Source organism: Melozone crissalis, unplaced genomic scaffold (genome assembly GCF_028551555.1).
Source record: "Melozone crissalis strain CALT ecotype California unplaced genomic scaffold, PUWL_Pcris_2 ptg000059l_1, whole genome shotgun sequence".
NCBI lineage: Eukaryota > Metazoa > Chordata > Aves > Passeriformes > Passerellidae > Melozone > Melozone crissalis.
The window spans coordinates 1,908,766-2,428,885 of record NW_026535837.1 but is presented as its reverse complement, the minus strand read 5'-3'; the positions used below and the strand labels follow the sequence as shown (position 1 = coordinate 2,428,885).

General features: G+C 44.4%; 3 protein-coding genes across 9 annotated transcripts; 2 read left to right on the top strand and 1 right to left on the bottom strand.

The window, feature by feature from the left end:
• The first annotated feature begins 59,747 nt into the window (after window positions 1-59,747).
• Window positions 59,748-438,145, top strand: FRMD4A (FERM domain containing 4A). Of its 6 annotated transcripts, XM_054287524.1 has the most exons (25): window positions 59,868-59,997; window positions 60,279-60,413; window positions 300,079-300,144; window positions 339,931-340,025; window positions 347,030-347,122; window positions 360,102-360,186; window positions 364,538-364,594; window positions 367,046-367,068; window positions 374,566-374,649; window positions 381,244-381,309; window positions 381,521-381,578; window positions 383,392-383,478; window positions 398,055-398,131; window positions 402,278-402,416; window positions 408,165-408,306; window positions 416,620-416,753; window positions 420,456-420,578; window positions 423,604-423,832; window positions 424,996-425,052; window positions 425,851-426,088; window positions 427,121-427,285; window positions 428,939-429,798; window positions 432,190-432,286; window positions 434,027-434,098; window positions 436,098-436,186. In XM_054287524.1, the coding sequence occupies exons 2-24, from the start codon at window positions 60,369-60,371 to the stop codon at window positions 434,094-434,096; spliced, it is 3,090 nt and encodes a 1,029-aa protein (XP_054143499.1). In that variant the 5' UTR covers window positions 59,868-59,997; window positions 60,279-60,368; the 3' UTR covers window positions 434,097-434,098; window positions 436,098-436,186. The 6 variants fall into 6 exon arrangements, with proteins under 6 accessions (XP_054143497.1, XP_054143499.1, XP_054143495.1 ...); XM_054287522.1 differs by lacking the exons at window positions 59,868-59,997; window positions 434,027-434,098 and adding an exon at window positions 59,748-59,802 and having other exon boundaries at window positions 436,098-438,145; XM_054287520.1 differs by lacking the exon at window positions 434,027-434,098 and having other exon boundaries at window positions 436,098-438,145.
• A 5,186-nt stretch (window positions 438,146-443,331) lies between these two features.
• On the bottom strand, window positions 443,332-459,335 carry PRPF18 (pre-mRNA processing factor 18). Of its 2 annotated transcripts, XM_054287573.1 has the most exons (11): window positions 459,255-459,335; window positions 457,911-457,988; window positions 457,752-457,778; window positions 454,814-454,918; window positions 453,429-453,542; window positions 451,483-451,629; window positions 449,743-449,811; window positions 448,892-449,032; window positions 448,385-448,456; window positions 446,088-446,243; window positions 443,332-443,610 (listed from the first exon to the last, which is right to left on the bottom strand). In XM_054287573.1, the coding sequence occupies exons 1-11, from the start codon at window positions 459,318-459,320 to the stop codon at window positions 443,530-443,532; spliced, it is 1,056 nt and encodes a 351-aa protein (XP_054143548.1). In that variant the 5' UTR covers window positions 459,321-459,335; the 3' UTR covers window positions 443,332-443,529. The 2 variants fall into 2 exon arrangements, with proteins under 2 accessions (XP_054143548.1, XP_054143549.1); XM_054287574.1 differs by lacking the exon at window positions 457,752-457,778.
• A 12,314-nt stretch (window positions 459,336-471,649) lies between these two features.
• BEND7 (BEN domain containing 7) lies at window positions 471,650-518,040 on the top strand. The gene is made up of 9 exons (XM_054287546.1): window positions 471,650-471,886; window positions 475,667-475,750; window positions 484,585-484,884; window positions 490,588-490,710; window positions 493,159-493,424; window positions 498,291-498,516; window positions 503,292-503,411; window positions 511,395-511,445; window positions 516,136-518,040. The coding sequence occupies exons 1-9, from the start codon at window positions 471,826-471,828 to the stop codon at window positions 516,195-516,197; spliced, it is 1,293 nt and encodes a 430-aa protein (XP_054143521.1). The 5' UTR covers window positions 471,650-471,825; the 3' UTR covers window positions 516,198-518,040.
• Window positions 518,041-520,120: the final 2,080 nt, after the last annotated feature.

Sequence of the window (520,120 nt, the reverse complement as noted above, 5' to 3'; positions counted from 1 at the left end):
GGATGTGCCTGTGCCCCACAACATCTTTTGAAGGATATGCCTGTATCCCCTGGACATCTTTCTACGGGTGTGCCTGTGTCCCCAGGACTCTTCCTAAGGACATTCCTGTGTCCCCAGGATCTTTCTAAGGACATGCCTGTGCCCCCAGGGCTCTTCCCAAGGACACTTTTTCAGGAAGGTGGCAGCTCTGACCAGCACCCTGCCACCACAGCCATAGGACTGTGCCCCAGGCTGCTGGCCCAGGCCAGGCTCAGCCCTTGGCTCTGCTCAGGCACCTGCTGCCCTTCCCCAGCACAGCTGCCCCGTGTCCCCACCCAGATGGGACACACCAGGTGGCACTGGGGACCTGGGGGAGCAGCCTTGGACACAGAGAGGGATCAGCTGTTTCTCAGCAGGCTCCTTCTCCTGCCACCGTCAGGCTGGAGCTGTCAGGATGTAGTGAAGCAGATCAGAGGATTTCAGATAAGCTGGAAAGATTAAAAAAAAAAAAAAGAGCTACACTGGGAAATCAACCTCTCTGCTGTTTTTTATGGCTATAGAATGTTGAGTATTATTCAGCAAGAGTTGGTGGAGGTTGAAGGAGATGGCAAAGCCCTTAATTCCTACAAAAGCTCTGTGTTCTGTGGTTTTATCTCCTTCATTTCACCAAAGGTGGTTCCTAGGGGTCAGAATTTGTTTAGGTCCACGCTCAGACAAGTGAAATCAAGGGAGCTGTTTGAGACTGGATAAAAGAACAGGATGTGACCTGGGCACCTGGGGACACTTCTCAGAAAAGCATCACAGCCTTGAGAAACAGGAATCTAATCCTGAATCTGATGTTTGCATTTCTGAGGTAAGTGACTCTTCTGGATAACAAGTCTACTTGCCAAAGCAGAATCTGAGGTGCCTGAAAACTGGGGCCAAAACTCATGAGGCTGTTGTGCCCAAACAAGCTGAAGCTGTGTCACTGTGCTGCTTGTAGACAACCAATCTACAAGATAATGGACAGGGTGACATTTCTTCCCCTGACTTTGCCTACTGCCAGTTTTGCAGCACCAAATCATTTCAGCACCTAATTCCAATTCCCAGCGATTGTGTCCTGGGTTAAGATTCAGCAAGAGGCACAGGCAGGTTTTTGGGTCACATAGAGGACTAATAGCCAGCAATTAGATCATTCTCTGGAGTGTGAAGGAGCCAGGTGCTGGTCCCTCCTCTGCTTTGTCTGAAATTTGCATTGAACTCAGACTCCTGCCCCTCCAGGGACCTGAATTCCTCCTGGGCACTCAGAGATGTCCAAGCTGCATCTGTCTTCATGGCATTTATCCACTTTCTGTGGTAATTGAGATGATGGAAGAAGAGGAAATAAATGAGAAAGCTTGGGAGAGGCAAAAAACATAAAGCATTATACAAATACTTTTTTTGTTTTAGAAGGTGTAAACGATTTAAAGGCTCAAAACTTAAAATGTTGCCCTCGTTTATTATGAAAGACAATTCAGGGCTAAATTTTAAAATGACATAGCCTGCTTTGTTGCCATTCTTCAAAAACAATTATGCAGATCATCACTTTGTGATGAATGGGTTGGCAATATGAGACCAGCTAGAGCTTTAAGGCTGAGCTTATTATTCAGGCCACTGTCCTCTGACAGATACAGAGGTCCAGGTTAAAAGCTGATTTTATGGCTTGCTCCTTGGGTTTCTGGTTGCTAGGAAGGGTGTCACTGTTATATTTTCTGAAAAATCCCTTTGCCAGGATTCTTCTCTTGAGAAGCTGAGAAGCCTCAGAGAAAATGAAAACAATCATTATCTGATTTGCTTCTCCTGTGTTTTGCTGCTTTGGAATGTGGTTTGGATATTGTTTACCAACTGGTCATTGTTTGATTGGTTTCATGTGAATTGTTTTGACTTAATGACCAATCACCATCAGCTGTGTCAGGGCTCTGGAGAGTCATGAGTTTTTCATGAGTATTTTGTTAAGCCTTCTGTCTGTATCCTTTCTCTATTCTTTAGTATAGTTTTAGTATAGCATTCTTTAATATAATATAATAAAATAATAATTTAGCCTTCTAAGAACATGGAGTCCAATTCATCTTTCCTCCCCACAATGGGGGACCCCAAAAATACCACAGCAGGGTGGTCAGCAAGAGCAGCAGCATATTTACCTTAATGTAACTTTAAAGATTTTATCTTAACTATATGTTGTGTGTCATTAGAAGACTTCAGGCGCGGTATTCAGTTTTCTTCTCTCATTTTCACCTGCTCCTGTGAGATTTGGAGAGGTGTCAGTCCCCTGCAGGCAGGGCACTTTGTCTTAAATTAGAATAATTCCTCAATATTCAGCAGAGCCTGGTGTAATTTCAGTCACAGCATCCGAGAGGGATTTGATCCATGCAGACTCTGTGGATCTGTTCATTACTGTGCCCTGATTGAGCAGACTCATCAGTGCATCTCTGTTCTAGTCACAGACTCCTTGGAGTTCACTCTTCAGCAGCATTAATTACTCCAGTGCTTCCTTCTGGGAAGCCCCTTTCCCATGAGCTCCAAATGGTTCTTCCTCTCCCCAGGGCCCAGGGATGGCTGGAAAACCATCCAGGCTGGGCAGGGACCTGTGCTCCTCTGCTGCATCTCCCTGCCTGCACATGCAGGGAGACAGCCACAGCAGGCCCCCCAGACACCTGCAATACATCATATGAAAATGAAATACACATTTAATTGGTGTTGAGGCTTGTGAAATCATTTGTCTTCTTTGAATCTGACCACATTTTATTATTTTTTTTAAACAGCAAGGCTGATGTATAACTACCCCCAGATGTCTGCTGTTGACAGCTACTCAGATAAACCTATTTGGTTGTGCAAAGATCAGTATTGTATGAAATACAGCAGTGCTTGATCACTGCAGTATTTTTTTCAGGTGAAAAACTGGTGAAGGATAAAGAGTGTGTGCCTCATGTTCCTGCATGCACAGACATGCACAGCCACCTTCCCCATGTGTCCCTTTTGGGAATAGCCTGGTTGGAAAATTATGTATATATATATATATATACACACACACACACATACACAGATTATATGATTTTATATATATATATACACACAGAATATATATATATATATATATATAATCTGTATATATATATATATATATATATATACAGATTATATATATACACACACACTAATATAATATAATATAATATAATATAATATAATACAATACAATATATATAACATAATATAATATATAGATATAAATATATATACTATATATATTATATATTATACATTATATATTATATTTTATATTTTATATTTTATATTCCATATATTATGTATTGTATATTAGATATACATATATATATATATATATATATATATATATATATATACAAAAAGCAATTTTTTATGTCTAATTTGCAACTTTACTGTGTATGGTTAAGAGAGAAGTGAGGACAGCTTTAGCTGCAGTATCTGTAATCTGTAGTAATAGAGATTCTTTGGAAAATCAGTATCCTTCCAATTGGAAAGCTGTTCCATTTCTGCAAACAGGTAGGAAATGCAGAGTCCAGGATGGTCCTGGAGCAGCTGCTCTCTGGCTGCTCACATCTATCCTGAATCACAAAATATCAGGTACTTTCGACAGAATTCTGAACACTGGATCAAAAAGTACAAGGAGAGAGCAAGAGAAAGGAAGGGCTTTATCAGTTTTCTGCACCTGTATTTATAACAGGAGTTTTTGCATACATTGATGTTCAAGTAACCCTTTTTGAATCTTGTTTGCAGTTGCCAAGAAAAACTAAAAATAATATTTTTTTCACTTCACCTTTACAACAAAAATGGGGAGGAAGATTGTCTTAAGCAACATGAGATTCAAAGTATTTACAAAACTAATAGCTTTTGCCTCTTTTTCTTTTGTGGGACAAAGTTATCTTCAAATCCACTTCATGGAAAAAATTCTCAGTGTTTTCCAGCTCATGCAGACTGGTGACTGTGCTGGTGATCACAGGGGTGAATGCTGACACGGAGTCACTGCCCCCAGCCTGACAGCCCAAGTTCTCAGCCCTGCATTCCCCTTGGAAACGAGCTGCTGTTTGTGCTGGAAATAACAGCCATGAGGTTTTGTCCTGCTCAACCACGAGATGATGAGCAGGACAAAATGAATGTGATGAATTTGGCAGAATTTAAAACTTAGCCCTCACTTTTTTCACCAAGTCCTGAGCTGTTGAGTTTAACATTTTTCCCACCAGGAGACAGGCTGTCCAGGCTGGATAAAAGCAGAATTCCCTGGCTCTGGCCTGCTGCCTGCAGCCTCATGGCCCATGTGTCCAGAGATGGGGCCAGGGCTTGAGAAGAGGTGCCAGGTCAAAGGAGGAGGTAAGGAGCCATCCCCTGCAGACACTGAGGAGAGGTAAGGAGCCATCCCCTGCAGACACTGCTCTCCCTGAACAGACACTGCTGTCCCTGGACAGATGCTGCCTCCTTCAAACCAGCCTCTGACCATCAGTGCAGGAGCAGTGGGCTTTGCTGTAGCTAAGAGTAATCCTTTATAAATGCTCCACTGGAGGTAAACTTCACAGCTGGGAAGTGGAAGAAGGAAAAAAACAATTTACTTGTCTTTGTAGCACCCAGGCTGTTCTGGAGATAAGAAGAAAGGCCTGCACTTCCTTGAGCCCAGAGGTGTTTAATCTCTCTCGGGCAGAAATAGTCCTCCCCCTTGCGTCAAAGTAGCTGTAGGATTTTCCAGTGGGATGCTGTGATGCTGCACAAACCCCTGTGCATCCCCCTGGTGCCGGTTTCCCCAGGGCCACCCCTGTGATCAGCCATTCAGACACTCACACTGAGCAAGGAGACTCACAGGCCAGGAGGAAGAGGAAAAAGGCCCTAATTGACAGGAGTAGAAAAACCCAATTACAGAGATGAAAGAGGCAGCCCAGGCATATGTTTCTCGGCTTTGGATCATCAGACCTGCCAGTTCTCATTATTTTCCAGCAAGGCTCAGCCTCTCCCAAGAAGGGGCTGTGCAGTGCCTGGCCCTTTGTGCCTGCCTGCCTCACAGGTGAGCACAGCACCTGGCAAAAGCAGCATCATTCCTGTGGGGGGAAAAATGATGGAATGGAGGTGGATCAGAGAAAGGAGGAGGAAACAGGGAGAAGGAAGAGCCTATCCCTGGAGAACAAACTAATCAAAACCACGGCATTAAATAAAACAAAGCAGCTGCCATTAATAATTGAGGACACGCGCTGCGTGCGCCGACGGTCTCTCTGTCTGAAGGATGGAGGGAGCAAAAGGGAGAGAAGCAGGTATGAAAGGCATCATTTCCCTGTGCCTCTAATGAGCACTGCTGCTTGCTTTTTCCCACCACACACCTCCTCCCCTCGTTATGCTCCCTTTCTCCCTCACCTATTTGTCATCTGCAAATGTCTCGCTCTTAAGAGGACACCGGTGTGGCGGTGTGGCGTGGGGGCTGAAGGAGGCAGCAGAGCTGCTTTGTCCTTGGTGATTGTCAGCACTCCTCCCCTGATGAGGGCATTTCTCCAAAGCAGAGGGAGGGGTCAGTGTGTGGCATCTGTGTGACCCCAGACAGTGTCCAAGTGTCTGACACACACAGAGATTATTGTCTTGAGAGGCACAATGATGGATGTGTGAATATCTGGCTCCCACACATACCAAATAAAGATTTGGAACATTATTTTGGGCACTTCAAACTAGGAGAGGGCAGGGTTGGTGGTACAAACCAATCTGATCTTTTCCACATGTGTAGATGTAATTATTATTTATGTAATTATTTCTTGTGTTACTGGCTATCATTTCCATGCAGAGTGAGGAGTGAGGCTCATGGTACCCTGCCTTGCTGGCTGCAGCCATGGGTGATTGCAAAAGTAGCAAATGGGGTTTAATCCAGTGGCTAAAGGGGCCAAATGCAGCCCTTCAGAGCTGTATCCCATGTGTCCCTTGTGTGAGGGGTGGTGGCACACATGTCCCTCTTCCCAGGATGCCCCCTGAGGAAACTGTGGCTCTGTTTAGTGTCACAGACATCTTTTCTTGAAAAATCCTTTCCTGAGGATTTTTCCTCCTGAGAAGCTGGGAGGCCTCAGGAACAAAATGTAAACAATGGTTATCTGCTGCTGCGGAATGCAACAGGTGCATCTGTGATTGGTCTCATGTGGTTGTTTCTAATTAATGGCCAATCACAGTCATCTGGCTCAGACAGAGAGCCCAAGCCACAAGCCTTTGTTATCATTCTTTCTTTTGTATTCTTAGCTAAGCCTTCTGATGAAACCTTTTCTTCTATTCTTTTAATATAGTTTTAATGTAATATATATAATAAAATAATAAATCAAGCCTTCTGAAACACGGAGTCAGATCCTCATCTCTTCCCTCATCCTAAGACCCCTGTGAACACTGTCACAGTTTAGTCTGTTACAAACATCCCCATCTGTAGGGACAAAAGAGACAAAAAGCCTGCTTCCATTCATGTTCCTGTTTGGGTTTGCAGAGTCTGCTTCCCCAAGCCTCCTGCCTGGCCAAAAGAGAGGAATAGGGAACTCCTGACATCTGCCAGCCATGAGGACTCCTCCTGGCCATGGGCTGAGTCCATTTCTCCCTGCACAAGGGAGCCCAGGGCCACCCAGATGGCACAGCTGCAGGAGCACAGCCCTTGGGGGAGAACAAAGCTGGGTTTCTGACTCTCCCCAGTGCTGCTGTGCTGCAGGGCAGGGACAGGGCTGTGCCCTGCTGTCTCTCCAGCTTCCTTTCCAAAGCCATTTCTCCAAGGAGTCTCCACTGCCTCTCCCAGCCAGCAAAGGAGCAGCCACTCACCAGGAGCAGCTTCCAGACAGGGGGGACATGGGAGACACAGACACCCTGTGAGAGCAATCACACTGCTCTGGGCAGCATAAAGGAGATATTGTGCAAGGGCTTCTGAAAGGCAGGAGCTTTGGGAATGTTCCTACAAGCAGTTGAAGAAACCCCTTAGACCTCCAGCCTCACAGATCCAGTAGACCTTTTTGGGGATTGAAATTGAGTTATTCCTATTTTAGTTTACATCAACAGAATCAAAACTGGACATTGCATTTCTTCCAAAGAACACAGGCATTTTCAAGATTGTAAAGTGTACCTAAGTAGCATGGAGAGACCCCAGCAAGGGTCAGAGCTTTGCTTTGGTAAGTTGAAACTCTTCATCCAAAAACATGTAGTCTAAAGCTTTAACTTAGTTACCCATTTGCTCCCAAGCCTTGGTGAGATTCGGAAGTGAATCCTCCAGCAGCAGCCCCCATGCAAAATTTGAATTGGTTTTCATGCTGGGTTTGATGTTCAAAGTTTGGGCTCCTTTTGGAGGACACACAAGCTCTGCCATCACCACTGGTTCTGTCTAGAAACAGAAAGGATACTGTGATTTGCACAAGCTCACCTTCAGTGAGCCCCAAATTAATGGTTTACAGCCCTTCTGAAGGGTATGTGTATGGAAGAGAGCCAAATGAAGGTTTCAGTTTAAAGGAATTCCGATTGCAAATTGCTGAACTACCTGCAGGGGTGTGTAACCCATCACTGGTTACAGCAGGGATACAGCAGAGAAATCCTGTTAAAAATCAGTTCTACATTAAAAAGGACTCAAGGGAGTCCAGAGAACTGGACTGAAACAGCTGTTTGCTGTACCAGTGCAAATATGTTTCTTTGCTAGTGTACCTTATGAGTGTGTTTGACTTCCACACCAGGAAAATCATTTACAGCTATAATATAAAATAATCAGTGGACACAAATACAGCTATATCAAGGGAATAGGCATGACTTTTGTAGAGAGAAATCATTCACCACAAGTGTGTCAGAGCTCTTTTTAGGTGTGTTTAGGGTACAGAATCACTGAGTGTTCTCAGCTGGAAGAGAGGTGTCTGTGGGGCCAGAGGAGTGAGCAAAGCTGTGCTGTCCCAGTGGAAAGAAGAAGGTGCCTGAGGCACAGCTGCTTTCTCTTTGGGGGGCAAGCATTGCACCAAAAGACTCCTGCAGGGTCCAGGCTTTTGAAAGCAAGCTGAAGGACACATGAAAAACCACTGCAGTAACAGTGCGCAGCAGCAAAATGCACTGGAGGGACTGAGCTGTCCTTTCACACAGCAGAGATTTAAATTGTTACACTCCTTGCTACAGGATGATCTTGAAAATTTTCAAGGGTTCAAAGAGATATTAGACAAGTTGGTGGAATAAAAATTCCTTTAAAACTGTGTAATACAAAAACACTGAGTCAGAGTCAGGAAGCCTTTAAGTTTCATATTTCTGGGTCTGGGTAAAGGACTCAGGGGTGGTTTATAACCCTCTCAGTGTCCTGTCCTTTTCCTCTGCCGTGGAAAACTCATGGACTCTCCTTTGGCCTTGGCTCCTGCGTCCACCCTATGCTTTTATTGCACAGTGCACAGGAGTCACCTTCAAAGTGAATAAGAAGGATATCTTAAATGAGCAGTGGAAATAAATATTCTCAAAACACTGCTGAAACTCTGGCAGTTACACAAGTTATCAGGGAATCCGAAGTTAAACTGTGTTTGAAAACAAACTGGACAGATCCATGGCAAATAAATCCATCCTGGGCTATCAGACAAGATGCCCCAGAGGCATTGAGAGATTGGAAGTGACTGTGGTGCTGATGGTTTGGAGGTGAGGAACTCAGTTTCCTATCTCCTCTCTTAATACCCAGCATTATCTGTTGTAAAAATATACATTTTTGCATTTCACATTAAAGAATGTTATCGTTGCCCTCATTGCTGCAGGGGCCCATGGAGACTTTTATCAGCTCCAAGGTTTTATCACTCTGAGGAAGGGCTCCAGCCCAGATATGAGGTGTGGAATGATGCACTGGCACAGGTACAGCTCTCTGGGCATGACTGACTCCCTGAACAAGGTAAGCCTGGTGTTAGTGAGAGCCTGAGCCTTCAGTTTGAGCTGAGCTGCTGAGCTAAGTCACCTCTCCAGCTGATACAGGCCCAGCCTCCTCCATCCAGCTTGCCTTTGAAGCACTCAGAGCACAGCCTTCTCCCTTCACAAAGGAAATTTTGTTCAAACTGAGCCTGAAACACCTTCAGCAGTTTTTCCCTGAGCAAGCCAAAGACATTTCTTCAAGCTGCACAAAAATCTGTAATCACTTGACAGCAAGATCTAAACCAGATCTTGTAGCAGAGAAAGCCTATCTTTAAAATACCTTAGATTTATGAAGATGCTACTGCATCATAAAGCCAGCATATTCAGCATTTCTATAAAGAGATTTTACCCAGGCAATCACATTTAACTCCTGCTTCCATCCCTGCTGCTCCCTAATCTGTGAGGGTGTGTTGATAACATGCAGGTTTTTCAGTAGGAAATTCACTAAGTTCTAAGAAAAACTCATTTTATTTCCATGGAAAGCACAGAGCAAATTTGCTTTAAAACCTTTGTTTCCCCATAAAAATTGATAGAGGAAAAGTTCATGGTCTTTCTGGTGTTCATGTCTTTAGAAAGTGATGATATGGAAATAAAACTGAATGGAAACAAGATTTTATTGTGTTCATATTTGCAGCACTGCAAACCTCATTAATATAGCAAAATAATACATCTTGCTAATCAAAAGAAGCATTATGTGAGCCAGTGGCACTGAGAGGAAATTAATTACATGTTTAAGTGCTATATTTGATATTTAAAAGGCTTGGTAGGGAAGGTGGAGGGTTCTCTTTTGTTATGAGTGACATTTCTCAGAAGGATGCTGGGATTCCTATGAGAGTAAAACACCTTCAGTTTATATGGCAAGTGTCAGAAGTGTATGTCTCACTCCTGATATATTTTTCATTGCACAATATATTCATTTTACGTCAGACATGCTAAGAAGTTGCTGAAAAAATGTGTTGAAGGAAGAAATATGAGTTGAATTCCTGTAGAGCCCCTCCAGAATACCAATGAATAGACTGATCCATCAGAAATATTCACAAAGACCTGATGCATTAAAAAAAACCCTGTTGCTGCAAGTTGTATGATTAACATAGCTGTCAGATGCTTGTTGTTCTCTCTCTCTCTCCCTTTTTAAAATCATAGTTTAAAACATAGATTTTCACAGTCATCTGCCCTCAGCAGTCAATGCAGTAATTTTATGCAGTAATTTTATGCACTCCAGAAGCAGCTTCACTGGAGGAGCTCGAAGCAGTTTACAAATAATACCCAGGCATGGAATCAATAGAGTGGCTCTGAAATGGATGGGGACAGCTTCCAACTGCACCCAGAGACCCCAGAAGTTCCATGCAGGGCTGGGCTCCTGTTTCCCCCTGCCTTTCCTGAGCAGAGAGAAAGCTCTGACATCCCCAAAGAGGACCAGACGTGGCGCAAAGTTGTCACCTCTGGCTCAGCAGTGACGTTCTGTTGCAGTAAGGTAGAAAAATTATGAAGAAAAGCTTCATAAAATCAGTCCTGCTCTGGCTAGTGTGCAATTTCTTCTAAGTCAAGCTAGCCCTTTGCAAGGGAAAGCAATCCTGGTGTGAGCAGTTTGTTAACATAACAATCTAATCCTGGGTAAAAAAAAAAAAACAACTTGCATCTGTATAAATGGTTTTTATACCATTATATATATATTTTTTCTATATAGATTTTTTCTATATTGAAAATCTAATTTTTTTCTAATTTTTCTATATATAATTTTTTCTATATATATAAATTTATATTTATTATATAGAATATGTTATTATATTCTATATAATAAACATATATTTATAATATATATTTATTATATAGAATAATTTTCTATATATAGAAAAATTAGAAAAATATCTATTTTTCTAATTTATGTATGTAAATATATATAAAACATATATATTTTTTTCTATATATATAAAAATGAAAACTATCTCTCACAAACAACTTTCCTGCCCGTACACACCAGGGTTTGAGTGACCAACCAATACAGAATAACAACTTTTTACTAACAAATAAAAGTAATTGGCAGGAAAACTACTAAACAATTGAGTCCTACACAAAAAACTGTAAAACTGTATGAAAAGGAGTTATATGAATAAAGAATGGCCTTTTTCCACCATGAAGAAAATGGGGTCCCATGTGATTTATTCCCATAACATTCTGCAGCACCTGAAGGTAATTCACAAAGGATGAAAGTGGCCAGGATTTTCCCATCCCTAGGTCACCTCTGTACATGCATATAGAGAAATCCTGAAGTGCTTTTGTAGTGCTTGCCATCAAAAAAAAGCCTTTTTTTTTTTTTTGCCTTTTCATGTATTAAGAAAGTGCTTTGATTTTGGAGAGTGACTCAGCATTTATTAAAAAAGCAGGGATATAATGTCATTCCATCAAAGGCTTTTCCTGAGTAATTTCCCCCTGAGAAGTAAAAAGATAATTAATGGAATCACACATTAAAACAAGGCAGAAATACTAAGCCTGGTGGCAATATTTGTGCTCAGTATATTGGTATTTTTAAAAAAAACCCTAAAAGTCTTGTCTCCTCTTAGGCATTTAATTTACCCATTCTTTTATGCCAATTTTCCAGTATTTGAAAGACTTTTCAATAAAATTCAAGTTTTAAGAGGATAATTTCTAGCTAAAATAGACAAGACTTTATTCTAAACTCTTTAACTGTGGTTGGAAAAGGGGTCCTTGGCCTCTCTTTAATTAATTTTCCTGGGAATGTCCATGGACTTCCCCAGTTTCAGCACTGATCAAGAACATCCAATGGGCCATTGTTTCTGTGCAGTCTCCAACTCAACACAAGTCATGGCAAATCCCAGCTTTTGTCAAGTCCTTTAGATTTCCAGACCAAGAATCTGAACTCTTATGCTGTGACATCTATGCCCTTACAGAAACATCAAAGAGGCCCAAGAACTATGAGGATTAAAAAAATAGTAAAATAATAAATTGGAAGACAAGGAGTTTAAACTGCACCTCCTTGATTTGGCTTCTGTGCATAAACTCACTGCACTGAGCATCCTCCTTTGATCTGGGCAACTGTGGAAACTCATTTTTCTTCAAGTGATCAGAAGTTCTCACTCAGGGTAAAGTGTTTTAAACCTCACTGGAAAAATAACGCAAGTTCCTGTAACTTGAAAATTTTAATTCAAAGCAAACTGTTGGTACAAAAAGCAGAGATTGCTATCAGCAGGTCTGGTCAATTTTATCTCACACCTAATTTTTTGAGCAGATTGCTGTCCAGGTGAGCTGTGATGTTGGGATTGATGCCAGCCCCCATGAGCTGCGCCTGGGTGGGTGCTCAGGGTCCATCCAAATTTAAAATTACATTTGTGCCAGGGGGAATTCTCCCTCTGGTGAGCTGGGAGTGAGGAGCTTCCCAAAGAGCTGTGCTTTAAGATAAAGTCTAAACTGTGCTGATACAGATCTTGTACACAGACAATGGGAAGACATCCCATCCATCCATGGAATGAGGAATAAAACGGAGAAATGAGGGATTAAAGCAGAGTACAACAGACAATAGGAGAGGTTCTCATGCTGTATGTGTTTGACTACTTCTGTCTCACCTGTTATGAGGTCATTAACTCTTCAGTTTGGGATTGTATCTGTTGGCAACAGAACAAATAGATCCCATTTATTTACATTGAAGCCCTAAGCTGCTGCAACCTCTGGAGATGTTGCAATATAACCAAGAGTATTAAAAGAAAGATTAATGTGAGGGAATTTGAACAGTAATGGAGGGAAGAAAACGCCATGCAGAGTTTCAAAGGTGAAGTCTGAAAGGAGTTAAGGAAATGAATCATTCTTACTGTTGTTATTATTCATTTATATTGAGCCATAAGTGCATGTGTCAAATCCGTGGAGCGGAAGTCAGAAGAATCAATGTTTTCTTATTGCATTTATGTTTTTTTGTCAAAGCTCCATAAATTGCTGCCATTTTTAGAATCAGGTTTTGAACTTCATGCCAAATCCAGCTGTTGTTCTATTCCTAATAGAAAGCATTGCTGCCATTTATTGTTAGGCATAAAATTGAGAAACTAACCATAAAAGGATGCTCAGTGCTGTAACTCTGACAAATCCATCTCAATGAAGGCTGTTATCTAGGGATATATAAATATTGAATGGGGAGATGCTTGTTTCCTTTCAGCACATCCTCCTGGATAATCCATTCGGCATCACAATATCAAAAGCTTTATTTTATATATTAAAGAGATTTGTTTCTCTGGTCCCTCCTCATTCTGCCTGTGGTTTGCTTTCCCATTAAACTGGTTGAATTTCAATGGCAGGTGCCACGGGTAGGAGAGAGGGTTATTAAAATACACCAGGATGAGCAGGTCTCTCCCAACCTGACACTTGTTTTTAAGAGCTGCCACTGTTTGTAGCTGATTTTCTAATTACTGCTGGGCTCCTTGTGCAAGGAGAGAGGACAATTCACCATGGAGGGGCAGCAGTAACTACAGTGAGTGGGATCTGTGTGAAAGGAGAATGAATGTCAGGAGATGCAGGGAAATTATTAACTCACACCCTTGGAACACCAGCAGACCATGTACATCCGAGCAGCCACCTGCATTTGAGCACTCCCCTGTATGGAAAAGCTGTGTTTAGATTACATATGTCAGACTTCCTCAGGGGATGAAGAGATTATGTGAAGAGGGGATGGGGGGACTGCTGTGCTATAAATAGCAGGCTCCTTGAGTATGTCAAGGGACAAGTGACTGGTTTATCATCCAGACAGGCACAGGAGAGGGCTGCACAGTCCTGCTATTGATGCACAGTCATCCTGTGTGAGCCTCTGGCTTCTCCACTCTTCCTTCCTTCACCTAAATTGGTTGCCAAATACAGAGCTAATAAAGGAAGAGAGAGAAAAATTTCAAACCTTTGAATGAGATTATGGGGCCCCATTGCCCATCAGAGCAAACTGCTTTCAGCTTGTGAGTCACAGGGTCCCTCTACCCTGTGCTCCGTCCACTTGGTGGCTTTGGGTGCTGATACTTTCCTGCTGAATTCTGGAATTCCTTTCAGCCTCACAGTCTGCTGTGCCAATAGGAAAGTATCATTTTTAAGCAATATTGCCTTTATTTATGTGTATAAAATTAGTCCAGGAACGTGTTTTCCCCATTAAGTTCAAAATGCAGGAGTTTGGAGTGGCATTATGGTGTTCAGCATTGGCCCTTGCACAGACACACCACTGGGAAGGAATCCACAGCAGAAACAAACATGAGGGAGAGAATGAAAATGAATAAATCAGAAATTGGCTGCTTCATGTTTCATAATTCTTGCAAAAGCTGAAGACTTCAGAGGCCTTCTGTGAGTGTCATTCCAGATGACCCAATTAACTCTTGTAGATGGCCAAAAGGAAAAGGGAAGGCCTACAGAAGAGTGATCTCTGAGTCTTATTTCTGAGTCTTCAGCTGGGGATTTCTGTGAACAGCATATTCCATTTCCCTCTTCTGTGACTTCTCCAGCAATTTGTGCAGCCCAGTTTGCAAACTGTTTTGGCTGAGCTCTTTGAGATAGCTTAGTTTCCTCCTGCAGGGAAGTGCAGCACAAAGAAAGCAGCACCCCTGACTGTGTGGAGCCTTTGGAAATTATTATACCTCTGGGATATTAGCAATTAACTGCACAGGCTATAAGTTTTAAGGAGATGCCATTTTGCAAATGTTTAAACAGATGCACCAAGAATATTTTTATATTTTTACTGTCTGACCATCTGTAAAGCCAGGTGTCCGAATGACGTGCCTTAAGAAGATGAAAATAGACACATATATAGCTAATACAGTCAGAAGCTGATGAAATAACTTAAATTACCTCTCAAGCAGTCAATTGTATGGCAGCTCTGGTGTGATGTCTGGGCTGGGTGGAGGAACCTTGAATTTCTACACAAGGAAAGCATTTATTGCTAAACTGGAGAGGGCCAGAGGGACACTGGGATGGTTGGAATATAGAGAGGCAAATATTGTATTTATGAAGATCCCCCAATGCAGGGAAGAATGATTTGCAGAACTCCATGATATCAGAAGGCTGATTAATTACTTTATAATACTATATTATACTATAACTATTTTGCACTGTATTACACTAACAAGAACTGTACTAAACCAAAGAAACTCATGACTGTTGACCAGACAGTGGACACAGCTTGGACCTGATAGGCTAATTAACATAAACAATGTCCACCAGAATCCAATCAAGCCATCACCTTGGGTAAACAACCTTCCAATGAATTCCACATGTTCAAAAACACAGGGGCAGCCAATGAGATGAGCATTGTTTTGATCATTCTTTTCTCTGCTTCTCTCTGTTCAGAGGGCATGTGAATACCACATTTTCCCCTGCTTACTATAATAAAAAGAAAAGGAGCTCTGTTTGCAATTCTTCTGCTGGGCCCTTGCAGAAGGGAGAACAAACACAACTTGAGAGGTTTATCCATTGCTGATCAAAACCTCAATCAAGTGCTGATGTGGAGGGATCAAGGAGATTCTTTACCTATAGAACATCAACTTCTATCATATCACTAAAACAAGGTTTACAAGAAAACCAACCAACCATGCAAAGAAGGCTCACTGTTTCAAGTACAAACAGCTGAGTTTCAGGAGAAGGTCCACTGGCTGGAGATGCTGATCTTTGACATCTCTGAGGATCCTTCCTGAAACAGAGAACTGTTCAAACCTGAAACAGAGAACTTGCTAAAGAAAGTCACTAATAACTATTAAAAATCCATCAAATGTGCCATCATGTATTACCAAGCACTATTGAGAAAATCTCTGGAATGCCCTGGCCACAACCTTTAATTCAACCCCATGGACCAAGGCTGGCTTGTACTTTGGCTTTCCAGTACTTTGAGCTGGAAGTGAAAAACTGCTAAACTGGTAAACTGCTGCCTTTTCCATATTTTTTTTTTTTTTTTCAGAAAGGCCAACAGCTGGCAAAGGGAACTTGTAAGAGCCAAAATGAGGGATGTGGGACTCTTCGAAATGCAGTTTATTCCATCCAAGAGGTTACAGCAGTCCAGGGTCGTGAGTGGCAGAGCCTGTGCCTACAGCTGTCAGCTCCAGACCCTTTGGTTTTGGTTACAATGCATTATATCCTTTGCTGAGCATCTTCATACAGTAGAACCAATCTGTACCTTAGCTATTATCTATAGCCTGTCATAACTACTGTAATTACCATATTCATGTTACTGTTCTCCAATCACTAAAAGTTAGTACATTACAGTTTAAGCTAGAAGTTGTTTTTCAGTTTTCTTGCAGTGGAAAATTCTGAGAATTCTGAGAAAATTCTTTGTTCTACTTGCAACTTTGCTGACTTGTTTGCCTGTGCTATCTTTGTGCTTGGTAAAAACATCTTCTTGTTTGGGGTGGGTTTATCCTTTGCTCTAAGCCATAAAAACCCCTTCTAACTAACATAACCCTTTGCTTCCTTGGTTAGCCAGTAAGACTGGCTCAGCAATTCTTTTCTTTTATATCAAAACTTGCTTCCATCTCTATTCCTTCATCAGACTCTACATTTAAAAATCTTTCTGCTAAGCACACATATCTGTGAGACTTTCTTGTCAAACTTTCATCCCTCCCAACAGGAACTGGTCTTGGTTAACTTGGAAGAGAAAAGCAAAGGTGGCAAACATCACCCAAGAGAGAAGCAAGGTGTGACAGCAGCTTTGTGACACTTGGATGGGCTGGAGTGGAAACCAAGGCCAGACCCTCCTCAGGGGTGCAGTGATCACAGGGTGGGTGGGGAAAGTTCTTGGAGATTTCCAAAGCTCCCTCCATCCAATGCTGGTTTCTCACACACAGATGGTTCTGGCTGCCAGAATAACTAAGTACCTTAAAATGCCTATTATGCCTCACAGCTCCTGGCGGCGTGTGGCAGAGTTATTATTTCATTAGAAAAATGAGGGACTTGTGTCAACCTTTTCTCATAAAAGGGAAATTAGTTTCAGCCCCCTTTAGCCTTTAGATAGGAGTGTGATTGATTTGCAGCTGCAGCAGTGGCTCCATGCAAGCCTTCCCTTCACAGAATCACTCCTTCAACCAGAACTGAGAGTAGAAGCCCCTTTGGGGCAGAGAGAAGTACCTGAGCTATTTTTGCATCCTTTTGATGCTGGAAAATAAATTTAAAGTGAGAAACGATGGAGTTATTAATGGACTTGCCTCATTAACTGCTACCAATTATCAGAAGGCAGCTGTGGCTACTGGTTCTGTCCTGTGGCATTGGGGAGTGAATTCCAGTTTATTTTATTGAGGAGTTTTTACAGGATCATCCAAATTTATACCAAATTCTGCACAGTCTTTGTAGAATTATTGCAATATTAAAAAATTAGTATTGGTATTAGTTTTGGGGGGATTATCCATCCTCCAGAGCTCCTATGTGCTCAACCTGGTGGCCTAATTTATGAGTGGGGTGTTAGGACAGTAGGGTTTGGTTGGGTTCTTTCTACCTGCCAGAAGCAACAAGAGATGATTCCTTCCAGGCAAATATTTTGAGAACTGCCTATTTATATTTGGCAGACCTGAATCTCTGCAGCCCCAGATCTACCATGGTGTAATTAACTCTAGTTTTGCTCTGTTTGTCCCTCTTCATGATGGGAACCAGCCATTTCCCTGTGGTAGCACCAAGGAAATTGTGTGAGGCTGAGAAAATGGGTAGTCAATCTATGTGGGTGTCTTAGTAAAGCATTTTAGCCCATGTCATGTGAAAATATTTATGGATTTTCCTTTTTTTTTTTTTCCCTGATGACATTGAGAAAATCCCCATTGGAATCTCTCACTAGCAGGAGATGTAGACAACACTGATGTGGGACATCCCTTGTATGTTACTCTAAGTCATGTAGAGATGACTTTTTTAAGGTATTTATTTACATTTCTACGAATCAGGAAGATTAATATATATTTATATGAATTCTCAGGAAGTTCTGAGATGAGAAGAGCAAGGACAGACAGTGACTCAGATGAGTGGAGAGCCCAAATATTGTCCTTCCACAGCAAGATCCCATTCCTTGCTGTCCCATCAGTCCAGCCAGCACCCATAGAAACTGCACAGGCTTCAGGATACTCTGTGATTTGTGCCCTATTTGTGTTCAGGATCAGGCTGGACAGGGCCTTGAGCAACCTGGTCTAGTGGAAAGTGTCCCTGCCCATGGCAGGGGTTTGGAACTACATGATTTTTAAGTTCTCTTCCAACCCAAAACATTCTCTTTTTGGCCCATCATTGTGCTTGGTAACCTGGTGTGAGAGCTCACCTCAGTCTCATGCATGAATTATGTGTATTTTCCTTTCATTCTCATTCTTTCAGCCTACACTTGCTGATAATAATGAGAATAGTAATTCCACCAGGGAAATTTACTGAACTGAGAGAAACACAACTAAATTAGGATGTAATTTTAGAAGACATCTAATAGAAAAAAAATAATGCAGAACGAAAATGACTGATAGAAAAATAACATTTTAATTTATGCTAGTGCCATTAAAATCCTAGATAGCCTAATTTCCATCTCTCTTTGCATACCCTCAGTATGCCAATGTGTGTATTTCTGTGATAATTATGTCCATGGGATGACCCAGGGATAATAGATTCAAATAACTTCAGAGCAAAACAGCTCCTGGAAGTTACAGGGAGGTTTTGCAATGGGCAGGCCATCCATTTGGCCAAAAAATGAAGGTGCTGGGTGGTCCTAGACCTCTGCCCAGAGGAAGGTGGTTCATGAGCTCTCGCAGAGCCTGGGGTTTGGGGAGTGGCCAGCAGTAAAATTCAGTCACCCAGTGGAGTGGTGGTGTTTGTGTTCAGCTGATGCTGCTCTCAAGAGCATTGAGAATTTCCCTGTCTTTGGAAAACTTGGAAAATTTAGTTTCTGTTGTCCAGCAATTCAGATAAAACTGGAGTGAATGCATCACCTGGGGCTGTTTTCCCTTTCTGCTGTGCCCTTGCCTCTCTCCTGCAACCCATGGATGGGCTGAGGGCAATTCAGCAGCTGCAGAGGAAGGAAGGAAGGACAGACAGCTGCTCAGACACACATCATTCCTTCTCACCACTTATCAGGTGGAATCCAACTGCAAGGTTTTGCTACAGGAGGCAGTTTGGCTTTTGCTGGAGTAATTTAATGGGAGATTCCTGACTTGCTGTGCATGATGTTGTCCAGGGAGGTTGGTCTGTGCCATGGGCATTCCCCAGGGTATGGGAAAAGGGTCACTGTGGCCTCCATTGCCATTTGAGATTTACACATTCCCTGGTGGTTCAGAGAGCTCAGCACAGTGAGATTTGTATTACTCTCAGGCAAAATCCAGCTCTCAATTAACAACTGTGCTGTGGAATTGGAGGAGACATATAGGATAAGTGCCTGGGGTAGGGATTTGGCCAAGTGACTTAATGACCCCATTCAAACTAGCCTATTCTTTTTCCTGAACAGTGGAACTGTTTGGCAGGGAGCCTTTGAGTCACAGAGTGAGCCTGGCTGTCAGCACAGAGCCCCTTTGCTGGGGTAGCATTTGTACATCACAACCCATTGATGGTGCTGCCTGCAGAGCACCCCAGAAACAGCATCTCTGCAGCCCCAGGAACAGCATCCCTGCAGCCCCAGAAACAGCATCCCTGCAGCCCCAGAAACAGCATCCCTGCAGCCCCAGGAACAGCATCCCTGGAGCCCCAGAAACAGCATCCCTGCAGCCCCAGGAACAGCATCCCTGCAGCCCCAGAAACAGCATCCCTGCAGCCCCAGGAACAGCATCCCTGCAGCCCCAAAAACAGCATCTCTGCAACTCCAGAAACAGCATCCCTGCAGCCCCACAAACAGCATCTCTGCAGCCCCAGAAACAGCATCCCTGCAGCCCCAGGAACAGCATCCCTGGAGCCCCAGAAACAGCATCTCTGCAGCCCCAGGAACAGCATCCCTGCAGCCCCAGAAACAGCATCCCTGCAGCCCCAGGAACAGCATCCCTGCAGCCCCAGGAACAGCATCCCTGCAGCCCCAAAAACAGCATCTCTGCAACTCCAGAAACAGCATCCCTGCAGCCCCACAAACAGCATCCCTGCAACTCCAGAAACAGCATCCCTGCAGCCCCACAAACAGCATCCCTGCAACTCCAGAAACAGCATCCCTGCAGCCCCAGAAACAGCATCCCTGCAGCCCCAAAAACAGCATCCCTGGAGCCCCAGAAACAGCATCCCTGCAGCCCCAAAAACAGCATCCTTGCAGCCCCTTGCAGCTCCAGGATGCTTTGCTGTCACACACAAGCAAAAGGACAAGCACAGAGTCAGCCTGAGTGCTCAGGCTCACCCAAACCTTCCAAGAGTACCAATCATAACAAGATAAAATCAAATCCCAAAGCAGATTTTGAAGGATTCATCTCCAAGCCCAGACTTGTGCAGGTTCTGTCTGCTTTGGGATAAAACTTTGTTCCCCCAGTCTGCTGCTCCTCCCTGAAATTGTGTTGTGCAATGTAGCCATGATATTTTCTGAAAAATCCTTTCCTTAGGATTTTTTCTCCTGAGAAGCTGAAAGGCCCCAGGAACAAAATGTAAACAATGATTATCTGCTGCTGTGGAATGCAACAGGTGCATCTGTGATTGGTCTGATGTGGTTGTTTCTAATTAATGGCCAACCACAGTCAGCTGGCTCAGACAGAGAGTCCGAGCCACAAACCTTTGTTATCATTCCTTCTTTTTCTACTCTTACCTAGCCTTCTGATGAAATCCTTTCTTCTATTCTTTTAGTATAGTTTTAATATAATAGATATCATAAAATAATAAATCAGCCTTCTGAAACATGGAGTCAGATGCTCATCCCTTCCCTCATCCTCAGACCCTGTGAACACGGTCACAGTGCAATGCAGACTGAATTGACATCTGCACAGCAATCCATAGATCTCTCAGGAAAGGAAGGGCAGTTCTGCTCTGCAGATATAGGGCATGACTCATCCCCTAATTAGAAAGGACACCGAGAGTGTGTGAAATTTTATTGTGCTGCAGAGTTCCATTTGTGGGTCAGGCATGAGCAGCAGACCATGAGACTGAACAGCTTGGGAACTTGTAACAATTAATAATGAAATACAGCTGCATTCATTTGTAATTTGTGATCTGCTATTATCTAGCAGGGGCAGAGGTTTGTAAATACATGGTAGGAATTTTGTACAAAAGGCATTTTCAGCAATGTGAACTTTCAACTGCAGGCAGTATTTTGGTTATGAATGGTTATTATTTGGTTTTAAGGGCTGAACTCTTTCTGCAGGGAAGCATCATCCTGGAGATGTGAATCCTGTTCTTAATCCTAAAGGTTTTGTTCTATTTCTCCATCTTCTCTAGTAGGTGATTCCTATGAAATGAACATGAAACATCTTGGGAGAATGTTTCCATGGCTGTGCAGGAAGGGTGCCAGGTGAAAGGCAAGGGAAGATCAGGGTGCCAGGCTCTGTTTGAGCCAAGGGCACTGCAAATACAGTTCAGTTTTTAAATTCCATGACTGAAAGGCAATATTTGAATACCAAAATTCCTTCCCCTTCTTTCTTCTCTTCTCCTTGCCCTTTCCTCTTTATCTTCCTCTTCCTCATTCCCTTCCTGTATTTGTTTCTTTGAGTCCAAGTCATACTGGTAGAAGTTGCATGCAAATAAAGAGAAAAACAAATGGTGTTTCCTATTAACATGCCTGGCAAAGCTCTTCCACTTACCAGATCAGGCAAGCTTAACCCCAAGCCCAGGAGTTAATACATGGCAAAATGAGGATAACTTGGTTAATCCAAACTCTGCCCCTTTTCACACATCCACTCTCGCTATCTTTTTAAAAAACGTGCTCTCAGTGTGCAGTGTAGCAGTTTTGAATTTCTCCACATCTTCTCCATTCATTGCATGAAATTCAGTGCATTTATGCCTCAATTAAAAATTAAATCCACAATTCCCTTGCACTGGAAATAGGGAACTTTTCCATATAACCTTTGTGGAGCTTCTCAGAGTGGTGCTTGAGCATCTCACAAATAGTGCTTCTTCTACCCAAAACCAATCCTCTGAGTTTGACAAATATAATTTCTACTACACTGGCAGGGGACTGGGGTGCAGAAGGAATAAAAAAGACTTGCTGAAAGTCAAAAGTTTTGGATGAGAATCAAACCTGCTTTGCCTTCCTTTTGAATCTGGCTTTAGTCATTGGACATTGCACAGCAGAGCTCAGATCACTCATCCCACTGCCTGATCCTGTCGTCCTATGACAAAACCTGCGTGGCTAGGAATCCTGGGAGAGTGGAGAGACAGAGATCAAAGAACTAAACATTTTTCTTGTATTAATCCAGAGATTTTGGTTTCCTTTCATCAACAATATATAGACACTTAAATTAGAGTAACAGCCTAACTGGTACTGAAAATCCAAGTGCAGTGTGGATGCCTGCATTATATAACATGGATTTCATCCTTTGCTGACAAGACATAGACTGAAAACTTCTGTTCTGGCCCATTATTTTTACCCCATGTTCCATGTTTGACTGTGAGGAAAGTGGATCAGAATAATTGTACTTGATTAATGACATTTACTGAATGCCATTGAGGTCTGCTCCCTGCTGAGACAGTTTCAGGAGGAAATTAACCTTCCACCAGGCCTGGATTGCCCCCTGGATGCATTTCTCCTTCTGGTAACTACAAAGTGGCTGATGTAGTGGGGCTCTCACCTCAGATAAGAAGAAAAACTCTAAAAGCTAACAGGATGGAAATAATATAGACAAAGTCTACATATCAGGGGTTCAAACACCTTGCCAACTTCCCACATTGCAATCCCACTGTGGCCAGAATGCTTTTGCTCCCTGAAATCCCCTGTCAGACAGAAAGATTGCTTATGAGCTCTTTGTAAAAAGGGTCTGTGTAAGAGCAGAAATGAGGAATGTGGGACTCCAGGGGCTCTCCAAAATGCAGTTTATTCCATCCAAGATGTCGCAGCAGTCCAGGGTCGTGGGTGACAGAGCCTGTGCCTACAGCTGTCAGCTCCAGACCCTTTGGTTTTGGTTACAATGCATTCTATACTTTTCTTTGCTGAGCATCTTAATACAGTAGAATCAATCTATACCTTAACTATTATCTATAGCCTATCATAGCTACTGTAATTACCATGTTCATGTTACTGTTCTCCAATCACTAAAAGTTAGTACATTACAGTTTAAGCTAGAAGTTGTTTTTCAGTTTTCTTGCAGTGGAAAATTCTGAGACCTTTTTTCTACTTGTAACTTTGCTGACTTGTTTGCCTGTGCTATCTTTCTGCTTGGTGAAAACATCTTCTTGTTTGGGGTGGGTTTATCCTTTGCTCTAAGCCATAAAAACCCCTTCTAAGTAACACACCCTTTACCTCCTTGGCTATCCAGTAAGACAGGCTCAGCAATTCTTTTCTTCTATATCAAAACTTGCTTCCATCTCTATTCCTTCATCAGACTCTACATTTAAAAATCTTTCTGCTAAGCACACATATTTGTGAGACTTTCTTGTCAAACTTTCATCCTTCCCAACAGGTCTGCCCACTGTCCCATAGGCTGTGTGTGGGAATCACCTTTCATTCCCCAGTGCATGTTAATCAATGTAGAGCAGCCTGCTGGGAAATCAGGTTTGGTCACACCTTTGTACAGTGCCAAGGAAACTGTGTGTCTCCTTGGCCCACAGATCCATGCCTGTGTTGTGGAGTTGGCATCGGTTTTTCAGCATTTCCTTGCTCCCATTTTAGCTGCAGTGACTTTGGTGGTGGTGGTGTAACAGTCTGAAACTGGGACAAGGTGAAGGGAAACAAAGGGCTGTGATTCCAAATGGTGTCCACAAGCCAATTAATTAGTCATGTTAGAAAAGTTGTACTAAGGAAATAGGTCAGTTGCTTCCCTCATTTATGCCTTTGTAGGCTCTTGACTCCAATGGACCAGAATTGATTTTTCAGCAGCAAAGTCTCAGGACTGCTGTCTGTCTGACATGCTTCTCCCACTATCGATGTGAGGGCTGCCTTTGCAATGGTTTACCTGCCTTGAAATGATTTCAAAAAGGATGTGTGAAGTCAATAAAGAACAGGCCATTTTTTCACTGCACATTTCCTGTTCCAGCACCAAAAGGGGAAAAGAAATTTACTCTGCAGACAATAGGAAACTCTGTGGCCATTGAAAAGATAAAGTCTTGCCTTAAAGCAGGTAATATTGGTTTTTTTCAGGGTAATGAGACCTCTCTGTGAGCACTAATAAAAGCTGCAATATGTGAACCTAACTCTCTTTGTACATGTAAGAAAAATCATGTATATCTTAAAAGGTTATGGGGACATAAAAAAAAAAAAAAGTAGTATAGAAGCCACATGAAAGTCAAGAGAACCTCCTGAGAAATGTAACATGAAGTAGCAAACAGAGGGCAACATTTCATGATAGAATATATAGATCATACTGAGCACATAATGAAACACATAGATTTTATGGTGAAATTGCATTCTTTACTGATACATGCGTTATGTGGATGGAGTATTAAAGAAAATAGATGCACTTTTCCAGCAATCAAACCCAACACTCCACAGCACACACAGTAGAAAAACATGACACCAGTGAACTAAAACTGCAGGGTGGTGGAGCAGGGAGCCAAAGCAATTTCAGCTCATAAGGGTGGATGCAGGATAACTGCAGCCCCCAAACCCATCCCCTGCCTCTCTCACAGCCTATCACATTTTTGCTGCAAAAGACAGAGCTGGGAAACCTGGGGGGAAATTACAGGTGGGAGCCGAGAGAATGGCTTGAGCTGGGATAATCAGAGGTGTGGGCAAGGCTTGGTAATTACAGCTCCTGCTCTGGATTCACTTTCCAGGAGCTGATCCCCGCTGCTGGGTTAACATATGTGCATTAGCATTGTTTAACATTAACATTAATATGTTTGTGCTTTTGTAAGGGCCCCTGGTGAACCCAGGCCAGGATGTGGGCTTGATGTAGGACTTATTTTCCAGCGGAAGGTGTGAGGCCAGGGCTCTCTATTCAGGGTAATTTATTCTGTCACATGATGCTGAAAAACTGGGTCAATTAGTGCCTGCTGAGGAGTGTGCTGCCATTGAAACTGTGACAAACACCCACAGCCCTTCCATTTACTAATGTTTGCAGTGTTCCCACCTTTTTCTTGACAGGAAATGCAATGCAGTTCCAGCTTTTGCTTGAGGGATAAGTCACATCCTCTAAAGTAAAGAGCAATCAAAGATTCAGTCTGGAGACTAAACTGGGTTTTGCTGATTTGTGGGTGGAGTGGGAGCTTCAGACAAAGTTTATTAGAGAAGCCCTCCTGTTGAGTCAAGAGCTGTGGAAAGGTCCCCCTTTGCTTTCTAAACACCTCATGGAAATATCTCTGGGTGTGCCTGGATCCAGTCTGAGGCCCAGATTTTGCCAGTGTTTTAAATCTAATGATTAAATCTAAGATTAAATTGTCTTATCTTAATTAAATGTAAGATTCAAAAGGTGTGATCAAAGTTTTGTACAACTTTGTCCCTCCGGATTAAGGATGCCAAACCAGATAAATGTACAGAAAAATGATTTATTATGATAAATGATCAGATTAAAATATCTTAAGTAGGATTATTTGCTATGCAGTATAGAAGCTAAAAACTAACGTTGTATACAGTATGCATCAAAGCAATTGTTTTAAAGCAAAAAACCCCCAATTATTAAGTAGAGATTGATGTTACCCATACTAACAACTGTGGGCAAATCTCTTTTACTCAGCTTCAAGCAGTGACCTTGAGGTTTTGTCTCACAATCAGGATGTTTAACTTTGGGGCTGATGAGTCACACTGGTTTTAGCATAATTGAACACTAAGAGCAGCATGATTCCCCCTCAGTTCACCACTGGCAGCCTTGCAAAATAGGGCATTTCTCAAGTTTTTTTAACCCATTCCAGGCAGAGCATGCAGTCTCACCTATAGCTTTGCCAATAGAGACTAGAACTCGTGTCCTCAACAACACCTTCCTTGAAACATCTATGGAGAAATGGGATAAAACCTCTCTTTAGGTAGTTGGAGAGTTAGCATCAAAGGAGTCTGAGGCAAAAGGGTGTCTGGTCCAATATTAGCCACAGCCCTAAGTCATCCTGCAGCAAATGTGCTCTCTTGGAGCCCTGAATGGAGGTTTTGGCAGCTGGAGCCCGAAAATATTTTTGTTCCTTAATGCCAGAAAATGTTGGTGTCTCTTCCTATGGAAGGCTCTTAAAAACCACAGAAAATAGCCACAGACACAACAGTGATGCCAGTGAAAGATTTCCAGCTATTTGTGACCTGCAGGGAATAAGGAACAAATTTTCAAAGGAGACTTGCTCAAGAGTCCAGTCCACTCTCTCTCTCTGTGGAATCTCTCTGTACAGCAGCCACCCAGAGTGCTTTTAAAAAAATAACTTTATCCTCTCATTGTGCCTGCTGTCATTGTGCGTCTGCTCCCCATGAGAAGCTGGACATCACATTGCAGATGGCTTTCATGTGGCTCTGGGGTGGTACTGAAGAAAATAATAGAAATACTGCATGGATCTAGTCATGGAAAGATTTTATTTCTCCTCCCACACATCTCCACTAAAATCTTTGAAGGTCAAAGTCCTCTGCTTAGTTAAACTGTGGAAGGGATTTGGTTCTTCGTCTGAAGTCCTTCCTAAGGTCAGCAGAATGACCCCTCTTGGCAGGGGGCCATGGGCAGGGGGAGGATGAAGCAGCCCCTCCACTTTCTGGAGTGGAATTAGGTCTGTCCATAAGTCAGGCAATAAACCCCCATTAGTGAAATGATGACAACCTATTAGGGCTATTCAGATGTGTCCCTTTGGAGCCATAGAGAGCTGTTTAGAAAAGATTAAAGCTTGCTACAAAGGCTGTAAATGAGAATTATCTGCACATGATGACTCCAGCCCAGCTCCCCTGTCTGCAGCACTGGGAACAGGTTCCCTGCTCCAAGAAAGGCAAATCCTGATGGTTTGTGTTTGCTGTCTCTGACAAGTGCCTGGTCAGCCAAGGGCAGGACAGGCTGTGGGACAAGCACACACCTGCAGAGAACCACTGTGGGCATGACTCTTGTCAGGGATGTGAAAGCAGATAAAAGGGATCACAACTCCTGCCTCGTGGCAGCAGGGAGATTGCAAAGAGCAGTAACTGTGTCCTTTATCACTGCTGGCTTTGCTAATGCCATCTCCACTGCTGTAAGCATCAGCAAGAGAAACACCAAGCACTGGCACAACCACGCGCTGGTTTTGGTTTGGCTTGGTCTGTATGTGCTGATTCTGTACAGATTGTGTGATACCAGCCAGAAACTGCAAGCTAGTAGACCAAAAGATTGAAAGAAGACTTTTTTTGGCCTAAATTACCTACCAAAGAAGTCCAGAATTCTGTGCGGAGTTGAGACTTTTCTGCTCAGTGGTTTTTCCAAAGTGTCTTCCTTCATTTGATGCAGCAAATGAACCCCAGGAACTCATAGCAGTTCCTGGAGAGCTGGAGCCACATCCTCAGCAAGGCACTTGATTGTATTTACTGCTTTCATCCAACCATGCAACTCCATTTCTCACTGTGAGTCAAATATCATTCTGTCTAGGGCTGGAAAATTCATAACGCACTTGACTTCAGGGAGAGTTTCTTCCATTTGAAAACAAACTACTTTCACTTGATTAAGTTTTGTGGGTTTTTCCCTGACATAGCTAGAGATAGATAACTGGAGGAATCTACCAAAGTGTGAAAACAGCAAGGAAATTTATTATAATATCTGTAATATTTTTGATAAAAGAACCATGACCAAAGTAAAGGAAAAGTCTCACAAACTTTGTGCCCCCAGAAAACTTTGGTATCTATAAATCTGATTGTGAATAAAACCACTGATCTCTGTGATATTTGGTAGGAGTGGGATATTGTTATGATTTATAATTATGACCCGAATGAATATGAATTGATGAACTTAGGGTGCTCTGTAGATATTTTGAAGCAGAGCTCAGATGGACAGCTGGAGCCCTTCTAACTGTGCTTATTCCTACTCCCATTAATATGGCATGTTGAACAAAAAGGATCCTGTAAGTCACTTCCCAGCTGCCTCTCTCAACATTTTGATTATGACACTGAAATTTCACAAAGGTCACCACTGATTTTTATTATTTACTGAGATTTTGGATAAGTGCCTCCCCTCCAACTCAGACAAGCACAAACAGCTCGAGGCTGTCAGGTGATGATGTGCAGACATACCTATCATATTGCAAAAGCAAGCCATGTCTGTATTAATTTCCTTTTCCAGCATGATCAATAGCTATGGGGTTTATTGACTCCACACAGCACCCAGCCTGACAATAAAGTATATATCACCCTACAGAGCTGTCATCACATCTATCCTTATCTTTGTCATCAGACAGCCCTTGTCTGAATCACCCCAGCAATAGCACTGGAAATAAAAGTGACAGGGTTCTAAGGTAAGAAACAATAACATTCTTTTTTAATTTCAGCTGAAAACAAGCCTTTATTTAACCCTTCCTTTTTTTCTTGGTACACAGTGTTGTGTAAGGGACTCATTTCCCTTCACCTGCACTTGAACTCCTGAAATTTTATCTTCTGGCTAGGTCCAGGAAATCATACTCAATATCAGCTGCACTGCAGCCTTGCTGCAGTTCATCAGCTGGGATCTGAATGAAAGCAATCCAGGGCCTCTGTTTAAAAAAGCAAAGGATCACAGAGTGTAACAAAAACTCAGCTTGGCAATTAGCACATCTGTCTGAAAAAGGGCAGTTCTGGGATGGTTTTCAGTGCTCAGCACCTTTTCTGTGTTTCACATGAAACAAAGCCCAGGAATGCCCCAGGCCGATGTCCTGCTGCTTGCTGAGTGCTGCTTGCTCCTGTGGCATTTGCATTCTCTGAAAAAATCCCTTCACCCAGGATTTTTCTTCTGGGAAGTGGAGAAGCCTCAGAGAAAAGGGAAACAATTCTTATCTCATTTGCTTCTCCTGTGCTGTGCTCAGACATGGAATGTGTTTGGAGATTGTTTACCCACAGGTGATTGTTCCATTGCATTCTGGTGTGAATTGTTTTGACTCTTTGGCCAATCAGGGCCAAGCTGTGTTGAGGCTCTGGAAAGAGTCACTATTTCATTATTATTATTTTCGCATTCAGTAAGTATCCTTTCTATATTCTTTAGTATAGTTAAGTATAGTATTCTTTAATATAATATAGTATTATAAAGTGATAAATCAGCCTTCTGAGAACATGGAGTCAGATTCATAATTTCTGCCTTCATTGGGGCATTTCCCAGCAAATACAGTCTGCTCCTGGCTGGCCTTGAGCGCAGCTCTCTGCCTCAGACTGGCATCCTTTGCTGACTCTGCAGCAGGGTGGAGCTCACACTGCTCTGTCCTTGTCTTTGGGGCCATTTCATGGGTTTTCTCTGGCACACACACAATTGCTGGAAGCCTCCTACAGCCCAGGCTGGCCAAGGAGTGAGAGGCAGGAGGATGGACATCACACGATGTGTTTCAAAAAGCAAAAATGGGGATGTGGTCAGTTCTTGTGAGAAATAGAGACCTGCTAGGCTCAAGAAACTGTACTAATCTGGGTTCAAAGATGGAGCTTTCTGCTGGCAGGCCTGGAAGAACTTCTGTGCTCACTCTTTGCATTGTCCACCCACAGGGAGCTTTTTGCTCCAACCCCTTCCTCTTTTTGAGACTGAATCCCAACCCACCAAACACATTGCAGAGAGAACTGCAGGGCCCCATAACTGCATCTGCAGTGCAGCCTCTGCAATGTCTGACAACTGAATTAGAAGCTGAAATAGCTCCTAATAGAAAATTATTTTCTCTTAACAAACACATTACTTATATCTCTTTGTTGTGTGAATTTCTAGAGGATCCATGATCACAACAGCAAAGGGTAATTTCTGAGACAACATAAATGAAAAGTAGGTCTGCATTTGGTTTCTAGAGACCAGTTCTGAGATAAGGCCAAGACAACCATGCTGAAGGACAGCCAGACCCCAGTGAGGCTTTGGTAGAGTTCAGTTTTGTAGAGCATCGAATCATCTGGTCTCTGTCCAGCAAAGCACTTCAGTGCATGCTTAATGTTAAGCTTGCAAATAATGCTGCTGACTGCAATGGGCATTTGGAAAAAGAATTCTCCTTTTATAAAAGTCCCATTATTGCCTCCCTTCAGGTGTTTCCAGACCACATTTCCATGGGTTTGCCAAATATTCAGTAGTTTTTATGAAGGATGTGGTCAAAGGTGACCACTGAATGCACCTTCTAAAATGCACCCAGTTCCTTTGCCACACTCAGGGGACTAAGATACTGCCACATGCAATACAGATTTTCCCTCTAATCACAGTCCTTAAAATATTCTTGTTTTCCTACTGTTTCCAAGGCAAGGTCTAAGTTCAGTGAATGTGCACGGAACATTATGAAATCCACAGGTGGCCCCTTTTCTATGAGATTTTCCATTTCACTCCATCAAATAAATTCTCTCTGTATAGGAGAAACTAAACAAGGAAACTGAATTTCAGCATGGGTAATTTCAGAAAGACTTCTCATTAGCAAAGTGCATGACAGAGATGTATCTTCTGGTGCAGACTGTGGTGGAGTTTAATCAGTTTAATCAGTTTCAGCTGAACTACATCAATGTTTATCCAGCACAGAAACTCCAGAGTTAATTTAGTAGCTGCATATGTAAATGCATTTTTATAAAGATCGTATTTTTTGAGTGGCTCATGTGCCCATTTATTCTGTCTCCTTTATATCACAGGAACAGAGATACATGTTAAACTGATATAAAGAAGACAGTAAAAAATCCCCACTGACTTCTAAATATTGTTTTGATATTTTTTATTTTACAGATAAAAATTTTGGTGATATTTCATGGATCTTCCTCATCCACACATTTCTCCCAGAACTGATAAGAAGACTTATAAAATTTTATTAAGTATTTCCATGTGAATGTTAAACTTGGCAGGGCAGCTAAGGAGCTGCACTTCATCTTAGTGTAGGAATAAGGTTGTCCTTCTGTGTGGTTGTATTCCAGAGATTTGCCACACAATGTTAAAAATGTAAACTTTAAAAAGAGGTTTTATTTTATTATTGCTGCAAAAATTTGCAAATTCACAGAAGCTATGATTCCCCAAGTGTGTGCACACACCTGAATAAGCCATATTCCTCCTGCATTACTAGGATGCCTCTTTCCAAACCCCTCCATTCAGTGTTAGTTATTTTAGGGGAAAACAGCCAAATGGAAGAATATGGGTGTGAATGGGTAATTCCTCCCATTGATTTCTGCAAATAATTGCTGATTCAAATTGCCATGGAGAAGTGTATTTTCAGTTCCTCACCTCCTGCTTAGAAGAAAGGAAACCTAACTGCATTCAATTATTCTATAGCAGTTCTGCATGTGACAAAGACTTGACTCTATTTTTGAGGCAGGAATAATTACATTAGCAATATTGTTACCATGGTGTCACCACTGCTTGGGAAATTTATTACACCGTAGTAAATAAAATTCAGGCTCCACAATAGCTTCTACAGACTAGTTTAATAAAAATTCCACCTCATTATGAATATATGTATAAAACATCTGTAACTCTCATGGCTTAGAGGGAAGTGTCATGTGATGTTAATATAGGAGCAGCAGGAATAGGTATGAGTGAAAAAAGAGCAGGGAAAAACCAGTGATTTTTCCATGGTCAAAATCTTCTGCTCTTCCTTTTGGGACTGAGACATGGTTATTTTTTCCCACACATATCCCTTCGTCTGCTACGGATGTTCATTCCTCAGCATTAGGAGACTTTTTCTGTGTCATTTTGTCACCCTTAACTGAAAGTCTCAGCCCTTGTCTCAAATCCTCAGCCCTTCCAGGATCTCAGGCTGCAGGGGGTGAGGGATTATAATGACCCAGGTGTGACCTCATTGATGAGGAAGGCTCCAGCCTTTTTCTGCAGAAAAGATTCCTGCAGTGGTTCCTTTGTGATGGAGAGTTGCACAACAGTTAATATTTCAGCAATTTATTCCCCATTAGAGCATTTGTTTCATATCACTAAAGTACCACCTGTTACAAATTGCTTTTGAAACAATTTAGCTGTTTTTTCTGCCCTTCAGTAAGCAAGGAAAGTGTTGTGATAGAAAGGTTTTCTTTCTTACAAATATGCAAGCATAAATCAATGCCAAGGTGCAGCCACTGCGGGATTATTGCTGAAATGGGACCCTGCAGGCCAGCTAGGTAATGGTATTGTGTTAAGCAACAAAGAAAAGCAATGCTTAAAAAAAAAAAAAACAAACCAAACCAAAACCAGGCAATCAAACCTCATGAAAATGATGGTTTTAAACATCACTTTTTTACAGCAGATCTGTAAGGGGATTCAGTTTTTTACAGCAGATCTAAAAGAGATTCACTGCAATGCTGTGAACTGCCAGGTGTGTTTGCCACGAATGAGAAATTCAGGGTCGCTCAAAGAATCATCACCAAAGGTATTGGCAAGATGTTTTTTATATAAATTTATCAAAGGGTGACTTCACAAAGTTTGATGGCAAGGTTCACAGTGTCAGTTATTATACAGATAGAACATACAAAGGAAAAGTGACTTGGAATCAATTTTGAGTGATTTATATGGAGACCAGAGGTACAAAAGGGTGAGTCAGACTTTCCTGTTGAGCCACAAGGTTCACAGTGCCTCCCCTTCTTTCCAGAACTCCTGATGGAGCTTAGGTTGGATATCAGTCTCAGTATCAGACTTGGACAATGGTTTATATCTAAAGGAATTAACTACACAGATTTTATCAGCACTGATTTGGCATGCTATCAGCAGCTTTCTGAGAGTGTGCTGTGAATGAGAGGTGTCTTCACCTTGGGAAAGGAAGGATCTCTCAGGCTCAGGTAAAGAATATCAAACCTTGAGAGACATCCCAGCTCTAGAGTCACTGGTGTGCAGTTCAATTGAAACTGAGATAGAGCTTGAGCTGGCCTTATCCAAAGATGTGTTGTTGAGAAAAGGTCTCTCTGCCTCAAGGAACAGCTTGGGGGGCTGTCCCAGCTCAAGGGGAGATCAAAACCACACAGCCACACTGCCAGGAAGGGAAATCTCAAAGATTTCAGAAATCTCAAGCTCTCATATTTATGGGATAAAATGGTTGAATCAAAGTCAGATTGCACACTCTGGAAAGGGTATGAGACTCCTTGTACCCACAAGCTGCCTTTCTTCCTGACAAATGAGTTTAGGAAAGATCACTGCAGTTCATGTGTCAAATGCATGCCCAGTGTTCCCAGCTCATGTGCATCGATGCTCACTGGGTCACTTTGCCCCTCTCTGGGTTTCCTGGAGGAGTTTTTAACCTGAATATTACTCCTGGAATCATGGAATCTTACAAATTGCTGAGCTGGAAAGTGTCAGAACTCAGTACATCCCTCTGGGTGTCCAGAGTTGCTGAACCCCAGCCAGGGGGCTCAGAGACCCTGGCACACAGCCCAGAACACCTGTGGGTTTGATTATGACCCATGGAGTGAGTTACCAACTTTGTATGAGGACCTGAAAGCCACACAAGTTTAAGCAGTGTAATAATAAAATTATCACTAGGTGAAAAAGTAGATTTTGAGGTTTTTAGAATAGGGGTTTTGGGGACAAGATGGAGGGACTTGGGCTTGTCCAGCCTTTTTTCTTCTTCTCTACCTCCATCTTCTGCTGTGATGTTGGCACTTTGGGATTGGTTTAGAGTAGAAGTTCACTGTCTAACATGGGTGATAGGTATTGGAAAGTAATTGTAAACATGTTATATGTAGTTTGTAGTATAAAGAGATAACACCGCCCCGGCGGCAGGCAGAGTGCCTGGACTGTCCTGCTGAGCGGACCTTGGCTGGACAGGAGAAAAATTTTTATAGATAAGATACAATAAACAACCCTGAGACCGAGAAATTAAGAACTGTGACCGAAACAGAGACTTTGCACATGATCTAGGGGCTGCAATAAACTGCAGACTCCTGAGAGGACAGGATCCATTAGGATCATTGAGTCCAACTCCTGGCCCTGTGCCTGACACCCCAAAAATCACAACACATGTCTGAAAGAGCTGAGTCCTTTACCTCCTGTGGAGGCTGTCAAACTTGTGCTGCTTTGGTTACAGGGGTCCAGTGCCTCCATCACAGTGTTAGCACTGTGAACAGATTTCCAAAGAAATGGGAATAGTTATGTTTATCTAAATTATTTTGGTAGTGGAAGAGATTAATTTAGATGCAAAGTTAATTAGCATCCTTGGTACAAAGATTTCTTGAGAAAGAGTCAAGGGGGAAGAATTTCCCCTGTGTTTTTCTCATTTGATGCCTAAAGAGAAGCTTTAAAAAATGGAGGTCGGAGTTTTTGTGTACAGAGTTTCTTTTACTCCTTTTGCATCTTTGTGGATGCATTTTCAACTGTGTAGCTTATAAACCTGTACTCTTGTAGCTGGGAAAATAATTCAGAGAAAGTTAGGTTAGAGCAAGTTAATACTTCTAATAAGTAAGCAAACTTAAACAAAACAAGACCGAACTCCTCAATTCCCAAATGCCAAAGATATTTAATTAATGTGTGCCTTGCTGGCGTGCTGATAACTCCTAATGAATATGAATGTCTCTGAGTAATCCAGGGAAGGGTTGCTGAGAATTTTGTTTGCACCTGAGGCATTGTTGGAGGAGCCCGGCGCAGCACTGGTGAGCTGAGATAAAACGCACAGGGGCTGCTTGATTTTGATTACTTTGGTTTTTCCCCTTCAGCCACAGCAGGTGAGGGTCCCTCTCAGGGAGTTCTTGCTCAGCCAGGTCCCACCAGACCCTCAGGCTGCCTCTGGGTCCCTCTGGCTCAGCCCATGGATGGAGCCTGTAGGACCAGACACAGGGATGCTCTGCCAGGAGTGGGAACCAGTTTGGGGAAAATAAAGAGATGGTCCAGCTGTGAGAGGGGCAGTGCTGTGTCCCCCTTGGCCTCTGGAGTGAGAGGACTCTGTTTTCAGAGGGCTTTGGCAAAATGAGTGGAACCACGCACTGCTCTGTCCTAAACATTCACTGCCCTCGTAGTAGGACTTGGGGAATGAGATGAAAACAAGCCTTGAGCAGGGCTTGCTTAGTTTGGCATTTAACCTTGCTTTTGTTGCTTTTCCTCTTTCCATGTTCTATCTTGTTTTGTTTTTTACAGGAAGTCTCAGGAGGACACTTCCAAACCCAGACTCTGGACCCTGATTACAATATTAAATAAATAAAAAAAATCCTATCCTTCAATAGCTCCAAATTAATGTCTTTATTTCTTCTAGAAATTAATATCTTCACACACCTGACGTTATGTGCAGCATCTGACCCAAAAACCACTCAAATGTATCTCTTATCCTACTTTCAGTGGGCATTTGGTCAAAGCAAACACCCCAATATCTCCCTGCAACCTCAGTGTAATGGGGGCTTTAATTGGGATTGCTTTCATTAAGATAATTCCTTTTATATTCCTCATTGAGCTGAAAGACTGTCCAATCAATAACAATTTTATTCTACAAATCTCCACCACTTAATAGAGAACACATTTTCAGTAAAAAATTTTCAATATCCTCTCCCAGAGGGTAGATTTTCAATAGAATTTGTATAATCAGTTTGCAGCCTTTTAGCAATTGTGACTGTTTCTCAAAGGGCATGCAAGATTTGAAGCTATTATGGGAAGGTTTTAAACCAGCAGCAATTGCAAGAATGACTTGTTGGGGTTTATTTTCTTCTCCTCCTGGAACAGATGGGCACAGCACAGAGCCAGCATTTAGCTGGGGCTGCTTGGATCCACTCTCACACCTGCCTGCAGGGGTTTGCTCTGCAAACCCTCAGTGCCCAGGCAATTCAGCACACCTCTATCCTGCCATGGAAGGTACAGAAATACCTCTATCAGCTGTCACAGCTGCCAGCCCCACTGTGCAGGCTGGTCCTTGCATGCTCCCAGCTCCACCCTGGCTCTCAGCATTTGGCAAACCTGAGCCTTCACTGACACAGACATCTTCTATGAAAAATCCTTTCCTTAGGATTTTTCCTCCTGAGAAGCTGGGAGGCCTCAGGAACAAAATGTAAACAATGATTATCTGCTGCTGTGGAATGCAGCAGGTGCATCTGTGATTGGTCTCATGTGGTTGTTTCTAATTAATGGCCAATCACAGCCCAGCTGGCTCGGACTCTGTCTGAGCCCCAAGCCTTTGTTCTCATTCCTTCTTTTTCTATTCTTAGCCAGCCTTCTGATGAAAGGCTTTCTTCTATTATTTTAGTATAGTTTTAATATAATATATATCATAAAATAATAAATCAGCCTTCTCAAACATGGAGTCAGACCCTCATCTCTTCCCTCATCCTAAGACCCCTGTGAACATGGTCACACTTCACAACATCACATCTCCTCTTACCTCCCACTTTTCAGCTCATGTTAAAGGCCCTGAGCACTTCACATGTTCTTCACCCAGCATTTCCCTTCTGAAGTGTCTTCTCACTTAAAATCATCCCATTTGTGGGGGATTCCTGTGGCCTAAGTTGAGATGTCTGCAGAAATGATTACTAACCCTGAGCCAGCTGGCTCGACTGTCAGCACTTTTTTCTGTTGCAGTGTTCCTTCCTACCACTGCTTGGCAACCTGGAAAAATCTGGAGTGAGTCAGCTTGTAAGACATATTTATTGGCTGGCTAATTAATTTTATTCAGAAAGACTGTGTGAATTCTTCCTTTTGAATCCCCTCTAACTCCCCATTGACTGTCAAGGGGACCAACTCATATTTTTTTAATTGAGAGGCCCAGAACCCACCCCAAAGTCCCAACAATGGGTTGGACACATGCTCCAGCACCAGGAGAGAACAGAGGTGTGTATCTGTGTATGAAATTGCAGGGGGACACTGCTGCAAGAGAAAGAGGCACCCCAGACAGTGAAAGGAGATGGCACAACTCAAGAATATCAAACCCAAAGCTCATAAAGAAATTTCCTTCTCTCTGGAAGGAATCATTCCACTAACAAGGAGAAATGGTCTTTAATTATGTTATTCCTTATCCTATGCTATTCTAGCTCATAAGTCGTATCAGGTCAGTGTTTTGCCTTGCTTGTCAGATGGCAGCAGAGGGGAAGGAGAATTTTGCCAACAGACAATGGGCTGCAAGGCAGGAATGAGGGGCTGAGGTTGAGCAGGGACAGCCTTGTCCAGAGTTTGGCCACCATCAGGAGCCCCTGGCAGTTTTTTTAGCTCAAACACTGTTACAATGGAAAATAAACAGTTGTGTTTGTCCAGGCTGATAGCAGGCAGTTGCCCACAGCAAATGCATCTATAAGCAAAAGGCCCTCGGTGGATGTGGCCAGAGAAAGTCTGGATAATGAGATGCTTATTGCTTCACTGTCAATTCTCCACCAGGCAGCAGTTTAAATCTTTGCCCCCCATTTGTGTGCTGTATTTGGTCCATAATGTACTTATTTTCAAGTGTCATTTTTAATTTAATGCATGAGAGAACTTATTACCCCTGGCAGAGTGAAACAGTTAAACCAGGTTCTGTCAATTCCTCCCAATCTGTTGACAAGCGGGATGATATTGCACTGTGATTGGTTTTTATGGAGACTTGGGGACAAGCTGAAGCCTTGGGACTCACGCAGGGATTTCTGCTCTGCATGCAGCAGGCAAAAGAGGCATCTTTGGGGTGTTTTTCTTGTAACCTCCAATGGCAGAAAGTGGCAACTTGGACTTACTTAGACAGGTATGGGTCCCTGAGCACCCCAAAGTTTGTGTTTGACTAATTAGAGGGTTTGCAATGTTTTGAGATGTTCCCAGTGCAAAACTTAACACCATCCTTGATGACAGTATTCAGCATCCCTGAAGGTGCAGGTATGGATCTAGGTGTGACCTGTGGATAATCCCAGTAAAAGATACTTCCATGGGGAGTGCTACAAATTTTAGTTTCCTCATCTGCATCTTTCATGAGCTGAATGAGACACTGTGAAATATTTTTTTTGTGTCTTCTCTTTTTTTTTTTTTTTTTTTTTTTTTCCTTGCATGAGGGCTGCTGTGGGCTGCCCTTCTTTTGCTGGGAGGCAGCTCCAGTTTTGAGTTTTGCTGAGAGCTGTGACACACAATGTCCTGCCTGGTGGGGACTTCTTGCTGACTTTTATTTTGTTCCTCCTGCTAAGAAATGAAAGATCCCTCTGACTGAAGTAGCTGGTAGCTCATTATTGTATACAGGGAAATGTAACACTTAATGCTGCTGTAAAGAATCCTTAAACAGGAAATTATTAAGTAGGAAAACCCCATCTCTCAAAAAGATCTCAATGCTTTGGATCACCCTGAAGAAAAACGGTCATGAAATGCTTTTATACAGACCTACACTCATGGAGCAAGATGATATTTTTATTTATTGCTAAGAATATTTGGAAAAAGCATCACAGCTTGTGTTTGGGTGGGGAAAAATAATGAGCACCAGTTCTTATGTCAGATTTTTCACCAGTAGATCTTATAAGAAATCTGTATCTATAATTTACTTACACTTAATCTATAAGTGCTGACTGGCTCCATTTCACAGAAGGAGAAATTGAGGCACAGAGCAGGAAATCAACCTGTTCCCCTCTCACTCAGGGACCAGAAATGGAGCTCAGGTCTTCTGAAACCTCACGAGCTCAGCCTGACAGCTGAGAATCCTGATCTCCATATATACTCCAATTTAATGTTTTCATTGATTTTTTTTTTTTGTTGTTTGTTTAAAATGAGGAAATGTTTATTTCCCAGGAGTGAAGCTCTTTTGCTTCACACATAGCAATTGTGATGGCAGATGATCCTGCCATGCTGCTACCTGACAGCATAGCATCCTCTCAGGGTGATTTTTCTTTCTTCTGCTTTGCCTCATCCTTGGCACATTTACTGGCCTTGCCACCACAGTTATTTGCAGTGGTTGTTCCTGGAATGGTGATGTGGAGAAGGGAGAATTGGCCAAGCCCCAGACAGTACCCAGACACAGCCTGGGCAATATCTGCCCTTCAGTTGTCTCTTACCTCAGTGCAGTGCTCATGGCAAAGGTTTTGTTCTCCTTCCTGGGAAGGTGACCCTGCCTGGTGGAGAGATGGAGCACTGCCAGCTCTGTTACCATTATAGTACAAGAGTTCTATTATCATTACATTGCAAGGGTTCCATATTGCTGGAGTTTCCTACCTCCTTGATGTTTCTCATAGGCATCTCCTCCAGGCACTGACTCTTCCTTATCCTCACAGCAGCCAACTGACTCCAGTTCCCTCAAACACCCAATCCACTCTTTTATAACACTCTTCTTATTGGCTACAGCTTTGGCCTGTTAACATCAAGCCTGCTCCTAATCCTTAATAATTAACCCAGCTGCAACTCTTTGGAGGGTAAGATTACTTTCTATACTACCTTTATTTACTTATGTTCTATACAGCCCTTCCCTCTGGAATGCGGGATGGAGCTGTAGCACTGTGTTCTCACTGACATCCTGCCTGACAGCCTGTTCATACTGAGACCTCTCACAAAACCTCTGCCCTGGGACGAGCAGCACCAGGACCTGCTGTGGAGGGACCCAGGGAACAGGGGAACAATTCTCCACAGGCACCACCAGCTCACCAGCTTGGGTATTTCTGCAGGCAATGCAGTTGCTGTGGTGGCCTCACCCTGCTCAGCAGTGAACCCAGAGCTATAAAGAACAAAATGACATGGATAATGGCCTTGCATTCCCAAGAATAGCTCTGCAACAGGCAGCCTGCCAGCTTTGTGAAGAAGAATTCCCACATCAGGTGAGACTCTTGTTGGGTTCCTATTATTGAGGTGCAATATTTTTAGTAGGAGACTGATTTGAAAAGGGGAATTACTTTGAACTTTCCTGGTTTAGTTCTACCCATTTTAAACACAGTAGATTTCAAAGGTCTCTGTGATAAAAAGTGTGGCACTGCAAGAGTCACTGCATAGTGAAAGCATAATTGATGATGGTTGAAGCTGTCAGATTTGCTAGAAGCACTGATCAGCCAGTCAAGGGAAGCAAAATAAATCTCCCCAAGACCATCATATTTCATTGGATGTGACTGGAGTGAGCGAGTTTGCAGCAGCACAGGCACCCTGGGCTGACACAGGGGGCCCTGGCTGCATTGCAGTGCTGCAGGGACTGATGGGGGCTCTTGCACCACTGCAGGCTGAGGCTGTGGGCATGCAGGGCACAGAGCAGTGTTTATTGCTCCCCAGGAGGGTTTCCTGCCTGCTGTTTGTGCTCTTCTGGCAGCTTCAGGTGATCGTCTTCCTCCAGGGTGAGGTCACAGCCTGTCACAGATATATTCTATGAAAAATCCTTTCCTTAGGATTTTTCCTCCTGAGAAGCTGGGAGGCCTCAGGAACAAAATGTAAACATTGATTATCTGCTGCTGTGGAATGCAACAGGTGGATCTGTGATTGGCCCATGTTGGTTATTTCTAATTAATGGCCAATCACAGTCAGCTGGCTCAGAGGCTCAGAGTCACGAGCCTTTGCTATCATCCCATTCCTTTCTATTCCTTGCCAGCCTTCTGATGAAATCCTTTCTTCTATTCTTTAAGTATAGTTTTAATATATCATTTTCTTTTAATATAATATATATCATAAAATAACAAATCAGCCTTCTGAAACGTGGAGTCAAGATTCCCATCTCTTCCCTCATCCTGGGACTCCTGCAAACACCACCGCACCAGCCCAGTGTTTGTGTTGGAGACACAGCTTCAGTGGAACCCCACAGACATTTGCTTGCCTTGCCAGGCTGAGTCAGAGCCCTTCTCATTTCCACTGCCCATGCTTTGGTGCAGGGATTATTGACCACTCCCACGGTCCTAAAAGAATATTTGTAGTCAGGCACCTTTGTCACTGCATTTAAATGTTGGTACTATGTGTGTTATTGCGCAGACAAATACAAAAATAAAGTTTGGAACATGGATAGATTTCATACAGAGAGGAGGGAGGGGAAATTTTCCCTCCCAGAGTCCAGGACTGGCAAGGATGGGACATTGGACTGGCAAGGCTGTGCTGGCATCTTCAAACAAGTGGAGCAATTCTTGTTGTTATTAAAGACACATCAGTCTTTTCCTTCTGAAGGCATTAGAAATAAATGCCTTTGAACAGGAAGAAGTAAATCTGACCAGATGCTCCTGAGGGCTCTAAAAAGGAAATTATCTATAAAATGCAGTGTCATCTACCAGGAGCAGGTTCTCTGAAGGATGAAGCTCAGACTGGAGCCCTGACAAAAGGTGTGTTGGGATGGTTTGTGCAGTTGGGATGATGCAAGAGAGAGAGACAGAGAGACCAGACAGAATTAACCTCCCTATGACCAGACTGTTCAGGTATGTACTTTCATTTCTTTAATCTATGTCGTTCATGAGAAATGATGATTATAATTGGGTTTGTTTGTTTGTTTTTAATTTTTAGGTGTTTAAATAAATATATTTCTTTTCACTTTACCTGAATAAAAGTTAAAGGAGATTTCTGGTTGCAGGTGAAGTGACAAGACCTCCCTTGCACACAGCCCCTCTGTGGTCAGGAAGATTCTTCTGATAACCAGAGTTGTCCAGAAGAGTTGGGGAAGGAGATTGGACCCAGAGTGTCCCCATGATGTCTCCTACAACAGGCTTCCCAAAATCATGTGCAGATTTGTATTTTTACAGTCTTGCTGGTTAGCAGGACTTTGCAGGACTTCTGAGATGCTGCTCAAAGACTTCTAAGATGTTACTTTGCTAAGATATTTCTTCTGAGGATCCTGTTGGAGTGTCTTGTAAAGGTCCCATCCCAGTTCAGACTGAGGAGGAGCAGCACCAGGCACACACCTGGCTGTGAGATGTGTCACAGCCCCCTTTGGTCACCAAAATCTGAGTCTGTGTCAGCTTTGCTGAGTCCTCTACATGCAGAGAAATGGGGAAATAAACAGCAATGAACAGCAGTCCCAGGAATCTTCCTGCTTTCCCCAGATCTCTGTGGGAGGTGCAGTGTTTTGGGGTGCCCTGAGCAGCAATCAGGCCACTGAGCCTTTGCTGCCCCTCTGCAGGTATTCCAAGCTTTGCAGGAGGGAGGGAAGGATGGCAGTCCCTCCATGTCCTCTTCAGGAACTGCTTTTTTCTCCTTCTCTACTGCATTTGCGCATAACTGATGCTGCTGAGTGTCCCTGTGGAGCAAACGAGAGATTCAGCCCATAGATACCACATCCTTGATGCACAAGGATGATTTATGGGATCAGGAATTAATTAGATTGCAATGATAGGGTGTAAGTGCTGTGTCACTCTTAATGATTGGGTGATTAAAGCCAGTTAAAAATAAAGCTACTGTGATAAAACACAGTGGAGCTGAAGATGGTGGTTTCCCACAGCTATCAGGGACAGAGAACCTTATTTTGCAGAAGAGAATGTTTGGCCCCAAAATAGAACACTGTGGAGATGACCCAGGGGAGGAGACAAATCCTGGACAACGTGCTCATCCCAGCTGGATGTGTGGGGCTCTTGCCACATCATGGAGAGGGATGGAAATGGAAACAGCTGTGCCTGTTAGCTCCTCTGGTGCAGGAGGCTGGTACAAGGTGTATTTACTCACAGAGGGCTTTGCACCAGCCTGAACAGTGCATTTCCCATGGCTCAGGGGTTGCAGGGCTGGTGTGTAAAGCCAGACACTATGGAAGAGATCTGAACACCTCTGCTGAGGGTATCTACTGCTTTTCACCCTTCATGTGTCCTAAAGCAGTTAAGTATGAATGTTAGGAGTGTCTTTACCAAAATCCAGATTCAGTATGGCTGCTTTGGTTATGTGTCACTGTCATGTTTTCTGGAAAAATCCCTTTGCCAGGATTTCTTCTCCTGGGAAGCTGAGAAGCCTCAGAAAGGAATGAAAGCAATAATTATCTGATTGCTTCTCCTGTGTTTGCTGCTTTGGGATGTGGTTTGGACATTGTTTACCATCTGGTCATTGTTTGATTGGTTTCATGTGAATTGTTTTTACTTAATGACCAATCACCATCAGCTGTGTCAGACTCTGAGGAGTCAGTCACGAGTTTTACATTATCATTCTTGTTAAACCTTCTGTCTGTATCCTTTCTCTTTCTTTAGTATAGTTTTAGTAGAATAGAATAGAATAGAATAGAATAGAATAGAATAGAATATCAACCTCCTGAGAACATGGAGTCAGATTCTCATCTCTCACCTCGTCCTGGGGCCCCCACCAAACTCAACAGTTGTGGTCTGAAGCCACTGCACATTTCTGGTCCTTTTTCATCCCACATCCATAAGCACTTGTGCTCCAGACATAATCTCAGATCTGTTCTTTGCATATTTCCATTTCTGTTTGCTGAATGAGGAGCCCTGCCCTGGTGTAAAGGCGCATTTGGCCCTGCGCTGTTGTGTAAATGTCAGCCTGGCAGAGAGGAGCCGGGATGGCGTCAGGGACACGTAAGAAACAAGAGAAACTGGAGAAATGTGAACCTGTTGTTTTTGAAGCCTGGTGAGTAGGAGTCTGATCCTCCAACTCCAATATTAGTTAATGGGATCTGAATGCTTGACTCCCACACGCAGCTCTCAAAATTTACTCCATCTGCTCCGTTGCTTGTTATCTTGCCTTTTTTTCTTTCTTTTTTTTTTTTTTCTATAGCAGAAAAGACAGAGCCCTCTCTTTGCCTGAGATAAGATTTGAGAACTGTAACAGTTTGAGTATAAATGTTAATCTTACCAAAGCCAGTTTTAATACCAATTTGGAATCTGGTTTCTTCTCTAGAGGCACTATATCTACCTTTAAAAATAGATCTGTGTGGTAAATTTATGCTCAAGTTCACAGATGTAAGATAGAAGTAATGGCCAGATTAAAACCTTATACTGTGCTGATTTTATCACCCAACTAAAAAATGGATAGTGATCATCTACAGGGTCAAAGGGTTACATTTTATTGATCTCCCAGAGTTCATTTTATTTTTATTTGTGTTGCTGTTATTACTTCTCTGGCTCACAAACACCTAGGTTGTTCTAACTCCTTCAAACCATGCTGGAGTCAGCTGAGCTCAGAGTGAGTTACTGGTGCAACTGATTTCAAAGGGAGCTTCTTGATAAAACAACAGTCAAAATCTATTTTGTCTTTTGGCTAAAATCTCTTGTCACCCTTTGTTCTTTCAATGGCTTTTTTTCACTCTTTTGAGAAAGTGTTGTCAAATTTTCTTTTATGTATTTCTATCTGATTTTTCTTTGTCTCCTCCTTTCTGATTTTTTTTACTTTCTTTTTTCCTTGTGAGGTATTGTTGTTGGCCTTATTAAATGGCTCTAATAGCAATGGCAAGTACATGACCCCCCATTTGACTTCTAGCATTTTGCAGTCTCTGATAAAACAAAACAGAAAATTTTACCCAAGCTATTGATTTCCACAGAGTATACTTGAAAAGCTGTAGAAATTATATCCCTCTCTTTACAACTCAATAAGGGAAACTCAGGCATTCTTGTGCTAAAGAAAAACATGACATATTAAGCTAAGCTGAAGCCCTAAACTAAACTTTGTATTAATTAGGAAAGCAATAAAGACATTCTGGCTCATTATTTGTGAAAAGGCACACAGCACTTACCCTGATGCAGCAATCACTCAGCCATTGGTAATATTGAGGCTACAAATTGCTTCCTAGATGTATTCCCAGAACATGAAACAACTACATCACATCATTGTTTAACAAACATCACTGCCTAATCTGAGCTATACAGGCTTTTATTTATGCCATTTGCAGTAAACATAGCATTAAATATGATGTCTGGATAAAAACTTTCCTAAGAACACTTGAGTCGTAAAGAAAGCTGGGAGCCCTAAATTGATTGTAAGTTAATCTGACATTTTAAAGGAAATTGTCATTATCTAATTCACCAGAAGCTGTTCTGAATGACTGTAAAAAAACTGTTTTCATTTTGCTTAGTTTCAGCACTGTAAAAGGTCACATACTTCTAAGCAGACCTCCTCAAATTACTCAAAACACTTGGAATGACTTGCATTAGCAGAATTGGTATATTTAACTGTATTTTAATGAAGACAGTCATGTTCTTTGTCTCTGAAGAAAGGGAGGAAGGAAAGGCAAACTGTGATGATGAAGTTCATTCACCTGTTTCTGTGTGTGTTAAGGCTCACAAGGCTTAGTATATAATTGTCTGTTTTGATTAAATTTAGAAGTAGAAAGAGCATTTAGGTCAACATAAGATAAAAGTAATATTTTCATATTTATTAATTTGTTTTTTCAACTAAAATTAAACAATATTTTTTTCCCAAATAGAACACATACATTTTTATTTATCTCACCAGGGTAGAGTGGGAATTCACTTGTACTGAGCTTGAAACAATGTCCCTTTTTGGTCCAATTTGTTTAGTGATACAAAGCAGAAAGGTTCCTGACTTTTTTCATTGACTTTTCCTGTCCCTTGTTGAGCTCTGGTGCACCAGTGATGTTTGGACAGAGCTGCACCTGTGCTTGTCAAGGTGTGTCCCAGGTGAGACTGATCCACAAGAAGGTCTTTTGAAGATTCCACATGAAGGAATAAGAGGGGTGGAGAGAGCTAATTGGGGTGGTTTCTGGGAAAGAAAGAAAAGTTGTTATGAGAGTTATCAGGGGAGTGGCAATCATCTCGTTGGCCTTGGACAGCAGCTTTGTTTTGATATATGTTCCCAATATTATGTTTGTATGGAAAATCAAATACCCTGAAGGAAGTAGCTGAGTGGGTTACAGAATATGAGCATTTCCCTGCCTGTTGGACAGTTTAGCTGAGTTATCTGTTCCTGACACAGGAGCACCAATTTGCAGGACAATACCCTTTTACCTGACCCAGAGATGGGGCAACTGAGAGGCTCTTTAAAAACTTTTATTCCATTTTCAATCCCATTAGAAGGCTGAGACAATGCAGATGTTATAATTCATGCCATCACAATCACAAGGCAACTATTTCCCAATTACAATGCACTATAAGCATTTCTTGGCATAACTTTTTGCCACACCATGCTGTAGATGCCTGAAAGCCAATAATCTAAAACTACCCCTCATGGGTTCTACTACAATGCATCTTTCATAGCTCTATTTCTCCAAAGTATCTAGTCTTATTTGCAAGGCCACTCTTTGAAACTTGTTTCTAGCTCCATTTATCTCTCAACGATATCTGTCCTCTAGCATGGCATTTCTAAGTCAGCATTTCTTATCTCAAAGTTTGCATACTTCTTATCTCAAAGTTTGCATACTCAAGATGCATGTAGAACTCTCTACACACCTATTTCCCACACCTGCCCAAGAGAGGGGAGATACAGGCTTTGTGGATGAATTTCAGCTGCTTGATTTCTGATTTCCAGATGCTGGGCTTGGCTCTTCCTTCTCACGGCCATCCAGTTTGTCATGGACAGTGAAACCCACCAGCCAAGGAAAGTGAAGTTAAGCCAGCTGAACTTGGTGTGTGGGTTTTAGCTGTTTGCTTTTTTGGGTTTCAAACAGGTTATGCAAATATGTCTGTTACACTTAGATGGACTCCCATGACATCTTGTCTCTTTGGTGGCTCCTGCATGGAGCCATGAGGAGCTCAAAGAGGGGAAGACCAATATGGGAATAAATCACACAGGACTCCATGATGGAAAAAGCCTTTTTTCTTTTTTCTTTTCTTTTTTCTTTTCTTTTTTCTTTTCTTCTTTCTTTTCTTTTTTCTTTTCTTTTTTCTTTTCTTTTCTTTTCTTTTTGATGGAAAAAGGCCATTCTTTACTCACATAACTCCTTTTTATACAGTTTTACAGAACTTGTGTGTGACTCAGTTGGTTAGCAGTTTCTTGCCAATTACTTTTATTGGTTAGTAACAAGTTGTTATTCTGTATTGACTGGTCATTCAAACCCTTGGTGTGTACATGCAAGGACAGTTATTTGTAGAGATAGTTTTCATTTTTTTATCCAATGGTGCAAAAACAGTTTATGCATGTATAAGTTGTTTTTCACCCAGGAACAGCTTGTTAGGTTAACAAATTGCTCACAACAGGATTGCCTTTGGGATGGGAACTTGCAAAATCCTAGCTTTGACAAGGCCAGCCACTGATTCCAGGAGAGCAGGCTTGGTTTTATGAGGGCTTTCTTTCTGATTTTTCTACCTTACTCCAACAGACCAAATGTAGCCATCCATGACTTGTGCACCATCTGCTCAGATTAACAGGCAGGACTGGCCAGGAGTGACTGTCACTAAACCCAAGCAGGGTAATCCGGATGCCTCTACCTTGAGGGAATGGAGACATGCTCTGGTCAGGGGGGGGTTGGTGGATTGGGATGCTCACCATGGCTCTGGATTTAGCCTGGATGGCCTCATGCATCATGAGGACCAGGAGGAGAGTGGGGCCCTCAGGGATGTGTTGAACACAAGAGCAGAGGTGTTGATCTCCACTGTGAAGGTGAGCAGGAGCACTTCTGATCCTGGAGTCCAGCTGGGAGTCCTGAGCCAGAGATCCTTGGAGAGGCTGTGCTGAAGTACTATTCCTTAGGATCCCAAGGAAATGCAATGATAACTATTCCAGTTCTCTTCTAAAACCCCTGTATTAGTCATGCAAATGGAGTGCCATTCCCTGGTGGCACAGGCCCAAGCTAACACTAATTTTTTTTAAGCTTTGACTCTGTGTTTTGTTTACAACCACTCTAAAGGCACTGCTCTCCCACACTCCTACCTGTGCCACTCCACGTTCTGCTGAGGACACTGGGGACACGAGAGCTGTCAAGTTGTGATAATGGTGCAAAATTCATGGTCTGAATATTCCATCTCAGCATGGCCTTTGCATATCTGGGCACTCAGACGTTGTAGCCCTGGGACTGTGCAATGTCAGCGTCGCCCTCAGCTCAAGCATGCACTTCACCCAGTGGCAGCATCTTGAGGAAATTAACAGGCATTTGCTTTATCCAAGGGAAGGCACTCCAAGTAAAATGCACATCCCTGAGCTACCAGCTATGTGTGTGTACCTAGAAGAGATGGAATTTATTTTCCCAGTGAGAATCTGATGTAAATCCTCAGAAGGCAAATGTATTGAGCTCAGCGGACTCTAATTTAGGCATCCAGTGTAGCTGAAAATGCAGAGTAAAATATTATTTCACATGTATTTGCTTTGGAAGGAGTGAAGTGTGTTTTTTCAGCTGCCTGTGTAAGTGAAATGGCGTATTTAAACTGCTGGTGCAAGGCAGACAGGATTTAAACATCTGTGCCTGATGGGGAGGCAGGGAGGGGAGAAAGGGCATTAACATCATATTTAAATCTGGAAAATTAAGGAAACAAAAATGCAACAGAATGACACTACGAAACAAAAGGGTTATTTGTGTGTGTGGAGCCAAGTGTGCCATCAGCATCTCACAAATTTTTGCTTTAGAAGGATGCAGGGCATTTCTGCCAACTCCACCCTGTTGTTGGTGTTACATGTTTTATTGAAACTCAGTGGGAGGTACCACCCAGAACACACTCCAATAATGTAGACGATTTCTTCTAAAGAAAACCCTCTGCAGTACCTCGCAGACAAAATATTTGGTATGAGCTGCTTCTCTGGAATGATGAAGATTGGAGATATGATGAAGATTATGAAGACTTGCTGTTCTGCAGATCTTGAAAACCAGAAGAGTGCCCTGGAATTCCACCTGTGAGGCCATGCACACATGCTCTGCAGGGCAGAGGGAGGTGTCTGTGGGTGGCTTAGCAGACAGTCAGCTGGGTTAACACAGACTCACAAGAGTTTGAATTCACTCCCTTGGCCCACTGTGGGCATCAGTCTGTGGTGTCCCACACTGTTTGGGGGTGTTCAGCCTCCTGATGCTTGAATAAGGAAATTGTCTTTTGTGTATTCCTCATCTGTACCTTCCTCCACTTTCTGGGCTCCTAAAAGAGCCTGGCCTGAGCCCAGCAGGGCCTTTTAGATTTCAGACTCCTTTTCTCACTTCAGGTTGGTTGGGTGCCAAAATCTCTGAGAAGGAGATGGAGCTTTCCACCTCCTCACTGCTCAGGGCTGTGGAGGGTGCTGGCCCTTCATCTGGAAGTCTCAGGGTCTTGGGAGAGAGCTTAAACACATCTTCTTGTCCCTTGTGCTTGTGGATTTGAGCTGTGGAGCCCTCTGGGGTCATCATCACAGTGCTGTGCTCACACCTGGTACCTCTGTGGCTGTGCCTGAGGCAGGGACAGTAATTAATGGCTGAGAGAGAGTGAGGAACAGAGGCTTGATAAGGTGCTTGATAAGGTGCTTTAAGGCAAAGCCCAACACAGGGATGGGGAAAAGCCAGTGTTTCTCCTAATAAGCTGAGGAGGAAGCCACCTTCCCAGTTGCAAACTGAGACAAGTAACCGTTTCCCCAATGGTTTGAAGCTGGTTTCCTGAAAAAGAGATTGATTTCTTCAGGTCTGGTACCACACTTGCAACCAACAGATGAGAAGTGGTGAGGCGTAGCTTTGTGCACAGACCTGTGTCACTGCCCTCACACCCACAGATCTGAAGGGGTGGTCACTCTGTGGACCCACCTGTTAATTGCTGTGGTCTAGAGCAACAATTAAACACATTTTCTCTTCCTTTCCTCATAATATAAAAGCTACTGTGCTTAATATGCTCTATGGTGACCCCTGATTTCTAGGTGTAGAGCATCCTTGACAGAGCCTTATCTGTCTACATCGAGACAACAGGCATCCAAAAATCTCTGGCTAATCTGGCAACTTCTCAATATCCCACCAATTTTGATTCCTGGCAAGGGGGGGAAAAAAGTAGGAAAATAGAAAAAAAACCTCATCTGTGGAAAACTGGACATGTAATGTCCCTCTATGGGCCTGGAGACCCAGGTCCTGGGTACCCTGGGGTGTTGTAAAGAGAATCTGATTAGATCAGGTGGAGAATAAAAGTGTCTTTCAAAATTGAGTTAGATGGGCAACCATAAAAGACTGGACTTAGGATTCATAAAACCAATTTTCATTATGAAGTTGCTTTACTGTGAAATCACTGTTGGCTCTTTAATACTGTTAAACATAAAATACAGTAACTATTCTGCAAACTAATTGCCAAGAAAGAAGAGGCAATCTATCTTGGCATTTGTTTATATGCAATGAAGTTTTATAATCTAATTTGCAGATTACCAGCCATGATATTTAAGGCAATTAATGGACTGAGCTGAATTGCTCACTCCCTTATGTGAGGTTTTCACAGAACATATTTCTGGACTAAGGAAGGGTACTTAAAATTCTGCACTCACTTCTGTTTATTAATGGCTGTGCTCCTCTGGAACTGTAGATGTTACCTTGTGAATACAGTTCTGGTTTTATTACTGCTCCTATAAATTAGTAACTTGTACCAGTAATTCAGAAATGAATAAAACTAATTTTCCTTTTTATTTCAAAATTTACTTCAGTTAAATATGTCATTGTTACCCTGAGTACATTATGAAACAGCAGCTGAATGATAAACCCTTAACACTCCGATAACTCCCTCTGGCACACACCAACATCCCGACTGCTGTAAATATCCTACATGCAAAAAACCTCTGAGTGTAATTTTACATCTTTCTGCTCCGAGTGTAATTTATTTTTCTTTCCATCTTAAACCACTGTTTCTTCCATCTCATTGTGGACTGTCAGCTCCTCAGTGTGAGCAATGCATCTCACTTAGGTCATGCCACAGCAGTCAGTGCTGAATAAGCTGTGGTAGCTTGGGAGGTTACAGTGCAGGGCTGGAAGCCAGGTGAACAGGTTGGGAAAGTGTTCATCACTTTCCTGTCCCCTGAGCCCACACTTTGCTCAGAAGTGAAGGGTCATCCCAGGTCTAGTAAGGTGTGTGCACAGTGTCTAACACCATAGGGTCAGCTACGTCTCTGATGGAAATCCAAGATAAGCAGCTGTGGTACAAACAAATAGTTTTGACACACCAAGAGTAGATGCTGTATTTTTAGCCTGTGCTATTTTTCTTCCTCAGCCCAAGGGGGATGACAAACCTCTTTGTATATCCCATCCTTGACACTCTTGGCATGGTTTTCTTGTTTTTCTAAGGGACCCTTCCCCATAATCACTTCTGTCCCCTTCTGGGTTTGTCTCAAGCAAACAAATGGCAGCGCCCTGAGTAGTCAGCAACCTCCAGGACCTGGCCCTGTGGTTTGCAGGCACCCTCAAAGGCACAGGTAGCTCTGCAGTGGTGCTTCCTGATCTCACAGCATGTACTACCAGGCAATTGAAGGCAGCTCCCAGTGCTGGTGCTCAAGCTGAGATTTGCTGACAATGTTGAAATGGTCATTTAAGATTCTGCAGTAGCTAGTGGAGAGAGCCCAGTCTCTCCAGAGAACAGTCATCCCATTTGAAGATTAATAGGGTGTGTAACCTCCCCTCTGGAGCTGCGTGTGTTAGTCCATTGACTGATGAGCAAGCTCTAATGGGTTATCTTTGGCTGGATGTCTTTGCTCATAAATTGTTTTTACTAGGTTAGGTGACTCCTGGTCTGAGGACAGGAGCTAAGAATAGACAGCTCTCAGTGCCACTTGCATTCAGGTACATATTATTTGATTTTACTTGTCTGACTGTCTGCCCTAAAGCACTATGCAGCAGAAGTCACTTTACTTAACATCCAGCCAAGCACCAGAATGAAATCCACACTGTGCAGAAGCTGTTCTGAGGCTGAGAGGCAGAGGCTCAGGCAGGAGAACAGAGAGGTTTCACAGGGGAATATAGGTGGGCCTGAAAAAATGGATATTGTTCTATCACAGACTGGCCCTGAGGATGGAGGCAACACTTACAGTGCTGCCCTGAAAGGACCCACAGTGCTTGAGTTCAAAGCCTTCAAATCTTTCCAAGCATTGAAAACTGGTCCACTTGATGTCCTGAGGTTCTTACTAAAGAAGTCTCAAAAGGTCAACTACACCTTTCAGACCTAAGGACAGTGCATGGGGCAAAAATTGGAATTCCCAGATCCTCTATAATCCCTACCACTTACTTATAGTCCTGTACAGAAGCACTTATCCCTGTTTGTATCATGATTTTTTAATCAGACTTGGGTGGCCATCTTTATGCCTGCAATATATTAGCCTGAAAACATATTTAAGAGCTGATTGAATGCATAATGAGATGCACTGAGTAAAAAAATAATTTGAATGCTCATGTCTTTCCTAGAGAAAGAGGAAATTGCATGGTCTGTAGAAATATGAGGCATAGTGTAGCAAAGGTGTCAGATCTCATCTGAAATAATGTAGAGGCTGCTGGTCAGTGCTGTTCAGGGAAGATAAATCCTAGCTGATGTGGGTAGCAAAGGGTTTCTAATGGAAAGAGACAGTCTTTTTCTTGGCAGGCTGCTGGAAAATTCACAGAGGGCAAAACAAAAGCTCAGAAGAAATTTGGTTATCTCAAATGCATCTGGAGGTAAGTTATTAGGAGCCAGAGCTACTTCATTGAAATATATTGTCAGCACAAAAACTAACCACTAGTTATCAATAGATGTAGATTGGAAGTTAAAAATGCACAGTAAAACAAAATCTGAAAAGTTTTTTAGCACAGCTACACAGAGCTTGACTGTAGAACTAGCCTTGTTGATGAGAGATAACTCAAGATACTCAAGGATTCTTTAAATGAATACTATAATAAAAATAAAAAAAATAACTGGTTGAGAAGTGCTTCTTAATTTGACTAAATTCACCTGCACAGGTGCACATTAGGTCAAGCAGCGCAAGTGGAGCCCAACAGATCATGCAACAGCACTGAAGAATGCATTTCCAGAAAACAAATACAACTGCAGCAGTGATACACATTTGCAGACTCCACACCCTCCACTGGGACTCTGTGTTCAGCTGGACTCATGATATCTGAGTCTGCTGAGGCCATAATCTTGTAAATGTCAAATTAATATTAAACAATCATAATATGAAGCCCAGACCTTTCAAATTGAGTAAGATGGTTATTGAATGTTAATTACTATGCCTCTATTAAGTCATCCTTCGAGTTACGACATGTTTATTTTTCTAGTTATTAACCTTCAGGGTTTTTTAAATTAGGATTGTCCCAGTGCACCATTAGTGTTAAGTTCTTGCATGCTAAATTAAATAGAATATCAGCTGGAAGAACATAGGAGGTCAGCTTTCTGAATACTTTAGTATTAGGTTTTTCTTTAATCTGCATCTTTTCTTGCCAGAGGTTTAAATGCCACAGGCTGCTTCATGAAGTAGAGGGAGTTTGGAGTTTCTCTGGGAACTGGACTCCTCTCCTGGCTTGCTTGGTGTGGGGTGAGATAATTGTGTGGGGATGTAGTGGGGAATGGGATATGCCACGAGTGGTTGAACCTTCCCTGTTTAGGACAGAAAATGTCCACTTTCAAGAAACCTCAAAAAGCTCTTGTGGGTAAGTATGGGAACCGCCCAGTCCCTGCTGAGCTCAGAGCACAAGTGTGGAACTGATGGATGGGAGATGCAGGAGGTGCTGTGTGACGGTGTTCACAGGGATCTTAGGAAGAGGGAAGAGACGAAGATCTGGCTCCATGTTTCAGAAGGCTTGATTTATTATTTTATTATATATATTACATTAAAACTATACAAAAAGAATAGAAGAAAGGATTTCATCAGAAGGCTAGCTAAGAATAGAAAAAGAAGGAATCCATAACAAAGGCTTGTGGCTCGGACTCTCTGTCTGAGCCAGCTGGCTGTGATTGGCCATTAATTAGCAACAACCACATGAGACCAATCACAAATCCACCTGTTGCATTCCAAAGCAGCAGATAACCATTGTTTACATTTTGTTCCTGAGGCCTCCCAGCTTCTCAGGAGGAAAAATCCCAAAGAAAGGATTTTTCATAAAAGATGTCTGTGACAGTGCTGCTGGGTGTCAGCTCCCACTGGCCAGAGCTCTGCAGGAGATTCCAAGAGCTCAGCTGCCAAATATCAGGTGCAAGCTGCCAGGATTCCTGAAATCTTGCACAGGGGAACGTGGAAGACAGGAGTCTTTCTCACGTTGAGAGGCAGAAGAAATTAGGCCAGCCTCATCTCAAAACTGAGACAGCAGTAGCACTGTGACAGATGGTTCAGTTCAAGGGCAGTTGGTCAGCTCAGAGTCCACTCACTGCTGCTGGTGGGAACCCACCCCACTTCCCACTCATATTTCTCATATGTGAACATGGCCTGCTGCTGTAAACCAGAATCCTTACTACTGCTTACCTCTCTGGGCACTCCAGTTCCCATACTTACCCACAAGAGCTTTTTGAGGTTTCTTGAAAGTGGACATTTTCTTGAAAGGCTGGACAATGCCTCGTGGTTGGCATAGAGGTGACAAGAAGCCTCAATTCTCTTCCCAGCCCAGGCAGCTTCTGCAAGGGGACTCTGGCCTGGTATTGTTGTTATTCTTGTTTTGCCAGGTATCACCCTCACACTTGTGGAAGAGGAGTGCTATTTTTTGCAAGGATTTTTGTACTCTAGTGATAGTCACCATCGTGAAGAAGTGTCTTCAGAAGGTCCAAGAAATATCTCTGCCTCTGTGGTGGTATATCAGGAAAGTTTTGTGCAATCTCACTCTTGTCCATACAATAGATGATATTTCCAGGACTCTTCTTGTTCCAAAGCAGTGTCTGTCAAAGCTAATTAGTGCTCAGACATAAATCATCTGGAGAGTGAGACTGTTCAGCAATGAGCAGCCTGTGGGTTGCTTGCACAGCTCTACAGACAAATGATTCAGAGAGTTCAATCAGGGAAGCTTTCAGCACTTGGATGGAGCCAGAGCCTCTGGTTTATATCACTCATGAGTTGCACTTTTTTTTTTTCCTCAGTGAACAGTTGCCAAAAAAAGCAAGGCAAAGGAAATGTGCCAATCAGCAAATTAGAGATGAGTTTGAAATCAATCCTTCTCCTAGCCTGAGTCATATTCTAGGTATCCACCCAACCTGGATAGACTTCTAAGAATATTTTCTGCAATATCTCCTCATTGAGGAAGGAAAGTATTTTCTCAAACACTTGATAGGGGACCCTTCACTAAGTTCACCCTAAAGAGTGGCAGTGGAGGAGGAGGCTGACCAGGGACCCTTCCCCTGTAGATATCTACACATGGTGGCTTCATCTGGCAGTCTGCTGGCTCCAGGAAATGACATTTCTCTTCCTACTTGGTATTTATTTGGCAGCCTGGAGAGTCATCCTTATCACTGCATTTATAATTATCAAAAGCTTCTAAGAGGGTTTTCAGAAGAAACAGTCCTAGCCCTGCTGAGATCTGTTTGTGGGGCATGACAAGTGACTTTTAGAGCAATTGGGTTGATGGAAGGGAGCATAGGAAGGTGAGGAGAAAAGCAAATTCAGTAAGTTCTTTCAAAATCTTTTTTAAAGCTGAGCGAATTATTCACAATGAATAATTTACTTGTTGGCATCAGGCTTTTATCTTCTTTGGGGATATGCTACAAGCAGAATATAGGTCCTCACATTTGTCTGTTTGAATTATATGAGTATTTTTTTGTGTAATTTTCTACAGCTTGGTTAAGCATCTTAGACTTCCAGCTTTGTTACTTTCTTGTACAATGTTGTATAAAATGGTTTCCTCCTTTGTGGATTAAAGAAGAAGCACTTCTGCCATGGCCATTCATCATGCAAATTTGATTTCTGTGACTAACACACACTTGACAATAATCATTGAAGTTCCAGTAAATAGTTTAGATGCATGAGAAACACATGAATGGGTACAGGGAATTAAATAGACTCAGACAGCTTTTCCTATTCTTACACCGTATATTCTTTTCACACCGCTGAAAGCTCATAGTTCTTTACATTTAATATTAAATATTTACAAGCATGGCATGAACTTTGATATATCTCAAGGTCCAGTGCTTGTTGGGCCCTCCATTGATTTCTTGGATTTGTAATTGTCTTGCAAATGGGTGTGATTCTGGTCATGCCATTGCTTATGGTAGTATCCTCAACCTTAATGTATATTTTCGTGTCAAAGCAGTGGCAGGACTTGCTTCATTAACTCCTTATAAATTGAGGTAATGGCTTTTACTCCTCTTGATAGAATAATTCTTTCTTTATATGCCTTTGCTGAAACAAGTGGCCTCCTGGCACTTGTCTTATAACTAGACAACATTTCACTCAAACACACATCTGTGATGCAAGAAGGCAAATCAAAATTCATGACAGGATTATGTTCTCTCACAAATGTCACAGCTGACTGGAGGGACAACTTTGACATTGAGTGGTTAAACATATATGGTAGCAGTGCTGGAGAAATTTATTTTCACTGAAAAATAGAGCTCCTATTTGCTTGTTGAAGAAAAGAAAAAACCAGGAAATAGTAAGAAATATAAGCTCTGTACCAGATGGGATCAAGTCTTGCAATTAACTCTGAATTCTGTCTTGCCTTTATTCATACCTTTAGTAACACCTTCTTCTCAGTCTCCTGTTGAGGACAGCAGGAGCCCATCAGGGTCTGCATATCCATTAACAGGCAGCACAATGTGCTTCCAGCAGAGGGTTTTCCTACCACATTGCATTACCAGAACCTCAAATTATGTGCCCAGCAACCACCAGCTCTAACAAAGGTGTCCCATTTTACCATGATATTGCATATCTGTGCTTATTTATCCCTGTCAAATCCAACCAGTGGTAACACTGGAATTGGAGGATGTGTCTATATATAAAGCAGTCTGCAAGGGCTTTGTGTCTTCTTACTGGTATCAATTTTCCTATTATTAAGAAAATTAATTAAAATATGTAATATAAATATACAATATATTTATATAATATAATTAAATATATATTTATATAATTAAATATATATGATATATATTTATATAATATATATAATATAAAATATATTAAATTAATCCACAGTTTGCCATAATATTTTCTCTTTGAGTGAGTGTAAGCAGTTACTTTGTTTACCAATTGTAGGAGCTATTTATCTTAAAATACAGGGGGAAAAAAAAAAGACATCTAATCAATTATTTTGCTAAGGTCTCAGAATCATGGAGCAGAGAAACATAAAACTGATGAGGTTGGAAAAAACCTCTGAGATCATCAAGTCCAACCTGTGACCAAACACCACCCTATCAACCAGACCATGGCACTGAGTGCCTCATCCAGGTTTCCTTAAACACCTCCAGGATGGTGACTCCACCATCTCCCTGGGGAGCCTCTTCCCAGGCCTAATTACCCTTTTTGAGAAGAAATTCTTCCCCATGTTCAATATAAACTCCCCTGGTGCCCCTTGAGGCCTTGTCCTCTCACCCCGTGGCAGGTCAGCCAGGAGCAGAGCCCGACGTGCACATGGCTGCACCCTCCTGTCAGGGAGCTGTAGGGCCTGAGCCTCCTTTTCTCCAGGATGAACAATCCCAGCTCCCTCATGGGACTTGTGCTTCAGACCCTACCCCAGCTCCATTTCCCTTCCCTGAACCCCCTCCAGCACCTCAGGGTCCCTCCTGAACTGAGAGATCCAGAACTGAGCACAGCACTCAAGGTGTGGCCTCCATGTCACAGCTTTAGGCCCTGAAACAAAACTACAAGTCTGTAGTTATCTGTCTATCCAACAAGTTCCTTTGAAAAATTTTTCTTCTTGTCTCCTGCGAGCCTGCAGTGAATAATGATCTATGTTTTTCCTCTTGTGCTACGAAATTTATTCAGGTAAATAGTAGAAAATGGCTAAGTCGTAGGTAAGTTTGCAAATATACCTTGAAGCCATAGATCATATACTTGTACACAGATGGCTCCCTACAGATGATCATTACTCTGAGACTTGCAGAACTCAGGAAAAACCTAGAATTTTCTCAAGGACACCACAAATCATAACCAGCTCCTGGTGTCTGACAAATTTTACCCTGCTCAACTGTGGAGTGAATTCAGGAGCTAGAGATGGAGGAACCATCCACACTTCCAGATTCTTCATTTCAGTTGAGTCCAAAAATGTAGGAATAGGCTGCTTCCTTAAAATTTCCTGGCAAAGGAGAAACCTTGCTTGTTGAATTTCAGAGTTACTGAACACGTCATTTCTGCAGTCCCCTCCTTACAGAACTTCAGATTGGGTTAGTGTAGGGGGAAAATGAAATAGCCTTGGGATATTTGTCATGGTGCTGTTGAAACAGATTTAGTTGCATATTTTATAATCTGATGCCTTGAGACATTTTGAGACATATTTTAAAACTTACCTTAATCTTTTATTATGCATATTTTCCCCTTTGAAGAGACTTTTAAGTAGCCTGTTTCTCCACTCCTTGCAACAGACTTGTCTTCATCTCTGAAGAAAAATCTCTTAGGAGGGCAGGAGCAGATCACATTGTGTGACAGCTCAGAGTTTCAGATGGTTGTGAGGAAAGGGTAACCCTCTGCAGACAGCCACAATGGGCCCTGTGATTAAAAAACACCTTGGAGCTGTCTCAGCTCCAAGGTGGATTGAAGCAACTGGCTGAAGGACAGATCTCCCTGATGCTGGGGTACCTTTGTGGATTTAAGGAAGCTGGCCCCTGTTCTCTCTCAGTGGAGATGACTTATACACAGAGGGTGGTGACAAGCACATGTGTGATCACAGCAGCTGCATTCACTGCAGGGAAAAAGGTCAGCTCTCAGAAACAAATCAGTAAATGCCACCTCCAGGTGTAGGACAAGGGACTTTCCTTGAATGTTGTTGGTGTCTGTGACTCAAAACCAAGGAGATCATCCCAGACAATGCTGCCTTCTGTGTACATGAGTAAGTTTACCTCTTGAGAAGTGACCCCTTTGTGCATGAGTGGCTTCACCTCCCACATTTCTTGGTGGAAAATGTGCTGGCAGAGGGAAGCCCTTGCCTTCACCACCCAGGCTTGGTGACACAGCTGGTGGGGAGGGGAGTGAATTTCACTGATCTGTGGATTTAAATTAAACAAACCAAGTTTCCCTATCTTAAAATACAGAGGGAGAAAAAGTCACATGCCCCATAGGAAAGGGGAGGTATGGCCGTGGCACAGATGTCTTGGATGACCTTCCTGGCAATGTCTGCAGGACATTGGTCACTGTGTTCCCCCCCAGCTCACTGTGTTCCCTTTGTTAAAGCACAGTGAGAGGTGATCAAGAGAGTTTGGGCAAACAATACTCCAGAGCTGTACATGCCAGAGCTGACCTGCCAGATGTAACTTCCAGAACACAAGGAAGGATTTCTGCTGCCTTCATGGAGACAGTAATTTGATTCTCTTTTCTAACCTGGTGCCAATTTCTATAAAAGTTGCAGGAATGACATGTGTCAGAGAATTCAACTCTGGCTGAATTTGTCTGAAACTTTTAATTAGGTTCCAAAATCATGGAGGGGGGGAGGGAGGGGAGTGTGCATGTGGGAGTTGGAAGATGAACAGACATTGTCATTAGATGGAGCCTAATATTTTAGGAAATGAAGCCAAAATTCTGCTTTTTCAGAGGGGCAATATGAATGTTGACACACTGAAATCCAGGAGGCTTCTGAGTACCACAAAACAGGGCTCTGCCAGGTCTGCCAGGGCACACCTGCTTTAGAGGACTGGCCTTCCTACCAGGGATGCTCTGTTTATTTTTTAAAGGCTTTCAAGAGCCACCTTCCATTTGCACCTAGCATTTAAACAAGGGGCTTATTTTCAGGGTTAATTTGTCTCTGCGCCTTAAGCGGGCACATTTTGATGATTAGCCATGGGAGCTCGGGGGGGTTTGCAGCATGTCTCTCCTTGAGAAGGGATGGGATGAGAAGGGAAAGAAGGGAAGGGGGGGCTGCCTGGCTGCCGTTTCCATGCGGTACAGGCAGCGTGATCAGAGCGCTAACACAACAGCCTGTGTAATTACATGTTTCTGCAAAGTGTGTTAGCTCCATGGGGAGCTGAGTCCATTTGGAGGGGAGGAGGAGGAGGAGGAAGAGACTTTCTTTGAGGGGGGGATAAGGTGAAAAGGGTCAGTGTGTAACCCAGCTCTGGCTGGAATAGGATAAAGGTAATTGTTACTCTCAAGTGAGCACCGGGTGGCTCTGGCTGCTCTCACTGCTCATGTCTGTGCTGTGCAGGCGTCTGCTCTGCCGAGCAGGCGAGAAGAGAGGAGAGGTTTGACCCTGTTGGGAGCGGTACGTGGCGGGGTTTGACGTGGTTTCTGCGCCAGCATCACCAGGGCAGGCAGGAAGATGCAGAGTCAGGGGCACGGCACTTCTGTGCTGCCCAGGATTTATTTAGGTGCAGTAAGGGACCATGGCAACTAAGAACAATTAATGACAGTCTGCGAGCTAGGGCAGGGGGAGGATGGCTTGGACCTAACCTGTCATGTAGGTGTTTGATACATGTCCTGTACTGCTGCTGCTGCTGATTTCTGTGGTGGCGTGCGCCTGAGCTTTAAATATCCTGCAGTTCCCGATATCTTGTTTCTCCAGCCGGCTCTCTGTTTCATTTTCCTCTTCTCTCTAGTGTAAAATTTGGCCTAGCTTAAGCTTCTTTCCCTGGCTGTGAAGGTTATTTCTTTCCCTCCTCTCCTCCCCACCCCCTCATCCCTCCTCTCCTCCTCTTGCAAATGCTCTCCGACCCTGATTTGGGGTTTCTCTCCCTGCAGTGAGCCGTGGGCTCTGTGGATGCTTTGCTGTGACGGAGGGCCGAGGGCTGACCAAGTCGTGGGGAGGATTTGTATGTAGGAGGAGAGGAGATGGCTGTGCAGCGTGCTCCCGAATCTGCTCTGAGCTTGCTGATGGTAAGTGCTCGCTGAAATCCATTTGGGAAAGGGGGGGTGGGCGAGGGGAGCTGCACCGCAGGGATTCAGGGCTCCAAATCCACGGGGGGATTTTGTGTGAGCCGGTGCTTGGCTTTTACAGGTCCCAGGGAACTTTGCAAAAGGCTCGTCTGGGGCTTGCATGGAGGCATTCCTCCCACGATGGGTTTTGGCACATCTGGACCGATGCTCAAGGCAGGATTTTGAAGTCACCTTTCCGGCACTCGTGTTCGGGTTTATCCTGAGCAGCAGATTACATTTTGCTCATTAAATCAATGTCTCGAATTCTCACGTTCTCCTGCTTTTGCCCTTGCGTGACTGTGAGGCAACTTAAAAGATGAGAGGGAGAGCTTGATTTCTCTGCTGTTTGGGAGGCATGTTGTCAGCTGTGACCAGGCTGAGCTGTGGTATCACCTGGGGAATGCTCCTCTGATGCAGTGAATCGCCATTCCCCTTCTGCAGAGTGTGTCAGATCTCCTCCTGACTGCAGAGCACAGGGTAATGACTGGTGTTTATCCGAGCTGTTTGCTACAACATGTTGAGCCACTGACCTACTTCTGAAAGTTCTGCATATTTATAATATTTTAAAGAAGATTATTTAGAACACGTGGCTGACTCTAGAAACGTGCCAGTGTCCTGCTGCAATTAAAGTAAGCCCTTTTGGTGGGGTATTAGAGAGTTGCTTAGCTTTACTGATTTTATTTTTTTTTTCCTCTCTCTGGTACTTCTGTTGCCATTTTCTGTGCAGCAGCATCAGAGATGATTTTAATGTAAGATCTCTGCTGGATGTTTTTCTATCTAAATGTCACTGTAACATTTCTGCTGGAGAGTTATTGTAAGTAGCATGTGTGTGTGTGCACATGTGCGTGAGAATGCATAGATACATAGGCATTACATACATATTTATATAATTATTGTCATTACCACTGATCTCTTCTGATTGCTTAGGAAATGGTCTCTAGCACTCAAAAACATGATGAGTTTAGTAAAGGGAATGCTGCAGCATAAGAGCCCTGCAGTGCCTAAGGTTGTTAACAAAGGTCAAGTTGAGAAAAGCAAATTTTATGTCCATTACTCGAAATGCTAAACATGCTATTAAACCTCTGCATGGTTTGTTTTATATTTGTCAGTGACTGACTTGGTGTGCAAGCTCATTTTATTTCCTCTTGCTTACCTCCGGCCTTCCTGGCTTTTTAAATGACCTCTTTCTAATTTCTCTTTCAAAAATAAATTGATGAGTGTCCGTAACCCCTATGTCATTGTTTGGGCTCTAAATGCTTTTAGTTTCAGTACCCTCTGAATTCTGGAGTTAAACCTCTCTTTCCTCAATCTCTGTACTCCTTGAACAGACCTTGTCAAACTTCAGTGCAGTGCCAAGCTCTCAGCAAATTTTCCCTTCTAAAATGTGGCTTTCTGTGGCTACACAGCCTTGCCCTGTTGTTATTTTTTAGGGCATTTCCACGGCTCTGGCCTGTAACCAGGACCCCTTGGGTCTCTTCACCTTGGGCACAGCCCCAGGGGATGGGCTGGGTTGGGTTGGGGGTCCAGAGCCAGAGGGGCTCCTGCCTTGGACCCTGTGGATGGCTGGGGGATGGAGATCCATTTCTGGGCTGAGAATGGGTTAATGTCACAGTGGGCTCTGCTCTGGTACTAGAGGTTGGTTATGGGTGTGGAAAAGGTGATTTGTTATGGAAAATGCACCACTTTGCAAACTACTTCTTTTGCCTTGGGTTTTTCGTTGGGTTGTGAATCAGCTTAGTTAGTTAATTATAGAAACCTCATCCTTTCCCCTCTGCTCTGCCTTGGCTTTGATTGCATGCCTGAGCAGGCTACCCTTGAATCAATAATAAATTCTTGCATAATTCATCCCACAATTAGCAGCTATAATGGCATCTCTTCTAAAACTGCCACCCTCTAGAGATTCAAAGATTAGATGTGTTTGGGAAGTCCACAGAAGTAGATTTTAATACTTCAGTGAGAATTCTCCAGTGAGAGAGTGTTCTTTCAGCAGTGAGAAGCATTTCAGTACTGCATTTCCCCTGCAATAGGATGCAGAATGTGCATCCAACCATCCACTTTTCATGAGACATAATCATCAGCAGCATTTGCCAGTGCTGCATCATACTCTGAAAATATCTCCTTCTCCATGGGGCACCTCAGAGCACTTTGTGCTGCAAATAAAGAAACCAAGGTACAGAGCCATTAATTGCCTCTCCTGGCATTTGATGCAGAGTGAGTGATCCAAATCAGGAGTTTTCGCATCCCAAAATTGTTTCTGGTCGATGAAGAAAGATGGACATCTCTGGGCTGTGGGACTTCTTTCCTACAGTAGACCACTCACAGGACATGGATATCCAGCCCCAGTGTGCCCCAGCAGAGAGCTGCTCAGGGGACCAGGTGGCACTTTGGGGTGCCAGCTGTGCTGACAGCTCAGGACTTACCTTTGTCTAGTAAATGCTACCCAGGACATGGTGTTGGAGTGGCCCACAGCAGATCCCAGTTGGACATTTCTTGTCCATCCATTATCTCACACACTTGCAGTCTTAGGTGGACAGATCACACTTCTCTTTAGTGAAAAAAAAATTGCTATAGAATTAATTAACCAAAATTGATTTTTAAAAAATTTATATTGCTCTCTAGCCAGTTCAATACTCTGGTGTGTTTTTCCCCCTTGTTTATAGTGATTATTTCTTTTATATTTTTTTTCCTCCCAGACCAGGGAAAAGGCTCCAATGAAGGAGAATTTCAGTCTTAAACATATATTTTCCTAAAATAAAGATATTGTTTTCATACAAAAACTGCAGTCTGCAAGTATAACTTCAACTTGTCCACTCTGATAAATATCTTGTGCTACAAATGCCTCTGGAATGTGCCTGCTCTGCAGGACTCCTGCCTCTGCCTTGCCCCAGAAATCACAGGAGATGAGGGATGTTGCCTGGTACACCATGAAGGAAGTTGGGCAGAACTGTACCCAAAGTGACTCTGCCTGTAGCATTATCATATCATTAAAACAGAGCTTCCTCAGCTTCTGGGAGTCAAGAGAGAGGAGCATCTAAGCATGAAATAGCAAATTCCATGTCTTGTTAGGACTGATAACACCTGCTGTGTTAGGATCATTAATACTGATGGGAGTGATACCAATAAGTTTTTATGTCTGTCTTATTAGTATATTGTAAAATTTTAAAGCTGCAGACATATTGACTGCACATATTTTAACAGCACAATAAGTTACAATACCTGGTGTCTCCTGAGACAGCATTACTGCATCTCCTGAAAATACATCTCAGGGACTTGACTTCCAAACTATTCTAGGTCATGACACTAACACTAATTAATCTGTGTTAAGTGACAACAGAGGTTCCAATGAGCAGCATCTGTAGCTCAGTGTTTATCAATTAATCTAATCTTGAAATGGTAGGGAAGAGAAGCATGGTTCTCTGTTTGCAGTAAAGCTCCAGCTTCTAGCTTCATCTAGCTGCTCTCACCCTCTCCATCAAGATGAAGTTTTTCCCCTATTTATAATCCAGCTTTACTCTTTCTCATCTGTATTACAATACTTTCCTTGAAGAAATAATACAGCATTAGAAAATAAATGCATTTGTAAATTAATGGTAATTGCTTGTGTTTGTAGGAGCATGATTATTTTCAGGAGTCTGTGTGATGCTTTCATGTGGTGAATTTCATTATTTTGGGTCTGACTTACGTCCAAGCTGAGGCTGGAATAGAGGTGCATGTGAGATTTCCTAAGTGACCTTCATTACGTGGGCCTTGGTTATCTCTGCAGTTCAAGGAGAAAAAGGCCAGCAGGGAGTTTGGAGCACTAATTCTGTGGTGTTCACAATGCCCAGGGTGAAGAGGGAGAAATTGGGTGGCCAGTGCAGTATCGAGGGTGCTGACCTTGGTGTTTCCTTGTTCTGCTGGGAAGCAGACACCTGCCCCAGGAAGATGTGAAAACTGCTAAATGCATCAGAAATAATTGGCATCTGAGTCATTGTCCGCTGAAAATCCCAGATTTCTGATGTGGTTCCAGCCCTCCTTTTTAAGAGGGCTCTCTTTAATCATCCTTCTATCCCTCAAGGAAAGCTACACTGGAGTCCTCAAAACAATGTGAATCTCCTTGATCTGATAATTTTTCTGGAGTGCAGCAATGAACTCTTCAAAATTGCTCTTAAAGCACACTCCAAGATTTAACTGTATCCTTACTAAACCCTGTGAGGGCCATGCCCTGCTCAGTTGGACTTGACAACATTCCAGATATTCCATAAATTATTTCATACGTTTAGCTGCTATGTTTTATGTCTGAAGTCTGCCCTTGAGAAGACAAATTTGGTAACTAAAATGACAGAGAGCTTCCAAGCCCCATTTAGAGCTAGGACTGCCTCCTCCCCCCATAAAGCTGTGTGCTCTGTCCCCCTCAAACCTCCAGACAGATTGCAGCAGCACAGCTCAGCTTGGAGGATCATATTAAAACCTTTGGGAGCAGCAAGGTTACAGTGGAAGGATGAGGTCATTTTCTGCCTCTCTCATCTCAGGATTAAATTATTTCTGTGTTGACAGCGTGCAAAAGCCCTCGACATGCAAACCTCCTCGCTGCAACCGCATCTCTGGACCGCGCTGCCCTGGGAGGTCAATGCTTGGCACGCTCTTTGCACCAAAACAAAACCCACTCATTGCTTCCTGTGGCGTGGTGAGGAGGTTAATGCAGCTCCAGCTGATGCTGAGGCAAGGTGACAGGGTGACGTGTCACAGTGTGTGACTGGCACACGCTGCTCTGGGTGTGAGCAGCGCTGCTCGGGATGGATAGCGCCTTCCCCCAGGACCCCGCTGCGCTGCTGACATCTAGCCCTCTTCAGCTTCGTGCCCAAAATGAGGTCTGTGGGGACACTTGCACAGCGAGGGGAGGTGATTATGCAGCCCTCCCCATGCTGCTTTCACGGATATTTCCACCGTGCAGGTGTGTGGGCTCCACCCGCAGCCTTGCCAGAAGGTCTGGGCAGGAGATGATAATGTGCCACGGCACCCAGAGCTCCCTGGGGAGGATCCGTGCTGGCAGGAATCTCCCTTCCTCCCTGGCTCTGCCCTTGCTCCAGCCAGGCAGTAATTTGCTAATGGGCTCCACCAGCAGCAGTAGCTGAGCTGTGCTGGTTGCTCTTTTAGAGGATGGGGTGAGAGAAGCAAATTCCTGCTTGGTGCTGCGTGGCTGCTTGCGACTGTGGACTGGGAATTTAGCCATTTCTTGTTGTTAATTCCCCCTGTAGCACTGAATTATTTCTGAACTTTACTATTTGCCTTTGTAAACTTGTAGTAAGTCTTCAAACACAGTGATTTAATTCAGCTAAATGAGATTAAACACTCCCTGGGATTACTCTTGGCTTCCCCGTGGTGGATGTCACCTTTTAGCCATCTGAGCTGCACGGCTGTAAAATTGTTATCCTTCCATTCTGCTCCAGTGCATGCCATCAATTTTATTTTCCCTGTCCCTCTGCTCGAGCATGCCATTGAAGAAGCCGACCATAATGTTTGCTCATCTGAATTCTCATATTTATAACTATGCCTTAAAAATGGAGTAAGAGGGATTACTGGTTTATTTTTTTTTTCCTTATGTATATGGCTTTTGCTTTATATTGTAGCTGAATTCTGAATGACTGATAAAATTATCTCATCAGAGATGTGGCCATTGATTTCATTTTTTTTTCCAATGCTGTAGAGCATTGCTATTTGTAGAAGAGAATTAGTGGGCACTTGAGTAAATGATCATTATGATTAATTGGAGCATTTCTACAATTAGAAGAAAAGTAACATACTAACGATTTGAAAAGATCTCTAAATAAGTCAACTCCTTTTGACAATATATAAAAGAATAATACCACTTTGGCTTTTCATAAATAAAATGCATTGGAAAGCTTGACTGATATCCCTAAACTAAAATAAAATGTTTAAAATGCTATAATTGCCCTAATAAAGATGCAAGGTTATGAATAGCTTTTAATACATGAGAAGGACTTGTGACATTGGACAATTGCAATTTTTCCTATTCTTCGCCTCCTGGTTACGAATGTCATACTTCTGTAATTACTGTACTCATAATTTCTCAGCATGGCAATGATCCAGCCTGCTGACAGGCTGGTGTGGTTAGCCCATCAGGACTGAGATATGTACAGAAGTCCCATGTGGATCCTTCCTCAGTACACCCCATGGAAATGCAGATTTTGTGATGTGGCACCTAAAGCTGCTGTGCTCAGGTGGCCGGTCCTGCCAACCCTGGTGACGGCTGCCTTGTGTCGTGTGTCTTGCTGAAAACAAGAGCCAACACAGCGGTGGATGACCCCCAACCAAAATCTGGTTTGGGGGGGTCAGTCAGAGAGACTGGACGGAATTTTAGGTTTTCACCAGCCAGCACATTGTTCCCAGCTCTCCAAATCCAACCACAAAGGCTGCCAGGAACTCTCTCTTTCCACCTTTGCCATCACTGGCAAACCTTGGTAAACACCTCCCTGTGCTCCTCCAGACAGACACACACATTTTGTCCCCACGTGTTTCAATGCTTTCTGCTTTTAGCTATCAGCAAGCACAGAAACTTGCAGAAGTGCATTTGAAATCAGCCATTTCACAAAGAGGTTTTAATGGCACTGAGGATCAAGCTAAGCTGAACCCATCATCCATTTCAAGGTATATGAATTTTCTTGTTTAAATGAGTTCTTGTGCTGGCTTGAAACTGCAGCTCTCAAAGCATGTGATCAAAGTTCCTACTTGCTTTTTTGAAGGGTCTTATCATATGAAGGAGTCCTGCTCAGAGCCCTGTTAGCTTGCACTTGTCCAGCAGCAATGCCTGAGACCAGGTCTTGATGGAAAGCACTGAGATACCAGTGCTCCCTGAGGAGCCTCCTGGCACAAAGTCACCCACAGCGTGTCTGTATTTCGTGGAAACAAAAGCCACAGTGAGCACCAGAAACTCATTTAGAGGAATGGATCTACAGGCACAACCTGATCAGCTTTTTGCATCCTTCATGGGACTGAAGCTGGTAATTCCTAAATTAAAGCAAACAACTTCTACATCTAGCTCTAGTGCCTGACCTTAGCTTTTAAGGTCCCCAAAAACCTAGTGATAGTGCTGAAACACAAACAACTGACCAGGACCAATGGCACTTGAGCCCACAGTGCTTGGTTTTCAGGGCATTTTGCAAAAGCCTTGCTGAAACAATAAAATGTAATGAATGAACATAAACTGGGAGAGCACAAACCTGGGTGCAAAGTAATCTACCCCAATGTCTTTGTAAATTTGTTGCAGGGATATTGGGGCACCACAAAACTTGCTGAAAGCAGGATAGCCCTTCCTCTTCCTGTCCTTACTCCAGCACACACTCTTGGCAGTGAAGGGATGTTCTCTGCAGTGTGCCCCCCACTGTTCTCCCTCCTCTCAGTCCATTTACAACCACCAGAGATATGAAAATTATTTTTAGGGAGGCTTTTCTAGTGCAGAAGCAGGATTCAGACAGATCCTTGCTCCACAGCATTTTTCTGTCTGTGGGCAGGCTGTGATAATCCTGGTGTTGCGAGACGCTCGGCTTTGGCTCCCCGTAATTTGAGCGAAGTTAATGGAGGAGTGTTGTAGAACATATGTTTGGCTTAATATAGGTTCAAGGGGTTTTTTAGTCTAATATACAAAAATAAAATCCAGGACACCTTCACAGTAAATAAGATTGACAAGTTTTTCATTTTTCAATAATATGAGGCTAATTGAGCCGTAGTGGTCAGAGCACATTGTATTTCCTGGTAATTAATTGCTGGCTGCCGTAGTTGGCTGCATAAAACGATGCCTTGGGCCATTAACCCCAGGTCGTTAGTACTCGAGGAAATGTCTAGTGAAGGTCATTATTACTGCTGCTATTGTAATAGAAGCTATTGTAATAGAAAAGACTTGGCATGAGCTTTTCAGGAACCCATTTTCCCTGTTCTGGTCTCATTTCAGAGATCTGGGTGCAAAGGCTGCTCCCAATTAGTCTGCATTTACATTTATTTTCAGAAGATTAGAGTTTGCCCACTTTCATAAAAACAGAAATCATCTAATTGGAGTGTTTGTGAGGTTTCTCATTTAGCTTTATGTGTCTTAAAATGTTGGCCTTCCCAAAAGATTGACTTGGCTTTGTGCTGTCAATCCCAGAGGGATGGAAATCCAATGTCTTGTGTTGGCTTCTTCAGCAGCAAGGCACAGACTCTGGGTGGCTGGCTGTGAGGCAAATGGGGCAGTTGTTGCACCATGTGGAACCACCAGTGTTTGTGTCCTGATATTTCTGCTTTGGATTTGGTTTCCAAGGTTTTGGTGATGGACCAAAATCCTTCTCATGTGAAACAGCCTTTCTTTTTCTTTTCTTTCTTTTGCTTATCTTATCACCTCTGGAAGGGCCTTCAAATCCCAGATCAAGTAGAAGCTATAGGGAAACTTGTGTTTGTGCTGTCCCTCAAGTTGTTCTGTAGGTCAGAGTCCCCAAAGCAGCAGAATGATATTGTCACTGAAAACTGAAGTTAAAAACCACAGTTGTGAGGGTTAATTTATTTCCTCCCCTGGTGTAGTAGAGAATTCCTTTTTGTTGTTTTTGTCGCTCAAGACAAAGTGCTAACAGAACAAAAAAATAATGGGAAACATTTTTTAGCACTTTGCTTTAACAAGATATTAGTAACAATAGCACTTATTTACTGCCTTAAAAGCAGTTAAACATTTTTATGTTGAATGCCGTTTTCTCTAATCATGTGTTTAAAATGGAGTGAGTATTTTGCTGAAACCAAAGTCCTTGAATCAATATTATGAGGCTGCTGGCTCAAATGACATTGTGAGGAAGCACTTCAGCTCTAAATAGACAAAATTACAGACTGCAGAATAGACAGTGATGGCAAAAGAAAAAGGGTGGGGGGGTTTGTAATCTGCTGATGTTCCTAGCAGTGTTTTGCTTTTTACTTCCCCACTTAGAAATTTTGGTTTGGAGTCAGGAGTTAAATAAATTATATGAAGAGACCTATTTTACCCTCTTGATCAATACAGAAACTTCTTTTGTCACCATCCTTATATAAGCGAAGGTTTACTTGTTCAGAGTCCCCTGCTGATGGAATGCCTCTCTTCAACTCTCTCCCTCTGGATCTAATATCATTCACTGTCTTGGAAGAAATAATAAACTAACCATGCTGCTTACATTGGTTCCAACACAAATGTTTTTGTATTGTGGGAATGTTTTAGCTATTCTTCCATCAAAGCTGTGCTACTAGACTTCTTTGGTCAGGCAGGGCTTAGGTCAGTTTAGGGAGTTTCTGATTTTTGGATGTACTACTTAAATCCGAAGATCTAAATAAAGAGTCATCCATGTGAAGTTCCTGTGAAAGCTTTAATGCACCAGTAGAAGTTAAAACTTAGCTGTAAAGCCCAGATGTACCTGGTTTCTTGGACATGGATCCTGTTTTGAATGTTTTTGTTTGTTTTGTCCCTGTTTAGGGATTACCCCTTCCAAATACAGGCTTTAACATTAACTTCCAAAATTTCTTCCAAGAAAGTGCATATGTGCTCACATTGCAAATAAAATGTGTCTGCTGTGGCTAACCATGAATATATTTGAGGGAGAGAGGAGGAGATGAGTGCTATGCACTTGCATGATGAAATGTAAACTGACTGCAGAGTTACTGAATATTTTAAGACTGTATGACCACGTAGACAAATTGAAAAAACAGCAGTTTTGTACATGATGGGATTAAGGAACAAGTTCTATTGGAAATCTGCATCACTGACTATAATAAAGCAGGGGTGGCTTAATTGCCAAAGCTTTTGCAAATTGAATAATATAGTAATCTCTTATGAGAGTCAGTTTTAATTTTTAATAATCTTTAATTAAGTGAGCATTAACAACACGTTTGGTATTTGGGCATTAGCACAACAGTCTCTGGGTAGTCAGTGTCATTCTTTTGTATGCAGGCTGGTGTCAATTGATTTTCCATGGTCAGTAGCTGTAGTTGAGTCTGTTTAAGTTCCATAAAACTTCCCTCATTGCACAAAACCATTCGTGTCTGAGGGAGAAGGATTTGAGCTTTCTTCTCTTAGGATCATGCTGGGGAAAGAGTGTAAATCCATATTATTCTACTTATCTCCATGACATTTCCAATTTCTACAGATGCAATCAAAAGAATTTGTCTCATTGATCTTCAAACTCCTTGACAATTTCACACTCTGAGCTGAGTGGTGTGAGCTGTTCAGTCGCCCCATTGCTTTTCATCAATAAAAGTTTGTACCTAGATCAAGACAGCACGTTTGAGCTATGCATCTTGAAGATTGTTATTGGTTTACTGGTGGAATATTTATCTTCAAACTGAAATGAGTTCTTAGATGAGTCATTGCACACATACCCTGTCTTGATATTTTTAGGTGCTAAAGCCACTATTTCAATGAGGTTGGGTTGGGGAAAATTGTCCATAATGTTTCGGATGTACAATTAAAGTGCCATCTGCCTCTGTGATGCAGCAGATGTATAATTGATATTCACTGCTGATTTGCCTCTTGATTTTCTGCAGACATTGAATGCTGTAATTGTTTATACAGTAGGATCCTGAATACCCATGTGAGAATTTTCCTCCTCACGTGTTCCTGACAGAAATATCACTACCATCCTCAATACTCATGAGATGGATTCATTAAAAGATAATTTGCAGATAGCTACGCTAAAATCTTACAGAAATCTAGTGAGTAAGTGAAAAACAAGTTTTCAAAAGGAGTGGATTTTTCCCATAGGATCATGTTTTAATATAGGAGAGCTTGTTGGGAAAATGTAAAATGCTGATGCAAAATCTGGTTACCTTTGTACACTGATTCCAATGCAAGTTGTAGCTAAGAATAAAAAAAAAATAAAAATAGAGTTGTTTTATTTTCCCCTCCTTTTTTACAGAGATAGAAACTCTCTTCAGGGGAAAAATTTTATGTAGAGTAAAACTAAAAGGTCAACTGTAACATCAAAAGAACTATTTTCTCTAGGGCAAAGACTACTTAATAAAAAACAGAGATAGAAACCACAGCAGTAAATTCTGAGCAGATGGGAAAACAAAGATATGCTACTTTTTCTTTCTTCTTAATTTTTTTTATATGCACAATTTTTCCAGTTCAAAATTCAATCACTAAATTGATCAATCAGCAGGTGTTAATTTTACCCTATGACTGGTTTCTAAGGTTCTTCTTCTGAGAATACTCTAGACCTGGATCTGTTCACACTGAAATAAAAGCACAATGTGACCAGTCACCTCAGTGGCAGGAGGTTAGTTGCTCTATTTTATATTGCTGCCCTTCTTTTTGACAACAGTGCCTTTTAAGCACATTAGCTAAACTCACTATGAAGTGCCAATGATTGCCCAGGGCTTTGCATTCGGCTCCAAAGGAAAGAGAAATTGGTGATATAGAAGGTGAAACTGGCTTTGCTGCAAGTGACATTTTGAGTGATCTTTTCTTAAACCCATGCATGACTCCCAGGAAGAATCAGCTCAGAGAAACCAAAGCCCATCTTGGTGCAACTTGTTCCCTTTTTGTGAGGCATTGGCTGATTGCTCCGTGTAACCCAGACGGATCCCTTGTGCTTTCCCAAGGCTGAACATTTGCTCTCATATTTCAGTGTCTCCAGTGGTAGCTATGCAGATAAAGGACATCATGCTGATGGTTGCAGTCACTCCTGGGGCAGCCTTAGCAAAGGACCCAGTGAGGGGCTGAGGGTGCAGCAGGAGGAAAGCACAGAGGAGGCAGAGGATGGTTTGGGGAGGGCAGGTGGAGTCAAATCCAAGCAAATGAGGTGCAATGCACTGCAGATCAGTCTGGTTCTGTGTCACGGACACATTCTATGAAAAATCCTTTCCTTAGGATTTTTTCTCCTGAGAAGCTGGGGGGCCTCAGGAACAAAATGTAAGCATTGATATCTGCTGCTGTGGAATGCAACAGGTGCATCTGTGATTGGTCTCATGTGGTTGTTTCTAATTAATGGCCAATCACAGTCCAACTGTCTAGGACTGTCTGGAGAGTCATGAGCTTTTGTTATCATTCTTCTTTTTCTATTCTTAGCTAGCCTTCTGATGAAATCCTTTCTTCTATTCTTTTAGTATAGTTTTAATATAATATATCATAAAATAATAAATCAAGCCTTCTGAAACATGGAGTCAGATCCTCATCTCTTCCCTCTTCCTCGGACTGTGAACACCGTCACAGTTCTGTTCAAGTTTTCTCTCACATCTCTGTTGCTGTCTGCAGGAATCCACCAAGTTAAAGAGAACCAGAGAGACAATGCAGGACAATCTGACTGTGTTAATGCTGTTGAACATTTGCAGGAGGGAGAGGAACTGCTTTTTTCCACAAGTCCTTTAGCCACAGCCATGATGGGTGCTCTGGGATAAACACAAACAGAAATCCAGCTACAGCACAATGGATGGGTCATTTTACCCATGTTTCTTCTTGCTGAGGTCTAACTGCACTCCATCATGGAGAGATGATGAGATGTGAAGGCAAGACATTTCAGACTGTTGCTCTTGTGTTCTTGAGGAATTTATTTTATTTTAAAATTTTATTTCCAGTATCTTTCTCTCATTCGTGTAACAAGCTTTTGGCTATGTTTATAGCATAAAGATTCATCTTCAGGTTTGGTTTATAGCTATTGAGAAGGTCACTCCTGGATGGGAGGTTGCAGGCTCACAGCAGATGGAAGGCTTGGGTTAAGGACACAAGAAATTAAGAGACATTATGGTAAAGAAGGTAATGCAGAGTGGGCTGGGCTGTGATTAAACAGAGCTGAAACTTGCAGAGATACAGAGGCACCATGAAACTGGGATCCCAGATCTTGTGAACAGCAGGTTGAGCACGTCCCTGTGCTAGCTCAGCAATGCCACTGTCTTGCTGCTACCCTCTTGGATGAAGTGTGGCTTATTCTCTTAATTGCACTGTACTGCATATAAATAAATCAGCCATAGAGAAATTGGTTCTGCATATTAGTCACTGGCTGGATGAAGTGCTCAGGTCCTGTTAACACAAACTGTCAACAAAATGGGTATTCTATCACTGTTTAATTCACATGCTTCAAAATGAAATTCCAAAGAAAAATTTAGGCCTTTATTCAGATCAAAAGATTAACCTTCACTGGTTACTTACCAGGTTTGCCATTCCTAAAAATTACTTGATATACAGAATTGCTTTCTTTTCAGTAGCATGAAAGACTAAGAGACTATAGCAGTGGAGAAGAGAGCTGCAGTATCCATTTGGAAATGGGAATTCAGGGAGGGTGCTGGCTGCAGCTCCTGTAGCACATTTATATTTGTATAGGACAGGTGGCAGAAAAAGTGGAGAACTCATCCTTGGAGCAGGGATGTAGAGCACAGGACTCCTGTCACCCAGCTGGGTGCTTCCCAAACCTGGTGACTTAGGGAAAGCAGAAAGATTTGCCTTTTGGATCCTTCCTTTCCTTGGGGTCCTGGCAGGAGAGGGGGACGTGCTCTGGGACACCTCAATATGGGGCCCTCCTGGGAGCTCACATCCCTACAGGCTTAGGAGAGCCAATGATGGTGATTTCTGTCTTTGGGGGCATAATCTCACACAAAGCAGTGTGTGGGGAGATGTTTGGCAGGTTAATGGCACCCTACCAGCTCTCCAAAGAGCAGCTGCCCATCAGCAGCTCTGGTGACTCCTCATCCCCTTGAAGATATCACATGCAAGTGACAACACACACCCATCAGAGGCCTTTAAAGTTTTTTTGGCCCTCTGCAGCACTGCTGAGTCTGTTTTGTGTGCCAGCCAACTGCAGCTTGTGATTTCCATTGGACCTCCAAAATTGTCTGAGCCACCTTAGGGGAATAGTGCCTGGTTCCCCAAGCAGTGGGCTGGGAGGACCTCCTTGTGGGAAGAAACAAATTTTCTCTCCTCCAAACCGCTTCTTCTACAGTTCAATTCAATTCTGCTCCTGTCAATCTAAATAAGAAGGCAGCTTCCCCTCAGAGAAGCATTCAAAGCTTCACATAAAGTGTCTTAATTTTTGTCCTGTGGAGCTGCGGCGTGCACAGAGGCACCACATGGTGAGAAACCATAGCGAGGGCTCCGGAGCACAGCATCTGCTGGGGGAGTCTGCAGTGATTAGAAAAAGGGCTGTCTTATTGCCAGAATCAAATTATCTGGAGGTGTCCTGCTGGTAAGCATCAAGTACAAGCTGTACTGAGATCTAAATTGGGGAGTACAAGAGAGGGACTATTAGATCTTTAAATCCCTTTTTGGGTTTTGTTGAGTTTTGTCAATATTCTCATCTAAAACCTAATGCAACATGTCTCAAGACACAGGCCACAGTTGAAACAAATTTTATTTTCACTCCTACACATTAATATTCTGTTCCCAAGTTTTGGGGAAGGTTTCCCATCAGGGTTTTCCCTCAGGAGTTTGAAGGGCTTTGGTGAGAAGTAGAAATCGATGGCTCACTTGTCCTACCTGGTTCCTGTCCTTCTTAAAAATAATCTCTTCTAGTTGTGGGGGAGAAAATCCTTCACAGGACAGTCAAGATAACTGTAGCTGAAAATTAAGCTTGCAGGGTATTGGAATGAGATTCTGTGGGATGATCTTTGCCATCAAGGGATCAGGCCAGTTAGGCGTTCCCTTCATCCCAGCTAGATGAGGTCTCTGGCTGTGTGGATGCTCCCTTCTGCTCTCAATGTTCCTCTCTGACAGCCTGTGTGAATTGATTTTCCTTTGCTTTGCAGCAGATGAAATTTAACTGCTGGATGTCATCTGGAGAACAGTAACCTCAGCTCCTTCAAATCCAACAGTTAAGGTGGTCTTATCATTCCCCATTGCACTATCAGAAAAACCCAGAAATGTCATATTTTGAAGGTATACCTAATTTTTTAGCAGAGGATGAGGCATCATTGACAGTGATAGGTGAATTTACTCCTCCTGCCAGGAATTTACTGCTTTCTCCCTTCCACATCCCAATATCAGCAGGGATAATCTAAAACTTATCCCTCACCCACAATTATGCACCTCTATATTATCCCCCTGCTACTGTTTTGGCACACCTGGGCTCTTGTTAGAGGCAGGAACTTTATTCTGACAGAACTTTGCAAACATAGTAAAAATTATTATTTCCTCTTCATCCTTGATTCAAAATCTTTTAGATCACTGTAAATTGGACATTTGTCTCCCTTAGCTGGTAAGGATAGCTGCTCCATTGCAGGTTTTCCTCTGGGGAAATTTATGGGAAGATTTAAATAAGAAGTGAATGGTCCCCTTTAAAGTTGCATATGTTAAAGGAATGTGACTTATGAATCCTGTTAGCAGTAATGGCTGCATAAGGATATCAAACACTTAGTCAAATCAAGATTTTGCTGTGATGCATCTCGCACTAGAAGGGTTGCTATAAATTTTTGAACTGTGCCAAACATTTTTATGTACCTTGGGTAGGCAGGCTGTGTTTGATGCTTATAGAAGTTGATCCTGTTTTGCTTTTGTTGCTGACTACTGGAGGAACGTGTGCACGTGTTTGTGTAGCTGGACAGAGTTAAATCTCATCTGGTTTGCAGTCTCAACAACAGAGAATTCTGCTGCCTGCAGTAAAAACAGGAGATGATAATATTAAACTGCACATAAACCATCAACCTTGTGTTGGGAAGAGACCAGTATTATTTTCACAATTTCTAGTGACCAGCATAGATGACACCTTCTGGATAGAGCAGATTCAGTGGAGAATAGTGACATACTTGAAAATTGCCTGTATGGAATATGTATATAAAGCTTCCCTTCATGCAGTGAATATCTGAACAATTAAAAATCTGTTCACTGTTGCTTTCTGTCCTTGGGCTAAGCTGAGGGGCTGGCTTGAGGATGGTGGTGGTTGTAGGGTGCCAGCTGAACGGTACCTGTGGGATCATGCTGGAACACATGCGAAGACCAGCAAGCCTAGAGGACTGTCATGGCTTAACCCCAGCCAACAACTCAACCCCACACAGCCACTCTCTCACTTCCTCCCAGAGGGACTGGGGAGAGAACTGGAAGGGTAAAAGTGAGAAAACCCATTGGTTAAGAACAATTCATTGATTGAAATGAGTCAAATCAAGTCATAAATTTTGGAGTCTACAAGAGACCTGGAGAGGAACTTCTTACAAGGACATGTAGTCATAGAATAAGAGACAATTTTGCTTTAAAATTTTGCCTATGCGGATTCCTGTGACTCAAGGTTCTTTTGTGGGTTAATTGTCTTTGAAGAAAAATCTTTGTTTTAATGTCACTATAATTGTTTGACTGCAGCAGAGATTTTAGGGCTTCTGGAAACTGTGGGAGCAACAGTGTCCCAGGGGCTCAGCCTGTCCCTCAGCACCTTCCTGAGCTGGGGCACAAATCTGCAGTTTTGTTTGGATGTTGTCTCAAAACTCCTCTCTTAATGATGATGCCATTTCATAATGCACCAGTGATTTGGATACACTTGTGGCTAGATCTGAAGAAGGTTTTAAAACAAATTCTCCAACATGACATTAAAAACCAGAGAGGGGATGGTGGGGGCTGTTATTACACCTTTTTGATCATTTTTTCCAGCAGGGCTAAAGAGTTTAGTTTCTTTCAGGCTGCCCACTTGAATCTTGCTGAATCAGGGGAGAAAATGACTGAATGCATGAGAGGAGTGCAGTAATCATTTGGGGTCAGTGAGCTATAGATTGCAATATCTGGCAGCGTTATTGCCTGCCTGCCTGCGAGCCGCAGCCGTGTCCCCGCTGCGCCTGCTGGAGAGCAGGGAGAGCTGCTCTGCTCTTCCCTCCCTTGGCCTTCTCCTCTGTGCTCTCTGGGTCTCCAGCCCTTCCCACCTGCTGGAGCCTTTCCCTGCTGCATTCATGGTTATTTTTAATCAAAGAGATCGGAGTTATTTTCCCCCGGTGTCAGTTTAGTTCGTATCAGGCTGCTGATTATTGCAACTCACTGAGATGATGAAAATAACCATCCAGATCATGAAGTTTAGAATAGGAAACCTGACTAGCCAAGGTAACCAGATTTATTTGATCTGATGCTTGATTTTTCCGTCTCTGCATTCTTTGAGGTATTTTAGTTTGGCTTCCCCAAGGCAATATACCAATAATTCAATGACAGCTCCCCAATCTTACTCCTTGCTTTTTAAGCTTCTGGATACTAGACTTGAATTTTGAGGATCTGTTTTCAAGTACTGGCATGTATTTTCTGTATGCCCCTGGGCAGTCTCCTTCACTTCTCAGAATATTCATGGTTTTGTAAAAGGGTTCAATGTCCTTTTTGCAGGACCACTTTGCCATCTCCAGTGTGCCAGGTGTTTTGGCAGACGATTTATTCAATAATAAGAAAGAGGAGAAATAAAGGCAACTGACCCATGCACAAAGATGAACATAAAGCCAAAAAAAGGGAGATCTTGCTGAGCTGGATTCAAACTCTGCCTCCTTCCCAAGGAAGACTTGTGTGAGCAGAGGTCCATTCCACAGTGAGGGAGCCCCAGGCTGCCACTCACCATGGGAGATGGGACTCCTGGCTCCCTAAAACCATTAATTAGTTGGAATTGAGGCTCTCATTGTTGCTACCATGACTCAGTCTATAACAGCAGTGGGAACTTTCAAAGTCAACTTTATGGCCATACGCTGCCAGCCTCCTTATTAATGATATGCAAATTATAGAAGTTCAAACATTTGCATTTAATGCTCATAGCTGTTTCTTTGATTGCTAATGATGTTGATTCACAAAGAAAAGGCTTCCTAAAATAAAGAGACTATTTCATGTACCACACCAAAAGCAAATGAAAGGATGTTGCATGCTGCATTTTTTGGTCACGTTAAGCCCTGTCCAAACACCTCAGGACTCATAAATTAGGTGGAAATGAAATGTGATTTACCAGCTAATGAGATAGGCTTTAATTTTTAAACAGAATTATAACTTAGAGTAAACAATAAACACGCACATTTAGTCATGAACTCCTGTCCTGAATTTTATTACCTGATTGTCACAGATTTTTATTATTTATTCATGTTACAAGATCAACCCAGCCATTGCCCACCTCTAAAAACTCATTCTTGGAGCAAGTTTTCCACCTCCTGGAGCAAGTTTTCCACTATAAATTTATGGTGTGAATTACCTTTGCTACCCATCCTTGCAACCAGACATCCTATGAATATGAAAGACAAGATGCGAAGCCCCTGACATAGAAAAAGGTCCTCAAAAGTTGTTACAAGGGGAAAAAAAACAAAAGGGATTTTTTTTTCCTCTTCAATTGCTTTTTCAGACAATGGAACATCACTTGACTCTGTGTAGGTAAGTTGTTCACAGGGTTGAATTAATCTGGTTTGGTCATCTGCTTTCCAATGAGAGCCATAAAAGGAAAATTGCTATGTCTGGGGCATTGAACTGTTTTGGAGAAAGTAACTGGAAGTGGACAGATTGTGGCTTTGAAGTATCCACTTCCCTTCCATTCACCATAAAGGGAATGTAGGGATCTGGTTAAATCCAGAAGAGATGGGTCCAACCTTGGTGATGTTGAGGTTCAGTTCCTGATCTCTTCAGACAAGTTTTTGTAGAGGCACGATCCTACAGAAACACAAACTGCACTTGCAGCACTGTCTCATTTCTAGCATTTCTTCCTGGAGTACCAGGCTCAGCATCAGTACAGCAATGCAGTTTGGCTTTATGGATAATTTAGGCAATTGAGTGTCTGATTGGTAACTCCATTATTTACTGGTCACAAAGATGTCATCTATCCAAAATATGTCCTCAGACTTCATCATGTCTCTGGTTTACAAGGAACCTGGCTGGTCTGGTGGGTGGGTACTTGCACAGTAAGATGATGGCTCGATGAATAATTAGAAAGAGAAGAAATTTCATTGAGATAAAAGTGTGCATTTTAAAAGGTAGAGAAGAAGCTCAACAAGACTGATCAGCAGATCTTGATGATTCAGCTAGGTCCAGCCAATTTGAAGTTTATATAATCAGACAAACAGAGGAAAAGTTTATCCCCAGATAGTCTTCTTTAGAATCTCTACAAACAATATTCTACAGCTGAAATAAAAAGATGACACTTGGGACTTTAGGTACTGATGCTATTACTGAGAAAAGCAACTACATCAGTTTTGTGCTATGTACAAAACAGAATTCTGCTTGGAAATTTAGAGACGCTTTGCACTTCATAATGTTACCTTTGTCTCCTATGACACTTTCAACATCTTTGTAACACTCTATTTTGCTGTGAAAATGCTAAAAAACTGCAACAATAAATATTAATAAATGGAAACTGGATCAGGAAAGTTGTCATGGCAGACAGCCAAGTTACAAAAGATTGTCTGCTTTGACTCTTACACAATGATACTGAGAAAGGTACTGTATAAACTATTTTCTGGCTAAAATTAAATAGTAATCAGAGTGTCTGCAGATAGGAAACACCATCAGGATTGAAATGAATCTTGGGGGCTTTTTTTTTTTAATCTTTCTTGGCAAATATGAATCAGAGAGATAATACCAGCAGGGCAAACAAGGAATGCAGAATAGCATTTCTTCAGTAATTTTAAGCAGGATTTTTATATAGAAACTCTCAAAGGAGTTAGGATCCATAGGCAGCCTTGGTAAGATACATGTTTTAGTGACAGCCAGCAAGATGCACCACTTTGCCATAGAAAAGGTGCTGTTTTTCTTTACTAGAGGAAAAAGTTTACGCTGTTTTGGAGGAATTAACATGCTGAGATGTGAAGGACTTCACCCTTCTGTTCCTCTTGAGGCATCCTTGGAAGAAGGGCCTGGTTTGGATTTGTAGGTGGATGTGCCCCTGACTCTGGATGTGCATGGTCTGGTGAGCTGCCAGCCCACTGCAGAGGCACTTGCTGTGCAGCTGCTGCAATGAATGGATTGATTTGGACAGTTCTGTAAGAAAAAACATCTTGGACCACCTGGACACACCTCTGGTTTGCATTAGATTTAATGTTATTTAAAGAAAGTGCAAACAACTGGGGGGAAAAAGTGACTGCAAATTAGTCCAACCTCAAAGTATATCTGCTTCTGCAGAATACAAAAATCTAAAGAAAATGGAAAGATCAGTTTTCAGTGATCCCTTTAAGTCACTAAGGCTGGGATCCATGTCTCCTAAGAGGCAGCTCACAGTTCCAGACTCTCCATCAGGTACATGCATGGCTCATTGCATGTACAGCACAGCTTCATGTTACCACCAGCAGTGGGGATTTAGTGGAGCTGAGAGACGCTCCAAGCAGGAGACAACTTCTGTAGGCAGAACTGGACCCCACTGGTGGTGTAATTGATGTGCAGTGAGAGAGAGTCAGCAACCTGGTCATGGGCATCCAGATCCACTTGAGATGCCTTAAGATATCCAACGTCTCCATTCGCTTTTGTCAGGTGGTTGTGACCCAGGACCAGAAGGGCACCTCTGCATCTCTGGAGGGGCAGCTGTAAAGTTCTAAAGGGCAGCTCAAATGGATCTACATCCCTGTGTGTGGGCATGTGGGCTGTGTTCAGAGAGTTATTGTCTGGTCAAAGGGAAGTGGAGAAACCTCAGTCTTGCTCTTAACCATAAACCCACAAGCTTTGAGGGCATCTTACAAGGTGTGAGTTAGCTGGCTCTAATTCACATTTGCCCAGGCACTGGTGGTCTGTAGGTGCATTTCTGTGCCAGCCTTGCCTTGCAGTCTGGGCTGAGGGTTAAGTCTGCCTCCTTGGGGCCAGGGCAAGACACCAGAACCATTCTGACAGATCAGTATTGATGCACATCTCTAAATCCTTGTAATAACTCAGGACAAGATTGTATCCTGTGCAACCACATAGGGAGGGGTCTGCCACAGGTTAGATTTAGAGAATAAAGACTGATTTTCCAGTGTTTTCTCATTCAACTCTGTGTAGGAGTGAGTGGGGTGGAAAATTATGGAATGAGGGGGAAAAGGAAGCAATTTACACCTAGGAGAAAAGGCAGTGGATGAAGTGGTGTTTCTAAGGCTTAGTCCCCCACTAGAGCAGGGCAGCTGAATGCCAACCTATCTCTGGGGAGAATGGATGGAGCTTCTATCCAAAGACACAACCCAGCCTTGGTGAACATGTAAAAGTTACCCTCACTGTTCTCTCCTGGCATTATTAACACCTTCAGATGTGTGTGTGTGTTTATTAGCTTTGAAAGCAGAGGTTATCGGTGACAAGAAAACGTGGCAGGAAAATATGTGGCATGCCACATGCTTTAATAATTGTGCTGAGCTGCTCTAACTTCATTGTAGTTTTTAAACCATTTCCCCCTGCCATCTCTGCCAATGCTACAAGTAGGACAGAGCTGCACCACTGCACCTCCAAGACAGAATTTGTGTTGCGTTGGTGTGAGCCCCTAATAGGATTCCAGGACAAAGCACTTTAATCCATTGCTAAGTGACAAGGTAGTAATATGGTTTGAGGACAGGACACAGCTAACATGCTACTTCTGCTCTTCAAAGACTTAGTTTTATAATCCTCTGCAAAAGTCTTTGTTCAGGTTTCTGGAAGTACTTTGTAACTGCCCACACCTGCCTTGAAATGCTGTCTCAAGCCAATGTAGCTGCTGCAAAATTCAGTCTATAATTAGTTATGCTTTCAGTCTCTGAATTACCATATTGTGCTGTGTTGTGTTGGAGCTGAAACTATTAGCTTTTATATTTCAGTAGGGTAATGGCTAATGCAATTTAAAGGGCCAATAAAGTTGTCACCAGCAGATCAGTGGTTTTATCACCAGCACTTGATAAAACCCCTGAGTGTGCATATGACATCTGGTCAGGTATAGTGTGTCAGCCTCCTGTCTGAGTCAGGGATAATGGATACTTCCAGCCTCATTTCAACCCCACAAGTTTGAGTGCTTGTGTGGGAATATATTGCTGTGCTGTCTGGTGCTCGTGGTGGGGTGTTTGTGGGCTGGTGGATTTTCCTGACTTTTTTTGTGCTTATGATGTAGCTGAGGTCTGCTGTGATTGAGGACTTCACGTTTTCCTCACTTTGATAGTATACTGGGCTACTCTAGCTGGATAAGTCTAATTCTTTTCTTTACAAAAAAAAAATAAATCAATCTTTAGTGTCGCAGACATCTTTTATGAAAAATACTTTCCTTAGGATTTTTCCTCCTGAGAAGCTGGGAGGCCTCAGGAACAAAATGTAAACATTGATTATCTGCTGCTGTGGAATGCAACAGGTGCATCTGTGATTGGTCTCATGTGGTTGTTTCTAATTAATGCCCAATCACAGCCCAGCTGGCTCGGACAGACAGCTGAGCCACAAGCCTTTCTTATCATTCTTTGCTATTCTATTCTTGGCTGGCCTTCTGATGAAACCTTTTCTTCTATCCTTTTAGTGTAGTTTTAATGTAACATATATCATAAAATAATAAATCAAGCCTTCTGAAACATGGGGTCAGATCCTCGTCTCTTCCTCAATCCAAGAACCCCTGTGAACACCGTCACACTTTAGCTGTTTGGAGCACTTGGTTGGGAATTGTCTGAAATACTGCAGTGCTGATAGAATATAAATCTAAGTAAGCCTAGGAGCCCTTTATAATGGAAATAGAGGTATTCAAATACAGACTTTCATCAGTGCAGTCAAGGTCTGACTAGATGAGTTGCACCCTAAATTCTGTTGACTAGACTTCAAAGGCCATGATGGGAATCTCAGAGAATTTGCTTAGATTCTCAGCCCTTTGCTGTGGATTGTAATCCTAGGTGACAGAGATCCTGCCATTGATAGGATTACCAGATTGGAAGCTCCTTCTCCCCCATTAACTCATTAAAATGGGACATTATCACTGCACTGCTTTATGTTGTGTTCTGTTGAAAGAGGTTCTGCATAATTCTGTTCTTCCATAATAGTATCCATATGACCTGTCTGGATGCCAAAGGCTCAGCCTAAAGAAGGCTTTGAATTCTGCCCCAAAGCATATTCAGAGCTGAGGTCTAACAGTGCTGCTGGGTGTGATTCTCAGTGGGATGCTCAACATCCTTGCTGCAGCCCAGTGAGACTCACACAAGTGTCTCAAGCTGGGAAATGCAGATCTGGAAAGTCCACTTAGCTGAGGTGTTGCCTTCCTTCACTTTCTGCTCAGTATGAGCAGCAGGGAAGGTGTTTGTGGTAAATGGGCAGAAAACCTGATATAGTATGAAAAAGCATGGGCTAGGGCAAGCAGGAATTACACCTGTTTTATTACTCTGCCTCCAACACAATGGGAATTGGGGATATCCTGCACTGAGTAAAGCACAGCTTTGTCTTGTCCCTTGCCCAGGGGCCCTGGCAGAGCCACAGGGTGGGTGACAATGAACATCACTCTTCATGCCCACAGCTGTGTCTTTGCAGGGCCAGATCATGGACTGCCAGCTTGCTGCTTTCATGCAGCATAAATAATAAACTAAAAAGGCTGATGCTTTCACAAATGATTTAGAAACTTTATTCCCTTGTAGCTCAAAGAAAAATAGGCTGTTAAATCACTGCATAACTCATGGAAATATTGTCCCTTTGACATTAGCTGACTGTATTAAGTAAATATCCTGGAGGTGTTAGCCTTGCAGTCAATGGCACTTTGGCTTCTAAATGCCTTTGTGAGTCCATTGATACCAGCTTTGCAGGAAGACTTAATGTCTTCTACTACAGCAAATGATATCTGAGTGAAGGAGAAGAGGCTTTGGGGCATAGAAGCCATTCTTCAGGTCATCTGTATTGTGATTCCAGACCTTAGTTTCAAAGTGATGTACGAGCCCTTCAAAATGTCATTCAGGGAAAAGATTTACGATGTCTGAGTTCCTCTCCCCCTCCCTTTTTAGTGCTGGTGTAAATCAGAAGTGGTTCAGTGGAACTAGAGTGTGTCAAGCTGTCCAGGAGACATGGGCAGTGCAGTATATTCTGGTACTGGCATGGAGAGAGACAGTAACTCTTATTTCCTCAGTACATCTTGAAAGGTGTCGGACAACCCTTAGCTCCCTGTCCTTTGCTTTTCTCTAGTGATCTCAAAATAGAGAAGAGCCTGTAACTCAGGTAGAAAAAAAATGGAAAAAGTGTCCTTTGGCTGGAAGATAGAAGGTGAAGATTTTCTTTTAAAGTACTGTATGCTGCTAAGTAAAGCCATGGCTATTTTTACCAAATACTGGCTTTTTGGAAGCTTAATTATCTTCATTCTGCTCACAGAAATCAAAATGATACTTGTTGGCAGGATGGACCTAAAATAAAATCTAGCTGCTGTACTGACAGCTGTGAAAGATTTAGATGAACCAACTTTTTTCTTTTTTTACTTTTTTCTTTTTCCCTTGAAGCAATTATAGATATGTTCTGCGACCTGCCCTTATCTTTCTCTGGCTTGTCTGTGTACTGCAAGGCTTGTCACAGGCTGCGTGGGTCTCTCTAGCTGTGCATGCACAGGCTGCAGGGGGAAATGCAAGCTCTGGGTCCTATCTCGTTGCCAGGGAACAGTGATGAAGAAATGCCTGAGCTAAACTCGAATTTTGGGTCTTTGCAATGAGCTGCTGGTGTGACCTTGGGCAAGCATTTTGTGTGGGGTGAGATTCCTCTCTTCCAGTGTCAGGATCTCTATAGTTAAAACTTCAGTTTGGTGGAGGACTCTGGGAGGGGGAGAGTGAAAGACGGAGACTGATTCACTGTTTTAGACAATTGTCTAAAAATGGGACAAACTTCCCAATGGGGGCATCTGATTCTCTCCAGCTCCACTGTGAGCCCAGCTGGCTACCTTAGACTGGCACCTTAGACACTTCTACGGAAGCTCAGACTGACACCAACATCTGGAATTTGTGGGACTGTGAGTGTGTCTGAGCTCCGTGTTAATCCCTGTCTGAGCAAGATTCAATCTCTGAAGTCTCCACAGTTGTCACCAAGATGTCTCTCTGTGTTTGGTGTTACATGACACGGAGGTGCAAAGTCAAGGTTCTTTTGCACATCCTTGTGTGTGACAGTGTTAACAAGGGTTCTTGGATGAGGGGAGAGATGAGAATGTTGACTCCATGTTCAGAAGGCTTGATTTATTATTTTATGATAGATATATTACATTATAACTATACTGAAAAGAAATAGAAGGAAAGGTTTCCTCTCAGAAGCTAGCTAAGCTAAGAATAGAAAAGAATGAATAACAAAGATCTGTGGCTCAGACAGAAGAGTCCAAGCTATCTGGTCTGTGGTTGGCCATTAATTGTAAACATTCAAGATGGCCCAATCACAGACACACCTGATGCATTCCACAGCAGCAGATAACCATTGTTTACGTCTTGTTTCTGAGGCCTCAGCTTCTCAGAAGGGAAAATCCTAAAGAGAAGGATTTTCACAAAAAGTTGTCTGTGACACTTGTGTTTCTGAGGGTTGTTGGAGATGAGCTTCGAAGGTGTGAAGGATTCCTCCCTGTACTCCTGAAGACCATTCAAAGCACTTTGTGGCCATGGCCAGCCCTTGTCTCTGAGAATTTTTGAGCTGAGACACTCTCTTTAAAAGTGCCAAGAAAGGAACTTTTTCCAGCAACAGGGATGGGATGTTAGGGGATGGCTCATGGCACCCATCACCCAACAGTGTCATGAGCCAAATAAATCAAGATAAGTAACAAAAAAACCATGGCCAGTCTGTGGCAAAAATATTATTTTGCAATAAACACAATGAAAATCTGCTTTGAGGAGCCTGGAAGGTGGGTAAGAAGCAGGTAGAACAGCTTCTTACCACAATCATGTGATCCTGGTGATATAATTCTGCTGTAAGTGCATGTTCTGCATGGAAGTGGGTGCATCTTAAAGAATATATTGAGAAAAGACTCAGTTGGGACTGTTCAGCCTACAGAAAATAAATCTCTGGGGAGAACTTAGAACACCTTCCAGCATCCAAAGGGGGTCTACAGGAAATCTGGGCTTTTTACAAAGGTATGCAGTGATAGGACAAGGTAGAATGGCTTTAAGCTGAAAAAAGAGAGGTTAGATTGGATATTAGGAAGAATTTATTCACTGTGCTGAAACACTGCAAGAGGTTTCCCAGAGCAGTTGCAGATGCCCCATCCCTGAAAGTTTGAGACCAAGTGGGATGGGGTTTTAAGCAAGCTGGTCTAGTGGAAGGTGCCCCTGACCATGGAGAGGGCTTGGAAGTGGATGGGCTTTAACATCCCTTCCAACGAAACCATTCCATGATTCTGTGAGTTTGGGTGAGGAAGTGAATCATCAGTTTACAAGTTTTGATTTCAGGTCAAGTGAGTTTTCCCCAGGAGGAGAACTAAAAGACTGCTTTCCTTAGACATATTTCATTTCAGATTCTCTTCCATTTGATTTAAAGCCATTTCATTTCACCAAAGGGGAAATGCTTTTCTGCTCTCTTCTTATGAACTAAAGCTGAAAGATTTCTTCTGTCGATGCCTTGACAGTTTTCTGAAGCATCTACCTTAGCTTTGATCTCCTTCTCTCCTCTCCTTATTAATTTTTAACACTTGTTAAAAGATTTGTTCTATTTGTGATTTGAGAGAAGGTGTCTTAATTTATAGACAGCTTGAGTATATCATTGCTGCAATTTCAAAGTGTAATTTTTTCCCCTTCAAGGATTTAATTCATGTCCTCAGCTACCATACTGCAGCATAAGTACTTTCCATTTTATGCAACTCTTGATATGCACCTGACAAGACTTCTGACCTTGTTACTGCTGGAACTAAGTGCTGATTTCTCACCAAGAAAGAAAGCCCTCTGTCAACTACAGCAAAAAATCTATGGTTTTAGTAGAGGAGGATAAAAACCCAATAATTTTGATTGCAGGAAATGCCAAAGTTTTCAATATTCAACTAGAAAAATGAGTAATTTTTATTCAGAAAATAGATGAAAATACAACTTCCTTTTTTGCAAACAGCAAAGTCTTCTGGCAAATTCTCAAATGCTGTGCTTTCATTTAATAAGTGTTCCTCCTCTACTTACCTGTTTTTCAATCCTGCAAGTGAAGCTTGACTGGGATACTAGTAATAAACATGAAAAATAAATAAATACTCAGTCCAGACTTGGCTGTGGCCTCTGGGAGAGATGAGCAGTATTAGTAGGAGCATTTCTTGGGAGAGTTCTGATTTTGTTGTTTCTTTATGAATGTAAAGTGACCATATTCTGATCTCCTCTCCCTACAATTAAGTGAAGAGAAGAAATTTGGGGTTTTTTAGTTTTTCATCTGAAAAATTCTGGAAATCACAGGACAGCCTGTACCATTTTGACATCTTAACTGCAATAAATGCAGAATAGAGATGAAGACATAGGGGGTACAGTTTCAGGCTGTTGTTTGAAGGGTGAGGTGCTGCAGTTTTTAGTGCCAAATCAGTGGTTTTTTTACTGGAAGAAGTATTTTCTGGTCTGTGCAATGGACAAAATGTCTCTGAGGTTCATCAGCTTGATGAGGGGCCGTGCTGCTGCTGCATTACTTGTTCTGAAGCAGCAAGGATGAAATATGCAGGCCATGGTCCAAGAGACAGGGCATCAGATCCCATGAGAGGAGGATTAGGGTCCCTCATAGGGTCTGAACTGGCTCCATGCTGCTGATATTCCCCTGAAACCGAGTGGCCTCTCTCAGACATGGATTTGGCATTTGCCAACAGCCTTTGACATGAGGTGCATTCCCTGGGCAGTGGGTGCAGGCTAAAGCAGCAGGAGCACGTTCTGTTGCCCTGCCTCATGCTGCCCAATAAATGGCAGGTCATGCAAGCCCCTTAAAGATGCTTTTCAGTCGTAAAATTCACTTTACCTCTTCCCCTGCTTCCTTCTGCCCTCCCTGCTATGTCCTTTTCTCTCTTTTTCAATTTTTTTTATTTCCCCTGGTATGTGATATTTGATATCAAAGAGCTTTTGTTGAAATGCAGCTCTCATTCATACCCTCAGCCTTTGCCTTTTTCCTCCCCCAGACTCAGAACATGGAATGCCCAAGCCCTGCTTTGGGGACAAGGCACTTGCTTGTGTTTTTGTTGATAGAGCATCGCAAATGCACAATTCACCCATCTGGGGCTCTGCTTGCTTTAGTCCATGCCCAGAGACAAACCTGTCTGGCAGCCTGTTAACCCTCTCCACCTACTGCAAGGTTCTGATGGGTGCTAAATGGGTGAAAAGAAGGAATTTTAAATACCCCAATGTAGTGCGTTATTTGACATGTGGGATCATTCTGTTTTCAGGGGTTAGATACCCTCTCTCATAAAAGGTGGCATTGAGATCTGGTTGAGTAGTCTCTGCTGATCTGGGTAGCAAAAATTTCTTGCAGAAAATGTGAGAGGTGTTCATGCAAAGATTAATGCACTGTGCTTGCAATTGCTTGCAGGAGTCCACAACCACCCCTCTGTTGTACCCAGCAGATAGAGGCACAGGAGAGCCTGGATGTAGAGAGAGAAACCTTCACAGGTTTCATTGACTCCCCTCTTTCCTTCATTGGGCAGTTTGTGTGGGATCCTCTTTGATGGCACAGGAGCTTTTTGCATGTGCATCTCTTAGTTTGAACCCCAAGTACAGTCCTCTCCAATCTACCTTTAGCTGCAAAATAGTTTATTTCATCCCTCTTCTGCTCAGAGCTTTGTGTGTCTCTGCTTTTGCTTTCTTCTCTTGTAAGTCCTTCTGTTTTCTCTGTTGTTTTTTTCCACGCAATGAATTTGTTGCTTCACAGCGTGGGGGAAAGAACACAGTAACTACTTCTCCCACATGCAGGTCCCTCCAAAAATGCTTGTTGTTGGTCTGGTCTCAGTACAGCCCAAAAGCTAAATGCTGTGCTAATCTGAGTGTAAAATTACACAAGATCTTTGCAATAAAACAATATCAAGACTAAAGTAGACAAATTTCATAAAGCTATTTTCCTAGAAAGAAAATTTTTGTGTATCCTGTAATTTATCCATTTTTAATGGATTCATTCCCAAAATCTTCACATTTAAGAGAATAAAACTTTTTATTCTTCTCATACCAACACAAAAATGCTCCAAGGAAATCACAATGATTATGCATTATTGCAGCGGGCACATCTATACTTATTGACATTTGCTAATTAAATTTGTTCAAACAGGCGAGGTGTACCCTGAAGAAGGTGCTGAATAAATGTGGGCTTTATAGGGAGGAAGTGTTGGGAAGGAATAATAGTCAGGAATATGATAATTATTTCTTTCTTGTGATCTATTTAAAAGGCAACAACAACAAAAAAATTTGTAAAACGCTTTGAAATGCAAAATGTCCCCATATCAATGGGCCTAAGATCTGCTCTGAGCAAGCAGGAGAATCCCAGCTTTGTTTACCATGAAAAGTTGAAACCATGGGATGTCTGGATTTCATCCTGGGCACAGATGTAAGATCTGTGTTGACAAAAACAAACTGAATGACTTTATATCACCTTCCAAAACGAGCACCAGTAGGAAAGGTCCTGTTTCCTGTGATGATGTTATTGTTGATCAGCAATTTCACATCAAAGCAGTTCATAGGAAAGGTGTAAGAACCAAACCTTGTTGTCTGCTCCATGTTCAAGGAAGGGGCAGTTTTGATTGCATTTCTTCTTTTCCCTCTGTTCTCTTTCACTCTTCTCATTCATGCTGCACCAGAGCTGTTGTGTTTTGCAGCGCTTGGAGAAGTCTCAGCCTTTCTATTCTCAGTTGTCTCCACCTGACCAAGCCTCTCTGGCTGCCCTTTACAGACAGACACAGAGCTTTGGAGCATGAGTCAGCCATTTTATGTGGTTTTTTTTAGGGCAAAATGAATTAGAAGTTGTATTTCTAGTTAAAAGGGAAGATAAATAACAGCCATTTCCATGTGTGAGCAGCCTGATGGATAGCATGCAAGTTGTCTTTGTCTCCCTACCATCCAGGACGTGTCCAATATCGTTCGATATGTAATTTCTCTTGAGCTAGGAGCTCCCAGTCAGTGCTTTTTCAAGTCTCTTGTTACCTCCTGTCAATATGGAGAGTCAATAGAATTTATGTCCCAGAGCAATATTTCCTGTGTGAAAAAAATCTGTATCTGACTTAGCCTATGAGGGCTGCTCTCTGTAAACCAGGACAAAAGACATGCCAGTTTTAGCAATAATATATTGTTGGAACATTCCCTACATCTCCAGTGTTGCCACTGGCCTAATCTGAGTATTTTGGGCTCATGGATTGAAGCAGAGGGGCAGGCACTGATCCCTTCTCCATGGTGACCTGGAACAGCAGGGAGCTGTGTCAGGGGAGGTTTAGGCTGGATTTTAGGAAAAGGTTCTTCACCCAGAGGGTGGCTGGGCACTGGAAGAGGCTCTTCAGGAATGTGGTCACAGCACCAGCCTGACAGAGTTTAAAAAGTGTTTGAGCAACACTCTTGTTTGAAAAGTGTTTGAACAGGCACATGGTGTGATTTTTGGAGTTGTCCCACCTTAAACATCCTGTTCTACAATGAGCTAAGGTGACAAGGTGGCATGGCAGCTGTGGCTGCCTGCTGAGGGCTGTGCTGATGCTGTGGTTCCCTTTCTAGAGCATCTTTCTGGGGCTTGCTTGGGCAGTTCTGCCCCTCTGAGCTGTGGGGACCAAAGTCAGGAGATCTGATTCCTTCTGAGCTTCCTATGGAAGCTGTGGGTGAAACTCTCCATGCATGTCAAATGCACCACAGAACAAACCCGAAATCTGGTTCAAATCAAGCTTTGCAGTCTGCACATGCCTTTGCTGTAGCAAAAGCCTGCATGAAATACTCTTTTCATTGACTTAAAATTAATAGCTTTTGAGAATCCCTTTGGAAATGTGTTTAATACAACTATTTCCAAGAAAAAGCAGAATTTCACCCCATGGCAGGGGTTGATTTATGCCACCCAGCACCGTGCTACCTGTAACTTTCCTTATTGTTTTAACTCCTCCACAATGTGCCTTCAGCTGGTCCTGCTGAGTGTGCCCTGCATAGCAAATCAGGCTGTGCAGTGCTTTCCATTCCACAGGGACAGAGGCTGGAGACATTCCAATGCATGAAAGAATACAGAGTTAAACCTTTCTCTCCACATATTAGATACTCTCCATTTATTCACTGGAGCCCAGCGTGCAGCAGGTAGTGCGGGGAGAACTCCAGCAATTTTCATTGCCAGATTATTTTATGAAGATTAATGAACAGGGAAGTGAGCAGGAGAGCTCAGCAATCTGTTAAATCAGGGTGTTCAGGCCTGTTTGGAACAAGCAAATAGGTCTGGGGACAAAGTGATACAGATGAGAGGTGTTAAGATACATTCACTGATTTCAGAGATTTGCGAACAAAATTCCTGCTGTGTGATCTGTCATTCATTTTGATTATGGATTACAACCAGCAGTGGAAGACATCTTTGGAAAGTACTGTGAGGAAGCATTTTCTTGTACTGACAGAGTGAAATGCAGATTCTGTGGACAGAACTAAGCTGTTTCATTTTAAACATGGACTAAAAAGTGGAGACAATGCTTTTAGAAACTTGAGGTTTTGTTTGGTTTTCTTGTGTCTTAATTTTTTTTTTCTTGTTTTGGTTTGATTTTATTTTTTTGCAAGCATCTTTAATTTTAAAAGACTGAAACGTGAGCCCCTTTGTAAAAAAGACCTGTTTACATGAAATATCAAAATAGCTTCTCCTTGCTGCAAACCAAAGTGCTTACTGTAACATTTGAAAGAGCAGCACCCAACATCTTTCGAGAGTACTAAAGGTTGAAATTAAAATAACGTATTTTGTGTCTTTGACACAAAATATTTCTTGCTTAGCTGTTTGTAAAATAATAGTTAGCAGAAGCAGTTTCTAGCTGTGTATGCTGGAATAATGCCATGCCTGCTTAAATGTGAAGTCCCTGGGGTTTTGCAGATCAGTGATTACCAATGCAAGAGGCAGCGCTGGAGCTGAGCACACAAGCCTTCATCCTCCTCTTCATCTCACTGATGTTCAGTCCTGATGGAAACCTGTGTTGTCCAGTCCTGATGGAAAACTGGCCATATATAAACCCCCAGACCCTCATTTTCAGGTACTGGGGCAGGGCATTCCCAATAACTCAATATTCCCCATGACTGATGGATTTCTCAGCAGGCAGAGTAGAATCACCCACAGGAGTGGTGTGGGCAGCAAGAATCCTGTTAGAGTCATGGAACCATGCAATGTCCTGGCTTGGAAAGGGCCCACAGGGATCACCAATCCCAACTCCTGGCCCTGGAGCCAAAGGCCAGGCATGGGCAGTGAAGGGCATTCCTTGACTGAGCCATGTAGAAGGAAGGGGTTCCTTCACCACAGGTGTTGGCAGGGCAGGCGTAGGACAGGCTCTTTTAAAGACCATTCCATAGCAGGGTGAATCAGACCCCCACCAGGTGCATGTGCAAGGCAATTTCTTCCTTTCATTAGGTGGTGATCTTATTTTATTTTATGTAGAAACAGGTTTTGAATTCTGAATTATTTAACGGATTGGTTTGGAGGGAGAAGGTTCCTGAGCTGGTACTTGGGAATGTGATGGTTTCTTGTTTCTTGTCCACATCATCCTGAGAGCAATTTCAAAGGACATGTGGCACCATTTGGATACTCTCACTAGTGACTAGAGGCCCTTTTATTGTGGATTTATCACACTGGTTTTGTCCTCTGTCTTTCAGATAAGCCCATGGTATTAGGGCTGCTGTGGGCCAGTCTTTGCTCATGTGCTGCTTTTCAATGGTGTGGTACAGATATAACTGTTTTATTCTTCCCTTTTTCTGCACAATGAACAGAGTTATTTTAACAGCTACCTGATGTTTTTTTACCATTCAGTGTTTTTAAAGTTCATAGTAGAAATTGCAGACAAATTCAGGCACATGTGGCTTATGACTGTTATTGATACTTGTTTTCAAAAAATACCTCTTGAAATAAAATCAGTTATGTGGTCAAAGAGATATTAATTTCATGAGCTGGATGATGGAATTCTTCCTTTATGGCACTTTAGTTCAATGGTGCAAATATATAGACTAATATATTTGTGTGTGTGTTCATGCTTATTTCAAAGTGAGGAATTTTTACTGCCAACTGTACCACAGCAATATGTTAGGGCTGTAAAACAGAGAATTATTCGCTTGTAATTAATTTTTCATTGCTGTACATGCATATATGTGCTTTATTGCCTCTTCACTAGGCAGAACAAAAAATATACAGTTTTACCTATGGGCAATTCAACACAGTAATGAGACTTTTCAGGTATGAAAATTCATCTCTCTTCTTTCTCACTCCCTGTCACACAAATGGGAACTGACTTCTGCTGAGGTGTCAGCCCAAAACCAGTTTTTCACAAGGAAGAGAAGGAAACCCAGGGTATTTCTCTGCAATTAGTTCTGTATTGTTGCATATGCTGAATGATAAGGCTTTGGCAGACAAAAATCAAAGCCCCCCTTTACACCTGCTTGAACACTGAGCTCCTCAACTCCCAAGGCCCTCTTTGTTTGTTAGTATATATGAGATATATATATATAAGTAATATATATTTTCTATATATGTGATGATACATAAATATGATCAATTTTTTATTTCTCTGAGTTTAGACCACGTGATGTATTTATGGGTTTTTACCTGTGACAATTAATGGAAGGACAGAACTGTGGATATCTGAGTCACTTGCTGAAGAGAAGTGCTGTTGACCCATTTTATAAGAGAAGTATTGAAATAAGGTCACAGCAGGCTTGCATGACCTATGGGAGTCCCTGTAGGTTGGACTGTCTTTGTTGGCTGCTTTGAACTCATATTTTATTGATTTGAATGCCATCTTCAGATTTCACTTAATCTTCAAAAGACAATTTAACTTCTTCAATAATATTTTTATGTTGAGAGCAATGTTTAATTTCACAGAGGAATCGTTTTCCAGAGGAAGATGGCAAATGTTAACCTTTAAAATCATAATGATTTATTCCACTAATTCGTTGCAGACTTCTGCTTATCATCCTGAGCTGATGGAGCTGCTCTATTCATAGGTCGTTGCTGCTGCTGGATTCACTGATGTTCCTAGCACATCTCCTTGGAAATTGGGCTCAAAGATAAGGTTGGCAGAGCTGAATTATAGAATTGCCCATGAATGGGCATTCCTGCCTTTCTCTGATGTGTCTGGCACCCAGCACACTGAACACAATGGGTTTGTGGTATGATCGATGGCTGATCTTAACAATTCCCAGTTTCCTTTGTTATTCTCTACTTTTGCTGAAGTAAAGAAAACAGCACTCTATCTACCCAAAAAAAAAAAAAAAAAAAAAGATAACAAGGTTTTCAGGTATAGCCTCCCAAAGAAATTATATAAATTTCTTTATGTCTGTAGCACTAGCTTATGGGAAATCTTTGAAACATTTAATACTGCTGTAGCATCTGTCTCCCCCTGAAATTCTCTGTGCCTTGCTGCAGACCTCAGATGCAGCCCTGCCTGTTCCCCAGGTGAATGGGGCTGATTCCAAACCCTGATCATATTTCCATTTGCACTTGTAAGGGTTGGCAGTTCATCTATCAATCACCCCCTGCCACCTTGTCTCTCTTCAGAAGTCAAGCTTTTGATACCTTTTTCCAAGTAAGCCCATGGGAGCTCTGAAAACCCTTCTATGAATATGCCCAAAGGATACTTGGGATTTTTTTATTGTGCTTCACCAGTAAAATAATTTTTAAAAAATCTAAAATATTATTATATATACACTTAGACAGATTACTGACTCTGATCTGCCATTCCCCATTTCCATATGACCTTTTCAAGAAAAGTCAGGATGTCAGGAACTCTGATGATAATAGCTTGGGGTCTTCCAGCAAGTGGGCTATTAGGTAAAATAGTTAGTGCAATAACTTCTATCTGGTCAGTGACAAGGGTTTAAATGGTCTGTTCTTTCCTCATCATATTCCTCTCATTTGAATGTCCTGCATCAATAGAACAAGTTCAAGAGGAAAAAAAAAAAAGAAGCAGAAATTCAGGCTCCTTTAACTAGGAATGAAGTCTGCATAGTAAATTGGAGCAGCAGGGGGAAGAGAATTCCAATTTGATTTGCAAATTGACTCTCTTCCACTCCCATTTGCAGAAATAAGGCCCATATGCCCAGTAAGCAATTGCTGCTCAAGGTAAAGCTCTGCACCACAGAGGGTTTCTTGGCAGCAAATGAAAGGAACATTGCCACTCTGTTACGTATGCCAGCTCCAATAAATCTGTGGATTAGTTTCCTGGCTGCCACAATTGAGCCCACTGAAAACCATATGGTTCTCCTTTCTTAAACATTGCCATTCAAAAGGAGCACGGCTGCCTCCCTTCCAGAGCCCTTTTTGTTCTGAGGAGAGCTCCACAACAATAAGGAACCACAAATATGGGAGAACTCTGTGACTTTATTTATCCCTCTTGCCTAGTCCAGCTGATGGCATGAGATCACAATTGCATTTTATTGGCCTTCTTGCAATTTCCTTCTGTTTGCAGTCTGCCCTCTGGTTCCCTTTATGAGTTGGAGTGTGGCACAGCGTGTTCGTCTGGCTTATTTATTTGCAAGGAAGAGTCCCTGGGATGTATTCTGAATCATTCTTGTATAATCCTACAGAGTCTTATGAAACAGTTTAGTAGTTCTTGGGTTGAAAATGAGATTTTGGTTCAAGGATGTATTATTTATTTTATTTTTCCCAAGTCTCAATGTAGTAGTTCTTGGGTTGAAAATGAGATTTTGGTTCAAGGATGTATTATTTATTTTATTTTTCCCAAGTCTCAATGATATGCTCTTACTTGTTAAGCACTAACCTCCTTCTGTAAAGGTGCTGGAGCCTGGTCCAGCTGTTGTTCTCTTACAGATAGATTTGGCTTTCACTAAGATGGGACAAACCCCTTGTGTGAGTGAGGGATACAGGACAAAGCCAAAGGAAAAGACTGAGTCAAAATGGGGGTTTCCTAATCTATTCATCTGGAAAACAAGGAATACCTTCCTTCTTGAAATCAATCTTTAAAGTCTCTTCTGAACACAAGGGTCCCATTCCCAGGTGTAGATGTGGGCAACCAGCAGTTGGTGTGGCTTCTACATCAGCAGGGATTTTGGTCAGGAGTTGTGACTCCCAGTGGGACACCTAGATGGAAAATAGATTCTCTCTTGAATTAGCATAGTTTGAAAACTTCATCTTCATGCTTGTAGAATTGACAAGGCAAGATTTTTTTAAATTTAAAGTCTGTATTTAGTCCTAATTCTGAAGTTTAATTTTTTTTTTTTTTTGGAGAGTGCTTTAGATACTTTTGGTTGGCTGCTTTTTCCTCTCTTTCTCACTTTCCTTTTTTTTTTTTTTGGATAAGAGAAGCTTAACCTAAATCTTGATACCAATATAATCTCCAGACCAAATATATCTATACAGGAAAGTTACTTACTCTCCTTTTCAGATTCCTGCTTTTGAAATAAAGCCTCTTAACAGCAACATAAGTGTCTCCACGTTGGTGGGCTTGTACACTTCTGCTGAAATCAATACCATTAAAGTAGTTCAATGTTTTTAGGGAGACAAAGGTACTCTTCAGAGGGGCAGCAACAATTTAATTCAACTTGCTGTGTTATCACCAGGTAATCACTGTGCAAACTATTTTTTGTTTTGCCTGGGTAGCATTTCTGCTCTCCCTTCTCATTTTGTTGTTGTTGATTCCACTCTTCAAACAGATTTAGATGCATCACTTTACACAACTCTTTCACTCCTTAATATAGTAGGGAAATAAGTGTAGGTTTCTAATCCTTTTCCCTCTCTCATCTGTGGTTTTCATTATGAGCTAAGTAATGCCTTAACTCTTTCCAAGCAGTGAAATGGAGTCAGAGGAGTCTTAGAAGGTGAAATGGAAAAAGACACCCCAACTTTATTTCTCCCGGAAGGCAATTTTACTTATTTAGAGCCTAAACCCAATACCCAAATCCTTCTTCTGCTATAGAGTTGGTTTCTATTTTTCCACAGCCCTCAGTCTAAAATACATTTCCCAACAAGAACTAGCTTTTTCCTTCTGTTATCTGAAACCATCTGATGAACTTCAGACCTGGACTCACCAGAAGATTGCTTTTGGCATTGTGGTTGTTTGCAGTTCTGTGGTTTGTCACTAAGACTTGCAATTCTGGACAGAGCTCCAAGATCAGCAAGGCTTTATCTGAGGATCCTGCTGGAAAGGGATGATCTGGTGCTGAGGATGCAGGAATGGGGCTTGTATCCTGCTTCTGCTATTGGATGCCTCCATGGTCTTTGTCTGATTTACATCAGCTGTTTCTTTTTTTTCAGCATTTGATAGATTATTTTGCAAGCCTGTTGCAGAAATGGTTGCTCTCTCCTCTCCATGGATCCTGTACACAAATATCCCAGCTGTAACTTCTGTTTGCTGTAAAATACACATTTGCCTTGACCATTTCCACTAAAATGCCTTGGTCAACTACAACTAAAGCTCTCAGCAAATCCTTAAACATCAAGTACTGAAACTGAAAGCCAAAATTGTCCTCTGTGTCTTGGACACCTCCAATGGAAAAACCAAACAAGGGGAGCTTTGTTAAGTGAAATAGCTTACCAGCAGAAAAAAGATGAGCATGTGAAAGATGGGAAGATAATACAGAGAAAGTGAGTGAGTAGTCAAATTGCTCTGGAAAAACTCTGGAAGTCTGGCCTTACTCAATGCTTTCCCCAGCTCTGTGGTCCCAGGGGGTCTCAGCCTCCCACCAGGAGCAGATTTGGAGCAGAAGTTGGAATCATTTGAGCCCCAAACTCAGTTTTGCCAGCTGTTCTATTTGAGGTGTCCTTGTTTCTGTGGGTGCAGCAGGAACGGGGAGGCAGGTAAGGGGAGAAGCTCTCAGCTGGTGCAGAATGCAAAGTGCTCCTCTGAAATGGAGCATCCCTCTGCAAAACTGCCTCTTGCAGAGCTCCCTCCTGCACCTTTAATACATCATGTTGCTTGGTTCATTCACATAGAAGGTACCAACCTCCCCCACTGTGCACATCAGAGCCGTTATCACTTCCCAAAGAACAGCCTATTTCTTTGGGGCCAGTACATGGGACCAAATCTGTCCCTGGTGGAATTCCATTGAAGTCACTGGGGTTTTACACCTGAGACAGATGTGGAGCTATTGCATAAAGACAGATTTTCTCCCTTTCATTTACCTCTATATGAATTTGAAATAAGGTCCTTTGCTTGTGACTAATTTATGTTTAAACTCTGGGGTTTATCTTTTTTAAGCATGGTGTCCTTTTACGCTATTGTTCCTACTGGAAACTCTCAAATGATTAAGCAGCAAAAGGAAACCATGGGCCAGAATCAGCTGCCACTCTCTCCCACTGAAGCACCACAAGGGACTGCACAGTTTGGATTGCTTTTCATCCCTTAGCTCTCCAAGGAGGAAATTTTCATCAAAAATGGGCAGGCTGTTGTATTTTAAAGGGGAACAGCATCCTGCAAAGCTGTCCTCCAAACTCTAACCACAGATTTGCCTCAGCATCACTGAAATGCCCTCAGCTGATCTCAGTGTGTTTCTCTCACTCTAGGGGACTTTGCAGGAAAGGCAAACAGTTGTGGAGACAGAGATACAGGTTCAAAGCCACCTTTAGGCCTCCTGTTACCTGTGAACTTGCAAACTGTGAGTCTTTCATCCCCTTTTCCTCCCATCTGAGCTCACACAGATACTGGCTTTCGGAGGAATATTTCTCTTCGACAGACAGAGACAAACATTGAAGAGGAGTGAAGGCTGGGGTGTATGCATGAATATAAAGAAAAGCTTATGGGTACAAGTGCATGGCTCTGCATGGATGTGATCTCCTTGATCAGCATTCAAAGTTCAAATTCAGCACCCTTCTCCAGCCTGGAAGAGTCCCACAGTCCTCTCAGCATCCTTCCCTTTCAGGAGCCTGTTTATTTGGAAGGAGTTTTCTGTGCTCCGTTTTTACAATTTAGGCAGAGCTGTTTCAGGAGGTGAAACAAAATCCCAGCATTTAAGTAAGCCTCAGAGCTGGAATAGATGTAGTATCTTTGTCTGGGAGTGCCCCAAATGTGCCATTTCACTCAATGCCTTCTTCTGAAGATACATCTCCCAAAACTGCTGCAGCCAGGTGTCTGTACAACCTTCTGGAAATTGCTCTGGATTCATCAGCATTGCAGTAAGCCTTGGGCTGGTTATTAACATATGTTTTCTCTGTGTTATAAGGTTCTTGAAAGTCTTCCAGGTGTCCCTTAAGTACAGGTTTGTGCCCTAGGAATCTCATTCCACAGGACCACAAGTTGTCTGCTACTTGGCAGCGGTCAGGAAAGAAAAACAACAATGAAAAGGATTTTTTTTTTCCCTGACAAATCAACAAGTATTGCTATGGACAGCATGGCAGGAATGAATTATTGGGGATATGTAAGCCAGGATGAAGGCTCATGAAATACATTTAGGGGTTGAGAATGGGGGTGATATTTTTTAGCAGAAATGTGGGCTAGAAAAGAGCAGAAACTGGACAACCAGGTGGGATGAGACTTGGAAGGCTTGGAGAACAACTTAAGAAGGAAGACAGATTTCTACAAAAGCTCAGTATTCTGAACAAAGCTGGCAACTTGGTAGGTTTTTGTTACCTGTGCCTGGGGAGGCTCATTTGGATGCTGAGCAGGGAAAACATCTGACCTTGTGTAGTCTCTACAGTGTATGTGCTTGCATGTGTGCTATTTGTCTCAACACCTTGTATTACCAGAGGAGAGAAACAGATGTTTCATGGACCTGACTCATCTCCTCCCAATTTAGCTAAAATAGGACAGGGTGGTTCATGACCTCAGCACTCCAGTTTCCATTAAGAGAACAGGGAGCCCAGGCAGCCAGTTTGCATGAGGAGTCCCAGCTGGGAACATCCTTTTCCAACCTTGTGCTACAAAATTGTCTTCTCTTCAATGAAATTTGTGGAGGAAATTGCGCTGTAAGTACCCTGGGTGATGCCATAGGCCACAGGGGCTGGTTTAAATGTGTGCAATGCACATTTTAAATAATTACATTTGTGTTTACACATGACTCTGGGAAATAGCTTTGTCTCATCCTTCAAATGCCCCTCTCTATAAGAAGCTGCATCTTCGCTGACAAAGAGAAGATTTAGTGGGTGTTTAGTGTAACTGATTATCTGCTGATTCAATCAATTATGTGAACCTGGAGCCAAAGAGAACATTATGTGGCTTTATGCTGGGGTGGCAGCTGCTCTGCTGCTCGACCCTGTGACATGTTTGCTGTCTGGTGTAAATATTTGCATCTGTCAGAGCAACCTGCCCTGTCCCCTACTGCCAAATTGTTCTGCTACAGAGACTGAAACCTTCCTTATTAGTTTGCATTAGAGCAAGCACAACCTGATCAGAATTCAGGTGGAATAAATTGGGTGGAAAAAAGGAATCTTAGAAAAAAATAAATGCAGCAATATTCCAGCAATACAGCCAGAAAGGTTTCTAAGGTGGAGCCTATTCAAAGCCTGCTCTTGCCTTTAGTAGCCTTTCTGTTCTGTCTTTACACAGTTGCCTGTTTTCCCAGATGTAAAAGGAGAGAAAATGAGGCTGGCAGTGATCCTGTGTGGAGTAAATTGCAAAGGCAGGTATTGACAAGGAAAATGATGAGCAGCTCAGTATTGGAAAGGCCTTGGAAAGTGTAATTCCTTCTTTGTGGCTCCATGCAGAGCACCACAACCATGCAGGGGATCCAACCAACTGCCTCGGTGACAGTGACCTTTCCCAAGCAGTGACTGACACTTTACGGAGACTCTAACACAGCAATTCTCAGTGTGCTCCACTTCAGCTGCCTGGAGAGGGGGGGAGAAATATTCATATATTTACCATTGTGTACACCTGCTTTGTGCTCACCATCCCCCACAAAACAAGAGGAACAAATTCACTTCCTACAGAGACCTGTTCACATCTGGGTTTGGAAAGACCAAAGCTTGGCTGCTCCTTCCAGCAAAGCCTGGGGAGTTGAGGTTAAGGATGAGCCTGACCTCATCCTCCCTGCCTTTCCTCATCATCCTCCCTGCTGCCTTGAAGAGCAATGGAGATCCCAGACCTGTCCCAGGTGTCCTTCCCAGCCTTCTAGGGTTCCCTGATTCTCCACAGCCCTTGCCCCTGGCAGCACAGAGGTGGCACAGGCTGGTGGAGAGCAGCCCTCCCATCACCTGGCTGCAGGAGGGACGCCTCAGGTACCCAGGTGCACTGGGGGATTAGGAAGCTGTGTCCTTGCTTTTCCTAATGAGAAGAAACAGCCTCCAGGTCTGAAAGCTCTCATTCCACTGGCAAAACATCCTGGCAGTTCACCAAGGTGCTCTGGAGGCAGTGGCTGTGCCTGGTGGAGGTGGATGCTCACGCTCAGCTGCCTTGGTGACCTGGCAGTGCCAGCTGAGCTGGGACTTGTGCTGTGGGCTGACACAGGACAGCTGGTAGCTCTGGCAGCTCACTGCTGGAAAATGGCTTATCTGCCTCCTGCTTCCTCCACTCTGCCTGTCTGTCTGTCTGTCTCAGGCTGTAAATCCTTTCACACAAAAAAGGAGTATTCCTGGTGTTGTAGCAGCATGGCAGCTGCTCCATGCCAGCTGCTCCTAAATACTGTGATAACACAGATAAATAATTGAAGTGTGAGGTCACTCTGATATAAACAGGGTCCAAAATCAACATCCATCTTAGCCCTGTGTCTTAATTGACTCCACTTCTCAGTTACCCTGAGGAGACTGAGATAAAAAGAGAAGCCCACAATCCAGCTGTTATAATACAGCTGTTTTACTGCAGGGGTGTAATGCAGGAATTGTCATAGATTGTGAAGAACAGGTCATTCTGTGCTCAGAGCTGTTTTTAATGCTCACAAGCTGACAAGCAGAGGTAAAGGCTGAAGGAGTCAAATAGCAGCACAGCCTAAAACAGGGATATAAGAAAGCATGAAAATAGGAAACCACCTTGGCACATTGGTTTTGAATTTCTAAGCACTTGGGGGGATGAAATGGGAAAGTCTACATAAAAAAAAAAAAAACACATTTTGGACTACAGTAATTTGAAAGACCCCTTGATATAGTTCTTTGTTTCTTTGGAGGTTTTGTTTTAGGGTCTTTTGTTCTTAGAGATGTTTTTTTATGGGGCCAAATTGTTGCTAAAAAAAAAGTTTCACTAAGGATGATTAGTTATTTCCATAGACTTTGAGCTGTTTGAGTGATGTTCTTGAAGGCTTTGAAAACCCTTCAGGACTGTCAGGAGAAAGATGAGAGAGAAAAGGGATCAGTGTGGGATGGGGCAAAAGTGTGAGACCCCTCTCACGAGCTGGGGCTGTGTGCAGGGCTGAGCACAGACCACAGCTCCAGGCCGGGGAGGCACAATGCTCAAAGAACCAGAATCAACATAAATTCTGATATTTAAATATTTTTACAACTTCCATATCAGGGCAATGCAGCTTTTGCAGATAAACCCATTGCAGTGAGGAAATAAATGGTGAGTTACAAGCTGTCCAGAGAGGAAGGAGTATGTGGCATTTACTTGGCTGTAATAAACTATCTGCCTAATTACTTCACATCCTAGGACATCCTTAATGTTTTACAAGAGAAGCACAAAGAAATGAAGGTACAAAGCATGCTCCTACAGCTTATGTTTTCTTGCTGATAAACACCCAATCAACTCTTAGAGTTTATTTATGCAGCTGTGAATATTTGTATGAAGTATTTATTGAAGTTTCCCTTTAATTTAAGACATGATAAATACAGCTTTGTTTGGAAAGTTAAAATAATGCAATACAGGATTTGGTAAATGGAGCTATAAAAACTACAAAAAGTATGGGGAAAATTCTGTTTTCAGTGAAAAGACACATAGGGCATGGGAAATTATTCCAGCATAGACCCATACACATTAGCATCCAGATCGTGTCTTCACTCTGAACATTGGACATTGAAGTGTCAAATCCTTCAGAAAAATCAAATGCTGTTTAAAGGCCACAGATATTGGATAAGCCACTTCATCCTTGGGCATATTGCTCCAATAGCTAATTATTCTTGTTAGAAATATTCATCTCGATTTATGTTGCAAGCCTCAGCTTTCAGCCACTGGATATTGTTACAGCAATTTCTGCTAAATCAAAAAACCCTTGAGTAAAATCATTTATGTTAAGTAAATTCTTCAAGATGATCAAAGAGATAAATCATGTTCTGCTGATGATTAAAAGGCTACAAAGAAAAAAATAGCATGAACATTTTTGATGTTCAGTTTAGCTGAAGTTTTCTGGCAACAGGACTTTACACAGGGCTGTGTTCTCCAAGAAGTTCCTATCAGATGTATTTTCATGACATTATATACTCTGAGCCTCAGCAACAGGCTCCTCTAAAAAGCCTGTGTTTCAGATTAAGCAAATTCAGGATTGATTTCAGCCCTGCCATGCAACTCCACTTATTCAGCAGAGATTGCTTATCACCTGAAGTGGCTTTTACATGATTTGGCAAAGGACTTCTGTTTTCTCTGGTACATGACAAAATGGTTAAGCCACCAATATTTGCTAATGGCTAAAACAGTCTTAGAGAGATGCAGCAGTTCCCTGTTCCTTGTAAAGGAAAGTACCTGTGGCACTCCATCCTGCAGAGCAGTGATGGCAAACACTGACCATGCAAAGCAAATGTCACTCCCATCACAAGCCATCAGAGTCACAGTCCAAAGCCAGGAGATAAACAAATAGGATGTAAAAATGTCATACTGCAGTTCATTCTTTGGTTTATTTAATTTTTTTTTCTTTTATGAGGTTAGCAGCCAGAATGAAATTGCTTTTTATAGCTGCAATTAATCACGTTTATTACTGTAATAGCTGGAGACCAACATGATCCCACAACCCAGCAGAGGATTCCTGTGACTGACGTTATGGATACAGAGAAGACACATTTGCTAAAGGTCATCTGTATTTCATGGCAGAATTTACAGCCTCAGCCAGGGAGACAGATGTGTGTGTGTGTGTTTGTTGGGAGCTCCTGGGATGGCAGGAGCTGCCTGGATTCCCATCCAGGCTGTGACCAGCAGGATGAGACCCTTCAGCACAGCCCTGCTGCCTGGCCGTGCTGTTGGCAAGGAGACTGTGCCTGTGTGACCCAGAAAACAGGTTTTGCTTCTTTCCTTGGGGATGAAGGCTCCCAGTTTGGTGACCAGGACCCAAACTGGCAGCTGCCACCATCTTCAGGCTGCAGTGTCAGCTGTGCAGACAAATTTACTCAAAATACTGTGGCCAATAAAGGACATCTGTATGTGCTTGCTCCTGTACCTGTTTGTTTATGGGGCTTGTGATTTTTATCTGCTTTAGTGGGTTAAAGTTAAAATCAGTTATTTTTCCCATGGGTTAAAGTTAAAATCAGTTATTTTTTGCTTTCCTCTAAGCCCAGGTGTTGCTGGTTGAAGGTTATGGCTGCTCTGCTGTGCAAGGTGTAATGCAGGTCAAGTTCAAAGCTTGACTGGCTGGTGCTGACCGGTTTTGTACTGATAATAATGAGACTGTGGGATCTCCTGGGAGGCATAAATCCCTCCCAGTTATAGATCTGGTAGATATTTATGCAACTGGCCTTGCTGATATCATCTTCCATCTGTCCCCGGTTTAAAGTTTTCTCAGGTAATTCTGTGAGAGGAAATTTATCCTGTTTGGGACTCAAATCTGACACTTCTGCACACCCAGAGAACTCCACATGCCCTCAATATATCACTATTGATCGTGGCTGGTGCCCAAAATCAGAAAGATGGCAGAAGATATCTGCACACTGACCACTTGCTCATACATGTGTCAAGCCTGAGGGGATGCTGAGCTGACAGTGAACCTGCTATGCAGTGTCCATAATCCAAATATCCTGGAGCAGGCTGCTCTGGTGAGGTCTGATGGACCTCAGTTCTTGTTTTATTTTACTTTACAAACTGCTTATTCACCTGTAGTTCCAATTGGAGGAAAAAAGACAACTGCGTTTTTTGGGGTTTTTTGGTATTACAGTGTTCAGTGTCAGCTTCATCTTCACTGCAGTTCTTGTGGCTGCTGAGGAATTGATCAGCTTGTCATGTTCTGCTCTCACAGGATAGACTCCTCCACTCTGCACCTTGGTAGTCAGACCTCAGGGGATAAGGAGAGTTGGTTTCTGTGTTAGACTCCACTTGTACTTTGTACAAATCTTGCCAAGTGTTTCACAGTTAAAGAAACCCCTCATGTTTTGTGTTTTTGAGAAATCCAGAGCCATCACTTGGTGCTGCAGGGATGTGGCTGCTGAGAGCCCTTTGGAGCAGCCCTCATTGCTTTGGCTGTCTCAGCAAGCCAAGGAGCTTTGGGCTCAGTGGGTATTGTAGAACATCCACACGATCAAATTCCTGCTCAAATCTGCTGCTGCCATCTGTCCAGCCACCAAATGTGAGCACAGGCACAGGGCAGCAAGTCCCCTGCACCAGGAGCCACATTCAGTGGTTCTTGCCCTGCTCTTGACCCTTTATCACACATCAGCAATCACAGTATTAAATACAGCTTCCCACAGCAAATCCTAGGAGATTTCTCTGAGAGATTTTCCTATTGCCTCAAGAAACTCCCTTGCTCTTTGACTTTTAATAAAGCAATTAGGAAGAAGGAAAAAAAAAAAAAAGGAATGAATATTATTAAGCAGCACAGCACAATCACTCACTTGGAAGTTAGGAAATTCTTTGAGCTTCTTTGTGCAACTGCAGCAGCCAGCCTGCATGGTTGTGTCCTGCTGTCACACTGCCCTGGGGTGTTTGCCTCTGTGCTGGGTCAGTGTGGCAAGGTTTTGGTAGCAGGGGGGACAGGGGTGGCTTCTGTGAGAAGTTGCTGGAAGATTTCCCTATGTCCAACAGAGCCAAAGTCAGCCAGCTCCAAGATGAGCCCAACTTTGGCCAAAGCTCAGCCCATCAGCAACAGAGACAGCACCTCTGGCATATTGTGGTTAGGAAGGGGGAAAAGTAACTGCAGCTGGACTGGAGAGTCAGAATATGTGAAAGGAACAGCCCTGCAGACCCCCAGGTCAGAGCAGGAGGGGCAGGAGCTGCTCCAGGTGCCAGGGCAGAGATCCACCCACAGCCCTGGAGGAGCCACAGAGAGCAGGGCTGTGCCCAAAGCCAGCAGTGACCCATGGGAAGCCCATGCCAAGTAAATGTTATATTTATAATTATATATATGTATTTATATATATATATATATATATATATATGTGTGTGTGTGTGTGTGTGTATGTATGTATGTATGTATATTGTGTATATATATATATAGTATATATATATACAATATATATGCACATATATATAAACATCATATATACACACACATATATATGTGTATATATATATACATATATGTATATATAACATATATATGTTGTATATAATACATATATATTATATATTTTATATATATGTTATATATATAAGCATTCACAGTTTAACTGAGTGGGGAGTTCTCCATGGCAGAGCAAAACTCTGCAGTGGGATTATGGTGCACAGATGATCCTTGATGATGACTCTCAAGTAGGTGCCACATGGGCTGAGGATTGTACAGCTCTGCAAGGGTTGGAAATGCCTTCACTCCACCTCCATCACTGTAACAATCCTGCTATAATGAACAACTCCAGCTTTTGCCTGAATTGAGGAGGAGAATGGAATAATCATCCAGAATGAAAATTTCAGCCTGAATTGTAAATCCCAAGAAAATCATTAGCAAGCTGGAAAGGGTTTTCCAGCTGAGAGGGGGACAACACCCTTGATAATGTGTATATCTAACCCTTAATAATGTATATTTCTATGGTGGTCCTAGGTAAAAACTATTCCTGACCTGCAAGTATCCCCTTATATCAAATGTTTGCTGTTGCTTCTTCATTCACCAAACAAAGCAGCAGATTTTCACATATTGTGTTTTACAGATTAGCACAAATATAAGCATTTTGAAAGTGATGCATTTTCTACTTCTGGACTTTTCACATCAACAGCCACATGGCCCCACATGCAAAGGAATCCCTTTGTGTCAGATATACATTTTTTTCTTGGGTACAGTCAATCTCTGTGTATTGCTCCATTTTTACATCTTTCCAGCACTGTGTTTACCTCTGCAATGATGTATATAAATAAATTTTGTAATTTCTTCATTATTCATTTTCACTTTTTTGTGTTTATCCTCTTCTGGGACATAAATTTCTTCTAGCATTGCCCTGATGATTCAGGAACTGTTAGTTTTCCTTCCTTCTAAACAGATTTGGCATCACAAAGCATGATTGCTTTCGAGCCTTTTTAAAAAATAAAATAAAATAAAATAAAATAAAATAAAATAAAATAAAATAAAATCCCCCAAACAAAACACCAAACAACTCAATACTGCATTAGAAATGAGCAGAAAAAGAAGCACTAGGGCTCACACACAAACACCATGCCTGAATGAAGTTCTCATTTGCAGATAGGAAGATGCTTTAATGCATCTTTGATCAGAGGCATGGAGTAAATAGGGCCAGCACCTTTGTAAAAGAGAAAAAAAAATCCCTTTAAAAATAATTAGTCTCTAGTCCTTCCACTGTGTTTTTCACATTGGTAATCCAAGCGAGCGTGGAGAACACTCACTGCTGGAACCAGCACTGAATAATCAGATCAGTCTTCATAATGCAAATACCAGGGCAGGCAGCAGAAGTGAGTGCAAGATTGATATGTTTGGATGCTGTGTGATGCACTCCTGGTAGTCTGGAAGGCTTGGCTGTAATATGAAGGAAGCAAGATCAAAAGCATGACTGCTGAGCATGATTCAGTGTTAGCAGAGCATGTCTCTGTCAGGCTGCACTATGCTCTGCTAACTCTCTGGTTATTTCCCTGTGAACCTGCATTGATTTTCTTGCAGATTGCATTAGTTCCAGTCACAAAAGAAATTGTATCTGTTCTCCAGCTAATGCAAACCTACAACTAGGATTTTCCTGAAGGCTGCTTCTTCGTGTCCAATGCAAGAATTCAAATACATCTGTGAGAGTGCATGGCCTTGTAAAATGAACATTCACATTAAAAAGGTGCCAGAGGTGCTATCAGTTAGCACTGAGGGCACTTGTAAGTCTAATATTTGCTCTATTAATTACTGTCTTCTCAAACTTATGATACATCAGAGAAACCATCCTTAAAGTTAAATTCAGCCTGTAGGTGTGCCTAATTTCCAAGAGCAATTAAAAGTAAATGAAATTAAAGGACCCTGAGGATCTTGTTGACATCCAGAGACAAGGTTCTGTGACCTGGATGCTGGGATGAAGCAGCCTCATCCAACTGAGACAGGGCACCACACTGCAAAGTTGGTTAAATGCCTCTTTCTGTGCTGAGCTCCTTTGCCATTTATTATCTCTGTCTTTCACCATGTCATTGTGTTGATAAGTGATATTTTTTTCATGAACTGTAGTCTTTCTTAGACCTACTTTTTTTTTCCTTTTTCACTCTTCTCTCCCTTCTTGATTTTTTTTCCCCTTCTTTCCACTGCATTCTTTCCACAAGAGTTGAATTACCTTGCAATTAAGGCTGAACAAATCTGTGATTACCCTGTAAATAACCAGGTGTCAGATCTCTCTGAAGTGAACACCATGCTTTCCCCTGCTCCTTTCACTTGCTCATGGTGTTCAGGAGAAAAAAGGTTAATGCTTCTGCTATTCCCATCACCTCAAAATCTGATGTTTTTAGTGTTCTGCTGAAACAATATGTTTTTTCTTGGGTAATTCCTTGCCCTCCTTTGCACAGGGGCCTGCCTTACTGTGAGGGGCTGAGCTCAGCCCAAGGGCTTGTGAGAGCATTATATGGAAATCCTTTCCAGGGGAGATCTGCCCAGGGATGGGATGTGCAGGGACATCCCAAAAGATTTGGGATTTTTAAGTGAAGCAAATGGCTGTAAGAAAAAAAAGACTGGCCCATTTTCCAGATAGCTGTGTCTGACATGAAATTTCTTGTATAATGTCACAGTACACCTGAGATGATTCCTCTTCTTCTTCTTCTTCTTCTTCTTCTTCTTCTTCTTCTTCTTCTTCTTCTTTCTTCTTTCTTCTTCTTCTTCTTCTTCTTCTTCTTCTTCTTCTTCTTCTTTCTTCTTTCTTCTTTCTTCTTCTTCACAGTCTTCCTTTTCCTCTTAACTGTAAAGGGGGAGAGTTTTGTCTAAATTTTGACACCTGAATGTCAGAATGTCCCTTCAAATCCAACTCATCTCAAGAGTGAGTGGTGGCTCTCATTTGTTTCACTGGCTGTGAGTAAGGGTCAAGGAACTGGCTCAGAGTTAGTCCACAGTGTCTGTGTTACAAGGCTCTAAAACTAGTTGAGAAATTTTCTTGCCAAAATGTCTCTGAAATCTGTGAAGAGGGGATTTTAGGCCCCCTGCTGTATCCTAAGGATCTGATCAGGACTGAAGGCTGAGAGATACAGAAGGATATTTAATCAAACAAGGCTGAGCAAATGATGCTAATTCCAAGCAGAGCAGAATAATTCCTTGTCTGGCAAATATAAGCTTGAAATTCCTGACGAGTTCTCATGGGAGGGAGCAACAAGGCAATGATTCAACTGTAGGATAAACAAGGAAATTCAAATCTAAATCTGACATAAGATCCATAAATCAACCAGTGGTGCCTAAGTATTATGGCAAATAATATTTCAACTGTTGTGCTGATCTGACAGCTGTACAACTGCTTGCAATGAAGAGAATTTTGCCCACAACTTTGTCAGTCCTAGCTCTTTTGGTTTGAATCTAAATATTGCTCCAACATGAAGCTTGGGTGAAACTTGCCAAATTTGCAAGTTTGAAAGGGAGAGGGAAGAAATTATTCCTGGAAGACAAATAAAACACAAGGAAAATGGCACAGCATCTAATGAAGTAATTTAAATGCAAATGAGGGAAAAGGTATATGTGAAAATTGCTGGGAATTTTTTAAAAGAATAAAAGTTTTCCATTCATCAAAACATTATGATGTCATTTCAGGATAAGCCCTTCTGATGCCAAATTTCAGACCAGAGTGGGCTTTGTATATGTGGTTTTTGGATTTGCTTTGAGGCTGAGATGTCAACTGCCTCAGAACAGGAGGTTTAACGTGAGTTGGCTGACAGCCTTAAGGGGAGCAGTGGGAATAGAACTCAGTAATTGATTTGAGATTAAATATTCATCTAATCCCCAGGGAAGAGGCAGCCCAATGCCCTTCTCAGCCCATATCACAGATGTCATCATTAAAGCTGGCGGTGCTCAAAACACACTTTGGCTTGATTGGCATAAAACCCCCATCACTTTTTTGGTTGGATTTTACCCGTTTGGAGTTTTTTTCTCCTTTAATCCAGAAGACCCTTCAGCATTCTGGCACCATCTGGAGACTCCTGATTCAGAAAGATTGTCTGTGTTCCCACTGAAAATAAAAACGGCATCCTGGAAAAACAGATGAATTGTAGCAACTCCTCTTGTGGGGGATGCTCAGCAATTAGATGGCATTAGGCTACAGTCAGAATAAAATATTAAAGGAGCATTAAGATCATGGCTGCAACCTTACAGGCAGACACATGGCACATGGCTCTGGAAGTGCATCCCTGACACATCTCAACAGGGGACTAGTAAAGGGATTTCTTTGTAGCACATTTCAGAGGTTCCCTAGCTTCATTTAAAGGCTCTGACGTGAATTTTAAGCAGGCTGGGGAGAGGACAAGGCTGTTGTGATCCTGGAGAACAAGCTAAGAGCCTTGTAGGGTGGAAGGAGAAGAGATGCACGTCATGTCCAGAACGGCCACTCGAATTTTGCTAAATTGATAATTTCTAATAATTGCTGAGCCTCACTCTGTGCAGTGAGTGTCTCTCAGTAGGATGGATTTGTGGGAGGGGGAAGGGAGGCTCTGTTTTCTCTGAGGTATAGCTGGAGCCTCCATCATAAGCCGGTGGAAGCTTGGTTGCCGCTGAATTCCACGAAAAGATGCTGGATGCTGGCGTTGCCCCTAACAACGGTTGCTAAGAGACTTCTGCTGGCATACAGAAGGATGGAAATGGCCACAGATTATGGCCCTATTTATCATAGTTGTATGAATAGTCTTGTTAAGGGAATGCATGACATATAAATTTAGCTTGCACATGATAGAAATGTAACGCACACGTCACATGATGAGACTGTTCTAGTAGGATATTTGCTGCTTTATAAATAGTTGTCTCAGCCCCTACTTCCCTCTTACTGCTTTTGTGGTTTCTCATTAAAACTTCCATGAGAGTCTATGAATTATAAAGCAGTGACTAACTGCTTAACAAATTGGCTATTTATATAAAAGTCTAGCAGGAGCAGAGAGATGAAAAATCCTGACAGTGTCAATGTAACATCTATTATTATTATTATTATTATTATTATTATTAGGTATAAGTGAGTGACGTGGCCCAATTCTGCTTCCAATCACTGCAGCTTGGGAGTGGAGCAAGTCCCTCAGCATCACCATCTGATCCAGAGGATCCAGCCCCTGCCAGCCTGGATCTTAACTGGCCACAAAATGAATGGCTCCTTTTCATCATTAGATCACTTTATTAGTAAATTACTGTAGCTCTTCTGATATAATTCACTTCCTGGGGTGAAAAGGATTTATGCCAATACTTGTTTTGTGTTTAATGGATTCATTATGCTTTTCATCATAAAATTCATCAATGTTAATTGAACGGATTAGCCAAATGTAATTAGAAGAGGGATATGTAAGGGGGAGGGAGCATGTCTCTATGTCTCTGGGTTCTCCTACAGCTCTTTGCTTCAACTACTGCCCAAATGTTAATTCCCCTGTTTCTCTTACCCTTTCCAATTTGGCTGATCAATATAATCTCTGCATTCATGTCAGGGCTTGTATAGTGTATTAGATTGCAAGTTAATTCAGGTCCAAAAGAAACATTATTGATTTTCTAGGGCCAGTGGTTTTGGTGGCAGTGGTGGTGTGGGTCTTTTCCCCAAATGTTTTATTTTGTAGCAGAGTTTCCTGGTTAGAAAATTCTACCAGTTTGTCAGAAATGACCATGCAACCTGATTATTCCCTTCTGAGTGGTGCAAAGGTTGCTAGCACATCTGATAATCACTTCCAGCCCTTGGTGGGGAAGTGTTCAGGGATAGGGTGCCAGGTACAGTTGCTGAGTGGTCTGGTTTTGGCTGGCTGTAAGTAAATGAAGCAGTGATCAGGTTTCTGTAGCGACTTTTCCTGCAAATAAGATAATTGAAACTGCAGTAGCTGCCTGGGGGAGAAATGTCATACCTGCCTCACCATTTTCTTCGTGTCAAAGATGCATTTATGTCACATCTTTATAGGTCAATAAACAGCTACAAGGGAATTTCAGCTGTGGGATGTTAAAGTAATGGAGCTTCCATCCTCACAGAACATTAATGCTTCTAATAGTTTGAAACCTGGTTGTTTCAAACCTCAATTACATTTACTAGAAGATAGGAAGGTAGATCTCAGATCAGTCCTTGCAAGGCAGAGAATACAGACGAGAAGACCCTTGGGCTAGGCTCAGTAATGAAATTAAATGCTTGAAATGGAAGTGTTGCCAGTGCCAGAGCAGCAGGACCTCCTTTGCATTTGGAATGTTAAGATACCTCTGAACTGAAAGTCTTTAAAGCTCAGCTGTGCAGAGGTTTCATGGGCTGAACTTTGGAGGGAGCCCTGCCAGGCTGGTGTGTGTCACAGCAGGAGAGGCTGAGCCAGCATCCAGGATCCAGGATCAAACATCCAGGATTAAACATCCAGGATTCAACATCCAGCATCCATGTCCTCAGCAGACCTGGCGCCCCGCTTTGGGTGAGGTTGCCTGGGGCTGTTTGAGGCTGTCTGCACTGAATCCCTCCTTGTCTGCTGGGCTGGCTGGGGAGCTGGCATGTGTCACAGGCAGGGGCAGAGCTGTCACTGCTGTGGGAAGCTGTCACTGCTGTGGAACATGCCTGCACAGAAAGTTTGTCACCACACCAGTGGGGGAAAGTTTGGTCTAAAGAGAATGGGATCACCTTGGACTCCTCTGATGCACACATCACACTGCAGCAGAAAGGTGACATCCTGGCTCTGGTGGCTTTAGCTTGACAATGTGTCCTGTCTTTCTCCCATCCCTTAAAATGGAGGTGCAGGGATGGCTGGAGAATGTGAGGTGGAGTTTGTCTGAAAGGAAATGTTAACCTGCACCAGTATTTGATTTCAAATATACATTTATAGCTGCTTCCATTTCCACCTTTACAATAGTTATGTTCTTTTCCATAGGAAGCATGAGCATGATGTTTTTTGTGAGAACAGCTCTGCTGTGGTGAATCAGGCATGTTTTTATTATCAGAGCTGAGCAATAATCTCATGCAAAAAACCAAAAGTTCTGGTGTTGAAATCTTCCTTGTAACAACTAGCCACTTCTGATGAGAAGCTCTGTTTGCAGCCATCCATGCTGCTTGGCCTCTGAAAACACCCCAAGGTGGTTTTGGGGAGACTTTCCCTCATGGGAACTGGAGCAGACATCCATTTGCAATACAGGTGAGAGCAGGAGATGGTTGTGGCACAGGAAAGGGCACACTAAGGTGATACAATGACTTGGGCTTGCTAGGGAGCCCCCGGATGTGCTGTGATTCATGCATGAGCAGCATGGTGTTTGTTTGGAACAAGGGCTGGGTTTGTCCCAAATCCTCCAGGGCCAAGATGTGGCAGCTGCCTCCCCAGCAGGCCAGGAGGGATCAAACTGCTCCAGTGGGGAGGAAAACACTGAATAATCATTTGAGTAAGAAGTTCAGTGGAAGGGTTAAACATTTTTCCAAGTCACCTTTCCCTTCTTGCTGTAATCTGGTTCCATCCTGGAAGTGAGCGGCTTATTCCTCACCAAGTGATAAATCCTAGAACCTCACAGCACCAAATGTGATTATCCTTCAATCTTACTTGTTTCCCCAGGCACATCATGGGGTCTGCATGCCTATGAACCCCCCATCCAGCACTGTCTCCAGCCCTGCTCAGCCTCTGTTTCTGGGCATGCAAGCTGGGAGGGAAGGATGCCCTTGGCCACGGGAGGGCAGGGCCCACAGAGGGAGCTGTGGCAGCGCTTTCCCAGAGGGATGCTCGGCTCCCTGAGCCAGGAGCACCCCAGGTGTCCCTGCAGGAGCTGTGTGTGTCCTGCACCTGCAGCTCTGCCTTTCCAGAGCAGCAATCCCTCTGCAGAGCCCAGCCTTGATGTTGCTGCTGTGAACGTGGGGACAGCCTGCCTGGAGAAGCCACAGGGACCATCCCTCCTCAAAGGCAGGAGGAAGATTTGCCCTGGAATGCCACCTCATCTGCAGGGCTTTTTGGGGCTCTGTTGGTCACCTAGGAAATGGGTGACTGATTATAAGACCTTCAGAGGGAATCAGATCAAAACACCTTCCAAACTTCTGCCTGGGAGCAGGTCTTGCAGGGTGTCCCAGCAGTGATGGGCACTTGTGTCCCTGTGTGGGGACACTCTGGGGTGACCCACAGTGGATTACGGCCAACACATGCACACAGATGTGCAGCAGTGAGGGAGCTCCCTGACCAGGCTGGGACAAACAGCTTCACCCCCAGGTACTTGTTTCATCAAATGTAAATTCAGGAGTAGGCTGTATGCCTTCTTTGAAAAGGGAAGTGAGTTTCTTTGTTGGACAAAGCAGTGCAAGAGGACATTATTTACCTTTCAGAGCTGTTTGTGGGACTTTTTAATTTATTATTTTGTTGCTGATGTTCAGCAATAAACTTTTTTCAGCCTGTCTTGCAAGATCTATTATCAGTGTTCACTGGACCAGATCGAAGAGAGAAACTGATGTCTTTTATTGCTTGATCTATACATGGTTTGCTACTTGGGAGAATAAAATATTCTATGCTTATTGAGAATCTGCATTATTGAGAATTGTATCAATGCTTGGTTTATGTTTATTGACATTGCATTTAGACTGGCTATTTGACTGCCATGTTGCATTTGATCAAGTTTAACTTTGTTTCTAGGTCACAGCAATCTCTTGCCCCGATAAAAGGTAAAGGGGGGAATTCCTATTTTAAATGGAAAATAATTGCAATTTAATTTTTTTGGAGATATGCACATTGATGCATACAAGCCTTGATATCTGCCCAGTCCACTGGGGAGTCATTTTGACTTTGAAGTGCAGAATTGTGTTCATATTTAATAACCATTTCTTTTTAAAGTGAGGCTTAATGGAGGTTTGTTGGTAATTATTCTGCCTCATTGATAAAGATCCCAAACACACAAGAGTTTCAAATTATTTCACAGCTGATTTATATGCACAAAGCATAATTAGAATCATGTAATTTCCTTGCTAGTTTGGTTCTCATTTGAATATAGAAAGATGTCACTAAGAAAAACTTTTATACTTTCTTGTTTGACTGACACCGAAAAATCAAATATGAATTGCAACCAAAAAACCCATGTATAAAGTGCTGCACACTATTACTGAGCACTATTGAAATACTGCTTTGAAGGCAGAATTATAAATTGCCTCACGGGTGCTTTTAATGTTCTCCCTACTATATATTATCAGGGACCTTCACAAATGTCAGTTTTATAAACACATCTGTGAGGAGACAAGATGCTTTTACCACCATTTTACAGATGAGGAGCTGCAGTACAAGAGATTTTAAGGTCAAAAATGTCCTCTCAATTTAGCTACATTATTGGAAACACCTAGAACTTTATTTTTCAAAGCATTACAGAACACAGTATATAGTTGAAATGCTGCCAAGACAGACTTCAGTATTCAGTATTATTTCAGACCTAATTCCAGGATTTTCTTCTGATTTTAGCCTGGAGAAAGGTGAGAGCTGCAGATTAAGTGAAGTGCCTAGTGCCAAGCAATGGAAGGGCCAAAGTCCAGGTCTCTCCCAGGGTGTCCTACAATACCTGACCAGAAAAACTTAACATCAGTGAGAATGTCTGTCATGGTCAGAAAAATTAGGTTTAGAGAAAACTGGGGGTTTTGTGGAAAAAAGATGATGTAGAGAAATTTCTACATTTGGAAGGGAGCAGAGGGAATATGTAAGTGGCTGAAATAGCCATTGGTGACATTTTCAGATTAATAGCTTCTGCACTGGGAGCTGATTTTCTTTTGCTTGGCAATTTTTCAGCATTACCAGCAAAGTTAAAGTCCAAGCTTATACTGAAATAGTGACTGCTGTGTTCAGGGGAAGGAAGGAGTGTTTGAATTACCAGACAGCAGAACTTCCCAGGGACTTATCTTTCCATCCCAGTTTTGAGCCTGTGTAAGACAGGAGCCCTTTTTCAGCTCTCTATTTAACTATCTGCACTTGTGTTAAGCCTAATCCCACTTCTTTTTCTTCCTGTACCTTTCTGCCACGTTTTTTGCACACTTCCCAGACTCAGCAAGTCTGTGAGCATCACCCTCCTGGGTTACTCAGCCAGGATACATTGCCAGCAACTGGCCATCCTGTATACCAAATGAAGCAACAATCCTTCAGGGAGAACAAAAAGAAAATACATGATGGTATAATGAAAGGCTGTTTCATAATATATAAGTACCAGGTGTGGGATTGAGCCTGCCTGATTTAGGGTCCCAATTTGTATCTATAATTTAAGTGCCTAGCAACTCAGTCCTGGGAGGTGGGGCTGAGAATCCCTGTGCTGACAGAGAGAGGAAGGTGCCTTTGGATGTCTCTGGAGGGAGGTGCAGGATGCTGCAACTGGGGGCCTGTGGTGCTGGAGCCAGCTCAGCCTCCCACCCCTGCATCTGATGTTTGATTTTTCTCTGGGTTGTTTGTTCTTTGGGCTTGAGCTCTGCTCTGGACATGGATACAGCACTGCTGGGCATACAGAGCTGGTCTGAGGGTGCCTGGAGAAGACAAGGTGTCAAGAAGAGCTTGGACCACCTTCCAGGACCTGAAGAGGATCTACAAGGGAGATGAAGAGGGGCTTTTGGCAGGGCATGAAGTGACAGGACAAGGGGGAATGGTTTTAAACTTAAAGAGGATAGGATGGCTTTAAACTGAGAGAGGGCAGCTTTAGATTAGATACTAGCAAGAAATTCATTCCTGTGAGAGTACTGAGGCCCTGGCACAGGGTGCCCAGAGAAGCTGTGGATGCCCCATCCCTGGAAGTGCTCATGACAGCCTGGATAGGCCTTTGAGCAACCTGGGTTGGAACCAAATGATTTTTAAAGGTGCCTTCTAACCCATTTCTAGTCTGTGAGTCTGTTCCCTATTCTGTGGTTCTCTGATGCACTGCTAGAAGGCACTCTGCAATCCCACATGGATTATACTCTCCCCACAGAGAGAAAAAATCTTCTGTTTCCCACCTCTTGGAGTCAGCCAACCTGCTCCAGCTGCTCAGCCTGGGAGGGGGTGTCCAAGCAGTTTACCAAAGATGTCATTAAAAGCCACAAGAAAGGAGGGCTTTGTGATAAGGAAACTGACAGCATCTAAATTAAACAGTGTATGCAAGATGCTGTGCATTTGTTTACAAAACATGTTCTTACTCAGAGAGAAGGAAAGATCTTGATACATCTCTGTCTGTGTTTCTTGTCCTCATGTGCACAGGTCAGACTGTGTACAGAGAGCCCTCAGAAATGATCCCTCCTCTGTTTTTTCCTAACTCAGTGACATTGGCCTCCTCTTACAGGTGGATGGAATTAATTTTTCAATCTCTCTCCACTGTGGACCCATTCTTTCTATAGAGTCTGTTGAATTGTTGTGGCCTGTTTGACACCTCAGGTCGGATCTAAACCACAAAGTGAAATTGAATTCTTCCTCCTGAATTTTCCCTTTCTTATTTTTGTACAGGTCTCAATTGCGTTCAAGTTGTGCTTTTCCCAAGTGCCACACAGAGTCCAACACCACGTGTATGTTAACTGCACTTCAACTCACACACAGATGAAGGAGTGTATGAGAAAAGGCTCATTTAAATTCTGTGTTATAATGGAGTGACAGATCCATACAGTCAAAATCATGAGTAATTTTCCTTCCCTGATGGTATTGGCTTAAAAGCCATATTAACAGAAAGGTTGTGTTTTATTGATATGTGGATTTTTTTAATTTATATTTTTCATCTGCATTTTGGAATTCCACATTTGAGAGTTTATTCCTCAAGAACAAGGGTTGGAAAGTTTAATTCCATGTTGTCTGGTTTTCAAAAAGATGAAGCACAGAGCCGAAGGGTACGGATTCTATGTTTAAAATGCAGGGAATTCCATCCTGCTGTATATTTCACCAAAGAAAATACCTGATGTCAGCTGTATATAGTCCATGTTCTGTTTATCCAATGCTGTTCCCTAACAGACTGTATGGAGCTGTCTCAGAGGCAGGAGAGCTCTCAGCTCCATAATGAACTTTGGTCTATCACATATTTTTACCCCCAGCCTTATTTACAGCCCATTCTTCTTCAGTTACTGAAATCAGCATTTTCTATCATGTTCATCACTCAAGAGCACTTCAACCAGACCTGATTTTCTAATGTGACCTCTGAAAACTTAGGAAGGTTCTTGACAACTTCAAATGCTGTACAAAGCAAAACAAAACAAAACAAAACAAAGCAAAAAAAAAAGAAAAGAAAAAAAATAGGGTGGAACAATAGTTCACCACTTCCATGATAAGTGAGTTAAAAAAAGAGCAGAGAAGATGCAATAACAAATGGTTTAGCATTTTCCAGCTTATGACTTAGGGGTCCCTCTCTTGCTAAGCTCATGAGCATCTCTCATATCTCTCATGTGCCACTTAGGCTGAGTTAGTGCAGAGGCTTTACTGATATTAATTGCATCTGTGTTTTGACTTGAAAGAGGAGGGATCCTCTTCTCTGTACAAGGGGAAAATGGGCTTGTACTCAGACCATTTCCTAATGTCCCCCCATCATCCAATAAAGAAGTTTTATGGTACAGTCCCAGTGTTTGAAGCCTTTGGCCAGGTTTCCTTGGGAAGCAGGGTGACCCAACAGCAGCCGGTCTGGGAAGTGAAACAGTCGGTGCCAAGAACCTCTTTTGCACCAATTTACAGGCATTTACTCCAGGCAAGTTTCAACCACATCCCATAAACTGTCTGGTCCATTACTGTTTGGAGCACATTAGCTGTGTTCCTGCAATGCTTCTGCATCATATTTCAGTTGGGGTTTACCTGGAAGGAACCTAGCTCATGTGCTTCAAGACCACTTTGTGAGGTGAGCCACACATCATTTGAGACAAACCAGAAGATTCAGTCCAAAAGAGCATTCCCCATGTGAAATAGCACCTGGCTTTACACACACTCCTTGGTCTGGGCAGAGAGGATTAGCTCCATGTTTGTGCTGTCTGGTACAGCTACAAGGGTTGTGCTTGTGGTCCTCAGGTTGGCTGGGGAGACTGCAGTCCCCTCCCCTGGATCTGTCATGAGCTGGGCCTCATGAGGTGAGTTCATGGCCTCATGAGCTGAGTTCATGGCCTCACAGGTGAGAGTTGATAGAGCAGAGCATCACTAATCAACAGTCTTACAAATCTCACTAAGAATAAGGTCACTCAGGGACTTAGAAAAAGTCCCAGTATGGGCTAGAAATGAACAGGGAGTCAAAACAAACTTAGGAGAAACAACTTTGATCAGCTGTCCCAATTGACAAAGTCCATGAGCTTCATCCTCTGCTCTGGCTGTGACATTGGCCTCTCCTCTGGCTGTGACATTGACATCAGCCAAGGGGTGTAAGACATACACTCATAAAGACCAAGGTCATTTTGGGTGACCTGGTTTGTTGGAAACACCTTCAGGCTGCTGTGGAGTTTCAGCTCCTGGATGAACATCTCTCTACATCCCCTGCAGATGTTGTATACATCTTAGCACTGCCTAGCACAGTTCTCAATAGCCATTGTGGTCCTACAAGTGGTGTGATTTCAAAAAGCTTCTTAGGCTTTTTGCATTCCTGAGTAAAATTTACTGGCTGGTGGAAAGAGGTTTGCTGTAATGTGGTTTGCAAATATGTTTTTTTCCCTGATCATACTGTAAATGAATGGGCTTTTGTCAGGATTTTATAGGAGTATGAGTCCTAAAGTTATGGACATTAAATATTGTGTCCTTAAAAAAATGAAGGACAGGATTTGCAAAACGAACCCTTCAAGATGCAGCACTGGGATAAACTAAGAGTCATATGACATGAACGTTCTGAGTTTGGGAGTGATTTTTCTGAAATAAAAGGAGAGAGCTGATTATTGCATGGCTGCTTTCCTACGTCCAAGGTGGATGCATTCTCACAGATGTAATCTGACCAATTTTAAAATGCCCTTTATGATGTTGGCCCCTACCCCACAATCTCAGTTGCCTTAAGAGATCTTGTGAATGCCTCTGGATCATCTTGTTATGAACTCAGCCAGGTTTAATAACCTTTTGCCCCACAGCAGTCCTGAGTGAGCCCAGAGTTATTTTTAATCACACGTGGTGCCTCTGACTGCAAGTGATCCATGCAGCCCCAAAGACCAGCAGGCATCAGTCATCCACAAACCACTCACACACCATATGAAACATGCAGCTCATGACCTCCTGCTCCCTGAAGAACAGTCAATATTAAAAGCAATCCCACAATATTCAGTGGCTCAGGCAGAGGTCAGATCAGACTGGCCCTTGTTAATGCACTGTGTCAGTGTTTCTTTAGTGACCTCATCAGTCCTCTAAGAATTATCTTTCTTTAAAAGATGCCATGTCTGCCTCCTTATGAAGAAAACTGGATGAGATTTGATCTCACGTGTTCCCACACCAAAGAGAGAGGCAGCATCATGGAAGAGGCAGTTTGACCCCTTTAACTCAGGGGGATTTTAACTCTGAAACTTAATGACACTTATATTTCTACCTGTCCTTTAACAGAGAAATACAGCCATTCTGGGGCTGTGGGTTTCCAAGAGGTGTGTGAGGGAAGCACCAGTAAATGTACATGTTCAAAAATGCTAAAAATGTGTCTGCAAGCATTTGAGATGAGATTCAGGAGCAGATGGTCCTTGAGAACGAGGGATTGGCAACTGCGTCACCAAGTCCTTGAGTTCAGGGTGTTGTAGCAAGAGTAAGTGATTTTCACTCAGCTCATATTATTCATCAGAGAGTGTGTATGGTGTGTGCTTTTAAATAAAACATGATTATGTTTCTTTGGGTTCATTTTTGCATACTGTAAAAGCTGAGTATCTTTCATCAGTTGGTTTGGCTTTCAGACTTTGGCATTTTAACCAAACTAAATAAATGTTCTCCAACTTTCTTAAATGTGTATGCAAAAATGCTGAAAAAGTTCACTTTGCCATAAATGCCATCTTTCCACAGAGAGCAAAGCTACCATTTTAATTGTACTGTCATGTATTTCAAGCTGTCTATTCCACACATACATTATAAGGGAAGATCAATGTAGATAGGAAATGAGTTGGGTGGGGGGTAGGTCTGTTTGTTTGCCATGTTCCATTTGTTTGGGGCTTATATTTTTGCTTATTTTCATTGTTTTCTTTGCAAAAGCAAGGCATTTATGTCTATAAAAGTGAGCCTTATATTCTCTGGGGCTTTTGGAAAAAAACAACAAATGCTGTAAGATTTGCAGTACAATAATGGAAGCTGGCACTTCCCAAATAGTTTGAAATTTGTTTAGTTTAGTCTCATTCTTCTGTATCTTCTACTCATCTACTGCCCTCCCTGAGAGTCAGGCATTTTCTATATTTTTTCCTAGTTTTCCTGTTACACTTTTGCTCTCCACTTGACAAATGCAATCAAAATATAGAGCAGAGCAGATCTGGTAAATTAAGGTACTAAAGATGAGAGTTGATTCCAGAAAACAGCCAGGATTCTGTGTGATTTTCAGACAAAACCCACTGAAGGCCATGCATGCCTTTTCAGCCAGTATTGCCAGATTGTCAGAGACAGGCTGTGGTTGTGGGAGAGGAAGCAAATTGTCTCACTCACATTTCTGTCACTGTATGATTTGGATTCCCCCCCACAAGAAGCTGTCTGGAGTTTTCAATTACTGCTGATTACCTATTCACAAGAGAGGTTCTTCACAGAAATACACATCTTCCTGCCTTCTTCTACAATACATCCATTGTGAAGAAATAATTGCACAAAACAGCTGCTTCCTGTTTCCTCCAGCCTGGCTGCTCCTGGGGAGCTGCACGGTGCAGCCCCCTCTGATCACGTCACTCCAGTGGATCTGAGCCCAGTTCTGCCCCTCACCTCCCTAGAAATCAGGAAATTCTGCAATTCTTCATGTTCAGATCAACCTCTGCTCGGCCAGTGGTCAGCAATCTGCTCTTGCAAATCTCGCAAGGGCACTCTGAGAGGTCCATGAGCCTTGGGTGTGATCAGCAGGGACCCAGGGGTTGGTTACTGGCTTTTCCTCCAGATCCTGAAGGGGTGATATGGCTCCTCTGATGGCTTGGAGGCAAAATTTAGAGAGAGGGGTCCCCAGGGAGATCCCAAGTTTTGTTTCATGCCATTGGAATTAACTGTGAGGTTTTTGCTCATATTACCCAAAGACTGCAATTGTAGTATCTCTATACAGAGGTAAGACAATAGCCTTGAGCAAACTTTGAAGACCTCAGAAGGGAAAAATCCCCATGTGGGCAACTTTAAGGGAAAGGCAACTTGAGGAACCAGTAATGAGATGCTGTTTCTGTTTGGGTTGGAAACTGCTGGGTAAATAGAGCACTGTGAGCCACAGAGAGATCCAGTGTGAGACCCATCATGTCATGTATTTAATCAGGCTCGCTCATGGAAAATGGCTTGGTGATTTGGAGGAATGTTTTGTATACTGCAAATGTTAAATGACCCTTGATAAATAAGGAAAACCTATTAACAAACTGCTCTGAAAGCAATCGGCCTTAATTACCTCAAAATACAGGGTTTGCCAGACTATAAAAACCTGTTATTTATTTTAAAAGTTTTGAAAACATCTGTAAGCTAAATATATTTCAATGTGTATTTGTGTATTAACATGTCCATGTATGTGGTGATTATTCAAGGAGAATGGACCTCTGCTACTCATTTCTGCTGTTTCTTATCTTGTTTTGGCTCTGGTTGCATTTTCTGACTGCAGCAGTTCAATGCATGGTGTCAGCAAAATGCAGAATTTTTCTCTGCATTTTTGAGCTTTTAAAGGAAGATTTGTTCTCACCCTCCCAAAACAAAATCCTCACCCACAAACTGCTTGAGAATCCTTTGATGTCTGCTTACTCAGTATAAATACACAGGATTCTAGATCTCTACCCTCCCCTGTTTGCCAGTCCAGGCACTAATTCTCCCATCTAATAAAACTTTGCAAGAGGTTAGAGTTGAATGCCACATCTAATCATTGATCAGCCAATAATGAATCACATATATTATGTTAACACACTCTTGCTTTTATCTCACTGTGAGCATCCTTTTTATTTTTTCTTTCTTAGAAAGGGGAGAAAATTTAGCAGACTTTTTGCTGTTGTTATCAAGGGTGAAGAGTGGAATTATTTCAGCCTTTTCAAAAACCAACCCAAATGCTGCCTTTTCCAGCTGCAGGGTTTGTGTAGACAAAATGAAGATGCCTGTCTGATGGCTCATGCTGAGTGTAGCATTGCATGCAGCCATTAATGATCAAAATCTCTCTAATTCAGGTGTTAAATTTTAAGCAACTATGCTGGTTAATATCAAATAACACAAAGCAGGAATGGCTGCATTTTGTTGACAAGAGACTGGCTGCTGTGCAGATGTAGTGCTGCCAGAGCACCCTCATTAAACACAGCTCAGCTGTGCTGCATCCCCCTCCAAAATCCAGTGGTGCCATTTCCAGCCTTATGTGCCATTTACCCGGGATTCAAAACCCTGGAAATCTCACAGGAATATCTAAATGCACTGTCAAGCTTTATCTTTTTTCCTCTTCATTGTTGTTGTTGCTGTTTTTGTGAGTGACAAACCTTTTGTTCACTCTAATTGGTGCACAAGGCAAGGAAGAAACAGACCCTTGTGCCATTTTCACCCTGTTCCCTTCTGATGGCAAACACTCTGCCTGCACTTGCAGAGCCCTTGTGTCACTTGCCTGTGTTTGGTTAGCACTGTCAGTCCCAAGGAGGAGGTCAAGGAGGGCACTGAGAGCTTGACTGGCTGCTGCTCTGGGTCACTGGAGGCCACACGACTGCTGCCCTCCTTATTTACCCACCCTCCTGAGCTCCTGTCTAACTGGATTAAGTGATCCAATCCATCATGTTTGTGATAATCTCACTGAAGCAATTGATTGGAAAGAGTAGATTAATGTAGTCCTGTGAGCCCCTCTTCACTCTGCTCATGATACGGCCACTTGCTCCACGGCTGTGGCCAAGCCCTTTTTGAGACAGGGGGTGTTAAGGTTTGTTCCCTGTTCTTTTCTGCAGAGATTGCCAGGCTGACAGTGATCACTGCTCTTCCCACACCTACCACTGCTGGTCACCAAGGTGCTGAGGTTGAAATATGGATCTATTTTATAAACAAGACACTATATAGTAAAGACAATGCTAATCACACCTTAATCCTGACCTTGAATACCATTATGTTACTCAAAGTGATGAATTCCTTTATTTTTATCCATTTTCCCCAAAATGCCTTTAATTATTTGTTAACCTGCAAATAGATAAAAAAATTTCTTTACAAAACCCATGGGTGACAACATAGGTGCAAAGCTGGTAAGAGCAGGTGGAAAGAAATAAAAGACCATGACCCTGCATTTAGATTATCCCTAGTGGCTTCTCTTCTTCTTCATTATCCACTCTTGGTGCTCTGTCATCTTGTGGTTGCTTTTATTGGAAAGAGCCTCGGACTGGTGCACCCCATTTGATTATATATCATATATAATATATTTGATTATACACTCTGACTCCATCACCAAGATTCATTTAGGTTTGGTTCTCCCTCACCTCACTCAGGGCATTCTTGTCCTTCCCTTCACCCAGATACCACCCACTTTGGTTCTGCTCATGTCTCTCAGCATTGGCCCAAGCAGCTCAGCCCTGCCAATAAGGACAGGAGGTGATCTTCCTGACCTAATTCAGGACTCTTTACAATTAGACATCTAATTCTGGGGTACTCACTCTCCGGTCTCCCTATAGTTGATGAAAAGTAGTAGGTGTCTCCAACAGGTGGTTCATGTCATCCCAAAATTGGCATCTAAAATCAGAGAAGTGGCCTCTGGACACCTGTGGCTAGAAGAAAACATAGTGTGAGGTGACTAACTTAAATTAGACATCTGATTTTGACATGTCTGAGTTTGGATGAGAAAAACCCTTCCATTAGGGTGGAAACCTTAGGTGTAAGCCTAGCTCACACCTTCAGGCTGGACTTGGGAAAGCTGTGTCTGTGATGTTTGAATTCTTTTCTGAGCATGTTAGGATTTGGGGTTTTTCAGAGCCAGGTGATGACAGTCCCTTTCTTTTGGATGGAGTTAGGGGAAGAGAAAGTTTGTGGATTTGCCCTGCTGTCCCACTGGAGTTGTGGGGCAGAGGCAAGGATCTGGAAAGTTGTCAGGGTCCCATATAAAGGTAGGTTTCTCCTCCAATCAACTTTGGGGCCCTTGTGTGCTGTGAGGGGTTCCTTTCTGCCCCACTGCATCTGTAGATCCACATGGCTCAATGCCACTCTGTGCTGGCAGCAAAATCAACTCCACCATCAAAAACAGTTTGCTGGGGGCTCCTGGGCCATCATCAAAGGCTGTGGGCTTCCTACGTGGTCAGCAGAGATGACAAGTCAGGCAGCAGCTGTGCCTGGCTGCTGAGCCTGAGCTCCCGTGGCTGCAGGGAATGAGTCCCCGACAGTGAAAGCGCATCGCTGCCGCTGATGATTCCCTGTGTGGAGCAGAGCAGGTGGCCTGCTGTCAGGCAGAAGGACAAAAGGCTGGAATCCAAAAAAATGGCATTTTTTATCCTCTAGCTGCTCCCACAGTGCAGGGTTTTCTGAGATCCCTCGGGTTGTTGTCCTGGTTTAGGGCAAATTTGGGAGATAATCTCTAAAAGGGGGCCCCTCCAGAAAGCAAACCCACACGGCCCCTCCCCACAATCGGTTCGGGAAGGATTCCTGGGAGAGAAGTGGAAAGAACCTGTTTATTTAACAGGCACAGCACTCCCCAGCACACAAATGAACAATTCCAGATGACAGCACTCTTTCACTGCTCTGAGAAAGATGCCAAATTCAGAAAGTCTCTCTGGGGGTGGTCGCTCTGTTCTCAGTCCCTCCGGCGCTGGGGCAGCTGCTGCCCAGAGTAGGCCCCGTTAGGCCACAGGGTGTAAACTCTCCGTGTTCCCAGGTCCCAGTCTGGAGCAGGCTGGAGTAGGTCCAGAAAAGGAAAGGAGAAACAGTCCAGGAAGAAATTTGGACTGTTTAGCTAAGCTAACTAATGAGCAGAAGCAAGAGCAAGCAGAAGCAAGAGCGAGAGCAAAGCAAAAAGCAAAAGCTGCACCATGTTCTGCCCTGTCTGTGTGTCCTGCTAGCCATGGGAGAGTGGCTGATAAGAAACCAAAACAAAACTTTCACTCTTCAGAGCCAGTTTTGAAGGCACAGAACGTAATATCCAGCATAAAAGAGCACATGAATGGGGATACAAGCATCATAATGTCACCCTAGGACAGTGGTTCAGGATTGGGGAATCCAGAGATGCTTGGCATCCCTGATGCTCCATCCCCAGCTGAGGCTTGGTGCTGTCCCAGGGAAGAAGCAGCACAGGAGGGAGAGGTCTCTGCTGCCTTCCCAACCTTCTCACCTCCTGTACAGCAAGCCCTGCACAGCATGCATGTAAATACATTTTCATCAATTGCAAGAGGTGAAAATGTTATGATTGAGGCCTGGTAGGCTTGCACAAAAGAAAGCCTGCCAGGATTTAAAAGTGCAATGGATTTTAATGAATTTCTTGCCCCAGTATTTAACTTTCGTGTGTTGGCAGCAGCCAGGAGACACTGTTAAAGGGGCAGTTAATGGCAATTGTCAAATTGTAACTCAAATGGGAAAAGCAGAGTGAGTCAATAAAAATAAATAAGAAGGATGGCCCCCCAGGTGGGATGGAAAACCCATTGCTTTTGTTGGTCTGAAAATAACTATTTTTCATCCAATACACAAGGGTGTTTCATTCTGTAGAAAAACACAGGTAAAGCAGTAGTGAGGTGACTTGGCCTAAGACTGCTCATTGTGCTGTGCACCACAGGAACTGCATAAACCCAAACTGCTGCAAACAAACAGCAAAGGAAACTCTCCTGGCTGCTGCTCTGAGTGCTGCTACCCACTGTCTCCTGACTGAAACATGCCTCAGACAGGAGCAGCTTTTCTCCACAAACCCCTGTGACTATGGATTAGTCTTCTATGACTTCTCCCAGAGATTCACATTTCCCAGTAGTATTTACCTTCTTCCTGGTCAGGTGCTCTGGTGACACCACTGGAGTTTTCTCTAATTAGAGCTTCCATTAGAGTTTTGCATGGTGCAAAACTTCACATGCACCCCAGGCTTTACCTCTACCAACTCTGCCCCTGTCCCAAGGAAAGATGCTGGTTCATCACTCCCTGTGTACCAGGGTGAACTCACTCCCCAGGTTGCTTCAACTCCTCAGTGCAAACAGATTTCACCTCTGGCCTTTAAAGGTCAAAGGCTGCAGCCTGGTGCCATTGTGCTCTCTAACTTCCACTTCATTTGATCTGTTTATATGGGCACTATTTTCCACATCATTGACAAGGCACTGGGTGGGTGATTTGTCACAGGGCTGACAGTTATAGACCGTAATGTATATAAATAGCCCCTGTTTTTTAAGGTAATCAATGGAAAAATGAGTCTCAAAGCCTGAAAGGTTACAAATAAATGTATCTGTTCCTGCCTTTTACAGGCACAAGGGGTGGGGGTCTTCACTGGAAACAACCACAAAAAACATTTATTTCATGGGCCACTCATGAGCCAAGACCTCATCTTGTAGAGGGAATCAGCAGCTCTGTTTCTGACACAAGGGCTGCTTTTCTGTGCCAGACTTTATTTTACCATCACAGAGAACTCAGCTGTGCAGTTGTGCTGCCCTCACAGAACAGGGTCAGTAACAACTGTATGAGGCACCCCACAACTGTGGGGCAGAGGCAGAAAGCCCAGGGTCTACCATGAGTGCTTACAGGGAGGAATAATGATGTGAATCATCCAACAGTGAATAAATTTTCTTCCTAAGCTAAAAGTTGCAGGTGTACTCTTGTGTTTATCAGCCATGGAATCACTTAACCACTCTAAAATTGTTAAATTCTTTTTATCTATTTACTTTTGAATCACTTACAGAGTATCCTTTTGCATTAGGTTTCAGTTTAATGACATTGCATAAGAAAAGTGGGCTGAGAGGTTCATTTGAAATGATCAGTGACATTGCTTCATGCCCAGTAGTCCCTATTTTATGAGAAACAAACCAGTACTATTCTTCTATTCCACTTTGTTGCACTTTGTGATTTTACAAACCTTTTGTTTCACTTCAGCACTCTTCCAAGCCCAAAAATTCTCTATTTTATTTCCTCCATTTTGTGGAAGTCCTGCTAAACCTTTGATCATCTCTGCCTCTTGTCTGTCTCTCTTCTCTATTTTTTCAAGACAAAGTCATCAGAACAACACAGAGTCTTCAAAATGAGGTTGCACAGAGTTTTCTACAGTGGAATAATGAAGTCTGTATTTTATTCTCAACCCTTTCCCTTAGATTTTCTAACATTCATTTTGTCTTTCTCACCACCACTTAGTATGACCCAATGCTTTTGGAAAACTCTCCAGTGTCTCCAGCATCTCTCTCATGACTGCTATCAGCACTGTAAAAGCAGCACTGCACACACATAGGAAGGTTTATTTTCTCCCCCACAAGTTATCTTTGCACTAATAGGCACTGAATACCATCTGCCCTTTTACTGCTGTATAATCCAGTGCCCTGAGATCCTCCCACAGCCCCTCTTGCTCTGGAATTGGCTTTCCTGGGTGATTTGTGTCACCTGTGAGTTGTGGCTCTTGAGTGCCCATCCTTTCTGGGGTTGGGTAGGAGGAGCTTAAGGGGTAGCAGAGATGCAAGAAAAGACACTGCTGTGGTGTGAATTTGCCTCCACCCTTCTCCAGCTCTCTGCACAGGAGGTGGGGATTCCACAGGGGTCAGTGGAGGCTTTCTTAATCCGTGGAGCAAACAAAGGAAAAGTGGCACTGACTGTGCGTGGCTGAAACAGGAGCTGCTCCATATTGCATGAGCATCACAGGCTTTTTATGGCCTCATTAAAGTCAATGGGAGCTTGCCATCTGCTTCAGCAGGGGCAGCAGCAAGGTATAAAAACACTGCACACTCTTTGGATGATGGTTTTGCCTGAACACTGGCTGATCCTTGCTGCGACCTGAACTAGGTGTGAGGAATCACAGAATTGTAGAACCAAAGGAATTGAAGGGACTTTAGAGATCACCTTGGTCCAACACCCCTGCCATGGGCAGGGACACCTTCCACTGCACCAGGTTGCTCAAAGCCCCACTCAAACTGGCCTTGAACACTTCAGGGATGGGGCATCCACAACTTCTCTGGTCAGCCTGTTTCAATGTCTCACCACCCTCCCCGTAAAGTTTTCCTAATATCCAATCTAAATCTACCCTTTTTCAGCTTAAAGCCCTTAATCCTTGTCCTGTCACCACATGCCCTTGTCCAAAGTCCCTCTCCAGCAATCTTGTATTCCCTTTTGGTACTGGAAGGTGCTCTTAAGGTATCCCTGGAGCCTTCTCTTCTCCGTGCTGAGCACCACCCGCACTCAGCCTGTCTTCACAGGGAAGGTGCTTCAGCCCTCTGATCAGCTTTGTGGCCTTCTGTTTTTCAGGAGGCAATGCAGAAACCGAGAGTAACACAGAGATTTCAAAGATCATGACTGTCTCTCACCTGGTCATGTGTTTCTGAGTGCAGGGAAGGAGAAGCACATGAAGGAATTCTTGGCAATCTGTCCTGTGTGACATCCCATGTCAGCAGGTCCCTGTGTCTGCCTGACTTTCTCTTTTCTTCAATCTTGCAACTTCACAGCAAGCTGGGAGTCTGCCAGGAAGGTTGTGAGCTAAGTAGGTGACAGTGAGACACAATTGCAGAAGCTGTGATAAGCAGTATTGATTTTGAATAAGCACGTGAGTATTATTGACTTGGAGGGGCTCTCTCTTACCAAGTGGAAGGACTGACTGAATCCAAAGGATGGAAAAGCGTCAGTCCCCCTCTGGAGCTGGATAAGGCAGGTTTTAGTCATAGATATGAAATCAAGGTCTGCTTCCATCATCCTTTTACTCAGTCCTGTTGGAAATAAAGAACTACAGGCTTTGCAATTGAATGAAAAATTTAAAAAAAAATTTAGATGGATTGGTGGAGGAAGGGTGACAATGAACAGAGCAATGTAAGCAAGTGGTGAACAAATCATGGTTCAGAAGAGGTGGCCATCTGAATGATACTGAAATGCTGAAGGGAAAAATAAAGTTTAGATCAAGAACAAAAGAGCTCACAATGAGGCCATAATGCTTATAAGTAATTAAAAATAAAACCCAAACTCAAAACCAAACACCTGTTTCTGATCCACATCCTCAGGTCCCCTCAGGATAAATGGAGATATGCCATGGACTCAGTGGATTTTGGATCAGGCTCACAATTTAGGAGTTGGGAACACTGAAATCAGTCAAGTGAGACACAATGGGAAATGATCATGTTGCCATTATTGCTTGAACTAAGGCAGAAGTGCCCTAACACTTCCCATTTCTTGATGAGCAGATTCCAGTTCTTTGGGGCAAGGATCCAGCTCTCACCTCTGAGAGTTGCTTAGGATACCTCTCTGTCCGTAAAAGGTTTCTGCCCTGGGTGCTGCTGCAAAATTACTTTGGACTGTTCATACAAGACTCAAGATCACCCTGGACACGTGGACCTCAACCCTGGACCCCAGAACCCTGATATCCCATGGATATGTATGGATTATACTATGTGCAGTAATGCCACAGATGCCTGGCACAGAAGTAAAGGATTTGAGCTCTTTTGCATAAAATCACACAGAAAGGAAAAGTAGGGCATCTGGGAGGAAAAACTCCATTTCTTACAACTCCCTGGTTGTTTTTTTCTATATGGCAGCAAGAAGGCTGCTGTATGCAACAGGGGTCTGCTGAAATGAGGGCATCCCTTCTGCACATGCATATTCAAAGGCTAAAGAGAAAGCTTTGAAATACTTTCAGAAAAGGGGTCAATTATGTAGATTTTACATGGCTTGTTATTAAGGCCAAAACTCACATCGTTTTCACAAGGGCTGGAGGATACCAAGACAAAGATGTAAGGGCTGGAGTCCAGATTTGCCTGGAAGTAGGGAGGGAGAATGAAAACATTGTTAATTATATCCTCTCAAGAAAGGGCTTGTGGTGCTAGGAATTCATCCCAAGAGGGTAATTTCAAGGCTACAAGTTGTAATATAAATTACTGCTGGTCTAAGCAGGAGCAGGGAGGAACTCCAGCTGTGGCACCTTTGGTAGCTTTTTGCAGGGGACTCGAGCTGTAAGTTAAACAATCTATTTTGGGGAATGTGATATCCTTCCCTCAGCCTGGCTGAAGTCTTCAGCACCAATACAATAATGACTTGAAAGAAAACTAGTCAACAATGATTCCTGTGGACTTTACAAATGCTTTGATGAATTTTATTACAAAGGCTCTCAAGGAAACCAGAGCGTTTGGTGAAAGGTAAAGTATTGTGCCATTGATTAAAAAACTGGCCAGAACATAAAACCAGAGCAGGAATGACTAGTTAGTTATTACAATGCCAAACACATAACAAAAGGCTATCACAGGGAACATATTAACCATCTTTTCATGCATAAATAAAAGGTTTCATTTAGAGGAATTAAGACTATTATATTTCTTTTATATCAAATGAAAACTCCAGAAGTATTGCTTTTCTCAATTAATATTGTACATATTCAAAGGTTATTAAAAGGTTACTGAAAATATGGTGCCTTGAAGGAAAGAAAGAGCTGCGTTTTGTAATGTCCTGTCCAGATGTACTTTTTAAGTCCAGGAAGAAGAGATGGGTCTTGGTGTTGGAAAAGCATTTTTGTGTTCAGTTTACACAGTGCAAAAAAGGAGAATGGAGAATGGATGGGAATAATAAACACTTTCTACCTGGACCAAAACCTCACAGTAGGTACAATGTTATATTTTTGGATAGCAATGAAAATTTAAAATCCCAACAGAGCAGCTTGCTGTTCCACAGCTGATCAAAATTGATCACATAAAACAATTTTCCAAGGACAAAGCAGATTCCAGCTAAGATTTAAAGATTATGAACAAGTATCACTTCCCATAAGAAAATACCCAGTTTTCTCAAAAAGCTAAAACATTTGAGTCCAGATAGTAATTTTCAGAGGAAATTGTGGAATCCTATGATGTACACAGCTTACATCAGAGGGAGAAACATTTTCTGATCAGCTTTGTAGGCCCTACTATTCCTGACTTCTTAGCATGAATCAGCTCTGAGTAAGGAAATTATAAGATAGTGGTATAACACTTTTCTTCTAGAGATGTCAAAACATTTCCCAAAGGCACTGATGTCTCCTCACCACAGGAAGACTGAGAAGGCGAAGGAGAGCTGAAGGAGGTTTTTAAATCCAGTGTGAGGAATGAGACCTGCACGTCCTAGTTCCCTATGCAGGTGCCCTTTCCAGTAATTTGTGGGGTATGTTATTATCAAATTAAAACCTCCAAGCTGGTTTTTCTAAGTCGGCAAAAAGAGGCAATGAATAGTCACAATTGGAAAGCTAACCCTGACTTTCTCTAAAGAGGAAAAGTGCAGGACTGCCCATTTATCTCCAAACTGAATCGAAGACTGCAGAACTCTGCATGAGCATTGTTATTTTCCTTTATCAGCAAGGCATTGTTTTGTTGCATGAAATCTGTGTGTTCAATAGATTTGATTTTCCAGGCAGCTGGGTTATCTTGCACTGTGAAGACTCTGTCTTAATCTCAATTGTTGTGCTTTTCTCAGTGCCGTTCCCAGCTGCTCAGAAATGAGCCCAGTGCTTTCATCTGTCTTTTCTTGCTCTTATTAGGTGTGACAGTCTCAACAATACCCATATGTAGGAAAATATGCAGGTTTTAATTTTTTTTTTAATGTGATTGTCAAAAATTATGGGCAAAAAGGTGTCGCTTTTAAATAATACAAGTTCTGCCACACTAATGATGTATTTCTTTAGAGTCATGGGCATTTTTTTTCTCTAATACATAATTGCAGCCAATCCTTATCTATCCACAGGACACAAGGGAACAGAAAAGAGCTGAAATATGCAGAGTTGGGCCATAGGTGCTTTCCAAGTGAAGTTAATACACAATTAGGATTAATATATGTATCTGATCATTTGGCTTCTGGCAAACATCTTTTGAGATGTTCGACTGTGGATCAGCCACTTTTTTTCCTGTCCTTATAAGCCCTTTTTTGTGTAAAGAAACCCTCCTCATGGCTTGAGGCAGCCATGATTTTAGAGAACACCTATTGGCATGACTGAAGTACCAATATAACAGGAGAGGAAGGGGGGAGCAAAATTCTTGGTAAGATGGGATGCTTCAGTGAAAGACTCTGTGTTCTGAAACCAAATAGTGTTCAGTGCCATAAGCAAGTGCTTAGAAAACCAAGCTGGGAATGAAATTGATGGATGGAAATTGAGTGTCAGCCTTGCAGCTATCCTGGAGGCAGAGCAATTGCAATGGTAGACATAGATCCCCCTGAAAGGTTTCAATATGTGGTGTGTTGTCATTTCTGCTGGAGTTTGCACCTTTCAGTTCAAGGCACTGTTTCATAACCCAACCCCTTTACAGGCAGGACCAAGAGTTTTGCTGTCCAGAAAGGGCCAAGAATGCTGAATATTCAGATTTGATAAAGTGGTGGCCATACACAGACTTGGCCCAGACTTTTTTCTCCTTGAAGCCCTGGGGAAGAGAGCAAAGGGAAGAAGATTTGCCAGGAAGGAGGAAACAATGTGTTCAGGATGGAGGATTAGATTTGCAAAGGTGTCCACATTTGCATTTCTTACCAATAGTTACAGCATGCAAAGCAAGTTTCCTTTTGGAGATTTTTCTGGGCTGCAGTGTTGCCAATGGCTCAACAGAACAGGCTGCCTTTAAAGCAGAGTGAGTGAGAAGCCACCACACACCCAGCTCAGCCAGCCCAGCTACAGGAGTGCTGCCCTGGGGACCAGAAGGTCTTTGTCCCACTGCCCTAAATCCAGCAGATCCCAGACAGAGCTCTAAGAAATTTAGAAAAAATTGGATGTTCTCTTCTCTGGACCACAGTCACACTTTGTCTGTCATTGTAACAAAATGTGTGAGACAAGGAAATAGTGATAGAAAGTACTTTTGCTCTAGAAATGTCACCATCAGGTCTTAAGTTAATGTCACTTGGATTAGAAGGGGCTGTTCACATCAGCTGGAAATGTGGCCAGCAAACTAAGACAGACAAGTAGGTAAGAAGCCAGTCTGCATGCTATTCAGTTTGAAATATTTTCCTATTTTCTCACTGCAGCTGTATTTATGAAATATGTGCTCAGCACACAGCCACTGTGAGCTTTGTCAGTGTCTAGCCAATGCAATATCTGGCCCTGTATTTTAGATGTAGTGAAACTGAAACTTTAGGTACCTGAGGCTACAATAAAGGCTGTTAAACATTTTTCTTTTCTATGTGAAACTTGAGAAAACAGTTGATCTACACAATAGCCTATTCTGCATGCTTGAAGGCTTATTGGTAAAGGTTTGATCTACAGCCCAACCCTCCTGGGTTGGGCAGCCCAGGGCAAAAGAGCCCTTTGTGTAATGTACTTCACTGAAGTTTTTTAACAAAATAGATTACCAAAAAAAGCGTTATTTTGCTAGCCCAAGTGTGCCTAAGGACTTTGCCTGCATAAGAAAAGCTGATTAAAAAAAAAAAAAAGAAAACCACAACCAAGCAAAGAACAAAATACAGTGAGTTACTTCTCACCCATGGTCTGGAAAATGACACTGCAAGCAGAAGCAGGAGTCCTGTGTTAGACTTTCTCCAGCAGCAGATCAAAGTCTCTCCCTTCTCATGGGTGTTTGCTCTTTCTGCTGTAACTTACTGCTCTTCACAGGGCACATAATAGAAACCTCATTAATTCACTTTTATTTTTTCTTACCTTGCATGCTTTTCTTTCTTTTACCTGGGGTTCTGTTTCTAATCCAACATCTCCCAGATGAATGGGCACACAAGTTTTGGGGACTGGGGAATGGATTTGGGTTTGGACAGGGTGAGGAAGGACAGGAGCCCCTTCACTTGCTGCTGCTTAGATAAATCATCCCCTGATATGCTGGACTGCTTGTCTGACACTGGTGCTTGGAGCCTGCAGTATGAGCTTTCCTTGGGTGAGACAGTTTTACCTCCCAGATGGTTATCACCAGTGGGTAATAAATCCAGTGATGTTTCTAAGTGACCTTTTAAAGTGAAGACCACTTAATTAGCTTTAGGACACTGATTCAGAGAAAAAGAAATTCTATATATTTTTTCAAAGCACAAGATGTTAAGGATGTTTTTTTAATTGCATTAAAATTAGAAAAGCATCCTTTAATAGATTTCCAAATCTATGTGAGGATGTGAGGCCTTGCAGGAATTAAAAAGTGTGTTGAAGTGAAACTATGGCAACTCAGTAGGGGTCAGCTCTGGCAGCCAAAAAAACCCTAAAGACCAACAGGTTTAGGTCTTTGTCTATGACACAGCCAAGGAGTGGCTGCTGCTCCCTTGGGCATGCAGCATTTCCCAGGCAAGGGCCAAGCAGGGGCCAAGGGCTGCCCAGGTCAGGGTGTTGAGCCCAGGTGGCCTCACTCTCCCCTTTCCCCTTTTCCTGTGCCTGGTACTGGTGGGGATGCCCCATTAACACATTAAGCAGGACTACAAGGAGCAGCTTGCTGGTTATTTTTAGTGAGGGGGAATAGAAAGGATCTAAAAATGTATTTGTGCCTGGCAGGGTTGATCTGCAAAACGAATCCTTTGCATTTCTTTGCATCTTCCATCTGTGATTTCACAGTTAATTGACTTATCCATGCAATGTTCCTCTGAGGTATAGATTATCTTCAGTTTCAAAGTGATAAACCCAAGTGCATTGGGATTTGAGATGGAACTTGCCCTAAACCCTCAAGGGATTACAAGGCAGAGAACAGAGTAGACCTGGGTCCCTCCTTTGCACCCCCAGGGTGGGTTCCTTTTTCCCATGGAGACACACAGCAAGTCATGCTCCACAAGCAGCAAACCACCAGGCTGCACCCAGTGCCCCTCACCACTGCCCAAAAACTTCAGCAGGGATTTGTGGGTCTGCCCAGAGCATGAAGTGTGGAGCTGCTCTTGTCCCACTCGTGTGAGCCCTGAGGTGCAAGTCAGGCCACTGCTCCTGGACAGATGCCACAGCCCCCATCATTGGCTAGGTTTATTTTTAGCTGTCCCAGCTCAATATCCACACAGCGGCAGCGACCGCATCGATCGCGCTGATGCTTTGGAGATCAATGTGTGTAACAGCCCTGGCTACAGCTCTGGGGGTAATCAGAGCTCCATCCTCCACTCCCAGGGCTGAACTTCATCCCTCTGGAAGCTGTGGGTGGCTTCACCTGTTACATGTTTTGCATAACTCCTGTAAGGACTCACAGAAGACAAGCATCAGCTGCCTCAGAATCAATAAATAGCAGACAAGCCCCCCCCCCCCCATGCCAGGGATTTCTTTCCTTGACTAAATTGACTTCTTCCCCAGAACTTTAACTGTGTTTTTGCACAATGGTGATGCCTTTTAGATTGTTTTTAATAAGCAAAGTAAGATAAAGAGGGAAGGAGAGCTAAGAAGTGATCATATCATCACAAATGCAGGTAAGGAAATACTTCACAGGAAATTTGGAGGAAAGTTGGGTGCCTAGCAGTCATTACATTCAGGTGATGCTGACACTTCAGTGTAGTGTTAATTAACTGTTTAATTTATTGAACTTTGCAAAGTTAATGATATTTGCAAATGTCCCAAAAAAAAAGGTTTTTGGCAGATTTCAGGTTTCTGATACATATTGTGGAGCACCTACCATTATTTTAAAAAGTTCAGCTCCATCATCACAGTGATTGCTTTTCTTATTGCATGCAAGGTATTTCAGATGGGCAATCAGGGTGTTAGGATAATGAGCAGAAACCTTAATGAGATGCTGTCTTCCTTATTTCTGCCAGGATTGTGGCACAAGAAACACACAAAAAATTACATTTTTCTTAGGCATTTAAGGCGCATGTCATCTTTTCCTAGCACAGGTCAAGGGAACTGAGCCTTAGAAGTGCCAGTTCATGCCACTTGTAACAAAATGGTAACGGACAGCTAAGCTGGAGCCAGTCACACTGCAGATATTTGAAGTTGGCTGAGATGAATCCCACCTCTGACATGTCTTGGTGAGTTTTCTTGTTGTTTCCAGATAAAGAAAGACTTGGGATCCCTAAATTTTAACAGCATCTAATAGTGCCATAAAATCCAGCATTGGATATTAATTCAAATGAGGGTTTTATGCAAGTGGGGATTGTTGTTTAAATCAGGCTGAAAACAGGCTGATGATATATATTCATTATATTTAGAAGCTCTCCTGTGCCTTGCTAGGGATGCTGTGCTGGCATCTTAATTTTATATCTTTATTGACATCATGGGAGATTCATAAATGTCCCATTACCCCTGCCTTAAGGAACTGAATCTGGGAATTTTGTGAAACGGTTTGAGAGGACCAAGAGTTTGAATGAGCTGAATGGATTCTAAAAACAACTCTGATTTTTTAGCTCTTGTTTTCTTTCCAGTGTCAGGGAAGCCTTGGTTAGAAACAACCACAGCTGTAACATGCAGTGACCAATAGCTGGGTGGCCAAAGGCATCACCAGGGGGGCTTGGAGCACAGAGAGGACCCAAGGAAGGGCTGAAGCAGCCATGGGCACAGCTGGAAATATCCACTACAGCATAAGGAACATGCTGCCAACATCACCTTTATTTGGGGCGGGGATGGGAGCCCCAGATGGGAAAGGGAAGGGATGTCTGGCTCCTACCCCAGGAGGTAAATCTAAGGGATAGGGATGGCTCTGAGTTTCAAGCAGTTCTCTGGTTCTAGAGGGTGGGATTCATTAGGGATGGACAAACAAATACAAAAAATACCAAAAATGAAAAAACGTAGGATTATCACAAAGAAAAAATGGTATCGCATGTTTCCCTTGGTCCTGTGCTCTGGCATTATGTCCTGTGAAGCATCCATCAAACAAGGGGAGTGCAGGATCTACCTCAGATTCTGTCATCCAGGGGATCCTCCTGCCTACAGGGTGTTTTCCATCCAGAAATACCTTCTGAGACTGCAAAATTCTGCCCCAGCCTTCATCCCCAGAGGGATCAAAACTGCACACACACTTTGGAGAAGAGATGGTCTCTGGTGGCTCTTTTCATTGGGGGTTCTGGTTGGCATCAAAACTAACCCAGCCTTTAAAGATTAAAATTCTCTGTGTGAAATAATATTTTATAGGATTTCTTTTGGGCAACGCCAGATTATTATTATTTATTACAATTACTATTACTTTACTTTCTCAATTCCTTTCTTACTCTTGCTCCATCTTTACTTTTTGCCTCATATTGAGCCTTTCTGTTCATTCCCTCCTTTTCTCCTCTTCCCCAGGCCAAAATACCACAACAGTCCAGGATTTGCACACTTGTAACAATATTACACTTCTGAAAAATGGCTATTTTTCTCTTAATGCCTTGTCTGTCTACTCTGTGAGAGCTGGTCTTCTCTTCCATCACACACAGAGATGTGTCCAGAGAGCACCAAGTGCATTTATAAGCATTTGCAGAGTATCTGGGAGTCACTTTGCATCAGAGCTTGTGATCTTACAGATCTGAGGTGGCTCTAATCAGGTTTCTAACTGAGAGCATAATAGCTGTGCTTTAGCAGAGCTGTAGCTTTGGGAAATGGTGTTTTATTTGACTGAGATATTGACAGGGATGGGATTGGAGCCCTTTACATTGGAAAAGCAGCTTCTCTTACCCTGTTCTGTTGATTTCTTCCTGCAAACCAAACACAAACACTCAGTGTTTGCTGCTTTCTACATCGTGCCCTGTTTGAATGGTTACTGAAGTGGATGAATAAATCCTCTGACTGTTGAAACTGCATACACAGACCTAATGCTCTACTGAAAGCCTTTGTGTGTGTTTTGACTGTTAACGTCCAGAACAGCAAATACACCAAGCAGCAAAAGGACAATATAGCTCAGTTGCTATTTAGGGAAGGAATTCTTCATATTTCCAGCACATGTTTTGTCAGAAGACTGAGAAGGATGCTCAGCCTCATGGTTGTACCTGCTGGGAGCCAGGACTAGCGGAGGCCATTTTCTCTGCTGGGGCAAAGATTTTGCATAGTAATTCTCAATTTGAGTCTGTGACCCCCATCTCTACAACTCTCATTTTTCATCTATAGATCCTCAAATCATCTATAGATCCTCCCAGTGAGCCAGGATGAAGGCAAGAAAAAAGAAGGCAGACAGAGGCTTGCCCAAGCCACCGAGCCAGAGGCTGATCCTGGGAATCTGCTGCTTCAAACACAGCAGTTCCCATCTCTGCTGAGGTGGTTCATTTATGTGAGAGAGGCAGCTTTACCTTCCCAAACTGCCACACTGGCTTAGCAGGAATCATGATAACAATGGCTGAGATCACTGATGTGTCATAGAGATAAATGCCTTCCAGTTATTGGAAGAGGATGGACAGACCCTGATGGTCCTGCCAAGCAGGCCAGGATGCTGAACTGACTTTGGGGTAACCCAGTTCTCTCAGACTTGTACAATGACCTGTGATCCTCAGATATGACCTTTTTATGTCTGCCATCCAGATTTGGGAGGCAGCTAAGTCAGCCTTATTAATACCTCGAGATTTTAATATTCATCATACTGCTTTTGCTTTTGTGGAAAAAAGCAGGTCACTAGAGCCTGAAAGACAAACTCCAGTAAAACAGCTCGAGTTTCTAGCCCTTGCTGGAATTGGTGCCATGTAAGGCTAAGTGGCAAATCATTTTGAAAGCACTTACTCATGCAAATGCTGCATCATGGAACAGCTTGCACAGAGCAGGGGTGTGTCCCCTCTGAACCTCCTCAGAGGCAAGTCCCTCTCCCTGAGAACACACAGAGCAGATCTCAAAGGGCTGCACTGGCAATCTTGGAGGGGAAAACCTCTCTCCATTTTGAAAATACGCCCTACAACCAGCAACAAATAAACACAACTCCAGTTTGTCAGTGCTGCCAAAGCAACACACCCAGTACAGCACTGCTCCTCCCTTTGCATCACTGACAAAGCTGCCAGCTGAATTCTGCCTCTACCCTTGGTGTCTTGGCCTGGTACCAAGCAGGAAGCACACAGATAAGCTCTTGGGATCCCAACAGCTTTTGGAGGGCTGCTAAGCTCAAAAAAGAGCCCAATGCCTTGCTACTGGCTACTAAAAAGGGCACATTTCACCCTTAAAATCCTTGCCACAATTCTGGCCTTTCTGAGAACAAAGCTTTATGTGTGCCAGGAGATTGCTTCAGAATGAGATCTGACACATCACAATTTTTAACCTTGTTTATAACTTAATCTGTAGCTAAAGAGGAGATTGAAGAGGAAGTGACATCCCAGAGAGGATGCACCCAGCTGTCAGCATTGGCTGGGTGCATGGCCTTAAAATGGCCTTAAACTGCAATATCTGCCCACAGGCTGTGCCAGGCTGCATCCTCCTGGCACCTCTGGAGATGGGAGAACCCAGGCTGGCAGTGCTGGGAGCTGCACCCACATGGGCGGGCACCTCTTCCCTATACCACCCCAGCCAGTGCTGTTCTCACTTCCCTTTGCCATCCTCAAAAAAAAAAAAAAAAATCAGCTTGTTCCTCACCAGGAGGTACCAAATCTGCCTGCACAGCCTGGGCAGTAGCAGGTGGGATTTACCACCATGTCCAGCACATTTGCTTTTTTAAAAAATGTGTCATAAAACAAAGTATTAAAAAGTGTGTCGTAAAATAAAGTATTAAATTATTAACAGCTTGGGCTTTTGGGTGGTTAGAACCCTTTCTTTCACTCCTGACAATTTAGGGGAAAAGGACAGAAGAAAGGATTTTCAGGATGTTTTCAGGTGTGTATTTTTCCTGAATGAATGAATGAAAGTTAGATTGATTGATTAATTAATCTATTTTCTGCAGCACAGGGAATGAATTGTTGAAAGCAATGAGTGAGGACCAAAAAAAATCCCGAAAAGGAACAGGTTCTTGCAGAGCATGAGCAAATCTTTCCCTTTTTTAGGTAACCCATGAAAAGTTTGCTTTCATGAAAAGCAAAGGAAACCTGGCGAAGCAGTGATGAGAGAAGCACAGCAGCAATAATATTCAAACCATTTGGAAGCAAATGTTGTGCTTATGAGAGTATGCAACAAAAAATTAAAAAAAACCGAAGCATGAAAGGCACTCCGGGTGTTAAATATTCATTAGTATTCCCCGCACCGCCTGTTCTAAATATAAGATAGGTTTCAGCGCAGCCCTGGTGTGTGCCTGGGATGTGTCCCCTCCCCTGTAGGATGCTGCAGCCACTCAGCTGGCGGGGCGTCGCCATGGCAACAGCGCGATGCCACCTTTTGTTGGATGAATGAATGGAGTGACCGGAGCCGAGGTCGGCCGGGGGCACACGGGCAGGGCAGGCTGAGCTGCCATTGTCCCTGTCACAGGCAGGGCAGGGGCAGGAGGAGCTGGCAGCTCTTTGCATCACACAGCAGCGGAGACAGGGTCCAAATCCAAATCCTCTCTGTTTTTCGGGGCTGGTACAGGCAGCACAACTTGGATCTGGGCTTGCATCCCCACCCCGAAGGTTAGGAGTGTTCAGCTTACAGAATTTTATCCCAGCCTGGATGCACCCACAAAGGGTGAACAAGAAGAAAACTGAGGGCTCAAATGCATACCAAAGAGTTCAGCTCTTTCAAGGACCCTCAGCCAGTAGTCTGACAGTGAACATCAGGATTTTTGGGGCCATAAGGATTTTTGGGGCCATTTTTCCTAGGGCAAGATTAAGCTCTGGATACAGGCATCTAAATTCAGCCATTTATCTACCTGGCTAAATAACAGGAGAATCTCTTCTCTCTTTCTGGTCCATGGAGGTTTGTCAAGGTAGTCAGCAGAGCCTAGAAAGAGATGGAGTTCCAAGGCTGGAGCCAGGTAGGACATACCAGGTTCCACATGTGCCTTGGTCTGCTGTCTAGAGTCCAGCAGACATTTAAATTATGACAATATAAGAGGGGTTTAATGGTGTTCACAGGGGTTCTTGGATGAGGGAAGAGATCTGACTCCATGTTTCAGAAGGCTTGATTTATCATTTTATTATATATATTACATTAAAACTATACTAAAAGAAGAGAAGAAAAGGTTTTATCAGAAGGCTAGCTAAGATAAGAATAGAAAGGCAAAGAATGATAACAAAAGCTTCTGTCTCGGACAGAGTCCGAGCCAGCTGATTGTGATTGGCCATTAATTAGAAACAATTCTATGAGACCAATCACAGATGCACCTGTTGCATTCCACAGTAGCAGATAACCATTGTTTACATTTTGTTCCTGAGGCCTCTCAGCCTCTCAGGAGGAAAAAACCTAAGGAAAGGATTTTTCATTAAAAGATATCTGCGACAGAGGGGATTGCAAGGTTTCTCACTCCCATAACTAGTTAAGGGTGATTATGTTCCCATATATTCCAGGATATGGTGGTTTGAATCCATGGCAGGATGAACCTCTGCAACACCTGTGCAAACCAGACAATTGGGTCTCTTCTTCTTCAGATGGAGAGCCTGAGATACACTGGGTGTAGCTGCCCAGGATCTGAGTCAAATGCTGCTCCCCTCTCCAGAAACAGAATGAGGATGCAAGTGTTCACATGCTCCTTTTGCCTGCGCAGTGCCTTTGATGTGAGATGGCAGGAGCAGAGGCTGCAGAACGAGTCTGCAGTAATTTGAGCATTGCTGTGAGTGGCAGCCCAGCACAGGAACGAGGTGTCAGACCATGGCACACGCTGCTGGGGCACTGCTCCCCCAGCTACAGCAACCAAAGCTCTCATTTTGAAGTCAAGATAAACTTCCTTGGCTCCCTCCTACAATTTTAGTTGTAAAATTGATGCTCTGAACGTGAAGGAGGGGTTACAAGCAGTCTGGAGCACACCAAGTGTTCATCCTGCTCCTGTAGCACAAGGAGGACAGGCTGGTGGCTGCACAGGTAAAGCAGAGCATCTGCCAAGGTGCTGGTACAGCTCCAGTCCCACCTGGTGCCTGGAGTTTGAGAGGAGGATGATGTGATGCACGATACCCATCCACCCAGTGATGCTCCAGCTCTTACAGGAGATTTCCAAAGAGCCAGGAAAACTTGGCTCCTTGGAAATCTCCTGAGCCTTCCTGAGGCTGAGAAACTTGGCTCTCCAAGGAGCTAAGACAAAACTACACAGAACCCCTGGGGTCCCCTGGCCCCACTGGTGAGGGGGGATGTGAACAGACCTTGCTGTCACACACCACTTCAGCTGTGGCTCATTGTAGCGCCAAGCAGAAGCTGATAACTGATAACCAGGGACCCAGAGCATCCTTGGGATGCAGCTGGGGGTCACAGCTTGCACTTCCTGGATGGGGAGACTCACTGCTGGCTCACAGCCACTGGTGCTGCTCAAACAGCACCATACTCTTTCCCAGTCCTGCTCATCCTGCTGAGCTGGGCTCTGCTCTGACTCATGCAGTATCAGCACAATTCCCAATCCATTCAGATCAGAGAGGCTTTGAGTGCTGCTGAACCAGAAAGGCCCCAGCTTGCTTTTCTGGTCCCAGACTGAATTATTCTTTTGGACTTTAGGAGAAATGCCTTTTTTTTTTTTTTTTTTTTTTTTTTTTTTTGCCTGTAAACAGAGATAACATAGGGAAGCTCATGAGGCACTGCGGTGTAGCTGAGCTCAGAGCAGAGCTGAGTTTTAGGAGAACTGGGTGTTCATCCACTGCCATGGGTGCATCACCCACATTATCATATTGCATTTAGCCTGGACCACCTGACCTGACATCTCCAAAATACCCGAAAGCTCCTCTCCCTTTATGTTCCTCTTGAGGCTATGGGCAGTCAAATTCCCCTGACAATTTGGATGAGATGATGTTTCACAGATGCAGACAGACTTGTAAACCTTTCATCAGAACCTGGCACAATGCTGTACAGCAGAAATATCACAACAGCCTTGTCTTACTGGAGCCTGGAATTCCTGCTGCCATTTATTCAAAGTCTTATTAAAGTCTTGGAAACACCAATAGCAAAACACATTTATATACAGCCAGCAAGAAATGGATGAGCCTGCCAGCATTCTACAGTCTCTTTAGCGCTGGAAAACTTATCTCAGCCTTCAGTATGATATGATCAGATTCGTTCAGGTTTGATAAGAACCTGACTTTGGCTGAGAACACTTAATTCTGTTTGAAATTAATATTAATCACTGTAGGGGGCACCTCCCCACCCTGTTTTTACCCCATAAAGAATAATAAGAAAAATTGCCTTAAACTGCAATATCTGCATGGTTGAAAGGACTAGAAGAGATAGAGAAGAAAAGGGATGTGTGCGGTTGAACACCCTCGTGTATGTCACTGTCTGGGAGCACTTCTGCTGGGGCTTGAAGGGCAGGAGTTTTGTCTGTCTCTGGGTTCATGCCAGGCTTTGCAATGGGATACCATGAACCAACCATTGACATTTTCCATTGCTCCTTGTCAGTGTAGCCTCCAGGAGCCTGGGCTGACCATGAAGGACAGGTGGGGTCAGAGATGGTCCTGGTGTAAGCAGCCAATCTCTTTGAGAAAGAACTGGTCTCTCTTTTTGGTTTTGCAGGAGCCTCAGTGGCTGGCTTGGACCAGAATGCAGAGTTTTAGATGGTGAAAGCTAATTGAGGTGAATCCCCATCATCATCCAGAGAACATGTGGTATTTTCAGGAGTTAACCAGACCCAGCTCAGTGCATGAATCAGACAGCAGCAGTCCCTGAGCATGTAGCTTGCAGCACGTAGCAAGAGTTGGTGTTAAAGGGCATTAGAAATTTCCACCTGTAATGTGCTCCAGCCAGCCTGACTGTGATTTCTAACACTGAAAATCGAGTTCTGGTGGTGTAACAGGGTTTTTAATTTTGCTTTTGGACAGCAATTGGGTTGAGGTATGTGGAAGGTTACCCCCTGGGATGAGGAAGGGAATCCTTTTTGTGTTTGTGTTAGGAAGTGGGGTGGCCCCTGGGGAGCTGACCTTCGGGGCAGTGATGGGCAGCTGTGCTTGCTCATTTGATGGCATTTCAAAATGAGCATCATTTGGACTTTGGACTGGTCTGGTCTGGTCCTGTGGACTGAACACCAGTGTGTTTGTAGGTGTGAAGCTCGTTTTTCAGTTGGATTTTTCTGTGAAAGAGCTTCAGTCCTAGCATCACTTCATGATGGAAAACAAAATGCATAAAGCAGGAGCAATCAGGGAATTTTCCACAAAGACACCCTCTGATCTGAATTAAAATGCTAATAGAAATGCATTCAGGGAGTATCTTTTGCTGACCAACTTTGCAGGAGTATATTCCTTTTGTTTAGTGTGCTTTTCTTCTCTCTCTCCCTGAATTCCCGGCTGACAATTGACAGGAACTCCCTTTCAGCGTGGGTTTGGTCACTCACTGGCAGCAAACGCGCCCAGCAGAAAATGCTCCAACTGTTGGCGTTTCCCGAGCAGGGAAAACCTCCTGCAAGGCTGAGGCTTGCCATGAGGATTACACCCTTTTAAGTCAGTGCCGGGGAATCCACGATCTGCCTCGGTGACGAAGTTTTTCCTCGGCGCTTCCCCGGCTCGCAGGGAGAGCGGAGCAGCATCAGCGGCACAATAGGCAGGGCAGGGTCCCGCATCTCCCATCCCTGCGGGAAGGGTCCCGCACCCTCCATCCCCGCGGGAAGGGGCTGCGATCGCCCGTCCTGGGCTGGATGCATTACGTAAGGCAGGGATCGTTTGTCAGGCGCGATGGTACAAACATAGCTGCGGGCAGATTATGCACAGAGAGCCAGAGAGGAGGAGGCACGGGCAGGAAGGTGTCTCCGGGAGCGGGGCTCCCTCCCCGCCGCTGAGGATCGCGGCTGGGCAGCGGGCTGGGCTCCCCTGGACGGTGTCCCTGGCATGCTCTGCTTCGTGCGGGATGCTTGAGACGAGATTCTAACTTGGGGCGCCGGGATTGGCATGAGGATCGGAGCAACATGGAAGGGCTTCTGTCTCCGATGAGAACGAAGGTAGGGAAAGATGTTCGTGTCTTTTGAAGCTCAATTTACACGGCGAGGGGAAGGGGAGTTGCGGGGCGAGCTCTGTGAATAGGGGGCTTGCCGGGCTTTTGTCTCTTTTCTTTCCTGCCTCTTTTTTTTTCTTTCTTTCTTTCTTATTTTTCAAAACTACGCTGGTGAATGTAACTCAGCAGAGCAGCGCCAGCAGTTGCCTCCGAGAGGGGAGTAACGCATCACTCCTCCTCGACAGAGATGACCTTTGTAAATGAGTTTGCCTTTTGGAGTAGACAGCCATATTTTTGTTTGAATTTCCACTTGGAGGCTCTCATTGTGTCTGTGTGTCTGTGCGGGCTCCCCGGGGGACGCGGACCTTCCCTGCGGCGCAGGGATGGATGGATGGGGACACCGGGATAGCCCAGCAGGTGCTGGCAGCACCAAGGGGGGCACGGGCAGGCAGAGTGGGTGATTTTGTGCCCAAACACCCTGCCAGGATGCCAGACCTCTTTTGTGGACCCAGAGCAGAAAGCTGTGACAGAGTGAGTGTGCAGAGCTGAGGGATTTCTGCACTTGTCTGCTGCCTTCTCACACTCTCAACTCTCTTTAAAGGTTTGACAGGAACCCTCAGTATTAGAGAAACTTGAATTCCAGCAGGGAAATGACAGAAGAAAAACAGTGATGGTTTAGTTGGTAAAATTTCTCCCCATGCCATTATTTCTTTGTGGTCCCAGGGGATAGACTGAATCCTGATTGCATTTTATTTAGTCACTGCCTCCATCCCATGTGGTAACTGCCTTGGGTAAATCCTTCTGATTTCACTCCATCACCACATTCCGTCCAACTCTGTTGTATTGTGTGTCAAGACTGGAAAAATTGGAATTCAGTGGCAATTCTTGCTGGCAACAGGGTGTCTTTGTATGTCTTAGATGCAAACAGTTTGGAAGGGGCAGTCAGACAGGAGTTGCTTTCTATAAATGCCAGACTTGAAAAAATTCTGAGAAATTGTCTGGTCCAGCCCCTGTGCTGAAGCAGATCAGCTAGTCTGGTTTCCTCAATTACATCCCTGCCATTCACTACTCTAAATTAAAGGCTCTTCAATGATTTAAAGTCTTTTCAATATTAAAACCAAGAAAAGTGATTTAAATAAAAATAATTTGCCAGCAAATGTCTGCGCTGCAATTCTCCAGGGGAGTAATTTTTTTCCACTTTAATTCAGGTTTTTTTGTCTTGAGCAGTAAGTTGATAATTTAAAAAAGAACCTGCCAACTTCATATAGCTCTCCATTACCAAGAACAATGCTATGGGCAGTTTTTAGAATGAAAGATTTATAAGGGATTATAGACCCAGCCATTCATATCTCTCATTATTGAGGAATTCATACATTGATGTTAGGCTTTGCAAGGCATTTCCCAGTACTATTTTTTTAAAAATCAGATAATAGAGGAAACCTCTAGCAGCTGCCCAACATTTCCATCTCATTTCCATTATTAGAAAACATAACTTTCATTGGTTTAGCTGATGTTTCCATTCTGCTCCTCTAACCAGGCTTGAAAGGACTGCTGAAGGCAGTCTCCCCCAGGACTGGTGAGCTCAGGCTGATGTGTGGATTACAGTCAGACCTGTGTAGTATCAGCACCTGCAGCATGTGTGAAGCTATAAAAATAACAGAGTAAGGGAAGTGGTCCAGGACTGGGTATTCTGTTTGTTCATCTGATCCGCTTCGTAGCTGGAGTGTAAATCCCACTAACACCATCCATAAAGTGTAATCTAAATTGCCACTGTCAAGTAATTTATTGATCCTATAGAAGAGCATGCTTGGGAGTATAGACATGATCCTTTGGATCACAATCTGCCTTAATATTAGAGAAAGGGAGAGATTCTGATCTCCTTTGTGTGTGGAAAAAGCTTCTCAAGGCAAAGAAATGTGATTTTAAATCAGCTCTTGCGGTGATGTAAGATCAGTGGGATTCTCTGGAAGATCCAGACCCTGACGTTGGTGCTACGTTGCTGTTAATCCAGAGCAGCTCCCTGGCAGCTGATGGAGATATTCAAACAGACTCTGTGAAATAAAGGTCAGGATTTGGCCCTTACATCTTTACCTTTCAGAGAAACAGCAATGCATAGATCACTTGAATAGATTTGAAAACTTATCTCATTTCCAAGATGCTTCATGGCTGGCAGTGGCTCCGTGCTCCCTAGCAGAAAATCAAGTGTAAAATCTATTAAATCCCCAAATACAGCCTTAATATGTGATGATTACACAAAAAAAACTTGACAACAGTGAGGCTGCCAACGTGCTGAGACCCCTGCCTGTTCCACTCCCTGATACTGCCTCGTTTTCCTCCTCTATTCCCCCGTCTGTCTGATCCCATCTGTTGTCACTTGTTTTACACCAAGGCTGAAACTGTTGGGGGCTAGTTAGAAGTTGTTTTGTCCTTTGGTTTGTACAGTGACATGAAGGACAGTGGGCTTCTGGTCATTTCTGGCAGAGCTGCCTGGAAAGAGCCTGGAGCATCTGGGAGCTCCAAGAGTTGAACCTGTGTGAAAACATCTCCCTGCCACAGTGAAATGCAAATAAAGGCTCCGTTTTATCCTTAGAGTCCCAAGCAGCTCTGTTTAGCCTGCTCAGATCTAGACAGAAAACCAAAACCAAAGAATTTTCTTTGTTTTCATGGGTAAATAGGGGCAGGAGCTGACTCTGCAGGCACTTCTCACAGTCTGTCACCAGCATGTGAGGACAGCCTACATCTGCCTCTGATAGCCAAATGCAAGGGTCCCTGGAATTAAAATGAGCTCTAAATCCCTTCAGGTGAGCTTGTGTGAATCTCATGGTGGCAACTTGAAAATAAGATTGCTGTCAGCTCTTTGGTCCCTATCGTTCACAGAGGTTGTCACTCCACTGACAGAGGGACAGGTGGGCACATCTTGGCTAAAGAAATCCAGTTTATTGTGCAGGAGGGCTGGAGCTGAGGCACTGGACAGAGACATGGACACCAAGTCCTCACTTCTCCAAGCAGCTCCATGGCAGGAATTGCCAGCAGAAGGCTGGGAATGTACCACCAGGAGCCTATTTCATAGAGAACTTCTTTCTTATTTCTTATATCACAGGGTAATGACCCATTTGGTTGCTGGGCCGTGCTGGGTGATCATATAGTGGGTACTTTAAAAACTCCTTAAAATATTTGGTAAATTGGGTATTAAACACTAAGCACATTACACCCTGTAATGGACTCCACTGCAGCAAGCCGTGGGTGGTTAAAACATTTCTGCTTTTGTATAACCAGGGTGCACAGATGCAGGAATTCTAGGGAAAGGAAAGGGATACACGGTAAAATGGGCTGGCATATCAAAATTGAAGCAGATAAGTAGAATGCACTGAACAGCAAAGTTGCTGCATTTTTGGTGTCGATGATTAAATTTCACTTGATTAGAAGTAATGGCTGGGTTGTAAATATTTGGTAGGTTAATAGAGGTACTTATAAATATTACCAGAACCAGTTAAATTCTGTAGCCTAGGATGTCTGAGCCCCTGTTTTCAGAGCGAATGAATGTACACAATAGCAATGTCCCCATGCCGCCTTAAGAGACTGTGAAGTTGATTGAGTATCACAAAGTGAAAAGAATGAAGAAATGCATAAATATTGCAGTCCTTTTGTTAGCCTCCATTTTAATTTGTTTTATAATCCTCAACACATGCACAATTTGCCTTAACCCTCAATGCATCGCCTTCAGCAAATTATCCTGGCATAAGAATTTCAGTAATTTTAGTTTCTCTGCTGCTGACACTTGCCAGTGCATGCAACTGAATTTGCAATGAGCACCTGGCTCGAACCACACAGAACTGGCTACTGCTCTATTTTCCTTTCAGAAGCCTGTGTTTGGTACTTTTTTGTTTATCAAAGCACTGCTTCTCTTTCAGAGAGGCTGAAAGAACTTTTTCAATGAACTTTTCGTCTGTTCAGAAACACACGCGGAGGGTAAATGGAGATTAATTACTGTCGAATTTACTAAGCTTTGCATCCAAAGATAATGAATTTTGAGTGTTCCTGTGTACAGCAAATTCAGCAAGGGAACTCAGTAAATAAAGTGTGTCGTATTTAGATAGTGCTCTTTAAGCATTAATGGGGCTGTTCTCGTTTATTGAATCTTATTAACTTTATCTGTTTATTGTAGATTTTGGGGATTAGCAAACTCCCATGGTGTTACTGGTGGTTTGTTAAGCCCTGTTGGCTCTGCTTTCAAAGCCACTTAGTTTTTGACCACTGGATCTCTCACAAAGAATGGTTGAGTTGTCCTTGTGCCTTACTTTGAGAAGTTCACAGTGGCTCAAAGCAGAGAAACTTTGGAAAGTACACTATACCTTGAGAATCCTAAATAGCAAAGGCTGTGACAGTTGGCCTTTGAGACTGTTGGGGAGGAAGTCAGGAGGGGAAATTACCCCTGGGAAAGCGAAGTCTGGAGTCTGGGTTACACCTGTAGTTTTTCACCCTTCTTGAATGGCACTGAAAAGAAGTTTATATAAGCAGTTTCTTTGTGCAGCTGCATGCAGCAAAACATTTGAACAGACTCAAAACTTTAATCTCACAAGCTATCCTGAAGAAGTTTAGATTAGAATCCTGCACTGTCTGGACAGCTATAAATATTAAAATCACTTTACAGCACTCTTGTAGGAGCCAAAAGGCAGAATAATTCCTTTGTGGATGTTGTGAAACCAGTCCTGGTGTTTTTGAGAATACCAAAACACTAAAGTTGCCCCCATCCCTCCAAAATCATTCATGTTACTCCTATGGAGTCTAAGACCCCTGCTTTGATACAATTGTGTTTTTCACTCTCATTTTGAGTATCCCACCATGATAGACACACACAGGTGCTAATGACACTTACAGAGTGAGATTTCCAAAGCCATTTATTCTATTCTATTTTTATTTATTTATTTATTTATTTATTTATTTATTTATTCTGGGGCTTCTGATCTCCCCGATGGAGTGACCTCACATGGGCAGTGAGCACACAAACACAAACCCAAACCCAAACACAATATTTCAGGTTCCCACAGACACAGGGAGCTCACAGCATGGACTGGGGAGTGCTGGTGTTCCCCCAGCAGCCCTTCCACAGGGCCCCTGCTCCTTCCCTGCCTTATTATCAGTTTGACACGGGTTAATGAGGCCATATGTAATTCTCTGAGCTTGTAGATAGTTAAAAAGAAAGGCAATTCAGGAAATAATGAAGCTCTATGTTGGCTACAGTTGATCATAATGTAATAAATACCTGGGAGAGAGAATGTAGGAGCATAACTCAGAGCAGAGTTTGGCTTTGGAACAAGTGTACCATAACATTATGCCTCTGGAAAAGCAGAGCAGTTTTTGTTCTGTAACATTTCCTAAACCCATTCAGATTTAAAGGCGATATATCACTGGACATAAAACTGAAAGGTTATTTTTCCTCCCCGGCTGTGCTTTGCAGCAGAGCAGTGAGCTCCATGCCTGATTGAGCCCTGCACTGGTGCCCAGTCACACCAGGGGTGGGTTACTCACTCTCCAGGGAGGGGAAACTCTGTGTACCCTGGGCTGGACACTGCTCTGCTAATGGGAATTGCATTGCAGAGCACCAAAATCCAGCACAGGGACTTGGATCATGAGAACACAATCCCTGTCCCCAGATGCTCCCTACTAAAGGTTAGGAGGAAACAGAAGCATTTTGCCTCAGTTTTTAAGGAGGAAGGACTGCAGTTCAGATTCTGGTATTTCATGCAGGATCCAAAGCCTGAGGGATTCTGCTCATTCTCAGCATCCTCAGGAGCACAACTGAGTCCAGGCCACCCTGTCCTAGGATCTGCCCTTGGCTGCACACCAGGCTCAGTGGGTTCAGCTCTTGCTGAGCTCTCTCATGACTATCAGACAGCCTGAGATGAACCAGGATAGTCACAATGCTGGCATTGCTTTGTCTTTCACAGACAGTTTGATCCCCTCTCTGCCACCACCAGCTCAGCATCAGGAGCACATCACTGGGAGGTGCACTTGGGCTTGGCACAGTGTTGTGTTGGAGCTTGCAATGATCACAGCATGCCCTGGTGACCAAAACTCTCACATTGTGTATCAAACACCACTGGATCCTTTCAGGGAATGGAAATAGGAACTGCTCCCATGTGCCCTGTTCACCTCCCAGTGCCCAGACACCATCCAGCTGAAACCATCCTGCACCCTGGCCTCGATTGTCCATGTCTTGCTCAGCCTGTGCAAAGCCAGGCTGTAGCAGAGGTGCCCAGGAAGGTCTGACATTCCTTAAATCTTCATATGGCTGAGGTTGCCTGAAAGTGCCAAAATATCTCTTGGCTTCCATGGGACCTCACTGAAAAGCACACTGGGGGGCTATGCAGAGACCACAGAGGTGCCAAAATGAAATTAGTAATAACAATCATATCAACAACAACAACATAAAAATAATAAAATAAAATAAAATAAAATAAAATAAAATAAAATAAAAATAATAATGTTTAAAATGCAGTATGGCAAGGCACAGACTAGAGGGAAGGAAACTGATGATAGTGGTGCTAAGAGCATAAAGCTTGCTAGCTCAGTGTGTGGATCATGGGCATTTTTAGGAAGTCAGAGAAAATACACCGATGAACACTCATTTTCCCAGTCATTTCATTATTTTACTTAATGGCAGCTATTGTCGAGGCAATTTGCCACCCTTTTCAGAAGCAGAGCTCAGACAGAGACACCCACTCTTTAGCTGTGAATCACAGGTTGCATTCCCTGGGGAAGGTCACAGAGCCTTAACTGCTGCAAATATGGGAAAGCTGAAAAAATGAGAAAGATATTAGCGAGATGATTATGAAGCAAAAAATGATGGTTGCCCCAAAATGCCAGCCTGGTAGTTATCTGTGGAGGATAACAGCTCTCCTGCACGTCTGCCTGGTGTATTAGGTCATTCTGAAGGCAGTGATGGTAGTGAGTGTATGTGTTTAGTGTTTGGGACTCTATGGAAGGAAACAAAGCTCTTGCATGATGCACAATTCATATAAAAAATGTCTGAGGCATAACAAGTGCATCCCAGCACAGCTCTAAGCACCCCAGCATGGACTTCAGTAATGGTCAGCTATTTTTTATAGTATTTTACTGGATTTAAATAAATGTAAAATGTGTGTGCAGCTGGGCATGTGGGCTCTCTTCCTGAGAACACACACCCAATGTACCTTAGCTTTCCCTGCATGCCTCCTTTATCTACATTGCAGTATAAACCCTATCAATCTGTGAGACCAAAGCTCTGACCCTGTTTGGAATTCAACCAGCAAGACAAAAATCTCCAGCCCTTCAGGTTGCTCCAGTTCAGAGGAGAGCAGAGGACAGATGCAGGTGTCTTTTTGATGTGATTTATAAGCATATTACAATATCAATAAGCATACAAAGTCCTGTTTCCCTGACCACAGCAGATATTAACAAATGAGATAGCAGCTTCCCTCTTCAGGGTGGCTTCTTTCATGCAACATTCATCCACACCTGGTTTTCCTTGGTGTCTTGGTCCTTGGCTTGATTATCCTATGAGGGAGAGATTTCCCACTCCCTTATACAATCACAGGGTATCACAACACATGGCAGACCAGCTGAGTGTCTTAATCCCTTCTTCTCTTCAAGCTCCAAGTCCCCATTTTGGTGATTTGTTTGGGGTTTTCTAGGGAAAGCCCTTGTTCCTTTTGTGCAGGAGCTCAGCTGTTGTGGCAGCGCTGTTGCAGCATCCCAGCACCCAACATGTCCTCATGTTCAGAACAGGAAAATCTCCCCAAATGTAGCTGTCCTGAGGCAGAGCCATTGACTTGGGTCCCACACAACAGGCTGATTTAGTAGTAAATGCAGTAGTAGTAGTAAATGCAGATTTAAGGCTGATTAAGTAGTAAATGCAGTATATACATCAGCAGTAAAAATACACCTCCCCTTTTTTTTTTCCTTACAAAATCTTATTCATGGGTCTCCCATGCAGCAAACACCAGATGAAAGTGGTGGCTCTCAGGACATGGCACAGGGTCCCCTGGGCCACAGCACTGATGAGGCACAGCCCAAAGCAGCAGCCAAACCCACCCAGTCCCTCGGAAAAGAGGCAGATACCATCACTCTTCTGCTCTTGGTGGCACAAACACTTGCAAAGCTTGGCTGTGCTGAAGGAACATTAAAGGTAGAAGACATCTCCTGGGTAGACAGCACTCAAACCACTTGGGGCTTTGAAGACAGGAGGTCAAAAACAACATATCAAGTGAGTTATCAGCCAGTCCTGTCTTCCCTTCCTCCCCTCCCTCTGGCTCAGAGCTGCAGGAGCTCAGGTCCTTTGATGTAAACCTGTCAGACACTTTGGTCTCTTCTCTGCCCTGCCCTATTCTTGCACACACACATTTGTGTGAGATTTTAATTATAGGCATGAGCATATTGGTAAGAAAACCCTTCCTTAATTACACGCTCAATTAATTCCAGTAGCTCAGGAGCTGAAATACAAAGTTAGGTGAAATTATTACTGCTTCATCTAAAGTTGGATCTCTCCATGGCCAGGTTCCCAATAATACTGTGGAAGTAATTTTTCTTTAGAAAAATGGATTTCATTTAGAAGAGATTAAATTGTTTTGGATAGAGGGAGTTAGAGTATTATCTGGTGCAACTCATATTCTTTTCCAGAAACACTAATTACTTATAAGACTAATCTTTTCAGCAAATATTCCATGATCAGGCCAAAGAATTATATGGGACAAATAAGGCAATATTTAGCCTCATTAGGGCTGGCACAAACCCTCCCCTAATGTATTGTGGTCTTTAGAGAGAGATCAAGTGAGATGAGAAATTGAATGTGTCTTCATAACATCAGATACCCATCTATGGCACCAGGGCCTCAGTGCTCACACCCTCACTGGAATTTGGGTGTCACTTTCTGCTGCTGCTGATGGCACCCTGGTAGGGATGGCTGAGAAACACCTAGGCTGGAACCTGCTCATCTGGGCTTTAAGCCAGGATCTGCTCTTGTCTCTGTAAAACTGGAGACTCCCAATGTGTAGGACAGGAAGGCTGTGCTGCATCCCTGGGATCCTGGCTGACACCTGCAGCAGTGTGGGAAAAAAGGCTCAAGTGGAGGAGAATCCACTTGAGAATCCACAATCCTAGCTGGAATAAACAGTCTAGGAGGAGGGAAGCATGTGGACAGAGGATTAGGGCTGGAAAAAGGAGTTTGAGAAGAGGCAACCAGGACTAAACAGGTAAGTTGTGGAGGCAGGGGTAGAGGGCAGAGATGAGGTGGAGCACTTGTGCCCATGGCATGGAAACCCCCTTCAGCCCAAACCCCTGTCCCAGCTGGATGTGGGTGGTGAAATGACACCTGTAAAGCTGCTTTTTAAAGAGGGAATACCATCAATTTGCAAATTTGGGAAATACTGTAGCAATGGACTCTAACAATTCAGAACCACAAATGGTTTTTTCATGGGTTTCTTCTTGTCTCCTACATAAGACAGACAGTGCTCAGATAATGAGCAGCTATTCCTGTTGTATTTTCCTCATTTCCTACCAAATAACCCTAGGTCTTATTTACTCAATATTGTCCTGAAAACAGGTTTGGTTTTTTGGTTTTGTTTTTTTTTTTTTTTGCATTATTTTTCTGAAACATTAATTACAACAGTATCAAAGTTCATCAAAACCTGTAATCATACTCTGGTTTGTCTCTGTTTAACTGACGTAGAATTGAGCCATGAAGGAATCATTTAAGGTCTCTTTCAGTTTTGGGCCATTTCTGACTTCTCTGTATGCTCAATATCATACAGCACTTTCTGTGTTCATTGTGTCCCTCAGGTGGAGCCCAGGCTTTCTTCAAGTCATGTGCTAGGAGTGTCTCTCAGAAACCCAAAAATAAAGCTTAGATGTCAAGGATTATTAGTAAAAGTTTGGGATATATGAGTCACTCATCACCATGTATCTTCACCCAAAGACTTCTCCGCCTTCTGCAGCACTCCCCAGCTTCATTCCTTGTGCACCTTCTGTCTGCCACAAATGCCAAGGAGCCCTTTAGAGAGCAGACACCTCCCCTGATTCATCCTTAAGGCAGCTCCACCCCACATAAGGAAGAAAGAAAATATGGGTGCAGAGGTTAGGGTGAAGGCAGTATCTGATCATGCAATTAAAAACTGCATCATGAAACATTCACTCATGCCTGACCTTTTCTAAATTTTCACCCTGATATCCACCCAATGCAGTGTATAATACCAGCAAGCACATGACTGCTGTCACCTGGCTATTTTTTACTTAAGCTAATGTTATTCATTCCCTCTAAGAACTCCACATAAATTGACTGCAGTTTAATCATTTCTCCTTGCACCTTTTTGGAGTAAGCCAGGCTGACAAAACAGACCGCTGTGGGAGTAGGTGTGAGCAGGGCTGAACTGACTGTATGGAAATGCTGGGCAGCTTTGAATGCACAAACCCAAACACAGCACTGAGGAAAACCATGTGCTGAGGGTGGGGAAGGAATTTGTGTGCTCCCATTTGCATGTCTCTGTAAGCCATCTTTGCCTGGAATAAATGTCTTTGTCCACATGAAAGCTGAATATGATTTCTTCCCCCCATTTGACAGGGCAGTAGAGAAAGCTTTGTGAAATGGGTGTGACTTTTATGATGTTTTGCAACTCATTTTTAGAAATATGTGTCTGCATATGCCAGTAGTTACCCTATTTTATACTAATGGTTTTTGCATTCTTGTTGAGTGAAAATTTTCTAGTTAGTAAACACCACGTTACTATTAAAGTAGACTGTCAGGTAGATTGAGAAGAAAAAATTTAACAAAAAAGTAAATTTTGGCATTTCTTTAACCTCCAACCAGCTCTTTACAAGTTCTAAGTACTTTTCTTCTATTTTTGGCTTTGACCACAGTTTTGTCACATGTGTCTGGGTTTGAGGATTTTTTGAAGATTGTTTTAAATGGGTGGAAACAGTGTTCTGGTGCCTTAGCAAAGGCAAGGGGAAACATCAGCCACATATTTCAAACCTCTCCCACAGACATAACAAACCTCTTTTGCCAAGTGAGCTGGCTTTTCTCCTGGATAGAGCAAGAAGAAAAGGGAAAGGTGGCAGAACAAGCAGGTGAATGGGACTGCAGTAGTGTAGGGTCAGAGTCTTTCCTGCCAAAACTCCTGAAACTCAGTAGAGATAAATTCTAGTTTCTCATGCACTCAGCCCAGTCCCAGGCTTATTGGTGGGAATGACTCACATTAATATGGGAACATCACAGATGTACAGAAAGATGGTAAAATAGTTTAGGAGGGTATCAAAGACTGGAAAACAACAAATATCAATGGAGGAAAAAACCCCCAAAAACTCAAGAGAAGATAACATTTTTCAATCCGGGCAGAAAAAGAAAAGGTGCTTCTTTTTGTTTTCTTTTCTCTTTTTCTTTTCTTTTTTTTTTTTTTTCCCCTGTGGAAAGTATGCACAGCATTAAATCAGCTTAAGTCATTAATCTTCCCTGGGAGATATCACCCACAGAACAAACAGGGAGATGAAATAAAGCTACGTTGCCTATTACGTATGTTGTAAAAGAATTAGTGTCAAAAAATGAAACCCAAAGGGAGTGAAATGCAGGGCAGAGAGTCAGTGATGCAAACTTGTGTTATACCACCACCCTTGAGGGAGCTGTTCCTTGAGGGAACTGTGCCAGTTTGTATTCAGCCAAGAGTGTGGCCACTCCTTTGTCTGTATGATGCTCCAGAAAGTGCAGAACAAGGACCAAGAACAAGGAATTATTTAAAACTCTAATTTCCAGCAAATAACTGATAAATTCAACAAACAAAAACAAACTGAATGTCAGGACCAAGGAGAGATTCATGCCTATTCACAAAATGAATAACACAGAAATATTTCCAAATGCTAAAAAAGCACTTAAAGACTCTCAGAAGCAAAAAATTATTGCTGACCATTTACATTAATTTGACAGAATTTATCTACTCTTCTGCTCCATAAAACCTAAGTGCAATACTTAACCTGCAACCCCCAGAGAGGTCGGGTGTGTGTGTTACTCCCCAGCCCCTATGATGCTCAGAGATGTGCTCTGGAATTCTGAATGAAGGATACAGTGGGGTCTGTGGGCTGAAGGAAATCATTATTACACAGTAATCAATGCTGTGCATCTTGTGTGGCTTCTCAGCTTCTCTGGCATCCTACCACAGCTGTTAGAGGCTGGGAATGGTTTGTTTTTTTTTTTAATTTGAATAAGGTCATAGATTGTTTGTGGGGTTTTGATTTGAATTGATTTTCTTCCTTTTATGATGATGGCAGCACTCCTAAATTAGCCAGCAGTGCTGAAGCCTCAGTGTACACATTTTAGCACTGGGGGATAAATGCACTAATGGTGGGAGAGAATGTAACTCTCCCAAAATCAGTGCAGCTGAAAGAGGAGTATTTTAAATGAATTTATTCTATATATTTTGTGGCTTTTTAAATGCATGAATGAGGTAGGGAGGAGTGACACCAAGTGCTTTCCTCCCTATAATATATTGACAAAGAGGATAGACACAGTCCTGTCCATGCCAGACTTGAAAAAGCAAAGATTTTTACCATTCCTAGGTAGTCCTAGAGATGGACCATGTGGACACAGCTTGGGATGGACCATGGAGCCAAGATCTTCTGCCAGACAGTAATGGGACTTACTGAGTCTCTAAGAGCAGCACAGGGTGGAAATCTGGCTTAGAATTTCCCTGTCAAAGCTTTTCCAGCCTGCTTGCTTCCAAGATGTCTTGGTCAAAGCATGAGCATTTCTCTCAGTCTAAGTCAATAGATAATAAGGCTGCAGCAGGAGCTCAGAGCTCTCAGCTGATGGATTCCCCGGGACCAGGGGCTCTGGGATAGCCCAAATGAACTCACCCACAGGAGCCCTGCACCCCAGAAGTTCTCTGGTGGAAAGGAGATGGATCTTGCCATCTTTGCCATGGCAAGATCTTGGCTCTGGTCCTTTGGAACTTTTAGGTCCTTTGGTTTGATACCAAGGTGCTGAAGAACACAACATCCTTGCTGTTCAGTGTCTCAGTTCTTCCTCAGGAGGAATGAAGACTTTGATACCCTTTTTGTTGTCACGGCTTCACAGGGATCTAGCTGATGGGCCTTTTACTGGGAGTAGGGGTTACAAACACCCTAAAGAGTGTGGGTTAACCCCAGGTCTCCAGGTCCCTTACAGAACAGATCAGAAGTGAAATCAGCGTTTTCCAGTCCAGCATCACCAGTTCCCCATGCTGCCTCATCACCATCTTCTTCAGCAAACAGGGACTTTCAGAGTTTCCTCATGGGCCTCAGAACCCTCTTTGTGTTGGGTCCCTGCCCAGCCCTGAATCCTTCTCACTGTCAGAACCCAGGACATTCCTCTGGCTGCCCTGGATGGCTCGAGACCCTGGCAGGGGGCTCAGAGACCTTGGCACAGAGTCAAAAACACCTGTGCCATTGATTCTAGCCCATGGAAACAATTACCAACTTTGTGTGAAGATTTACAAGCCACAAGAGTTTGAGTAGAATGATAATCATCTTCTTCTTCTCCTTCTTCTTCTTCTTCTCCTTCTTCTTCTTCTTCTTCTTCTTCTTCTTCTTCTTCTTCTTCTTCCTTCTTTCGTTGTCTTCTTCTTCATCTTCTTCTTCGTCTTCTTTGTCCTCTTCTTCTTCTTCTTTTTCTTTTTCTTCTTCTTCTTCTTCTTCTTCTTCTTCTTCTTCTTCTTCTTCTTCTTTGTTTTCGTCTTCTTCTTGTCCTCTATCTTCTGCTGTGATGGTGACACATTTGGATTGGTTTAGAGACAGACTGTCTAACATAGGTGATACGTATATGAAAACTATTGTAAATAAAGTACATGTAGTTCTTAGTATAAAAAACTAACACTGCCTCAAGGTGATCAGTGTGCCACAACCCAACCTGCTGGACAGATGTCAGCAGGTCAGAGAGAGAAAGTAATAGATAAGGGAAAATAAACAACCTTGAAACGCAGAGCCCAGGGATCTCAACTTCTGTCATGGGGCTGGGAAAAAAGACTTTTAATACCTCGTGAGCCATTTCAACCACAGAAACCCAAGACTCACAGATTTGTTCAAACACTTGAAATAACACACTCCCATGGATAACACCCCATAAACTTCTGCTGCCTTCCCCCAGCGCCCTCACTGTGAGATGAGGAATGTCAATGCCTCCAGGGCATCCTCTCAATTTCGTGGCACCCATCCAATGCCAGCATATGCACAAATTAGCTGTGGCTGCTGGGGCTCACGGGGCTGGGGCTGCCCAGGAGCTGCTGCTGTGGCACACACAGGAGGTAATTCCACACAGGATCAGCCATGGCTTGGCATCAATCCTCCAACACAAGACATAAAGATTTTCTGGCTTGACTCTAAAAGAACCTGTGGCGATAACGGGGTTCTCCAGCCAGCTGATTATGAGAGATTAATTAATACCCAACATAGTGTTAGGGTATTCCCTACCTTAGGTAGAAAGGCAGAAGAAAGTGGAAGGATATTTTGGTGAATGAGCGAGTCTCAGTGAGGAAAGAAAGGGAGAATTATTGAATTACATCTGTACTATTCTAAATGTGATTGTTCCTAGTCCCTCAAGGCCGTGTCTGCCTTCTAAGTGAATTGAGAAACAATGAACGGAATAAAGAAAAAAAGCAATGGCTGTCAATCTGAAGTGATACCACTGTTTTTTCTGCTTTGGCAGACAGAGCTCTCATCTTTAGGTGAGTTTGTGGTGTGCTCAAAGAAAGCAACCTCCTTTGTCAAGAACTCACAGAACACCAGCCCTCATATCACCGGCCAGGGTCTCTGTACAAATCACAAATGGGATGGGACTGCTGGGAACGTGCCTTGAGCTGTTTTATTTTCCAGCATCAGTCTCATTCCATGGCTATGACAATGGGAAGATGCCACCAGCTCACATCCCAGGCAGCAGACAAAGAACTTAATGTTACAACTTACTTTATAAGTTTTTTGACCAATCACACAAAGCAAAAGCACATTGACAGTAGTTCTATCCACTATAACAATACAGTAGTTCTAACCACTATAAGCACAGGTACCTTTGGTTAAACAATGCTTGCTTATTTCAAATACAATACCTGCTTGTAAGCCTTAAAACACGATGCTCAGAACTCCATTATTAAGCTTCAAACTTCCTAATATCTTGCTAGATAAACTTTTCTGTAGCTTTGGGAGTTATTCTAGACAAGCGTTAATACACAGGCCATTGTTCTGTTTGTCCTTACTTTTCTACATTTTACATAATTTTTCTGCTGACCAATCTCATGGCTGCTGCTTAGCTCTAATCCCAGTTCTACTGTCTCTGAGGCCTGCCTTGTGCAGCTTTCCCAAAACCCTCTAATTTTGTGGATTCCCACACCCTCACATTATCCCAATGCCACATAAAAGCTGATCAAATCCCAAATATTGCTTATTCCCCTCTGAAACTGGCATTCTGAGCTGGCTAGGAGGTTTTTCCTGGGAATTTGTTTAAGGGAATGGGTAGGGCAATCAATGAGCACTGCTACCTGCCTCTTGCCAAGTGCTGACCATCTTCCAGGCCAGAAGGAGAAATCTCCTCCAGTCTGATCCAGCTCTTGTTCCTGGAGGTTTGGTGCTGTCATTGGTGGCATTTTGCTCGCTGGGACAAAATCCTGGGTCACTCCTCTGCTTTGGTCAGCTCAGAAGAGCTTTGGTGGAAGGGTTTGGAGGCTGCTTAGGAGCTGTGTTCACCTGTCACAAGGCAGCCACAAACTCAAACTGTGCCATTATTGATGTGGGGACCGGCAAAGTGCTCAGGAGGAAAAAACAAGGAAGCTGCCAGGCAAGTGTATGAAAATAGAGGCAGATGAAAAGTGAGCCCTGAAAGGTAGATGCTCTGAGATGGAAAGGGTGGGTGTGGGCTTCTGAGGACTGCTGGATGCAGAAATGCTGTAGTTGAACCTTGTCTGACATGCTTGTTGCTTCCTTGGCCTCAGGGAGATTACCTCACCTATGTTTTTCTCTCCCCCAGTTTTCTACACTGAAGTTGTAATACCTGCCCACCCACACACCTTTCAAAAGAATATTCTGAAGCTCTGTCTGTTTGTAAACTGCTCAGGAAACAGCATATGCCAAACTACCTCAGTATATAGTAAAATTTATTTAAAAATTAGGCTTGGAAGGCTCTCAGGCTTGGACGGAAAACAGGCACATTTGCTCTGTTCACTGTAGGAGTATGCACAAACTATTCTCAATATTTCAAAGAGGAGATTTGACTCTCAGGTAACAAGCTCCTCTCTCAGTGCTCATCTAGTCTTACCTTAAAGGAGTTTTTCTAAGCCCACTTCATTTCTTCCTGCAGAGTAAACCAGATTGTCCTTTTCCTGTAATTAATCCCTGCCCTTTCTTGCACCTTTCCATCCCAATCTGTTTCACAGCCCCTCAGGTTTCTTATTCTTTTCTGGACCACAGAAACCTGCATCACTTAACCTTTCTTCACTGGTCATGTTTTCTACCCCATAATCATTCCCACTGTTGTCTTCCAGAAATTGTCCAATACTTTATTAGAAGGTGGTGTGCAAATGTGGACACAATCTGTGTGTCCTACATCTCCCTTCATCTACATCCTGAACTCATCCCTCAGATGAGATCTGCCTTTAAATATACATATATATATATATATATATATATATATAATGATGGTGATGATGATGATGATTAATATTATTATTATTATTGTAATATAGCATTTCGTTCTTGATTCATATGCACTTTGGGATTCAAAACACTATTTTTGAAATTATCTTTTACATGTCATGAAGATTTACCCAGCTGGTAAGCTACTGCCTGTTTTTGTTGTGAAACCTCTCACATTTTTTCTAATTTGTCAGCCTCTGGTATTTTTCTCTCTGCACATACCAAAATGTCAATTTTTATTGGCAAAGTGTTGTAAAATATAAGAGAAAATGCTATTATTGCTACAGTTTTACTTTAACCCCTCTATAAAAATTAATGTAAAATAAAATAAAAGCCCTAACATAAAATGCTTTAAAAGCTCATGAGCAGGATATTCACCTCTGTTACATTTTATAGGGTTTAGAGAGACTATAACCCCTATGAATTTAGAGTTGAATCTTTATCATGTGTAAAGATATTTGCTTTGACTCCACGTGTAGCAATGATTCACAGCAAGCAAGAATCCAGCCTTTAACCTCCCCAGCAAGCCATAAAACTGAGACTCTGCACACTTTGGGCCAGATCTTCTTACCCTGAGAACCTCAGGAGGGAGCAGCACGAGTGTGGGAGGAGATGACCTCTCTGCACCTCTGAAGTGTGACCTGATTTCTCTTTTCTGGGACAAGTAATAAAACTTTGACACAGAAGTGCAGCTAAAACTCCCTGTGTTTCAAGAATGAAATAGTGGAGGCATCTGCCAAGTCCTCAGTGTTGAAAGCAGTTTCATAAGGTGCTGATATTTTAGTCCTGGCCATCAGATCCAGGTCAAGTTTTTAGCCAAAGGCTACAATCCCAAATCCCAAGCTTCACTGTAGATCTTCCCATTATGCTTCCAGTGACTCCATCACACCCAGCAACAGCAGGAGCCAACATTTAGTCCTTGATCCAAGCCCAAAATTCTGCTTGGCTCACAGTCAGACGTTGCATGCTGGGACATATAGTCCTTGCTGGATAATTAAGGGAAAAGATGGACACAATCTGGTAAATTACCCATAAATTAAGCCCTATGCAATGGCTCTTGGCAGCAGGCTGCTGAAACACTTAGCTGAGGAAAATTTGGCCCTTATCATTGCTCCATGTGAAGCTAGCAAGCACCTTGCATATTGATTATTTACTAATCAGGAAATGTACTTTAACAAGTTTATTCCTGTATGAACTTCTCAGGCGTGCAGATGCTTAAAGCAGGCTACATTGCTACCAATTGTATTTTTAATTGCTGTGTTTAGAGAGTCTCATTGATCTAATCAGAGCTAAATAAGCCCCATGGTACTTCCCCTAGTAAAGTTTACTGAGGATGTGTTCCTTTCATTTGCTGAAAATGAAGCCTTCTGCTGTGTCTGGTCAAACACAACGCCAGCGAGCAGAGGGTGATGCTCCATCCTTTAATAAATTTGTTTTTTCTGCAGTTCAGAATTCCTGTCACCCAGGCAGCAGGAAAGCAGCTGGGTGACATTATCAGTAATTGCTTAATATTGTCATTGCATTTGCTTACAAGGAAAAAAAGCCACAGACTATCAATCAGGCAACAGAATATTCATAGTCTATGATAACACTAAGTGCTTTTTGAATGTCATGGCAACAGTCACACAAGCAACGTGATCTTGTACTTGATTACTTCCTGCTGCATTCCCGATAATGTCCATAAAGCTCCATTAATTTTGCTCTCTTTTTCTTTTATTTTTAATATATTTGATTTGTGTTTGGCAAGTGTGGAAAACAGGCAGTACCTTTTCCCAAGCTCCCAGGGCTTCTCAGGGTATTTGCAGCTCTTCTGTAGCCTAAATTTGTCCTGAACTGGACCCAGCATTCCTGAGTGCATTTTAGGAATTATGTCTGGATTATTGCAGCAGGTAATCTCTAAAATCAGATTTAAAGCTGACTTCTGTGAAAAAGATTTAGGATAATCTCATTAAATAATTTGTCGGAAGGGCCTTTCAGACAAGGGAAAAGAAATTGATTTGTCTAAGACACATCTGCACCTGACTGATCCTCTGTCCTAGTGGCCTTTGTTTTTCAGTTGCTTTATCTTATTCAAGTTAGTGAGTTCATGGATTTCAAGGGCCAGGAAACATTAGTAGCCTCTTGCATCAGAAAATAACCCAGTGATTTCTGTATCAAATCCCTAAATTTTGAAAAGCAAGTGGCATCTATTTTTGAAAGAGCTGCCTGGAAATCTGCAGCTGGTCAATATGATGCTATATTTCCCTAGTAGGTTGTTGTAGATATTAGCAAACATTCTTCTTAATAACATAAAAAATAACCAACTAACTGAAACAAGGAAAAAGGTGATATCCTTATTTGCAGTCTGAATTTGCTCAGCCTCGACTGTTGTCCCTGAGAGCTTATTATGAACTTTACTTCAGCTTGAAGAACTGAGTCCTGTACAAAATCTCCTCCTGCAAATGCTAATAGGGTGTAATTGAGCTCTCAATAAACCTTTCAAAGGATAAACCACTTTAGTAAATTGGTTTAATGAAAGTGAAAGGCTCTGTTGGGCACCGGTGTTGGAACTCATGTTAGACACCTAGAATATTGGTGTTCTCCTAAGAAAAATACTGTGTTTGTCCTAAGGACCATTTTTAATTCCATGAGGACCTGAGCTGAAGGGTCCCAAATGAATCTGCTCTGACAAGAAGGTGCAAAGGGGTGAAGGGACCATCACTTGGAAGAATTTCTGTACAGCTCTTGAAAAAATGGCCCAATTCCACCATCACCCACCACAAACGGTCCCTGCCTTTCAGATGTATTTTTAAAAATTAACTACATTGATAATTTCGTTGTAATAACTTGGCTGGTTTTTTCCTCTCTTTAAAAATACAAAACAAAACAAAACCTCAAACAAGCAAAAAGAAAAAACCCAAACAGACAAAACAACAACAACAACAAAGCAACAGAAGAAACAAAAAATGTAGTGTTTGACCAGAAAAGTAAGGGAAATAAGTAGCTTGGTCTCCTCTGAAAAAACAAACTCTACCTTTAGTTTTACCTTTTCTATTAGATCCATTTGTCTTATCCTTGGGGGCTTGAATTTCTTGATTTCTACAGTGGAAATAATGGTGAAGTTGAGAGCATTTGGTCCATCCCTGCAGGCATGGCCACCTCTGGGGCAAGTGACCACTCACATGATGGTGCCCAAGAACCCAGCTGCTCCTGTGCCAACAGATTATTTGGTTGTATTATTCATAAAATGCTTTGATAGGCTCGTTTACTGGGAGCTAAGTAATGGCAAGGCCTTTGAGGGCTGGATGCTTGTCAGACACTACTACATTAAGTCTACAAGTGAAAATCAAACCTCCTGGCTTCAAAGAGGTTTGGTTGGTGTAAATTAACCTGTATTTTAGAAGTTCTGGAGCAGATGTCATGCTTTGCCCTGGAGATCTCATTACTGCTCAAATGTATGCACAGATTTTGCCACGTTAATAAAGCAGCGGGGCCCCCTCCCCCAGAAAGCAGGATTAGTGCCTGGTGTCTGCAGTTATTTTTGTCAAAAACCTTTTGAAAGTCTGCGTGAGAAGAGGAGGAGGGAAAGTTCAGAAAAAGCCAGTATCTGTCTTTATTAATTACAGGATGATTAATTATTTAATCTGCCCAGATATCTGTACGCACAACTTGGCTGATTCTCATTTATCAGGTTTTCAGCACCATTAATCAAGGGAAGTTTTAAATGTGAGGGAAGACAGGTTGATTTAAGGTGTTGTGTGGTGATGACCCCTCCAGAGCACACAGTGCCTGGCCCAGCACCAGGCCATTGACCAAGGCAAGGGATGCTCCTGCCTTCTGCTGAGGAGGGCCTGGAGTTTGGGACACTCCATGATCCGCTTTAGGCTCCTCCAGCGCTGCTTCTCCAAATTTCTTCATGGAGTTTGAAACCCACCAAGTGAGAGCACAAGCTAAATAGCAAGGGAGCATCTGAACACAGAGCAGCCAAAGAGAAGTTGCCCGACTTCAGCTGAGACTGCTGTGGTTCCTCTTCTGGGAGCATCTTCTGGGAAAGAGTGCATTTCTTGGGAATATTGGATGGTTCCTTAGCTCAACCCTACTGCACCATGGAGTCACCTCAAAAACGGATGCAAGCTTCCAACATGCACAGTCACTGACAAGGCCTCAGGTAGCTTGCCATGCCACAAGGTTGATCATACTTGCTCAGCTCCTGAAGCACACATCCAAGCAAAAGTCACTTTCCTACCTCCTTTAAATGTCTAGAAAAAACCCACAGCTGTGTGGTATTTTCTTGGGGTCCCCCGTGGCAGGAAGGAAATGATGAATGTGACTCCATGTTCTTAGAAAGCTAATTTATTATTGTATTATCTATATAATATAAAAGAATGCTATACTGAACTATACTAAAGAATAGAGAAAGGAAACTTACAGAAGGCTTAACAAGATACTAATGAAAAACCCATGACACTCTAGAGTCCTGACATGGCTTGACTGTGATTGGTCATTAAGTAAAACAATTCACATGTTGGATAAACAATCTCCAAACACATTCCAAAGCAGTAAAACACAGGAGAAGCAATCAGATAATTATTGTTTTCATTTTTCTCTGAGGCTTCTCAGCTTCCCAGGAGAAGAAATCCTGGCAAAGGGATTTTTCCAGAAAATATGACAGTGACACAGCTGGGATTCAGGAGGGAAAATCATAAACATGCATGGACAATAAAGCATCTTGCATTGCTTGTGTACTCTTCATAGAATACAGAATGGCCTGGGTTGGAAGGGACATTAAAGATCATCTCATTCCAGCCCCCTGCCATGGGCTGGGACCCCTTTCACTAGACCAGGGTGGTCGAGCTCCATCCAACCTGGCCTTGTGAACTCCAAGGATGGGGTGAGCACATCTGGATGGGGTGAGCACAGCTTCTCTGGGATGCTTGTTCCAGTGCCTCACCACCCTCCCAGTAAAGAATTTCCTTCTAATATCCAATCTAAGCTTACCCTCCTCCAGTCTGAATCCATTCCCTTGTCCTGTCCCTCCAGGCTCTTGTAAAAAGCCTCTCTCCATCTTTCTTGTAGGCTCCCTTTACAAACTGGAAGACCACAACTGATTCACCCCAAATCCTCCTCTTTCCTTGCCCAATTGAACAAGGGTGTCAGGAAGATGTAGATGGATGTGAGCTCCAAGCTGGCTACAGACTGGTTTCTTCCATTTTTTCCCCCACCTTCTGCTTAGGACTTGGGAAGCAGCAGTTTATCAGACTGCAGGTGTCAATTCCAACAGTTTTAGAATAGTTTTAGAATTAATCTGATGTTATCAGAATGGCTTTTAGATCCTTAGCTCCTGAAATCAAGTTTTACTGGAAGTTGCCAGATTTCATTTTAAAGCACAATTTAGCTTTATGATTGCTACAAGCAGCTTAAGGGTAAAGCCCAAAGGATTATTAAAAACCCAAAGGCTTAAAAGTCAGATAACATATACAAACCTGAAATTTTATTTTTCATGTACTATTTTTTTCTGATTTATGGTGAATATCGATGACTTAGGATATTTAGAAATATTCATAAACAATTAAGCCAAGGTATCTGGAACACTTGCACACTATTTTTTCATGGCAGAAATTTCTCATTTCTGAGATAGTATATCCTCATCTTGCTTAATTGCTTTGCTTGCCACTGTGTGGCCATACCTGGCAGTGACTCTGCCAAAATCTGCAAATCATTGTTGTTCATCCATTACAAGAGCTAGACAGAAAAAAAAAATACAAAATCAATGTCCAAATTTGCCTGTGCTGCACTGAAGGTAAATGTATAAATAAATACTTTGCCTTTATAAATAAATCTTAGTTGAAATAATATAGCTGAATAGCAAGGAAGTCTTACAGATCTTTATTATTTTAGGATAAAGAAATTGGTGACAAATTAGAGTTTCAATCCTTGTTCTGGCCCTGGGCAGCAGAACAGGGACAAGCCTAAAGTCTCAAACACAGCTCATTTCACTCACAGATTCCTGCTCCTGGAGAAAACACAAGAGCCTCACCCTCCTTGGCCATGGCAGCATCCTGCACGATAAATTTACCGCCTGGGCCAATCTCCAGGCATGGCTTTAGCAGCAGCAGGACGTGTGTCCTGTCTGCCAGGAGGGAGAGGATTATTTTCCTTTCTAGGCAGGGCTAGAGGTCCCCTCTCATTGGTGTCCTGGTACTGAGTAAGGTGTCCTTGTCCTCCCATTAGATGGTCAGGGAAGGGTGGATCAAGCCAGCCAAGGGCACTGCAGACCACAGAACCCCATTGCAAACAGCTCCTGGAGCTTTACTACACTTCAATATATTTTAGGCTTTTCCTTTCTAAGCAGAATCTCCCCCTTTCCCCTGCACACACCCCATTTTTGGGATATAATTAGTCATTATTGCTGTGTTGTTAAACTGAAGCTACCAGAGCAAAGCTTCAGGACCCAAAAAACGTGCAGAGCAATTCAGATGCCACTCAGGCAGGAGTGAGGCCAGTACAGGTGTGGGCAGGCAAGAGGTGCCTCCAGCAGACACCTGGATATAGGTTCTCCTCCACTCCTCCTTGAATTTCTTGATTTCTTCATCCCTCCACAGCAAGGGGCCATGGGCTGTTTCTGTAGATTTCATTTCTGTAGATTTAATCCCATCCTGTGAATTCAACCCTCACCCAGACTGCAGAGATTCATGTGGCACAAGAGAAGAAGGAACATAAAATCAGAATTTACCTTATAGTGAGGCACCAAGCCAGGAGCCAAGGGATAGGAGCTCTCTGCCTATTTTGGCTGCAATTTTTGGCAACTCCCCTAATCTCCCAGTGTGACCATGTTCACACGGGTCTCAGGTTGAGGGAAGAGACAAAGGATCTGACTCCATGTTTCAGAAGGCTTGATTTATTATTTTATGATATATGTTATATTAAAACTATACTAAAATAATAGAAGAAAAGGTTTCATCAGAAAGCTAGCTAAGAATAGAACAGCCAAGAATAATAACAAAGGCTTGTGACTCGGGCAGAGAGCCCAAGCCAGCTGACTGTGATTGGCCATTAATTACAAACAACTCTATGAGACCAATCACAGATGCACCTGTTGCATTCCACAGCAGCAGATAACCATTGTTTACATTTTGTTCCTGAGGCTTCTCAGCTTCTCAGGAGGAAAAATCCTAGGGAAAGGATTTTTCATGAAAACATGTCTGCGACACTCTCAGTCTGCCATTCCACAAAGAATAGAAAAACTCCTATTTCCTTTTCCTCCTAATCTCTATGTGGGTAAATTTTCATTTCACTGTCCTCATTAATTCAGTATAATTTGAGCTGGGAACTGCTGTCCAATGGACAAGCATCTGAACATCTCTGTGGAGTATTTTTTTGACCTCCCTTTCTTTCTGCATCTCAGGGTGGACTTGTGAGTCACAGAACACAGCAACAGAGCCTCTTCCCATCATAAAATTCTAATTGCAAATTAACCTTTGTTTGATTCCTTGTAAAAACATTATTCTCCCTGTAATTGAAAAAGAAGGGAGTGCAGTAACAAAGCACCTGTTTATTGCTGAGCTTTCTCTGAAATGTTAAGTGTTATGTTATCAACTGTTGCATAACTTGTGAACTAATTAAAAATATAATGTCAGTACAGAGGATTTCTCAGGATTCTATGAGTAATAATTGGACTGCCAGGATACTTTGACACCTTAAAAATGCTGCTCCTGAATGGAACTACTACAATATGTTTTGGATTTTTAGCATGACTACATGTTCATATAATGAGGAATAAAATTTTACAGTGCTCGTAGCTAAATTATCATTTGCCATTAATCATTTCTCTCTACTGACATCAATTCAGTTTTTCTAAAAGCATTTAAATGCTGAGAACAGATTTTGCAGTCTCTTTGCATGCAAACTCTCAGAGAAATCATTTGAGATTTTTATGTACCATCAGCTTGCAGTACATTAATAATCTGATTTAAAACATTGTGAAACAGTGGGGAGCCTCTGTTTGATATCAACTACTTTTTCATCCAGCCATAAGTGAAGAGCAGAGATATTTTTTCTGCTGAAATTCTTTCATATGAAAGTCCCAATAGATGCCAATAAACTGAACATGTGAGTTGTTATGGAAAGATCAGAAAAAAAGGCTTTTAGTTAGTGGGGAATGATATCCAGTATTTTCCTGATGCTTTTTGTAGGCTGAAGTCAACATTTTTGATGATTAAAAACATCTGTGGAAGCAAGTTCTGAGTGTAGTGAGGAGAAAAGAAATATTTCTACTCCAAGTTCTCACTGCAATAATAAACAATTCTTTTCCTGAGTCTGTAATGGACTAGATCAATAAAACAATTGATGGTAACCATGAGAGAAGAAGAAGTACAGCCTCCTTTAACATTTATAGACTGATGCTGCTGAAAGACGTTCTAAATGCTTTAATTAAGCATCACAACAGCCCTATGATGTACCATACAGGAAGAGTTATAATCTGTATTTTACAGGTGGAGATCAGCACCAAGGGCCCCCTCTGCAGGGTTTTGCTGATTCACCCCCATTCATTCACCCCCAGCTTTGGAGGATACACCCTCATCTCTTTATAATGTTATTTGTAGGTCAAGTTTCAGAATAAATGGCCTTGTGACTAAGATCCAGATCTGAAAGGGGTTGTTTTGAGAGGAAGGTGTTGCTGCTTTGGGTACTGAGAATCTGTTATTCTGTGTGTGGGGAGACTGGGAAAAATCAGAGCAGAAATTATGAGAATGGGAAACTGCACAAAATACTTTCAGAGCAATCAGCACATCACATATCCCACCTATATGTTCCTAATGGGTTTTTTTATATATATTTGAGTCCAGGTTATCAAAAATCCTGGTTCATAAGAGCTACCAGGGGCCCTGGGTGGTCCCCAATGTGTGATCACCTGCAGCTAGCCAAGAGACAACGAAGAAAATGGAGTTTACACCCTGACATCTGATATATAAGTGTCTCCAAACTTCCCTTCAGAAAATTGACCAGGGAACACTCGAATACAAATATTACAGAGGTGAAAGAATCTTCCTTCTTTTCTCACACCATTCTCTCCTAAGACAGGAGGGGGCCAGGCTCAGTTTCCACCTCTGTCAGGAGGTGTCACAGCTTCCCTGCTCCTCTCCCAGGAGCATGTCCAGAGCTGTCCTTGCACACACCCACTCTCCACCAGCCCTAGTGAGGCCTTCCCACCACATTTTCCTGGGGAGAAAGGAAGCATTCCAGAGCAGGAGAGGTCTTCTCCCAAGACCTCCCCATTATTTTATCTGATGAAGTTCAGCAGAGTGCATCTACCCTGGGGTTTCTGCAGTAAAACCGCAAGATGTACAGTCCTAGGTGCTCAGTTGGTGCATAGCAAAACTGGCTCCATTCCCAACAGATTTTCTGTGTCTTTGGTTTTCTTTCTCCCTCATCCTTCCATACATACCCTTTGTTTGAAACATGACCAGTACTCTTTGCTCTGCTGCCCATCTGTTGTAGCAGGATACAGTATGGGTAAATGAAGGTGGTATAGAATGTAATCTTATCCCCTAAAGAGTTGCACCTGAGCCAATTGTTAAGGATTAGGAGCAGGCCTGATGTTAACAGGCCACAGCTGTAGCCAGTAAGAAGAGTGTTATAAAAGGGTGGATTGGTTGGTTGATGGGAGCTGGAGTCAGTTGGCTGCTGTGAGGACAAGGAAGAGTCAGTGCCTGGAGGAGCTGCCTATGAGAAACATCAAGGAGGTACGAAACCCTAGCAATATTGAACCTTTGAAATATAATGATAATAGAACTGTTGCAATATGGTGACAACACTCTGTCTTCCTGAACTAAACAGTAGTTTCTGCCTTGCTTTATTCTTGGTGCTTTTCTGTTGTGTTGGATAATAGGCAGCTCCAAGGGAGTGACATGTTATGAAAATAAACAAGACCAAAGAACTTGCAAATGCAACATATCAGGTCTACCAAGAACTGGAGCCTGCTTCCTGCACTGGCTTTTCCCAGGCTGCTTTCACTGACAGCTTCAAGCCCTTGACCTTAGCTGGCAGTGCCAGGTGTGGGGGCAACAGCAATGAATGTACTTCAGGGTATGCAAAGGTGTTCTTCCAGGCAGAGATCCTGAAATCCCCTCATTAGGTGCAGAATGAGGCATAAGACACTTATTTATTCAGGGATGATTATGTCATCTTCCAATACAAGCACACGTGTGCCCAGGGGACTGAACTGTGGCTGCTTTTCTACATCCCAGACCCCTCTCTGGGACACCCAAATGAGTTCCTCTTGGAAGCACTGAATAACTACATGTCAAAAACCATGGCTGTGCCTATGCATCCCCTGCATGGTGGGAGACATACTTGGGTCTTCTGGAGTTAAATTTGGCCTTTCAAACATAAAATATGAAAAGAAATGCTGTCCTTTTACCATGGCTGGGCATGGGTCCTTCTCAGTGCTTCAGAGTGGTTTGTCTTGTCTTGAAAGCCTTTATCTACTCAAGGCAATAGCTTTCACAGTATTATGCTGTGAAAAGCATAGTACTGTGAATGCTGTGGGACCAGCCTCTGATTCAGGAAACTGTTTATTGAAATTAGGCTAAATTTTATTACTCAGTTTGGCAGACATCTTTCTTCTTCTCCCATCTCAACTAAAAAAATTTTTAGACCCATCATGCATTTATTCTCTTCCATGATATTCTGCCTCTCATTGCAGCAAATGTCTCTTGAGAGCACATCCAACCCCTCCACTGTGGCACAGAGTCACCTCCTGGGCCTCACAGTTAGCCATCCCTGGCTGCTGATAACCTCACCTGGCAGCTCTGTCCAACAGCTGCTGCCCCATCCCTGCTGTTGACTCAGTGAGAGTTCCTTTCCTCCTGACCCTTCTCCACTGTTAGGAGCCTGTGTTTGAGAGAGAGATGAGAAGCTGATGGCAGATTTCTGTTTCCCATGTATTTTTTTGTCCAAGCAGTGTTTGGAGTAGGTTGCATTTACAGGAATCATAATTGCCTGGAGTGCTTTTACCAAAGAGTGCCTGGTAAAAATGGCCCTTTGCTTTCCCCTCCACACTGCTTTCAAGCATCTCAGCAGAGTGCATCTTTTATCTTCAGCAAAACCAACCAAGAGATGGAATTTTAAGCAGGGACATTTTTTCCTCATTGTTTTTCTGTTGCCGCTGTTGTTGTTTGCTGGATTTTATTTTTTTTTTTAGTTTATAAGCTAGTCTTTAGGGTGAAAGAAATGTTTGGACAGAAAGGAAAGGGATTATAATAGATAATGTAGTAATCCATTTGTTGTGGCTGCTGTGCTACTGAAATTTGTATATATTGGAGACCACTAATAAAAATGGAGCCATCTACACATAATTTAGTTGATTGAGTTAGCTCTAACTCTTTTGCAGCTGCCTCTGAAGTGCATAGTTACTTAAGGTTATTATTTTGAGAAGATTTTTAATTTAGATGGATGCCAGAGATGTAGGCTACTCTTATCAGGAGACATTCTGTGCTGTCCTTGTACTGTGCTTTATATAATTAGTACATACTTAAAGAGTACAGCTATTTAATAACCCCTTTGTGTGTTCCACATAATGATTATAATTACACCAATGACTGAGCACAAAACAGGGGTATCCTACAGGATATCTTTGTGGTGTAAAATGTAAATTTGAACCAATTCCTCACTCAGATTTGGCTGGGTAATTCCAGGTGCAGGCTACTGCAGTGCGCAAAGTTCTTTGTGACGCAATCCCAAGGACTGATCCATATCCCACTCAACAAGTCAGTCACATCCTGGGAATATTTAGAGATGCAGAAATGCAGAAAGACTTGGATCATGTGCATGGACAGTAGGAGCTGTAAGCAAAGTCATCCTCTGGCTGAGTCAGTGGTGGCTAAAATCTAATGCTTGCTCCCCAAAGTAAATTTTGTATCATTTTTTTCCCTTTTAGTAGCTGCTCACGTATCACCAACACACTGTACATACTTCTTGGCAGAGAGAGCTCTGCAGAGGATGGCAGATAAGAATAAAAGCCTGGAGTGCAAGGGCAGGCATGTGCCCACAGGCATTAAAATCAGCCAGCAGTCCCCCAGTTCATTACACACTTCCCTGCAAGATACATTTCAGCAGCTGTGGCATTTGAGCCACAGAAGTTGATAAAAAGCATAATTTCCTTTCAAGATTATTTTCCTAGTAGGAATACCCAGAAAACCAAGCTCACAGCCTTTAAAAGTAATAATTCTCTACAAGTTTTGTGCAAAAATTATCTTTTCTCCAAGTCCACTTGTTGTTCATAAGCCTATCTGCACGTTCCTAGTGTAAGGTGTTGAAACATTCTCCTGGGAGGAATCATATCTTAACAGCAAAATGGTCCAGCAGGCCCCCTGCCCACCTTCTTTGAGTTTGTGCTTCCTGGCACTGGTGACAATGCTTGGCCAGTTAAAAACTCACATCAGGAGTAAGAGGAGTCCAAAATTCTCAGTGGTGCTCAGTGCCGTTCATTTGAAATATTTTTTAGGTGTAAGCATTTATATTGAAAGAACAAATTAGATGAACTCTTCTTCACAGCTTTGTCCATTAGCAGAGAAAGCATCGCCCCATAACTGGATTTTTACCTGAGCTTGGTATGTGCAGGGCAGGCAGGGAGGCCCACACTGACTGATCTGAGCTCTCTCCAGCACCTCCCACGTGTTCCTGGTGCCAGACCTCACACAGAGATCCCCATTCACCTTCTGCCATGGCCAGGGCACCATGGACTGCCCTTCCCTGCAGTCATTCATCACTTTCACCCACTTATTCCCAAAATTTGTGCTGACAAACTTCAGCTGGCCACTTGTTTCTAAGCTACCTCACTCCCATTGCAGATCCCACTGCAGCCAGAGGAGACTCGGCTATTTCACACCAGGGGAAGACCTTCCCTCAAAATGCTGACATCCCTGATTTGCTGCAATGTTCTTCTCATCTTCCCCTTTTGCAATGTTCTTCTCATTTTCCCCTTTTGAAAAGGAGAATAGCAAAAAGCAAGTGACTTGCAGAATTATTCATGCTAAGCTGCTTCAAAGCTCTTAGATATTCAACACATTCACAAGCATTTGTTAGATCTTGGAAAAATTTAGCAGAAAGAGTAATCTGATAACAAATCCTTCAGTTTATTTACCTGCAATCCAGTCTGCTCCTTGAGTTATTCCTTTTGGCATCAAAATCCTTTCAGGCAAAATGTCTTTTATGTTCTTCATTGCCAACCCTTTGCTCATTACAGCTTGAGATGTCTAATTTCATTGCTGGTAAGAAGAAGGACATTGGCCCAATAATTTTAATTTCTTTGGAATGATAAAACAGACAGATTTTTAGTGCAAGTTGTTGAAATGAAACAAGATCATACCTGCAGTACAATAGGATGAGCTAAATGTATTTTACTGTGGTAGAGTGACACAAGTTAGACCTTTTCCTGCTCATACAAATGCAGAACTGGCTCTGCTGTGGCTGAGGGAGAGACACAACCCATGGCAGTGGATCTGTCCTGCTGTGTCTACAGCCATGCCCTGGGGTGGAGAGGGGACAAATTTCTGTGCTCAGCTCACAAAGAGCATCAGAAAGCTGCATTCTGGACTGATCACAGCTGCTAGATTCTGAAACACCTGCCTGAGAAGTGCAGCCTGCCCCAGGCTGCTTGTATAGCCCATGGAGAGACAGGCACACCAGGCAGGAGGGCAAAGTTAGGCTGAATGTCACAAGTGCCCCTTTTTAAACATATTTCTGCTCAACTTGAGACTGAGATCTGGCATGAAACTTTGATGTAGGTCCTTGGTATCTTTCAAACTTACAACCCCATCACTATCTATCAACTGAGAGCACCTTGAGACTCTGCTCTCCACACCTCATGCAGGGAAGAGGGTTTTTATTCTAGAAATGACAGTAATGTTGAGGGAATAACAGAAAGAAGATTTGCTGAAGTGCACTGTGCCAGTGAACAGAGAAAATGTGTTTCATGGGTTAGCATGTTGCCTGTAAGCAGATCTGACAGCTTAATTTTCTAACATGGTGCCTGGAAAGCTTGAAATGAGCTTTTCAGTTGAGTGCAGGACACAGTGGATCCACAGTGTGCCCAATGAAGAGTTTCAGCCACATCTCCTCTCCCTGCTCCTCACCTTTCTCATTCTGTATCTTTCTTTCTATGACATGCATTTCCAGATATAACTACCAAACCAAAGGCCTCTGTGTTTTTCTGCTGGTTTTACTATGGTATCATGTGGACAGGGATACCCTTATGCACTTTTTTACAACAAAAATCTTTAATATCTGAGTATCATCATTGCACATATGACTGTTTCTATCAAGGAAAATGATGCAAAAGTGCTTCAGCACACATGCAAATAAGGCATTATAATGGAGTTATCTTTGTGTTAAAAAACCCACCTAATTTTCCTATCCGGGATGTACAAGACACTAGTCAGCACTGACATCCTTGTTCCCATAATGTGAGGAATAAATGGGACACCTCTTCCTGGCCCTGGGAGAGGGAGAGGTCTGAGGATCACATTGCCTAGCATAGGACACATGTGGCTTAAGGTACAGGGTAGATACCCAACTGCTCTGTGCTGTTTCAGGACAGCAAAGCCTTGCACAACTCCTAGAGGAACAAAACTCAGAGACCTGGATGTGTTTAACCAAGCACTTAACTTGCAGAGATGTACAGCAGTTGATGTTGCAGCACTGAAAGTTTTACCTACCACAACAATGATGTAAACTCTACATCTCAGCTGAAGGTCCCAGAGAGCAAGCAGTGACAGCAGAGAGTGCTGCAGACAAATGTAGCTGCTGTGATCCAGAGCATTCCAGGGAAAAGGAAAAAAGTCCAAGCAGAAGTCTCCAGGCTCAGCAGAACAAGGGCAGGCATTGGCACAAATGTATTTCAGAGCGCTTGACAGACATTGAAAGAAAGTCTTTTGCATAAGTCAGATGCTCAGAAATTCATTCTGATAGTGGGCATCATTTTTTTTTTCACCTAAACCACATGTGCAAGCATTTGCCAGTCAAATGGATTCTGATGCTGATGATAAGTTTCTGGCCTAAGACACCCATAGGATGCCAGCATGAACCTTCATTTCTGTGTGTGAGGGGGTGTCTGTGACAAAATGAGAGAGACTACAGCTCACTCCCTCCTTGCTTTGACTTGCTTTTGGTCACCTGCCTGTGGTAATGCCCAGGACACCGTGCCTGAGTGCCACTGCTGATGTGAAACCCATGAAGCTGTCACAGGTGCAAGAGCAGAGGTTTCAGCCAGCCTTTCCCTTTGCTTCTCCTTCCCACCATGGAGTCACAGATCTTAGGGCTGTAAGGTCTGTTTTGAAAATCAAGCCGTGGCCCTGCAGTTTGCCAGCAGCAGGCAGTAGGCATTGCAGTGCTTGGGGTTAGTGGGCAAAGAGGAGAGGGTATTTCCCCAGTGTTTCTTGCTCACCAAGGTCAGATTAAGGCCAGTGAAGACTTTGATCTACGTCCCTGTGTAGCTCAGGAACAACCATTCCCATCATCTTTCTGAGAAAAGATCAAGCTAGGAGAAGCTTCAGCACTCTCTGTTAAAGGTAAAAATAAAATTCTTCAGCCTCAAGTGCTGGCAAACCCATGCTATGACCATGGAGGATCCATTCCCACAGCCAGCATCTCTCCCAGTCAGAAATGAGTGCCATGTTCCCAGTCTGATGCTCTCTGACTGCCATTCCCAGCTGTTGGATCTGCTCTCCCAGCTCTCCCCCATTCTGAACCTTTCCTCCCTGCAGACACTGGTGGGTTGTGCTCCTGACACACACATTGTGTTCCCCAACTCCTTGCAGCTCCTGCATGGTTTACAGAGATGCCACTGTGAAATGCTATGTGAGCAGAAACCTTATCCTTCCATGTCGGCGGCTTGAAAAAATTATAGCTGAGTTTCTGGTTTTGTAAAAGCTGGTAGCTCTGTCTCACTGCCCAGAGTAATTTAACTTTGCAGACTATGAAGGGAGAATGCTAAAGTGGTTTTGACTGGGAGTTAATCCATTAATTCCACCGGAGTACCCAAATATGTCAATCTTTGGCTCCAGCTTTCAGCTTCGAATAATTGCCCAGGGACCCAATTTGGGTGCTACCTCAAATGTGAGCTGACGAGGAAAACAACCCAGGAGTTTATTGCAGAACATGCAGGGTTTAATCTTTATTATCAGCTTCCTCCCTGCAGAATTTGGGGTGCACCCAGCAGCCTCCCCAGCCTTGTGGACAAGCTTTGCAGTGTGCAGAGCAGAGCCACCCTTCCCAGAATACAGCACAGCTGGAAATCCCATTTGGATGAGCTTCTCATTATCTCAAGAATTTTGTCAGTCAGAGCTGCAGTAACCAGAAAAAAAGCTACTTCAAACAGCTCTGGTTGTGTTAAGGTCCTTTAGGAGGAAGGGGAAATAATTTCAGGATGTTTTTGGTTTGGCTTCTCCAGAATCATAGACTGCAGACCAGTACACAACACAGGAAGCACTCAGAAACATCTTTACATGGAAATGAGTGAAGCAAGAATCAGGGCCTATCATGTACATCAGCTCAGCCAAGAGAGCTCCCTGGTTTTATTGCTGAAGGATTTTTGACCTTTCTGATCCAAGGAAAACTGAGGTGAACCCAGATTGGGATGGGGTTTTTTGTACAAATTGTAGTTTTAGGTACGTGATGGCTTTTGCCTGTCTGGGAGAAATGGATGTGGTGCATGTGTGCCTATAGCTCATGACAGAAGGGTTTTTAATAGATGTCTCTTGCTCTTTAAGCAGACTGTGCTTCCAAGTGTCTTCATAGCTTCCATGTAGGGTGAATGACACAAAGTTATTGAAAACATTACTCTTCCAGACGCAATGATTAACATAAAAATTAATTGGACAGCTAAAGAAACCCAAAGCTAAACTTTGCTCAAACAAACGTGCTCTGCATGTGAACCATTGGTGTCTAGTTAGAAATACACGCTCACAGAACTCACACACAAGTGCTGTTTTTGCCCACAGCAGCATGGAGATGTAAAGCTTTTTATTTTCTTGCTGACATCTATCCCAAGGGGATACCATTTCTTACAGGAATCCTTCCTAGCAGAGTTTAGCACCTGCAAATATGTCTCACCTTTACATTAGTGACAGAGTGACAGTGAGAATCTTGGCTCTGTTTTGTGCCTTTACTCCTGCTTTGGAGTGCAATTGTACAGATTTCTGAGCTCCTTCACCTTCCACCAGCATCAGGGCACACCAAAAGGCACAGAGGGAACTCAGCACTGAGCAGGATCAGGCTGTGATGCATCAGTACTGAGGTCAGACTTGCAATGCATTAATATGGCTCAACAGAAATATTAGCTGTCAAGAAGCTTAGAATTATTCTTTTTATGGCTTAGGGAACAGTATTATAGCAGGGATGATGGGAATATAAATTCAGAGGGTGTTTACAAGGTGGGAAAACACGAGTCAACATAAAGGGGCTATTATCTGTGTTTGGGCTTGCCTGATTCTCAGTGAAATGAACGTGGACAAGTTGTGCTGAGTTGGCTTTTCCAAGGTTAGCAGAGACACAGATCCACTCCCAGGGGAGGCAGAGGAGCAGAAGGTGATGGAGATCAGCTGCAACACAAGATGTCAGGCTCTGCACCCCACAGCAGTGTTTCCAGAAGCAAATGATGGGAGATGACTATGGCACTGATGAAGCCATTTGGCTCATCATGATCTATGAAATTCTGACTTTCCCTCCTGCCCCAAGCCCCCAGCAGACCTGCAAGGGTCAGTGGGGTCAGCTCCTTCTGTCAGAAATGCTGTGGCTTGCCAAAAAGAGGTTGAGACAAGGCAGAGACATTTCTTCAGAGAATTAGAAAGATAAAAAGCCTTCCAGAATAGCTCCAAATAATATAAAATAAAGCTGTGAACTCATTATGTTTGTTGCTTTTAGAGCTTAACACCAACACAAAAATAGCACCGATACAAGAAATCCAGAGGTGATAATGCAAGAGGAAAATAAGGAAAGTCAGCCACTATTTGTTAATAAATGTATTTCATTTATTCATAGACACCATTAAGTGGAGACTGGTGACATCAACTCTCAAAGTATATCACATAAAAGCCTGGTCAGGTCAAAAGAAACATTCTGGCCTTGACTTAAAATTGAGTGTTTTGAAAAACTTAAAAACTTTTGGCAGATTGGAAGATATAACAGCCTTCAATTTATATTAAGATGGTGATTCCAAATGTTATAATATCTTTCATGTAATGGAACACCATGAAGTTATTAAAATATCTGGTGGAGGAAGTAGTGAGACAAAAAGTAAATATTGCTTGTAAAGAAAAGCTGAAGTAATATTTGGCTTCAGGGGATGTGTCAGGAACTCATATGGGTTGTGGTAAATCACAGTCAGATCTCAGCTTCTAGTTCAAAATTTGTTAATTTGATTGAAAACATTTCCCAATTATTTACCACAATTCAAAATGAAATGGAAAAAATTTGTATCATCCTTTTTCCCTTTTCTGGAGATAAATCTACTAATTCAACTGTATCCAAAGCTTCAAATAGTTTGGTTATTTTTCAGAGATGTTTAATCAATAACTGTTGTTATTTTACTTCCAAGATAGTTTTACAAAAAGGTCATACATTGAGTGCTTCTGAAATATAAAATGTCTTGGAAAGTTTTTAGAAAATATTTCCTAAAAGAAGACTTCAAAGTGTTTTCTTGTGAATAGTAAAATCTGTGGTTCTGCCACTGAATTAATGGGAAAAAATAAATAGGTTTGAAAGTGAGAATGATGAGGTGAAATTCTATGACCTAGTGTTTTCAGGTCAGGCTAGATAATGAAAATTGCCAAACTGTAGCCTTAATATTCTATGAAAAATATTCCCAAGGTATCCCAGTTATGCAGACATTCTTCCGTCTCAAAAGCAATTTTACCACACTGGATTTCTTCCTTCTGTCTTCCTCATGGCAAAAGGTCCCACATCTCAAATACATCATGATATTCCTACTGCCTCCAATTTAACTCACCAATAATCACATTATACTTCCCCTGCATATTGATCTCGATGAAGCTCTGGCTCCTGCAGCTCCCTTTGGTGCTTTTAAGAGGAATATCTTCAACCACTGGAATAAAGTCAGCTGTAATTAAAGATCTGGTGCTGGAGATTTCATATATGTGAGCAGTGTTTGGTATGCACACACTGAGTTAGTCTTCACACAAAATAGGACTGCAAATGTTTGGGCTGCTACTAAAACAAAGCTCCAAGGCTGAAGAATTAATTTGCTTTTCCCAGATTCTCTGCTGGTACCCACACTATGGTAAATACTCAATCCTGAGAGATTCTGCAATGTGCAAATAAACCCCAGTCCCAGCATCCTAGAATGGGATTGGTTTGGGTTGGAAATGACCTTAAACCTCCTCTAATTCCAATGGTCAGGGACGCCTTCCACTCAGGTCACTCAAGGACTGAGTTATGGTGATGGTGCAGGCACTGGGCTGTGGCTCAGCTTTGTGTGTGTCAGTGTAGAGTAAGCATGCAAAACCCTCCCACCATCTGATGATAGCTCTGATAGGTGTTAGATGTAGAAAAATATTATCCTTCCTTGCTTCAAAAAAACTTGGCACTGAAAGTATTTGGTTGTCACACACTCATCACATTCATCTCTGTACTCATGTATGAAGACAGCCCACTTAGCATTGCTGGCTTTGCTTAAAAAAAACAACCCAAAATTAGCAAATAAATCTTGAGAGACCTCCAGTCCAGCATTCCTCAACTGGTAAGACATCCACAGCAAGTCTTTCAACCCCCACACCTCAGCAGTCACTCCTTCTTTTGACCTGACTGCGTGAAAAGTTTGTCCTCCAAGCCCTCAATATTAAGGCCCTCAGATGTGGGCATTTCTTCCAGCCTGAGAGCTGAGTGAAGGCTACATCCCCTCCCTGACCTCCTATGCAGTTTTTACTGACTCCTAATCATGTCTGACATGATCTAGCCATGTAAACATCTCCTGAAATGTCCTCAGTATCTTCATCTTTATCTTGATATTTAAGGGCTGGGCTGTTCCTCTCTGGCTTCTCCATCGTTGTGAAGTCCATCTGTCCCACTGCTTTGGGATAATATATCCCAGAACAGCTGCAGTCAGGATTGTTGCACAACATGCAGGACACAAAACTGATCTATGTTTGTGGAGCAGTGTTGCTGTCTGTACATTTTTCAAACAGATTAACCCCTCGTTGTTTCCTTGCTGGAAGGCAGGGTGGGATCTGAGGTGTCCAGGGCTCTTCATGGAGCACAGAGAATGAGGAGAATTGGCCACTTGTAGCTTAATTTTCAGGATGCATTAAATTCAGTGCAAGTGCTGGTTAGAAAGGCCATACTTCTTGAGCAATTAGCTCTTTCTTGTTTGGCATGGGAAATAAATAGCTTTTTATATATCAGAAAGAAACATGTTGGCTATGTTTAAATGCAGCTCACTAAGGTGTTCTCTATAATAAAAACTTTCTGAATGGAGCTCTGCATAGAAAACATCTGATTATGTGTTTGAGAAGCTGAGGTTCCCCTGGTAAAACCAGGAGACTTTTCCTTTCTCCCTTCCCTGGACTCTTGTTCCTAAACTGCAATTCCATGTTTTGGGGCTGGCTGTTAGCTCAGCACATGTCTCTTGTACCTGCCCACAGCCCTCATCCAGATCTCCACCTTCTGATCACACTGGCATCTATAATTGTATTCTAGAGATTAAGAACAGGAAAAAGGAGCCCAGCCCTTCTTACCAACCTATTTTAAGGAAACAAACCACTGTGGAAACTCCCCTTCACTGCTGCAGCCCCACATGAGGCTCTCTCCTCTCCAGCTAAGGTAAAGGATCCATGGCGTTGCCTGTTTCAGGGGGATCCACAGGGATTATCACATGAGCAAAAGTCATGCAGGGCAGCTCTCTTTGATCTAAAATCTCTCAGAGCCAGTAAACCTTTCAGAAATGAGATCATCGAGTACAAAGCATCTTCCTATCTGTCTGTCCCTCACTTGCTGCACAGTGATGTGCCTGGAACAACTGCTGCCTGAAAGGATATCCCCATCCTCGTCCTCCTCCTTCTCCTTTTGATGGTTTTTGGGGGACAAGGAGCGCGGGGGGCTGGAAGGGGCTTAATCGCCTTCCCAGCAAGTTTCACTAGATGGCAGTAAGCTGAGGGAAATGAGGGACAAACCCCATTTTCGAAGGACTTGGTAAAACCTCAATGACAGCTGCTTACTCGGCATTTCACCCCAAAAACAAGAGACTGCTCCTCAGAAGTGCCACCTCTGTAAACGGCATCATGATTTATTTAGAATTAACCTCTCTTCAGCCTCTGTGAAAGCTTCCATGGTCAGGAGACTGTGCTGGAAAACTCCTGCCTTCACCAGCTGCTCTGCAGGGATACAGAAATTTGCCTTTTGCCTCCCAGCTTCTCCCTCTGCCATGTCGGCTCATCACATCATTTCCTTTGGGGGTCCAGCTCCTCTGTAACCCAAAACAACCTCAGAGGGTCAGTTCATGCCCAGTAGCCTGGAAGACTTCAGTGCCCACCCTCAGGACACTCAGCAGGACACTCAGTGCCAGAAGAGCAGTTTGGTTTCCCTGCTGAGCTCAGAACCTGCCATGTGGATATTGTCAAAGCAGTCTGAGGCTAGCCAGGGAGGAGCCATTATGGGAAGTGCTGTTAGAAATGACAGACTGACAAAAAATTGTCCAAATAGGTTTGTTTTAATAAAAGTTTTTGCAGGAGACTCCCCAGGGCAGCAGTGGGAAGGAGTGTGTCAGAGTGACCAGTCACTGTGTCACACTGTCCTCAAGCCCCTGTCCCAGGCAGGACTTTCAGTGCTGGCACAGGGACACCTCCAAGCTCCCTGTGAGAAGGTCCAGAAGCCTCTGAGGTTTTGTTTCCTGAAAAAAATGCAACAACCCCAAGTTTAAATCCACATATTTCTACCCTGGAAAGCCTTCTAGTGGAAGGTCTCTGTCCATGGCAGGGGGGTTGGAACCTAATTATTTTCAAGACCCCTTCCTATCCAAAACCTTCTGTGCTCAGAAGGGAATTTGAGGATTTTTTCCTCTCAATCTCTCATCTCAGTCTGCACAATGGAGCACAATGAACCAAGTTCCCTGTGCATGAAGAGTAAAAGGACCCAACTCCCTGTCAGACCCAGGAGAAGCACAGGGTGCTCTGGTGCAAACACAAAGCTTGAACACCATTTCACATTTTGGCATGGAGGTGAAAAACGAGTGAAATGTTTGCAGTGAGTGAGGACTGTATCAACGCAAAGCTCACTGAGCAGAGGACAAGAAGGGGATTTAAGCTAAATGAGGAACATTCCTCATGGAATAGAATCAGCTGCAACATCCCCCCAAGAAGCCCTAGAATCCCAAAACCCCAGTCTCTCAACCTCACAGCCCATGTCTGTAATTGGTGGAAGGTGCATAAATCAGGAGATGGGAGTTTAGGTGAAGAATGCTGCCTGCAGTGGTCTCTGGAAGGCTCTCCCTCCTTCTTTTGGCTATTGGGGAAACTTAGACTCTTATTTTAGGAGATCTAGATGACCTGCTTACGGCTAATCATTTCATATTTCAGTAATGCAGTGCCTGAGTGAGACAGAAGGGCCCCAAATCCCAAGGCTGTATGTCTCATATCAATCTCTGTTACAAACAGAAATAGCCTTCCAGAATCCAATTCTCCCCAGTTTTGTTATAGCCCTAAATAATTATTTTGAATTGAAAATCCTTTCTAAAGTGTGGCTTTAAATGAAATATTTGCTGCTTGGATGGATTTACAAGTTGGGCAACACTCTGCAGAGATTTTCTCACCTTTTTGTAGCCTTTCTTTCCTGCAGGACATTAAAGTGTTCTGCAGATGAACAGTGCTATGCCATTTTCAATCACAAAAAGTCAACCTTACTTTAATGGGTGATAAGAGCTCCCAGATGCATCTTGGCTATCCCTGAGGGTTGGCTGTGCAAGATCCATGCAGCCTCACTGGCATCAAGGATGACACTGCTTTGACTTTCCAGAACTTTAGTCCCTTTTGCTCCTCATGCCCACTTAGAATGGAGTTGCTATAATGAAATAAACATATTAAACCCAGCTATTTCTTATGCACACTTGTCATGAACCCACAAGCTGTTGTCCCAGGAAGTCTCAGCAATCTTTTAATCTCATTGCTATCAAGCCTCTTGACATTACTGCAAGCATCAACACCAGTGCTTGGATTTGTTTAGAATCAGAGGCAAAAATGAAGTTTCAGTGATAACACTGATGTTGATAATATCAGTCTCTCCTACCCTGGGAATGAAGAGTCATCTCCTGCTCATAACCCATCAGGGATTCCAGATCTGTCTCAGTTACTCAGGATGTGAAGCCTGTGGAAGCAGCAGCTGTGCTGCATTAATTTGCTACTCCAGAGCTCAGTGGGGCTGGGACACCAAAGCAGCGCTCGTGGTATTGATGTGGCTGATCAGGAGCTTTCAAGGTTGGTTTGAGGTGATGTAACCTACACCTCCCTAAGAAGATTAGACACATTAAAGGGAGGTTACTGCAAGCACTGGGCTGTTGCATGCTTGGCAAGGCTCTGCTGTTAATTATTGCAAAGTCTCTGCTGCAGGGATTGTGTCAGCTTTGATTGCACTGGTTTGGGAAGCAGAGAGACAAGGGGTGCATTTTAGCATTCCAGTTAGAAAGGAGTCCATGGAAAACTAGCAGATAGCTGAGAATACACCCAAGAAATGGATAGCATTGTCATTTTCCTTGCATTCATAGGTGCTGTCCTTACAAGCTGCTGTTTTCTAAAAGCTTTTGGGCTGTCACATAGGAAGATGGAAATGCAGCCTGCTACTGCTAATGAGATTACAGACTCTAATGCCCTCCAGAGAGACCAAAAATCCCCATTCAGTAGAGGACTTGGAAAACAGGGGAGGGGTGATTAAAGGTGAGCTCTTACACAGCTCTTACTGTCATAACAGTGTCCATCCCCCTGCAGGAAAACCTCCTGCACACACCAAGGGTGCCTCCAAACTCCTCATCCCACTGTGGTCAACCACAGCTATTTATTCATAAATACTCTTGAGAATGTATTAATTGCCACTTGTTTCATGGGATGACATCATTCAGAGGAGGAGGAGAGTACATAGACCATGGCACTAAGCCATATTTTAGGTAGGGCAAGTCTAAATTTTGAGCAAATCAAACCCAGAAGTCCCTGCAACCCATCCCTCTCAAAAAAAAAAAAAAAAAAACCTACAAACCACAAACAAAAAAATCCAACAAGAAGCCTCTCTTAAAAAGACTTCAAATAATTAATTTTGTGACAAAACCAGCAGAGGTTCCTCGGCCCCAGGAATCCAAGGTGTTTTATCAGTTGGCTCAAAGTTGAGTGACATCTACGCATTTCTATGCTTGGGGGGAGGAAGATGGTGCTGGTATCTTGTATGCTGAGAATCTCTGATGGTGTAAGGAAGAAAATAGGGCACAGTGTTATTAAAAAGAAAAAATTCTGGTGAATTGAATTCCTTATGGCAGCTATAATGATGGGAAATCTGAGGAGAAGGCTCCTCTCTCAGGTCAGACTCCCTGGATTGGGACATGAAGAGTTAGACCTTCCAGCTTTAAGGGACAGGCAGCTGCAAATGTGGAGCTGGGTCTCCCCATGGATTGGACCTAAAACAGTGAAGTCAGTGATTTGGGTAACTCAGTCCTACCTTTCACTGCTGTAAATGAGAGATTAGCCAGGGCCTTTGTGTGTGTGGTGGGTACAGTGGTTTAAATCCAGCATTGCTTGGGCTCAGAGGGAAAGGGGGCTTTCCCATGAGAAAGAAGAGCTAAGGTTTCACAGATCCTATTCCCACTAACACCTCTGATCTCCTCAGGCACAGTTGTCCCTATCTCTCAGTTTCAGTTTCCTGATAATAAGATGGGGCCATCATCCTTCTTCTGTGTTGCTCAGAGTGCGCATCCCTGCTCTGCTGTGCCCATTGACATCACAATGGGGAGCAATTCCACCCAAAGAGGAGAAGCAGATGGAGAGGTGATATTTAATGTTCCAGTAGCATCAGAAGAAAGGATAATTTCAGCACTGAAGCCCTGGGATCTTGGCTCTTGGGATCATTTCTCTGGTTCCAATAACCTCTGACAGGAGAGGGCATTTGCAGCTGCATCAGTGCAGACCAAAACTTGGCTGCACACAGACATATCTGAGCAGCATTTTCAAAGTGCTGGGTAAAACTTGTCCTGAGCCATAATTGTGCTCTTAATCTTCTCTCCACAACATTTTCCTATTTCTCTCAGTATCACTTTATTTTGCCAAAGTCAATATTTCAGCTGTTGTTTGCTTTAAATTTGATGTTTATTCTCAGCGTTCGGCTTTTATTAATTCAACTCCTTTTTATTACTGTTTGTCAGCCTTAATTCAGGAGTGTTTATCATTTGTAGATGGAGTAATATGACTACTAAAAGGCTCCCTGACATAATTTGCTGCCCTGTTAACAGCAGCAATAATTTGAGCAATTAGCAGGGCCTTGACATGGGGCTTAGCTTCTCTGTCACACAGGAATACCTCCTTAGTGCAGCTGCCATGCTATTTATGCTCCTGCAGCAGGTCCCAGACTGAAACAGTGCCCAGGAGAGCAGCCTATAATCAGTCCCCTTGCAATGGCTGTGACTGGATGAGCACTAAATAAGTCCTGGCCTTGATTATATTAACAAAGCAGTGTGGGGAATGCCCACTGGGAAATCCACAGACAGAGGAGGTTGTGTGCTCACAGCATCCCTGACCGTGTCAGCCCCTTTGCCAGTGACCATGGCTTTCAGAACAGAAGGGTCACTTCAGCTCCTGGAGATCAAACCCAGGAGAAGCTGAACCAATCCCCCAAATGCTCATCTTCATCCTCTCCAGTAACTCTTGGCAGCAATGGTTTTTGCCTCTCACATTAAATACACCTCTGTGGCCCCTTGTGAGAAGTGCAAGGTGAAGTCTTGAAGTGCAAGACATTGAGTCTCCTACACCAGTAAGAACTGGGAAAACTCCTGCAGTCTGACAGAGCATCACTGGTTCAGCCAAGTGGCACAGCACAGTCTCAGAGGAGACCTCCAAGGCACCTGGGGATAAAAAATAAAACCTGTGTTTTACTATATTGTGACCGTGGTCACAGGGGTTTTCAGGATGAGAGAGAGGAGAGAATGTTGACTCCATGATTAGAAGGCTTGATTTATTATTTTATGATATATATATTACATTATAACTATACTAAAAATAATAGAAAGAAAAGGTTCTCAGAAGCTAAGAATAGAATAGAAAATAATGATAGCAAAGGAGCTCTCTCAGACTCTGTCCGAGATAGCTCAGTCCTTGATTGGCCATTAATTGTAAACATCCAAGAGGGGCCAATTACAGATGGACCTGTTGCATTCCACAGCAGCAGATAACAATTATTTATATTTGTTGCTGAAACTTCTCAGCTCCAGCAGGAAAAATCCTAAGAAAGGATTTTAATGAAAAGATGTCTGCGACACTATATCATAGTTTGGACAGGGGATTGTGATGGGGATGTCTCACACAGAATAAAAACTGATGGAGCTGGAATTGCCTCAGACCCTGAGACAATCCCTTTGCCTAGCAAGGCAGGATTAGACCCTGAATTAGAGGAGCCATGGAAAGCAACTCAAGCCCCTGTCTGGCCATTCAGGTGGGACTCAGAGCCCATGGGTCCCTTATGTGCACAAAACACAATCCTTTCACTCTAGGAAAACACAGCTTCATTAAACAGCCAGGAAAATTTCACATTAAAAAAAACCCTGTGCAATGTCAGAGCTTAAAGCCACCATGTTAAAGCTCTATTTTTGGATCTTATTAAAATAGATACAATCTGTGCATAAAATAAATTACTTGCCTTACAATTTTCAGTTCAGTTAAGGATTTGCAAGTGCAGTAATTAACAAACTTGTTCTGCTTTTTGCCATCAGGACCCTGATTCAGCACAGGGTTTTGGTGAGTTTTGTGCTTGGCTGGCTCCCCCCAGGTGGATGAGGGCAGGTGAAAAGGTCCAAGCCCAGAGGGATGCTCCCCTCTGCCTCTGCTCTGCAGGCTGGGAGGACCCATTCAGCCACACCTCAGCCTTTACTCTGCACAGCCAGACCCACACAGGAGGGTTGGAAGGCACGTCCTCACCTCAGCAGTGTCTGGGATGCAGTAACAGGGGTGACAATATTTGCAGTGTCCATCCCAGAAGGATGTGATTACAGGATAATGGCACAGATCCATGCTGGTTAGCAGGCAAGTTTGAGCTGGCTTGTAAGTGTCTAACACAGTGTGTTGATTTACTGTAAATCTATAGATTATCTGTTGAGGAGGGATCATTAGGATCAGCTGATCTGCCCTACAACACAGCAGTGCTGCAGCCTCACTCCTGCACGGGCTGCGTGAGGAAAGGTCTGCTCCAGGAACCCCTCCTGCAGGGTAGGTGCTTGGAGCCAAGCTTGAGCTGCATCCTGGACTTACCCTTCCTTTCACTGAAGTTCATCAGCTGGACTTCAAAATGAGCTTAAAGCTAAGCCCGATTAGCTCACACCTAAAACAACTTAAAGCCTGTGTCTCACAGAAACAGACCTCAAGACTGACAGGTTAAAAGACCGCACAAAATAAGGTCAGAATATACAAAAGAGTGCAGTCTGCTTTAGCAAGCAACTAGCATCTGCAACCAGGAGCAATTTCATTCTTTTCCTGTGAGCTGCTGCATGACGTGATCAAACAGGCATAAGTATCTGGAATTAAAGGCCAAAAAAATAGAGCAATTGAATTGCTGATTTCTCTGTAAGGCTCCCTGAGATAAAAGAGCTGTCCCTAGGGAAAAGAAAGACTTGGGGAAAGCATGAAAGGCACGGCTGATGTTTGTCTGCTTTGCATATAATCCCCTGAAAATTGGAATGTCCAAAAGCTTGTGACAACACAAGCGGGACTAATGCTGTGGGATCACATGAGCCATTATCTGATGCACAGGTGAAGATGGTAATAAAGTGGCTGAAAAGCAAACTGCCAGTGAGAGAGAGAGAGAGGAGCAGCAGGCTCACTGGGTTATGGGTTGTGCCAGAAACACCTCTTGAGATCAAGCAGTAAAAATAATTAGGGTTGGGAAGGCAAGGAGTGAGGTTCCCAGATGGTGTGGGCGATAGATAAGGAGCTGTCCCTTTTATCTGCTGCCAGGCCATCCGTTCAGCCAGTTCTGTGGCTGACTCAGATTCTGTCAACATGCAGGGCTCTGTGCCCCTGCAGCTGGCAAGGCAGTGCTGCTTCCAGCCTGCATGCAAGGCTAGGCAAGCCATGGCTTGTTTTGAGGTTTGGTTATGTGCTTTTGTGTTGATACAACAGAGAGGAAGCTCCTGCCAAGGTGAAGATGGGCTGACACCCCTCTCTGGAGGATCACAGCTGGGAGCCCGAGGCTGGATGTCTTGGTTTGGAAAGACAGGCATCTGCTAAGGTGGGCAGGAGCCTCCCCTGAAATGGAGAATGTAAACTCTCCCCACCCCTCTGAATTGCTATAAATTTTAAATTAAGGGGCTCTCAGGCAAAAATATGGGAGCAGGAAATAACAGTTCTTTAATAGGGAAAGGGGAAAAAAAGGATAAAATAAACAATGCAGTACACTAGAACAACACTGACAGAGTCAGAACTCAACCTGACACCCTGTGGGTCAGGGTGTTGGCGGCAGTCCCATTGGAATTGTGGCTGCAGCCCTCCTGCAGTGTCAGGGGTGGCTCTGTTGGAGCAAGGGGGATCTGTAGAGAAGGATGTATTCTTCCTCCAAAGATCCAGTGGAGGAAGAGACAGCTGCTGTTCCTCTGGGGAATCCCGTGGAGAAGCCGTGCTGGTGTCTCAAAACCTCTGGATTATATCTGGGTAGCAATGCTTGGCTCCTCCCTCTGGGCAGAGCATCTCACAATGGGATGTTATAGTTCTTATCAGCCATGCAGTGACATTCAATAGCTGTTATCAGCAGAGGTCCCCTCCTGAGGGAGGTGTGAATGTGGTGACTCAAAGAGAGAGATAAGGCAAACTGCCCACCTGACAAAGGTAATCTGCCATACAGATGGTAATGGAAAACATCTTGCATTGCAATCTGGAACGCTGGATAACCTGGCTGCCCCACACGTGGCTCCCACACCCTGCTGAGTAACTCTGGATGCAGCAGGGATGAGCTTTGCCAAACCTGTGGCCCTGCATGGACCATGTGGAAGCGCTGCCCAAAGATCAGCTCCACCACTGCTTGTTCGTTCAGCAAACATCAGACACAGGGGTCATCTGACCACAGCCATGACCAAACCCATCTGCCTTTCCTTTCCAGGTCTGCCAGTGTCCACACATAAAGCTGTAATTTGCCCAGAGAAGCTGCAATTTGCCCCTTCTCTGACAGAGAAGGTCACAAATGGTCTTTCACAGCTCCCTGTGCATGCAATTTTGTGCAGGTTTGACTTCGGTTAATGGTGCACCTGATCAAGACCTTTATTGAGGAGCATGTGGAAGGAGTATCCTCTGTTGCTGCATTACCTGAGCAGCACTAGCATTTGCAATTACACTGCTGCAACAAAGTTCTCTCAGGCATCCCCAGCCTCCAGGAGACAAGGCAATCAAGCCTGGGGTCAGGAAAACACTCTGCTCCTCAGGGCAGCATTGCACAGGCCAGGGCTGCTTTGCAATTCCAGGGCCTTTCTTTCCAAGCACACAGTCCTAAGCCTCCCACAGACAGTGGCAGGATTTTACAGGGCAGAGATGTGTCTAAGAAGGACAAATCTTTGAGAGTGGATGAATAACAGAACTGGTCAAAAGTAGATGTCTGTCAAAAGGTCTGCCTGAAACACACAAATCAGAGGCTGCTGATTGAGCTACTGAAATTTTTTCTGGCTGTGTTGGTGATGGCAGAGCAGACCCAGACTCTTGGGTGTTCATGTTAGGGCACCTGTGGTGGAGCTTTTCTTTATGGGTCGTGTCACAGACACATTTTATGAAAAATCCTTTTGTTAGGATCTTTTCTCCTGAGAAGCTGAGAAGCCTCAGGAACAAAATGTAAACAATGATTATCTGCTGCTGTGGAATGCAACAGGTGCATCTGTGATTGGTCTCATGTGGTTGTTTCTAATTAATGGCCAATCACAGTCCAGCTGTCTTGTACTCTCTGGTCAGTCACAAGATTTTATTATTATTCCATTCCTTTCCTTGCCAGCCTTCTGATGAAATCCTTTCTTCTATTCTTTTAGTATAGTTTTAATATATCATTTTAATATAATATATATCATAAAATAATAAATCAAGCCTTCTGAAACATGGAGTCAAGATTCTCATCTCTTCCCTCATCCTGGGACCCCTGTGAACACCACCACGTCATGCAGAGAGGACACAGAGTGCCAACATTCCCTACACCTCCTGCATTTGGTGTTCATGGAAACCTGATAAGTGCCCAGAGTGGGAAATCTATCAAAATCCTTTGCAGGGTGGCTGTGAAGCAGCCTCCTTCCCAAGCCCATTCTGCTTTTGAACAGCTTCTTGCTCCACAGGATTGTGTCAGATCCTCCTCTTTCACACAAAGCAAAATGTGCCAAATGTGCCAAACGCAGCAAAATGGCAAAATGTGCCAAAGGCAGGGACATAAACCTCTGGGGGGAGGAAAAACCTCACTGGGGAGAAGAAAAGAAACTGGAGTTAGAGAAGAAACCCTGTGTTCATGGGAGCTTTGCAGAGGTGGTACTTGCAAGGATTTCACCAGGAACCATCAGTGAGGAGCAGAGGGAACACTAGGTCGTGCTGTTTCCCTGAATTCCTGTGCTGCAGGGCTGTGCTGCTTGTACATTTCTCACAGGCATCGCGGGATCTTTTTGTGCTGTGGGTTAGCTTTTATCACACTTGTTTGGGTGTTCTTGCAAGGAAATTAATTGCATTTTCTGAATGAAATGCCTTGAGCACACAAGCAAAGGAGTGGGGCAGTTTTTTATAGGGAACCAAAGGTCCTGTGCTAAAATGTGAGATAATGCCTCACTTTATAGAGAAGGAATGACAAGTATCAGCAACAGTTCAGAGTTTGTTAGCCTTGCTGCTATTCCTAGCAAGACAGGAAAAATGAAGTTGGAGTTGTCTGAGGATAGAAACTCAACCACGTGCTGACATGAGGCATGAATTAATCCACCTGGGCATGGGGAGGAGGTGGCTCTCTGACTCTCCTGTTCTGCTCTAAGTGTGTGGAACACTTGAATTCACTCTACCTGAGGACTGAGCATTTAGCAAACTGCTGCAGTTACCCCATGTCTCAGGAGGGAAAGACCTTGAAATGAGTGATTCATCAGCTTTGTTTCCTCTGCACAGTAAAGAAAACTCTGCTCCCAGAGAAGAGTTTCTTTGTGCTGCCACTGTAAAGTGTGGCTTGTGCCTCCCAAGGCTTTTCAGTGAACACATGGAACCAGTGGGGGCAGTTCCAGCTCTGTGATATTCATTGCTGTGTGCGCATTTGAGCAGCACACAGGAGCTTTAAGCATTTTTCTTTAATTTAGCAGGGAGCTGTTGCAGCTGCTGAGGCACTTCAAAGACCATTCTGTGCATTGCTCCTGCACCTGACAAACACAAGGCCATGGTGTTGTTAAGTTGCCAGTTTGGAGAGAAATGGCTTTTGCAAGTAGCAGCCAGTGCCAGCTCACACTCTTGGGTCTGGCTGTGGCCCCACCATGTCTCTGTGTGCTTCTCCATCACTGCAAACCTCACATGGCTTCAGAGCCACAGGAGGAGCGTTGTGGATCTCAGACAGATGAGAAAATGTGAGCTCCATGAATAATTTGCAGGTTATAAATAGTGGTATCTCCCCCAAGACCCAGTATAGGCAGGGCTGGACCAACTCTTGAGAGCCAGGGATTCAGTGTCCAGCAGCCCTTTCCCCACCACACCTAACCAAATCATTTATATGCAAATGTAATATTTAGAAAGCTCTGCTCTTGTGCCTGACATTTTAACCTGATCCCCAAGCTGATGGCTGAAAAATGGCCCTGACATGGAGAAGACTGGTAAAAAAAATGAGAAGTTTCTATTGTTTAGCTCATAGAATCAGAGAGTGGTTTGAGTTGGAAGGGACCTGTAAACCTCATCTAGTTTAACCCCCCTGCAATGAGCAGGGACAATTTCCATTGGATCAGATTGTTCCGAGCCCTGCCCAACCAGACTGTGAATGATTCCAGGGATGAGGCATCCACCTCCACTCTGGGAAACCTATGCCAGATTTAACCCCCCTCAATGGAAAAAACTTCTTTTTTATGCCTAATCTGAATCAACCCTCTTTTAGTTTAAAACCATCACCTCTTGTCCTATCTCAACAAAGGTTTATCCCCATCTTTCTTACAAACCCCTTTTGGGTATTGAGAAACCACAGCAAGGTCTCCCTGGAGCCTTTTCTTCTCCAAGATGAGCAGCCCCAACTCTCTCACATAAGAGAGGTGCTCCAACCCTCTTTGCTGCTCTCCTCTGGACCCACTCTGACACATCCACATCCTTTTCATGTTGTGAGCCCCAGAGCTGGATGCAGGACACCAGGCTTTGTCCTCTCTGAATTAGTAGCAGCCAGATGCGGGAAAGAATGCCAATTTTGGTCACCCAGGGACACAAGGCAGCTGTGAACTTGGATGAACCTGGGTGAACCTGGGTGAACCTGGGTGAACCTGGCCCATCTGCCTAGCTGGGGAGAGGAAAAGCAGTGACTCAGTGAAACTGGCCAGTGAATTTTTGCCTGCTTGGCATAATAAATATGAAATAAATCAATAGATGGAGCCTGTTGGCTGTTAAAGGAAAGGTGCCAGCCCTGTGAGGGTAGGAGCAGCTCTGTGAGCAGAGATTTGTTTCACAGCCTGCACTGGACGTAGCAGGGTCACAGAGCACAGCACCAGGATGAGTCAGGACATGTGCTCACACCACAAAATCATTTCAGGTTGGAAAAGACCTTTGGAGATCATCCCATCCAACCACCTGACCAGAGCAGGGTCACCCCCATGCAGCAGCCATGTCCAGGTGGATTTTGAGTCTCTCCAAGGATGGAGACCCCACAACTTCTCTGGGCAGTGCTCAGTCCTTGTCACAGAGGGAAGTGCCCCTCCAGCCCTGCTCCCACCAGCTCAGTGCAAACAAACATTGCACAGGGTTTTGTCTCCTCTAAGAGAGGCTGAGACACCTTGGCAAGGCAGGTGGGGCTCATTTTATCTGTACCTATTTCACCAAAAGACAGAAAACATCAAATGCCAAAGCAAGCAATTGGCATCTAGACAATCCTGAAAATAATGAAAATTATCCATCCCTGTTCAAGCTGCACCTTTTAATGTCTTTTTTCTTATCTCCATTTCTCTTTTTTCCCTTTTCTTTTTTTTTTTTTTTGTTTGGCAGTATAATGACAGTTTTGAAAAGGACATAGTTCCCCATGCTTCAGCCCAGAAGCTACCTCTTATTGAGGGGTTAGGAACAATTTTATTTTGCTTTTATTTTACTGCCTGGCAGGTTTTTTGGGGGGGAGCTTTAGGTACAGAGGGCTGGCAGAGACCTGCCCACATGATGCTCCATTGATCTTGGCTATTCCTGCCTTCCTAAGCTGTTTTGTGACCATTTTATACCTCAAAGTTACTGAGAACAGAATATTTGCTTACAAGAATTGCAGTCATATCTGTCAAATGCTGTAAGACTGTGGTTCCTTATAAGACAGAGCAACTGCACAAACAGGCACTGAGGCTGCAAAATGGAATAGCTTAATTGGTTTGCTTTCCCAAGGAGATGCTGTGCCAGACAATGAACACAACAGCTTAAATCTACACTCAACAATAGCTTTGTCTATAAATAGGGCATTTTTAAGCAATGGGAAGAACACTTGGGGTAGAACTAGATAACATTTTTCAGGTGGATAGTTTATTAGCTAATAAATACTGCTCAGGCTGACTGAAACTATTCACAGACTTAGGCTGAATTCAGCTAATGCTTTCTGCTATAAAAAGGGGAACCGCATTTTTCTTGACAAACCAGAGAAGGCTCATTTTAGCTTTTCAACGTGAAAAATTTTAAACATAAAAAAAACCACTCTGTCTTAGACTTCAGCTTGATTTCATTTCTTTACTTTGAAAGCCACTTTACTTCTTTACTTTGAAATTAATTGTTTTATTTTATATCCACCTCAGATAAATCCTTTCTGTTTTACAGCAGGGAAAGCAAATAATTTAAAAGGCTTTTTTTTTTTTTTTTTTTATTCTGTTCTCACAGGCCTGCTCTGGGGCTTTGCTTGCTTTCTCCAATGGCTTTGGAGTGTGAACATAATGTGCAGCTGGTGAGCTTGTCTTTACAGCTGATAAAGCCAGTTACACCAGGGTCATGCTGAAATGAACCCTCATATAGGTCGAGTACATAAAATAAGAGTTCTCCTCCAGCAGCCTCATGTCACAGACCTGATTTATGTCCCCAGCACTTTGGTTCTGTTTGAAGCCTGGCATGGTTATGTGCAATCTGCCCAGCCAAGCTTGAAAGCTTTCCTTTTCTCAACTTGCTTGTGCAAGGCAGGGCAGGTAAGAGGCATAAAAATCACCCTGGAAGGTCAGAGATGGATGGAGGCAGCACCAGTGGGTCCTGCTGCACCAAATGTGTAGCAGTCTGAAAACTTGCTGAAATACTTCTTGCAAACAGATAAAATATGTTTTTTTCCAGGCAATCTAACACTTGAAAAGCCTCATTAATAAGGATTGCAAATTGTGGAGGAACTATAGCTTCTATCAATGGGTCACAAGGCATTTCTCAAGTATTACCTGAACGTCAGAAGATAAAAGGGAAGAAATCAATCTAGAGCTGATTTTCACAGAGGTTTCGTGGTGATGCCTGCAGTGATTATTAAAAACATCTAAGCAGATTAGGCACACCTAAGCCTTCTTAAAAGCAGTGGGGTTTAGACACCTCACTTGCTATTGGTTTTTGCAAATCATTCCCAGAAATGGGGACATTTAACATGAGCAATTTCAGGTGTTAAACACATGTGATTAAACAGGCTGTGATGTCCCTGAGCTGCTCTGCATCCAGGCAGGGTGAGGGAGGGAGGGGAGGCAAAGCTGCAGCTCAATCCTGAGCTGAATCACACCTGGGAGGAACCCCTGTGAGATAACAGGAGCTGTGAGATAACACCACAGCTTTGCTGGCTCAAAGCAAGGTCCATCTGCCCCAAACACACAGCAGCCAGCCACAAACACCTGGAAGAAGTGTAAAACAAGGCAAGGCTGGGGAGATGCTTCCACTGTACATCCTCCCACTGCCCAGGAGTCGCCAGTTCAGCCACTGCTTGACTTCACCAGGTTTAACAACCCTTTTTGAAGCTTTCTGTGTGATGCTTTCCCTACTTTTACCACAAGCTATTCAAATAAGAGATTTCTCTTGTTCTGAATCTGCAGCCTCACCATGTCCGTGCACAGTTCTTTGGCCTGGTGTAATCATATAAAAAAAATAACTAAAAAGAAAATTATCCTTCTCTACTCACCATGTGTTTCCCCTTCGTGATTTTATACACTTTGATCATATCTCCCCTCTGTCATCTTTCCCAGCCTGAACACTCCTTATCCATTGAATCCCACTGTACAAGGAATTGCTCCCTACCTGTGCAGGGAGCCTGTGATTAAAGCTCAGTGTGGGTTGCTGCATCAGGCAGTGAGGAGACATTCCCCTTGCCCAAAACTGAAGTACAGACACCTTTGAAATGGCACACAGCAGGCACTGGACTGTGCCCAGTGCCAGGGCTGACAGGGAATGGGATGGGCAGAGCTGAACTCAGCTGCCTCTGAGGAGGAAATGTGTGAGGCAAGAGTAATAACAGACCTGTTCAAATACACTGTCTTTAGGACACACACATCTGGACACACAAATGCTGCTTCTCTGGGATTCACAGACCACAAAAAAGTCTGCATATCTTTTAGGAGAAGCCCCAGATCTTGGGGTTTTTTTCTTAAAGGTTGTGTGGATCAGAAGCTACTGCAGTGCTCTCAGATCTCAGTCCATGGTGTGCTTAGTCCCAGCTCCCAGAGAGGCCCTAGAGAAATGTGGATTCTCCACATTTATCATTATCAGTCCAAATGTAAATGAGAGAGTCAAAATAACCGAGGGTTGGCAACCACATCAAAGTCTGGGTGTGCTTTTCGTTCAGCTGTGCTCAGGTGTTCTCAGAAAGTGAATTTTCACCTTTCTTCAGCAATCCTGCATGCTGCCTTTCCCCATCCCTATTCATTTTTCACACTAGAAGGAAAACCAAAAGTTTTTCCAGACTGGGGAGAAAACACACGGAAAAGGCAGAACAAGAAAAATTGGTGAATTACAGTAAGTGAGAAGCAAGTGGCAGACTGTCCTGGGGAAGTGGGAGAGCCTTATTCAGGATTTCTGCTGCTGTCCTCCTCCATTTGCTGAGCACTGATTTCTCTCTTGTTTTACGAAAAAAAATCTGTCATTGGTCATAGAAACCACCCCACCACAAGTTTGTCAAAATTAGCCAGTCATCCTAAAATTGTGAATCTTCTTTTTGTTCAATAGGTGTATTTGAAAACATCATAAAAATATTTTTCTGGGTGATCTGCAAAGGGAAGTGTTCCTTGTGTGTGAATGTCCCCCCATTCCCTCACCCAGTGAGAGTGATCACAGAAACCAAGGCTGTGCAGATGCTGCAAGTGACTGAATTATCATACATTAGCTACTTATTACTGCTAGTTGAAATTAATATGCTTTATATTATAATGTGCTGGAAGCATGAAAACATCTTCAAACTGGTGACTAGCAATCCGTTAAGCCATGATAACTTCTGCTCTTGCAGTGCATCTCCTTTCTTGAGGGAAAAGCAGAAATATTCAATGATGCTTTAACCAGTGACAGGTGACTGCTGCAGTGGCATAAATAAAATTTGCATGTCCTTGATGCTTGAGTCAGAGCACACCAAGATATCATTTTGAAATGAAGTGGAACATATATTTTAATGCCTGCAAACATCAGAAAGATGTTTCAAAGCACAAACAGATCTTCTTCTCTTGGGGTTAAATGCTCCTTGAGCTTTCCACCATCCAGGTCTGGGATCAGTTCAGATGATCTGGTGAAATGCAGAAATTCAGATGTGCTGGTGAAATCTAGCCCAAATCCTATCCTTGGAGGGTCCTATGCACCTTCCAGAAAGGGGAAGCAGTTTTACCACGACCCCAACCATCCTGCACAGATATTAAGTGGTATTTTCGCACACTTCAGCTGATTGCTCAAGTGGTGTGCCAGGCTTTTCCATACAACCCCAGAGCAGCAGGGATCCCCAGGCATGTGGTCCCAGCCATTAGGCTGCTTCTTTGAGTGTTTTCCTCTGGCTTTTTAGTGCGTGTGACATCTCTGTGCTGTGTGCTTTTTAATCTTTAGAGTCTCTCAGCACCCTATGCTGCCAATCCTCCCCTCTCCAAGCCCTTTGATCAGAGCCCTTTCCCTGCCATGCCCATCAGTGACAGGGGACACATGGCCCTCTGTAACTGTTGGGGACATCCCCCATGGACAGCTGATTTCCAGGCTGATTTTGCCTCCTGGATCATTTTTCCCCTTCCCCTTATTCCATTGCCACTTGCTTGCAGCTAATAGGGGCTCACCAGAGCCAAGCTGCTCTCAAGCTGCTTTACCCTTACCTGGTTTGTCTTCCAGTCTGCTCCCTGGAACCAGCTGGGAAATCTTTTGGTTGTGTGGGAGCACTGGCAATGCATTGGTGCTTCCTGCCATGGTTTCCAGCCTCACTTGCAGTTGAATGTTGGTGGCTGTGAGTGACACTGTGCTCCTCAGGACACCCTCTGCCCCCTGACCTCCAGGCATGGATGTAGGGAATGACTGAAGTACATGGCCAGGATGGTGGAAAGGATGGAGATGCTCCCTTTTTGTTTTGGTGGCTTTCATTAAGGTGATGAATGAGCCCATCTGACACCTCTGCACCTGCCTGTCCTCCTCAGCAGTACAGGAGCAGTCTGCCAGAGCTGTCTGTTGGTCTGCTTGTTAGATATGATTGCTGGAAGAGAAGAGATGCATCAATGAGGAAGGTGTTACAGCTCCAACATTGTCCCAGTGCCACCCAAACCTTCTCCATTTCTTCAGACTGGGCCAGAATGACATTTGGGACTCCGTTGTCATTATAGCGCACGAGTTCTATTGACAGTACATTGCAAGGGTTCCATATTGCCAGAGTTTTGTACCTCCTGGATGTTTCTTGTAGGCACCTCCTCTAGGCACTGACTCTTCCTTCTTCTTGCAGCAGCCAACTGACTCCAGTTCCCACCAATCCACTCTTTTATAACACTCTTCTTATTGTAGCTGTAGCTGCGGCCTGTTAACATCAGGCCTGCTTCTAATTTCTAATAATTAGCTCAGCTGCAACTCCTTAATGGGGTAAAATTATTTGCTATACTACCTTCACTTTCTTATCTTGTATCCCCCTACAGGACTCTGTACTTATTTTATGGTTTATAAAGATTGCAAAGGTACAGAAGCACCCACACAGAAAACCCTTCTGTGGGTGTTCATGTGGCACCTCACACCCAGGGAATGCACTTCTGGGGTCAGTGGGGTCCTTAATGTGACTTCTTAGATATGGAAAGAGAAAAATAATGAATTGTACATTGCTGAGAGAGGAGCCTCAGGAGGGACTGTGCCTCAGCAAAGAACATAACCACCTTCACCTTATTATTAATATTTTTTTAAGGAGGAGGAGGGTCATCTTGAAGCTGTCTGGTGTCTGGGCTTTGCTAGAGCACAGTGCTCTGATGAAGGACAGGGTCAGAAGCATTTTGGGGCTGAAGGAATTAAGCAGCTGGCTTGTACCCAGAGTTGAAACAAAAATTGCTGTGGGGCTTAAACCTGTTTTTAACAAGAGTATGTAGCCTGCCAGATCTGGTGAGAGATTAGCAATTTAATTATGCAGGCCCTGGCTTCCTGCTTCCCACTAAGTGCCTAAAACCCCTCTAAAGAGGCCCATTACCTTCCCTTTTTTTTCTCTCTTGCATTAACTAGGCAATTCAGAGCAGCTTAAACACAGAGGGAGGACAGGGGTTCTCTCCCAGAGATCTCAGGGTTTTAAGTGCCTGCTGATGGCTCTGTCAGAGCATCCCACAAGAGCAAACCTGTCACTCCCCGCAGCGACCATTAGCTTCATCTCCAGCATCCCTGGAAGCATTTTCTGTGTCCCCTCTTGAACTCACTGAGGAAAGCACAGGCTTTTCTCAGGCTCTGGCTGAATTTGAGAGAGAAAGAGCAGAGTGAACAGCTCAGGGCACAGGGCTCTGGGGCAGAAAGCCTCAGTGGGAGCCTTTGGGGATGGCTGAGTGCTGCTTCACGTGGGAAATGGGAAAAGCAGGCAGAAAGCTGCTGAGAAACATGTGACATGCAACCTGCTGAGCTCCAAAAGGCTGTTTGAAAGAGGGAGAAGGAGAAAGAAGTGGCAGACAGGAGGTTTTTGTATTTTTCATTCATAGGAAGCAAGTTTTTTAAGGATTGTAAGGCTCCTGTACCATGAGCAATGAATTCTCTGCAACTGTTTTTCTTTCCAGCACTTCTGTGGGTGGTTTTCAGACAGTCCTGCTTCACAGATGCTCTTCAGAGGTGGGAGCTGACTTGTGTTACTACTGCAAGTTCACCCATGCATGCAGCCATTGCAGGCCCTTTGGTTTCCTAGGGCTGTTTTGGTGCCTCTGGGTTCATCTCTGCTCTGCTCTCCCAGCACCACATCCCCAGCCAGGCACCCACTGATCCACAGGGTCTGGGTCCCACTGTTTTATGTACCAGAGCTTGTTTTGGCAGTAAGGATCCTGCTAAGAGATCAGGTACCTGTAGCCCCACATTTCTCTTCACAGACAAAAGCAAGGCACAATTCTTCCCAAGAATATTTCTGGGTTTCACATTCTCTGAACCTCAGAGAAAGGAAAAACAATTCTTATCTCATTTGTTGTGCCTGTGTTGTGCCAAAATAGAATGCAATGTGGAGATTGTTTACCCAGAGTGATGGGGTTTTGTTTCCTTGGCCTGTCAGGACCAGGTGTGTGTGTGTGTGTGGGTGTGTGTGGGTGTGTGTGTGTCGGGACTGTCAGGTGACAATCACGAGATTCTGTGCAGTTGAGTGCTTGGCGGATTCAGTTTAGATGTAATATAGTATAGAATAATATAGTATAATAAAGTAATTAATTAGCCTTCTGATATCCATGGAGTCATGTATCATTCTCTCCCCTCGTTGGGGCCATCACAGCATTGCAATAAGTACCAGATACTTTTAATAGGTATTTTCCTGATAAATGCCCTCATGATGCAGAAAACCAGTGATTTCTCCATCTCCTACACCTTTGTACATCCAAAGGGCAGAGCTAGGAATGGATCAGAGCACCAGGCTGCTGCTGTCAGAGCTGTTGGCTGTTTTACCTAAAATCCTCTAAAAACCAGAGCAAAGACTCTGCATGCCACAGGAAATCTTGCAAGAATGTAATGGAGTGTAATCAGTGACAGATTTGTCATCTCTGTTCCATGGCTGAGGAAAAGCACCATGATGGATGAGACCATGGCCTCTTCAAGCTATTTTTATGTCATGCTAAGCCAGGCTTTAATTTCTGGGACAGTGAGGAGGAACTCCATTCCTCTTTGGTCAGCCTCTTGGCCCTGGGGGTCAGCCCACTTTGGGGTCATGCTGAGGTAGGGACAGGGTGTAAGACAGCAGTGGCACTGACTGAGGTGCTGCAGTGTCTCCAATTTGTGTGAGCTGATTGCACCCTCAGAGGTGAGCCACACTCCAGATTTGGGGTTGGAAAGTCATTTCCCCCAGTCATGTTGTCAGGTGTTTCACCCTTACCTGGTTTGTCTTCCAGCCTGCTCCCTGGAACCAGCTGGGAAATCTTTGGGTTGTGTGGGAGCACTGGCAATGCATTGCTGCTTTCTGCCATGGTTTCCAGCCTCACTTGCAGTTGGATGTTGGTGGGGTTTGGGCACACAAACCAAGAGATCCCCTCTGCAGGGAGATCACTGAGGGTGAAATGAACTTGGGGAACTGGATGTCAGGTCACAGAGAATGGTGTTCCTCTGAGATTCTCACATTTCCTGGACCCTTCCTAAAACCTTGACTCCTTCAACCAAGAGATTATCTTAGGCCTCAACAGACCTCATAAACAAGATTTTTTTACATTTCATTGTCCTGGGGAGGAGCATTAAAGTACAATGAAGTATTAAAAAAACCCTAGGAGCCCATAAGAAACAGCCAAAACAGCATTTTATTCTTTGGGTTCCATAGTTGGAGGATTTTATTTATTTATTTTTAGCAAATAAAATAATGCTGAGGTTTGATTCATGTTTTTTTAATTCCTCAGAAGTCTGCAGTGTCATTCTCCTGGTTTGGCATCTTAATTCAAAGTGAAATACACAAAGCCAAAAGGAGTGTGTCAAGGAGTTTCTCTAGCTTTCATCATCCTTTTTTTTTTCCCATCAGCAGACGCCATCCTTTTTGAACTGACTGGCAGTGTGTAAAAAGGAATAGAGGGAAGGGCTTGGTAATAAAATGTTAATGAGATTTTTATTATTGTTTTCAGTGGTATCAGCATAGAACCTTTATGCATATAACAACAGCTAAATATTCAACTACAGAAACTTGATTTTAGCAAGCTTCTAACAACTCACTGCTGGGCACTCCAGTGTCCAGCCTTTAGGACAGATTAACAGCTATCAGTACATGCTGCCTGAAGCTGGACACACACCATAAGAGGAGCTTTATCTCTACCAAAAAAAAGGATATGAAAAAATACGCGCGGATGAGGCACAAGCTGCCGCGGCTGTGCCGAGCCCCGCCGCGGGTGCCGGCCGAGCTCAGGGTCTGCACCCCCCTGCCAAAGGTGAGCTGCTGGCACCAGGAGGTGCCAGGGGGTGTGGAGGGATGGCATGGGGGGGTGAAGATTCATTGTGGACTTCTGTAGGGGTGTTTTGAATATGAAATTTCTGAAGATGGGGAAGGGAGGGGTATAGCATGAGATGGGGAGGTGAGGATTTCTTCTCTGTGGGATGGTGCCCTTTGTCCAGGTGAAGTGCTTCCCTGCATAAAGTCTCTTCAAATTCAGGCTAGAAGGGCAAGAAGAGGCCCCAGGGCCTCTGAGAGTGGTCAGCTGGGAGCAGGTTGAAAAAACATCTTCCCTAATCCCCATCTGTGGTCAACAGAGGCACAGGTTTCTGCTCCAATCTGCCTCTAGAGAAACCTCTCTCTCTCACTTATTCTTGGCAGACCAGTGTCCTTTACTGAGGGGTTAAAATCTCTGAAGATCTCCCTGCTCCCCCTGTCCTCCATGACCTCTACAGCATTATTGTATCCTGTGCATGTTTGGAGTTTCAGGACATTTCTTCTCCTTGAGTCATCAAGCCGCTCTCCAAAAGCCCATGCATCACATAGCAGGAAACACTGCAAGTGTTTCTAAATGCTTGCCTGTACAAAGAGCGTCAGGGAAATACCCTGGAAGTGCCTGAGGATAATTTCTGTGAGCAGTGAGGATGTGAGCTAGAGGAGGAAGGTGATGGGAGTTCAGTGGTTTGAGCACAGATTATTTTGGTACCTCTGGATGTGTGGGGTTGCTCTGTGCCTCTGTGCATCTCGCTGTGAGTGGCACTTGTGACTGAGAGCAGGGTACCTGTCACAGGCAGGGGGATCCACTGCTGCTTCCAGCACACCTGGGAAGCTCAGCCTCAGGTGGAGGGGTGTCCCACGTTCACTGATGGCTGATAAAACCCCTCAGCAAACACAGAGGGATGGAAATGCCTTGGCAGCCCAAAGCCCCTCTGTGAAGACTCCAGCCACAGGGGAAGCACAACAGGAGTGGCTGCTTGCATGGCCAGGGCCCCAGCTCTCTTGCTGTGCCAGACTTTGTAGAAATGCTAAAAGCAGAATTATGAGCATGCATCACCAGGGTACCGTAAATATCATTTTTAATTAACTGGCAATTCTACAGAGGAGACTTTGTGCAGTTCTGTGAGACATGGGAACAAAGTTCAGCCTGTCCCTGTGACAGAGCTCCAAATTTCCCCTGCACTTTCCCAACCCAACGCCAGCAAACAGATGTGCTCTGTGCCTCCTATTTATGCGCTCCCAAGAAATTAGCACCCCGTTAAGCTACACAATGCAGTGCATTTATTTTTATTTCACTGTGCTGCAGCCTTTCAATGGGGACTCCACATTATTTCTTACTGGAATCAAATCCAGACTAGCATCAAGGGCTTCTTAAATCAACAGCCTATGAGGGTTTGAATTTTGTTCAGCAGAACTAGGGCCTATAGCTTTAGACAAAGTAAGATAAAGCAGCTGCCAAGATGCTGAATCCAGTGTTTGACTCCAGTCCAAAAGGGAAGGGACAGAGAGGAAGATTTAATTTCCAAATACCTGAAGCTGGGACTGTGATTTGTTTGCAGACCCAGTTTAAGGCAATAAACAGCTATATTTATATCTCCTGAATGTGCCTATTATTTCAAGATCTCACCCACCAAGTGAAAGCGACATGACAAAGCAGCACTGTAGGGAGCCAAAAAATATATAAAAAGCAATTGATCCATTATAGATGCAGACTCAGGAGAGCTCAGTCTATTTTTAATCATTTTAATAATGCAGCTGATTTGCTACATCCAGGAGGGAAGCTGAGGTGGGGTCCCTCATGGCGAGGTAATAATGGGCTCATGTGGCTCAGTGGCATCTGGACATCTCTGGGAGTGTGCATGGCTCAGCCATCTCCCAGGGAAATGTGTCACTGCAGCAGCCCTGCCCAGCAGGTCACCCTGAGACACGGCACAGCCCAGACACCAATGGATGATGCTGGAGGAAAGCATAGGAAGAAGTCAGTGGGCCATTGAATTGTGGGATTAGGAAAGGGGGATGTCGCAGACATCTTTTCACTAAAAATCCTTTTTTGGGATTTTTTTCCCTTCTGAGAAGCTGAAGCCTCAAAAACAAAATCTAAACAATGGTTATCTGCTGCTGTAGAATGCATCAGGTGGATTTTTGATTGAATGTTTACAATTAATGGCCAACCACAGACCAGATAGCTTGGACTCTCTGTCCGAGCCACAGATCTTTGTTATTCATTCTTTTCTATTCTTAGCTAACCTTCTGAAGAAACCTTTCCTTCTATTCGTTTTAGTATAGTTATAATGTAATATATATATGTCATAAAATAATAAATCAAGCCTTCTGAAAATGGAGTCAACATTCTCATCTCTTCCCTCATCCAAGAACCCCTGTGACCACTGTCACAGGGGAGGGTTTATCAGCAGCATTTAAAAGGTGCATTTCTATTGCTGAGATTTGGGCAGATGGATGTGATGCAGGTTGCTGCCATGCCATGCCAGGCAGATTTGGGCGTGCACAGCCAGACTAGGAGCCTGATTCCTTCATGTTCTCCTCATTCTCCATGACCACAGCCCCCTCTCTCCACTTGAAAGAGACAAAACCCCTCTAAGCAACACTCACTCCATTTATTTGTGCCAAAACAGCTCCTTCATCCTTGGGTGGCTTGTTTGGCCTTGGGGGAAGTCTGGAAGAAAGAAAACTTGAGGTTTCCCTTCCCTTGCCCAGAGTGGCCTTTAAACGAAAGCGCATGTGAGAGGGACAGTAGAGAAATGCCTTCAGCCAAAGGGTGGCTCTTAGGACACTCAGTTAAACCATGAAAATATGACAATTCCTTTGCTACAGAGAGCAGAGGGAGGCCATCAAGGAGAGAGGGACCACCCATGAGAAGCAATGAAATGGGGACAGTGGAAAAAGTCAGCCAGCAGCAGCCATGCTCAGGAAGAAGATGAGATGTTGGTTGAATATAGTGACAATAAAATAGAAATTGTAGCCACATTTTTTTAACTTGAAAGCTGAGTGCTCTGCAGCACCTGGGTGTGACAGTGTTCACAGGGGTCTCAGGCTGAGGGAAGAGACGAGGATCTGACTCCATGTTTCAGGTTTGATTTATTATTTTATGATATATATTACATAAAAACTATACTGAAAGAATAGAAGAAAGGATTTCCTCTGAAGGCCAGCTAAGAATAGAATAGGAAGGAATGATAACAAAGTTTTGTGGCTCAGACTCTCTGTCTGAGCCCGCTGGATGTGATTGGCCATTAATTAGAAACAACCACATGAGACCAATCACAGATCCATCTGTTGCATTCCACAGCAGCAGATAATCAATGTTTACATTTGTTCCTGAGGTCTCTCAGCTTTTCAGGAGGATAAATCCTAAGGAAAGGATTTTTCATAAAAGATGTCTGTGACACCTGGGACTCCTCAGAGGCAGGATAATCCAGGGGTTTATTTTGCTGACTTCTAAGCTCACTTCATAAAGCAAACAGGAATGTCCCAGTTAGAGGCTGTAAAAGGGCTGGGACAAGCCTTGGTGCTAAACCTGCCAGCACTCTGGTCACTGCCTTTCCTCCCTGCAATACCTCAGAGCTGCTGGCATCTCCCATCCGGAGACTTCCTTATGAAAACGTTTGTGTTGCTGTCGTGTGGAAGCAGCATTTTCCCTCCCTTGTGGAGCTGTGTCAGTCCCACTGCGGGCAGGAGGTCAGGAATGGGACTCCCACGCTCATTCCTCATCTGGCAGCACAGCCAGCCCAGCCTGGTAAACCCCTCAGATGGAAGAGTGGCTCCTCAGTCCCATTGCCAGTGAGAGGACTGATGGACATGTGGGACCTCAGCTGGCCCATTGGGCAGCCCCAGATGTGTTGTAGCCTTGTCTGTGCACTGTGTACCTGCAGGCTTGAAGGAAAGGAATGTTTCATCTTTTCCAAGTTACTCACCATCATTCTGTAAGTCTCTTTCTCCTTATTTTTTCCCCCTGGACCAAAGAGTCCATTTTGCTTATTCAGTCATTTCTTTATAGAAGCCATTTTTCTTACATTTCATCATCTTCATTGCCTTTCCTTGAATCCTGCTCCTCATCTTTATGTCTTTTCTGGAGATAAAAGGATCAAAAGACAGTATTCAAGATGTATGTAAGTGAACCCTGGTTTGATTCAGTGGCATATTAATATTCTCTTTATTTGCCCCTTGGTAAATGTTAATATTTTATTTGCTTATTCAACCACTACTGAGCAATGAACTGATGTTTCATAGAATTATTATAATCCAAATATCTTACTCCTGAGTGAGTCCAGAGCCCATAATCTTATATGTGAAGTTCAGAACATTTTTCCTGCCGTGAACATTACTTCACATTTGGCGACATTAAATTTAATTAGCTGTTTTATTGCTCATTTACTTAGTCTCATCATATCTTTTGGCAGGCCCTCGTTTTCACTAGCCTGAATCCCTCAGTGTCACCTGGAAACTGCTCCCTCACTGCTCTCCCTCTTTCAGACTGCCTGTTAATAGGTAGAGCAATGTGTGTCCTCACTCAAATCCCTGGGGAAAACTCAAAATCATCTCCCTGCTCGTTGCCTTGACTGCATGAACTCAAGGTTTGCAAGGTTCCTTCTCTGGAGATGTATCACAGCTGGATGCCTTCATCAGATGAGGCTGTTGCATTTCATCCTGGATCAGAGATTTGAGGTGGAGCCATAGGCTGATGCCCAGCCTTTGCTGCAGCATTAGTTTAATTAATTCATTGAAAAATTATCACCAAGGCCTTCAGGTGACATTGAAAGCTACTGCAGGATGGGGCTGACTTCCAGCACCATGAACCAAGGTGAGGGCAGATGGCTGAGCCTGGGCCAGCTGGAACCTGACAGGCTTCACACTCAGCTCCAGGTCCAGTGAATTGCCACAGTCCAACCTGGAGGTGTCAGGTTGATCAGTTCCTGTGCCCAGGTTTTTGTGTGGAAAGGGAAATTGGAGATGGAAGGAAGGTTTTGGAAGCTGATGGTTCTCTGCCATCCAAGTTTATCAAGAGTATGGGATGTCCCTTTTCACCTTCCCCAAAGAGAACAACACTTTGTTGAGAGGGGAAAGCAAAGGAAAACCTGTGGAGGAGATCAAAAAGATTCATCTTCAAATCCTCTTTGATTATCTCAAGCAAAAAAGTTCATAACAGTTCTCTGCCAGTTGTATAGAATAGCCTGACTTGCCAACAGCTGAATTGGAGCCCATCTCACACCTGTGGGATGACAAAAGCACTGCCCCAAATGCACTTTTACCCATATTTGTCACACAGGTTCATGACTTGGTCCCCTGGCTGGGGCAGTGGAGGAGAGCCAGGATGCTTTTCCTAGTGGGTTCCATGACTCAGGAATGTTTTTTTGTCTCATGGACAAATAGCCTTCCCATCCTCCCTTGACTGCTCAGCTCCCGACTTTGCAAGCTGGGCTGGCCCAAACATAACATCCTGGGACTAATTAAACTCAGATAATCTCATTAACCCTTTCTTGTCAATTTTTGGCCCTACTTAGTAAACTTTTTGTTCTGTATTTACACCCCTATCTTTGTAAGCCTGTGCTTGCAGGGCAGCTCTTTCCTACTACCACCAACCACCTTCACCCCTGGAACTCTCCTAAAAAAACAATTCTGGGACCCAGTGTGTCCCCAAATAACACTTCAGCTTTTGAAAAACAGCATATTTTGCTGAAATCTCATTTTGGCAAAAATGCTACAGTAGTCTCCCCTTTTGAGCTCTTTTCTGGTATCTTATTCCCAAATGGTCGAAGAAAACTAGGAAGGAAGTGAGGAGAAAATGTGGGTGTAGAAGAACATCCTGTTCTGCACAAATACCCTGGTGTGTTGTCAGATGGATGCTCTGCTTTAAATAGAAGAGGTCTCATGCTTGCAAAGGCCAAAGTAATACATTCTCAGAAATTAGAAAAGATGGAAGTAATGATTTAATAAAGAATCATGTTTGGACCTACTGTGTTAAAGAATTAACCGGGTTAGAGCTTCTCATTGTCACATGTGATTTCATTTCTTTGTGCACCTGTAAAGCACAAGAATAGAGGTTTTGACAAAAATCCCTGGGGATTCTTTCTTGTTTACTCTATTTGAGTGGCTATCTCCATAAAAAGAGGTCACTTGGGGTAAGCAAAGTTGAAGCAAGAGCTAGAAGAGATCCAATGGGATAGATTCAGAGCTTTTACATATTTGAAGAAATACTTCTGCTTTGTTCTGATTTCCGCTATCTCCTTTTTAAGGGGTTGAGTGAAACAGCTTTCTACACTTTAGCTTAAGAAAAAGTAGAAATCTACACTTTGGTGCCCTTTTTTTCACCATCAGTATAATTTACCACAGCCACACTAACTGCTTCAGTTATCACTAGAACATCATGATTCTTTTTTCTCTCCTGCACATTTTCAATAATTTACATTTTTTCCCATTGTGCTTTGCTTTGAATCTGAAATTTTACTGCAATTTGAACAAAAAAAGGAAAGACATACACCCTTCAGTACAAAAAGCCCTGCACTCTGGGAGTCAGGAAAATTCCACAGGACTTTCAGCAGAGCAACTTTTCCCAGCAACAGCATTTTTATCCAAACTTATGACCATCTCTAGTTAATATTGATCAACAGGAGAATTTCTCAGCTGAATATTGCAACTGCAAGAGCCTAAGACCTGCTGTACCAATATATATTGTTGTAATAAGGAAATCCCAGGCCATGTAGAGCTGAGCCTGGGTGAGAACCCAGAAATTCATCCATGCTCCTTGCCATTGCCAGTGGAGCACGTGGTGTTTTCAGTGCCAGGTGTTTCTTGAGTGGCACCAGAAAAGGCATTATGTGTTCCCCTAAGCCATTTTCTTGTGCCTGATACTATTTTCTCCATCAGTTTTGCAATAATCTTGAAATACATCTTTGTGAAGACAAAAATGAGCCTGTGTTGGAGTCAAAGACTCTGTCACATGGACACAGCTTTCTGACCCTGGAAGATGTCTCCTGTTGTTTATCTCTGTAACCAACACAATGCAGCTACAGGGACAGTCAAGGGGCACAAGTGACATGCTTGCCCTGTTCTACTGCACAGAGGGAGCCTACAGAAAGGAATCTTTAATTTCGTGTTTCAGTATTCAACACTTAGCCTTTGTGCAATTGATGGGGTGGGGAGGACAGAAGGGATCACATGTTTGATTCCAGTGAATTTCTTGTTGTGGTCAGACTGGTTGGACAGTGGTTGGGTCAGTTAGAGGTGGACAAATGCATGATTCAGTCTGGCTGGAGCACTGCTGGCCCATCTGACACAGCCCAAACGCTGATCTCTGGGGCCAGGGACCTGCAGAAGGCCAGCCATGTGTCCCTGTACCCAGCCTGGCTGTGTAGAAACCACAGATTCCTGGAATCTCTCAATTTCCACGCATCCTGGAGAGGATGAAGACCTTACCAGCAATCAGATCTTCTGCAAATACTTCCTAGAGAGCAGAACACGTGAAATCCTGTCTGTGGTGAGCCATGCACACCAGCTCACTCATTGCCTCACTGCATTCTGGTTCCCTGGGTTTCCACCAGCTTCCATCCAAATGTATTCCTCTTTGTCTTGATCCACACTCATTAAAACACTCCTCCACTCACTCTGGTGAAGACAGACACTTTGTCAAAGCTGTAATCAAAGGGCACCATGTGAATGATTAACAGGATTTTTTGCAGTAGACAAGCTTCCCATGCTGGGTTTATTTCTGGAGCAGTCAAGCCATTATCTGATGTAGGGCCATGTGTGAATGAGAGTTGGTCCAGCTGGAAAATGAATGAGATGTCCTTCTCTGCTGTTGAAGCCATCCATCACAACATGTCCCAAATGGTCCATCATGTTGTTTTCTGGTAAAACTGGGCCATCAGAGGCAGCTCCTGTTCAGATGCTAATGGGTACATGTCTGAAAATGTGATTTCAGCTATAACTCTGACAATATTTAGTGGGAATTTACGACTAGAGATCTTTCTAAGCTCCATCAACTCTATCCATCTCACACCTTTATAAACAATGCTCTTCTTCAGTTTCTGAGGCCTTCAGAGCAGCCTCATGGATATTTTTTTGCCCAGTGTCTGGAAAACATCACATGCAAGATTTCACTCTCAGATTTCAAACTATGTGGGTACAGGTCAAATAAATAAAAAGTAATTTGGCTGAGCAATATGAACATCATGAAAGGCAGTTTGATGAACCTTTCACTGTCTAGGATGCAGAAGACTTTGACACCATTCCTGGCCATATCAAGACTTTCAGTATTTCTCCTTTTTGTGCCTCAGTTTCCTTTCCAGTTGGTTCCAGTCAACATTATGGAAAAATCCTTGAAGGGAACCTCCACTGGGTTTTGCTTTGCTTGGGTCATGTCCATCAATACCTTCCCACTCCATGTGGAGCTGTGAGAGCTACAAAGTGCTGAGCAAGCAGAAACATTTCTCCATTAAGTGGGAGCAGATGTATGGAGGAACAGCAGGCACTTGGGTTCATGCTTTAAACTTCCCATAAATACAGCAAATGGAAAGGTCTGGTCCTGAGAAGTGCTCAGGGGATGAGGATGCTGCAGAGCCAAAGGGGTTGAGTGGTGGGAGCATGTGCCAGAAGCAGTTTGCAGAGTCAAACACTGCAGGGTTTTTTGGGGTTATTCCCCTCCATACATAACCCCAGCAGTCACCACTGCATGCCAGTGCCTTGAGGAGTGGGTGAGGGGATCTATTTATACTCTTAGGAAAGAATTAGTACCCAAACAACTTTTGTTTCCTTGTTTTTTACACGTCTGTGCTCTCCTCTGTCACTGCTGGAGCGCAGAGCCTGGCATGCTGTGACAAAGAGCCATTGATGGAGTGCTTGTGTGAATTGGCCCAGCACTGGTCACAGCCAACTTCTGTGGGACCCGCTGCCCCTCTTGTACAATGTGCTCCAGTGTGCTGGGCCATTTGTGAAAGGTCAGAAATGAACAGAGAAATGGACTGGAGTCAAAAACAAGCAGTCCTATAAATATCAGTCATAGTCAAAGGCAGTTTATTCCATTCCTCCCCTCTCCCTCCTTCTGTGTGTGTCTCTCCCTCCCTCTGTTGTGGTTTCCCAGATATAACTCCATGCTTCTGGCTGGGGAGCTCTGAAGGGAAGGCAGCACACATGCCGCAGCCTCTGCTCCCATCCTGACACATGGAATGATCCTCAGTCCTGCAAGCTGGGCTGGCAGCCGGCACCGAGTCCAGGCAGCATCCCGACTCTGATGTTAACTTCTGATTTCTTGGATTTTCCTTATCTGTGAGAAACTCATTTGTGACAGTCTGAGAACTAGATTTGGCCACAGACGCTTTGGATTGAGGTTTCTGACAGCTTTGCTCTGTTTGACTTCACAATGACTTTAGCAGCTAAACTAGAGGATATCGAAGTAACGCTGGAGCACCTACTAATGGATGTGTTTGTAAGTAAGCCACAATTTCCTTTTTAAATTGCAATGCCAATAATCCAGAAGGCAGTATACAAGTTTTATGGCATATCCAAAGTGTTACATTGACTTAATTTCTTTGCATTTCCTGATAAACTGTGTGCAATCCAACTCTATCAATATGTTTTGGGTTGGGCATCTCCTGCAAGCAATAACATGCAAAACTGGAACAGTGTGGGATCCAAGACAGGACAGATTTTGCACTGGTTTTGTGTATCATCCTCAAATGTGATGTGAAAAGGAGGAGAGATTTGGTCAGTTTGAGGAATATCTCTGTAAAACTATTGTATTGACAGAGATTGAAATTGTGCATTGCTTGACATCAAGTGTCCTTGACTTTAGGATTTTGACAGCTATTAGATTACAGTTTTGACTCTTGGGTTATTTTGTAAGAAATGTAGGAACAAGCAAAACAGTTGTGTTTTCAAGAGAATCCAGTTTATGACTCCTGGATGTATCAAATACTTTAAACCAATGTAAATCTGGGTTTACTTCCTTGGAATCATCAAAGCTCAGTGAAGCAATGTTTGATTTGCTTCTACACATCTGAGATAAGAATCTGTCTTTATCATCTCATGTTAGAGTTTCTTAAAAATATCAAAGCATTTCCAAATATATTCTTGCCTTTTCCAACACAGCTTGATGGATTTCACCTAAAGGTCAGAGATGGTCATGTTTTGGAAGGTTTTGTGGTGGGAGGGGATGGAAAGTAATAGTGAGGGATTGCCAGTTCATTTGTCTTTGTGAAAAAAAAAGTCATGCCAAGGTGACCTGTACTCTCTGAATTCAGGCTATAAGAAATAAGATGGTGAGTGACCTTCTGAACTTTCAGAAAAGTTTTTGGCATCCCTTAAATGGAATATTTTGAATTTCAGGGTCCAGTGATGAGGAATCTTAGGCATCAACCACAGAAGTGAAAAACAGGAGATCTTGCCAGATTTCTAGCCTGTGGTCCAGTTATTGAGATGTCCATCTGAGCTGTGAAATGGATTCAAGTTTCTCTGTGCTGGCATCTTCTCTCAGTACTTTGGAAAGTACCTTTACCCCTTTCCCAGGCCGCTGAGATTGGGGTAGATGAACATTATTGGAGGCTGCCCTGTGAAAGCCTCTACATAGGGCACAAAATCCTGAAATACTCTTTGAGCTGTAATATCTGAATCAGCCCAATGATAATTTGCTGCTCTGGGTTCAACTCCTTTTCCCAGCTCTCAGCACTGTGAATCCCAGAGAAAATCCCTGAGGATTTCAATCCCCATGACAAGCAAAGAAAGATGTAACAGCTGCCTCTCACCACCACAGCACACTGTGAGAGTTACTCTGTGTGGGAAGGGGACAATGCTTTCTTTGGAATATTTGCAAATGTTGTAGGATAAACTTGGCACCACAATTCCTCTTGGTCCATTTATAGCTCAGTGTTGCTTCACTGATTTGGGTGTTTGGCACCTGGGGGACTGAGACTCTCCTGGCACAGGTGTCATTGAACAGTGGGTGTTAAAGCCCTTTGGCACAGGGCAGCTCCAAACAGAATCTCAGAGACTGACAACATCTAGAAAGCCAGGGCTGACTGAGGCTGACCCATCCTCCATGTGTCTGATTGTGTTTGAAGGGCATGAAAAGCCTCCTGTCCTGCTGGGAACGACACACCCCAGTAATCATATCTTCTTGGCTCTTCATGTCCCATTGTCTGTTTTAATGTCCATGCCTTGATTCCATCCAAATGCCTCTCCTCATGAGTTTCTGGGCTTGGTGTTTGGTGATTTTTGCAATGAGAGTGAGAGCTGGCCAAATCAAATGTGGGCCAGATTCTCCAGAGGTGCAGGTGACCTCTCAGTTTGTGAAACCAATGGTACTCTTCTCAGGTTGTGTTTTGAACTGGTATCTCGAATTTGCAGTTCTAGAAACTCAGTGAAGCACCCCCAGCTGGGGCAGTGCAGTCAGAGCTGAAATTGTGATGCAGGGAGGTGTCTGTGCAGTGCCATGCTGTGCCACCCCTGGGCACAGCTGGCTCTGCAGGAGCTGGGCTGTGTGAGCAGCATTGTGCTCATTGGGCACACTGCAGCAGTGTCACAGCTCTGCACAGCCTGGGGCAGCCCGTCCGGGCTTCACATCTCACCTCAGGGCTGGGAATCCCATCTAGCCTCTACGCAAAACAAGGAAAAAGCTTTTCCCTTATGAGCAACTATGTTTGCAGCTAGCTGGGCTCTTCTAAAACTTACCTAGGAATTAAGGCAGGAAGAATTTTGGATAATCTAGATCAAATGCCACGTGCAGAATCACCACTATCAGGCACAATTTTCAAGCTTTACTCGTACATCACCTTGCCTTGCTGCTGTGTTTGATCTTCAACCACCTATTCATTTAGCAATGCTAAAAATAACCTCTGGATGTACTGGATACAGAAAAGTAAATATGAAAGAAGGGCAAAACATCAGACTCTGGTTGTTACAGAGCATTCCAGCAGCCAGATTTGTGCAAGGTCATTGATCCACAACCAAGTATTTTGCTGCAGCAGGATGAGTGTTTTGGTGAGGAGCATGGGGCCAGACTGGCCAGGCTGGATGGGCTGTGGGCAGACTGGGAGGTGACAGGACCCTCCTGGGAATGATCCTGAAGTCTGCTCCAAGCCATGCATCTTCATCTGTGTCAGGTTTATTGCTGAAAGAGCGGAGCCATCTGTCACTGTAATGCTCCTCTTCTTCGGTGCCCTCCACTGCTCCAAACCAGGTGATTACTTACAAAATTGGGAAATTGTGGTCTGTGGAGCCTTGAGTTATCTTTTTTTCCTTCCAAAGAAACTTAGTTTTAATGCTTCTTGGGCCTTAGGGGCAGTAACCCATTCCTGGATCAGCAGACCCTGACAAAGCTCACTTTAATAGCTTGTACCAAACTATCAAGCCCATTTTGTCACAGTGTAAAAGGTTACAGCAGACAACAAATGAGAAGCAACCACCAGTTTCTAAGGAAAACTGAGACATAGCTCAGCTCAGGCTAACACACCTTGATTTAATTTGGCTTCTGCAGTAATGCAGACTGAAGAAAAACTATAGGATCGGGCCTGTTTTTCTCTGTACAAGTTTTCAGCTAAATTCTCCTGCAGGAACTCACCTGGAGTGAATTTAGCTGTTTTGCAGAGGTAATGGCAAGCCTCACCAGCAGATGTGTTAAACACTTCCTCTGGAAAGCTAGTATTACACGAGAACACTTTTTTAAACAATTTTTCTTTCATTTTGTGAAGACCAGAGATTAGCATCTACATGGCACGAGCTGCCACCTCCTTCCAGGACAGGCTGTTCTGGCCAAGCTGTCATCCTGCTATCAGAGAAGCAGCTGGTGCTGCTCTGACACTTCCTTCCCCTGCTTCCAAAGGGCACTGGAGAGCTTTGCTGGGCTGGATGAGATGAGATAAAAGGGAAGCCTCTGACATGACATTTCATAATTAGCTGTCATCACCGGCACAATGCTGCTCCATCAGCTGGGGCTTGGCTGCCTGGAGAGAGCTGGACAGACAGACAGACAGACAGACAGGGACCAAAGCAGGGGGGAGTGCAGGGACAAGCTCAGTATTTCATATCCAGGGAGTCTGGATATGAAATGCAGGCTCTGAATCCTGGTTTCATAGCTTGCAAAAGACATCCCTGATCCAAACCCTCCTTGCATCTGGATACACTGAGCATTCTTGAGCAGTCTGAGACCTTTGAGACCTTTGAGGGAAACCTCAGTGTCAGAACTCAGCACATCCCTCTGGGTGTCCAGAGTTGCTGGGACCCCAGCCAGGGGGCTCAGAGACCCTGGCACACAGCCCAGAACACCTGTGGGTTTGATTATGACCCATGGAGCAAATTACCAGCTTTGTATGAGGACCTGAAAGCCACAGAAGTTTTAAGTAGAGTAATAATAAAATTATCACTAAGTGAAAATGTAGATTTTGGGGATTTTTAGACTAGGGGTTTTGGGGACAAGATGGAGGGACTTGGGCGTGTCCAGCCTTTCTTCTTCTTCTTGGTCTCCATCTTCTGCTGTGATGTTGGCACTTTGGGATTGGTTTAGAGTAGAAGCTCACTGTCTAACATGGGTGATAGGTATTGGAAAGTAATTGTAAACATGTTATACATAGTTTGTAGTATAAAAAGACAACACTGCCTCAGGGGCGGTCAGAGTGCTGCTGGATGCCCTGCTGAGCAGACCTTGGCTGGGCAGAGAGAAAATTTTATACATAAGATACAATAAACAACTTCAAGACCAAAAACTGAAGAACTCTGACTCGTTCTTCAGACATGCGGGCTGAAACAGAGACTTTTTACATATCTCAGGGCTGCAATTAACAACTAAACTGCAGACCTCAGGATGAACCTTGCTGCCTTCCAGGCCATGCCTTAGGCACAGGCAGAGCAAACCTCCAGGGTATACCATGCCCAGCTTGCATGGGATGTCTGGAAGGGGTTGAAAGTGAGAAGGGTTCTGGAGCCTGCCCCACTGAGGGATGCTTTTCCTTGCATTGTGGATGTGGCTTTAGACCTGCTGAAAACAGACTTTCAAGCAAACAAGCTAAGGGATAATAATCCTCCTAGGAAAGTGAGCCTGAGGTAGTCAAACATCAGTTGGCATCAAAAGGAGACTGAGGATAGACATGATGGAGCTGCAGTGGATATCCCAGGAGAGAAAAAACCCCTTCAGATGAAGTCTTTAAACCATGAACCCCGTGTGCTGGCCCACTCCAGGTATCACCTGGAATACAACAGGGAATTTATCTCCAGTGGTTCCTGGGGTCTTAGAGCCCATCCAAACACATCCTGTCATATCCACAGTACACTCCATAGCTCTTTCTACATTCCTGCAGACATCTGTTTTCACAGCTGGCTCCTCAGGCTTCTTCCCACCACACTCCACAGAAAAATATATACTTAATGTATATGCATATATGTCTATATATGTCCCTATAAAAATATTTAAAATATCTTTTTAAATATCTATATCTACATAGATAGCCTACATGTGTATGTATATGAGAGTATCTTATGAAATTAAATTTGTGAGGGCTTTCTGGCATGGGGATGGGCTGTGATTGCTCTGCCCTGGGTGGATGCAGCAATCCAGATTTGCCATGCTCCAGCCTCCTCCATCACTCACAGAAACAGCTGCTCTTCTCCCTCCCCATGGTGTCAGGTTCTGGCAGAGTCAACACCAAGGAACCAAGAGTATGAAACTCAGTCAGAAGAAATTACCTGGGATGAACTGGAATTAAGATGGGAGTCAAATTCCTGTATCCAGACAGATTTAAAGCTGGATATTTGAAAGAGAGGGATTCAAGTGCTAAGACTGAAGGGTCTGAAATGAGGATCAGGTCTCTTGGCCAGTGGCACCACAGGAGACAGAGCTCCCTGGTGGATTTGGCACTGGGGGTGGCACTATGAGGGGGACAAGGCCATCATGTCCCAGTAAGGACCTGGACTGGTGGCCAATACCCACAGATTCCAGCTCTTAAAACTAAGCTGTGAAGGGATGGGCATTTAGTTGACCTGGCTCTTTATTAGTAATAGTGAAACAACAATAAAATCAGCACTGATAATTTTTCATGTTGCAGATAGAGAAGGTGAGACAGAGGGACATGGAGTCATTTAAGCAGCCTTCTCCTCCATCTTCCCACTTAGAAAGGAACAGAAATACAACTTCCAGAACCTTTGCTTGGTGATTTGTTCCCTCCAGAGTATAAAACTCCACAATATTGCAGAATAATCCAACTATCAATGTCTCACAGATCTCTGATGCCAAGCATGAAGTGTGACTTTGGATCTAGTCCTAGCATGCTCTGGCAAAGATAGCTGTGAAATTTGTCCATTCTTTGGGCAATTATCCCATTAGCCTTCCCATTTTCTCATGCCATCAACACTAGTAAACAGTGGCCATCCTCATGGCTGGGGCTGAGGACACTCTGGAGGCAGGAGGGGTGCAGGAAGATGGTTGTGATGAACTCAAACACCATTTTCACTATGAGTCCTGCAAGCAGCAGTTCCCCTCCCTTTAGCAATCAAACAAACATTCTTGCAGTTGCCATCGACTCCTGGTGTCTGTCTCACATTTTTCTTAATAACCATTGTAATAATAAGACACCATCAACTGTAAAGTGATCCATTAACCTCTGCAGCAGCAATAAATTGTGTGGCTTTGCCAGGCTGCCAGGGCTTGCTAATCGAAGAGCAAGAGGCAAGTTTGTACCCAGAGCAGTCACAAATCATGCATAATGCAGAAGTGTGGGTGCTAACCTCACCCCCTGCAATATAATGGGTATTTCCATGTGTTTATTTATCTGAGAAATTGGTTATTTGAAGCAGCTCCTCATGACTTTTTCTCTGGCAACAACAGCATCCCCCAGTTTTTCCTCAGTTTCCAGTTTGCAGGAGATTTAAAGCCTCACCCTCCACCACTGGAGTCAGCAAGACTTATGGCAGGGCAGAGAGGAGAAGCAGAATCAGCCCCTTGACCTGCAGTAAAAGCTGAGGTTGCTTAGTAGGATTGGGCCATTAAAGAGATGTAATTAGGCAGCTTGCCTCAGGCTTTGTTGAGACACTTCTGAAACTGAGAAATGAAAAATAATCACATCAGGTATTCCCAGTGAATTATGTAGTCCAGCACAATGTCTTGAGCAGCAGATGACATCAGGTCCCTACAGACAGCTCTAAAAGAGGGTAAATGCATAACCAGAACGTCCACAGTTACCTTTCAACAACCAGTTCCTTGTTCTCAAGGGTTTCATGACCCGCACGTAGCACCTTCAAATTTAGCACCCGCAGTGGATGTCCTTCTATGAGTTTGCTGAGCCATTTTTTGAGCCAGCCCAGGGATGCAGCTGCCATGGACAGTCCTGGAGCAGAAGAAAAGCCAAAGTGCTGTGCTGCTGCCCTGGACACGGTGCCATCAGCTGCAGAGAGCTCCCACCTCAGTCCCAGCAGAGTCAGGTTGTGCTGCTGACCCTCAGAGAGCCTCTGTGGAACAGAAGAGCTCTGTGGAGCAGCCTAGGCTTGGCCAGCCATGCTGAACAACACACAGACAGGAGACAGTGAGAACGAAGAGCTGGGAGGGTGAGTGCCAAAAGGGATGTGAGCAAACACAGGGTAATTAAATACAGCCACCAAGAGACAGAGGAGAGCCTCTGGGAGCTGGCAAGGCAGACAAAGAGTGGCCAGTTGTCATGCTTGTTTGGTAATTGGTGGGGAGACATTGACACTTTCAGGTTCCATTCACCCCCAGTAAAATAAGCAGCTAAAGCAGCTCTGGTGTCTCAAAACTTGCAAGTGCCCATTTCCTTCCAGCTGTGACAAAAGGAGTCCAAGTGAAAACCTCACATAAAGGGACCAAAGTTAGGAGAGGTAAATGCCACTTCAGGTATGTCCTACATGTGGGGTAGGCTGTATGAACAGATAGGGATTACAGGGAGAGACTCCAGGATTCCAAGACTGAAGATCCAGAGAGTCAAACTTTTCACATTTCTTCATCTGCCCAGAAAATACACACAAAATACAACCAAGTTGGGTTTGTGTTTTGCCAGTGTTAGCCGCTCTTCTTTCAGCTTAATGCAGTCTTCTCCTCACTTGGAGAAAAGTCATCATTATTCCATGCCTGCAAGACCTCAGCTACAAAACATAATTTGCCTGAGAAGCTGTTTACCAAGTCTGGCAAAGCTTAAAAAAAACTCCCTTGTAACATCTCTCAGGGGTCTTCCACTTCCCTCCTTTCTTTAGGGACATGTTGGTCTCTCTGCTATTCATGTGGCTTTCTCTTGAGGCAACACAGCTCCCTCTCCTTCCCTTACACAGACACGTATGCTTTCCCACAATATATTAAGATTAATCAAAGCAGTGCAACAAGGATGAAGTTTTAAAAGAGAGAAAATTGCACAGAACAAAGAAGCATTTATCTTCACAGTGTTTGACACAGTCCATATGTCACATATCCTGTTTAAGGCTTAAATCAAGCTCAAGGCTGAGTACCTTCCATGCCGTGCTGAGCACACCCCTGTTTCTTCAGGAATTGAAGCAAAACAGCAGCGCTGAGCACTCCACAGGAACAGCCTGCTCACATTTGAAGATTTGATACTGAGATGCAGCAAGTATTCGCACGTTCATTGCAGTGAGCAGGATTTGCAAAGGCTTTGGACCAGACCCCCAGCAAAAAGAGCTCGTGTGTGCATCATACCCTCCTCTGCTGCACAGCCTCCATGTGGGAAAGTGCTGCTGTTGCCAAATATCTCCTCCTTTGTTTATGTTAGCCCTGGAAGTCAGAGGTGGCCCCTTCCATCCCTCCGTGATGTTTACAGGGGCGTGTCTCCAGGGCAGTGGGGTCAGGCCAGTTCCCTCCCTAATTAATTACTGTCTCTGTGAGTTATGTGGGAAAAGAACTGACCTGCCAGCACACTAAAACCCAAGGGAAATGTCCTTCCATCTAGCAGAGGCCCTGCTTGCTATCTGCTGCTGTTCTGGACAGGGATTTCCAGGAGCCCGCCTGCCTTGGGTGCTCCAAGACTGGGACCAGAGAGGGCAGAGGAGAGCTGGAGGTGGGATGAAGGCAGCTCTGGGACAGCCTGCCTGGTGGCAGGAGGGGAAGAAGAAAGGTGTAGGCTGCTCTGTCCTCTTTCCTGAAGACATTTCCTGGGGTGTCTCCACCTGTGCCATGGTTTTCAGCAGGGGCTGAGCCAAGAACTTGCTGGCTTGGTGGCCACAGCAGCTGATGGGTCTGAGTGCTTGGCTGGGTGTCACCTGGCTCAGCGGGTGACATCCCAGGCTTCACACACTGCTCTGCCATGAACACCCAAGGCTGAGGCACACAGAGCAGCTGATGGGCAACCATGCAGATATTTGTGCTGGAATGCCAGTGAGTGAGGACATTTAGGAGCACCTGATACAACATTCTGTGTCAACCTACAGCAATGTGCATCAGATATGAGTCCAGAAGGGCTTGGTTCTGGGTTTCTGATTAGGCTTATGCTAGTCAGGCCCACTAACATTTCCATGAGCTGCAGGTGGTTAAACAACCATGCTGCAGCACGGTGTAAATTTGTGACAGGAGCCGAAATTCCCCATGGCCTTTGCTGGTACAAGTGATGGACATGCTGCACATGCAGTCCAGCACCACCCTGATCACTGCATGACCCAGAGCACCAAAACAGAGAGAAACAAAGCACAAATCTCTGCTCCAGTGTGGGGCTGACCCTCATATTGCACACAGCAAAGGCACCCCCATGCACTGGGGAGACAGGGACAGGATGGTGCAGTGGCCCCTGGTGTGACACAGCCCTGCCACACTCAGGGGAAGCCCCCAGGCTTTCTGTGGCTGGGGTTACCACAAAAAGCCCCTCTCTCTCTCTCTCTCAGCCCTGCAAGCTGCTGGGTTATTGCCAGCTCTGGTGGAAAGGACTCACATGGGAATGGAGCTGCACCCAGTGTGTTTTCCCACATCCCTCCCCAGGCTAGAGTGATCATAACATTTCTCTGTAAAACACCGTGTAAGACTGGAAAATTGTTTAGCTTTTTTTAAATCAAAGGCAAGCTGGATTTGCAATGACAACCTCTGCACATCTTTCACTCCCAACAAGGCAATTTCCTTTGCAGGCTGATTCTGAGTGCAATAAAATGTGAGCTAAGTCACTGTAGGGTTTGCAGCCCCAAAGCTCTGGGGAAGCTCTGTTCTCCTTGTCTTTCCAACAGAATAGCTAGGGAGGATTGCTTACAGTGGGAAGTAAGAAATCCCACAAAGATTAATAGGAGCTGCTAAAGAGCTCAAATAGAAGTGGTTTCCCTATCAGGGCTCCAGGGAAGAATTTGGCTTTGCTACTGACAAACCATAGATATTGTCCAGGGTGGAAAATACTGCCAAGAGCTGCAAATTATCCTTGTTTCCCCCTCAATCTGTTGCCATACTTGTGTCTTCATGGAATACCAAACTTAAGTGGATTTTTCTTTAGTGAGTGACTTTTTAATTTTACAATACAATGTCTTATTGATGGATCTGATGGATACCACTCACTGCATTTCAGTCTATGCCTCTGCTGTCACTGGTTTCCATTCATTGGTCTCTGTTGGGAGTACCCTGACTTGAAACTTGACTCCTGTGCTGCAAATATAAGACACACTTTGCAGCAGTAAATGGTTCCTCTCTCCTTTTCATTAAAGACCAAAAATCATCTAGTCCAAAGAGCAATCCATTGGCTATATTTTCCTCTGATGCATTGTTACTACAACCCCCTGCTCCTGGCAGCCTACAATTAGAACTGAAAAGCACCCACTGCTCTAAAGAGCCTTGTCTTTCAGCAGTGAGTAAATACAGCGTGTCCCTTCTGGGGGTCTGTGGGGGCAAGGTCAGGATGCTCCCTTAGAATACTTGGGTATTTATTTCCTACTGTGCTGTTCAGCTGGAGATGGTCTGTGCAGACAGTGCAGGTAAATGAGGACTCAGTGATGACCTTGGTCATCTCAATCTGCATCTGCAGCCCCCTAAATGGGAAAGGGAATCTCCAGAGGCAAATTCAGAATTTGATGGGCTGAAGTGCCCTTGGATGTGCTTATGCCTGCCACAAACACCCAAACTCACCCTCTGGGAACAGCTAGAAAGACCCTTATGGGACCATGTTTTCCATTATTACCTTTAGGTAATCTATCAAATGAATTCTAGTAGACTGCCCTACACAGTTACCTCCCAATATGCTTTGAACAAAAAACATAAAGCAAACATCTCTTCCTCCTGGATGGTTTCCACAGTCCTGATGATTAGGTTTTGGCTTCCTTCTCCAGGTTTATATCACCTGGGAAATGAGGAGTGAAGCAGAAGAAAGTGTCATAGTGGGTCCAGGTCTCCAGTTTTACATCAGGGCACCCATATAGTTGTGCCTGGGGTGCAGCACAGAGAGGGAGCAGGGAGTCAGGCCCAGTGGGATTTATGGGGATCTTACTGGAATTGGCTCCAGTGACATGAAAATTGATGGATTTCTTCTACTTTTCACATGTGCAAGATGTTTCCTGTAAAGAAGAGTATTATTACCGTTCAGCTGCCTTGAGCAATGCACAGATTTGCATTTCATTGGTAAGACCTAAAAATCCAGGCAGGAACACTTGAGGTTTGTGGAAATGACTGAATGAGTGCTCCCCTTTCCCCTGTGGAGATTATCAGTGTGTGGTGTTTCATGCTAGCACCACTGGACTGCCTGTGCCTGGTCCTGATGGCTCACAGACACATCTCCATCTGTCTAGTGGCTCTTTGTCCCCTCTAGTGGATAAATTTCCATCTACAGAGCTGCTATTTCCATGAGCTGGACGTGCAGGAAGGAGAACAGGTTTGCAGGAATATGAGATCTCCTGGGGAATGGGGCTGGTGTGGGCAGGAGCCCAGTCCAGGGCGGGATGGGGTGAGCAGGGACACCTTTGCTACTCTGCTCTTGATGAAACGCTCACCCCGAGGCCCTGACTCAGGCATGACTCAGGTTTTATTCAGGAAAGCTCCCAGCAGGGCTAATTGCTGCCACCTTTGCCCTGTTTCTCCAGCAGACAGTCCCAGGGGCTCTGCTGGCGCAGGCAAAGGCTCCCCCTGGGAAATGCCAACCACTTCATGCTTGACAAACAGAGGTAGGCAGGCTGTGAGATAGCAGGGGGGGCACTAGCAATCATTAAAAAAACCTGCAAGAAGCAGAGACCCTAACTGCACACCTATTCCACATAAAGAATCTATATAAGTCAGTCATGCTTAAGATATTTCCATCTTTTCCTGTCTCTTTCACTCTCTTTGGCAAGACACATATGGAACTCATTATGAACAAAGGCCAATTGTTTTAATATTTAGAGTTTCCCACATCAAGCTTCAGTTTTTTTTTTTCTTTGACTGGTTTTAATGCATGTACATATGCTCAGCAGATAGAGTTTCTCCTTTTTTTATTTGGAATGGTTGCTTTAATGTCATGTCCCTAACACCTTCATCCCAGCTTTTGGACTTGGATCAAAACAAAGTATTTTTAGTTTACCATTAAAATGAGAACAATACATGGAGGAAGGGACTGGCTCTCCAACTGAGCAGATTTTTGCTCTCCCAGCTAGACTGCTTCAAGGAAAAGGACATGGGCCAACATCTTTTCCATTTTACTGGGCAAATTCAGAGTGCCACTCAGGAATTGCTGGGTTGAGAAGCTCCCACTTTGCCCACATTAACTCTAAACTGCATGTGGGCCAATACCTCTGAGTATGGAAATGAACACAATACCCAAAACACTTTCCTATAAAAGCACAGGGAAATGAACACAACACCCAAAACACTTTCCTATAAAAACACAGCTTTGTACCTGGCTGCTTTAGGACAACTCGTGGTCTTATGGAAAGTCTGTGGGAAGGGGAAGTATTTTTCCCCTTTCCAAAGCATGTGTGTATGATTTAGAGTGTAAATAAAGTTTCAAGCTTTTCTAGCCTCTAAAGTGGTTTTATAAGAGAGAAAAAAATAAGATGTAGACATTGAGAGTGACTTTGTGAAAGTAACACTTCACAATCACAGACTGCAACATAATCATATTTTTAAGTGAGTGAGTACACACAGAAGCTGCAGGCATGACCCATCAGGCTTTCAGTGCTGTGGATGTGAGTGGTACTGCCTGTTCCCCGTCCCGATGCATGTGCTGCTCTGTGCCACACAGAGCCTGGATCTGTGAGCCCTCAGTTCAGCTGAGCAGCCCAGAGGAGCTGCCTGAGCCCTCTGCCCTGGCTCTGTGCTTCCCAGCATCCAGGAGGGAGCAAAATCTGAACCCAGGAATTAACACTAATCTCTGCACCAGATGGTGATACACCAGATATTCTTTTTAAGGTGGACATGTGATCTACTGTACAGCAAACCAGAGGGGTCTGCAGTCACATGGCAAAACGTACAATAACTCAGATAGGGCTTTGATTAGACAACTGACCTGGTTACCATCTGTAGCAACAAGAAGCGGGCTTGACGTTTTTGGAACATTCTGCCCAGAAGCTTAATTCTTCCACCTCTATGGCACAGCAATCCTGCTGAGCAAACCCCACCAAGAAACAGAAGGAAGCTAAAGATATGCTGCTTGAAGCATGTTGTTAAGGTTACAAGGCTTGGGGTTTCTTTTTTTATAATTTTTTTTCCTGTTTCCCCCCTCCTTCTTCCAAACAAGCCACATCTTGACTCATATGGTCTGATGTGAAAACCCACTCAGCTATTTGATAGTTGGGAAATCTAGATGAGGCTGTGAGTTATTTCAAGGGAAGCCTGTGAGTGCTGTGAGCTCTCTCTCTCTCACACACACTCACAGATGAGTTAGCTCTGCACTATGGTAGTACAGGCAGCTGTGACTCCGGGTAGGACCCGAAGACTTTTATTCAAAATTCCGTATGGATCACTGAGGAGACGCAGTGTGGAGAGGGTAAGCCATGATTTCTTTGTCCTGAATGCATGCCCAGAGGATGAGGAGGGTACCTTTGATAGCCCTGTTAGTAGCCAGAGCTAACAGGGATTATGTCATGGTGTGCAGAAATTACTCCTGGTGTGTGCCATGGCAGGAATTACTGAATTACTGTTGGTGGGACCCCTGAGCTGATGAATGGGAATTAACACTTGTCAGGGGCTGTGTGGTAACTTAGAGTGGAAACTGGTGCCAGAAGGAACTGTAAGATAACCTACAACAAATGTAACTAGTTAAAGACTCTGTGGCAATAGTTTGGGGTAATCATTTGTGGAGGAAAAAAAAAGTGGTTTCAAATATTCAATACTCACTGAGAGAAGAGCATGATGGCATATGGCAGCACTGACCTGTAGCAGTGGGGAGTAAATAATAATGATAATAATTATAATAATGATGATATAATAAATAATAATAATAATAATAATAATAATAATAATAATAAATGTAAAATAATTAGCACCAGAGGAAGGCTCAGGGTGGTGTGGAAGTGCTCTGTGTCAGTGAGCAGAGATGCCCACCAGTGTCTGTCCCAGCTGAGATACTCAGTGGGCACTGGTGGCAGTGAGGGCTCTGCAGTGCTCAGGGTCCCTCTAATTGGTGCCAGCTGAGGTGACATCTCAGGGCTGTCCCTGGACAGGCAAGGCTGCAGCAGGAGTAGCAGGGGGTCCCAGGAAAGCTGCAATATTGATCAGTTGGAAGCACATCACCCAGCAGCAGTGCCCAGGGAAGCAGGGGGTGCTGGCACTTTGATGGGCTGGCAAAGGAGCAGCAGCTGGCACAGGGGCTCAGACACCACAGAGCACACACTGAGCGCACACCTGGCACACACCGGGTGCTCTCAGGCTGCCTTTGCCTGCTGAGCTGCCTCTGGCAGAGCTGGCAGGGCCAGCACAGCCCCCAGGGGACAGGGACACCTCACACACACACTCCCAGCCCAGATTGTCACTGCTGATGTCCCCAAAGCAGTGCTCAGCTCAAGGCAACAGGCACCCTCTGCTCATTCCTGCCCACTGGGGTTTGGGTTGAGCGCCCCACGGGTGGGCAAGGGGCAAAGTGCAGAAGCTCTGCAAGCCCACAGTGGCTCAGAGTTGGTCCTTTCACCCAGCACAGAGGAAAGCCTTTGCTTCAGGCTTCTGTTTTGCTGGAAAGCAGCTTGGCTGCAGCTGCAGCCACCTGTGAGTTTACTTCAAGTCTGTTGCACTCAAAAAAAAAATCTGCTTTGCACATTTCAAACCAATTTTTTCTGCATTTTTTCTTTTAAAAAGTGTAATTTCATTTAGACAAATTCTTTCTTTTTTTTTAAGGAATATGAGAAAAATCTCAAAAATTAAAAGCTGTTCAAAAAATGTTTTGGTTAAACGCAAATCCTTTTTGTTGTTTGTTTTTCTTTCCCCTCCATTTGGCAGAAGAGAAAGCAGAATAACTTTGTGTCAACCTGAAAAATATTTCCTTTGCCTTTCCAGTCCGTCAAGCAAACCAAAGATAATCAATTATTCACACAGCTTTGGCCTGCTATTGTTTGATTGTGGGCTGTTGCTTTGGAGAGCACTCAGAAATGTCCCTCCTGGTAAATTTGGGCTTTGTGGTTCAAGATGCTCTCTCTGAGGGGCCCGGGGCAGACAGCCCTGATGCTTGAACCTGCCTTGGGTTGGGTTTTATTGTGTCCCTGTTTCCTGCCTGGCATTGCTGCCACTGGGTCAGGGCTGGCATCTGGGGGTTTGCAGCTGCTCGTGCCAGTGTGTGGTGTCCCCTCCCAAGGTGGCTTCCTGCAAGGTGGCAGATGATGATGATTTTCCATGCAGAGTGAGCTCTCAGCTGCTTTAGGGCCACCATCTCTGCTGCTGATGGCCACAGGGGGTCCCTCCCTGTCTGGAGTGGTTCGTGGTTTTATGCAGACTGTGCCTGAGGCTGAGCAGTCTAGAGACAAATCATAAAACTATAGAATTTTTGGGTTGGAAGGGACCTTAAAGATCATCTCATTCTGATCCCCCCCACTGGGGGTAGGATGCCCCCATCAGGTTTCTCAGGAAACCTGGCCCTGAACACTTCTAGGGATGGGGCATCCACAACTTCTCTGGACAACCTGTGCCAGTGCCTCACCACCCTCACAGCAAAGGATTTTTCCCTAACATCTAATTTAAATCTCTCCTATTTTAATTTAAAACCATTCCCCCTTTTTCTATCACTATTTGAGAAACACATAACAGTGCAGAAAATATAAGACCCCTCTTCTCCATGCATGCACATATCCCCTTTGGAACATCTAATCCGTTCTGCCCTGCCTGGCAGCAGCTGCCTGAGCCTTTGCTTTGCCAACCATGTGCAAACCTTTGCTTTGCTCTGTGCCTTACCCATGTGATGGAGAGGTGTAAAAACCAGCAGCACTCTCCCAGGGTGTTTCCAGGATAGAACCCCTTGGCAGGGAGCAAGGCAGAACATGGAAATACCTTCAGAAGAAGGTGTTGTTTATATATATATAGGTGTTAGTTTATATAGGAAGCAAGAACAACTGCACAAGGGTGACCAGCGCTGCAGGAGACTTTAACAGTGTGTACAGACTCAACAGCTCCACACACAGCCCAAATGACACTGTCAGGACGCTTGTGTTGTTTTATTTCCACTCACATCCACAGTTTATTTCTCTGCTTCCCACTTCTTGACCTAAGGTTGAGGTAGTTTAGACTTCTCAGGCAAATGCTGGAGCCTTGCTTTGAGGGTTGCCAGAGAATTTGATGGGATGGTTTTTGCAATCACTTCTTTTTTTGTCCTGAGCCTCTGTCCTTGCTGCTTTTCTCTCATCCTCATCAGGCATCTGGCCCATGAGGTTGTGATCAGCCTGGCTGAAGGATGCATTGCATTTTCTCTCCCTGTAGCCAGCTAGAGCTGGCAGGGCGGATTCTCTGCTCTTGGGGTCCTGAAGCCACCCAAAATCTGTTTCTAAGCTCAGAGTCCATAAAATCCCACAGCAGCAGTGAAAGAGCCTGAAATACAATCCTGAGTGAGCAGGTTTCACATGCAAAGCCTGAGATGTGAGAGATCTGTGCAATGCATGGCACAAAATAGGGTTTTACAAAGGCTTTTAGTGAACAAGGGCATAGCTAAATGTTAGTAGGTATGACACAGAGACCACCAGACATGTCAGCTGAGGCAGAATGAAGCTTTGTGCTTTGTGCCACAGGGCACACCAGCAGCTGCTGTCAGGACTGAGGTATGACTTGGGTTCATCTAATTCAATGCTGATGTCCATGAGTTGTTTTCATCCTGACCAGCACTTGGGAGTGCCTTTGGTATCACTGCAAAGGCAGTCAAAGTACCATGGGGGGCTGCAAAGGAGGACTCCTGAACACATTTTGACTGATTTAATAACTCCTTCAACTGCAGAGCCAGCTCTACTTTAACCAGCACATATACCTTGGTTAGAAGACAACCCCTCCACACAGCAAAAAAACCCAAAAAACCCCAAAAAAGCAAACAAAAAAAAAAAACAAAACAGGAAACATGAATCCCATCCCTAACAGAGAATTTCTCAGCACAGGGCCCTCCCCACCAGATCTTCCTTCTCTGGGTCTTCCTCCCCCAGCACGTTGAACACGCAGTGCCTTCTCCCTTTGCATTATTGATGTGAGGCAGTTTGTGCCTCCCAGCTATGTTTATTATATCCATGTGCTGCAGATGTGTGTGAGAGCAAGATGAATGGAGTCCTGCTAATGTCTAACAAATGCCTAGCACCATCCAGAGATCCCTTTCTGCTGCTTCAAGGCACTCACAAGGAACAGCACAATTTACTCCTCTCAAGAAGTCACTGGCTGTTTTCCATCCAGGGGAATGTTTCTCACCACAAACACAAGGCATTGTGTTTTTTTGAGTTAGAAAGCCCAGAGGAAACATGCAGCTTTCTTGTATTAAAAAGGAATAAGTCTGCCCTCTCCTCTGCCTTTGAGGCTCAAAGCCTGGCTCTACAGTATAAAAAGGAAGGCCATCTCCAGGCAAAATGAAGTGCTGTAAGAAACTAATCAAGCTGGGAGAGGTCTGGCTGGAAAAGCCATTTAAAATTGGGTTTTGTGCCCCAGCTTTAGGTCCCAGTTCTCAGCTATGGTAAATTAAAGGCCTCGTGCCCAGTTGTGTCAGTGGATGCTTGCAGCTCAGCAGGAATTTAGTCCAGATTGCTTTTTTATTTCTTGTGCTTCCAAAGAAGATAAGCTAAGATTAAAAATGCAGCCAAAGCCCCGAGCCACAGCTCCACTGTCCATTACCCAAATGTAAATCTACATCAGCACAGAGCTGGGACTGCTATCCACCTATGACACTTCCTCCCTGAATGGATATCCATGAACACTCACTCCTATCATGACTTTAAAACACACCAGGCAAAGATAAATCCCTAAATGGATATTTATTGCCATAGAAAACAGATGGCAGAAGACAAAGCTCCCATGTTCTTATCCCAAGATGCAAGCACGTTAAGAATGCAGCAGGAAACGTCATTCCTCCTATAAATAAATTTCTCTTGAGAAGAGAGAACCCAGGGCTGAAATAAAAGTCAGTCTTGCTGCTCTGCAGGCCAACTCCAGGGCAGGTTTTCCCACGCTACTCTGCAGCTTATGGCGACCTTTGCTTTTGGCAAGAGAGATGATTGCCTTCAAGCAAACCCAGAAAAAGAGTTCCAGTATGTCTTGCTGCTGTACAATTTTTTTTATTATTATTCTTATTTTTTATTACTTTTATTATTCTGAGCTACTGATTTTCTTTCTCTAGTAGACAAAGCATAATTCAGCATTCAGCTTGACACAAAACCATTTTTCCAGCCCGGATTCAAGAGCAGAGTGGTGAGAAACCTCTCACAGTGAGGGTTGGAGGGCAGGGTCCAATGGGGTGGAACAGGCAGACCTTGCAGCATTCATGGGGAGTGATCCTGGCCCGTGGGACCCTTTGTGCAAACTCTGTGAGTGATGCTGTGAGCACTGGCTCTGACACCACGGCTCAGCGAGTGCTCCAAGGGAAGCTGATCCTTCCAGTTCACTCTATTTACTTGAAATCTCCTCCACCAGCATGCAGGTCCTGCAGACCTTTGCTTAGCAGTCTCCCTGACATTTTTTGGATGGATGTCTTACCTTGACAGCATCACTACTGATCTGATAGACTGCTGAGGTGACAGCAGAGTTACTCAGATATCACAGATAACAAACAGCAGATATTGGAGTGCAGAAGTTACCAAAGAAGGAAGAAAGACCTTGAAGTAAGGAACTCCTGTTGTCTTATCTGTTTTCTGGAAGTTACTCAAGTCTCAAGGTGACAAAAAATTATTCACCCTCCCTGTAGACAAATAATTGTATCAAAAAATATAAATTAATGAAAGGTTAATCTTAAGTAGCAAAGCTGTCACCTATGTAATGTTCTGATATAATCACTTGTGACTGCCGAAACATCAATTTTATCTGCTTCATCTGAGCTTTATCTCTTCTGACCTGTTCACAAGTATTTTAGAGGAATTGGTTTAATTTGAGCTCTACCTAGACAGATAAATGCTTAGTGCACCTCTCAGGTGTCTGGAAGTTATAATATTTTGTGACACTTCTAAAAGGTGTAACAAATGAAAACAGACTTCTCTGTGAAGCGGATCAGGAGCTGTGCCAGAATTCATCCCCCCAAAATGCATGCAGGTTAACAGTGCAAGAGGTAAGAGCATGGCAGAGGCTAATGGATAGTGACTGGTGAGCTCTGAAGAATTTGGAACCAGGATACTGCTCAAATTGGCTTTCAAATGGTTGGAGCTTAATTGAATTATCGAATGCGCTCAAGGCCTGGAGACCTCACGAGCAGAGGTTCTGCTTTGAAATTTCCAGTGCTTCAGATTCTTATTTTGATGAGAAAATGAAAATCTTTTTTCATTACAAATTGGCATTTGTTTCCTTCACTTTGGCCAAGCACTGGGACAGAAAGGCCAGGGGACAGAGACAGGGCAAGCCCAGGGACAGAGGTCAGGAGCCAGAAATGAGCCAAATGTTTTGGATTCTGGTGAAGGGAAGGGGGAATCATGTGAATCCAGTTATAGAACTTCGGAGAGGTGGAAAGGCTCCTCTGGTTCATGGATCCTTTGGGCTAATAAGCCTGCTCAAATGGTTTTTGCAGGTAGCTGATACCATGGTCACAGTCCCAGCAGCAGCCCCAAGCTCACACCAAGGAGCTGTGATGGTTCAGTACCAGGTTAATTTCTCTCAAGGTGGTGATCTGCAGCCCAGGAGGCAAGAACTTATCACCCTAAATTGAAGGTTCCTGGAAGGGCTTTTCAGTTCTGAGACACAGTTTCTTGCAAAATGAGCCAGTGATAGATAATGCAAAGTGGCATTATCTGTCCTTCCAACCTGTCTCAACCTGAAGTCCTAGTCCTAACTCATCTTCTAGCCAGGATTATCCCTGGATAAGACATGTCTTCAGATGGGTTTTAAATTCCAGACACAGAAAGTCTTCAGACTTTATCAGTTCCTGATCTGTACAAGGGACTGCTTGAATGCTGCTTCAACAATTTCCAGAACTAATAGAATTTTCAGGGCATCAAAACACATGCCTTTTTCCACTTCTTAACTTCTTCAATCTTTCCATCCATTTAAGTCAAGATAATATACAGTGTTTGGAGAAAAAAACCCAAAACAAAACAGTGGATGAGCAGCACATTTACTCTTCATAGATCTTTTCCATTTTCACTCTAAAGACTTTGGTGCAGACCAGACACCAACAGAAGCCTCTTAAACACCAGCAGTGACTTCAGTGAAGCTCACAAGCACCAAGGCCTCCCCAGCCAGCCTGATGGAAATCATGGAAAAGGCTGTTCTGACCAAGAGGGATTGTGTTGTGTAGGTAGTCACACAGTTCCTATTTTGCTGACTCAAGTTCAGAAAGCTGGAGTGAGATTTTCAAACTCGTGGGCAAACTTTCTATCTGAGCTTAGCTTATTTCCTGGAGAAGTTTATATTATCCTCATTGTCTCAATAATTTCTAATGGCTTCAAAGAAATGGTGAATTTTCATTCCACAAGAAAATGGGTATGAATGATTCTTACGCTCTTTTTTTTTTTTTTACCAAAGTTTCACACTGTCCAAATTGCACAGACATGAAGTGCAATTTGTCTCCACTTGCCAAAGATACCACATGAAAAGCTTCTGGCAAGATAATGGACTGCAAATGAGGCCATTTAGTCACCCCAACACTCTCTGCAATCCATCTGTATTTCTGGAATATATTTAGGAGGTGCATTTAGGATTGTGCATGCTTTGAAATAAGTGAGCAAGTTTCTTAGCTGAGGTTGAAAATCATTTTCGTTTCTAGTATTTGCACTATAAAAGCCACCAATCTTGATGGGGTGGGACTGTGGATATCTATTTTCTCTCCAAGTTTTGCAGGAACACAGGTTAGGTTGACTCTAAGGACTGATAACCTGCAATTAATGTTGGTGCACTAAGCATCTACCCTTCGGGGATCTATGTGCAGAACAAGTACCATCTCACAGTTTTGCTATTTTAGTTCAGCACAGAAATCTCTGCAAGTGCAAATCAAATCAGCCTTAACTTAAAAGTTCCTGCCACAGGGAGTTTCCACCCTGCCAGCTCCCAATGATGAGTTGGGAGGATGAGATGAGTTTTGGAGAAACTCAGCTAAGAGAGAGATTAAAGTTAGGGATTGATGCTCTTACTAATGTGTGTTCCTCATGTCAGCTTCCTTCCAACTGTACCTTCATCCAGTTTATATCTACAATTTCATCATGAAACAAAACATGTAGTAATTTTTGTTACTGTTTTAACACTCTTCAGTAGTCAAAGAAAATAGAGTAATGTGTATCTTCTGGTGTCAACACATCCCAGTATCTCCAGAGACAATTTTGCATGGGATGAGTTGTCCTTTCCAGGACATAAACACAGTGTCTGCTCTGTGTGTTTAGCCCTGGGGAGCAGCTCCTGAGGAGGCATCTGAGCTAACCCAGCTCAAATAGCCCCATGAATCCTCAGTTTCCAACCCAGGTTTGGCCTGGGAAGCCCAGCACTGCCATGGCTGGGGGAGTCTTGCTTGTCCTTGGAGGAGAATCCCAGGGGGGCATGTGCCCTGCAAAACATATGGGTTGCACCCCACTCTAGAGAAAATACGAATCTGTATTGTATGGTTCTGCTTCCTTATTGCTGTGGAGCACTAGAAGATCACCTGAGTTGCAGAAAAGCTAAAATTTGTGTCATAAGAGCAGTCATAAGAGCAAATTGCCAGCTTTGTATGAAGACCTGAAAGCCACAGAAGTTTAAGTATTCCAATAATAAAATTATCACAGGGTGAAAATGTAGATTTTGAAATTTTTAGAATAGGGGTTTTGGGGACAAGATGGAGGGACTTGAGCATGTCCAGCCTTTCTTCTTCTTCTTCTCTACCTCCATCTTTTGCTGTGATGGTGGCACTTTGGGATTGGTTTAGAATAGAAGTTCACTGTCTAACACAGGTGATAGGTATGGTCTTGTCAACAGCATTGTCCACCAAGTTGAACCAGGGTAGGTTCAGACTGGATACCAGGGAAAATTTCTTCACGGAAAGGTTGGTCAGGCATTGGAACAGGCTGCTCAGGGAAATGGGGGAATCACAATCCCTGGGAGTGTTTAAAAGACTTGTGGATGTGGCACTTGGGGACATGGTTTTGTGGCAAACACAGTGGTTCTGGGTTTACAGTTAGTCCTGATGATCTTAGAGGTCTTTTCCAATCCCAGTGATCCCATGACTCTCCTGCATGACTCCAGCAGGCACAGGGAGGCGCCAAGCAGCAGAGCCCTGTGCTCCAGCCCTGTGCTCTCTGTGTCCTTGAGGCTGTGTCTACACAAACAGTTGTTCAATTTTAAGAGATTCTGTTGGAGTCTTTTGGGGGCAAAGGAGGTGGGGGATAAAGGGGGTGTCCTGGTGCTCGCTGTTTCTTTTGGAGCCATCTGTCTTCAGAGACCCTGAGGAATGTCTGGAGCTGCTCTGAAGGACAGATCCAGGACCATATTCTGGAATAGTGTTCCATATTTATGTGTTTTCAGGCCATGGACACCAGGAGTAGATAATGGAGATTGCACCAGTGGCTTGATAAAGGGCCAGACACCTCACCTGAGAACTGGGCAGCTGGGGAGGTACAAAAGGAACTGGATCCTGTACTTGCACCCTCTCCAAATGCCCCTCCTTCTTTGCAGGATAGATTTAATCTGGCATTCAAAGAGATGTGTCTCATATCAGTTTCTCCGCATAAATACCTGTATTTAATGTATCTGTAAAAGATGCTGAGGTTTGCCTGGGTGAGAGCACTGTGGGATGCTCAGGGGAAGATCAGTGAGCTCCCCTGACTGATGTGATCCATGAGAAACTGCCTCTAGTCAGCGGGGAGAATGTCAATGTGCTTTTTGTCCTCCACAGTAATTTAAAAAAAACTCTCCAACATCTTGTTTTTATTAACCCATTTGCCATAGATTACATAGGCACAGTGCACCTCTTGCTACAAGACTTGTCCTGCATGGGTTGTAGTATTATCCATGATGCTTTGGAGCATCTTAGAAAGCTGAATGAGGTTGGCATCAAATAACTTTCTGTCTTTCAGTCTTCTCTTAATGCACCTGCAGACAGGGGAAGGAGGATGATCAAGGCTAAAACCCTACAAAACCTAAGAAAAGTGAATTGCCAATATTTCACAGGCTCTCCTTTCCTCAGAGCTGACTTCAAAGCTGTTAGTGTTGCCTGAGGGCAGAGCCTGGAGTTCCCAATATTTGAAAACATCATCCAAGCAAACCTGTCAAGGCCAATATGATAAACAGGCTATTGTAAGAGGGGAGTTTGGCAGCCCTACACCACAATTTAAAATTACTCCTTATAATGCATTGGACTTTACATATTGCAAGGCTCTGCAGACACTGATCCTCTGCAGACCTCTGCAAGACCCAGCCAGTGCTGCTGCTCCCACTTGGCAGCCAAGGAGCTTTCAGGGTACAAGTCAAGGTGAGCTGCCAACACGCTGCAAATCTGGGAGTGTTGGATGCAGGATCAAACCTCAGGGCTCCCTTAGCTGGAAGTGCAGATCCACATCCCCTTCCTCCCTCTCCAGCATCTCTCCACCCTACTCATGCCTGCTAACCACACCAGAGACTGGGAGGAGGCTTTCTAATTTTCATAATTTCCACTCTGAAACGTTGGAAAGCTTCCTTTTTCCATCCTGGACTTTGTTGTAACGCAGGCATTGTGTATCATCCTGTAAACTTTCAAATGCACCAATCGTGGCAGTTTCCTGCAGGGGAAAAAGGGTTTGCTTCAGTTAAAGCAAGTGGGAACCTGGCCAAGAAGAGTCATAAAACCAGAGGATGCTGATTTTTAAAAGCACAGTTATGTTAGTGCATTCCAATGTAGCCAATCAGTCACCAGAGAGTGGTTAAAGTGTCCTTGGGGCCAGGCTCTGGCTTCTGGGGAAAGATAATCAGGCACATGCCAGTGGATGGCCTGGCCCCTCTTCCTGACAATCAGTCACAGCAGCCTTTGTGCTGCTGGCCAGGCTCTGGGTCACTCAAGTATTTTGAATTTTTTTCATTCCTGAACTTTGTTTCATATGAATCCATGGATGCTGTTATCCACCCTAGACTGGAAGGGAAATTGCTGAAAGATCCAGAGCAGAGCCAGGGTGTAGGCAGCATAAATGCTTTCCTGCAAAGGCCAAGAGATACCATGGGGTCTCTCAACATCCCTTACAGCACTCAGCACTAGTGGTTTTTCTGAAATCAGCACCTTTTTCCCCAGGAGTCCTCCAGGTGAAAGAACCCCATTTTAGAGGGAAGGGAGCCACACATTTCTGAAATCACTGCCTTTTAGAGAAATTGCAGATGGAAATTCACAAATCCAAACACCCTGAATCATGTGAAGATGAATCTTGTGCAGCCCAGGGTATCTCCCACCTCAGCCTTGCACTCAGCCCCTGTCCTGTGAGGTCAGGACTTTGCAAGGAGACACTGCAGGCCTGACCTCAAATTCCCTGGGCAGCAGCCTCTGAGAAACCTTCTGTTGTTTCTGTTTCATAACCATTGCCCACTGGGGAGGCAGTGACCAACTCTCCCTCCCGGTTCCTAGCTTGCAAAGCCAAGAAATACCAACATGAAAAGGTCCACATTCTGTTATCCTGGAATGAACTGACCACGTCTGGTCACACAGGGACAGAGCCCAGAATATCAGCTACGTGGGCTTTTCTTTCCCATGACAAGTTTCCCAATCAGAGCTTGAATAAACATTAGGTCATCACCAATTTATAATGGCAGAGATTTATGTCTCTCTTGATCACATTTTCATAAGAGAAGAAATAAACTTTCGTTCTTGCTGTTCTACCCATATCTTAATCACTCTCTGACAAAACCAAACACACTATTCTGAATTCAAACAGATTCACAGAGGGTGTTCCCTGCCCAGGCAGTGACACTTGTCTGACTGGACCACTGCCGTGTTCGGTGTTGATTTTGGTTGGCTTCAGACATAAATCTTCCCAAAGACCATTTTCTTAGTGCACAGAATAAGAGCCCTATTGTTACAGCAATGGTGCATTTGGGACAGATCTCCATTCCTCTTTAGACCAAGGCAGACACTCAGTGGGGCAGTTCTCATAGCTGAGTACCCTTTTTCATCTCCTTTTCATGATGGAGCAGAGTAGTTCCAGGTACTGTACCTGGGGAAGGTTCTTGCTCTCTGTCCTGAGACAGAGTAGAAATTCTCCAGAGTAGAAATCCATTTTGATTTAGTTGAAATGTACATCTTTGAGTTAAGTCTGTAGTTTGAAAACATAGCTATTTAGTCTGACTGCAAAAAGCCCAGGCTCAGAGAAACTTATTCAGTGAAAGACAGAGATAAAGAGGAGGAGAGACAGAGGGTGATAGAGAGAGACTGGTGTGAGAGCAGGTTGCTGACCTAAGAATTCTTTCTGATAAAGAAGAACTAGCGGCAAATGTCACGAGAAATTCGCAAAAATGAATATGTATAAACCTATTGTGAAATTGTATGTATATGTATTTGAGAAGAAGATAAAAAGGGACCTGAAGTTCCCAGAAGTACGCATGTCATTTTAGGGGAACAATTCCCACATGCATCCAGTGCTGTAATAAACATAACAGCTTTGCAACTTTCATCAAAGTTGTAAAGTTTTGTTTATCTCCCCAAAACAGTCCCCTCATCTTGGTGGAGCAATGGCTTGGAGCAGTGTTTGTACTGAGGTCTAGGCAAAAGCACCACAACAGAAATGTGCAGTCATTGATGCTTCTCCCGAGTCCTGAAATAAACCAAATGAGGGGAATCAGGACGAGCTTTGAGTGCCTGGTTCTCACAGACCAGCTCCTCGGCCTGTGCAGGAAGAGACGAGGATCTGACTCCATGTTTCAGAAGGCTGGATCTATTATTTTATGATATATATTATAACAAAACTATACTAAAAGGATAGAAGAAAGGATTTCATCAGAAGGCTAGCTAAGAATAGAAAAAAAAGAAGAATGATAACAAAGGTTTGTGGCTTGGACAGAGAGGCGAGCCAGCTGACTGTGATTGGCCATTAATTACAAACAACCAACATGAGACCAATCACAGATGCACCTGTTGCATTCCACAGCAGCAGATAATCATTGTTTACATGTTGTTCCTGAGGCCTCTCAGCTTCTCAGGAAAAAATCTCAAAGAAAAGATTTTTCATAAAAGATGTCTGTGACACTGGACAGAGCTGGGGTGGGAGCCAAATCAGGGAAGCACAACAACACAAATCATCAGTGCAGATCAAAAGCCCTTTGGTGCCATGGGAGCTTCATGTCTGGGTAGAAATCCTGCTGGAGGTCCGAGCTGCATCTGGAGCTGGGGAGGGTGTGGGGGACCTACAGGAGAGGACATGGTGTGGCATTCCAGGCTGACACGGTGGAAACTGCCCAGAAGAAATGAGGGCAGTCTTGCATGTGGTTCAAAGTGGATTGCATGGGTAGAATATATGGCTCTAAGCAATGAAGTAGTGAATTTATTTCAGCCACATAGAGCTATTCAACTTGTGAACAACATTAGCTGGGTTTTGATCGCTCCTTTTTTTCTGAGCTACTGTGGTGCTTGGGCAGAACTTCCAAGTTCATCATTCTCCTAAAAGTTCCTATATTTGTTTTCCTCAGACTCTAGACTTCTTTTTAAAAAGAAAATCTGCCATTCCTTCAGCTGCAAATGATTTAATAGCTCTTGGCTTTGTGTGATCTGAATATTTTCTTGTTCTCTTGCTTTGCAGCTGTGACCTACTTAATTACAAGCAGGAAACAAACCCCAGAATCATTAGACTTTCTGCCTGGCTTGAAGAAGGGGAAAAAAAATAAAAATCTTATGTTGTTAAATACTAGGATGTCCTTCTTAATAACAGGAAGTCAAGCTCCAGATAGCAACAGTGAACATTTGAATTCTTTGTGAATCAAGATAAGAACAGCAAAGAGCTTATGGGTTTTATTTTTTATGGCATGGATGTTTTGGGGGCAGGGGAAATGACAGCCGCTTCTAACGGCCAAAATGGGAATGAGTCATAAATTTCTAAATCAAGAGCGTAAATCCTCTTTGTTTTAAGTTCTGAACAGCCTCAGTCTGCTCTGTCCACAGAGACAATGAAGTGACTGACTTGCTGCTTCGATCCATTTTATCCTCTTTTCAGGAAGCATGAGCAAACAAGGCAGGCAGTGAGTGAGGATCCCCCATGGCAAACCATCACGTTGGGAGACAGAGCATGGGAGAGTTTGATTAACTTCTCTCCACCTCTGCAGGACTGTGGGCTACTCTTTATACCTCCTGAAAGTCAGAACCCCAGCTAGAAATGCTGGTGTGGTGGCAGCTGTGGAAAGCAGTCAGAGAAGAGGAAGGCCAGCACTGCCAGCCTCTGAGAGGGGCTGTCCCACTCTTCAGCCCTCCTGTCCCTGTTTGTCACAGCCCTGGTGGCAGCTCAACAGTGCAAACCTCCCAGGGCATCATGAGCTGCAATAGAAGCTGATGTTTGCTCAGGGTTTTAAACCAAACAGCAAGAGAAGTGCAAGTTACCCTCTTCTGTCAACTGTGCATGCATTATCAGTGCAGATGGCATGGATCCAGCACTGTCCTACAACAAATGGAGATTTTCCATTAGCAAGAGCCACAGGGGTCTGAGTTTTGGGAGCAAACAGGGTAGAGGTCAACTCTTATGCTCTACTGAGAAGGACAGACTGCTCCCAGCTGGGGAGATGTTCTCAGCAGGAAGATCTGCTCCAGTACAGAAATCCCCTCTGTTGGCTCCTGCATTTCCCATCTGCAGATGAATTGTGCTGTAGGCACAGCCAAGGAGCCCCCTGTGATCCAGCCCCAGTGCAGATGCCATGAGTGAGTGTGCAAGGCTGTGCACACTCAGGTGTTGTGGTTTGGGACATCCCCTCCTCCATGGCAGCCTCCCTGCACACACTCAGCATCACCTGGATGTGTACAGCGCCACTCCCACAGGCAGCACACACAGACATAAGCAGTCTTCACCTCAGGGAACATTTATTTACCCACAGTTATGCTCATTTCGATAACCAGTGTAGGAGCTTTCAACACAGAGGGTTGTAGGAGCTTTCAACACAAAGGATATATCATCAACCCAAGATATCTTAAGTATTTCTGGTTTTTGCTGCAGAACTCCCATGGAACGTGACCAGCTGGCTTTCTAGAACACTTATTTACTTTTTAATGTGAAACAGTTCCCCTGAGATTTCATATCACCTGACAAATGACAGTGAATTAATCTATTGAGGAAATGGAGACCCATAAAGATATGTGACTCTTCTTATGTTGCTCAAGAAACTGATGATTTTTCTGGAATAGGACCAGATTCCTCCTCATTTTCACTCTGAAGTTTATATTTAACCTGCTTATCTTCCTCTCTGTCCAGTGACAATTACATCCTAACCAGCAACACCAGTATTTACTAGTAATGATTTTTTATAAGGAGCTTTGGAATAAACTAAAATGCATTCTTTATTTTAGGCAGGAACAGGCTTTCTAACCCATAAGCAAGATCAAACATGAGAAATCTGGACCACTGATTTTCTAAAATATGTTCCCTTTGCCCTCCTTCTTTCTCACCCTTGTCTGTGAACAGAAAGGACTTTGTATCATCATTGAAAGCAGTGAGTGTTACCACTGGGTCTGAATCAGGCAGATACTCAAATATATCTGCAGGATAAGTTGCAAGAAAATGTTCTGCTGCAAGGGGCCATTTGTGCTGTGTGTAGGCTTGTTCTGCATGGACAGCAAGGCTGCCCTTCATTAAATTATCTACCATGCCATAGGGCAGGACTGCAGACTGGCTGTTTATAGGCCACCAGATTTGTCCTTTCTCACAGGCAAATAGTGCCAGTTAGGGGACACCTGGAATGTGAAAAAGTGTGTTTTCCAAACCACAGCCCTCAGCCAAGGCCATTGGAACAGCTTGATCATCACCTGATAAAGGGTGGGAAGCACAAAGTAAATATATAATTCAAAATTATAAGAACTCAGATGTCACACAAAGAAATGTCATAAAGAATCATAGAAAGTTTTGGGTTGGAAAGGATCTTAGTAACCATGTAATTCCAGCCCCCAAAGGCAAACACTTGCTCCAGCCACCAAAGGAATAAGCAAAAGCTTGAAGCAAGAAGAGTGAAACTGCACAAGTGTGTGACTTCTGTGGGCAGTCAGGCATCAGGATCATGTTTGATCCTCAGCCTGGGATTCAGTGCCCACCTGATGGGCACAGACACGGGTTTGTCTCAGGTTTGTATTGTTTCACCCCTGAACCTTGTCAGAGGCTGTTTTAGACACGGGTGAACACCACGGAAGGAAAACAGCTCAGCTGCTGGATGAGCTCTGGGCTGTTCCCTGTTCATACATGCCTCACAAGCAGGGTGTGATTTTTTTCTGTTTTCTTCTGATCAAAAATAATTCTCCTGAGCATTTCTGCACATGATAGCAGAGAGCAGGGTGAAGATGAACCCTGTGGTGTTGGGCATGTGCAAGCACGTGCTGCTGTGACTGGAGAGCCTGGTCACAGTGCCCAGCAGGATCAGAGTTAATCATAAGCTTGGGTTTCCAAAGTGAATAATCGTATTTAGGATCTCACCATTCACTTTCTGTGGCTGTTCTGCACTATTTCCTTAATACATTGTCCTGACCTACATCCCCTCCTGCAGACTCATTCACCACAGCATCCATGGAGAAAGAGGATTGAATAGCAAATCTCTGCACAATCTCTTTCACGTCTCTGCATAACAGAAGCGAAAATCACTTTAGCTGGTGGAATATTAGGGACAAGTACAAGCCCAGCTTTATAGGATTCACCTACTTTTAAACCTTGTTAAATCACTAACAGAACTTACTTTAGGCAATGAAATGTGTGTGATTTGAGGAGATGACATACTCTCCTGTGTCAGTCAATAAAAATCTCTCTGGAGTGAGGACATGAACAGCCTTACATAGACAGAGCTGCTGTTGGCATAACGATAACACTTAGCACTACCAGAGCACTTCACATTTTCAAAGAGCTTCAGAAGTGTTATGATCAAGGTGGATGACTGGAATAGTAAATTTTCATTCTGTTATTACTGTGAAGCAGCAGTTCATTTCATTATGGAGCATTTTAGGCCATATGGACTCGTGAGAACATCTTGAGGAAATTGGCCAGGATTTCTGACTCACGATGTTCATCCTAAAATGCAACCAGCAGGGAAGTCTTCAGTTTCTTGAATTTTTCTCTGCAGGAAAGTTTTAGGGCTGTCAGCAGTGGCAGACCAGGGGAACCAGGGAGAGGCTGTTCATATCTGTGGCTTTGGAAGCACGTGGAAGGTGAGAGTTGGGAGGTAACAGAAGCAGAACAGGCACAGGGATCATATTTGCATGGGGCAGCAGATCTTTGGGCCAATTATTCCAAGAACAATTGCTTGTCTAGAGGTTCCAGAGAGGTGAGCTAGGGGAGTTTGTGCCACCTCTACAAGCCTTTAAAGGTTCAGGCATGATCACTGTCCAGATATTGTAGCCCAGCCACACTGAGGTCACAGTTTTTTAGCAATCCAAAATTAATGCAGGGCCAACTCTTAGCTGATCAAAGCTCTTGGCAGACCCAGTATGGATGACATCTATACTTTATTTTCACTCCTCCTAAATTTGGGAGGGTTTGCTCTGCCTAGAGCATATATGCTGCATGATAGCTGTCAAGGTCTCAGGATTTGCTTTTTCAAATGAAATGCCATTCCCAGATCCTCTTAAAACCCTTCTCTCAAAGCTTTCCTTATACAAAAAAAAGTACAAAAGTATAAGAAATGCAACTAATAATAGGAATACAACTAACTGCAGTCCTTGCACTCCAGGAAGCTCCCACCTGGACACACAGAAACCCACCGTGATCCCTCCCTGGGTGACAGCAAAGTCACATTTCAGGGGAAAGGCAAAGAAGCCCAGATGAGTCAGCATGAGGGGTGACAGCACCTTGGCTTGGGTGGAAACAGGGCACTCAGAGACTCAGGTTCTCAAGTGGATTTGGTGCACATATGAAAATCCTGGGGGGGTTCTGTGGTTCAGAGCAGCTACAGGAGGGGGTCACTGCTGTGAGTCCCCCCCATCCCCTGGGCACATGTGAAGGGACAAGGGTGGCTCCTCACCCCTGTGTTTGATAACTTGGCAGCAGGACATCCCTGAACTGCTCCCATCCTATCAGACACTAAAATTATATCCCATGAAGGCACAAGGGGAAATTTGTAACCAGTTAAATATCTCAAAACAGCATCTTCAACATAAGAAAGCATGAAGCTGCAACATAAAAGGGGGACTCTGGGCACAAAGATCTGACAACATTAATCCTCTTTGCATGGTAGAGAAATAAAGATCAAAAAGGGCCCTGAATTTGAAATAGAACCTAAAAGACCACATTGGGCTGGAGCTGCAGGGACCACAGGGGCCATGTGTGGAGCAGAAACAGGATGTTTCTGGTGTGTCTATGGCAAACTCAAAGGAAACTGCCTCCCACCATGCAGGTCCTTCTTTCAACACACCCAAACACATCCACACCCATCAGAGAGTTGTGGGTAGAGGTTTGCTCCAGAGCACGATGGAGAGGGATGCTGAACTGCTCTTTCCAAGGCCAGAACACAGAAAGGTGAACATGGACCCATCTCTTCAGCTCCTGGGGCAGGCAGCACCCACCCACACCCGTGCATGGCAGGGATTTGCAGGGTCTGCAGAGAGGAGGAGCTGCCTGCAGCGTTGGGGATGGGGAATCCTCCCCCAGCCTTCAAGCCCCAGCACAGTCCCATGAAACAACACAGCAGCTCAAGGGTTGTTTTGTTTGTTTGGTGGTTTTTTTTTTTTTTGTCAAGGGAAGTGAGGAGCTATTTTTATACCCTAGTAACAGCCTCTGGACTGTCAGTAAAACGTGGGAGGTTTCATAGTAAATGTTTTGGCTGACATTTTCTCAGAAACAGCGGGGAATAATCAGTGCATAATTAGAGAGGAAAAGACGTGCAAATGTCTGTAGACCTCTGTAGAGCTTAAAGGGGTTTTTTTTCCTAACTGACCTTAGTGAAGGTGAAGCTGGGCATGTCTTGTACAATGATAAGATGATTTTACAGAAATTCACCAAAGGGTACAGCAGTGGAAGTGCCAAGTTAATAATCCTCAGTAATTTTTTCTCCTCTCTTCTGCCATTCCCTGTATCAATAACCTCTTCAGACCATTTTGGGTAAGAAAGAGCACATTCTGTGGTGTCTTGCTTGAAAAGAGCTCTCTTGGTGGAGTGTCCCTTGGCTCTAGAGGGGATGGGCTATCTTTGCCTGAGAAACCTCCACGGTTGCAATTCCCTTGTGTCCTGAAAGGTGGGTTGAGCATTCAGTACTCAGACAGCTTTTATCCTCTCAAAAAACATTTGTGTCGGGTCAGCAGGAAAACCTCCTCAGGAAACCAGACAATCTGCTCTAATCATGGAGGTAAATCTACCCACTGAAACGTTCCCTGGGCCTTCTCTAGACTCAAGTGACTCCTAAGGAGACTGCTCCAGTCCATCAGTTAAATAAATACATAGGAGAACTGTTTTCAGAAAGTCTGATTATGTCATCAGCCAAGTGAAAGGGCTCCTTCAGAGCTGCCCTCATCTGTTGAGTAATTACTGGGTTGGGACAGGGGATGAAAATCTCCTCTCAGCCATAAGGAAAGACTTGATGCACATATGGAGCAGCTAATTTTAAAACTGTGGTATATCCTCCATTTCCCCTCCTCTCCCCTTTCCAGAATACCAAAGGGGTTAAGTCACATCCCAGAGCGATCACTTGCTGTGGTTTCTTTTCTCCCTCTGTTTTCCTTTATCAAACACATTTCTTTCTTTTCCTCTCTTGTGCTCCCAGGCAGAAATCTTGAATATCAGGCTGTAGCCTGAAGCAAATATTGTCTGTATAATTTTTTATTTTTATATATATGTGTATGTTTATATGTATATGTATATATGTGTATATATATATATATATATATATATATATATACACATATATATAAATAATTTTAAAATCATATATAATATATGATAAAATTTATATTATATATAATAGTATAATACATACATACATACATACATACATACATACATATATATATATATATATATAATTAATTACTTCCAAATAAGTCTTTATAATGGAGATGTTCCTGATCCCTTGTCTACATTCCTGCTAACAGAACCAGTGTGTCACCAAGTTTAAAGGCAGGAAAATAACCAAGAGAGGATGAGCAGAAGGACATTACAGCAAAGGCTGCACACCAAGAAAACAGGCAAGGGCAGGGAGAGGAGGAAGGAAAACTGCACTTTGCAGAATGAATAGCTCCTAACAAGTTTAAAGGAAACATTATTACAATTTTATTGCCATATTTTATGAAGCTGCTCTAAAAACGAAGTCCTGAAGAAGCAATTAGGCTGAGAACATGAATTTTGCAGCTGTATTTTCTTGGCCCTCCACCTGCCCTGTCAATGAGCTGACGAGCATCCTCGTGCCGTTATCATGTGATGCACAGCTCACTTCGTGTCCTTCAGTGCTCAGAGGACAAAGTATGGATGGGGTCAGGGTGGGACAGACCTACAGAAAATCAAGCAGATATTAATATTCCTGCTTATTCCCTATCCAGGGAGTTGAATCAGGGAAGACATTGGGTTTTTTGGAAGAGATGCCTTCTCACCTCTGCTAAACCGGCTGTTTTAGGAGCTCAGTGCATGCAGGTCCCTCATGATTTCAGCTCAAGCTGTGCTGCCCACCCCTCTAAAAAGTGCCTCCTAGGAAGGGCCTCCATGTAGGCATTCTCCAGCTGATCCTGACTGCTCCCTCCAAATCCTGTGGCCTTTTTGCACACATTCCTCTGCAGGGAGAATAAAATGAGTGGAAAATAGCACTGACAGGCAGCTGTCTCCACTTGCACTGTGCCTTCAATAAAAATATTTCCAACCTCAGTTTCCCCACCTGGTGATTAAATAGGAAGAAGAAGCACTGGTTGAATTTAGTTGGAAAATATCTTGAAACTTAGCTCCATGATTTTGTGGTGATTTACCTGGACTGCAAAATCCTCACATTGATAATGTATTTTTGCCCTCACTGGACCACTTCCCCCAGCTCAACCCATCATAGATGTTGGCAGAATTGAAGTCTCCACCCAGACAAGCTGCTCCTGTGGGAAACAGGCAGGGAACAGATCTCTTCTCAGCACTTATTTTAGGAAGGGATGCCAGGAGTGAATCTTTGTATCTATAGACCAAAAAGGGTATTTTGGCATCCAGTTCTTCTGGAACTTCCTCCTGGGCTTGTTCAGATGAGATCCACCCTTATGAATGCGAGCTAACCAAGGGTTAAAAATATCTCCACATCAGCTGAATCAGACTGATATTAAAAGGCCATCAACTTTCAAAAATATCACCCCTTGGATAAATAAGGTGCTTTGCAGACTGTTGCATAACTCTCATGTAAATATTAAGTTCCCTTACGAGTTCAAAACATAAAAAGGCTCCAGAAACGACAGCTGGGTGGGAAAAAGAGTGGAGTGTAACTGTGCAGGGGTGAGTTAACACACAAAAACAAAAGGATGAAATGTTGCATGTGGCAGAGCTGCCTTCTCAGATGCTCTTTGGGAGTGTTTGAAAGAGTTAAGCCCAATAGTGGAATGTCTTGGGAATGCTGGCAGACGGAGAGTGAGCAGCTTTTTTCTTCCCTCTGGATGGAGTCCCAGGACTGAGCATGCAAAGTGATGACTTTGGATCCGAGTTTGCTTCTCGGGTCTGCAGCAGAGGGCTGGGGAGTGATGCAGTGTTACCAAGAAGTCCTTTGCAAGGGATGTGCAAATGCCTTCCTGAGGCAGGAGAGGTGTTTTCACCTCTTCCCTGCTCATCCTTGGGGGCAGCAGGACTGGCTCTGAGAAGATCCACAGAGGGAGAAACCACATCCTGAAGGGCGTGTGCAAAGGGAGAAAGACACATCCCCAAACAGTTTATTTTGGCTGCTGGTTTTTGTTGTCCGTTTTGGTTTGGTGGTTTGGTGGTTTGGTTTTGATTTTTTTTTTTTCTCCTTGCTTTTCGTTCTTCTTCTTTGATGGAAATTTCAGTGACTCTTTAACCCTGCCGCTCACAAGGCACCTTGGGATTATCTGGTTGCCTCGGAGCAGGGGCTCTGGGGTGATTCACCCAGGGGGCTGGCATGGCTGCTGTGCTCTTTGGCTTTGAGGATCTGCTCTACAGCTGGGACAGCCTGGTGTGGAGCCTGACGTCCCGCGCGCTGCGGAGCTGCCGCGTGGGGAACCTGAGGCTGCTGCAGCTCATGCTGAAGCCATGGTGCATCTCCAGAGACCTTTATCAGGTAGGGGAACAAACACCAGGCCAGACCCCTAAACCTCAATGCTGCAAGAGGGGAGAACCCCTGGGAGTCTCACAGGGTGCTGTCCCGTTCCTGCCAACCCTCTGGGACAGAGGGGATGCTGTGGGCAGGGGAGGTGTGGCAGGAGAGACATTTTGGTTTGGAGGATAGTGATGGGGTCTCCTATAGTGGAACACAGGTCCAAACTCCGCTTCCCACAGAGCAGGGGGGTAACAAGTGAAAGCAAATTAATGTTCAATTTGCTATATCCCCTTTCCTTGAACTTTATATTCATAAGTGCAACCTCCGTTTTTCTGCATCCTAAGGCTGTCCCTACAGCTGCACAGGAATAATTTATAATTTACCCAGAGGAAAGGGTGCCTAAAGGCACCTAATCTGTGGAAAATGGGCATTTGCAGAGGGTTTTCAACTGTAGTATAACTAATTACCCTAAGTGACTTGTGCAATGCCTTCTGACTGCTTCATCTTGCAAAGTCCCAGGCATCTGATTGCCTAAAGTTTCTGGTTTGCTTGATGTATGGTTTATGTGGTCCAGAGAGCTTTGGGGCTTGGACAACTGGCTTCTCTGTAAAGTTACATTAATTGCTTACAGCTTGAGGTATAGTGACACAGCTCTAATACACTGTGTGTGTTTCTGAGACTGATTAAACTGGGTTAAACAAACTGTACAGCACAGAAGGAACCAGTCCTGAATGTCACTTTGAAAAGCAACTCATTGCAGTCCATAGGTGAGTTCAGGCTGCAGTGTAAACCCACCAGCTTGTCTGCTTTTTAAATCAGCCTTAGACAACTGGGGCTAGAGGTTTATTTTGCTGTGGGGACAAGTCCATTATGATATTTATCATCTCCACAGATTTGTCTAATGCCGGACGCTGGAGTGACTGATTGGTATTTGCATTTGGAAAATGGATTTTCTGCTACTCCCATTTACTTGGTATTTTGCTTTTCCTGTGCTTTGGAAGTCTCCATGTGTGAAGCCAAGTCATACAGAAGGCAACAGATTAAAAGCCTGTAGAAATTGTGTGTGTGTTGGTTAGAGGGAGACCAGGGCAGGGATCTTAGTAATTTCAGCAAACTTTGAACCAGCTTCAAATCATGGTCTGGTTTCAGCAGACTTCAGGAATAGATTTTATGGTCTTTGGAGTTCAGCAAGCATGGGCAGCATTTTTATTTTAAGCATTTGTTTGTTCCAGAAGATACCCACAGCCAGTAACACAAACCCATTACCCAGGGCTTGGCTTTGAAACCCCCCTGAGATTCACCAGGGGGATGGCTCCAAGTGAACCACGCTGCCCTCCCTGGGCTCTGCTGGCTCGTGGCTGAGCTGAACCCAGGGGTCAATGTGTGCAGAGGCTGCTGTGGTGTGGGGCTGACCCACCCTCTCTCTGCAGCTGTTCTTAGGAACCTCAATCTGAAGCCAGTCGGCTCACATGGGCCTGGGAAAGGGGAGGGGAGGCAAAAGGGCTCAATGCTGAACCTCATTTTTAACCCCCATTATGTAAAATCATACTCAAAAACTAAGGAGCTGGTTTTCAGACATGCCCAGGTTCTGATCACTGATAATGCATCCCACCCCTGCTCCATGCATCAGGGGGTGCCTCTGCCTGTGAGGACCCCTAGGATTGGTGTTCTCCCAGCGGATTCATGTTGCTGTGAGCACTGACCAATCCACAAGTGCACTTTTCCCATTGCAAACTGCACATGCCTTGAGACATTCCCCATGGCATTTCATCACAATCCTGGCATATTATTCCCCTTTGCCAGAGTTACCAAGGAAATGAGACCAGCAAAGGTGCCTCTCTTCCCACCCAAACAAGCATTAATGCAGCCTGAAATGTACTCACAGGTCAGGATGGACTTGGATAGTTGTTTGTTTCTCAGACAGAATCTGTGAACATCTGCAAAAGCTCAGTAAAACCACGTCACTTTATTTGTCAATGCCCATGAGCTTGCAGTTCTTTGGAGAGGATCTGAAATGCTGGGTCAGGTACCAGGAGAATTGCTGCTGGGTTGAGGTTTGTTGGAAAAGGCATCTCATAGCTCATCACTGTGCAGTTCCAGCAGCAGCATTGTTATTAGCAGCCAGCATGAGCTGGTAGCTAACTCTACACTTATGGATATTAATCCTAAAAGCATTTCCCCCAGTAGCCAGCATCGTCCAATTTAAATGCTGGCAGGGTATTTTAGCAGAGTATTGCTTGGACAGAAAGCCTGACAGTTTAATCACTTCCCAGAGACAGAAACTTCTTCCACTGCTGATTATTTAGATGAGGAAATAAGCTCTTGACTGTGCTAGGTTTTGTGGTTACTATATATTAATCCCTGTTGCTGCTGCACCTTGCGAGCAAAGCAGACCAGCGCAGGACTTGTGCCTGGAAGCAGGACCAGAAAAACCCTAAAAAGAAACATTAAAGAGAAACATTAGCCAACTTTGTAAAATTAAGCCATGCTTTTTCATACTCTGTAAAGTATGGTTTGTGTTTTTCTTTGGGTTAATCCCATCTCAGTGCATTTCTGGTTCTGATGCCTTTTGGTGAGCCAGGGTTGGGGGCAGCAGAGCAGTGCAGCACACAGCCAGGTTCTGGGCACCCAAAACTGGGGACAGCTCAGCTCCTGCACCAGCCAGGATCAAGGTTGCTCAGGCATGGCTCTGACTGAGATAATATTTTCTTGTCCTTGCTCTAGTCTGTTGTCTCCACCATACAAACATCCCAAAGCTTGCCAATTGCCTTCTACTGTCCCATCTACAAAATACATAAAAACTAAGACAACATCGTACAGAGGGTAGATATTCACTACCAATACAAGAGGCAATGGGTTCTTGGAAACAAAACAAGCTCCAGGCATCAACATAATCAGTGCAATTCCCTTATTTATGATTAGAGACTTTACTTTCTTTGCTCAAAGAAAATCAGCACCGATGCTTTAGATGAAACAGCAGTTTTGGGGTGATGCTGGCTGCAGTTGTTACAGTGGGATCTGAAACATTTCAGTGTTCAAATCCAGTCTGACACAGCAATTGAAAGTCTGGACTTGCTCAAGCTGCACTCTGTGTAGCAGTTGTTACAAAATAGGCTAAAACAATCAAAAAATGGTTCCTTCATCCTTGGTCTCCAGACTCCATTAGTCTCAGGGATGCTGAGTGACTCCATTTTTCAGTGTCTGTGAGCAATGCTTTGGTACTCAGGCCATCTGAGCAGTGCTGAGCTGGAGGCCTTTGGTACCCTGAAGAACACCATCATCTGCCTCAGACTGCATTTCTTTCCTGGCAAATAAATCCTCCCCCCAGTCTGCTGTGATTCCCAGGGACACATTTGTCTGCCCAGCCTGAAACAAACCTCTTGCCTTGATCTGCTTTCAGTGGGGCTGATATTCACCAGTTGTTACATTTTAATTGTAATGAACGCTTGCTATATTTCAATTGGGTTTTTTTGTGATCCAGTATGTGGTTGTCTGGCTGCATGATTGGAATTCATTTGAAAAAGGGGATGAACAAATAATAAACTTCCAGGCAGGGCTCTCAGACAGTCAGTTGTGCAAGATGTCACTGAGCTGTCGGATGCATTTTTACCAATGCCCAGATGTCTGACTGCTCTGACCTACTAAACAAATGGCCCTGTGAACCAACACAGTGCCTGCTTTTGCAGAAATACTCACATTTCAAGAAGTGCTGGGGGAGGGCTGGCTTATTATTATGGGATAAGCAGTCAGCACTGCATTTTAACATCCTGAAGATAATTCACTATTTATTTAATCTCCAAATCCATCAACAAATGTTTTAGTTCCCCAGCTATGCCTGTGCAATGTCAAAGAACATTAGGCAGTGCAGGACCTACATCTACAGTAAAAATGTGTTTATGTGTCTCAACTGTTTAAAATCCCACCAACTGCTCCTACCAAGTAAGAGGCAGACCAGTGGATGCAGAGCCATCTCTCAAGGAAACCACTCACAGACATTTAACTCCTCACTCTCTGTAGACAATGTGCACTTTTTACACACTGCTACTTACCCACCAAGTGCTTGGGAAGACAGTCAAGTAATTTTACTGCTATAGAAACTGAGGCAGAATCAGATTAAATTCCTTCAGGTTATGGACACAAGTGCAGAATTGTCTGCAGTACCTCTCTGCTCCCTAGATGTCCAGTTACAGGCAGTGGAATCAAGGAAGGAGGTGGGATGTAGAATTTTGGATTGTAGATTTTTGGATTGTAAAATTTTGTAGATTATCTGGGTGCTAATCTAACATGAGGAAGAGAAAAGAGCTTTTGCTGTGCTGGCAGATATGGAAATTCATGGAATATCCTATACTTTAGCCAAAAGTTTAATTTTGGCTATTAGGAAGAAATTGTTGTATACTAGGAATTAATCCTTTACCAGGGCAGTGAGGCACTGGAACAGATTGCCCAGAGAAGCTGAGGCTGCCCCATCCCTGGAAGTGTTTGAGGCCAGGCTGGATGGACTCAGAGCAACCTGGGATAGTGGGAGGTGTCCCTGCCCATGGCAGAGGGGTTGGAACTCGAGGATCTTTGAGCTTCCTTCCAACCCAAACCATTCTGTGATTCTACTGTCCAGATTCCATAATTTTCCCAGTGGAGAAAGCACCTCAGGTGCATTCACACTGCTGGCCATGGGGCGCTAATGGTTTTTCCCCCAGTTGCCATGGGCACTGGGAAGTTGACCTGGAGGGTTTTGGGGTTTCTCCCCATCCACCTGGGGTTTTGCTGGCACCCTGCAGGATAGTGCATCAAAAAAGGTAATTTTTTGATTCCACCTGTTTCCACTTCATAGTGGGATCTGAGGCATGCCCGCAACCCCATGTACCCTATAAGGAATCATGGTCTTCCTCCTCAGAAAGGAGCAGTTTGGAAATTCCATTCTTGTTTCAGCATCATTCTTCACCTGGTTGCCTTGAAGAGATCTTGTATTTAAGCACAGTGAAAGATTCAGGGGAAAAAGCAGCATTGCTGCTATAAAAGGCTGTGCAAAGCAAATTTGGGCAAGAGGGAGGAAGGAAAGGGCTGAAATGTTAAACACATCATTTCAGATTGGCAAAATTTCCAGGTTTTGATTTATAGCTTCATCACCAAGTAGATTAATGTGGAATTCAAACACAACCAGCTCTTTGCTTTCCTTCCAGGCCTGACATATTAACATTTCCCATTAATCTAGTCAGCTCCAGCAGGATGAAGGCTGAGGAAATGGGGGATTAGGCATGTGGGAGTGATGGGTGGGCAGGGGAAAAGAGCCAGCAAAATTCTCTTTAGTTAGCTAACTAGCTAAAGTAGAGAGCATGGGGCATTTTTCAGGTCTCAGGTTCTACCTGGGGCTGTTTCTGACTCCCTTAAAGACAGCAAACCCAGATCCTTTCTCTTCTGGTGCTGGGCAGAGGGGTTTCAGTGGGGCTGCTGACTCATGAGGACAGTGCTGGAAGTGGGCACTGGTGCCCCATGGAGCTGAGCATGAAGGGCTCTTTGCTGGCCACTGTTCTCATGCCATCCTCACTTTGTCCTGCCCCAGAGCAGCTGGGGTTCAGGGGGCTCCAGGCCTCCAGTCTGCCCAATTCCCACTTTTGTGGGGAGGCAACTATGCCTTCTTTTCCCCAGCACTCTTTGCTGATCTAGCCCACAGTCTCTGGAGCTGCCCTGGAGACTTCTCAAACTCTATTGCTACATATTTCAGCATTTATGAGATTTGAACTGCTTCTCTTTGGAAAAAAAAAATAAAAGGGAGAGCAATGAAAACACCCAATGCAACAACAACTAACAAAAATTACACCAAAAAAAAAAAGAGAGGGGAAAACAGCTATCCACCCAGAGCTGCAGAAAGGCCTAATGAACCTCATTGTGTTTCCAAAGGCAGCTCTGGAACTTGTGGCTTGGAGAGTTTCTCACCCCATCCTCATTACAGGCTGAGCAAAGAGGGTTAGACAGCAAGAGGAGGGGAAATGCAAATGCTAACAATTCATTTTTGCCAGAAATCATATCCAACAGACAGAAAAAAAAAAAAAAAAAAAGCCTGTGGGGAAACCTCAAGGCATTTCCATTCAAGTCATCTATGAGGAAAGCACAAGAGTGCTCACTAAATTCCCACCCCCAGGTATTTTTATAGCACACTGTAAAGTTGCCTCCAGCATTAGATACAGATTTCCCCTGCCTTTGTGGAGCTGGGACAATCTGGCAGGATCTGTGCCACTGCCACAGCCCCTTGGGGGCCAACGTGGACCTGCACCAGGCTGGGGCTTGTGCTCACTAATTATTAGCAAACACAACCCTCTGGTGTTTTCCATGGGCTGCAGCTCATCCAGAGCTACTAGAAAATAAGGGGGACCCTAAACCAACACTGACCCTCCTATTTGCCTTTACATGGACTTTTATGGATGGCAGGAGGAAACTGAGTGGTGCAGTCTCATGACTGAGATTTTTTTTGTTCAATAAATACAGCAGCCTCTTAAAAGAGGAGGTGTACTTGGCCTTGCTTTGCTGCCCTGTGAATTCTTCCAACCTTCCTCCCTCTGGGAAACACTCAACCCCAATTCCAGGCTGTTCACAGGAGTCTGGCTGACCCTGTTTGGGACATGGGAAAAGTCCTTCATGGTGTTAAATCCAGCCCACTAATAAATGGGTTAGGATTGCCTATGGTGGTGTTCATAGGGGTCTTAGGATGAGGGAAGAGATGAGGATGTGACTCCATGTTTCAGAAGGTTTATTATTTTATGATATATATTATATTAAAACTATACTAAAATAATAGAAGAAAAGATTTCATCAGAAGGCTAACTAAGAATAGAAAAAGAATAGAATGATAACAAAAGCTTCTGTCTCGGACAGAGAGTCTGAGCCAGCTGACTGTGATTGGCCATTAATTAGAAACAACCACATGAGACCAATCACAGATCTACTTGTTGCATTGTACAGCAGCAGATAAACATTGTTTACATTTTGTTCTTGAGGCTTCTTAGCTTCTCAGGAGAAAAAATCCTAAAGAAAGGATTTTTCAGAAAATATCATAGCTACAATTGCCAGTGCAGCTTATAGAGGCCACCAGCTTGAGCCGACACAAGCAATGCTGAATTGTACCTGGATTGTAGGCTGGATCTGAGTCTGTCCCAGGGCTGAGCTCTCTTGAAGTCACCACCAGTGACTTGGGTGTTCCTGCACCATCTTTGCTTTAGTCTGCAAGGGATGGAAACTGTGCTCTCCACAGGGAATACAAATTGTCTCAGCTGTGAGACCCAGCAGTTCACCCTGCTTATAATTAAAAAAACCCCACATCTTTCTGTCGTCATTATATTACAACAGTTCTATTGTCATTACATTGCAAGGGTTCCATATTGCTAGAGTTTCATATCTCCTTGATGGTTCTTGCTGGCAGCTCCTCCAGGCACTGACTCTTCCCTGTCCTCACAGTTCTCCTCAACCACCAATCCACTCTTTTATAGCACTCTTCTCATTGGCTACAGGTGTAGCCTGTTAAAATCAGGCCTGCTCCTAATCCTTAATAATTAGTTCAGCTGCAACTCTTTAGGGGATAAGATTACATTCCATACTTCCTTTATTTACTTATATTCTATCCCCCCTACATCTTGCAGCAAAGCAAGGGAAGCATTTTTTGATCCCCTGGGTTTGCAGAGGCCAGGTCTGAACTGCTTCTTCCTAGGCTTAGCTGTTTTCTGCTGTGTCTAGAATCATGAGATGGGATGCATCTTCCTTTATTTCTCATAAATTAGGTAATTCATCCATGCTGATTCCTTCCAAGATAGGCATGTTGTGCAAGTCATTCTCTAGAGGTGCCAAGCCCTTTGTGTGGAGAGCAGAAAGAGCTGAGACTGCTAAACCCAACTGCATGCTCAAGCATTAAACACCCACAGTCCTGTGAGCTGCAGCTCAGTCATGCTGTTCTGATTAAATATACATCATCCGAGGCCTGGGTGGAAAATTCTGGAAGCCTGCAGGAAGGTCAGCAACTGTCAGGACACTGCCCAGCAGTCCTGCTTGAGTCATCAAGCTTTGGCTGCTGGAGTTACCACACACAACATGCTCTGTACTGGGACAGGCCCCCAGGAACCTGCTTTTGGTAAAGAGCCTGGCTTCCCCAGAGAGACATTTGTGAGCACTTCAAACCTCTAAAGTAATTGAGAACAGCAGGGAGTTTTGCCTGCAGCATTTTTGTTTGGTTCCACCCCTTCTGCCTCAAAGAGAAATCCTTCTTGAACATACAGCTCAGAGAAGCCCCAGAACAGGTCCAGCCCCATCAGGCTTCCACATGTGTCTGCTCTTGCACAAGAGAAGATGATCATGGGGAAAAAAGGCTTTTTCCTTCACTGTTTGCAACATGCCTTTGAGGCCCCACCAGAGTCCTTGTGCAATGGAATCCATTTCCTTCAGATGTTCTCTTGGAGCAAAGGTGGGGCTGGCTGGGGCCACTGAGCCCATCCTGCCCTGTCTGTGTCTGCAGCTGCACCCAAGAGGCTGCCATGCATCATCTGTGCTCTTCACACCCAGCCAACAGCACCCAATTGTTTAGAGAGAAACAGGAGCTCTTGGCCATGGGAGTTTTGGGGGAAAAACAGGCCAAATTAGGTGCTCCAAATCTCAGGAGTTTGCAGTTTATTGCAGCCCCGAGACACATAAAAAGTCTCTGTTTCGGCCGGCACGTTCGAAGAATGAGTTGGAGCTCTTCAGTTCTCGGTCTCAGGGTTGTTTATTGTATCTTATCTATAAAAATTTTTCTCCTGTCCAGCCAAGGTCCGCTCAGCAGGACAGTCCAGGCACTCTGCCTGCCCCCGGGGCGGTATTATCTCCTTATACTACAAACTACGTATAACATGTTTACAATTATTTTCCAATACCTATCACCCATGTTAGACAGTGAACTTCTACTCTAACCCAATCCCAAAGTGCCAACATCACAGCAGAAGATGGAGGTAGAGAAGAAGAAGAAGAAAGGCTGGACACGCCCAAGTCCCTCCATCTTGTCCCCAAAGCCCCTATTCTAAAAAACCCCAAAATGTACTTTTTCACTTAGTGATAATTTTATTATTACACTACTTAAGCTTCTGTGGCTTTCAGGTCCTCATACAAAGTTGGTAATTTGCTCCATGGGTCATAATTAAACCCACAGGTGTTCTGGGCTGTGTGCCAGGGTCTCTGAGCCCCCTGGCAGGGGTCCAGCAACTCTGGACACCCAGAGGGATGTACTGAGTTCCGACATCCAAAGATGACTCTTTTGCGATAGCAAAAAAAGAACAGAACAAAGGCTCTGAATGCCACCCAAGTGTAAATACCAGAGGACACTGAAATTGAGGGATGGCTTGCCTCTCTTTTGTCCGTCTGTCCCTCCCAGGTTGGAGGGAGGAGGATAAACCTGTGCACCCTTGACACTCACAAGTGGCTACAGGCAACATTTGCACATTAATTACTTCTTAGGCTTAAATATAAATTTCAGATTTCTAGTGTCCACTCCTTTTGATTCATCTATAAGACTCTTCATTTAAATCTCCTGTGCACTGCATGTGTTCAAGTGAGCTCACAGCAGAGGAGAGTTGTTGTTTCCCTAAATTTGAATCTTATGAGCCCAAGCTGGAGAGAAACATGGAATTTCAAACCCCTGCCTTTTTTCCTTCCTCTCCTTTCAGTCCAGGAGGTGCCTTTTTTTAACCATGTGAGTCCCCTGAGACTCCAGAACAGCTGACAAAGTGCAGTTTCAGGCCAGTCCTGTCCCCTGCTCCTGGAGAAGAGATCTGCATGGCAGCCAGTGCTAAGGCCCAGCTACAGAAAGTTATCCAAGGTCAAATTCCTCCATGCTCTGAACTTCCAACTTCCCCCCAATGGGGATTAAAGTCTGTCCAGCACCTGGCAGGAGTCACCCCATGCCTGCAGCATTGCATAACCTGCAATGTTGTGTGCACTCACTCACCAACCTCACGGTCACTGTGCTGCTGGAGCTGCTGAACCCTGGGGTTTGAGGGGCTCTCATAAAGCTCAGGAGGGCAGGAATGTGGGGTTTACAGCCACTGCAAACCTGCTTTGCTCCACTTCCATGAGGCCTGATCTTAACCCCTCTGTGTTCAGGGGCTTAGCACATTTGTACTGTCACTTCCATGCCCATAAAGAGGCAGATCATGATGAAGAGAGACCTGATTGAGGGCTGGGAATCTTTATGTTACTGTAAGTTGCTGTACTTGGGTTGACCTCTGCTTTTCATTCTTTTTTTTTTTTTTAATTTTTTTTTAATATTCTTCAGAACCCCACAGCCAGGGCAGCCTGGAGTCATGCAGGTCCTCATGAGCACAGACACAGCTGAGACAACAACTTTGATTATCATCAGGGCTGCAGGCTGAGTTGGGCTTTGCAAAACCTCAGGTGATCGATCGGGGGTTTTAAAAAACCAGACTGCAAATGAGGAACTGTTTGTGCCAGACAAATCATATCAGAGCAGCCACTGGGATGAGGGGGTAGTGAAGGAGGAAGGGGAATAAACAGCACAGGAGTTGGGTAATTTCTAATTAAAGTGAGAATAGAGCCAGTGTTCATCTCAGAAAAGAGAGGTTCTGGGAAGTTCAGAGCATTGCATATTCTCAGGCATTCGTCATCTGAAATGTCTTTTAATTGCCACTATTATATCATATCACAAACATTCTTGTCATTTATCAGTCATAACCTCCTACAAAGGGATTCTTTCATTCAAGCCGTTTTCACAGAAATCTTTTCCCCTTGGATCCACACTCAGACCGGGAATCTGGAAGTGGAACTTTTTTCTTATTTTTTATTCTAAACACAAGTTGTTGCTTTGCAGACAACGTTTCACTAACGGACTCTGTCCCAGTTTCAACTTCTTTCCTCTTCATCCCACGATAATCAGCTCTTAACAGCTCTCCTTCCTCTTATGGTAAAAGCTGAAATGTAAATAATCAGGATGTCCCAAGTGTCAGGAGCCAGCTGAGTCCTGCTAGCCTGGACCGTGGGTCTCCGACACTCGGCTGCCTTAAACATTTGGCTCAGCCAGCAGACTGTATTTATAATGTAAACTCCCCCTGTCAGCTCCTAACTCCTGGCTCCAGTTTTAGAAAATTTAACATTTCTGGGGGCTGTATTTTCCCACCACTTAGTCAAGAGCTGAAATTTTTCCTCTCAGAAAATACACTTGTGTGTCAAAGGCCAACAACGAAAAAAATACCAGTAGTTTTGCAGCCTAAATATAGTGCAGAGCTGAGATCCCAAATTCCTGTGAAAGAGCCAGTGTAAACAGCCATAGTCTGTGCAACCTGGGAGGGGGCTGCACCCGGGGCTTTTTCCTTATGTTGTTGTACACCACAGTGCCTGGATGTCCTGAGTGGGTGAGGAGCCCTTTGTGCAGGGACATCCTGGCCAAAGCCCTTCCCATCCATGGCTTTCATTATCCAGCCTCAGCAAAAGGCTTCAGAGGCAGCCCAGCCTGGAGATGCTGTCCTTGCACTGGCTTACATCCACAAGGTTGGGTGATCTTGATGTGATAGCCTCAGGTTCAAGTGCTGCCCTTCAAGCTGCATTGCAAGGATAAGCCATGAGGATTATCCCCCTGTGACCACAAAACCAGCCAGAAGAAATTAAGCCTTGTCCTTCTGTTGGGTGCTGGTTATCAACACTGACTCCAAGGAATAATCCACTGCCATCATGAGTGGGAGAATGTACAATAGCATAACCAATCACATCCTTACCCACGGATGGTTTAACAAGCACAAACTCATTCCTCTGATCCATCTCATCTTACAGTTCATACATAAAGCAAGAAGTTCATACATAAACTCTTTCCTACCAGTAGCTGGGGGTGACCAGGAGAGATGGATCCATTTGCCCTGCAGAGGTCCAGGATTGCCCAGGATCATCTTCCACACACTCCACCTTCAGCCTAGGCCAGTGTCCCTCATTTATTAATAAACATGGATAATGTCTTAACCATTAGCTGTAGATGGGAAAGACATGATAGCCATTAGAGCTTCCCCTCCCTCTTGTATCAGGCTTGGGAGGGTTGGAATTAAATGAAACCTGGCCAAGGGAAGTGCAGGAGGGAATAGTGCTGAAATGGTTTGTGAATGCTCAAGGGTGGGCAGAGTTAATTTCTGTCAAAGCTGATAATGCTGGTTTACCACATCCCTTTTCATTTCACTCACCCAACTCTCAGTGGATCTCATTATCCTGGAATTCATTCAAGAGTCCCCATCTCCTCTAACAGGGCTCCAGACACCTTGCAGGTCTCCAGGGATTAATTGATATTAATACAGAGTATTCATGAGTTTTCTCAGTGGGGCATTTGCTCCCGTGTCTCACAAGTTTGTTGTGTTTTAGGGATGAGTATATTTGGATGGCCTCTTGGGATTTTCTCCAAAGGTTTTTTCAAAGGAAAAGTCTTCTCCAAATCTTTCTACTCACATGTATCTTTTCGTGGGGCGTGCTTTCCTCTTTCATTCTCAGCCGCTATTTGCTTTGGTGCAGCCAGGCTGCTGTTTGAGTAGCAGGTATGAGACAGAGCAGGGTGACAAACCCAAAGGGATGACAAGCCTGCAGCCTTGGAGAGCTGCAGTGCCATTGAAATACCAAATATCTGCCCTCTTACAGATTCAGGCAGATCTGCTATTTGACCTCTTGCTTTCCAGTATTTTTTGCTCTGCCTGTTCTTGCCAGGAGCTGCACCCTATCTCATGTTCATAAGCAAATTAAAGTGCTTGCAGGTGACATTGCTCCCAACCTCCTCTGAGGCACAACCCAAATGCAGCTCAGGGTGCCAAGTGCTGCTTCACAAGCCCATGGTGCACCCAGGAGTGAGAGCAGCTGAGTGATTGAGCATTGTAGTGCAGCAGCTGTGCAGCATGGGACCAGCTATTTGAAGAAGGCTCCTCTGTTAGTCATCACTGACCTCGTTTTGATCACTCATCAATATGCTCATCCTTTCATTTCAAAATACCCAGAAAGTCTTCATGCAAAATGAAGCACACTCAGGAAAAAATACTCCAAAAGGATTTTGCTGGGCTGTTTGGCAGTTTGGGAAATCTGCAGAATCACTATCATTTGACAGTTTTCACAGCTATTAAAAAAAAAAAAAGGAGTTTGAAATTAGCACTGTAAGAACCACGTGGAATCTGGAGTCAGACTGGGACAAAGCTGGATCTCAAATCAGCAGTTCTGCTGTGGAATAGGGAGGACTTTGGGGCTTATTCAGCTTCTCAGCTGAATGCTGGGAAGTAGCGAATAAGCTGCTTCATTTTTGAAGGAAAGACATGAATAGAAATGTTAATTTAAAAGGTGAAATTTGCCTCTGATCCATTGTCCTGGCCTGAGACACTGGGCTCTGCACCCAGCTTTGCCAAGGACTCTGCAGCATCTTGGGATCTTGCAAGACCTGTGATGCCTGTGTTTCCTCCTCTGCTGTCCAGAATTGCTTTGGGACAATCTGAGTTTATAAAAGTGCACTTGACAAGAGACTTCAGCCAAGATACAAAAGCTGCACTGTGCATAATGAACAGCTCTCTTCATGAGAGAGGGCACCATCCTTCAGCACCAAATTCATGCAGTCAGTGCAGTCATGGGCCTTCATCTTGCAAATGCAAGGGACAGCTTCCTCACCATGGGCTGACAGGAGCAAAGGTGCTGTGCAGAGCTGAGACCATAAATCAGGAGGCAGAGCTGGATTAACTAGCATGTAGAGCAGGACCTGGTGTGGAAGCAAGGGTAGGTGTATTATGTGGTCCTGCTATGCTGGGCTGCTCAGACTTTCTTGCACAAGCAAGAAATATCCCCTTTTCCAGGTTCTTTCAAATCCCTTGAACTTGGATTATTGCCAGGAAACCAAAGGAGCACAGTGGAAATCCAGCAAATCTCTCTGCTGTCCTTTTCCAGTCAGTGATAGGACTGATAAGGGGTCTTGTTACCAAAACAAAAAAAAAAAAAACCCTAGAGATCCTATTTCTTTCCCTGTTTTCATAGAACCATTCCTGGTTTCTTTGTGTTTTCCTTCCCTTTCATGAGCCTGAGCATCTGTACCTGAAAGGTTTCACAACCCACCACTAAATGGCTTCACAAGGCAGCCTTAAACAGATGCTGTTTGACAGCAGAGACTCAAGCCAGGCACCAACCTCAAGTATTTGCTGAATCAGAGTCTTTAATTGTATTCAACAATAAAACCTGTAAAGTGAGGAGCAGTGAGAGGACTTGAACAACAAAACACAATATTTACCAGTAAAACATCTAACCCAGGGGACGGACAGAGGAGTGAGGAATTAGGAGAAGGCAGGAAGCTGTGATGCACAGTACCACCTAGTGACAGAGCCTGGCTGCATGAGAAGGGCAATCCCGGGTTTGCAAAATTCAGGGTCCATTTCCCAATCCCATCCTTAATCCGATTTCCCAACTGCGCCACATCCGTGACCATCTCCGGCAGTGGAGGGACAGCACCATTCCAGCAGCTGCTGATTTTTTCCTCTTTTTCGTTGTTTCTTTTCTGCAAAGCAGGGGTTGGATGGGCAGGTTCCTGTGTCCCACCAGAGGCAGCAGTGGGTGCTGTTTTGTTGGCTGTGTGGGGCGTGCAGATTGGGCTCAGCGCGCATCTCCCACTGAATCACCCACGAGGAATTCCTCAGTGCATTGTTGCAAGCAGGGAAGGGAAAAATGCAGGGTCCAGTGAGTAATGCAGCCTTTCAGGGCATCTGAAATGAAAAGAAATGCCACAAACTTGTTCCATTTGTAGAAATGATGTGAAAGAGCAGTGTGACAGGCTCTGCTCAAGAGCGGGCTTGTAACCTTTTCCATTAATTTCTTTTCAAAGAATTGCTTATTGAAGGCTAAGCTGCTTTTTATAAGCCTTAGAGGCTGAGTGTGTCTTTGCCCTTTTTTATTATTATTGCTGCTCCTCTCCCTTGCTCTCTTTTTAGGGAAAGCAGTTACTGTACAGTGGTGGTGTTTCTCTCTCTGAGACAAGCCCAGCATCAAGATGGGAATTCTGTCACCTTTTGGCAGAGGTGGGATTGCATACAGCAAAGTGGACTAGAAGAGATCCAGTTCTGTTGAATTTCCCCATATTCCAGCCCACAGGTTTACCCAGGATCCAAGCAGATGTGCTTGAAAGAATTTGATTCCTTCTCCTCATTTACACACGTTCTGGAGCCAGGGCTAAAAGGCTCCGCTCAGTCTCCACGTGTGGGTGAGCAGCACAAGAGCTGGTGGGAGGCAGCACAAGAGCTCTGCACCTCCCTGCAAGGCCCCATCCACATGCAGGGCTCCTGCACACATTCTGCCCTAAGTGTTTGTGTGAATTACAGTGGGGTGGAAGAGCCTGGGCCCACTCTCTGTGCTCTGTGTTCTGTGTCAGCAGACAAGGTGGGTGTGTGTGAGGTTAGAGTTAGGGTCAGGGTTAGGGTTAAGGTTAGGGTAGCCTCTTTGTCCTCCCTTTTTGTCCTCCCAGGAAAACGATATTCTGGCTCTCTCCTGGTCCTCAGCTAAAGCCTCCCTAGTTGGTGGGCAGAGTCTTGCTTGCACACCAAGCAAGCTGAGATGATTTTCTTAAACTGACATCCCTTCCCTGAGTTTCACTAAAGACTGGATTGGAACCCAAACACCAATGCTGCCTTTCTTTCAGTTGCTAAAATCTACTAAATCACTGGAGTGCAAGAAAAAATAGCACATTTTTTGGGGCCACCAACATGATTTTGTCCTGAAAAAGGAGATGTAAGGTCCCTGAGTGCCTGGCCCCTGCCACCCATGGAATGAGGCCTCTCATGCAGACAGCCACCCCACAGAAAATACAGGATTTCCAGCATGATTTCTTCTTAGATTTCTTATTCTTCTTGAGCTCATTGCTTTTTTCTTTCCCACAATCCATGGTGCTATGTCCAGCTCTGGAGGAGCTCCTGCAGCTGGGTAAACACTCCTGAGTGAATGGGGCCCTTCACAATGGAGCCACCAGGAAATCCAAACACTGTAAAGGCCAACAATTCAGCAGGGACATAATCCTGTCATTACAGCTCAAGCACCAGGAAAACACAGTCTGAACTGAGTTGTACCCCAAACAATAGGTTTTCCATCCCACAGGTCTCAAGGAGTGGCTCTTTCCTTCAACTTCATTCAGCCATTTTGCAGATGGATTTTGGGATGTCCCCCATCCCCACCCTGGATATTGGGATGTCTCCCCATCAGATTTTGGGATGTCCCCCCTCCCCACCCTGGATGTTCCAGCTACATTAGGCTGCACCAGCCCCACTGCCCTTACAGGCCTGCAGTCCGTGTGGAGATGGGATGGAGGGATGATAAATGCAGAAATATTACCTGGTTGAATTCTGTCCATGTTTCTGCACGGGTGAATGTGAATTATGAGAGTGAGTTTACTGCTGATTTATACCAGCCAGGCTGATGGAGAGATGGGTCAGGTTGGCTGCTTCCACAGGCACACAGGTTTATGGGCTTTTAGGCAGCGGGGTGAGAGCAGAAATGGAGGAGTCTATTCCATAAAGTTTTTCCCTGCCATGTGGGAAGAGATGCCAGTGGGAAGATGACACTGGAAATCCAGTGTCATTTGCTTCTGTCTGTGCATTTGTACAGTGGCTTTGTCCACTGTGGTCTCTTCTGATTCTCACATTCCTTCCTTGGACCCCTGCAAGCTCCCTTTCCCCAGGATGTACTAATCATATATATTTTTCTGGAATGCAATCACATGCAAAGCAACTCTCATTAATCTCTGTCCATTGCTTCAAGGCAAACTTCCTTAGCTGTAAATTGCAGATTTTACCAGGATCTGACCTTGAGCAGAGAAGCCAATATAATACATGCTGATATGGGCAAACTGGCTGTGAGTCTCAAGTGAGCAAACACCAAGCCAAATCCCAAAGTCCAGAATTAGGCAGCTTTATAGTAACTGAGGAGCTGGCTCACTGTGCTATTGGCATACAGGGAAATTAATCATATCCTGCAACAGCGTTCACAGGATGTGTTTGATTTATTACTAATCCTGTACACCCTTGCAGCAGCTGATGTGCTGCCAGAGGGGGCTGTAATGATGCAGCTGGCACCCCTGTCGTGGCAGCCATCAACACTGCCAGGGCCTGCTGCTGGATCCATCATCCTCAGCATCTCCTACCTGAGCTGAAAAATCAAGCCCTGGAGCTCAGAGTTTAAGTTTGCCTCCTATATAAATAATATTTATATTTATATTTATATTTATATTTATATTTATATTTGTATTTGTGTTTATGTTTATATTTATTATTGTTATAGCTTCTTATACAAGGATAAGAATATATAATATGCCCAGAGCGAGGGAGTATGTGTAAAATAATAAATATTTGAAATAATAGATATAGATATTAGATACTAAAATAATATATACTTCAAAATATTTGGATCTGCAGGACAAAACTGATCTTGGCTCAGCCTGTGTGAGTTTCTATCCCAGCTGCCCTGTGCTGGGCACTCAGTGGGGAAGCTGTGCATCACCCTGAGGCCAAGATGGTTTGTAATTGAGAATGGAAAGACACAGCTAGAGCAGTGCTGTCTGCCCAAAACACATCTGACCCTCATGAGATTAGGCCATGGAAAGAGGATATGGAAGAAATTAAATTCTCATTCTCTGAGGGTTTCTTGCCTTATTTCAGTCCTGGGCCTTGCCTGATAAAAGGCATTTCAGATTTTAAAATTCACAACCCAATGTTTGGAAAATTTGAAATATATTGACTATGGCAGTTTTTATATTACATGTTTTTCTTAAGCTTTTAAAAAAATTGCAAATTAATGCCCATTTGTTGGGGTTTTTTTCAGTAGGGAAACAGTTTGGGGTTTTTTTTCAGTAGGGAAAGTCAAAATAAATTGTGAATTTTCCCACTTTTTCAGAACCACATATACTCCTAGCAAAACATAAATTTCCATGGCATTTTGTCATGGGTACTTTCTCTGCCAAAACACTATTTTCATCAGCACCTTTCCAGTTTACCCAAGCAGTCCCTTTGCTCAGGGAGGGGCTGGTCATGCAGCCAGCACTAAAGGTGCCTGCTGACCAGGAAAGGGCTGTGTCACTCTCACACCAATGGCACCACTGACTAAAGGAGATCAGACTTATCCAGTTCAGCTCACTCCCCATGGAAAAACCTGCCTTGTGCAGGGCACCGGGGTCTGATTCTCAGAGCAAGGATGATGTGTTTCCATGTGTAAAGATGAAATGCAAGGTAAGACAGCTTCTGAAGGAAGTCTCACTGAGCTCAAGGTTGCTTCAAAAGACCTTTCTTCTCTAGGATGTGCAGTCATGGCATGAGTTAGGCCTGGCTTTAAATCCCTCAAAATCAGAGACTGAGTGGTAGGGCTGGTTTAAATGCACATAACTCATAGCTGTGGACATCAAGATATAAGGCTTTACCTGTTTTGTTAACACTGGGGCAGTGTTTTTGCCTGACATCCCTACCTCCTTCCACCCTGGCCAACAAAGCAGAGGGAAGCTGGTGCATGGCAGGAGAGCCTTGCATCACCTGGAGGCCCTTCCCCAGGGCAGGGTCCTCCTCCTCCAGCACAGACAGGACATCTGTGCCCCACTCTGGGGCAGGGATCCTGGTCAGGCACGGCCCAGCCTGGCTGTTAATTATCCCCCAAGGAAGAGGAACCCGCTGAGTAAATCGTGAAACCAGGGCTGTCAGCATCGGAGGGGATTCTCACTGGGATGACAGGCATGACCTGCTTTTCATGCTTTCTCCTTTTACTTGGTGACATGCTGTCATTCAGTGAATAATCTGGAGTTTTTCTCTCGGGGGTTTCTCCCTTGTTCCTTCAGCACTGAGGATAACCAAGGTGGGGATGTGGGGCAGCAGTCACACAGCTTCAAATGCCCCAAACACAGTCTCCTGCAGCTGGGTAACTCTATTCATCCTGGATCCATAAAGGCTTACTCAATGACAATGGTACAAAATGCACAGCACCTTCAGGATTGCCTTCAAAATCCCTTCAGCATGGTCACCCACGAGCCCTAGTTCTCACTGAGATGCATCCCACACCAGAGCAACAAATATCCATCAATTTTGCACATAAACATATGCACATGTATGAGGAAGAGTCCTTAAAGCAAGCAAACTGCCAACCTTCCTGCAGCAACCTTTATTGGTTTTATGGTTTTATTCTGTGGGCTTGTTCAGAGAGGGAAGGGTGGGTTCTGAGTAAGGACAGTCCTTGTTGTGTCAGGAACGGAAATACCAGCCTAAAAACCCTATTCAAACACTTCCGAAAAGTGGGGTTGGTTTTTAGCACCTAGGATTCAGCACTTACTTGCACATCACCCCAAATGAGTCGCCTCAAGTTAATGCAGCCCTGAGTCCCCATTTCAGCTGAACTGAGATCTCTGTTTGCATAAATGTGGCATTTAGCACAAGGTCTCTCAGCCCTGCACCAGGGCAGCATTAGGCCCCAAACATGAGATGTGGCAGCATGTTTAGACAGGTGGACATTCAGGCCCCATCTCCCAACCAAAATCCACCATGTTCAGCAAAAACTTGCTTTAATCCCTTCTAGCTCATCAAGCTGTTGATAATTATAAATCATAATTATATTATAATAGTAAGCCATCAATTACTAGAGACTACAGAGAGAGAAATGAAAACATTCTCTAAATTTATGCTGTTGCAAAGTGTTTTTGACAGACTCTGCTGACGGCACCTTGCACCTGCCATACTGAGCACAACAGCAGGCTCAGCACAGGTCACTGCCTAAATGGGGGTTGAATTTTTATTTTATACAGTGCAGATCTTTAATCCTGTAGGAAAGGAGGCTCAGGGGTGATCTTATCTCTGTAACTACCTGAAAGGAGGCTGCAGCCAGGTTGGACTCTTCTCCCAGGTGATAAGTGACAGGAGGAGGGGAGATGACCTTAAGGTGTGCCAGGGGAGGCTCAGGTTGGACAGGGGGAGGAATTCCTTCACAGAAAAGGTGATGAGGCTTTGGAATGGGCTGCCTAGGGAGGTGGTGCAGTCACCGTGCTGAAGGTGTTCAAGGAAAGCCTGGATGTGGCACTCAGGGTCATGGTCTGGTTGACAGGATGGAGCTTGGTCATGGGTTGGACTTGATGATCTCAGAGACCTCTTCCAACCTCACTGAGTCTGTGATTCTGTGATTACAGTAGGGTCCAGCAAACAGTCTGGAGCACAGGGAGAAACGTGCCCTTTCACAAGCATCTTCTGTGCCCACAAAACACAAAAATGCCAGCTCCTCCTGCCTGGACAATGTGGATGCAAAGCAGAAGTAAAAGCACTTTTTGCAGTGATTGTTTTTTTGCAGCCATCCTCGGGGGAATCATTCCCCAGGAAGCCTCAAGTGGCTTTGGGTACCCAGTGCTTTCCACAGCTGCAAGCTCAAGAAAAAGCCAGAGCACCATGGCTGCTCAAGAGAGGCAAAGCCCATGGAAAGTTGGGTTATATTTATGATTTTAGACTGACTGGCACCCTCAAACACCCCTCAGCAATGCTGTAGCCACAATTATGGTCCTTAAGCTGCTGCCAGCGGTGCCAGGGCACTTGGTTGGAAAAGGGAACAGTGAGACACAAGCCACTGCTCCCATTCCATTGCTCAAGCTGCCAGTGAGGCACACAGCCCTGTGTGCATGGATATCCATTGACAGGGGCTGTGCAGAAGGTGCTGGGTTTGTCATATTTATGTAAAAATAAATTAAAAAAAAAAACCTTTAGCCTTTGTTTCAGATGACAGGGGTTTGGGCAGGCCAGCTCCCTTGGGCTGCTCTGTAATTCAGTCTAAATGCCCCTCTCTTCCCTTGGAGGTAACCAGATTGCACTGCAGGTTAGCCACAACCTTCAGAAAACTGAAAAATGCACTGTGTCCACCATCCTTTGTCAAAACACTGAATAACAGCCTACCAAAGTTGGTAAATATTCCAAGGAAGACACAGGAGGCCACAAAGTGCATGTTTCATCAGTGGCCAGTCCAACATTTGCATCTGGCAGAGATCATACTCTGCACCCAGAGCCATGTGAGTGTTCAGCTTTAGCATTGTGCCTTGAATGCATTTTTCACCCATCTCCTCATTTCTAGGGATGCCATTATAAACACAAGACCTGGTTTTATTATTCAGTAGCAAATCAATCCAGCTATGCTGAGCACAATCCAATTATTGCTCGTATTTACAGGAGGCTGAGGAAGTCATAAATAAATGAGCATGGTATTCAACATTTCAGTGCCACCCTAAGCACCCAGACCCTTGTTGGCTCTGTGAGAAGGGCTTGGTGCAGGGAGGATTTTTGGCAGCCAGGCAGGGCAGCACTGTCAGAAGGCAGGTTGTGGTGCTCCATGAGGGCCCAGACAATTGCAGGATAAATGAGGGGTAAATGCAGGTATTTTTTTCCTTTTCCCAGCATGAAGGTCAGCAGGGGCCTCTTCCTGCCCCAGTGGGAGCAGAGTGAACCTGTGTCAGTCCATGGTGCAGGAAAGCCAGGAAAAGGTGCCCTGTGAAAGCCCAGGCAGCTCCCATGGGGACAGGGCTGAATGCTGGGATCACTTCCCTTCTCTTACCACCATTCCCAAAGCATCCCAGATGTTTGGTTTTGGGTTTCAAACCTTATTTTGAGAGGGTTGGGGTTGTTCAGTGGAAATAAAGCATCCTGCAGTACACTAGTTACTCATTACCTCGTTAGCACAATGATGTATGAGCAGCCACACAAGTACAACGATGCTCAGCTGCAATATAAACACACTCACTGCTAAACTGACTCATTTTAAAAAGTATTCCTTGCATCTGGCTTTCTTTGGGATTGGTTTTTTCCCCCTCTGTTCTATTATTTTCCCCCAGATTGCTTTCCTACTTCTAACTTCACTTGTCCCAGTTTGTGCAGGCTGTGCAAGGAGGGGAGGTGTCCCCAGGCAGGCAGGGACCTGCCACACAGAGCCTGTGTCCATGTCTGTGTCGCTCTCCATCGCAGTGAAAGCAGCCCAGAACTCTGCCCTTGCTGTGATAGTGGTGAGGAGGATGCTGCTGTTTAACTTGTGCACTCATTTATATTCACCTGTAGGGTCAAACAAATTATTTTTTCTAAGTTGTTGTTGGTCGCAGACATCTTTTATGAAAAATCCTTTCCTTAGGATTTTTCCTCCTGAGAAGCCAAGAGGCCTCAGGAACAAAATGTAAACATTGATTATCTGCTGCTGTGGAATGCAACAGGTGGATCTGGGATTGGTCTCATGTGGTTGTTTCTAATTAATGGCCAATCACAGTCAGCTGGCTCGGACAGAGAGTCTGAGCCACAAACCTTTATGATCATTCCTTCCTATTCTATTCTTAGCTATCATTCTGATGAAATCCTTTCTTCTATTCTTTTAGTATACTTTTAATGTAATATATATCATAAAATAATAAATCAAGCCTTCTGAAACGTGGAGTCAGATCCTCGTCTCTTCCCTCAACCTGAGACCCCTGTGAACACTGTCACAGTTGTTGTTGCTGTTGTTGTTACTACTACCACTACTACTACTATTATTATTATTATTATTATCATCATCATCATCATCTGTTTCTGCCAGGGAGTGTATAAAAATGACATTTGCAATTCTGCACCATCCCTTTATGTGATTTCGTTCCTGGTCACTTCGTACTGCAGAAATCAGTTTTCTTCACTAGTTTGGAAAAAAAGCAAGTGAAGCATCAAAGCAGGTGGCAGCTTCTTGATTCTGTTTGTCAGAAGCAGCAAGCTGTCCTCAGCCACCCAGCAGTTTAAGGATTTTGTTTTGAGGGAATAAAAGGATGAAAGGGAAATGGGGCATTTCCTATGCATTGCCTTGTTTATTTGCTTGGGCTTGCTTGTTTCTCTGTGAGAGGAAACCAGCAGGAAAAATAATTTCTAGTGAAAGCTATGAAAAGGGAAGACTTCCAGATTTCCCTCCAGATATTTTGCACAGCTCTACATAAAGTATTTAGTAAGCTGCTACTGAAAAAACTCCTTTTAAGGGTTGTTCTTCCCATTCCTGACAGCAATAGATTGGCCTCTTATGGGGTCTCCACTCTCCAGGTCTGAGTGTTGGCTGGATTTTAGCTGAAATAACCATGTGAAATGTTGAGAACTGGCATCCCTGTTCTTTGGGAGAGCCTTCTAACATGGATACAGGGCATGGAAAGCCACAAGGAGCAGCCAGGTCCTGGTCTCCAGAGCTTTTCCCATGGGGTTGAACAGCAGAGCAGTGGCTGCTGCACACTGTCCCAGCTGCTCTAGAGAATCAAAGGCTAGAGCACACTGCACACAGATCCACTGCATCATCCTTAAAAGTTATAAATCTAGTGACAAGACTTGAAAAACCTCCCTGTTTCTAGGTAGGCTGGAGCCCAGAGCCCTGAACTCAGAGCTCATGAGATCTCTCCCTTGACTCAGGAAGCGGCAGCAGATTTCTGCGGACTGGCACAATCCTCAGACTCGACTGTAGGTCTGCTCAAAGTCTGAGTCTGTGTGCTCTTCCTAGAGGGTTTATTTCTTCCTAGAGGTTTTATTTATTTTGTCCTTGGTGGAAGCACCCAGCCCAGCCCTGGCAGCTGCAGGAGCAGTGCTATAAGGGCTCTGGGAGTAACCACAGAGACAACCTATGCGATCACCACTGGAAAAACCCACCATTCACCACCAATTATCACACTCCAGGTCTCAGGAGAGGCTACAATTATTCCCTGCTCTAAGTCTAGAGCAAATCAGCATTTTTCCAGTAATTGCAGTCTAGTAACTATTGTAGATGTTGACTTTTTAATAGCAAACACTGCTCAAGCATTAGATTTACAGCCATGTTAGTTAGCTTTAGTGACTTGGGAATCAATTACCTTGCTGTGGAACATGACCAAAGATTATAGGGTAGCCCATGTAATAATTTACACTGCCATCTAGGAGGGAAACTGTACCTCCAGTGTTTCACACAGACAGACACCCTGTTTGCACAGCAATAATTCCAGTAATAACAGCCATGAAAAGGGAAAAGGGGGAAAGCAGTGACTACAAAATAGGGGGAGAGAGCACTGGGAGGTGTTGGGAACTTTGCCATTCTCAATTATTTTTCAGTGATAATTAGCATTTAGTTAATGACAGTGTCTCCCCAGTTTAACTCACCTGGTTTGGTGCTGCCCAGGAGAAGGCTCATCCCAGCCCAGCCTCTGTGTGTGTTGTGCCATCAGCAGCACAAATCCCAGTGCCAGCCCTCCCTCCCTCACTCACAGCTTGCCCTCCTGGTTGGTGATTTCCAGGATCATTTTTCTAGGCAGCATTTTGCCCATTTTCTGCCCACCTCTCTGCTCCCCAGCACTTGTTCCCACACTTGACTCTTTTATCCCACACAGGGTAGGAAAAACTTGTGCCTATTTCTCCAGGTCGCTCTGCACAAAGAAAACATCTTTCCTTCAGCTCCTTTGAAACAAGACCACCCAGGTCAGCTTTTCAGTCTGTGTTTCCAAGCAAGTTATGGACAAAGAGCATTTAATTAATGTTTTTCCTCCTGCAACCAAATAGCTGCTGTGACCCTTTAACTATTGGCTTTGTTCATCTTTCTCTCATTTATTTCCCATTTATTTCAGTCCTCCCTTCACATGAAGCTGGCAGCTGAGCTTTTGGAAGCATCCAAGTACAGCAATCCCCCTCATGAAACAGCAACCAGAAAAATTATATGAAAACTGGTTACTGTCATTATAAAATGAGCTAGGACAGAGTCTTCCATATGCAAATATACATCACCACACAATAAAAAGTGTATAGTAATATATCAGACAATTCCCATGACTCTAACCAGCAGAGTTTTCAAAATTACTAAGGTTCAAAAAAATTTAAAATAATGGAATTAATAAAATGCATATAGTTGGGCTCTATTCTCCTTCACCTCCTGGATTCAGCCCAGAAAAGCAGGTTTTCAGAAAAATGTCATCTACCATGAGATTTGGCAGCCTTGCACTCTCAGGCCGTGAGGTCACTGTCACTGCAGCTGTCCCTGGGAGGAGGAGGAGGAAGAGGAGGAGGAGGAGGGGCACAAGTGTCTCACTGCAAGCCAGGGAACAGGAAAATTAGCATTGCTCTAAATGAGGAGCCTGAGTTACAGTGGGGAAACAGCATCACTGCCCCTCTGAGATGCTCCAGATCCTACAGGGATGTGTGACCCCACTCCAGCCACCTGCCCATCAGCTGGGGACATCAAGCCAGGGTCCCCAGAGAGCAGCACAGCCCTGCCACCATCCACAGTGGTTGATCCTCAGCAATCCTGTGCAGACAAGGCACAGGAGAACCTTTTATCATCCCTTGCTACAGCTTGAATATGCAAAGGATAATGCACAAATGCAGTCAGCTCTCAGTGCAGGTGTTTGTCCCAGTTTTGGGACTGCAGTTTATTTGTATTTAGTTGCAGTTAAGCAGTGATTGCAAACACCAGGGACTGTGGGGCATTTGGGTTTTATTTCCTCTCCAACTCCCATCCAGCTTTCCATGAGAATTGCTGCAGAAATTCTTGTTTTGCCTGAAAATATGTATTTCACTAACCATTACTGTGTTTAATGGTGTGCCTGTTCAGTTGCTTTAATACCAGCCCTTCCAACACACTTAATATGGAAGTGTTTTCAATGTACTCAAATTCTCATCAACAGAGTGCAGTCACCATCACTGTGTTCTGCAAAGCCAAACCACAAATATTAGTGAGTTTGTTGGATAGTTTACTTGCCAGGTATCCTTTCTGACCAGTGGAATATGCTGCTATAGCATATAGAATATGCTAACATTCTAATATTATAGAAATAAAATCGATAAAAATAATATAGAATAGAAATTCTTACCATATTTTGAATGAAACAAGCCCAAAGAGTAATTGCAAAAGGTGTCACTTTAACAACAGTTGATTTGTGTGCTATGTCTGAAATCTCTATTCACCTCTCATGGTTTAATGAGTTACACTTCACACTCTTAGGACAGAGAGAAGCATGTTATGATTAAACTCAGGTTATAGGTGGAGATAGAGGGATAGTACAAGATGAAATGTCACTGAGAAATAGGTGGGAGAGAACAAATTCAACCAACTGGATGTGGCACTTGGTGCCATGATCTAGTTGAGGTATTAGAACATGGGTTGGACTCGATGATCTTAAAGGTCTCTTCCAACCTAGAAATTCTGTGATTCTGTGAAAAAGAGGCACTTGCTTTTCCTTAGCCCAAAGACTGCAACAACACCACAGAACTGCAGAAACTACCATTATAGTAACCATGAAGTACTGGGGGTTTGGTAGTTGGGAAGTTCAGTGGAGCCCATCAGTGTTCAGAAACAAAATAATTCCTGTTTCTCACTGCCAGCAGCCAAGGTGGTCATGGGGAAAAGGTGCTACTACAGTGCCAGTCCCACATCTCACCTCTGAGGCAGTGTCAGACAGGTTGCAGATGTTCTCAAAGTGGGGATTAGATGTATAATGATGAGTTTTTACGAATCAGCACTGATCCATCCTTTCCTGCAGAAATGGAGCAGGGTATGGCAGGCTGAGTGATGAGAGCATTTTTGAGGCCACAGCAGCAAGGGTAAGATGTTCACCCTTTTAATGCACAGGCTCTGTGGTTTGAGACCTCCCCAGGACATATGAATTTCAGTTTCTCATCTCTTATTTTTGGGGGAAAATATCTTTGCCACTTATTTTACAGCCTCACAAATGTCTGCAAGGCCTGTCACAGTCATTAGGTGAAAGGCATAAAGAGTCCTCTGAGAGGCATCAATACTCAACTCTTGTGTCCCAAACAGCAGCAAGGACTGCTGAGTCCCATCCTGGGACACTTCCTGCCCTTCTCAGGGCTGGTCTGCAGCAGCTCTGGGTCTGTGTGTCCCATGCAAGCAGAGTCAGACATCCCAGGGACATCCCAGGTTGGTGAAGACCCCGGGATGCTCAGGAGCCAGACCAGCACTGTGCATGAAGAGGAAATGAGCAGGTTTTTGTGAACTAATCAAACCCTTCAGCCTCCTTAGCTGAGGGTTAACAGTCTGTGTGGTGACCACCCTGGGCAGGGTGTCAGGAGAGCTGGGGCTTATCCTGGTGTGCCTCAGTAATGAAAAGGAAATAGTTTTCAGATGAGCAATAGGAGCCCATGCTCCCAAAGACATCAGATAGGCAGCAATCAGAGTCAAGTTAAACAATAAATCAAGTAACACTGAGCCTTTGCTCTAGCAGAGCATCATTATGGCTGGTTCTGTGTTTATTTAGAAGAGATTAGCCCATTTTAAAATGTTTTCATATTAAATGTAATTTGGGTGTTTGTTATTGACTGGGTCTAAATGCAAACATTATTGGTCAGATAAATATTTTCTGACATACAAGATCCGTTCACTGCACTTTTATGACATGAGGCCTTCCTTGCTCCAAGATTTATTTTCTGTTCCCTTCCTCTCTTTGTGGGGATTGCTTCATAAAGATTAAAAAAAGTGTAAAGTAGAAATCACTGATAAAGCTGTCAGAAACGGAGCAGCCTTTGTTAATCACCGGTTCATTAGCTGGGGAAGAAGAGGGGTCTCGAGCCAGCACAAAGGGTTTGGTGTCACAAGGGCTGTGATTTATTCCCAAGTCTGTCTCTCCCCCTCTGTCTGTGCCCAATTGGGTACAGGATCTTACCCAGGTAAATTGATCTCTCCACGACTCCACTTTCCCATCTGTTCAGCTGAGGTAATGATCTTGCCTCACAGAGGCAGTGAAAACTTTCAATAAGAAAAGGTTACCTGAAAAACCACACCTGCATCTGAAATCAGGCTAACCCCTACTAACACCTACAGAAGCTTTCCCTGGGTTTGTTTGGGGGGCAAGAAATGGAGTAGAGAAAAACACTTAAAGAAATAAAATAGTATAGCTAAAAAGTAACAGAAATTGGAAAGCAAACTTACAGTGCTTCTTATTTCAATTGCTAAAATTGTCATTTTACTGTGTCACTTTAGTATCTCCTGAGCTCTTAAGGTTGCAGTTATGTATTGAAACATTATCTGAGTGACTTTTTATTTTTGCTACATTTGTTTAGAAAAATATTTTCATAATTATTTCGATGCCATTTTGAAACGTTTTCAGGATTTTCTGCAAAATGTGAAATAGAAAGCTTTTCCAACTGGTGTAAGTTTTGCAATCCTCAGTAGAAGGCAGTGTAAAACTACAGAAATATTCTTCAAATCTGAAATCATGCAAAGTACAAAGGCTATTTTAGTACAAAAAGCCAAACAAATGAGAATAAGTTTCATTTATTCCTCTGTGCAAAAGAGAGTAGTGCTTCATTATGCAGCTCAGTGCAAGAAGTGCATGTAGATTTTGCCTGACAGGAGGTACATTTTTGGGCTTGGCTCTCTCAGCTGATTCATTTGATGTCCTTCACAATCACCTGAGCTGCCTTTTGGCATATAAGAATGCTTCTGGCTGTCCTTCACCAGCACCACTCAGCTGCAGCACCTGAGGAAAGTGTGGGGGAGAATAATTTTGCCTTTTTCCAGCCTTGTTCTCAGGTCTTTGCCATTCACTCCCCATCTGCTCAGCAGTTCCCCTGCATGGATGAGGTTGCTCACTTGCCTTTGGATGAAAAAGGTTTTCTCTTAGGTTTTCTCTCACTAGTAGCATTTTACTTCTGCCTGCACTGGAGCCATGCTGGTGGTCTGAGAGCATCTCCCCAGGTGTCCCCCAGCCAAAAAGTGCTGTCTGCCAGCACCATGAGCATCTTCTGCAGTTCCTGTTCCTCCTCTGGGGAAAGGCCTCTCCATCTTCCACCACCACCAATCCCTTTTTATGGGTGTAAGGGGCCCCTGCCATGTCTGCTCCTTCCTACATTGCTTTGCTTTCAAGCCATTTCAGGTGAAAATGGCAATATTCTGTGAATAGGAAAAGTTTCTGAGGCAGAGCTTTGCTCGGCTCTGAAGGAAAGGGAAGCACGTGTCCCCTCTACCCCAGGGGAGAAGGGATTTGTGCGGACTTGACCTCCATCAAGGAGGGGAATCCCTCATTCCTTCTGTTCCTCCTGCAAGGACAGGCATGGCTCACAGCACGTTCCATCAGGAAGATTTCCTTCCTTCTTCTTCTCAGCCCCAGACCCAGGTGGGTGCAAAGAGGAAGGAACTGCAGGATTGTCTGCTGTCTCAGCATCACTCCACTGAGTCCTGGGTGACCCTGGGAGGGCTGGTGGCACACCAGGCTCCTCTTTGGTCCCTTATGCACACTTGAGCTGTTTTTGCTTTGTTTGGCCTCTCGGATGCCAGGATTACCCGGAGCTAACTGGGACACAGGCGACTTACACGTGGCTCCTGTCCCTTTGCACAGCAGCCCCAGGCAGGATTTGGCAGGCCAGGGTCATGGCACCAACCAGCTGGAGTTGGCTTGTCCCCACCATCCCTTCCAGCTGCCTCGTGGGGACCCAGCTTTGCTTCCCTGCCTAATAATCCTGCCAGCATGCACTTCCCTTGCCTAATGAAGGGAGGATTTATTGCACCAGCTCTCTGGGAACGTCGAGGTCTGCTTCCTTCCCTCTTCAGCTCTCTGAGACCCTTTAAGTACAGTCTGTGTGAAAATTAATCAGACGCCCTGGAGGCTTATTTTGTCCGAAGCTAAAGTCCTGCTTCTCCCTTTCCCCCCGCCTTTTGTGCCCCAATTACTTAAGGGATTGTCCTGGAAATTAATGAAAGCATGACAAGGGAATAACACCCACAGTTCATCTCAGAAGGGAAGTGTTTCTATGAAAGGTTTAACTGGAAACATCTTGTGGTTCACCCAGCAAACCTGGAGACCTTCCCAATGAGAATCATGCTGTGCCATGGCAGCTGGTGTTGCATGTGCCCTATCCTCATGATTTAGAGGTCCAGACTCAGTTATGAGTCAGGTCCTGCTCTGAGCATTTGCATTTTTCTTTTTTGAATGAGATCCCTGTGGTTTCCACCTGGTTTCCAAAGTCCTCAGCACGAATTGTCACAAGGTCACAATTCATCAAAAGCTGTTATAGAGGAAAACAGAGTGATGGAACAGGCTTGGTGGTGGTACACATAACCCTCCATCCCTTTTTTGCTGGCTCTGGTCCATGGAAGATGAGGGCAGCCTGGTGGCTTGGGTGACCAACTGGGTCACATCAGTCTTTTCTACCTCCCAGTACTGAGGTTTATTCAGTGTATGGAGGACACAGATTGCTCCAGATGAAAGGAGGTGATGCCATTGCTTCTTCTCCAGCCAAACTACATCAGAGCTCATGAGCAGTGACACCATTTTATACCATGAATTTCAGAGGGACCACGTGAATTAACCCACAGGTTAACCTGACATTGCATTTTCTAGGTCTGGCTGACCCTTGTCATGGCTACAATAAGTCAGCTGCATTGATTTACAGCGAAATTCGTATGCCTAACAGCTTAAATCATCTCTGGAAATGGATTTCAGCTCCCAAGTTACTTAGGCCCATGTTGCTTTTTAAGTTTTGAGGCTTTTTAACCTTTTACTGCCACTCAAATACTGAGAGTTGTGTTAAGAGTTGTGCAATCAATGAGAGTCAGGCCATTGAACACCTCCCACAGGGGGGCAGGCAGTTAGACACCTTCAGCAAATCCTGAATGTCCTTTGAAAGCATTTTCCTCACCTTCCGTGGTTTTCAGATGTGCCATATGGGGGAAATGGCATTGACTTCTGCAAAGCACTGCACCTCTTACAGATGCAAATCATGGAGTAAGTGTGAATATTACTCCATGGCATGACATCTCCTCCAGCCCGTTAGTGCTAATTAATGCAGTTCTGGGGGTAGACAGTATTCATTAAGCTTTTCTGAAACTACTAGAAATGTTCATGTAACAGCTCACACATTCTGATGGCACCCACAGTCCTATCACCACGTTCCCTGTAAAGTATTTTGGTTCTTTAATCTTTGCTAACAAGAGTGGGAATGAATTGTCAACAGCAATTCTCCAGCACAAGGCCATGGTGTTTCCTCCTAGCTTTATTATCAGGAGCCAAGACAAAGGAATCTGCATGTTTTTATTGTGGCACAGAGGCATCTGCTTGCTGGAAGCTGGATTTTGTGTATGTCAAAGTTAAATGTATGGGTTGCTGTTCAGTTTTTGGGACTTGCCATGATAGGAACCAGTTTGGCAGAAGCGTGGCCATTCCTTGCTTCTCTTCATCGCAATGACAGCAGCTTTGCTGCCTCCAGACTGGATGTTTGCTGCCAGGGTGTATTGTTTGGGTAGTGCCAGCTCCAGAGATTTTGTGAGATTATGGAATTTCCTTGAAGAAAAGGACTTCTGCTGCTGCTGAATTATAACTGGGAAATTTAGAGAGGAATGTGCATGAGGTGAATGACTTTTTTACCAGGGAAGAAACCCAGATCTGGCCCGTTTTTCTAGGAAAGAAGGGTGCAATGAATAAATCAGAGGAGCTGGGGCAAAACCCTTGTCCAGTTCTGAGGAATAGCCACTCTTTGTGGTTGAGTAATCACAATCAGCTCTTGGCAAGGACAATACTCCACTGTCTTTCCACATTATAAGAACAGCTCCCATTTCTAAGTTCTAAACTGTTAACTCCATCAGGTACCTAGAGGATGTTATCTTCACTACCCATCCAAGGCCCCACACCCAACACTTACCCAAAAGGATGTGTTAACATTTCCTGCAATAGTGGCAAATATTCCTGCTACATTTCCTTTATCCATCTCCACTTAGACAAGCCACTCATTTTTATTACAAATGTTACTTCATGTGGGAAGGTGATTTTTCCTTGCTAGTTCTAGTCAGGGTCAGGACTGAATTGCTGATTGGGTTCATGCTCTTCTTCAGCACTGCAGACAGAATCTCCTTGAGGTATGTTGTGTCCTCTGCTGAAGGAAAGAGCAGAAGGGCATTTGGGAGCCAACTTGAAGTTTTACCTTTTTCTGAAATTAGTAGGTTTAAAATTCCAGGGGGTTTTGCAGTTTGTGTTGTGGTGGTTTGCCCCTCAGTGTTGCTTCAGCAGCTGGATGTACACGTGGAGGAGATGAACACATAAATCCACAATCTTTATCCTTGCAATGGAGCCATGGACAGCCTGCATTCCCTGGAGCAGGCATGGACACCTTTGCTGCTTCTTGCCCCTCTGTCCTGACCTTGGGGTCGCCTCCAGAGCAGGGCTGGGGCCACCTCAGCTACTTGATCCTAGCCCTCAGCAGCCAGAGGTCAGAACTGCCTCAATATTTATCCCCTTAATCAAAGCCATCCCCTTGGGTGGAGTGAGCTGGGTGGGTGAGCCTGCCTGGGCTGCAGGCACAGCTCTGTGTTTATGCCTTAAAAACAGGAGAGGGAACTGTGCTGCTGCTCTAGCATTTGGTTGTTGTATCCAGAAGGATTTTGCAGCCCACTGGCCTCTTTGTGTCCAGAGAGTACATAAAGACTCATGGTCGACTTTGAGCCTGACAGCAAATCAAACCCAGCATCACCCCCAGTTAAAATGAGACATTCTGCTCCTTCACCATCATCATGTCAGGAGAGTGACTTTGTCACCCTTCTGTGGGGCAAAGAGGGAAATTCCCTGTATCCCATGTAAGTTCCAGACCCACCCTCACCATGAGCATCCTCGTGGTGGCATGAAAGCCAGCTGAAACAAATGAAGAAAAGTGCTCACCTCCACACCTCCCCTCCCAAAGCAAACCTCTCCCAGCCAGTCTGCTCCAGAGCATGGCACAGCTCTGGTTCTTACCCAGTGAGAATAACCCCAGTCCCAGAGAGAAAATACTGATGGAGGGGTAAGACAGTGGAACAAGCCAGAGCTTTAACCACAGGCGTGGTTGCTTCATGGTGTGAGTGCTTCATGCTGTGCATGTTTAAATCAATAAATCAGCACTTTTTGCAGGCCCACCCATACTGTCTTTCTTGACTGATCTAATTATTTAATAGTGACACCCTTGCATGAGGGTTACTCTCCTGCAATGTGTAGAGATGTTCTATTGCTGGGTAGCATCCCCAGTCTTTTACACCATCACAAGCTGCACCCTTCACCCAGCCAGGACCAGGGGGAAAAATCACCATTAGGGAGGCTGCCCTATTTTCCAGGGCTTCAGCCTGGCAGGAGCTGCTGTTTCCAGCCCCACGGGTGCTCGGGGCCCGGGGCTCTGCTCGGAGCACCCCCGCTGCTCTCGCCCCTCTCCGTTATCATCTCAAGGTGTGCACGCGTGGCCCGGGGGGTGAGCACCGCATCCCTCCATCCCTTCATCCCTCCATCCCTTCATCCACCTCCCAGAGGCGAGGGGGAGCCCAGATGTTGGCAGGCCCGAGCCAGGTTCATCTGTTTCACATGACCCAGCGCCAACTGCTGCTCGCTGCCCTCCTCCCTCCTTCCTCCTCTTTCCTCCCCCTCCTCCTCCTCCTCCTCCTCCCTCCCCGGCTCCAGCCTCGCAGCAGCCGCGCAGGAGCCGGGGGCCGGCAGGCGGGGAAAGGGAAGGAGCAGAAGGGGGAACGGAGGGTTCCGGCATGCGGGCAGGGAGGATGGGCCGGCCGTAGGAGCGGCGGGAGCGGAGGGCAGGGCCGCGCACCCCGCGCACCGGCGGCGGCGGCGATGGATGCGGGGCGGTAGAGCCGCGGCCTGGAGACGCCGTGCCGAGGCGATGCGCTGGTGCCGGGCTCGGAGCTGAGGGGCCGCCGGGGCCGCCGAGGCAGCGGAGAAGGTAACGGGGTCTTTGTCTGCCGAGGGCAGGCCAGGCGAGGCGGGCCGGGGCTCTCCGCTCGCAGCCCCGGCCCCCGGGGAAAGCCCAGCCGCAGTGTGCGGGCTGCTCCACGCCCCCTCCCTCCATTTACCTCCAACGGGGAGAAATGTGGGCAGCAGCTGCTTTGCCTGTCCTTTCAGAAAAACCCATCCCCAGCCCCAAACCCTCGGGTTCGGTGGGCGAGGAGCGGAGCCGAGCGCGGCGGCGGGGAAGGAGGAGACGGGGTGTGTGTGTGTGTGTGTGTGTGAGGGGAGAGGAGCCGGAGCTGTGATTTCTTCCCCCCTTCCCCAGCAGTCTGGCTGTCTGTCCCCACTGACGGCCAAGATGGACTGCTCCTTCCCTTCCCAAATGGCTGCAGCAAGTTTAATGCACAGCCGGGGGCTTCGCTGAGGGGAAAGCCCCCCGGCTTGGTTTTCCTTTCCCCCCATGCGCACCTTTTCGTGAGTCGGGAATAGAAAAGTTGCTCCAGATTCAGGGCTGGAAAAGACAAATGTGCACAGCTCTGCTTCCAAACTGTGCCCGTATGGGAGTGCATCTGCACGCCCTGCAGGCTGGCTCGGCTTAAGGAGGGTTCTTGGCCGCATTGTTACCGCTGGCTGCTGGGGATGGCGGCAGAAAAGTTGTTTCAAACCTCTCCATAAAATTTCCAGGAGAGACAATTGTTTCTAATAATAGCGCTGGCAGCGGTTTAGCAGTACGGCGCACACAGATGCGGAGCTATCTAGCAAATCTCTCGCAGGCAAGTGAGGTCGCAGGGAAAGCTGAACTCCCAGCTCGCTGGTTTGGTTTGGGGTTTTAAAACCTTGTCCTGAACAAAAACGCCGGCACCGCTCGCCCTTTCCAGCGGCCGAGGGGGTGTGGTGCCTGTGCCGGAGCGCTGCATCCGTGGGCTCGGCTGAGCCGGGCTTTCCCGTGCCTTGGGTATCGGGAGGGGCTGGATCCCGGCTCTGCCCAGCTCCAGATGGATATCGGGGTGTCTCGGACCCGCTTCCCTCCGGATCGGTGCCCGGGGGTGATGCGCATCCCCACCCCGTGCATGGAGGGGTCTGTTAGGGGCGTGGGTGTGTGTGCCATCTTCCCTGCCTGGAATCGCCTGCCAGGCACCAGAGAATTCCCGAGGGAGCTCAACCCCCCTGGCTGGTCCCTTTCTCCTTGGGGTGGTGGCAGAGGGCCGCTGGGGGCTGCTGGCTGTGCTCTCACTTGGACCGTGATGCCGACCCTGGCCGGGCTCAGCCTTGTGGCTCAGAGCTGCTGCTGGGCTCGACCCTCCTGGCACAAGTTACAGACCGCCTGTTCTCCTCTAAATATTCATATTTGAAGGTGGTTTTAAGCATCAGTGCCAGGCAGGTATGGTGCCACACTCTGCAGGAGGGGTGATTTCTGCAGCCCAGCTGTGCTGCTGAGCAAGGAGCTGTGGCAGAAGCATTTGGAGGCAAGGACTTATTGCTCCTTGGTACAAGAGGGGATGTTTTGAAGGGTCTTCAGCTCAGCACCACCTTGTGCCTCTGCTAAGGTCAGCTGTGTCCCTCAGAGGACCAACCAGGCTGAAGGAGCTGGCATTGCCCATCCATCATGCCGTGTGATCAGTTTCCACAGAAGGGAGAAGTGCACCAGTGGAGCAGAGCATGTGGATTTATGCATGTGAAAAATAAGCATTTTGTTCTTCAGTGAATTTTTGTTCTAAATGCCCAGGCTAAAAATATGTGATCTCTCATCTTGAGCATAGATGCACCAGTGAGCCACTCACAACCCTTTTGGGCAAGCTACTCTTGACTCCTTGTAGATTATTTATGGTGGTCCTGTTGTTGCATGTCTGAACTGGTTATTGCATTAAAAATGCAACTTGATATTTGATGATACCTGTGCTCACAGCACTGGGCTGCTCAGGGCCCTACAGCACTGCAGCATCACTTGGTGCAGAGAGATCCTGTCAAACTGTTCAGCCAGGTCAGGAGCTTCAGCCAGTGCACTGGATGGTATTCAGAGGGACATAACCCTGGGGAAGACTTCCGAAGTCATGGAATCTAGTCCCACACATCACGGGTAATTGCAGTGGTACAGACCCCCTTGGTTGCTGCTGTTACTGTGTGAGCAATGGCAGAAGGCTTGGATCAGTTTTGAGCTTAACAGCAAAGCCAAAGTAAAACTGCAGGTGTGGATGAAGCAGAAAATGGTTTATTAGGGAGAATGGAAAGGGGCTGGGGAGTCACTGAAGTCTCAAGCTGCAATCTGTCAGCACTGTGAAGGAAGGGTCATGCATTGCAAAGGGGTAACACGTGGGGAAGGTATTAAGGAGCCTGTTGATCCAGCATTAACCAAATTTGGGGTCAGGGCTTAGTGGTGTCCCCTGAAGATGCAGAAAGGCTCTGCATGACCCACTTCTTGTGAGCTGGATTGCTGGGACAAGCAAAGGCTGCTGTGATGCACAGGGTCACACTTAGGCTCAGCTCTTAGGAAACTTGGGTGTCTTTTACTCTAAACTCTCTGTGTTTGAGGAAATCAAGGTTTCTGCTATTCTGAGCTGCACCCAGAATTTCCATCTAGCTGGGAGCCATCCCACAAATGCCCATTTCTTTGGAAGCTGGGGAATGTGCTATGGGGTCAGCCAGAAGAGCAGATACCTGCATCTCCCTGGGATGATCCCCATGCCTCATCATCACAGGCTGGGGTGCACAGCTGGCTGCCAAGGTCACTCAGCAATGCCAGTCTCCAGCCATCCTTGCTGGCTTGCTCCTTGCAGCATCTGGAGGCGAGAATTGCCCTGCAGCCCCAGGGCAAGCAGAGCACAGCAGGCAGCAAGGTCTGGCAAGGTTAAGCTGGGATGGAATTGCTTACAAGCCTCCTCCAGCTCCAAATCCCAGGTTGTCCCAGCCTCTGTCAGGTTCCCTAAGCCAGCAGTGCATGGCCCAGCATGGCCTCAGGGACCACTGCAGCTGGCCACATCCACTGATACTTCTTCTGCTCCCAGACTCATAAAAACTTTATCCTTAGTCCTCCTGTAAATCTCAGTATGTGCCGTGTCCTAGAAAGACACAATTTGGTGAGGCTGCACAGTGAGCTGGAGCCCCTGTCTTCTTTTCAGGGGATGAACCTTGTCAAGGACCAAAAATGACTTTGATTGCTTTTCTCTCTGATCTGACGCCGAGGAGGGACCCCAGACAGATATTTGATCAGTTCTGAGCTTCTGGGAGCACTTTCATGTTGATGAATTGCAAGCACACAAGTTTTGATCTTGTCTCCTGTGCTCCAAGTCACCTTTGCACCCCACCTACTCACGAGTGGATGTCAGCCCGAAGGTTTACTCCTTGCCTGTGTCTTCCTCTAGTAGAATGCCTGCCAGAAAAAATAGAAGACCCTGATGTACCTCCCCTTCCCAGTGCACCTCTCTTCATGGCTGTGGGATGCTCCTCTGAGGCCCCAAGCCTGGTGCCAGGTGCCCTGGGTGTCTCTCTGTGGATGAGGTGCCCACCCAGCCCTTGCCCAGCCTTAAAGTGGGAGGAGGCCAGAGGAGCTGGGACCATCTGATTCCCAGTGCCACCAACAATGTCCTTGTGTACAGCCCACTCTGCTCCTTTCCTAACAGATAGACAACACTTCTGCTTTTGTCCTGAGGGTCTCTGTGACATTTTCACACAGTGTGGAAGAGTTGCTGTGTCCCCACGCTCAAGAAAAGATCACTAGTGTGTAGCTAAATTATCTTTTCACCCTCTGCCTGCTCTGGTGGGATGAGCTGTGATTTAGTGTAGTAATCTTTGGGAAAAGTTATTGAGGCAAAAAAAAAGGTCGGCAAGTTCACTTTTTGTTACTTAAATTCACTGTTTAAAAGGTCCAATGAAAATCTCCTGGAAAGCTGCAAACCAAAAAGAGGTTGATATTCCCATTTTGGCTAGAGAAATCCTTTTGTATGTACACTTCCACACGTGATCCCTAACATTTTGACAATGGCTGTTGGGCTTGCCAACCCACCAGGCTCAGCCTCTAGTGTTTGGATTATTTATTTATTTTTCTTCTTAGAAGTCTGCAGATCTCCCAATCAAAATAAACCCACCCTTGTTTGGGTTTGCTGGCCGTGTGGGATTGAACGTGGCTGCAGCTGTGCCACACACACACACTGTGAGCACTGCTGGCATCCCATCCTTCCAGCTGAAACATTTCATGCAGGAAAGGGCTCTGCAGATAGTGGGGCAGCCACGGGCTGGCCCTGGGTTTGTGCAGGACAAGCAGGGGATGGAAAGCTGCTGCATCAAGTGAGCAGCTTGGTAAGGCAGCACAAAATCTGCAACGTGGCCCCTGTCCTAGAGGGGGGAGTGTGGATTGAGCTTTTTCCACATTTGAGCATGGTTTTGTCCTTGCTGTGCATGGAGGATGTCTGTGCTGGCTGCCCCCAGCCAGGGCTTTGTGAGAACACTCATCATCCCAACACGTGGCTGCCACGTGTGTGCTCACACACTCATTTCCTGGTGAAATGGGGCACACAAGGGGACAGGGATGATTTAGGGGATGTGTAATCAGACACAGTGCTTCCTTTGTGCACACACACATCCTCCCCCAGCCTGGAAGCGTGCTGGAAAATAAATCTGGAGGTGGCTTCCACTGTCTTCTGCAATTCTGGCCTGCAAAATCCAAAAGAGAAGAAAGTTATATCTGAAGTGGCCTGGGCTCTTTGGGATGCCTTGCATCCCTGCTGGGGTGATTATGCAGTCAATGAAGGTGTCACTTGGGCTTGTGCTGCAGGAGGTGGTGGGAATTGGGAAAACTGACTTGTTCCTCACCAAGACCAGGGAGAACTGCCAGATAGCACCAAGTCAGCTTTGCCTCTGTGTTGCACCATGGAATGTGCCTTCTGGAGTGCTGATGGCAGTTCTGAGGGAAATCTGCACATCCAACAGTGCTGGGCTGTGTCCTCACTTTCTCAGTCCCCTGTCACAGGCACAGCTGACTGTGTACATGGCAGAAGGCTGCTCCAAAATGGATATTGAATCTATTGAATCCTAGGAGCTTAGGGCTCAGGGGTATCAGATTCAGCTGCTGAGTTTGCAGACATTGCATCAGGCTGTTCCCTCTTCTCTTCCCATCCTTAACTCTTTTGCATTGATTCTTCATAGTACTAAAGATCTGCTGAGTTTAGTTCCAGAAAGGAACATCCTTCCCTGGCTCTTAAAAAGCAGAGGCATATAAAAAACAGGTTTGTTTTGAAGTGTTTATTTCAGGTCTCTCCTCTGCAGAGGTTACAGACTGTCCATATTTAGTATGTCATGATGCAGAGATGACCTGGTCTTGCTGCACCAATAGCCAAAGAATTCTCAATACAGGTGGGGCAATATCCTGGCATTAGTCAGGCTGTGAAAGGGGGTATAAAAGCACAGGCTGTGTCCTGAAAGTAGTTTTCCCTCCTTGAACCCTAAGTGGGGCTAGTCTGAGCCCTAGCCCTCCCCAGAAACACAAGTGTTTGTACCCCCTTTCACAGCCTGACTAATGCCAGGATATTGTCCCACCTGTATGGAGAATTCTTTGGCTATTGGTGCAGCAAGACCATCTCTGCATCAGGGCATCTCATGACATGCTAAATATGGACAATCAGGGCTGGAGAAAGCAGGTTGGACCCCATCATGCCCCTCATCCAGGAGTGCAGGAAGAGCCCTGGGAGATGTCCCAGCCCTGCTGCCCCACTCAGCAATGGATGCACTCAGGAGCAAAGTGGGAGCAGAAAGCACCAAACCAGGCTCCTGCAAGCAGGACTGGTTTCTGCAAACACCTGCATCTCTGAGGATGAGTCAGCTGCTTGTCATCTGAATGTGCTCTGCATCTCACCCGTCCTGCCTGTGAAACGCAGCTCTGGGGGCTGCTGCCCACCCTGCTCTGACCCTGTCAGCTGCTGCTGCTGCTCGGGCAGAGCTGCTGGCAGCTGCCCAGCCCGGGCACAGCCACAGCCCTGGCTCCCAACATCAAGAGTGTGTCAGAGCTGCTGATTAGCAGTGGCTGGAAACAACCCGGTGACATATTTTCCCACTGGAAGCATATCAGTTCTTGGAGTGTTATTCAAAACAAGAAGGGGAGAAAAAACCAGCAAAACCAACAGTTCTGTACACAGATTACCATTTAGCCTTTTTTTTAGTTCTTTCACATCTGGAATGGCTTTTGTAAGTGTATTTTCTATTATGTGCTGTGTATAACAGGCTCAGTGCTGTCCCTTGACCTGCTGTGCTGCAGCACCTGAGTGATGCAGTGCCCAGTGCCTTGGCCCCATTGATCAGGCCAGCACCCTCACACCCCCCAAAGCTCAGTGATACACCAGGTACAAAACACCCAATGAGCACTAAAAGGACACTTCAAGCCATAAATCTTCATTTGTCCTTTAGAAATATTTCACACATACTATCACTTCCACTGCCTTGGGTCACTTTGGTCATCTTTCTATGAACCCACATTGATTTTTTTTTTCCTCTGGCAAATCATATTAGTTTCAATAGCAAATAAATTGTCCTGTTTTCTTCTATAACTAAACAAAACCTCTTGTGAATGTGTTCCCAGAAGACTTGGATGCTCTCATGTAATTACACCCTGTCTGCATGCACAAACAAGTGATATCTGGAACATTTTGCTGAAAGTATGCCACGTTTCAAGTGTGAAACTGTACAAAAAATTAAAATTTTATGTGTGTTTAAAAGGAATTTAACATGTCAGATGTAGGAGAGATTAACAGACAGGATAATACCTTTGGGGAAAATAATAAAAATAATAATAATAAAAATAATCACCTATTGCCATGTACTTTATTGCCACATGGTCATTATCTTATGATGACTCACAGTGCTTGCTGCAGAATTTGGAAAGGAATGAACCAGAAGGTGATCAGGAGTCCCTGCAAAGAAGTTTTTGTGAGTTACAAAGGTTTCAAGTCCCTCATTGGTAAAGGATTTCCCTCGTAGATAATTTACATCGTTTTCTCTTTGTGTCCTTTGTGCATAGCAAACAGTGAATACAGAGATCTTCCAGGAAAATCAAGAACCTTCACAGGCATATTTTTGTTTTCTTGAAGCACAAAAGTTGCTGAAGCACCTGTGCCAAGACCACTCTGCTTGTCCTTGTGCAAAGACACCAGAGATCCTTTATCCTCCTTCCCTCTGGGCCTCCCATTTTAGCTCTGCTGCTGATATTTATTTCTTTGGGCTGCATTAGGGACTGGCAACCCAAATGATGGATCACAGCTCTCATATGCAATGCTCAAACATGGGCTGATACTGCAGAACTTGCCTTAGAGGGATTATTATCCAGAAAATAAGTTCACTCTGGGGGAAATACAAAAAGAAAAGATCACCAAATAAAGATGTTCTTAGATTTTGGCCGAGCTGAGTTGGATCAGGAGAAGTTTATGCACAGGACAAGTTATTTTGGATGTTAACTGGGAAGTTGGCAGCAAGGAGGATTGTCTACCTGTTGTCTCATTACCAGAGGTATGAGGGGGACTGTTTTTGCAATGTTTTCTTCTTGTGATAGTGGCAGTTTTTCAGTCTTTGGGCATTCCTTTGGCATGCAGAGGAATAGCATAGTCTGGATGAGCAGTCCCAAGGTCTGTAAGGTGGAATGAGGCTGTGGGCTGCCCTTGCCATTCCCCTTCCACTTCCCATAGGATGCAACCCTTTGGCTCTAGTGGTTTCACATGGATCCAGTGGTTTCACCAGACCTAAAGATGCCCTAAATGTGACCAGCTCATCATCTGCTCTGTAAGAAATGATGGAATTCTGAGCAGGACTGCAGCTCTTTCTCTCTCACCAGGGCTTGGTGCTGGCTCCAGCAGGAGCTGATATTCCAGGTCCATGAGGCTGTGCAGGGAAGGCTGTTGGGAGAGGATGGAAGCCCCATCCCCTGACTCATTCCAAACTCATCTGCCTGACAGTGCAGCCAGCAGGGAAGAGCCCCAAGCTGGGGGGGGGGGGGGGAGGAGCAGCTGGGCTGCCTCTCTTGCACCATCATTTATTATTTATTATTTATATCCATTGGTGGGTGCAGCCAGCTTACTGCACATGCAGAAAGGCTGTAGGAACAACATGGGCTTCCCAAGTAAAAGTGGAGGAGACAGCCACAAGATCCCAATTTGAGGCAAAGTTTTAACAGCTCTAGGTCATGTTCTTGACCTAAAAATGCTGTCTCCAAAGCAGGTGACCATGTTGAACCACCTGCAGAACTGAGCAGCTGAGTCAAGGTTTATCAAAACACACTTCTGCTGTGTGCAGAAGGTGTTTCAAATCTGTAAGGTTTAAGAGATCTGTGACCAGAGAATACTCTAGACTAAAAATAATAAATAATACTGAAGACTGTGTAACCTCCCTGTGGTCAGCCCCAGCTCCAGAGCTCAGAGGATGCTCTGACCATATCAGAACTCCTACACTCTCCACTCCTGCCTTGTAAATAGTGGGGATAATTCTTGGAAGCTGGTATATTTTTATAGTGGCAAATTATTTATTTCCTTGCCAAGAAAGGGAAGGGACAGAGTTACAGGGGCAGAGGAGTCAAACATAGTAAAAAGTCTGCGTTGGGAATGCCCTCTCCTCCTGCCTCAACATCACAGGGCAGGGAGGGTGCAAGAATTTCTGCTTCCTTTTGTATTTGAGCAGATTTAGATCTGTGTTATTTTCAAGAAAGAAAACAATACGTGACCTGAGCCAGCCCAGCCCCCGCTGTGGTGAGGAAGCCGGTCTGTCCAGGAAAGGGCTCTCTTATCTCAGGATATCACTGCAATCAGGCCACTGGGGCTGCCACGCTCAGAGCAGTAATTCAGACATCTGCTGGGTGATGCCCTGCTCGGTTTAAAACGTGGTGCTGGAATTAGATTTCGTTCTGACTACACGGCTCAAGCACCAAGTGTTTTGAGGTTAAGACGCGGCATTCCCGGCTTTAAAGTTCGCCTGAGAGTTATTGCTTGATGTTGTAAATGGACTTAAGGACCGTAGGAGACGGTTTTTCATTTCAGCCCTGATACAGTAAGCCACTTAAACACTTGCTTATGTCACACTGAAATAAAGGGGATTTATGGACACAGCTATGCGCTTTGCTGAATCAGAGCATTTTTGCTGAGTGCTGTTTAGGGGGAGCATGAAAAATAACCTGTGCAGATGTCCCTGAGTGATGCCGAGCCTGAGCAAGGCTGGAAAAGCGCTGTGTGAAGGAAGCGAGGAGCCCCTGGGCAGGCCAGGAATTCTTTTGTCAGCTCCTAAGACAAAACAGGGAAGTCACCAGGTCACTCAGCCTGCAGCTTGCCTTAATTTTTCTCCCATCACTCCGTGTCGGCATCCACACAATGGCTGGGTCGCGCCATCCGTCCCAGTGGTGCTTCCGACAGGGTGACACCCCAGCTGACACTGTCCCACCTCCCTTCTCCAGGAGGACTCTTGCTTTCTAATTACTGAGGCTGTTCTCCTCTCTCCTGACAAATGAGCGTTGGCAGAAATCATCGCATCACTTGATGCCACCCCTCTGAAACACATCCCTGTGCAGTTCCCCCATGCAGTTGATAATGCTAAGCACCACTCCCTTCATGTGGGATAGGAGAGGACTTTAAGAGCTGTATCTGTAACGATGGTTTTGACAATTTTGCCTCCATTCACTAATCCTTTGGAAAGGACATTAATTTTTCAAGCAGTGGGATAAAGAAGCTGGCAGGGAAAGCCAAAGGCCTCGCACGCGATACGTTCCTGTGGTGCTGTCAAACCCGTGCGAGGTGCTGCACCTTTGTCAGCTGCTGTTTTCTGGCCAGTCAGTCCAGCTGTGGACTGTGAGTGCATTGCACAGAGCCTCAAAGCACAGTGAAACTCACACTGCTTTAGAAGGTGAAGTCTGGTTATGCATCAGCCATTGGCTACTTCTCTTCGTATCGCTGTCATCCATTTCTGCAGCACATTTCTGTGGCCTTTCTTCTCAGCTTCAAAGATCCATTTGTCACCAAGTTCCCTTGAAATTGAATGCTTAAAAGGTTTTTCCTGTTTATTTGAATATGCAACATCTTGGTTTTCTTACCAAAGTACTGCTAGAAGGTGACAAATGCCTGAGAATAGAGCTGGGATACCCTTCCCAGGGGAAAAAACAACTGGCTTACAGCTAACCTCTCCTGCTCCAGAGTGCCAAATAGCCTTTCTCATAAGAAATAATAACATGAACAAATTTGAATGAAAAAGTGCCTAATGGGCACACACAAAAGGTGTTTAGTGGGTTCCTGCTTCTTCATACTAAATTTGTGGAAGTGTTCAAGGCCAAGTTGGATGGGGCTCTGAGCAACCTGATCTAATGAGTGGCATTCCTGCCTGTGCCACAAGGGTTAGAACTAGATGGTCTTTAAGGTCCTTTCCAACCCAAACCATTCTGGGATTCTGTACTGCTTATTTCAGAAAGCTCAGCTCATGTCCTGAACTGTGTTGGTAGACAGGACAGGCTACATGGACCTCTGCTCACAAGCCAGGAGTAATGGGCCAAATTAAAATAATTTTTCTGCCTTTTTTTAAAAAAACAATAACACAAACTACTATTCATCATTTATCTAGGAAAGGCTTGTGGAAATAAATAGTGGAAATGAGGACTGTATTGAGAAATAACAGTTTTTCAGACTGTCTCACATCCTCAGAGCTTCAAGCCACTGAGGCACAGATGCCTCAGATATTGTTCATTTTAGTGAAAAGGAAGAGCAGGGAAGTGAGTGTGAGGGCTTTGGGCTTGGACTAGGGGATGGCATGAGCAGTGCTGCAGATCATGGTGATGTGCTCACCAGTGCAGGGCACTGGGCAAGTCCCATGGCTGGGACAGGTGAACCAGATTTGCACCAAGTTATCTTCCTCCTCTTCATTAGGTATCTTTCCCGTAGATTCACACCTAAATGCCCAGATTTAAGCATTGGAACAGGCTCTCCAGGGAAGTGGAGTCACCACCCCTGGAAATGTTTGAAAAAGAAGTAGGTGTGTCACTTCACAATATGGTTTAGTGGGCATGATGGTGTTTGGTTGGGCTTGGTGTCCTTGGAAGTCTTTCCAACCTTAATGATTCTGTGGCTCTATGCCTGCAAAAACAAGCAAGCCCCAAGGGCAGAGCCCAGCCAGTGCTCCTCCTCCTCCTCATGTCCCCTTTCCCAGGTCCCCATCAAGGGTCAGCCCTGTGGCTCAGCTCTTTGCTCACTCACAGCCACCCTCATCCCAGCCACCACCAGTAACATTTATTAGATGCAGATGCAGACCAGCAACAGAGAGGATGCTCTGCAAACACATGGCATAAAAATAAAGATAGTCCATCCATTCCTCCAGGGTCTTGAAGTGTAAGTGTAGGACAGGAGGCAGCAGATGGACGCAGGCACATGGAGAGGCAGTGCTGGTCAGTGCTACAGGCAGCTGCTTGCCAGACTGGCCCCAGTTCAGCAAAGTGAAGTGCTGCCACATGTGCAAAGCTGTGCAGACATCAAAAACACACTGCTTTTCCTCCCTCTCTCTCTCAACCAGCTTAGGAGTTGCCAGGATGAGAAGGTGGTAAGAAGTGGTCAAGTGGGAGCAGGATGTTTAATCTAGGAGTTACTGTAATCAGTGGGCTGTCATCTCTCTCTATCTGCTTTCAGCAGCTCTGTCCAAACAGTGGACATAGTGACACAGATTTTTGTGGATTCAGCACAGTAATTGCCTCCAATTATAATTTCTGATGTGATTCAAGGAAGAAAATGCTGTATTCTTCTTTATTCCTGCAGTCATCGGCTAATGAAACATGCCACAGATATTTATAGAACTGACATTGTAAATAGCATTTGCATTTGGTGCCTTTGAGTTATTTAGTGTGACAGTGCTTTCACCAGGAGGGTTTTTTTCATTCTGAAAGGGAAAGGTTCTCTTTGGAGCTGTTTCCTCCCATCACCTTGGCAGTTTGTGTTGGATGGAGCAGCTCTGTGGGCAGTTGTGATAATTTAGTGACAAAGTGTTGGATGTACAGGGATTAGCTGAGCGTTGTGGAGGTTTTGGGGCTGTGTCACAGACAGTTTACAGGATTCTCTGAGACAATGTTTGAGTTACAGTGAAGATGAATAGAGAGGAGGGCAATCATCAGAGCACTTCATGGCACAAAGCAAAATAACCGCCAGCCTGCCTTCCCTAGGAAACCCGTTGTGTAAATATTTGGTAGAAGCCTCCAAAGGAGATTTAAAGTCTTGTGATAAAGGTAACTAAAACGTCCTTTCCTTGAGAAAAACAGCTGCAATTCAGAAGATCCCATGAGTAACCATGAGGCAGATTTCCTTTCTGTAGCATCTCTGTATTAGAGTAAACAAACATATATGTCAGGAATTGCTGTCACTGATGGACCTCAAAATGTTTTGCAAAGGTCAGGATCAGATTTTCTGTCCTCAAGGTGCAGAAGCCAAGGAGCAGAGAAAGAATGCATTCCCTGTGTACAGTCAGCCCTCCTGCAGGCTGCTCCAGCTCCTCAGCCACACTGACACGTTGCTTCAGCTCTTCACGTGCCTTAAAAGCAGTGTCTGTGTTTGGGTATTGAAGATATATTATCTCTACACACTCACATGTATAAATGACAGAGCTTCTTAAAAGTACTCATGCTCAGTTCTTCAAGCTCTTGAGGGGTCATGCTGCATAAGCAGGCACTAAAAGAAGTGGCAGGTTTTCAGAATAAAAATTTGAGTTACTGAGCTGTTTTGGGTGGGGAAAAAATGTGTTCTGCATTTTGGTGCAAATTTTCCATCTGAGCTTGTGTTAAGTGTGGTCCATGAGATGCTCATGGCCCATATTCACACCCAGCCCGTGCAGCTTGCTGCCATATGGCTGAACTGTTAGCACTCAGGAGTGTGTAACACACTCCCACCTCTTCACATGTCTTGAGAAGCTTTGGAAATCTGAGGGATTGCTGTGGATACAGCATCCTGGCAGAGCTGCAGCTAAGTGAGCAGCAGGGATAGCCATGGAAGCCCTCTAGGAGCTGTCTCACCTCACTTGAAATGTTTGAGTGTTCCCTCTGCCTTTGAGCATCAAGGGCATCTCAGCTGTTAGGCTGAACTTGGCTTTTTGATTTCTGGAGTTAGGGAAGAGGGATCTTGACCTCCAGAAGGAAAGTGGGGGACTGTGTTGGTACAGGAAATCTCACTGAGCTCACTGTGAAAACCACGACTGAACTCCCCTGTTTCCCTGCCACATCGAGTGTCCCCCTCTTCTGTCAGGAAGTCTGCTCAACAATTGCTTCTTGCGCCTTTGCTGGGATTTTGCTTTTTCAAGGTGAAGGAAAAGTTATGCCTTGGTGCCTCTTTAGTTCAAATTCCTCTTAGCTTAGTTCTCCCCATCCTTCTCTGGGTAAGAACCTTGGGAAGGGAGAACCTCAATTCAGTCCTGTGGTCTCCCTCCTTCCATCCAAACTTTCAGCTCATTTTGGTGACCTCCTGCTCCCATTCATGAGGCTTTGGTGTAGATTTCCCTCCTCTGATTGCTCAGGGAAGCAGAAAGCATTCCCTGGCTGGTTTTGCAGGAGCCAGCCACAGCCCCATGCACGGCAGAGCAGCGGATAGTGCAGAGCAGCCAATTTGCACAGTGTCAGAGGCAGCATCTTTTACCCAGACAGGCTGTGCTAAATCAGGGCCTTCTTGCTGTGCTTTGAAATGCTCCTGTTCCTTGCTCTGACGAACCAGCAGAGTTTGTATGGATCCAACAATGCAAAAAAGCACATAATGTGGGCTTCAGACACCTGGTGGAATAATAAAGCAGAAAGGAGGGAGGGCAGGACCATCATATTTTAGCTTGTATCAAGTAGGAAGCCTGTCTCTACCTTCTTTTCTTTTCTCTTGGAAAGCTCTGCTCATTTCTAAGGCAAATGAAAGCCCCGTGGCTGGGGGAAGGAAATGCTGCAGCAGATCTCCAACCTGTGGACCTGCTGAGCTTCAAGGGATGTTCATGAAAGGCCTTTCAATTAGTCAACCATCATGTGCTGCATTTCAGAGCTTTGCTTTACTCAGATATTTATTCATGTTCCCAGCTGTTTGCATTTGGGATTTCTTTTAGCAGTGAAAGCACTAAGGGGTTATGAAACTCTGGGCTGGAAAAGTACAGAGAGCTAAAGAAGCTCCATAGTGCTTTGCTGAAACACTACAGCACAAAGTCAGACATCTCAGAAAATGTTCCCTCTTCCCCCTTTCACCTGCTTTTATTCATATTTCAACTTTGTTATAGCCAATGGAGCACAACACACGAAAGCAGGACTGTGTTCCATCCCTGCCATCCCCACAATGAACTCACTGCTTTATCTCTTGCCTTGGGTAAACTCATATCAAAGCTGGAATATCACTGCATATTCCTCATCTTGGAGATGCAGTGGATATGTGACAGTAAGAGGATGAGGGAGATGCCAAAGCACAGCTCAGGCACTCAGAGTTTTATCTGCTGGGGAAGCCCAGTGAAGGAAGCTTGTGGTTCTTCTTGCCTGTGTGAACATGACCCACACAACTCTTCCAAGCAGGAGAAACCATTGCAAAGCCCTTCTGTGAGCCTCTGGCATATTTTTACAACTGAGCTGAAAGCTGTTTAATAGTGAAAAGTCTCGCTCACCAAGTAATAGACCTTAGGAGAAGCTATTTTTTGCATAACATTTCTTACTGGAGGAAATTCTCGTAAGACAATTTATTGCCATGGCGGTAACTGGTTGACATTTATGAGAAGTCTTGTTTTACAAGGCTTTCCTTTGGCTGCAGTGCCAGGGTTCCAGTTGTGCTGATGGAAGAAGAGAAGGAAGGTGATGTTATTTTGTGTGCAGGATAGAGATGCATTGATGTGAATAACAAAAAGGGTTGAATAACAAAAAATCTGCATGAATTGCATGGGATTGTTCCTTCCAGAATTGTAAATTGTGGATGACTTGAAGGGAAAAGCTCACTTTGACAGAAGTTTTCTCATAATAAACCATGCCTCTTCAATGGCCTGCTTAAGGTTCAACAGAGTTGTTGGAATACTTGAATCTTTGTTTTGTGGAAGGGGCTGGGTAAGACTTGTTTCAATCTGGTACCAGAAAAAGGAGAGATGGATGTGAGACAGAGCTGTCAAGAGGGAGGACAGAAGCACCCAGAAGAGGCTGATGGGCTCCTGTGCTGAGAGATAGCAGGATGAGGGTGATGCTGCTGGAGATGGCTGAGGTTGCAGATCCTGTGGCAATGGCCACACAGTGCCTGGAATCTTGAATGGGCAAAGCTGATGGTGGAGCATCCACCACTGCCTCCTGGATGCCAGCACATCCAGCCCCATCAGCCACAGGGGCAGCTGAATTTTAACCCTCAGAGCTGAAGCAGAAAGCTGAGCTGTCCTCAGTTAACCCCCCAAGCACAGTTCCCACTCTCTGCAAGGCAGCTTTGTGTCAGGGGCTGGCACTGGTGGGAAGAGGTGATGGATGAGGGCAGGAATGCCCAGGATGCTGCAGCACTTTTGTCTCCAGCAGCCTGTGACCCCTTCCCACTGGGATCCTGTGGACCCTCTGCTCCCTTCTGGTGATACTTTAGACTCACCATGGCAAGCAATATTATTAAATTGAGCTGGGGATCCATGCAAAGCACAGGAAGGTGCCTTGGCTGCAGCTGGTGGGTCCCTGGGGGGCTAAGCTGAGCTGTGGGGCTGCTCTGGGTCTGTGCCAGTGTGGGTCCAGGTGTGCTTGAGCATTGTAGGGTGAGCCCACCCTGGGGGGCTGCCTGTGTGCTGGCTAAGTCGTGCTGAGAAAGGGATTTCCAAGAGCCAAAGAGGCTTAAGGCTGCCCATATCCCATTAACAGATAGTGGGATTGTGCCTGTCTCTGAAGGGCTTTGTGGGACTGAGCTGGGATCTGTAACTCTGCAAAGCAAAGTTGCTCCTCACTCACAGTGCTCTGTGCAAGAGAGGGCTTGATGCTCTGTAGAGGAGTTCCTCAGACCACAGCTTCTTTATTTCTTAGGACTCCAATCTGTGGACCTTGGAAATCTCATATAAGCCTTGTACACATAATAGTTTTATTGATATTATTTGCTAACTGTTGTAATAAACTGCTGGTGTGGAAGCACCTTGGACCAGTACAGTAATGTCAGAAGTGGCTCCTGTGGTACATACAAAATAGGATACTCCAAGTAGGACAAGCCCATTTCAGGATTCAGGGCCAAACAAGCCCCTGGTGCCACTCCAGGGAGCAGCATCAGCACAGCCCAGGGAGGCCCCACAGTCCCTGTGGCATGGCTGGATCCCTGCTGGTGAGGGGCTTGGGGAAGCTTGCCTGGATGTCTCCTCTTCCAGCCAAGCCAGCTGCAGAGCTGGAGGCCTCAATGTAGAACATCAGGGCCCCTGTGCTGCAAACCTGCCCCCACTGGAGCACCCTCCTCCTCCTGGCAGCTGCATCCCAGCAGGCACCAGACACCGCTCCATGACAGCTACCAGGGCAGCTTCTCTTTTTCTCCTTCCAGCCTTTTCTTTACCCTGGTGCCAAAAGAAGGGGGATTAATTTAAAAAAGAAGGAGTAAACACAATCCAAAAGGACTGCACTGAATGAAAGGCTCCAAGTTGTGCTGGGGGAAGGCAGCAGCCACGTGCTCAGCTGTGACTCCAGACACCCTGACACGTGTTCCTCTTCTCCCTTGCAGATGACAGAGGGTCGCAGATGCCAAGTGCACCTCCTTGATGACAGGAAGCTGGAGCTCCTTGTTCAGGTAGGAACTGCTCATTTCATCTTTTGATAGTTTGCTACAGCCATGGGTTTTCAGCAGGGTGGGGAGAGTAAAGGGTTTTCAGCTGGTTTTCTCAGCAGCCTCACGCTGTGGTTGCCTGCAGAGCTCAGGGAAGCTGCAGTAGGGCTGCCTGGGAAGGATCTGCAGAGGCATATCTGGAAGGACTAATTCAAGACATATTTTTACTTTATGCTGTGCCAAAACTGTCCCAGTCCCTGCCAATGAGATAGAAAAGCACCTCTGGTCATTTTTGACCCTGTTATTATATCACTTAACTATGTTTTTGAGGCACTGCTTAGCTATGAGAAATACATTGCATCTGCTTAAAATACCTCCAGTTCTCTGCTTGCCATCCTAAATTGCTGGGCTGCACATCAGAGGGGATTGTGCCCATGCTCTGTGAATGTGGTTGGCAGCAGAAGATGCTGTGGTGGTCATGCCACAGGCAGGGATTTCTTGCAGGCTCATGTGTCAAACACAAATATGTATTAAAATTAGTCCATGTTCCATCTGCCTTATTTTTTACTTTAAAAAAAAGGAAGGAAGGCTGGAAACAATGAGAGTCTGGTGGTGGCTTTGTAAGGATTGGCTGGTGAAAGCTGTAGCATCCTACACTTTCCTGACAATTTTGGCTCCTGTCTCAGAGATCCCCAAAGGGTTAACAGCAAGAATTAGAAGAATGTCTTTCCTTTTACAAAGGCTTCCACAGGCTGCCACAGGCAGCCAAAGCAGCAGGAAATGAAACTTCCCATAGCACCCAAATGCCCTGGCTACAGCTGATAAGATGGGAGGGGGGGCAGGATCCTGCCCAGCACCTGAATGGGGATGGCTGGAGGGGACTTGAATCACAGGAAGCACGTTCAGCCTCACGTTCTGGAAAGTTGCTTAAAAATACCATTACAAAACTGTTAATGGGTAATGTTTTCACAGTCATCTAGGAGGTGAAATCCCTCAGCTGCCCCTGACACACAGTGTGTTCAGAGAGTGCCTGGATAACCATGAGTCAGGCCAGTGGTGGAAGGAGAACAGCTAAATGAGGATGACTAATTAAAACAAAACACCATAGCAATGGTCTCTGCATAGGCTGCACCAGGTTCTCTGAGGCTTTGCAGCTGGCTGGAGGGAAGTTTAGTCACCTTCATCACAAGGACACAGCACTTGGCTTCCTGTGTCATCTAAATGCCTTTTCTAATTTTTCTTAGTTCAATTAAAAATTAAAATGGACTATTGGAGAATAGCTCTGCTAAAGCACTGCTCGGTATATTAATAATCACAGCTTAAAATATACTGCAGGAAATCTATGAGAGCTGCCCTGGCCAACCTACTTATTTGGGGTTTGATCAATGACACTAAAAAACCACAGCAGGATGACAGCCAAGGAGGCTGGTCTGGGAAAACGTGTCCACTTCCAAGGCAGCAGGAATGGTGCCACGTGATATCATGTTTTTCTAAGTGTTTGATCACACCTTCAGTGGAATTCCTTGTAATCAATAGAGGAAGCAAATTGCTCTGTAAATCACACTAACTAGTTTGCAAGTGACCCATGGTTGAATTTTATTAGTACAACAAATCGTTTTGCTGTTTTCAAGTAATGTGTGAATGGAGGAAGCCGGGAGGGTGATGATGAAAAATTCATGCCCAGAAAAAGCAGTAGCCTCTGTTGCATGCAGTACTCAGATCTCTGAGCTCCCCCATGCCCCCATTTATCCAGGAATATCCACTGAGGCATCTCAGATGCTTTTCTGGCTTAATGACAATGCTGTTAGGTAGCTCCTAGTCAGGGTGATATTGCTTTTGGGTGGAGCAGATGAAGAGGAAGGTGGATGTTTTGGACTTGAGGATGTCTCCAGTATTGATTCTCTTTGCAGACATGGGCACAGCACTTTGGTTTGCCTGCCTGTAAGGCACAGGCAAAGCCACGAGTGTTGGGTGGTCCTGGAGCTGCTCCACTCTGCAGGAGGGGGCTGAGGTTACCCAAAGAGATGAGCAGCTCTTTGTCCCAGTGGGCTCAGCTCCCTCTGGGAGCAACATGCACTCTGCTAAGGGAAGTCTCACCAGCTGACCCATATTGTTTGTATCTTATCGTGAGATTTCAGATAAAAATTGTTTTGTAAGTTCTGAGCACCGTTGTTTTTATTAGTGACTTGAACTAGAAGCTGTAAATAAAGTGTTCATCCAAGCCCAAGCTTCTGGCTGTCACTTCAAAGCTGTGTTTTTCTGTGGGTGTCTTACCATGGGCTGTAACACAGGGCTGGTTTGCTGGGTTTTATCATGAAAGAGGTTCCTCTATAGCTCTGTTGGGCCTCAAAATCTAGACCTGCATTGGCTTGAATTGCTCAGGAGTCAGTATCTTAAATTCTCATGTGAAATTTCCTCCTTTACACCAACCAAAAGTTTCTTGGAAGCTTTTCCACTCCTATGAGAGTTTAGGAAACAGCACTGGTAATCACTGAATTTGATTTCTCTCCATGGGTGAGATCAAAATAACAGCCCAACCTGGATCTGACTTTACATCACATTTCAGGGCTTGTGTGTGTGATATCAGGTGCTCTGCCTGGAGAAGGGTTCAGGGATCCTGCTGCTGTATTTTCATAGAATCACAGAAAGGTTTGGGTTGGAAGGGATCTTAAAGACGATCTAGCTTCACTCCCCCGGCCATGGGCAGGGCCACCTTTCACCAGAACTGAGTAAAGAATTTCTTCCTAACACCTAATCTAAATCCCTCCCTTTTTTTAGTTTAAAACAATGGCCCCTTTTCCCATCTCTTTTATGCCCATGGAAAAAGTAACTCTCCCTCTTTTTAATAATCCTCCTTCAAGTACTGAAAGGTTGCAGTGGAGTCTCCCTGGACTCTTCTCTTTTCCAGGCTGAACAACCCCAGTTCTCTCCTCTTTTTTTCATGGGAGAGATGCTCCAGCCCTCTGCTCATCTCTGGGGTACTCCTCTGGTGTAGAGAAAAACCAGCAGAACAAGCTGGGTCTGATTGAAGGAGAGAGTTGGGTGCAGCTCCCTCAAAGGGATGCAGGAGATCTTGAAACAGCTTTGGCCAGTGGCTCTGGGGAGATGAACTTATTTCCTATCCTGCCTGAAGTGCTGCTGGGCAAAGCCAGATGCATCTGGGAACAATCAGGGTGTTTGCAAAAAGCAGTGTGTTAAGCAAATGTGCTCCCTTTTTGTCTGTGGATTCGCTGTGATCAGACATGGGGGTTCATGAATCTGTCATTTGAAATATATCAATTGGTGGGTAATGAGGGCCAGGCTGCAGGAGGACAGGGGGTGGAACTGGTGCTTCTGCTCACAGGAGTCAGCAGTGGCTCAGTGGGACAGCTCTGCCAGGCCAGACTGAAATGTTTCAACACCACAAATTCCCTCCCAAAACTGCAAAAACCCCTCTGACAGGCCACACAGCTATTGCCAGTTGGACCCACCAGGCACATAGGTTTTATTTGCATTACTGTCCCCCAAAAGTGAGATTTTGGCTCAGAGGCAGCATTTATAACCCCTTCTGTGAATGTCGGCTTGCTCCAGTGCTGGCACATAATGCAAGGCTTGGGGTTACCATCATCAGGAAAGAGATCCTGGCTTCACTCAAACAAAGGGTCCTGACTGAAATCTTGTCCTTCCAAGTCAAGCAGCTGCAGAGTGGTGCAGCAGCAGCTAAGGAAAAGCAGAAACAGAGGATTTGTGGATAAAAGAAAACCCTCCCCAATGTGTTTTGTCAGATAAATGCTGAAATTTAGAAGGGCTAATCATAAACAGAGACAGAGGAGGATCATATGGAAATCTCTTCCTGAGGGTCTGAAACTCAAAGGCTGTTTGACTTGGGATTAGGCAGAAGAGTTGCATTTGGTGTGTGTTTCATTTGATAAATGCCTGTTGAAGATCTGGGGTGTGTGGCAAGTTTATACAGCATCATTTTTTGGACAGTTTTTTCTTTCTGAGCAGGAACAGAGTGTGGCTCCTTGGATCTTAAAATCTGGGGTTTTTTTTCCTGTTTCTGTTTGATGCATGTTTAGTTTCTAGCACAGTTCTTTTTTTTAAAGTGTTTGGCTTTATCCAGCTCATCTTTTTCAGTGAGCAAGTCCATTTTCATACTTCTGAAAAATGGATTTCCTCCATTCCCCACTCACAGCCTCCCTATCAGTTATATTATTTCCCAGTGACCATGTATCATTTGCCTGCTGCACATGAAAGGTTTGTGTTGCTTTATTCAAAGACTTTTGTGTAATTGGCAATTCCTTCCTTTCCGTGTCGGTTTTATAAACATGGCTTCTTTTTTTTTTTTTTTCTGGGATGGCTGAATCAGGCAGCCTGGCTTGATCCTGGCTCCTGCACTGACTGTGCCTGTTATCTGACAGCAGCTCAGGCAACTGTCATCCACAAGTGTTAAGCCTCCTAATTCTTTCTCTCTGGAGGAGCTGTTGCAGAAATGGAGCTCATCTGAGGCTCGTAGCAGAGCTGTCTGTGGGGTCTGAAAGCTCTGCAATTTGCGTGTGGGAAATAACTGGGCAATTTGTATCTGACCGCCTTCCCAGGGAGCACTAAGCCAGGGAGAGACCGGGGGGGTCAGCACAACCTGTAGGTGGTGACTAACCACCTCTATCTCCATGTGGACATTTCTTGAGTAACTCTTCTTGCAGCATTTCCATCTCCCAGCTGCCATGAAGGTGCATCCAGAAGCACATGAGCAGTGACACCTGTACATGCACAGCCAAAATTAACAGGATGCACTGAACATCCCTCTTAACCAGCTCTGCTCTGAGTGAGTGAGGAGTGTTTCAGGAGCCCAGGATTTTGCAGTGTGCCTGCCTGGTGCAGCATCTCATCCCCAGGAACTGTTTGCAGTGTGCCTGCCTGGTGCAGCATCTCATCCCCAGGATTTGTTTGCAGTGTGCCTGCCTGGTGCAGCATCTCATCCCCAGGATTTGTTTGCAGTGCCTGCCTGGTGCAGTATCTCATGCCCAGGAGCCTCCTCCAAGCCAGACTGGGAGACACCGGAGCTGTGAGCTGGCAGAGTGCCCTGTGGGCTGCTGACTCACTGCCACATGGGTGGCTGTCACCTTGTCACCAGCATGGCTATCCCAAGGGGGATGCTCAGTTTGGAGCTCAGTTTTGGTGTCCCTCACTCCTCTGGGATCAGCCCCACTGGCACCAGCCTGAGGCTCACTGTCCTGGGGAAGCAATGGCACCTTTTGAGAGCAATAGCTCCATTAATTATGGCTGGAGGGAGAAATAAAACAGTCTGCTTTGCCTCCCAATAATCTGTTGGAGTTTTTGCAGTATTTTCAGTACTTTTCATGATCAAGAAATTGCAATCCATGGGGCTTTTCTTACTTCCTCACTTCTATATGCCAGTGAGCAGGGTGGTTACCTGGGCTGGTGGAGAAACTGCCATCACCTTTAGGTGATGCTGAGGCTGGCACCTGCCTACATCAGGAGGAGCTGCCTAACTTTGGATACAGGCTTTGCGTGAGGACCAGCAGTATATCCCATCCTCAGTGTGGATAAACAAGCCCCAGGATGGCCTCAGTCTCCCCAGGGAAGGCACAATAATTGCAGAAGAATGGGGTCCAGCCCTGCTCCACTGCCAGAACTGGGGATCCTTTTGGAAACATCAGCTCCAGGGCTGATGCAGAAATGCAGCCCTGACTGTAAATGGAGATGTTTGGGTGCCAGCAGCTGTCCTGGCCATGCAGGAGAGGCAGCTCCAGGCCTGCAGAGCACCAGGCTCTGCTCCAGAGGCGTTTTTAACCACCCCTGTGGAAGGCAGTAGCAGCCAGCGCTGGCCTGGGGGAGAGCACAGGGGTGAGTATTGCCCTGCCGCCCCACTGCCCTCCCTACACCCTTGCAGGAGCTGCCAGTGAATATATTCTTGGAGTTGTCTACAGGACATGTCCTGCTGGGCATGGAGAGCAGGAATGGCATCAGTGATACCCTTGGTGAGTGCCCAAGGAGGGATCCCTGCATCCCCTCTTCCCACCCAGCCTCTCCATGCCTGCAGTGAAGCAGCTGGAAAATGTTCCTTCATACAAGGGCTCAGAAGTTACTTGATCACTGTCCTCTGAGTTGCTCTGAAGGTTATGGGGTGACGTGTCTCTCCTCTACAAAATAAAAAAAAAATTAAAAAAAACATGTTTTCTGTAGGGCAGACAAACAACTGGAGACCAGGCTGAACTTGAGTGGAGTTTTATACTAGGACTCTGGCAGGATCCAGTCCTTCACATGAGAAAATGTGAAAATATTGAATTTGAATCATCATTTAAAATTAATTTGAGCAGAAGGGGGCTCAAATATGCCTTCTAGAAAGACCTTATTTTTTCCAAATTGCAGTGTTAGGACTGTGGTTTCTTTCAGAAATAAATCCTGATTTACTACAGCAAGAGTGAGACTGTAGTCCAGCCCAGCAAGTATTTACAGAATTGCAAATGGGATGTTTTAACATTTTTGGCATTAAAAATTATGGAAGTCCAAAGCTTTGGATGAACTCAGAAGGATCCTGCCAAGCAGTGTCTGAAGTGGGATTTATATCACTGGGACATAGCACAGAATTGCCCCTTCCCCTGAGCCTGTGGCTCAGGGCAGTTGAGGAGTGTGAAGCCACTCTCTTGACAGGAAAGATTTATCCTGCTCTTTGTGTGCCTCCCAGGCTCTTGTTTGAAACTTCTGATCATACTGAGCACAGCTGCAAACTGCAAATACATGGCTGGGCTTGGTCACCATGGGATGGGGAGAGATGGAGGAGAGATTGCTGTACCAAAAGGGAGGTGGGACCCTCCCAGAGAACAGAACCATTCATGTCTGTGCTCTCACTGAGCAACCAGTGAACCATGAGCTAAGAGCTCTTCTGCTGAAAAGTTCTCTGTTTACCAAAAAAAGATGCATTTGGCATTGCTCCAAGGTGAATGTGGTGCTGGGAGCATTCCCAGCCAGCCCACCTGCAGACACACTTTCTGTACAATACCTACATGTTGTCTTACACCAGGTAAATGGATAAATGAAAAATGGACCAGGATAGCCAGGTGTGCTACCAAATCCATCCTTCCAGCCTCCAAGGGGTGCCTCTGTTGAACTGCTCTGCAGAGCCTCTCCAATTCCCTCAAAAAGCATCCACCACTGCCATCCATGGCTTACAGAACTTCTGGTCTCACACTGCAGGGCTGTATCTCAGGGGTTCAGTTCTCAGCTTGGGCTCCAGCAAACCCAGAAGTCAAACCTGGAGGGGAGAGCATTTGCTGGGAAATGGAAATAGAAGAGAACAGGGGCAGAAAATAAAAAAAAATTGATTTGCAGAGCTGGGGAGTTCAGCTTAAGGGCCAGCGGGATCTCAGGCAGGAGGAAGGTGGCAAAGCAGATAATCTCAAGGTTGCCCTTGATTGTGAGGGCAGAACTGAAAAGATTTAGGACAGGAGGCAGAATCAGCATCTCAGAGGGATATCCTGAGCTGGGCTCAGATTCAGGGGTGAAGAGCCTCTGCTCTGCACCCTGGCTTGGCTCCATTAAGAACAAGAGTGGTGCTGGTCCAGGCTCAGCAGCTCTGTCACGATCTGTCCTTACGAAAGGGTTTCGTGATGGTTCATGGGTTGATCTCAGAGTGCAAAAAACACCAACACGGCACAGGGGGTTGCAATGATAATCAAAACAAATGCACCTTTATTGAATAACCACAGCAAAATGTGCTGGAGAGGAATTGGGGGAAAAGGGAAAAATAAGGAAAAAGAGGGAGGAAGAGAAGGGAAGGTATATAGTTACCAAACGTAGAACAGCAATGTCCTTCAATGTCCAGCCAATGGAGTTCACCAGGTCATGTCTGGGGAGATCTCAGGGTTGCAGTTCATCCACACTCTTATTATACTCTTTTTTGAGGAGGAGGGAAGGGGTGAATCTTGAAACCGAATCACTTGTATTTTTGGGGAAAAATAATGGTATTTGGAGAAGGGTACACACAGTCCATGTTCTCAGCAGTGGGCGAGAGCCATTGTCTTCTTGGCCCACTGCTCACACCTGCATCATCCATCTTGCTTTGGTCAGCTTGCCTCCCCCACACACCTTCCCTGGGTTGGGGGTTTCAGTCTCAGTCCTTGGAAAGAGTCAGGGGGCCTTTTCACATAGGGGTTTCATGTCTTGGTTTTTGATGGAGAGGCTTCTTACATCTCAGTCTGTCTGTCATGGTGGTTGTAAAACAGGTGAGGAGTCTTCTGTGAGGGATCACCCAAATCTCAGGAGAAGTCCAGCCAGGCCAAGAGGTGGGACAACTTCCAGGGCTATTGTTGCAAAAAAGACAAGGTGCCCCCTTCTTCTTTCATTGGGTTTAGTGTAGCATACAGCAAACATACCTGTGAACAATAGCTTAGCAATGCTCTCAGGTCTCGGGGCCCTTGGCATGTAACTTTCTCCTACAGAGCCAGAAAATTCAGACAAGGGTCTTTTCTTCAGCGGTCCCCAATGACGATTGTGAGACAGATGAGGGAAACTTCGGACAGAGTCTCAGCAGCTCCCAGGTGTGCTGCATGCTCCAAACTCCCCAGAGCTCACCGTGGGTGAGAATGGACACAACCCCCATGCTTACAGACGGTACTCAAGGGATGGAGCTGCCAGAGGAGAACATTCCAGCAAGGCAGGCTGTGCAGAGCAAGCTGGCAGGTCGTGCACATCAGTGAGGGTCACAGGGAGCAGGATTTGAAGAGGTCAAGTAGGGTGCACAGCTGCAGAAAGGGATCAAGAGCGAGCCCAAACAGGGAACATGGAGAGCCTCCAAGGGGATCTGCCGTGCACCCAAGGTCAATCTGGTCAAGCAGCTCTAGAGAAAGCAAAGCTGTGTCTGGGAAAAGCCGGACTGGAAATTAATGAAACCCAGCAGGGATGGTTCAGCCTGTCCAGATTTGTTCCTCAGCACAGGCAGGGGAGGAGCATCAGCAGAAGCTGGGACAGGTGGAGGCAGGGGGCAATAGCTGCTGGGAGCAAAGTGTCCCCGAGATTGTGGTGGGTCAGTGTCCTGGTTTAGGGCAAATTTGGGAGAGAATCTCCAAAGGGGGCCCCTCTAGAAAGCAAACCCACACAGCCCCTCCTCCCAACCAGTTCGGGAAGGATTCCTCAGAGAGAAGTGGAAAGAACCCGTTTATTTAACAGGCACAGCACCCCCAGCACACAAAATGAACAATACCGGATGACACCACTCTTTCACTGCTCTGAAAAAGATGCCAAATTCAGAAAGTCTCTCTGGGGGTGGTCGCTCTGTTCTCAGTCTCTGCGGCGCTGGGGCAGCTGCTGCCCAGAGTAGGCCCCGCTAGGCCACAGGGTGCAAACTCTCCGTGTTCCCAGGTCCCAGTTTAGAGCAGGCTTGAGTGGTTCAAAAAAAGGGAAAGGAAAAACAGTCCAGGGAAAATTTGGACTGTTAGGCTAAACTAGCTAATGAGTAGAAGCAAAAAGCAAGAGCAAAGCAGAAGCAAGAGCGAGAGCAAAGCAAAAAAGCAAAAGCAGCACCATGTACTGCCCTGTCTGTGTGTCCCGCCAGCCGTGGGGGAGCAGGCTGATAACAAAACAAAACTTTCACTCTTCAGAGCCAGTCTTGAAGGCACAGAACAGAATATCCAGCATAAAGAGAACAACAACTGGGGATACAAACATCATAATGTCACCCTAGGACAGTCAGGAGTGACCTTGCCGAGAGCAGAGGTACTTGTGTGTCCTGAGGAGCTTAGCTGGGGGGGGGGATGCTTTCCTGGTACAGCAGTGCTTCACATCCCCTCATTCTGAGCTGCCTGGTGGCTTCTGAGCAGTGCTGAGAGCTGTTTTTACCCCATGTCCTGAGAGCTGCTTTTACCCCATGTGCCCTCAGACCCTGTAACTGAGCCGTGCACAGGTGCCACGTGAGGAGCCTCAGGAGAAAGACTCCCACAGCAAAGTCCTTCCAGCCTCAGGAGAAAATGAACTGGGAATGGCAATCATTGCCCTCCACAGAGGGAAATGAGGGTGTGATTTCCAAAGGCCTGCGTAATCAATACCCCTATTATCAGTCTTCCAGAGTAAATTGCATTTAAACTAATACAGGCTGGAGAGCTATCTGTGAGCTGTCAGGAGAGAGATAAGCTGAAGACACATGTTTATTCATATTGCATATGCTGAGAGCTGAATGTTCTTTACAGCTGGCTAAATGGGGGCGAAGATATTCAGTATGTTTTGCAGTTCTTCTGCTAAAATTTGTCAAAAACCCTTAATTTTGAGCACACCTGGAACTTTTCAAAATCACAGGGGGTGGGGAGGGAAGGGCCTGATGAAAATCCCACTAAAACATCTGGTGAAGGAAGAAAGCTGTTTCCTTTCCTGTGAGGTAACTCCTGAAGCTTTGCAAAGCATCAGCAATTTAAGTTGTCCTGCTGACCTCCCACCACATACACCAACACAGGAATGGCACATCGAACATCTAATGGGTCCATTACAGAGAAAACATCTCACTCACAGTTACTTGGGAGAAATTTAAAAAATTCACTATTGTTTCTGCCAGGCTCAGCTGCTCCATGGCTTCAGTGGAGCTTTTGTTCAGCATGGACCAACCTGCCAGTGTCCAGCAGTGGCTGTGAAGCATGTCATTGTATTCCATGAGATGCTGCTCCAGCCATGGACCAGCCAGTGTCACCCAGCCTTGCTTCCCCCACCCAGGAGCAACTGCAGGGTCTGCTCAGCTGTGAGGCACCAACAAGCTCAACAGAGGAAGTAAATTGGGTTTAGCAGCAGGACAGTGAGGCTGAAATTCACAGAGCTCCTCCTACTCTCTGCTGCTGCTCCTTCATGGTGGAGTAGCCCTTGTGTTGGTGCCACATCCCATCCCTCACCTCCAGCCCGGCTTGTCTGATGTGTTCCACAGCAGGCAGTGGTGAGATTCACCTCTTTTCACTTAAGGCACAAACGATGTGGGTGTCTGTGCCTGAGCCACACTTTTAGAGCTGGTGGAGGGAGGAGGGCCCTTGTAGGGCACAGCTGAGCTCATCCTAAAAGGGATCATCTGAAATGAGTCATGCCCCTTTGTCTCCTCAACTGCAAGAACTCTGTACAACCAGCTGTCTCATAGGTGTTCATACTGTGGGTGGTTGTATCAGTCCTGTTCTGGCTCCAGCTGCTCCTTTCATGTCCTCCTGGCTGGACAAGAAACCCAAGTAGTAAATTCAGGTGAGAAAGTGCTAAACGTGGCACAGGATAAAAGCTGTCTCCTGGAAGATGGTGGGAATAGAAAATTATTTTTTATAGCATGGTCTGAGCAAGCAATTTTTAAAAATAATAACAGATGTACTGGAGATGATTCCAGGAGATATTGAACCATCTAGAGGAGTGTAGCTCAGGAGAAATGATGAACGAGGCAGCAGAGCAGATTTGCTTTCCTGCAAAGGTAAAAAAGGTGCATTTCCAATTGGAGCTAGCATTTCAGGATGGAACATTTCCCCTTATTGCTGCCATCAGGCTTTGCAGCACAAATGCTAGGTTGATAGTGAATTGATTGTCTAAGCTGTGTTACTCAGCTTATAGAAAATTGTTTTCTATTCCCTTTCCTTTTCACCCTCAATGGATGCAACTTAGACAAAAGATCTCAACTTTCAACCAAAAGGCAATTCCTTTAGCATGACACAGTGAGAGCTTTGGCCATAAGTGAGGCTCCTGGGCTCAGGGGCATTGCACTTAATGAGCAAAAAGGGTCTTAACTGTCTCACTAGGATATTATTTCCTTTTCCTTTCCCTTGCTGCAGGTAACCCAAAGCAGCAGCTGGCCATGGCTGCATGGTGTCAGGTGGGAACAGTTTGCCTGCAGCAATGGATTCAGGCCAGGTGGTTTAGAGCAGCTCAGGTGTGCTTGCACAGACACAGGTTTGAGCATCACACCTGGCAATGACACTGAGCAAAGCGAGGAGGAGCTGGGTGCTGCCAGCAAAGGCTGCTGGGGCTGGTTCAGCCCACAGGTACAGGAGACACCTGCAACCACACTGAGGGGGCAGGAGGCTTGGGATGGGCAGCACAGGTGTGCAAGGAGGCCATGCTGCCCTTCCTGAGGGACATCTCAATGTTCCCCAGCTCTGATTACCCCACCTCTCCCCCTACAGTCCCAATCCATTCCCTCTGCTTTTGTCCAGGAGTGTGTTTTTTAGGACCATTCTCTCTGGAAATGATGCAAAATGACAGAGCAAATCTCCAACTCCCAACCCCTGCTGTATTCCCAGTGTGGCTCGTTGCTTTATTTTGGAGAAGTGCCTACTTATGGGGAAGCTTTGGGCTCTGTGAAGTCGAAATGGATTTGTCTCTGTCTTTGGTGGATTATTTCCCCCAAGGGCTGCAGTAGCTGCTGACAGCAGCACAGCCTGAGCTGGGTGCCTGGAGGAGGAGTGAGGCAGTCACTGTGAGCACAGAAAGCCTGCCTGTGGCACTTGTGTCGGCCACAATACTGGATATCATCAGGAAAACCATCAGCTTTTCTAATTTTCAGGACAGAGGAGATGGCTTTTTGCTTATAATTGGGTCATGCTGTAAAAAAAAACCTGCCCTGGCTCATCATGAGCAGCAAGATGTACCCATTCTCCCCTTGCATTCCTGCCCTGACCTCTCCCAAAGAGGCAATCCTTTTGGATGAGGGGTTGTTCATACAGATAGGATATCTTTTACTTTCCCATCTCTCTGCACTCAGACATGGCTCATTACGATTATGTTTGAACGAAAACTCTCCTGTTATTACCTTTGCTGGGAAACTGCCCATATTTGGGGAGGAAGAAGCACAATTCTAAATCTGTCCTGGGAGGAAGCTTCAGTCTCTGTTCCGACTTTGAAGCTATCTTGGTAGCAGGTCAGACAAGATGCTTGGAGGTAAAGCCAGCAAAACATGCCAGCTCTGGAAGGCTTTTATCTTTGGGAAAATTGGTTAATAGTACAGATTTTGGTTCAGCGACTTATCTCCATCTTGGTGAGGAGTCTCCCCTTCTTTGTGCTGCCAGTGTTCAGCATCCCCATGAGCAGAACAAGTGCCTCCTGTGCCCTCCTGTACAAGCAGGCAGCAGGCTCTCACTGCAGCCTGGTCCCTGTCACATCTGCCTTTGGGAGCCACCATCCTCTTCATCCCTGGAGTAACACAGACTGAGTACCACAGGCATCCCCTCACCCTCCCTCGGGCACAGGTACATTTTGTGCCACTGGGATCAAACTGCCAAGCTGCAGAAGTACCAGTGGCTCCTGGTGCATAACCCTGTGGTTACAGGAATCAAGGGGGTTGGAGCAGGAGGTGCAGTGGTGACTAAATGTGACCTGACGAGATCATGAGCAGGCCAACAACTCCCATCTCATCCTGGCCCTCCTGCTTTGGCAGCCCAGACAGAGGATTCAGCTTGTCAGAGTGGATCTTGTAATAGCTCTAAGTTATGCTTGTCTCCTGCAAAAGGAATGAACTAAAGAGATTTGCATCTGCCCTTTTTAAGAATAAAATAAACCACACCAGCCAAGCCATTTTCACTTAATTTCCCCTCCTCACTTTGAAGCCAGGATGACCACTTAATGCATAGAATTCTTCTGACCCACATGGTGATGTGGGCAAGGCCTTTGCTGGTGTTTCACCAGTCCCTCTGATGTTTGTTGGTTTGCTGTGTTACTGTTTGTTGCTTTTTTTCCAGCATCCATGCATCAGCCCCACACAGCAGCCAGACCATTGCATGGGATGTGCCTCCAGCTGCTCAAAGGCAAAAACACTGTTTGGCTGTGGCACTGCTTGTGGAATTTCCTGATTACCTGAAAGACGAGTTTTTGGATTAATTTTGTTCTGTCTTTTGAGGACATTTCAACAGTAGATGCCTAATTAGAATAACCTTTCCACCTGCACTCTGCCTTTACTCCTTCTTCATCCTATCTCTAGTAAGCAGGGAATGAACAAACCTATTTCATGATGTTCAGTTCTTCTAAACTTCATCTTTTCATTTTTATTGTCTTTTGAGCAACCAGAGAGTTTATATGTACTAATGTGCTTTAAAGAGGAGGAAGCATCATCCATGCCCCTGAGCTGGTTCATCTCATGGGCGCTGGATCCCATTTCTGCCTGCTTCTCACTTTGCTGTTTCCCTCCACCCTTGTCTCAGGCAGATAAATTGGGAACACAGACAGCAGCTGGGATAAGCCCCAGTAACCCCATTGTCTTTCCTCCCTGCACTCATGTCCCTTTCAAAGGCCTTTTGATGCTCCTTCAGCAACCAGAGCTGCATCTGTGTGCTCCACCATGACTTTGGGTCCAGGCTTTGGGATAAGGGTGAGATCTGTCCCTGGCAGCACATCATACATTCCTGAGAATGGGTACCCCACAGCCAAATATTTCTAGAATGCAGGATGGTGACATATATATATATATATATATATCTCTAGGAATTTGTCAAATTATTCAGCAAATGTCACTGAGCTACAGAGACACTGATGGTCAGGCACATTTGCTGTGATTCAGGGCTTGTCACAGGCATTTTGCACAGCTCTAGCTCTTGGGCTCTAGTGGCTAAAGCAGTTCATTCCCTGAAAAACACTATGGAGGCAGAGAGCATGAATTTGTTTTCACTGTGTGGACAGTTGATCAGTGACAGATGTTTCTAATTGCATTAAGCAAGTGGAAATAATGAGAATTAGATAGCAGATTCTCCAGGAATTTACATTTAGATTGAGTTACAACTTGCTATTAAAGAAGCAAATTCAATGTAGATGCATTCGTTCCTCAGCAGAAATGGGAGACGATTATTTTTAATTATTATTTGATTACTTAAAAATGAGCTGTGTTACTGTACTTAAAAATATTTGACTCAAGGGGATGACTCAATATGTGCATTTTATGTGTCCCTTAAAAGATATGGAGCTATGAAATTGTTCATCAACAAACATCTCCAGCTCCCCATCACAGTCCCACTGAAAGGCAAATGAAAAGCAGAGGCTGCCAGAGCCCACCTCTGAGTGCCCAATTTGGGCAGTGCTGGGCTGGTGCTGATGGCATCAGGCTCACCCGAAGCGTCTGCGTCGCTGACAAACTGAATTAAGTTGCACTGATGGAAGACAAGCTGCATCCCCCCTTGGACACCACGCTCTGCTGGGCTTGGCAGGGATTCCAGGCTGATAATCCCTGTGTTTTTTGTTATGTGGGGATGAGGGAGAGGCAGCAGGGCTGGGCAGAGGCGGGTGCTCGGAGCAGGGCGGGGGACGCGCACGGCCTCGCACGCAGGGAGCAGCAGCATCTGCTGCCTCCAGATGACACAGATCTGACAGCTATCTCCCCCTCCATGCCCAGAGGAAATGAGCTGTGCTTCAAACCACTGGAGGTTTTCCTTTGGGGACTCTCTCTCACAGCTCTTTTTTTATTTTATTTTATCTCCTAGATTTCAAGTTCAGCTTCAGACACAGAAATGTGTGAGTCCCCTGTCAGCAGAGAAGGGATTTATGTGCAGTGCAGATTATTGTATGTCTCTGTTTAGCACAGAATCCAAGCTATAATATTTTTTTAACCAACTAGCTGGCTCAGCTTTTAATTTTTTTTTTCCTTTTGCCTAATGAGAGCCTTATCCAGAACTCCTTGAAGTCAGAGTCTGTCTATCAGCTTCAGTAGGCTTTGGATCAGATTTCACATCACTGATTCATTATTAATTACACATCTGGGACTCCCTTTTCAAAGAGTTCATTGTTAAATAAATTCACTTTTAGACATTACAGACTTGGCATTCTTGTGCATTTAATAAAACTCTGGCAAACCAGCAAAGAACCATGGGCCAGCTTCTCTTCTGGTATTGATGGATGAATCTCTACTGAGCAACAGTGGTTTACACTATAAGGATATAACATATTTCTTTGCTCTCATATAACCACTTTCTGTGTGAGATTAAGTCTGTGTTTGAGAATTTTGCCTTTTCTGGGATTTCTCCTCTCATTTTTATAACTTTTCCTACCAGCAAGAGTTCCTCTGTGGATTCAGACACTGCAGGGTGAAATATATTTGCCATGGAGATTCTTTTCTCTTCAAAGAGATTCTGGCATCTTTTTCCTTGCACAAGCTGCAATCACATCTTAAGAGCTTCCTGGAACAGCAGACAGGCAGGCAAATGTTTTCTGATCCCTAGGGCAAGTAGAATGGAACATTATCTTTCACAATATGTGTAGGGTCTTTCCCATAGTCCTCAATAATCTAGCTCAAGTCCAGACATTGAAGTGACCAAGAAGCTGCTCTTGAAGCTCTGTTTACAGAGGAATAATTTTGGCAGAGGAATATGTAGAAATAAAGGTTTTCCTACTGGATTCCATTCAGTGGGAGGCTATATCCTTGGTGAAAAAGGACATCTTATGTTGTGATTTAGTGGCATATTTAGTGGTGCAGGGTATTATTCCCACTTAGCAGCTGATGGCACAGGGACCAGCAGCCCATACAGGTGTTTCCCGTGCTGCAAGGATCTCCTAAGCTGCACTCAGCCCATCCTGGGCTTTTGCAGGGCTGCCCAGACACATGAAGAAAAAAGGATGGGGTGAGACCTTCTTTTTCTCCTGATGCCAAATCAGAGTTTGGCTGAGTGGTCCTGGTTAATACCAAAGTCCAAATAATTTGTGGGGATATATTCAGATGATGGCTACCCAGTTTCCAAAGCTTTCACTTAGTCAACAACTGTTTAAGGTATATGGAAAGGAAAACCAACTGAAATAACCAGAGTTCTGTCACTTCCCACTGTTTAAATAATGAAGCTCTGAATGTTGATCAGAGGCAGACATCCACTGAGTCCATGGCATGTACCCAATGCAAGGAATAAAAACTACCACACAATTGTGGAAGGGTCTGTGAAGGAAGAGAGAAGTATGACACTGGGGCACCTGAGCCCCTCAAAAGTCAAAGCTAATTCCCTACTACAAGTGAAACATCTCTCCTGCTTTATCACAGAATGACAAATGATGTGAATGGAGAATGACAAAACCTTTTCCCTGCTCTAATTCACCTTCCTCCATTTTTCAGAAATCACATTAAATGCGATTATTATCATCACCCTCGTGTATGAAGTGCAAATCTTTCCAAAACTGCAGCCCTTCAGCATTAGAAATTATAAAGTTTTTTACTCCTTGCCAAAGAGCAAGTCTGGGGGTGGGTCCACAGCCACCTGGTAGGATATGAGGAGGGAGAGGGAGATGAGAGGGATCTGTCACACAGGCAGTGTGGCTGCTGGCCAGTCAGCAGAGATGCCTTCAGTTGCCAGAGGCCATCAAGACCTCCAGCATCATTTTCTGGAGGTGTTTGTGCTTCCAGCATCTGCCAGCAGCATGACTGATCTCCAGGCTAGCCCAGAGACTTTGTCTCTGTCACTCAATGGAATTTACTGGGAACGGGGTCTCTGATATCCTTGCCCACACTGCTGCTGTGGGATCTGCTCCTGTCCACCTTCCACATCTGGTTTAATGAAATCAGGAACAGATACAGCTGCCTAATCACTTCCATCTCACTTTGCACTGAGGATGTGGCTGAATAAGAGCCAGAAAGACATTTTCTGGACATTATCAAGGAAGCTCAGCCTGTGCCCAGCAATTCCCTGTGCCATGCCATTGCATGGCACACTTGGGCATTTCCCCATCCACAGGCCAAGGATCACTCCTTTTCAGAAGCCAGGCTGCCTTTATTTGCTTTCTACCCCTCCTGCTTAGAAAAATTTCCTTAATTCTCCATAGTCTCCAAGCTTCTCCTTTCATGGTTCACCACATTCATTGGCTAATTCTGCTATCACCCCAGTACATGGGTCATCACCCACTTTTGTATGCACTTACATTTTCCAATTATTTCCTTAGTAGCTGTTTATCACTAACAGTTTCTACCCTGCCTGAATTCTCTCCTAAGCATTCTGCCTCATTTCTTTGTTCTTTCTTTGCAGGAGGAAAGGTTGGGTTGTGGATTTTTTTTTTTGTTTTATTTTTGTTGGTTTGGTTTGGTTTGGTTTTTTGTTTGTTTGGGTTGGGTTTTGGTGGTTTTGTTTGGGTTTTTTTTTGTTGGTTGGTTGGTTGTGTTTTTAAATAAAAAACACTCACTATGTCATCATTTCACCCTCCTCCTTTATAATGGAACTGGTTTATTACCAGCACTTTTTTTTACAAATACCAGGGGAAATAAGCCTTTTTTATTCTCCCAGTAATTCCTATGGTGAGCAAGTATTATTTTGCTTTCTTTTCTTTTGAATTGTGGCCAATAATCATTTTTCTCCATTACCTCCTCCTTTACTTGTGGGGGTTGCACTGTAACATTGGTGAGCCTGGAGTCAGGAAAAGAAGCCCAGCATCCTTGTTCCCTTCCCTTTCACCTTCAGGATTGTCTACAAGGCATTAGAACAGAGCTGTGAGGAGGGACCTGCTAGGACCCATTTAGGCTCCTGACTGCCCTGATGTGCACCAGGATGATCCATCTAGAAGTGGAGACAGAATGTGCCCAAGGTTTCCCCATTAAACCTTGATCTGCTCTTTGAAGTGTCCTCTCCCCGTGCTTCTGCCACTGACATGGGCTGGATGTGGTGGCTGCTGTGACTGACAGCCCTGGGGACCAGACCAGAGGATGCAGGCAGCTTCCTTGCTGTGTCCCAAGGCGTGCTGGACATGGAAAACTTTGCTTCTTAGGGACACCCACTGAAGTTGGATATAGGCTCTGAATGTACAGACACAGTAGGGAAGACTGCAGAGGTACTGGAGGCAGGGTGAGTTTCTGTGCTTCTGCAGATGAAAAGTTGTTGATTTTTTCATTCCCTCTGAAATAACCACAGTTCTGTCACAAACCTAATTTTTGGTTATATCTTGCATCTTCTGCTGACTCAAGAAGCAAACCCAAAGCTCACCCAGAGTGGAGGCACCTCTGTCCTACAGGACAAGGTGTATCAGACCCTGCCCCATGGCCCAGCTGAGCCAGGGGCCAGTCCCAGCCACCACTCTGGTGAACCTGGGGACAACACTCAGGCACAGGAAGCCAGACTATCAGCAAGGACTAAGTGGGGTAGCACTGATTTCCTGTGCCTTGGGAGCTGCACCTACACAATGCAGCACACTTTCACTTGACTCCAAGGTTAAAGCAGCTTCCTTGGCCATCCCATTCCTCTCTTACCCTGAGCCCTTGACTCCCTATAACATCTGAGCTTTGCCATCAGGCAATGAGCAATGTAACCAACATCTGGCAAGTGAAGTTCAACCTCTCCCTCCTGACCTTCCCAGGGGAAGAACTGTCTGTCTGATGTGTAGAATTTTCAGAGAATGATTTACATTTGAGTGTGTTAAGCCAGAAGCTTCAAAACATTGGGGTATGTTCTTAATATAGCACAGATAATTAAACTGATGAGAATATCCAGGAAGACCAATATGCTTCAACTCACAAGTTCCTTAGGGGAGAGAAATCCAACATCGCTGGATGCATGGAGAATCTGCTGGTGGAGACAGCTCTTTTGACTGTATCCCTGAGTACAGATAAGATGAATGCAGCCCATGTACCCACTATGCTTCTGCAGGCATTCTCCTTCCCCAGTCTCAGCACATGAGGATGTAGATCTTGTTAAGTTTAATTCATTTCCCTGCACTCACAATTGGTGTGTAAAATAAACCAGGATGACTTAATCCTAGGCATCCGACCTAGCACTATTAATTCCTTTATTTACTTTTATTAATGTTAGGTTTGCTAACAGAGGAGTTCTTAAATAAATGATTTTAATGTGTTTAGAAAATGTTCTACAAAAATAAGCATTCACTTAACTTACTAAATATTTTCAGCAATGAAGAAGTGGCTTTGAGAGAGGATGGAAATAAACATCCTCATTCAGGAGAGATTTTTAAAAAGCAAACAGAACATAAGAATGCAGCTAAGCTAGTATGTCTTGGGAAATTATTTTTCCTTTTCCACATCAGCAATAACAGATCAAGAGCATTTCCAAGCACCGATTTCTGTAGGCTGCATGAAGGGAGATGGACATTTCTACAGTTGATTTGAAACTGGATGAACTAGAGCGCTTCAGAGGTTTACAGTCGAAAAGATAAATGGATTGTGTGAGCTGTCCAATTTCATTATGTGCCCTAGCCAAACTCTTTCTTTAATGTTTGATAGAATTATGATCAAATATTTCAAAATAAAAATGCTGACCTCTGTAGAAATTGTTGTTGACCTTGTCAAGGTAGGCTTAATGCTTTAAAAGAATGCCAACAATCTCTCAGTGATATAAAACTTTAACAGACACCACCAAATCGAAATATATATATAGAAGGCACCTGGTTATTCACACTGGCTGAGTGCTTATCAAGCCCCATTGTCAGCTGAGTGTGAAATGGATTCCTGCCCAGAAAGCTGCCTCTGAAGCTGGCTTCATGTTCAAAGTTTGATTTGCCACATGTGATACAGTCAGATGATTTAAAACACAATTGACTTTCTTGCAGCAGTTGACTACCCTGTTTCAAAATGTCGCCCTGATTTTTGAGATTTTCCGAGCCTTCTGATGTTTACATTCTTGTAACGAACTTTCTCACACACTTTCTGTAAATAACATATTGTTTTGCATTCTTTTATGGAGGAGGAGAAATTTGATGGACTGTTGATTTGACCAGTGACATTGGAGAGGTGGCACTTTCACCCTCCAATCCTTCACTTTTAGAAAACTATAAATGTTGGAGTCAGAAAATAAATTTCCCTTTTTCATCACCTCAAGAGCAGCGGTGTGTGCACTCGTGTTGTTTCATGTCCTATAGTGACATCAAAATTATAAACATCTCCAGAAACTGAGAGGCAAATACTCATGAAGACCCAAAATACTTTAAGCCAAATATTTACAATGCTGATTATCTGAATAAATTTGTCACATACTTTCCTAAAGTAGGCCACCTCACTTCCAACCCAGAGTGCTGCACAGAATGCCATATCTGTGCCTTTTTGTCTTTGCATTAAGACAAGGGTTTGAACCAAAGCCCTGCACGCAAACCCTCTTAACTCCCCAGCATGTGCAATTAGCATCTTGAGCTGCTTCAGTTTGTATTAATTTAGCATCAATCTCCAGTTGGAGAGCTCCATCTAATCTGGCCTCTATATCTGTCACTGCTGCACTTTATGTGCAACGGAAGGTGAAAAAACTGAGCCCCCAGATCTGTGACAAAACCATGAGATATGTTTAGCCTCAGTAATATCATTGCTTGCTTAAATTGATTGCAGATAATGGCAATGAAATCCATCTCTGTTGCAGGGACATCTTCCACAGGTTAAATGCCTTTGTGTTGAAAAATGAGATTTTTCTGACTCTTTGCAAGGATGAGGGAAAGAAGAAAGTGTTGCCTGGTTACCCAGGCTGCTTTGAGGCTGTGGGATCATGATTTGCTGTGGCCTTCTTCAGGTAACCACCGCTGATACAGCCAGTGCTGCTAAACCATGGAGATCCCAGTGCCAAACACCCAGTCCCAGTGACCTGCAGATCAGGTGGAGTGGGAGAAGCTCAAACCACAATGATCTTGAAAGTCATGGTTTGCTTTAAAGCACAAATGCTTCACTCCAGTGCTTGTATGAAAGTGATGGCCCTATGCCAGTGCAAAGTTCTCCTGTGTGGGGGCATTCTCCTTCTGCTCTGCTGATTTATCATCCATATTTTTCTCATTTATACATACCAATCTTGTAGATGCTTCATGCATGAGGAGATGGGAAGCTACCAAATGGATCACTAATAGGTTCAAGACATTGAGGATGATTTAAAGGGCTCGTGAATCTGATCATCATAGATGGGAATGGCTTTTCTTCTGCTTTAAAGGAAGTGAATTTGCTTGAAAGTTGCTTGTTTGGGTCCACATAAGTGAGTACCTTTTCTTTGCACCAGTCCTTCTGAGTTAGTGTTTCATAAGTTTGCTCTAAATTCCCTGAAAGTTTAAAAAAAAATCAATCAATCCTGTCAAATTTGGGATGTATTTTCATTAAAACTGTATTAACCCACAGCATGCAACTCCATAAAACTTCTCATGGAGTTAAGAGCACCTCCTGCAAACACAGTATTTGCTGGAGTAAGCACATAGTGAAGCAAGCAGCCAGCCAAGCCTGTCTTCAGGAGTGTCTTGTAAAGGTCAAACCAGATTTGATGTTGTGTTAGGATTTGGGAGAAACACAAAGAAAGATAATAGAAGAAGGATCTGTTTCTTACAATAATCCAAAAATCAAATCTAGAAAGTTTAAATAAAGAAAAATAAAAGTTGCATGTGCAAATTGACTTGGGGCAACTTTTTAACTTGCTTCAGTGATGTTTTCATGCTGATTAGATGAGCTGGCAGTGACTTTGGCAGTGCTACAAAAGCCATTTTTACATCAGTCAGCATGAGGAATTCCACACTTTCCATCAAATCCCTCCAAAAAAGAATTCTGCTTTCCCTTCCAATCCAGTTTTGCTCCTGTGGTTGGCCTGATCATCTGACTCAGTTCCTGCTCCTGGCCACAGTTCAAGGCTTGAGTCTCACAGGAGGTTACCCTGTGTGATCTTTGTCATCCTCAGAAAAAGATCCCAGGGGGATACGTGAGGATTTCGACCACTTTCCTCTGGAAATGCTGTGAAGAAAGGACTGCCTGTGCATGCACTGATCAGCACTCTGTCACACAGGAGGGGCACTGGGGGACACAGGACCTGGCACAGAGACTCCATGAAGGGATGTGCATCAAGCCTTCACATCCAGACTGCACAGCCCAGAGATGGAGACTCTTGAGGGATCCCAGGAAGAAATCCTTTACAGTGTGCTGCTCCTGCTGGCACCCCATGTAGTCAGGGCAGACCAGGACACCAGTCTGAATGCCAGACACAGCATCCTTCCCTCTCCCCAGCCCTGCAGGAGACAGAGAGCCAGATTCTCATGTGGGATGTAGTGCACTAAGGCACCAAATCTCCTTGCACTTCACGTCTATGGATAAAAAATCAGATCAGAGCCAGAGCCAGCCCCAAACCTGGGGTTTTCCTTCTGCCATCCTCAGCACATCCAGGCCAGGCTCTTTCTTTACTGTATGTGGGGAATTAGCTGTTCCCAGTGGAGACAGAGAAGGGATGGAGTGGGCAGAGGGCTGAGGGAGGGAAGAGGGAAGTGCTGAGGCTTTTGTTGTGGATGGGAGAAAGACCTGAGCATGGAGCAGATTTCCTGTCCAGTACCAGCTGCAGCTGGCTGCCCTCTTTGGGTGCAGTCACCTGAAAACTCTGCTGGAGTTGTGGGATCACACAGATGGCAACAGAGAGGAATGGGGTCACTGGGCATTGACACAGACCCCTTCTGAATGGGGGAAGAGTGCAGCTGCCTCTGCATCTGACAAGCAAGGGAGGAGGGATGCTAGAGACCCAAAAGTGTCTTTTTCACCCCAACAACTGCTTCTCATTTTGGTTTTGACATGAATTTGCCATGCAGACTTGGCCAGCTCATGCTTTTTGCTTTCTGTGACTGCAAAGTTATTTAAGCAGATTCCCATTGCTAATGTATGGGGGAATGAGAGAGAATCAGCAATGCCTTCTGACATAAGAGATGGCGTGTCAGGGATCAGCTGAACCCACAAATGCAGCTATCTGTGAATATTTCTGAGGCAACTTGTCAGTAGGGTGTTTCTAATCCTTTTACCAAACAGATTTTTTTAGAAAACTTGAGGATTTTTTTTTTGTCTGTTTCTCTCTGACCATAATAAATCTTAATTCCTACAACTTGCGGGTGTTGACTTTCCAAGAAAAAATGTCACTGGCACTCTGTCACCACCCTCCACACTCCCGAGGTGGCTGCTGGAGGCAAGTTGTCTCATTTGCTTATGTAAATGAAGAAAAGAGATTTTTAGAGCCAACATCTAACTCTGGGAAGGAGGTGCTGCCCGTGCCAGCATGAGCAGTGCTCCTGCTGCCAGTCCCCAACGCTGACAGAGTTCAGCTGTTCCATGATAAAAAATAAAGCTCTCCCTCTCCAGGCATTTTGCATTTCAATGAATAATTTTTCACCCAACTACATCCCAGCCTGCTTTGATTATGTGCACTCCATAAATTGATATAATAATGTGGAGTTGAGGAATAGAGGATCTATCCCATAAGGGGAATTGCAGCCCCTAAAGCCCCAAGCCTTTAGCCTGAGCAGTTTTGTACAATATTATTACCCTGTATTCAGATGACATAATTACCAAAAGGGCTCTTACTGGGTATTCACACAACATTATACGGAGTGACTTTGGGTTTTTCTTTTCTTGGAAATGCATGAAATGAGTTAAACAAGAGGATGATAGAGCTGTTGGCAGACCCAGTTTGACAAGAGGAGAATTGCAAGTGAGGGACAGTTCAGTGGCCCCTGCATGAAAGAATTATGTGTTCTGTGTATGAAGAAGCAGGGGAGGGAAGGAGTTAGTCCATAGCTGTCATGGGGCAATGCTCTGCACACGGTGAGGATGGAGCATTTGCTGGCTTTCAGCAGATAAGGCTGCTGCCAGTGAGTACCAATGCCCAGAGGAACAGTCAGGACACACAGGGCCTGTCTGGGCTTCTTTACTGCCCTTATCTCCGTGCTGTTGGACCATAGGCTTGTGGCTGGTTTTAGCTGATGATCTAATTCATGGGGAGGACCTGGAGTTTGCTTCATTAGCAAATGCTAATAGTCAGTGGAGGGGAAGAATTGTGCATGAGGCAGCGTTTGGCACTTTCATTTCCTCCTGATTACACTGCCCAGGGCTCCAGCAGACCCAAGGAGCAGCCCTGTTCCCTGCCTGGTAGGACTGCCAGGGCACAGCCACGGGAGGAATTGCTCTGCATTCATGCAAACTGCTCCTTTTCCACCTCACCTCTCCTGCTGATGGACTGGCTACACCGCACGCATTCCCCAGCCCAAGCCACCAAAAATATGCTTTTCAAACCTTCAACCTTTGAATGTTGAGCAAAATTTGACCAAATCAACAGCACTTAAGAGGCTGGTTTGAGTTAAACACACCTCACAGTCCATCCTGCAGAAGCCAAACCTGCTCACAGCTAAATACCAGTGGTTTGAGTCCTGGGGCCTGTGCCTGGCCACAGCTGGGCTATAGCACAAAATCAGTGCTGAGCATTGCAGCACTTGGCTTAGCAGTGCCTCATCTCTGCATTCTGGTGCTATTTTGCTCTCTAAGTCCCTCCAGCAAGGAGACAGTGGATGGTGGCAGTGTTTTTAACCCTAATGAGTGAAGCACTGATGGTGTGAGTTGGGTACCTGGTTCCCACAGCTCAGCATGGGTCTGTGCTGGATGGATTTGGGTGGCATGTGTCTGTCCGTATGTTGGAAATATACATTACCCAGAAACCTTCTGCTGCAGAGAATTAGGGAGAAGCTATGACATGGGGGAGGGGGAACAGACAGGCTTGTTTGACAGTTAATAAAACAATGAAATATACTTTGTGTGTGCCTGAATTTCTGGGGACATACCAGCAGCTGCTAATACCATGTCATCTGTTTTTTATTCATGGCACTGCTGGACTGTGGATAGATAATCTCTCTCTATAACTCACTCATTTCTAAGCTTAATGGGAAGCTGTCATAGAGAAACATGCTTCTCTGCCAAAAGTGGGCAGTCTGTCTTTCCACTGGGGGAACACATGATTCCAGAGTTCCTTGCTCTGCTCAAATCCCAGTAACATTGTCTTTTAATTCTATTGAGTATTTAATACTGGAATGCTTGTGTTTCTGCTGTAGTTTCCACAATGGCAGAAACAGCCCATTCTGCCTTTGTCAGACATAGAGGAGCTCCATCCCTCTGATGGGATCTCCTCCATCCCTCTGATCATCTTTGTGACCCTCCTCTGGACCCACTCCAACAGGTCCCTGTCTTTGCTGTGCTAAGGGCTTCAGAACTGGATGCAGCACTCCAGGTGGGATCTCACCAGAGCAGAGTAGAGAGGAAGAATCATCTCCCTCAACTTGCTGGCCATGCTTCTTGTTCTGCAGCACAGGACACACTTGGCTTTCTGGGCTGCACGAGCAGAATCATTCCCAGCTTTTCATCCGCCAGTACCCCCATGTCCCTGTGCACAAAGCTGCTTTCAATCTCTTCATTGCCCAGCCTGTCTCTGGGGAATACCAGATACCAGGGGTTCCCCTGACCCTGTGTGTTGCACTTGGCCCTGTTGAACCTCATGAGGTTCCCATGGACCCACTCCTCAAGCTTGTACAGGTCCCTATGGATGGCATCCATTCCCTACATCTTGGTATCAGGCTTCTCCCAGTCTGTAAGAGATCCATCTCCCCAGAAGCCCTCCTCCTCCTCCTCCCATCCTGTGGCTAGCACATAACATGCCAGTATTATCACTAAACCTGTGTGGCAGTGACTGTGGCTGGTGCTAGGAGGCACCAAAATGGGTACCAGATGGGTCTTGCTCTGCATCACCTGTATCTCACATCCTCCTTTTCCTCTTTTCAGCACTGGGGAGGTGTCCCATTCGCAGACCCCAGCCTGTTCCCCCAGTGGGTATAGCAGCCCATATGAATGAGCTCATGCTAATATGAACTCATCCAATAAATACATCAAAGAGCCATGAAATGTGGGATTTCTGGGCTGTTCAGATGGTCTGGGGAAAAGCCCAAAGATGGCCTTGGGCCCCCGGGTTCGAAAGGACGAGAGGAAGCTTCAGATTTGTTCTCGGTCTCGGTGTTTATTAATTGCTTATCTAAAAGATTTTCTCTTGGCCTGACAGAGTTCTGCTCAGCAGTCAGCCATGGGCACACACTGAAAGCCCCTGGGGCGGTCACCTATCTTTATACCCGGAGTTACGTATACAATATTTATCATTTTTCTCCAATACCCTCTACCCTTATTAACCAGTGTTCCCCTAGCAAGGTCCAATCCTGGAGTGCCAACATCACCACAGAAGATGGAGGCCCAGAGGAAGAAGAAGAAGGAGAAGGGCACGCCCCAATCCCTCCATCTTGCCTCTCTAGACCCCCCTGTACAGGGATCTTAAACCCTGTATCTCACACTCCAATTAACTTGTCCCTTCACCATTCACCCCAGTGAAATCCTCCCGTCCTCATACTGATGTCATCTCCCATGTGGGATCAAAGTCCAGCCACCAGACATCTCTGGCAGCATTCCAGGACTCCCGAGCCCCCCAGGGGGGGTCTTGCTCACCCTGCACCCCAGTTCTGAGAGACTGAGATCCCACATCTCCCCCTTCTGTTTGCACCAAAAGACCTTTTTTTGCTTTTATGTGAAAACCCCCCAAAGTCCTCAGTTTCTTTTCATTTCTCTTCTGGGTCGTTTTTCGCAGTCTGAGTCTCGACTTCTGTCTGAGTACTCGTCTCTTTGTTTCTTGGATCAGCATTCTCGTGTTCTCGCGTTCGGAATGGCTTCACGTGCCGTGCCGACACCCACTTCAGACCTCGATCTGTGGAGATACAAGCGAAACCCTTTCCCCAAGTGATTAGTCTGAAAGGACCCTCTATCTGTCCGGTCTCTGGGTTCCTGATCAAAACTAAAGGATTTTCCCTTAGCTTTGCCTGTGTGTTGTTTAGAAAATGTCTCACGATCGGTGGATCAGGTTCCGAGGATGAGCTATTTAGGAAATTCAGCACATACAATGCCTTATTTAATTTCATGTGAGGTGTTGCCTCTGGCTCACCCCTTCTCTGTCTGTCCAGAAGGGATTTTAGGGTGTGATGTGTTCTCTCAATGATTGCCTGACCTGTGGGTGAATGCGGAATACCAAACGTGTGTCTGACACCCCATCTTTTCAGGAATCTGTCAAGCACCCTGCCTGTGTATGTTGGACCATTATCTGTTTTTATCTCCTGAGGCACACCTAATGCTGCAAATGCCTGCAGAAAGTGTCGGCAAGCATGGTCTGCTGTTTCCCCAGCATGTGCTGAAGCAAAGACTGCACCTGAGAATGTATCTACAGAAACGTGAACATTTTTGAGCTTCCCAAAAGATGGGTATTTTGTGACATCAGCTTGCCACAACTGAAGACTTTGCAGCCCCCGCGGATTGATGGCCCCGGTAGAAGAAGGTGGCTGCACAAGCTGACAGTCTGGACAAGCACTAATGATCTCCCTCGCCTGACTCTTTGTGAGACGAAAGGACTCCATCAGTGCTTGCGCATTCTGATGAAAGAACGCATGACTTAACCTTGCCTGCTCAAAAATGTCCGGCAGCGTTTGCAAAATGGGCATTGTCAACCTGTCCGCCCGAGCATTCCCTTCCGCTAAAAACCCTGGAAGTGTTGTGTGCGCTCTAATGTGTGTGATAAAATACTCCCTTTCCCTGCTCTCTAGCAGTGTTTTCAAGCTTGTCAGGTATGAGTATAAAACCTCATTACTGACTTCTTTCAAGAGCGAACCCTCCAATCTCTTGACCACACCCGCAACATATGCGGAATCTGTCACCAGATTGAGAGGCTGTTTGAACAACTGAAATGCTCGGACAACGGCTGCCAACTCCACAATCTGTGGAGAGCCCTGAACCATCCTCACGTCTGATTCCCAATCCCCTGTCGTTGAGTCTCTCCACGTGATCACTGACTTGTGTGTCTTCCCCGAGCCATCCGTGAACACGGTGATCCCGTCCAAAGGTTCTTCACTTATCTGTGGTTTTGCTCTATAGCATATTTGCGATTGCAGTATTCTGTGTTGGGGAAAGTGGATTGTGCAAGCTCCTGGGAACGCTAACAATGCGATTAACAGGTCTTTCGATTGTTGCATTGCCCAATCGAAGTAGTCTCGTTTCAGAGGTAACCTGATGACTGAAAATTCTCTTCCTGCCATTGTCAGCAGCCTTGTTCTCGCCTTTATGATGATTTGTGCTGCCATCTCCAGATCTGTGAGAATCGTTTTCGCGGGCCTGTGCGGTAGGAAAATCCACTCTATGATTATCAAAGAGTCCTTTTGTGATTCATCCCATTGGAAGATCAAACCATGGAACTGCGTTTTCTTCCCCAGCACTGCCAACTGAAAAGGCAACGATGGAACAAATCGATGTGCCTGCCTTTTCTGTATCGCATCCGAGATTTTCTCCAACTCTTTTCTTGCTTCTGGTGTGAGTGTCCTGGGAGAACGAATGTCTGTGTCTCCTCTCAAGAGATCAAGCAGTGCTGGAATGTCACTATTTGTGATTCCCAAAACTGGTCTCATCCAGTTGATTTCTCCCAAAAGCTGTTGCAAATCATGCAAATTGTTGACCTTTGTGCTGATCTCCACCTTTTGAGGCTTTATTGTTTTCTCTGAGATTTTCCACCCTAGATATTTCCAAGGTGCAACCTCTTGAATCTTTGAAATGCTGATTTCCAGACCTGCCTTTTGCACCTCTGCGATCACACAGTCACGAGCTTCTTGCAGCTCCTGTCGTGTTGATGCTGCGATGAGCAAATCATCCATGTAATGAATGATCTTCGCCTTCGGAAATTTCTTTCGTGCTGGTGCCAAAGCTCGCGCCACGTACCATTGACAGATCGTCGGAGAATTTTTCAGGCCTTGTGGAAGGCAGACCCAATGGTACCGCTGCAGAGGCGTTTCCCTGTTGATACTCGGGACTGAAAAGGCAAATCTCGGAGCATCATCTGGATGGAGTGGGATACTGAAAAAGCAATCCTTGAGGTCAATGACCACAAGCTGCCAATCTCTGGGAATCATTGAGACAGATGGAAGTCCCAACTGAAGTGGCCCCATGTCTTCTATGACTTCGTTGATCTTCCTGAGGTCGTGTAACAACCTCCATTTGCCCGACAGCTTTTTCTTGATGACAAACACCGGAGAATTCCAAGGGCTGTCTGTTGGCTTGATGTGTCCCTTCTGCAATTGTTCTTGGACCAGGTCTTTCAAAGCACTCAATTTTTTCCGCTCAAGGGGCCACTGATCCACCCAAACTGGATCATCTGTTTTCCATGTCAGCTTCAGTGTGGCGAGTGCTGCAGTGACCCCTATTAAAATTCCATTTCGATCTTCGCGCCCCATTGTGCCAAAAGGTCCCGACCCCAGACTGTGATCGGCTTTTGAACGACAAAAGGACGAATGATCGCCGTCTTATCTCCTGGTCCCATGACAACGACGGAATTCTCACTTTGCAGACACAGAGATGCTCCCCCGATGCCTGAGAGAGAGCCCAATGGCGCGACCAAGCTCCAATTGCGTGGCCAAAAGATGTACGATATTACTGTTACATCCGCCCCTGTGTCGAGCATACCTCTGATCGATATTGTCCTGTCCCCACATGTCAATTGGCACGTGAGCGTGGGTCGGTCTCGACCTATGTGCTTCACCCATGTTGTATGTACTTCAACATGCTCTTTCATAGGGAGACCTTCTTCGTCGAAGATTGACATGACCTCTCCAACTGCATGTGGTGACAATGCGAAGGCTCTCGCAACCACAGTATTTTCTGGTACAGTCAATGGTGGACGAAGCGCTCTTGCCAAAACTGTTAACTCTGTATTTTTGTCTGCTGAGACAACTGTTGGATAGACAATGAGCCCAAGAATACTGCACTTATCTTGTCCAACTATCAAAAAATCTTGTTTCTTGTATGAGTCCCCGCGGATACCTGTTGGTATCTCCGCATGACTTTCATCTAGAAAGCATACTAGTTTTGAAGCTGCCAATGCACACTGTGCCCCTGGTGGGAGGAGGTCTGGGTCACTGTGGAATCGACTGAGGGTTTTGCTGAGGGCATCTGCTTGTCGCTCACTGATGACTGCCCTGTCTGTTCTTGTGACACCGCCAGTATTTGTGTCGGAGCGCGCCGGGGATTTCCCGCGCTCAATTTCCCGTTTCCCGGATGCGGCAACGGATTTCCTTCCACATCTGTCCGGGAATAACATTCTTTCACGGAGTGTCTTCCTCTTCCGCACCGTGCGCAAATTGGTCTTTCCGCTCTCTGGACTGGCGTTGGTATATGTGTCCGTGGGCAACTCCTTTTCATGTGCCCAGATTCCCCACATCCGTAACACTGTCCTCCTTGGGGTCTGTTTCTTTTCTGCATTGCCGCAAGAACTTTGTTGATATTTTCGTCCTGTTGATGAAGTAATTTCTCGAACATCTTCTCCAATGTCTTGTCCTCTGATTGCCCTTCTGAGCGTCCCTTTAGCTGTTTCTCCCATTCCTCTTTTAATTCATCCTTTACAATCGCTGCGACGTGCTGAGGCGTCCCCACCTTGCTGCATGCCTCCACCATCTCTGCCAAGGATGGCCGTCCTGGCATGGTGCTAATCACCCGTTGACAATCCGGGTTGGCATTGCCGAAAGCTAAATTCTCCAAGAGAGGCCTCTTCACTTCTTCTGTTGTCACCTGTCGATCCACGGCTTGCGTGAGTCGGTCGATGAATGACATGAATGGCTCTGTGGGACCTTGCCTGATGCAAGAGAACGGGACATCCGGAGCTCCTGTCGGCGTAATTTGCATGATTGCCAATCGCGCTGCTTCTTTGATGTCGCTTAACACTCTCCGTGGAAGCCGCGCTGCTTGTTCCCCTGGATTGTCATCTGGAGGATCCCCTGCTAATTGCCCTTCTGTGAGGTTCGCATTCGGCCCACCTTGGTATCTGTTCCGCAACTCAGCAAGATATTTTCTCCACCTTTTTTCCCAGACAAGACTCTGTGTGTCAGTGAGGATCATTGCCACAATACTTCGAATGTCATATGGTGTGAGATCATACATAGAGAATGTCCCTCTTAATAGCTGTTTGAAGTATTGTGAGTTCAGCCCAAAAGTCTGAGCTGCCTTCCCTAAGTCTTTGAGTGTCTCATGACCCATCCTTTCCCACCTTGGATTCTGTCCCTGGGCATCATATGTCACTGGCATTGTCAAATCCCCTGATCCCGGGAATAAATGCTTTTCCTTTTCCAATGCTTCTCTGATTTGCCTCCAATCCATTGTCTTCACCGGCTCTTGAAACCCCTCTTCATCAGATTCCATTGGGATTTGCATGAATAATGGTGTTGTAGATGTCATCGGTGATTCATAGTGTCTCATTTTTCGCCTTGAGGTTTTTGGCCTTGCTCCTAAATCCGAAAAGGAAACTCGAGGATCCTGTTGATATTTCTTCTTTACTGCATCGAATGAATGCAAGAAGCTTTTCGCTGCTTCTGCTGCTGATAGCATCCATGTTGGGACACCTTCCGATGCTGTGATCCTTATGACATCTTCCCCTTGTAGCTGTTCTTCATCTGAGCTTTCATCATCTTCATGAAATCCCGAAGTGGATGGATAATCCCTTTGTCGTGTTAACATTGTTTTCTTCGAGGTGCTTTTCTTTTTATATATTGTTGGAAAAAATTGCTGCATTGTTGCAGTCTCGCCACGAGATGGCGCTGTGGCTCCGCCGAGCCGACCCGGCATGTCGTGCACTTCTGCCCTCCTGCCACTAGGTGGCGCTGTCACCGGCCTCCCTGGCTCGGATGACGGTGCAATCTCGACTACCCCACTTCCTCTTCCGGCTCGGCGTCTCCCATGAAGGGAAGGAACTGAAACTCCGAGGCTCGGGACCAAAGGCGCCAGATCTGGAGACGGAGTGGAACCCTGGGACGTAGAATCCCTAGCACGGCCCCTCCTCACCCGCGACGTCACAGGGGACCGGGCTCGGGCCCGCCCGCGTCTTACTCTCTGCGCGTGCGTACTCTCTGAGCTACTTCCGGTGTCCCCCAAGGTGACGTCATCATCGTCTCCCCCCTGTTTCACCTCCGAGGTTCCCGCCCCTCGGTCTGTCCCGGAATCCGACCCCTCCTCCTCTGACGTTGTGTTCGCCTCTGCCGCCGGCACCCCGGCTCTACCCGCGATTCGAGCTGACCGTCGCACCGGCTCTGACGTCACACCCGCGCGCCTCCTGCGTCCCGCCGCGGCGGCCCTCTGAGGCTGCAAATTTTCCCTCAGCCCGCCTTCCGCGTTCGCGTGTGAGTCTACACCCCGGTTTTTGCGAGTTTCGCCCTCCGCGCGCGTTTCCTCATCCTCACCCGCGCTGCTCGCGTTTGCCGCCGCCGCCGCGTCGCCGCTTTCACCGCGAACAGGCCCCCCCCCCGATCCTTTATCTTCCTGCTCCCCCCCTTCTGCTCCTGACTCCTCCACACTCTCTGGAGTTTCAGGACGCCCTTGGGGTTTGTTGCATTTTTTGATCGGGGGTTTTAATATTTTTTCCCGCTCTCTTTTTTCGAGAGCCCTTTCCCCCTGGCCTTTCAAAGCCAGAGCAATTTTTTTCCCGGAGCTCTGCCGCTCCGCCCCCTTCTCTGAGGGTACCGCAGCTTCTCGCTGCTTTTCCAGTCTTTTAGACTGGACTGAAATACCTTGTAACATGATTCTTGCCGGCGAGAGTAGCTTTAACGCTGTCTCATCTTTTTTTGTTGCTAAAATATATAAATGCCTATTAATCTCTTGCCAAAACCCTACTTCGAACAACAGACAAGTCTCTGCAAGTGGGTAATTGAGCCTTGCCCATAATAACAGCTGTTTTAATTCTTTCTTTGGGATCCCTTCTGTATATAATTCTGCTACACTTTGTAAGGTGGATAAGATTTCCTGTTGTTCTTGGGAGAGTGTTGCCCCCATAATTTTATTTTGGCCTTCTTACCGAATCTGTCGTCAGCGTGGTCTGGAGGCCCTTGTTCTCCGTCCAGCAGATCACGAGGGATGGATCAGAGGCGCCTTTCTGGTCCCAGTCCAGGCCGCTCTGCTACGAGCTGTCTTCAGCAGAAGCTGAGAGATGGGATTTCTCAGTGACTGCTGATTTTTGCAGCTTCTCCCGGCCGGTTTTTTCTTTTTCTTCTTTCTTTCTTCAGGCTTCCCTCCTCTGGAGTTATCAGTGCTGTTCTCTTGGCTCTTCAGCTCTTCAGGGCTTTCCCCCCCCCCCGAAAGGTTTGGTGGGAGATAGCCCGCACAGCGGACGCCAATTGTGGGATTTCTGGGCTGTTCAGATGGTCTGGGGAAAAGCCCAAAGATGGCCTTGGGCCCCCGGGTTCGAAAGGACGAGAGGAAGCTTCAGATTTGTTCTCGGTCTCGGTGTTTATTAATTGCTTATCTAAAAGATTTTCTCTTGGCCTGACAGAGTTCTGCTCAGCAGTCAGCCATGGGCACACACTGAAAGCCCCTGGGGCGGTCACCTATCTTTATACCCGGAGTTACGTATACAATATTTATCATTTTTCTCCAATACCCTCTACCCTTATTAACCAGTGTTCCCCTAGTAAGGTCCAATCCTGGAGTGCCAACATCACCACAGAAGATGGAGGCCCAGAGGAAGAAGAAGAAGGAGAAGGGCACGCCCCAATCCCTCCATCTTGCCTCTCTAGACCCCCCTGTACAGGGATCTTAAACCCTGTATCTCACACTCCAATTAACTTGTCCCTTCACCATTCACCCCAGTGAAATCCTCCCGTCCTCATACTGATGTCATCTCCCATGTGGGATCAAAGTCCAGCCACCAGACATCTCTGGCAGCATTCCAGGACTCCCGAGCCCCCCAGGGGGGGTCTTGCTCACCCTGCACCCCAGTTCTGAGAGACTGAGATCCCACAATGAAACTCTGGGATTTTGACATTGAATCAGTTTGAATCATCATTCCTCGTGCTCCTCCTTTCCAAGGAGCTGCCAGGCTTGTCCTTCCCCTCCCTACTTGCCTTCAGTGCTCTCTGTGCTCTGCTGTTGTTCAGGGAAGTTGCCATCATGTCTAATTGGGAAGAGACACCTGTAGAGTGCCTCTGTGCAAGATAACTGGAGTGCATGGAGGAGAGACTCATCCCCTGTGGTTAATTTGCCAGTGCTGAGTTCTCCTTTAAATAGAGGCAAGGAGATACAGACAGAGCTAGGACATGGCATGCATTGACATTTTCTTGGTGTATTTTTGCTAGCACAGGCTGTGCCTGTAGTCTAGGGTGTGGAGTGGGCTCTTTAAGCAATGGGGAATTGCAGGGAGACATCCCTTGGAGTGTCAGCCAAGTGTGATCCCATACAGACCTTCTTGCATTGCCTTTGGTGCTTTTTCATCATCTTTCTTCTGGTAAGTTCAAGTCACAGAGCTGCTACCAAGGCTCAGCCCTTTCCCTGCCACCTCCTGACACCACTAATAAAGCTCTCCCTTTCCTCTAAGTCATTATTTGAACAAAATTCAGCTGTTTTGGAGGGCAAGGAGGGAACGAGTTCACTGCTTCAAGCCTGCAGGGTTGCAAAGAACCCCAGCCATGTGCTCACTGTGCTCCTCTCTGCTGAGGCTCTGTGGATGCACAGCATTATCATTTCAGACAAGCCTCTCTGGCATGGCCCAGGGAGCAGGGAAGGATGTCTGGGTCATTCTACTAATAAGGAGGCAGCCCCTAATGAGTCCATCTCTGTTCCCCTGCCTCTCCAAGAGGGAAGGAAAAAACCTCAGAGTGCTCTGAAGTCAGGCCTGACTTCACAGCAGAGTTGTCTGCTCTGCTGTATCAGAGATCCGCTGGACAAGGTTTGGTGCTATCATACCTGGCAGGTGCATCCTGATGTACTAGGTTTATAGAAAATGTCATGTTTGCAAGTCCAGGAAGTCCAGGCTGCAAAATGTAACTTGTTCCAGGCTGATTTGGGGAGTACAAGTAAGGATCCAGAGCTAGGAAAGCACTCAGGTTACTGCCATGCAGAGAAGCCTCAGGGGCAGGGTTTGGATAATAAATGGCCAGTGTCTGTGTCAGAGACTCAGGTACACAGGAGTGTGGGTCCCTCAGCCTTTCCTCCTGGCAGAAGTAAGAACTTACCAGGAACAGACTCTTCTTCCCAAGGGCCACAGCTCCAGTGTGCTGGGACTGCAACTGGGTCCCTGCTGATTTCTCTAGTAACAATAGCAATTGATTTACAGAGCACTGTTCTTTACATGCCTTTCTGAAAAGAGGGTCCTGTAGCAGGAGGGAGCAGCATGGGATTCCCTGGCTATGTAATGCTGCTCTGACAGCCTACCCCACCAGCAAAGCATGTTCAGCCCTCACCAGCCCAGATGAAGGATTTCTCCTGGTGTTCCCCAGCCCAAGTTCAGGCCAGCCAGTGCAGCTGTGACAGCCCCACAGGCTGCTTTTTGTGATACAGCTTACAGGGAGGATGCCAGGAAGGTGTAGGTAGGAAGGGGATGAGGAGCAGCAGATGCAGAGGGGTCTCCACACCTGCTTGGGCAGCTCCCAGGGTGACACAGTCCAGCTCTGTAGCTCTGCATCATTGAGGACATGGTTCAGCTTCTACTTGGAATGCCACCTGTTACCCTGATTTATTTCTGTGGGATGCATCTTGCTGACCATCCAATTGTATTGAATCCACAAGGTCCCAACCCACTTTCCATTGATTTCCCTGCTCTCACAGCCCAGTCCCCATCTCCTTCAATGTGTCTGTGATGGAAGTTTTATTAATGCAAAATTTTCCCTCTGGAAAATGAAGTCCAGAAATTAATAATGAATTAAAACAACTTGCCACAGGCATTGCTAATGAGCTCTTTGTCTGCTCAGCTCACATGAAAGGAGGTCATTGCTCAGCCGCTCCCATCGCGGATGGCAAGAAGATTAACCGCGAACATCCCGCGTGCGTGCGGCTCTTTCCGGAGACAGCAGGACAGGCTCAGCTTCTGCCTGGCTGCCTTGTCCTGCCTCACCCCTGCTGGGCAGGTTTGTCTCAAGGAGTATTTACCACCTGGAGAAGACACCTTCCTCCCCTCCAAACGCTCAGGTTGCCTGTCTGTGTTGGGAGGACGCCCAAGTCATTCCACTGCAAAGGACAATAACCTTGCAGAGCTTAAGGGGAGAGTGGAAAGTAATCTTGGAGGGGACTAGCAGGGCTTAACTTCACTGCCATAAGCCTCTTCAGGGACTCTGGCCCAGAAACTAACCTGGCACCACTCCAGTGCTGGGTCTGCATCTATTGTTCTTTTCCCTTATCTTGTAAGGCAAAGGGTTATCCTGCCTTATCTGCTACCACAGGCTTTGGAAGAGGGCCCCCTGCAAGGGTGCTGGAAATCGTGCCCCTGCTGAGCCTCAGGGGGCTGTGCTGGGAGAAGAGCATCCACCTCTGGGCACTAGGCATGGGAAAGCTGTCACACCATGCTGACCACCTCTGTTGGCTTTTTCAGCCTGGTCTCACTCAGCAGAAATAGGAAGCAGGGTGTTGCATTTACCCATCCTGGGGTGGGCGGGTGAAAGCAGGTGGTTATGGGTGCTGCTCCTCTCTTGGTACATCAGTGCATGGGGCAAGGGACATTGAGCATCACTTCTCTATGATGGGACTGAAGAGCAGAAGGGACTTTCTCCCTTGTCCAGTGTCCCTTGTGGCAGTGTTGTCTGACTGCAGCAGAGGGACCCACACCTTCCCCATGTCCATGGGCAGCCTCTTACACATCAACTCTTTATTGCTCTGCTCTTGCAAAAGCTCAACCTGTAACTTTCATGTGCTTAACCCAGGCTTGGGAAAACTCTGCTGTGTTTGAAGCATGATGCTTCACCACTCTTTCCCACCCCTGCTCTCTCAGGTGGGACACCCAGCCAGGCTGACTGATGGCTCACTGATGGCTCTCTCCCTTGCTTGGCAGCACAATTGCTCGTTTGTCAAATAAGTGAGTCACACAGAGCACTGGGCACCAGGCAGTGACAGCCACACAGCTCCCAGCCTGCAATACACTCCAGCATGGGGGTGCCTGGATTCACCTCCACCAACTCTCCCCACCATGGCCTTGGCCATGGAGGAGTCAGTCCTGCCATGCATTCCCACCCCTCCTCTTGTAGCCCTGGGCTGGGAAGAAATCCCTTTCTGGTGCAGGGAGAATTTGGGCCACCCAGAAGAGAAAGGAGCAGGGACCTTGGGCATGGGGAAAGCAAGGCTTCAAACTGTACAGTGACAGCAGGAAACAAACCCCTCTTCCTCTCTCTCCTTTAAAAGTTTGTGCTTGTTTGCCTGCTGTTAAGCTGAAAACTCACCCAATGCCCCCAGTAACTACCTGCACTGAGCCCGTGTATCTCTGAATTCACCTGGCAGTCTTGCCATCCTCTTCATCACAATATTTGTGTATATCATAAGTCAAACTGTAGCTTGTCCTTAGAATGCTCTGACAAAAAGAAGTTCATCTTGCAGGAGACAGGGATGCTGCAAATGTCCATCCCACTCAGCACAATGCCAGTAGGGAAGTACCTGAGGAGCCCCCAGTGAGTCTGGTGTAGCTGGTGTGCTCTTTGCTTGGGTCTTTGAATGGACTCAAGGGGACAGGGGACCTGGCCATGGTCCCATGCCTGCTCCATTCATCTCTGAGCGCCATTTGGGAGCTTGTTCAGGAGTGAAGGTCAGTGAAGTCACAGTGTTGTCATAGCAGAGCCTCCCATGGTTGTGCCTGAGAAATTTGACTTGGAATTAAAACGAAGCTGGTTGCATCCTACCTATTTTTTATCTGCCAGGCTGTTCCTCCTACACAGCAGCTTCTCTCATATTCATTCAGAGGCAGCCTTAAGCCAGGGCTGCATTTAGGCCCAGCTATTGTTTCTTTCTTTGCTGGCATGGCCTAGAAACCCCCCATGCATTGGATGTCCCCATAGGATGGGTAGAAAATGCTATAATGCTCATAGGAATGCCAGGGAGATATACAGAGAAGTAAGTTTGTCCAAGCTGTGTCAGATACTGTGATAGTGCTGGGTTTAGGGACATTTTCAGACAGTCTGTGTCTTATGAATCTGAAAGTTAGGTACAAATCAGTTTTTTTTCTACTATAGGTGTGTTTGTGTTTATAGGGCAGAGCAGTTGATTAGGACAGCAGGGTTCTGATGTCCCTGCCATCCATTTTCTCCACAGCATTATAATTTCACCTCCATTTAACAACAGGTTCATGTCTGGGGTAACTGACTCAGCTGCTTGGCAGACTCATTGGGGCAGTCAAGCCTGCAGACAGTTTTATTTTCACTGAGGTTTGCAGCACAGAGATTTACAGACCAAATCCTTGTAAGTGGTCACCAGGGAATACTGTTGGGATCTGTGACCCCAGTTGTGCCAGTGCTGCTGGAACAATTGCAGCTCTGGCATCTGGGGCTATTACAAGGCTGCAGTATCTGGATCCTTTGTACCCCTGTTTCCTACAAGAGACAGGATGAGAGCTGTGCTATTGCCAAGGCTTCGGAAATCTGGTTGGAAGAACCAGAGCCCAGCAGAGCAGATGAGAATTCATAGAATCAGGAGAACACATTAGAGTTAAAAGACAATTAAGGTTTTGCAGAAGAGGCAGTAATGAACCATCCTCTGTTTCTCTGAGCTTGGCTTTTTTTGTCTTACAAAGAGTATTTTGAAAGTGAGTGCTGCTTTCCTGTCTTTCCATCCAAGTGCCTAAATTTGAGGATGTATCCTTATCTCTGTATGACAAGCAATAGTGAATGGGAAACTATTTTGTTCTGTCATTTACTTCTCATTTGGCCCCGTCACATCCTATCTTTTGGCACTATGTATTTTCTTAGTGTTATGAGCATATATCTGTGCTGTGTGTGAGAGAGTGGGTGTCTGAATTGTGTTTGCAAAGGCCCTTGATAAAAAGCTTTAACAAGTAAAATTATCAGAGAGGCAAGAGTGAGCTGGTCCTGGTAGATCCGAGCACTGGCAGGCAGCAAATCATCTGTCCGCAGAGACATTAAGTGCTGAATAGGTCAGAATTGCCAGGTTTTTAGTATTTACCTAGGAGGGAAACTACTGCTCATTTCAAGGAGCTAATGTTCCTTGCAGATTTAGCTTGAACACCAGAGGGAACATAAAAGCAACAGCTGTGCAGTAGTTTCAAGGATAGTGTTTTCCTCCTCAAGCACAGTGCAGTTCTATCCAATTCTCCTCATTAATCACTTTCTTTCATTTTTGTTTTTCAGCCAAAGCTTTTGGCCAAGGAGCTGCTTGACTTGGTGGCATCTCATTTCAACCTGAAGGAGAAGGAGTACTTTGGAATTGCATTCACAGATGAAACGTAAGTGTGAGAAATCACAGACTTAAGAGGCAACTCTTGGTTATAGAAAATATTGCTGTAGAAATACTGTGTACACCAAGGTCCTAGACCAAGGTCTAGGAAGGCATGGACCAAATTACCACTAAATTTGAGGTTTTGTCACAGGACAGGCCATATCTACCCCCAGATTAAATTACAAGAATAAAATTTGCACCAGAGAAACATTAAAGGTCTGCCAAAGGCTATGATTAGTCCCAGACTGTGACCCCTCAGTGCTACTGCACCACCCTGTTACATTTTTCCAGCTGTTTTCTCTCAGGAGTTACACCATCCTTGGCATATGGACTGTGTCTTGTATGAACACCCACCTTGGTTGGCAATAGGTTTTTTCTTTGTATGTTATTCAGGAAGAGACTTCCCACACCTAAATACTTTTAAAAAACCGAGATTTTCAAGCCAACACTGTGTCCCCAGAAGAGCTGAGTCAGCGGTATTGCTGTCACGAGCCAGTTCCTCTCTCCTGCTGAAGTGGCAGGGAAATGTAAATTATCTGCTGGAATAACGATTCAGGATCGGGTAATCAGAGGCTGCTGGATAATTGCACAAACATATCCGCATTCAGCTCGGCAGCAATCACCCCTCTAAAGTCAATTCCTTTGGCAAGCACCTGCCTTGGACAGCCTGAGGCCATCTCAGGACACAGCTCCAAGGATGGAGGAATGCTCAGCAACAGGCACGTGCAGAAGCAGGACCTGAATCAGATGAGATCCCAGAATCCATCCCAGCTCACTGACATGAGCAGCTCAGCCCTGTAGATCTCCAACCCAACACAAATTAATGAGACTAATCCTCCAAGGAGAAACAGTAGGAGGCACTTGCCTTTTACAAAGCAGGAGTAGGAAATTGCTCCTACCACTGTGTTTATTCTTGGAGAGAGCAAGTTACTCAGTGGGTGCTGCCTGAGGAAAACCATGCAGGGAAGCCACAGCACCCTAGGAGACAAAAATGTTCCCTTAAGAGTCCCAAGAGCACAGGTGAGACACAAGGCACCTCTCAAACTGTAACCAGAGAGCAGCTGAGCAAGTCCCAGCTCTCAGTTCAGCTGAGTGGGCACAGGGCTCCCCTGGGAGAGCAAGGGAAGCTAATGAGGAGGTGTCAGCAATTAGAGACATCCAGCCTCCCCTGGAGCTTCCAGGATTAACTGGGTGAGCACAGATCTGGGTTAGCAAAGGGAGCAAGTGTGAGAGCTGGCAGAGCTTGATGCTACATAGCAGATGCAGATGGATGTGCATGGTCCAGGCAGGATTCAAAGGATGAGGTGGTGGCATCCACTCACTTGGTCACCTTCAGACCTGTAGATGGAGCAGGATGCTTTTCAGGAGATGCTTAGCCAGCCCAGATGAAAGATTTGGGGACAACCTCACTAAATCAAGGAAGTACAGCCCAGAAACAAGCATTAAGTCCTAGCTGGTCTGAAGTCCTTCTGCTGTCCCACAGTGATTCTGACACTTGCACTGAGGCTTCTTCAGTGCTGTGAAAATAACCCTGACAAAAATATTTCCTCTTCAGTTGTGAAATGCTTTGAAGAGAGTTGGCACAACCAGCAATTGTTTTATTTGACTGAACACAGCCAAAGAATATACCTGGGGCCTTGGGCAGAGTCTTGGAAATAGATGTCCCAAGCCAGCTTCAGAAAATAAACTGGACTGTCTATACCACAGATCTTAACCTGCAATGTGAAATGGAAGTTTGAAAAATCCCCTTTCTTCAAAAAGTAATAAAAACAATCTCTTAATGTTTGTTTGCAGGGCACATGACCTAAACCTTTACCTAATACAGACCAGGAATGTAAAAAGAAAGCCTTTAATTCTGTGACACAGGCCCTCAGGGATTTCTTCACTCTCCACTGAGTTTCCATGTGCTTTACTTGAAGGGGACTCATAACCAGCTGAAAAAGAACAAGCCTGGTTCATAAATGTAGTCTGAGGTTGGCTAAATGCAAGTTTAGAAAGAAGAAAAGCCACTAAAGTATTAAATCAATTATTCTATTTAAGAGTAAAAGCTCTATGAGAGTAATTTATTTAGAAATTATTTAGACTGGGGATTTCCATTCATTAGTTGTGCTCTATCATGACAACCTTAGAAGAAAATCAATAGGAACAACCTTTGCATTGGCAACTTAATAGTTTCTTGTGATAATACAGGGTCATTACTGCGTTCAGCGTGACTAAAATTAGATTGTCAGACTATTATGGAGGGGAGAACAACGCCTCCTATTTTAGTGATCATAGGAGCCTTTATAGTGTGAGCCATTAACTGCAGGAGAGCACAGGTCAAAAGGGTGTCCCTGTACAGCACCAGGGGCCAAGCTTCACAGGAAGCCAGAAGAGCAATATCCTGCTTGATTAAAAGTGAAAAGGGGTGGGGGAAGAGCTTGGGGTTTGGTTGAGCTGGTTATGAATCTCCACTAACCACCCTTTCCCTTTGGATCAGCTCCTCCAGCGTTCACTAAGAGCAAGTGGCCAGGATTAACCTTCTGTTCACTGTAGACTCCCCAGCTGGGCCATGGGCAGGGTTTCCACACCCCTCACTTGTCCTTAGATCTGAGTCACCTACTCCATTGAGTGCTACCAAATTTGGCATCCCACAGCTCCCCACAGAGTAGGGTAGCACCCTTCACTGGAATTCCCTCTCATCCCTGGGAGCTGGGGGAAAGCCTATTTCCACCCTCCAGCCATGTGGCAGAGCCAGGTGTCCCACATCCTGGTTGAACAGCTGGTCCAGCTGAGGGCACAGCTCAGAGAATAATGTCCTGCTCTGGCACTAGACCAGTTCCTTTATCACCAAGTCCACTGTGTTGCAAAATTTATACAGTTAAACTCTTATGAGCTTCTCAGCCTCTTCAAAAGTAATTGAGAAAATCTGTGAGCTTAAAGGGGTTTTTGTTTCTGTTGCAATTGATGGAAATATAAATAGTTTCTATGGGTTTTATATTATGTGAATTGTTTTTTCTCAATGTCCATTTAATTCAGAATGAGTCTGACACTGAAAGAGTGTGAGTTGGTTTATTGGCCAAATACCTTTATAACACAAATCAATGTGGATCCACTTTTCAGAAAACTGGACACTAAGCAGTAAAACTGTATAAACAGAACCACCTGGAGGCAAAGTGCTCATTGATGTGCCACTCTTTACTTATAAAAGAAAACAGAACTACAGCACACAATCAACAAAATGGACCCTGGGCACCAATTCCATACTCAGCCTGTAAACTAAATGGACCCAGGTTTTTTTCCTTTAAGTGATTATGTGGTTGTTATTGACACACCAGTTTAACTGCCAACATGAGTACAACCAGCAGAGGAAAATTATCTGGCTTCCAGTATTTGACCTCCCTATAGGTCCCCCAAAACTGTTTGCAGCATTATTTCTGAATACACTGATAGAAATATCTGAATGAACAAATCGATGGCGATAGTGAAGCAAAAGCTACTTTGTGTCTCTAAATTGAACCATGAAGGAAATCCAGCTAGACATGGGCATGTATGAATGGGATCCCAGTGCAAGCTGCCTAAATTGGTCCATGAAAACTGTCAGGATTACTACATGCCTAGGGTTATATTCCCATACTTTTCCCTGTCTTACATGGGATTGTGCTCCATGAATAGTTCTGCTGACAACAGGAAGACAGATTCCAGAGCAAAGCATTCTGTGGTGCAGTGGCATGGGGATTTGGCTCCCTGATAGTCCACACTCACAGGCAGATACCAGGGACTGCTCACTGCTGCTGTTCTCTACGTGCCATGCTTCAGAACAAGGAGTTGGGTGACAATCTGCAGTGCAGAAGCCCTCAGCGATGAAAGGTTGTAAGTAGTAATTGAGTACAGTGAGCAGTTAGCTCCTGGCAGGGATTTAAGTGACCTTCCTCCTCTGAAGGAGCTTTGGATTTAAGCTCCATGCAGATGAGACTAATGAAACTCTTCAACCTAAAAACTCAGTGGCAATTAAATGTGTTATCCAGTGTGGAAGGTCAGACAATCCAGTGCTCACAACTGTGTATGTGATCAACATAAATGTGGAACTGGTATGTGTATATATATATATATATATATATATATATGGTTATACCAACCAGTTTCTCCTGCTAAAAATGCAATGAGAATGAAAAGAGCAAGTCTTTTCAAAATAAGAAATACCTTGAAGTGATTTTTTGTTCTGTGCACCATGGCTTCTCAACCCTTCCTTGTGCACATTAGGCATACCCAGACATTGCTGTTGAATAAATATAAGGGTAGACAGTAAGTCCATTGTCAACAGCTCACCCTCAGTGGGATCTGGTCTGTAACACCATCAGCTGCTGGTGGCTGCTGCATTGGTGATACAAATGCAACTGGACAGGTTCAGCACAGGATGTCAGGTTTAGTGGGACTTTTCCTTGCTCTGACAGCATTTTGTACCATGGCCTACATGGTAAATGCTCAGGTTGTACTTAGGCTAGGAATGGGTGAGCATGGCTAGTTTCAATCCCACGTGTAACTGGAGCCTTCACAGCTAATTTCAGCCTTCCTGAGGCCTGTCAAAAGCAACAGAACAGCACTTCATGACCAAAAAAAAAAAAAAAGTAAAATTACAGATTTCAAGAAGGGGGATGCAGCAGGAAAGCTAGATACCTCTAATTTTTTAGGCTGAGAATCTTTCCATGGGGATTATTTTTGACAGCCTGGAGTATCTGCCTTTAAAAGCCAAACCTTGTTAAAGTACACACCTGTGCTGAACAACAGGGAATGGTGCATGGATCTCACACCAGGATGCCAGTAGCAGAAATGATGGAAGGAAACCCCCTGCATCTTGCTGCATGCCAGCTATGCATCCTCCCCAGAGCAAGACCAGGTAGTTCCTACATCCAGATGAGTTAATATGGCAATCCTCACCCTGATCCCAGGCTGGGCAGGCTTGTCCTCAGGCCTTGTACTGCAATGGAGACATGAGGTGACCAGTTTGGCTTGAAAATCTGCATTATATCACTCCTTTCCGGTAGACACACTGCCAGCAAGTCTGTGCCCCTAATGCATGGTATAGGCTGCCTTTTACATAAAGTGAAAAAAATAGTGAAAAAATTATTTTAAAATTTTATCTAGAGAGAAAGCTGTCTGAAAGTTACAATATCTTGGAAGGAAACACATGGGTGTCTAGAGCAGGGGATAAAATAAGCTTTACTCTTTTTGTACACCAAAAGATGCCCAGGATGAGTCTGAAAAGTCCCTGACTCCACACATATCACTTGTACCTAGGTGAGACTTGGTACTTTTGCAAAATAGATACAGAGGCTGCTTAAACTGAATGCCTGACTTCTACATGGCAAAATCTGAGGAGAGCTTCTGTCTTGACATTTGATCCTGAGCCGACAAGAGTGATGGGTGGAGCTCAGCAGGAATTTAGAGCCCCTTGGTGGAGCTCAGCAGGAATTTAGAGCCCCTTGGTCTGAAGCAGCATGCTGTGCTCAGGTGAGCACCCACCAGGGTTCCAGAGCTGCCTGGCAGGAAGGTCCCTGAGCTGCCCATCCTCTTCTGCACCTCCATAAGCCAGGGCAGCAGTACAGAAACTCCCATTGAAGCCAGCTGATTCAAAGCCTCCTGATAGTGCTTCTTTCCCCTTTATTTATTTTTCTGGGAAAGATGGAGTGGGGGGGCTGTAAATACAGTTAAATTGCTACAGGGATGCCATTGCTTACTTTCTAAAAGGGCTTTTCAGTTGCCCAAAGCTCATGCACATGAGAACTCTTGTGAAAGCTGAGTGGTTTTGCTGTATATGTCCTTTGCTGTATATATAAGCCTTAGCAATGTACCCTGTATATTGTGGCAATGCTAGAAGGTAATTTAATAGATGGGGGTTTTTTTCAAAGCAGGCTGGTTTTTTCCTTTTTTTTTTCATTTTCAGTGGAATGAAGAATTATTCTTGAGGATTATCATGAGCTGGTGAATAGGCACTGGAATAAAGCTCAGGACATCTGAGTTCCATTTCCTGCTTTATTTGCAGCAAGATTCTCCCCCAAATCATTTCAGCTCTCTCTCCCATTGCTTGTCTAGACAGCAGAGCACTGAAGGCAAGGGCTGCCTCTCCCTCTGGGTGAAATCTGGTCTGACTGAAATCAACAGCCAAAAGCCCACAGGATGCAACCCTAGCATCACTGAAGGCAATGGCAAAAATCTGGCCAGCTTCAGTGGGGCCTGAATGTCACCCTAGGTATTTCCACAGTGCCTAATTTAACAGGGCCTTTATCTCAGCTGGGGAGCAAGATGCCCCTGTAATACAAATGATGGTATTTATAAAGTACCTCTCATGCACACACAGCACTCTGCAATGTGGGGAATGTGACAAAGAACAGAGCTCCTGCCCAGCAAAGCTTCCAGCAGCAAGGCAGGAATGGATAAATTATAGGAGAAAATAACGACAGGTACCATCTAGGCAAAAGAAAAGCAGCATGTGGTAATTGTAGCTGGAACGCTTCATGGAGCAGCTGTTTTTCAAGAGCTCTCTGAAGAAGGAAAAAGGAGGGCTGGGCAAACCTAGAGAGGCTATTGCAGGCATGTGGGTGGTAAATAAACTGTCTGAGACTATAGAGTCAGGTTTAGCCTTGAGTGAAATACTGCAGGCGTCGTGGAAACTCTTAACCATAAGGATTTCTAATGAAAATCTTGACAGACTTTTAATGATACAACTGCTCCAGGGGCCTGTAATAAAAAGGTGAAGCTTATAACATTTTGGGCTGTCCTGATTGCTCAGTGCTGCCAGCTTTCACCCTGACAGATTGAACTTTAGCAGTTCGATTCCCAGACTGAAACACTGCCAGGATGATATCACCTCTGCTCCTCAAACATTTATTGTGTGTTTTTCAAATACCATGCAATAGTCCAGGGCAAATAGCACACATTTTGGTTCACATTTGTAACACCTCAGACCTCATTGATGCGAGCAGTGAGAAAGCTCTTTGGTGCCAGGCTCAAAACTGTCTCTTCTCTTGCCAGGGGACACTTGAACTGGCTTCAGCTGGACCGCCGGGTGCTGGAACATGACTTCCCCAAAAAGTCAGGACCAGTTGTTTTGTACTTTTGTGTCAGGTAAGTGCCTGATGGCAAGCCCTTCCCATGGGATACAGCTACAGACAGCCTGTTTCCTGGAGGCCAGGAAGTGAGGCTGTCAGTTTTTCAGAAACACCTGTGGGCAAACAAACAAACACTTCCACAGAGGTCTCTTTTGAGCTCTTTGGCTTTGCAAACTCTTCTCACACAACTGTAAACAAGTAGTAGCCACACCAACACTCATAGCTGTCCACAGGGAAATGTATGAGGGCAAGATCAGATGTTATGTATTTACACTTCTACTTGTGGGCTTTGAGCTGCAAAGTCCAAGCTGAGTAGGGTGGCAGAACAAAGCCCTCTTTCTGCCAGGACAACCCACCTGAGCCAGCAGCCTGCAGGGAAAACACTCACTTCCTCACTGTGAGCCATCAGTCTCCTCTGGATTGAGTCCACAGAGTGCATTCTGTCAGAGACCAAATTAATCCTTGTACAGCTCTGTCATATTCACCTTCTGAACTCGGTGCTACAGTGAATTACTCACAAATAGCAAATGATGGCATTTTATGGCAGCCAGTTGGTTTCTACATGGCTGGACCAGACTATAAAAGTTTTAATGAAGATTACGGCAGTTTGGGAGCTTCAAACTTCATCTGGGATTTTTACAAGGAACTCTTAGTGTTTGGAAGCTGCTGGAAGCTGGCATTGCTTTTATGCACACAGTGCCTTTGCCTCCAAGGGAGATATTTTCTGAGAAGACAAATTTGCTCCTGCAGCTTTGAAACGCCCAGAGAGAGGCCAGGGGCTGGGATGGCATATGTACAAAATTAAGTGGAGAGTTTTGACTTACTTTTAATGGATAGCTCATGTCTAGAACAAGCCAGCACAGCGTAACTGTGTCTTTTTCTGTTAGGCTTTCCACTCCAGTGTTATATTACATCTGACATCACTCTCATTCATTCCATAGTACCCACAAAAAAATGAAGACCTACTTTTGAGTTTCTTCCCCTGAGTGAAGCTTTTTTTTTTTTCCTCCACATAGTGATTGTCATTCATTTAACTTCCATTACAAGGCAGGCTTTTGAGGAGAAGAGACTCTTTGTTCTGTTATGGCCCCATATTTAGTGGTGGATAGATCTTAGGACAAATCAAGACTGCACAAAGCCCTGTGAGTCCAGAATTAGCCTGATATCTCCCAAGAGAAGAATTTAGTCCATATTTTGGGTGCTTCAAACCATAAGGGTAGATCTAGAGTAGAGCACCTTCAGCATGTGAGATTCTGATCCACCTGTGCTTAGAGATACACGAAAATCTTGATGCTCATTGAGAACACAGTCAGTCAGTTACCAGATATCTTGTCCAGGGGCCAAACTGGGAGTCTGTGCTAAGACAGGGATCCCATGGAAAGCAGGGAAAGCCCTGAGTGAGCAAGAGCTAAGTGCTGGGTTTAGGAGTAGAACTGTAAAATGTGTGAAAGCCTGTGCTACTGAGCCACTCTCATATTCATTTCAAAGACCACTCAACAAGCATAAATATTGCCATCTGTATTGTTTTATGAAAGTTGGCAGCACAGTGGAGACCAGTCATTCCAGTGGGATCCCAGCCAAGAGGCATCCTAGGATACAGATCCATCTAACAGCTAGTGAATGAGTGACCCCTCCTGTTCTGGAATCTCAATCCACAGGGAAAAAACTCAGCATTCAGTGCCTGCATGTGTGAAAACCAGACTGACTCTGGGCTTATACTCTTGCTGATGGCAGCAGTGAGTGGGTTGTCACACTGAGTTACAATTTGGATTGGACTGGGAGCCAGATGCCTCAAGAGTTAGAAACAGGCATTAACTTACTGAGCCTTTTCTGCTGCTTATTTCCCGTGTGGATGTCGATGCTGGCAGAAGTTGAAAAAGTTTCCCAGCACATAAGGAGTTCCCATGTCCGTCCCTAAATTTGATCTGAGCAGAAGGCAATTGAAGACACCGACTCCAGCCAGATGGCTGAAGATGGAAAGGCCCCAAAATATCTGTTACCCAGTTCTGGCTTGGGAACCAAAGCAATGGCTAAAGGGAAGTTCTAAAGAGACCCACCCATAGACAGGGGTTTATTTTCACAATCTGGGGGTGTGCAGCAGCTTTCAGAGACATCCATAAACATACCATAAACAGAATGCTCTGTCTCCCCTGCTGCCATCAGGCAGAAAGCAGAGATAATTAGTGCTGTACTATACCTAATCACAAATGTGTTAATTTGTAAGGAACTTCATGCCCATGACACCTACTATGTCACAGGTAAAGGCTTGCCTGTGCTTGCAGATGCCTTTTTGCATTACCCAAGCATTGCAGCTGACAAAGCTTAGGTTGATGCTGGGAGTCCTGAATGGAGAGATACAAGTAATACAAGCAACTGGATGTGCCAGATGCTCATGACACAGAATTCTGTTTATTGCATTGGGATTTAGTAATTGTGTGGGTTTTTCCCTTTAGTTGAATTAAATGTACAGTTCAATCACACTGCATAACTACTAAAGATGAAGCCTCAGGCAAGAAAAGTAAAGGGTAGTTTGTGAAGAGGAAAAGCTACAGTGAAAACATTTTCACCTTTAATGTGACCATCAAATGGTTTTTACCCTCAACATTCGTGCAGCAACGCTAAAGGGCAGCATGCCCACCAAAGATGCCACAGATTTTAGCCTGCTCTAAAAGTACATTTAAAGGGAAGCTTGCCTTCTTAAGAAAAGGCTTCTTGAAAGAACTGTGCCAAAAATAGGAAGTTTCACAAGCTTTGCAGTGTGAAATTCTCCTCCCTTTTTTTAAATCTCTGCAGCACTGTTGAACCTTTGTCTTTTGACACACATTTCCTTCGGGTTTGACATTGTTGAACACTGATCTCCAGTGTCTTTCCTCTCTTCTGTTATCAAAGACCAAAAATTTCACAGCACTGTGTCAAAGGAGTGGGATTTTAGAAGGATGTTTTTAGCATTGGTTTGTAAGAATTTGCTCCTTCCATTGTTCATTTACTCAGCTACTGAAGCCTCCCTGTCTTCAGGTTGTCATCTAGTGCTTCAATGAAAGCTTTCCACTGAGAACAGCATAGGAATCTAGGAAGCAATCAGAACTCTGGGGCAGCTGTGAACTGCCCCGTGGCTATTGTGCAATATTATTTTAAAAGACTCTTCTAATATCTGTTTACATAGCTCTAAAGGCACACATGAAAGCAAGAGGGAGTGCCATGTGTCTTGCAGGGGAGGAGGGATGTTGGGCAACAGAATGGGAGTGATATTAGTTCTCACCTCAGAATTAGCTTCCTTGGATGGCTTCCCATAGCCCTGGTTGTTTGGTTGTTGGTGAGACTTAATCCCTGCCTCAGAGGGTTTACAAGTCAGATGAGAGTCACCACTGAAGTCCAGGAGAAGTAAAGGATAGGGATGGAAAAATGAGGGTTTGCCTGATTAGTTGATTTTACAGAGGTGTTTTGAGCCCAGAAGAGAAGAGAGAAAATGTTCTCACCATGAGCCTTGGGGTAAAGTGCAGGAACCTAAATACAGTGTGGAGACCTGGGCAGCAAAGGAGGTAAATAGAGATTGCAGGGTTCAAGTACATCCTGTTGGCTGGGAAGGAAGCATTTTGCTCAGACTCATACAGACAGAAGGAAGGCAGAGTTACTCCTTTTGTGTAAAGCTTTGATGTGAGAGAGAACCAGAGCACAGCCACAGTGTTTGTTCATGGAGAGCAGAGTTGGCCAGGCTCTGCAGTGAGTTCTCATCCTCAAACAATGGCCATGTGAGATTTGCAATCCTTAGCAAAGGAACCACCAGCATGGGTCTGATCTCTTTATCTTCTGTATGTTTGTCATGCTGTTAATTTATATGAACAAGCTTAGCAAATAAAATTCACTCCACTGGTGGATCTTTTCCCAGGAATGAATGTATTTGTTCTCAGGGCAACTCCACCAGCTAAACAGTGGCAACTCACTGCAGAAGTCGTCACACTAAATCAGAGTATGTCTCACATGGAAAGGCTTTTCTTTCAGAAAGGCATGGAACAAAATGTGAAATAAATCCTCAGTACTCAAATACACTGTGGGGTAGAGTTTGTATCTAGGGCTGGCAGTATTCCCACAAAGGAATGCCTGTGTTCAGCAACATCTGGCATGTGTTCATATACACTGGCTAGGCTGAAGTCAGCATGGGAGCTGTGGGGGCTCAGGACTCTCAATATTGAGGCCAGACATTTTGCCAGGTTGCCGCAGTTACTACAGAACAAAGTGGCCCTAAATAAGAGACTGGCAGTGAAACACAGAGTGAAAGCTCCTGGGTGTCTGTGCCCCCTTAACCTGAAGGAACATGGCTCTCTGTGCACTGGAGGGGGTCCAGGTCTGACCTGGCAGGTAGGGCAGGTGGGCAGTCTGAGATGAGATTCACCACACCAGAGCTGAGATCTTTACCTGGCAGACAGCTCTGTGTCACAGCTAATTAGTGCAGCCTCCCTGTATAACCACTGGAGAGAAATAGTCACCTTTCAGGAGCAATTAATCTGGCTTATTTCATCTGACTCATCCAAAGATGACTGCTTTGGAATTCAACAAGTTGCAGGCTTATAAAACCTGTGTCTCTTCTCTGACCTCAGAGCCCTGCTCAGATGTAGGCTTATTCATTTGATGCATCCCTCTGTCCTACCAAGTCTGTAAATTCAAAATTATTATTTCAAGCAGGTTGGCACTGCCAGGGTTGAGGAAGTGTTTCCTATCTACATGGTTTCACCTGGCTATCTAAATGGAATTGGACCAGATTTCAGCTGTTAATGAGGCCTTAGGCTATTTTAGTCTTTCAGCTCTTCTTTGTAGGCATCTTTAAACCTGTATTCCATTAGAAAAGGACTAATGCTAACAGTGAAAGAAACCAGAGGCCATTTGAAAACAGCTGACCTGGGAAGGGAGAGAGACTGTTGTTCTTCATAGAGCTAACTGGACCTTAGAACTTGCCACTGAAATGCATTTCTGCCTCACTCATGGCCCAGAGACATTTGTGGGGTGCAGATTCAGAGCATCTTGCTCCGAACTTCCCCAGCAGACTACCATGGGATCCCAACACACCATGGCTGTGTATGCCACTCACATCCACTCAGCTTTGCTTCTCTCCAAGAAATCAGATTAGGGGTTGTGATGACAGCAGCCTGCCTTGGCAGGAAGAGCTAAATAGAACCACACAAAATTAACCTCAGCAATTTATTTCTCTCACACATAATGGGCTGTGTTTCTCCATCCAAAGGGTGGTATGAAGGTATGTGGTGCTCCAATATTTTGCTCCAAGCAGGGAATGAGGGAATCACCAGCTCTTGTCTCTCCCCTCTGAGGAGGGAGAAGGAGCAGACAGCCCTCTTTCTGCCCCATGCTGTGAAACTGGGGTTTACAGGGACTGGGAGAAATACACAAACAGATCATCAAACACATTAAATTTGCAGCCAGGGGAGAGGAAGAGAAGTGCCAGAATTTGCTCTCACCCAAGCTTCATCACACCTGTTACCACCCAGGAGAAGTTGCTGCGGCAAAATTACATATCTACAAATCCCTCTGCTCCTCTGCTCTTCCTCTGTGCAGAGCCCTCTGCACTGCAAGGAGGGCAGTGCCAAACCCCAGTTTGCCATGGAGCTTGATTAACCCAGGAGAGCTCAGAGAACTGCCCTGAGAGGTTTCAGCACCTTGGGGTGCTCCATCCACATTCTCATGGCCAGCTGTCCATGGCACATGGACATTCTCATTGCTGTCTCTTTCCAGAGCTCCTTGCAGCTGTGCTGTCTCCCTTACCCACTGCCAGAACCAGTACTGGGCCAGAAAATCCCTGAGATTGTGCTACATATAAGGAGAGACAAAGCTCCAGTTTGCCATGGAGCTTGATCATCCCAGGAGAGCTCAGGGAACTGCCCTGAGAGGTTTCAGCACCTTGGGGTGCTCCATCCACATTCTCATGGCCAGCTGTCCATGGCACATGGACATTCTCATTGCTGTCTCTTCCCAGAGCTCCTTGCAGCTGTGCTGTCTCCCTCACCCACTGCCAGAACCAGTACTGGGCCAGAAACTCCCTGAGTTTGTGCTACATATAAGGAGAGACAAAGAGCCATCACCTGCTCGTGTTATAGCTCTACACCTCTGTGCACTGCTGTGGGATGCTGTAGAAACAATGGCAAAAACCAGAATATAGAACCCACATAATCAAGCCAGTTGCACCAAGCTGCTTTCAGGGGCTCCTGTGAGCTGCTCTGTCTATAAAGCCCGTGCCATAGCCCACATCTCTTTGCACAGCATGTGTTTTGCTGGTTGGTGTGCACCAGCTGTGTGTATGCTAAGCAGGAAGATCCTAAAAGCCAGCAGCCCTGCAAACCCCCTCCTCTCAGGCAGCCACGGCGTATAAATACAGCCACTCAGACCTTGTTTGTGCTGGAAGACAAGGCTCCCTGCAGACAATTTATTGCAGCCTTCCCAGGGTGGCCCCCTGCTCTGCTCACCCGGGGGAAGGTGTAATAAATTGCCTGAGGGGAGGCTGTGCTCCTCAGAGGCTCTTTAGAGATATGAGAAACTTCTGTCCAGTCAGAAGATTTACTCGTGTGAAAACCGACCTTTGCTTAAGGAAGGGAACTAATGGGGCTCTGCTACTCAGCACACAGCTCTGAGCTAAGCCATCCATTACACACACATCTTAATAGCAGTCTGGCTCTTGAGTCCCATAACATCATTTCTGTTTTCTGCTTAACTAGGAATATCTTTGTATAAGTGAGCTGCGTTGAGAGAAGGGGATAAGTTGTTTTTCCTTTCCATTCAGCTACCTGAGGGGGCAGAAAAAGCAGCATTCCAAAAATTTGTTGTTTTGAGCCACATTTTGAATGTGTTGATGCTGGCAGCATTGTCTTGTCTAATTTTGGGAAGCATTTAGACTGCATGATAGGTACCATGCAGAAATGATGGATTCTGTCAGTGTAGGATTTGTAGCTAATTTGGATCAAGCTGCAGTAGCTGTGTAAGTGCCTACACACGGATTCTCTGACTGGGTCAAAGTCATGCAGACATTGTTTCTGTTTTCACTGCAATTTGTGTGCTCATACCTTACCCCAGTGGGTGTGATGGGCTGTCATCAGTGCACAGCAGGAAGGTCTGCCATGAGGGGTCCCATCATCCTGGCATTGAGTCAGTAAATAATGACCCTCATGCCAGCTTTGACAGACAAATCCTTCCTTCATGTGCTGCTGACAACTCATGGGACAGCTGGAGGGATTTCTATTGCTAAAATGGTCCAAAATCCTCAGATAAAAGGTGATGCTCTCTAGATGCTGAGGGGTAGTGTTATGTGAGACAGTGCACTCAGCACCTCTAATAGCCAAGATGTGACTCCTGGCAATGACCAAAGAGCAGGAAAGGGCTGTGCTGATGCTCAGGAGATTGAGGGGCAATTCCCCTGGTGACTGAGGGAAAAGAGGAGGATGGCAGTGTGCTGCTGTGATCCAGTCACTGCCCTCACCTCACATTTGGGACAGATAAGCACATCACTCCAAGGTAAGAGGGGCTGCAACAGCTTTTGTACAAAATCACATCTTTTTGTGCAAAGATGCACTTCTGCAAGCTAAGCTCCAGGGGACATTGCAGTGGTGGAGCAATTTACAGACTATGTTGAGCTGGATTGCTGCTTTTATAGCTTGGGCAGGCCAGGTTCCCCATGTGGGTAGGGGGCAGAGGACTTACTATACTCAGGTCAGTGCCTTTGCTTGATGCTGTAACCAAATATGAGGGAGGAATGTACCTGCACTACCACCTTGATTCCTTCCCTATGTTCATACTGGAGCACTTGGTGTTTTGCAAAGACTCCCAGGATACACAGCCTAGAAGAGATGAAGAGAGTTGGTCTCTATATATTCCAAAGCAGATCCCTAAGTATTTTGTACATGGAGAAAATGAGGCATAGGAATGAGCAAATATCCCCAAAGCATATGGTTTTCCGGAGATTCAATGGGCCAACATTTTAGAAGCGCCACAAAAAATTGATTTACAGAAGGTAAAGATGCAGACAACTTCATAATATAGTGCAGCTGGTGAGAGAGAGGGGACAGGCTCAGGTTAAAAAATATCCACAGCTTTTTATTTTGTTAGCTGTGATTCCCTGAATTTCTGGAATCCAATTCACCTCCAGTGTTATGGTTTCCCCTGCAATGAGGTAGAAGTTGACACAGGTCTGTCTCTCTTGCTGCCTCCTGTCCCCTGCATACCAACCCCAGGTGCTGGATGTGGTGGGGCTTGAGCACAGGAGACATGACATGGGATCCAAAGCAAAATCAATGCAGAAGGAGAGGTTTTAGCTGATTTTCATTCCTTACTGATTACTTAACAGGCCAACTATTTAGCATGAGCATTGTCTGCTTCTAAGTGGCAGGACATAAAAGTGTGTAGCCATGACTATTAGCAAACAGGGCTGGAACATAAAAGGAGCTGTGCAGCCTGTGCTGCTCAGAATACTCATTTAGCATAAGACACTAGACATAATGACATCTGCATTTAAGTCCATTATACCAACGCATACGATTTTTCTTTTCCTGGTTAACAAATGGCCTCATATTTTTCACATTATCCTCTGAGGTTCTGAATGACATGGTGAGGGATAATGAGCCAGACCTCAGCATGGATGAGGCAGAAAAGTGGTGTTCTCCTTTACCCATTCCTTGTAATAATGAAATAAGGGGTCGTCCACTGAGAGGGTTACTGAGCTCTGCTGACAGCTCTGCCCTGCATCCCAACCAGATCAGAGTCAGCCAGCTGGGAAAGATGTGAAAAGAAGTTATTGGATTAGCTGGCTCCCACCAGACTCAAACTTGACAAGAATGAGGATGATATCACTGCCTCAGAAAAGACAGACACCTGAAGTAGACAAGACATCATTTGCTGTGGTCATGTTTTCAAATACCATTGTGTTGAAGATCACAGTGAAATATTTTTACCATTTGGCAGGTTCTGCTTGGAAGTAAACACATAGGCTTGTACTCTCAAATGCTATTTAAGTCTATCTGCCCAGTCAGCAATACAACTGCAGAGAGCCTGGTCCCTGCTAGGTGATAGATGGCCAAGTTCAGGCTGACAGGATATGTCTAGGGCTATGTGTTAGAGGCAATGCTAAATATTGTGTATTTGACAGTTTCTTTTGGTGTATGGAGATCAGGAGTGCTGCTCATTTTTTCTCTCACGGTGCACACCAGCACCCCATGAGCTCAGGTGCTTGGCAGTCCTGAATTCCTCTATTCCCACTGCAAGGACAGAGCGCTAGTGCTCAGACACCTTCCCAACACTGCTGAATTTCCCACCTGCACACACACACACACACACCTGGGCTCACAGACAAGACTGGCAGCAGCAGTAAGGGATTCTCCATCTCCTGGAGAACCACTTACCAAACTGCTGAGTCCAGGACCCAGTCAGGCATTTCTCTGAGCCATGAGTCAGAGGTGGATGAGCCTGTGTGTAATGCAAGGGAGAAATTGTGGTGATACCAGTTTCCCCTCACCAAGGATCAGGAGTTTCCACAAGCACCGCTGTGAGGCTGTGCTTGGCTGGTTACGATGGGAATTGCCATTCATCACAGCTTGAGGGGGCTTAAGCTGTCTGAGAGAAAGTTGTCAGTTAACCAGTGCTTAACAGAGAGCAATCTGATCAGTATGAGACATGTCCTCACAGCTAAAAAGCCTTAAACATTTCAGATGCAGCAGCTTCTGAAGTCTTCCAAGACACCTTCTGCAGTGCTCATTATTATTTCCCTGCTGCTGAGAGGGAGCAGCTAAGATAGGCACTTTGTGTTCATTATCCAGCATAATATTCACTGGTCTATTTAATTAATGCTTAGAAAATGTACTTGATGAATTACAAGTTACTAGGGGTGGGGAGGGAGGAGGAATGCAGAAATTGATTAACATTGGCTGATCTTTTAAATTTTCTCCAAAATGATTCCTTTGGTTTTACACTCCCCAAGTCTCATGGGGTGTTCCCCCTTCCTGGAGGCAGCTAATTTCACACAGGCACAGTTGCTGGCTATCAAGGAACCTCTTGTAGGAGCTGCTGGAGGCAAAACTATTTGCTGAGTGTGTATTGCAAGAGATGCAGGTAGTGGAGCAGAGGTCTTGGACACATTGTATTGCCTATTTCCCTGTTCAACCCATCCGTTATATCCCAGGAACATTAGCCTCACATCACAGGAAGGAATGATGCTCTCTGGGGAGTCCTCAACAGAAATCTGAGAGCTGCCTCTCAAAACTGATGATCTTGAAACACACCTTCAAAGGCTCCTAAGCTTAGCAGGCAAAACAGACAGAGGGGGGCAGAGAAGGGAGGGGTGTTTCCTAAGCCCAGCTCAACAGCCCAAGCAGCTAAATGATTTTTCTGAAGGTCACAAAGGAAACCTGTGTCCGAGTTGGGAATTCAACCCAGATTTTTGTTTGCTTGGTTCATTGCCTTAGCAGCTGGATGCTCCTCCCTGCCTCCTTAGTCATTGACATTGGTCATTGTAAAGTGTTGGTTCCTTCACTGTGCTCATGAAAGATGGAAACAGGAGGAGATGGGACAGAAACTAATCATAAGTGCAAAAAAAAAGTGTCTTTCCCTGCCCTTTTTGTTGTTACTGCACCAACTGTGAATTCAGGGTAATCTACTCCAGTTCAGGTTTTCTGAGCTTGCCACACAGAAAATCCCACAAGAGTTCCCTCTGCAAATCTGTTTTGCTTTAAGTACCACCAGTTTCCTGGTGCATACGTTCCACATTTGTCTGGGTGCATGTGTGAGAGCCAGTAGCTTCCCAGCTCACTCTCCACGCTGGAGATCACTTGAGAATTGGGTTTTCTTTGTGAAATGAAGTATTACGTGCAGGCTCTGTGCTCCCAGAGACTTAATTTTGTAGAGAAAACGATCTATGTCCATGTGGAAAGCCTTGGGAAAGCTCCCTGCAGCCGTAAGAAATGCAATATTGCCCTCTAGTGATGGTGGAACGGCCGCGTTTGAGCTGCTGAAACAAAAAGCTTTTGGGCTAACCTTCACTGGGATTCAAAATGGGAAAAATGTTCTCGTTTTCTTCTGACCTTGAAATAAGAAAACCTTCCACCATAACCTGGAGAGCACTGGTAGCAGTGATAAGAAGAGGAGGTTGTTCAAGAACCACAGAATGTGTCAAATTAGCATTATTCTCCATTAATTCAGCAGATGAGAAGGCAGCTGCGCTCAGAGAGTGGATCTAGTAAGAAAGTTCCTTTTTTAATGCATCAATTTTTGCACTTCTAAAGTCAAGTATTTTCTTTATTTACAAAGAGACCACTTTAAGGACAGTAGGTGAAACTGAAAACCAGAAAAAAATAAGAAAAAGTTTAATCTTTGTGCTTCATCATCGCTACATTCAAATTTTTGAATCTATCCAAGTTTTTGGTGTTTTGCGAGTTTGATTGGTTGTTGGTGTTTTCTTGGGGTTTATTTTATTTTATCCAGGCTTTATTTTTATTTCTCTTCTGAAGAGGGAGAAGGAAGGGTAATACAGACAGGAGCTCTTCAGCAGATGAACAAAATGTTTCTCTCACTCTAATAAGCAAGAAGTTGGTTCTGCCTGTCAGGAAATAAAGTGTTTTGAGGAGCCTTCAGGAGACATTTAGGAGCACTACAAAGCTTTGACCTCTGCCCCTAAGAAGGCTGCATTTAAGGCCCTGGACTCTGCAGATATCTGGATGTGGACAATCCCTTCAGCACTTGTGTGAAGCCCCAGAAGTGTCTGCAGGTCTGTCTGCTCCCAGACAGCAGGGTCAGGGAGTGGGGTTTCTCTGTAAATGGACCCTGCATGTCAACCCAGATTTCTAAGGAATTTGGGTTTTTAAAAGTCCCTGGTGCAGACACCATTTCCCTGGCACCTTCCCTATTCTAATTGCCTCTGACAAGGCATGATAGCACTGGAATTTATGTAAGGAATGTTGCTGTCACTGCAGTGCAATTTGAAGATCACTACCGAACAGCATTATGATCTATTTTTTTTTCCTTACCTAAAACATTAAATCAATGCAAAATTCACCTTAACATTCACTGAACATAGCCAGGCTTTCTCTGTTACTACAGGAACACACAACATACCTCTATGGAATTATCAGTCATTAACATTGACAGTATCCAGAACATTTTTTTCCCCAAAAAAAGATCTTAAGGCAGAATTAAGGACAGGAGTCAATTCTCATAAAGCTCTCAAAAGGTTCATTGCCAAAGCATCAGACCTTCAGAGCAGGCAGGACATGGAGTACTGAATAAATTCACACATATCATGGGCTTTCAACATAATTGCAAATATTTGGGGCAATAAGCCAATGCAAATGAGTGGGTTTTTCTGACACTGGGGATTTGAGCTTTCTCCTGAGTTCTGAGAAATCACTTCATCTCAAAAAAAATTAGATTATGATCATTCCCTGTCATCCTTAACATTGTTATTCATGGTACTGGTAAACTGTGCAAGGTTAGTAACTACTGTCTTAGTGTGAGACCATAGAAATAATATGTAAAGAAGCCTTTATAAAATTTGCTTTATGTAGAGCTGAAGGGGACAGGGAAGGAATCCAGAAGTGCATTTTTGTAGATGAATATTTTACAAGATGCAGGTTAACAGAACAGAATTGTTGCGATGGGTAAAGGAGTGATGAAGAAATGCTGATGGTGAAAATGTGATGGCAAACAAAGGTGAAGCTTACAAAAAACATAATAAAGGTTTATTTTAAGTCTGAAAACAAAACAAAGGATTATTTATAACTTAAATCATCCACTTCATGATCCAGTTCCTTTGGTATGGCTGAGGTGGTGGTGACTGATCAGGTCCTGGAGTGTGCACGAGCCTCATCATCATACCTCAGGCTGATATAAGAGAAGAAAGTTCATTTTTAGCACATTCATCATGACTCCATTGACCACATTTTTCATTTAATAAGTGCATTTCCATGTTTTGCCCTAGTTCCCTCATGTCTCACCCCTCTTGCTTTTCCTTTCAGGTTCTACATTGAAAGCATCTCCTATCTGAAGGACAATGCCACCATCGAGCTGTTCTTCTTGAACGCCAAGTCCTGCATCTACAAGGTGAGAACTTGGGGAGCTCAGAGTGGGCTGAGACACCTGGATCTGCATTCCCTGCCCCAAAATTTACATTGGCCACATCTGGACTTCCAGATACAACCTTCTTCTCCTTCTCCTCCTCCTTCTCCTTCTCCTCCTCCTCCTCACACCTTCCCTCACTCCTCTGTCTCCAGCTGCCACCGCACTTGGCAGCAGCTTTCCTGTCAGAGAGTGGTTCTGAGGTAAAACAGCCCTGGAAGTAACTCTTGTGGCTGGCAGAAGGAAATCTACACTGCCAAAATTATAAACTGGCTTGTATTTAGAAGGAAACGTCTGGGTTTGTGTTAAAAAGGCGCTCTGGGCCCAGCGGCTGCCGTGAGGGTTTCGGGCCCGCAGAGGGCGGCAGTGCGGCGCGGGCGCCATCTTCGGGGGCAGCGGCGTGTGTGAGGGGGGAGAGGGAGAGAGAACGATGGAGTGGCCTCGGTTGGAAAGGAACAGCAAGGATCGTTGAGTCCAGTTCTTGGCTCTGCACGCATAAACCCCAAGAGTCCCACCATGTTCCTGAGAGTGTTGTCCAAAGGCATCTTGAACTCTGTCAGGCTCAATGCTGTGACCACTTTCCTGTTCCAGTGCCCAGGCATCCTCTGGGTGAAGCTTTTCCTGATATCCAACCATGTGTCAGTTTCGTGTCACTCCCTCGGCATGTCACTGTTCTCCAGATAAGAGTTCAATGCCTGTCCCTCCACTTCCCCTGGTGAGGATGTTGCAGATCACCATGAGGTCTCCCCTCAGCCGCTTCTCCAGTCTGAGCCAGCTGAGTGACCTCCAATTCGTGGGACAGGAGGAGTTTATGGTTTTATGTGAGCAGGGTAAAGGTGTCTGTGGGTATGCACCAAAGATCACCTTGTAGAGGAACAAGCCATGCACTGAGAAATGTTTTTGTGTGAGTGATTGCCCTCCTTGGTCCACTCCTAGAAGACCAGGGTGCTGTCCCTGGCACTGCCCCTCAGAGCAGCCCCTTGCCAGGTACTCTGTGCCAGAGATAAGGTATCCTGGCTTATCCACACCCTCAGCTTGGAGGGGTGCCCACAGCAGAGCCATGAAACTGATCCCTCTCATGCCACAAGCCAGCTGTGCGTGGCAAGGTCTGGAAAATCAGCCAGCCCCAGACCACACTGCGGTGGAGATTGGCAGTGTGCAGACTCAGCCAGGTGGGCTGGATGTCTGGGGCTGGGAGAGGTTTGTCAGCAGCTGGGATTCCCTGGGAGGATCCCTCCTACCTCCCTCTGTGCTGGCAGAGGCCATTCCTGTGACTCACCTCCATCTGCCAGAGAGGAAGTGGTAGGGAAAGACAGATGTTGTCAGGGAGAGATTATTCCACCCTCCCACAACCCTCAGCACATTTGTCACCTGCTAAGCCAAGTAGATTGCACCAAATCTGGAGCCTCACTTGACATTTATATGTCCTAAAATACATGGACACTAGCTTTGTATTTTCTAAAATGCAGGGCAGAAGCCAGGAAATTCCTTTTTTTCAGTGCCCAGGAACTAGGCAGGGCTGCTGAGCTGAGCTGTGCAGTGCTTTGCTCTCCGGCAAGGCTGCAATTAGATGTGCTTAGTCAGCCCTCTCCAGCAACAAGCTCAGTGAGCATCACGTTTTGGTTCCTGGGGAAAGTTCCTTTTTGAAGTGCTGCCAGGAAAAGCTTACACTGTTGTTCTTTTTTTGGAGGAAGCTTAATAAGAAAAAGAGGGGAACAAAATAAAGAAAACAAAGTGCCTACAGATCTAAGTGTGTCTATTTTAGTCTGACCTCTCCTGAAACCATTACTTTGCACATTCAAGCTGAGCATCTCTATCCTAAAATAGCCCTGCTGAAGTCCCAATCTCCCATGCAGATCCTTCCCCATTTGACTTCCAGCCACAGTAAGCCATGCTGTGCTATTGAAAAAGGCACTGAATTTGAAAGTTGGGTGCGAAGTGTCTGCTAAGGCTCAGGGCAAGCACCCAGCCCGGCAGATTCCTCTTAATGTGATGTGTGTTGTCCTCTTAATGTAATGATGATTTGGTGTCCAAGCACAGCCAGTGCTTGTCATTCCTGCAGCTAGCACATGATGTCACATGCTGCCAAAGCTTGAGAGCTTCCTTGTGGCACCAAAAGTTTCCTTATTGGACTTCCCATGGATACATCCAGCCCTGGCTCCCCTGCAGTCCAGAAAGATAAATGCGTATGAAACAGGGAAAGGTCTGAGGTGCTGGCACAGGGTTAGGAACTAACACTGTTGATTCCCCAGACACACATCCTCCATCATCCCCTTGCTCAGGGTGGGGCAGAATAAAACTGAGGCCTAGTTTGGGGCTGCTGGTCACTGGGTTGCCAGCTGGCCATGTGTTGGGTGCTGTGCTCCTTTGCCTGTGCCCATTGCAACCCTGATGAGTAGTGAGACATTCATGAGCCCACACACCCAAACCCTTGCACAGCACCAGCAAGCCACTTTTTCCAGAAAGGCCAAGCCACATTTGTACTACCAAAGCAGACAGGGCTTGGCATCAGGCACTGTCCCTTGATCAGAGAGGCTGTTTAATGACTCACACGTTCTGGTGTGGGTTTTGGCCTGTGCCAACTGGCTCCACCCCAGGCAGAGATCAAGGCACTGATCAAGGATGCACACCTGTTCCAAATAGGCAGCACAGTGGTGGAAACCCCAGCTGGGACTGGGGGAGACAGGGTGAGTGTTTAGTCATGAGCTCTGCTGCACCCCAGCTACCCTTGGGGCCAGAGAATGGGCTCTGGCACACTCCACCTGCCAGTACAGACTTGCCACAGCGTCGACACATGGTTGCACGGGCTGGTTTGTCCGTGCCATGCCTGATGCTCCCAGCCAGGAGGAAGAGCAGGTGCTCTGGTTCTACTCTGCATTGCCCTTTGCTATGGGACTGCCTGGTAGCCCCAGCCCAGCCCTGCCTGCAGCTGAATCCACCTCTTGCAGCAGCCGCTTCCCTTGGCACGGGCTCGTCACTGGTGCAGGTGCCTGCGTGACTCAGGCGGCTCAGCTGACAGGGGAAAGGCGTGTTTATCGCCCCTAGCAGACCTGCTCTTCACTCCCCAAGGAGCTGTTATGAAAGGAGTGAACTTATTTTAAAAAGCTGGCACTAGTGAAAGCCGAGGACACCTGGATCTTATCCTGCGTTTTAGTTCCCTTTGTTTTTGATTTTGCCAGAGACAAGCCAATGCAGCAATTGTGGCTTGTAAATGAGGTGTGGCCATGAGTTGGCTGGAACATGGATCACAGTAGTGATCTATATTTAGATCACTCATTTCTTGCCAGATGAAGTAAAATATTAAAAACAGCAGCTTAAATAAATACAGCAGAAAAACCACTACAGGAATGAGCTGAACAGTGACCCAGTTTACTGGCCCATGTCCATAGGAGACACTGTAGAAGTTCTAGTTGCAGAATAGAGGCCTAAACATTATCTCAGTAAAAGCCCACTAGCTTCCCAAAGGCAGGGACCAGAGAGTCAGAAATAGCATGCTTGGCCTCCAGAGTAATTCTTGTGCCTCCCACCTCAAGCATCTTTGATGCTTGGACTGCATTCTGCACATTCAGCCAGAGCAGTGCCTGGCTCAGCAGAGGAACCCTGAGAGGGGCTGTTGGAACCATCAGTGTTCTTCATGTGACCACGGTGTCCAAGTAAAACCCTTCAAGATTGCTTTCACCGGTGGCAGGATCCTATAAAATAGAGAAGGAAGATCTACCAAAAGACTTGCTGTCACAGCTCATTCTCGAACCACCCTCAGCTTCAGTGCTCTTGGGGGGTGAAAAGGACAAAACCAGGGCCCAAATCCTGCGAGAGCAAATATGGTTCATTTTCCTGTGAGTTTACCTTTTGCAAGGGCCAGAGGAATCCAGTGGGGGCTTTGATACCACCTCAGTGTGTTGAAAATAAATTCTCATTCCCTGCTTCTGTGAGCTAAGGACAAAGCTGTGTTCCCTTGAACCATGGTCACATCTGAGGGCAAAAAAATTTATGTGCTGGACTGCTTTTCACTAAATCACACAAGAGAATAAAATGTACCCTGATCCTACCCCTTCCACCTGCCTTCTCCTCACTCCTCCCCCAGGAATCCCTTCATGCCACATCCAGTTATGCTTCATTAACCAGCACATTGCACTGAATATTTGGCTTTTTCCATATCTGAGTGGGCAGCTTCTCCCTCCCTTTTGTCTCCAGGAGCACAGGGAATACTTTGAAGCCTAGCCAAGGGAGAAAACTGGCACTGCATGCTTCACCATGCAGTAGTCAGGAGGAGATGTATGTTCTTCTTATAGCAGCTCAACTCTCTTTTTCTTTCTTGTTTTCTTCACCTTTCAAGGAACTCATTGAGGTTGACAGTGAAGTGGTGTTTGAACTGGCTGCATACATCTTGCAGGTAAGCGCCCACCTTCTCTCACTTGGTGCTTCCTCATGCTGCAGTAAATGTTTTGATTTACCAAATCCACAATGGCTGTGTGGAAGTGTAGGAGTTTCCCCCAGCTGCAGGAAAAAATGTGTCTGCACAGTTTTCATTGTTTCTGTCAAAATGGGTGCAGAAGCCTCTCAAACTAGACCTCCCCACTCAGGGAGCAGGTACTGCTCAACATTTTGCATGCAGAAATGTTGTTGTGTTTGCACCAGCACAGATATCCAAGACTCTGGGGTGTGATGTACAGCCAGAGAAAATCTAAGTGATGAATGCAAATTCCTAGGTGAAATCCATATGCAATGTTGTTTTTTCACTTGCATTTGTTTTCCCAGTGGGGCTTGGTCCTCTGATGAGGTACATAAGCTTCTACATATGCAACTGTCTGTGTTCTCCAACATGGGCAGAATGGTTTAAAGACCTTTCTAAATATTATCTTTCAAAGTTCCAGTCTTCAAGAAGAGGGAAAAAGGTCAGAGAGTAAATGACCAAGCAGTGTTTGGTAAATGTCTGGTTCCCAGAAGGGAACCTTTTCAGGGTAGTGAGGGTGGGTTTTGTGAAAGTTCTCTTTTTAGAAGCATGACTGTGGGAGCAGATTAGATGTAATTGTCAGATGATCCTTGTTTCCCCTCTCTTACAGTCTGTAGTTTTAATTTTGTTCCCATCAGCCATGAAGCTATGAGGAGCCATGTGAACAGACAAACCAGCTCATCAGACTGCACTAATAAATAACAATGCACTGCACTTCTAGAGCACTTGCCACGTTAAAGAAGCAATTAATGTGTAGGGATTTGAACCTTCATTAAAATCATTTTATGCAACAAGAATGGAGTGAGAGAGTCAGGATGGAGGACTCAATTAGCAGCACATTATAGAAATCACATATTGGCTGTTGGGGGAATACACATCAAACAACGGGCTCATTGTGAGGAGCAGCAGTGGGGTTATGAATCTATTGTCTGCTCATCCTAGTGAATAACTTAGTGCTTAGTAATTGTACAGCCAGACCCAGAGCTGTAACTAACCCTTGTTGCTGGGATTGTTTCTTGCCACAAACACAGGATGTTACGCTTATTCCTGTAGTAGTTTGATGTGTAACTTAATGAAACAGTCAAAACAAGCCACACCTTTGCTGCCTGTAACCAGAAACTACTACAACCCGTGTTTGTGACAGGATCCAAGCAAAACAAAAGGAATCATAGTGCATTTTGTTCTACTTCTTGCTGCAGCATTTAAGTCAAAGCAGTGAATTATGAAGAATATACCCTACAAAATTGTTTTTAAATTCAGTGTGCTTGCACCCATGCAGGCAAGAGCAAATCCTTTGGGCTTTGTTCTGTGTTGAACTGTAATCATGACATGCTCAAGGACTCCTTCCTATGAACCAAAGAAGTGCTTGTCTGCCCTTCAGTTCACTCAGAGGGAAATGGAAAGATAGTAAAGGTCTGTCAGAACTCAAGTGATTTATTCTGCAGCCTTATTTCAAATTGTTTTATAACCAGAACAAATTAAAGTACCAGCAGAGCTCTGAACTTTACCCCAGCCTCAGGACTGAAACACCACTGGACGTGGGCTGGCTGGTTTTGTGGGTAGATGAATGGATGTAAAGACAAAAGACCTGAGCACAAAGCGCAGTCCTTTTGGCAGTGGAAACTCCCTCACAGCACAAATTGCATTCTTGCACTGTGCTTTCTGTGTAGCTGGTGGCAAATGAGGTGCTTCAGCATGAATCATATGAAAGGCATATTGTCTGTGGTAAATGGAAAATGCAAAATGTGTGCTAAATCTATTGCAGAGGGCACTCACCAGATTCTGGGGATTCTCCAGGTGTGCAGTAAGACTAACTACTGTAATGGAACATTATCCAACCCTTTAATGTCAGGCTGTGATGGTAATAAATAGAAGTACCTAGACGTACAAATAAGGGAGCTAAATACTCCCCCAAACACCCAGCAAGGAATTAGAGAAACTTGTCTTGCATCCCCTTGAAAGCTGACAGTGAGCAAGCTTTTTGAAAGTCTAGGTACTAGAAAATGGCCAGAATACTTGTAAAAAAGTCAGGGGAGTTGCAGTCTCAGAGGCTGCAAAGCCACTGAGACTTCAGAGATTTTCTATTAATGTAGCACCCAGAATTTCTTATTTACTGGCATTATTTCCTGTAGTATCTTAGGTATCCACAGCAGAATGAGTAATCATCTGGCCCTATATTAGATCTTTTGTTTGTTAATCTGCCCAACTCACTCTATCATGGCACTTGACATTAGATACTGGTTCCAAAACCTGCATGAGGAATCAATTACAACAGGAAATTGCTGCTAAATGAATTTTGCAAATGGAAAATCTTGAACAGCCTTCTCTTCTCTTCTCTTTTTTTTTCCCTGCTTTTAATTATATTTTTTTCCCCTCTTCCTTGTTTTACAGGAGGCAAAGGGAGATTTTTCAAGGTAGGTGAACTTAAAAAATTTCTGCCGTTGTGTGATGTGAGAATAAATCTGGTAAAATTCGTGTGAGACATGCAACTCAGTTGTAGCTGTGTAGCAACAGGATTGCCTCTGTTAGCAATGCAGCTGTGTGAGCATGGCTAACATAGACATCATGTTTCCTGACATAATTTCTTCACTAAACACAACCTTTGGCCAGAGCATGCCTTGCAAACAGCATTGTTTGTGATTTTGTTGTTGACAAATCTCATTATGTGGTCATGAAGTTCAGGAAATAGACTAGTCTTCGGAAGGAAATTGCTACGGAAATGACTCTAAAATCACTGTTATATCACAGATCCTGCCAGAGGCAGCATTAAAATTCCATCACTGATTGATATTTCAGTTTGAATTTGGACAGTTCTCAAAATCACTGATTCGATAATTGGTTTTGTTGAACATCTGCTATCCCTTGAGCCAAATCTTCAGACTTACTGTAAGAAACTCAATGAGGTCACTGTACTTGGTGTTTCAGAAGACTGTTAATGAAATGCCCAATAATTTTCCTGTAAGTTGACCGTGTCTGTGATTTATGCATTAATAGCAGCTGAAGGTCAGATGGTTGTTTGGTGTCTCGTGTGAGAAACATGGAAGTTCTCAGTGTGAAGCTCAGGAGAACTGGTGATGCTAAAAATTTCATATAGTCTGGAGGACTACAATATCCATTAAAGTTAGTTCCAGAGGAGAAAAGAAAATGGGCAGTGGGGTTGAATTGTCAGGTGAGCCCAAAAATTGTCTTAATTTTGTCAGCATTGCGATACACTGAAACATGACTGTAATGATAGGAGGCCATGAAGAGCAGGCAGGTTCCACTTTCTGGTGGATTGGAACTTCCAGCCAGCTAAAATGGTGACAAATCAGTGAAAAGGAAGTGCATTTTAGATATCTCCTGCCCATCATGGAATCTGAGATGACATAAGGTAGCCCTTGCTAAAAGGAAGTTTAAGCTCTGCCTTATCATTTCTCAAAACTTTAATGAACTTGCAAAATCCTGATTTGCATCTGACCACAGAGACATAAACCCAGTCTTGCTTCATTTTTCAGTTCTGTCCAAGTTGGAATAACTTGGCTATCAGCACTGTTTATTTAGGGGGTACTGGAGTGCGTGTGGCTCTGACTTTTCAGTCTAGGTTTTCAATGCACTGCCAAGCACTCGGTCCAGAAGAGTTAGGCCAACTAAAGTTTTGCCATTTCAACCTCTGATAAACCACTGGTTTTGCTAAGAAGAGCAATATTTGTTTGCCAGAATGTCTTGGGTATGGTGAAAACACACTTGGAAAGTGTACATTCAGACTGTGAAACTCAGAACAGAAAGGAATCAGATAGCTCAGAGTAACAAGACTGAAAGCATTTTATCTTTTCCAGACCAGAAATGGAAACAGCTGGTGGAAAGTATCCACCTGCTAAAAGTTGTGTGATTTCCCTTGTAAAAGGATTGGTTGAGTTTATCACAGTGTGTTTCTCTAGACCACAGAAAATGGGGAATCTTCTCTGAGGGCACAGAAAATATCTCAAGCCATGGTGTTAACTGCTCCCACCACATCAGTCATCACCAGGCCCATGAAAACAGCTCTGAGTTCTTTCTCCTGTGGGTCACAGTGGTTTGAAGTGGAAGGGGGATTCCTTACATCCAAGTCAGGCACAGGAGGGGTGTCATAATAATAACTTGAGGGCAATGCCAGGGATCTTAATTTATAAATGGACTTTGGGGACAAAGCAATCTGCCAGTTTGAAGGCTGTTCATAGAGGAAGATAGAATAATGCTTCCCTGATCCTCTGTGGTCTAGAAGACTCGGCATCTCCCAGAGATGTCTGTCCAGCAGCTCCCATCTAATGTGCACTGACACAGGTTTATGTTCTGGGTGAGATCCAGGTGCTACTGAAGTCAACATGAGGTTGTTGTGGTCAAGATTTTTGCCTGCTGAGATTTGTGGTTATTGTATCAGCAGTGTAAAATCTGGCAGGCAAACCAAGCCTCAGGCTGGCCAGAGGAACTGCAGGTGAAGGCAAATGTTCTGACTTCTCTTAGGGATCAAGTGAGCTTCAGTGTCTGAAATTAGTTGATGTTGAAATACTGTTTAAAGTAGAAGTGCCCACTCTTTGAGACAGAGAAGCTTTGCAGTTGTGATTGTCTTGCTGCTGAAATTTAAAGATTATATGTTGTGCATGGCAACATATGTTGTGTGAAGGCTGAACTCTTGAACTTTTTGTTTTTGAAGAAATAATTTAATTCTAAAGGGTTGCATGCGTGGAACGCAGACTGCAGCTTTCCCACACCTGTCCTGTCTACTGCCACCATCAGATTTATAGCCTGTGAGTAGGAGTTTCTCTCTGGCCCCCATCCAGAAAAGTGCATAAACTCTGGCTCATTGGTGGTGATGGGAGAATTGCTGTTCCCCATGGGAGCCTTCCTGTGAGTCACTGCTGATCACCTCAGGTGCTGGGACAGTCAAAGCCAAAGTGTCACAGCTCCAGCTGCGTGTTGGCACCCGCCCAGGGTGGCCAGAGTGGGATTGCCTCCCAACCCCACTGCAGCCACCTGGAGGATCTGCAGCTGGCTCAGGACTCTTGAATGCAGTTGCAAGTTTGCTCTTTGGGCCTTGTGGGAACTGAAAAAGCAGAATCAATCCTACAAACTCTAACAGTCAGTTTTCTACCTCTGTGAACTGATACATCCTCAGTGGCAGCCGCTCCCACTGCTGCTTTTGAGGAAATCATCCCATACCTCAGAATAATCACTGTGATCAGAGTGTTCCTTTTTCCTCTTCCAAAAAGAAGTTCATGTCATTTCAAACACGATCCTTTGGTAGGACATTACCATGCATGAGTCTGTTATCACTGCTTCTTGTTACCTTGGATATCACAGTAATTCCCAGGTTTTGCTAAGCCTAGGGAACACAGTCCAAGTCACCCTTACCTGTCTTGAAGTAAAATGCCACAACAGCCCTGACAGATGAGTTTAGAAGCTATAGTGACCAATTCTTTTAAGTCCTTTTCCATTTCTAATGTGTGTTTCATTTCAAAAACAAGCTCATCAGAAACCCTGAGTTCCTGATCCTATTTAAATCAACTAAGTATTTCTGCTACAAGAGGTCTCCATCTCTTAGTTGATAAAGATTCAGGCAGAATGAGGTTTAAACTTTTCTTCTTAAGAAGTTCCTAGTCCTCTGCACTAAAGAAGAGCATTTTCACATTACTGAAAGAGAATGCTTCAGCTGACAAGACTTAAATATGTTTACTTTTAGTCTGGAACATACCATTGAATTTCAGACAATCAAGTTTCCTTGTTCAGCTGGTTTTCAGGTGGAACTGGACACTTAAGATTGGATCTGTGCTTTTCAGTATTAGCTGCAAACATTTTGACTTTAAAGGCATAGAATTGCATGTATAAAGGTCCTAAACTAGTACCCTGCAGACAGATCTAAAGGTTATTAGCTCAAACTAATCTTGTTTCTAGTTGGGAGCTGAGTCAGGCTTGGTTGGCAGAGCATGGGCAGGACAAATTTCAGTTCCTTAGATGAACACAAATCCTACAGGTGTGACTCTCTTTAGGCCTACATAAAGGAATTACCAAGGCTGCCCTGGCTAGTTCGTGGGGGAATACAGCCTATTGTTAAAATAATTGGGATTTTTTCCTAATTTAATCCTAGATTGAGAGTCCAGTCCCAAAATCTCTGGAAAACTCATACCAGCTTTGTTTTTAAATGTTCATAATCCAGTTCTTCAGCCTTAAACAGCTTGTATGTCAAAGCAGCAATAAATGGAATATACAGATCATTTGTCCCTCAGTTTGGGGATGGGAAAGAAAAACCTCTGAGTAAAACAAAATCCTGAACCACTGTAGCTAGTTCCTCATTGCTACATTTCTTCCAGTTAAAAAGTATGAGACATTTCAATTGAACTCCAAGTGTCTCCCAGCAATACATGAAAGAATAACAAGGGAGGAAAGCTAACAGCCAGTTTCCTGCTAGGCAGAATTTCACAATAATTTCAACGTTTGGGCAGATGGTAATCTAACATAGTTTTAGGCTTACTTTTCTTTCTGTGTAAGCAAGTGACATTTAACCAATTAGAATGTATTAAAGGGTTAGAAAACCTGGCCTGCTTTCTTGCAGCCTAATGGTAAAGTCCTAAACACTGTATTTTGAAAAGTACCATCTAATCTGAGAATCTCAGGGTATGCATTTCCTCCTGCATTCTACAGAATGAATCACCATGCTGAGAAGAGTTTGTAACTTTAACCTGCAGTTTTGTTTTGTTCCTGATCATTGTTATTACACATGCTGAAAAATGTATGGATTTCCTGAGACAACTGCATATGTAATCTTGCTCAAAATTATTTTAGACAGTATGCAAAAACTTGTTTTTCACAAAATATTTATGAAATTCTAGGCAGGCCCTTTTGCCCCCATGTGTAGATAAAGATACTAAGAGGTGGTGACTAATTGATTTGACAAGACTCATTAAACAGGCATTACCAGAACAAACCCAAGAAAAAGGAGTTCTGTTTTCTAGGTCCATTGTTAGTCAACCTTACTTCAGCTTTCTAACCAGCTTTCAGGAACCCATGCAGATGGCTTTTCCAGTTCAGGTTTCATATTGTTATTCAGTCCTTTAAATATTACCATTTCCACCATAGGAAAAAAAAGAAATAAAGTGGTCTAGCGGACAGAGAGAAAGTGTCTTTGGAGCCTTTCCCCTGCATATTAATGAATCTGTGTCCTAAATATCCTTCTGTATATATCAGCCCTGGAGGCTGGACACTTCCAAATATAAAATAAATGCAGCACAAGTGACTGGATTAAACAAACACTTTCTAAATACAGTAATAAAACAAACACACTGAGACATTTCACTAGAAAAAGCATGAAAGGCAATAAGTAAAAAGCACTTGAGATCCTGCTGGAAACATTTTAAAAATTGAGGGGTTCAGTGTTTTAAAAGGAGCCAAGAGGAAAGTGACCTCATGACCACTAGTTCAAATGCAACCTGAGTCATTATTTTTTTTTCTTTTTATTGATTTGACATCTTTTTGGGAGTCTAAATTAATTTGTCTTGAGATGAGTCTTGCCAGAAGGCTTTGTGAATGCATGGATCACAGAATGAAATACCTTTTTGTTCCTGGAAGTTATTACCTGACTTTTGAGGTGCTTTGAGGCTGAGGCACTATCCTTACAATATTTTCTAGGTGCTGAGCAGAAACGTTAATCCTGCCCAACATCACTAAAAATGTCTTTTTCTCTGATTCTTAAAAAACCTTGTCACAGCACAGGCAAACTTTGTGCCTCACTGACAGAAAAAACAGAGCTGACTGATGTTAGCCCTTTCTTTTATAGGAGCCATTACTGACTCAGAGTTTTTCCCAGACTCTCAGGGATCGTTAGTCACCACTAATCTTGCCCTATTTGATAGATTTCTGGGCTCAGAAAGTCCCTGTTTGGAACTCACTCTGTGCTTTCCCAGAAAAGTTTTGGAAATCTCTCAACTTCCTTCTCTGAGCAGCCAGCCTCAAAAAATCTTCATTTGAGGGCAGTTACTTCTGCTTGTACTCTGACTGTCCCAAGTTCTATTCTTTTTTCCCAGTTTCTTTCAAAATGTCAAAAATGTCAGTAAGAGCTGAGTATGCACATGCTGTGGAGGAGACAGCTCTTGGCAATAAACTCTAAAAAGCAGCAACTTGTTTTCTAGGCTGTCAGTCACAGAACAGAGCTTCCAGATCAGCAGATAACACAGTGCAGAGCAGCTTCATGTTCAGACTTGTGCAGATATTTACCTGCCATGGAAGAATAAATCTGAATAGGTTTTGAGCATTTGCACTTAGAAGGAGAAGAGCTCTCTGATGGCCAAGTGACCATGGGATTTGGGCAGGAGTGGGTGTTCAAACACTGTTTGTCAAGAGCCTTTTGGCTTGGCATAGGAGGTGTTACAGAGTGGTTTTCCAGGTGCTTAGCATGGCAGCAGTTGCCTCAGTTCTTGTGTGCTGTTCAGCACATCTTCACTCTGCAAAATTTCAGCCTCATTGAGACTTGGCCATCTCTCACAGATTTGTCCTGACTAGAAGTTTGGTTTTGTTTTGAAACTACTTAATTGATTGTCAAGGAACTACCATAATAATAAATAACAAATGTCTGTAGACATGCCCAAAATGCCTGCTCCAGGATTTATGTCAGTGGTTTACCCTATGGCCCAACCTAGCAATTAACCTGCAGACTCCAATTAAGACAAACGCACCTAGGTCTCAGGCAGAGCCTGCTCCTGGGATGTGCAAATGGAGAAATGCTGTGGGAAGATTTTTACAACTGAAGCAGTGTCACTTCTCTCCAAGTCAACATACAGATTGTCCCAGAGGCAGGGATGAAACCCAGGGTGATCTGGGATGTCCACGAGCTCCTCAAGTCTTTAGCAGATGTCAGGATCTCCGGTCTACAGCCAGAGAGGTCAAAACTACCTGTTGCCTGTCTGCCAGCCTCATGGGAGAAGCCAGTGGGCTGGGAAATCTGGAGTTCTGGAAGAGATATCTGTCTCTGCAGCTCCAGGACAGCCACACGTTTGGGTAGGATAAAGGGAAGGGTATAAGAAGGCAGAAAAAGTTGCTGGAACGAAGTAAGCCAATAAACATGAATTCTTTGGCACTCCTCCGTGTCCTGTCTGGCCCTCTTGGCTGTGTATTTCTACAATTTAAAAAATTAATAGCAGCACTGCCTTCCTTCCCAAGCCTTTGAGGCTTTTTTTTTTCTATGTGCGCACAATTCCATGTGTGTTTAAAAGTGGGAAGGGAGGCATTTGGGGTTTGTAGGAGAAAATCCCACGGTTTCATCTGTGAGAATCTGCCTCCCATTTGATGAGCTCTCCCTGCTCTCTGCTGCACAGTGTTGCCGTTCCAGCTGGCCATTGTGGCCACTGGAGGTTGCAGGGAGAAGGATGTTAGTGAGGTGGTTGTGTAGGAAGGTTTTGTGTAGCAGGACCCAAATTCAAAGTGGAGTCTTATCAGTGAAGATGTTATGCAAAGGACAGGTCACTGGGGAACTGGTTAAGAACAACCTGTGATGTGAAGAAAGCAAATTATTACTTTTTGCAGCAGTTTGTTAGGCATTAAATAAAAATCTGTAATTGCAGCTGAAAGCATCACTTTGTCTCCCTCTTATATTTTTTTCCCTATATGAACATATCTGTGACACCCTGCTCAGTGACATGTGACATTGTGGCTTTTGTGTCCAGTCACTGGTAGGAAGTGGTTCAACATAACCATCTGGGAGAGCTTCTCTCCAATTTTGATAATAGAGGGAAAAGTTAACTGGGCTGCCATAAAACAAATAAAGAGAGGAGAAAAAGGAAACCCCAGTGCCTTTTGTTAAGAAGGAACAGATGTAGAGCCATAGCAGCCTGCCAGCTAGGTCAAGTCATATCAAATATTGTGGTTGTTTTCTTGTAGCCTGATCCTCCTTTTGAACTCTCTTTCAGCAATGAAGTTGTAAGGAATGAATTAAAGAAGCTGCCAGCCCTTCCAACACCAGCGCTGAAGGAGCATCCTTCCCTCGCTTACTGGTAATGTGTCACTGTCCTTGTGCAGGACCTGGCTCTGGCAGTGGGGTCTGACAGTGGAATGGGAAGCAGAAATTCCTGCCCTCTGCCTCTGGGTCTGTCACTGACTCATTGCATGGTTTTACACAAGTAGAGCTACTATCCTGGGCCTCGGTTTCCCCATCTGCCAAATGCCTGGCCAAAAATCCACTGGAAGTGTGCAAATGTCCTGATGAAATCTGAAGGCCTAATGTGCCATTTACTTTCACAGCACTTTGCATTTGTCAAAGAGTTTTCCCAGTTGGAAATGTCAATGTTTTGCACTGCCCTGTGTTGAATGATTCAGTTTCATCTTGTAAATCCTCTCTGTATGGCATAGCTGAATTAATCTTATATGAACTCAGTGTTTGGAGGTGGATGCTTGTTTGCTCTGTCTTTATTGCACTGAAAAACAAGCTCAAGGTAGGAGCAGGGTCACATTTAGATTTTGCATGCCACACACATAGATTCTTTGTGCCACCCTGCATATCCCTTTTATCTGTGCAAATAGGAAAGAATTTGGGCAAAGACTATTCATTAAAGGGGAGATACTTTCACTCCATTTTCTGCTTGTTGCTCTTTCATGTTTGCCTTTAAAGCATTAGGCTGCAAGCCTGGGGGTTGGATTGAGCTTCTTTATCTGCTACTCTTTTCATTTCTGCATTTTGGTAATCTTGAGGATGGCAGGGGAAAACAAAGCAGTTTGCAGGCTATGATGTCAGTCCTTCTCTTTGCCAAAAAGGTCATCCTCTTCCCCTAGCATGGCTACAACAGTGGAATTAACTGTACCTAATGTCAAGTCATAGGCAAGCTCATTGTGAGGTCTCTTAATTCCTTTCTGAGAGTATAAGGAGAAATTCAGAGTCTCCAGCTGATATTAGGATCACTGACACAATAACTGTGGATCATCACAATCTCCTGATATTTCTCGCTAAGAACCAAATCAAATCTTCATGAGAAATGATAAATGTAGGCTGCCATCTCATTGAAGAAGAATGGTCTTCCTCTTAGGAGCATCTCTTTTTCCAAAAACTACTTCATACACTCAAAAGCAGTACATTTCCAGGTGGCCTGGCTGACTGACAGACTGGGAGCTCAAGCTGAAAGCCATCTCAGGAGGAGGAGTGGGAACAAGTAGGCACTGGCAGGAAAGGCAAATCTGACCCTTCAGCAACAACATGGCCTAAGGTCTTAATGAAGTGCCACATAGTGAGAAGAGCCATGTAAAATCCTCGTGCTCAGAATATGAGTATTTGCATTTATACACAAGGTACAGCACTTGCAGCTGTACTTAATTTTGTGGGGGCTCTCATGTGACTGAGAGCAGGTCACAGGTTGAGAAGGTGGTGTTGCCAATGGAGCAATAAAACCAGAGGCTACAGTCCTGTGACTCCCTTGTGATTTCATGTCAGTAAGCAGGTCTAAAAGGCCTCTTTAACATTAGTAGTTCATTATTTTTTAATGATGGCTTTTTCCTAAACACCCTCTGAAACATTTAATGCTCTCAGGAAGCGTCTGTTGGTGAATCAGACAAAAAGCCTCAAAATTACAGATCAAACTTCAGTGATCTAAGGGAGCAGACTTTTAAAACTGTGTTCTCTGACACTTCTTCACATCACATGCAGATTATGTACCAGATGCAGATTTTATCCAAACCTTTTCTGTGAGCAGTCAGTTTTATTCTGCAGTTCTTCAGCATGAGTGCAGGCAGTCAGAAGTGAATATCCAACCCTGGAAAGAAGCTTTTAAAACATTAAAGATTGGGTGGGTAATGACTCTAATTAGTTTAAAACAGACAAACAAAAGAACTTTGTACTATATTTTTTTCAACTGAAGTGGATTACGAGATAATAAAATAGATAATCAAGTAAGTACTATGATACCTTTGGCAAGGTGCTGTAAAAGATCTTCATAAAATAATACATTTCCATCACACACCCTTAAAAAGCATCAGCTATTGCACCTACCAAATGTAGCAACACCTGTGGGATGAGTCCTGGATTCTTAGACCAGCACAGTTTGTGCCTCTGGTTCCACCTTCATGGAGTCTCCTGGTTCCATACTCTTGAAGCCTTTCCCTTCACTTTAATCTCTTGCAGCTCTCTCCAGGTTCAGAATAATCAGTTGCTCATCTTGTTCTCAAGCATCTTTTAGCATCTCTGATTACTGGTGAAGAAAGAAGGGGCTTTTTTAAATGAAAATTGATCTTCTGGTCCTCCCACACAGTCCAGGAGTTGAGGCCCTGAGTTTTGATTTCTCCTGGCCATGCATGGAAACACAAAACCAATCACAGAGACTGGAGAGAACCTTTAGAAATGTGTTAACTCACAGTGCTCCTTTCCAGACACATGTCATTGCATTTTACCTCATTTCAGATCCTCCCTAACAAGCCAGCCCAGTACTCAGTTGTCAGTAATAAGGCCGACATGAGGTGCAACAACACAAAAGTGAATGCTAGATTGGGATTTTCAACAGACCAGGGGGAAGATAGACTTCTCACAGGTTCCCACAGACTTTGAATGTGAGCTTGCTTTAGCATCAGTGTTGCCAGAATACCCACCTCTGAAAACATCAGCTGAAAATCACTATTTAGTGATTTTCTCTGGTTCAACACAGACCTGAGGCCCTGGTCCAGCTCTTGGTCCCTTGGCCTAAGAGGTGCTGGTGGCTTCAGAGGGACAGCATATGACTGCAAATAAAGACATTATTTGTTCAATAATGTATTCAAAATGGGAAAGTCAGGTTAGAAACAGAATAACACTATGGAACAGCAGTGAATGGACAGCTATTTAAAACAGCTCAGTATGCTGGGAAGAGAGGGAGGGAGGAACTCACTTTGAAAATCTGGATCTGATGATGAGAAAATCAAGGCCTACATTTGCTTGCAAGTTGTCTGCTGTCCAGTTCTATAAGCTGCTGGGACAGAAGGGATTTCTTGTTACTTCTAAAGATCTTTATCAGAGTTGTCTGCTGCAGAATATTATCCATGTATTAATTTCTGCAGCTTTGGGGGGAATGTTTTATGAGCTGGCAAACAGACAGCAGTGCTTCGGCAGCCTCTGTGTCTCTGTCTCCACATTAGTTAAGCATCCTCTGCCAGCTCTGCACTGTGAATGAGTTTCTGTGTCACCAGCACAGCAACAAGGCAGAGCAGGGGGGAGAGGAGATGTCAGCTGGTGGTCCCAGCAGTGTCCCAGCACTCTCCCAGCTGTCAGTAGCAGCATGGCAGCTGCTGGAGATGAACAGCTGAAATGATAGGGGAGCATGTTTACAGGCTCTGCTAATGCTCCTTCTGACCCGTGAATGATTTTGCTTGTTTTCCTTGGCATGTGTTGGGCTTAACCCTCCAACCCAGAGCTGGAGGCAGAAAGGAACCTCTGTGCTGGATCATCCTTCTTGCACAGGGCAGTGAAAGGAAAAGGAAGTTCAGAGAATTGTTAAAGGAAGGACTGTCACACAGTTTGTTGTAACTGTGAATGTTTTTCCAGTGTGGACATTGCTATCTGAGCTAGGTGCCCTCAGCTCCCTTTGCAGAGAGAAGCAGCATAACCTCCTCCCAAGGAATCGGTCCAAAACAGATTGGATGAATTCTACTCTGGAGTCAATGTTTCTTTCCCCAGTGACAAGGCCAGTGCTGCAGGAAGGGGAAAGGCCACAGATCCCACTCTTAAACATGGCTTGATTGATATTTTAGGCTTTATATTTTTTGTTCAAAGGAAAGAAGAAACAAAGGTGATATGTGCCTGGCACTTAACATCTGTAGAGCACAAAACATTTTACTAAGGAAAATCATCAGTACCCTGACAGAGCAATGGGGGTATAGCATTGCCTGCATTTGCTTAGAAGAACTGGAGAGAGCCTGGACTATCCCATATTTCTAGCATGGGTTAAAAACACAGCTCTTTGTCCTGCTGTTCAGGAAGGCTCCCTGACATCTGATCTGTCCTTTGGAGGGAAATGGGGCATCAATTGCCTTCCCTACCCAAGGAGTATGTTCTAGGAATGTATCAATTGTTTTATAATAAGAATTTGTAAGAAAGCAGAGCACATCAGGAATCACATTAAGTAATCAGCATGTCCAGGTACATCTACCCTTTCCTTGAATGGCAGCAATATGAGAGGTTGATCTGTGCAATAAACTGCACAGAGTGGAAAATAAAACTAGGAGTGTTTTCCAGTGGAGAAACTCCATTATTTTCTGAGAAGTCACTCCTGGTTTGTTCCTGTCTGAGACAGAGGAATTGCATCCACATGTAATCATGGTTTTAAGAGGTAATTTCAAAGGGCTGTAAGCCCTCTCTGTCTATCTTTTTTATTAAGAATGATGTTTTTTGGAGATCTTCCAATACTGAACACTCATGTAATTCAGTTATTGCTCCAAAAGTAATCCTGTTTATGATAATCATGGCAGGAGACCCAGGCTCTGCCTTCATGTACACACCCATAACATCTGTGGTACTTGCTTGGATCAGTGTGCTGAATATGTTTCATAGCTGTAGAATTTAGAGATCATTTTCTAAGCATTAAAATGATTCTGAGGGATTTGATGGGAGAGCTGGACCATTCCTTTACCCTGTAATGTGTCACTGGCTCAGTCAGCACCGTGTTCCTGCTGTGGCCTGCTGATGGGACAGCTCTGAAAAGGGCTCTTTTATTTTTGTAGGGTGAATGGGGGAAGCCACTTGGTGAGTGAGTAAGGAAAGCAGTTACCTCTCAGATAAACCACGGGCTTGTGAGGGAAAAGCTGGCCCTGCTGACAATGTGACACTGTCTCTGAATTGCACTTTGCTGCTTCACTGATGTTTCTGGTTCTCTTTTCTCTCTTCATTATTTGGGCTGCACAACCCTCAGCTTCCCTGTGGCTCTTCTTTCTAAAAGCTGTTGTGGCTCAGGAGATTCTGGCTCTCTCTCTAAAAGAGATTCTGTCCTTTCTGGCACAGGGGTGCAAATGGGGAAGGCAGCAATGAGAAGACGATACAGTCATGTTAAGCTGGGCTGGGGAAATGCTTTGCAGTCCTCCACAAAAGCCCCCATGGGCATCTCTGAGCAGCCCTGGTGAGGTCATCTCCCATCATCCCACCCTGCTGTGCTCCTTCACACTGCCCAGCAATACAGCTGGCTTCAGTTCTGCCTGGGGAAGGATTACCACATGGTGGGCAGCTGAAAGGCCCCATTAGGAGATCCTGCTGGGTCCAGGAAATGCAGGGAAGGAGGAATGCCAGTTCACATTGCCCTAAACCACCTGCAGCATGGTGGCATGGGATAGACACAGACATGGATGGAAGCTCATGCAGGGCCAGGTGGGGAGGGCACTAAGGTGGCATGAAGCTAGTTTAGGTTCCCCTCCTCTTGGTCTGGCAAGTTCTGTACAGAATCTCCAGGGGACTCAACAGATTCCCTGTCCTTGGGAATCAAAAATAAAATACCAAATAAAGAGCAAGAAATTGGTTTTAAACCTGAGTCCTGTGTTCTCAGACATGTTCTCAGTCAGTGTTCTGTCATGCTAGTGTAGCAGTGCCAGTCCTGTGTGCATTACATTGGGACCTTGGCTTACCCTTTGCCATGCTGGGACCCTGCTAGCACAGCTGATTGTGTGCACCAAATAGCTCTGCTGCCCATTCACTGGAGAAGAATGAGTGGAATTCTTTAGAAGTGAACTTATATTTGTCTCTCAACCTCTCATTTGGGTCATGCTGATCTCTCCTGGATGCTCCATCTCTACTGCTTAGGCACACACTCAGAATTGTTGTCTGGCACAGAAGCCCACTGGTGTGGAACAGCCTCCATGGTTCACCTTGGAACACAGGATGACATAGTTCATGTCTGCTTAAAACATAAAATGATTTTAGTCTCCAAGGAGCTGTTGGAAATGGGCCCCAGCTCATGCCAGCTCCCAGTGTTTGGCCAGGAGTTGCTGGGGGAATGAAAGTTAGTATAACTCTAAAGTAAGCAAAGGCACATGAATACTTTAGGAGTAAAGAAACTCAAGTTTGAGTCACCTGGAGATATCCCTTGTCATTGCTGCTATTATTGCCTCTGTGTACACTAGGAATTCCTGCTGAGAGAGATTGCTCCAGAGTACTTCCAATGGTGCACCTGCAGTGAGAAGGAACCTGTCAGTCTTAGGGCTATGACTGGCCACCAATTTCTGACAGTTCTGCCCATCTTTTAGGGGACATGATGGGCTTGAAAAGAAGTTACAGCAGTTAGGACAAAGCAGATCTTGAGCAGCTCCCACACAAATCTGTTTGCCCTCAGTGTAGTATTGTGGGTATCATTTGTAAGGAAGGAAAGGAATGCAGAAAGGAAAAAGTGTGTACAAGTAGGTATCATGTTTGTGAGGGAAAAGGGTTTTTCCAGAGACCCAACTCTTAGAAAACCATTTTTATTCTCAGTCTGTGACTCCCCGTTTGTTTACCCTGCTCTGCACCAAATCCCTTCATCTAATGGTTTTGCTTGGCATTTTTTGATTCCATCAGTCAGTAGCTGTGGTAACAGAAGTATCTCTTCAGCTTTTGGCAAGATTTTTAGTCATGATAATGGCATTATATAAAACATCCAATTTTTTTTCCTTTCCAGTGAGGATCGAGTCATTGAACATTACAAGAAACTAAATGGTCAGACAAGAGGTCAAGCAATTGTGAAGTAAGTGAAACAAGAATGATTTCTTTGTGACCTTCGTTTTATTACGAAGTATTTCTACAGAACTGTAAATACAATATGTAACTATGCTTCCAATCTCACAATGCTTCATTTTAAAGTATTTCTTGGCATAATTATTTATTTATCAAAGTTTTTTTTCAGATCATCCTCTCAGCTTCTCAGATGTGTTATTCTCTTCTGTGTTGTTTTGCAGTTACATGAGCATTGTAGAGTCCCTCCCAACGTACGGAGTGCATTATTACGCAGTAAAGGTACGTGCTACAAGAAGGTCCTTCCCTGAATTAAGCTCTTGTTGGAGAGAGGTACAAACAGCCATCCTGCTCTCAGAATACAATACACTGCTACTAAAGTCTTGTTTTACTTCCTGAAGTAGGATAAACTTATTTCAGCTGTGTGTGCATGTTTAGTAAATACAGCTCCAAAGAGGAAAATCCTGTTCTTGGAGATAAAACTCCTGCAGTCCTATTGTGCTGGAGTGTTCAGCTCAGTCAGCAGCATGGCAATGCCAGTGAACCACCACCAAAGGGACAAGCCAGACACATCTCTGACAGACAGTCTTTTCTGTAGCTCCAAGAGGTCAGATCTTTCCCAGATGGCAGATCCATGAACACCTGTTTAGGGCCAGCCATGACCTGCATACTGTAGCTCCCCTGACATGAGATATGTAGATGGATACAGAGATTGTACATCTTTTTAATGCCAGAACAGTCTTGTACGCTAGAGAGAGGTAGCACACTCTCATCTCCAGACAGCTCTCCACTTCTGTGTGGACTTCATGCAGTTATTCATGCAGTTCCTCATTTCTTTTGTCTAATGATTTATCATGAAATTTTTCCAGCCTCATATTATTATTATTATTATTATTATTATTATTATTATTATTAATATTGCTTCCTGACCAGCTTCATAGATTTGGGGTTTTTTAAGTAGAGAAATCAATAAACATAGAAAGAAAGCTAGAGCCACATTCCCCAGAGCATATTCCCTCATTTATCACCCCTGAAGTTTTAATGTGTTTCATCATTATCTCTGTGCACAGATCATATGGTTTTTCGTACATCTCTAATGCCTTGTACACATGAGGTACTATAAAAACACAAACATCTGACTGTACCTGCCTCAGGAGATGTGTTTCTAGTTTATTCCTGCTAATAGGATGTAATAATAAAGTTATTATTATTTTGCAAAAAGCATTAGCCTCATCTTTTCTCAGAGGACAGGATCTCTACAGCACCCTTTGCATCCAAATCTCCTAGACAGCTCTAGATCAAGAAAAATCTAGTGGATTGGGCTGGATGTTCAATACTGCAAAGACTTGAGAGCTATTCCAGTGAGCTCCCCATGGTCAATAAGCAGCAGTGAGCACCAATGAGGCAGCAAATATTGCACATTAACAGGGTTTGCTTCTGCCTGATGTGGGGGTTTGGTTTTGCTGTGTTTTACCCTGCCATTCTCTATCACATTAACAGAACAGATGTAATTTCATTGAGGACTTCAGCTCAGTAAATTGCAGAGACTGGGATCAGATATCAGCCATTACTCCATAAGGACATTTTATTGCACACTCAGACACAAAGCAGTTGGGTCTGAGCCTGTCAGACCTTATCACTTGGTAGCTCTCAGATCCCATTACTGCTGCATTTTCAAGACTAATGCTAAAATCCCTCCACATAATTCAAGTCAGCTGGGTGACTTGCTTTCCTTCCTCTCCAGTCTCTGAGCGTTCAGACTGAATAATTTACAGGGACAAGAGAGAGGATGCACCACTGCACAAGGGACCCGTGTCAAACCTCCTCAGCACTCCTGACAGCATTTTGAGTAACTTGATCACATGTGATGTATTTTAAATTGTTTTATCTGTCATGGCCAAAAGGGAAACAGATCTCTTCTAAACACTGTGGAGCTCTGTGACTTGCAGGAACTCGGCAGGGAGAAATTTAGCAACACCCATTCAAAGATATTACTTAGAAACAAATCTTCATCTTGAGCAACAACACAGGAAATCTCCAGCATTTCCCCATCATGTTCAATATTCAATGTAACTCCCTCTGTTTTCTCTTTCAGGACAAGCAGGGAATTCCATGGTGGTTAGGACTTAGCTACAAGGGGATTTTTCAATATGACTACCATGATAAAGTGAAACCAAGAAAGGTAAGTGTTTACTTTTCTACCAAGGTCTGGGCTTGCCACACATGTCATAGCTTGAGTCAAGGGTGTGATGTACACCAAATGCTGGCATTGATTCATGTGATTTTTGAAGGATGTTTGTTTTCTCCCAAACTTGTCTCAATGTCTGCAAAGAATTAATGGACAAAAGTAGCTCATAATTTATTAAAAATTGTGGGCTTTGGAGGAAATAAGTGTCACTTAATCTTGCAATTTATGTTTCTTTTTTGTGTGATTCATAAGACATAGATGGGAACTCAAGGGCTGATCCTCTCAGGTGCTGGAGGCCTTCCATTCACTGACAATGGTGGATTGGGGGTGCTGAGCCAACCCTTGATATTGTATTGTCAAGCTATAAATGATCTGAGAGAAAGGGATGAAGAGACAGGAAAACTGCTTCCATTTATTACAAAAAGAAAATTGCATTATTTTCTCAGGACCAGCAGTACATTTGATAAGCAACAGTTTTCCTAACTGAAGAGTTAATGCCAAGGTAGCAGGGAAAGCTGACTTTCAACATATACATTAAAAAAAGGCATGGGAAGTTTTGATTCTTGAGCTCAGCCCAGGAGGGGGACCTGTGTATTCTGATTTTCCCAACTAGAATGGCTAATATAAATCTCTGTATAAAATCTAATATAAATAACCTTATCCCTGAGCACAAGCCCTGCAGGTGGGAATGCAGAGCCTGTTAGCAACAGTGTTTGTGGCACTGCAGACCTGTGGAGACACCAGGAGGCAAGGCTTAGGCTGGCTTGCAGGCTGCAGAACTGGATGATTTGGAGCAACCAGGCAGCTCTTCTGTGGATGCAAAAGCTTCCACAGGGAATTTAGTTCTGTATTTGTCTTTGCATTGTTTCTGTACCAATTCTGCTTTCCCCTCCTCTGGTCACATTCAAGTTGGACACTGCTTGGTGCTCACAGAGAGCATCTTCTATTAAAATGAACTAGAATTGAGGTTTTGGTAGAAAACTGAACTGCTGAGGAGGCAGCAAGAGACAATAGGTGCATCAATTAGCCTTTTATTCACTGAAGGCTATTAATGGGACTTTGATTCATTAAAAGAAAGGACAAGGAGTAAGGAGGTCTTCAGAAAAACTAAAAGACACATCTGTTTGGGATCAATCATTACCTGCAGGGCAAGCCATCCTCACATATGGTAGTTTAGAACATGCCTAGGCTGGGTGTTTGCACCCACATATCTCCAGTAGTGCCAATCCCCCAGGGAAGACATGTACTTAAAAGATGCCTTCAAAAGTCTTAGGAATACAGACATTTCTTTGGAAGAAATTAGTGCCCTGCCATGACAGGACTCAGCCTTTCACACGTTATAGCAATTACTGTCATCTCTCTTGGGATGAGAGGGTTGGTGCAGAGCATCAGAAGGGAGGAGAGGAGAGATCAGGTGCTCTGACTGCATGAGAGGAAACACATTTCCACCAGAAGGGTCAAGCCTCCTTTCTCAGCTTTTCTACTTTCTCTTCTCAGCTCTTCAGGGTGATCCACTCTGTAGCGTGGGTTTTGGAGCTTGATTAAATCTTCACCTGCCTCTCTTGTGTCCCCACTAGGCTACCTCTAGCACTCACACTGCATCTGAAATCAAGGGCTTTAGGCACCTCTGATCCTTCTTCTCCAAGCGTAACCCTAAAAAAATAGGCTGCTGGTTTTCTTTTTTTGGGAATTAGTTTTTTTGGTCTCAGCAAATCATGTATGGAATCCAGGAGACCCAAAACAATGGTGCTGCCTTATGTACAGACCATTAAGAACTGTGTCAGAAGTGTCATTTATCTGTGAGGAAAGGTTGGGTGGGAAGGGAAAGCAGGAATTTCCAGGCTTGGATCTGTCCATTGCCACAATCCAGAGACCACAGCAGTGAAAAGACAGCCTAGATGAGTATTTCTCTGCTACATGATGCTTGCAAAGCCCATCTGTTGGCAGAGCTATTCCAAAATGAGCAGCCTAAATCGGGGATGGGACTTGGACAGAGTGGCTGAGGCTTCGTTATTTCTCCATGGAGTGATTTTACCTTCTGTGGAGCAAGTAAAAAGACTTCTTACCCTACACAGGTGGTAAAACCCCTCTGGCAAGAGCAGATCAACTGCCTCAGTGAGGTGTAGTGTTTAATCCTCTTGCTAATTAGATTGTAAAATTGCACTCGATAACCCTGGTATCTGGGAGCAGCCTGCCACAGTATCTGATTCATTTCACTGCACCAGCATGTGCTGGTTCAAGTCTTTGCTGTGCAGATGGGAGGGGTAAACTTTACTGAACTTTCTGCAAGGTAAAATTAGTGGGGGAGGGGGAAAGAGATTATGGCTTTTCTGATCTTTAATATTTTGTTCCTGCACACTGCTGATGCCAGAAACAAATTGAAAACTTACAATGGAAAAATAAGTCTCCCTGGAAAAAACACAAGCAGAGAATTTTAGCGAAAAACCAGCTGAAATCAAGACATTTATATTAAGTGCATATAAAAACCTTGCTTGTCTTTTGAGGGAGATTGTAATGTTTTCCTACATGTCATCCCAGATAGATTTGCATGTTTCCTGTGCTTGTGAGTAAAACTGTAACACACACTAAGCAGCTGAACCTATCTCGGGCAATCCCATTAGCAGTCACTCAAAACCATGATTTCATTAAATTGCTGGAGTAAATCAGCCATGTATCTCTAGAAAACTAACCAGGTTTGTCAGCAAGTTGGATGAGACTGGAGAGGGGAGTTGAGGCTGATGCAGGGCCAGAACCTCATCCTGCTTGTGCTGTTCTCACTCAAGTTCTCCAGCATTACTGAGGATGCAGCTGAGATGGGGATCTGGCACCCAGTCCTGGGTGGTTCAGGTGGAAATGCAGGCCTATTAAACTGGAATGCAGTTGTACCTAGACTGCAGAGACTAATGTGTCTCTGTGTTTCTATTTTTATGTTCCTTCCTGCCTATACTTGAATTTTGTGGAAGCCCTGAATCTACCCAAAGCCATCACTTAGAGGGTCATCCTTTTTCCTCTGTCTGTTCAGGACCAGCTCACAGACTCAGCAAACTCTGTCAAAGGTTTCCTCTTGAATGTTGCCTGTTGTAGTGCAAATTTGGTCCCTGTGAGTTATAATCTGCTGGTTGTTCATTCTTGGGTATGAAATAATTGCAGAAGTTTTGGTATACTACACAAAATCCAACGCTCCAGCTGAACAAGAAGAAGGGAGTAGCAAGTGTGGAAAGGTGGCTGCTGTCCTGCTAACCATACACTGAGGTATTCTGGATGTTGGGCTTGCAGAACCAGTGTCATTTGTGTAGAAGCAGCTCACAGCTTCCAGGGTGGACAGAATCCATTTCCCTCTGTGTTAAACTTAGTTTCTACAAAGGGTTTCTTGTGAAAAGACCAAACCCATCATTTTCAGTGAAGGGTCATTAGAGGGTTTTTTGCTTGAATTTCAGAGCCAAGGCATTGCAGCAGCCCAGTGTGAGCATTTGTCTGTGAGTGCTGCTTGTCCATTTTAACCAGCACACAGGGATGTGACTCCACTCCATCCCCAGAGACTGCACAAAGAGCAGCAGTGTAGCCTGGAGCTGTGAGAGCTGCACACCCAAGTAGTAGCACCAGGCATATCTCTGTTGTCCTAGTGAGATATTCCCACTGATTTAAGAGCCCAAAGGCATTTTTTAGTGCAAACAGCTTAACAGTTAGTAAACAATTAACTCCAAACTGAAGAGTGAATGATTAACAAAGTCAGCCAAAGGACTTCCATATGGCAGATAAAAAGACAGAGAAAATGTTTAACTTATCACCAAAAATAAAATTACCTTAAAGGAGAGTCTGGTAATGTTTAGTTGCTTTGTAAGAGATATGTCTATACAGTGTTATCTCATTTTCTTCCATAGAAAGCTAGTGGCAATGAAACCTAAAGTGAGCCTTTTTTCTCAGACTCATAAACATTATCACTGCTTGCATTATCTGGTTACTGAAGAGAACCCAAAGGGAATAAAGGTTTGTAGAAATAAGATAAAATGTGAGGCATCACAAAATTCAGCCATTAATGTAACTTGACAAAAAATTTCCTTGTGACAGCTACCAGTTTCTGCCATTTCTTCTCAGCATTACCCTTTCTCTGAGATTAAATGAAGCATGCTGTGAGAATGCTCTGTCACTTTCCATAAGGTCTATGCAACAGTCTTTGGGTTCTCATGACAAAGAATTTGATTTTTAGATTGTAGTGTCATCATGAATCCAAAGCAAAAGTTGGGTTGACTTCCCATTTAAACATGCAGAAACAGTTGGACCCCTCCTACGAAGCAATGCAGAGCACAAGTAAATTCAGTAGTTTTAAGGGTCTGATCAGAGAAAAATCACCAGCTTGTCAAAAGCATGAGCAAAGTAATCAGCACATTAATTGTGTCTAGAAAGTGAAAGATTGCTGTCCAGTGCCACTTGGCCTTTTTCAAACAGCAAGAGATAGAGTGAACTTTCCCAATTCCAGAGGCAAAATGAGATATTTACACAGGAGGAGCAATAGCCTAATTAAGAGCTGCTTTATTGCAGAACAAATAGATCCTCTCTGCTTTAGGGCATAATGAAGCATTGTCAAGTCAGTAATTGCATTGATGGAGTGGTTAAACTTGTGCTTCCTGTGGTGAAGGAATGACAGACCAGTAACTTTAAAAAACCTAAAGTAAGGATTGATGTGAAATATACAGAAAGTAGTGAATGATGGGGAGGAGGAAGCTGACAAATTGCTCCCTGTCCTAAGTGATCGTAGAACACAGGGAGAGTCAAAAAGGCAAAAGAAACATGAAATTCAAATTAGTTACAGGGAGCCCAATTCCCTTGCACAGCTCCTTGCCACATGATACAATAGAGCCAAGAGCTCAGAAGGATTGAAGATAGCACTAAAAGTGTGACCTTCCATCCAGGGTTTGAACATTGGGTTGGTTATTTTCAGAGAGAATTTTGGGAGGGGTTATAAATCTTCACGTTCAAGGAGGACGTTTGATTTGACACCAAGTTGGTTTCTGTTGTCAGAGGTATGGAGCATGTGTCTCACTCCTCTCACTGGCATGCTGCTGAGCCACAGGGTGTATTCAGAACAGGCTGGACTTTCTCTAAGGCATCCAGAATCAAGTGAGGTCAGAAAACGTATTGGGCTCCTCGTCATTTCCTAGGATCTTTTCAAACACCTTTGCATTGCAGACAGGGATAGCAGATTTCAAATTTACAAATGATAAAAAAGAGCAGAAACCATTTCCAGGAAATACTGGTTTAAAAGCTCGTGGAGTCTCAGTGGCACTGCTGTAATAAATTATTCACTGTGATTAGCAGGCTGTTAAGGACTACCTGCTGACTCCTTCTGCTCTGTGCTTTCATTTCTCTTCCCCTTGCTGATCCCTTGTGCTTCTTGGGTTATGGACTTGGCTGTAAACTGAACCAGTCTTCAGGTCACAGTGGGTTCAACTCATTTTATAGTGCAGTAATTCAGTCTTGGTTTAGTATTTGGAAATGTGGAGCATGGAAGGAGGGAGACATATACAAAGCAATGTTCCTTACCACGCTGTTCCTTCTCCTAGAGAGAGGTTGCTCACCCAATTTCTTTCCTTAAAACATAATATCCAGACCTGCAAACACTGAAAAGCAGGCACAATTTAAAGCCTTTCCCTGCAGAAATGCCTTATTCCATCCCCATAAGACAGCAGACCATGTTCTTACCAGCACCTTTTTTTCTGCTGTCTGCTCCCAGTCTGGGTTTCTACCATCCAGCACCAGGCACTTCCCCTTTCAGCACCCACTACTCCCTGCCTTACCACTGTGCCAAAGAGCTGCCAAACACACTGGGAGCTGAATAAATTACATCAAAGCACACTGGGCTGGAAAGCAGGATTATGTCCCTGACACTGAGAACTTCCACAGGATTTGGCTGGACATGCCACTGGGCTGTGATTCAGTGAACATTTCTTTTGGCAGCAGTATCAGCTGCAGTGGCCTTCAGCACTCTCCTCCCCCATCACAATCCTGCCCCCACTGCTCACTTCCTCCCCTGGGCCCCCTCCTCAGCCATCCTGGTATAGCTGTGCAGTTGGGAAGGAAACTGCTCCAGAGAAGGGATTGACTGGTTTAGCATCACCCAGCCATAAAAAATGGTCACTCTTAACCTTGATCAGTTCCCAGTCCCATTCACCATCTGACCCACAATCTGTATCCTACAGCAAAGCTGTAGGAGCTGGATATGGATACAGGCTGCATAAATCACTGCAGCCAGAGAAAGAAGCAGCCATTAACCTACACAGTAACTCTGTGGAGCAAGACAAGAGCTTCACAGCTCAGAACAAGTTGGAAGGAGTTCAACTGCATGGAATTTGTCATGGTTGAACCAGGATGAATTAACAGTTGGATATAAGGTCATCATCCCCACTTTTTTCTCCTCATAAAAGTTGGTAAAAAATTGCTTCAGTGTGTCTCCCAAACAGGGCTGATTTCAGACAGGTGAGTAGATTGTCTAGGTAAATGAACTTTTTAGAATCATACAGTAGTCATGCTCAGTTTCCATTATGTAGGTAAATAAGTAGTTTTATCAACTGCAATGCTTGCAAACATTAATACATAGTCTTAGGCACTGCTGTTTTATGAAAAAATGAGCACTATTCTGGTGGTTTAGTGTGCTGTGGTGATACCATTAGACATATAGTTCCCAGGGTTTTCTGTGAGAATTTAAATTCAGAAAGGCTAGAGCATGACGTCCCATCCCATGATCTAGCCAAGTCAAGCCCATGGTTACCATTAAATATAGGAGTATTCCCATCAAAATAAAACTCCCTTCTCTAAGCCCTTTGTCATATTCAGGCCTTCAAGAGTGATTCTGTGTAAAAGCAGCAGCCAAGTCTTAAATGATTCTGCAGCACACAGCAGGAACTTCAAGAAGATGCAAAGACAAATCGCTCCGACAGCACAAAGTGAAACAAATTGGACCTCAGAGCCCTGGAGTCAGGGTGGAGATCTGGAGAGAGATTGAAACCTCCTTGAGCACTTGTGCTTGGCTCTGAAGTGGTAGCAGGCTCCTCCACACCCCACCCTGCTCAGATGCTGTCTCTTAGCTCACCAGGGCTGTTCCAAAGGTCTGGGCACTTTTATCATGAACCCAGGCAGGGGTCCCATTACTCTGTGGTTGTGGCTATGAGGCACCTTTGGGCAGGGGTCTGGGCAGGAGGCTCAGAAGGTTCACTGCAGCCATCACCATGAGAGTGGGATTGCTGCTGCCATGGCACTCCTGTGCAGACACCCAGAATCGTGGGAGTATTTTCAGTCACACAAATTACTGTGCAATGCCACAGCAGCATGGGATGGGAATGGTGATTGCTGAATTTTGGTTCCAAGACAGAGGTACTTTAGCCAAGCCACTGGAGAAGACATGAGGATCTTTAGGAGACAGAGTAGCAGTAATGGTGGGCAGTATAAACCCTTCTAGGGTGCCACAGCTGATTCATAGGCTACAGACTTGGCATCCTTTATCTAATACATGGTGCCAGAAAGGAGAGCTCTTCAGTGCAGAAAGATCCAGTCACTTTGATGTCCTTTCAGAGAATAAAAGGGAGACAGTTTAACTTAAACCAATCAGGAAAAAAAGGTTCTTTGTAGATCTATTGATTTAGACACACACAGCATGGTGACAGCAATGCACAATCTAACAGCAGCTACCAGACATATATGTGCAGTGAAAGTGGATTTGGTTGTATATAAGTCAAAGTCTAATCTCCCAGTCTGTGTACAGTTACAGACACAAATATCAAGTTGCATTTATTTAGACAAATAATGCTTTGTCCAAATAGCAGCTCTTCCCTCTGTGATCTAATGCTCTGCTGTCTCTCTGAGCCAATAAGCCACTTTGAAATTTAATAGGGAATTGTGGTTCCATAATGGAAATGATTGCAGAGTGGTTATTATATAGACCTAGATGCAATTTGTGTTTGTTCAAGCCAGAAATGTTTTCTGGGGTGGTGTGGTCCGACAAGAACAGCACACAGCAAAAGGGATCTCAAATTGGACTAGAAATTGTTTTTCTGTTTGGCAAAAAAAAGAGGCCTGAAGCCTGAGGCGAAGAAGTAATTAGATAGTGAGCTGGGATTGCTGACAGACCACTGAAAGTCCCACTTAGCCAAGCCATTCTCTCATTCCATGAGGGAAGGGAGGACGGCAAGCCTCTGGGAAGATCATTGGTAGGGCTTTTCCCACATCAAATCACTCAGGAAATATTTTCTTTTTTTTTTTCCTTGTTTTGAGAACCGAAATAAAAAAAAAATACCCCAAACTAATAAAAATAAAGGAATGAATGGAAGTGTGGCAGGATGGAGGACTAAGTTATGGCGCAGTGGCATCCCCATCTCATGACCCAGGGGCACCCTCAGCAGTGGGTCACACTAATTCACAGGTGACAGCCCACGGAAATCACTTGGTAAATCTGCCCCTGAAACAAGAGCCCATTTGTTTGAGCTAAGATGGTGCTGCTCTGCCTGGACCAAGTCCTTCCTCCTTCACTCTAACTAGTTTGACAGAGGTATGATTGATGGGAGCAGGGCTGGCTTGAGGCAGAACACAAATCCATGCCCGGAAACTATGGCCCCACTGAAATCACTGGGACAAAACTGCCATTGACTTCACTGGAGCTGTGATTTCCATAGAGTTTAAGGCCAAAAGGGACCTCTCACAACCTCCACTCTGACCTCCTGCATAATTCAGCTCCTAGAATTTAGCTTGCTGCTTTGTTCAGTGGAGGAAATTACATTTCCAAGGAGGAATTTTTTTCGTTATGTTTGTTTTGTCTTTAAGCTGCAGGACGAAAGACTTGGGAGTTTGTAGCTTCACTCATGCAAGCTGTGTGAAAATACTGTCATTGTTTTAGTTCCATTGTTTAATACCAGTTTTAGTATTGGGATGTCATCCAGTGCTGGCTCTTGCCCATAGTGTAGGCAAGGGAAGAGGTTGCATTGGGACTGTTAGAAATGCTCCACATTATTTCTCTGCCTTTCCTCGAAGCCATTCAGAGTAGCCAGTCTGGGTGGTAGTCCATGCGTTTGGAGGGATGATTGTTCCTTCTGCATAGTGTGATTAACAAAGCATTAATCATCTAGGAAGTGGCAAGACTTGAAGGACTGGGAGGTGCCAAATAGGTCAGCAAGTCCAACAGCAATTACAGTTGGTCATTTATTAGATCTTTAGAATGAAAGAAAAATATGGGTCAGAAATGCCTCTGGAGGTCTCTAGTCCAACCTCCTGTTAAAAGTTGAGCCACCTTCAGAGTTTGATCTGGTTACTCATGACCCTAGTGTTTGACCACTTGCACTGATTGTTTTGGGACTTGGGGTTTTGATTTATATATCTTCTAATAATTTCCCTTGTGCAACCCTGCAGCCTGTGTCTGTTGCCTCTTATACTTTCACTGGACACCTCTGAGCAAAGTCTATCTCCATCTTCTTTGTAAATCCCCTTTGGGTCATATAGCAGAGCTAAACAGCATGTTGATCCTCTATAGATTTCTGCAGATGATTTAATTCTGAACAGGCACCAAGCATGCTACCTGGAACTTTTGAGAGTGTGTGCATTCAGCCTGTGCCTCATCTCAGGTGATTCAACACACAGAAAAGAGAAAGAAAATGAGACTCGTGGCCTTTTATATTTGTTTTTTAAGAGACCAAATGCAAAATGGCTCACACTGTGTCCCCAGCATGCCCAGCCATAGTGCACATTCCCCAGTTCAGTACCAAGTCTGGCTCTTCTGGGCACAGCAGACAGAAAACAGTATCAGGAACCCTGTACCCCAACCTCAGGATTTGGAATTATTCCAAAAGGCACCATTTGGTCGTATTTCTCTAGGTAGTCCAGAGAGCACTGTGCACCAACCTCCAGTGCTGGCCTTCAGCAACCCCCTCTGTCCTGTGCCTGAGCTGAAGGGCAACACAGAGCAAGCAACAGCCTCGTTACTGCCAGGGGCTCCCAAATAAATGGCACAGCACTTCCACTGAATACTCCAGCAAGGCTCCCTGAGCACAAAGGGACAGAGCACAGCCCAGTGCCTTACACTAACTCAGGTCCCCACACCTCTCCAGAAGTCCAGGTCACCCAGGCCATGAGTGACCAAGCCAGAAGCAATCCCTGATATTTCATTCACAAAAGACATTCCCTGCTTTATCACAAACCTCCAGCATTTTTCAAACACTCCAACACTGACCCTACCTCCTAGGTTAGGCAAACTCCTCAGTACCAGCATGGTCAATAAAAATGGTAAAGAATCCTTCAGACCCACATAGCTGAAATGCTGGGCCCCCTCTGCTCCAGGCTCCAGGCTCAGCGTAATTACGGAGCAGCCAGCAAACCACAAGTGTGCTCACAAAAGGAGAATGCGTCTGAAGGGTTTTGACTGCAGCTCTTTGTAACTAGTCACAAACATCTGGTGCCTGGCAAGCTTGCCAGCCTCTTGGAAGGGGTTTCTAGTGAGAAAATTCCTGTAGCTTGCACCTGAATTCTCCACAGCACACCATGCAGCACTCAGATCTCTCTCCTGGCTCCTCTTCTAAGGTGCCAGCTTTGTAGAAGCCATTTCTGACACTGGTTTCCCCATCATGGCCTCCCCACCCACCCCAACACATTTTAAACAGTGCATGTTGTCTGATGGGGAGCAGTTACTCCCTTGAATGTTCACAAGTTGATAAGCAGTTTTTCAAATTCAAGTGATAGTGTCAGTTCCAGTTTTATTGGCTTGATGAAACAGAGATCATGGTGGGGACAGGCCCCTCAGAGAAGGAGGGAATAAAGGTAATTATTTTTTAATATCTTAATTTCTCTTATTCAAAGGGTAATTATTTTATTAATAAGGGTAATTATTTTCTCCTCTTTTACTAGCCCCTTTCACATGCATGTGTGAGTGTGCAGCTGTGCTCAAAAGCCAGTCTCATGGATACTTCCTTAAGTATCTGTTGAAGATTAAATCATCTCATGTGCAGCCTGTAATGATGGCCACTACCAAAAATTGTTCCCATCCGAAAGCTGCCCAGTGCTGCATGATCCAAAAGGAGCTGCTGACCTCAGAAGAGAACCCAGCAGGCAAACCACCACATCACAGACTTGGCCCTCTGCAGCACTGCTGATTGTCCCCTTGTCTGCAGGCACTGAGTGAAGGCAGCCACTCAAGGGCAGGGGAATTGTGCTCCAAGCTTGTGTTAATGATTGACTTTCTCCTAAGTTCTAGTTCCATTGTGTTTGGGGAGATGCTGTCCCAGTCTCTGCTGAAGTACTCTTTGTCAAAGGGTCGTTGCACCTCTGATGCAATCCCAGTAAAACCAATACAAATTTTCCCACCCACATATGCAGGCATTGGATTCGGCCCAGGAAATTAACTAAAGACAATCATAAGCCAAATAACCCAAAACCAGACCCAACCTCAGTGCAGGGAGAGGCAAACCTGCCATGAACATGTGTGCTTTGACTCAAACCAGCCCCAAAACCAGCATGCATCTGTTGTCATTGCATTTCCACAAGATCCTGTTGAAATTACGACCAGCTCCCTGCTGGGGCTCTATTCCCCAGTGAAGGTTGCAAGCACCAGCGTGGTAAAAGGATCTTGATGGGTAAAAATTATGCTTCCATTTAGGAAGACCTACTAATGGCACCTTGTGCATCTGTCACTGCATTAACAACATCAATTTGAGACCATACATAAGGCGGGCAACTGGTGAAGGGAGCAGCTTGCTTACATTAGGAGGTCTGGCTGAAGGGGCACCTTTGGCTTTGTTTCTCTGGAGGGATTGTGATCAGCTAACAGGAAAGTGGATACTTTCTTGTGGGTATTCACATTTTTGCAGATTGGTTTCCTTTTCTATAGGAAGGGGGAGACCTCTCAGATCAATGTGGGAAAAAGGAGTGGGATGCTGTAGAATAACACTTGGGGAGCAGATAGAGCACAATTACAGCAATGGTAAAACACACATGTACTTTTGGGAGAGCAAAGCTATGGAATAAAAGACACAAATTTAGGTTGTGGGGTCAATTCCACCCCCTCCCTCCCAAGAGTCTGGATTTGCCTCCTTCTGCCAAAGAAAACAACAAAGCTAAATATAAAAATGCAGTAATCTGGGGAGCTGCTCCAGTGCCCAAAACGTAGGTGTCTAATGCTGTTTTAGGCACTGCTGGTGATCCAAGACATCTGCGTGGGGCTGGCAGATACAGCACAGGACCCATGTCAGGCTGCCTCCCACCAGGGGCAGCAGCCAGGGGCCAGGCAGGGAGCCCTGGGGCATGGAAAAGGGCACTCCATGCCTACATTTGGGCATCTGAACAGCTTCCCCAGAGCCCTGTGTGTTTGGACAGTTGGAGTTAATCATAGAAGAGAAATGAGAAACAGAGCTTCCCTTAGCAAACAGCACTGTGAGATTTGGTAGCAGAGAGAGTAAAATAGAAAAGGATCCGAGCACAAGGGACAGTCCAGCAGAGACAGGGGAGGAGGATGGGCAGGACAGCATCCAAACAGAGCAGCTGCCAGCAGCTCAGGAAAGATTCAAATTCCTTCTGCGCCACGCCGAAATTTAGTCATAAATGACAACGGGGGACCTGGGGACAGAGGGGCATTTTCTGAAGGGTGTGATCTGCTGGCTTTTCAGACTCTTATGTGTTCCACATGTCTGAACGGCTCCCAAACACGTCCTCTGCACATGCCATGCAGCACAGCCGCCTTGTCCTCCCCGCCTTGCAGATGGGCATCTGGAAGCACCGAGGGATGTTTTCAGCTTGACCCCAGTTGTTGTCTGTGGGAGTTAAGGCCCCAAACTTCCTTTTCATGCCTTTGAAGCCAGGCACTTAAAGAGGAGTCAGACTTCAGCTCCCAGCTTAACCCTTTCACCCTGTGCCTGTCCTCCCTTGGTGGGTAAAATAATGGGTGTTTCTGTGCTTTGTTTGGTGTTTACAAGCTTTATGCAGCAATTAATATTTCCAGTGGAGGAATAAAATAATCCTCTAAGGACAATGTAACTCAGCCTTTCAGACTTCCCATCTCTCCTGGCTCCCTTCTTCCCCTACCCCCTCAGCAGTGTGGACAGCCCTAGAATATAGGGTAGCTCAGTGCCCTTCTTAATCCCTACCCTTCCTTCCATAAGCACCCTATTATAGAAAGGAAAAACAAGAGAGAGAAAAGAAACCCCAACCTTGCTTGGAAATTTTAACAAATATTTTCAATTTTGCTGCCCCTGAAATACCAGCAAGGAGAACATTTTGGGTCCTCTCCGAGGTTTGTTTTATTCTCGAGATTTCAGCTCCACCAGCAGCTCTATCAGTGCAAATCAAATTACGCCTCCTGTTTACTTATCTCCAGAGCGCTGACACTGGCAGCCGAGCCTTATCTCGGCGTGTCAGGAGCCAGCGCCTTCCTTGGGGGCAGGACAGGAACTCCACAGAAGCTACTTGGAGTGGGAGAGGGAGTGTAAATCAGGGAAAGCGCAGCTGCCTGTGCTCCCCAGCAGCGGGGCTGCGTTCCCCAGCCCTGCTGCTTGCTACGGGCAGTGCAGGGAAGCCGAAGTCCGAGATGCCAAGGGGGGTGGAGGCTGCCTCCTCCCTGTGGATTGGCAGCCTGGAAGCCAGGGTTTGGATTCTAGCTTACTCATTTGTAAGGAAGAGGCAGTGGTGGAGCTGCCCGCGGTGGTGACGGTGTGATAGTTTGCGGAGCTGGCAGTATTTCACTGTCACCGCGTCCTTCGCGCCGTCCTGAGGTCGGTCCGCCCTCCTGCCCGGGAGATGGGTGTTATTTCACTGAGAAGTGAGGGCACAGGGGCCGTGTAAGCGCATCCTGCTGCCCAGGAGCACGCTGAGCCCTCCATGGCTGGCTCAGGGGCGAGGGCACGCCGCATTTCACCCCCATGAAAAGCTTCATGCCTCAGTTTCCCCCTTGGTGGTAGTGTAGGCTTTGTCCCAATGCTGCTCTGAGATATCCCCGGCAGGACAGCCTGTAAAACAGAGGCTGAGATATGACCTGCTCATTGCCGTGTTTTGTACCGCCGGGAGCACCTGGAGCCTTGGGCATCGCCACCACGAGTCTGACAGCACCTGGGACAGATAAACTCCACTCGGTCATGCTCCTGCCAGTTTTACGTGGATAAAAGCAGAGCTGGGTATTAGCACTGGGGTGGAGCGGGGGGATCTTCACCCCGGGGAGAGCCTGCTGTGCCAGAGGCCGATGCACCACGCCAGGTGCCAGCCCTCCAAGGAAAGTGTAGTGGAATCCCGGTTTGCCCGGAGTTTTTATGTGTCTTCAACACGCAAAGTGAAAGCGGCGCCCGTCCCCGCCTGCCCCGAGCACGGAGCCCGCCACGGGTAGCGGGGCCCGGCGGGCGGGAGGGAGGGAAGGAGGGAAGCAGGGAGGGAGGGACGGAGGCCGCCGCCCGCCCCCGGGGCTGCCCCGCGGGTGCAGGCGGGCGGGACGCGGGGCCGGGGCGGAGCACAGCGGGGCATTCCCGCCGCAGCGCCGGCAGCGGGTCTGGGCTGGGCTGGGCTGGGCCGGGCGGGGGAGCGCGCCGAGGCGCCTCATCCCCTTCTTCTGCTTGCAGATCTTCCAATGGAGGCAGCTGGAGAACCTCTATTTCCGCGAGAAGAAGTTCTCGGTGGAGGTGCACGATCCGCGCAGGTGAGCCACGAGAGGGGCCGGGCTGAGCCGGACTGTGCAGTGCCGAGCCGGGCTGAGCCGGGCTGTGCAGTGCCGAGCCGGGTGAGCCAGGCTGTGCGGTGCCGAACCGGCTGTGCGGTGCCGAACCGGCTGTGCGGTGCCGAGCCGGGCTGTGCTGAGCCGGGCTATGCAGTGCCGAGCCGGGCTGTGCTGAGCCGGGCTATGCTGTGCCGAGCCGGGTGCTGCTCCCGCTGCTGTGCGCGGCTCGCTGCCCTTGGGAGCTGGGGAACACGGGAGAGGGAAGCAGCGGGTACCAAGCCGCGGGCTGCTGCTTCCTTTCAGCCGGACATTTCGGGGTCTGGTGTGCGTTTTTGAGGATGTGTTTCCCCTCGGCTCCCAGCGGGTTTTTTTTCCCCTTCCCTCTGTTCTGACACCTTGTGACCCCTGGGACTGTGCTGCTCCGGTGCCTCGGCTGCAGTGCTGGCAGCCCTCGTGTATGAAAGGGGATTTTGCCTTGTCCCCGTGTTTTGCTCCGAGCCCGGAGATGAGCGCCAGATTTTGTACTCACACGCTTCTTTGTAAATAAATATTCAGTAGTGCAACTGAAAGCAATGGCACAGAACCAGAGGTTTACCACCGGCAGCCTGGATGAAAGCCCATCAGTCTTTTTGGCACAGGAGCCTTTTTTTTTTCCTTACTTTGGAATCCTAATGTGAGAGTTCCAGGGACTGTGCTGCATCCCATCAGTGCGTTCAGCACCCCTGGTGTGTTTGCATTACTGGATGGTTGCTGCACACAGTGAGTGTGTGGCTCTGAAAGTTGTTCTGACTAAAAGCAATGATTTGTTTGCAATGTAAGTATGATACCACTGATGGAAACCATCTCTCTGCCCAGACTGATTTGATGTGTTGCTGGTAGTAGCGTGTTGCAGTGATCAGTCGTTTCCCATGCCTATCTGTGTATTAATATATGTACTTTTATTAGGGGAATTTTGCATGCAGTTTCTATCCTTATTTACCCTGATATGAGCACAGCCACACCAGTACAACGGTGCCTGTCTGCATAGGTGCATTTGTTAAAACAAACAGCGAGTAAAGCAGCTCATGTCATTGTACAGCTCCAGATCAGCAGAACCTCTAAGCATCTGCTTAATATTAAGCATGTAAACAGTCACATGAAATCTAGCAGAGCAAATTCCCAAAGTTGAGAATACACTGGGAGATATTCCAGCGACAGGAGCTGGGGGTAGTGCACTCCTTCCCCCTCCGAGGCTCCAGCAGCTGGAGAGGTGTCAGAAATGTGTGCTGGGAGCAACCAGCAGCCAGGAGCCCCTAAATGCCCCAAGTTCTGCCTGTTTCCTGAGGGAGCAGTTGCAAGAAAAAGAAAGGAAGTAGCTCTGAGACCTTAAAATCATGGTGGCATTTGCAACTCGATGTCGTGCGTGAAATGTGACCACAAAGAGCAGCCTCTTGTCTCTCATTTGTATTTAGATTATAGGAATTAGTGACACAGAAGAGCTTCCGTTCTTTATTCCGTTGCTCTGTTTCTCTGACTCAACACCAGGAGGACAAAGCCCTGTCCCCGGTTGTCAGCCTGTTACTTTCTTGCTACAGAGGAATTAGTTTTGTTGGATTTTGTATAATTTTGATTGATTTTTGTATCCAGAGTGGCACCATCCAGGTGGAACTGCCGCTCAGGCTGCAGTGCAGCGCAGCACGCTGCAGTGGCCTGGTGGGAAGACAGCTCTGGTTGTAGTCTCCCAGCCATGTGGGATGGACTCCTGCAAGGAGTTGTTCAGCCTGTGGAGGCGGAGGAGTAGCCAGCACAGTGCTCTCTCCACATTCCTCTCCTCCCAGCCAAACCAGAGCCTGAGTCAGCGAAGCCACAGTCAGGAGGGCGAGCACGGCTCCGTGGCTGTGGCCAGGGCTGGGCAGCACAATGTATGTTTTTAAACCCTGCCTCTGCCCGTGGCTTCCTGTCCCCAACAAGCCATTTAACCTCCTTTCACTGCAGTTAGTTATCTCATAAGGGAGGAAAATTATACATTTTAGGGGCTATCAACAGGATTCATTCCATAGTGCATGTAGCATGCATGGAGGGAAGTAGTGGAAAAAACACCCGTGATCTATATCTCTCAGATCTTCAAACACGGCTGTGAAAAGCAAATCCACAGCTCTGACCAACAGTCTGAAGATGATCTAGAGTCTGCTGTTTTAAAGGAAAATATGTACAGATTTCAAAAAGGAAAAAAATTAGAAATCGCTGCTTTTACAGTGAAAAGATGAATGAATTGCAGAATATATTTCTAAGAATTCAGGATAACTGTGTTTGAACTGAGTGGGAGGACACCCGAATTAAGGCTTCAGCCCATGTTTGAGTGCCTTAATTTCCTTAGAGCTTTATGTGCCAGTGTGCTGTGGTGGTTTGTGTCCCTAGACCAATATAAAACATCCAGAGCTGCATCCACTCTCCAGTCTCAGCTTCAAGAACACCTCCCAGCACAGCCTTCATTCCCTGTCCAGTGACAGAAATGAGGCAGCCCAGCACCATCAGTTGCATCCATGGAGATTTTCTCCCAAGAACAGTACTGGTAATAGGACAAGGTCTGTAGCACCATTTACAAGGAAAGGACTCTGCACAGGGTAACACTGAAACATGAGATCCCACTTGTCTCAGACCTTGTTTGCATTGGCCACAGCTGCTTTCTCAGAAATTTCACTCTGATTTGTAGCTCCATAATTTGACTTTAACACATTTTGAAGCACTGAAAAAGCCCTGGTGCAATGGCTGTCAGCCCTGTCCCAGACTGAACATTGCCAGTAATTCTCATTTTGCTGCAGAGTTCCGGTTTTCTTTCATTCTTGGCTCTATCACAACTTTCTTTAGCTGTTCACCCCTCCATGTTCACCTCCAGCTTTGGACAAGGCAGTGGCCCACAGGCACCAGAAGAGAGGTGCAGGTGCAGGAGGGGAACCCTAGCAGGCTTGAGGACTTGTGAGTGCTGGTGAAAGAGCTGACTCCCCCTTGCATGGCACAGTAGAGCTCCTGGGCTGTCCTGCAGTGCCACCTGCACACCTGCATGGCTCAGAGTCCCTGCTGAATGTGGACTCTGGCACTTGTGTGTAGCACACCCCAGGCTGTCTCTTGCACTGGTCTGTCTTCACCATCCACGTCCCTAAAAGTGTCACACTTCTGAGCGAGCCTCTGTACCCATGTGACATCATTTCATAATCCTACTCTACCACAAAACCCATTTTAACAGACTGGAGAGGAGGCCCTCATTTATTTGGGGCTCTGGAGGTCAGTGCTGTGGTTTATTCCAGCCAGAGCTCCATCCCTGCAGTGGGAGGAGTTCCAGAGGTTCAGGCTGAGAGCCTGAATGTGCACTCTGCTGGTGTCAGGGGCTCTGCTGGTGGGGTTGCTTTTGAGGGATGGGGAGGAATAATCAAGCAGGTTTGTACAGCTGTGAAAGCAGGGGGAAACCTAACCTGTGTTTTTTTGCTAATGTTTGAGAACAACTGGGAGTCCCAGAGAGGAAATATTTAGCTCTTATTTTTCCTGTTTTTAAATTCACTCAGCTAATCACCGAGTCCCATTCTTCTCTCCAGGGCACTAGGCAGCCCCCTCTGAGCCTCACAACTCCCTGCCCCCATGCCATGTGGCAAATCCTGCTACATCTATTTACAAGTGGGGAAAGCAGGTTCATGAAGAGTTTCTCTCACACTCCCTAAAGCAGCCTTTGATCCTGTGGATCTTCAGTTGTTACCTGGATCCTGATATTTGGGAGGGAGTGGAGGGTGTGAGGACTTGGGCTCAGATGTCTCTGCATGTGGTGAGACACAGGGGATTCATGCAGGCTTTGGCCTTGGTGGCTCCCCTGGGATATGCAGCAAGTCAGCATCAACCAGACCCAGGGATACAGTCTGAGCTGGGCAAACTGGATGATCTTTACTGTTAGTCCTCTGGAGACTGCTGTCTTGAGGAGATATTTGAAGTAAATGCTCTCCTGGCTTGATTAGATATTTGTTGTTGGTTTCTAAACATTTTTTCCCATTAGCACAAGTAAAGACAGCAGCTTTTACTATGAGATCTGTGACAGGTTCTGCCACAGAAAGCAACCTGGTGAAACCTTTGTGTAACTCCAGTTCATTCTTTTCTCCTCTCCAGGGCATCTGTGACCAGGAGGACTTTTGGGCATAGTGGCATTGCTGTGCACACGTGGTACGCCTGTCCAGCATTAATAAAGTCCATCTGGGCTATGGCCATTAGTCAACACCAGTTCTACCTGGACAGGAAGCAAAGCAAGGTAAGCATGAGAAATGCCAGTTGTGGTGGGTGAGTCCTTCTCACTCCCCACAGTCCCAGCCACATCAGGTCCAGATGGTGGCTTCTTCCCTGCCCTCCCTTTCTGCTCAAGATCCCAAAAAAAAGCAAATTGACTAAAGATATGTTCTAGTCCTGACCAGAGTGAGAAAATTTGTATTCATATTCATGCCTATGGGAGTAAGAATTGAGGAAAAGGTTGCATTGAACTGTGGCCAAATTGAAGGAGCCAAAGTTAGCAAGCAGATGGGGTCAACATCCCTGTCTGGATGGTTTCCATGTCTGTCATAAAGTTAGGGCAGCTTCCAATAACTGAGTTCAAAGTAGCTTCACAACCTACAAGTGTCTCTGGATTCTTCTTGCTGTGCCTTGACTTTTGCTATTGTATTTTCCTAGAAAGGAGGGGTAGGGATATTATTTTAGCAGGGGGGCCAGGAGGCTCAACAGCCTGGCTGTACAAGGAGCTATCACAAACTGGTGCTTCACAAAGGGCCAGGCAACACACAAAAGAAACCACCTTTAAACCAGAGGAGTATGTGTTCTTCCTCTTAATTCTTTTCATCAGTAATTTTAGGCATACCCAGAGCAGCAGGAGATTGCTTTGATCACTTTGAGATTACTTTGATACAGAGAAAAGAGTTCTCAGGCAGACTTCCCTCTCCATATGAGCATGCTGGTGTAAAGCTTCACAGAGAAAACAGAGCCTGTACTGAGTGGGTACCTGCATTGGTCCTCATCTCTGGTGAAATGGCAGAATGTGCAGGTGATGTTCCTCCAAATGCCTGAAACAATCTTAGCATCTTGCTATTGTTGAAATCTCTGCACACGTTTTCAGGCTGGGGGTGTGTCCTTCCTTGCTCAGGCCCTGGCCCTATCAGGTCCCTTCATGAGCCAGTTCAGCCCACTAAACTGGCAGAAAAATAATTCTTTTTCCTGTTTTTCTTTAGTTCATTATTTTTTCTGCCAGTTAAATGAATTGAGTTGGCTTTCTGGAATTACGTGGAGGGCCATGAGTGTGCTGTTAGTCCCACTTGTTCTAAGCCCTTCTGACATTGCTTTCCCCATCATAAGCTCTGTGATTTTATTTTTGAGGGCTTTTGGATGCCTTGGGCATGGTTGCACTCACTGTGGCCATGTCTCATCTAATGTAAAAATCCAGGTTTCACCATAGTTGTTGTAAGCTGTATGGAATTTAGGGATGTAGCCCTGCCTAAGTGCCAGCTGTAATATGGACAAAATTAAATACTCACTGATACCAAGGGAAGCTTTCCTGTCCCCTTTCTCTGCTCAGGACCATCAGGGCAGTTCATAGTCCTCTCTGTCATCTCAGGGATAAATTTCAAGCAAATACAAGTTTATTTTTCCTTACTTTTAGCCAGATGGATTTGCTGATCTAGCTGCAAGGTATTTAGGTCACAAGCAATCAACAAACAAAAGGAGATTCCCTCCTCCTCTCATTTCTTTGGTAAGAAACTGGGTCTCTGAAACACCCAGGACTTCCCTTCAGTGACTCCTTTTGTTGTTGGCAGATTGTGTTTCAGTTTTATCTCCCCTCTCTCACAGTCCCACAGGCAGCACCACCCACCAGCCCTCGTTTGTCAACCTGTCACGTCTGTGACCATGTCAGCATGCTTTGTCACAATAATCCCAGTGGTCATGCTGAGGCTTTGAAGTTAAGGCATACAAATATTTTTGTCCTTTTCTCTTAAGGGAACTGATATTTTCATCTGCTGTCCTCATCTTTGACGTGACACTGTCAATATTGATAGATCCATCAATTTTAATTGATCTGTTCAATTCATCCTGCTGATCCCTTCAAGGACACAGTGCTCATGTGAGCTTCACTTTGGGGAAATAGTAAATCATACCCCAGAGTGGGGTGATGTGAAAATGTGAAATGTCTTTGGTTCAGCTCTCAGGGGCCTAGACAAACATTTATTGAGTTTCAGGTCGCATGGGTTTGCAGCCCCTTAAATCTCAGGCCCCACTTCAATTGAATCCTCAACTTCAAAGCAAAACTTAGATATTCCTTCCTTTCATGTCCAAACTTGGCATTTCATATCATTTTGACAAAAGAAAGAAAAACAAAAACAAACTTAGAGGAAAAAGCCTGCTGGAGCTCAGTGTACAGCTGAGCCTTTGCTCTAGTGATGTAGATTAGATGCTGGGAGATGTGACACAGTGATAAAGCAAGCTTGAACTCTGCTCCTCACATAACTGGGCACCAGTTGGATCTGGACCAACAGCTCCACTGGAAAGAAAACCCTTCACTTGATTTTAAAAGGAAATAAAATCCTCTTTGCCTGCATTGTGACCCTTTTGCAAGTGAGGTCCCAGCCTCACTCCGTGCTGAACTCCTGCCAGCTCCCTGGGAACCCAGCGTCTGCTCCCTGCTGATCTGTCTCTCTCTCCCTGCAATCCAAGCATAGCATGGAGACTGAAAAGATCCCCAGCTTCCCAAGTGAGCTTGTCAGCATGCAGAACTCCTGTCAGCTTCCCTTTTTTTCAAGAGACAGATGCAGCAGGACTTGAAGGCATGTCTTTGCTCTGTTGACTGCACTGAGTCAATCAAACTCTTGGCCTAGAAACCTTGAGAAGTCCCATTTTGTGGGAATTTTCAACACCACATTCCTCCAAGTGCAAAGCTTTTTGGCTGAATGAACTGGTAGAAAATAGGACAAGGGTTTCAAAAAATCACCTCCAGCAAAGCCCCATCACTGCAGCAAGAGGGATAAATTCATCCCTAGTGTCCATCTTCTTCCTCATTCCACTTAAGGATTTTTCTTCACCCTCTGACCCTGTCAGAACAGCACTGGGGATCAGTTTGGCCCCATGCTTTGAAATGACTCATGAATGAGCCAGTCTTCCTCCATGTAAATGAGACTTGGCAGGTCTGTGCTAAGTGCTTCAAATTTGTGAGCCTGGAGGGACTGTGGGGCTGGGGGAGCACTAATGGGGTGTAACCCAGCTCTGCAGTGCTGTGCTGCAGCACACTGCCTGCACGGGCCAGAGCTGGCTGCTGCTCAGTGGCCTGTGTGAAATGAGCTGTTGCTCTGATTCCTGCTGCTGCTGCTGAGAGCCTGTCCAAGGCACAGACCACCCAATGCTGACTGGCATTGCTGGAGGCAGCAGGGACTGAGCAGCAAGGAAAGTTAACCCCATTCCTTCAGGAGATGTTTCATCTGCAGTGTTCAGTGCAGGGCACCATTAGCTCAACTGCAATATTGGATCTAAAACCTTCTCCTGTGGTTTCAGCAGGTTTGAATTGAACCCTCTGCAGAGGAAGCTCACTCTGCCCTGCTGATCCTGTCTACTGGTTTGTTTTTCTTCTCTCCTTGCTCCAGGGATGCCAGGCTTTGGTTTTATACCACTTTTTCATTTGCCCTATATAGGGTACACTTCCAGCCAGTGCTCCTTGGCCAGGACCACAGCAGCACCCAGCAGCCACACTGCCCTCACTCAGCACTTTGGTTGGTGCCCAGTCAGACAGGCAAGGCCAGAGAGTGCCCTAATTTGCATTCTGAAAATGGGTGGAAATAAACTACAGGGCTGCTTGCTGTAACTGTCCAAATAAAACAGGAAAAGCACTGCTTCATGGAGCAGGAGGGATGGATCTGTCCATGCAGACCTGGGGTTTGTGCCTTTCTGAGGCATCCACTGCCAGGACTCAGTGTTGGGTCAGGCAGACACTGGGTTTGATGAACATAGCTGTTTCCTGGGGTTATACAAAGTACACATGACCCTACAGATACATAGGGTTATACAGCATATACACACCTGCAGGGGATTTATCAGCAGGATAAGTCAGTTGGGAGGTTTGTTACCTCCAAAGGTCTGGCATTGCAGCAAGACAGCAGTTCATGCTGAGGCTCCTTATCAAGACTTCAGGAGAAGGAAATCTCATTAGATAAAAGCAGTGATTTTCCTCTTCACCTGGAACTAACCTTCCAGAACTATTTGAAGAAGATGTTTCACAGGCCTTCTTTCTGACCAGAAACATCTGATCCAAGAAGCTAAAGAGTGCTGTCCTTCTCCTGGGGCTGATTTTAGGGATGAATTGCTGGAAATGAGAAGTGTCTAACTGGTTACAGCATTAGTTGAAGAGGGACAGTACTGGTTGACTGATCTGCTCTGATATCTTGTCAGGTAGTTCAGCCTCTGCACTCACAAGGACTGCACTGTTCACTCTTGCAAACAAGTGATAGCACATGCCCTTTTATTGGGGTTGTTGAGGAAATAAGCTTGTGAGGCATTTGGGTTCCTCAGAATGGCAGTGATGGAGCCTATAAATATCCAAGAATATTAAATTATGATAACACTTCTGAGGGTGTTTTCAGCGTAAGGCTTTCCCAGTGCTGTCTTCATTTGCAGTCTTAAATTAATCTTAAAAATACAGTGTGCTACAGGGAGACATTTTCCTTCCCTTATTATTTCACTGATATGCAAACAGAGGTGGGGATCACTAAGAACTTAAGGTTAAGTGTCTTACCCAAAGCCCCACAGCACATCAGCAACAGAGCTGAGAAGCTCAGTGGTGAGCACTCAGCCATCAGTTAAGGTTTAGTTCTTGTTGGAATGGTTTCTTCTTCCTGAGGATGTGAAGTAACACTGAAGATTCCATCATGACCAGCATTCCTTGTTGTCCTGTTTCATGTTACTTCCAGTGGGAGCAGATCACACCCTGCTGTGTGGACATCAATCAGCTTTGATTTGTTAGCACAGTCATGATGTGCCCATCTCCTGAGCTGTATGGCCAGGGCTGAGTCTCTTCTGGCCTTGAGAAGGTGCAGAGGTCAATGCTCAAGTGATCTTGAACTGGGGCTTCACCCCCTTTTGGATAAAACTCTGCTTGCAGTTGGAGAGTCTTGGCAAAATATACCAACAGCTTTCTGTGTTCTGGGAAATTAAAATTGGAGGTCAGTGGCCCTGCAAGGACAGATTAATGGAAGATCAGAAGCACAGGGCTTGTAAGATTTGAGCAGTGGGCTGAGATGACTGTTGGAGGTCCATTCCAGCTGAAATATTCTATTCTATTCTGTTCTCTAGGTTTATGCACTGTGCATTATTTACTTTCTTGTAATTACAAATTTCAGCAATCTTGTTGACATTTGGTGGGGAACAATGGCCATGCCCTCGTGTGGCCAGTTGCAGAGCTGGGCTGGCTGTTGTTTCCTCTAGAGTAATGTTAATGCTTTGAAGAGGTCCCTCACAGTAGGGGCATTGCATGCAGCTTGTTAGTCTGGACAATAACCTAAATGTGTTTTCTTGTCAGGATTTTCTTCCAGCTTCTCATGACAGCCCATTTAAGGCATGTCCTCACTGTGTCTTGTTCCAAAACTTATTGATGATTTGTGAAGGCCCCTTCTGGCTTCCTTTAGATGCTAGAGATGGTCTTTAGCCTTTGAGCTTTTCAGCAGGTTATTATGATGGCATTTCTGAAGGTTTCTTATTGTATGTGGTAAAACAGTGACTCCATATGTCCTTTGTTTAAGAGAGAAAAAATGTGCATGGCAAAGCAGAGAAAAACCCAAACAGGAAGCAATGCCAGAATTGTACCCACTTAAGAATGTAAAAAGTACAGTAGTGAATACTGTGCCAGATTGCTTCTATTCTTGTAAAATAATCCAAGTTTGCTGTGGAGGCCTGTTTCCTGCCACAGCAAAAGGTTTTTGTCTTTCTGTGAGCTTTCAAAAGGCGTTAAATCATTACTGACTCCTGTGTCCACCTCCAGTCCAAGATTCATGCTGCAAGAAGCCTGAGTGAGATTGCAATTGACCTGACTGAAACTGGAACCCTCAAGACCTCAAAGCTGGCCAACATGGGGAGTAAAGGCAAAATTATCAGTGGAAGCAGCGGGAGTCTCCTGTCATCAGGTAGGTGTAACTGGAGGGAGTGTGGTGGGAAGGGCCATGGCCATGGTAAATGGGGAGCAGCCAGAAGCTGCACTGCAGAAATGAAAGTCACTTCCCTTTAGTCTTTCTGTCTGTCCAGGTGGCAGTGCATCTCTCAGCACACTGCTCCACAAACAGCACAGGCAGCAGCCTCCCCCTCTCTCTTCACCACCACTCATTTCCTCCTTGACACCAGGATGTCATCTCCAACCTCTCAATTTCCAGCTGAAACTTTCACAATTTCTACCCTAACCATCCCTTGGTGTCCAGCTTATCCTGAAGCAGATGGGTTTGTGAAGGAGTGCCCAGCCAGCAGTGGGGAAGCAATCACCCAGTGCAGCTCACAAGGGAAACTGAGGCTGGGAACTGGTGATGTTCCTCAGCATTGTTGAAACAGGGTGCCTTCTTCACTGAGTGCACATCTGCTTTGCCTCCCTGTTGCTGGGATTTGGCTGCTGTCCCAGGCTCCACAGAACTGTTCCATAGCACTCTGCCAAACTAGTGCCAGGGTCCTGAAGGTTTCTTGTTGTGGCTTAGAGCGCTTTGCTGTGTGAGGAAGATGTCATGTGTGAGAGAAACCCAAGGGAAGGTGATGCAGAGGAGAGCTAGAGCAGGAGGAGAGAAGGACTGGAGAAGGCAGGTCAGGAGGTTGTGACTCTTTGATACTTTTCTGTCAATCTGAACCACGCAAGCTGTGTGCAAAACAGTAAGAAATGTCACTGCAGGCTTAAAGCAGCAGGTGAAATTTAGCAAAGAGCTTGAAGGTGCTTAGGTGAGCTCTTCAGGAGGGCAAGGTTTCTTCATATCACCATAATTAACAGTTTCAGACAATTAAATACCTTCTGTTAAGCATCACACCAATTTATCAAAACCAAATGTGTTGAGATGTGTAACAGCAGAAAATAACTTTCTCAGGCTTGGACAAAGGAAGAACCTATCTAAGAATGCAAATGCTTTAAAACTGAGCCCACACTGATGTAGTGATTTAGCTTTGCATCACTATATCCCTCATGTCTCTTAAAATCCTGCTTGGAAAATGCTCAGCAAGGGGTTAAAATGTGCAGTGCTTCCAGAGCTGCTTGCTGTGCAATTCCTTGCCTTGCCTGCAAACAGAGTTGCCTTTCTGCTCCTGAGCTCTTCCTGACAAAGTGTACAATCCTCTGTCTGTGCCTCCCATCGCTTGGGGAGTTGCAGTAGCTCAGCAGCTCCCAGATTGGTGTCAGGTTGTTGGAAGTCTTTGTTTGTTTGGCATTTTTTCCAGCTCTCCTGCTGGAAAGTAAATAGCATTAAGTACCCCGAGAAAGCTCTTAAGGTCTTTCCAAGATCTCAGCCTCCTGGGCACCATTCCTAAGTTTGTAAGAGCTACTTGGTAGTAATCCTGTTTCCATGTTAATACATGGACTTTTTGTGTTCCTGGAAAAATAAAAAACAACACTGGGGTCTGCTTCTGCTCTTACACCTGGAGAGAGCAGTAGTCATGTGAAAGCCAGCAAAAAATCAGGCTCAGAAAAGCTGGGGTGGGCCCAGCATCTCTCAGGGATAAGTGTATGAAAATTCCAAACTGGGAGCTGCCCATGCTTTTATTTGTGAACTTTCTGTGCTCCCTGCACCTTTCTGGCTGAGCACAGGGTTTGTAGACTCATCAGAATTGCACCAGTGAGTAGACCCACCCAGAGTTCAGTGACCAGGTGAGTCATTTCTTCAGTCCTGGGGAGGTGGATCTGCCTGCCTGGGTGCCTTCAGAGGACTGTGTGAGCCTCTGTCTCTGTCAAGGTGCTGCTGGTGGGCCAGTGAGCACAGCTGCCTCCGTGTGCCTTTCTTCTGAGCTGCCAGCTCTGAGGACAGGGCTCTCCCCAAAATGTTGAGGAGAGCTGCAGGGTTTGCTGCTACCAGCAGCAACAAGAAAGTATTTAGAGAAAATGTCTGGCCCAGGTCAGGTATCAGGGAATTGGAAACCCTGGATTGTTTCCACACTCAGACCTCTCTGCTGCAAGATCCCCCTCCCTCCTGCCTGGCTGGTGGAGGTGGCCCATCCCTGTCCCACTGGATGGGAGGGGGCATTCAGTGTCTGTCCCACTGGGCACAGTCACTGGCTCTGTCCCAGGCTTTGTGTTTCCTCCCATTGTGCCAAAGATTATCGGCACACAACCACAACAATGATGGGTTATCTCAGTACAGCCTGCATGCTGGAGAGAATAAGTGCAAATGATTAAGTGGCCACAGCAGACTTCCAGGCTATAAATACCTCAAGTGACTCAAAATCACAAGGTCAGGAATGAATCTCTGTTTGCCCCCACTTCCCTACTATTCTCAGTCCTTTTTTTTCCTGAAAATTATTGTAGTCATTTCCTCCCTCCATCTCACTCCTCCTCACTGGGGGGCCATCAGAGCCATGAGCAGTGTGCCAAAACTGGCATGTCTCCCCTGGGCTTGCAGCAAGTCTGCAAGGAAAAGTTTGTTGTTGCTTCCAGCTGTCACACTGTCTGGAGAAGATCCTGCTGTGCAGTACAAGGCAGTCACTGCTCCACATCACTTACAGTCTCAAGAGACAGCAGAGGGGAGATGAAGTCTTACACACTGGGAAGTGGCTTCCTCTTGATCACAGCACTTCAAGACCAAAGCCGTAACTCCTTCATTTTTCCCACACCCTTGATCTCAGGCTCTCCAGTGCAGATTTGTAATTTTGATGCCCAAATCCATTTCTGATAAGCTGACTCTAACTTCTGTCCTCATTTTGGATCTGAAGGGTTCTGCCTAGGACAGTGGGCTGCTGTGATTTAGCTCAGGGATCTTCTGCTCAGGGTCTGTGGGCCATCCCTGGACATCTGGGGAGAGATTTGCCTGTGAGTGAAATCTCTGCTTTTGCACAGGCAGGAACCAAATCAAAGCCAGCAGAACAAAACCAGGTTGGTTCTATGATGGATTTTTCCTTCGGAGTCTGTGCCATAAGAGCTCTGCAGGTCTGCAAGCTAGTGAGGAGCCCTGTATTCTCCTGGTTATGGTTGTGTGAGAAATGTAAAAAGGTTTATTAAACCGTAACAAAAAAACAGCAGAGGACTACATAAGGAAAAAGCTGCAGCACTGGGAACTGCCCCTCGTGCATACCATGCAGCCAGTTCATCTTCAGGATGGATGCTCAGTCTTTTATACCCCTGGGGATTGCATCAGCCAGCCCTGGCCCCTCCCAAAGTCTGTCAGTCAGCTCTTCTTTGCCATTTGTCACTGGAGACTGCTTTCTTGTACCTTGATTGGAGGTAAGGTGTTGCCATGCCTCACCCCCTAAGCACCAAGCTTTTCCATTCCCAACTGCCCCATGCAAGGGACACCTGTGCTGCCTTCTTTGTACCTGTCCTAGACAACCATGGCTGTCTGATGGCAACAATACAGGAGGGTGAAAGGGAACTATGGGGAGAACAGAGGGCATCTAAACTAGGATAACATAACTATACATCACTAAAGCTTTTATTAATATTCACACAACAGTTATCTTTTAATTGCAAGAGCAAATCATCTCATTATCTATCTACAACAGTTGGACTGAACTCCAGACCACCTCTCATCTCTGTGGGCAGAGGCGATCCCAGATGAGCATCTCTGCTTTAGCTCCACAGGCACATTCAAGGAGCCTCCAGCCCCTGAGCCCCATTCCTTCTGCAGCAGTGGGAGTTTCTGTGCAGGGGCTGTTTCTGTTTGCAAACACCACAGCAGAGTCCAGGCAGTTCCCAGCGCTGCCGCTGCATCCGGCAGGGCTGTGTCCCAGCTGGAGTGAATCCAGCAGATACACAGCACCCACCAGGAGTGAGGGAGTGAGTGCAGGGCTGGTGAAGGAGAGAGCCTACAGGAGATCTGAGCTCATCCTCTGTGGAGCAGCTCCAGCTGAGCTCCCGTGGTGTCACCACATTTCTCTTCAGAGAGAAAAGCAAGGCACAGTTTTTCCCAGGAATATTTCTGGGTTTCACATTCTCTGAACGTCAGAGAAAGAAAAACAATTCTATCATTTGCTGTGCCTGTGTTTGTGCCAAAGTAGAATGCAATATGGAGGTTGTTTACCCAGAGTGATGGTGTTTTGTTTCCTTGGCCTGTCAGGGCCAAGAGTGTGTCTGTGTGTGTGTGTGTGTGTGTGTGTGTGTGTGTGTGTCGGGACTGTTGGCTGACAGTCATGAGAGGACTGCAGTGGAGTGGCAGATTCAGTTTAGATGTAATATAGTATAGAATAATACAGCATAATAAAGTAATTAATTAGCCTTCTGATAAGTTGGAGTGCTCTGCATCATTTCTCCCTGCCACAGGGGTCATCCTGTTTCAATACCACGCCGCAGAGGAAATCCATGTGTTGGGCAGAGAGCACAGATAGGGGCTGTCTGGGGCTGCTGCTGGCTGTGCACTGACATCCTGGGGCAGTGAGTCAGCCCAGGCTCTGGCACAGAGTGAGCGTGGGGGAAACTTCCCTCCCTGCTCAGGGGACCTTCCACAGGGACCCGAGCCAAATGCCAGCGAGCTGGAGCCAGCAGCCGGATGTAGAGTGAGGGTTTGCCATATTTAGATGTGTTTTTCCTGGAGCAGGAGACTTGGAGAATGAGACAGAGAAGAGATGCCTGGGTGTTTTTGCCTTGCTGCTGCTGCTCAGCCACCTTGTTGCATCTCCTCTCCTCTCCCCTGAGTGTTGGGGTCACCAAGACTTGGCTCTCTCTGCTCTTCAGCATCTCATCTGTCCTCCCTACTTGTTTTCATCCTTCTCATTCATCCCTTTTCCAAGCTGACTCCACTCTGCTACAATAGATGGAGGAAATACAACCAATGAGTCACTGGTAGGACTCTTCTCTCCAAAGTGGTGTCTGTTCTCACCCCTTTGGCAGGCTTTAAAGCAAACTTTGTCTTGGACCCCAGCAGACCTGTACCTGAATAACAATTGACCAGATCCTTCAGGGGTGTGACCCATGTGCTGCATGTCCCCTTCGACATCCCCAAGACTGTCCTGACCTCACCAGTATGGAAGTGAGCAGAACTCGACCTGTTAGCATTGGTGAAGTTCAGCCATGAATTCTGCTGGAGAAGGAGTTGGACAGGGAGGATCATGTTCCCCCCTGCATTTCTCAGCTCATGTTCTCCTGAATGTCAGTGGATGAAGAAATCACTCAGAGGGGCCATGTGGTTATCTGAAGTTGAGTGCTGCTTCCACAAATTAGTAGGGCATTAAGTGGACATTTAGGTCACCAAGGCCTGTGTCCCATCCTGTGTGCTGAGAAAGAAAGGGCACATATCCCCCTACATACACATAAAACCAGCCCCCAGTTCAGCAGCTCCCTGGTGGCCACCAGGAGAAGGCCTTGTGCCTCCTGCCTGGTGTATTTTCAAAACTCTTTTTGTTTTAGGGACATCAAATGGTTCTGCAGAAGAGTGTGTTAAAATGCAGTTTGGTAAATCCTTGCACTGCAAATGGGTAGGAGGCTGAAAAATAATTTCCAGAAAAAAGGCACAAATGCCATATAGGAAAATCATATATTTCAGCAACATTTCTCCCATTTACTGCATTAGGAGTTAACCCTAATTGTGGGAGATAAAACACCTGAGAAAGCCTCCCAGTCAACCATTTCTGTTGTTGTAGGAGCCTCTTAGGCTGATCTCTTAGGACTGATTTTTCTCTGTTGCTGATCCCCTTTGGAAGGCACTGGGCAGCCATGACTCAGTGACCATATCTAACAAGGCTGATTTAAGGTAGTAGCTGCTTGATTGGTTTGATTTGTGCTGGTCTTTGTTTATTTCTTGGTTGTTTTTACGGCATTTTGATTTGTCATGACATTTTTGGGTCAATTGCCACTGGGTTTAGAAGTGGATCCCTGATCACAGCCTTATTCAAGGTAGGATTGATTCATATTTATAAATAAAATGCCTCTAATGGAAGCCATAGGCACCCAGCAATACAAAGCATTGTTCTCTGCTCATTTACAGTCATCTCATGCAGTGGTGGTTCTCTTGACTGATCAAGTTACCAGTTCCTTTTCACCCATGAGAACAAGCAGAGAATCCAGCCAATGAAAATCTAATAATACACTGCAAAATAATTCAGCTTTTAAATAAAAATTCAAAACCAACATTAGTGCCAGTGAGTGAATGACTTTGGTTTCAGCAGTAATCCCATTGCTTCACTCAGAATGTGACTGTGTGCTTCCAGGTCCCCTCCAGTTCCTTTGTTTTGTGGGAGCAGTGAAAAAGATGGCAAAATGGGCACTCAGTGGACAAAATGTGCACCAATTGTGTCAGGGTTGAGAGCAGCATGGTTCTCACATGGAAAACACAGCTGGAGCAGATGCTGTGAACTGTCTGGGCTTGATTTGGGTCCCTACCAGCCCAGCCAGCAGCCTTTTGTTTCCTGCTTGTGGGCACACCGCAAATCAGCACAGGGGGCTGGCCAGATGCTTGTAAATGTTTCTGTGTAGCTGCTGTGGCAACCCACACAGCAAAAAGGAATAGCTTTTAAAAATAAATCTGAGCCTGCTGTGGAGGTATGGAGCAGACAGAGGAAGGAAAGGGGAAGAGCAGTTGAAAGGAAAACATAGGTCATTCAAGTTGTCAGAAAAGAAAAAAAGAAAAAGGTTCCAAACATCTGCTGGAATCGTGAGCAACTTTTTACCAGGACTCTGCAGTTTGTTGACAAGTCCATGAAGAAATTCAGCAGCTCAGTTTTTCTAATACCTGTTCACCAGGATTACTATTCAGAATTACTGAGTGCTGGAGAGGACTTTCCCTGCCAGTGCAAGCACAGGGCTCCTCTAGAAGGTCCCATCAAGTTCTTCCAGCACAGAAGTGTCTGCAGAGTTGAGTTTTGTTGCTTTAGGAGGGCAAACACAAATAAAACAATGATGACTACAGCAATTACACAGATATCTTACTGTGAGGTTCTCCTCCTTTGTCTGATGATGCTCAGCCTGGCTGACCTTTAGGGAGATCTTTTCCTCTACCTTCACTTCAGGATAGCTCACTAAAAGGTGTAAGGAAGCAGAGTGGTGTTTCACTGAATAAATTAGTGGTTTAATAAGTGGTTAATAAATTAGCCAGTTATCTGCAGAAAATACTGGTGGAAAAGATCTGTGAGATTCCCTGATCCCCCTGAGCCAATGGAGAAATGTTTTGTAGCAATTTTTGCCCCAATCCCCTTTCAATTTAGCTTTAATGGTCTGCTGGAATAGTAGCAATGAAAGATGAAGCTGAAAGCACAAATTTCACTGTTTTGCTGCCAAAATAAAGAATTGTTCCCAGATTCGTTCCAAAGCTCTGTGAAATAACAGCTTTTTCAACCTCCTTGGGCTGAGTGTTTTCACTGAATGCTTGGAGGCCCCTCTAACCCCCATCTGATGACAGGTGCACAGAAAATTTCATGTAGCATCCTGTTGTATCTGACTGCTGCAGATAATGAAGGTCTGCTTGCTCTGTGCCATTGCTCAGGAGGGGCAGGGAACAGGTCACTGCTGGAAAAAAATGCTTCTATTGATACACCAGCAGCAAAAGGAGGGATAAGGAGAATATCCATCCTTTACTGTGTGTGGGGGAAACATAGTGACAGAGGATGAGGTTGCTTCATGAAGAAGTTCCCCTGAAGAGCTGAAATTACAAATGTTGTCATGACATCTGAGCAACAGAGTCTGACTTAATGCCCAGCCCTACTTCAGTGGGAGTTGCTGGTAATTGCCACTTGAAAAGCCAAGCCATTTGGACATGCAGTTAAGTATCTCAACCTACATCTTTACAAGAAACAGCTACTACCCCAGAAGGAGCTATGGTTGGGGTTTTTTGGTGTGTTTTACAGGAATCTTCCTAGGTAATTTTGTTCCATTACAGTTTTTCATAGAACGGGCCTTGTAAGTGGATTGAATTACATGTTTGCTACTGGGATAATTGCAGTTCTTAAGAAGTAGGCTGTATTGTCAAATGGTTTCTCCTAGATTTAATTTCCAAAAAATGCATCTCCAGGGTTTTGTAAACTGTACTTTGCCCCTGGGAGCTTTCATGGGAATTGTATGTGGGTTTCCTCTAAGATCTTAAGATGAATCATTTTACTGCTTTTATTTTTCCAGATAATGGTTACAAACGTCTTTATGTGCTCCACTGTTGAATCTCTGACTGTTAGCTTAAACATTAAGGATTTGCTGTAAACAGAAGTGCCTGGGTAACACCTGCTTCATGTCACAGTCCCATTTCTTGTTGGAAGGGCTGCGTCCAGGCTGTGGTAAAATTACAGGCTCTCCAGATGTGTGTTCTGCTGTCAGCTGGCTTAGTGAAATCATTGTTTATTGACAGGTTCCCAAGAGTCAGACAGCTCTCAGTCTGCCAAGAAAGACATGCTGGCTGCACTGAAGTCCAGGCAAGAGGCTTTGGAGGAGACGCTGCGCCAGCGCTTGGAGGAGCTGAAGAAACTCTGCCTGCGGGAAGCGGTGGGTGCTGGACACTTTGTAACCTGGAACACTTCTTGCTTTGTTATACCTCCTTGTTTGGAGCTGTAGTGGGGCCAGGAGATGAGATTCCTTCCACAGTCACCTCTTACAAAACCCATTGTACAATGGCCTCAGGGAGATCCAGCTGTTTCAACCCCAGCTTGCAAAGTCCAGGGCTTTTTTCCCCACATCAGCTGGGTGTTGCAGACAGCTTTTATGGAAAATCCTTTCCTTAGGATTTTTCCTCCTGAGAATCTGAGAGGCCTCAGGAACAAAATGTAAACAATGGTTATCTGCTGCTGTGGAATGCAGCAGGTGGATCTGTGATTGGTCTCATGTGGTTGTTTCTAATTAATGGCCAATCACAGTGAGCTGGCTCAGACTCTCTGTCCGAGCAGAAACCTTTGTTATCATTCTTTGCCTTGCTATCCTTAGCTGGCCTTCTGATGAAACCTTTTCTTCTATTCTTTTAGTAGAGATTTAATGTAATATATATCATAAAATAATAAATCAAGCCTTCTGAAGCATGGAGTCAGATGTTCATCTCTTCCCTCATCCTGAGGCCCCTGTGAATGAACACGGTCACAGCTGGGTGCCCCGTTGGCTTGGACAAGGAGGGTGCTCAGCATCCATGTGTTCTCTTTGAAATTGTGAATATATTGCATTCAGCCAGGCTTCTTATTAACTTTGATAAGACTATCCTGCTACTTAAATGCCATAGGAAGGCTGTTCTATGTGCTGGTCATCACTTCTCAGAGACTTTTTACTCCATTAGCAAAAATAGCCCTGAGGCTGGCACACTTTCTTCTTGGAGCAGGCCCAACTTTACATACTTTTCTTCTCCAAGCATGCTGTGCCATACAGCACACAAGGTCTTATCTGCTCCATGGAGATTGCCTTCACCCAGTCAGCTCTGGAACTCCTGGAAAGGAATGCCAGTGTGGAGGCAGACCTTGCAGAGAGGAAGCACTGTGGTCATCCCAGGTCATGGAGGGCAGCCCAGGAACTCATAACCTCACCACTCCCCTGCCAGCTCATTTCGGAGTACATAGGAGGCCATTTAGTGATCAGTTTAATGTTTGGGGAAATCACAGCTCTGCTGCAGCTGTGTGTGGAGATTTAGCAATGTACTCAGGTCATTCAGCAATCCTCCCTTGTTTACCAGGCCTGTGTATCTGATTTTAATAACAAATTGTAACATGTAACACAGCAGGAAGCTGGCTGCAGACGGTGGCACAGAGATCTTCCAGTTCTTGCTTAATATTTGATGTGTATCTGCCTTTTGACAAAAATGGGAGAAATGGGTCACTGATTCAGGTCTCATTGCACTTTGTTTCAATTAATGTGTGGTTTTAATGCCAAAAAGAACAAGTTGGGGAAAATACCTCTCAACAAAGAGCATCAGCAGAAATCTCTGCTGCCCCTGTTCCCATTCTTTACTCCATGGGAGCAATCCCTTCCCACCTGAGAAGTCCTGGTTGATTTCAGCAAACAACTTGTGCTGTGAGAAAGGTCACAGGATGAGATCCAATCTCTTAAGTCCATTGAGCTGAGATCATCCACAGGAAAAAAATCACAGCTCTTCAGGGGCTGACTGTCAAGGTCTGGAGGCTCTGCTTGGCCCAGAGGAATTTACTACCCTGAGCTAACCCTGCCTGACTGCTGATGAGTAATCCCTGCAGCAGCACCGGATGCAGGGGAAGATGTGCCTGTGCCACAGCTGCAGGAGCTCACAGCCCAGTGCCTTTCCTTTAACACCAGCCCTGATTTTGGTGCAGCCTCAGGCACTTCAGGAGCAGCAGCATGCAGGCAAAAGCTCCCACTGGGGCAGGGAGCTGGGAATGAGGAGCAGTAACTCCTTGATGTGCTGTGGCAGGGCTGGCCAGAGCCCATCTGTCAGCACATTAAGAGCTGGCAGAAAGTGTTGGTGCTTTCCAAAGGTGATTTGAGAGAGGCAGTTAATGGACACTTGGAATCTGACCCCATCTTGCAACCCTTCAGCTCATCCATCAGCAGCTGCTAGTTGAAAGCTTCCTCTCAGGCTGCCCTTCTTCCTTTCTGCTTTGGCATGGAAATGGCCAAAACAGAGGAAGAGGATGGCAAACCAGGGGATAAAAAAAGAGTTAAAAGTGGGGGCATAATTAAGAAAGCATGGCCAGAACCATTCATAATTCTGGCATCAGGTTACTTTGGGCCATCACTACTCCAGTTACTTATTAATTTAGATTACATTTCATGATCGTGCCTTTGAATACTTTTTAGCTCGTGGAGGCAGCATGGTAGCCCACATTCATTTTGTTCTGCTCTGATCTTTACAGATTTTACAGAAGATTAACTCTTTACCCGCTGCCCTGCTTCATATCACATGAGGAGTTATAAAGAAAATATCCCTGTTGCCCTCAGGCTACAGGAATCTGTCTTGGTGCAGTGCTTAGAGCCACAGTACAAAGAACACATTTTGAAAGAAAAACTGAAATAACCCCACAGAGCTGGAGGGGCAATGCAGAGCAGGACTGTGAGACATTACAGCCATGCCTCTTGCAAGAGGGGGCTGTGCACGTCAACACAGAGCTCTGCTGCAAACCCATTTTGCTGGGAATTGCTTAAAGGGAGGATTTGAAAACGCCAGGTCCTTGTTTCCAAGTGACCTGAAAAGAGTAGAAAGAAAAAAACCCATTAGGGCGTGGGGGAGAGGCCAGGGCAGGCCTGGGCTGTGCACCCACACTCACATTAAGGTCAACTGCTGTTCTTTGGGATTCAGATGATTTAGGTTACTCTGCCAGCTGGATCCTCTCAGCTCTGATGCTAAGGAGCACAAAAGCCTTTTGTCCTTCATGGGGAGACTTTTGAGTACAAGGAGTCTGGGCTGTGCTGGTAGTCAGGCTTCTGCCTTTTTCTCTAGGCAGTTCAATGCCTTCAGTTCAGATGTGTGTGCCTGTATTGTGTAGCCTGGGGGAAAACCCCCACAGCATTAACATCAGTAATGGTGCTGCTTCCTGTTGTCCACATATTCTGAAATTCTGTGTGGTTTGCTTCAGATTTTGAACATATCTTTGCAAATAACTCCATCAGTCTGACAGAGTATCAGCTAATAATTGCTCCAGAGCTGCCCATGACATCATTGAGGTTTGGAAAGCATTCTAATGCATGAAGTGTTATCAGACAGGTAATGAGGTACCAGGCACTGCTTTTAGTGACCATTTCCATTGCATTCCTCTCAGACACGTCATGAATCAGGTGGGAATGTTTTTCTGTGCAGGTCATAACCTGTGTGGCTGTTACCATTGCAGCTTTCTGACTCAGCAGACCTGCATCCTGCAGGAAGGCTCTGGGGTCTGCTCCCCCCTCTCAGAAGCAGGGGGGAGCAGATAGGAGCTCTTGGTTCCTGCTCACCCTGCAGCAGAGATGAAAGCTTGTGTGCTGCAAGCCTGCTCAGCCCTGGGGATGAGCACCACTTACAGACCTGCCCAGGGCAGGCCACAAAGCTCTGTGTTCATGCACAGGTCAGAGAAGAGGAGGTCCCCACCCTCAGTGCTGGGTTCTGAGCTTGCAGGGCTGGGTGCTCTCCTGTGTGTTTATCAGCTGGCTGAACTGGATATGTTATTAATGAGTACCTGTCATTTGAGGGTCACACAGGAGTGGTGGTGTGCTTTGCTGTGCTGCAGGATTTCCCAGAGCACTAACAGCATTTTCTGCTTACAGGAGCTCACAGGGAAGCTGCCACGAGAATACCCCCTGGATCCTGGGGAGGAGCCACCTATTGTAAGGAGAAGAATAGGAACTGCCTTTAAACTGGATGAGCAGAAAATCCTGCCCAAGGGAGAGGTGAGGCTGAGCCCTTCCCTTCCAGACACGTGTCCCCACCTCAGGTCTCTAAGGTGTCCAGTGAGCATCACACAGGAGCCATCAGTCCCATGGTTGTCTTTATTTTAAATTACTGTGATTGGTCACAGTACCCATTTGGGGTTTTTTATATCCATCAGGATGGGGAAGGAGTGAGAGAGTCGGGGACTTTACTTCAGACTAAAGGTGAAATTATTAAGGTTCTTGCACTTGCTTTTCTAGAGGTAACAGAAATAGCCCGAGTGACCAATTGGACCATGGCAGTGCAAGCGCTCTGGTGACAAAGTGCAGTGATTTGTGTGAGCAGGAAGCACATCAGGAGCCACCCAAGCCATCTGAGCCCTGCTTCTGCCTGTCTTGTTTTTGCAAACAACCTCTTGCTTTCCACTCCAGTAGCAATCCAAATTCAGGCCCCCTCTAACCAGAGAGAAAAGCATCACCATTATCCATCTCACCCTGCCACAGGGAGATAAAAGCATTTTGCTCCCCAGTCCTTAAACAAAAGAGCCTTCATCCCTACCTATGGGGAGCTGGAATTACATTTTTCTAAGTTTGCCAGGGAGTGTTTGTTCCCTTCCTTGCTCCCACAATGTGCTGGGTCAGTGCCCTGAACCGTGGCTGTGAAAACAGGCCTGCAGCAGCTGTAGAGCAGGACCAGATTCACAGAACAGCTATTGTCTGTGGAGGCACATTTGTCTCAAGACACTTGTGTATATTCCAGTCTTGAGTTTCCTTTTTATTTTTGTAGGAGGGGAGACTGAAGCTGGTTGTGACTGTGTGGTTTGAGGCTCAGTTCAGCCAGGGAATTAACTGTTTGTCGTTTTGTTGGCATTTTCCTTCTGCTGAGAAAATAAACAGCTGGAGCTCTTTAGTTTTGTTCTCAATGGAGCCTGGGAGAGGAATTCCACCGCAGTCAAATATCCATGAACTAGCACATTTAATTAAGCTTTTCAAAGGGAAGCATGTCTTAGCTGAATTACTCCTAAAAGCCCTGCAGTCTGTTGGCTGCTCTGTTATAACCTGATCTCCTGCTTCCCCAGCTCCTGTTGCTACAGGGCAGCTTTTGGGGTGAGGAATCTCCTTACTCCAGTGGCAGGATTAGGTGTGGAGAGCAGGAAGGTAAAGCAGCTCCTCCCCAGTGCAGGCACTCAGAAATCCAAACATGCTGATTCAGCTTTTTCTCTACCTCTCTCTTCATCTCTCAAATTTTAAGGCTGTTTTGAAAACCATAAATTTCTGTATGATGTTGAGCTGTGTTTGGCTGCCACTTTGAAAGCATTTAGGGAGGGTAGCAATGGTTTTCATGCACTTTTCAGCAAGTGCAAACACTGGAAAATCAATTCTAAAAAAAAGGTGAAATATTCTCTCAACCACACAAATCCAGGACTGAAATTACTGGCTGTGACAAGGACCTGAAGCAAGGCACTTCCATCTGAAGGCAGATGATAGCTCTCATTTCCTAGGGCTTTATTTATAGGGGGCTCACTGGAGGAAAATAGACAATTATGGACAGGAGGAAAATTAATATATTTTTCCTAGGATATACTGAATGATTTAGTGCTGAATCTGTGAAGGTCTGAAATGACAGCTCTCACATCAAGCTTTCCATACTTTTAGCAAGACCTTGGTCAGATCAAGACTTGCAGGGAAGGGTTCTGGTTTTTTTCTTGGTAATCACCTTTACCTGGTCTGTAATTCCTGACTCTGGGAAGGCTTTTATCAGAAGATGATGAATCAGATTCCAGGCCTTAAAACCCCATCATATCAAGTTCACTTTTAATAAGTCTGGCACTAACAGAGTTCATAAAGTCTTCAAAGCAAAAAGGGATATGTTAAAAACACAGAAGGTGGGTTCATTCTTCAGTGAAGTGAGGGAAATTATAATTATAGTTCTAAGGCAATGCTGACTCACCACTGATAGCAAAAGTATATTTTTTAAGCCAGAAACCCAGAATAAAAACTTCAGAGAATGCTTCAGTCTGACTAAATCTCACAGCATCAGCTCTTACACTGCTGCTGAACAAAGAGAGGATTTGAACTTGGTAATGGGGATCTCCAGGAATATGTGACTGTCTCACCGTTCACTAAAAGTAGAAAAACTTGTCTTTTTTTCTTTTTTTTTTTCTGTTAATTTGCAATGTACTGGGTTCCTTTTTCTAGCAGACTAATTCCATTGAGCTGGGGGAGGCAGCCAGATCCATTGCAGATTAGCAAGGCCCTTTGAAGCTCACAGCCTGGGGTCCTGCTGCAGACTGGGAAGCTCTGTATCAGCTTATGCTTTGGCATTAGTTGTCCTAAGTCCCTTGACTTTGGAGGATAACCAAAAATGGCTAGGTAGCTTTCAGGGTACACCTGATTGCATTTTAAAACTCAGCTGAGGCCCTGCAAGAGCTAACTGAGGGCACTGGTTCTTTCTGGCATACAGAGAGCTTGCTGTTACACACTGCAGGCTCTCACATCACCCTCCTGGCTGGTAACTCGAGGAGACATTTTTCTGGTGCCATCAGTTGCAGCAGCCCATAATTTCTTCAGCTCATGTTTACCCCAAAGTGTTTGGTGAGTGCCAAACAAACCTGTCAAGGAGGTTAAAGCTGTGGCTTTGCATCAATGCATAGCAGTGAAATCAAATGGGGCTTAAATGTGGAGATGGAAAACAGGGAGAAGGAGCAGGTGGGAGGCAGGTGTGACCCAGAGATGGGTGTAAAAGCATCAATGTGAATTTGGCCATATTGAACTGCTTGAAAAGTCAAACAGCACATCAGGGTTAGGGCTGGAGCACACATGTCCTCCTTGTGTGGATCATCCCTTCCACCAGCTGTGCTCCCAGGCACTTTTGAGAGCAGGTGAAGGCAAAATGGGTGTGCTCAGAGAGGCCCTGAGGCAGCAGCATGACTGTGGATGATTTGCTGATGGAGAACCTCTGTTGGAGGCCACTCCAGGTTCTGGAGATCTTCCACATAGGTGGGCTCAGTTTGGTGGTAACCAGGACCCACTGGCCTTTCACCAGGAGGCAGAGCTGGAGCGCCTGGAGAGGGAATTTGCCATTCAGTCCCAGATCACGGAGGCTGCGCGGCGCCTGGCCAGCGACCCCAACGTCAGCAAAAAGCTGAAGAAGCAGAGGAAGACTTCCTACCTGAATGCTCTGAAGAAACTGCAGGAGATTGAGAATGCCATCAACGAGTACCGCATCAAATCCGGGAAGAAGCCAACGCAGAGAGCCTCCCTGATCATAGATGGTAAGTGGGACTTGGTGCCCACCAAGTGACACCACCTTGGTGCCCACAGCATCACTGTGGAGGGCAGGGAGAAAAATTCTTACCAAATTTCCCCTCCCTCCTCCTGCCTGTCCTGCCTGGAGGGCCCCAGGGGTGCTGTCAGAGGGTGCTGTGCACTAGGGCTGTGCTGGGTCACAGCAGCAAAGCTGTGGTGTGCTGTGGATGATCAGGGTGTCAGCAGAGCAGGTTGTGACTCCTTTGTTCACCTGTGAAATTGCTCTCCTGGTATCTCCTCCAGAGCAGTGCAGTACAAATGTAATTAATGTTAGCAGATAGGGGTGAGCTCTCTAGCTCAAAGGCATCTGTAAAATCAAAGTGGGAGCAGTCTCATTGCTGTGTTCAAATATTTCTTTTCATTTTCTTTTTTTAACAATGTAATTCTCAGGGCACTTTATGGTTTACTGGGTTGTTGATTGATTTTTCATGAAATCCATAACTTTCTGCCGTGGTTCTTTCTCCCTTGTGGATTTTCCTCTTTCCCTTTGACTTGCAGAGCTTTTCTCTGTGCTTTTGTGCAGGAACTGAGATTAGAGCTGCTGTGTTTGTGACCTGGGTACCAAATTGCACCTCAGTCTGAGATAACAGACAGCCATGGGGACACAGGCTGGGAGAGGCATCTCAAATATCTGCATGCCAAAGACCTGAGAGTTTTTACTGCTGCTGCAGAAGATGCTCCAAAAACATTTCCTTGAATTCCACAGAACTTGTATTTGGTGTGAACCTTTAGTTAGCAGCAGGATGATCATTTTAAGAAGATGGATCAAACCCAGAGTCCTTAAGGGCCAAGATGTAAATCTCACTAATGGCACTGTGCCAGTTTGCATCCTCTGGGGATCTCAGCTCTCTGTTGTGACTCAGTCTTAATCCCCAGTTATTGAAAAGAGTTAGCAGCTCCTTGAAAGGCAGCCTGCTATTGAGAGACCTGACCTGCGGCTCTGCCCTCCCAGCCTGAGAGTGGGCTGAGTCAACCATTCATAGGAATTTTGCTTCTTGCTTTGGGGGGAGGAAGGTGTGGGTGACTGCTTAAGGCTAAGACTCAGTGGACAAAGATCATGGTGCAGTTCAGCACTCAGTCACTGCAAATCTTGGGACCATCTGACCATCTTTGTATTTTCTTTCTTCAGAAGGAAACATTGCCAGTGAAGACAGCTCCCTCTCAGATGCCCTTGTTCTCGAGGATGGTATGTTGGCTGCTGTATGCTCTAGAGAGTGGGAGGGGATGTGTGAACTCCTGATTGACACTCAAAATGGAATTACTGTTCTGTGTAGTACTCCACTGATAGATCTCAGAAGGAAAAAAAGCTTGGTTTCCCCTAATGATTTGACTCTTTGACTCTGCTTCAAGCCAACTAGGACTAATAATAGTTACAATTGGACTAAACCTCCCTGAACTGGCCTTCCTCCATATTTCAACCCATGCGTCCTTCAAAGCCATGCTCTTCCTATGCTCAGGCTCCATCATTCACAGCCTAAATGGTGAACAAGATATCCAAAGAACAGGAGGGCTCCAAAGAAAACTACCCACAAACCATTGCATGCCTTCCCATCAGCAACCTCACCCTAACAGGAACACCATTCCTAGCAGGGTTCTACTCAAAGGACCAAATCATCGAAAATCATCATTATGGTTTCCCCATAGTGTCTGACTCTTATCTTGTAGTCAGACATCAGGCCTGGAGCAGTGAGTATTGCTGTGGTTACTGCTCTGAATTATTTCAAAAGACAGTCCTAGAATTGCCCCTTATTTTCCCATAAGTTTCAGTTGTTTTAAGGCATCACACACTCTTGCTGGCCATTCTCTCCCGAAATGAGAATGTCAGCTAGTGCCCTTCTGAAAGTCAGGTCTTCAGGATATCCCTGAGCACAGCCAGGGGAATCAGGGCAGGGAAGCAGGCTCTGGAGGTGTGATGGTGTCTCTTGGGGCTGTGCTGCCATTGCAGGTGTCCCACAGCCATCTCCTCTCTCCCTTCTCTCCACAGAGGACTCTCAGGTCACCAGCACAATCTCGCCCCTGCAGTCCCCACACAAGGGGCTCCCTCCACGGCCGCCGCTGCACAGCCGGCCGCCGCCGCCGCAGTCGCTGGAGGGGCTGCGCCAGATGCATTTCCACCGCAGCGACTACGACAAGTCCCCCATCAAACCCAAGATGTGGAGCGAGTCATCCCTGGATGAGCCCTATGAGAAGGTCAAGAAGCGCTCCTCGCACGGCCATTCCAGGTGAGCCAGATCTAGTGAAGCTCCAGTGTAGGAGCATCAGGGGGTGGGACCGTCGGGACAGACGGAGACGAGAGATCTCTGCAGCCAGGTCGTGGAACTTGGGGTTTATTGCAAAGGGCCTGGGTGCAGGGCCCTGTGGGAGCTGCCAAACACAGAGCAGGCCCGAGAGAAGAGAGGGGCAGAGAGGGTGAGAGAGTGAGAAAGTAAAAGGGTAAGAGCATTAAAGGGCAAGAGAACGAGGTTCCCATTACAATACAATAAATCTTCTTCTCTGTTGAACATTCTAATTCTCACTAACCAATCTACTACAATATACAAATTCTATAGCATTTACATACAGCCTATAAGAATCATGACATTACCATACTGTGTTACTTTTTAAACCCTAAAAACTCCTTTTTGGACCCCTTCTGCCAAGCTAGTAGGGTCTGCTCTGACCTTTGGAGTTGTCTGCAAGCAGAGAGTCTTGTTTCATCAAAAGGGGATTGCCTTCAGCTGGCCACACCACTGTTTTCCAGTTGTTCAGTTAACTAAGGTATCTCAAAGCTTGCTTTCATTTCAGTCTCACATATAGTTTCTATATTCTCAAAATCTTTTGCCAGACAATCATATTTATAAGGCTTTCCTGTTTCATTTTCCCCAACACTCCAGCACAGAGATATGCCCTGCTTTCAGGAGGGACAAGTGGAAGCCATTTCAAAATTTACAAAGTTGTCCCTTACTAAAAGGAGGCTTCTGGCCAATAGGCAGGTCATCAAAACAGGCTACGGCCACATGATTGCTGTTTGGTGTCTCAGTGTTATTCTACAAAACATTTAGAAGGGTTGGATGATGGATCATCTGAGGGCTTTGACAGGACTTGGCCTTGACCTCTGGCACCACAAGGGCTGAGACACAAGCTCAGAACAGCAGCTGACCCAACTCCCACTCGCCCCTGCAAGATCCCAGGCACATGCCTGAGATCTGGAAGGACGTGTGGGAGCCACTTGCCCGATTCCTGTGGGAGAGCTGAGGCAGGGTATTTCTCTGCAGCAGCCACAAGCGGTTCCCCAGCAGCGGGAGCTGTGCTGAGGCAGGAGGCAGCAGCTCGCTGCAGAACAGCCCCATCCGGAGCCTTCCCCACTGGAATTCCCAGTCCAGCATGCCGTCGACGCCGGATCTGCGGGTGCGCAGCCCGCACTACGTCCACTCCACGCGGTAAGTGATCCCGGCTCCAGCCTCACCCTGCTTACCCTGAAATAAATTGGCCTTGCTTTATCCTTCCCTCGGGGTATGGATTAATTCCCAGTTCAGGAAAGGACACTAACCAGTCCTGCTCACATAAGAGGCTCATGTGCTTGTGCCAGTAGAGAGTCTCTCCTGAACTGACATCCTGAAATCCCTTCAGATAAACATGATTCTGCCCCTCATCCCTCCCCTGAAGTGACCAAGCTGTTCTTCTGCTGGGACCTTTCATCTCAGACTGTTTATAGGTTCTACAGGCCACTTTTAAAATGCATTTGGTGCTACTGCTGAATTCTGCAGTAAATTCCTCCATGGTTCCAGCTGGAGAGAACATGTTGCTTCCTGTCTGATACAAAATGTTGAATAGTGTTAATTTGTCCCTCGTGGATATAATGTTTGCTTATGTGTGATGTTATGTGGACATCAAGAGCAATCCAGCCATGGACCCAGGTGGCAGTGGAATTTAGCCCAGGGTTGACAGAGGAAAGAGCTGAAGTGTGGAAGGGAGGTGATTTGATGTGTGGGGCCAAACTTGACTGTGATTTTCAGTAGGATTTTTACAAACTGTTCAGCTTGTGGCAAGCAGCGTGGCCACTGCAGGGAGCAGAACTGATCCAGAGCTGTGTTCTGGTCTGTGTCCTGCCCTGAGGACATTTAGCTCAGAATAAATCAAGAGTTATGCCAACACATCAGCCTTTAATACAAGGCATTAAAGCTCTGGGTTAAATTTGTTACAAGCTTTTGGCTGAGGGTACCTTTCAATGGTGCAATGTCTGTTAACCCTGGAGCCAAGCTGTATGAGAAATGAGCTTGGCACAGGGCTTGAAAAGTGGCCTTAACTGAGTAGGGGACATTTGGGTGTTTGAAACAAGCATTGCTCAGTCTGTAGTTCATTCATGAGCTGCATGCCCTGGCCTTAGCCATCCGTCATGTAGATGTGTTTCTGCTCCTTGAATGGATGGGTGGAGCTCTTCAAACAGCTGGGGTGAATAGAGACCTCCCAGACTTGGCCATGAGTCAAGCCTTGTAAACTGTGATTTGGGGTGGTTGCCTGAAGGGCTGACACCAATGACATGCATCACTCATATCACTCATGGCTGGGCTCCAGCAGCACCAAGCTGCTTGGCAAGCGGTGACTTTTTCAATGACCAGTGGAAAAATCACAATGTTCAGGGCTAAGTGTGGACAGTCTGTCTGTCTATCTGTCTCTCATTAGGTGGATTGTACCCACACAGGACTTTCATGGGCCACTTGCAAGGGAATCTCACCAGATTTGTGGTCTGTGAGGTGCCAAGGCTTGAGGTTCCCAAGCTTTACCTTTCAGACTGGGCTTTTCCCAGGGTGGCATGCCACAGAGGAACTGGACTGGGCAGGGGTTTATGTCCCTCATGGTGCTGCAGACTCAATGTCACCACCAAGGAGCTGGAGGGGAGCAGGAACAGGACCTAATCAGCTCAAGCCCTGCAGCAGGGAAGCAGAGTGCATTGCAGGCAGCAGCCCCAAGCAGTGCTGGAAGGGTTCAGGTTTTCAGTGCCCTCAGATTCCTTTGTGGGCTGTGTACAGACAGGGATGGGGAACGATTCAACCTGTTGACTTACAGCCTGCTTTCTTTCCTGGTGCCTGCAGGTCAGTAGATATCAGCCCAACCAGACTGCACAGCTTAGCTCAGCACTTTAGACACCGGAGCTCCAGTTTGGAGTCACAAGGAAAGCTCCTGGGCTCAGAAAATGAGACAGGGAGCCCTGATTTCTACACCCCAAGGACTCGTAGCAGTAACGGCTCTGACCCCATGGACGACTGCTCTTCCTGCACCAGCCATTCCAGCTCGGAGCACTACTACCCTGCTCAGATGAACCCCAACTACTCCACCCTGGCAGAGGATTCCCCGTCGAAAGCCAGAGAGCGGCAGAGACAAAGGCACAAATCAGCAGGAAACCTGGTCTCTTCCAATTCAGGGAGCATGCCCAACCTGGCTGCGAGGAACGGGACAGGACACCACCGTGTCTACCTGCACAGCCAGAGCCAGCCCTCCTCCCAGTACAGGATCAAAGAGTATCCCCTGTACATCGAGGGCAGCTCCACGCCCGTGGTGGTGCGGAGCCTGGAGAACGACCAGGAGGGACACTACAGCGTGAAAGCACAATTCAAAACCTCCAACTCCTACACAGCAGGGGGAATGTTTAAGGAGAACTGGCACGGGGATGAAGTGGACTCTGTCAGGCTCACCCCATCCCGCTCCCAGATCATAAGGACTCCATCTCTGGGCAGGGAGGGCCACGAGAAGGGCTCGGGCAGGACTGCGGTGTCGGACGAGCTGCGGCTCTGGTACCAGCGCTCCTCGGCCTCCCACAAGGAGCACAGCCGCCTCTCGCACACCAGCTCCACCTCCTCGGACAGCAGCTCCCAGTACAGCACATCTTCTCAAAGCACCTTTGTGGCACACAGCCGGGTCACGAGAATGCCTCAGATGTGTAAAGCAACATCAGGTGAGAGCCAGGCCCAGACAGAGGGGTGGGAACCTCATTCAGTGCGGGTCTATGCCAGGTGTTACACCCCAGCTGGAGAGCAGTGCCAGGACACAGCATGTTATCTGGCCTGCACACACTGCTCACCAAGCCTGGAGGTGTAACACTGAGGGGCAAGCCTTGTCCAAGACATTCATCAATGGGAATATTTGGAAACTTCCATGGAAATCATCGCTTCTCAATGATGGGCTCAAAGGACAGAGAGGGACCAAAGCCTGGTTATTGCCAGGTTTTTCCTCAGAGTGCAGTTGGGTTTTGGGTCATGGCACTAGAGGCTGAAGGTGACAAAGCTATGGGAGCACCACTATTTATAATCACAGCGAGGGGAGCAATGAAGCAAGCAGGGGTTCAGCACAGACTAGGAGAATATATGTACTCAGTGAAACACCAAAAGTAAGAGAAAGGTTAAGTTAAGAGAAAGGTTAAGTCAGGCATCCCAGCCACTCCACGCCCCATGAAAATGTTTGAGCAATGACATCTTTGTGCACTGCTGAGACTTGGTTTTCCCATGCAGCTCCAATAACTCTGCTGATAATACCCTGAAACAGAGTGCTGCAGTTCATGCACTATTTTGCCTCTGTGTTATGTACAGAGCATTGCTGTTAATATTAAACATATATGTTGTGTACACCTCTGTGCTGTTAATATTAAATGGTAAGAAAACAGTCAAATTCATTACACACAGAAGGAAGGCTACAATGTGTGTGAAACAGTCCAGGGTTAAATATTTACTAGCCATCAGTCACTCCTTGTCCAGCCTGTGTGGACAGATCAAGGACTTGCTAAAGACCTGAGCCACGTGCCTCAGCCTCAGCATGGAGACACCATTGGCCCAGCTGCACTTGCCACTGCCCCCAGGCAGAGCAGTGCATTGTCCACCCATGCTGGCTGCTGGCTGTTCTCCTTCTGCCATCCCAGCGTGGTGCCCAGTCCATGGTGACCCCCACGCTGGCACCAGGGGGGCCCTGCACTCGCTGCCAGCTCCAGTGAGGAGTCAGAGGCTCCTCGTGAGCCACCAGCAGCTGCCCAAGAAGGGGCTGGTTGATGTGTGATGCCAACACTCATAGAGGTACCAGAAGTGGACCAAAACACAACTGAGCAGCTGCTAGAACCATCCTGTGTCCCCCTATGAAAATCTGTCCTCCTCCCTTTGGTTGCTTGGCATTTCTGTTCCATGCAGCAAGAGAAAATTCTTGAACACTGGAAAGCTTTTGGTTAGCCTTGGAAATGGTACCAGTTCAGGAAAATGGTGGGTTGGAGTGAGAGCACATAAAGATCACTGTCAGGCAGTCCATTCCCTAACTCAGCTGGGGCTTTAAGCCTAAATTTGATACCTGTGCAGCCCAGGAATGTTCAGTAATCACAGCATGGCCTGACCAGTTGGCAGTATAGATTGGTTTTGTGTTCAGAGTCTGTTCCCAGTTACAGCTATGGGAGGATACTGACCTCAGGAGCTGTCAGCTCCAGAAGCAGATTAAAATTTGTTTTGCCCTTTAGGTGTCATTTGGCAGCAGCTAAATAATTTACCAGCAGAGAGAGGGGTGCCAGGTAGAAGCCTCCATAATTTCAGTTGATAGGTCAGTTGGGCTGCACACTGCCCTTCAAAGAGGATGAGACTTCTAGTCATGTATTACATTCTAGGCATGTGTTAAATTCAGAGGTCACTGTATAGACTTGAGGAGGAAGAAAGATTAGTGAGGTGGTTTTATTTGCTGCATTCTCACCAGGGAAATTCCCCCAAGAGCCAGTGCCCATTTGTAGTCCAGCTTGCTTCTGTCTTGGTTCAGTCATAAGCTAAGCCTTCCTTTGGTCCCTAATAGGACTGTCAGCAAAGACAGGCATTTTTTACAAACCCACAGTGAAAGGGAGTTGTAGCTTTTGAAATCTTCACAGCAGTGTACTTGTCCAGGCTCTCACCACTGCCAGCCCTGGCTCCTGGGACATGGAGCATCTCCCACCACCCCTGGAAACAGGAGGCTGAGCCTGGCAGGCTGAGCTCCTCCACTTCAGGACTATGGAGTCCAGCAGTAACCAAGTTTCTGTGCTGAGAGAAGTGTGGTGTGTGCCAGGCAGGATCAGGAGAGCCTGGGTGGCTGTGCTGAGCTGGAGACTGTGTTCCTGCAGAGCTGAGGGCAGATCCAGCCTGTGACATGCAGCAGTGTCAGCACAGGCTCTGCTCCTGTGCCCTGCTCAGGCACAGTCACCCGGGAACGGGGCGAGGCCTGTCCCAGGCTGTGTTTGCTCACAGCCAGACATGTTCCTGCTGGTCTGACCAGCTGATGCTTCTGAAGCACCCTGACCTTTGTGTTCTCGCCTCACCAGTGGTTTTCCCCACCCTTGGTTGTTTTCCAGCTGCCTTACCTCACAGCCAGAGGAGTTCCACGCCATCGAGCGAGCTCGCAGCCACGCCGCCGGGCAGCCCCCACCACATCCTCACCTGGCAGACTGGGTGAGTGGCTCTGGGGCAGCTCACAGAATCCAAATCCCTCCCTCCCAGTGAGAACAAGCTCCCCACACAACAGCACAGCTGTGGGGAATGTCTCCCATGTGCTCCATAGCCTACATCTACATGGAGCATTTCCAGTCTCCCACCTGTGCTCTCGTGGTGGTGGAGCTCTGGTTTAGGCTGAGCAAGACATGCCTGAGTCATCCACACCCTGCACTGCTCCAAACAGTGTCAGATCCATAAGGAAAGGAGGTTCCTGCAGGTTCCTCCTGCTTGGACAGGCTCCTTCCTCCAATCTTCTTCCTATGTTGAAATAGCTGATGTTTCTTTTTTAGCAGCCATCACACTGGCTGTCCACACCAAGACCTTGTTGAAAAGGCAAGGTTGGTGCCTGCCATACCTGTGTGTGCAAAAACCTCATTTTTCTGCTCAGTTTTCCTCAGCAGTCTGTCTGCATGACTTTTAAGGGCATCTTTTTTCAGCTACCACTAACATGAAGGTGCTTCACCAGAGTGTGAGGGAAGCATTACACACCCATAGCCATTACTAATGTAAATACAGTCATTGGGTTCTTTGGCACCTCTTTACAAGGCAGGGAGTTCCAGGAGTAAATAAACAGCCTTTTACAAGCTCCCATGGGTATTCTCTAGCACTCTCTGTCCAGCAATTCTGTCCTGCCATGTGAAATAAAGGTCATTTCCAGATCCCATCTAACTCAGCACATCCAGTGGGATGAGATTTTGGTGAGATCAGCTAGATCTGACACTACAGTACTCAAAATACCCTCCCTCATGCTGAATAGAAAACAGAGCTGATACCCTGAGTCATGAATTGGAACTAACTTTGAAAACATTTCACTGTGCAGCCACTGGAAAACCTCCTGCTCTTTAATTACCCATGTCACCTATGACCAGGTTTGACCTCTGGTTACTCCAGCACTGTTTGTGACTGCACTTTAAATTGGAGCTGAGGAGAACCATAGCCACAACCCCTGAGGCTTACCTGGATTTTAAATTCACACATTTGACATCCAGTCTCATGTGGTCTTTGCATGTGCCTCCAGCTTTAGAGCAGGAGAATGTTCTTGGTCCCATTTCACTAAAAGTCATGGGATAGCAAGATAGGCAAAATGGTACCTGCCTTAACCATGCACTGCAATTTCCACTATTTAGGGTTTGAGACTAAATTCAAATCTTAGTCTCAGTCTCCATCCCAATTCTAATTCTTCTAAATAACTCGATGATGATCAGAATTAAAACTGGTGAGCAGCCAGCCGAGACATCTGTTTGGATAATCCCAGCTTTTCTTATTTTTCCATTCAAGCTGTCCTGCACCTTGCCTCTCACAGCAAAAATACTTTTAAGCTAAATTCTCAGCTGGTGAAAGTGAAGCTGTCTGTATTTATAGCCAAGGCCCTAAAAGAAGTGGAGACAAATCAACACTTGTTTTGTACCTGAGCACAGCACCCAGGGTGTGTGTGTGTATAAATACAGGAGTGGACCCAGTCTGCCATTAGATGCACAACAGATTCCTCCACTGCAGGAGTGGCTGTGCCCTCCCAGTACGACTCCACAGATTGACATTTCTCCCCAACATGTTTTTGTGTCACTAACTTTTCCTAAAGATGATTCATCCACTTGTTTCCCCACTGGATTAATAAGCTCGTTAACAATGTCTGTGTCACTTCTTTTCTTTAACATTTCCTCTCTCCTCTTTCCTCCTTTTTTGCTCTCCTTTGTTCAGAGAAGCAACAGACAACTCACCCACTATGGATGAGTCTCAGTCTCCAACCCACCAAAGTACTGATGAATAGAGGTATAGTAAGGGAACGTTTTGTTCTTTCCTCCTCCTGCCCCACACTCGGTGAGCACAGCGCAGTGCCCGGCCTCCTGCTGGAGCTGCCCTTCAGCTCTGTGCCCCTTTGTGTGCCAGCCAGCTCCCTGCAGGGCTGGGGAGCATTCCACCCTCTGTGCCTTTCCAGAGAGGCTGTGGCACTGTCCCCTGTGAAAGGGACTCGGGGCCAGCCTGCTCTGTGTCCCTGCCCTGTGAGAGGGACATGGAGCCAGCCTGCTCTGTGTCTCTGCCCTGTGAAATGGACTCAGGGCCAGCCTACTCTGTGTCCCTGCCTTTACCTGTGAAAGGGACTCAGGGCCAGCCTGCTCTGTGTCCCTGCCCTGTGAAAGGGACTCAGGGCCAGCCTGCTCTGTGTCCCTGCCTTTCCCTGTGAGAGGGACTCAGGGCCAGCCTGCTCTGTGTCCCTGCCCTGTGAAATGGACTCAGGGCCAGCCTGCTCTGTGTCCCTGCCCTGTGAGAGGGACATGGAGCCAGCCTGCTCTGTGTCCCTGCTCCCCCCTGTCAGAGGGACATGGGGCCAGCCTGTTCTGTGTCCCTGCCCTCCCCTCAGGGCCAGCCTGCTCTGTGTCCCTGCCGAGGCTGAACGGGCACAGAAGCTGGGGAGGGATGTGGACAACAAATCTGTGGCTGAGGAGATCTGAAAGCAGCGTGGGCAGAGAGCTGTGGGGACAGTGGGAGCAGCCTACTGGGGACACCAGGGTGAGCTCAGCAGCCCTGGGCAGAGCTCCCATGCTCCCTCCAGCCACAGCTCCATCACACCTTCCTCCTCCCTCCCTGCCACAGGGCTGGGGCTGTTTGCAGCAGCAGCAGCAGCAGAGAGGTTTTATGGAACAAGGAGCAGCCCTGGCCCCATTCCTGTGGGAACGCAGAGGGGGAAGAGTGGAGGGAACAAAAAAAGCCTCAGAGTGTTTCTGTTTTAATTAAACTGCCATCGCTGTCTGACACTCTCATTTGAATCTACATCCATTCACAGCTGGCATCTGTCAAGTACCTCAAGCCCAGCTTTCTAGAGTTATCCCATAAAGCTCTGTGCTCCAGCACTAAGCTGGGAAACAAAAGGCTCTTTAACATGCAAATGTCGATGCCCTTGCTCAGGTTCCTCTCAGACACCAATCCCAGGGAAACCAGGTGGAAAACAGGGCAGAGGAAGAAGGAATTGCACCAGATGTGAGATCAGTGCTGTGAGGTGGGGAGGGAATGCAGGAAGCAGTGAGAATCCCTCAGTAAACAGAAAAAAACATACATCTCCTGCCTTTGGCCTCCAAACAGTCTCTAGTTTGGAAGTTGGTTCAAATCAAAGTATGAGGGAAAGACATCAGTTCTGGCTGTGACTGCACAGATATAGCAGTCACTTTTCAAAAGATCCAGATTTTGACCTGTTTTTCTCTGGGAAGGAGCTCCACAGCCTAAGCCAGGAGCTGATGCTGGGTAGAACTCTTAACGTAAATAGCAAAGAAAATTATTAATTGCCTCATCTACTCAGTACAGGCAAAGAAAAAGCCAGGCAGCAAAACATGGTCCTTCCCACATCAGACCTGGCATGCTCTCATAGTCCCCTCCTGGTTCATCCCTGGAAAGCCACATCCCTCTGGGACTGCTCAGTGATGCACAAGGCTCTGCCCAGAGCAGAAGTGCTACAGAAAGTGCCACCACCCTCCTCTAAAGTTCCCACTGGGTGATGCAGCCCATGTCTGAGTGAGCTGCTCTGAGGAGCTGCTCCTTGCAGAGCATCCTATAGAAAAATCTGTATCCCACCTTCCTGCTGAGCAGGACAGCAGGCAGAGCCTGAGGCAGGGCAGAGGCACAGCACTGCTGCTGCAACCAGGGCAGGGGGGAAGAGGACACAGGCAGAGTGCATGGGGTCTGTGAATACCCTGTGCTCCTCTCCACCCATAACACAATGTTTTGTGCTCACGGTTGAACTTCTCACTGTCCTAACAAAGCTTCCTTTCTCCTGCAGGAACTACAATGATAGCTGTTTCCTGGATTCTCCCCTCTATCCAGAATTAGCAGATGTCCAGTGGTATGGGCAGGAAAAAGCCAAGCCTGGAACTCTAGTGTGAACCCCTGACCTCAAGTTAATCACATCAATGCCATTCTGAGATCACCTCACTGCCTCTCATTTGCCTTACCCAGATGCACTGTCACCCAGCACCAGCTTCAACTCTAAGCACTTTTCTCACGATGCAATTCCAGACAACATTTGTGGAACGCCGGCCCTGAGCCATGCACCCTGGCAGAGCAGCACATCCACTGCCAGAGGGTGCCCATCCCTCCCATGGCCACGGGCAGAGAGGAGCAGCCATCTGGACAGCCAGTTTCAAAACTGGGTTTCCTTTCCTTCCAAGGCTTCTATCAAAGATTAGTGTTCCACAGCACGTAACAGCAGCAAGAGTTCCATGACCTGCAAGCTGAAGCCAACAGCATTAGTTTGAAGGGGGTGGGAGCAGGACAGAGGCTGAGAAATGGAGACCGTATTCCTGAAAGTGCATCTGTTCTGAAACAGTAAATCCCACCACTTCAGAGCTGTGTCAGTCTCACAATCAGGTCAGCACTGCCGAAGATCTCCACACCACCGTTGGCAGGATGAGTTGCTCAGCAAGTTCTAGCTACAAGAACATCTCCCTTCTTTAACTCGATGGCAGCCACGACCACCCCCTGCAAAATGGCATTTCCTTCTTCATTTGGAGCCCACCTATACACAAGCAAAAGAACGCCCAGTGCTGCAGACACACCCGAGGTCTGGGCTGGTATCACAGCATCGCTGTCTGCGAGCCACTCCTGGACTGGACACACAAGGTTTACAAAGGCATCACCTAAAGCAGAGGCGAGTGCTGCACTCACAGCAGCTCTGTGGCTGGCACAGAGTGCCCACCAATACATGGAGAGGTTGGGATTGTATTGGTTGATTTGATGCAGATAAAAATTGCCAAAAAAAACCTTTCCACAAGCAGACCTGGCCTATGAATTGGGATCTATCTCTGCACAAGGGAAAGCACATCGAGCTGACACGGCCAAGCTGCATTCACGTATTGGTCCCACTCCTCTTCCCTTCGTTAGCACCAGTGTAGCAAAGGGCTTGTCACCCGTGTGCTGCCGTGTGGGAGAACTGCTCTGCCCCTGGAAGGCTCCTGGAGCAGGGCTGGACATCCAGCAGACAGAGAAATCTTCCCCTTGGGAGAGAGAGAAAGGGAAGCGACCGAGCGCGGCGCCGGACGAGCGGGAGCAGCACGAGCGCGGCCTGGAAGGAGCTGCGAGTTTACACATACTTTAGAGCAATGCTTTATACATGTCAAGCCATGGAACTTTCAAAGGCCTCAAAGACACTTTTGTAAGCAAGGAACAAGTGCACAATCTAGGTGGATGTTGAAGCTGGCATGTCTTAGTCTTCACTGCGGTGCTATGCTGTTTTTATTGCCACTCGATGGGGGCGGTGCCCGGCCTGCCCCCGTCGGTGCGTGCAAACGATGATTTCCTATGGGAAAGGCATTAACAGAAACGGCTGGAGGGGGTTACTTTGTGAAAAGCAGAAACTGAAGTTAGCTTTAGTTTAAGGAAAAAGGAAAAAAAAAATGTGTGAGAGTGTGTATGTGTGTGTGTGTGTGAGAGTGTGTGTGTGTTCCAAGAATAACAACAGCGTCTACCAGACAAAGTAGAGCGAAACGTTTCGAATTAAACACCACGACTTGGGGGGCTGCCACACCTTTTGGTATTAAGATTGCTGGAAAACTGCATTCCAGGCTTTAAAAGAGAATGGGTTCTGTGTAATTAGGCTTTGAAAAACGATGGGGTTTCTAAACATTAATGCAAGCAGCTCATGCCAATTCCTTTTCTGCAACTCACACCAGAAGTGTTGGCTTTGGTTCCCTGCACTGCTGCTTTGCATCCCTGGTGAGGTGGGGAGGAGGCCTTGCAGAGATGAGGCAGGACAGGCAGTTATAATAATTATTATATACATATAAAGGCTGTTATTTGTCCAGGGAAACCTGTGGCAGAGCCAGGACTGGATGGGGCAAGAGGCCAGGCTGGATGGGGCTCTGAGCAGCCTGGTCCAGGGGAAAGTGTCCCTGCACCATGGCAGGGGTTGGAACTGGCTGATGTCACTTCCAACACAAACTATTCCATAATGCCATTGTAAGGAAACTCTTTCACGTTCACACATGAAGCATAAATGAATTATCCCTCTGAGAAAAACCCACAAAAGCACTGGCAAAGGGTTTACAAAGGTGGCCACACAAACCTTGTGCTTCTGGGCATCCCTGAAGCATCAGCCAGGAGTGCAGTGCACCGTGACAGTAATTGAAGCCTTGCTTTCAGTTCTGGAAGAACAGCCAGTGGTGAGATTGCAGCCTTTATCTGGACAAGCAAAATACTCTTTTCACCATCTCTTTGTGCTTTGGGGTCTTTAACATGGGAATTATTTCAAGCTCCTAATTGGATTTTTAGCTGGATAAGAGATAGTACTGATTAATGACATTAACTGATAAAATTTGGTAGCTGAAGTAAAAAGATTAAATAAGGACCAAATTAAGCTACAACAAATAATTTAGCCCAAGGATTTTTAGGGGCTCTGAGCAACTGTCTGTTTTCTTTTTAATTTCCCTGGTAAGTGGTTTGGGTTTGTTTTTTTTTTCTGTGTACCTTCTTTTAATTAAAAAGAATTCAACAACAGCGGCACTATGAGGCCTCTGGGCACTACAGGAAGAAACATTAATTCCTCCAAGACCAGCTCTGCAGTTTTGCAGCAAAGGTTAAAAGGTGGCAGCCCTGAAATTAGGGGCGAGAAATCAAATTATTTAGCCTGAATTGCAAACAGGCTGGAGTGGAAGAAGAAGCTTTCTAGAAACGGATTGAGTTTTGCTTTGTGTTCTGCTTTTCTGGTTTGCAATCAAGGCACATGTGAGCAGCCAGTCTGGTAGTAAAGACAGATTAAGTAAAACAGGTTTTACTGTTTAGCTCAATTCAATTAAACACAAATGTACATAAAATGTTAATCATATGAGATTAACATATTTAAGTATAACACGGAGGGGCATATACATAGCTATTATAGACAAGCACTTGACTACCAACTTAACCCCTCCTTTACTTTTTATTTTCCAAGGCTCCATCTGCCATAAAGCCACAACCACGTTCAGTCTCTGTGTCTGACACTCCCTCTGTGTGGGCAGGAGCCAGGGGACAGCCCCTGCAGGGGCTGTGCTGGGAGGCAGGGTTTATTTTTAAATGATATTATATGCAGTCGAGTGTGGAAAATGTTGAATCAGTCCAATTTGTTTTCACTCTGTATTAGTTTTAGTTTCAGGCATAGCCAATCCCCATTCAGGTGCTATCAGATGACCAGTTACTGCTTAGTTAACTAGATGTAAAGTTTTACATATATATTAATGTCAATAGTTTTATTACAAGTTGTGTAAAATGGACTCTCTAGTTTAAAAAAAGGAAAAAAAAAAAAAAAAGAAAAAATTAGGTCTCTCCTGAAATTGACTTTAGAGCATGGAAAATGATTTTACTGGATTCTGTTCAACTGTAATCAAGGAAAAAAATATGTATGTTGTAGAAAAAGTTGCAGAATTAAAAAAAATCTGCTTTTAATTTATTCTTTTTGTATTAAGAATTTGTATAGTTACCTTTACATTTTGCAAAACGGTGTTGTCAACACTTCCTTATTAAAGCATTTTCAAAATGAAACCTTGCCCTGGTCTCTTTGGGAGGGCAGAGCCCAGGCAATCCTCACCCCTGCTAGAGATGCTGCTCCAGATGTGTGCACAGCTGGCCAGGGTGTCCCTGAGGGACCTGCTCCTTGGCTGACTGCAGGGAACACTGGAACTCCCCCAGAAAAGCCCCAGAAACTCTCCTTTAGAGATGCCTCAGGATTCAGCACCCAGCAGATCCATGCCATCTTCTCCCAAGCACTGGCCCAGGGGCCCAGGAGGACCAGGAGTGTGACTGATGTCCCACCAGTGTGGGAAGCAAAGTCACAAATAATATTCACTTCCAAAACACAACTGGAAATAACTAAAATTAATTCACTTACAGGGATTGGAGACCAAGCTGCTGCAAGGCTGTTTCAGCAATGCCAGCAGCTGTGGGACAGGCTGCAGCTCCAGCACATTCCCCCTGCTCCAAGGAAGTGACTTCCCCAGGGAGCAGTGACTTCCCTGCTGGCTCAGTAGGGCAGCAGTGACCCCTGCACAGCGTTGGGGACATCACTGACATCTCTGGTGTCCCCTCTGTGGCCCCTCTGGCCACCCCTCAAAACCACAGGCAGCTTCCAGCAGCCACAGAGTCTCCCATGGGGCTCCCACACTTCAGTGCTTCCTGCTCCTTCCATTTATTCCCACTGTCCATGGAGCCTCTCCCCCATCCAGCACCTCCTGTTCCTCCATTAAACTGATCCCACCCCCCTACCCCAACAACCATCCCAGCAGCACAAACAGCAAATAGGGAATTGAAGGCATGGCTCAGCTTCAAACAACAACAAAAAAGTGTTAAAAAATAATATAATAGAATAACAAATGAGTTCAAGTGTTGAATTTTGTAACTGTTAAAAAATTATAATAACCTGATTGCATCCCCATGGAGGACAAAAAGAAGTTACAAGAAAAAAGGTCATTTATCCAATAAAAATAAAAATTCCACAGCAAAATCATCATAAAGGTGGTTCATAGAGAAAAGAAATACCCAAGCAAATGCTTTGGCCATTTGACATCACAGCAGCTTCTGTTCTGCTCTGTCAGAAACAAACCCCCCACCATTCAATAATCTTTGGAAATTCCCTGGGTGAATGGTCTCACAGCTTGGGAAAACTCAGCTTTGGGCTTTTTGTCTCCTTTCCCACCTAAATGCCATAATAAAATCCAAGCAATGTGGTTTTCTGCAGCATCCTGGGTCTAAGGGGCTCCAGATAAGGGGTTGTGTCACTCTGTGATTGCCCATTCTGTCTTCATGTGGCACAATAACACCAGCACCGGGCAGGTACCAATGGCTTTAGGGCTCACCTTGCACAGGCCCTTCCACAGCCAGGCTTGGGGAAGGCTCAGGGACTGCAGCAAATGCCCAGGGGCACTGAAGTCCCAAAACTGAAGTCCCAAAACCACTCCAGACCCCACCATGGTGAACTCATGACTTCATCCTAAGGCTGCAATCTTAGGATTGAGCAGAGTTATTTCCGCCTAATGCAGGAATTATCAGAAATAAACATCTGGAAAAGCCTAGAGGGAAAAGTCAATTGCTAAACTGAAACATACCCTTCCCACAAAATAAAAAAAACCCAAACTGTCAAGCAGTGTGACAGCTGCACCACACCCACCCCTCCCTGGACTAGGCTGAGGGTTGGGATTTTTTGGCTAAGAGGCATTATTAACTATTTGATCACGGCCTGGTAGCTGCAATTTGGGGCCATCCAGCTGCAAGGAGCCTCCAAGCCATGATGAAAAGCAGCTGCTGTAACAGTGTCCCCCTGGCCCCTGGCCCCTGAGGACCAGAGCTGGCTCTCACGTGCTGGACAGCTGGAAATTCTTACCCTGATATGCCGTGAGAAAGCAGTTCCCAGCTCCTCAGTTCCCCACACAGCACCATTCCAGGGATTGCAAGGGGATAAAGTTCTTCCATCATGGGATTCACTCAAGCTGTATTTCAGGGACTGTCAGCAAGGAGCAACATTCCTTCAGCTGCATTCCTTAAAACCTGATCAGACCAAGACATTCCAGCCTCAAATTCACATCCCTACAGGAGGCACATCCCCACTCAAACCAGCACTCAGGGTACCATTAAAATTCTCAATAATTAGCTCCAAGGCAGGAAGGGAAAATCCATCTAGCACTATTACAGATCCCCTGAGGAATCTGCTTCCCTTAAAGCAGATGACACAATGCTCCTTAAACCATCTCCTGGCCACTCACTCGCTGCAGCTTCCAGGGAAATTACAGCTCCTCTGAACAAGGGACAATATTGTCCCTAAATTATTTACAGAGTTCAAAACTAAGGTCAAGATAAAGATTTAGAAACAGTTCAGGAAACCGTCTGGGTGGGGAGAGGGATAAAGTTGCAGTGTTACAAACGTTTCCACTGTAATAACGCCCTCAAAGAGTATCTGCACAGAGCACTTCAAAGAAAATCACCAGAAATGTTAATGAAACTCTTCCATGCTCTTGACATCTGCTCCCCACAAATCCCCAGTTCCTCCCCAAAGGCCCTTCCCCCAAGAGAAGCCAGGTCTCATTAGCCTCATTTTATTACTTCTAAACTCTTGACATTTTCTCTGGGGTCAAACAGTCCAGACTGAAAATCTGTGTCCAAAGAAGCACTTCAGAATGTGAGAGTTCAGAAGAACCTGAATTTGTCCAAGATACTCCTCCCAGCTCACATCCCCCAGCATCCCTCACTGTGCCACAGGACACGGGAACACCCAAGGGACACAGGTCACCCCTTGGGAACAGGGCTCCAGTTCTGCTCCCAGCTGAGGTGAGGACCCAGACAAACCCATTCAATGCAATAGTGACACATTTCTTCTGCTCAAAACTAACAAAGTTTCAATATTTCACTGTTCATGCAGAATTAGACATCACTGTTCCCATGAGTTTCCTCACCATCCCCAGTCAGGATACACAATGGTAAAGATTTGTGGCTGCTAGAAATACTGTTCATGGTCATGGGAGGTCCTAATTATTTTCTCTGCAATGCCCAGCAGATTGAAAATTTTCTCCAGATGTATAAAAATGGAATTTGAAAGCCTCAAGAGCCATAAGATTACTTCCCCCAAGCCCAGAAGGTTTATATTAAAAATGTCGTTACCAAAAAAAATAAAAAGCCAAATCAGATGCATTCAAGATCAAAAACTCTTTGCACTGAGGCTGAGAAATATATAAACCTTTTTTTTTATTCCTGATAAATACCACATGAAAGATTAGCCAATAAAGTCTTTATATTTACAGAAATAACCAAGATTCAGATTCAACTGCTTCCCTCTAATCATCTCCCCACATCAGTCTCCAATGCAAAAGCAGCCAAAAAAAGCTCCACATATGCTCCTTGCAGGGCTGAGACTCATCTAAAGCTCTAAAATATGGGAAACAGTTCAATTTGCACAGTTGCCTGAATAACAAACTGAAATAAAAGCAGTTGTCATGTGTACTGTCCCTTGGTCATTGTCTTGGTCTTACACTCTTCAAAACCCATTCCTCTGCTGGATGTGTTCAGCAAAAAGCACAGATTTCAAAATCAACCTAACTAAATGGGGCTTGGAAAAAGGAAGCTGTAAAAAAAAAAAAAAATCCTCCTTTCTGCTTTTTTGGCAAAGCCCACCCCAAGTTCTTGTTGGTGTTCAGGCTCAGAGTTTGCCTCTTCATCCTCTCTGGGTGCTGGAGCCCAAAATGGGTCCCAGCAGAGCCTCAGAGAGCGTTGTACTCCACACATTTGGATGGGTCTGTTGGGAAGTGCTTCTGGCAAATGGTCATGAGCCTCTTCAGCCCCTGGGAAGTAACAAAACAAGGACAATTCTGTCATAAGGATGCAGCTGTTGAACAAATTTAATAGCCTACAGTATTATTAAGCTTAACAAGAAGAATTAAAAAGAAAAGGCTGGGATTTTTATTTTGGTAGTTATTCTGTTTAAAGTTTGAGGTTCTCTTCAATATTAGAGAAGTTTGTGGCATAATCAAAAAGGCTTCAAGCCCACCTGGTATGATTCACAGTGAAGGGTCACAGCAATTCTTTAATCCCTCTTTATCACCAAGGGAACAAATTATATCATAACTAAAGATATTTACAAGAAAGCTGAATATTAAAATTAATTCTAAAGAGCAAAAAGCAATTTCAAAACAAGCTGGAGAGCCAAGACAAGAACCAAACACTTCTCAGGAGGAGAACTGTGGACACAGGACATCACAGAGGCAAACTGAAGCAATCAAGGAGAAAGGCAGAATGTGGACTTTGCAGTTCTTCCAAAGCATCAATTGCCAAAAACCAACCTGACAGGAACCCTGTGATTATTTTCTTTCAAGTCACACAGAAAAGTCTAACAAAGAAGAAAGGCAATGCTGTGGTGGGGGTGTAATTGAGCAGTGACACTGCACTCCAGGATGGCAGAGTCATGTCCCTGTCATGAGACTCTCCCCATGGAAGGCAGCTCCTCACCCAGGGAAAAATGATTCCCCAGGATGGTGCTTTGGCCCTTCTCATGCAGGCAAGCATGGAAAGTCTGTCCAGCACCACAATGACTCCTTGTTTGGGATGTTCTCCCTCCAGAGTGCTGCAATCAGAAACAAGTTTCCTTCATGCAGCCGCTGGGAGCACAGGTAATAAATATCCCATGCTCCACTTTGAACCAAATTTGTCAAACAAGACCCAAATATCTTTAAATATGAAGAACATACATGTTTAAAGCCAACTCTGTCTTGGTGCTGCTGGAGTTGAGTAATTTAGAAGCAGAGGTATGAAATTCCCAGTGGGAAGATGAACTCAAGGATTTCCTTGGCCAACAGAGGAAGCCCCAAAAGTAGAGAAGGGACAAACTGGGGAATTCACACACATCTCCCACAAGGTTAAGAGAGACCAAGCAACACTCTGGAGCAGAGATCCTTCTGCCCAGGAGTGGCAAATGGACAGAGAAAGCCAATTATTGAGCAGCCTGGTCTGCAAGGTTCCCCTGCCAGGGGAGTTGGAACTTGACAGCCTCTTAAAGTCTCTTTCAATCCAAACCATTCTGTGATTCTATAAATTATTCTATGAATTATTCACCATTATGACACAGATCACAACAACATTATTTGGTTTAAAACTATTTCATCCATTAAATACTTCCAAGCATAACTGGAGTCTGTCTCTGAAGATGCATTATCCACATGCCAATTTTCACCTTACAAAATAATTGGTCAAATTTAATTTGTTGTCTTTGTAAGTGTCTGGAGGCCCCTGTGACTTCACAATGATTTTTTTCAGGTTATTTTATTAAAAACTAGAATTGAAGAGAAACCAAAGGTTATGCTTATAGCCCAAATACAGAGAGACTCAGAGCAGAAGGGGAAGTTGCATTTTGCAATCAATTTCCTTGCAGACATCTGCAGAAGCTGAAAAGCAACAGGAGTCCTGCTGCTGAAGAAGGAAGACATTTATAAATATCTCCCCTACCAGGAGCTCTGAGCTCCATGATGCTGCTCTGGAGGCTTCAGAGTTAACCCAGAAAGTTTTTTTTATCTCAATGAAATGGCAACTGGCAAAAGCCAAACACATTTACCAATACCAAGAGAGAAGGCTTGTTTCTTCAGACCTGTCACCCACTGTGTGGAAAGGACAGAGCAGAAAACCAGCACTGCTACTATTTCCACAACCAGAAGTCCACAGGAATATGAAGATGCCCAGGAGGAACTAAACCTGGAATTCTGAGCCCAGATTCCTGAACTTATTAATGAATGCATTTATTGTATATTACTATATAGTATATATTAGTATCTAGTATATTATTTATTATAGTATATTTATAGTATATTTATTAGTATATAGTATATATTAGTATATAATACATTATTTATTATAGTATATTTATAGTATAATATATTTATTAGTACATAGTATATATTAGTATATTACATATTAGTTGCAGAAATAGTCAGTAGGACTGAATTTTACAATATTAAATTCTGTGCATGTTTAAAGCACGAGTTAAGCAGTGAGAGGCCTCAGGAGAATCAAGCCTGTCTCCAGAGCTGCTTTGGTGCCCATGCAGGATCACAGCAGTTCAGAAAAACCCATGAGACTGTTCCTGGCCCAGCACTGAGGAGCCTCCAGGTCCAGGATGAGCTGCTGTTAACGGGATGTTCTGCTTGACACAAACTAAACCTGTCCATTTCTGGGACCTGATACCACATCACCTGATGATACCACGACATGGATGTTTCTCAAAGACCCCCCTAGACAAGAAAACCTGCTGGATTTCCAAAGCTGCCATTACCTGGATGTATTTCCTCTGAGTTTCATCGTTGAGCACGTGGGCCACGTGCTTGGAGAAGATCTTCTCACGTCCTGTGCGCGCGTGGATGCCGACCATGGTGACGCCAATGGGCCAGGGGGCGTTCCCAATGGCCATCTGCAGGTAGGCATCGTTGGCCTGGAGGGAAAGGCACCACTGAGCACCACACCAAGCATTTCTGCACTGCCAGCTGCAGGTAAAGCTCCATTCCAGTGTCCCTGATCTGGTGTCCCTGATCTGGCGTCACCAACTACACAACGCACCTTCCCAGGTGAAACTCTGAGGGAAGCAAGGTCTGTGCACTGTCCCTCATGAAAAAAAAAGAACTGGATAAGGCAGTCTGGTTATCTTGACCAAAACTAAGGTTTACTGGGATTATTTTCAACTCAACCATCTCTGGTTAAATAAGGTTATATTTGTAACCCAGAGCAGTAGCAGCAGGAAATCAATCAGGAATTTCCCCATCAAGAGCACAGATCCTGTTTTAAAGCTGTACACAGACAACATTCCTGGGGAAAAACAGGGATAAAGCTCAAAGGGAAAATTAATAGAAAGAAAGACAGAAAGGAAGAGAATTATACAGCTGAAAAAAACCCAACATAACAACTGAGAACCAGCAAGTGACAGATACAATTACAGAAAAAACCTGAAGGACATGGAACAGGGCATTCCTTCTCTATTAGAGAGCAGCTACAAAACTCACTGATAAGGAGTTCATTTATCACCTCCTATTCAGAAGCTGGACAATAAGAAGCAGCAATCATGACCAGTGGCTGCAGATTCATTCCAGCTAGCACTGAACAGACTGGGAGGTGAATAATGAACAAGGCAGGGGTGGCAGACAGACCTAAACAAATCTGAGGAGAGGACAGAGCTTAGTCATCACCTACATGAGGCAGAATCTGAACAATCTTAGTGAAATACCCTCTTGGTGACTCAAATATACTTTTGTGATGAAACAGTGTGTGAACAAGCAATTAAAGACCCTTGAAGGACTGTCACAACAGAGTTAATTAAGGCTGAGTGGACAACTTGAATTCTGGCATTTGCCTGCTGTTAACTTGATTTCAAAATTAAAATCTTCCAAGCTTTTCAACTAACAAAGCAGCAAGAATTTGTGGCTGACAGTATTCACTAGGGTGCACAAAGCAAGCAGCAGGCAAAAAGAGACAGAAAAACAAAGTAGGCAAAAAGAAGCAAGTCTCCTAGAAAGTAAAATTGAAAAGGATGTGAGTATCTGTAAAAGCATTAGCCTAATGTAAAAAAAACAAAAACAAAACATCCAAATGTGTACTCAAGTCATCCAAAATCTCTGTGAAGTTTACTTAAAGCAAGCACCTCCAGGAGAGAGAAGCACTGCTGATTAACCCAGAGATACACCACATTCCTGCATGCTCATTAGTTTGAGGAGGTATTGGAAAGGGAATTTCCACATAATGATGACAACCAAGAGAAAAAAATGCTTCGAAATAAATTCCCACTATCACACATCCCACGTGTTCAGTTCTGCTTCCAAATGATTTGGATTAAATTTGCCTTAGGCCATACAAAGTTTTTTTCAGCATCAAAAGAAGGTTTGCTTGCTTACTTGACAAATTATGTCAAATCCTTACAAGAATAGTAAGAAATACTAGAAATCTGAAGGCAAAAGACAGCTCAGTTTCCTCTGCATATACAAGCTGCTTCAGCAAATGCTGTTGGTATTTCAGTTTCATTTCTGAAGCAGCTACAAATAAAACCTAATACTGCCTTTGATCTTGTGTCCCAAAGTACTTCTGCCTCCTGCAGTGAGCAGACTTCATCCAAAAAATCTTCTCATTAACTCACCTCAACTTTACCAGGCCACTTAATGTGAGTGTAGACAAAGAAAGGGACAGGGCCTCATATCCAATAACTCAGTTTGCCTCAATTATTCCTAATTAATTAATCATCAACACCCTATTACTATTAAATACCTTCATTTAACCTTAGAACATCAGGTTTCTCCTTGAGGAATGCCTCTGCAGCTTAATATACCCATCTCTGAGAAAAATTTTCTTCATGTTTACAAAGCTGTGCAGTTTCATGAACCTCAAAAGCTCTTCTGTCAGGCTGTGGATCAAACACTACTTAGAGCCTAACACTTCACAGCCATTTTTCATTTTGTTGGGATAGATGTTGTATTTCCAGCTATGCATCTTCAAAATTAAAAAAAATATGGGAATGCTGAAGCAATAAACTCAATCTTTTACAACCAGGCAGCGTGAACATGACAAAAGGAAAAGTACAAACAAACATACCTTCACGTATTCTCTTTGCAACATAAATTTAATAATATCTGTTATTGATTCTTTGATGTCTGCAGGAAGTGTCTACAAGAGAGAGGGAAAAGAAAAAAAAAAAGACATTTATTTTAGAACAGCAGCCCAGGAAAATCATCTTACTCAGCATTTATGCAAAGTTTAGCAACCACCCTTGCTTGAGGAGTTTCACAAAGGAAAACATGTTCATTATTCAGATGCAGGATCTGAAGAGGAGAGGTTAAGTGGTTACACCTGGTAGCTGATGCCAAAGTGCAAAATGCAACCCCAATTTTCTGTCATGTTTGCAACCCAGGGAGCAGGTGCTGCTTTAAACAGCTGGAAAAGCAGTGAGTGGGCAGATTTCACTGACTGAGATAAAACCAGAACTGGGTGTCAGGAGCTGCAGATACAGAAACTGTCACCAATTCACTTATCCCCTCTCCTGGAAGGGGCCCTGATGCTGGGTGCTTGGGAAGCAAAGCAGAGGCATTTAGAGTGATTCACCCTTTTTCGGAGTTTCCTGAAGAGCGGCCGCAGGTAGGACTCGGTCTGTTTCTGGGTGGCGCTGTTCAGCTTCCCCTGCACGCCCCGCTTCACGTAATCCTCCCTGGCATTCAACTCCTTGGCCCAGACTCCCAGGAGGAACTGCAGGGAGCAAACACATCTGTGTCATGGTGCCATCTACTGACAGAACACAGGGCTAGGCCAGCAAGGCAAGGCGAGGGTTTTTTTTTTGGAGAATGCTGAGTTAGGAAGGTTAAACCTTTTTCAGAGGGATAGGAACAACTCTCTTGTCTTAAATGTACACACACAAATTAAAGCTCCAGCTCTTGCTGTGACTTTGATTCCCACAACAGTTTCACAGGCACTGGCTGACTCAGCTGAGAGGCAACACAGCTTTCTTGCCAGGAAACAATTTCCTGCCATCCACTTGAACCTGTGGACTTCCTTTAGAAGTCTCTAATTTCACTACCAGCATTAGGTGACATTCCAATTCAGTTTGTTCCAAGGAAACTCCTCCACAGGTTTTGATGCCACAGTACCACACAGAGGCAGCTCCAGACAACTGCCTCAAATATCACACGAAAATCAAAACCTTATTTATTTTGTCTGGAAAAGCAGGAGCAGATTTTGAAGAATGCTGCTCTCCCAAGAGCTCTTTCCCAGATTTGGCACAAGCCACTGTTGTGACTAACAAAAGCTGTGGAGTGCCAAGCATTTCAAAAAACCCACATCTTACACATAACAGGAGAGATTTTCCCCTCAAGCAGCTGAAACCCATCCTTCTATTCTTGAAATGCATCTGCATGGCAGTAATAATATGACAGAACTACAGAATAATTTGAGTTTGTTACCTTCAAGAACTTGGTTATGATGTCCATATCATAGTGATCATCACCCCGTCCTAGGGATTCTCCCAAAGCCTGGAAAAGGGGAAAAAAGGACAATTATTTCCACTTTGTCTAGTCTGGCAGCACCACCACAGCAGAGCATGGTTCACTGCATGAACCATGTGTTTGGGATTTCTTGTGGAATTTATTGCACAAACTGCAATAAATTCCACAAGAAATCCCAAACACTGGTCATGGGACAGCTACAAATGCTACTGAAATTCATTAATCTACTAAAAACATTTACATCACAAGGGCAGTATGATTATTTCTGAAAAGTCAATGCAACAGTAATTCTTCAGTCATTACTACTAAATTATTGGCATAATTAGCAGCTTTCTGACTGCACTGTATTAAGGGGAACTGTGGGTGCATTGCATTTTTTGAGATCCCCAAAGCCATCAATTAACCTAATTATTGTGTTATGCTATTTCAATTCTCTGATGTACTGGGGCTTTTTATCATTTAATTGCAACTGTGAATTTGAGGGAACAGATTTTTTTAAAAACCCCAAAACCTAGCAACAAACCACTAAAAAAGCCCAGCTGTATGCTCCAATTCTCCACCATCCTACCAAAACCTCAAAACTGTAAATACTAACAGTAAGTTTTATAAACATTTTCCAGTAGGAATAGTTCCATTTATAATCAATTTCCATTGCCCTCATGTTTTCAAAGTGAGTTTTATTTTTAAAAATCTCCTAGATTTGGAATCAAATTCAATGTAAGCCTTCATGCTCAAGGCAATGCAGCTGAAGTAACATAAAATTAAGATGCAGTGTTTTCAAACTTAGAAAAAGATTGTTTGCATGGCTTTAACCAAGCCTGCCCTACTACCACAAAAAGGGGTTATTTTAAGAGCTAACATATCAATAAAATTCGAGTCCAATACAACTCCTGCTATCCACTCTGGTACTGCAATAATTTTAAACCAGAACCCCTGGCACCACAACAAAAAACCCAGACTATTTTTTAATAATAATGTATTCACTTCAACTTTCAGTTATAAATCTTATTATTTCTTAAATACACTTTTGGAAGGATGTTATGAAGATTAACTCCTGCAAAGAGTTTTGAAGATTAAGGGTAAAAGTCTTCAGCTCAAGTTAATGTGCTTTGCAAGACATTATCCTGAAATACCAGGTGCTGAATGCATTTCCTGGCACTTACTCACACAAACACCACAGGATTCTTTCAGAACAGAGCAGCCACTTGCACTCAAGTTTTTGGGACACATTATGTCTGCATTTATATTTCCTGTGGTCTGCCTCCTTCTGATGCTCTTTTATTTTTTTGGTCCTAGATGATTTTATATCAAATGTTCTTTCTGTGCATCTATTTTTCAGTCCTTCCTCCTTGTAGAGGGAAAATTAATTGGTACTGATCTTATTAGCCTCAAAAATATTTATTGGAAAGGCTTTGGCATTTATGACTAGGTAATGTACTGGAATTAAATTCTCTACTTCTGAAATCCTGGAGAATGAATCTTTACTGTATCACTGTCTTTGCAGGCACTGTCCCCTTTGGGATGAAGTGTTGTAAACAAAGACCACTTGAGTTTTCATTTGTAAATTTTTTCCTTAAGAATACTTCAAAATACCTAAATCAGCTGTTGAAAAGAAGACAACTTTGTCTAAACAATCCTGAAGCGTCCTCACAGCAACATACCACAATTAACACCCCTTAGTTATGACCTATCCCATACCTCTAGTTCTTCAATAGTAGTATTCTCCTCATGGACCTTCAGGTCATTCTGGGAGTCATCATCTCCTGCTTCTTGGCCACCCACAATTTCATTCAGATATTGCTGATCAATCTTATCCAAAGCAGCCTTCAGGTCATTTCTCAAGCCCTAGGAAACAGGAAAAAAGAAAAAAAAAAAAAAAAAGAGAGACTGGTTTATAAAAAAACCCTCAAGTAAATAAAAGCAATTCAGAACTGTCAATGTGAGCATCTAACTTCTATTTCAAGTGCAAATTTTGTAAAAACACACATAAGGGTTTAGTGTTGCTTGAATTTAACTGAACTCCAACAACAGTTTCTGCTTCAGCACTTAACAAAAATCAGGTGCATGAACTTCTGAAGTGCTCATACCTATGAAAAATATTTTTACAGTATTTTCACCAAAAAAAAAAAGCCTGGAGGATGGAATCAGCCTCTAGGACTTTCTTCAAGTCATTTTCTCCAAGCAATGCACTGAACCACCCCAAAACAAATGAAAACCAGACCATAACCATCATCAGCTCTACAAGTCCTCCCATCTGCCCTGAAAAAAGCTGTAAAGAGCTCTCACTCCTTTAGTGCCAGACATAAAACAATAATATTGCTTCCTTTTATTACAAATTATTTAAATATAGCAGAATGTTTTCTATAGATTCACTGTTTAAAACCCTCAACTTTAGAAGAGGTGACTAAAAATCCAGAATCTGTTTAAAACCATATATAAAGTTAAAAGGTTCTTTCAAATAGAACCTTTCAAATAGAACAAAACTCACTTTAACCACAGTTGAAGGATTTGCCTTCTCATCTTAAGACATAAAATATACAGCTTTATAAAGGAGTATGACATTCCCTACCCTCAGATAAATTCAGCTACTCCACAGGGAATGGATATGCACAGTTACTTCCTCTCTTCCATCATCATACTTAGCTGTCTGGAGCATTTCTATTAATCATTTAGTTACTCTAAAAATGTCTGAACCACAAGGCTGATTGACTAAGCAACATCCAGAATCCCCCTAGACAGCAGCAGGAGTGACTGAAACATGGAACAAAAATCCAGCACAACCCCATTTATGGGCTCTCTATTTCCTAATCCTGCTGCTGTGATCAATGTCCCTGGAAGGGAAGCTTTCATAAGCAGAGCTTTTATTTCCAGATCTGTTTATCTTTATTTTAAAGACTTGGAGAGGAAAAGGCTTCCCTTTTATGGGCAGTCCCAGGAAAGACATTTAAAACAATTCCATTTGCCACAAGTTAGGGAAGAAAATGCAAATTGTCACTCTGTTAGTAAGGCTGTAAATGTGGTTAACAGTGAATGCAAAACAAACCTCAATTGTATCTCCTCACTTAACTGATCATTCCTTAAGACAAAATGAAGAAATTAATTAGAACTTCAGGTCAGTTTTTGAGTTGATGGCTACTTTAAATTGAAGGGGGGAAAATGACACTTCCACAACAAGTTATAGCTCTGGAATCCAAGGATTTGAAAAATCATTTATATCCTAAAAAGACAGTATGCAGTCCTGCTCTTACTTACCTGTGCCTTCTCAGGGGTGCACATAATAATAAACACAGGATTATTTTAACAGTAAATTCTCTGCTCATTAAAAGGCAGGGGCAGAACAAGCTGGGATATTAGTGCCACCTGAAAGCCCCTTTTCCAAGTGACAAGGGGCTGGTAGGTTTCTAGGGCTGAACTCTGTAACTTAATTGGAATTGTGCAGAAAACTCTGATATTTGACAGTTTCTCAGGGGAAAAAAAAGGAGAAAAAGGAAAAAAAAAAAAAGAAAAAAGAGAGACAAGAGCCCATATTCTCTTTGCTGTCTATTACCCCCTCCTCCTGAAAATTAACAGCTACTGAAAATGATTTTCAGTAATTTTTCTAGGGTTACTTACACCATGAATAAGTTACTAAGTGCCAGGCTTACCTTGTTCACTTCAGGTGCAAGAATTTCTATCTTCCTCAGACGTTGAAATGCATCATAATCTGTTTCTCCAAAGAGCCTGATGGGCTCACCCCTCTCTCGTAACCTCCTGATAACCTGAAAAGAATCAAAGCACTCCCTGACACATAAAGGAAGCAAAATAAAATCCAGAATGACAGATTTATTTACTTTGCTTAGAATAACAAGCTGAGCTAGACTGGAGAGGAAATGGCAATATTTTAAGCAGTCAAAAAACGTTCCAGACACTTTACAATCTAAATATAAAATTCCCACGGTATTTCAGTAAAAGGTCATTCCAAATATTACTGATCCAAATTTTGCATAAAATCCCAGGCTGGCTGATCCAGCCAAACTTCTTCCTGCTCTGACTTGTTTAAACAAATACACAAAAATCATCCCTCTGGCAGAGCTTAAAAACCATTTTCAAAATCACAAAGGAACTTGACAATAATCTCACTCACCTATTTGTCTTGGCAATAAAAATAAGAGCTGGGCTGCAGGTTGTCCCAGCACAGCTAGGAGATGATCTGCTGAAAACCCCCATCTTTAAACATCTGGGAAATATGAAGTCCCAAAATCTAATGGGATAGTTACTTTAAAAGTAACTATCTATATCTAGGTAGTTACTTTAAAAGTAACTATAACAGAAGGGAAAAAGCCTCCCTCAACTCAATTCAAACCTCAAACCAAACACAAAAACCAACAACCCCCATTACAAAACCTGAATATCCTGACAAATTAAGGGGAGGTGTGACATGCTTGGATGACCTCAGCTGTGAATTTCAGTATTTCCAAGATTAGAGTGTATTCTGTACTTCTGAACTTCCTGTTTCTGCTCTGGGGTGTGGATCTGTTTGTGAACTTAAATCCACACAGGCATTTTTACCCTTAGAAAAGGCAAAGAACATCCCAGCTGCTCTGCCTTTAGGACTGTTTCTTCTAGAGTCCAAAGTGAACTTCCAAAACTTGATTTCTACATTTGTGCTCAGACCAACAAGTTACAAAGAAAAGAAGCTCAGGGAAAAATAAATATTGGAAAAAGTCAACATGCCATCTTCAGTGCTATCCAAGAATAATGCTGATATTCAGGGTATCTCTCTGAAAGAGCTGTAAAATGTTATAAAATATCTGTGTAAATCCCTGTAACAGAGAGGCTCTACCCATCTGCACCTCCCTATACATTCAATTGGACAGCAGAGCCCTGATAAGCAAAGATAATCAATGATTGCTAACTGCAAAAATGGAAGCTTATTATTACATAAAACTGCCATAAAAAGCACAGCTCACTGGATGGAACAGCCCTAACAAGAAATTTCAGGTGCATTTGCTGTAAACTCAAGGAGTCAGTTTATGGTTTTTGACTTTACCTCCTGTCTGGAAAGAGTCATTGGTAACTTTTCCTCTGCCAGTTCGAGTTCCAGCACTGGATTTGATGTAGCCAGAGGTTTCTCCTCCTCTTCCTGCTGCTGTACCTACATTCAACAGACAAAGTTACTCCTGTGCAATGAAACAAACCCACACATTGATTGATGAGAAATGATGGCAAGATAGAGAACTCTGGAACACAGACTTTAGTATGACTAAATAAACCTTTAGTTTCATAGTTTTATGGTTTTATAGTCCACAATTGCATCTACAAAACAATAAAAGTTCTTGATAATATCAAGAATAACACTTCTGCAGGTTGCAGGAAGCACTCTGTCCAGCAAACAGAAAGGACAATTGCTGAAGTTTGGCTGTCACTTCAGCAGGTAGCTGCCAGCACTGCTGCCAAAAATAACAAATCCACCCTCTGCCTGTTGATTCCTGCCCCTGTCCCATCCTTCCTACCCATGCAAGACCATTTGCATCAACGTGTGATGAACCAGAAGGGGGAAATTATTCAAACAGAAAAAATACTCTGACAAACACAAACACTGGGACTGTTCCCAGCCTGCTTCACTTCCCCATCCAGCTCCCAGCACATGCAGAGACAGAAGGACAGGAAGGAAAACTCCAGAGCAGGGTGAGAGTGGAGCTGCCTCTCCCAGGGTCAGTGACAGTGTTTATTACCTGCAGCTTCAACAGGATCAGCACAGTTAGCAGTGATCCAGTTTCTGTTGGGTTTGAGAGGTAATGCACCTCTCCGACCTTGTTTTAGGTAATGCACCTCTCTAACAACCTTGCCTGCTTCTTACAGGTAAAAAAAAAAAAAAAAAAACAAAAAAAAAGAAAAGAGACACAACTCCTCCTAGGAACAGGATTCCTCTTAGCCTAAAAGAAGGTCCCTGAATCAAAGAGAGCCTCTCTTCTTCATTATTCAGTATTTTAATAATGCAAAGCAACTCTTTGATCAAAGTAACTTTGAGGCAGCAGCCATGTAACTACAGCTCCCTGTATAAGCTCAAATTCAACATTTCTGACAGCAGCAGCAGACTGCTGGTGGTAATATTCCTATAATGAGGAAATCTCTTCAGTGCTCACTCATATCTTGATTATTCTTAATTTATTTCCTTTCTGTACTTGTTAAAAGGGAAACAATCCAAAGAATGCTAGAGCAGCCTGCAGCATTCCCTGTGCATGGGCAGCTTGTATTTCTGTATTTGGGTTGATCAATCTGAGGAAGGTACTGGACAGAAGTATTTTTACTTTTAATAGGCTTTTTATTCTTTCAGTCTGTATTTGGGTTGATCAATCTGAGGAAGTTACTGGACAGAATTTTTTTTAAAATTTTAATAGGCTTTTTATTCTTTCAGGACACAGTGCCAGCCTTGCTCAGGTGTCAGTGTGACTCTATGTGGCTGGCAGGATCCACCCCTGGGGCCTCAGCTACAAGATTCAGCAATTTCAGATGTACAAATCTACATTCAATGCTGTATTAGCAAACACAGAAAAAAATCAAAAAATCAATCCTACAAGATGTTTGGAATGAACATGGGAAATACAAGTAAATCAATGTTTAACACATAAAGGGAGGGGGGGAATAAAATTTCCATCAATGCAGGGAAGGAGGAATTGACAGGGGACAGAAAATATGGAAGAAGTGTAAATTTTTTTTTTTTAAATACAGTCCCAGAGCAGAAGGACAGATACAAATTTTAACTTACAAACATTCTTGAAATCATAAAGAGATAGCAGCACAGAAGAAAAGATTTGATCCATTCTGTCAGCTGGACTCCAAGTTATAAGCAGTATCTTTACCACTGTTATTTTGTTTCAGTGCTTTCTTCAAGCAAGTGAAATTATTCCAACTTATTAAGTCTAAGTAAAGTAAAAAAAGCACCTGCATTTAAAAGGAAATCAGTCTGTGTTCCATGTCTCATTATCAGAGTAAAGAACCAAGGCAGAAATCTGGGAGGCTCTAAGAAGATACAAAATTTACCAAAGTAACTTATTTTAAAACCATTGTCAGGGTTGCATTTCACACCCAAACTGCTGTGCAGCAGCAGCACAGGTAACCCCACTTTAACCCATCAGGTTCTGAAGAATTCCAGCTCATGCCCAGAAGGCAGCAGGCAGCCATGTGCCCTTGGAGGAGCAGCTGGATCCCCAGAGCTTTCCCAGGACTTTCTGCTGCGTGTTCCAGAATCGCTTTGGCACCGACGCTCAAATGTGCACAAACAGATCAAGGTTTCAGAATAAGTCACTGACTGGGTAAAGGTCACTGGAAAACAAAGCTCCTATTTGTGCCCTCTAACAGCAAACAAGATTATGAAACTGCCTTCCCCAGGGAATGCATCCCCCTCCCAGACACCCCGTCAGGCAGGCAGGCAGGCACACACACTTGGAAAAGACAACAACATTCTTTCCATTTCAGGAAACTCTTGCCCTGACACCATTACAAGGCAGACAAAGCCTTCCAGATCATCCATTTGTTGCAAAATGCACCCGAGGTTACCAATTGTTTCTAATATTTGGCCAGCAAGAACATAATTGCTGTTGTTGCACAGCTTCAGTGCTGGGTGGTTAATAGCCAAAACCCAAATACAAATTTAGGAGAGTTGGCAAATCTTTTTTGATGCACACCCACACTATACTGATTTCTTTTGGACATTTTGACAATGAAGATGGGATAAAATTATCCAAATGTCTCCATTTTTCTCAGTAAGGGGAGGAAGGTGGCTATATCAGATCCAGTGTTCATGCCTAACAACACAATTTCATAGGAAAGGAAGACAAGCTTTGATCCCGAGCCACTTCATGCTTTCCACAAATAAAAACAAACAAACAAAAAAGGAAACAAAAGGCAAACCATAACACAAACTTAAGTAGCTGTATGTCATGCATATCTTTTCCTGCATTGAAAATGGTTTTGGAAAGTCATACCTCTCCAGGTGGCTTCTCATTTACAGGCTAATGTATAACATTAACAGATTGAACAAAGAACAACAATTATCATTAACAACATTGATATTGTTGGTAAAAAAAAATAAAATGCAGACTTCAAAATAAACACAGCAAGTGCTGGAAGAACAATTTCCATACCTTGTAGCCACATCTCTGGAAGTAGGCCTCCTCTTCCTTTTTAGCTAACTCACTGCGTTTGAAATATTTCTTATTGCCCTAAGAGAGAGGAGAGTTGTTACCAGCTCAGAATTTTGCATGGTTGAGCAAAAATGGCTCAAACTTTCTTACTTGGCTTGGTGAATTCAGCTACATCCTTTCCCAGAGATGCCTAGCTGGAAGCACCTCTGAAATCAGCAATATAGAGTTACTTTGCAGGATATTTGTAGAAGCAGAATTAAAAGTACAACGTGCTTGCCGGCACTTTAGAAAACCCAAGTTTTTTGTCAGGTAAGGCCTTGGTGGTCTCTGGTGTAAAGCTGCACTTCAGACATGCACAGCTAGGCCCAGGATGTTTAGATAAATCACACTAAACACATGATTTGACATTAAATCAAGGGGGTGGGAGAGATCACCTTTATACACAGTATTTTATAAGCTTGCTTGGAGAAGCTTTGTAGAAATGTGCCTGAAAAGACATCCCAGACACACAACAGCTGGAAAATGTGGTCACCCCAAAGCATTTTCCTTGATTAGTACAAACCACAACTTCTTCCCTCATGTTTGGCCTGATGTACAACAGCCTCTGACTGCAGCTCCCTCCTTCAGCCTCTGATGCCAAAACTCAAAATTAGACACCCCTGAAAGGGGTTCTGCTGTAAAAACCCCACAGAGAGACCAATACAGTCACACTCTGACTGTGTTTGTCTCTCTGTGGGATTTTTAAGCATACACCCTGCTCAGACCCTGCCCGGGTATGGGGATTTTAGGCGCACACACACACTGTCAGACCCTGACTGGATATGGGGATTCTAGGCACACACACACTGTCACACCCTGCCCGGGTATGGGGTTTTTAGGCAAACACACACTGTCAGACCCTGACTGGATATGGGGTTTTTAGGTACATACACGCTGTCACGCCCTGCCCGGGTATGGGGTTTTTTAGGCACACACACATCACTCAGGCATGCCCGGGTATGGGGTTTTTAGGCACACACAGACACTGTCAGACCCTGCCCGGGTATGGGCAGAACGCGGCTGTAAGGACCAAAGAAACCGCACTCTGCTCACCAAAGTTCGCACTGCCTTTCTCATCTCCCGGTGCCCGAAATAAACTAAAGCCCATGGGACACAGCGAGGCTGAAGCCAGGCTGCGCCCCCGCCCCAAACCCCTCCTGGCTCCTGCCCGATCCCACCCTGGCTCATCCCGGCCTAGGCCGCCCCCTGACCCGGCCCATCCCGGGCCGCTCCCGCCTCACCGCCGCCCCCCTCCCGGCAACCACAGCCCGGGTGGCTCCTGCTGTCCACGCCGGCCGCCCTCACCCCCAGGAGCTCCTTCTCCTCCAGCTGCTGGCGCTTCCTGCTGATCTCCCGCTTCAGGATGTCCATGGCGGCCTCGGGAAGCGCCGCAGGAAAACAATAGCGTCACTTCCGCCGCGTGGCGCCCCCTGGTGGCTCGGAGGAGCGGCGGGAGGAGGGTGCGTCGGGCCCTGCTCCCTAGTGACAATGACAAACGAGAGGAGATGGCAGGAGATGGCCTCAATTGTGCCAGGAGACGTTTAGACTAGATATTAGGAAAGGTTTGTTCAGAATCTATGTAATATCACACTGTTGTTGGAAGCAGATTATTTAAAGTGATACACAGATGGTATGAGGCACACTGCCTGTCTTTACGGCAGTGTTGTCTTTTTATACCTAAAACTACATGTGCATTATTTACCATAACTTCCCAATACCTATCACCTATGTTAGACAGTGAGCTTCTACTCTAAACTAATCTAAAAGTGCCGATATCACAGCAGAATATGGAGGCCAAGAAGAAGAAGAAGAAGCAGAGAGGCTGGACATGCCCAGATTCCTCCATCTTGCCCCCTGAACCCCATTCTAAAAACTCCAAAAATCTATTTCTCACCCCGTGACAAACTAACTATTATTCTACTTAAACTCTTTTGACTTGTAATTCTTCATATAAAGGTTGGTAATTGTTTTTTCCAAGGGCTAAATCAAAGGCACAGGGGTCTTGGGCTCTGTGCCAAGGTCTCTGAGTCCCCTGGGCAGGGGCTCGAGCCCTCCAGGGCAGCCAGAGGAATTTCCTGGGTTCCAACAATGGTATAATGACAGTAATTATGAGATAGAGCCAAAATATAGCTGCTTTGCATCAAGGAATCTAGCAAAAGAGGTGGAATATCATTTTTACAGGGGTCTTTCCCTGTTTTAGTACAGCTGGTTTTACAAAAGGGTGCTTGACAGGTTCTTTAAAGAGAGTCTGCATGCAATTTATTCAGCTGTCTTCTCTGTTTAGCTTGAAAAATCTTTGAGGAAAAGTCTCTCTGACTGTGTTTGTGCAGTGCCTCATGCCATGGGCCTTGGTTGCAGATGACAGCTAATATCAGATAAATCATGGCCTCAGGAAAAATTTCTTCCCCAAAAATGTTGTTGAGCACTGGGACAGGCTGCTCAGGGAAGTGGTGGAGTCACAGCCCTGGGAGGTGTTTGAAAAATTTGTAGATGTGGGACATGGGGATGTGCTTGTTGGTGAACTTGGCAGGGTAAATTATTGGATTTGATGCTTTTAGAGGTCTTTTCCAACCTAAATGATTCAATGAGCCTGGTTACTGGCCAGCCACACAGGGTGCAAAGGCTATGTAGGAAGGTGGAATGCCTGTGATATCTGGTATCTGCTTCCTTCAGGCCTTGAGGACTGAGGCAGCTGGTAGGGATTGAGCTCCTTAGAGTGCACACCCCAGAGCTAAATGCTTTTGTCATCAGCCTCTCAGCATTTGTGACACAGGTAGCAACATCAAGAAATCTCTTGTTTTCCTTATTTACCTGATTTTCTCCAACCTATTTCCATCTTGTGGCTTGTAAAGTCCAAAGGGTCCAGAAAACCAGAAAAGCTTTGAAGAATGAGTAAGAACTCCTCTCAGATTTTTTTCCACCTTTAGGTCCTCACAGATTTCTTCCTTGTCTTTCCCCTTTGTAAGATCTTGTTTTGGAGATTTGTAACCACAACTGGCTTTTCACCCACTTTAGATAACCTGAGCTGTGTGTCATGACTCTTCCTTGTAGAAAATGGCCCAGTGGTTTACAGGGGTTGTTTAACCCCAGGCTGGAGGGTTCTGGATTTAGAAGTCGTGCAGTGCTTTACCTCAGGCTTGAATGCAATTGCTTTGCAATGAGGAAGCAGGAACTGCCCTCCTACGCTTCTCAGAGCTCTCTGAAAGGAAATTATATCACATCTGATGGTGATAGCATCCAAGAATGTCTCTGGATGAGTCCTGGGGGAACGTGCCCACATTTGGGGAAGGCCAGAAGTTGGGAGGCTGGAGGAATTCCCTGTAGTGGACATTATGGTGAAGGAATCCAGATGCTTGTGTCAGAGTGCCAGCTGCCCCCTCATTTACTCTAGAGTACACACAACCTTAGACCTTCTTCATTTCCTGCTCCAGTCTCACACTGGCCTGGTTTTGGCAGGGATACAGGGAATTTTCTTCCTAGTACCTAGTGCAGTTCTGTGGTTTGGATCAGGTATGAGACTAACTGATAACACACTGATGCTTTAGTTTTTGCTAACCAGATTTATACTAAGTAAAGGACTTTTCAGCTTCTCATATTCTGCCAGCAATGAGACTGGGGGACACAAAGCAGCCAAGACAGCTGACCCCAGCTGACCAGAAGGATATCCCATGCTGTATGGCATCACACTCAGTGTTTAACTGGGGGGAAAGTTGATTGGGGGCTGCTGCTCAGGAACTGGCTGGGCATTGCTCAGTAGATGGTGAGCAATTGCATTGTGCATCACTTGTTTATTATTATTATTATTATTATTATTATTATTATTATTATTATTATTTCCTTTGTCCCATTGAACTATCTTTCAATCCAGAAGTCTTCTCACTTTCACTCTTCCGATTCTCTCCCACATCCCTCTGTGGCTGAGGAAGAGTGAGAGCCTTTGCACCATTGGGGATTAAACCATGATACACATTGTATCTCAAATAGAGACAGTCCAAAAGGAAGGAGGAAAGCCAACACACACACAGCATTTGTGAGAAAGATGCAGTTACTGTCAGGTGACTCTTAGAACAAAGAGTCACTGGTTTGTTTTTTATTGTTTTTTTAAAGGTGTCAGGGAGGGGTAAAAGGGACAAAGAAGCAGCTGATCAGTCTATGTTGCTGAAACAACTTTGGCAAGGTTGGAAAGAAATGTTGTACCTCTAAAAGTTCACAACTGATGATTTAACTTTCCACAATTGCTCTTTTTCCAGTACTTCTGGTTCTGTGCTCTCTTGCCTCCAAATCAAAGCATCCTGTAATGTAAATCCCTTCTGTGATCAAGACTTTGTCTTGTCCTATGGAGAAAAGTGGCAATTTCCAGAGTATTACATCTCCCAAAAGAATTACTATGCATGCAAATATATGGTTATGTTGGTTCTGGTTTTTTGAGGACATTCACCAATATCTCCCCAAAAAAGGAAAGAGAGAAAAAAATCTTTGGTGCCATCCATCCATTTGAGATTTCTCTTTTTGAAGGGATTACAAAATCTTCTAATCTATAAGAAGAGGTGATATCTTTTTACTTTCACTGACACCTCATGAAGAGATCCACTCTTGCTTCCTCTCTGATCTCCAGGATGGCAAATCTGTTTGACTCCTCTTTGCCTTGAGGTCAGTGCAGCATTTTCTGAGGGACATGGATTGTCAGGTCTTGACTGGACACAGTTCAAAGCTCCTGTGTTCCTCAGAACATCTTCCTGAGGCAATATCTGTGCTGGCAATTTGCCATGGTCCCTGCTTGCTCTGTTCTGGATCTCTCATGCTCTGTCTCCATTCACACGTGCTCCTTGGCCCTAGGGTGGGCAGCTGGAGCTCCACTTGCTGGACAAACCCATGGTGCTCATGAAAGCTCACAGTGTGAGATCTCATCCTTGGATCACGTAGTGGAAACTGTTCCTCCACACTGCAAAAGGATTTCTCCAAGTCACCACCGTTCTGAGGAGCCCTGAGAGTGTGGAAACTTTAACTGTGTTGTGAAAGCAGACAATTCCTTCCCTATGCCAGTCCCTCATGCATGCAATGATCCCTTAGATGACATCACTGTATAAGATATTTTTAACACAGTGAAATGTGTGCTTTTCCAGCTGTATTTCAAATTATCAGTTTATCATACATGGCATTACTCTACTCATTAGAGTCAATTAGATCATTGCTATAAATCCAAAGCTTGACTATTTGTTTTCTACTGCTCCTGTTTTGCTTTTCAGGGCAGTCCTGCTGGTTTGGTACCACTATGGCTGTGTATTTCTGTCTCTCATGTGATTAATAAATATGATATTTGCTGTCAGGGCTGTAGTCAGGCCTTTAAGCTCTCACAAAATCATTTGCAGAGCCTTGAGAGCTCCCAAAAACTGAGCTTGGGTCTGGAAGCAATAGTGTTACCCATGTTTTCCCCGTATCCATGTTTCTGCAGACCTCTGGAACAACCCCACAGAGTTAACCACAAAGCTACTTTGAAGTAATTTCCTTCACAACATTAAATATGAAATCAAGACTGGAAAGGGAAATCTAGAAGTTATTCCAAATCTTGGAACATTTGTAAGAGCCTTGTAAGGAATAGAAATAGAAGCTTAAAACATACATGAGGTGTTTTATTCCAATTTCTAGCTGGTTTAGTGATTGCTCAGCTTTATCTGCTGCAAGCCAACTGCCAACCTGCAGACAGATTATGGAAGGCAGCTCAAATAACCCAGTTTCACTCAAATAACCCAGATGTCATCTATTTGCCAAAGTGGTAAAACGGATCAGAATAATTTTGACTGCTCTCAGTGGTTGTATTCAGTTTACATTTAGTTGTTTTCAGGTCATATCTTTATGGGCATCCAGTTTCACTTATCTATTTGATATTAGAACAGGGAAACCCCCAGTTCAGCCAGCATATGCTTTCACTCACACACAGAAGGCAGAACTGATGCCTTGCAACTGACCAAGATTGCAGAACTCATTTCAAGTAACAAGGGCACAGATGATTCTTGGCAACCCTTTTCAGATAAGTACATGGTTCCTTTTATTCATCTTCAAAACACTATACCAAAAAAGACATTGGATAAAATTGCCTTTACACCATGACTAAGTATGTCCATTTCTGGCAAAGGGAGCTCTACACACAGTCTGTCTTTTCATTTTTTATTAAAGCAGTCCTTAACTTTCTGGGAGGGATTAACCACCCAATTCCCCATTCTTTGCCCCCACATCTCCTTTGCTTACAGGTACCTCCAGGTGTTCTATCAGAGGTGTCAGTATTGCTGCTAAGGATTGCAAACTGCACTTCCCTACAACCCTGATATTGGGGATGGGCCCATCCCCTCCATTTACTCAACTTCAGCCACTCTGGGCTTTCACCTTTCCAAACAGCACACAGTCTCCAGGAGATCACAGTCAGAGAAACACTCAGCTACAGAGAAGGCTGAGGAAGAAATTGGAGGCAGTGCTCTACCACAGGTGTCCAAATCATACTGCAAAGACAAGGAAAGCTCACTGGGGAGGAAATGGCAGAAAAAAGGTTCCCACATTTCTAACATAAATCTTCTAAAGTGTATGGCATCTGTGTATCATGAAGGCAGCATTTGAATTTGGTTTGCTTTGCTTTTTAAAGTATCACTTGATTAGTTCTCATGGTAAGTCAACCCCTGCAACTGCTGTCTGCCAGGACACACCTCTGGAATGCACTGTTAAAATAGGAAAGTGGTGACATCCATGTGGATGTTACTGGTTAGTGAGGCTTGTGTGGCTTTTAGAAACACACTTGAAATAATATTTGGCTGTTAATTATTCTCTGATTTTGACCAGGGAATATTTATGAGCATTGTTTAAGTTGTCTATAGGAGTGAGTCTTTCCTATCCCAGCAGCTTTATTATCTGTAAAACTGAGGTGGTGTAAAAAACTCATTGTTGCTTCTAAAAAGCTTTGCATTTAAGAACAGCTAATTATTGCCAAACTGGCTGATATGTGAGATATCTGATGAAAATTCTGTTGTTTCAGGAACAGTATTTGTGACTCAGCTAATGGCACTGTGTCATCAGAGTCCCTAAGGAATTGGTCCCAAGATGTCACTAGGGAGACTGTGCTTTTTTGACAGCAGTGGCCGTTTGTGGCTGTTAAAGAATCCAAAACATCTTGGAGGAAAATGGTCACGCTGCCTTTTTTTGTTGCTTTGGTTTTGGTTTTTTTGCTGTTGTTGGTATTTTTGTAGCTGTTCTTTCTAGCACTCCAGCAGTGCAGGGCAAATGATGTGAAGCATTGAACATCCTTACTCCCAGCATCAGTTTGCACCACATACCCAAACAACAAAGTCTTTCCAGGAAAGGTGCAGTTACAGGACTGAGCCCTGCAAATACAGACTGTGTTGTCAAACTGCATGCACTGCATTTTTCCCCAAAGGGATATCTACACTTAACATCCCTTGGGGTTGAGACATTTTAGCTGTATTAACAGACACCATCCAAACACCAAATAGATCTTGTTGGATGGTATAAAAGCACATAAAACATCTATTTTTCTTCCACTTTAATGCATATAGAAGATAAATGGTTGAGCATAAAGTATTGTACTTCTGAGTTCATTAGCTTCTATTCAACACAGGCAAGAAATCTCTCAAAGTTATTGCTAAATGATCATAGTTCTGTGTTGTCAGTGTGATCCCTGCAGGATGTGTCCATCTCAGAGAAAATGCCCATGCAGGTGCACTGGCTGCCTCAGCAGAGAGGTCAGGGATTGAATGGGTGATGGAGTCTTCAGTATCTACACATCTCTGAAGGTAAATCCAGGGGGGGTCACATTAATGAAAATGCTGCTGTATGTATCTTACTGCTGAATAAAAGCACCTTTTTCAGATGTTGTCAGTCTGCAGCCTGACAGAGATTTAAAATTCCCATAATCTCTCTTTAAAAAGTGCATGTGTGAGTAGATTTTGAACTCCATTGTACCTTGCAATGAAATTTTATTTTTTAGAACTGAAAAGCAGGCAGGTGGCTATGAATGTGTCTGAAGCTATTTCACCAGCCTGAAATATAAGTACTGTTGGAAAACATTTAGGAAAATAGAACATCTTAGTAGGAGATGCAGCAACTTTTCATGAATTTATTTTAGTTTGCATCAGTATTCTGAGCTACAGGGATTATTGGGAGAGAAACTCTCATTGGGAGAGGGGATTGATGGCGTTGAGGCAGCAGCCCTGTGAGTTGACAGGGATGCTAATATAGCCACAGCACAAGTTTAGAGAGCAGATCAGAGCAGCTGGGTGGGCTGATAGAGAGGATCAGGGCAGCCCAGAGGAGCAGTAAGAGGATCCAAATAAGTGGATTAGTAGCATACCAAAGCACACATTACTTTTAGTTTTCAAACTCCCATTGATTTCACTGCAAGTGCATTTACTAATGTGTGGCAGGAGAAATGGAAGAGGATCAAGGCAGAATCGAGACATGGAGAGCAAGTCCCTGTGGCAAGCTGGAAACTGAGAGAGGCTGGGCTGGGGACACAGCACAACATGCCCACATCAGGCTCAGTCAGGACTTGGAGGAGCATGGCTGCTGCCTGGGCTTCACCCCACAGCCTCGAGGAGCTGCCTAATGGTGTTAAAGGCTTCTGTTCCTGCAGCTGAGGCTGCATTCGTTTTCCATCCATAGCTCCAGTGATTGCACTCTTACATCTGCCTTCAGCTGCTGTGGCTGAAGCAAACACACCAAAATGGAGGAATGATTAGCAGCATGACCCTCTTGGAGCTCTCCCTAGCAGGGGCTCACTGGGCTGCTGGACCCTGAGCTGAGCTTGCTGCAATTTGTGCCTGAATCATCCCTCAGATCTGGGAGTGCTGACTGCTGTGCTTGGGCTGGCATCACTGACAGTGACTCTGGGAGGACCCAAAGCTCAAATGTGCCGTTTCTGAGGACACCAGCCTGGCTTTACATTTCATCTCTTAGGCAGAGGTGGTAGTGATGCAAAGACACATCCAGTCTAAAACTTCTAAGCACTATATTGCTCTTTATATAGCAGAAAAGTTCAAATTTCAAGGCAAAATAACAAGCCCTACTCACATTGTCCTCAGCTGCCTTGAAGGACTTGGGTTGTAAGGCCAAAATTAGTTCAGCCATGGTTTCTCCATGTTGCAGAGAAGCAGAGGATGTCCATGTGGACAGATCTCTTTTACTCTCCCACATCCTCTTTCATAAAAAAGAGCATTGTTGAGACCTTTTCTTCTTCACCCTTCAACCACATCTGTTTCTTAGACACCTTTTTCTCCTCTCCATTCCCAGAATTCAAATCCAAACACTGATTTGTCCTAAGGATGACTTAATATCCAACTATCCCACAAGTATTGGATCAGAGTGGGTGACCATCAAGCATTGACTCTTACAACACAGTGCCCTTCCTTGCTACCTTAGTCCAAGCTGTACATAAATTCAAAAAGGAGGGGGAAGGTCCAATCTTACAGTCAAAAGGGGGTTTGCATTCTGATATGGAAATGTTTAGAAGGTTTGCATTCTGATATGGAAATGTCCAGAGGGTTTGTGACTGCACACACAAAGAACACTTTGTACATAGATTCAGTTATATTCTTTATTGTTGAAACAGTTCTGGAATGTTTTGGTCTCCCTGAGCTGGCAAACAGATGAAAACATTGGTCTGTCCTGTAATTTTTTTCTTTAAATTTTATATGAGAAAGATTAACAAGCAGCAGGATGGACAAGAAGGCATTTCAAAACTGTGTTCCAAAAGAAAAAGGGACATGAAATGTTAATACCGTGACTCAAATGGTACAGGGAAAACTTAAGGAGGATTGGTTAACAAGTTAAACTGCACTCCTGACTTCAGAATTCTTCAGGACATCCAGACACCTTCCTCTCTGAGTCCTTGGATATGGCAGCCTGAGAGCCTGCTGAAAGGGAAGGTTTGTAGTGAGACAGCAGAGCACAACGTGGCCTATTGTCAGCTTTGGGGCTAAGCACTGCCCACACATGTCATATGACCTCAAAACCACCACTGGAAACTCTACTACAGCTTATAAAATCCTCAGTGCCAATCCTTACACATAACTAACCAAAATAGCTCACCTATTAACCTGTCACCTGCACAGCTCCTGGCGTCCAATTTACCTCTTCACCCTTCTCTTGCTCCCTAACACCACACAGAACCTCATCAGGCTCCAGGATGAGTGCTAATCATGGTGCTATTAATGTGACAGTCAGCAGCCTCTTCCCACTTCACACAGCCTCACATGAATTCCTTGACATTAAACTAAGCCTCAGATCAAATCACTCACTGAGTTTATGAGACTTTCTCCACTATAATTTTTCCAACTGAAAAGCTGAAGTGGTTCTTAGTACACTTATTTAATGCTCCTCAGCTCTAGGACTCTTTAGGCATCTTTGTCCTATACCTACTATATCCCACCTACCTATCCTACTTCTGAATAATAAAATATTATCAGGAACTAGACTCACCTGGAAACAAAAAGTCTGGGACATCCTGTGTGAAGAGCACTGCTGCTGTTAATATTGAAATATTACTAAATTAATTATATTTAATCAGTTAGCTCATGATCTGAAATGAAAAAGAAAAGTATTTTGCACACCAGAAAAATTACTATCAGTTAGAATGGGGAAGGGATATTTTGAAAGTAACTTGAAGCATAATAACTAAGAAATCATCAGAGATGATCATGCTGACTTGGGACAAGTTGCAAGACAAAGCCCTTATTTAGCTGGCTAATTTCATGGCATTTTGAAAAACACATTTCTCATTTAATTTGAGGAAATACTTTTAAACCATTCATGAATAGATACAAAATGCTCAAATTTTTCATATTTTCACCAGAAAAAAAAAAGACCTATGGGTTCTTAATACGTAATAATAACAACATGATACTGAGACAGAAACTGAAATAAAAGATGAAATTAAAAGCTGTCTGCCCCCAGAGCCAGTGTGCACTTTATCCTGTCACTTGGCTGCCACAGTGATGCAGGCAGTGACTATCTAGGGTGACACAAGGCAGCCATTCTAGTGGGATAAAGAGGACTTTCATCTCTGCATTTCTCCAGCTGGAATAATGCAATGGTGGCCTGTGACAAATGAGCAGATGATCCCAGCCCAGTTTTAGGATGCCCACCCCAAAATGCCCAACAACAGACTCACAGCTCCCTGTACGTGGGAGCCTTTGGGTTTGGGGAGTTTTTTCTCAGTCCCAGCTGAGAAGCACCAGCAGTGCAGGACAGAAAGCTGCTTCCAGCTACAGGATCCTCCTCCATGTTGTATGGATAACTACAAGACTTTGACCTAAAGTCACCTTGTCCTAGTTTCTAATTCACTTTTATGCAGATGAGATGGCAGGATTGGGGCTGTGGTATCCACACTGGCTCCTACTTTCAGAAATGAAAGCTGCAAAGATTTATTCATCTGAGTGACCATAATTAGGCTAGCTTGCAGGATCAGGCTTATTCTGCATGAAACTCTAACTCACAAAAAGGAAAATCAGAAATATCAGTGGAAAAGGGGATGTGCTAACTCTTGGAAAACATTACTGGAAACTGCATTGCCCAGGCTGAAATGTCATTTAAAGCCACGAGTGCCCCTTTAAGCAAAATATCAGCACAGGGAAGGAAGAACTAAAAGCAGTAAGAGAGCAGCTGATAAAACATTGCCATCACATTTTCATAAATTATATCCCAGAATGTTTCACAAAATTGAGTAACAGAGGAAAATAGAAAAGATTTTTGTAGCACATTCCTTTGGCAAATGCAGGATAAAGCTCATCATGTGAGCTGAACTGTAAATGAGGGCCTTATGCTTTATAAAAATTCTCCTATTGTCCCAGGAAGGATGAGAGTCAAACAGCTTCAGCATTTAAGTCCTGTAAATAAAGTTAGTTAGCAGACAGGAATCAGCAGACTGTTTGGGGAGGGAAAAAAAAAAAAGAGAAAATACACTTTTTGTAGGAAAAATTTAGGCACACTGCTGCTGCATTTCAGACCCGACTTCATTACACTGTACCAGAGATTAACTGGACCCACAAAATCCAGCAAACAGCATATGACATCCATCTACCTTTGCTGCTTCAGCATCCTCCCAAAAATATATAATGCAGGATTTTAAATAGTACGTTAGCCCAGTTTCCTTTCATAAAGTCTTACAGAGAAGTTTAGGAAAATTCCAAAAGTAGCATACTGATTGCCTCTGGGATTTTCCACTTAGCAATTTAATAGAAAATTACACCCCTACCCAATCTGTGAGGTTTCCATAACCTCCCTCGTGAATTTAATTTTGCAGCATATAATAAATTTTACCATTAGGCATATTTTCTGATATTGCTTCACCATTAAGGCTATTTCCCAATTTTTCTTTTTAGAACTACGTATACCCTCTGTGTGGTGTCTGGATGGCACCTTGCACTGAAGAATTCAGGTCTGACTATGTCCATGCACACAGTTAGGATACAAATTGCTACTGTTAGTATTCAATTTGCTTCCCTCCTGTTCATTTTATATCATTATTCCAAGTGATAGGGTCGGTCAATATTACTGGAGCTAACGGGATTCTCCTGGGTACTCTGAGGAGACCAAGGCAAGATCTGCATTTGCATCTGTTCAAGTAGGCGTATGCAAGTATCACACAGTCTTCTCCTTGTCACAACACAGTCTGACTACATGTAAAACACAAGATGATGATCGGAGCTGTGTTTGCAGTTATCAGCAGTCATAACTGTAAACGCCTGGGTCCTTTCTCTACAGGCAACAGGCAAAAGCACTCTCGGCTGTAAAAAAAACCAAAAACACTCCACCCTCAGTGAATTTAGCACAGTGAGCAAACTGGAAGTGTGGCTGAAGGCGTCAAGTGGTGAATAAATCAAAGCACTAATTTCAGCTGTGTTTGGGCCAGCCGTATGGCTGCAGTGACCTCACGGTGACCGTCGGGAGGGCTGCCAGACGCCCTAAATCTCGCTCCTCTGGAGAGCCGAGACTCTCTTCCTCTCGCTAAGGCGATCCAGTTTTTGGCCAAGGGACTCCCTTCCTCTCGCTAAGGCGATCCAGGTTTTGGCCGAGGGACTCCCTTCCTCTCGCTAAGGCGATCCAGGTTTTGGCCGAGGGACTCCCTTCCTCTCGCTAAGGCGATCCAGGTTTGGCAGAGCTCAGCCCAGCTGGCGGCTCGGCGCTCTTCTCCAGGCCTCGGTCCATGACACCAGCGGACACATCGCTGCGATAATCCCTGTAAAACACGGCAACAAACAGGTGTTGCCATCGGTTCCTGAGGTTTACCCACTTCCGCACGCCAACTTCAACCCCCTCCCCGCCGGCCCTGGCCCGGTCCGGTTAAACACGAGGAGTTCCCCCCGCCGAGCCCCTGAGGGGAGCCGCGGGCAGCACCGCGGTGCCGAGCGGGCAGCGCCGGTGCCCGTGTGCGAGACGCGCGGCGGGAGGGGGACACAAAATGGCGCTGCCCCTCAGCCCCTCGCCCTCAGCCCGCGGCGGGGCCGAGTGGCGGCGGGCCGGCCCCGGGGTGGCGGCGGCTCCCGGCCGGCGGAACCGCCGCCTTCCTTCCCCCAGCAGGTGGCACCGGGGTCCCGGCGCCGGCGGCGAAGCCATTGCGGGCCGCCCTTCGCCGCCGGGCCGCGGCCGCGCAGCCGGCGGGGGGGAAGGCGGCGGCATCGCCCCCGCGGGGCTCCCCCCGCCGCACCCCGCTTTTCCTCAAAGTTCGGGGCGGGAGCGGGGGGGAGACCGGAGCCAACTTGTCCCGGATCCCTTTATTCGCCGCCGGAGCCGCCGTCTCTCCCAACCCCCGCGTGTATTGCTGATCGGAGGGACGGAGCTCGGTCCTGTGTCCGCCCCGCTCCTTCCTGTCCGCACCATGGAGTTCGCCCAGAGGAAGAGGAGCAGGAAATCCCAAAGCTTTAAACTGGTCAACGAAGGTAAGGCGGGGGCGGCCGGGCTTTGTTCGCTGGCCGGGGGCAGCCCCGACTTTTGCCCCGGGGGGAGCGGGGCGTTATGAAACGCCGGCGCCCCCGGGCCGCCGCTCCCTCCCGGCTCTGTTATTGAACTCCGCAATCCTCCGCCTGAACTCCCCGAAACCATTGCACGCCTATCTTTTTTTTTTTTTTTTTTTTTAATTTTATTTCTTTCTCCCCCTTCCCGTTTCCTCTTTCTTTTTTTAATTATTTTTTTGCATGTGTGTTACGTGTTGTTGCAAAACCACCACCTCAAGCCTCCCCACCACCACCTCAGGTGGACGTGTTATTTTTTTCCAAGCAGAGAACCTTGCACAAAATAAAGTTGGATCGTGTTTAGTGGTGAATCCTGCTTGGGCGGGGGGGAGGAAGAAAAAATCGGGAAGCGAGCAAAAAATAATGACACTTGAGCAGCGACAGAGCTCCTTAGCATTCAACTCTTGTGGATTTATTGTATTTGGGGTGGTTTTGTTCCTCTCCTCGTCTGTGTACATCCTTGTATTTCAAAGAAAAGCTGAATCGAGATCGCTTTATTAAAAATCCACGCAGGTAATTAATTGTACGTGGGCAGGGGAGAGCCGCTGGCGTGTAACTTGTTCGCTCGGGGTGTGTTTGCTTTTGGAAAAGAGGATATTTTAAAAGGGATCGTGAGGGGAGAAATATTTGAATTCATGTCGGGCAAGAAGCACAGCTCTGTGTTTCAGTCTTCTTGTTGTTGTTTTCTTTAATTAAAGGGGAAAAAAGATAGAGCCGCTGGTAGGCATTTTCACAGGTGGACTTCCCAGCCCTAGGGATTTATTTTGGTTGGGCATTTATCCCTTCTCTAGCCGATGAGATGTTTTTGCCCTGATGGAATTGATTCGAGATCGTTTCTCCTTTTGTGTTCTCAAGTATTGGACGGGAATATCTCCATGAAACGCTGTGTGTGTCCTGCATGCCAAGTTCAAGGCAGGTGACTGCTTGGGTGTAATGTCACGCTGGTGAAAAGGGGGACACACACACGAGTGTCAAGACTTGCTGTCTGAGGAGTGCTCTGCAAAAATTACATTTGAAATGAAGAAATTCAAAGATGGAAATAAACTCACTTGGTGGGAGTAGTAAATAATGACTGGTGTATCGTGGTAGGGGAGTCTGGGGCATCGCACATGGTCCCTGTTAAAACTAAAGGGGCAGGGACTTGCCAGACGTGTCTGAAATGCATTGGAGGTCTGTATCCATTAGCAAACCCATCAAGGGTGTAATTTTACAGAGAACGAGTTTGCTTTGTGGGCTTTTGGTACTGAACATGCTCCTAACTTGGAGGCAGAGTTAGTGCATGACTGGGCTGGAGCATGGAGGCGGTGAAAGCAAAATGGAAAAACAAAGCTGAAATTTTGCTTTTTTTTTCTTTCCGTCCTAACGGGCCTGTAAAAAGAGTATTTGCCAAAAATAGGTTACTATTATGCTAATCTCAGTTGCCACTTCTTACAGGTTTAGATATGCCTCAGTGTATGAGACAATCTATTTAACCTTATTTTAATAGGTAAATCCAGTTATGATGGTACGTTATTAATAATATTTTATCTGTGGTCTCTTTTTGCATGTAGAGAATCAAATACAAAGGTACACTAAAAGCATATGCTAGAGAGAAAATTATATCTTTTTGCTTTGAGAATGGAGGAGATAAAAATCAGGTTTTGTATGTGAGTCTGCACTCTCATACTCTTTTCTATCACAGTTGATTAGAAAGATAATTATGTATAAATAGTTGTCTCTTGTAATTGGCTTTTGCCTCTTGCAGGAGTTACTCTGTAATGTCACAGGTTAGTGTTTACTGTTGTGAAATTGATACAGTTTTCCAGTGCCTGGACTGGAAAACTGTATCATCCAAGGCAGAAGAATGAAACCAAAGAGAAAAGGCTATGCTGTATGAATTGGTTGGTAACACACCATCTGCTATTGATGTGTGCCCATACAATGTTTATTCTGTCCCAAAAATTATTTTGAGCACCTTATCACAATTATCAATAGTGACCAAACCAAGAAAAAGTCCATTGCTGTGCTAAACCACAGTCACCTCTGAGGTGAAATGTGGTGACTTTAAGGCAGCAGCTGCAGACCAGAAGAATATTGTGCCCAGCTGGATGTACAGGGAAGTGCTAGAGAAGAAACTGGGTGTAATCTGTATATCTAAGGACCATGAGTCCCTAAGTCATTTAAGTCCTAGTTTCCACTTACTTTCTTCCACAGATCTTGAATGTCCTTGAGAGGATGAAGGTGCAGAGTGTGGCAGGTAGACCCTGCCTGGCTGTGGCCATCAGGTGCCCACCAAGCCACTTCATCACACCCTCTGCTCCACAGGACAGCTGGTGATCCTGGAAGGCAGCACAAACCCTGCCAGTTTAGTCCCATAAAAGAAGCTTTTACTTCCTCTATGTCATAGCTCAGACCTCACCTTTACCCATTTCATAGGCTGGGTGTGCTCGGGAAGCAGAGGAATCCTTTGTGTAGCACCTCATCCCTGACCTCTCCAGTTCTGTGGTGTGTTCTGGGTTGTTTCCCCCTCATTTTCTTTCCAGGCATTTCTCATTCCATAGAATTGCTGTGTTAGGCTCAGTTTTAGTTTACATACTGGGTTGTTCCTCCTCCTGTGCCTTTGAGACAGTTGTGCTGTACAAATAAACACACCTAAGAAAAAAGTGACTTCCAGGAGCCTTTTCCAGTCCTGTGCCTGTTTGGCCAGAGGTGCTGGTGTGCTGCTTGTGGAAGGAGCTGCTTCTGCTGCCCTCCACTTGTGTTGCACCTTTTTAAGTGAATCCTCCCAAAGTCCCTTCTATGAGTTAATCTCTGCCTCACTTTTTGTGAGGCAAGCAAACATAAAACCAGTTTCAGGAGGGAGTAACTGAGAGCGTTGGGAACTGGGAGGGCATGGAAGGAGTGAGGTGGGGAGGTGGCTCTTTCAAGACACTGAATATATTGTTCAGTCTTGAGTGATTTGCTGAAGGACAGAGTGTGTGCCAGTGTCAGAGGCAGAAATAGCATCCACGAGAGCTGCCTTGAGTGACTTTTTTTTTACTTGGACTTACTATTTCTCTCTGTGTAAACAAAGCTCTGGTTTTGGTGAACACCTGCCCGGTGCTATAACAGAGACCTTCACAGTAAAATATTCTTTTATTTAAAATAGAAACTCAGTGGTGATTTTTTTTTAATATCTTGTAACATATGAGATGCCAGTGCTAATTCTTCAAGTCATTACAGGCATTAATTTCTAGAGGTGAATATCCTAAGGTGTCACTGATCCTCCTTTCTTCAGAACTGGGAGGCCAGTGACATCAGTATGAGTCAAGCTGAGCAATAGAGCCCTGGTGTACATTGCTGATTCCTTACTGAGGTGAAGTTTGAAAGTTTGCCTTGGTCTCTGGGAAGGTAAAGTTTTCATTATAAATCTGCTTTCCTTCTGTAAAGCAAGAAGCCAGATAATTGGCATCTGGTGGGATAATTTGCTGTGAAAATGAACACAGTAATTTAGGGCAGGCGTAGCTATTCCCTAAAATCTGTGAAATATTTGAGCTGAGTCTCTCCAGTGTGAGCAAAGGTTTTTAGGAGGTGCTGATACAGAGCACATTTTCTGTGGTTAATTTGATGTACATGAAATAAACTGCAGATATATTGATAAATTGTGTTGTAAAACTGTAGCAATGTGTTCAGTGTTCATTTTTTCCAGATCACTTGAATTCTAATTTTTTTTATCGTTTTTCATTCCAGATTACCATCATGAGATATATAAGATCTCTGACTACAGCAATGATGTTAATGGGGAGACCAAAGAAACACAACCAGTTTTTTTAGGTATGTGCTTGTGTTGATTAATTTTCAGGCAACATTGCGTGGCCATTTGCAATTAGGGAGGAAAAAACCTCTGTGCAAGCACAGAAAGTGCCTGCCATTGTTTAATATGACATTCTCTTCAAGACCCTTTTATTCTATGAATTGCCAATATATCCTTTATTAACACTGCTAAAAGTTGTAATTTCAGACATAAATGTTTATTAGTGTCTACACACAGTGCTAATTATCACTCACTCAGAGAGCCAGATGCTGACTCTGCAGTTTTGCAGCTCTGTGCTCACCCCATTTACATTGCATATTCCCTGGCATGCTTCACTGGCAATAGTTTGTGTAATTGGGGTATTACATCTTTGACATCTGGATAACAGAAATTCAATTTCCAGGAAGCTGCTATTTGTTTGGTTTTGCTTCTGCCTTGGGTGGGATAGAGGATTAATGTGCTGTCTTAATGTAATGTCCTTTCACCTCTGGAGCTTGCCTGCTAATCCTGGCATGGCAAAATTAAATTAAATCAACAGTTTAAAATGTGTAAAGAAAATACAGAAGTAATATAGAGTCTGCAGCATGATATGTATTACAGCACATCAGTGACTGTCTATCAGTGAACCTTTACCTTTCTTGTGTGCTTTTTATCCTCTATAACTCCTCAGCTGCAGAGTGCTTCTTCCTTTCCTGCTTCTATCCCCTTCCAGTTGCATCCAGAGCCTCACCTGGATAAAGCCCCTCTTGGCAGGCTAAATTCAGAGAAGGAGGGGCCAGTTTTTTGAGCTGTATAAAGCAAGCTTGTGAACACTCTGGTCAGGCTTTGGAGAAAGCAGATGCCATTGCACCAAGAAACTTGGGAATATCTGCCTCTCCTTTTCAGCACCAGGAGCCAAACCATTTTTGTGGGGTGATTTAAGGTTTCTGGAGCCTGTGTGTGTTGCCCCCTGGAGCCAGCAAGTAGCAATGAAATGTGGGAATTGGCACCTGAAGTTATTCTGCATGCAAAATGCCTTTGTCTCCTAAATTCATAGTGCTACATCCTCTTCTAGAGGTCAGAAGCAAATGGGAGAAAATAGGAGGATGTGTTAAACCAGGGGTTGGAGCTGCCTTAAATTCCCTTCTCATATTTTCACCATTTGAGCAAGTGTTTCTTCCCTACTCTCATTCCCAAGGAGAAGCAAAGGCCACTGCTGTGCTTTGTGTTTGGATTTCATGTTCTGGAAACACTTTTGGTGAAGTCTGATAAACCTGATGGAGTGAGCTCCACCACAAGTTTACTTTTTCTTCCAACTCTTAAGTCATGAGAAGTCATTCTAGCAAGAATTAGGCATCAGCCAGGGTGCTCTAAGAATGTGCAGAAGTCTGTGCTTTGACATTTGTGCTGCAAGTCAGACCCACTGATCTTGATTTTGGCTTGGTTTTGTTGCCCTTAGGTTTGTTTGGGTTTTTCTTTTTTAGTAAGTCCAGCTTTTCATTGTGACTGAAAGTGTTCTGGCATTTAAGTGCCTCAAGTTCAGCTATTTCAAGAGTCAGTCAGAATTTAACCTTTAAGAATGTGAATCCTATCAAGGATCTTCCTTATCAGGTACAGTCAGGGTGTAATCACTGCTTCACTTGATTTCACTGCTTTGTGCCAAAATTTATCTGTGGAAGATGTTTATTCCAACTTGGTGATTTAGAGTCAAGTTTGTTCTCCAGTTTAAGTGATCCATGGGATCAGCAGCTGAAACCTCAATGTGATGCAGCCTTTAGTATGGAATGGATGCTGTGATACAGCATTGAAACTGTTACCTTTAGGGAAGGTAAAATGTTGGTGGCAGTCTAAATGAGTGAAACTTTATGATGAATGGGATTTGGAAATTGAGCATGTTAACTCAAAACTGCTGTTGAGAAGAGGGGAGCTGGTAGGGTAAATGAGTAAATCACAAGAATCCAGTTTGTTTAATTTACAAATAAAATAAGGATGAGATGTCAAGAAGGACCTGATGAACCTAGATGGTCTTTTTTGTACCAGCATAGATGGGCACAATTGGAGAAAATTGGAGAAAGCTTCAGTGCAATTAAAGGAACATGGTACTGGATATGAGCTCTATGCTGCAATGGTGTAGAGTCCAAGTGCTGTCTGAATAGAGCTTGGGAAGTTTTCTCATGTAGTGCAGTGCTGGGAGTGGGGATGGGGTGGCTTGTCCTCTCCCCCAGTCCTTTGTTCTGATAAGATGATGAACAAGAAGTCACATCTTTCAAATGAAGGACATGCTAACCACAGGCTTTACAAGATTCCAAGGGAATGTGGAATATCACTGCTGTATTTTGTGGATGAGGACTGGCATGTCTTTTGTTTTGAAGGAAATGGCTTAATTATCTGGTACCAGGACAGGCTGCTCAGCCTGAGAAGGAGGAGGCAGCCCAGAGTGAAATGCTTAAACCTCAAACATGGGTGAAATTTAAAACAGACCTGACTTCCATTTTTCCAGTAAAGTCATAGGGGTGCTAGCCCAGACTTGGTATTACAAGCCCTTGAAGGGACCATGTACACTTGTGTCTTGTGGACAGTGATGATTAAACTTACACAGTCTATTAAAAAAAAATCTTTTGCATACACCATATAGTTTTTTTTCAGTCTTAATATTTTTATTACCAACACCAAAAAGTGGAAATACAGTATACTTCCAGACTGAGTGTTTTTACAATGCTTTCAACTTGAAATTCAGGCTCTATGTTTGAAAGGTTAATGCAGAAAACTAATTATATTATCCTGGTAATCAAATGTGTGATGAGACATTTGTCTGTGTAATTAACAGTGAAGAACTTTTATAGTTTCATAAAATTGCATGCTATGCACAGTGTGCTTGGAGCATTTGTTTTGAAGAGATGTCCAAAACAGAGATGTTTATGACTGATATAAAGTGGAACTGAAATGTGCTGTAATGCAGGTGTCTGTGCATTTTACAGCATTTCCCATTGTTGGAATGGAAGGCAGCAGATTAATAACTTCTCTGTGTCATGGTAAAAATAAATAATGTGTTCTTGGAGCAGGGGAGCAACGCATAAGTTACTCACTAATTTCAAGAATTTATTCTGTCCCAGAAATTATATCCTTTGCAATTTATTCACAGAGAAAAAGTTGACTTAACAAGTAACTTCACAGACTTGTGTTACTGTTAATAGGATTATATCCCAAGTCTGGTTGTTGCAGTAGTGGCTTCTGTAATTAAGACTGCATAGAAGTTTATTTTATGTATCTGTGTTCTCTAATGATCTAACTTGGTAAAGTATTTCCCTTTGGGGCTAAAGCAGGGTCTTGGATATTTCCAAGAACAGGGGGAAGTTGATGTGTATCTATTATTACTTTTTTAATTATATGACCCCATTAATATATACTTTTATTGAATAGTTGCTCACTTGTCCTTTCCCAAGTGATTTAGCTGGCGCAGTGTGGCATGAAAGTGTGTAACTTGGGTTTTTGTAGCTTCTCCAGTTGGGTGTTTTGAAACTGTTTCACCAGGCTCTTCCAAAGATTTGCTTTGTTTGTGGTGGGAGTGGTGGCTGGGCCTCCTGGTGTGACCCAGTTTCCAGGGAAATAACCCCCAAAGCCTGGATGGTCTCAGGTCTGATCCTGGGTTTGATTCTGCAAATTTCTTTGCTCACATTGGTGTTTATGGGGCTTAATAACTTTTGTCTCATGACAGGCAGGGCTATCAAACCATGTGTTTCTGTGCTTGCTTTGTAAGAGGTGTGATTTGAGGGTGATCCAGTTTTCCTGCATATCTAATTCTAGTGCTTTGTGTGGTGACATGAACATAGCAAAGTGCTTTGAGGTGATGTTTTAGAGCATTGCTAAGATGCCTCAACTCAGACAGCTTCAATATCCCCACGTGTTAATTCAGCAGAGTCAAATTCTCCAGCTTGTAACTCATGCTGCTTGTGTGACCCTCTGACATGGCTTATGCCCTCCCTACTGACTTGGGGTTTAGGTTTTTAATTTGCCAAGGATGTTGTTACCTAAGTGTAGAATCTTGTATGCTGGCAGAGACCTGGGATCACTTTTTTGGGAAATGAGTGCTTACCCCATCAGTTTAGTTCATGGATGTCTGATTCCAGTTATGCACAGAGAAGCCACAGTGAGATTCCACGTGATTGAGGAGACCTTTGCTCTGATAAGGAATCATGCACATGGATCCTCTCTTTTCCCCATGCTGACCTCTGCAACTTTCTCTTTCAGGACAACTTGTGGTACAAGATGACCAAAAAATAGCTAGATTTTTGAAAATTAGGATTTGATGTGGGTGTAGTTCTTGCTGAGAAGGGATGCTGAGCTTCCCTCCAGGATAACTGTCTCTGATGGAAATACCTGAACACTGTGTAGCATTCCAAAAGGTGTTTGGGTGAGTTCAGCCTGGCTCAGCAGTGGAGATGTGTGCCCTGTGTACACTTGCTTCCTGATTCCTTGAGCTGAATCAGCCCTTTACAGTGTTCAAACACAGCAGGCGAGTTTTGCTGGCCCCCTTCCAGGGAGGGCAGCATTCAAATGGCATCTAATAAATTGCAGTTTAATATGCTTAATTATATAACCCTTTGCACTTACTTATTATTTTTTTTGTTGAGCTTTCACACCATATGCTTCAACTTCCACTTTTTCTCACCTCTGAAGCTTTGTTTCCACACAAACCAGGCTCCTGTTGTCAGCTCACATGTGCTTGTCTGGCTGCCTGTCACTGCCATTCCTACCCTTGCAACAGCTCCACCAATTTCAGCTTTGTTGGACACAAACTGATATAAAAGTAACTTCAGTAAGAAGCCTGATCTAGGAAAAATCCCTGTTTGTATGTTCAACAAAGGAAAAAATTCCTTAGGTGTTTCATCTGTCTGAAAAACATAAAATTAAACTATAATTAATAGAAAATCTATATTTTCAAAGTTAACTCATGAATATTTCCCAAATATATGAGAAACATAAATATTAAAAAGGAAGGAATTGCAAAATACTGGACAAAGAGATCATGATGGTTTTCTGAATCAAAGGAAGGAAATCTCAGATACAGACATTTGTCCAGCTTTAATTCTGTTCACCCATTTATACACTTTAAAACACACACATTAATACAGACATGGTTGCCACTTCTGTGGCACTGGGATAAAATTAATGCTTGAACATATCAATATGGTCACATACAATTTTATAATAGTTTGCAGTGCTATGATAATATTTGATAAACTGTTCAGGGAAAGTATAACAAGGTGTTGGTAGGCAGTGTGATATATTAAGTTTAATAAACATAGTAGTAAAAAGATGGACAGGCATATAGGAGCAAAGAGTGTAATAAATAAATTATAATTAGTGTGTTGTTAACTGGAGTTGTTTACAGGTCTGTTGCTTCAGACAGCTGCACACTTAGCACGTGGGTGCTGCTGCAGCCTGGAACAGTTTTCTGGTTTCCATTTGTTCCTTTGTCATTTTAAACATTCTTGCATCTTTTGGAGCAGGAAGTTTTTATGTCCTGTAGACTTCCAGTAAGGAAATAGATTGAAATTAATTTTGAGGAAATTACTGTTTATGTTATGTAGCATTTATTAAAGGGGTTTGTTTTGGGGTTTTTTTGTTGTTTTTATAAGATTACAGTCAAATCACGTAGGAAAAAGAATAGGTTGTTTGTAAGGGGTCATCGTGGAAACAACTATAACAGTAGTTATTTAAAATTGTTAATAAGTTTTTGTTATGACAATTGACAGCTCTATATACAAGTTCCTAAAGAGGGCTCTAACTTGCCATGTAAGTGTCTTAGTGTTTTGCAAGTATCTTCAATGGTGTCAGATAAAACCCAGGGATTTACATGGGGTATCCAAATGGCAAATCCTGTAGGCAGCCTTTGGAGGCATCCCCATCTCCCTGGAAATGGTGATGAGCTCTGGTATGTGTACAGAGAGAGGCTGAAGGATGCACCACTCTTCTCAGGCTCAGCATCTATCTCAGAAAGCTTTGCACACACAAGTAATGCAGATTTCTATGTAATAAACTGGTTTTTCCCAGTGCTTCATTATTCTATTTAGCATTTAAAAGAAGGCTGGCTCTTCCACAGGACATACTAATTTGAGTTGTTGTGTTTTCTCTGTGCCCCATCTATTTTTTTTTTTCATTTTTAAATTACATGGTTATTATCTGTGAAAATTATCAGCAGTGGAATAACTGATAACAAAGTGCTGTCCTTGGGCTCTAGAGCTAATAGCTAAATAAGATAACCAGGGAGCAAGAAGTTAAAATCTGTTACTGGTGTTGCACCTATCTGCAGATTCAGGTGGTGTAACATCATCTGCTCTTCACTCCTGTGGGGAGGATGCTGCTGTCACTGGTCAGCTACAAACTAAAAGCTGGAAAAAGGCATGAGTGGGAGAGGAGAGATGTAAGCTTGCACTGAAGACTCAGTCAGGTTTATAGCCTGTAGGATTTTAATGTGCTTTCTTGCAAAAGGGAAGACATATCCTAAAAACAAAACAAACAAACAAAAAAAAATCCCTGAAAAAACGCTGAAAACTCAAACCCCAACAAACAAGCTTACAAAGGGTGAATCTCCATGTAAGGATCTTCCTAATCAAAAAGATAAGTTTATCTAGGGTGCAAGTTCAGGGTTTATTGTAACATAAATGTAGTGGGTTTTTCTGTCTGGAGTTCAGTATGCTCATGTCACTGTATAGGAACACTTCTATATAAAGGAACAAGGAACAGAATCAAGGCTGAATAACCTCAATTAACATTAATATTTTATGTAATTGGGGAAGGGAAATTTAATCTTTCTAACAACATGTCACCCGACCAGACACGTAGCACAGTCCCTGCACCCAGCAGAGGAGGTGGGTGGGTGGGAAGCTGTTTTGATACTCACACACATTTAACCATTGAGTACAAACCCAAATTGCCAACTTAAAACTCCCAGGGTGATGTTAAATGGCACGAGAGGAAGGGATTGCTGCAGGCTGTGGTGTGGTGGGAGCATTGGGAGCTGGGATAGGGGCAGGTGCAGCTGTGTGCAGGAGAAAGGCAGCATGCAGTCTATGGCTGTATCTCAGTAATTGGAGTCCAGTGCCACTCTGCAGCCTTTCAAGGTTGGGAACTGCAAACAGTCAACCCCTGGCTGGGTTGGGGCCAAAAAGTGTCATTTTAAAGGAGTTGGTGCTGTTACTGTTCATGAAATCATACCCACACACAGAAATCTGCAGGCAAACCAACAAAATAAATAAATACAGTGCAGAACTTCCTTGCAGAGGGTTTTTCTCACTGTGTTAGCTGGAGTGGAAATGGTGCTGGAGTGTTGCTGTATGAGGTTGGCAAATATTTTTCTAAGTTTGGACTGGAAGCTTTCTTGTGAGCCGCCCACTCTGCTCGCTGGATCGGGGTGGGCTGGAGCCAGCTGGCAGCAGCCCAGGGAACCGGTGCACCAGGTCAAGCAGGAGGTGCTGGGATCCAGCAGAGGTTGGACCACATTGCTCAGCTCCTCTCCCCTTCTGCTCATTCTCCTCCTAGAACAAAACCTCCCTGCTCTGGGTGTTCAGCACACCGGGCTTGCAGCAGTCCCAGCCACACTGAGCTTGGCCTGTGTTGGGGAGGGGTTTGCTGCTCTTTTAGCTGTCTGGTTTAGCTCCTACCTGAAGGTGCACCTAAGTTTAGGCAACTGAATGGTGCTATTGAGTTGATAAAATTGTTCACATGCCTGGAATTTAGCACAATTTCAAGTACCTTGTTGAACCAGAGACAGCACACCTTGCATCTTGGATTTTTGGAGAGTAGGTTTTTTTTCTTTTTAAGTTTCTTTTGTACAGTTGCTTTTCCAAAAATAGGTTTATTTAGGGAAGCAGGAATATAAATTGAGTAGAGGATACCAGGCATTATTGTATTAAGTATTCTATAAAGGAAGGTTGATTCATCAGTTTCTAGATCTTACTTATGACATTTGCTTAGGGTATTTGATTTTTCTATTACCAGTAAGGAAACCAGAAGCTTCTTTCTTCAGAAAGGGCAATGAACACTTCCTTATTACTCATGAAATGTAATGTATGCTTTAACAAGCAAAACAGGCTAGTATCTGCCCAAAACACATCTATTCATTGTGCAATCAGCAGTTTCATATGTAAAATTAATACTTAAATGGTGCCAGGCATATTAAGTATGCAACTTTTATTATTTAAATGCCCTGAATTTATTTTAAACAGTCACATTTTTCTGGTATATATTTTCATTTTCTTTTTAGAATCTACATTTTTAAGACATCCAGCAATTCAGCTATCTGCAGTTACACACATATTAGCTACTGTTTAATTTATTCCTGTATAATCCAGTATTAATAAATTCTGTGGAATAAGGAACTAATTCTGTTCATTAAAATCAATAGGTGCAGTGCTGTTCTGCATGTGTGTGGTGCTTTCTGTGCCTTTTTTTTTTTTTTGTAGGATCTATCCTTGAGCATACATAGAGGGTCTGATCCTTTGGGCTTTAGTCAGGGAAAATATTCACTGATGTCAATGCCTGAATAGGATCAGGCTCTTAAAAGGATAGTTTATTTGAAATTGCTGTGGTTGTTATTATTTCCTTCTGGCAAAAAATTTATCTTGCTCATCAAAGCCTTAGAAACAACATCAAGAAAGCCAAGTTCAGCAGGTCTTTCAGGCATGAGAGCTGTCAGCCATGGCTGTGTGAAGGCATAGCCTGGTACATCCCAATGACCACTCAACCATCCCTTTTCTTTCTCCCTGTTATTTATTTATTTGCTCCAACTCTTATTGGCATCTAAAACCACTAATTGCTACCCATTACTGTTTTTGCTAATTTCCAGTGATAACTGTGGCTCTATTTTCATTAGGAGATGAAAGCCGGGAAATTAAAAAACAAATTACAGGGATGAGAAGATTACTGAATGACAGCACTGGAAGAATCTATCAACGAGTTGGCAAAGAAGGAGAAAAACTGAAGGAGGAGCCTCAAGATTTAGACTTAGCCTGGGCCCAGCGCCTGAACCCCCCTGCAGAGTCCCAGGAGAGCCTTCATCCATCCCAGAGCGGAGCCTGGAGTGAGCTGTCACCCCCGGGCAGCCATCTGCCAGGGCAGTACGGAACCAGATCCAAAACATTCCAGAGTCAGGCTCGAACTGTGGCATCCAATGGTATGACCTGTCAGACGCTGAGAATGGTGACTTTGTTCTCTGCTAAGTATCTGCCTTTGTTGTGATGATATATTGTAGCACTGCACTGAAAGCAGTTAGAGTTCAGAGTCTACAAAATGAGCACATGGTTATCACTTCAAAAAGGTGTGAAAGTGGGCACTGTACATTCTGCTACCATCTGTCTTAGCTTTTAAAATGGTGATGGGATAGAATTACTCAATGCCTTTACAAGCTTAATTTCTATACAGTACTTACTAAAACAGCTTTTGTCATTGTTATTAAATTCATGGCTAATTTAATGTCAACCTCTACCACTCCTCTTTGCTGTGAGTAATGTAGCACTGTTGTGACACCACTTGTGGAGCAACATTCTACTGCCTTTCATAAAGGGATGGCAGCAGCCTTATAACAGGACACTGAACTGCAGGTACAAAATTCCATCACAGCCTTAGGCTTTCATTCCAATGAGACTATTGGAGAAAAGAGATGATGGAGTCTACCTGTGAACAGCATGTTCTAGAGTGTGGCCAGTCCAGTACTGGCAGAGAATTCTGCCCTGAAGTAGATGGCAGTGTGCCTTTAAAATGCCTTTTTTATTATTAAGTCCCAGAGAATGGAAGTTTTGCTGCCAGATTAAAAAACTCTGCTGTCAAAACGCCACCATAACAATCTTCTAAATATGGAAGGACCCAAAAATTCATCACACATCTCCTCCTTTGTCCTCAGAGGCCCTGGGCACTGGCAGGGACAGTTCTCTGCATGCACAGAAGTGCCCAAGCCTGCATAGATCAGGTGCCTTGTTCCCAAATCCAGAAAGTGGGTGGAGCAGCACCTCTATCCCCTCAGGGGCCTGATTCAGCATGTGAGCTAAAATGTGTTGACAGGATTTGGCCCTATATGCAAGAAAATGTCAGCTTTGATTTTTTTATATGTGGAGGAAGGATTCAGTTGAGTTATGATCTCTTACAGGTTTGAAGTGGTCAGTGGGACATGGAAGGGTCAGCTTGAGCAACCTCCTGGGCTGGATAGGAGAAATGCCCAGGCTCCCAGCCCTTGGGGGAGCAGCCCAGGAGGCACCTCCCTGTGCAGCTGTCCTGCTGCTGAAAGGAATGCAATCTTTTGGGTTATTACATAAAGGAGGGTGTGGGCCCTCTCCTCTGGCCGCCTTTGAAGAGACAATCTGTGTAGCAGTTGGGTTTGAGGTGTCTGCCTCTGATGGGGATTGTGATCCTGACTCCTGCTTGGGCTCCAAACCCTGGTCTCTAGGGAAGAAAAACTTGTGATGCATTTCTGAGCAGCAAGAAAAACTTTTGATACATTCCTGAGCCCTGAAACTGCTCCTCACCCAGTACACAGCTCTTCTGGGCATTTTAACAGCCTGATTCTCCCCCATCCCTTGCATTGAGAGCCTGAGCATCAAACTCAGTATTTTAGATGTTATTCAGAGATTTAGATGTTATTTTAGATGTTATTCAGATGTTATTCTTAAAAGCTGGGTGTAGAAATGCTGAACAATACTTCAAGGGAGATTTTACTCCTTGGTTCTTACTGTGGTGTTTAAGTTACCAGAACAAAACTGCCAGACATGATGTCATTACCTGGGACTGTCAGGCTTAGCTCATCACTGGGAAATGTTCAGGCATCTGTAGTAGGTGATCTGAGTCCAGAAACTTTCTGTCCACTGTGGATAGATACTATATTAAAAAATGAAGATCTATGTTGTAGGCCACCTGAACTGCTCAAAGTTGAATGTAACAGACACATCAAGTCCATCTCAGTGATGCACTTACCTACTCACAGGGTGAGGTGGTTCAAGGAGAGGCTGGAATAAATGTTTAATAGGTGCTGGTGTAGAAAACATTCATGAGAAAGTTATTGACAGTGATGCCTGGAGAGGGTTCCTAGAGCAGAGGCTAGACAGAGCAAGAGAAATAAAGTAGGGATTTATTAAAAGGCCTTCAAAGGATACACTCTGGGCAGTGCAAGAGCCTGGCTGAGGCTACACCCAAGATGGATGACAGGTCATGAGTTTTTCACTCTTTTATAAGTTTGGTCCATTTACATATTGGGGTTAATTGTCTAATCACAGCTTCACATAATGAAGTCACATTTTCCTAGTTTTGCCCCCCCCAATTTGCTTTTGTTCATACTTTTTGGGACCTGGAAAAGGATTATTTTGTCTTACTAAACTGTGAAGAGAACTTTCTAACACTCTATATGTATTTCAAAGTTATATACTAATGCATGACAGAATCTGAAAAATGTGACAGCTAAAATTTAAAGCATCAACAAAAATAAAAGAGGAACAGAGCAAGCCTAGACATTGCTGCAAAAGAGGGAAGAGTAGGAACATATGTGAAAACCAAAGGGATTTATTCCCACCCAGACTTAAGGTGCTGGTTCCACAAGTCAGGGTGTTAGGTAGACATCTGTGACCCACTGATTTTAGTGGAAGCCACCTGGGACTACAATGAGCACCATGTCTGTCCTATTATAGACAGTAAACTCACACTTGACTTTCATTTCTTGTGTTCTGTACCAAATCCAGCAGTGATACAGCAGCTGAATTACTTTTGGGTTGCATCAAGATCATTCTCACTGGGTAGCTGTTGCATGCTTTCCCAGTATAAACTGGTAGCAATGTTAGTTACAGTGAGTGAATTCCCTCTCAGATCCAGCTGGAAGAAAGCACTGTGCTGGGCTACTTGCTGCTCACGTGGGGGAAGCAACTCCTGTACTTGTGGCATCTCCTTCTCTCACTCACACAGGCAGGTATCAAATTTGCCTGCTGGCCAGCTTCCAGAAGAGAGGGAGATGGCTCTTTAAAGACTCCTTCATAAAAATAAAAAGTCTGATCTCCTTTTAAAATTAAAAATTGATTTATAACAGTTGAAAAGGGTTGCTTTTGTCCTCTAAAAATGATAAAGATAGTGCTTAGAACAATGACTGAGAACACTCTACTAGATATTTCTTACAACAAAATAATTGATCAGACTAGGGAGGATAGAAAGAAAATAAAAAACCCTCATGAATATGTAAGGAGTCAGTAGAACCCTGCTTTGATTTAAAATATTGGTGGTCTCTTTTCCCATTCCCAGTACCTATGGTAGATTTACATGGGTAATTTCTATCAATGCTAATGGGGATTATAAAGTAAATCCCCTATGCCTCAATGGGAAAATAGACCCTGTGGTTTTCCATCAGGAGCCTGTGTGCCTGTGTGTTTTCATTAGGAACATGTTACATTGCAACAGGAAAGATGCACAGGTATTTACTGATACAATTTCTTCAAGTTTTCACATGCAATTCACCATGATGTAGAGCTTTGGTTAAGAAAGAAACAAAAAACACCAACCCTGTTTCCCCCCAGAGTCTTTCAGATATCGTTTCCAGAAGAAACCACTTCCAGAAGCCCTCTAGAATATTGAATCCTGATCAAGAGAAAGGACAGGCTTCATCCCAAGGATCTTTTAGTCTAAAACAACTGAGAAAGGACTGAGGGAAGGATGGTCTCACTTTTTATTTGTCTGTTAATAAAACTCTTCTAAATTCTGAGGCTCCCATTTCTGGGGTACTGCTTGTATTACTGAAAGGTAGAGTTATGCTGGTGCTATTAAATTATAAGTTGTCTTGAAATTCATCTACTTAAAACATGTAGGTGTATTGGTGGAGCCAAGTTGAGGGATTCTGATTAATCTGCTGCAAAGCTAAAGATAACAATTTTTTTTTATCTCTGTACCTGTAACAATGGGCTAAACATTTTATGGACCATTGAAAAGGTAAAATCTCATCCATGCCCCAAGGAACTTCCAATGAATAGACTGTGTACAAAGGAAGGGTGAGATCAAACTAGGCAGAGTCCTGCTGAGTCAGAAGCCTTTTTGTTTCATTTTGAGATTCTCAGCCTGTTTTCCAAGTAACTTCTTAGTATAAAAATAATTTTATTTGCAGCTGAAGCCTTTGAGAGATGAAGCCAGTGGTTCTATTGCATTTGCTAGATTTGCAGGGATTTCGTAAACTACTCCATTTATCTTAATACAATTTTAACAGATTTTATCTGTGTATATTTTAAAATACCAAAATTTGTAATTGCAGGAGTGTGGAGTATCTAAATATTGGAGGAAAAGAGGAGTGTGACACCCAGAAGATGCCAGCTGTCTTTAAGTGATGCATTAGTTTGGCTTTACAAGCAGCTCACCTTTGGAGTGCGACCAGGAGTTTGCTCAAGTCTGATAGATGTTGCTTCAGGTCTGAGGGATTGTATGAAAGGAGGCAGAGAAAAGTGCCTGGAGGTGGCCAAATTTTCAGTTATTTCAAATGAGGATTAAAGTCAGGGGATCTGTGTGGGTCTGATATCAGGGGTCTCTGATGAAAGAACACAACCCAAACCTGAAAAGATATTAATAACCTGGTTTGGCTTCAGAGGAAAGCAGAAGTAATAATGAAAAATGTGAAGATTTATAAGTGGAGATTAAATGAATTGCTTCTGTTCACTTTAGCTAGGTAATGATTAAAGGGCACCTGGCAAGTGTCAGGCTGCAGAAAAAGGGAAATACTCCGGCTGAAGTCCACATGTGACACCAAGTGAGGTTATTTTGTTAGGTGCATTTGTACCTATCTTCATGAAATGGTCATCCCTCCTCCTGCAGTCTTGAGCAGTAAAATAGCCATCAATTTAAATTATTGTAAGGATATTTGGAAAGGAAGGGAGCCAGGGAGCCTCAGCTTCAACCAGATACTGTTAGTTGTTTTGTTTAATTTTGAAATTTCTATTTGCAGCTAGGGATAGCTGTCTAGGGATACAGCTGTCTTAAGCTAAAGTGCAGGGTACAACTATCCTGCAAAGTTTGAAATCCCTCAGCTGTTACAGCCTGTTCTAATTCAGAACAAAAAATGCAAAATTTCTGGAAAGTAAAGCAGTAATAAAAGCACTGCTGAGGGCCTAGAACTAGAACTATGTGAGTTCAGTTAAACACTAATAAGAATTACTAGAGAAAAGGAATGTCTTGAACTACTATATTAATTTTCAAAGGGAAACTCTGGAAATGCCATCTTGTAGGTCACAGTGGTGGAAAACATCATAGAAAACAATTCCACCCCAGCAAACAGAAGAGCAGATTTGAAACCTTTCTTGTGGTTCTTTTCTGTCCTGTTGTTTTGGGTTTTTTTCTCCAAGTAGGTTATTTTATTTTCATTCTCTCTTCTTCACATGGTAAAGAATCACCTGTAAGATTCAAGCAGTTTAAAAATTCCTAGACCCTCATTTTATGTACAGCACAAACCTTTATTGCACAGACTGTCTTCATTCTTTGTAAGACTGTTGCAGGAGCTGGGCTTTTTTATGTGTGTGTGATAAAATAAGTATGTTTGTAATGAGGTTTGGTGCTTTTGTTATTCAAGATGAACCAGCCTGACAATAGAAAGCCCTGCTGTGAGGAGTGCATTATATTCACACTCTGAGCAGTCTTCTCCAGCCCATGTAACATTGCATCCCGACTCAGTATAATTGCACTTATTAGTAATTGAGTAAAAACTAGTGGTCCTTTCCTCTAAAAGGAATCATGTTGAAAATTACTTCCTGTCACGCTTTTGATCTGATTTTACAATCTGATATATTGATCATAGCTTCAAACACCTGCCAGTTGTTGTCTGGGTGATTTTGTGTGGCTTACATCTCACCCATTTCATTCCACTCTCTTTCAGGAGAAATTCCAATGGTGAATTCATCAGTTGGACCAAACTGCTGTACGTGTAATTGCCAGTCAACCCTGCAGGCCATTCTTCAGGAGCTCAAGACCATGAGAAAATTGATGCAGCTGCAAACAGGTACAGTGACCAGTCCCACATGTGCAAACCTGTGCAAGCATTGAGTTGAGGATGGCCCAGCTTGATGCAGGGGTGTTGGATGAGATGGTCTTTGGAGACCCTTCCAAACCCAAACTGTTCTATGATTCTGTGATCTTCCTGTTAGGGAATGGTCCAGGGGATTAAAGTCTGTGTGGGCACTCAGGGAAACCTGGATTGCTTCCTGCTCTCCTACATAGCAGTCAAAGTCAAATTTTCACAGGTTTCTTGGAAATGCAACTTCTACCTTTCAGATCCTTACCTGAAATATGGGATTTTATCTTTAGCCTTTTAAGGCTAAATTGAAAAGAAAATTAATGTGATCAGATACATAATGAGAGCTGGTGGGGAGGTCAATGTGCCCACTTTGTTTTCACAGTGTATTGGTTCAGGGGTGCCAAATACTACCTCACCTGTGTTCTGCTTACCACTTCACCAATCTTAGGGGTAAGAAAAATGAAATTTGAAGGTAGCTGAAAGTTACCAAATAGTTGTTCATTCAAACCTCTTTTAGCTCTGTGGTAGTCTCAGCTGAGCTAGCTACTGCATGTTGTGGCCTCCACCCTTCCTCTGGCTGTGAAGTCCCAGCTTTTAATGTGTATACCAGCAATAATTTGTTCACTGGGGAAAATTACTGTGTCCAGTTTTCTCCTAGGTTGGGAGCTGAAACAGAACAGTGCAGAGCCAGAGGAGTAGTTGAGCCAGCAAGGTAATGAGGATGTGGTAGGTAGAGTTAAGTCATCATAGGCTGATGTGAAGCAGCAGGCTCTGTGCTACCTAAAAATTAGTGTTAACAGTAATGAGGAGGTAGAGCTGTTGGAGATTTTGTCAGCTGATTTACCCATCCAGCATGAGTGATGGGGACTGGAGCCATGGAGGCTTCTCTTGTGGAGAGGCTGGGTAAGAGCTCTGTAAGAAAAGGGAGTGTTGAGTAATTAACTGAAAGATGGGTGGAGTGAAGGGCTGACTAAACTCCTTGTCTCCACAGTGTATAATGTTTGAGTGAGTGATGGGAACGATCAGACAGGTTTTGTAATATCAGTTGGCACACATAAAAATGCTTTTCTAGAAGTCATCAGCTTACAAAGAAGTACACCAAAGCCCAGTTTTACAATTTTTGCTGGTACATGGGATTTTTAATGCAATCACACCAATTTATGTCATTGAAATCACATGGGTGATTGAAAAATGGCTTGTGAGTGAGAGTTAGCAAACTGGGGTCTATGCCAAAAGAGCTGACTCCTCAGTAGCAGAACATTGCTTATTTATTATGTATCTACAGAGTAAGTACCTTTGTTAATTCATGAATCTTTTGATTCACTTGGAATACTTCATATTTTCTGAAATTAAGGTTTTGCAGAGAAAAAAATCATTTGGTATTTTGTTGCTAAAAGAAAAAAAAACCCTAAAATTCAAACCTGTAAGTGAAAGTGTAATAACTTATTTTAGTATTCAGACACCCTACTGTCTTAATTATAAACTACACATCACAGTCTTGTAAATCCTTGCCAGAAATGAAATATTCCAGAAATATTTTAATAAACAATAGTCTGAGGTTTGTTTTCTTCCTGAAGCTTTGTAGATGAGGACTTTTTGTAGCTGGCTCATATCTTGAATGTGTTTGATTTGCATGTAGAGCACTTGTGGCTTTTTCTTTGTTTTGACCTTGATCTTAGTGATTTATCCATACACATAATGGTATCCTGATAGCATTCTTCTGGAGGGCTTGTTCATATTGGTACAAGTTCAGGACTGGTGCCTTAATTTATATAAATGATTGTGAATACTGGAAAATGCAAAATATTGATAAATGTAAAATATGGTTTCTTATATTTCAGAAGTAATACGTGTCAGCTTTTGTGTATGAGCAAAACAAACTGATGGAATTTTGGGTTACTTTTTTTCCCCTCAGAAATTAAACTATTGAATAGTGTTTTCACTCATTCTTGACATAATGGTACTTGAAATGTTCTTGCTGAGCTAATTAACTTGGAGACCACTGTCATAAAAATAACTGTAATTGCATTAGCACTTGTATTATCTTACTTTATCAGGAAGAGATCCTCAAAGAGTGAAATTCTCAGCCATTCAGAGGACACACAAATTAATCATCACTTAAGTGCTTCATGTCACCAGCCATCCAGTGGTCACTAGGAAAAAGAATTGTATTCCTAATTTCCTTAAAATACTGCTCATCAGTATGCCCTGAAAAGCCTCACCACAGAGCTCACTGTCATTATCCCCATTGGACAGATTGGAAAATTATGCAAAGGTGATAAAATTTATTTGTTTCCCATGCACCAGCAGCCCTGAAAATCACATCACTTATCTAGAAAATAAGTTCAGTGAGTCAGGAGTTTAATGGTGCATCTGTGTGGATATTTGTGGGCTTTTGTCTGTAAAATTAATGCACTAATTTCTTTCATTCAGTTGGGACTCAAAACAGACAGCAGCCTCCTGTTCCTCTGATTTGTGCACAGAAGTCAACAATATCGAGAAAGAGAAATAAAAAGAGAAAACTGCCCCTCAAAGTTGTTGAAGCAGTTTCCACAAATAAGAAACCCAGCTCTCCAGAGAATGAGAAGAGGCTGCCAGCAAACTCAGAACAATCAAGTCTGCCAGCAGTTGAACCCCCCCTGAAGCCAGACACCCCTCTTTCAGGGTTTGGAATTATCCTTGAATCAGCTTCATCAGATGTAAGTTAAAATTTTAATATGCAGGATTGCAAGATTTTAAAATATTGACTCATTCAGGAGATCAGTACTCGAGTCACATTGATGCATCTTCCCACTTTTTGTTAGACTGAACTAGCAAATCTTGGGTAGGAGTGAATGGAGATGTTAGGGTTACATGTGGGGAGTGCTCATTACAGGGTTTTGGGTATTTTTTCTCACTTTCACAAGCATGAAGTTTTCCCTTGAGTTCAAGGCTCCTGTTTTTTAAGCTTTTAGTGGAAACTTGTTCATCTCCCCCAATGCCAAGAGCCACAGTTGAGATGAGGAGCCATGAAAAGTGCAAGGTGTGTAAAGCATTCACAGCCCCATCATTGCTGATGAGCCCATGTAATCCACACATGGGTCTTTATCCTGCCAAGGAGTATTTATGTGCTTTTCCTGCTTTTCTAGTCCTGCTGACTTTGGGGGACTCCTCATCTCCATAAAAATTCATATTCAGTCTTTGCTGAATTGGGTCCTTTGGTCTTGATTGCTGTGTGTGCTGGAGCAGGGCCTCAGCACTGTTGATGATGTCAGTGTGACTAAAATGGCCAAAATTTGCCACTCTCAGAATATGCACATTTCCCATAGAAAATTGCAGTAAGCATGTTTTCCTGATTCATGTACACACTGATAGAAATTCCATGTATTGGTGGATGATTGGCTTTGTTTAATGACCAAATTGATGTCATCCAAACCAGTTCACTGACAAGTAAACTGCTCATTAATTTCTCTAATATATTTTTAATTTTGAGCAGGCTCTTTCCAATTTCCTAAGTACTATGAGCTAGAAAAACATAATTAAATTCCGTATCAATAAGCGTAAATGAAAACAATGCAGCAGATAATATTCTATCTTTCTGGAAGAGGGAACTAATAATAAAAAAGAGCAGTCAGGATAATTCAGTTACAGAGATGCAAGCCACACCACTAATTAGGTTGCAGTCTCATGCCACAGAGTCAGTGTAGTGATACAGAGTAACTAGTTTGATGCTTTTTTCAGAGGGTTTCCTTTTGTAGTACTGAGCTTAATAATGTTTGAGGTAAAGGTTTGGGGAGGACTGGTAATTTATCTCCAGCATGCAATTTGTGCTTATAATTTTTCTTTGCTTGTGGCACTCTTGTCAGCTTGAAACACGGTTTTGAAAACAGTTTTGTGCTTGCAATGGAATTTAATTTGGCTTTATGAATGTGTTTCATCGCTGGACACGGTTCTTTGTAGTTGCCAGTTTGACCTAAGGAAAAAAAAGAGAAAACATTTGGCTCATAAATCAGGTCTTCATCTGTCCTTCCATGCTTGAGCCCTTGCTTGCCACAACAGTTGTTTGACTAAATTTACAGAGCCAGAACCTTGAGACAAACAAAATTGATTTTGTTTTGTCCTTAGAAAGAAAACATTTGAGTTCTGAAAACAGATATATTTAATGCAAAAAATAAAATGTGACCTTAAATATTTTGAGAAGGCTTAAGGAAGTCACTTCTTTGAGAACAAATGGCAGCATTATCTTTTTCTACTTTTTTATGAGCATCTCTGGTGTGGTCACAACCAGCATGTCTGTGTGCCTGAAAAACCCTGAAAGACATCTTACAAAGCACCATAAATGAATGTTCCCTTGAGAATATTCCACAGGTTGTCTGTAGTGTGTGCTGTGTCATACATCACCACTGTGCCACTGCTATTTTGCCAACATTTATTGAACTTTAGGAAGAATCCAAGTTTAATGGGTATAAAATCAGGGCTGCCAAAACCAGTGCAATTAGTCCAGACCTGCTGAGATGAAATAGTGCTACTTACAGGGGTGGGAAGTATCTTGGTGAGACAAACCCTCAATCTGGACCATGGATCAGAGAATCTGCTTTTTAAATGCAGTGATCTGATTACAACTCTTAGTTGAACTTGTGTTTGTTTTACAGTTGTAATATTTCATTTATAACCTAATAATTTTTAATATACATGTTACAACCTACTAAAATATCTAGGATTAAATCTCATTCACTGCCTGTTCATTTTAGCACAGCAAAAGCCTTTAACATTCAGGTCTTCTTTATTTTGTTGTTCACAAATAGTTTACCCTCCAGTTCTTTTGCCATGATCATTATCTATTAATAAGTGCTTTTTCTTTGAGAAATTACATTTAGAGTGATCATGAAATTCAAATGGTTACTGATTGTCTTTGATTGAAGAATAGCTAACTACTAAAGAAAAGCAAGAATAAATCGTAGTTTTGCCTCCAAACTGTTTCACTGATATATATATATTCACTGATATAGTAAGAATAAAACAATCAAAACTAAGATAATACTGACTCCTCCACACTGGTAGAATGGTAAGGTTTGAAATGTATTTTACAGCTCTATTGTAGAGTGGTTGGTGCAGCTGCCAAAGTGTAATGCAGGTGTTCTAAGGTAAAACCAGGGAAGAGAGAAACCATGAAAGGAAGAGAAGAGGAAGAGGAAGAGACTCAATTTTTCAGTATAAATAGAGAAGATAATAGCAGGGCCTCATGATTCTTCTGGCTTTTGGGGTTTTAAGTAGGAGATTTCAGAAAAGGTACCACAGGAACAGCTGGCTTTTGGTGAGGGTACCAGCCACAGTGTGGCCAGCAGGACCAGGGCAGTGACTGTCCCTCCATACTCAGCACTGGTGAGGCCTCACCTCAAATCCTGGAGTGAGTTTTGGGCTCCTCACAACAGAGACACTGAGGGTCTGGAGCATGTCCAGGGAAGGGCAATGGAGCTGGGATATTTATCCTGCAAAAAAGGAGACTCAGGGGACCTTATCACTCTCAGCAACTCCCTGACAGGAGGGTGTAGCCAGGTGGGTGTCAGTCTCTTCTCCCAACTAACAAGTGAAATGGCAAGAGGAAATGGCCTCAAGTTGCACCACAGAAGGTTTATTTTGGATATTGGGAAAAATTTCTTCCCCAAAATGGTTGTCAAGCACTGGAACAGGCTGCCTGGGGAAGGGTGACAGTCACCATCCCTGGAGGTATTTAAAAGATATGTAAATGTGGCACCTGGGGACATGGTTTAGTGGTGGGTTAATAGCTGGACTTATTGATCTTTAAGGCTTTTTCCAACCTGAACTTTCCTGTGGCTCTACAATTTCTCTACTCTGGGTGTCTGGATCATTGTGGTCATCTTAGATGACTATCACAAGAAACAGAATAGGGCAGGTATCCTTCATCACCATGTCAGCTGCATTCTGGTTTTTGATTTACATGAAGTAGAATTTTTCCAAGTTGTGAACTTGGCCCGCATTTATTTACTCTTGAAAGTCTGTCACCAGAAGTTTGGAAGTAACATATTAAAAACCCACCTACATTTGAATATTGTCAAATGTCAATAACTGACTGTTACTGGATCCAGCATTTTCAAAGTTCTTGAGGTAAAAAAATCAAAATTTTCATCCAGAACAAGCTGAGGAACTACATTCTTCTTATATTTTTGTTGTTGTTGTTGTTGCTGCTGTTTGCATATTTTAAGATTCTTCATCCTAGCTTCTCAAAGCATGGTAATCTTCAGTTTTATCACACAGTACACATCCATATCCCATGACAGTACATGCTTTGGAAATATTCTACTTGCTGCAATAGTCTCCATACTGATTTTTAGAAATCCATGGGAAAAGAATTACACAGCCAAATTGTTCTTAGACTGGCAGCCCTTTCTTCTGTCTGGACTCAAGATTTTTGCAGGTGATATGATGGGAGATGGCATTTGCTCTTGCTCTGTAAACTGCTCTGAAAATGCATCATCATTGCTGAATATATTTCATGTAAGACAAAAAAAGGGCAAGGCTGTAATGTTGGCTTATTTCCTCACATCATGATCACTGATTGTTTTACCTCCTTGCCAACTTCTAAACAGTATTTTCAAAATTTTAGTTTATTTCCAATGTGTTTTCTAGATATGTAATTATTCTGTGAAGAAGTCTTACCATAAGCATTGTATGGTACTCACAGAAGAAAATTTACAAATGCTCCTCATGTAGTTTCTGATATGTACAGACAGGGGCAGCAAAAAGACTCTTGGTAAGGGGACTTCCTCAAAGGCCTTTGTCTATTTTGACCCTCAGTGTACTTGAGAGGAGACTCTTGTGAAATACAGCATGATTTTCTTTTCTCTTCTTCCCCTCCATTTCACCTTGGCACTCACTTAAATCCCTGTGATTTAAATGTTCACTGTTGAGGATTTTTGTACTGAAATAAACTGTCTGTCTAACATCATCCTCTTCTAAACATGCATTTTGGGACTGTGAAAAGGAGGGACAAATGGGTGCTCAGCAAGTGCTGGCTCCAGGGGCAGCCTCAAACTCATCCTGTGCTGATACTCATGTGGGCCACGTCTTTGCTGGAAGCCCTCTTGGGAAGCCACATGGATTGGGCCAGAATCCCTGCATTTGTGCTTCTTGGAAGTGCCTGGCTGCCCCACAGCACACTTGTTCACAGCATTTGGCAGTGAAACAAGTCCATTAAATGGTTAGATAAATGTTCAAAAAGGATCACTTTGGAGCACTGCTCTGCTATGATCCTGTGCTTTGCTGTTATTACCCAACATTGAAAGGTATCTCCTGTCTTTTTGTGAGCTGTATGCCTAGAAATGATGTCAGTAGTTGTTAACTTTTACAGACATTAGACAAGGAGTGTGATTGTTTGATTTGCCTTTTAAGGTGCTTATTCACTGATGGGGTTTGATTTCAATGAATTAGGCTGCTGTGGTCCTGAATAGCTGAGAAAAGATTGATGGTTTGATGAAGTGATTGTAAAGTCTCACCAGATGCATGATTGAAGTAAAATAATGTCTTTGAACGCTCGTTTAATTAAAACATTTGTATTCTTTTGGTAGCCAGAAGTGCAACTTGCAGAAGGCTTTGATGTCTTCATGCCAAAATCACAGCTGGACTCTATACTATCAAACTACACTCGCTCAGGAAGTCTGCTCTTTAGGAAGCTGGTCTGTGCATTTTTTGATGACAAGACTTTGGCTAATTCTTTACCAAATGGCAAAAGGAAAAGAGGGCTCAATGACAACCGGAAAGGACTAGACCAAAATATTGTGGGTGCAATAAAAGGTATGTTTTCTGCTTCCTTTCCTATGTGTAATTAGAACATATTCTCAGCTAAGGGGATTAGAATTTCTGACGTGTGTTAGGTCTATTAAAATATGCAGTCTTATTTTTATTCCCTTTCATTCACTTGTTAAAAATAGCTTCTACGGGGACAGCTTGTGTTAATTTTAAGCCAGTGATCCTGGTTTCTGAAGTCAGGCTCTAAGGTTGGAAACTCAGTGTTCATGTAAGATCATTATTTTTTCCCCCAGATATCAGAGATGCAAAGAAATCTTGAAAATATAATGACAGTGTAACTGATACACTTCAGTCAAGGTTCTGAGTCTTGCACTTTATTTGACTGTGTCTGCTCTGTAAATTTTTCAGTAGTTGGTGGCTGGATTGGGGAGAGATGGAGGAAGATAATACTGGCATGAGATTAGTTTGATGCTCATAAGTGCAGTGGTCTCCTGTTGGGGGAGCAGATTTCTTGGTGTGAGCACCTTTTGCTGGTGGATTTTTCCTAGCAGTCACTGCTGTCTAGCTTCCAGAAGAGCACATGTTCCTTCAGACTCTGTGATGACAGCATATAAAGAGCTGATATTATTAGGCCAGAGTTTCTGAACTAGATTCTATTTTGAAATCTGATATTGTAGGGACAATACCCACATTACCAAAAGACAGGCCAAAAATAAGCTCTAAGAGTGGAGCTTATTTTAGAGGCTGTGACTTGTTCTCAGGTACAGATTGCTAACTTAGGAGACACAGGGCAATAAGAAGAGCTTCTCTGAGTCCATTGGCAGCAAGAGGAGGCAGGAAAATCTTCTGCAACCACCTCTGCCAACTTTTGGGCCCCTCTCCCAATGAAAGAAAGGCATTGACAAACTGGTTTGAGTCCAGTGGAGGGACCACAAAGACTTAGGACTCCACCAGTTCCCTGCTTCAGTATTAAATAAGGGCAGGCTGAGAGAGCTGGAGAGGATGATTCAGGAGAAACCTTACTGCTGTTCACAGCTACCTAATGGGATAGTGTGGACAAGTGGAGTCAGACCCTTCTCAGAGGCACAAGAGGCACTGAACATGTGGAAAATTGCAATTTGATAAGGAGAAACATTTTAAACACAAGGACTGAGCAGTGCAGTAGGGGCTCAGAGGGGCTGCAGGACCTCCACCCCTGGAAATACTCAAAATGTGACTGGTCACAGGCCAGAGCATTGGCCATGCTTTGAGCAGCAGGCTGGGCATGGAGGCCTTCAGAGGACCCTCTCAAGTGTGCAGTTCTGCAGCAAAGTGTGTGCTGTACCTTTGTCATAGTCCTAATGTATCTTAGAGAGCAGCTGACAGACTTTCTTAGTTATGCTTGTATTTAGGTTTAAATCACAAACACTGTTTTGTACCTTCTTGAGCTCAGTAATCTGCAAAAATCTGTCTGAATTCTCTCTGTCTCATTGTTTCTTAAAAGCTTTAATAAATAAGTTAAATGAAAGAAAGAGGAGTTCAAAATTACTTCAAAAAAACCCACTGTAATTTGAACAGCATTTGATAAATGTTTTACAGTAAATGCAACAGGACTACTAAAATAGCAGCTGGTACACACTGCAGAGAGCAATGTTTCTCAGCAGCTGAGATTGTACTAGTGGAGCAAATTCTGAGGCTTGGTTTAACCTCTTCCCTTGAGGTTAAGAGAAGAAAGGAGGGACTTGTAGTTCCAACAGAAAAATTTAATCTGTGATGGTACTACTGGGTACCACTGCCATAACAGTGATCTCTGTTGGCACCTTACAGTATTGCCCAAATGCTGGTGCCTGATCCCTGATAGGGAAGCCTGTCCCTAAAAGCTGTGATGGGGTAAAGATGCCAAGGTCTGATGTCCTGTGGGTCCTCACTCAGTCTGGCTCCAATAGCACCCTTCTTCCCTCCAAGGAGCTGGGCTGTCACACACTGTGGTTTCATTTATTCCAAGAAATAACTGGGCCAGTATGAAATCTCTACAAGAACAACATCATGTTGTTTGCATTATTATCATTAGGACATTCTTCTACCACGTGCCCAGATATCCTTTAGTGGCACTTTCAGTCCCTTTCCATGACAGAGATACAAAAAGCTACATTAATGACAAAAATGGGCAGAGAATTTAAAGGAGGGACTGTTTGCTTGAAAATCACTCTTCCTGTCTGAAAACATTTTCACTGCTGTCCTTAAAAGTAATTTAATGCTTCTGCAACAGAATGATTAGCCAGGGAGCAATTCTCTCTTTTGACTTTGGGTATTCAGTGGCACTGTATCAGTTGCAGTGTTTCTCCTGGGCAATCAGCTTCTCTTATGAGTCTTTCACTCAGAACTATGGGGAAAAAAGATGAAAAAATAAAACTAGTCAGAAGCACTTGTTTTTCCTTTGATTTGTTGACTAGAAATTCAGCCAGTGAAATCCTTCCCTGCAGAAATCAATGAGCTGTGTTCAGATATAAGTGTCATGTATCCCTCAGGGATCCATAGTGGGACCAGTACAATGTAATATTTTCATCAATGACACAGGCACTGGTTTGTAGGGCACCCTCAGCAAGTTTGCAGATGACACCAGGCTGAGTGGTGTGCTTGGTTGACAGGAGGGAAGGGATGCCATCCAGGACCTTGGCAGGCTGGAGGAATGGGCCATGTGACATCCTGGTGCTTAACAAGACCAAGTGCAAGGTGCCCAATCTGTGTCAGGGCAATCCCAGTATCAGGACAGACTGGTGGATGAAGGGATTGAGAGCAACCCTGCAGAGAAGGACTTGGGGGTACTGATAGACAAAAAATTCACAGGAACTGTGGCCATGATTCTGTGCCTCTGCTCCACTGGGGTGAGACCCCACCTGCAGGGCTGCACCAGCTCTGGGGCCCAGCACAGGAGGGACAGGGACCTGTTGGAGCAAATCCAGAGGAGACAGCAGGGTGGTCAGAGGGCTGGAGCAGCTCTGCTATGGAGACAGGCTGAGAGATCTGACGTGGTTCAGCCTGAAGAAGAGAAAGATCTAGCAGACATTATTGTGGCCTTTTAATATAATATAAATATATAATAATAATATAAAAGAGGCTTTTAAGTAAGATGAGGATGGATATTTTACCAGAGCCTGTAGTGACAGGACAAAGAGGCAGTAGCTTTAAACTGAAAGAGGGTACATTTAGTTGGACATTAGGAAGCCTTTTTTTTTTGATGATGATGATGGTGATGAGACTATAGGAACAGTTTTCCCAGAGAAGCTGTGGGTGCTCCAGCCCTGAAAGTGTTTAAGATCATCTTGGACAGGGCACTGAGCAATCTGATGAAGTGCAAGATGTCCCTGCTTATGGCACTGGGGTTGGACTAGATGGTCTTTAAAGTCCCCTTTTAAATTCAAACCAGTCTATGTTTCTATGGCAGAGGATCTGTTAATACCATACAGCTTGGGTGGACTAGAAATGCAGGTCCCAATTCTTGGGCAGGTCCCAGTTCTCCTGCCTCCTTGCTGCTGCATTCCCATTCCTTTTGTCCCTGTTGTTATTTCTCTAAGCACACGTTGAGCAGTTGCCTGTTTTAAGTAAGCAGGAGTCACAAGTCATTGATCAGGTGCCCATTGTGCCAGATACCATAAGGATTCAGAAGGGAAAGATTATTTCTACCTTCACAAAGATGATGTTTGTTGCAAATCAAACACTGTGAATGTCTGGGGATGTATTGACTTCTGTGGGCAGCCCTCAGAGTTGGTCTGATGTCCTTGTAGATCAGAGTGCACAGCAAAGTGCTGCTGATGCCTGCCTTGCCATGGTTTTGTGAAGCTGTTAGCATGGAAGGAGTTTTGGTTCTCTTATACTTAGCAGGTAGTGCTGCTTCAAACTGTGTGTATAAAAATACTGAAATTGTCTTTTTTTTGTTGCCTGTTTCCCAATCCCATTTGTGTGATACTTATTCTCCAGGATTACAAATCCCTTGAGCTGGGACCAGCTTTCTCTCTTTGTTTGCCAGTCATAATTGGGCACTGGGCTCTGAGACCTCTGACCAAGTTTACAATAGCAATACTAACAGCAAGAATACTTTTTCTATTTCTGCACTTATTTATTTTTTGCATACCTCTCAGTTGCTTGATGAAAATCAATTGCATCAGTTTCACTGCATTTAGAATTCTGTATTTTTGGTATAACACTGTTAGGTTTGTTGTAAATATAGATTTAAAGATAGTGTTGACTTTGTACCTTTTTTACAAAACACAAAATTGGACCTGTAGGGTATTTTTTTTCTCAGTAATAGTGCTTTTTTTGGTTTTTTTTAGTAGCTTTATAAAAATTCTATTCCATCTGGTTTGGCAGTATAAAAACTGTGGAGATTTCCACAGTGGTGGGACTTTACTCTTTCATGACTTTGCCTGCAGCCTTAGGAGCCTGACCAAGAGGCCACCAAATGACCACATCTTCAGTTCTCTATCTGTACCATATGGAAGGCAGCATTAACAAGTGTCTGCCACATCTGAATTCTAAATGCACTGTTATTTTTCTGTGATCATTTTGTGTGAATTTCATGAAGACATCAGGTGTAGAACATTTCTCTGGGACAGGCTTTTATATGCAGTAATGATGTCATTCCTGTGATGCAGCCAAGTCACTTCTGAATGGTGAACTTGTGAAACACTGAGTTGGGATTTAGTCTCACAATCCTACATTTGGCCATTAAAATTCTGTTTTATAATTGAGTAATTTCATATATTTTGATTAACATCCTCTCCCAACTCCTTTTCTCCATTTTTGGTGACATGTTTCAAAAATATGGTATCTTTTTATTTCAGTCTTTACAGAAAAATACTGCACTGCTAACCATGTGGATAAACTTCCTGGTCCTAGGGACTGGGTCCAGATTCTTCAGGATCAAATTAAACTTGCAAGAAGACGATTAAAAAGAGGCTCAGGTATGTATAAAAATATGAGTTACAACATGTGAGTGGAAGATTAAAAGCTTAGAGCCTTTGTATCCACAGAAGTATTTTTCCTGTTGACTGTAGAGTTGCACTTGTTCATTCTATGAAAATTAGAACTCTTCACACTTTAGCAGGTTTTGTGGGTTTGGAATGGTAGCAGGTTTAGGAGCTGTCTCTACAGACAAGTTTGAGTGTTTCTCAAATTTTGTCTCCTTTCTTTTAGCATCCAAACGCTTCTTCCCAGAAATTAGCTGATCCATCCAGGGTTGCAAGTAGAAGTTTTTTAATTCTGTGTTATTTATTCTGACAAGCCACTGACTGTACTGTTAAGACATAACCCAACTGACCTTTCCCTCTAAACTGTATGTGTCTGGAAGAATAGATGAGTCTTCTCACATTCCTTGTGAAAGAATCAGAAAAAAAAAAACCCAAAACAAAAAAAGAAAAGGCAGCCACCCACCCTGGTTGTGCCAGCAAGGCTCTGCAATATGTGGGAGGCAGCTTGCCAGCAGTGACAGGTAATCTAGGCAGGGTGTGCAGCAAAGCTGCTCAGCCTGGGCTGGGATAACCTGGATGCTTGGGACCAGCCTGCAGTGAGCTCAGTGCTGAGCTTTCACCCTGACAGCACCTGGCTCTTGAGCCTTCAGCCCCAGCCATGAGGGTGCAGCCTGGAAATCCCAGTGGGGTTCTTGGGAAAGCAGTGTTACTGATTAGGAGACATGTAATTACCTTACAAACCATAGCTAGTCTCCTTCCCATCTTCATCCCTCCAGTCCTACAAGGGCTTTCTCCACACGAGGCTTCACTTCCCCTCTCTCAGCCTGCAGGTTTCTTAAGGCTCTCTCAGGGTTGGATTCTTGCCTGTCTCTCCCTGGGTATATCTGACACTGCTGTCTGAGGCACTTCACTTGTGCCACCTCCTTAAACACAGTCCTTTGCTGTTCCTGTATTTAGCTGCCTGCCTTTTCCCCTCTTCCCTTCTGCCCATCAGCACAATTAAGTGCCTGTTAGCATCCATGGGATGGGAAACCTGATGGCTCCTCAGGGGATGCTCACCCTGTGGTCCCTGGTGGTGAGTGAGACCACAGGAAATGTCCTCCCCATCTCCCTGTCTCACAGGGCCAACCTTTTCTGTCCAGAGCTGCAGCTCTGAAACATGCACTTAGGCTGGCATCTGAAATCATTCTCCACAACATTATTAATGCCAGGAGGGAAAAGCATAAGACAGAGGAAAATGAGAAACACCCAGAGACAGAAATAACACAGGGGGAGGACAAAAGTGCAGATTATTCAGTAGCATAAGCTTCCCAGGGTAGAGAAACAAACCAGCACTGGCCTTAAAAAGGGTTTCTTGTGTGTTGGGGGAGGGAGGACAGAGGGATATGAGATAATCTTGTTAAAGGCAGTGTCAGATTACTGGTGTTGTACAACAGGATTGTTTTCTGCCCCTTCCAAAGCTGCCTTTGGGCCTCCCCAGGACAGGAGGGTGGAAGTGGGATGTCAGGCTACAGTAGGGTGAAGGGTGCAGTGCAGGATGTGGGGATCAGAGGGTCCTTGGGTTGTCTGCAGAAGATCCCTCAGGAAAGAGGATTGACCTAATTTTGTTTTGATTTTTATTTTCTTTCATCCTTTTTTTATTTGCTTTTCTTCTTGCCTCTGCAGGATATTAATTAAAATGACAATGACATTCAGCTTTTGCTTTTCAAATGGGGCCACCTCTATCTCTGGTCCTTGCTCAGGATGGCAGAATCTAAGCAGAGGATATTGTATGTAAACTAGCAAGACTATGAAGGAAAATAAGTGAAGCTGAGTAGTGTGCCAGAATCAGAAAGCTCCCCTGTCTGTGCTGCAGAGGGAAGGTAACTTGTCCACCTGTATGTGGATGCACAGTGAGCAGCAGTGCACCTAGCAGCCCCTCAAGTTTATTTGTTGAAAAAACCCTGCACAATACCTAGATTGGTAGAAAAGCTCTTTTTGTGTGCTCTTTACTGGCCAATCCCTGAAGTGCCCCAGTTTCTCTCTGATGTGGCCACAGGCAGACATGCTGTTTTCAGTGTGTCAGGAGTGGCTGAACACACCACTGTGGCCACTTGCACCTTTCCAGCCACTGCCATCTCCTCTGGTGGCTGTAGCCAGCCCAGCCTGACCTTGCACTGGAGCAAACAAGTTTCCCAGGCCTTTGTGACAGCAAAACAGTAGATGGGAGCAGAGAGGCAGGAGCAGACAGCTGGTTGCAGTAACATCCTTGTGTTGTTGAAATAAGATTTGTTGATACTTTTATGCTACAATTGTGAGTTTCTGATATGAAGAATGTAGAGCTGACCAGGCAACAGATCCATCTATTCCTGTACTTTGTGTCCAGCATTGGCTGTTGGCTGATGCCTGGGGAGGTCTGTAGGACCAAGGGAAGGATGTTGTGGTGTTTGGTAGGGTAGTCTCTCAGCCCTCAGCAGCTTTATCCTGATACAGAACTAGTGATGTTGGAATTATGCACAATTTCTCTATTTATTGTGAAACCATACCAAAATTGTGTGTAATTTAGAGACCAAAACAGGAGTGGAGAGCAAACATGAGAAGCCCTTCCAGGACTTCATGTTGTAAACCTTGGCTTTTAAGTATTTGAAAACTATGGGACTTGCAGCCACTGGGATGTGGGATTTCATCACTCTTCTGGCTGAGCTCTTGAGCTCTCCCAGTCTGCTGTGGCCAGAGGAGCAGAAGCTGAGCAAGTGTCCTGTGTCCATGCTCCCAGGTCATTCTCTGAGTTCTGTCTCCTCTTGCTCACTGGAACATGCAGCTGATCCTGTGGGGATAGGCTAAGGGGCCCAAAGAACAAATCTGAGCCACCAATTATCTAACTTCACCCAGGACTTTCTGACCCAATGTGTCTCCCTGGTGCTTGATCTCATTATTTATCTGCATCAGTTCCTGGTTTGTCATAATGCACAGGCTTTATATGGAAAAAGCTTAAGATGATCCATTTATTTCAGAGGTCACAAGACAAATTTTTAGTCAGCACTGTGTTGGGCTAAATTTTAATAGCAGAAGTATTTAAGAGGAGGGACAGGCTTTTCATCCTGCTTGCCTTCCCCCAAGCCATTCAGTGCATCCTCTGATGAGTTTTTCATTTCAAACCAGACAGTAAGACACTACATTCATGAGCAGCCCTCTCCACTTTATCCTGTGGAACATTATTTCAGTCTGAAAATGTAAATCCTGCTCTATCTTTCAATTACAGTAATAATTTCAGGGAATTCTATCAAACAACTGGGGTGGATCTGCTTTTTGTAGCCCCTTCTATAGGGTGTACTCCCATGAGTGTTTCTAAATTAAATGAAATTATGATCACTAGATCATAGATGCTGCCCAGCTTCAACCTTATTTACCATATTTGGCTCATCTCCTAGAATTAGGGACTGAAAAAGCTCCTTATTTCAAAAGCTAATCAAAAAAACCACTTAAAAATTCTGCTTTCTAGAAAATAGTTCCCCCGTGTAGATTTTGAAAGGTTGTTATCCTAAGCCAAATAAAAAATCATTTACATTCTGAATCAATGACAATATTTTTCATAGCTGGGAATATTCTATTTTTTAAATTTATTTATTTTCCTTCAGCTTGTTCTTAGTTCTTTTAGATTGTTGCCTGAGATCTGAGACTTGGGTAGTGTTTTTTTATTTGTTAGATCTGAGAATAAAGCTGCCGCTGCCATTAAATTTTTATTGGCCCTGTTCAGTCTTTTCAAAATTTCACAAGTTAGCTGTCACAAAGGGGAGAAGAGACTGTGAGGTTAATGTTACAAACAGCTGTTATAATTAAAATTAAAGATATGATAATATTCTTCAGCCTTGACTGCTGGTCCCATGTCATGCCAGCAGCAGAGCATAGTGGAGCACAGCTTCATGATGCCAGGTCTGTCTTCTCCCAGAGGAGGAGCTGAACAATTTTGGTGGATGGGATTGGATGCAAAGTTGCCCTGGAAGGAAAGAAGTCAAAGGAAGTGTGTGTGCATGGGTTTCCCCTCTTAAAGCAGCATGAATTACAATGCAAACTGCCTCATAATTTACAGTGCTGGGCTTGCCCCAGCGTGGTCCCTTCACCCTGCACAAGAGAACACGAGCAGGTGTCTGGTGGCCTTGCCAGTGGCAGCACACAGGGACACAGTCTGCCATTATCACAGAGATCTTACATGGGGAAAATCAGAGGGAGCTGGCTGGCTCTTCCTGTCACCTCTGTGCAGGCACTGCATTTGAGCCTTTTGATTACTAAACTCTCCATCCACTAATAAGCAGCAGGTCAGGGTTCACACATCTCCCACAGTAAGTTCTTCCTCCCTTTTTATGTTGTGAAGAGCCCATGAGCCATTATTGCACAGCAGCTATCCATGGGAAAGCTGATGCTGTGGGGTAATACGTAATAACAATAATGTGTGAATTACCACACTGTGGGTTTCCTTGGGCTGTCCTGTGCAGGATGATCCTTGTGGGGCTGGATGATCCTTGTGGGTCCCTTCCAGCTCAGGATATGCTGTGATTCTGTTCTAACACTGCCACAGTGCATGAGCTGTTCATGCCAAGTGATTATTTGTGCTTAACCTGGAACCCTTGGATTGCCTGACTCCTCAAAGGAAAATACAGCAGTTTTGGAAAACATGCTGCAAATTATTTAAATAAATTGCATGCCATGATGCTTCATCCTTAAATTGTTTTTTTTAAAATTAACATTACTTTGTTGCAGTGTAAAATAGTGGGGAAGGAGGAAAAAATTATTTTTATTGATTATTTTTCCCTGGGAATATGCTTTTCTCCCATGTCCTTGTTCAAACTGCTGCTTCCATTGTTTTGCAGGAGGTTTTTTTCTTCTTCCCATTTTTCCTCAGCTTTCTGATTCCCTGGTTTCTGCTTTTGACACAGTATCTACATGCTGCAAGAGATTGGGTGGATTTTTGCTTAGCAATACAGACAGGGCCAGGAAGGATGTAGGATGAAGTGCAGCATGTGGTACAGTGTCTTTGTGGCCAGTATTTTAGATAAAAACCAGCAATATTAAAATAGTAACTGCTGTATTCAACTTCCCAGCCCTGAGCACGTGTGTACTTCTTTCCAGGAAAGCAGCAAGTGTACACTTATAGACAGACATGTACCTCAGAAGCTACACAATCTGGGGGGAATCTAAGAAAATGACTACCAGCATTATTTTGCAAGGTCTGCAACACTCTGTCTAAGCAAAGGACAGAGAGGAGGCTCTGAGTTCCCACAGTAGGCTCTCTTCCTGCTTGCCTTGTCTTGAAAGCTGGCCCAGGACAGTGAGGTTTGGCTGGCAGTCTGTGGGTGTGGTTGTCAAAAGCAAACCTTCCTTTCTTCTTGGAATGACATGTAAGAGACTGGTGGTTTATACCCATGTTAGGAGGTATAAACCTAATCGAGATGTTTGCCATTCCCCTGTGTTATTTCCAGCTTCACCTGGATCTGCAGTTACACATCCAGTTTCATAAAACAGATCCTGGCAGCTGCTGAGAAGAGTGAGTAGCTCTCTGGGCATCTGCTGTGCTCCCACTCCCTTGCTGGCACTGGCACAGGCATTCCTGTGGCCATGTTGTCAGTTTTTAACTGGATCTGATCTTGTGACTGTATAAACATTTGTGCTGGCACGAGGAATGAGACTGGAACAATTGGTGGAGAGCTGAACCTCATTTATCAGTCTTCTGCCATATTAAAATGGCCAGGTAACTTCTGGTTCTGTAGAGTTGGAGACTCAAGTCCTTACCTTCTGGAAGTTCCTTGTTTCCATTTGTTTCTTTCTGTATTATTGCTTTCCTCTGGTGTAGGAAGAGTTAGGCAGAAAGGTGGCCACATCTCTGGAGCTACTTTCCAAATTGCTGCAGAAATTTCTAGAAAAGCTGTCACTACAGTGGGCAGCCCATTGGCTGATATTCATAGAGGAAAGGCTCTCCAGTCCTTTGCCAGCACTCAGATCCAGCTTCCCCCTTTTTCATAGCTTGGCTCCCTTTTACCCAAGAGGGCAGATGCAGCTTTGTCCTTGTATGCTGAGTTGCAGGTAGTTCTTCACAGCATTGCTAGAAGTTGGCCTCAGACTGACAGGATTTTTAAAGCCATGTAAATCCCATTGGTGAGTTTTGCCTTCTCATTGCACCATGCTGTCTCCTCCCTTGCACATCCAATCCTTCCACCATTGAGAGTCTGGTCCAGATTCAGACCTGCCTAGGTGATCCCTTCCCATTTAGTTCCTTCCAAAATTCAAGGTTTTCACAGTGAGCTGTACCAGGCACTGAATTTGTGGCACCTTCTCACAGAAAGCAGAGAAAAGTCTCAATTCCACTGAGTCACTTGCAAGTCTGTGCCATGAATTTATCAGGGCTCTGCATTTAAACCTTTTGTGGGAGGAAAGCTGCCTGGTACTAGGGTTTTAATTTGTTTATATTTTCTTTGGTTCAGTTAATTTTGCAGAACTGAGAGCATATAGCCAAAAACTAACCTGACATCCAGGCATGTGGGAGAGACAGCACTCTCTTGGACCAGGGATGGAGAGACAAGGGTTGATGGATTACATTAGAAAATTAATGTAGATTAGGAGCTGGATTAGACATTATCATCATGAAGGCAACAACTGAACATCCTCATATGCAGAGCCATGATAAAGATGATCAGGACAATTAACTTAGTCTCAAGTGGAAGGTGAGCTGAGTTGTTTAGCTTATCTCTAGCCTTGGTTTTGATCTCTGTGGGTATTGTGCAGTGAATGGATGTGAAGAGATATACATCCACCACACTGACCTTGTACATTGTAGTTCACAGGACAAGGAGTGATCATTTTAAAGTACAACATGGTTGATTTAGATTAGATACAGGGAAGAATTTTTTACAATTTTTTACACTGGCACAGGCTGCTCAGAGAGATGCTGGATGCCCCATCCCTGGAATTATTCAAGGGCAGGGCTCTGAGCAACCTGATCTAGTTGAAGCTCTCTCCCTGCTAATTTCAGGAGGGTTGGACTGGGTGACCTTTAAGATCCCTTCCAACCCAAACTATTCTGTGATTCAGTGATAATGGGCTTGTCCTGTATGACCACACCTCATTTGCTGAAGTGCTCTCAAAGATCTCATTGTGCTTCAAAGGCCTTAAATATCATGCTGCAGTGCCAAAAGACAAAGGTAATAGGATTTTGAATAGGGCTTGTTTAGGTTAGGCACGGATTTCCTGTTACACACCTTTGATTTACTCAGGGTTCACATGCACGTCCCAGGTACTAGAGCCTAACAAGTCCCTGCACATCTGCTGAGTGAGGCAAGCTATGTCTGTGCATTCCCTTGGCCTCTGGCAAACACAAAATGAACAAATTAGGCTTTTAGCCTCCCTTCACCGTGGGCCAAATTAAGTCAAATGCTCTTGCATAAGCTGTGGGTTGAAAGCATGTGTGTATATACACATTAATTGCCAGTGCTTTTTTAATTACACTGGGCACCCACCTGCGTTTTTGAAGACACTTTGCCCTAGTAAATCTGTCCCCTGCAAAGTGAGCTTGCCTGTGGTCATGGGAATTTCGGGTGCAGAAATGGGAGTGCTCCTTTCCCTGCAGGCATCAGATGACTGTGGGTGGGTGGAGTTCAGCCTGCAAGGCTCTTCCTCTAAGGACCACTGGGGACTTTTCTTGTGACTTTATCAAGTGATAACAACTCCTCTTATCATACAGATATCCTGAAACTTTAAAAAGAACAACTGTTACTCCATCCCGTTGCTGGTACAATTGCTCCTTAATACCCAACTCCCTCTTCCAAGTTTGCATTTTTATTATATGACCTTTTCCTCCAAGCAGTGAGTTTTTAACAGAGCACTTGCAAATTTGCAGCTGAGGAAAGTAGATAGAAAATGCAAAATCACTTCACAGTCTGCAGCTTTTTAATCACATTCCCATATTCAGTAAAAGTAATGAGATTTCTTGTTTATATTTGTAATCAGCAGAGGCAACTGACTGTGATGAGAAGCCGGACATTTCTCTACTACAAACAGGTAAAATGTATTAAAATTTTTATCAGTCTTCCATATGTGTTTTTGTTTGTTTATGGCACAGAAGCACTTTTCAATAATCCTGACTTGCCATGTACAGCTGGGTAATTGCACATAGAACTCTGCTATCTAAAGTTTTGCATGGTCTGTGTTAAAAAACAAATGCATCAGAATCTTACAATTTTCCTCTCAATTTCATATTCATAAAACCTCAAGGTCCATGGGAGCAGCTAAGCTAATAAGGCCTGTAAGTTACACTTCTTATGCCAGATAGGGACTTGTGCTCATCCCTGATATTTCTGGGAGTATTTTTTATCTCTTAACAGAGTTATTGGTAGGGACAAACACAATCACTTGTAGTGTCACATCTGTTGAGTTGTTGGCAGTATTAGCCATAATATCTTGGACTCACAGAAGGATTGCAGACATTTTTACATGCTAGTTAAGTGTTAGTTTACTTATTCTTGAAGTGCAGCCACCCTGCCTTAAAAGCCTGACAATTGCTATGCAGCAGCTTGGCTGTGCAGCTGTGTAGACTGGGAAATAACATTTTTCCACACTGTTGAATTTGGTGCCGAAATCACCAGACTGAGACTGAAGTTTGAAGCACCCTCACATTAAGAGTTAGTCCATCAGTAGGTGCCATGATGGTAGGAGCTGAGCTGCCATCCTCTGAAAATCCAGTGGGGCCGGAGCCTGCATTTCAAATTCTGTAATGTCACTGAGGTGCTGCTTCTTATTCCAAAGGAGAGAGGATCTTGGGCAGACAAATAACGTCATCGATTGTAGTGTGGTTTTGTGTTATTTCATATAACAACAAAGGGTGGTTGGAGCTCAGCAATGCCACTGCTGGAAGAGCAGGACAGGGCTGGTACTGGGTTTCTGAGCACACCACACTGTACCTGACAGCTGTGGGGAGCACGGGAGACTCCTGGTGCCCATCACAGATCTGTCTCCTGTGCCAGCACTCCCTAATCTCTCTTGCACGAGGGCTGCAGAAGGAGCTTTCACACGGCACCGCTGTGTGCTGGAGCAGCAGCTGCCAGCCGTGGAGCACGTGCAGTTACTAAGGAATAGGAGCAGCAGAGCAGTTGGGAGGACAAGCAGCTTTAGTCTGGCTCTGGCAGGGACCCAGGGGGGGCTGGGAGCACACGCTGCCTGGGAGCTGCCATCCTGCTTTCCTGCTCAATAATATGGCAGGCTGCGGCTGGGATGAAAGGTGCAGGAAGCTCTGCTTTGAAAGGTCCCTTCCAAGCAACATCCTGTTGGTTTCTTTTATCAGGGAGGGAAGAAATTCTGCTCCCTTCCCTAATAAAGGTTGTTAATGTGGTGTAGTGGTATCTCCTCATTGCTCTGGAGCAGAATGAACAGTTTGCTGTGGGTTTCTTGGAGCAGTTTCTGTAGTCACTGCTCAGGCTGTACATCAGGGATGGAGATGAACGTGCTGGGATGGTTGTGGTAGAGAAGGCGACTCCCTTTCCACTCCACTGCAGATCACCCCTGTGGTCTGCTTGCTTGTACATCTTTGAGCATCCATGCATGCAGCTTTGGAGCTGAAATGCTTGTGTGTGATGTGTACTGCTCCACACTACCTGTGGAAGGATGCCTAAATAAACCACGCTGCAGTTTGCATTGGGGGGAGGTGATGCTCATAGGCTGTGAGCCAAGAATTTGACTCACACCCATTATTATATGTGTGCCAGTGCCTCTTTATAGGACAGATCTGTGTAATATCATACTGTTGTTGGAAGCAGATTATTTAAAGTGATACACAGACAGTATAATGACAGTAATTATGAGACAGAGCCAAAATATAGCTGCTTTGCAGCAAGGAATCTAGCAAAAGAGGTGGAATATGATTTTTACAGGGGTCTTTCCCTGTTTTAGTACAGCTGGTTTTACAAAAGGGTGCTTGACAGGTTCTTTAAAGAGAGTCTGCATGCAATTTATTCAGCTGTCTTCTCTGTTTAGCTTGAAAAATCTTTGGGGAAAAGTCTTTCTGACTGTGTTTGTGCAGTGCCTCATGCCATGGGCCTTGGTTGCAGATGACAGCTAATACCAGATAAATCATGGCCTCAGGTATTAGGAAAAATTTCTTCCCCAAAAGTGTTGTTGAGCACTGGGACAGGCTGTCCAGGGAAGTGGTGGAGTCACGGTCCTGGGAGGTGTTTAAAAAATGTGTAGATGGCACTTGGGGACATGGCTGTTGGTGGATCTGGCAGTGCAGGATCTTAAGTATCTTTTCCAACCTAGCTGATCCTGTACCTCTGTGATCAGTGGTTACCCTGGTGCTTTGGTGTAATAAAACCAGAGTGAATGGGGTTGGCTGAGGGGATCTTGCAGGAGACTGGATGGGGAGAAAATATGTGGGGCTATGGGAGCTGTCCATGAACAATTCCTCTCTTGATCATCAATAACTGAACAAACTGTGAAGCAAAAGCAGCCAGGGAGAATTATTTAAATCAGTGATAAGCACTGATGCCAAAAACCAGGGAAAATCTCAGATGCCTTAAATCTGCCTTTCCAACTGTGTCAGTCCTGCCTGTGACACCAATGACATTAAGGAGGAGATCTGGGTATATGTGGATTATCAGTGCTGGAATGTCTCAGTCTGTATGATTTTGGATTGTAGCCTCTGGCTAACAGTTCACTTGGGACACCTCAGTCAGAGGTGTGGTTGCTCTCACCTCTCTCCATCATTGGTGGGAAGAGAGCTGCTTCCAGAGGGAAGGCCAGGGCAGCTGCAGTTGTGTTTGGAGGTGTCTCTCTTTTAGTGCCAGCAGGACCAGGCTCTGAGTGCAGTTAATTGGTGCCAGTGCCCACAGCCAGGTCTGAACCAGCTCCCTCTGTGCCCACAAACAGCAAAGTCCTGGGATTTGAGCAGAGCAGGGGATGCTTTGTTTTCAGAAAGCTCTTTTGGAACTCAAAAGCCTGGTAAAAATAATGAAGCTGGTACAGCTTCATAAAGCTAAGACATTTTTCCCAATTATATTTTAGCACTCCTGAACAGAAATGATGCTCCTGTGTTAAAAATCACCCTCTGTACTAAGAGGGCCTTGTCTTTAAATCTGTTGATTGAAGGGTGTTTAAAATAAATTGGAAGAACTGTGGCAGTTAAACTTGCTGGGAACTTTGGTTCATTGACAGATAAATCTCAAGAAAATACTAGAAGAATTGTCCCTAACAAATGTTATCAAAGCTCAGGTCTCAGAGAGTTCCAGCTTTTGCACCTAAGCAAAGCTGCAGGCTGTGTCCAGAGCTGAGCTGAGACAGATCAGGCAGCTCTGGGGGTAATTATCGTGGGCTCAGTGGAAAGGCTGATTAGTTTCTTGGTGATACAGGATACCTGGAGGGTGTGAGATAGATCTTTATCAGGATGAGGATGTGGCACCTTTTAGAGTCTTTCTGTGTAAGATGGTATTGTGAAAAGGCTCATCTTATTTCAGTGTACAATTTACCCAAAGCATTGGGATTTTGTGGTTCAAAGAAAAACAAAAGGAAGGCATAACCCATAAATTCTGCATGTGAGAACAAATGTAACACAGCTGCAACACCCTTTCCTTGAATCCTCATCTTGTAAATTGGATTGGAAAGATGTAGGCAGGTTTAGGACCATGAGGCAGCACTCCTTACCCCTGCTTTGGACCCCAGCCAAGCTGAGAGTTTGTGTAGTTTCTCCACTCTGGGGTTAATTTTGAGATGAGAAAGAATTGTGATATCCCTAACGGAAGCTGAAACACTAACATCCCAATCCTCAGGTCTAGGGGTGATAGAGCTTTGTGAAAAGATGAGAGCAATCTCTTGGTAAAGAAACAGATGATAAGAAAACAGCAACAATCCAATTCTATATAGGTTGTCTCCTTTTCTCTTGAAATACAATATCAAGAAAATGAAACTTGGGGAAAAAAAAAAGAAAAAAAAGAAAAACCTATTCCAAAACCTTAAATATAAATCCTTTATTGTAATATAAATCTTTATCCTTTCAATGTGTGATTGTATGAGTCTTCCCTTTTCATTGGGATGTATTTGCCTCTCAGGCTGATTGATGTGTGTCTTCTCTTTGCCCTGTGTTCTTAGTGCCCTCGTTGTAATTCTTCTGTCCATCTTTTCATTGTTCTGTTTAGAAAAAGCACATTCTTAAAGTGCTTTTTAAAAGATGGGATATAATCATACAGTGCACCTTTTATAAGTGTATGTGTATATATATATATATTATTTTTTTTTCTCTTATATGCATTTAGACTGCTGTGGAGTGGTGGGGGTTTTTACCAAATAAGATCCCAAAGTATGTACTCAAGGTTGAAAATTCATGGGGTGCTTTTTTCACTTCTTCAGAACCTAAACTTCAAAGGGGTGAGCGTAGCAGTGCAGTTTGTGCTGAAGACTAATGGAGTGCTTTACATCTGAAGTGGGCTGCACTGTATGTTGTGTGAAAAACTTGGCTGGCAAATTTTGTATTCAAAAAAATCTATTTAATTTGCTTTTCTTTAGCCAGTTGAGCTCTACTCTAAATGGAATTCAGCAGCACTGCTTGTGTGCACACCAGCAGTTCAGCCTCATCACTAATTAAAATTAAAACTCAAATACATTATTTCGATAATTCTAAAATACTAATATTTTTTGTTTCAAATTACTGATATCTTAAATTCTTACATCTTTTTAACTGATTCCTTCAAACTCTTTCTCCCTTCAGGTAACCTTTTTGACACCACAACAGACCATCTGATAGATGCAAACCCAGATTTTTCAGTTTGAATTTCACATCCTGCATCAGTGTTCTTAGCAGATAGAAACATCCTCTCCTTTGAGCAATGTTCCTGCAAGCTCAGCACGAGAACTTCAGTGTACTACAAGACATGGGCGTCCATACAGTTTTTCCTTACAAGTCTGTGTATTTTCCATGTAACCTCAAGTAATGAACCACCAGATCTCTTCATTGTTCTTCATCTTAATTAAGATGATTTCCCTCTGCATCCCATGCATTACTGAATTAGCGGGGTACCCACTCTGAGGTCATTCTCCTGCCTGTGTTTCTCCTCCATGATTGTATTTTTCCACATGTTTGTATGCTTGCCAGCAGTGTCTCATCTTAAACCACGAAGAAGTTGTGACTCTTCCTGTCCCCAGGGACCAGGGTGGCCTCTCTCTCTCCACCATGAACCCTGGGGGGCTTAAAGAGCATCTGACCTGGTGAAGCTCTTTGCTTCTGCAGACCCACTTTTCCCTTCCTGGCTGCTGTGGTATCAATGACAGTCACACACAGCTCTGATTAAAAAGTCCTTACTGGGTTTAGGAGGGAATAAAGGAGGATTTCTCCCAGCAGTGCCCAGGTTCCTAGTTATAGCAAGGAGAAGCTATTCCTCAAACAATTTCCCCTGTGTGGTCCTAGTGGGATGGCTCTTGAGCATGTTTGTAGTGGAGATTGCTGGAGGTGGTCATTTTCCTCTCACTGATGCCCCCAGCTTGCTCATCACCTCAATTTCAAAATGGATTATTTTTCTGTTTTCTAAGAAGAGGGTCTGCTCACTGTGATTTTTCAGCCCCTGAAAACTGAGTATTGACAACAATACTCACCTATTTTAAAAAAACAAGTCACCTTTCAGCTGGCACTGTATTGATATCTCAGCAGTTAAGACAAGTGAATCGATCATGAAATTGCACTACCCTCTTAGACACTGAAAGGGTCAGGTCAGGGCTAAGGTGAAACTGTGTGTGGCCCCTCCTGCAAACCTTCATTTCTGCACCTTTCATCAGCACTAAATTCACTTTAAAAATGTCACAGAGAAATCTGGAAGGTCTTACCTGCAACACCTATTGATCACCAGGCAGTTTGAGCACGTGTCCTGCAATTCGAGGGAGAGCTTGCTAGAGCCTTTGCCATTGTGTTTCCTTTCCCTGTGTGTATCTTATCTTAGGTACTTTTTTATTTTTTGGAAACTATTTGGCCTTTGAGTGTCTCAACAGAAGTGCTATTACAGAGTGGGATGGTTTTCAAAATGTTCAACCTCTTTTTTTAACAATCCTCATGCCTGTTTCTCAGGTGTCACAGAATGCCCACAAATAACACTGAAGCCAACGTGAACGGTTTGTTCTGTTGGCACCTGAGAAACCTGGCTCCCAGCTGTTCCCCACCCACCTTCCATGGACTTTTAGGAATGACCATGTTCTCTCTGAAACTGTGGAATAGATTGAATGTGCACTGCAAACCTTAAATTTTGAGTCTTTCCTTCCTTCATGGCTTGGAGCTGCCTGCATTGGGCAGGGGGCACCGGTCCGTTGTGTTGTAACCCTTCAGCAATGAAATCAGCGTTTTGTAAATTTGGAAGATTGCATTTGTGTTTACTTACTGTGACTACTGTTCAGATTTTCTTCAGAAATCTTTTTATAGGGTTTATTAGAGAGAAGAAAAAAAAATCATTCCATATTTAGGTAAAAATGTCTCAATCTTCTGTATATATGTTTTATTAATATGTAAATATTTAGATATTTTTAAATTACTATGTTCTTAATAAAGCAACAAGGGACTAGTTGTGAAATGGTGTATAACATTGTGTCGTGTTACCGAGCTCTGGGAAATCCTCTTTGTCAGTTCAGAAAAGAAAACCTACAATAAATAACTTTAATTGCAAGTGTGTTCCTGTGTTCTATGCTGGATTCCCATATTTTAGAGGAATTACTTTGCCACCAGTGGACTACACATAGGAAAACCCTGAAAGTTCCCACCAGGATGCTGTTTTTCCAGCTGGCTCAGCCAGAAACCACACTGGCCTTGCCAATCACAACAACATCTATTTCCAATCATGTAATAACTCTTGAGCATTACAAACTGATATGCTTGAAGTCTAATTTTAATTGAATTAGGTGCCTTTATAATCTGCACTTAAAAGGTTAAGCTCTGCTTCTATGGAAACAACACACAGGAAGGACAAACCAATACTCACAGGTTGGAGTAGCTGCATAGATATATGCTTGGTAATTCATTATCACACCCTCATCAAATGTTTAGCCTTAGAAAATACTTCCTGCAAAAACATGTTCCTGGTAATCTTCCATCAATTCCAAGGAGCCAGTGAAGTGAAGTGAAGCAGCAGCTCACCACACCTTTTTGGCTTTATACAGGAAGCACTGCTGGTAAAAGTCCCAAGGAGAGCTCCCTTCACATTTCAGTGGCTGCCCGGATCAGCTGGAGCCTGGTGCAGATCCTGTGTGCTGTGACAGGAGCCAGTGCAGGCTCTCCCCTCTGGGGGGTGCTGGAAGAGCATCTCGGTCTTCACACAAAATAGATCACACAATGCTTTAGGTTTGGAGGGGACCTGGAAAGCTCCAAGCCCTGCCATGGGCAGGAGCATCTTGCACAAGATCAGGTTGGCCAAAGCCCCGTCCAAACTGGTCTTGAACACTCCAGGGATGGAGCATCCACAGCTTCTCTGGGCCACCTGTCACAGAGCCTCACTGTAAACCAATCTCATTGTAATATTGTTTTTCTTAATAGCTACTCTAAATCTAACCCTCTTTTAGTTTAAAACTGCTGCCCCTTGTCCTGTCCCTACAGGCTCTAGTAAAAAGTCCCTCTCTACCTTTCTCACAAGCCCCCTTTAAGTACTGAAATGCCACTCTAAGGCTTCCTTCTCTCTGGGCTGAGCCCCTCAGCTCTGTTCTCCCTTCTCTGGACCTGCTCCAGCACCTCAATGTCTTTGTTGTAGTAGGGAACTCAAAAGTGTCCCCAGGATTCAAGGTGTGGCCTTACCAGTGCCAAGTTCAGGGGACAGTCACTGTCTCGTTCCTGCTGATGCAGGCCAGGATGTTACAAGCACGGCTTTGTTTGGCTTGTGTTTTAAAACACAGGGACCAGCTTAACACACTGTTCTTGCAACATTTAAGTGGAGCACCTTAAATTGAGTCTAAGGTACAATTCTGAGCAAGAAATGTTCCTGTGTGCTGTGATCTGCATGGCACTAATCTCATCTATGCTGCAGAGTCACCAGCATGTGCTGCTGCCAGCTGCAGGCTCACCTGCTGGAACAGCTTTGGGATGGAGCAGGTGACTCTGGCAGCAGCCACACCTGAGCTCCAGCCACGCTCCTGCTTCCCTGCTGGCCCAGTCAGCCAGTGCATCCCTCTGCCCTGGGTACAGGACACTGGAGATTAATGCTTTGGGTGAAAAACATCCTTCTGAAGCTGAAGAGGAAAAAGGATATCCTCCTGGTAACATGAAAGGAAACTGAAGCCTGGGCTTTATAAAAAATGCATTAATTGTGAGACAAGAAGAAAGTCATCTCAAGTGCCTGTGACATGTTGGTTTAGAAACGGCTGGCTGAGTCTTTCAGGGGAAACACACTGTGTCACATCAGAGGGGTTTGGGGATGGGGGGTCCTGATGCAGCCACCCCTCCTCTAGAGAAACCTTCTCCCCAAAGAGCCTCCCCTCTGCTGAGGCCTTGCTGGGAAGTGCATTTCTCCTTCTCTGGGGAAGGGAGGGGGCACGGTCCTAGAAAAACCCCATGGGGCCACGTCCTCCTAGAGAAACAGATGCTGCCAGCATTTTGCAAGACTTTTCAAAAATAACCCCCTTGTGCATGTTCTCCCCCAAACCTAGAGCAGCAAAATGCCTTGTAGGAGGTGCTGAGATATCTTTTCTCCCTCCACTGGCTCTCCCACTGCTTGAGCATCCCCACACTG

Bases quoted from the DNA above. Each gene is read 5' to 3' on its own strand.
- FRMD4A (XM_054287522.1), top strand. From the start codon at position 60,369: ATGGCTGTGCAGCGTGCTCCCGAATCTGCTCTGAGCTTGCTGATG. The intron at 364,595-367,045 runs GTAAGCGCCCAC...CTTGTTTTACAG, and splicing joins TGGCTGCATACATCTTGCAG to GAGGCAAAGGGAGATTTTTC. The intron at 426,089-427,120 runs GTGAGCCAGATC...ATTTCTCTGCAG, and splicing joins TCCTCGCACGGCCATTCCAG to CAGCCACAAGCGGTTCCCCA.
- PRPF18 (XM_054287573.1), bottom strand. From the start codon at position 459,320: ATGGACATCCTGAAGCGGGAGATCAGCAGGAAGCGCCAGCAGCTGGAG. The intron at 457,779-457,910 runs GTATGGAAATTG...GTTATACATTAG, and splicing joins TCCAGAGATGTGGCTACAAG to CCTGTAAATGAGAAGCCACC. The intron at 443,611-446,087 runs GTAATGGCAGCT...GTTACTTCCCAG, and splicing joins CTCAGAGGAAATACATCCAG to GGGCTGAAGAGGCTCATGAC.
- BEND7 (XM_054287546.1), top strand. From the start codon at position 471,826: ATGGAGTTCGCCCAGAGGAAGAGGAGCAGGAAATCCCAAAGCTTTAAA. The intron at 503,412-511,394 runs GTATGTATAAAA...ATTTGTAATCAG, and splicing joins ACGATTAAAAAGAGGCTCAG to CAGAGGCAACTGACTGTGAT. The intron at 511,446-516,135 runs GTAAAATGTATT...TTCTCCCTTCAG, and splicing joins CATTTCTCTACTACAAACAG to GTAACCTTTTTGACACCACA.